Below are 576716 nucleotides of genomic sequence, written 5' to 3'. Positions count from 1 at the left end.
TTGAATTAATTACATATCTTCTAATATCATATTTACATTGAAAAAATAATACATGTAAGTTAATAAATATCTGAAGCGTTGGGCTGATTACTTTATATTTAGGGGAATAGACCAATGTTATAGGTATTGATATCTCAGCATAAATGAAAAATAATACATGTAAGTTAGTAAATATCTGAAGCGTTAGGCTGATTACTTTATATTTAGGGGAATAGACCAATGTTATAGGTATTGATATCTCAGCATAAATGAAAAATAATACATGTAAGTTAATAAATATCTGAAGCGTTAGGCTGATTACTTTATATTTAGGGGAATAGACCAATGTTATAGGTATTGATATCTCAGCATAAATGAAAAATAATACATGTAAGTTAATAAATATCTGAAGCGTTAGGCTGATTACTTTATATTTAGGGGAATAGACCAATGTTATAGGTATTGATATCTCAGCATAAATGAAAAATAATACATGTAAGTTAATAAATATCTGAAGCGTTAGGCTGATTACTTTATATTTAGGGGAATAGACCAATGTAATAGGTATTGATATCTCAGCATAAATGAAAAAAATATATATTTTTTTAAAGTTTTATTTGGTAAATACCGCTAAATACCCATAAATCTTAAGAAAAAACTTTAGGAAACATGCATTCTTCCTGTGATGATATTTGGTTTTTAAACATTGATATTGATTGAAAAATTTGTTGTTTAAAAAAATGTTTAAATTTTGTGCCAAAGAGTATCAGAAAACTTTCGCTGTAAAGTACTTGTCGCTGGTCAAATAAAAATAAAGTGGAAAAGCTAAAATTATTGGTTTTAATCTAATAATATATTGTTTTAAAATCATTATAAATATTTTATTTCAACTTAATTATAATGTCTACCGGTTTCGAAGCTAACCGCTTCTTTACTGATTTTAGCGGTTAGCTTCGAAACCGGTAGACATTAATATTTAGTTAAAATAAAATATTTATGATTTTAAAACAAAGTTATATTTTATTTAGCAAATATAATATATTATCATTTCAAAATACACACAACACTGTATGGCAGATTCACAAGTTCTTATTTATTTAAATGTTTAAATGCAAGAAGTGCTTTTGTATTTAATCTCCATCTGTAATTAAATCCTGAAATTTAAATAAGAAGTACACGGAGTCTACCTTACCTAGAAATCCCGTTCTCTAGAATATGCTTTGAAGCTTTAAATTGCGTCACTTTACTCGTCGACTACTTCAGAATACTCAGTCCTTAGTGCTCGGCACAATCCTCACTAGTGTCAACAGACTGTACTGAAAGTTTAAAATGACATTGCACGTCCTTGGGCTGCCAGAGGGAACGATCTTTTCATGAGGGGCAGGACGCCATACTCAAAGGAAAACTTCTCTCGGTCATACCTGCGTCGCCGGGTGGAGAAAATCTCTACGTTATTTAAATATTCGTATCTCAGAAACCACCCTATCCTCGAATTCAATAGAGTTTTTGTGTCGACATTTTTAATTAACATAAAAAAGACTCACACTTCTTCGTATAATAATGAAAAACGCACATATTTGATAGCATTTTATGAACAAGATTTTTAAAAGAGGAATGAATTCTAATCATAATAATTTTAAAGCACATTTTGGTAAAAAGTTGTAATTTAGAGGATTTTATACTGTATTTAATAACTGGTGTAAAAGAAGGAAATTAAAATAAATTAGAAATTATACAAAATAAAGCGATAAGAATAGTTCTAAGGAAAACATATAAAATAATAACTGGTTATCTATAAAAAAAATAGACTAAAATTGAATATGCTGATCTTTATACATAATTTTTTTAACGATATAAAGGAATGAATTCTAACTATAATAATTTTAAAGCGACATTTTGGTAAGAAGTTTTAATTAAGAGGGTTTTATATTGTATTTAATAATTGGTCACATCAAAGGCTTAAAAATGTTTGCAGGCGTTTTCCAGTATGTTAAAATGATCTTTCAAACATCCAAAATAAATGGGTCTCTGCCAAACAAAAAGCTTTCTCAATCCACATAAATGGCTGTTGTAAGCTTTTATGTAGGTACTGTCATGATACAATACATCGATACACGTGTCACAATAGATTTTGAGAAACAATGGTATTTACGAAGTAAAACTTAAATTAAGAATTATATAAAGTGACTGATGCTCGTTAATTGAATTCGATCATTTAAATTTCATCTATGATATTTTGAGTGTATCTAAATACTTGTTAACAAATCTGGACTATCTCCAATTATAGGAGTTATTTATTTTAGTAGACTGGCGATCGAGTTTAATAATGACTTCGTTTAGAAGTCGTAATTCGATTTTATATTCGATCATTTAGATCTAATCACGCCAATCAATAAACACAAATTTGGTTGAGTAATTCTAGCTATTCGACAAGTCCAGGCGAATTAAAATGTCAAAAATATATATTTGAATTTAATTTCGCCAATCAGTGCATAATTTTAGTTGACTATAACGTATTTCTAGTGTCAACATAATATAAATGACAATTCGATATCAATAACATTTCGATTGGGTAACCTAAAAAGTAACGGTTACCCATTTGTCTCATCTCTAGTATGCGGTACAAATCTATGGTAACTTAATATAAAAATGGATATAATAGGAAGATAGAGAAAGAAGGATCCGTTTAATCTACAGACTCCCAACTTTTTTGGTCTAGCCCCCCTACCAAAAAAAAGAAAGTAACAAAATATATTCCCCATTTCCCATGCTTCCATTATGTCTCTTAAAACCTCTATTCTCCCGTGGATGACTTCTTGATGAACACTCACTAAGGGAGCGGTACCACCCCCTATAGCTGATTCTCTTTTTAACGTAAATTTTATGTTAAAGGGTTAAAATTTTAACAGATTTAGTGTATTAGGGCGTATCATTGCTATGAAAATTCAAAATGTTATTTTTATGTCAATAAAGTTACGTATCTAGGTCAAAAAATAATATTTTACGAGCTAGCTTTTCGATACAGGATGATGTATATTAACACGTTGTTTAGTGTCTCGCGTATGATTTTGTACTAGCTGCAAAAATGCAAATGGGGAAAGCTATCTTCAATATTATATCGAAGAAGAAAATATTGCATTTGATGCTTTTCTAGACCCAAATGCGTATCGCACAGCCAATCAAAGGGCAATATGAGTAACAGTTTTCACTTTAAAAAAATAATACACCATTAAAAATGTTATTTTTTACAATTCAACTCAGATATGTTTCGTTTGTTCATCTTGATTAATGTATGCACTGTATAAATTATTCAGAATTTTTGTTTCTGAAATATTTACTTCTCATAATCTACGCATACATTTTATCGAAAACGATAACATTACTGTCAATCGTTTTTTTTTAATAATTTTGTGCGACTCAAATATTGACAAACTTGTTGCCAAAAAAAAATCACTAACTTAAAAAAGACTGGTAGATGTATTTTATAAAGAATTTTATTTAATTTGTTTTTTTTTTATTTATACAGAATTGCGACTACAATTTCTTAAAAGTAGTAAAAAACTGGATTCTTGTATTTCAATACACTTTGCCAATGCTCAGAAACAGCTATCAGTACATAATATGTGCATAAAGAATTTCGTCACATTGTTTTAATGTCAATTTGATCATTCAAGGCAAGTTATGAGAAGCGCAGTGGACTTAAATTAATCGTGTCTTAAATTATATATATATATATATATATATATATATATATATATATGTATATATATATATATATATATATATATATATATATATATATATATATATATATAAATTTATATATATATATATATATATATATATATATATATATATATATATATATATATATATATATATATATATATATATATATATATATATATATATATATATATATATATATATATTTATATATATATTTATACGTATCGTCTGTAGAGTGAAAATAAAATGAAAGTAGTAAAGCAAGACATATTGAAAAAAAAAATTCTAAAAAAAGGAATCAATTTGCGGCAGAGCATACTCGGCCCTAAGAGAGTTCTCGATGCTAATAACGGAAATCATATTTGCACTATAACATTTTGTTATTAAAATGTTAGCACTTTTTATCTAGGGGTAAGCGTTTAGAGGAAAATTTAATATTCCGTTTGTGAGTAGATGCACCTCGAAAGTTAATAGAGGAAGCAATTTTCACATAAAAGTAGTTCATTCTATAGTATAGCGATATGCACAGAAAACGAATAAGGTACATACCGGAAACGTATGTATTATGAAGAGCTTTAGAGAGGAACGTAATGACAAACCATGTTCAGAAAGATACATAAAACTAACTACGGTATACTTCGCGATGCACTAGTATTATGAATTGTAATAGTATCAAATAACAGTGAATTTATGAGCTCTGCATACCGTATATCATTTGTCTAAATTGAAGCATTCTTTGTGAAAGGAATTCTTCTTTCACATGGTTGAATTATTTAGGTATAATTTACATTTTAAGCTCTTACTTTGTGATTCTCCATTTTATAATTAAAATGTTACTTTGTTTAAAAATCAATTTTAATATTTTATTATAACTTAATTATAATGTCTACCGGTTTCGAAGCTAACCGCTTCTTTATCAAGACTGATAAATACAAATTATTAAGTATGCCTTCAAAAAGAATACTACACTTACATGCCAAGTTTTATATTTGATTTAAAAAAAGAGTTACGTCTTAGATAATTATGACAATTTATTAATAGATTTTCTTATTTCTCGTTTTTTTTATTTAATTTTATCTTAATTACTAGGTTACTAAATAAAACCTTTTAAACTTAAAACAGAAGCGGGTGTCGTGTTGAAAGAGAGACTCTTTAATAAAAATTGAATATGTCGTGACAAATTACACCCCTGTCAAATTATTACGAAAATACAACCCTTAGCACAGCATCTATAATTAGATTGTAAATCCCCGTATCTTGTATTAGTCACGTTTTTTATCACACTGAGTTTTTTTTAGCAATTTAGAAGTTTAAAAAACACGTGAATTTTTTTTTAGTAATTTCGTGTTTGCAACTTATCTTAAGATTCATTAATTTGTGTTTATTAAATTAAGTCATTAAGTGAAATCAAATTTGATTTTCGTAGATAAGTTCTTGTTTATCGCAAACAACATTTTCATTTAAACATTTTTAATTAAAATTACTCTCAGATTTTATGTAATTTCAATATTGAATATTGAAATCATCGGAATCAATATTTCAGAAACATCTGCTTTTCGGCATATTTTAATAACTAATAAGGTTTACAGTGTACACACGCTAAGCATTTAAAGCTGAAAATACCAGTAATAGCCTATTTTAACCGAATGGTAACTGGAAAGCGATAACGCGTGTTCCAGAATTTGTATTCCTATTTATTACTACTAAAAAACATTGACTTGCTGTCGTAAAACAAAGGTTATGACTTGACAACTACATGGTTCACCAAATCAAAAGAAACAAAGAGTAAACATAAAGTACCGTACTATTGCTACGAATGACGACTTCCTTCGATTCGATAACGATATTGAATCAAATCAATTCTTTTACATATGTTATTCAGCATAAGTCCACATCAATAACATTTGTGTATTACATATTTAATCATATAAATTATATGCAACAGGAAAAGTTGATCCAGTCAGAGTTGACTCTGCTCTTGGTATATAATATGTAATAAATGGCTCTATAATATGTAATAAACCCTTATCTGCACCCCAATGGTGCATATGGTACTGCGTCATATAAACGCAGTGTTATCTGGATCGTTTACACATGAAGGAAAGGTGATCAGCCCTTCGCTTCAGGTACCAGTCCAGGGTAATATTGAAGAAATATTAGAGTGAAAAAATCACTTATTTGACCCCCCCCCCTGGGAATTGAACTCGGGACCTCTAGAACGGTAGCCGAGCGTGCTGACCATAACACTACGGAGGCTGACAAAATGGCTGAAAAAGGCTCTACGCATTGTCGATTATTACTGGTAATTTCAGTAATCATTGATTAATGGTGAAAAGTGGTGAATTTTGACAAACATTTACCTAATGGCCAGAGAAGACTACACTTAGGGAAAGTATACTCTTACTATCCTGTGTAAGTAAAAGTTTACTTTTTGCCTAACTTAACCACGCGCAGTTTTATTTGGAAACCAACGTTGTCTTTTAAATCAACTTTTCCTAATCCTACAGCAAATATAGTTAATTCTTCCTAGTTGTGTACATGAAAAAATAGTGAAACACATTGGTTTTTTAGGTAGTATTTTACGAAAACGGTGGTATATAAATTATCCAAATTTATTATTATTATCATTACTATAAACCAAGCTAGGACACAAAATGCCGAACCCACTTTTAGGGGAACGGAAGGTCTGCTGACGACAGTCAACAGTCCAGATTCTCCTGAGGAGTTTTTCATTGTTTTCTCCCAGCAATAAGAAATTGCTGAGTAGTTCCTGATTGGCCCACACCAGATAATTCCTCCTGTTCCCAACACAGATTAAAATAAAACATTTTTTAAGGTAGAAGAAACAAAAATCCTCTTAATGATCTTTGAACCTTGTACATAATAAGCAAGATAAATAATAAACGCAATTCTCATCGAAAAAAATAAGTTATTTCTTTCTACAGCAAAATTTACCTTTTTTTCATTAACTTTTACTGGTATTTTCAGTACGAGTTTACTCTTCCTAGGCAAAGCTCCTCTCTTTAAAAATCTACTTTTCGTTTGCATCCACCACCCTCATGCTCATGTATGCAGGATAAAAGTTACATAACATCTATATTGTAAATCATCATACATTTCGCTCACTCCTTTCAACAACTTCATAAATCAAAAATTCTCAATTTTCAGTTTTGCATGTTTTCGGAATGCCTAGAAAATGTTCTATATCCCAGCAAAAGCGGCATATTTTTAGTATAATAGTTACCCGCTACAGGCACAAAGTGTTGTTTTTGCATTTTGAAGAAAAGGTAATTGTTTAATTATTTTTTTAAATATACTAAATATTTTTCAAATAGAGAAAAAATATTCAGGTTTTACCTAAAAAGATCTGTTGCACAGTAAAAAGTTCAATAAGTGGCTTGATATTTTTGTGGCACATTTTATAAACTTTATAAAATTAAACAACTTTGTTTTAACCACTTTTTTTTTATTTGTACACTTTAACCTACCACGTGCGTGCGCGGCTTCATATTATTTTTGGGTGATTACATTAATTGTTATTTGGGGTTGCAACGCAATGCATAGTAAAAATAACATTTGGGATTTTTTACGGAGTGTGTGGAAGTTTTTGATATGGGAATGTAATTAATTATGAGCATTTTAATGTTTTAAATGTTTTAGAATTTTATAAACCCTGATGATGACAAGGTTCTTGTCGAAATCGGTGGGTTAAAGTGTATTTATAATAAAAAAAGTGGTTAAAACAAAGTTGTTTAATTTCATAAAGGCTTGATATTTATTTTTAATACATCTTATTAAAAGTTTTTTGATATATGACGTTGTTGAAAGGAGTGAGTGATTTGTAAAAACTTCCTTTGCCTTTTCTAAACAATACTGAAAATGAAACTTTCTGAAATCCTTTGTTGGAATAGCAGAATATGATGCGCTTTATAACGACTTCTCCGGATGGTTCCGTTACAAGTGTACTCTTTCTGTGCAATCCGAGTAGTTATTATCCAACTTCAACTGCCTTTAACCCCTTCCGGTCCATAATTTTTTTTTAAATAATTCCACCAGGTCCACAATAGTTTGTACAGCATTACAGAGTTAATCAATACATCCAAGTTTTTTTAAATAAAATTACACTTGTGTTAAAAATTTATTTTAATTTTGAATGTATACAATCTTGTCTCTTATTATTACATTTTACACTAAATACGAGTGAGAAAAAAATATGTTTGCTTGTATTTTAACACTAAACTGATGAAGAAAAGAATGTCGAATGACATTCGACATTGGACTCACCGGAATAAAGACAAAGTCGAATAACATTCGACATAGGACCGGAAAGGGTTAATACAAATTTAGAACTTCAAATGCTGAGAAAACTTAAAACTTTTAAACAGATGTTTAAAAATGTATGATAGCGAAATAATTTGCTGAACGAAGAAATATCTCGACTTTCTGTGAAATGGTGGAATTTATTAACTAACTAACCATCACGCCGCTTCTAGCAGGGGTAGGCAGAAAGAATAGAAGGCTACATTAATTTGTCTTTGCAAACAATCTTCGCCTTTTCCAGATTCACGCATATCCTCACACGTACCCGCCTATTATTCCTGATCTAGGCCAGACCACTTTAAAGTATTTTAAAAACTTGATCATGCCATGTCTCCCCCGGTTTTCTTCTGCTCTTATTTCCAACTGCATTCGCCTCATAAATTTGTTTTACTGTTTTTTTTATCACTCATTTGATTAACATCTCAAACCATCTCAACACATCTTTCTTTTTTGAGTAAGTTTTCATTTCACAGAAACCTTCTTAAAACCTTCACGAAATTTGAATAGTGTGGTAGTAAATCAAGTGTTAGTCCGCCTCCGTTGTGTAATGGTCAGCGTGTTAAGCTACCGTGCTGGAGGTCCCAGGTTTGATTCCCAGAAGGGGTGATAATAAATATTAGTGATTTTACACTTTAATATTTATTTAATATTACTCTAGACTGATCCCTGAAACGCAGGAGGGATCACCTTGCCTTCTTATAATTAGCAATCAAGATAACATTGCGTCAAAACGATGCAGTGCCCTATGCACCATTGGGTGTGGATAAGGGTTGGAGAGAGAAATCATTTGTAGAATGGTGAATGTTACGTATATAAAGACGCTACCACGGTGTACTGATTACTACGTATAGCTACCAAAGGTTTCATATAGTTAGCGATCAACTTGGCATTGTATCAATTTGATGCAGTACCGTATGCACCATTGGGTGTGGATGATGTTAAGAATTATAATGTTAAAAAAAACTAAAAAAAATACCGTAGAAAGTATATAAAAGCATTAAAAAACCCCAAGCACTTAGATTATGAACAAAAATTATTTTTATAAGCCTTGCGTTTATGGACGACAACGGACATTAAATTCCAAGCTTTTTATCGGCATTAAGGTACTTCGTACTTAAAGTTTTATTCTCCCTAAAGACCAAAGAGCCGTAAATCCCTTGCCACCGAAACCGTCCGCTGCAGGAAACGGAACTACAGCTGAAAGCGCTGGAAACGGGAACTTGAACCCTAATGGGGGTGCTTTCATTCCATTACATGAATTTCTCGGTTGTTAGCGAGCATACCCCATATCATTAATTCCTTTAAATATGTATCACGCTCAGAGAATTGGACTATACCCTGTGAGGGATAATTTCCTTTTATTCTGAAACTAAGGAAATGATGCAAAGCTTACAGATCAATTGCTGTGGCACATTTGGGCAGACGCTGATCGTCGGAACTGGTGTCATACGTTCGAATCCGGGTCAGCCCAAAAATCATTTAGTGTAAATTTTTTGGATCTTCGTAATAAACTCTCGTTTCTCCTACCCCCATCCTTATATTCATCTTCTTACCCTTATCCGCACCCCATGGTGCATAGGGCACTGCATCATACAAACGCAGTGTTATCTTGATCGTTAACACATGAAGGAAAGGTGATCAGCCCTTCGCTTCAGAAAGCAATCCCGGGTAGTATTAAATAAACGTAACAGTAAAAAAACTCTTATATTATTTGACCCCCCTTGGGAATCTAACCCGGGACCTCCAGGAAGGCAGGTGAGCTTTCTGACCATTACGTTATGGAGGCGGACACATCATTTTTTATCACACATTCATCTTAGTGTAATTAAAAAGAAACAACGTTTACAGGGCTTAAGACATGCCATTGGCTGGTTAAGTGAAAAATACATTAGTGAATTAATTTGAGTAGTGTGGTTACCAATGATGAATACAATAGTGCATGTTACACTTATGTAAAAAATCACTTAATATAACATTTTATATATCTATATATATTTATATATATATATATATATATATATATATATATATATATATATATATATATATATATATATATATATATATATATATATATATATATATATATATTATATATATATATATATATATATATATATATATATATTACATATATATATATATAAAAAAAAATTAACTCTTTATTCCAGCTTGAGTAAGTGGTGGGTGAAATACTTAGTCAGCCATATATGTTTTACAACATTTTATTTATACAATGAAATTAAATATTATATATATATATATATATATATATATATATATATATATATATATATATATATATATATATATATATATATATATATATATATATATATATATATATATATATATATATATATATATATATATATATATATATATAATATATATATATATATATATATATATATATATATATATATATATATATATATATATATATATATATATATATATATATATATATATATATATATATATATATATATATATATATATATATATATATATATATATATATATATATATATATATATATATATATAATATTATGACAGGTCATAGCTCTGTAAATGTCCAGACTTCCATTTCCTTCTTCATCTATGTTGAGATGTTAAAAATGTAAAATAATTTCTACGTGGAGAAACCCTGATTTATGAACAAGTATTTGGACACACTTAAAATGTTGTGAGTAACAACGTTGTACGCACTAAGAATTTAACGTTTGAAATTTATCAGGAAAAGTTTGCAAGAGATTATGGAGGATCGAACGAAAAAACATGGGAAAAGCTTGTACTAATATATTTTCTACTCAAACAATTCTAAATCTACAAAAGCAACTTTTGTTCATAGTTTTATGCCTGCCAAATACCATTACGCTCTAAAAGTTTTAGTTTAGAGGTTACTACGTGTTAAGCATTAGGGACAAGAGTTTCAGAACTTAAAATTTGTGTTTTTTTAATAGACGCATTTGAAACGGTATAAATTTTTAAGGTAGTTTTGCACAGTAAAGAGTGTTTTCAGACCAGTCTGATGATTTCAGTTAGGACGAAACCCGGTCGTTGATCAAATAAAATTTATTTGGAAAAAACTTTATGGTTGTTATTTTATTCTGTACTTGATGTGATAAAATGGGTATATTTTAATAATAAAATATCCCAGTTCAGATGTTTACGTAAAACGATATTGACAAAAGTACGAAAAAGGTCTGCCAGACCTTCTAACAAACGAGCATTAATTGAAAACACTATTATTTCGCCATAAATAAAGAAATAAAACGGAAAATGATAGCTGTCATATTAATTCACCAGTCTGTCTTTATTCTAGCGAGAATTCCTTTTGTTGGACCTCTGAGAAAATAGGTTGCATTATTATTATTAATTTTCTTTTACGTAATATTTTTCTTAGTGGCTTTTTCTGAAGGCTTTCTTACATTTTTTCCAGGAAAAACTGTTGTGCCTTTTCTCGACGTTTTCTATCGTAGAAATGTGGAAATCAATTTCTGGAATTATGTAACGAAATACAGTTTTTATAAAATCGTATATTAATATGATTTAAGCGTGTAGCACACTTTGGGCTGATTGAACCTTAATTTATTCCTTCTGCATGCTTTGATTCTCATTTATTTCAAAGCAAATTATTATCTTTGGATACATTTTCAATTTTATATTCGATGGTTAATAAAATTTGTAGGCTTGTAAAATTTATAGTTTATTCGGAAGTTACTTTGTAGTAATATCTATCCATTCTTAATTTTTGTTTTACTTGGCAATTACTAACATTTCTTAAAATCATGACACGTGTTTCGATGCATTCCGCATCATTTTCAGTATTTTACGGTGTTTAAAAACGATAGATGTTTCTTACTTGTGTTGAGATATCAATTATTAGCATTTATTTTATCATGATTTATTATTAGGATTTATTTTATCATAAGTTCCTTAGAAAAACATGACACCGTACTTTACTGTTTGTAAACATGTTTTTTATGAAAAAGCTAAAAGTATTTTTTAAGGAAAAAAATATATATTTTTGAAGCAAAGGCTAACTAATATTCTTGTCCTAAGAAAACTAATATAAAGTATTTGAGTGTACATTATAATTCAATATTTTGAAACAAGCGATTATATTTTAATAAACCGTTTTTTCTCTTTAATTTTTCGACGTAAAATCTCGGTACAGGTAAAATGAAATATTTAGTTCTACTTTAAAATTCTACATATATCCATATATATTTATCATATGACACTCAATTTAATAAGATTAGCCCTAAGCTATTCGCTTTTATCGTCTTTTATATGGCACGATCAAGTATACCAAATACTTGAAAGTGGTCAGGTTAGGAGTCGAAACAATTGGCGGGTATGTATGAGGAGATGCATGAACGTGGAAGAGGCGAAGAATGTTTGCAAGAACAGAGTGGTGTGGCGTTGTATTCTCTCTGCCTACCCCTGCGGGGAAGCGGCGTGATGGTTAGTTAGTTAGTTTTTATATGATTAATTAATTCAACTCATGAAAATGTTTTACATTTTTATAAAAGAAAAAATGTAATACCTGCATATTAAAAGAGTGGTTTTCATGTTCAAAAGAAATGAAATTATTGATTTATCTATCAACTAAATTTGTATGGAAAATATATACGTTAGCGAGCTTATTGCTTTAAGGCGATAGTTTTTGTACCTTACACAGCTGTCCAAAATTAGTGAGTAGATATTGCTTGTGAAAAAGAAGAAATAAAACATTATAAAACGTTTCAGTATTAATGATCAAATTATTACTATATTACACCAAATCAATTAGACGAAAAAATGTTTGCGTTTACGTGATTACTCTCTTAATGTATATTATTCGTCAAAACGATCAAATATGGTATTGTAATTAATATTTGAATATATGTATAGTTTTAGTAAAAACCCTGACATGAATTGAGTTCCAGGACCTCTTTTGTTTAAAAAAAGCCCTGTGCACACCAAGCAAGAAAAGATGCCAATTATATTTTGTTTTGGTCGATTATTTTAAAAACAAATAAACCTAGACCTAATGGATCATCAAAAAGTAAAATACATTACATCAATTAAAAATGTTTCAGCATAAATAAAAACATTGCTAAATAACAAAGGTCGAGCTACACCAATAAATTGTTAATGTTTTTTCAACCATAGCGCGTATCGGGTAATTTATTAGTGAACAAAGCCCGGAGGCGAACAAATTATAAACTTCAAATAGCGCCGGGGATGTCCTATAAAACTTTTATTTCGTTGCGAAAGTACTCGCGATCAATTTATCCATTTTGTTCCGGCTTTTGATTTTATTGTTCGTCCAATACTTTCAGCTTACTTCGTGACGATGCAATAGTACTGGGACTTATTATTATTTGTTAAGATAAATAACAGAGGAAGTTCATCAGTTTCAATTTTTAGTCGTATTATTAAATTTCGTACCGTGTGATGCCAATACTTGAAATTCTTCTTCTTTTTTTTAAAAGGAATAACCAGCAAAGCGTCTATTTTAGATGCTTGTCTACAGGTAGGACAGTAAGGATAGGGAAGGTAAATGTGAAAAATACATCACAAACACCCAGACTAATTGAAAATATTTTTTTCTTGAATTCATTTCGCGATTGGCGGGCATCGAACCCGCGACGCCAGTTTCGCAGTCGAGCATCTACCCAACTACACCACGGCGCCTGTCACTACTTCTAACCCTTGTCCGCACCCAATGATGCATAGGGCACTGTATCGCATAGAAACAGTGTTATCTTGATCGTTAAATACACGAAGGAAAGGTGATCAGCCTCCCGCTTACTAGTCCAGGGTCATTTAAATGAATATTAGACTGAAATATCATTAATATTTATTTTGGCTCCCTTGGGAATCGAACCCGGGACCTCCAGCGTGGTAGCCTAGCGCGCTACCACTACGCTAAGGAGGCGGACAAAATTCTAGTCTTAATGAAATTCTAGTCTGTATAATATTTTAATATAGGGTGTTTTTTGATGATTAGTTTTTAAACTGGCAACATTATTTTTACAGCCTGTCAATTTGATAGTTGACAGTTGATTTGTAGTCAGAACGTTTTTTTAGTTTTTAAACTGGCAACATTATTTTTACAGCCTGTCAATTTGATAGTTGACAGTTGATTTGTAGTCAGTACGTTTTGCCATTTCACCATGAATAGACTGACGTCAGAATAGCGCTTGCAAATTGAGCAAATTTATTTTGAAAACACTATTCAGCTTGATCCCGTTTTTCGAAGCAAAACTTTGTCCACCGATGAGGCACATTTTTAAGTTTTGTCATTAAGCAGAATTGCCGAATTTGGAGTGGAGAAAACTCAGAAGCCTTTGTCGAGACGTCCTTACATCCATCAAAAGTCATTGTTTGATGTGATTTATGGACGAGGCATGGCCTAGGTGACGTTGTCCATAACAGAAGGACCTACAACCTGAGACTGAGGAGAGCTGACCCCGGCAGTCTACAAAGACGATAAGTTGGGATGTAACCAGGAAAAAAAATAAGGATCTAATAGGAGGTTTTATGTATGCCGTGGTGTAATGGTTAGCGTGTTCAGCTACTGTGCTGGAGGTCCGAATTTGATTCCCAAGGGTGGGGTGAAAATAAATATTTGTAGTTTTCATAAAATCTTTTTAGTAGGGTTTTCAAGTATATAATTATTTTAAACAATGAAACCCACAATTGGCATTCCGATAGAGTATATATTTTTAAATCTTATAAAATTGGATCAGGCGGATTTTGAAAGTAGGTGACTGATACATCCAAATACAAAATTTTAGTTGTTTATATTAATTCCGAGTACTCAAATATCGTGGTAGAAAGTTCTAAAAGAGTGGGAAATCGAGCCTCGAATCTCAAGTCGATTAAATTGTAAACATATTATCCACAACATTTTGAGTGTGTCCAAATACTTGTTCACAAAATTTGGATTATCTCCAATTACAGGAGTTATTTTCATATTATTATTTTTTTTTTTTTTTTTTTTTTATTTTTTTTTTATTTTTTTTTTTGACATCTCATCAAAGATTTTTCTTTGATGAGATGTCAAAAAATAACATATTATCCATTGGTTATAAACAAAATTATATTTTGTTTATCTTTTAGTTGAGAGTTAGGAGATATTCAAATGAGTTATAACGGAACTGATAATATCGTAGTATACATCAATAACTTCCTCCAATATTACCCTCAAACAACTCTTTCTCTCTTAATGAATCCAAATTACTGAAATTTGTTTACGAGTTAACTAACTAACTAACCATCACGCCGCTTCCCCGAAGGGGTAGGCAGAGAGAATAGAACGCCACACCACTCTGTCTTTGCAAACGTTCTTCGCCTGTTCCACGTTCATGCATCTCCTCATACATACCCGCTAATTGTTACGACTCCTAACCTGACCACTTTCAAGTATTTGGCATACCTGATCGTGCCATGTTTTTCTCGGTCTTCCTTTGCTCCTTTTCCCAATTACATTTGCCTCATAAATTTGTTTTACCGCTCTTTCCTCACTCGTTCGTTCTACATGTCCAAACCATCTCAACACATCTTTCTTAATTTTATCGATAATGCTTTTCTCAGCTTTGCACTCCTTCCTTATTTTACTATTTCACTCTTATTAAACCATATCCGCTCCCTAGGTGGAGCATATGGAGTCCACAAACTGTCTCCAGGCTTTTCTGTCGGCTGCCAGCTCCCTTGCATCCTCCCAAGTCAGATCCGCGTCCCGAAGTTCTGAGGAGAACTGCCGACGAATTGTCAGCAGTGGTCGTCCTGGGCGGCGCGAACCTGATACTTTACAAGTAAAAGAGGCAAGCTTGATTAAGGCTCTCAGGAGGCATGCGGAGTACATGGCCAAGCCAACTGAATCGCCATTTCTTGACGACAGTTGTGACCAAGATTTGCTGCGTCCTACGCCTTATCTCTTCATTCCTCACAAAGTCAAACCACCGCACGCCTAAAATTCTCCGCAGACACCTATTCTCAGAGCTCAGTACACGGCTGCTCTGGGCCCTTGTAAGGTGCCATGTTTCACTCTTAATGAATCCAGATTACTGAAATTCGTTTACATGTACGGGGTTCTAAAACCCGAATTCTCAGGCCTTGACTTCTATCCTCTGATTCATTCCTACTTTTTCTCCTCTATTTCCTTTTCAATTTCTCAGTCATGTCTTTTACTATGATTTATCATCAAATACATATATTACTTCATAAATACATATAATACATTTGATTTATCATCAAATACGTCTTAATTTTATTGTAATAAAAAATATGTCAAAAATTAAACAGTGTGTTGTACCATATGAACAAATTATGTCATCTTTATAAGTGGTGCAAAGGGTTAAAGGTATATGTATATCCTTATGAATACCGCCATTTTCTGTAATTTACACCCCTAAACTCTCGACCCTTTCGATGAACTAGTTACTCTGGACACGAATGGTTCCACAAAACATAGATTGAAGATACATTTATTTTGCGCCCCATATGTGTGTACATCTGTCCAAACTTAAAACACAGTAAGGGACATTTTTTTGTATTACGTTTTTTTGCATTTTTGGACTAAGTAGAATCTAATTAGTCCAAAAATGCAACAAAAAAACGTACTACTTAAAAAATGTCCCTTACTGTGTTTTGAGTTTGGACAGCCGTGTACCTGTTTAGCTTATCAATCAATGAAAGACCCTCACCGGAGTCATATATCGCTCACTCCTTTCAAGAACGTCATAAATCAAAAATTGTAAATTTTTAGTTGTGCATGTTTTCGGAATGCTCAGAAAATGTACTATATCCCAGCAAAAGATGCATATTTTTAACATAATATTTACCCGCTACAGGCCAGAAAGTGTTGTTTTTGCATTTTGAAGAAAATGTATTGTTTAATTATTTTTTTAAAGATACTAAATATTTTTCAAATGGAGAAAAAAACTTCAGGTTTTACCTAAAAAGATCTGTTGCACAGTAAAAAGTTCAGTAAGTGGCTTGATATTTATTTTTAATACATTGTATTATATTTTTAAACTTTCAAAACGTTCTCCTGAAAAATCAAGTATTTTGATTTATGACGTTCTTGAAAGGAGTGAGCGATATGTATTATGACAGCGCCATCTGGGTACTCTAGATCAAGTAGTTAATGATGAGATGGCTATTTCTCGGTCTGGTGGTAATGACTTTCGTAATATAGAGTTGGGTTGTGGTCCAGTGGCTAGTAACGCGGACTCTTGAGTCAGAGTTTCTGAGTTTGAACTCACTCTACTACAAATTTGATACCTGTTTTTAAAAATGAGCCGCTTAGGCTCATAGAAATAGTATGATATTGAAGTACTTTTGTCATAACTGTCGTCAAGAAAAGGCGATTCAGTTGGCTTGGCCATGTAGGTACTCCGCATGCCTCCTGAGAGTTTTAATCAAGCTTGCCTCTTTTACAAGGCATCAGGTTCGCGCCGCCCAGGACGACCACTGCTGATAATTGTCGGCAGTTCTCGTCAGAACTTCGGGCCGCGGATCTGACTTGGGAGGATGCAAGGGAGCTGGCAGCCGACAGAAAAGCCTGGAGACAGTTTGTGGACTCCATATGCTCCACCTAGGGAGTGGATATGGTTTAATAAATAAGTAAAAACACAAATATTTCTCATTAAACAAATAAACTAAATAAAAATCGTATACAGGAGGCGGGTATTGGCCTAATCTCTTTGGTTTCATAAAAAAAAAAAAACTTTCGTTGCATTATTTACTTGATCTATTAATTCGGGTAATGATTGTGGGTATAACGTAATACATTTTGTATATTAAAGGCATTGTTAACTTTGTGGTATGGTAATGGAAGATAAGGAGAGAGCGTAATATACCTACAATATATGGATAAGTATTTTTTTAAATTATAAGCTAAAATAATTAAATGAAAAGGATATTTTCTAGTGTTTCTCATATATGTGATTATAATCGAGGATTCGGACCTTACATACAAATATGCTCAGTTTCAGTGAGTTTCTGCTCAGTAAAAAAGCTTCTTTCATCTCGCCAATAGATGTATCTAATGAAAATTCTAGGGATTCTTGCACAATGTTTCGAAATTGGATCATATACGTTTACATAATTTTTTATAGTGTGGTTGGCAATCGTGGGTAGAATTGGTGAATGTAACACTGTGTACTTAACACTTATCACTTTGATCATTCTTATTCCTTCCATATTCTTCTTCATCTTTGTTGAGATGACGAAAAATAATGTTAAAAATAACTCCTATAATTAGAGATAATCCAGATTTGTGAACAAGTATTTGGTCACACTCAAAATGTTGTTTATAATGATAAGATATATGTGGTACTATATTTATTCTGACGTAGTGATCCTCCCTGAAAACCGTCAGAACCTTACTTGATTGAGGTTAAATGGTGTCATGCTGGTTTGGTAACATGTGTATATAGCCAATTTGTAATGGATAGCTTTGGTAGACTTTAATTTAGCAAGGATTATGTTCCTATCATAAATATATTCATGTCCTACTCGAACTTCTAACCCTACGTCAATCATTTTTGGTTAAGGTTTGTACTTTAAAGGGGCAATGATGTCGTCATTATTTCGCAAACGCCACTTGCTAAATGGTACGGGAAACGAAACATCCTGTTTTTGACTAGTGTTATCTAAAATGTCACTAATTTAGAGATACAAAGTAATTAAATATCAAATTTTAGTCCCTATACAAAATGGTAAATATTCAATTATAGAGCTTGTTTTTTAACTCGGCTATGATACTTTACAATACAGACATAAATCGTCGAAAATGAGAGTAAGTTTGAACCCAATAACTCTGGACTCAAGAGTCTGCGACACTAATCACGGGACCACGACCGGACACTTAGTTCTACTTAACATTTTGAGTGTGTCCAAATACTTGTTCACAAAATCTGGATTATCTCCAATTACAGGAGCTATTTTCATATTATTTTTTTACATCTCATCAAAGATGAAGAAGAATATGGAATTTTCTGGCGTTTCTCATGTGTGTGATAATAATCCAGGATTCGGACCTCACATACTAATATAAGAGTTTCTGCTTAATAAAAAGCTTCTTTACATCTCACCAATAGATGTCTCTAGTGAAGTTCTAGTGATTCAAGAACAAGGTTTCTAAATTGGTTCATATATATAGAACTTCCAAAAATTCGAGTAGTGTGGTTGTCAATAATGGGTACAATTGGTGAATGTTACACGTGTGTAAAGTGATCACTTAAACCAGCCTATGACGGTCGTCAGCCCCGTAAATGCCCAGACTTCCATATTCTTCTTCATCTTTGATGAGATGTCAAAAAATAATAGTTCTACTTTAGTTTTATTAAATCCTGGGAACTAAATGGCACATACGACGCAGAGAACCCGATCATTTTTTTTCTGTAATTTTATTTTATTATTTATTATTTCCAGCGACTGGATTTAATCGTTACCAACGTCATCTACGTAACGACAAAACCCGGTCGCTTTATCAAACAAAATAAAAGTGAAAAAATACTATAAAACTACTTACTTATTATTTTATTTTTCTGTTGACTTGAAATGACAAATATACACTCTGTGTAATACAAATAAAAAATCTGCCATCAATATTTTTACTGACAATACTCTAAGTCCGCCTCCGTAGTGTAATGGTAAGCATGCTCGGCTACCGTTCTGGAGGTCCCGGGTTCGATTCCTAGGGGGGTTTAATAAATATAAGTGATTTTTTCACTCTAATATTTATTCAATATTACACTGGACTAGTACCTGAAGTGGAGGGCCTTCCTTCATGTGTAAACGATCGAGATAAAACTGCGTTTATATGAAGCAGTGCCCTATGCACCATTGGGGTGCGGTAAGGGTTTTATTATTATTATACTCTAAGACATAAAATATAATATGAATAATAAATTATTTATTGATTCGGCATTAACTTAGTAGAATGACAAATTGATTTTTTTAAATTAAAGTGGTATATTCAAGTGTTTAATTTATTTTTAAAAAAAATAATGAATAATAAATATAATATAAATGTGAAAAATATGATCTCGTGCAAAAATTTTAAATATAATAAAATTAAAAAATATGTAAACTCATGTTTTTATATAAGAAATAAATAAAAATGTAATAAAACATTGCATAAAATAGTAATAATATCGATTTCGGACAAAAAGATAGTATTACAGTAGTGTCATACCGATTTACTGAAAGCAAATATTTTATTCAACTAATAAATAAATAAATTGGTTAAAACTCGACACTAATACTTTATGTATTTACATCGAAATCACGTTTTCATTTATAAACCCGGATTACAACCCCTAATACGGCACAAAGCTTTCACAAAACTAGCTGCAGACATAGTTTTTGTTCACAAGGCCGTATATCCTATAGCACTGTTGGAAACAACATTTCTAAGTACAATGAAATACTTACATACATACCTTCATCATAGATGGTGCTATTTTAATTACTGATGTAAAATCTAGGCCTCCGAACATTCCCCTAGAATGGTTTTAGATTTGAAATTAGTTTATAAAATGAAACTCAATTCTGTTTTTGTGTATTTTATTAATTTATTATTCAATATTTATTAACGTGAAAATATATGTGGCGAATGTGAGAGGCAAAACAGAACGAGGACGAACGAAAAAGACTTGGCACGATCAGATCAATCCGAACCTAAAATCCGGCGGTGTCAAAAGTCTGCGTAATCGGAGGGCATGTAAGACTAGATGTATGGATGTGAAGGAGGCGAGGAGTGTATGTCAGGACAGAAGAGTGTGGCGTTCCATCCTCTCTGCCTTCCCCTGCGGAGAAACGGCGTGATGGTAGTAGTATGTAGTATTCGTATTTATTAACGTACAATATTTTGTTCCCGTTACAGGCAGGATGAGGCGAGCCTCCCTCACCCCGATGTCCAGTATCGGCCAGGAGCCGCTCATCGTCGTGGAGGAGTCCGGATGCCTCGACGAGGACGAGCCGCGCTCCGAGCACTCCTCGCCGAGGCGCAGCCTGGACATCGACTCCCCGCAGAACCCCTACCTGCTGAGCCCGTGGCGGGAGTCGCGCGAGGTGCGCAAGCACTCGCTGCCCACGCCGGCGTGCACGTCGGGCATCACGGCCTCGCAGGTGCGCCGCCTGTCCGAGCGCGGCGGCGAGGGCAGCGGCCCGTCCCCGCGGGAGGCCGCCTTCCTGGCCACGCTGTCCGCCGCGCCCGCGCCGCAGCCCGGCGGGCGGCGCCACTCCGTGGTCACCATCTCGCGCGTGCCGCCCGCGCTGTTCGGCCGCGGGCGGCGCGAGTCCGTGGCCGCCGTGCCCGGCCGCGCCCGCGCCGGCCCGCCCGCCACGGACCGCCGCGGCTCCTCGCACAACCTGCAGCTGGACATCATGGACGACATCGTCACGGCGCGCAAAGTCCGCATGAAGCTGTGGAACACCTCGGACGAGCGCGTGTGCGAGGTGCAGCCGCTGGACGAGGCGGACGGCCGCGCGCCGCAGCGCTACACGCACGGCCGCCGCTACTCGGACTTCGTGGGCTGCGCCCCGCCCGTGCTGCCCACCATCCCCAGCCGCCGCCGGGCCTCCGAGCAGCCCCCCGGGCCTCCCCCGATCCCCCCCAGAGCGCACGAACGCGTCGGTGGCATAGTGTGCTCGAACACCGACCTCATCTCGATCCTTACCTCGCTGACCTCGTCCGCCACGGAGATAAACCGCTGCGAGGACAAACCTCCGCCGGCGAAAACCGATCCCCTCAAAAGGGGCAGTACTCTAGAAAGCCGAAGGAACAAGCTCAAAAACAGTCGCTCGAATAGTTTCGACGCGTCGGTCCTGCAAGGAGTGAACCGCAACCGAGGAAATAATGAGCGCGCCGCCGTAAGTCCCTCGAGTTGGTTCACGAAACGCCATCAGACCCTCGCCAGCAAGAAAAGCGACGCCAGCCAAGCGGACGCCCGACTGACGGCGTCCTTCTTCAGGGACGGTCAGCGGTCGGCGTCGGCCAGGAAGGCGGAGAAGCTGTCCCCCGTGCCGAAGGTCGTGTGGGACAAGCCGACCGGGTCCATAGTAGACGCGCAGGTGCTGGGCAGCGCTATCGAGGTGTTCCTGCGGCAGTCCGGGGGGCCCGAGGCTCCACCGACCACGCAGCAGCCGCCCGCGCCCTCCGGCGGGCCGGCCCCCTCGCAGGGAGCCATCCCGAAGGTGAAGATGGAGCGCCCCCCGCAGGGCAGCAGCTGGTACTCCGGCAAGTCGGAGGAGGAAGATTCCACCGAAACTTGCGATACTTCGCTTTGTTCTACTCTCAAAGATCTCTTTGTCAAATAAGTTATCGTATTGCCTTAAGTTCGTAACTTTTTATAGACTTTTATTATATATATATATATATATATATATATATATATATATATATATATATATATATATATATATATATATATATATATATATATAATATATATATACGAATTTCATTCCTCTTAATTATAATAATTCTATCCTCATTCCTTTTTGTAAAAATAGTGTCGCGGGTAAAGTGGGTAAAGATTATATATATTGATAGTAATTTGAGACTGGAATAGTACTAAACACTATGAATACGAACAGATATTAATAAAATAGCCAAATGGCGTGTGTGAGGATCGTTATTGGAAAGTTGACTGGAATTATCTCACTAATTGACGTTGGTTAAAACAAATTATGTTCCAATTATCCATGTATTAGTTTTATTACTTGTACCCATTTATTATTCCGTAAAATTACAAGTTACTCCCTTGTACTTACAGTAAGATTTAATTATTATTTTGTACATTAATTGTAAATAACTTTAGATATCTCGTATATTTGTTATGTGAAAATATATTGAAACTTATTTTAAAAGTTTTGAAATTAATGAATTTTATATTATGCTCAACATGCAAAATGTATGTTCAACCATTATTTTGCATGCTTTTTTTGTAAATTATTGAATTTTAAAATATAAAATTGAAAATCAAAAATATTAAGATTTTCTTGACATATCGCTCACTCCTTTCAAGAACGTCATAAATCAAAAAACTTGATTTTTCAGGAGAACGTTTTTAAAGTTTAAAAATATAATACAATGTATTAAAAATTAATATCAAGCCACTCATTGAACTTTTTACTATGCAACAGATATTTTTAGGTAAAAACCTGAAGATTTTTTACCCATTTGAAAAATATTTAGTATATTTAAAAAAAAATATTAAAAAATACATTTTCTCCAAAATGCAAAAACAACACTTTCTGCCCTGTGACGGGTAAATATTAAGTTAAAAATATGCCGCTTCTGCTGGGATATAGTAAATTTTCTCGGCATTACGAAAACATGCACAACTGAAAATTTACGAATTTTGATTTATGACGTTCTTGAAAGGAGTGAGCGATATTACATATGTTGCATGGTTATTAAAAGGCGCTAATTCTAAAAGCTCGTTCTGTAAAATATTATATTTACTTATTTTAAAAATGTCAATAACTTTGTGTAGATTTTATTGTATTGTATTGTATAAATTGGTGTTTAAATGTTAAACTATCATAACACATATGTAGGTATATAACACCAGTTCCCTAAAAATTAATTGGACAAATTCTTTGTGTGTTAGCGATTATAAAACTATTAACTTTATGATATTATATAGTAGTACCTTTCCAGGTGTTAGTAAATAAAGAGGAAAATTACTTTGACTTGACTTTTAACAGCGTCTTTCAACGGTTGGAAAATATTTCATAATTACAGAACTGAAAAGATTCGAAAAATACGTTGACCATATCCGGCTAGAAGGACCATTAACGTATAGAATTTTATCTGTTACTCTCAACACTTTTATTCGTCATAATTTATAACTAAAAATAACAATGTATATTGTATATCCATTTACTTAGTTCTTGATGCACCGATAATTGAGTGAAATAACGATTTCTGGATTCTTCTGAAGTTCTGTAGAATGATCAAGAATTAAACTAACTTCATAACTCTACAGATAAATTAGACGTTCTTTGTCTTCCATTCTCTTGGCTAAGATTACAATTGTAATGGCCATACCTTATTCAGTTAGAATTAATTTGTGTAAATAACGTATACATGTGTCACCTTCTTTCAAAATCCGCTAGATCCATATTAGTCGATTTTACAAAAAAAAATCAAAATTCAAAATTGCAAAATTCTCCGGGTAACATTTATGTTAGATTTGTCTATCTTTAAATGAAATATTATAAAACAAGGAATTTGCCCATTTTTTCGGAAAGTTTTTCAGTATTTAAAAAAAAACACAAGACACAAACCTATAATGACGTCACCTTACTTTTTGACCTATCTCCGCTCTCTGTTTGGCCGATATGGGTCAGAAGGCAAGTTTCATGAATATATCGGAATTTGAAATACAACGCTATTTTTAAGTATTTTAAGGATACTTGTATATATTTCCAACAATAAAAATTGGCATCCCGATAAAATATTTATTTTAAAATCTTATAAAATTGGATCTGGCGAATTTTGAAAATAGGCGACACACATTACAAATACATATTATAATTTAATGCGTACACACTTTAATATTATGCCAAATTTAAATAAACGAAAAAGATATGTAATAAAGATATTGCAATAGTAATACTTTTTTTCATCAATATGTAGGTACTACATATGATGAAAAATCAATTAATTTTGTTTTTGATTTGAGTAAAATATGAAAAGAAAACACTCGAATGATATATTATATTTAAAACCAAATGTAATAAAGATTCAAAAAATAGGAACATTATCATAATAATAAAAAAATTCACAAGAAGATACAACGTATATAATAAGCATACAAACTTTGAATTTATTTCTAAGTATTCAGTAATTAATACAATCATTTTTTCCGTTGGCCATTGCAATCTATTTAATAAATCCGCAATGCAAAAACGACCGATTCTAAAACGATGTAAAACGTAAAACCAGACATAGGAGGTCAAAATGTTGTTATTTTTATTATAATATACCTACATTACGTCTATAATCCCTTAATATTGCCAGTCCCTTGGTGTCTTCAATAATTCATACAGTAAATAAAATTACAAAAATCCAAATAGATTTTCTTTTATTATTTGGAGATTTTCTTCTTATTTTAAATTACAGAAGCAAATGTTGCGATCAGGTTTTCCATTGCCTTATTTATAAATCTGGAAGAAAAATCTATTTCGTGTATTTTATTATGTGGTTTCTGATTGATAATTAATTTCTTTTTATCATGTTATCCATTTAATTATAACAAGAGGTAAAAAGATAATTACACAAATTATTGACAGTAATGAATAAAAGGTACGATTTTCCTTATAATCCCTACATATTTAAGGGTCGGATATATAATTTTTAATTTCAGTATTCAACAATAAACAAAGTAACTTTTTTAATGATTCGGACCTCACATACAAATTAAAGAGTTTCTGCTTAATAATAAGCTTCTCATCCCATCATAGATGTCTCTAGTGAAATCTAGTAATGTCGCTGAGTTTGACATTACTAGTTTGATCCGATGTCCGCCTCCGTAGTGTAATGGTCAGTACACTCGGCTACCATACTGGAGGTCCCGGGTTCGATTCCCAGCGGGGGGGTCAAATAAATATTAGTGATTTTTTCACTTTAATATTTATTCAATATAACCCTGGACTGGTACCTGAAGCGGAGGGCTGATCACCTTTTCTTCGTGTGTTAATGATCAAGATTGCATTGCGTTTATATGATGCAGTTCCCTATGCACCATAGGGTGCGGATAAGGGTTTTAATGAAAAAAAAAGTTTGATCAATATATCTAGAAGTTTCAAGAATCTTACCAGTGTGGTTGTCAATCATGGGTGAAATTGGTGAATGTTAGACGTGTGTAAAGTGATCACTTAAACCAGCCTAAGACTGTCGTAAGTCCTGTAAATGCCCAGACTTCCATATTCTTCTTCATCTATGTTGAGATGTCAAAAAATAAACGATGTGGTTACATTTCTTTTTTTCTTAATAAATAATTTATAAGTCTTACGAACAAAATTCTTTGAATCTACTACAGCTATGATAAATGGGTTTAACTCACTTGATAACTTGAGTAACATTCGAATACCAGAACGTATTCTCATCATACATAATGCATAGTTAGTACGATGTTACGTAAATGTTATCTGGAGAAGTTGAGATGACTTGCTCGTAAGCGACATTTCGAAGTAATGGACCTCTATTTCACTAACAATAATTGTTTTATGTAAAATTCGATGTAACATTAAGTATATTTATCATACTTATTTTATGTGTACAAAAAAGAAACTACATATCGCTCACTCCTTTCAAGAACGTCTTAAATCAAAGAACTTGATTTTGCAGGAGAACATTTTTAAAGTTTAAAAATATAATACAATGTATTAAAAATAAATATCAAGCCACTTATTGAACTTTTTAGTGTGCAACAGATCTTTTTATGTAAAACCTGAAGGTTTTTTGTCCATTTAAAAAATGTTTAGTATATTTAAAAAAATAATTAAATAATACCTTTTCTTCAAAATGCAAAAACAACACTTTCTGCCCTGTAGCTGGTAAATGTTAAGTTAAAAATATGCCTCTTTTGCTGGGATATAGTACATTTTTTGGGCATTCCGAAAACATGCACAACTGAAAATTGACGATTTTTGATTTATGACGTTCTTGTAAGGAGTGAGCGATATGTATATAGCAGGACTATAATTTGTATATGTGTACCCAGGGCTATTTTTCATGTAACGCGGTGTTCCGGAACCTTTTTTCAAGGACATTTTTTTTTGTTAATTTTCTAAATCGAAACAATGTTTATGCTTACGTAATAACAATCTATATTTATATTATTCGTCTAAATTATAAAATATGGTTGCAATGGATATTTAAATGATATTTAAATTTATTTTTTTAGTAAAAAGCTTGATATGAATTGAATTCCGGGACATATTGTGTTAAAAAAAAAGCCCCGTTGTACCTATACCAAAAATGTATTTAAAAAAATACTCATAGATATGTTTCTAATAAAAAGGAGACACCTAAATTAACACGCAATAGGGATTATCAACTTTCCTTTAAAAATAATATTCTACCTGCTTTCATTGTAGAGAAAAATGGGTAAATTTGTGTGTTTAGCGAATTTCGTTTAAAGTTTTTATATACGGCGATTATGGACTGAGGGTGTAAGATAAAGGTTTTATCGAGGCAGGTATTTTGTGTTTTTAGCCAGACCATTAGAACCATATAAATTACGTATTAGCATGTAGAGTATATTATATTAGTGTAATGTAACGACAATCCCATGTAAATAATCGTTCGACTATTTATTTATACCTGATAGATAAGAACCCCACATATTTTATAGTTATTTTGTAAATATATATTTAAAAAAATAAAAACGGAAGACGATTATAATTTATTTATTTATTATTGTATTTTTTAGTACTTACTTGTGTAATTAATATAATTTACGTGTTAATAAATTACTTTTATAGTAATGTGAAAAAAGTTATATGGTATACATACCTATTTATCCAATAAACTCATAATACAGTATATGTAGTTAGCATGGCTCATATATGCGAATAATATTTTAGGTACAAAATAGACTTTAAAACCCTTCAATCTTAATAAAAACTATACAAAATGTATGATTTCTTTTAATATTTTCAATGAATTAATAGCATTTTTTTATTTAATATTTGGTATACATGAAAAGGTATTTTGTTTAAAGCAGTAGTTCTTAAAGTGTGCTCCGTGGAGTCCTGGAGCGCCACAAAGCCTCTGTGAGGGCTCCGCGACAACATGTAACATAACTTCTAACCACCCATAATATGGAAACAATTTTATTAATTTACAATGGAATCTGTACAGTGATATTTTGTGTATTGTACATATTATTGAGCGTTGTTTTGTATACTGTTTTAGAAGTCAGTAATGTATAATTAGGATTGCCAGATTTCCCGGTTTTCAGACAAAATCGCGGTGTCCCGGCTGGTTTACTCACGTCCTGGTAAAAATTTAATTTTATCATACATGACAAAAAAGTCTAATAATAATTAACTGTAAAAGATTATTTAGGATACTAACTTTATCACATATTTCACTGTGCTGTAGGCTGTGGGCATTCTGGTGTCCTAGTCAAGCATTTCAGGAATCTGGCAAGCCTATGTATAATTCACCTATTTTTATATGATTTTCATGAAATGATTATAATCAAATGGTGAACATAAAACCAGGCTAGCTTTTTTTAGGGCTCCATCAAATATTTACTTCTTCAAAATGGTTCCATTGGCAAAAAACTTGAAAACCGCTGGTTTGAAGTAATACATCCTGTCTTTATGAAATGGACTTCGTTGAAAAGAACCTTGTGGTCGATTACAATGGATAGTTAACGCGTTAACTGTACAGTGTAAATAACTAGTAAATTATATTGAATTACAAAATCACTTATTTTTATTTTAGAACTGTAACAACAAAAGTACATAATTTTATAACGACAAATTAATTCTACACATACGTATGTATATCTGTAACCCAATATACCACGTCTATATTTTTTTCATGTTAATAATATAATATATATTACTATCCATCATTAGAATCCTAACTGTTCATCAAACCGCATCCCTTAGTTTTTCATGTGTGTAAGTGTATATATTGAATTACGCTCTTGGATTTATTTTTCATAAAAAATAGCTTAGGTAAAAAAAATGTTTATAATAAAGATGCCAATTCCATGAATTAAATTGTAAATAGTTCATTTAAAAAAATATTATTACATATTATACAATATATTGACTAGTCATGGCTGTCCTCCAATTGGTGTGTAGTGACCCTAAAAAATGTTGTTCTCTTGGAAAATTAAAATAAAACCTAATAATGTGGGAGTCTATACGCTTAAAACGTTTAAATTAAGAGAACGTAAAATGGATAATTTGTATTTATTTAATAATAAATAAAAAATATTATATTATTGGTGTTACGTACTATTATTATATAGACATTAGAAGATGCAGGTCACTTTGATGTTTTAAAACGTTAAAAAGTAAAGTTGAAACATATTTGAAATAAAATATTAATTGGTGTTTAATTGTTGTTTTATTTTGTACCCATTACCACTTCTTCTCACCCTTACCCACACCCAATGTTGCATAGGGCACGGTATCGTATTGATGCAGTGTTATCTTGATCGTTACTTAATATCGAATAAATATTGTATTGTAAAATCACTAATATTTATTTTCACCCCCACTGGGAATTAAACTCGGGACCTCCAGCAAGGTAGCTAAACACTCTAACCATTACACCACGGAGGCAGACCAACATTTACTTAATTCTAACGTAGAAATAGGTACCGTGTTATCGGAGCGAACGTTATAGGTGCTAAATGTTTTTAAATTGTATTTCAACAAAATAATGAGTCATTTTAGTCATAAAGCTGGTGAAAATATAAAAAATACAATTTCAAACTTAACCCCCCTTTAACGTTCCCTCCAAAAATGATGTACCAAACTAAACGTTGTGGGGGGGTTTACTGTATTTCACTAACGAAGGCAACTAAGTCGAAATGAACACTTCCGTACAATATTATTTTTAATTTATTGCCGGCGAAGGTAAGAGGGCGAACAAAAAATGGACCAAAGGCAAAATAAGAGAATGGGTAAATGGTTAAGAGTAAAAAAAAACAAATTAAAACATTTCTGCTCGTTTTTTTGTACGGAGGACCACAAAATAATTGTACAAAATCAAACCATACTGATACAATACAAAATAAATACAAAATCTCAAGAAACAAGAAAATGATGGTAACTGGGGTTGTTCATGTAGCTATCTATGGCTAACCGTTTATAAAAATTATAATTAACAACTTATCAATTGATTTAGATCTTTTTGATAAATATTTGTAATAGTAGAACATAAAACGTTGAACCCCCTACAATGAAAAATCTGGTGATTCATGTCAAATATATGTATGGGTATAAATTGTAGAATCCGAATTATCTGTCTTCACATAAACTGGGTTGCGTGTTTACCCCAGTAGCAAAAATATAAACACTAACTTTATGTATTTTTATCGGCTACTTTTACAGAGGTTAAACATCCTTAAAATTTCGTTTTATTTTTTTTTATCCCACGAACAGTCGGTAGCACTGCAAAAAAATATCAACGAAAGGTACCAAATTTGTAACGTTACCAGCAGGGACATCTGTGAATAACTTATCTTGGACGCAAACCATTTCCATCCAAATAAACCAGTTTGTCGCTTCCCTCCGCAAGAGATGGCGTTAGCTTCAGGAACAGGTTCAATCTATCGGAATTTTCCACACTCCACACCTAACACACACATCCACAATGGCCATTTAGCTAAAGTGCACAGGAAAAACGTACTTATCGCGAGCGTCATAACGTCCATATTAGATTACTACCAACACAGACATAAATAAATCGTTGAACGGCTACCATTTAATTAGGAATCTAATGCATGCAAATCAAATCCTAGTACAAACTACACTCCGTATGCACGCGTCATCATACATATTCACACGCGCTATAAACATCCATCGCCATACAAACTCGCAAAGCGAGTTTTTTTATCGCACACTCACGTCCACTGCAAATAAGGACTACACCAACACAATATAAATAAAAACGCCCAAGTTGACTTTGTTTCTTTATTTTATAAGGAAGAGAACATTCAAAATTGCAAACTCGTTTATTACTATATTATTGAACATTCTTAAAAATGGGGTACCTCGCTACATGAGAATGGAATGACGTAAGGCAAAAATAATATAAATGCGTTAAAACATTCTTCATACGCGATGTTATAAAAACAAAGGAAGGTATTCGTGGTGTTATGTATACTTATATTTTTGGTAGATTAAAATTAGTTAAGTTGACCGGAGTCGGCGACGACGATTTTCTTGGTCGTCCTGCCGGGCTGCGTGCCGTAGGACTCGATCTTCTTCACGACGTCCATTCCTTCCACCACTTCCCCGAACACGACGTGCTTCTTGTCCAGCCAGGTCGTCTTGGCGGTCGTGATGAAGAACTGCGATCCGTTGGTGTTGGCGCCGGCGTTGGCCATGGACATGATCCCGGGCCCGGTGTGCTTCAGCTTGAAGTTCTCGTCCTCGAACTTCTCGCCGTAGATGGACTTGCCGCCGGTGCCGTTGTGGTTGGTGAAGTCACCTCCCTGGCACATGAAGTTGGGGATGACGCGGTGGAAGGTCGAGCCCTTGTAGCCGAAGCCCTTCTCCCCCGTGCACAGGGCGCGGAAGTTTTCCGCTGTCTTGGGCACCACGTCCGCGCGCAACTGGTAACAAAAGGAACAAAAATTATAAAAATCGTCATACACAACACCACAAAACATTTACATATCGATTCAAACGTCTCCGTAAACAATATATTTTTTTAAACTGCAGTATGTAGCATAAGCCGGTTGGTCATCCAATCGGTATGAATAGCAGTTTTACAACGAAAATATTCTGGCGCTCGCCGCACGTGGATGATATTTTAAAATCGCCGTATCATTACGTGACTTTCATTTAAAAAACGTACAAAATAAGAAAAAGATGTAGATTACGGTTACAAATTCTCTCGAGATTAATTAGCATAGTAAGGATGGGATACATCGACCAGCGTGCGAATTGAATGGGCGAATCGGTTTTTGACAGAGTACACTGAAAATAATATATCTATCGAATTACCTCCATTACGATCCTTCCGACAGGCTGGCCGTCAGCTGTCATGTCGAAAAACACTCGGGGCAAAGCCATCTTAGTAGCAAATTCGCGAAATGTATTGACACTGAAAGTATACCGGTTGCCGGTAACAATGGCGGCCGCACTCTGGGAAGATATGGAACGCGCTTGTCGGGCGAGAACTGCTAAGGCCATGGCACAGGAAATGGAAAACTGGAACTACGGAAATCAAATAAGAGATGACGCTTTACAAATAAAGTTTACAAACAACGGCGGCTAATTCAAAAACACAATTAAAAAATGCTCACAAAAATAATGATTTTATACATGCTGACATAAGAAACGTATTTTTTAAATTCTTATATAATACGTATCTGGGGTATTATCAATATCACTGATTGATATTTGCTATAAAGGTATAAATAATACCGATTTCAATAGCAAGTATAATGGACTGTGAAAGTAAGTACTACATAAATATAACAGGAAGACATAATTTGATTTTTTAAAATAAAATGTGTATTACTTTTAAATATACTCGCTATATTATATAATATAATATAAAACGTGTCGTCCTATAATCGTAGCATAAAGCTTTTTTTATGTATGTAATTTATATTCATTCAAATAATTTATATACAGATTCCCCCCCCCCCCCCCCAATAAATAAATCAATAAGTTGGTCGTTTAAAAAAAAAAGAAATGTTTACAATACTTACTGCTTCTCGAATAAATGTTATGTCCTTTTGTAATATTATTTTTCACCAAAATATTACACGTATATTTTGAGATTCAGGAAGAAAATAATTTTTAGCATAGAGGTACTACTAAATATTATTTATTTAATTATTGTTGACCTGTTGCGCGTTTTCACGTAATCGAGAAATAAACATATGACTACTGTGTTACCATTTCTGATATTCAAATTCTAAGTTATATAATATTAAAGTTATTTATTATGTATGTATAATGTATTCATACCATTATTTGACTATCACAACATAATTTCGTAGTCATCCAGTTTCTTGGCGACCTTTACAATTTTTAAAACGATATTTTTTGTTTTATCCGTTGTCACAATTTGTAGACATTGTAACTTTTAGTTTTACTTTAATTTATAAATTTATCATATAAAGATATTTAAATAATCGTGATTAAAAATAAATAAGAGTATTCGAGGATAAAAAAAACACTAAAATTTGCTTTAGAGGACAAATTGAAATCTATTTTTTTTGTTATTATTAAATCATTATTAAATTTAACCAATATCTTCGTTTAATTATTCAACACATGGTAACCAATTTCTTCGAATGATTGTCGAATGAATTTGTTTTTCTTTTTTTTTTAATTTATTTTAATTTAATTTATTCTAAGTATATCTACGTAAGAGTAATATTGAAAGAAATTGATACATAAAACAGAAGAAAAAATATCGGTAGTCACAAACAAACAAATATTTGTAGAGAAAAAAATGTTCAAACCCAATTTATCATTTTTGATAATTACACCGAGCGCGTTTGTTACAAATTGATACAAAAAATAACAGAATTTTTATAGACAGGTACCAACATAAAATGAAGTACTTACTTAGCCAAATATGTGTCCTTGATCCGGAAACCGCCATTTTATTTCGTAATCGCTTGTTTTTCGGTACTAGACATTTGCCGGTTTTTGTTTTGTGGCTTTTATATCAATTAGGATTAAATCATTGTAATATTGAAATAACCTCCAGATAATTTTATCAAACTTAACGATGAGTAACATGCAGCAGTATGGTACTCCAAAAAATCCACCGTGGGCCAGGAATTCGGCAGCTCAGGCGATACCCGGTATGCAACAACAGCAACAAATATTGGGTCAAAACACAATCAGCGGCCTGTCGCAACCCGGAATGATGCAGTACCAACAATCTCAATCTGTTTACCAGCCCAACCTTTTGTCACAACAAAATATGGCATTGGGAATGCAGATGCAGTCAAACACCGTGGGAATGTCTTCTCTCAACCAAGGGCAAATGTTTTCGCAGCAAGTAGTCAGTTACCCTACTCCCAGGGCTTTGAATCCCAATGCTTTCAGCAACCACGCGGCCGTGAATCAGAGCCAAGGGTCAAATAATAATTCTCCTAAGCAAAGAGTATTTACGGGCACTGTAACAAAAGCGCACAATGATTTCGGTTTTGTGGATGAAGATGTATTTTTTCAAACCAGTGCGTGCGTTAAAGGGTCTCATCCGACTGTCGGCGACAGAGTTCTCGTTGAAGCGTCGTTCAACAGTAACATGCCATTTAAATGGAACGCTACCCGCATACAAGTCTTGTCCACCAAGGGTGCTCCTGCTTCGAGAGATACAGGGAAGAAGACCTTCGGCATGACCAACAGTGGTTACAACGCTGTTCCTCCACCCAGTGACGCTCACAATGGAAGTTTCTCCAACATACCCCGAGGGAACAGGGACAGGAAACAGTCTCCGCGGGTAGATCGAGGAAGACCGAGAACCAATACTTCTAGAAAGGTAACCTGCTTCCATTATAATCTTGTTTCTATCTTCTTGCGACTGTATTTTGATAGTCGGGTTTTAGGTATCAATATTTAACAATCTCACCCACGGGTTATTTTCCGAGAAACAGAAAAAAAACACCTTTTTTTCTACAGAATTATGAAAACAATGTTTGTTGTATTCATACTTGATGTGGGGGAGTCTGGATGGTTCCATTCTCTTCACATGCGTGTACCGTCTCCTTTGTTTCCTTCCCCATCTAACGATGTCTTCAATCTCGTATGTTTCCCTTATCCTGTTGTTCCTTATTCTGTCTTGTAGACTTTTGCCAGATATGCTTCTTAGAGTCTTCATTTCTGACACTAAACGCGTTTTTTTTTACTGGTATTCGCTCTGCTTTCAATTCCATTTGTCATGATAGGTCGCACGCAAGTTTTCTATATTTTATAATAGAATGTGTATAATAATTGAATTTCAGGTTGACGATGATGTTGACCGCAACAGGAAACGCAATGATCGAGATAAAGATAAATCTGTTGCGGAGAAAACTCCGGCGAGTGAGGAGAAAGAGAAGACCCGCAGTCCTTCCAAGCAAAGGAAAAGGACAAGACCAGTCGCCAGATATTTGGTTCAAGTTCCTAAAATAGCGCTCGATATGTGAGTCTTTCCAAAATATATATTTTCTTATTGCATTCCGCATTTCAGTAAAAAAATGTTGTTGGGCGATTTTTTCATTAACCCCGACTATTTAGTATACTAATTAAGGTTGCATACTAACCACAAGTAACCACAAATCGAACTCCGATCTGTAAAATGTTTTTTGGCGACTAGCGCTCCACTAAAAGTAAGCAAATAGAATGCTTATAAGTGTCTCCGGCTCTTTGAGTAGTGTGATTGAGTAGTGTGACAATCATGGGTTGAATTGGTGAATGTTACATGTGTGTAAAGTGATCACTTAAACCAGCTTATGCCCAGTGAATGCCCAGACCTCCATGTTATTCTTCATCTATCTATATTGAGATGTCAAATTTAAAAAAAAAAAAAACTCTTAATTGGAGATAATCCTGATTTGTAAGCAAGTATTTGGACACACTCAAAATGTTGTATGTAAGATTCTTTCTGAATATATCTGCGTATAGTATACATACATATCGCTCACTCTTTTCAAGTATGTCATAAATAAAAAATTGTCGATTTTCAGTTGTGCATGTTTTTGGAATGCCCAGAAAATGTACTATATCCCAGCAAAAGCGTCATATTTTTAACTTAATATTTACCCGCTACAGGGCAGAAAGTGTTGTTTTTGCATTTTGAAGAAAAGGAATTGTTTAATTATTTTTTTAAATATTCTTAATATTTTTCAAGTGGAGAAAAAACGTTCAGGTTTTAACTAAAAAGATCAGTTGCACAGTAAAAAGTTCAATAAGTGGCTTGATATTTATTTTTAATACATTGTATTATATTTTTCAACTTAAAAACATTCTCATGAATAATCAAGTTTTTTTTATTTATGACGTTCTTGAAAGGAGTGAGCGATATATGTAATTCAGTGTAGCTTTAATCACTCCTTTTTTTTTACATACTGTATATTAATTATTTTTTATCAAATTTTTTTATTATATATGCAGCGACAATTTGTCTTAATTAATACATGTATCATTTCAGACCTGAAGCGGATGTGTTGGAAATAAGGCGACGCTACGTAAACCTGTACATCCCGTCAGACTTCTTCAACACCCAATTCCGGTGGATCGACGCCTTCCCCCCCAACTCCCCCTTCTCCCTGAACAAGCCCTGCTACTTTCACGTCATGCCCAAGGAGGTTGACAACCCCATAGTCAACGACACGGTGTTGGAGCCGACTGATGTGGACTACTTATTTAGTGCCAAAGTAAGTTATAGAGAAAATAATTATATCCTCCTGGAACTATTGTCATAAAAAAAATATCTCGCTCGTGTTGTCGGGATGATCTGTGCGCTAGTTAGTACCAGGAGCGTTACATATTTTGCAAAAATTATTAATTTGTTTGTAAATCGTCTGCAGCGGGTAAATATAACGTTAAAAATATGCCTCTTTTTCTGGGATATAGTACATTTTCTGGGCATCCCGAAAACATGCACAACTGAAAATTGACAATTTTTGATTTATGACGTTCTTGAAAGGAGTTAGCGATATGTGTCCCGCTAACAACTAACAAAATGATTAAAAACTTTATATATTTATATGTCTCCCGCTTCCTACGCAAAAGTAGGAAAAAATCGTTTTTATACGTGTCCCGATAACAATGTGTTAAATGTATTTAATTTTGTTGTAGGTTATGTTATTGAGTATGCCCACTCTGGAAGAAGTGTATCGCAAATGCTGCGCCCTCACTACCGAGGAGAAGACCAAAGACCAATACGAGAGGGAATTCATTCACCCGACTAGACTGATCAACTTCCTAGTCGGGCTGAGAGGGAAGAACGAGACAATGGCCATAGGCGGGCCGTGGAGTCCTTCTATGGACGGAGCCAACCCCGAGTCGGATCCCACAGTCCTTATCAAAACTGCCATCAGGACTTGTAAAGCGCATACCGGAATAGACTTGTCTAACTGCACCCAATGGTAAGGACCTTTCTCCTTTTACACTGTGTCTTATTACTATTCGTTCTTTTAATTAGATTCCAGTCACCAGTTTTACTTAGTAAATACCCTTTATTTCTTAAAATCTATTGTGACATGTGTTTCGATGCATTCCGCATCATTTTCAATGTTTCATGTGGAATACATCAAAACATGTGTAGAAACACAGTAGATTTTAATAAATAGTGGTGTTTACTTGGTAAAACTTATATTAAAAATGGATAGATTTTACCACAAAGTGACTGCCGAATCGATTAATGACATTTTAAATTTATTAGATAGTCGTGAAATTCTGAATGTCGCGACGGAATTCCGAAATTTTAGTTGGAAAATAATTATAATGGAGGCTGAATTTTATTTTAATTAATGTTGTTATTTAATTAAAGGATCTTTATGCAGATTAGCCGAAATATAACTTTGGATGTGCGCTGAAGTATGTTTATTTGTGATAAGGGGATACTACATCAATAGTTTAATAGTGTTTTCTTCGATCATTGATTGTCATAATCTGTCATAATTTTTTTTTGTAGATACGCTTCTGTTTTTCTAAAAGCGGATACTCGTGTAGCAAACTGTGACTTAAATGTTGCGGATACTGTAACCAAATTGAATAGTGTGCGAGCTGGTTTGAGGGCGCGTTTAAAACTGGTGGCTGCGATCCGGCAGCGAACACAAAGGGGCTCCCCTTAGAGCACGCCCCGGAAGCTTGTTACAGCATCTGTTTATTACAGTCGGCTAAATGTGTACCGGCACGAGTTACGGGAACGTTGGCCGTAAGGGCTGTTTCACGAGCGGTATTGCGGCTATGTCCGACGTGGTGCGGTGTCGTAGAGTAGCGATGTAGGGATAGTGAGTGGTGTTGGCGCGGCCCGGCAGTAATGATTGTTGCTTCCCCATCACGCAGGTACCGCTTTGTGGAGCTCTACTACCGGCGCGGGGAGAGCGTGCGGCGCGGGCGCGTGGTGCCGGCGCGCGTAGAGACCGTGGTGGTATATGTTCCCGATGTGTGGAGCTGCCTGCCAACCCGCCTGGAGTGGGACGCGCTGCGCCCGCTCTACACCGCCGCCAAGCCGCCGCCGGACCAGGCACTGACCTTCACTGTTTGTATTCACCTCCCAGGACCAGTTTACGAGGACCGGCCCACCCACATACTCGCATCAAGCAGGCAGAAACTACTCAACCCGCTTCGCCCCCCCAATCATACCTTATTTTTATATTCTTTACTGTTGTGAATGAACTCGCGCTTGTTGGCTTAACCCACAGTTTATGCAGAATTTGATGATTTTACCGTCTCTCTCTCTTCGGGCCCTATTCTCAACGCTTTTTGTGTTTTCAGGCGGAAAAAACTGTCGTACCGGAAGTTGGCAAGAAAGAGCCCACACCGTACTCTGAACTCGACCCTAAAGTCATGTCCGTGCAAGATCTCAAAAGGGAACTATGGGCTAGGAATATAAGCAACAAAGGTATGTATTTTTGATGAAAATTTTACTCATTTTCCATCATACCACTGGCTTTGAGCTTTTTGCATTTTTTGTTTTCTTTAAAATCTTTGAAAATGTCGAATTACAATTCAGAACAACAATTACTTTAATTTTGTTCACAACATTTAATTTTCCCCTAATTCTAAAAACATACAAACTTTCGGTTCCTCTAGCGGTTTTATTTTTATTTTTAAAAGCCCTGATTTGAAAAATAATTATAAAAAGAAGCAAAAATTAACAATTGATATTTTTACCTATCGTAAATCATTATAATCAATTACATTGTTATTACATGTTACTTAATTATTTTTTTTGTATGTCACATTATTAATATTATTGTCAACAGTTAACATGAATTTATTTCAACACATCCCTACATTTCAATTTGTGTGATTTTATTGGGTTTATCACTTTGACCATGAAAGTAAGCAGATGTCCATGAATTGTCACTGAATTAGCACACAGCACTAAAAAAATTCTACACCATCAGCTTGGAAGGTCATGGTTACAGTTTTCTGGGAATCTCAGGGAATTTTGCTGAAAAAAAAGGGGTAGTAACCAGCCTACTTTTGGGTTGTTATTAAAAAAGTGGGTAAAAAATCATTGGGTTTTTTTCATAAGATTTCTCATATAAAAATACTTAACAATTCACCAGACAAAATTTTCAAACAATTATCCCATCTACGACCATTTTTATGGCCTTTGGTTCTCAACATAAGATGTTATCAGATAAATTTGTTTGTAATAATATTGTATTGAATATTTTCACTAATGCATTTTATATTGAATGTAATATATCAATCAACATGATCTTGACATATTCTGCAAATAAGGTAGTCGGCGATTATTTGTGTGGAAAAACTAAATGCGCCGTAAGACGTATTGATGTTCGAAGAACAATATGACATATCACCAACGTTTCTGTGGTAAAAAAAATTTGTACCTGAATACACGGGATATGGGTTGTTGTGTTCAGGCGATAATATAGCATACGTATCATATATGTTCGTATGACTAGAGTGGTTACTATCACTAGAGGATACCACCAGATACCACAGCTGAGGGAGGGAATTGGCTTAAGGGATTTTCACATAGCCACCGAATAGTCCAGACCTGGCACTGAGTGATTTTTTCTGTTTCCCTAATATGTAATAAAAAAACACTAACAATTTAACAGCAATGGCTGTATTCATGTATTCATTTCTCATATTATTTTTTGACATCTCATCAAAGATGAAGAAGAATATGGAAGTCTGGGCATTTACAGGGCTGACGACCGTCATTGGCTGGTTTAAGTGGCCATCTTGCACACGTGTAACATTCACCAATTCTACCCATTATTGACAACCACACTACTCAAATTCTTGGAAGTTCTATATATATGAACCAATTTAGAAACCTTGTACTTGAATCACTAGAACTTCACTAGAGACATCTATTGGTGAGATGTAAAAATAATTTAAAATTAACTCCTGTAATTGGAGATAATCCAGATTTTGTGAACAAGTATTTGGACACACTCAAAATGTTGTAAATAATTTACATCTCTTTAATATTCACTCAAATGATTACATCAGGTCTCAAGTCTCAACTGATAGCTCGGATGACGAAGGTCCTGGCGAGGGAAGAGGCCAAAGATATGTCCGGGGTGGAACTGGAAGTGGAAGAAGACGGGGATACTGAACTCGGCGAGGTCATCACTATAGAAGATGAGCCCATTGTAGCGGAAGAACTCAAGGTAACATTGTTTTAGGGCGTTTGTGCACTACACGGAATTTTACCCTCTGGCACATCAGTTAGCGTTTTAAAACGATGATTGGCTTGTGCTTTGGTTCATCTTTCTTCGGATCGGTGCGTGAAAGGTCGACAGGTGCTAGTTGGGTAGACGCTCGGCTGCGAAACTGGCGTCGCGGGTTAGATTCCCGCCAATTGCAAAATTAATTCAAGAAAGATTTATTTTCAATTGGTCTTTGTGTTTGTGATGTATTTTTCACATTTACCTTCCCTTTCCTTATTATCCTATCTGCAAACAAGCATCTAAAATAGACGCATTGCGGGTTATTCCTTTAAAAAAAAAACACGTTGCTGGTAAATTTGATCAAGCTTAACTGTAGTAGTCGCATTCATTTTCAAAACCGGACTGCCGGACGGTAAAATTCAGTGTAGCGCACAAACGCCCTTACTATCATAAATATATTGTATTCAGTAATAAGTTTGTTTTTTTGATTTCCCGCATTTCACATGACTTATTTATTTTTAATTTTTATTATTCTTCTTCCAACCCTTATCCGCACCGAATTGTGCATAGGGCACTGCATCATATTGACGCATTATCTTGGTCGTTACTTATATGAAGGTGATCACTCCTGTATTGGTCCGCAACGGGAGCGCTATGGGACCAATTCCAGAACGCTGAGGTCCTATTGTCAGGAATGGAAGGGGGACTCGCGTCAATAATACGCACTGGATGCAACGAATAACTTTATTATTCAAAGTTGATATTGCGTAAGCTTGCAACTTTTGACTACCGTAACGAGTGGCGTGAATCGCTTTTAGATAACTGTCTTTAACTGTCCCTGGTGTTACAGTGGGTGGCAGGTTTATATATCTATCCATAGATTGATAAGGATACTAATTAAACATGGTCACAAGATGACTTGCACGTAGCTACAAGTGGAATTCGACCTGTTATAGAATCAATATTATGTCGGTTATCAGTCTATGGGATATTTATGTACTAAATTCTAAGGCGAATAGCAGGTCCATTACACTCCTCTGCTTCAGTGGCCAGTCCAGGATAATATTAAATAAATATTAGACTGTAAAATCACTTATATTCATTTTCATCCCCCCTGGGAATCAAACTCGGGACCAGCACGGTTGCTAAACACACTAACCATTACAACTCGGAGACAGACAATATTACTCAACATAAATTAGTCTTGATTTTACATCATTCTAGATAATGTGTATCCGCTTACAACAGAGAAGGAGAACTTTCTAAATAGCTTAACACAGACAGGAATCCATCTCCCCCCACTGAACCTAATTCTAGAATTGCAGTCATATTTCTAAAATGATAAAGCTAAATGCATTTAAACTATGAAATTTTGTACTAATTGTTATTATTTTGTTTGTAAATAAACATAATACTTGACACTGGCAGAAACATCCTTTCACTGGGTGACTGCAAAATAAATAAAAATATAAAAATAAAAAAAATAAAACGTTTAGTTGTAACTTAACAGTTTTTCGATGTTTCTCACTCCTATATTAAGATTGCAATGCTTTGGTTTACGCAGGATGAAGATAAGCAGAAGTTGCTGGAGAAGGAAAAGCAAATAAAGAAGGCTGTGGCTTCCATCCCGGAGTCCCCCCACCTCTTGGTGCACCCCTCCCGCACCGCCAAGTCGGGCAAGTTCGACTGCACCGTCATGACCCTCTCCCTTCTCCTGGACTACAGGCAGGAGGATTCTAAAGAGCATTCCTTCGAGGTTAGTCACATCTCCAGCAATGTGCGAAGAACACACTCCATTTTAAGATTATGTTATTTCTGTTTATATCGATGTTAACACATTGTTGTTGGGCAGTTTATTCATCAACCCTGACTCTAATTATGCTCAGACAGTCTGCTGCCCGACCCACAGTATATTAAACACAATAAAAAACTAACTAACCATCACGCCGCTTTACCGCAGGGGTAGGCAGAGAGAATAGAACGCCACACCACTCCTTGTCCTTGCAAACATTCTTCGCCTCTTCCACGTTCATGCATCTCCTCATACATACCCGCCGATTGTTTCGACTCCTAACCTGACCACTTTCAAGTATTTGGCATACTTGATCGTGCCAAGTTTTTCTCGGTCTTACTCTGCTCCTTTTTCCAATTACAGTCGCCTCATAAATTTGTTTTACCGTTCTTTCCTCACTCATTCTTTCTACATGTCCAAACCATCTCAACACACCTTTCTAAATTTTATCGATAATGCTTGTCTCAGCTTTGCATTCCTTCCTTTTTTCACCATTCGAAAACAAACCCAATTCCGATCTGTATAATGTTTTTTGGCAACTCACATTCTACCAAAAGTAAGCAAATAGAACGCTTATAAGCGTCTCCTGCTCTCTACCAACAGTACGTAAAATACACTTTAAGCGTTTCCCGCAAACAAAAATACCAAAATCAAGACTTATTGTCCCTTTTTTTTTTTACCAAACTCGGATAGTTTAAGGTAATTGTTATGATTTATGGCGTTTCATATATAGGGTAAAAACTGGACACAAATAACCTTAATTTAGTTTTTGTTTATACCGCCATAATTATCAAATACATAAAATTTAAATAACAAAAAAAAGTGAGAATATTTTTGTACTCATTATAAAAAGTTGGAAAAATTTATAATTTAGATATTAACACGTTGTCGTCGGGACACGGCATTTGCCGTTTTTGCGGACTGTCGGTCAACTGCGGGACACGGCAAATGCCGTTTTTGTCGACTGTCGGTTATCGGCGGGAAACGGCAATATACGGGTTTGTTATCAGCGTGAAATAAAACGTCTTGAAAGGTAATCTGCTACCTGGGTGCTAGGCGACAGTCTGTTGAAGTTGTTTGAGATGCCTTGTCCGGATTGGCTAGTGTGTCGCTTGTAAAGGCATCGCCAGAATTCTAATGTTTTTATGCAATCTCAATCTCCAGTTTAGTTTGAGTTATTTCACGTATTGGACTAATTTTCATACCGCTCGCACTGTTTTGTTTACTCTTTGGTATTTTATTATTTAAATATATTAGCATTGTATAGGGAATGATACCTCGGAGGGGAAGACTATTTTTTAGAGTTTACAATGCTTCTAAAATTGTGAAATACGGAATACTTAATTAAAAATTATGATTATAATTTGTTTTTGATGATCAAATGTCATTTATGATTTCTTTGAAAATTTCAATCGAAAATATTATTTGGTTTAGAAATTGTGTCAATTTTAAGAAAGCGATATATTTTTGCGCTAATCGCGAAAAACGCCCGATATAAGCTAGAGTCTATTGTTCGAAGTGCCCGACTACAATGTGTTAATACTTTTATGTAATTTATATAACACTACTTTCATAAAATGCATGTACGACTCTATGTAATAATTGTAATAAAGACTTGTGTTTTGTAAGGTTTCATTGTTTGCGGAACTTTTCAACGAAATGTTGATGCGAGATTTCGGATTCAACATCTACAAGGCCCTCTATGTGCTGCCCGATAAACCTAAGGAGGAAAAGAAAGATAAAGACGAGAAGAAGGAGAAAGATGGAGATACAAAGAAGAGAGGGGAAAGCAAGGAAACGGATAAGAAGCCCGAAGATGATAAAAAGGTCGACAAGAAGAGAGATGACAAGAGGGTAAAACTTCAATTATATTTCATCAATTCATGAAATATGGGGTCGTTTAACCTTTCCGGGAGTATGAACGTAAATGAACGTTGGTGTGAATTTTCCTCAAAGGAGTATCGACGTTAACCCTTACTCTGGTCCAATGTCGAATCTCATTTGACATCGATTTTTTCCTCTTAGGTCCCATGTGTGATGTTATTTGACATTTTTTTTCATCATTAGTATTATTTATTTAAATTCCAAGCTTACATTTTTTGTCACTCGTATCTATTATAACAGTATGTGGAGCAGAGGACAAAAGATTTTTTTCCAATATAAATGTAAGTATCTACCTAGATTTTTTTTTTTAATTTTGGGGTACTGGAAAGGGGTAAAGAATGCTGACATCCGTCTGTTAGTTGGTATGATGTAACTTGTATAGCAATTATGGCTGTGGATATAATTATGTCGTAATTAAAAAATATTTCAACAATGAATTTTTTTTTTACATAATATCTATCTTCATAATACATAGATTGCGTGAAAAAAAATTCTATGTTAAAAGAACTCACACCCAAGAAAAAGTCGAACATCAATTATAATGCTCCCGGAAAGGTTAAGAAAATAGGTGACCAATCATGTTGGATTACTGGAAAATAATAGATTACTAGAATTTGAACTACCAAATCAAGTTTATGACAATCAAAGTGTTGTGTATACATATATTTAGTGTTGTGGACTTCTCGGATATCTATAAATGTCGGATCATAGATATTAGGGACTGCTTGAATTTTATTGCTTTTTTTTTAATTTACTTTTTTCTTTTTTTTTCTTTTTTAACCCTTATCCGCCCCCAATGGTGCATAGGGCACTATATCGTAGTAATGCAGTGTTAACTTGATCGTTAATTGCACAAAGGCAAGGTGATCAGCCCTCCGCTTCAGGTACCAGTCCAGGGTTGTATTGAATAAATATTAGAGTAAAAAGGTCACTTATATTTATTTGATCCCCCCTGGGAATCGAACCTGGGACCTCCAGTACGGCAGCCGAGCTTGCTGACGATTACACTACGGAGGCAGACAATTTACTTTTTACTCATAACTATAGTGTTGGAATCATAGAGACTACTTCATCTTTGAAATTGATTGAATCAACAGGAAGGGACGCCGGTGGGTGAAGATGAGAACAGCATGGACAAGAAGTCCATTGCCAGTGACAGAAAGGAGAGGAAGGAAAAACTGAAGCTGGTCACCAAAGATGCCCCGCTGCTGCTGTCCTTCGTGTACTTTGACACCACCCACTGCGGCTACATCTTCGAGAAGGACATAGAGGAGCTGCTCTACACCCTCGGCCTGAACCTTTCCAGAGCCCAAGTACGGAGACTCGTCGCCAAAGTGGTCACCCGGGACTCTTTCTATTACAGGTAAAGTGGTCATCATCAAATAAAGCAACCATCCTTATAAACAATGGAATTTATAATACATATTTTCAGATCATTTAAGTTGTTTATTTGAAGAAGATCAAGTAAATCTTAATAATTTTACAAGAATGTGTTTATGGGGAAAAATTCTGAAAAAAATTAATATTAAAAATACATTTTTATATTTTCTTAATGCATTGTTGTTGGGCGAAAACAACATAAATGCAAATTTATATTTTTTTCATCAATATTCCGATCTGTACAATGTTTTTTGGCGTCTCGCGCTCTACCAAAAGTATGACGCTTATAAGTGTTTTCCACTCTACCAATATGTAGGATGTAAAAGGCGCTTTTAAAGCATTTCCCGGAAATAATGTGTTAGCTAGTTCAATGTGTATATTGGAAATGAGTGCTCTTTCACTATTTTATCCTCGGTTTATTTTCCAGAAATCTCACTGACAAGCCTAAAGATGAAGAAGCGATGGAAGTGGAGAAAGTACCTGAAGTACCGATAGAAATGCAAGATACAGACTTGTCGGAATTAGCCGCCGGAAATAAAAGACTTTTACCCGTGTTCAAGGATGAAGTGGCACAAAGTTATACATCCGAACCACCCAAGAAAAAGGCCAAAATCGAAGAAAATGATAGTAAGTTCAGAGCAGATGATTAAAAATTTGTGTGAAAACTGGAGTGATGTAAGGATGGGGGAAATTTACATAGGTTTATATGATTCATAAATTTCGATTCAACTATTTTAGCTTATTCAAACCTTGTTAATCAAATCGCCTATTCATGTAGACCGCAAAGAAAGTGTTAACGTTGTATATCGCATTTCCCAGATCCTATGGTGTGTTATAAGGGCAGCCTCCTGGACGTTGAGAAACTACTGAACCAGTTGAAGAGGAGTGAACAGGCTCGTCTCGATACGGAGACACGACTCGTAGAACTCAAGGCTGAGAATTCTAAACTGATAGAGAAACAAAACAAATCGGCTCAGGTTACCAGCATACTCAACTCTGACTTGAGCGAGAGCAAGTCTAAATTATTAGAGGCACAATCGCAACTGACTAAAAGTTCGGTAAGTTTAAATTTATGTGTCTCATTGATAAGTTATTCTAAAAGGAGAAAGTGTCTTTTCTACCAACCCCGAGAATTTTTACTTCCTTTGACTAGTTCCCAGTTTAGCCCGAGCGTTACTCTGGCAAGGAGTTTGCATTGTAATGATGAGTCCTAGTGCTGCTCGGGAAAATCGCATTCTTACTTCTGGTATTGATTTGCTTGAGCCAAATATATTTATATATTTGTTTTTATGGACTAACCCGAGCGGTGTCCAGGCAGTCTTATTTTGATTTGTTGCTGACGATTTCTTGCACCGGAAAATATTCTCGCCAAAATTTGACAGTTAAGTGGTTAATCACCGTTATACATTGAAACAAAATACAGAACTGACCTGGAAATATGACTATTACAGAAAAGTGATCAACTGATTGACTTTTATAACATAAACAATAAAGTTCAATCATAAAAATACAGACATTTTTGCTGTGTAAATATAATTCACGTGGATGCATTTTTCACAAAAACACTTTTGTCCTTGCCGCTCATTATGTACTGGGGTAGCTGATTATGCAAGTAATCTACAAGAAAATCAGGAAGACTCGTAACATCCGCAATGTTGCCAACTAACACCTTAGGGTGAAGACTGACGGGAGCATTTCGTCGGAACGTAACATGTTACGATGCGAGCATTCAGGCAGTTAGTACAGCGAACCGAGTGCTCCATCCATAGTTTCGGATGCTCGCTGATGCTCGCCGCGAGAGATATTACGATGTTACGATGTTATGTTACGACAAAATGCTCCGGTCAGTCTCCACCTTAATAAACACTTTCCATTTTCCCATTACATATTGCCTAAAGTGGGAATGTCTGACTTGGTTTTACTGCGGATCATATAGAACAGTCAATCACATGAAAGAACAGTCAATGACAGGTGCCTGAGTTCACTTTTATCATTTTTTGCTCATTCGCAATTGTTATCCTTTTTTGCAGATGTGCACAAAAATATTTTTCAATGCACTTAAGGATATTGAAATAAAAGTACAATCAGTGATTCACACCAATTTGTATGAGGATTCTGAACTCAAGATGAAGACGGAGTCTGCAAAGTAAGCTTTTTTCAAATTAATAACCTCAATTATCATTTTCTCTCTCGTTATTTACATATTTTCTTTATAATTTTTAAGAACCGAGGAATTGAAAAGAAATGAACACACAGATTCGGATAAAATGGACATAGCTGCCACCAATGCAAAAGTGGAACCGGAGAAACCTTCAGATTAAACAATTAGAATGATATCTAATTTTAAGGCTTTATTGTGTTATTAAGTAATATTGTATTGAATGCATTAGTACGTAATTATGCTGGATATTCTGTGACAACAATGCGTCATGTCTGATGAACTATTCCTATTTAAAAGATACATGAAAATGAAATTCCATACGAAGTGTATCGGGCCTGTCTACTTAAAGAAATTCCATTAATTCAAAGTAATTCGAGGCATTATGAAATATAAATCATTTTATAAATAAATAAAAATGTCTTATTATTTCTTATAAAATAGTGAAACCTCATTCATTATTAATCTGGTCTCAAATGTCCCAGGAAGCTTTTCGAATAAGAACTACAATAAGTCCATTCCCAGTCTCAAAAGATGGTACATCCTGTATGAATAATAAAAAATACAAAAGATCTTTATTGTATTAATAATTCATTATAGTACATATGTATATAGAACCGAAAGGCGAGGGAAGTAGCACTCAATTTAAAAAATAATTTATCCAATATCATTTATTGTCTTTTTTTTTTTAAACTCCCTGAACTTATCAATCAAAACCTTAGGGACCACTAATACACACCATATTGTGCGTAGTGCTCTAACAGGCAATTTAGATTTTTTATTATTGAAAAAATAAGGGACATATTTAATTTCAAGAAACACTTATACTGTATTACATAACATCACCAAGTCCGATATGTTATAAGTTGTTTTACCTGAAAAAATGTAAATCAGAGAACCTGTTTCTGTAGAATTTATTTGTATTGTACACACTAGTTTTAACATGATTGCTACCAACTTTTCATACATATGAGTAATTATGCAATATTTTGCCAATTCATTAAAATGGTTTACTTATTTCATAAAGCAAATTTAGCAAAATCCTTTTATATTTAAAGTATGTCCAATCCAATATTCCTCCCGAGTGAAAATACCCTATTAGACAATATTTTCTTGAATTTGAGAGTCCGCATAGAGCTTTTACACAACCTTTCATCATTGGAGAAAACATCTACACACATTGTTCCAGCTTCTTGTTCTTTACGAGGTTGGCTTGAGTCGAATACCTGATTGCGCGGCCACATTGTGATAACAATTACATATACAAAACATGACTAATTTTACAACACATATATTAATAATTAAATTTGACAAACAAAGAGGTTTCACGGTGATGTGCCATTATCTGTCATTACATATACATATACGCTTTACCGTTTTGATTAGTGTTGTGCTTGTGATTTCGCACATGAAAGAGTGAGCATTTGAAGGATATGGGAACTACACATGTACACATTGTCAAAAAGTGGTACTCCTTGTCCTATGATGAAACACTTGATAGTTTTGTGTTGTATTTTCTGCTCATTGACAACACTAATTACGGTGTTAAGTACCTACGTATAGTGTAAGCTATTAACACATTTTTGTCAGGTGGTTTTACATCAACCCTGACCCTAATTATACTCAGTCTAGTATACTACCCTCGACTCGCCCGACCCTCTGTATACTAATCATAAGTAATCACAAACCCAATTCCGATCTGTACAATGTTTTTTTGGTGTCTCTCACGCTCTACCAAAGGTAAGCAAATAGAACGCCCATAAGGGTCTCCAACTCTCTACCAACTGTTGGTCGAATCGTCTTTAATGTACTGACGTAAAAGACGCTTTTAAGCGTTTCCCACAAACGTTGTGTTAACTTGAACATTGAACAGTAATATGTATTGTCTGAATCACCCACCAAAAAGAAGCAGATGACAGCATAATCTATAACAAGGCTATGTAGCTTCAGATTATCGAAAAATCACAAATAAAAGACCAATAAATATTTAAGAAAATCAAAAAATCTTTTTATTATAATTAATCAGTGCAGGTTATTCAATTTAAGATGTTACTTTATAAATTAAACCAAGATGGAGTCGACCCATGCGTCGTAAGCGGAATATCTGGTGAACACATCGGGAGCTCCCCTGGCACACGGCAGTCCCCAGGATACTATACCGACAAGTCCACCGTCATTAAAGAGAGCGCTTCCAGAATCACCCTGAAATGAGAATCAGTTATGGAATATGACTAATCATTAAAAAGTACATTCTCAGATAAGTGCTTTAAAAATCCCGGTCTATATGTTGCGATTGTATACATATAATAACCATATGAGATAATATGTAATTACATTTTATGGATGGTAAAAATTGCTATTCCACACATGTTCTCAATTTTAAATTGATCTTTTCATTGAAAACAAATTTGATTAATAAGAAAAATTCAAATAAACCTTGATTGTGTAACAATGACAAGACGTATGTTGGTGGTTTTGTTTTGTAAGATAATTAATTACAAAAATTGCACTTTATGTCGTGATAATCTTAAATAATTCAATATCCTTTTAAATACTATATTTTTAAAGATTATTATGGCATGAAGTGCAATTACTTTTGCATTTCCATACACCTTACTACTTTTTTGTAAGCGAAAGAAAGTGCTAAGAGAAAATGTTATAACTGATAACAATTTCGATAACATTAGTGGTCTTATTACCACATGCTTTATAGCTGTAGAAAGTAAGAGATAGCATTTCTTCCTTGTTACCTAAAACGTTATATTGTAAAGATTAATGAAAACACTAGAGATTGTAGTGACATTCACACATAATAGATTATTGTAGAAAGACGGAGGAAGATATTTATCAAATAATGTATTTTACTTGGAAACAATTTTCAAATAATGGTGTGGCGCAATAATTGCCTATTTAAACTATAGGGTCCGCCATCTAAAGTTTTTTTTTTCAACTAGTGCTTATTTCGTGAATGGTAACACTTAGCTCATGTCTGATTTGACAGATAATTAGTTTTATCCTTCCGCTGAGCGAATATGGTTGTGTATACGCTTGAACAACGCTGGGAAATATTGCGACATTACTTTGAAAATCATGGTAATGTTGCAGAATGTGTGCGAAAATTGCGTACGGTTTTTGGAAGAAGAGAAGCACCGTCAGCTCCGTATGTTCGTTATCTTGTGAAAAAAGTGAAAGAAACTGGCATCCTCATCGATAAACCAAAGCGTGAAAAGCCAAAAACAGTGCGTACACCCGAGAATATCGATGTTGTGGCAGAAAGTGTGCGTGAAGCGCCATCAACATCAATTCACCGTCGTTCTCAACAATTGAACATTTCGGAGACATCATTGAGACGAATTTTGCATAAAGACCTTGGTATGACGCCATACAAAGTCCAATTGGTTCAGGAGTTGAAGCCAACTGACCATCCAATGCGTTTTCGCTTCGCTGAGTGGGCCTGCGATCGACTTACAGAAGATGCCGATTTTGCCAAAAAAATCATCTTTTCGGATGAAGCTCATTTTGATCTTGGCGGGTATGTAAACAAGCAAAATTGTCGTATTTGGGGCACAGAAAACCCGCACGCATACATTGAAAAGCCGGTACACCCAAAACGAGTCACTGTTTGGTGCGGATTTTGGTCCAGAGGCATAATTGGGCCATTTTTCTTTGAAAATGAGCAAGGAGTGGCCGTTACAGTCAATGGCGATCGTTATCGGGCCATGTTGAACGGATTTTTGTTCACAAAAATTGAAGAGGAGGATATTGGCAACATTTGGTTTCAACAGGACGACGCTACGTGCCACACAGCCGAAGCTACACTCGATGTTTTGCGCCCTGTTTTTGAAGATCGCATTATCAGCCGCAGAGCTGATGTCGTTTGGCCACCTCGGAGCTGCGATTTGACACCGTTGGACTATTATTTGTGGGGTGCCCTCAAAGATAAATGTTACGCCGACAAGCCAGAGACAATTGACGCTTTAAAGGACAATATTCGTGAAGCCATTGGTGAAATACAGCTGCACACAATCGATAATGTGCTTAAAAATTGGACCGATCGTGTAGGCTACTGCATGGCCAGCCGAGGCAGCCATTTGAATGAAATTATTTTCCATTATTAACCGGAAGGATTGTACTTATAAATAAAAAAAGAAATTTGAGAAAATATTCAGTAGTTTTTTTTTTATAGCATTTTCAAAAAAAAAAGTTATTTGGCGGACCCTTTATTACATATCGCTCACTCCTATCAAGAACTTCATAAATATTAAATCTTGATTTCAGTAGATTTTTCGTTTTTAAAGTTCAAAAATATAATACAATGTATTAAAAATAAATTACTAGCCACTCAATGAACTTTTTACTATGCAACAGATCTTTTTAGGTAAAACCTGAAGGTTTTTTTCTCCATTTGAAAATATTAAGTATATTTAAAAAAAATAATTAAACAATAAATTTTCTTTAAAATGCAAAAACAACACTTTCTGCTATGTAAATATTAAGTTAAAAATATGCCGCTTTTGCTGGGATATAGTACATTTTCTGGGCATGCCGAAAACATGCACAATTGAATATTGTGGATTTTTTATATATGACGTTCTTGAAAGGAGTGAGCGATATGTGAAATATGTAATACCTCCTCTAAAACTACCGCTAAAGAAATATTCACTTCAGTTCATGTAAAAAATTCAGCTCTTTTTTAATCGTGTGAAGTTTAGATTATGATTGCTAAATCTGAAGAGAAAATGGTAACAGTATGCTCACGCTGCAGACGGCCTCTCCCACTTCTTTGAGAGTACACAGTTCTCCAGCGGAGATCTCGGGGTAGTAAGGAATGGTGAGAGCCGCTTCATCCCTTCTCTCCACACATTCCTCGTGGCTCAGGGTGTTGGTAACCAGGAACTTCAGTAGGTTAGTATAGGAGCCGTTAGGGTACTGCAATATGTTAATATCTCATGTCATTTATTCAATTGGCTTTGACTTGAGAATTCCCTCAATTACGAAAACGCAGTAAGAGCGTAAATAACTATAATACAGTTGTTTCGACTTGAGATCTATCATTTTCATATGAACAAAGTTGGCATCTAAGACATCTCAAAGAAGTCTGAACATCACCTGACCTTTTGGCTAGTTAAAGTGATCACTGGTGTAACATTCACCATTCTGCCCATGATTAAACATCCATTTGATTTTTTAAAAAATTATATTTAAGCATAAATACCTACATATTTAGGAGACTCCCATATCTGAAAGTCCGTTATATAAAAATAAGGTTTAAAATAAATCAAAAACTTTTTTTGATAATATGAGCATTGTATTTAGATATAAATAAATAACCCAAAATACAAACAAAATTCTATTTATTATCTTCAGACACTCGCCATGAAGTGTCTTTGCTGTTTGATATTAACGCGCTTTCGGTAATCCTGTTTTGAAAAATTATTCAAGTTTTGTTTGCACTTTTGATGTTATGAGACATTATTTGTGATTATCATTGCCACTAAAAATAGTTTACATGCAGCCAGGCTGGAATTTAAGCATGTATAATATTAACAGGACATTTTTAAATTTTTTGCATTTGTCAGGATTTTTTGTTCATTATATGCAAAGTTTATTATATAGAGGTCCATTATATCGAGGTGTTACTGTAGGTAGTAAATAATGAATAATAGCAAGTCATGCTCGTAGAAGCTTGTGAAATCTACTGTGAAGTGTATGAGTCCTTTGAGTAAATATACTTACTGCTTTTATATTTTTTTACAAAAATTATAGTAATATTAGTATATAATCACTCACCGAGATTTTTATGTCTATCGGTTTCGAGGCGTACCCGTTTTTTCGTTAATACAATCACTAACACAGCTTGCAAACAATACTGCTCGTCACTACCAAAGCACTTTTCACAAACTTAAAACTACACAAAATGTTTACCGCATGCGATTTTGGTCGACCCAAAGACCAACTTGCACTATTTTTGTGTAGTTTTAAGTGTGTGAATAGTGCTATAGTAGTGACGGGTTATTGTTTGTGGTACGTCTCGAAACCGGTAGACATAAAAATCTCGGTGACTTATTATATACTAATACAGTGAAACCTCTATCTATTGTTACTCGAATAATCGTTTTCCCGGATGTGTCCTTTATTTCTTCTATCTTGACTTAATTTCATACTAAATTTAACCTCATCGATCGTTTCTCTTTCACCATTTATCGTTCGAATTAAGCTGCATATTTCATATATTTTGTCTGTTTTTTTTAATCCTTATTTCCAATTTTCTTACATTCAACGGCAACGTATGGGATGGAAACTATCGAAAGCTTGTGTAATCGATACCAGAAGCCGAAAATATACTATTGACTTACGAAAATAAAACAGTTAAAAAAACAAAAATATTTTTTAAAATTCTATTCAGGTTTGTATTTATTTTTAAATAAATACATTTGCATCTGAAACATGTATTCTTCCTAGAATTTTAGCCTACGAATGGTTTTGCAGATTGGGAGGACGGTATCTTTACTCGGTCGTATCTATTTGCGTATTGACTTCTTAATCCCGCATTCATAGTTTATTTTAATAGGTCCCTTTAAAAACGATAGATAGAGGTTTCACTGTATTACTAACATTTATGTAAAAAAATATAAAAGTTGACTTATGAAAAGTTATTATGACTAACCACAACGTAAATGCCTTAAATATTAATAATATTGAGAATAATATACTTACTGATTCGTATCCCCATCCAATAGCAGTCACTTCGGTACCTCCGTCAATGTATTCGGCGTTCAGAAAAATAATGGCAGTGCTTCCTCCCAGACTCAGAGCAGTTGTCAGCTCTAATACACCAATGTCATTCTTGATAGCGTCAGAATCCCATGCGGGATGGGTGAAGTTCCTGACTACGGTGCTTCTCAAGCCTCCGTCGTTGTAGTTCTGTGTTCCAGACAGGACCTGAAGTAAGCTGGAAGGATTTAAACAATTCAATGATTTACAACATTTTGAGTGTGTCCAAATTGTTCACAAAATCTGGATTATCACCAATTACAGGAATTATTTTCATATTATTTTTGACATCTCATTAAAGATGAAGAAGAATATGGAGGTCCGGGCATTTACGGGGCTGACGACCGTCAGAGGCTGGTTTAAGTGATCGATTTACGTGTAACATTATAATCCAGGATTCGGACCTCACATACTAATATAAGAGTTTCTGCTTAGTAAAAAGCTTCTTTACATCTCACCAATAGATGTCTCTAGTGAAGTTCTAGTGATTCAAGAACAAGGTTTCTAAATTGGTTCATATACATATATTGAACTTCCAAGAATTTGAGTACCTAGTGTGGTTGTCAATAATGGGTAGAATTGGTGAATGTTACATGTGTGTAAAGTGTTCACTTAAACCAGCCTATGACGGTCGTCAGCCCCGTAAATGCCCAGACTTCCATATTCTTCTTCATCTTTGATGAGATGTCAAAAAATAATATTTAGAAAATATATTATGTTGTACTTAAAAATGTAAATATATTAAATAAATAAAAAAAATATTATCTTTTATTATTCACCCAGACCAGTTTTTTATTATTTTTATTTTTATTTGTATACATTTATTTAAATCACAATTTATTCATATTTAGAACTTTTTTTTCATGCATATTGTAACTATCTGTTACATTTTTATTTATGTAGATGAAAAAGGTGTGTGTTAAAATGCAATGTTGTGTCAAAATTGCAAAGCAATCGGTGAATAATGTTTGGATGTACCGCGCATGTCGCTCACTCCTTTCAAGAACGTCATAAATCAAAAATCGTCATTTTTCAGTTGTACATGTTTTCGGAATGCCCAGAAAATGTACTATAACCCAGCAAAAGTGGCATATTTTTAACTTAATATTTACCCACTACAGGGCAGAAGGTGTTGTTTTTGCATTTTGAAGAAAATATATTGTTTAATTATTTTTTTAAATATACTAAATATTTTTCAAATGGAGGAAAAAATTAAGGTTTTACCTAAAAAGATCTGTTAAATAGTGAAAAGTTCAATAAGTGGCTGGATATTTATTTTGAATACATTGTAAAAAAAATTTAAACTTTTAAAACGTTTTCCTGAAAAATCAAGTTTTTTTTATTTATGACGTTCTTGAAAGGAGTGAGCGATGTGCGCGTGTGTGTGCGTGTGTGCGTGCGTGTGTGCGTGTTTGTACCTGGAAAGGGATCCTTCTCCATCGCTTCCAGCATTGTATACAGCATCCACGCAGTGGGCGGCAGTCAGCACGAACTTGTTGGTGATGAGTGAGCCCCCGCAGAAGTGGCTCTTGATGACGACGCCAGTCCGCAGAGACACCGCGAAGGGGGCGAACCCCGAGGGGGCCACTCCGCCCCCGACGATACGCCCCTTGTAGAACTCGTTAGCTAATCAATTATAAAGAAAATCAACAATTAAAACTTTTGCACATTTAACGCTTAACCTCGGCTCGTAACGCATGTCTGTATTGAAAATTATAGTGCATGTTGGTCTTCGGGTGCATGTGTTAGACATTTTGTGTAGTTTTGAGTGTGTAAAGGTGCTATGGTGGTGAAGGGTAGTAGTGTATGCATGCTGTGTTAGTGATTGTCCTGAAGAAGAGACGGGTACGTCTCAAAACCGGTAGACATAAAAATCTCGGTGAGTGGTTATGTACTAATATTATTAACACTTTTGTTAAAAAATAAATAAGTTAAAATGACTAACCCCAAAGTAAATGCTATAAATATTAATAGTATTGAGAATATTATAATTAAAAACTATTAAGAATAAAATTATTAATTTTATAAAATCAAACAACTTTGTTTTAACCACTTTTGATTGGTGCACTTTATCCAACCGGTGTCAACAAGAACCTTGTCATCATCAGGGTTTATGTACTAAATTCTAAAACATTGAAATACTCATAATATTGTGTTGTTTTATTTTATAAAGTTTATAAAAGGTGCCACAAAGTATTTGTGAAAAACATTCAAGAAAAGTTATTAATTTATCAAATATTTAGTTAATTAAGATCTGGACCACCGTTCTGTACATGACGAATTTCACCATTAAATTGGTATTTGTACTTTCTATCACTCATCAGTTATCAGAAATCATTATAAAAATTACAAAATATGATGAAATGATATATTTATTTAATAATGTTTATCTGATTAAACAAAGTACATGTTGATCTTTATCTTTATTGGCCAAAAATTATGAACAGACACTTGACCTTCGAGTTTTCTGTGACGTTATTTCTCTTCGTTGCATAATGTAGTCGTACAACAGTATCCCAAGCTGTTTTTGGATCTTATCATATATTATTTGCAAGTTTTTTTTAAGGAGAAAATATTATATTTACTTCATATGTACTCGTATTAAAAATTGTTGTTAAAATTCAACTTTCTTGCGAAAAGTTAAAAAAAATAAGAGATTAGGTCGTTTCTCACCCCCTGTATCTTATCCTCTTGTATTCAAATTAACATATTTTTAGTAAATTACCGTTGTTCCTAACATCACCCATTGTGTCTATGTTTTCATCTATTTTTATACAAATGACAGGCTTTTATCTATGTATGTTTACACAAATTTCTAATAGATTTATATTATCCACTGACACTTCGTGATGGAATTGCATTTTAAATTTATTATTAGATTAAAACCAATATTTTTAGCTTTTCCACTTTTTTAAAAAAGTGGAAAAGCTAAAAATATTGGTTTTAATCTAATAATAAATCAAATTTCTAATGACAATGAGTAGATTTTTGTATAAACTTTACAATTTCTGCACATTCTCAATACTTTCATTATTTTATCAAACATTAGGTTTACAGTTTCTTTATTTTTATTTAATTTATTTCATTCACTTTGTGGTAATAATTTTTTTATTCATTCCATACACAAATTTAAAAGAAAATACTTTTTTATTTTAATATAATAATAACTCAAATGGTAAAAAACAAGTGTTTTCTTTTTAATTTAAATTAAATGACCTTATTTCAGTAATATTTTAAACACCCAATACTCGTTTTGTGACCGCCAAATTTCAAATTGTTTTAGATATAAGTTTCGTACTGACATTTCTCGGTGGAACTGCATTTTATATAATAAAATAAAACTATAATACAAAGTTTTTTCACAAATATTTTATTTGACCAGTGACCGAGTGTCGTCCTTACTGACATCGTCAGACCAGTCTGATGGTGTTGGTAACGACGAAACCTGGCCACTGGTCAAATAAATAAATATGTAGAAAAAACTATGCAAGTGGTTGTTATTTTATCATTTCAAATTATATTATTAGTCGAATATTCCACAAAACATGACAACAGAAAAGGATTTGCGTATCGCATAACATTGGTATGATAGGAGTCTCATTTTGTTCACTTATCAGTCATTTTGATTGAAATATTTCTGCCCATCATAATATAATAATTTTATATATTAAGCTCTACACGTAATATAACAAGCTTGGTTTCCAAGTGTACTTTGAGCACCACTGGCATGATACATTCAATATCAAATTAAATTATTATTTTAATTATCATTTTATGACCCCTATCCACACACAAGTGCATAGGACACTATTTCAAATCGACGTATTGTTAACACGATCGTGATTATGTAAAGGTAGGTTGATCAGTTTTATATTCAGGATTCATAGATATAGGACTGGAATATGTTTGATGGGATGCAGTTGGAATAGTGTACTTCAATTCAGCTTTCTAAGACAACAGCTGGAGGTGCGTTGTAGGAGCCTGGGTGAGGACCAATCCGACATCGGATCCATGTTAATTCATAAGGAACTCTTACGAGAGGTGATATTATACATGATAAAACTAGTGAAGGACATTAGTACAATAAACCAAGTTAGGACATGAAATGTCGTACGCTCTTCTAGTGGAACGGAAGGCCTGTTGACGACAGTCCAGCTTCTCCTGAGGAGTTTTACATGGTTTCCTCCTAGCGATCAGCAAATGCTGAGAAGTTCTTGATTGGCCCACACTAGATTATCCCTCCTTTTCCCAACTTGCATTAAGCTTGTTGCTTCTCAACAAGCTTATGACCTGGCATTTGGCTGGTTTAAGCGATCACTTGAATAATCCAGTGTTTGATATAGTAAATAAAATAATACAGTTTATGTACACAGCAATTCTCCAACTATTTAAGGTGAAAAATACTTAAATTTTAAAGAAAGTTCATCATCGAGATAACAAAATGACTTTACAATACCAAAATGCAATACCAAATAATTCCAACAGAACTTTAAATATAAAAACCGTACTTTAATAACCTTCCTACAGATTTAAAATAAAATTAATACATTTAAATGTTAAAAAATAAATTATATACATGTTGATCGAAGAAAAAAAACACACATAAAAATAATTATATCAAAATTAAATCCTATTACCAACAAACATAAACAATAAATCATAAGTGTAAGTCCCTCTCCAAGCACAAGAGTTTAGTCTCTTTATTAGAGAGAACTGCGTTATTAATTTTAAGATTTAAGTAAAAATGTCTAGGCCATGAATTAAAATGATAAAATTATAAAAAGTGTCGGGTTGTGGTCCTGTGGTTAATGGCGCGCACTGTCGAGTCGAGAGTTTCTTGGTTCGAACCAATTTGATACCTATTTCTAATAATGAGCCGCTTAGGGTCACAGAAATAGTAAGATATTTAAGTATTTTTTGTAAATAACAAAAACACAAATATTTTACTTTTATTAAAAAAAATTGTAACCGCATTAAATTAAAAAAAAAAAACTAAATATTTTCATCAACTTACCATCACTGAAGGCGACAAGTGCCAAGATCACCAATGCGGAAAATGAAACCATTTTACAGAAATACACAGATACTGTACTGACAGGTTGGTCGTAATATGTCTCATTTTATACTCTTATTTGATGATTAATATCTTAACTAAAAACAGATGTATGAAATGATAAGAAGATAAATATAAATATTATAATCAATAACCTTTAAAATAATGCAATTAAATTAATCAAAGGTAATAATTATAACCTCGCTTTGATTGATAGTCATTTTTGATTTTGCTATCAATATGTGTGAAATTAAAAAAAAATAATACTTATATGTGTAGTTCGAATATGGAGACTGACAATATTTTGAGTGTGTCCAAGTACTTGTTAAAAATCAGAATTATCTCCACATAGGGGTTATTTATTACATTTTTGATATTTCAACTTAGATGAATCATTGGAATGATGAAATAAGGAAAGAATGCTGAGATAAGCATTATCGATAAAATTAAGAAAGGTGTGTTGAGATGGTTTGGACATGTGAAACGTATGAGTGAGGAAAGAACGGTTAAACAAATTTATGGAGTGAATGTAGTTGGAAAAAGAAGCAGAGGAAGACCGAGGAAAACTTGGCACAATCAAGTATGTCAAATACTTGAAAGCGGCCAGGTCAGGAGTAGTAATAATCGTCGGGTATGTATGAAGAGATGTATGAATGTGGCAGAGGCGAAGAATGTTTGCAAAGACAGAGTAGTGTGGTGTTCGATTCTCTCGGCCTACCCCTGCGGGGAAGCGGCGTGATGGTTAGTTTGTTAGTTAGTTAGTCAGTTAGACGAAGAAGACTATGAATATGTTGAGATGTCAAAAATGTAATAAATAACAATCAAAAATGTAATAAATAAAAATAAGTGGAGATAATCCTGATTTGTGAACAACTGTTTGGACACACTCAAAAATCTTGTAAATAAAATTATCTTGTAAAATTATAAGCTACATAAAAAAATGAATATCATGTATTAAATTTTTTTTATTTTTCAAATACGTGAATATTGGTTCGAATCTTGCATACAAATTAAAAGAGTCTCTGCTTAATAAAAGCTTTTCTCGATCCACCATAGATGGCTGTTGTGAACTTATTTTTACTGTGTCAATAAATATCTATATATTCATATATCCATATCAATATATATAGGAGTTACAAAAATTTGAGAGGGGTGGTTGTCCGATTCCGTAGTGTGATGGTTAGCGCGTTAAGCTACCGTGTGCTACAGGTTTGATTCCCAGGGAGGTTGAATATAAATATTATCGGTTTTACGCTCCAATATTTATTTAAATTACCCTGTACTGGTCCCTGGTAAGCGCAGGAGTGGTCATATTGCCTTCATGTAGTTAACAATCATGATAATAATGCGTAAATACGATGTAGTGCTATATGCACCATTGGAAACGGGTTAGAAGAGTTAGAAGAAGATGAAGAAATGGTTGTCAATCATGGGTAGAATTGGTTAATTTTGCACGTGTGTAAAGTGATCACCTAACCAGCCTATGACAGGCCCGTAAATAAGCATCGTAAGTCCTGTAAAAACAGAAGCTTCCATATTCTTCCTAATTTTAATTGAGATATCAAATAAAACGCAAATGTTTTTCTATTATTAAAAAAAGTAATAAAATTATAATAATAATGATTGTTCAAGGAATTAATTTATTAATTATATAATGTACGTTATTAAAACTTAATTCAGAGTATTTTTAATTTTTTAATTAAATTTTTTATAAATAATACTTTTTTGTAAATAATTAATAATAAAGGATACTTCTTACTTCTTATACATACATGTATTATTTTTTATGTATCCTGTAAGATTCATACTCGATTCTCATTTGCATAAAAGTATTTTGCTAACTGCAGCATGATGTCCATAGATGGCACTAAACATTAAATAAAAACATTAACAGATACATTCAAAATAAGTATTTGATAAATATAAGAGTAATTTTTACATTTTAGTATAAAAGAACGTTTCATTTGTATAAACAACGAAAAACACAGCGTATATATTCAGTACTTTTTTAAAATACTGTTAATTTAACTCGCGTTTTGAAGAAAAGGCTGTATGCTGTACTGAGATGGTAATGAATAATCAAATGAAATTTAAAGCTATGAGTAAAAAGGAAACAGTTATTAATGTGTTAGGTATAGATTTATATAGATTTGATTGATTCTTTTTTCTATATGTGTAAAATTTATATGTGAGAAATAAGAAAAACATACGTTTGTCGTAACTTGGTTCATACACATTTCAAACAAACCGAGTGACAGGTGGTCGGTGTTTGGAAGTTTGAAGTTTAGTCAGTTTAGTTTTGCGTGTGTTTACGTCAGGTTGTGCGTGTAGTTTAGTTTAAAAATATTAAAAATTGTGGTGAGTGGTGATAAAAGTAAACAAATGGTTATAAAACAAGGAAAATGTGAATCAAATTGTGCAAACATCTCATCAGGTATAAGAATTTCTTTGTGACAAAGGTAAGATATAAATATAGTTAGTGTAAATAAAAGTATCATCTTCAAAAATGTGTGCGATTGGTTATATTCACACATTTTGTTATGCTTTGATCATTACTTGAACACACGAAATAAAGCATAAACTGCGTGAATAAAAAATAAAATTACATTAAAATTTTTTGAAAACCCTAGGATTTTATTTTGATTGCTATTAGTTTCGAAAGCCGTATATATTGTTTTTGTTTTCGTTTTTGTTTTCCTCAAGCTACTGAAGCACAAATTTAAGATGCCGAAGTTGCGTTGTATGAGTACGGGTATGTAAGCCTGAGTGATCTAGTCATTGCTGCTATTCTCCTTCTCTATCTACTATTGCTCCTTCATTTCCTTTCCCTTATAGTAGTGATTTCTTTCACCTTGAACTCCTTCATTGGCGTCATCTGTATTCTATTAGGTATATACACACATACACATATATATACATATATATATATATATATATATATATATATATATATATATATATATATATATATATATATATATATATATATATATATATATATATATATATATACATATATATATATATACATATATATATATATATATATATATATATATATATATATATATATATATATATATATATTTATATATATATGTATATATATATATATATATATATATATATATATATATATATATATATATATATATATATATATATATATATATATATATATATATATATATATATATATATATATATATATATATATATATATATATATATATATATATATATATATATATATATATATATATATATATATAAACACTCCTATATCTATAATGTGTAGTCCAGGTTTGATCGGCTTGCCTTCATGTAATTAGCAATCAAGTCAACACCGCATCTACCCAATGCATCACCTTGAATGTTTTACTTTTATATTTATATTACATATATACCTACGCCTCTAATACCTTTAAAATAATATTGATTTGACAGGCAAGAACTAGCTTACAAAATAAATGTCATACATACAAAATAAAACGCATTGATTTTGACTTGCAACAATACTGTCCTATATTATGTCTGTTTTTTCGTTTTTCCGAATCATTTGGCATATTTATTAAAAAGTAAATACTACCAATACTACTGCCATTACGCCGTTACACTGAAGGGGTAGGCAGAGAGGATGGAACGCCACACTCTTCCCTAACATATAGCTCACTCCTTTCAACAACGTCATATATCAATAAACTTTATTTTTCAGGAGAGTTTTTTTTAAGTTTAAAAATATATTAAAATGTTTTAAAAATAAACATCGAGCCACTTTTTGAATTTTTTACTGTGCAACAGATCGTTTTAGGTAAAACCTGAATGTTTTTTCTCCATTTGAAAAATATCCAGTATGTTTAAAAAATAATTAAACAATACCTTTTCTTAAAAATGCAAAAAGAACACTTTCTGCCCTGTAGCGGACAAATATTAAGTTAAAAATACACCACCTTTGCTGGGATATAGAACATTTTCTGGGCATTCCGAAAACATGCACAACTGAAAATTGACGATTTTTTAACATGACGTTGTTGAAAGGAGTGAGTGATATCGTACATATGTACACTCCTAGCTTCCTTCACATCCATACATCTAATCATACGTGCGTAAACTTTTGATCTTATAGTGTCGAGTCTTTTTCGGTTGTCCTCGTTCTGTTCACATGTGCCAAATTCACTTTTTTAGTCATTCTCTCGTTATCCATTCGCTCCACATGTCCATACCACCTTAGAGAATTTTTCTTAATCTTTTCAATTATTTCTAGTGCTTTTTTTTTAGATAAAAATAGCATTTATTATTTACCTTGCTTATTATGTACAAGGCTTGTAGCTCATTTAGTGGATTTTTGGTTCTTCTAACTAATTCAATATGTTTTAATTTGAATCTGTGTTGGGAACAGGAGAGATAATCTAGTGTGGGTCAATCAGAAACTTCTCAGCATTTGCTTATTGCTGGGAGGAAACCACGTTGAACTCCTCAAGAGAAGGCGAACTGTTGACTGTCATCAGCAGACCTTTTGTTCCAGTATTTTTTTTAAATTGCCTTACGTCCAAGTGACTCTGAAATCTAGCCATGGCTTATGCAACACCGCTTATCATGACCCTACTCAGGATTCAACTTTTTAAGTTTCATAGCCTATGACAAACACTCGCTTCCGTTCCACTAGAAGAGTGTTCGGCATTTTGTGTCCTAGCTTGATTATCCCTCCTTCAATTCACAATAAATAAGTAACTCGGGTCACAGGTCATGAGGTCATCGCGTTTACCAAAACATTGCTTCCCCTAAGTTGAAGGAATTATGAAGTACTTATAGTGAAGTCTTAGTGCGCTACTGAAACCTTCTAAGGTGCTTATTTTGTGAGTACGAAATTATTTTTATTGACCTTATTAGAATCTTAATGTTGAATGACCCTGAATTAACAAGTTCCACATCCCTAAATTAGAGTATATCTATGGCTGGAAACACTGTAGTGCTTTATTCTGGAAAATACTTTTTTTAAAGAGTTTTCATAGAAACTTCAGGTAATGTACCTGCTCTAATATCTTTAAAGCAACGTCTGAGACATTACTATCTATCATTAGATTCCTAACTGTCCATCAAATCCCCTTCCGTAGTTTTTTCCTCTACCTCCTTCCCTAAACTCCCTTTTTCCTTTGCCTTCCTCGTTATCATCATTTTGTAATTTATGATTTTTTTAATGTTCAAGCACTATCTACCCTCTGATTGCTAACAGCTAAATATGGTATCAAACGTTATGACCAATGTCACTAGTCTGTTTTTGGTTGGTTGGAAGATATTACTTTTTAGCAATAAGCCCGCTAATGTACTTATTTATTTTCTGTATATGAGTATATATAGTTTAAATAAATACATATAAATTATGTAACTTAGTTTTAGCTCATAACAAAAAAATATGTAAATATTTTAGACTGAACTCCACATTTACATGGTAGATACATATGTTCCAGGCGATACCGTTAAAAATATACTAAAATAAAAATATAATATGGTGTATGGGTTGGGGTTCCTTTAAAAAAAATCGATTCAGGATTTTTTTAACTATCACGCTGCTTCCCCGCAGGGTTAGGCAGAGTGCATAGAACGCCACACCAGTCTGTCTTTGCAAATAATCATCGCCTCCCACAGTCATGCATCTCCTCATACATTCCCGCAATTATTATTCCGACTCCAGACCACTTACACTTTTTTAAATACTTTTGACCATGCCAAGTTTTCCTCGGTCTTCCTCTGCTTCTATTACCGACCATATTCGCCTTCTTAATTTGTTTTTACTGTTCTTTCTTCACTCATTCGATTCACATGGCCAAACCAACTCAACACACCTTTAAAAAAACTTTTGAATATAAAAAAATTCAAAACCTCTTTGTGCCAGTCCCTTTTGTACTATGTAAGGGATATAGAAAATTACAAATTACAAATAACTATTTCACATTGTAAAATGACTGTCTGATTTTTTCTCTTTGTATTTAATAATAATAATAATAAAACCCTTATCCGCACCCCAATGGTGCATAGGGCACTGCGTCATATAAACGCAGTGTTATCTTGATCGTTTACACATGAAGGAAAGGTGATCAGCCCTCCGCTTCAGGTACCAGTCCAGGGTAATATTGAATAAATATGACAGTGAAAAAATCACTTATATTTATTTTACCCCCCTTGGGAATCGAACCCGGGACGTCCAGAACGGTAGCCGAGCGTGCTGACCATTACACTACGGAGGCGGACAAATAGCAAATTTGTATTTAGCCTTGTTATTTCAAAAATGTGTAAAAAAGTTCTTCCGTCTCTCTACGTTATACCTTTCTTCTCTCCCACGTAACGAAAAGTGCCTAATAAACGTGACGCGTCCTTGAAATTTCACTCTCGATTATCGACTCCCCGTCTGAGAAACTTCACTTAAAAACTCTTTCTCGATTTCTTAAAATAATTGTGGTTTTTAATATCAAATATTTCTAAAAATATACGGATTAATAATTAAGACGTGGGCATAGGCTTGTCACGGTGATGGCTTCATCAGAAGTGATTTTTAAATTCTAATATATTCTAGAATGAATTACATACTTGTGTAATTGCCAGCAAACACAAGTAAAAACATTAATTTGTAGCTTGTATTGTAAATTGTAAATGAACGCGGACTTTCGCCTTTTTTCCGACAAATTTGCTGTGGCAACAATATGCGTTTTGTTTTCTTTCTAGATACAACTTATCCAGATATGTGAACAAGTATTTGGACACACTTAAAATGTTGTAAATAAATTAACTGCTCAAATAATAATATTAAAAATGATATTTTCTGGCGTTTCTCATGTATGTGATTTTAATCCAGCATTCGGACCTCACATACAAAAAAAGAGTTTCTGCTCAATAAAAAGCTTCTTTTCATCTCACCAATAGATGTCTCTAGTGAAATTATAGTGATTCAAGAACAATGCTTCGATATTGGTTGATATATAAAGAACTTCCATGAATTTTAGTAGTGTGGTTGTCAATCATGTGTAGAATCGGTGAATGTTACACGTGTGTAAAGTGATTACTAAAACCAGCCAATTAGGGTCGTAAGCCCTGTAAGCCCAGACTTCCATATTCTTCTTCATCTTTGTTGAGATGTCAAAAAATAATATTGTTTCTAGATTGTTCCAAGAATTAACAATAAATATGGGAGTCGAACACTGCAATATATCGTTCGGAACATTTTTAATTTGTTGCCGACGGATGTTAGAGGTCAACTTAAAATATGGAACAAAGGAAAATAAAGGAATGGGTAAATGATTAATAGTTAAATTTATGAAAATTTTAAAATAGTTTATATTCTTAAATTTTTCTTTCTTTTGTTGTGTGTAGGTATTAAAATTGTAAGTTAAAATGGTTAAAAACAATTAAAAATTTACGTAAAAAGAACTCTACCAACAAGACACACAAGGTGGCTTGTGTGTCTTGTCGGCTATGCATTTTTTTTAAAAATATGTTTAAAATTGTTCTTTAAATAAATGTGCACAATTTATGTACATACAATTTTTAAAAAATTATATTCATCATAAATTTCTAGTTCGAATAAGAACACGTTGACTTATTGTGGCTTGGTGGGTCACTGTATTTTAAAAAAATGTTATTTTTTTAATTAAAAAAGATAACAGAGATGCATTGGAGGAGTTATTAATCTCAAACGCTGTGCGGCGCTCAGTAATGTGTGACTCATAAATTTGATATAAGTATTTGTTGCATCCGTGTAAATCTTTTTCTTTTTCTTCTTCATTTTTCTATGGACCCTGAAGATTTCTACTCCTAACCTGACCGCTTTCAAGTATTTGGCATACCTGATCGTGCTTGAATAACTGTAGTTTTAAAGATTATACATAGCTTTGTAAAAACACGGTTTGTTTGGTTATGAGTATATTGCATCTCTGGAGAGAGAAGGCAGTTTGTAGTGTAATGATAATGCGGTATGCTGCTATATAAACTCCCATGTTCACAGATCGTGAAGCCATGGCAAGTACTACAATCTGCCAGACGATCTGAAAGTTTGCCAAATGTCTAGAGTCAACCAACCAACTTGCTTGCGATTGTACAAATGGGTACTTATCGGGAACAATAGAGAATCGTTTTCTCAACTTCAAATCAATTTTGTTGAATAAATAAGAAGCTGAAATTTCATTCGTACATAAACCTAAATATTGTATATATTTAAACAAAAAGAAACTGGTCAAGAGACTTTAAACATATCAATACCCATACCAATTCTACCCACTATTGACAACCACACTACTCAAATTTTTGGAAGTTCTATATACTTATATATGAACCAATTTTGAAAAATTGTTGTTGAATCACTAGAACTTCACTAGATACATCTATTGGTGAGATGAAAAGAAGCTTTTTACTGAGCAGAAACTCTTTTATTCGTATGTGAGGTCCGAATCCTGGATTATAATCACACACATGAGAAACGCCAGAAAATATAATTTTATTTTTTATTATTTAAGCTTATAATTTGACCAGATAATTTGATCCAATCCACACAAATTTACAGTTGTTTTTGAAAAGTGGACATATCGAATGATTGAATTTCCATGTGCTTTCAGGGCCGGAGTAACTTCTTATGGGGCAATGTGTGTCCCGTAACCCCATGGCGCCGTACGCCGCCGTCCGCCCTTACGACTCAGCCAGCCTGTCGGGATTCTCACTTCCTGTTTCTGGATACGAGGACTACTGCTATGGGGTAAGTCCTTAAACACTCACATAGACTACCCCTCAAATAATTTATACATATTACTTATGTATTCCATTTCAGATTAATGATTATCAAGGAAACTAATAAAATGAGAATTTTTAATATCCTGTAAATAACAATTCATTATTATTTATTATTATAATAATATAATTATATGGACTCCAATCAAATCTCTGATAGTCAAAAAGTCATTTGAAGAATTTAGTACCTACCGTTTTTCAGAAAAGAAGCAGCGCTTTTTATATGAGAATTATACACACAACTAAAAGTCGTGAACTTGACAGGAGAATGTAATTGGGGGAAGTTTAATTAATGAACAAAAAAAATTAAATTGGATCAAATGGTTTAGTCTCATTTTGTTACCTAAATGCAAAATTACCCTTATTTATTATATTATATTTATAGAGAATTTTATTTTATTTTTAAATATTTATTACTTATATAATTTCATTTAATTTATTATATTTATAGCGAATTTTTGTAAAATGACGTTAAGTGTTAGGAAATGTGGACCGAATGAATCTTATTTGGATGTAGAAGTATTATTTGAATCTTAAGTGTATAAAAATAAATGTTTGCACGTAAAAAAATATCTTTATGTCGGTAAAAACTGTGAAAATTTGTATTTCAGAAAGATGGGTTTATTTCGCATCAAGGTAGCGACTTGTATGAGAAATAATGTCCATATTTTGTAAACAACTTTAAAGATGTACAGAAATGAAAAACGAAAAACAACAATAGTTGGAAAAAACAGCTTTAGAAACTTCGAGCAAAAACCCCTTGAAAAACGACACGTACATAAGTATTTAGCCTCAAACTTAATCTTGATTCTTCCGAATTCGCTTAAGGCTGTGATGTGTTTGCTGGAAGCAAATTTTATTTTATTTTCGTTATGTTGCAGTCATATGTTATAATATTGCTGACAATAGTTCACATGAGTTTAAAACTAGAGAAGAAGATTTCAGATCGGACGATAATTAGAATAAAATGTAAAAAAGGCAGTGGTGAATTAATAAAAATAGTAAAGCAATGCTCCAATATTTCTTCGACATTTCTAGCGATTCAAATGAAAGTAGCATTACATTGTAATACAACGCAAGTACTAATGCAAGGGTGGACAACCTGCGGCCCGCGGAGTAAATGACACATTTTTTCCTTTAGGTATATACAAAAACAATTAAAGTAACATTCCATCGTTCGTAGTTCTCTATCATATCCCATATATTGGATTATTTCACTATCCTGACAATTTCAAGGCCCATCAAGTAGTAAAGACGTTTGACTAAAAAAGCGAAGAGTAACAGAGTAACTATTTTTTCGTGGAATTTAAAACAAAGCCAACATGCCTGATACGCAAATGATTCTGTTTCTATCTTGAAAAAGTATAACATTAAACGGCATTACGAGGTTTAAATAAGCAAAAAGTTCCTTATAAATTACGAGGTGTAAATAAGCAAAAAGTTCCTTATAAAATAACTTTTGTTTTACAGCCCAGTGGGAAATCTCATTTCTAAAATCTGGCCCGGCTACTGAAAATGTTGGCCACCCATGTATTATACTAATGTGTTCAGTTCAGTACTATGTACGATAGATTTTCTAGTCACGGAATATCACTTCTCTCGCGTATGACTTCGCTATTAATAAGTCATTAAATATTCTATCACGTTTCCTTTCGAATATGATTCGTTTTTTTATTGTCACTTCGATCCGTTTTGAGGCGCACTCGACTTTTTCAATATACGTAACTGCTCAAGGTTTTGAGGTGACAGTGTTAAGTTTTGCTTATTTGTGAGTTATGGTTTAAGTATGACTCGTATGAACACCATATGAATGTTCAATGATCATTGAATACCATGAAGTTTTCGTAGCAATTCGTATTATTTTAAGAACTTGGTTATTTTTTCAAAATTAATTTTTATTTAATTTATTAGATACTTAGCCTTGAAAATTCTCCTTGCCAATAGGCAATACATAATAATGTACAAGGATTTATAGCATATTTAGTTTAAATGTCTTAAATTTAACAATTTGGTTGTGATTTGAGATTTTATCCCGGTGTATTTCAAATAGAAGGAAAATTAGGTAAAAATACTTTCAATTAATACTAATTGTACCCGGTCACGCGCTGCTGTGGCTCAATCTTATTAAAAGAATAAGAAAGAAAAGCGATAGCACACATTTCTATAGCGATAGCACATATTAGATACTTAGCCTTGAAAATTCTCCTTGCCTATTATGTACAAGGATTTATAGCATATTTAGTTTAAATGTCTTAAATTTAACAATTTGGTTGTGATTTGAGATTTTATCCCGGTGTATTTCAAATAGAAGGAAAATTAGGTAAAAATACTTTCAATTAATACTAATTGTACCCGGTCACGCGCTGCTGTGGCTCAATCTTATTAAAAGAATAAGAAAGAAAAGCGATAGCACACATTTCTAATATGTTCAATTTAAAGATGCGTGTGTGTATACAATATTTTAGTAGCTGTCATGAAAATTGTTCAATACATACATTATTTTCGAAATTTCAAGTCACCAATGTAGAAACCATTAAATAAGCAATTTTTCAAGTATAAAAATAATTTTAGAATTACAAAATACAATACCAAGAAGAAGGAATCAAATTGTTTTAATAACTTTCCCTGTGGATATAAAAAAATTGAAAAAAAAACTACAAAAAAAGCCAACAAAAAAAAAATACTTGTGGAATTAAAACAAAAAATACATAATGAAACGATACAAAAAATAAGACTATTATATCCTTAATAACAATCAATAATCGTTGAGTAACAATGTCCCTCTCCAAGGACAAGAGCTTAGTCTCTATATTGGAGTGACACAGCGTAATTAGTATAAGATATTTTATAAGTAATGTCTAGTTGAAAAATCAAATTCGAATGTTTTTTATAACAATATTAAATATTTTTTATTGTATCATGATTTCACCTTATTTTTCGGGTAACGTAACTATTGATATGGTATTTTTCTCGACTATGCATATAATTTGTTGAGCAATCTATTGTGGAGTGTTGTTTAAGAAATTGGTTAGAGCAAAATTGTAAAGAGATAATTGCCAGTCTTGTATGGAGCATAAAAAGTGCACTATAAATTATCACTGCCTCGTGTAAACGGTTCTGAGAATATACGTACGAGTACATATACAAGCACCTTCTACGTGACTGAGTTTCTATTTTTTATACAGCACGATTACACAGTTCACAGTGAACACTTTTAATATACCTTAGGAAATACATGCCATATATTATAATACAGTGGAACCTCTCATAGCGAGCATAATTCGTTCCAGAATCTTACTCGTTAATCCAAACACTCTTTAAGCGAAACATTTCTTGTTTTGACTGGCTTGGAAGTCCCGGCTCACAAGTAAATGTCGTGGAAAAGGGACTTCGCTTTCTCTGTAACTCGTTTTACGAAATGTCACTCGTTAAGGGCGCAACTTTTTAACATAAATTTTTGCTCGCTATGCGAATTATTTGTTATGGGTGGTGCTCGTTATTAGAACTTCTACTGTATATTTCTCAGTATTTTTAATGTTAAATTTACTAAGAATTATGAAAAATTACACATGTTTCAATTGATAACAGGTGTTGACAAAAACTTGATTTCTATTGATACTATCCAATAAAAAAAGTTATTTCAAATTATTTATTACACAATCTCTTTACAATTTACATACATCTCTTTGTAATTTACATACAAGCAAAACACTTTGGCGCCCTTGAGGTTGTATTTTACGAAAATTGCGCTATGTACATTGAACAAAATAATTATTATTTTTCTTTTTCCAATGGGTTATATTGCTACGAAATCAAGGACCACGTCCACGTACACAGTGTAGCTATTACTTATTTTGGCCACCATGCTTTATATTCCGGATTCGATTCCCAGGGCGGTCTGTAAATTTTGACTCTAATATTTATTTAATATCACCTTGAACTGGTACCCAAAGCGAAGGATTGATCGTCTTGCGATAAGAAAACTTATATACACTGGAAGTTTTATATCATCAATATATGTGTGTCTGTAGAGAAAAAAACATGTCTCCGAAAACATAATTAATGCTCATGCGTAAAAACACCACAATGATACAATGCAGTGCTCTATTCACCATTGGGATAAAATTTATAGAAGAATTATTCTGTCGCGAAGTGTTAGGCCTGCAATGGGTCGTAGAGTCTTCTAACCTAACACTTCGCGACAGTATAAGAAACTCTGAAATAAGAAGAACCTGCGATGTCGAAGATGTTGTGCGACGGGGAAGAGTAAGAAGACGTTTCTGGAGAGATCATGTTGGAAGAGCAAGTTCGGATCGAGTGGTGAGGATAGCAGCAGACGAATGCATAAGAGGTAACATACTCCCAGGAAGACCACATAAACGATGAAAAGATAGCTGGTCTTCCACCTCCCAGGAGCGGACTCCGAGAACAACAGTACACAGTCCTAGCTAAAGAAGACTAAGAATATTATATATATAAAAAATATATATATATATATATATATATATATATATATATATATATATATATATATATATATATATATATATATATATATATATATATATATATATATATATATATATATATATATATATATATATATATATATTTATATATATATATATATATATACAATATTTATATATATGTATATATATATATATATATATATATATATATATATATATATATATATATATATATATATATATATATAACGTGGTAATATTTTCCTTTTGAAAATTAAGTGTAAATAATATGTAAAGTGGGTGTATAATAATAAAATAAACAATGTGTTGCTTTGTAATTAAAGTTTATTCTTAATTTATCTTTATAATAATTTTTATATCTATCTATCTATCTATCTATCTGATTCTGACAGTTAATAATATTATCGGAAGTCTTTTGTTTTCTTCTGAGTGACGCATGCGACATCTGTTGGTAGAACTGTTTTATGTAGGTACTTTTTGTAAGTACTTAATAAAATGTATAGGTAGGTACCTAGTTATTTTATTACATCTCCCTCCTTGGGGATGAAAATTCATAGTAAAATTTTCACTCGTCCTCCGGATCATCTTCTTGTAGTGAATGGACTGGTATAAGTTTAGTGATATGATAATTTTTTTTTTTCTTTCTTTTTTCCTTCTTTTTTTCTTTCTTTTTTTTCTTTCTTGTTTTTTTTTCTTTCTTTCTTTTTTTTTCTTTTTTCCGTTCTTTTTTTTCTTTCTTTTTTTTGTATTTTTTTTCTTCTTCTTGACCCTTTTAAAGTAGACACAGTTTTTTTTCAATCCATTTGTTTTTTTCTTTTGAATTACTTCATTTTTATTCTGATCTCTTAAAGTATCTTCTAATTTAACCAAATTTATAACTTTTAATTGTTCATCTGCATTTTCATTCGATTTTAATACTGGAATCCTGCTTAGACAATCTACTTCTAAATTCTTCTTTCCTGGAGTATATTTTATTTTATCTTTCGTAGAAGTTTTTTCTACTTTATTTTTATTTTTATTTTTCAAGCACTGTTTCTGTGTTATTTGTATGTCTTCATTTTTATTCTGATCTTTTAAAATATCTTCTAATTTAACCAAATTTACAACTTTTAATTGTTCATTTGCATTTTCCTTCGATTCTAATACTGGATTCCTGCTCACACAATCTGCTTCGAAATTCTTCTTTTCTGGAGTATATTTTATTTTATATTTTGTAGAAATTTTTTCCACATTATTTTTATTTTCATTCTTCAAGCACTCTTTCTGTGTAATTTTTAAATCTTCATTTTTATTATTAATCTTATCATCCTCCTTTGTTTTAAACCAGCACGTTGCTTCAGAGTGATATCGAGTTCCCTTATTTAAATTTTCACAAATCTTACATGGACTTTTATCTTTAATTTTATCACTAGTTCTTAGATTTCCACGTCTTCTTTGATTATCTTCTAATCGTTTTCTTTGATCATCTTCTAATTTTTCTCTCTCACTCCGAACATATTGTAGTAATTGTTTTAATACATCTAATGTTTCATAATCCATTTCCATTTAACTTTTATTGTCGTTTTATAACGTGGTAATATTTTCCTTTTGAAAATTAAGTGTAAATAATATGTAAAGTGGGTGTATAATAATAAAATAAACAATGTGTTGCTTTGTAATTAAAGTTTATTCTTAATTTATCTTTATAATAATTTTTATATCTATCTATCTATCTATCTATCTGATTCTGACAGTTAATAATATTATCGGAAGTCTTTTGTTTTCTTCTGAGTGACGCATGCGACATCTGTTGGTAGAACTGTTTTATGTAGGTACTTTTTGTAAGTACTTAATAAAATGTATAGGTAGGTACCTAGTTATTTTATTACATATATATATATATATATATATATATATATATATATATATATATATATATATATATATATATATATATACATTTTTCAGGAGAACGTTTTTAAAGTTTAAAAATATAACACAATCTATAAAAAATAAATATCAAGCCTTTTGAACTTTTTACGGTGCAACAGATCTTTTTAGGTAAAACCTGGAGGTTTTTTCTCCATTTGAAAAATATTTAGTTACTACTACTACTACTACTACCATCACGCCGTTTCCCCGCAGGGGTAGGCAGAGAGGATGGAACGCCACACTCTTCTGTCCTGACATACACTCCTAGCCTCCTTCACATCCATACATCTAGTCATACATGCCCTCCGATTACGCAGACTTTTGACACCGCCAGATTTTAGGTTCTGATTGATCTGATCGTGCGAAGTCTTTTTCGGTCGTCCACGTTCTGTTTTCCCTCTCACATTCGCCACATATATTTTCTTAGTCATTCTCTCGCTATCCATTCGCTCCACATGTCCATACCACCGCAAAGAGCTCTTTCTAAATATTTAGTTTATTTAAAAAAATATAAAAAATATAAATAGTGCCCTGTAGCGGGTAAATATTATGTTAAAAATATGCCTCCTTCGCTGGGATATAGTACATTTTCTGGGCATTCCGAAAACATGCACAACTGAAAATTGACGATTTTTGATTTACGACGTTCTTGAAAGGAGTGAGCGATATATATAATATATGAGTCCATTTTCGATCGCTTATATTATTTATAGCTTCGTTACTCAATTAATTGAATAAACGCAATAACATACATCTATATAAAATCGAAAAAAGATTAATTGTTATAATTTCTCAAATCGGATCACGAAATTGAATATTGTCGATTGACTGCAATGATTCTGTTCTAGAAACCATTCTGTACGTTTGTCGTAAGACATAATAGATCTTTTGTGAGCGAAATAAAAGAAACTCCGTTTTGAAAATGAACAATACGAGCTAGCAGAAATGCCAAGCCAAGAGCAGGAGATAGATGGATCATAAAGAATAAAATATATACAGGACAAGAAGATAATTAAACTGGTTAATAGAATGGACGATCTTGGTACCATGGATCAGACAGGTAAATACCACAGAACGTGACTCGGTCTAATGCAACCATACTCAATCTGTGGCCCGCGGGCCGCCTGCGGACCTGTAAGCTTTTATGTGCGACCCTATAACACCTAATAACACTGTATATAACCTAATAACATATGTAATTAGGAACATGATTTTAACCTTTCCTAACTAACTAACTAACCATCACGCCGCTTCCCCGCAGGGGTAGGCAGAGAGAATAGAACGCCACACCACTCTGTATTTGCAAACATTCTTCGCTTCTTCCACGTTCATGCATCTCCTCATACATACCCGCCGATTGTTACGACTCTTAACCTGACCACTTTCAAGTATTTGGCATACCTTATCGTGCCATGTTTTTCTCGGTCTTCATCTACTCTTTTTTCCACCTTTTCCTTTTTCAACCTTTCCGGGGGTACAATAATTGATGTTCGACTTTTTATGGGGAGTGGGTTCTTTTTACATGATTTTTATTTTATTTTATGAAGATAGAAATTACGTAAAAAAAATATAAGTCACCACCTCTAGATTTTATTTTATGACAAAATAGCATACAAATATCCACAGATGTTATTGCTATACAAGCAGTAGCGTCCGCATAAAATTAATTAGGGTAGGCAGTAGAGGTAGGTAGTAAGGTTAGCATTGAATCAAATAAATGCAGTGTTAACACATGAAGGAAAGGTGATCAGCCCTTCGCTTCAGGTACTAGTCCAGGGTAGTATTGAATAAATATTAGGGTGAAAAAATCATATTATTTGAACCCCTACCGTGAATCGAACCCGAGACCTCCAGTACGGTAGCCGAGCGTGCTGACCATTACACTACGGAGGAAGCTAAAATAAACGTGAAAAAAAACATGCATATTTTTTTTAGAGAATAAACATGAAACGATTTTTCATGTTTTTGTAACTTTACAAATATATGTATGTGGCCCAAAGAAAAAAAAGCTTGAGAATCTCTGGTCTAATGAATGAAGCCACAAGTTATAATGTGGATGACTGGATCACGGATCATGTGACGGTAGATTTATGTGTTAAACTAAAGAATATCCGATTCAGAGACAGCGGAATGTCTCCGGTGTAGTTTGAAACACTCGGCCTGTGGTCACTCTTTCCCAATATTGTTTACAATCTCAATTTCACTACCCATAAATTTATAACCCGCATTTACTCTAGTTGGAATGCGTTTCATTTTTAGACCGACATTTTTTGCACATTATTTATTGCCAAAATTGTAGAACTTTTGGTGGTATACTTGTTAGATAAAATCTTGCGGCACACTGAAAAGCACTATCGTATAAACCAGTGGTTCTTAACTGGTGCTCTGCGAGCTTGTTGCAAATGATCCGCGAAATTATGATAGCCAATATTTAATGTGGGATCATTTACTGTGCGATTTTAGTTGTAAATATAATGACTAGATGGCAGCACCCTTGCTTTGTGAAGTTCTGTGCGCTCTCTTCACAACAGCGGTCAAGATATCCTTGATTCTATATCATCATACTTAGAACAATTGAAAATATGATGGGAATTATGTAAAGCAATTTGTACAGATGGTATACAATGGTAGATTCATTGAAATGCACACCAAGTCCTACCAAAATTCATTTTTAAATCGAGCCTGCGATATGTGCAGTGAAATGCTTAATGAAATAGACATCAATAATGTTTCTTTTAATACGTTTAAAAGAAATATTGTTGATGTCTATTTGACCAGTTGATACAGAAAATTTCTAAATAGTTATACTTTTATGAGAGTTTATTTTATTATTTTTTTATTTTTAGATTACTTAGGTGGAAACCTATAGTTGGAATTGTTATTTTTTTATATTTTATAATATTATGTCATTTTTGTGAAATATTTTGTTGGTTCTCCAATAAAAAAAAGAAGGATTTTTGAACTTTGGCTTATCAATTTAGATTAAGAAATGAGAGTAGCTATATCAAACAATAGACCTAATATCACTAAAATTCGTAAAAGCCGACAAGCTCAGGTGTCACAATAAATAATTTTCGCCACAATTTCATAGGAGTATTTATGAATATTTCTAATTAATGTAATTTTTAGCTTGTCTGTAATAAAAAAAAAACAGTTTAATTTTTGATAAAAGTTATCTTTGTTTGTTTTTTGGATCTGTAGTTTTAGTGTACCTACCGTGATTTTCCTTATGATAAAAAGTGCTCCCTGACTTCAAAAAGGTTCAGAACCACTGATATAAACGGTCATGGTTTGCATAAATTACAAGTCAAAATTTTTACAACCCATAATTGCGACACTTGTTTTTTGCAACTGATTTTTTTCAAGAGCATATTAACCCTTGCTTTGCTTAGGGCAAGGATAGAATAAAGCGATCTGATATTATTTGAAATACATTTAAATTGTATAAGGTTTTAGAAATTTTTTATAAAGTTTATTTGGAATTATGTAAATAAGATACTTTGCATAGCATAATAGTGACTTGTCCTCTGTAAATGTATATTTATTCCTAATACATATATCGTAGTCATACAGGAGAAAGTGACCAAGTGCATTTTTTTATATCTTACTATCTTAATGTTGTCCTGAAAAAATCCCAAAGCGATTTTAAACTTGAAAGTATAATATATTGACTTGTTAAAACTCACTAACTGCATTGCTGTTTATTTTCATACCAAGCAAAAATGACTTAAATGGCCCTCTTGAACATTTTACGTTTAGTTAGTTGGTAACTTTCTCCTGTACGACTACGATATGTTTATATAATGGCGTATTTTGTCCGTCTCGTAGTAGTCTGTACATTTAGCTATTGAGCTGGATGTCCTGTGTTTGATACCCAAGGGGGTTTTAATGTATATAATTGAAATAATTCTAAATATTTGTGATTTTTCACTCTAATATTTATTTTCTAATACCCTAGACTTGTACTTGAAGTGCAGGGCTGATCACCTCTCCTTCGAGTATTTTTAACTATTAAGATGACCAGCCCGATGATGTCGGTAACGACGAAACAAGTAAATAAAATATTAGTGGAAAAAGTTACGTTGTTTTCTTATATAATAACTATAGTTTACTTACAAACTAATAACTATAGTTTACTTTCTTACAAACAGATAATTCACATATCCCCAGCTTTCATCTATCTTGATGAATTTTTCTCCGATAGTTGAATTTCAACTGACTACGCTTTATATAATAATTAAACGCTAGAGGTACCTCCATTGGTACAAACTATTAAGTTTAGAACATAGTAAAGTAATATATTATTAGATTAAAACCAATATTTTTAGCTTTTCCACTTTTTTTATTTGACCAGCGACCGGGTTTCGTCGTTACCGACATCATCAGACTGGTATGGATGTCGGTAACGACGAAACCCGGTCGCCGGTCAAATAAAAAAAGTGGAAAAGCTAAAAATATTGGTTTTAATCTAATAACATATTAAAAATGCAATTCCATCACGAAGTGTCAGTGGATAATATAAATCTATTAAATAGTAAAGTAGTATTAATTTAAATCGATCCTACAGGAAACATTGGCAACAAAGGGGTTGAATACTGGTTTATTTACAGTTATGGCATTTGAGACATAACACTTCGTAACACCTAAGACTACTAATAATTATTAACCAATAATAGATATTTTGAGTGTGTCCAAATCATTGTTAGCAAATCCTGTATTAAGCTCATGTGTATAAAGTGAAAGAATGTTACATGTGTATAAAGTGATCACTTAAACCAGGCTATGGCAAGTGTAAGCCCTGTAAATACCCTGACTTCCATTTTAATCGTCAAACATATATTAAAATTATACCATAGACATGTCTCATGAAAAAGTAAACGAGTAATGATCCACAACTAGTGGTTTGAGTTGTACCATAAATTTTACTTTTTTGTTCCATTACTTTCAAGTAAGGTGTAAGAGGATTACCGGTCGACTCTAGTGCCGGTTTAATAGCGACCTCTGACCTATACTGTAATGTTGGCTGCAAAAACCGTAATCGAGTAGATTATACTTTATACCAGTAATCTTCAAACTTTTTTGACCACGAACCGTTAAGACGAAAATAATTATAAATTGTTCCCCATAATTTTATATTTGTATATAATCTCTCAGAATGTGTTGCAAAACGATTTATAATAGATGTTCGAATGGTCACACAACGAAAGAATGTGAGGATTAGAATTATTGATAAAATTAAGAAAAGTGTGTGGAGAGGGTTTGGACATGTGGAACACATGAGTGAAGAAAAAAACTGTAAAAATGGTTATGGGACGAATTTAGTTGGAAGTAAAAGCAAAGGAGGACACAGGAAAATTTGGCATAATCAAGTGTTTCAAATACTTGAATGTAGTCAAGTCAGGAGTCGGAAAAATCGGCGGATATGTATGATGAGATGATATGCATGAATATGAAAGAGACTAGGATTGTTTGCAAAGACAGATTGGTTAGGCGTTCCATTCTTTCTGCCTACCTCTGCGGGGGAGCGGCATGATGGTTAGTTAGTTAGTAAAATAATTATGGAATCGTCAAATATGATCGGAAATGATCGTGATCATACTTCTTAAGTAAGTGCTATTTTTGAACTTTGTATTTCTGTTATAATTTTGCGCACACGAGAAGGTATAAAGCATTTTGAAGTGAAATGTGGGGTACCGCTTAGAATTTTAACGCATACCGTACTTTGGAGACCACTGCTTTTTACCATAGCGTCTATGGTATCCTATTTTACTTGAGTGAGCTCTTGGTAACACAATATAGCCGACCTTTGGGGTTACAATTTAGTAACGCACGAGTTGATTAAACAATTTAATAATACAACTGTACTGGAAATTCTACGATTTATTAATTAATAAAAACTTGAACTGATACGTTAATTTAGATAATCGCCATGGCGTAATGGGGTAGACGGTTAAAATAAAATAGGCGTCAGGGGTTCAATTCTAATGAATCGCAAAATTAATTCAAGAAATACTGGGTACTTGTGATGAATGTTATTTTTATATACATCTTCTTAATCCTTACTATCCTACCTGTAGAGAAGCTACTAAAATAAAGGATTTTCTGGGACTTCCGAATTGTTTATAGAAAAATTTAGAACATTTTAGAAAATTATAGTTTAATGTTTTAATTTCGGTTGTTGGTACAATTCTTATATGTCTAGAATATTAATGCTTATCAATTATTAACGAAAACTGGATTTCTTCGGTATAGATATCTCTGCTGGAAGTTCTTTACTGATTAAAAAAATAGTCAAATAACAAGAAACACTAGGAAATTATATTTTGTTAATATATAATAAAATTTAATGTTAACGTCTTCCACATGTTTATAAAAGCAATATATTTTTACTTTGTATGTATATCCATGTTTCATATTATTTTCTAACTATTTTCAATCAATTATCGAATTGGCTTCGAGCGTATATAGATTTTTTTTAGATAGGACTTGCATTTATTTACAAGGTATATAGATCATAAATTTTAAAGTTATTTTTATTAAGTGGATTTTTGTTTCTTCTAACATAAATAAAATGTTTAATTTTAATCTGTGTGGGCCAATCAGGAACTTCTCAGCATTTGCTCATTGCTGAAAGGAAACCACGTAAAACTCCTCAGGAGAAGCCTGACTGTTGACTGTCGTCAACGGACCTTCCGTTCCACTAGCGTTTATACATATATATATATATATATATATATATATATATATATATATATATATATATATATATATATATATATACAAATATATACATACCGTTCTGGAGGTCCCGGGTTCGATTCCCAGGGAAGATCAAATAAATACTGTATAAGTGATTTTTTCACTGTAATATTTATTCCATATAACCCTGGACTGGTACCTGAAGCGGATGGCTGATCACCTTTCCTTCAAGTGTTAACGATCAAGTTAACGCTGCGTTTATATGATGCAGTGCCCTATGCACCATCGGGTGCGGATAAGGGTTAGGTTAGGTTAGGTTATATATATGTATAAATATATATATATATATATATATATATATATATATATATATATATATATATATATATATATATATATATATATATATATATATATATATATATATATATATATATATATATATATATATATATATATATATATATATATATATTAGTAAATACTTAAATTGCAATCCTTATCAATTTTATATTAAATTGTATTGTGTTCCCATCCTGGTTTTGATTTTAATCAGGATAGTTTGGACTTAAACCACGTACTTTTACACATCGTTATTCTTATTCGTGATCGTAAAAAAATGATTGCATTGTCAGTACGGTAGGTAAATAGTAAATAGTATCATTATTATTCGCAATACACATTTTACAGTCATGCTTTCTTTTTGCATATCTTAAGTCAATTGTAGTCTATGATCATTGTGGATTGTTCACGTACTCGGTGTTTACCAACAACGTAAATCATTCGAGATGTTTATGATTGTTTTCTCCATATTGCGGTGTCACATCGCTCACTCCTTTCAAAAATGTCATACATAAAAAAACTTGATTTTTCAGTTTCGTTTTTAAAGTTTAAAGATATAATAATATGTATTAAAAATAAGTATTTAGCCACTTATTGAACTTTCTACTATGCAACCGATCTTTTTAGGTAAAACCTGAAGGTTTTTTCTCCATTTGAAAAATATTTAGTATATTTAAAAAAAATAATTAAACAATACCCTTTCTTTCAATTTGCAAAATCAACACTTTCTGCCCTGTAGCGGGTTAGTATTCAGTTAAAAATACATATGCCGCTTTTGCCGGGATATAGTACATTTTGTGAGGATTCCGAAAACACGCACAACTGAAATTGACGAATTTTGATAAATGACGTTGTTGAAAGGAGTAAGCGATGTGACACCGCAATATATCTATATCATCGGTGATCAGACGGAAGTTTTTTGTGTTAATATTATATCTCGATATGGTGTGTACTCATTTCTTATAGATACTCATCTGTTTGATCGGGTTGCATTTCATTGCACACCTTATTTAGTTGGTGTTCAGTTGGCGCCTAGGGACTTTCTTAAGTGATAGCACTTTCCTAAATAACCTCATTACTGTCACTACTATTATTATAACATAACCACCAATACATTCACATTAAGGGGATATTCGCCAAGACGGAACTCATTCGCCGGCCGACCGCCGAAGAGGTGACGCATCTTTCCATGCCCGATTTTTTTCAAAGAATGTGTATAGGATATTTATCTTTTAGAATATATGTATATAAAAAATATTTTTTACCCCTTAGCTTTCAATAACTCATTTTTTTCTAAACCTTATAATTATTTCGATTTTTTCATAAACGGTATGAATAAATAAAACAAAAAAATAATAAATAAAATAATAAAACAAAAAAAAATCAATAACGTCAAATGTTAATTGGGTTTGAAGATAAGTTGTGATTTATCGTATATTGCGCCTTGAGGCCCAATATTCGATAAGTCGCAACTTAATTTTCTCTAAACTCAGGTAACTTTTGAGGTTATTGAATTTTTTGCTTAAAAAACCGTTTTTGTATTTAAAAAAATAAGTTTTTCTTCAAAATAAATATATGGTTTTGAAAAGTAAAGACGTATAGAGGGTAAGGAAATAAAAAAATACATGGATATATACACATATATACATATATATATATATATATATATATATATATATATATATATATATATATATATATATATATATATATATATATATATATATATATATATATATATATATATATATATATATATATATATATATATATATATATATATATATATATATATATATAATAAATAAATATTTTTTAATACATATTCTAAATAAAAGTGAAATTTTCATGAACATTCTAAAAAAAATCGTGCACGCAAACCACATCCGACGCCAGCGCAGCCGTTCGCTTTCTGATTTGAACAAAGCCTTAAGAGTAACAAATCGTTAGAAATATAATACCTGAAGTATTGTTAAGCTATCGACACTATGTAGTTAACTCGTTAACTGTTCCAGCCCCGAGACAAGTAATATTGCATAGATAGATACCTACGAATACAATTTATCATTGAAACCCTCGTTTAACATAACGAATGCTGACTGGGTTTCCTACCTGGTTTTGACACATGGGTGTTGGCACTAGTTTACTCAAGAATATGTTAATTTTAACTGGGAGGGATACAGGGGGTGAGGTTATGATTCGTAAGTTTTTGTAAGGATTTTTCGTCACTTGGTCAAATTTGATGTATATATTTCATGCACACATATATTTTATGTATATGTGTGTGTTTTTTTTTATTGTTTCGGCATTCACTTTTTAGTAAGACATGAATGACTAGGCGATAAATAAAACAGTTGTTTTTTGCTAAAATTTTATTTCATATACAAATTAATATATATATATATACATTTATATATATATATATATATATATATATATAAATATATATATATATATATATATATATATATATATATATATATATATATATATATATATATATATATATATATATATATTTATATATAAATATATATATATATATATATATATATATATATATATATATATATATATATATATATATATATATATATATATATATATATATATATATATATATATATATATATATATACATATATGTACAAATACATATTTTTTGCAATGTTATTTGATATATCAATTGACAAATATCTTAGTGCATATCAGACCTCGACCTTTGGTGCATATTGGTCTTTGGGTCGACCAAAAACGCATGTGATTAATATTGTATGTAGTTATAATTGTGTGAATAGTGCTATGGTAGCGACGTTTAAAAAAATAACTTAAATCGAAGATATATAAACATAAACATAGCCGGGTACAACTAGTTAAGGATAAATAGAATCGGTTGAATTAAAAATGCAAGATGTAGTTGACGCGGGGTCATTACGCGGTACCTGTTCTCATCTCGTCGGGTTAATCTGGGCAGTTCATCTGACGCGGACGGTTACAGCATCCTGCTTCGTATAGTTCCACCTTTTTCTTGTGAATAACGGGCTCGGTGAAAGGAACACTAGATGCTCATTGCCTCGCGCAGGGTTGGGAAAAAAATTGGTCTAATCATTTTACATTCTTGAATAAAACTACTTTTGTTTAGCTTTTTACAAGTCCCTTAAAACCAATTTCATAATACTCACAACATTTTGAGTGTATCCTTTAAAAAAAAGCGATTTGTGAACAAAGATTTGGACAGACTCAATAAGATAACTGTTAAAATCATAATCTTGGTATAAAAATAAATCATGTTTTCAGGGATTCTGCATACATTTGCATCCATTCAAAGGATTTTGCATACATTTGAAATAAGGGTCTCTGCTAAGTAAAAAGGTTACCCAACTCACCTTCAGTAGCTCAGATTTGTGAGCAAAAATTTGTACATCTTTGAGCATCTTGGTTGAGAAGTGATCATTTCCAACCCTGGCACGACCCACATTCCTCCTGGGGTACGTAAACTCCGAACCACCTCTCGCCATTCTTCGGATGCTGATCGTGCCATTCTTAACCCGATCGTGACTCACCCACACCTCTCTACACCTACTCTACATGTACCATACACACATACACACTGCTCGCCGCTCGCCGTAACTATGCCCTTTGCTCGTTCCTTCTGCATGTAGTTTGTTGAGGAATTCCATAATGGTTTTCCATGCCGATTGGTTTCACCTGTTAACTATAGTGACAAGAATCAGTCGATGTAATTGAAATACTGGCGGAAAATGCGTTGATGTACAGTCCGTTCATATTTACTTTACCTCTGATCTATTTATATTCATATTTATTTTATTTTATTTTATTTATGTTCATATTTATTTTACTTTATACATATTTATACTATACATATTTATTTTATTTACGTTCATATTTATTTTACCTCTGATTTATATTTAGTTAGCCAACATAACTAGAGGTAAAATAACTGAAGATTCACTGTTTGCATTGCAGTACAGTCACAAAGATGAAGAAAGTCTATGACGCCTATGATGCCTATGACGGTCGTCAGCCCTGTAAATGCCCAGACTTCCATATTCTTCATATTTGATGAGATGTCAAAAAATAATACTTTAGTTTTTCATTTTGACATTTGACAATTACTTACATATTCGTTTTTTTATTAATATTTTTGATTTTCACAACATTTTGAGTGTGTCCAAATGCTTCAAAAAGCTGGACTTCTCCACTTGGAAGATATTTAAAAAAAATCGACATCTCAACAAATTTAAAGATGAATATGGAAGTCTGGGTATTTACAGCGCTTATTATCTGTTATGATCTGGTTAATTGATAATTTTATATCCGTGTAACATTCAACATTCTACCCATGATTAATAACACTACTTAAAAATTTGGTATTAATACATATATGTGTCATACATTTCAAGTCGTTTTTTGTAAAATTTAATTTACTTGTTAAATATATAAACATATATAATATATACAAGTATACATTCATTAGCAAAATTAATATATTATTTTTTGCAGACACTCATCAAGCCACCTTATGTGTCTTGTCGGTGCAGTTCTTTTTACAAACTTTTAAGTTATTATTTTGTTTAAATATATTTTAACATCATACGCACCCAGAAAAAGATAAAGACGAAAAGTAAATACTGTTTTTCAATTTGCTTCATATTTGAGTTCCCGAAAGCATCTATGGTTGATTTGATAAAGCTTTCATGTAGCAGAAATCTTTGTTCATAAAGTATGCAAGATCTCAACCGAATTATTTTAACTTTTTTTGTACTTTGAATTTTATTTTCAATCAATATTATGTAATAAAACAATCATATACTTTTTTCCCACTTTTTTTATATTTTGACCGGTGTGTGATAGATGGTTTCATCGTTACCAATATCATCTGACTGGTGATGCGGGTAAAGGCGAAATCCGGTCACCAGTCAAATAAAATAAAAGTGGAAAAAACTTGATAGTCGATTACATGGATATGATCGTTACCTACTTGTCTCCAGAATAATAGGAAAGAGTCCTGACTCTCCAATACAAGGGAATAGTCCGGGTTACAAAGTGATAATCATCTCATTGCCGTGGCAAAGAACTGTTCAAGATACTCCTATATAGCGGCCAACATTCTGTAATTGAAGAAAAATATGAAAACGAAAAAGTTCGGAGCTATGAGAATCGAATTGACGCATAAGATTCGATATTATTGAGTAACATAGTAATTTCACCTTACCGTGTCCCATTCTTTTCAGTCAATATTTCGCACCCTACAAATATTGAATAGAATTTACGTATTTCCTAATAGTGTTAATGCGTCTACCTTTGAAATAGCAATTTCACACCGAATCTCATTTTTCTTACTTCATATTGTCAGTTCTATGGAAATGAAAAAATGCTATTTATTAACGAGATTGGTTCCGTGTGCCTATTTCTACTGCATCCAATGTCTAACTGTTTCTTTGACTCTGAGAATGTACTGCTCAATCACTCGGTAACTTCTGACCTTAACAGAATTGAATACTTCGTCTTGGATACAAATTGATACTTAACCTGGTTCTGTCTTGAAGATAATACTAAATCTTTCTAAGTATAATAGTAAGTTGAGTTTCACCATTCGTGTATTCCAAACGATCATAGAAGGCGAGCGTCTGGATAAGTGAAACTTAATTTCTTTGTTCCAGCGTTCTCATTTTGGCGTAAAAAATGATCGTCTTCTTCTTTAGCCTTCTCTCTTCCACTGCTGTATATAGGCCTCTTCCGTATCCTTCCATTTTTCTCGGTCTGTTGGTGTTTGCAGTCAATTTTCACCCCTCAAAGTGACCATCATTTTTGAAGTCGTCAGACGCCTCTTATCCCAAGGTCTCCATTAAAAAAAATGGGGTGCTCCTTGTGAGGTCCTGTCTTGCAACATGTCCCGCCCATTGCCACTTGAGTCTTGCTACGCGATGCATGAAATCATAAAAAAATGATATGTTATTTAATTTCCGATAAGTCCGTCGATGTGAATTGTCCGAGATAAACAAACAATGGGTAATACTGGAGAAATGGCTCTATCAAAGAAGTCTTTTGTTTTTGAGCTGTCTGTTATTAAAAACCTTCCCATCGCCTTTCGAATATGTTCCCCTGGTCTTTATCAAACATCTTCAAGTGGAGTAATCGCCGCCGTTATAATCTTCTAGATCTGTGCACGTCGTGGAGATACTATTGTAACCCTAGAATTTTCTTCGCTTCCAATCTGTATGATCTTTATTATTCTCGTGATTTCGACCTCACAAACCGTGTCGGTGTCGTTATTACTTTCATGCCCGATCCTCGACGTCAACTTTACTTTTAAAAGTAAACATCATTAGCGAAACAAGCAGTACGTACAGTGGTATTTCAAAACGTGGTGCTTCTGTTGAAAGTTAAATTTAAAGCCAACCATGGAAACGCTAATGACACTGTAACAAAAATATAGAATTGGGCATGTAATAAACTTCTATATTCGTCATTAATTGATTCACAAGAGACGGGCGAAAACTGAATAAGGCGAACAAAATATAACGACTTTTTATTTTGAAATAACTAACTTATTATTGAAAAATAATAACTTACTGTTGATAATTTAGATCGCCAACTTTGCTAACGATTTAAAAGCTGAATGAAAAAAAATAAATGATTATTTAAAAAAATAAGAAGTAAAGTGATCATACATCAAAAAATATAAAATAATACGCTAGTGATCTGTGTATTTTTGCACCTTTTATCGTTTATTTACTAGAACTCGATTTAGTAATGAATGGGATGAGTTTTCATAATATTTTATTTATTTTAACTTTTTGTCAGAGTATGTAAATTGGCGGGCTTACTGCTAAGAAGCAATATCTTCCGACCAATCAAAAACAGATAAGTTATATACTAGTCAAAGTTTGAACTTTATACAGCCGTTTGAAATCAGTGGGTAGATAGTACTTGTACATAAGTTAAAATATTTATTTATTTGTTTATTCACCGCTGTGGCCAATAATTTAAAATTTACTTTTACTGTATTTCTTCATAAATTTTATAATGTTATGTATTTGTATTTAAGATATAGTTTAAGAAAATATGGAAAAATGTATGAATACGAATAAGAACATATGAAGTTGATGTAGTATACAGATGCAAACATTATAAAATTTATTTAAAAAATTCAAGATAGTAAAATACAAAGTACAACTGTAATTTAGTAAAATTCAATTTAAATAATCGAAAAATATGAACGATGCAAAGTTAGTATGTACAGTAATTAGTTTTGCAATCTAATATTTTAATGAGACAAAAAAAACAAATGAAATAAATGTAAAATATGTTAACATTGCATACTTATATTGTAATGTATGTAAATTAGTAATTTTTTTATTTGCTTTAAAAAACATTTTTTTTTGCTTTTTTAATAGTCTATGGTCATCTAATCTAATCTTATCGAGATATTTCGAGTACAGAAAGGTTTCACACTTTGCTGTTTAGTGCTAGTCATGGTGAGATATTACTAAGAAACACTTTGAATAGATTCATAATTAACTTATGCTGTAAAAAGTAATGACCTCCATCTTTTAAATTCCCGAAGGTACTTTCTTACATCCAATTTAACTTCTACAATGCATTATAATTCGTTCGTTACCTTCTTTGTACGAAATACCTAGACATCATCTTCCTACGAGTTTTATTTTATCTTCTTTTACAGATTTCCTCTTACGGAGCATTATTATCTTTTAACTTTGTTTAAAAAGAAAAAAAATAGATAAGACGATTTATCTCAAAAGATAACAAATGAATACTCCCCGAAAGTGGAAAAAATGTTAAGATAAATAATTCCTTCGGGCAACATATTTTATTAATATACTTAAACAAAGATTATTTTATGTACGAAGCAACAAGTTATTTGTTTAATAAAACATTTTTTTGTAAAACAGTTATTTTCCTTTCCTTTTTTTTCTTCATTGGGTCTCTAATTTTAACTCTAATTCTATTTTTTATGAAAAAAACAGTAGTTTTAGTTTAGTTTGGTTTTTTAGTCACAATTTCATTATTTTTTTGTTTTCTTCATATATGTTAATATCTCAACATAGATGAAGAAGAATATGGAATTTGAGTATTGTATTATACTTATAAATCATGGGTAGAATGGTGAATGTTGCACTATGAAAAACGATCACTTAACCAGCCTTTGACGAAACGTAAGCCCTGTAAATACCCAGACTTCCATATTCTTCTTCATCTATATTGAGAGGTCAAAAAAAAATTAAAAATAGCATTTTTTATGATGCGGAATGCATCGTAACACGTGTCATAATTGATTTTAAGAAAAAGTGGTATTTACTAAGTAAAACTTAAATTAAAATCGATAGATTTGACCTCAGTGTGCCTGACGAATCAACTAATGAAATTAAAAATAACGTATTTATACACGACATTTTTAGATTTAAATTATTATTATGGTGCTGTATCTATTTAATTATGCGATTTAGAATCTAATTATGCGATTTAGAATATGCGGACGATGCAGTTCTAATAGATACATCGATCGGAGCCCTGCAAGATATAATTGACTCCCTCCAAATAAACTCCGCTCGGTTAGGCCTAAGAGTGAATGCCAAAAAGACCAATCTCATGTGCAACTCAGCCTGTCTGGACCGAGATCAACATCTTACCTGTGAGGGACGAGCGCTCGTTCGAGTCGACACCTTCAGATACCTTGGAACACTCATGGTGGAGGATGGTAGTGTCCAGAAGGAACTGAATGTACGGCTCGGAACGGCAGGAGCTATATTCAATAAAATGCGCAATGTCTGGGACTCACTGCTTTACTCGACAAAAACCAAGTGTCGTCTCTTTAACGCCTGTATCCTAACAGTGTTGCTGTACGGATGTGAGTCGTGGCACCTCACCAAAGCTCAAAGCAAGAAACTAGCAAGTTTTGAAAATAGATGCCTGAGGCGAATACTGGGTATAAAGTGGTATGACTTCGTTAGGAATGACGATGTGAGGAGAAGAACTCAACAGCCCCTCATACTGGAAGTCCTAAAGAGGAGAAGGTGGACATGGTTGGGACATGTCCTTAGAATGCCACCTGAGGGCATCAACCCCTCATGTCTTTTCTTCCAACCCCGAGGATTCCGGCGCCCCGGAAGGCCGCTGACGACCATTCACCGACTATACTCAGCGGAACTTCGAGACGCCGGACTGACCTGGGAGGAAGCCAAGGAGATGGCGCGTGACAGAGTGACTTGGAGACGACTCGTGTTGGCCATATGCTCCACCTAGGGAGCGAACAAGAAAAGAAATATCTATTTATTGCCTATGAGATCATCTATATACAAATTAAAATGTTAATGTTAGTTTTTTAAAGGTCTAGTTTTGAGATGTCAATATGTAGTATTTTTTTAATCTAGTTTTCTAATGTACCTACCATGATTGCTTGTGCCTTATTTTGTCTTGTTTATAAAGGTTATAAAATCTAACCTAGCTATGCTACGTTAGGTACTATAAGATGAAATTTTACCGGAAATAAAGAAGCGAATATTCTTCTGAGCATAAAAGTACCGCTGATCACGATTATAACCTTCGAATGGCATTCTCTTGGTGTTGCAGAAATTGTGTAGACGATTCAATGATCATCGTAAGGGTACCTACTGCTATTGGAATTCGCCGCACACATTTCTATTGCAATAGCCACTCGAACAATATATAAAAATAATTTTATTAAAATTAAACACTTGAATAATCTATTATTTCGAGAAATAAAAATACTTTGTGTTTACAGGGTTACATTTATTACTACATTTATTACTAGTAATAAATGTAACCCTGAAGAGGGCAACAGGTTGTTGCCGAAACTAGTTGGTTAATAAAAATGTGAGTGGATCAGAACACAAAGTATTTTTATTTCTCGAAATAATATATCAATATGATCCACAAAGTTAATGCTTTCAATATTCAAAACACTTGAATAATCCACTTTATCGAGTTTTATTTTTATTTACGGCTAGTTTCGAAAACGACAATTGTTTTCATCTTCTGGTACAAATTAAAACTAATTAATTAATTATTAGTTTTAATTTGTACCAGAAGATGAAAACAATTGTCGTTTTCGAAACTAGTCGTAAATAAAAATAAAACTCGATAAAGTGGATTATTCAAGTGTTTAATTTCAATAAAATAATCATGTTATTCCACGAAGTTAATGCCGAATCAACAAATAATATAAATAATAATATATTCAACCCTTATCCGCACCCTATGGTGCATAGGGCGCTGCATCATATAACGCAGTGTTATCTTGATCATTAACACATGAAGGAAAGGTGATCAGCCCTCCGCTTCAGGTACCAGTCCAGGGTTATATTGAATAAATATTACAGTGAAAAAAATCACTAATATTTATGTGACCCCCCCCCCTGGGAATTGAACCCGGGACCTCCAGTATAGTAGGCGAGCGTGCTGACCATTACACTACGGAGGCGGACAATAATATATAGGATATAAATAATAATATTATGAATTATGAAGAGAGCGAAGGATATTATGGCTATCTGTCTAATACGTATGTATTGATTAGGCGTTTAATTTGTAGAACTCCGTTTTAATTTAGGTATTAATTTTTAAATCAAACACAGATTTTTTGAGTCTACTAAGTTGGAGTCTACTATGTGTTAAAAAACACATAAAAATCAATATTGTGACAATTGTTTCACCTTGTTATGGCAATTTCGAACGAATGTTTGAAAATGCCATAACTAGACAAAACAGCTATCACAATATAAATTTTTTGTGTTTTTAAACATCATAATACAACTTAGTGGACTCAAAAAATCTGTGTTTCATTTAACAATTAAAACAGAAATATCTTATACGTTATATTCGTACCCACTTTAATAATCTATCTTTTTTATGTACTCATAATAAATAAATTGTGTACATTGTATTATCTCATTCAATTAATCACGAATATATACGTCATATTTCACAACTTAATAATAAAGCGTAGTATTTTTATGTAAAAATAATGACACAAGGGGACATGTTTCGATGCATTTCAAACAGAGTATGGTATTTACCAAGTAAAACTTAAATTAAAAATTGATAGATTTTACCACAAAGTAACAAGTACACAGGAATTAATTAATGAAATTACAGATTTAAAGATTTTGAGATAAAAAGAACACATATCAAATATATTTCTACTTTCTTTATATGGGTATGATTACACACAACTGAAGAAAGGTTTTTTCTTTAAAAAATCGTACGGCCCTCAAATCAGGTATGAAAAATATGCTGCTGTGTGAAATGCAATGTTAAATACCACTTTTTCTTAAAATCTATTGTGTGTTGTATATATTTACCGAGTAAAACTTAAATTAAAAATGGATATCTGTGATCCGTGCGATAATTTTTTTTGGGTTAAAATGTGTCTAATTAAAAATAAAATTACCTGTTTTAAGTCAAGTAAAAAACAATGGGTAAAATGGATGGAATATTAAGAAATATTACCTCGAGAGTAAAATTATTCAAATGAGCATATAATCTAAGAGATCAGTAGCATGTTTTGAACCGCAAGTCCTCCCTTCAACTCGCCACTTACCTACTAAGCTATGGTTACTGACTCGACGTCCGGTAATTTTATACGCCAACTCGTAAATACTGTATTTATATTGCATAAAAAGGAAAATAAAAGATATTATGTCATGTCAACGACCCCGAATCACAGCGGCAAGAATATGGGCACAGGAATTGTTCGATGTAATGCTGAGATTACAGTGTGGCTGAAGGCAAAGCGTACATTTTGCAATAGGCCTTAGAAAATTATTTGATTGTAGATTGTAAGTAGCTAAAAAATCCGTTAGAATTTGCGATTAGCAAATAATATAAGTTTATCGATTTATGAAGGTATGTTGAAAAACTCACTTAAAACGGTTATTGGGAGCTACAGTAATCCCTCGCATAACGTATTTAATTCGTTCCAGGAGTAAGTTCGTTATGTGAAACGTGTTTTCCCGTAACAAAACATGTTCAAAACAAAAATAATTCTTTGTGTAGCATAAAATATGGTACTGTAACTTAAAAAAGATCTTCTTTCTTCTTCTTCAGCTTTCTTTTCTCCACTGGTAGATATAGGCATCTTCTATATAAAAGAAGATATAAATAAGAAAAAAAGAGGGAGAAACAAACAAACTTCGAAAGTTATTATTTAGTAAGACTCGAATTTGGAAGAGTCTACCGAGGTTTGCACAGTTAAATATTTTTTTATTCTATCTTTTTATTCTTAATTGCTGGCTTCTTGAAAAACCTTTCCACGGCTGTCTATATCTTCTTCTTCTTCAACACCTGTTGGAAATAACGGGAGAGGGTGTTGTTGTACAGATCATTGATCCTGTTGGCCTCAGATAAGTTTGGAAAGGGAGTGTTGGTAAACTCATGAACCTCACCTCATTCGACGAGAATGTCCTTGATGCCAGTAGTTGAGATTGGTTGATTTGATTGCTACTTTTCGTTTTCACGCGAAGCTTGGCTTTGAACTTCATCATATTGCTGGACTAAAAGTACTCAGAGTCCGTTGTATAGCAAGGTTTCTGATGAGTCGCGTAATGAACAAAAAGTTCGTTGTGCGAGACGTTCTTTACGCGAGGCATTACTCTCTTCTGCAGGGGGTATTATGAACGCTTATGTAGATAAATAAGTAAGTGTCGATAAAATTAACTCCGGGACTTCTATTTCTAACGGCTTTGGCATTTTAAACTCTTTTTTATCTACATACATACTAGGAAGTTATTGTTACGATAAAAAAATAATATGGGTATTCGTTTATTTCCGAATAGAACAATGTGATGTTACATTTACCGACATTTTGCCATCATTTTCAAAGTAGATACATTGTAAAAATTCCAAACAATTATATAACACAGAAGTATCTGCCTTTACCGGGAAACTCTTTTAAATCCTTATTTCCACCTAATGGTGCATAGGGCACTGCAAAAGATGGTTGTATAATTACCTTGATTGTTAATTAGATGAAGTCATGATGATTATTTCTGCGTTTCAGGTTTCTAGTACAGTGTACATTGAATAAATATTATTTAAAAAATACACTTATATTTTTTAATCTTTTTAGGATGCCCAAATTTTACACATAAATACTGGATTTCATCAGTAAGGAATTATATTCATAAAGTATCAATGTATCAACAGATGGCCCTAGGAACTCGTATATGGATAGTTCCTCGTATCAGATCTGGATCATTGAACTTCTTATTTTAACCCCTACGCATACCCAATGGTCCATAAGGCAGTGCATCGTATATAAACAGTGTTATCTTGATCGTCAAATACATTACTGAAAGCTATCAGAGTTGCGCTTTTGGCACCAGTCCATGGTCATATTAAATAAGTATTAGAGTAAGAGAACTTTTATATTTTAACCCTCTAGGAATCGAACGCGGTAGCCAAACGTGCTAACCACTGCTCTACGGAGGCGGATCATCGTATAGAGTAGCTAAATATACTTATCTATATGCAACGAAGGAAAGTAGTTGTAAGATTTAGAAATTAAAACACGCTGTCAGCAATATAGTTTTCTAATTAATGTATGAAGAAAACTCTCAAGTATTTAATGGTAAATAATCTATGGGATTACAAAGGGCATGGGATAATATTAATACAATGGTGATAGGCCTATAACAATACCCTTTTCTTAAATGCGTATACCTTATTTTCCCACGATCAACCACTTTACGTTAGTATTTATAATATATACAGGGTGGCACAAAATTAATCACTGTATCGGAAGACGTTATAATTTTTGCAAAAGGCGTACATCAATAATATTTGACATTTGTGAACTAGACAGCTGATGTATACAAACAAATTTAAGATGGCGCAAAATCATAATCTAATTTTGTTTTTGAATAATTTGTTTACAAAATAATAAAATAAAAAGATTTTGAGTGATAGAAATCTTTATTTGGCCTTTAACATTTTTTATTATTTTTTTTAATTCAAGGCCGCGCAAAATAAATAAATAATTTTGGTTTTGAGTAACTTTTTATTAATACTTACTTTATTTCTTAATAATAAAATCGTAGAGTAATGGTCAGCACGCTCGGCTACCGTTCTGGAGGTCCCGGGTTCGATTCCCAAGGGGGGTAAAATTAATATAAGCGATTTTTTCACTGTAATATTTATTCAATATTACTATGGACTGGTACCTGAAGGTGATCACTTTTCCTTCATGTGTAAACGATCAAGATAACACTGCGTTTATATGACACAGTACCCTATGCACCAAAAAAGAGTGATGGAAATCTTAAATCTTTAACCTTTATATTTTTTTGCTAAGTGGAAAGGATGATATCCGTCATTTTTTGGCACAGCTGTTGACAACTGTTTTTGACACAACAAACGGGCACAAATCGCTCACTCCTTTCTAGAACGTCATAAATCAAAAATCGTCAATTTTCAATTGTGCATGTTTTCAGAATGCCCAGAAAATGTACTATATCCCAACAAAAAAGGCATATTTTTAACTTAATATTTACCCGCTACAGGTAAAAAAGTGTTGTTTTTGCAATTTTAAAGAAATGTATTGTTTATTTATTGTTTTAAACGTACTAAATATTTTTCAAATGGAGAAAAAACCTTCAAGTTTTACCTAAGAAGATCTGTTGCACAGTAAAAAGTTCAATAAGTGGCTTGATATATATTTTTAATACATTGTATTATATTTTTAAACTTTAAAAACGTTCTCCTGAAAAATCAAGTTTTTTGGTTTATGACGTTCTTGAAAGGAGTGAGCGATATCTGAGCTACTGAAGCTGAGTAGAGTAACGTTTTTACTTAGCAGAGACCCTTATTTCAAATGTATGCAAAATACTTCCCAAAATATTTAACATACTAAGAGACGCCTGAAAACATGAATTAATTTTTAATATATTTTTAAACTTTAAAAACGCTCTCCTGAAAAATCAAGTTTTTTTTATTTATGACGTTCTTGAAAGGAGTGAGCGAAATTTAAATACACATTTGTGCCCGTATTATCAATTTGTTTGTATATTCTGCAGCTATCTTGTTCACAAATATCAAATATGAAATATAAAAAAATATGACGTACAACGCCATTTGCAAAAATTATAACATCTTTCTATAGAGCGATTAATTTTGCGCCATCCTGTATTTATAATACGAGTATAAATATAATCTTCAGAATTAATTGAACAATTATTTAATCAATCTTAACACTGAGAACAGTCTCTAGTCGCTATCGTAATGGATCGTCCGTGTTCAACAATTCAGATATGCGGAAGCTCTCACGAATGTATAAAACTGAAAAATTCTCACAAAAAAGCTAATAATTGCATAATTTTATTTTCTTTACCTTTCATATTGTAAAACACTTGTACAGGGTTTATGAATGCGATAATTACCTTTGTAAAATTCCCAATTATTTTTTGGTATAATATTTATGTATTTACGAAAAAAGAACAGCTCATAGAAGGACTATTATTATATCGTCGAATGAATATTTATGAATTTTTATATTAATTATTCATAATATTTTTGTCCGCCTCCGTAGTGTAATGGTCAGCACGCTCGGCTACCGTTGTGGAGGTCCCGGGTTCGATTCCCAGAGGGGGGTCTGATAAATATAAGTGATTTTTTCACTTTAATATTTATTTAATATTACCCTGGACTAATACCTGAAGTGGAGGGCTGATCCACCTTTCCTTCGTGTGTTGACGATCAAGATAACACTGCGTTTATATGATGCAGTGCCCTATGCACCATTGCGGTGCGGATAAGGGTTCGAATCATCATATCAGTCACTGGATTCCTTACCCTATGAATGAAATACCAATATTATATCGTTTTTATACGAAAGAAGCTGGAAGTCTGAACATCCTAGGGTTTACGACCTGGCATTTAGCTGCCTTAAGTGATCACATTATACACTTGCGTAACGGTCACCATTCTGTCCATTATTGAACATCCATATTGGATTCATTTTTGAAAGATGTTATATGCAGTGTTGTTGGATTCCTTTCGTATGTTAGTTGTTATTTGATGTATTACTTAACACAAATTTCACAGCTTTTTTTAACTGAAAGCGCCACCGTTAGCTGAAATTATAATATATCACATAATGAAATTATAATATATCACAATTATAATATATAACATGGGAAAGGAATCCAACAACATTGAAAAAATGCATCGTTAAAAAGTATTGCAGTAATGGGAAGAATGGTGAACGCTACATAAGCTTATGAAGAAATCACTTAAGGCAGCCGAATGCTAGGTCATAAGATCTGGGATAATCAGACTTCTATATTTTTTCGTATAAAAGCAATAGATGTTTCATATCAAGGTGAGACACAAATAACACTGGCCAACAATTTATAACTTTTATTTTGTATCTGGCATGAAAATACCTGATCTTAATGCACTTCGCATAGCTGAATTAAAAAACGAAAGCAAAAAAAGTAGCACGTCAGATTTTTTAGTTATGGATATTTTAAATTCTGATATTGAATAAAGTTTATCTTATTAATTATGTATAAATATATATATACATATATAATGCTATCGTATCCAATATTAATAAGTTTATTTATTTTTACTGATAGTCCATAATTATCAATACTTTTTTTGAATCCCTTAGGCTAAAACATGTCTAGATACCAACCACTATTACGGTTTCAACGTATGGGGTCCATACAAACAATATATGACATCAAAACTTGACGTGATACAAGCGTGTCACCATATAGACTTTGAATAAGAACGATTAACTTACACCAAATCAATCATCAAAATTTCAGTTACAAAATAATTGTTGGCCAATGTAATTAAAGTTTTAATTTCATTGCATCTTAGATTGTTTACAACATTTTTAGTGTGTCCAAATACTTGTTCACAAAATCTGGATTATCTCCAATTACAGGAGTTATTTTCATATTATTTTTTGACATTTCATCAAAGATGAAGAAGAATATGGAAGTCTGGGCATTTACGGGGCTGACGACCGTCATCGGCTGGTTTAAGTGATCAAGAAGCTTTTTATTAAGCAGAAACTCTTATATTAGTATGTGAGGTCCAAATCCTGGATTATAATCACACACATGAGAAACGCCAGAAAATACCATTTTCATTTTTATTATTTAAGCTTATAATTTGACCAGATAATTTATATTCTTTACATCTCACCAATAGATGTCTCTAGTGAAGTTCTAGTGATTCAAGAACAAGGTTTCTAAATTGGTTCATATATAAAGAACTTCCAAGAATTTGAGTAGTGTGGTTGTCAATAATGGGTAGAATTGGTGAATGTTACACGTGTGTAAAGTGATCACTTAAACCAGCCGATGACGGTCGTCAGCCCCGTAAATGCCCAGACTTCCATATTCTTCTTCATCTTTGATGAGATGTCAAAAAATAATATCTTAGATTGTAACGAAAAAAGTATTTTTACAGGATTTATGAATGCATTGTGTGATCCCTGATTACTATTGAATAATATGCACAATTTACGGAAGTCAGCGATAATATCCCGTTTTCGTCTAGTTCCTTTTCTTATGTAAATCCCATTTAAGATCGGTTTCACATTAATTATATATAATCTATTATAAAGTTTACTCACGTAAGTTCCTTTGTTCATTGTTTCTATTGTCTTACTGACGATTGTCAAATAACTTTTAAAACTTTTTTCTTTCTAACAAATAGCGGAAGCGATTCGGCACACCCATGAGTTGAAGATTGTGCCGAAATCTGATTACGAAATATATGTATTTCATAGGCGTAATAAGACATTACAGTTTATTTTCGTAAATCCGTTATTTGCAATAGCCTAGAACAGGCATGGCGCACCCATGGCACGCGTGCTATAGGTGGCACGCGAGACGATTTTGCATGGCACGCAAATGAAGAGAAAAAAATAAAAATAAGAAAATATTTAGAAATGGTGTTTAAAAAATCAAAACGTATTTAAATAGCCATGTGTATTTTTTTAATTCTTCGATAGTTTCGCAAACGACGGAAATACAGGATATGACGACATTCATGCATAACTAGATCGCATTGTTTAATACTTCCCGCATGGTGCTAGTCCCGTGAGGTGATTTTTTTTGTAATAAATAATATATTTTTATTATTTGTTTTTTATTTATTTTTTGTGTTTTGCTATTAATAAGTACTTAATTATTTTTATCGATGTGTATAATGCTTTGTTTATATTAAAAATCTGAAGTTCAAAAAATTGAGGAATTTTTGTTTCCAAGGCATGTGGCACGTGACATATTATTATTTTGAAAATAACTTTTTTTAGCTCTCAGGACATGAAAGGTTCGCCATCCCTGGCCTAGAATAATGTTTGAAAGTGTTAATTAATTAATAAAATCTGTATTTGATAAGCATTTAAATAATATAAAGTAACACATGTTTTTGCGCAGTAAATAATTTTATTTTATATCGTAATTAACACGTTTTTCGTACCATGTATGTTTGATTGCAAATCAGTTCGTTATGCTCGTTATGTATTTATTCAATTGGGAAATAATTTCGATACTGTAAGATAAATTCATAATATCGGTATTGTAATCTAATTTTAAATTAATGAAAGTAGAAAAAATCCATATATACATATATATATATATATATATATATATATATATATATATATATATATATATATATATATATATATATATATATATATATATATATATATATATATATATATATATATATATATATATATATATATATATATATATATATATATATATATATATATAAATATATAAATGTATTATTTGTCTTTGGTCTCTATCCGTATTCAAATGGTGTGTAGGGCACTGCATTGGATCGACGTGATATTTAGTTTATCATTAATTATAGTAGGAAAAGAGTTCAGCCTGAAGGGCGAAACTGGAACCGCATATCATTATAAATTTATATCATGTAATACTGAACTCGTCTAGAAGTATCTATGCACTGGAGTGAAGTCAGTAATACAATGTATTTTTACATACGGTAAATGCCGTAACAAATTTATGAATACAGTTATTTTTCCAGCATTCAGCAAGAGTGGTTATATTAATTTTTCCGAGATCTCATCTCCTTGTCGGCTGTCTTGTTCCATACTTTCATATGCAAATTAGTATCATTCTAAAGTTTCTCTGTATTGTTGCGCAGTGATTCTCTTCCCGTGTCCACTTAGCATGCAATACACCAGCATTTTGTTGACAGAATTACGCCGTGAGAAAATCATTCAACCTGTCGCTTTCCACTGCTGAAATCACAAGTCCTCTAGATTGATTTCGATTGACATTAATAAGTTTAGGTGTCAAAACTTATCACTTTTTAATCGGCCAATCAGTTTTGTATAACTGGAAAAGCAATGGAGGAACACATGATTGATATCAGCCATGTTTGATACGAGTGTCAGCATGTTTGATCAAGCAAGGTTTCATATGAAGTCAACATATAGCTCACTCCTTTCAAGAACGTCATAAATCAAAAAACCTGAGTTTTCAGGAGAACGTTTTTAACTCACTAACTAACCATCACGCCGCTTCCCCGCAGGGGTAGGCAGAGAGAATCGAACGCCACATCACTCTGTCTTTGCAAACATTATTTGCCTCTTCTACATTCATGCATCAGTTTAAAAATATAACACAATGTATTAAAAATAAATATCAAGCCACTTATTTTACTTTTTACTGTGCAACAGATCTTTTTAGGTAAAACCTGAAGGTTTTTTCTCCATTTGTATACAACTTTACATTTACCCGCTAATTAAGTGTTGTTTTTGTATTTTGAAAAAAAGGTATTGTTTAATTATTTTTTTAAATATACAAGAAATTTTTCAAATGCAGAAAAAACCTTCAGGTTTTACCTTAAAAGATCTGTTGCACAGTAAAAAGTTCAATAAGTGTCTTGATATTTATTTTTAATACATTGTGTTATATTTTTAAACTTTAAAAACGTTCTCCTGAAAAATCAAGTTTTTTTATTTATGACGTTCTTGAAAGGAGTGAGAGAAAACAAAATGAAGACGGCCAAAAAAGACTTGGCAAATCCGGGGGTGTCAAAAGTCTACGTATTCGGAGGGCATGTATGACTAGATGTATGGACGTGAATGAAGCTAGGAGTGTGATCAGTCTCTCTCGTAAGCATCCCACTCTATGTCTCATTAACCCATCCCAGTATAGTATGTGTATATATGGAATACATACTTCTTTGAGATATAATATATTTTTATAGATACCGGCTTGTTGTCTTTATTATCATTGAGCAACTCTTCGCTTAATCCATCAATCATTGCTTCAAACAGCTACTGTGTGTATTTAGTGAAATATTTAGTTATTTGCGTAAAATTTGCCACACCTCTGTCGCAAAGCAAACGAAAACAGACACTCACGACATGTTGAGCAAGTATTGAATTTGAAGGTCGGTGTGTTGACAATGGTAATCAAATTTGCCTGTGACTTTACCGGTGACTATGCAAACAACTTCACAAACAAGTGCTTTTATAGATTTTTGTCGCAATGGGAATTTTGCGCCATTCTACCTTCAGAGTTTTATTTTTTTGTCATATATTTCGTAAAAGTTAAAATTTAGTTAAGTTGGTAACACGCTATTATTTCTTATTGCTTATTGTCTTTTAGCGCAATTTAAACAATAATAAATATGATGTTTTTTTCAATAAAATTACATTTCATGTTTAATTATTAATTACTAAAGAAGCTTAAATTAAAATTTAATATAAAATTAAATTAATTAATTTTATTCTTTTAAATTTATAAATAGTTCATTACGCGATGTATTTACCTTTGTAGATTTTATATTTATTTTTTTCTTAACTTTGTATTTTTTTACGGACAGAAATGGCAGATATAGGAAAAAAATCAATTGGAATACTGTGTTTCTTTTTTGTAAATTTATCGAAAGAAAAACTGAAGCTTTGTTATAATTATTTGTATTCAAGCTTTCATAAAATAGTGTGTAGTTCGCCGATAAAAAATCGTATTCGCCGTAACCTTCATTACGCAAGTAATAAATATTTTATAATCAAATTGGAAGCACTAACTTTGTGATTTTCCATTTTATAATTAAAATGTAAGTTTGTTTTAAAATCACTATAAATATTTTATAACAACTTAATTATAATGTCTACCGGTTTCTAAGCTAATCGCTTCTTTATCAAGAAGCGGTAGACATTATAATTAAGTTATAATAAAATATTTATAGTGATTTTAAAACAAAGTTACATAGTTAAATACTTTATCTTTTTTTAAGCCCATGAATGTAGGCATACATTTTGTATTTAAACTTTATTACATGTTATATAATACATACAAACATTATATAATGAAATCTTCTGGCATTTTTGTTATTTTTAATATAACACATACATATAACACACACTGTATGGGTACGTTATTTTCTTTCTTAGTGAAAGCGTTTTATAGAGTTAAAAAATCTCAACTTTCGATTAAACATGTACTCGATGATAATTTAAAATTTAATGCTACGACAGCTGAAAACACAGGATGCTGTGCTTTCGCTTTTAGTCAAGAAAGTCAACAAGTTGTCGCAAAACACATGTCCATAATTGCAGCAAGAAAAAATATCGCTGTAGGTCATTTTAAAGAACCGTTCACCAATGATGGAAAAGGGTACAATTTGGATGTACAAAATTAAAACCAAGAAAAATAGTTTCAAAAATGAATGCGGAAAAATTATCATTATATTAATTCACAGGTCGATATTTTTATATGCATCTAACATAGTAACTAGTATATAAATAGTTCGCCTTCATAGAGTATTGGTTAGAGCGTTAGGCTATCATGCTTAAGGTTTCATGTTCGATTTCCAGTAGTTTGAAAACAAATGTAAGTGATTTTTTATAATAATATCTATTCTATGTTTATTACCCTCGACTGGTACCTGAGTTGATCACCTTTCCTTCGTGTATGTGACGATCAAGGTAACTCTGCCCTGTTAAAACCCAGACATACAAATCCATCCTCATCTATACTGAGAAAAATATAATATTTTATAATAATATAATTTCAAAATGTAAAATTTTATATTATTTTTTGACATCTCATCGAAGATGAAGAAGAATATGGAAGTGTGGGCATTTACTGGTCTGACGACTGTCACGTTTAAGTGATCACTTTACACACGTGTAACATTCACCCATTCTAACCATTATTTACAACCACACTAATCCAATTCTTTCAAAATTCTCTCAAATTCAAATGTTCTATATATATAAACCAATTTTGAAACATTATTATTGAATCACTAGAACTTCACTAGAGACATCTCGGCTGTCCAAATTTAAAACACAGTAAGGGACATTTTTTGTAGTAGGTTTTTTTTGCATTTATGGACTAAGTAGACTCTACTTAGTCCAAAAATGCAAAAAAAAACCTACTACAAAAAAATGTCCCTTACTGTGTTTTAAATTTGGACAGCCGATCTATTGGTGAGATGAAAATCATACTCCCATATTATTCTTCATCTTTGATGAGATGTCAAAAAATAATATGAAAATAACTCCTGTAATTAGAGATAACCCAGATTTTCAGTATTTGGACACACTCAAAATGTTGTAAAATTTTAGCCTCGTTAACTTTTCACAGTAATTCCGATGCGGGAAGAGTTGTATTGATTATGGAAAGAAGGTAAGTTTAGCAGTATACATTGTTGAATCTTACATTTTTCTCCACAATTCACATTTTTACATAATGCGATTATTAAATATTATGATAATCCTCGTACAATGAGTGTGATAGAACAATAATTATACGTTTGCATTTTAATAGTCGTTGTGTACCCAACATTGTTGGTGACAATGGGTGCTGAGGAATTTCAATCGGAAGACGTTATTACGTTTTTAAACCGGACGTTTGTCACTAAAATATTGACTTGGATCTTTCATTTGATATAAGAGCGTTGACTAGATTATTTCATTTTATCATTAATTGATTCGTAGGTCACGTTGTGGTAAAATCATCCATTTTTAATTAATGTTTTACTAAGTAAATACCACTATTTCTTAAAATCTACTGTGACACGTGTTTCGATGCATTCCGCATCATTTACGGTGTTTGAAAATGACGCGGAATGCATCGAAACACGTGTCACAGTAGATTTTAAGAAATAGTGGTATTTACTAAGTATTTCATTTTAATTAAAGGATGACTAGAATATTTCACTTTTATTGATTTCCTCGATTGTTATGGCTATTTGTGCTATATATATTTTCCTACATCCTTTTCGTCCTACATTTCCTTACGCACACATAACCGTCCATTTTAAAATTTAAATTGTATTTGGTTAATACTACTATTTCTTCAAATCTATTTTGTCATATATTGCGATGCATTCCACATCGTTTTCACCGTATGTGAAGCTCAGTCTAAATTTTAGAGTTGTGTCCTTAGGACGTTGAAGGATGAAGAGGGTGTAAAATATGTGTAATGTGCAGTTTTTCAATTTTGTATTCCTATTAAAAATAAAATTTCGACACCATTTAGCGTAATGGAATTGAACCCCTGACCTTCAGATGACGAATAATAGTCCACTCAACCATGAATCTGTCACTTCTATATTTCATTTTAAACAATTATAGTGACAGCTGTCTTCGTGACATTCATTGGTTCATCGAAAAAATATAATAGACACTAAATGTTTTGGTTGTATATTATATAATTTAAGTTTTAGAGAATCTTAGTTAAACTTATAATAATAATGAAACTTTGCTTTAAAATCACTATAAATAGGTGGGGATAAGGGTTTGAAGAAGAAGTCATATCAATTTTTTGAGAAAGATTTTTTTAAAAATATTTTTTCACAATCGACATTAATCTTAAGATTTTTTTCTGTAAGAATATTAAATTACAATTTTGTGCGGAACATAAAAAAATAAACTCATAAAAGTTATTTAATACATACCATTATTATTATATTATACAGAAAGAGTCTAATTATTAATATGGCATCTTATTTCTCCGCTTACTGTGAATGATAATAAGTAATCAGTTCAGCGGTGTTTCTCAAAAGACTTTCATTTTTATTACACTATATGTATTAATATATTATCATACAGTATTCTCACAATTGTACTTGCAATTAAAAAACAAAAACATTTGTAAGCGAAACAATATTGAAGATAAAAAAGTTCTAAATTACGTAACTTTTACCGAACTAACAACAATGGGTAGATTTTTTTTCTTTCTTTTACATATTTAGTTTAAACATTTACGATAGCTACATATTAATGAACAATAACTATTCGTACTCTAAGTAGTTAACTTAAGGTAAGATAAGTAGACCACAGCACTAAATAAAATAGTCAAAATCATATTTAAAGTTATAAAATATTTTAATTAAATAAGTTTAATTAATATAATTTATATTTGAAGCACTAACTTAGTGATTTTCCATTTTATAATTAAAATGTAACTTTGTTTTAAAATCACTACAAATATTTTATTATAACTTAATTATAATGTCTACCGGTTTCGAAGCTAACCGCTTGTTTATCAAGACTGATTAACAATTAATAGTATTAAGAATCTTAATTAATAGCATTAAGAATCTTAATCCCACCCCAATGGTGCATAAGGCACTGCATCATATAATATGCAGTGTTATCTTTATTGTTAACACATGAAGGAAAGGTGATCAGCCCTCCGCTTCAGGTACCAGTCCAGGGTAATATTGAATGAATATTGGAGTGAAAAAATCTCTTATAACCTTGACTTGAAAATATTGTCTTTAATTGGATGAAGGTAGGATGCAGATGGTGAGGATTGGCGTTAACTTTTTTTTGTATGGACTTTTTATTACAAAATTAAGTTTTAACAGGATTTGTGAATACACTCCTAAATGTACCAAAATGCAATTGAATAATAAAAATCAAATTAAAAACATACAAAATAGACTTTTGTACTTGCAGGTATTCGTATTAACGTATAAGGAAAGGAAATACAAAAAAAAAGAAAAAAAAAATGTTTCAAAATAACTTGTTTTGGTGTTGAATTTGTCTTAAATATATTTGAAACATATCTATCCGCGTTATTTAAAGGACTATATATGCATTTAAAAAAAATCAACACCAATTCCTTAAAAAAAGTAAAGCTGTTGTAATGTATTGCTAAAATAGACTGAGTTATTGCATTTTTTCGCCCACTTCTTCGATAGTTACATAAATGATGACTAATCATCATTAAAACTAAAATAAGCAAAAAAACTTCAACACGGATATCATGTATTTATCAACCGTAAGAACTTGACTCCAAAATCCCTTTATAATTCGAATCTGTATAACATACTCGGAAAATTACTTTTTGAAGTCAGTTACCCTCTCTGCACTTTGCAAAGCAGTGTAGACCTTGCCGGATTATCTTTATGTGCAATAGTGGGAACCGGTGCCAAGTTGGTGTACATTAAAGTTTGCCGTCGAAATTTATCGATGAAATCCAAGTGCAGCCTTCCCTCTGACGACGCTTTGAACGTGGCGCCAAGGGGCGCGGGGCGCCGACGCAGGCGCCGGGCGTCGGATCGATTCCTGCCTGCAACCCCTACGCAATCCGAACAGCCTTAGTCACTCCGAGCCAGCCATAACAAATGCGTCGCGAATACCGAAAACCATATCCGACAACGCGAATCCGCAATCAATCGCCTCTAAATACGGCTTTTCACGGACCACTCGGAAACTAATTCCCAAACCTAGCTACTCCGTCGAGTAACTGCACTTCTGCGAACGTAATTCGCGACAATCGCCAGTAACCTCATTGTATTCGGCAGACTTGTATCATAACCGCGTTTAAAACCACAATTTGAGACCAGATCTGTGTTTGTTTTTCTATTCAGTACGTCGCTTCTGTTGTAACTATTTTGGTGTTGTGACGGTCATGGAGTAGAGTGGCGGGAGGTCTCACGAACCTGCAGGACCCAGCTGCCGTACCCCGGGCGAGTAGGCCCACACTATCGAGGAATGGATGAGTGCAGTAATCTAGTTTATGACGAAATTGGCGGCAACTGTGATATGGTGAGTCCCTCTCGAAATTCCACAAGACGTAAACTTATATTATTATGTAGTACTCACCGCATACAACTCGTAATAAATGACCACTTGCTTATTTGTAGAGTCACCGAATCACTTTATGACTGCCTTTCTTTTCTGATATTATCGATGACCCCGTTTTGTAATAGCTTGACTAGCAATTTCATCGATTAAAAAAATATGCTCGATTTTACCAGCAATTCAGTACGCAGTATGATGTTTTCAATTTACTAACGTTGACAGCTATGATCGATTGATAATCGCATCTTCAATGTGTATCTGTATACTTTTTAGGTTTAAAGCGTTTAAGGATAAAGCGAATCTTTACCGTAACCTTATATGAACATGTAGCAAAGATCTCAACCTCCCACGTATATTACGTCGTAACAAAATAAAAAAGAAAGTTATTTTCTATTGTTGTCTAGACTCGTAATAAAATTGATGCACAACAATATGAAATCGGTTGAAATCAAAAGCAAAACATTGATTTCTAGAAAAGTAAAATGTCGCATGTAAACAGCTTGACATTTGGTGTTTTTTTTTCATTGATTACACAAGACTCGTTGAAAATCTCAAGGGTGAGCTTTCGCATTGAAAATAACACGTTTGCACATATATACGAACCTATATTATTGTGTTTATATACAAGCATATGCCGCATTCAAGTAATTGATCTAAAATTCGACGCCATTACGTCTTAATTATTATTCTAGCGAACGTTTGTTTTACACACACGGAATAAATTTACAATAAATTCAGCACACTTCATGCGAGACTCCCTCGTGTTATATGAATAGTAAAACAGTGTCGTTATTTATGTTTAATTTGTCAAACTTTCTTAGAAAATGCGATGTATGCAAATCAAGATAATGAGAAACATATAATTTGTTAGAGTTATTTTTCTTTTCTTTATTTGGGATTCTTATTAATTCAACTGCAATTTTGCAGTCATTAGCCTCGCTTTATTCCTGAAGCTCTCAACCTTGTATATAAATGAGGTTTAGCGAGATAAAAATCATTTACAATCATTAAAAAGATTCTTACGTCTTCAACAATAAACACAATTAATAACAAAAATCGCCTACAAATTTTTTACTTTCAATAAATCTTGATTTATATTAAAACTCGATGAATTTATGCATTCTATAAATATCATCGCGTATATCATAATATTTAACATTGTTATTTACACATTTGACGTTTAATTTGTCATCCAATGTTAAAATCAAACAGTGATTTTTTGAGTCTACTATATTGTATTTTATTATAAAAAACAAATATAAAATAAATTTAGTGACAATTGTTTCGCCTTGTTATTGCATTTTTAAACGAACATCATTCGTTTCTTTGTCAAAAAACAATTTAAATGTGTTTTTCAACAATAAAATACAACTTAGTAGAGTAAAAAAATCAATATTTGATTCTAAAATTTAGTAAATAAATATAACATCATTATTTACTTATAGCTATAAATAATAACGATGACGTTTACATGTATATATTTGAAACTGTACTCCCATTATTTTTAATATAAAAAACTGTTTGTTCAGAAATTAGGAATACACTTAAATGGAGAAAAAAATCTATCTTGTCTTAGAAGAAATTCATGACCAAATTTAAAAGCTTGGGGCCAAATTTTTTAACCATTCAATACTTACCCCTCACGCTTTAAAATAAGGTCAATATAGTAATAAATATTATATTATTTTTAATAAAGCGCCATTTTCATAGAATATAAATATAAATAATTCAAGGATGTATATAAATAATTTCTTCTTAATTCAAAGACAATTATGCTTATCCGAAAATATATGTATATGTTTCCACTTTTAATTATTTCAAATTATTAGATATTTTTTACGTTGCTTAATAACTTAAAAAGTATTTTTTTAATCATATAACTCTTTTGGATCTTACGAGATTTTTTTTCCTATTATGAAATTTTAGTTTCAAAAGAAATTAAATGAAAAATACGTACCTACTCGTATTTAAGCGAAATTGCAGATACATTTAACGTAGAAAAGTTTATAAAAATCGCGATCATTTTAAAACGATATGTCGATACTCTACAGTCAAACTAAATTAAAGCAATTAATAAACGGTAGGTTAATTTAAGCGATTTGTGCACACCTGTAAAAACCTTCTAAACAGCTAGACAATTAATGAAAAGTAATTATCGAGTTTTAACTGATACATCGAAGTCATTATGTTGTGAAAAGGGGTATGGTTAATTCTAGTTAATCGTTAACTATAACGATCTTTAAACAGGGAACCAATGGTGCATAAAGAAGCCACAACGAATGTGTTTATACCATAATTAATTGACACCACTTAGTTGCCAAGTAAATAGGGTAAACTGTATAGTAATCAACCATTTAAAGTAATTTGTTTTCTTTAATTCGTAACTATTTTGTTCAAAATCATTTTACCAAAATTTTTGGGATATAATTTTTTTAAATAAATATATTGGATTTTCACAACATTTTGAGTGTGTCCAAATACTTATTCACAAATCTGGGTTCTCTCCATTTGGAGTTATTTTACTTCTTGACATCTCAACATCGATGGGGAAGAAAATGAAAGTCTGGGCATTTACCAGGTTTATGACCTGTAATACGCTGGTGAAGTCATCACTTTACACACGTGAAACACCATTCTACATATGATTGACAACCACATTACTAATATAAATTTGCTACATAAAAATATATATATCTAGGCGTACCAATTTTTTTATTGCTTTTGGGATATCCATTTAGAAGGATTTAAGCTGCATACGCTATTTCATTTATGAAGAACACTTATATTTATTTTAAATCTGATTTAAATAAAAAGTAAAAAAAGCTAAACAGAAAAATTAAAGAATTTCTCAGATGAATTTCTGATTGAATAAAATATTTTTTTTTAGTTTTTTTAACGAATAACCTTCAGTTTTGTGCACCACCTATTACTAGCTGTGGCTAGTTACTCTCCCATTTACCCTACATAAAAAAAAAACAAAAAGTGTGATTTGATGAAAAAGGCATTCAGGTAAGACGGCACGTAGGATATCGTTATTGACTTTTTATTTCTCTTACCCTAGCACCTAGTGGGGCAAAGTTCTCTTCATTGGTTACTTACCATACATGCAGTGTTATCTAGATCGCCAATCAATTACATCAAAATGCAAAAATATCGATAAATAAATACGGAAAAGTGAAAAAAAACTTACATTTTTGACATCTTAGCATAGATTCAATTCAATTCAATTTATTTACAATTAAAATACACATTACAAACTTAAAATACAAAGCGTGTACATTAAAATCGAAAATATGCAAGAATACTATTGCTAAAGGTGTAGAAGAATCCCGCTTCGGAAAACTCCTTCAGACACATGGAACAGATCAATATCCAATGAGATATTGTTCAACATAGCGTTAGCTCTTCCTACAGGTATAACCATCGGCAGGTTGGTCCTGTGTATAGGAATGTGAAACAATCTATGTCGACGCTGTCTTAGGTAACTATCGGGAACATACAGACCAATGCTCCGGATAATTTCAGGATTATCGATCATACCGCGCAACAATCGATAAAAATGCGTAATCAAATACACATTCCTTTTAGTCTCTAAACTATTGTAGCCAAGCATACCCTGGAGAAATTCGGTCGGGTAGAGTCGAGGATAATAGCCGTACTCTCTCATGTAGAGATACCTCTGAAACTTAGATGAAGAAGAATGTGGAAGTCTTGGCATTTACAGGGCTTACGACCGTCATAGTCTTGGTTAAGTAATTACTTTACACGCGTGTAACATTCCCCATTCTACCCATGATTGACAACCACACTACTACAATTTTAGGAACTCATATATATGGTATTTCATAAATCTCATGACGCTTCGCGTTTGAGTTCACGGGAGCTATCCATGGTTGATTTGAGAAAGCTTTTATTTAGCAGAGACCCTTTAGATGTATGTGAGATATTTTACAAACTGAGATTTTAACAAGGTTTTGGACACACGCAAAAAGTTGTGAATGCTTATGTTTAATAGTTTTTAAATGCCATAAAATCAAATAAAAATCTAATTAATTGATTCGGAAATCAATTTGTGGTAGTATCTATCCAGTTTTAATTTAAATTTCATTTGTTTAATTCTTACTATTTACGGTATGGTTATACTATTTTTACGGTATACTTTAAGAAATAGTGGATTTTATCAAGTTAAACTATAATTTAAAATCAAAGTAAAATATAAACCAATACTAAATTGTCGTTTACAATTAAATAATTCGCTGAGAGTAAATAATATGGTATTTATTTTCTCTCGATGATGTATGATAGATGTGCGAATAGTGAAATAAGGAAGGAATGCAAAGCTGAGATAAGCATTATCGATAAAATTAAAAAAGGTGTGTTGAGATGGTTTGGACATGTAGAACGAATGAGTGAGGAAAGAACGGTAAAACAAATTTATGAGGCGAATGTAAGTGGGAAAAGAAGCAGAGGAAGACCGAGAAAAACATGGCACGATCAGGTATGCCAAATACTTGAAAGTGGTCAGGTTATGAGTCTTAACAATCGGCGGGTATGTATGAGGAGATGCAAGAACGTGGAAGAGGCGAAGAATGTTTGCAAGGACAGAGTGGTGTGGCTCTCTATTCTCTCTGCCTACCCCTGCGGGGAAGCGGCGTAATGGTTAGTTAGTTATTTTCTCTCTGCATATGTTCCTTGACCCACAACTGTAGAGCATAAGTTATGTGTACAATCTATGTAAATACAATATTATCATAGTATATTATTTCAAGCATTGTTTGAAGTATGATAAGATCAGAAAAAATTAATGGTGTGTAGGTTATTTAATCTTGAAATCTAAAACGAATGAAAATGTAAGTAAAAAAAAATGACACCTTAACAAAGATGAAGAAGAATATGGAAGACTATGTATTCACAGGGTTTATGATCTGTCATTGGCTGGTTTTATACACGTGCGATATTCATATACTTATGTAGGAGTTCCAGAAATTTGAGTAGTGTGATTGTCAATCATGGGTAGAATAACCTAAAAAGACCAGATCAATAAGAACCTAAAATCTGGTGGCCCCAAAAGTCTAAGTAATCGGAGGGCATATATGACTAGATGTATGGATGTGAAAGAAGCTAGGAGAGTAGGTATGTCAGGACAGAAGATATATGATTAATCTGTTTGTATTCTGCAGCTGTCTACTTCACAAATCGCTCACTCCTTTCAAGAACGTCATAAATCAAAATACTTGATTTTTCAGTAGAACGTTTTTAAAGTTTAAAAATATAATACAATTTAATAAAAATAAATATCTAGCCACTTATTGCACTTTTACTGTGCAACAGATCTTTTTAGGTTAAACCTGAAGGTTTTTTCTCCATTTGAAAATTAACTACTTTATTTTTAAAAAAAAAATTAAACAATACCTTTTCTTCAAAATGCAAAAACAACACTTTCTACCCTGTAGCGGGTAAATATTAAGTTTAAAATATGCCTCTTTTGCTGGGATATAGTACATTTTCTAGGCGTTCCGAAAACATGCACAACTGAAAATTGACGATTTTTGATTTATGACGTTCTTGAAAGGAGTGAGCGAAATGTCAAATACGATTGACGTACGACGCCATTTGCGAAAATTATAACATCTTCGGATAGGGTGTTTAATTTTGCGCCACTGTGTGTTTATAATAATGTATAAACTTAAGAATTAATTGAACAATTATTTAATAAATCTTAACACTGAGAACAGTCTCTAGTCGCCATCGAAATGGATCATCGGCGTTCAACAGTTCAGATATGCGGAAGCTCTCACGAATATATAAAACTGAAAAAATTCTCCCAAAAAAACTTCTAATTGCATAATTTTATTTTCTTAACTCTTCATATTGTTATAAACTTGTATTTTTACAGGATTTACGAATTATATACAACGAATTATATACGAAATATATACAACGAGAATTATCGTTGTATATATTCCCAATTATTTTTTGGTATTTATGTACGAGTCCGCCTCCGTAGTGTAATGGTCAGCACGCTCGGCTACCGTTCTGGAGGTCCCGGGTTCGATTCCCAAGGGGGGTAAAATAAATATAAGTGATTTTTTCACTGTCATATTTATTCAATATTACCCTGTACTGGTACCTGAAGCGGAGGGCTGATCACCTTTCCTTCATGTGTAAACGATCAAGATAACACTGCGTTTATATGAAGCAGTGCCCTATGCACCATTGGGGTGCGGATAAGGGTTTTATTATTATTTATTATTTATTATGTACGAGTATGTACGTAGAAAGAACAGCTCATAGAAGGACTATTATTATATCGTCGATTGAATATGTATGATTTTTTATTTTATTTGTTATCAGATACTGGATTACTAACCCCATGAATGAAAAACCAATATTATGGATATCGTTTTTATACGAAAGAAATTATATCAATATTATGTCATTTTTACTCGCACTTGAGCCGTTGAAACAACAATTCCACCCACCGAATTAAGATCAACGTGCCCTTCTACCCTTACTTCCCACCCTTTACTTCAGGGTTACCACTCACTTGTTGACCTATAGTACATATTTCCACGGATAACCATTTTTAAGTCTCGGTTGAATTTCGTAAGCCTTACATAACTCGACATTTAACATTGTAAAATATTATTTTTTGACATCTCATCAAAGGCGAAGAAGAATATTGAAGTCTGGGCATTTACGGGGCTGACGACCGCCATAGGCTGGTTTAAGTGATCACTTTACACACGTGTAACATTCACCAATTCTACCCATTATTGACAACCACACTACTCAAATTCTTGAAAGCTCTATATATATGAACCAATTTTGAAACATTGTTCTTGAATTACTAGAAATTCACTAGAGACATCTATTGGTGAGATGAAAATAAGCTTTTTATTGAGCAGAAACTCTTTTATTAGTAGGTGAGGTCCGAATACTGAAATATATTCACACACATGAGAAACGCCAGAAAATATCATTTTCTTATTTATTATTTAAGCTTATAATTAATAATAATAAAACCCTTATCCGCACCCCAATGGTGCATAGGGCGTTGCGTCATATAAACGCAGTGTTATCTTGATCGTTTACACATGAAGGAAAGGTGATCAGCCCTCCACTTCAGGTACCAGTCCAGGGTAATATTGAATAAATATGACAGAGAAAAAATCACTTATATTTATTTTACCCCCCTTAGGAATCGAACCCGGAACCTCCAGAACGGTAGCCGAGCGTGCTGACCATTACACTACGGAGGTGGACAATTTGGTGGACATTACACTACGGAAGCTTATAATTTGACCAGATAATTTATTTACAACATTTTGAGAGTATCCAAATACTTGTTCACAAAACCTGGATTATATCCAAGTATTTGGACACACTCAAATGTTGCAAATTGTAAAATATCATGCTTTCGTGTTTATTTTCGTGATATTTGCGGCATTTAAAATTGTATTATGTTACATTACTTTTGACATCTCAACAAATATGAAGAAGAATATGGAAGTCTGTACATTTACAGGGCTTACGACCCTCATAGGCTGGTTAAAGTGATCACTTTGTGTAACATTCACCAATTCTACCCATGATTGACAATCACACTACTCAAATTTTTGAAACTTCAAGATCTTCATGGCTGGAATGGTGAATGTTGCACGTGTGTAAAGTGATCACTTATCCAGCTTTTGATAGGTCATAAGCCCTGTAAATACCCAGATTTCCATATTCTTCTTCATCTATGTTGACATGTCAAAATGTGATACTGTAAAAATAACTTTTAGGTGGAGAAACCCAGATTTGTATATAAGTGTTTGGTCACACTCAAAATATTATGAAAAATTCGATTACTTGATAATAAATTAATCAAAGGAATTGTTGTTACTACCGCGTCACTTCTTTACAGTTTAAAAATTCATCGTATACCTTATAATTGAAAAATTGGTATTCTATGATAATCTAATACCCATTTTGGTAAGCGTACCTTAGAAGATGTGGAATCAATCATCATTACCTGTTCTCGGAACCCAGTATCATTACCATTGGGTATACTCGTATTTTTGACTCTTCAAAAGATGATTTTGAGATTAATTTGACTACTTTCCCGGGATTCCTAGCATGTAGTGAAGGCTGTACCGCAGCAGCTGGTTCATGAAGTTGACCGTCATTACAAAACTACATTACAAAAATGTTGGAGAGAGATTGCTTTGTATTTTCGGTCAACTAGTCAATGTTACCAGTTTATAATGTGATCACATATGGTCAAATATGGTCTTAGGTCTTTCCCCTCTCCTTATTTATAGAACAATTTTATATTTATATTTTAGTTGTTATACAGACCTGAATGATGGAAGTTTAACTTCTGAAACATGTAGTCTATAATAAAACTCAAGTGGTAAAAAACGAAGTGTTTTCTTTAATCATTGTCAAATATGGGCATTTTAAATGCCTAGACATCCGTATTTTAAACTCAAAACCTCATTTAGTCTCCGTCTTTCGGTCTATAATCAGCTAGTTAAAAGACTATAATTTATATTTGAAGCACTCACTTTGTGATTTTCCATTTTATAATTAAAATGTAACTTTGTTTTTAAATCACTATAAATATTTTATTATAACTTAATTATAATGTATACCGGTTTCGAAGCTTACCGCTTCTTCATCAAGACTGATTAATACTGATTATTATTAATCAGTCTTGATAAAGAAGAGGTTAGCTTCGAAACCGGTAGACATTATAATTAAGTTGCAATAAAATATTTATAGTGATTTTAAAACTAAGTAACATTTTAATTATAAGTTAAAAGACTATATATTTTAATTTTTTATTCCAAGAATGTAAGAATAACCTAAGAATGTAAAAATATAAATAAAAAAGTGAAGTATACAGGTCTCAAATTATATATGACATACATTATATACATACAATGTTAAATCATAGCACTAAATGATTTTTAATATGTAGTCATATACATATAAATGATAGTCAAGAAGCAGCTGTCAGCTGTTAGAAATGTCATGTGTTGCTGTTTTTGCGGTCAAAAAATTGTTTAAAAAAAACATTAATTTATTTACCTGCAAAATTTCTAAATACAACGTGTCTTTAAAATAGAGGGGGGGGTCAAGGGGGTCAAGGGGGTCTTAATTAATGATCCCGTCCACTGGGTATACATTTTGTACTGTATCCACCCTGCTGTGGTTCTAATGATCACGTTTATGAGTTCATGTAATCACTTTATGCACTACGTAACATTTTGATTCTACCCGTGAATCTTCTAAATCTATCTTTATAAAATAAAAATAAAATTGTTTTAACCACTTTTTATTGGTCCATTTTATCCAACCGGTTTTGACAAAAACCTTGTCATCATCAGGGTTTATGTACTAAATTCTAAAACAATGAAATACCCTTCCCTTACCAAAAACTTCCACGCACTCCGTACACAATATGAAAATATGATTTAAAAGATATGATTTGAAAAACTCCTAAATGTTGTTTTTATTGTGCATTGCGTAGCGAATACGTCAACTCTGAAAATAAAAATCAATAAAAAGTGGTTAAAACAAAGTTGTTTATTTTATAAAGTGTATAAAATGTGCCACAAAGTATCTGCGAAAAACATTCAAGAAACTTGTATCTATCACTTGATTCTTCAAGTTCTTTACAATATTTTATATTACAGGAATTGTTTCGTATACACATTCAACTAAACCGCCTGTAAATTAGCAGACATTACCACAACTGTATTGATATTTAATAACTCCACCTCGCGAGTTAAATTTAGTTACTTGTGTGATAGGATTTGGTTATGTTAAAAGATATCAGTTCATCTACTGTACCTGGAATGTTAACTCATCTGTCATTCATTTATAACAATTATTTTTTTATACTTTTAAGCCTACATTAATTATGTTTAATACTGTGATTGCGTCACGTCTCCTTACCAGACCTGTGTCGATTCAGGACACGGAGCACATAATATTATTATAATGACGATTGTAACTCGTGCTTTAATATTATGCACATATAAACAAGTTTAAGCTCAGCAAGGACAAATTAAGAATTCGGTATTGTATGTAATTTGTAATATTTATATGGTTTCGTACTTGAGCACAGAAGTAGAAATGAATAATATAACAGTCATCACATTCCTCAATGGCCAGCTGTTCGCTGAAAACTAATTATCAAATGTACCTGTACTTCGACTAGTACAGGTACATTTGATAAAAGACTATTTTTTTTAATTACACTTCAATTTGACCCAACTTTAATATTACTAATTAAAATAACCTCAAAAAACTCGTATATATTATACATTTTTGACATCTCAATATAGATGAAGAAGAATATGGAAGTCTGGGCATTTACAGGACTTACGACTATCATATGTTTGGTTAAGTGATCACTTTTCACACGACTAACATTCACCAATTCTACCCATGATTGACAACCACACTACTCAATTTTCGGAACTGCTAGATATATTATTCGTACTCGTGACACTGTTCGTGTGAGTCCACTATGCCATCTTTGTTGGAATAAGGAAGGCTTTAAGCTTTCGTATATATTTTGTATTGTTACAAATCTAATACGAGCATAGGTGATTTGATGATATATTATATTATATATTATATTTGATTATATATTTTGTATTGTTACAAATCTAATACGACCATAGGTGATTTGATGAGTCTCATTTTTCTCTACTCAATTGATAGTACCTATTGGTTGATTCTGCTTCATTTCGTTTTCCATATAGCACTATTGCTGTTCACCCTATTTTACTTACATCATCATCTGTATAGGTATGTACTAACAAATATGTTCCATAAATCTAAGAATCTGTGGAGCAGGTTTTATCACCTCACCTTCGATACTCTCCCCTATGCATCATTTAGGGGTTAATTATTATTTTTAAATAAATTAATTGGGATATTTAATAATGGGCGGAATAGTGAACGTTCCAGAAGTATATAAAGTAATCAGTTAAGCCAGCCAAATACCAAGCGAGTGTTTTTCCCTAGAATTTTCACTCATGAATTACATGAAATTATAGTAACTTTAAACATAAAGAGTAAATCCACTCACAAGTAGGCATAGGCTATGAAACTTATAAAGTTGAAGCCTGAGTAGGGACGTGATAAACGGTGTTGCATAAGCCGTAGCTAGATTTCAGAGTCACTTGGACGTTAGGTAATTCAAAAAATACAGCCAAATACCTGGTCGTAAAACCTGGGATGCTCAGACTTCCATCTTCTTTCGAAAAAAAAACGATTACTATATTTTCTTAAAAAGTTAGACTTAGAACCTGTTTGCAAAAAATGACGTTTATTGTTGTTTTCTACTTTACTTCTTTATATTAAAACTTACTAATATTTTAAACTGATAATCTGAAAAGTGTTATAAACTCATATTTATGGTGAGATTGAGAGGAAAAAATGATGGTACAAACATTTATTCATTAATTATTTTTAATGCGCACTTAAGTACCTAAATATAATCATGTTCCCATCTACATTTTCTCACAGTAAACACTTCATTACTTATTAACTTTTCTATATTCCACTCACGCATAACTGATCATTTGATGGGAAACTCATTATTCACGAACATTACGCTTTTCATATGTTTTTGAATGGCATTCTTGAATTGTCACATATGTTCACGACCTACGATGACTTACGAGTATGTATTAAACGTCTTCTAGTGTCATTCATAACACAAAAACATTTATGTACAGGCGACATAAATTAGATATTTACTGTGGGGAAAAATCATAGTTAATGATATTTAAAATAATAATTAAAGAAAACACTTCGTTTTTTACCACTTGAGTTTAATTATAGACTACATGTTTCAGAAGCTAAACTTCCATCATTCAGGTCTGTATAATAACTAAAATATAAAATATAAAATTGTTCTATAAATAAGGATAGGGGGAAAGTAAGGGGAAGGGGTTAGTCAAGGAACGGAGTTTGAAAACAAAGGAAAAATTGAAAGCAATGGCGAAGAATTTTGAAACAATATATTATTTAATAAATTATTATTAGAATTCAGGTTTTTTTGTATTTCTAAATTTTCAAGATAATTCATAATTTGGCCTTTATATGGAACAAGGTGTAATAATTTTAATTTATGGGAGTGAAATGAGTGATTAGTATCTATTATATGATTTGCAAATTCCGAAAAATAATTACTAACAAGACCGCTTTGATGTTCTTTAATTCTAATCTTTAAATTTCTCGCAGTTTGGCCAATATATTTTCTATCACAATCTCCACACGAAATTTCATAAACACCACTTTTTTGTAATAAATCAATTTTAGATTTTGAGTTATCGAGGATTTTATGTAAATTATTATTTGTATAATATGCAGGTTGGATATGGGAGGGTAAGATTTTCGAAATATTTTTAGTTATTGAACCCGTATATAAAATTTTTCGCCAAGATTTATTTTTTATTGAATCATTATTAGGTGCTGAATATATGTATTTTTTGGTAAAATTATTTTTAATTTTATTTTTTAACATTTTATCTATTAGCGCGCTATTATACCCGTTGTTTTTTGCTATTAGTTTAATTGTGTTTAATTCACGATTATAATTTGAGTTACTGAGGGGGATATTAATTAGTCTATTTAATAATGAATGGAAACTGGCCATTTTATGTGAAATGGGATGAATGGAATCAGCTGGAATGACTGTGTCAGTGTGTGTTGGTTTACGATATATATTAAAATCTAATTTATTATTTATAACTTTAATCGATAAATCAAGAAAATTTAGGGTATTATCGTCATTTTTTTCCATGGTAAATTTAATATTATTATGTAAAGTGTTGATGTGGGTAAGGAATGAATCTAATTGTCTATCAGTCCCAATAAAAATACAAAAAATGTCATCAACGTACCTAAACCATCTAAAAATACATGTTTTTACAATAGGATGATTAGAATTTAATAATTCTGTCTCAAAATCATTAAGGAACATATCAGCTAATACTGGCGAAAGAGGAGAACCCATTGGGAGTCCGTCTCGTTGTTCATAAATTAAGCTATTAAATTCAAAATAATTTTGAGATGTACAAATATCATAAATTCTAGTCATTTCTTTTACATACAAATCATCTAAATCTGAATCACATAATAGTTTCATAAAAACACTTTTGGCATCATCTATTGGGACGTTTGTGAATAAATTTACAATATCAAATGAAATAATTTTAGCATTAGAAGGAATATTTAAATATTTAGTTTTCTCAATAAATTCCAAAGTATTCTTTATGCTATATGTTGGTGAAAAAATTTTATGACATATAATTAAATGATTTAGTAATTTACAAAGTTTATAATTTGGCGCACTCACGTATGATACAACTGGTCTAATTGGAACATTTATTTTGTGTAATTTAGGTAACCCGTATAATCTTGGAATTTGGGGATTTTTATTAATAATAAAATCTTTAATATTATCAACAATGATAGTAGGGCAACGTTTAAGTACTTCTTTTAATTTCGTTTGATATTTAATCGTTGGGTCTTTTTTCAAAATTTCAAATTTTTCACTAACCAAAAACTCTTTACATTTGTTTATGTAATCAGTTTGATTTAAAATGACAATGCTATTTCCTTTATCTGATCTAGTAAAAATAAGTTCTTTATCATTTAAAGTCCGTTTTATATTGTTAACCAAAACACTTTCATTGTTCACATTCTTCTTTACTTTCGGTATGTTCTTAAATAAATCAGCACATCGATGTTTTAGAGATGGAGATTCTTTCCAAAGAGCAGCCTCTGTATCCACTGCTAATTGAATTAAGGGTTTTTCACTTGCATTTTGAATATTGTATTTCAAACCTTTTCTCAAAAGGTTCATTTCGTTATCAGGAAAATTATGTTGCGAAAGATTTACTACACGATCACTAAATTTATGGTTCGATGAATTTACACAGTCAAATTTAGTTTGGGTGGATTGATTTTCAATAAGTAATTTCAGTTTTTTATCTAATTTAATCTTCTTTTGAAATGCTGCAATACTTGCGAAATATCGTACCTTATCATCAAAGATATCCCATTCAATAGGGTGTAATATATGGGTTAATTCACAATGCAGATATTTTAAAAGAATTTTTATATTATTTCGTACAATAAAACAGGATTTCAGTTCTTCTTTTAGCCATGTTTTTTGGGCACTTTTTATTGCTTTTTTAGCAGATACACTATTATTTTTGATATTTACACACACATAATTTGGTATAACATTATTTTTAAGACACTTTTGGTTGAAATATATATTTAAAGAAACAATTCTATATTTAACACTAAGCTTTTTATATTTATTTGCCTTATATGCCGTACTGGCCACTGATATTTTATTTATTGTTTCGGCATTAACTTTGTGGTAAGACATGTTACAATAATTAAAGAAAAAATTTTTTCACCAACATATAGCATAAAGAATACTTTGGAATTTATTGAGAAAACTAAATATTTAAATATTCCTTCTAATGCTAAAATTATTTCATTTGATATTGTAAATTTATTCACAAACGTCCCAATAGATGATGCCAAAAGTGTTTTTATGAAACTATTATGTGATTCAGATTTAGATGATTTGTATGTAAAAGAAATGACTAGAATTTATGATATTTGTACATCTCAAAATTATTTTGAATTTAATAGCTTAATTTATGAACAACGAGACGGACTCCCAATGGGTTCTCCTCTTTCGCCAGTATTAGCTGATATGTTCCTTAATGATTTTGAGACAGAATTATTAAATTCTAATCATCCTATTGTAAAAACATGTATTTTTAGATGGTTTAGGTACGTTGATGACATTTTTTGTATTTTTATTGGGACTGATAGACAATTAGATTCATTCCTTACCCACATCAACACTTTACATAATAATATTAAATTTACCATGAAAAAAATGACGATAATACCCTAAATTTTCTTGATTTATCGATTAAAGTTATAAATAATAAATTAGATTTTAATATATATCGTAAACCAACACACACTGACACAGTCATTCCAGCTGATTCCATTCATCCCATTTCACATAAAATGGCCAGTTTCCATTCATTATTAAATAGACTAATTAATATCCCCCTCAGTAACTCAAATTATAATCGTGAATTAAACACAATTAAACTAATAGCAAAAAACAACGGGTATAATAGCGCGCTAATAGATAAAATGTTAAAAAATAAAATTAAAAATAATTTTACCAAAAAATACATATATTCAGCACCTAATAATGATTCAATAAAAAATAAATCTTGGCGAAAAATTTTATATACGGGTTCAATAACTAAAAATATTTCGAAAATCTTACCCTCCCATATCCAACCTGCATATTATACAAATAATAATTTACATAAAATCCTCGATAACTCAAAATCTAAAATTGATTTATTACAAAAAAGTGGTGTTTATGAAATTTCGTGTGGAGATTGTGATAGAAAATATATTGGCCAAACTGCGAGAAATTTAAAGATTAGAATTAAAGAACATCAAAGCGGTCTTGTTAGTAATTATTTTTCGGAATTTGCAAATCATATAATAGATACTAATCACTCATTTCACTCCCATAAATTAAAATTATTACACCTTGTTCCATATAAAGGCCAAATTATGAATTATCTTGAAAATTTAGAAATACAAAAAAACCTGAATTCTAATAATAATTTATTAAATAATATATTGTTTCAAAATTCTTCGCCATTGCTTTCAATTTTTCCTTTGTTTTCAAACTCCGTTCCTTGACTAACCCCTTCCCCTTACTTTCCCCCTATCCTTATTTATAGAACAATTTTATATTTTATATTTTAGTTATTATACAGACCTGAATGATGGAAGTTTAGCTTCTGAAACATGTAGTCTATAATTAAACTCAAGTGGTAAAAAACGAAGTGTTTTCTTTAATTATTGTAACATGTCTTACCACAAAGTTAATGCCGAAACAATAAATAAAATATATTTAAAATATGTTTAAAAGTCAAGTTAAAAGTTATTCATAAATGTATTTACATTTCTAAATAAATTTTATGTGGTGCAACCTGCTCCCATTATCAAAAAAGTCATTAAAAATAGAAACTAAATAAAAAAGGATCTTTACAACATTTTGAGTGTCTCCAAATACTTGTTCACAAATCTGTATTACCTCCAATTATTGGAGTTATTTTTCATATTTTTTTGCAGCTAATTATAGATGAAGAAGAATATGGAAGTCTGGGCATTTACGCGGCTTATGACAGTTCGTCGAAAAATCGGGCGTGAACAAACATGTCGCTCACTCCTTTCAACAATGTCATATATCAAAAAATTTGATTTTTCAGGAGAACGTTTTTAATTTTAAAAAATATAATACAATATTTTAAAAATAAATATCAATCCACGTATCGAACTTTTTACTGTGCAACAGATCTTTTAAGGTAAAACCTGAAGGTTTTTTCTCAATTTGAAAAATATTTAGTAAATTAAAAAAAAAAATTAACCAATACCTTTTCTTCAAAATGCAAAAACAATACTTTCTGCCCTGTAGCGGGTAAATATTAAGTTTAAAATATGCCTCTTTTGCTGGGATATAGTACATTTTCTGGGCATTCCGAAAACACGCACAACTGAAAATTGACGATTTTTGATTTATGACGTTCTTGAAAGGAGTGAGCGATGTGATCTCTGTGTTTTGAATGAATTCTGTGTTTGCGAATGTCGCCTTAATACACAGTTATGCTATATAAAGCCAGCTATGTGTACTCGAATATGTTTATATGCCTAGTATAAAAAAAACACTATTTTATTTCCTGTTCTTACGTAGGTATGTCGAGAGTAATTTATTATCTCTAATATTTTTTATCAAGGTGCGCAATATATATTTTTAATATTTCATAATATATTTTGTCTCTTATCCCCGCATGTGAGTGAGCTAGATAGATAGTAATATGGTATCAGACGTACGTTTCTTTATAAAGAAAGAGATTACCTAGTGTCGGACAGAGACGTGTCGTACAATAATGAGATAGAGAATGCAAGATAAGAATGTAGTAATTGTATGAGAAAGGTATGATTATTGGCTAAAAAAATATACAATAGAATGTATACATTGGTTTTTCTTCAAAGTTCTTTCACAAAGCAAGTGTGTGTATGAGTCATGTGCTATTATGTTGAAAATTTTTATATTTTTTAGTATTATTTTGTAGTAATAGATGTCAGTATATATTAAGTTGCGTTTAAAAAAATATATATTTTGTCATCTTATTGTGCGCGATATATTGTACGCAGTGAACGTGTTTAAGATTAAATTTAATAAGGAATTAGAAATACATACATATAAAAAATAAGCCACAACATTTTTATTGTGTCCAAATACTTGTTCACAAATCTGAGTTTCTCCACTTAAGGGTGTTTGCTAGGCGATAAATTTTAAATTTATTTAAATTTTTTATTTTTTATTTTTTATTTAATATTTATATTTATATTTATTTTAATTTTTTAGGCCCAATATACGATAAATAGCAACTTAATTTTCTCTAAATCCAGGTAACATTTGATGTAATTATTTTTAAAATTAGTTTTTCTTAGAAATCAATATATGTATTATCGCTTTGAAAAGAAATAAGCTATTGAAAGGTAAGGAGTTGAAAAATACATGAAAATATTTTTGCAATACATCGTAGTCGTACAGGAAAAAAACCAACTAACAAAATGTAAAATGTTCAGGAGGGCCATTTAAGCCACTTTTGCTTGGTAAGAAAATAAACATCAATGCAGTTAGTCATGTTTAACAAGTCAATATACTGTACTTCCAAGTTTAAAATCCTTTGGGATTTTTTTCAGGGCAATTTTAAGCAAGAAAGATATCAAATAGTCAATGATCACGTTTTTGTAAAAAATGCACTTGGTCACTTTTTCCTGTATGACTACGATATGTATATTGAAAAAAACGACAAATTCTAATATACGAACTTATTCTTTTTTTAAAATGCGCGCAGTCCTCACGTGTGGCTCCTTGCGCAGCCGATTGTTTACTGAATTGGATGTAGGTACTCGCAAAAAAAAACAAAAAAATCCCCCCTAATGGTCTAGATTCTAGATTGACTTTTTGAAATCAATTTTCGATTACTTCTGAAGTTAGCTAGCAAGCTCTATTCAACAGGAAGAATGTAACAACCAACGGAGAAATTAATGTTGATGTTTTTTCCTATCGCGTGTTCGCGGGTAGTTTGTAACTTATGGACCTCGGGTTTTTGCGTGGCATTGAACTTCCAACAGCTCTCGGGTAAATCATGTTACACTCCGATGATCGATATGTCTTTTCAAGCACAAAATAATAAAATTGTGGAATCCGTAAATTGTGTTTCTTTTCATTAAAATATTAATTTTAAGGAACTGATAAATTAAATGATTAGCAAACGTACGTCTATAGTCAAATGTCGCTTCTCGTATACTGTTGTCCATTTTCATTATTCAACTATTGCTTTGAGATTTTGACAAAATGTTGGAATCGAAAACGCGCGTGTTTAAAAGGTAATTGAAAGGTAATTTCACCTGTGACAACATGATAAAAGCGTGTTTTTTTCATATACTTTTTTACCAAAATGGCAGTGCCATCTGTTGAACGTAACTGCAACACACCCAAAATGCATTCAGTGATAATTTTATCAAGTGAAAACAAGATAATGAAAAATTATATATGCAATTATAAATATTCTAAATGAACTTATTGCGAAACAAATTACACGAACCATTTCAGTCACATCTAAGGTACAAGCAAAGCGGTTGGTTGTAAATATTTCAACATTATTCGAAATACATATTTTCTGTGAAAATTTAATAATCTTAATCAAAGGTACGAAAAAAAAAAAATAAAATAAATAAATATATATATATATATATATATATATATATATATATATATATATATATATATATATATATATATATATATATATATATATATATATATATATATATATATATATATATATATATATATATATATATATATATATATATATATATATATACATATATATATATATATATGTATATATATATATATATATATATATATATATATATATATATATATATATATATATATATGTATATATAAATTTATATATATATATATATATATATATATATATATATATATATATATATATATATATATATATATATATATATATATATATATATATATATTCAATACATCAGATTGTAGGAAAATATTAATTAACAATTAACATAATGTATCTAAGTGGTGACATATTTCTAAGAGGCGAATCCATGAAATTAGAAATAGAAGAGAACGAATTAGATGCCTAAAGAATCCATGAATGTAGAAATGCATTTTCAAGTACAAGACCTTTGCGCTGCTGAATTTAGTCTCAGATCCCATCTCTAATAAATATATCTACCAGTCGTCAGTCCATCGTAAATCGTAACGATACTGGCAACGATCGACAAATTAGTTTTATCTGCCCGCGTAATACCAATGCGTTACAATGAACTTGCATTTCGATACGGTCAAATTACAATCTAGTTATAGGTTACAACTGATTTGAGATGGCTTCTAGACATGGGCGGTCGAATTGAAAAACCGAATTAAATAACGACTTTTTAAAGAGATGTCGTTACATTGGAACGCCGGAAATCCGAAAGATTTATTTTTTTAAAAGAGATATATTAGTGTTACAAATACATATTATTTACACACATATTTCAATTTCATACTATTTCTGTAAGCCTAAGCGGCTCATTATTATAAATAGGTATCAAATTGTAGTACAGTGGGTTCAAACCAAGAAACTCTGACTTTCTAAGGGTTAGAAAAAAAGGAAATAGAAATGATAATCCAGTGTCTGATAGAATAAATAATAATGAAATTAAGTTTTTATTTTGTTCGTATGAAGTACTTAGTAAAAATGATAACTTTGATCTTTTAACCTTATTTTTCAAATATTATTTATTTATTTTGCTCAAAATATAGTATGTTAGGTAATAAATATAACAGGAAATTCAATAAAACTTCTAATTTATAGTACATATCCGTCTCTAATCTTTATTTTATTACCATGCATTTCTCTGTGATACAATCTATGCGAGAAATGCATAAAACCGGCTAGAATTTAAGCTTGAACCTTAAAAACATATTTAACAAACGCTTGGTCGAATGCACGCCAAGAATGTATACTTTATTTTATGTGTGGAAATGTTGCATACAATGAAATGGAGAATGTTAGGGTTAGACCAGTGTGTCCCAAACATTACCGAAACAAAAATACATAATATGAAATATCACTCACTCCTTTTACAACGTCATATATAAAAATAAATCGCCAATTTTCAGTTGTGAATGTTTTTGGAATGCCCAGAAAATGCACTTTATCCCAGCAAAAGCGGCATATTTTAACTTAATATTTAACCGCTACAGGGCAGAAAGTGTTGTTTTTGCATTTTGAAGAAAGGGTATTAATTATTAGAGAAAAACATTCAGGTTTTACTTAAAAGATCTGTTGCACAGTAAAAAGTTCAATAAGTGGCTTGATATTTATTTTCAATACATTTTATTATATTTTTAAACTTTAAAAACGATCTCGAGTATATCTAATCTGAAATATATTTATATTTAGGTATTAAGTTTTAATTTTCAGTGTATTCATTAAAATTACTCCTATATTATTATTCTGTATATTTCTACTAGCCAAATATGAGAAATCGTTTCACACTTATTTTGATTTGGAAAATTGATTTTACTAGAATAGATATCAAACACAAATGCTACGCAATTATAAATTTAATTCAGTTGACATAATATCCTTTTTGAATTTAACTTTTACTTGTTAACAACCACTATTTCTGTAAATCAATTGTGTCACGTGTTTGATGCATTCTCCATCATTTTAAAACCAAGTAAAATTAAAATAAAAAATGGATGGATTTTAAAAAGTGACTGCCGAATCAATTAATGAAGATATAAAATCATTTAAAAGTTTGGTAATTATAGGTTCGTTGTTAAAAACAGATGACTAACTGTTTGCCAGGAAAATCCGCATAGGTATTTTTATTTTGTGTTTAGAAATATGCTTGAAAATAATACCTACAAAAACAATTTCTATTTTAGAATGATACAAATGGCGGCAAAAGTCAAATGAACTTCTACATAGTTCGTATAAATGTTTTTTGTTACCTTTCACCAATTTCATTATTATGAGTAATCATTAATTTAATTTGAACTAGTGTGAGGAATCATGTTTTTGTTATTCTCATTCATGAGGTGAGTTTGAATGGAAAAAACTGAAAAATGAGCGCATTTTTTTGAGCAATAAGAAAAGAAATAGAATTTTTAATAACATGGCTGGCTGAAATACTTAGAATCGCACAATGGGGAAATTTCGTTAAAGCTCGGTAAAAGTTCGTTGCAGGCAAACCGACATTCCACACTGGGTTTATTTTTACCTCTTCCAATGGCCATGGGGCATTCACAAAAAATGCGTTAATGTTATTTTTTATAGCTATTAGTATTTTTAATGATAACATTATTATTCTTTGTAGTTCATACTTTTTTCTCCATTTTTTTCCTTTTACGAACTAAATTTACATATAAGTATATAACTTACCTTTGAATGATTTAAAAAATATATTCATAGGTGTTTCAACTTGAGATTAAACATTTAGCGTTTTTTTTCGAGTATTGACATTTGGGACATGGGACCTGGCATTTGGCTGTTGATCACTGTATATACTTGTGTAACGTTCACCATTCAGCCCATTAGTGAACATCCATATTGCATTAATTTTTTAATCATGTATGATTGCAATGCTGGTGGATTCCTTTTTAGTTGATAGATTTAGAAGTATGTTTACTACTTTATATATTTTTTTAAATTAATCACTTAAATATACCACTTTAATGAGTTTTATTTATATAAACTAGTTTCGAAAACTCACAGATGTTTTCATCATCTGGTAAAAATGAAAACTAACAAACAAAAATAATAATAATAATAATAAAACCCTTCTCCGCACCCCAATGGTGCATAGGGCACTGCGTCATATAAACGCAGTGTTATCTTGATCGTTTACACATGAAGGAAAGGTGATCAGCCCTCCGCTTCAGATACCAGTCCAGGGTAATATTTAATAAATATTACAGTGAAAAAATCACTAATATTTATTTGACCCACCTGGGAATCGAACCCAGGACCTCCAGAACGGTAGCCGAGCGTGCTGACCATTACACTACGGAGGCGGACGAAATAAAATAAAAAAATATTAGTTTTAATTCTTGCCAGAAGATGAAAACATCTGTAAGTTTTCGAAGCTAGTCGTATTTATAAATAAAACTCATTAAAGTGGTATATTCAAGTGTTTAATTAAAAAAAAAATCAACATGCCATTCCACAAAGTTAATGCCGAATCAATTAATAATACTACTTTATACATCACTTAAACCAACCAAACGTCTGAGATGCTCAGATTTCCATCTTCTTTCAGAAAATACGATAGATGTTTCATCTTATGTTGAGAAGCCTATCTATAATATTGATATATCATCCCTAGGGTAAATAATCCATTGTCTGAATAAATAATAATAAATTGTCGGCTTTTTCGTAAATGTTTTGGAAAACAATATGTTGTTTTTTTTATAAATTATCTTGCTAAATCCTCACACGATTTAAATTTCGACTAACTGACTAACCATCACCCCGCTTCCCTGCAGGGATAGGCACAGACCACCACTGTTTCTTTGCCAACATTCATCACCTTCATATGTTACATACCCGCCGATAATTCCGACTCCTGACCTGACCACATCATACCAAGTTTTCCTCAGTCTTCCTTTGTTCCTATTTGTAACTACATTCGCCTCATATATTTGTATTACCGTCCTTTCCTCACTCATTCGTTCCACATGTCCAAACCATTTCAATACACCCCTCTTAATTTTATCAAAATAGAATTTCAAAAATATACAATTATTTTAAGTATAATATTTTATAGCATAATATTAATCAATATTCGTAAAAAATATTAATGTTATGTAAATAAATGATCATATAAGTGATTTTTTCACTGTGATATTTATTTAATATTACCATGGACTGGTACCTGAAGCGGAGGGCTGATCACCCTTCCTTCATGTGTAAACGATCAAGATAACACTGCATTTATATGACACAGTGCCCTATGCACCATTGGGGTGCGGATAAGGGTTTTATTATTATTATTATTTAATAAATGATCTTAAAAATTATATTATATAAATATCTCATAAATTAAAAATAGTCTCATAAATTAGGAAAATAAACTATTACATATTTCTAATATCAACCTGTTACTGAAACTTTAAATTTATTTCAGTTGTCCAACAAGCTCTCATATTAACTGAAAAAGTTTTCATAATCCAATTTAGTTAGGTACCTTAAATTCATGAAAATGTGCTCGTAACTTTGAATTAATTTCCCGTGAAAGTTGCGAATTATCCCGTAATTGTCGTACTTAACAAGCAACTTGTACGATATAATTCTCTAGAGATTGACTCATTTACCTATTAAAAATTCATTACCTATTGTATTTTTACTGAAAGAAGGCTGACGAAATTTTTTAACCCCGAATCGTTGAGTAGTCGATTGTACTCGATCTCTCTCTTGATAAATCTCGTAAAAAGAACTATGTATCTATTTGTGCCCATAATGAAATTATTTAAATTATATATAAATATGCCTTTACTCTCCTGAATTTTCATACAAATGAGGAAATACATTCTAATTACAATTTTTTGCCACCAAATTTATCACGTTTTTTTTGTAAAAATAAGGTACCAGACTTCCATATTCTTCTTCATCTGTGTTGAGATGTCAAAAATGTATAAAATGGCTTTGATTTGAGATGTTAATAAAAATAAACAAAAAAACGTCCATTATTTTTTAAATATCGGAAGGGTTGTTGTAGCACTTATTATGACATTTATTTCGTTGTTCAGCGTGCTAAATTACTTTCTGAATAACGAACACGCCCAGCCCAGAATAAAACACCACACCAATAGGTCTATTCAAACAATATTCGCCTCTTTTACATTCAAGGATCTCCACATACACACGCGTAGATTATTCCGACTCCGACCTGATTTTTTTTCAAGTATTGAAATACATGATAATCTTAAGTTTTCCCCTGCCTTCCTTTGCTCCTATTTCCAACTACATCTGCCTAGTAAATTTATTTTACCACCTTATTTCAGCCTTGCATTCATTCCTTATATTCCACCATTCGAACATGTATCATACATCGTTTTCCGCACATTCGTCTGAGAGATCGCATATAGATTATACTTCACCGCATTTAAGTATTTTAAATACTTGATCATCCCAAATTTAGCGTACATTCAATTTAGCGTGTACTTTTATGTGCGCATTTTTGGGTACACATTTCGTAACTGTGTGTTTTTTTTATGACCATCGATTTTTGAGCTATTTTCTGATTTTTAATTTTCATATTTTTCCAGGGCCAATCAGATTCGAAGGGAGCTCGCAGCAAGCGTCCTGGAGCGTCGGGCGGCCGCGGGGCCTCCATGTCCTTCGGCTTCCGGGGTCGCAAGGGGGCGCCCAAGGGGGGCGCCAGGGCAGGGGGCGTGTCGCCCGAGGGGGGCAAGGCCCCGGCCGCCGTGGACAAGAACGGTAATGGAGGTAAAATCCAGCGATATTAGTCTGCCAGGACCAGCACAACATTGGACATTACTTAATATCAATCTCTTAACGGTCTTTGGTAATACAGTGCCAGCTCGCTAATCCGAACGTGAATCATGCAGTGGGCCGTTCGGATTAGGAAATCGTTCGGATTACAGATAATAAATGAAAATTTCGGTGATTTTTTGGCGAGTGTTTTTGCCTAGAAGTTTCACTCACGAATTACATGAAATTATAGTAACTTTAAACATAAAGAGTAAATCCACTCACGAGTAGGCATAGGCTATGAAACTTAAAAATTTCAAACCTGAGTAGGGTCATGATAAGCAGTGTTGCATAAGCCGTAGATAGATTTCAGAGTCGCTTAGACGTTAGGAATTTTTTTTTTTTTAAATATCAAAACTTATACCAATTTTATTTCATTGCACACGACTCGTTTTGAAAACAACTGTATTTATCGAAAGTAGGGTGTGTAATGATATAAAACTTAAATAGTGGTATTATATAAGTGTTTAATATACAAAAAATAATATGTCATTCCACAAAGTTAATGTCGAATCAATGAATAAAATTTCGCTTTATGAAATTTATCTTTTTTTTACATTTTTATTTAAGTATTTTAAAAATGATTTTAAAAGGTTATATTTTTATTGTTATTTGAAAAAGTAATATCTTGAAAAAATCTGATATTTTATTTCGAACCAACAAACCTTGAACACCAGTTGGTGTTCAAGAACTAAATAACGCATTAATCTCAAAACTATCAATTCCTCAGTGTTCTGAACGAGTTCTTTAGCCCAGTTGATTTAGCCCAGGCTATGTTGAAAGCTTTCACGGCTATCACTGTCGTTATCAATCATATCGCTCACTCCTTTCAAGAACGTCACAAATCAAAAATCGACAATCTTCAGTTGTGCATGTTTTGGGAATGCCCAGAAAATGTACTATATCCCAGCAAAGCGGCATATTTTTAACTTAATATTTACCCGCTACAGGGTAGAAAGTGTTGTTTTTGCATTTTGAAGAAAAGGTATTGTTTAATTATTTTTTTAAATATACTAAATATTTTTCAAATGGAGAAAAAATCTTCAGGTTTTACCTAAAAAGATCTGTTGCACATTAATTAGTTCAGTAAGTGGCTTGATATTTATTTTAATACATTGTATTATATTTTTAAACTTTAAAAACGTTCTCCTGAAAATTCTTTTTTTTTTATGAGGTTCTTGAAAGGAGTGAGCGATATGTGAAATATGGTGTTTGGTGTGAAATCTGTCGATTAGCTTAAATATTCGGAGATAAAACATTAATGAACAATATGAATAATGAGAAAAATATTACTGCTACCGATTTTATGGCCTAAATAATTTTGCGCATACATTTAAATACAGCATATTTAGCTTGTATTTAAATCCAACATAGATTATCGTAAATAGAGATACAGTTGTTAATACATTTTCCACATTTCGAGGTAAATAATAAGTATGTAATCTTTGTTACAATAGGAATACATGCAAAATTCAAAGATTTTTAGCAAAACAGATTATTATTTAGTTCTTCGTTTCCAAGGGTTTGCCGACTTAATGTCGTGATATGGACGTATGTGGTTTTCAGGATCAACAGAGGAATTATTTACGAGTCCAGTGATGTCAGGAAGATCCACTCCTCTGGCACGACCGAGGAAGGAGGCATCGGGCCAGCCGCTTCGTACTAACAGGTCTATACCATGTACATTTTTATATTTACCACCTGAATCTGACAACGTGTAGCTGTGGCTCAGTCTGGTTAGATGTAATAGTCAGAAAAGAGTTGTCACACATCGCTGATTAATTGCCAAAGGGCCACAACGCATAAATATAAACTCTTTATTCCAAAAATGGTATCTAAATCGTCAACATTTTCATATTCTAAAAAGACACCCATGATTCTAGCGTAAGAAATGTCCGTTTCATTTAAAATCATGGGTGTCTTTTTCAAATATGAAAATGGGTTAATTTTTTTTTGCGTTGTGGCCCTTTGGCATTTAACTATCGACATTTCTAATATGTTTGATTTCACAATGCTTATGGATATACAATATTTCAGCAGCTGTCATGAAACACACTGTCTTCATAAGTAATGTTTAATATTCCATGTTTTGCTGCTAGGTACAACAGATGGCCCTGCCACGGTGCAGTAAAGAATATGTATTTAAAAAAACTTGCTCCTTTCTGTCTGTTCTGGCGGGCGCCACCTATTTTTAATCGACTTATTTTTAAGTATTGTCAGCAAAGAACCACCCATACATACAATATCGCAAACATACGAACGTATTTAATAAACCCAGGCACTTAAAAAAATTAAACTAAGAAATAAACAAAATTAATTCACATGTTTAATTAATGTTTATGAAAAAATTCTGTCTCTGTGGAATAGTGGCGAGCACATACGAATCGGGGTTGGGAATCTCTGTCTTAAACATTGTGTCAAAAAATCAAAGCAATCGGTGAATAGGTTTAGAAGATTTTAGTTTTTGAATTAACAAACATTTACATTTTTATTTATATAGATTCAAAGAAGATGTGTTTGCAAATATACGCATTTTGCATTTTAGATCATTTTTTTAAACACGGTCAAAACATTAATTTATCAATATCAAGTGTAGATTATTTAACACGCAATGGATAACCTAATGTATAATAAATATCGTTTGTGGTTATATTTCAACATTTTATCACATTTCAATAAAATCTTCTGCCGATAAAAATATGCAAATAATGTATTCAAACATTGATTATCTCTTTCATAAGCAGGTTCGGGTTTCGCCAGACAGCCATTCCTAAAACAGCAAAAGTAGCCGATGTCAACATCTCTGCAGAACAAGCCTTGAGTGCCAACAGCAGGGAACAAGAATCCAAAAACAACAATTTTATAAGTGGTATGGATTGAACCATTTTTTGCTTTATAGATATTATTAATATATTCTAAATTATTTGGTATTTTCAACTCAAATTTTATATTTTTAAGTGTGCTCGCAGAGCCCTAAGGCTCTGGGAGCACACTTTGCGAAATTCTGATTATAAGCTTCTGATTTTATGAAATGTCCGATTCTATTTATACATTATTTTTTTATTGATCAGATCCATGACATTTAATATTCTCAATATTTTTTTATTATTTAAAGCGTTTACTTTGTGGTTAGTCATTTTTACTTTTACATATTTTTACTTAGTAATATTAGTATATAACCACTCACCAATATTGTTTTGTCTACCGGTTTCGAGACGTACCCGTCTCTTCGTCAGGACAATCACTAAAACAGCATGCAAACAATACTACCCGTCACCACCATAGTACTATTCACACACTTAAAACTACACAAAATGTTTATCATATGCGATTTTGGTCTACCCAAAGACCTGGAAGAAAACATGATATTCCTTTCCCACAATAAGTCAACGTGTTCTTATTCGAGTTAGAAATTTATGATGAATATTTTTTTCAAATTAAAAAAAGAAATTATTTACATGAATTGCATAAATTTATTTAAAGAACAATTATAAACATATTTAAAATATTTTTTGCAGAGAGCAAAAATACAGAAAGAACTCCACCGACAAGACACACAAGGTGTGTCTTGTCGGTGGAGTTCTTTTTACATACATTTTATTGATTTTATCCATTTTAACCTAATATACACACAAAAAAGACAGAAAAAAATAAAAATATAAACTTTTTTACAATTATCATAGAACCAACTCTTGATCATTTACCCATTCCTTTATTTTGACCTCTAACCTCAATAAATTTCTGAATCCATTGCATTTTTTTAGATAAACCAGCAGTTAAACCAGCGTTTGGGTTGATCCCGACCCAAATCAGTCCCAACGGCTTATCCACTATAACATCTCCACCGAAGCCCACCCAAACCAAGCAGACGATAATCTTGACGTATTCAGCAAAGCAGTATCCTGCCACTCATAACGCACACAACCTCAGGAGCAAGAGTCCGGCCATCCCAAACAGGGTGACCGCGCAGCACAATGCTGGCGGCCCGAGGAGCGTGTCGGCCAGCAGGGCGTACACGACCAGCTCGGGGTATGACGCAGGAGGGTATCGAACTGGCAACCTCAACAAGTACACTCTTCAAACCAACCAGCTACCCAAGCCGCAGTACCCGTCTGTCAAACTTCTGGACAGCAAAAGTGCTAAACAGGTATGTCCAAAATGATCATTAAGGTGGAGACTGGAGCATTTCGTCGTAACGTAACACGTTACGACGAAATGCTCCGGTCAGTTTCCACCTTTATTTAATATATGTATTTGCTATATTAAAAGCATTGTTAATTTTGTGGTATGGTAATATTAAACTCTCCTTTTCATTCATTGTTCACGTTTTTGAATGGGTACCCGCAAACATACAATTCAGTAAGCAACCGGATTTTTTATGTATTTGGATTTTTTTAACAAAAAAGTTTAATTTAAAAAATTTCAAACCATATTTTTATTTCGAAGGAAAACTTAGTTTTTTTATTACGACAATTGTGTTTTAAGCAAAAAAATCAATTACTTAAAATGTTACCTGGGTTTAAAGAAAATTAATTTGCGGGCTATCAAATATACCTTAAGTGGTATTACAGTGTGAACGATGGATAAGGAGGTATTTTTATACAATTATTTAATTTTGTGATTTTTCATTTTACGTTGTTTTAAATTTATTCTAATTCTGGTATCTGGATAAAAATAATCCTTTTATTTTTTTTAATAATTTTCTTTAGTTTTTATCATACTTATAGTAAATTAATCTTTTCCACTCTTAAGGTCACATATAATAAAAATAAACGAAAATATGATAACAAATACAGTTTTTATTTTATTTTTTACATAATAAATATAAAAAATAAAAATAGAAACTGTACATTTTATTTTAATTAGCTGAAAACGATACACCTATGATATAAGTTTAAAAAGTTTACATCTATCACTCGTTCAATCTTAAAATGTGTTGCTGGGCGATACTAGCACCACCTTTGATTGCATATCTTGAAAAAAAAATAAAAAAAAAAATAGTTAAAAGGTCAGGGCCAGATCATTAGGATCCAACACAGAGAGTATGAAAGTACTTCAACCCTTTACCCCGTAGGTATATTTCTATGTACAGCATAGGATACATGACGTTTGTGGTACTATGTATAATATTATCGATGGTTTCAGTCTTAGATATTTCCTACTCTTGGATCTTTTCCTACAAAAAAGAATATCGATTATATTTTCTTATACCCAGAGGTATTTTTAGCCTCAGCTGATGTCAGTAAACGAGTTCTTAGTATTTTTTCAACTTCCTGCTGTCAAGTTATGATGCTCATTAGTCTTTATAATTTTAGTCTGCACAAATATAGGATGGACCAAATTGTGCAACATTTAATTGCGTAACATGTCCCATTTAACATACTCTGGAAGAATAACATAGCGTAGTCGTTCAGTGACTGGCCCTCTGACAGTCACTGGCCGCTTAATTAATCGCGTAATTTTTAGGAATTCCCTTTTTAGGGTAGACTTTTTTAAGCACAATGATATTTATGTTGATATGTAACCACTTACCGAGATTTTAGTTTACCGGTTCGAGACGTACCCGTTTCTTGTCAGGACCAATACCAGTATGGAAGTCACACTACAGTATTCACATAATTTCACCTACACACAATTTTCATTACATGCATATATATCTGGCCGAAGACCAACATGTTTTGGTGTTTCCCAAAAAGGAATCAAGGATCTGTTAGGTAGAAAAGTGAAATGCGAAAGTAAGAGGAGGAATGTCTGTTTTATTTTATTATTTATTAATTCGAAAATAGAGGATATTATAACTAAAAAAAATGTTTATATATTTTAAATATCTATCTATCTTTAAATACCATATTGTGAATTTTATGTTTTTTTTCTCTTCAATATTTATTTAAAATCATCGATTTTATAGTGCTATTTTTTTTTAATGACGAATTGTAGCGTTAAAATTTAATGTTGTCCAATGTGGATTGTGTACGGGTATTAAAATTTTTATAAAATTATTAATGATTTTTTTAATTTTCCCTTGTTTTCTGTTTTTAATTTTAAATATTGTATTATCAATTTACCCTCCCGGTAAGTCGAATTTTTACCAATAATTTCTCAATTTATTGGCTTAAGTTTTAAGCATTCGTGAAAGATTAAAGCACAACGTGTATTATGTCATTAACCCACAATGGTGGTGTAATTTTGACACAAGGAAGTGTGTCTATTTTTATTTGGTCGGTCACTTTAACTTGATGCATCTCTTCACTCTACCGTGTCCTCTAAAAGCTCATCACACACGCTATACTTTTAAATATTTATTTTTATTCTAAACTGTTCAAAGTAAATTATCAACAAAATGTTATTACAAGACTCATAGACATTCAATCCATTTGGAATATTTAAGTCCTTTGTGGACAAAATTTTAATGGCTGTAAAACTATTTTCGTGAGTACTTTTCTCCTGATTTATGGACAGTAAAAACATGCAATTCTCAACTTTGACCTTTCAGTTAAGCGTTGGTTTGGGGGAACAAACTTTGACATTAACGAACCTTTAAAGTTTAGCTGCATAAGCAATTCTACTGCGACTACACGACACATAAATTTTGGAATAAATATGTTTTTTTAAACTTCGTACCAATCGATGCATTAATTTGTTTCCATTGACTATGTAGACCGAGTTTTACATTTATGACGTTATTAAAAATGTATCAAGTTGTAATATAAGAGTAATATTAAACAAAATATGAATGAAATCATCCAATTAATTACATGTTTCAATATATTTGGTATAATTTAATTAGAATGTAATTTATGATAAAGATAACACATGTGTGATGAGCAAACTCCCTTGTTAATTTTGTTTAAAAAATCTCTGATAATAAAGTATGGAAATTAAACAATATTTGCAGTCTTTCTCAGTTTCTGCTTTTTATCGTAAAAAAAATCAGCAAACATAATACAAAGTGATAGTAGACTTTTTTTGTACGATATTTTCGGTACGAGATTAAAATTTTAACAGGATCACTGAATACCGCATGTAGCTAGCATACAGATGATTTATTTTACAGAATACAAACATAATAATTATATTATTATTTAAAAATCGTCAAAAAAAATTTTTGACAACTATTTACTTTATTTTTTGACATCTCATCAAAGATGAAGAAGAATATGGAAGTCTGGGCATTTACGGGGCTGACGACCGTCATAGGCTGGTTTAAGTGATCACTTTACACACGTGTAACATTCACCGATTCTACCCATTATTGACAACCACACAAATAACTCCTGTAATTGGAGATAATCCAGATTTTGTGAACAAGCATTCGGACACACTCAAAATGTTGTAACTATTTACTTTATTATTATTATTTTAAAATCGTTAAAAAATAAAACAAAATATTTCCCGCCATCTGACTACCATTACATGATAAATAATTTTTTATATTTTTTTATTTTCATTTCAATACTTTGAAAATCTCTAATTTTCTTTATCTTGTAATACTGGCTCGTAGTATTTTGAGAGCATTCTGAGAGTTAGTTGAGCTGAGAGCAGATCTGTCCAGTTGCATAAAGACTTTGCATTCAGAAAGTTTCGCTCCATTGTTCCATGTTGCCATGTAAACACTCCAACACCTGTTATATCCAAAAATATTAATTTTCTGAAGTTTTGTGTTATGTGTAAAAATTCGAGTGCGACAAAATAAAAATGGTAAAGTAACCAACCGCAGTTTAGTAATTGTTTTAATTTAAAGCAAGTATAGCATTTCAGGAAAATTATTTTGCCATTCTGTGAAGCGTTCTCCTGACGGTCAGATGATGATATGTGGGTCTATAAGGCCGATATCTAGAGCTCTAAAGTTACGATTTATCGTTCGTTTAGGGACCGCTATTATTTTATTTTATTTTAATTACAAATAAGTATGTACTTATTTCCTTTTTAGTTATTTCCTTGCTTTTTATAACTAGTAACCTAAATATTTTCATGAATTATAAATATAGTGTTATCTTTGATGTCTCAACAGAAGAAAATATGACTCAAAACATAAGTTTAATGTTACATACATTCCATGAAAGTCTTTGCTAAATAAAAAAAATACTCTTTTCAGCCATAGATGATATCGAGAACTCTCATGTGAAAAAAGGTGTCAATTAAATTATAAATACAACTTCCGAAATTTCAGTAGTTTAGTATGAAGTGGTCACTTAAACCAGCTAATGACAGGTTGAAAGCCCTTCAAATATTTTCATCTTCATCTCTATTGAGGTATCAATAAGAATTTTGATAACGGCCCCATTGTGTACAAAAATTTCAACATACTTTTTGGGCTGAAATTTTTTTGGGCTGTGGGTTGGCCACCCTTGGTCTAGTACTTATTGCTAATGATTTTACAAATATTTGGCCAGTACTAAGAGAATATTTCTTTACAAACATTTCCTTAAATTTCAAATAACTATAGTTTATTACACAAAGTTCAATCTAATTTGACCACATTTTTTCAGGTGGCAAATAACACCAGAAAAGGATATGGATCATCTGATGGATCTTCCAAAGAAGGTATGTTATACTCAAGTAATAAAATCAAATATTCAACCTATAGTGGTGCTTTTGCTTGACAAGCATAAAATATATTATTCCTACTATATTATATGATAATACACAACACAGAGATTGTAAGAACATTCAAATCCTTCATCCTGTGGGTGCTTTTTTAGACATCAAATGACATTTAAATAATATTTATTTTGTAGATTGGATTACTAACACATTTAGGATGGGTAAAGTATCTCTACCCGTTCAGTCGATTGATGCTTAAGGACGGGAAGGTTATTTTTACCTTCTGCGCCTGCCTCATTTCAAAGTCAGAAAATAAGGAATCATAAAATGTTTTTAAATTAAAATTATGTACCAATCTCTTTGTCAAGATCTTAGCCATATGTACACAATTATCAAATCCCATCGCCAGCGGTCCGCAGGGGTAAAATACACCCATTCAAAATGTGTTAATATATTCACTGTTATGACGAGATAAGGCGTAGGACGCAGCAAATCTTGGTCACAATTGTTGTCAAGAAAAGGCGATTCAGTTAGTTTGGCCATGTACTCCGTATGCCTCCCGAGAGCCTAAATCAAGCTTGCCTCTTTTACAAGGCATCAGGTTCGCGCCGCCCAAGACGACCACTGCTGACAATTCAACGGCAGTTCTCGTCAGAACTTCGGGACACGGATCTGACTTGGGAAGATGCAAGGGAGCTGGCAGCCGACAGAAAAGCCTGGAGACAGTTTGTGGACTCCATATGTGGTCCACCTAGGAAGCGGATATGGTTTAATATAAATTTAATAAAAAAAAATGTATTTAGGTTCGATGACTGAGGACTCTGGAGTAGGTGTGGACGTGGACCCTCAGCCGCCTGAAGGAGGATGGTCTCCGAGATCCTCACGCCGGGAACATCGCCGCCCTCGAACTCTAGAAATGGTGATGCGAGGAGAGCACTCTTTCCACCTCAGAGAGCTGCAGGTCTCAGACCTGGACATCATGGGTAACATTTTTTATCTTGTTAGTAGAATAGAATAAAAACAAAGAAAACATCATGTCATCTGATATTACTGAAACCGATAAAACTACAAATTTGAAAATAAAACTAAGTGAATTATAATATCAACCTCTGTCTATTGATTAATCATATTTAAAATAAACTGAATCTCAACTACAATTTTGCTAATTTCGCTAATACGTAATTATTCTATATTTTCCATATATGTTCGCCTCCGTAGTGTAATAGTCAGCACGCTCAGCTACTATACTGGAGATCCCGGGTTCGATTCGTAGGAGGGGTCGAATAAATATAAATGATTTTTTCACTTTAATATTTGTTCAATATTACCCTGGACTGGCACCTGAAGCGGAAGGCTGATCACCTTTCCTTTATGTTTTAACGATCAAGATAACACTGCGTTTATATGATGCAGTGCCCTATGCACCATTGGGTGCCGATGAGGATTTGAAAGAGATTTCTTTCGTATAAATTTCATTTCACCATCGTACAAATACTTAATGATTTTTTTGCTATGCTTATCAGTTTTTATTTGCCCCGCTTCATTAAATATCTTTTAAATTCTCCATTCGCATCAGTGAATGATTTTGTAGATGAAGCGATCGTCACCGACGTGGATGTGATTCCTCTCCCAAAACTTCCGAGCACGTTTGGGAAGGACAACAGACCTGATCTGTCCTCCGAATACCCTCCAACCAACCGGTTCTCGAGACTTCTCAGCAGCATCGAGAGCTCTTCCAGCGACCACCAACAGAACAGATCAGGGTTCTCCACTCTCGAGAGATACAGAGGCAATAGAGACCGCGACAGGCATTTGGAAAACAGAGATGATAATTTGGCTGATAAAGAAGAAGAAAAAATGTGTAGAGATAGATTGCAGAGAGAAAAGGTGGAAAAACAGGTAATTATGATTTTTTACGCTATTTCAGGGCATTATTGAAACATTGTTTCCTCATGTGACTCATACACAAGATTTAATGATAGATATGCAGTCCCACATGGCCTAGGAATTGCTGCTATTCTCTTTTCCTTAAACTCCCAACTTTTCCTCCTCAGTTTCATTTAAACGGATTTTGATGGTTTTCTATCAATAAAGTCCTTCATCCTTCACCTATATCAACTGTAACCAATAAAACATATTCCACACATATTAAACAATCCAGTTATCACCACTTCGGCATTCATTCAAGTTGTCACAATACAGAGTCTTGTGCATCATTGGGTACAGATAGCAGTCGGAAGTTTCAATAATGTTCTGACATGGCGAAATATTCATAAAATTTCTCGAAAATCTGTGGATACTTAATTGAGTGTCAAACTTAAACTAGTCTTGATTATAATCGGTCTAGGGTACAAAATTTGGTTACATTAAGCTGTGTATGCACTGTGTTCTTCAAACAAGAAGCATTCTGCAATCGTTGCTAATCAATACGTTCACGCAGTCGGAGCTTACATGACAAGCTTTGATAGCAATCCATTTAGATCTATTAAATTCAGGTGTAGTTATTTTAAATCAATAAAGAAGTTTCAAATACACGGAGCACTACTTCGCAATATCAAATTTGGCAGTTTTCCAACCCAGTCTCATATTTGAAATGAACTATGATAATAAAAATTGATCATATAAAATAATATTACCATAATTCTCGTTATGATAATAAAGAAGTTTAACCTCAAAACAAGTACTTACTTATTTCTCACAGCCACATGATTTTGACTCTTTTTGGCAAATATTGCATAAAGATTTTCTGCATTATTAAATATGGCACTGAGGAATTTTTTCAAATAATATTAATAGCATGAATGTCTGCCCTTATCCATTTCAATTATAAATATATGTATGTACATATATTTCCACATAACCATTAAATAATAGACCAACACAACTTTATAAGCAATATTTTGCCATACAAAATAGTTACAATTTACTGCAAGAAAAAACTCAATTAACATTTGTGAAATTTATTACCTACTTACTTTCACTTCACAGAATTTTGCTTGTGTAAAGTAAACTCATTATTTAATGGTGAATGTTTTTATTTTATGCTTTGTTAATTTTTTGTGACATCATAGTCCACCAGACCACTTCACACGACAGTCCTATTGTTATTTTGTATAAGGTGCAAGTGTTTCTTTTTTATCTTAATAAATGTCGGTGTTTATTTTAGTTGTAAAAAATTTGTATGTTATTTTTAGGATTGCATGAAGGCATCTTCAAATATTGCGCATTCCCCACTGACTAGGAATTCTAGCAAAGAATCGAGTCCTTCTACAAAGAGTGAAGTTAGTCATCATAGTACTGCCAGTAATGATCCATTGGAAGCTTGGATGCACCATACAGCTGGAGAATCCATGGCTTTAAGGTATGATAATGTCTTTATTTTTTTCTTTAAACTGGATTACATTTCAATATTTTTCTTCTAACACTTATCCGTAGCTAATAGCGCTTAAGAAACTGTGTAATAGGTGATATGCTTTGCTTTATGGCAAAATATACTTACCACCCTAGACGAATCTTGCCTTCAGATGCTAGTCCAGGATGATATTAAATAAACATTTAAGTTAAAAATCATATATGTATATTTATTTTAACTCTCCTGGGAATCGAACACGCTATGGTAGTCCAGCATGAACAAAGACACTATGGTGGTTTAATAACCCTTGTTTCCTTTATTTGCAATACTTAATAATTGTATTTTGTGTATTGTTTGATTTTGTTGATTTTACTACAGTTAAAAATGTGCATATATATTTCCTTAAAATTATAGTTTAAAATTTGTACAATTCTGATCAAATTAAAACTTGTACTTGTTTTTCTATTAATACAATACTATTAATACAATTACAATACCAATACATTGGTTATGGTGAAGTTTATCAAAGAAATGTAATTTGACAAGGGTAATATAGATTGCATTGAAAGAATGATGTCAAAAAATAATGATTTATGATTAAAAGAGAAGGAAAAAACCCATCAATATTCTGATGCAGTTTTTTAGATGCGAATGCAAGACAAATATGTATAACTTTAATAAACAATTATTTTTCAATATTTGTAAATCAGACAGTCCTACAGTCCATTATTTAAAATTTATTTTTGTTTTTTTGCACCTACCACTACAGCAAGTTACATTAAACAGAGATTGTTTTTATACAGGTCAAATGATGAAGATATATCTGTTGGACTAAGTTTATCATCAAGCTGTGACGAGGATAGGGCGTTCAACAGGTCATCAGGATTACCGAGTTTCACTCAGACCAGGGTGGAAGTCGTTCACAATGAACCGAGAGACTATGCCAAACTAACTGCTCACCCGATGATGTTGAAGTCACTCACTCTTAGTCAAAATGCTAACATCCCGAGCATGATGATGTCAAGTAAGTACTATCATAACTATTCAAATACAAAAAGTTATCTACAAACGAACAAGTTCCGAGAGCTCATTTGCAAGTCAAAATTATTCAATAATCAGTGGCAATATTTGTGTACATATAAGTGCACAAATAGTACTTCGATACTCACGAGTAAATTTCAGAGCCAACAACATTTTTTGCCATTATCTAGATTTTGGAAGTATTTGATTAATCGTATAATTGTATAAGTTACTTGATTATTTAACTAACCATTTGATTTTAACCTTATTTTAAAGTATTTACACTTAATGAATATAATTTAGCAACTTTAGTTTAATGTGTTAACTATTTTCCTTTCATTCAATGATTTATCAATAAAAAAAGAACCTTTACTAAAGAAGATTGACTACATTCGTTTGAAAATGCCATAACTAGGCGAAACAACTGTCACAATATAAATTTGTATGTGTTTTTCAATGAAATACAACTTAGTAGACTCAAAAAATCTGTGCTTGATTTAAAAAATAATACATATATTATATTAAAGGTCGTTACAGTTTTATTACGTAGTTATACATACATGAACTGAAAACATAAAAATCTAAAAATTAATACATATATTATATTAAAGGTCGTTACAGTTTTATCACATAGTTATACATACATGAACTGAAAACATAAATATGTATAAAATTAGCATTATATAATTTTAATTAATGTTTTTTTGCCTTATTTTAAAGCTTCCATGTCATCATCGGCATTCAGTGGTGGAAGTGACTCCCAACAGTTCACACTTTTGACGGAAGACCCTAAAGCAGCACTGGCCGCCCTTGCGTCTTCAAACCAGAGTCTGATTGATGATGAGACTTCCCCTGCGGACAGCCTCATCTCGTCCAGCAGTGAATCCAACAATGAAATGCCCATGCTAGAAAAGGACACCACCATGTCCTCATCAGCGTACCACACGGCTGATAACAAGAATGAGGAGATCAGAGAGGAAGACGTTGAGAAGGAAGTTTGCGAGGAAAATAACATGAAGGAAAATGGCACAAATGAAAAGTAAGTCATATAATTCAAATGTATGTACAACATTTCACTATGGCCAATATCTGTACCCGACGAATTCTCCAGTTCTTTGGACACGTTGCGCGTGGCAACGATGATAGCCTGGAACGACTAGTTGTGATCGGTAGTCTGGAGGGAAAGAGAGGGAGAGGAAGATCCCCTATGGACTGATCAAATTAAGGCAGCAGCAGGCACCTCAGTGGTTGGAGCGCTACGTGCAGCACAGTCAAGGGATAACTGGAGAAGAGTCATTGCTTCTGCAAGGGTCACAACCCTCAGCAATGAGGAATAAGACAGAAGAAGTACAACATTTTGAGTGTGTCCAAATACTTGTTCACAAAATCTGGATTATCTCCAATTACACGAGTTATTTTCATATTATTTTTTGACATCTCATCAAAGATGAAGAAGAATATGGAAGTTTGGGCATTTACGGGGCTGACGACTGTCATATGAGATGTCAAAGAATAATATGAATTTGGAAAATAATATTTGAACTATTCTGTGCAAAGAGGACTTTGAAAAAAAAGGTGTTAATTTCGCAGGTTTATTTTTTTGTTTAATTATGTATTTTTATTTCAATTTAATTTTTCAGAGCATCCCCTCAAAACAAAAGCCCCCATTCGCCAGATACGCCATCAAACTCACTATCCTTATCTGAAGGTAGGGACTTTCTTATTGATGATGAGATTGCCGATCAACCAGCACTTATATTTGAAGGTTCGTTATTCTAACAAAAGATACACTATTTTGAATCATAACACGCAGATATACATTTCTGCACAATTCCGAAATCACCATTGCACAATTTAAATATACGATTTTTCATATATTGCTCTGTGTTCATTTTCAATTACAAAACAACCCTGAAAATAATCCTTCAATCATTATAATTTATCAGTATACATGGTTGTACTTTATAAAAGATGGACTTTCTTATCTGTATTCAAGCCACGAAGGAATAATCGCTGAGACAATCTTTCTCATAGCACAATATTTCAAATGTCAATCAAAATATGATCTTATTATAAATAAAATTAGAATCTGGATATGGAAAATCCATAAATATTTAGAATTTTGCTATGTTGTCTTGTGTTAAAGACCATAAAAGCCCAACGTAATATATTTTAGTTACATTTCACCTAATTGGGCATGATACCATGGTAGACCCCATGGTTGACGACTCCCGGGAAGACCACCAAAGAGATGGGTCGATAGCTGGGAATCGACATCGCAGGAGGCTAATCCCTCTTAAAAAACAGGACACAAGGTCTACAACAAGATGAAGGAGGAAGGAGGAGAAGGGCATGATACATTGGCGTTTAGTCTTATTAAACACAATGTCAAGACCGACAAGAGTTTTACGGTTTTATGGCTTTAAAAAAATATTAATACATAACTCTTTCATACTGAGATTTACTGTACTGTATTTATTTTTTTTATTAGAGATAGATTATTAGATTAGTTGTTTCAGATTTGTTTTGTAACTTGAATATCTGAATGTTATTTGAACTCATTGGATATTTGCAGCGAGCAGTACGGCTGAACAAATGACATCTTCGCTTCAGTTGATACACTTAAATGCCACTGACAATACGACAACACTGCAGGAGCATACTCAATCACCTTTGGTGATTAAGAAAAATAAAGGTGAGGTGGAGCTGTTGCTTTCATCTTGTTCAATTAAATAGCTATTAACCCCCAATTTCTTGTGAATTCAATTAATCATACTGTAAAACAAATTTGTCTCGTCATTTTTTACATTATGTAAGGACAAGAAAATAAGAAAATGTGTCAAGTGATTATAGTCAATGACAATAGACGTCATATGATGGCATTATATAAGTACATAATTTCTATGGCCTCAAATTGCTAGTGATGACAAAAGGGATCTTAATATCATGACATATGTTATACAGATAAAACATACCCCCCAGCTTAGTTGGGTAGATGTTCGACTATGTCACTGGAATCGTGGATTCGATTCCTGCTAAATGCAAAATAAATTGAAGAAAGATTTGTTTTTAATTAGTCTAGGTATTTGCAATGTAATTTTCTATCTTTCGTCCCCACCTTCTGCATATCCTACCTGCAGTCACACCTCCAATAAAGAGATTTATCCATCAGAAAAAATAGATAAACCCGAAAAACCTCAAATCTTAAATGAAATGCCTCATATGCGTATTACTGAATGCTTTAGATTTCTTCCAGTGTTGTCATTTTTGGAAGTTAAGTTAAAAATGTTTCATTGCACCATTATACATATATATTTGCACAGAGATCATTTTTTTAAAATTACTGTAATATCTATCCGTTTGGCAAGTTTGAGGGATGTCGAATCATTGAAATCAAGAACTTGACAACACTAATTATACAATTGCACTGCACAAACTTTTATATTGCAATGGCGTTTTGGAGGTCCGCAATCGCTAGATTGCCATGAAACGCTGAGCATCAGATGATGTGTCCTACTATAAAGAGGCTTTCTTTAAATATTTTTGTTATTTAGATATTAATGCAGTTCTTGGCTTACCCGATTAACACTCCCCATTTCCCAAACAGGTTTGCAGAACTCTCAGAAGGTGTATTCTTCCCCCCTTTTCACCCGCCGCCCGCTTCCCCGCTCCCCCTCCCTGGACACCCTGTCCCCGTGTGACAGCATCGCATCAGATGACCTGATCTGTGACATGGACATGCACCAGTCGCTCACCAGCCTCAACAGCCAAGATGAATATATCGACAGGTAAATTAATTTCAGAAATTTCTTGTAAAACATCCAGAAACAATGTTACAATGGTCTATTTATAAAGAGGAGTCCAGGAATGATATTAAGGAAGGATGTTTGTGAAACATCTCTTACGTTAGTCAAATCTTTGGTTGTAGAAAATTTCTGTGACATAGTGAATACCAGGCAAACTTAGCATGACATTTCAACATCCGCTACCTTCAGTAAAGTATGAAGTATCGTACATATGTCTTATTCTCATTGTGCGCACTGCATATTATTATTTTTTCTGTTTATACCTTACTAGTTACTATATTGTAACATTGACCATATTTAGGCAAAAAGTGTAGCGATATCTCACCAATTTACAATATCTTTTAATTTTTTTAAATTTTATTAACCTCTCAGAGAGAGTGTATTGTGAACCTTTTTATCCAATCGAAACTAATCACAAAATAGGAAAGTATAATAGTAAGGAAGAGATGATGCATCCTCTTTTATAAATTGAGCGTCAAAGAACTCACAGTGACATCTGTGTATTTCTGTACATAGTTTATTGTAAATAAATGTTCAATGGTCATTTGTTAAACCGACTTCACAAATACAATGTTCATAAAACACCTATTTCATTTCTTTTGGCAAAATAAATAGTTAAAGTTTACTTCAATTCGCTATCACTTTTATCATGTTTGATAGTGTGAATCAAAATATAAATTATTAATCAATATTTTTCTGTGCCCTATTCAATTATTCTGACTCATGTATGTAATCTATGATATTTCAAGTAACAAAAATCATGTTACTAAAATTAATTAAGATATAGTTTATTTTACAAGATTTAGACATAAATTTTATAACTCGATTTCGACCCACATCCAAAAAACTTTTGATCTCACTTTTGTGAAATTTACAATGACAAGGACATACTGATAATTCACTACGATGCACGATGCTGCATGTATCTTTATAGACTAAATATTTTCAGACTGGACAGCTCCATCCGTAGCGGGCTCAACTCCCTGGAGGATGCCCAACTGCGTGAGGAGCTGATGAAGTACTCCATCAGCCACAAGCGCCAGCTCACCAACGCTCTGAACGCCGAACTGTCACAATCCGCCACTCCAACCAAGCAGACTCAATCTAACTCTACCAGCAACAGCAGCATCACTAACGTCGGGTAAGTGATTACAAGATTTAATTTTGGTTTAGGAATTTTACAAAATATTGTATTTACATAAACAAGTCATTCACATAAATGAGTTACACAAAATACGTGCTTGTAAAAAATTCCATTCTAAATTTGGGAAAATATTTACCCGAAAGAGGAACGGGAGGGAGGAAAAGGGGAAAAAGAAAACATCAAAGCAAAGTCAAAAACAAATTGAATAAATTAGGGACACACCACAATATAAATGTCGAGTTACAATGTAGGCAATCTCAGCGCTGACAATGATGAGTAGAACATATCAAAATCTCCACATTAATCATCATCCATTTTAGATGAACGATAAATAAAGGAACTTTGCTCCGAGCTTGTTCCTTAAAATGTTATTTTTATAGAAATTTGATTCACGTACTAGTTGTAAAATTAAAACATTTTTATTCTATTTCAAATCATTATTTGTAGATGATTTCGTGTATTTGGGTAGTATGTTTTCTAGGGATGGAAAGATTGATAAAGACATAGAAAGGAGAGTGAATGCTGGGAACAAAGTGAATGGTGCACTGAAATCAGTTATAGCAAATAAAAACCTATCAGCGGAAGCTAAACTGGCAGTGCACAACGGAGTCCTGATTCCAACTCTAATGTATGGAAGTGAAACATGGAGTTGGCAAAAGAAGGATGAAAGTAGACTGAATGCAGTCGAAATGCGATCTCTCAGAAGAATGTGCGACAAAACGATGTATGATAGATGTGCGAATAGTGAAATAAGGAAGGAATGCAAAGCTGAGATAAGCATTATTGATAAAATTAAGAAAGGTGTGTTGAGATGGTTTGGACATGTGGAACGAATGAGTGACGAAAGAACGGTAAAACAAATTTATGAGGCGAATGTTAGTGGGAAAAGAAGTAGAGGAAGACCGAGAAAAACATGGCACAATCAGGTATGTCAAATACTTGAAAGTGGTCAGGTTAGGAGTCGTAACAATCGGCGGGTATGTATGAGGAGATGCATGAACATGGAAGAGGCGAAGAATGTTTGCAAGGACAGAGTGGTGTGGCGCTCTATTCTCTCTGCCTACCCCTGCGGGGAAGCGGCGTGATGGTTAGTTAGTTAGTTAGTTAAATCATTATTTACCTACATATTATTTAGAGCTTCTCGAGGGTTTTTCTTATTACCAATAAATTAGTATAAAAAAAATAACCATGGATCAACCAACTAGTTAATTCATAAAAACATATATAAATTACAATTAAGTTGACAGTATATTTATTTATCCTGAGGTAACCAGAGATGATAGAATGCCCCACAATTCCATGAACTGCTACCTATATTAACCCTTTGTCTACCAAGCGGGTCCGACGGACTCGTTCCAAAATTAATGTTGGATTCATTGAAAATCTTAAAAGATAACAATACGTAATATATAGAATATAAATATATATATAATATATAATGTATAGAGTTACAAGTAAAGAAAAACCATATTTTATATGAGGGTCCATTGGATCCAGGAAGGTAGTTATCGATAGTTTTTGTTAGAGGTAGACCGAGGGTTAATTTGAACAGCTCAGAACTTCTAATTAATTCTGTTATGTGTAGTATGCATAGAAGGCACATCGTTGCCTTTGTAATATAATGCACAGAGATTAGAACTGCCTATTTCTTGAATTAATGTTGTTTAGTTGAAATAGTTTCTTGAGTCATGCAACGTGTGCCAATTTATTTGGCGCATTGCAGAAATCCGCGGGAGCGGTGTAAATATATTTTAGCATAGTCTTCAATGTTTCTACATTTTACAAATTTAATTATGATTAAAGCAATGGATTAAAATGCTGAAGATTTTACGTATTTTATATGTATATATACTATATATGTCGTATCTGCTGTTCTACCGATTGAGCTAAGCATTCTGTTACCTCAGTCATTATAACAATCATTTCGAGAGTCCTATTGTATTTTTGACCAAACTTTACCAACTATCTTTGTTTAATTGGAATACATGAATCCTTCGCCGTGTTCATAGATGGCGGGCGAACTTTTTGCCTGTACGACCTTAGGTTAAGTTCGATATTTTTTTAGTATCTAAAAATATAAAAAATAAACCATTTTCCCTTGCAATCAATCTGGGTAACTTTAATTTACTGGAAAACATTGAAAATCAAAATATTTCATTTGGTAATTTGTATATTGTAAATGAAGAAGAAAAAAAAAAACATTAAAAATAATTGTATTTCCCAACAATTATAATAAAAATGTATCCAAATGTCTAATGGAAATATTATGTTTTTAAAGAGTGAACCGGGTTATACCGTAAATGTAATGGATTGGCGCAGTGTTATCTTGATCATTATTATAAATTTACACGAAAACTAATTTTAAAAGGTAATACGTATTTTTTTTGTATACATATTCCATGACAATGTATATTTCGGAAAAATTTTTAGGTCATCATTTTTTTCAAAATATTAGGAACAAAATATTTAATTTATCTATGAAAATATTTATTAAATAATTGTTACGCAACTAATAAAAAATAAGTATTGAATATATTCCAATAGTAGGTATGTACGAACACATTTCAAATATCGAAAAATTACAAATATTTTTCCGTCAAACAAAATGGCGACCAATTTATTAAAAAAAAATTATAACCGAAAAATTTATTTAAAAATAAGTCCAATCAAATTTGGAACACTATTGTCAGTCAAAATTAAAGTAAATTGTCCATGAAAGCAGCTGGTCTGTTGAAAATACTATCGATCCTTCCGAAATTCATATTTTATATTGATCACCATAAAATTTTATTCCGACAGTATCGTCAATAAAGATTCGTCATTCTCTCAATATTATTACCTCATATTAAAATATATATCCGAAAACTTACCGTACCCAGTAATTACTGGATATTCAATAGTTATTTCTTGTTATAAAATTAAAACGCCAATATATTATATATGTTGTAATTATTTAAAATTTAAAATTGACTTTGATTCACAAACCTGCTCACGGCAGACATTTTTCTCGTAATATTTTGTTTTGCCTCCATTTGTTAAAATATTTCAAATTCAGAATATTTTTGTTTTTGCATCAGCAGTGTTTTTTTTTTAGTTAAATAGGTACCTAATCCTTTATGAGCAATTCCCTTACTGAATTTTGAATTTTTCGTGGAATATCTTTAATTTTTAATAGGTAGGTACTTGTTTTTTAGCGCGTTCATATTTGATTTTGGAGAAAAACAAAACATAAGCATTTAAAGCAAGTTCCTTTTTTGTTACAATACGTATATAATTACTTTTTAAATCCGCACAATTATTTTTTAATGCTAATCAACTCATAAATTAAAGATTTTTTTTGTCAATATCGATAGGGATAAAAATATTACACACCTTTAATAAAGAGTTAAATAATTATCATATGGAAATATTCAACATTCAGAGGGGTTCCATAAATTCCTTTATTAAATATCCCTTTAGTAAAAATAATATTCCTTCAATTATCAACCAAATCATTTTTTTTATAAAGAGAAATAGTTGTGTTTTTATTATTTACACAAATATTTCAATTTCATACTATTTATGTGAGCCTAAGCGGGTCATTATTGAAATAGGTATCAAATTGTGGTATAGTTGGTTCGAACCGAGAAACTCTGACTTCAGAGTCCGCGACACTAACCACGGGACCACAACTCGACACATTAATACGCGGTTGTGGGGTATAGTTTTTTTTGCATGCTGATGATGAATTGTCCTGATGAGGAGACGAGTACGTGTTGAAATGGTAGACAAATATCTCGGTGAATTAGTTGTAGGTTATATGATATATTTTTTTATACTAACATAAAAAAAAACATTTTGATTAATATATTTCATAAAAAAAAACTTAGCTGACACGATTCTTGTATGCTTCCAATAGGAATTAAGACCTTAATATTATTATACCATTTGTTTGTTATATCGTTAGCCATATTTGGAGAATTTATGGCAAAGCGTGCATATTTTTTATTGCTGTGTTTAACTTTAAATTTCAGTTCAGCACTGCTGATTTATAATGTCGCGTTCAGAACTGTGACGTGAACATTGTACTGCTACATTGATGTAATTACTGAACTTCTATCCGAATTCGCATAACTTTATTCGATGTTTGAATAATAATGGAGTTCGTGAATAATTTTGCAGGAAAAGGTTGTTGCCGCGAAAAAGCGGGACAATGCACCGCCTGGCACTGGCACAGTAATGAGACTATTATTATCATAATAATAAAATAAAAATACCGATATTACTCGACTTACGACAGTTTGAATTACAACTTTCACAGCTGCGATAAATTTAATAGTAAATTAGTAAAAATATTTTGTATTTCATCTTCTTACTGCGCGTGACTGATTCCTTGTTGATTTCTTTGTTGGATTATGGTCCCTCCCCATCCAGTACAAATAATTAATAATCAACAAATTTTCGGTATCTCAACATAGATGAAGAAGAATATAGTAGTCTGGGTATTTACAGGGTTTACGATCTATCATAGGCTGGTTTAATAGCTTTATACATGTGTAATATTCACATTCTAACCACACCAACCACACTACTCATTTTTTGGAACTCATATACATATGTATGATATGATTTATACGTCGCTTCATGTGAGAGTTCGCGGCTGTATCTATGGTTGATTTGAGCGAACTTTATTTATCAAAGACCCTTTCAAACGAATGCAACATCCTTACCAAGTTATTTTACATACTGGTAGACTCCTTAAAACATAACTGTCTATTTTCGACGTTTCTAATTTGACCAGTTGTTTCTTTCGGACATACCCAAAATGTTGCGAATCAACAAAAACTTGCGTTTTTGACAATATATCTGTTGTTGTTATTTAAAAATCGAGAAAAACAATTATTTGACTTATAATTCCAACAAATGATAGATTCGTAAGTTCAATCAAAATTTTTTTTTTAAATCTTGCTCGCCTTTCAGCCATTATACATATCTACATTTCATTGAAAAGTTTTTTTGCTACGAAACAGTTCAGTAACAGGAATAGTTCAATCAATTGAATCGTTATTTTTTTAAAAATGAAACTCGATTTAAGATTTACTGAACTTATGGTCAATGTTTCTTAACGTAATTCGGTTATAAGTGGAAAATTATTTATACGTAACGGACCATCCATACGTACGCAAACATTTTGCAGATATATCAAAAATGTCTATTTCATAACTTTGAAAGTGTTTGCTACTGTTATCAAAGAATATTAGATTCATACTATAAAAATAACGGAGCGGTTAGCCGCAAAATTAAATTAGTTCTGCTGGAAAATCAACAAAAAACGATTTGTCAGATCCCGTGTATGGTTGTTTATTACCCACGGCTAGTTGCTAGTCGTTGGTCGTTCACTTGCCAACTCGACTAAGCATGTACTTAAACAGGCAGCACTATGCAGTTCGTGGAGGCGCGATGGCCGGCCAACCACGCGTCGGGAACGGAGTCGCGCCGCGCGCTGCGCCGCGATCAGCTGGAGATTGTTTTATGTTTTCGTCATTTCCGAACGGACGCTTCACGGGTGATTACTCCCGCCTTTGAATTCAAACGGTTCGTTCCAATATTTTCTTGCCGCGTAAACGAAACCCGACGTTCTTCTGTTTTGATTTCGCACTCGAAGCGATCATTGTTTCCCGCGTTGTCAAGTGAACTTATTTGCGATTATTATTGATTACAGTGGTTTATAGTTGTGAGATTCTTAAAAAAACCAACTGTTTTCATTGTGCGTTCCTAAATACTTCGTGATTTACTATCCTGCGAAATAAATGTACGTATTTTATTCGCCGGTTTATCAGAGTGGCTATTGTTTCTGTTCTCTCATGCTTAACGTGAAAGAGTGATTAACCCTCCTCTCGTTACATCAGTTCAACTAACAGCTCGCCGAGGGAAATGTCGAATATTTCCAACTACCGCCGGTTGTAGAAAAAAAACGTTATTGTAGTTTCGTTTCCCATTTTTCAACAATAGATCACACTAACAATAATGACAAAATCACGAAATAACTGTGCTCCAGATTTGAAAATTTAAAAAGGTGTTCTTTTTTCTGAACGATGTCAAAAGTACAATGACATAAGTAAGTACTTATTTTAAAACATGTAATAGTGTCGTGAATGAATTTCTATAAGTCGGTACTTTGAAAAAAGTGTTTTAGTGTTGTGAATTTGATATTTTAAAAATTCGCGCATCGTGAGTGTGTTTAGTGTCCAGTTCGCAGCAGTTGTGGCGGAATAAGTGACCGTGTGGTGTATTTTTAAGTCGCCTCGAATATTAATTATATCGAGGCGTAGGAGTCTTATTTTTGCTTCATGATGAAGCATTCCGAACTGGAGAGAGATGCCCTCCCGACACCTGGGCTAGTCGCTCAGGTGGTCAGTTTGATGAACAACAACAGTGTCGGGTAACAATTTCTCTTACCTACTACATATCTTATATATTGCTTTAATTAACATTGTTTTTGTTTTTTAAATATTTATTTTGTACTGCAACGAGAATTTTGAAGGCCTTTTAAATATATATTTTTGCCAAATTGTGTTTGTTTTGCCATGTAAAGCTTATTTATTCAACACTGTGCTTCATATACATTTGAAAATACCCTCAGAAGGTATATTACCGAGACAATATTGCACTGAAATAAAATAATATCTACATAACAAAATTTGTCCGCCTCCGTCGTGTAATGATCAGCACGCTCAGCTACCGCACTGGAGGTCCCGGGTTCGATTCCCAGGGGGGGTCAAATAAATATAAGTGACTTTTTCACTCTTATATTTGATCAATATTACTTTGGACCGGTACTGGAAGCGGAGGACTGATCACCTTTCCTTCATGTGTTAACGATCAAGATAACACTGCGTTTATATGATGCAGTGCCCTATGCACCATTGGGGTGCGGATAAGGGTTTGAATGAAATGAAATTAATAAAATTTAACGTACCTAAACTTAATTCTATCCTAGTTTATTATTATTAAAACTATTAAAACATAGGTATTACATTACATATTTACGTTATAAAAAAAGTTTTTTCAGTATATAAAAATAAATGTTCCATATTTTGAGTGTATTAAACTTTATACACAAATGCTAAATTCAAGTGAGATTTTATTTAATGCTTGATGTAATTGGTAATATAATTGATATGAGAAAATTGAAGTCTAGAAATATACTGCTTACGACCTGTCAATGACTGTTTTTGTAAAGTGATCACTTAGACCAGCTTATGATAGATCGTAAGCCCTGTAAATTTTCAGACTTCCATACTCCCATTTCTTTGTCTTTTTCGTCTCTGTTAAGATATCAATATGTAAAAAAAATATAATAAACTATTGATGTTTTTGTTCGTAAAATTATAAAAGGTCTTTAGAAACTTTTCTTTAAAAAAAATGCATTAATGTCCTTGTCTAGAATCTATTATTTTTAAAATATGTAATTATAATTTTTAAAACGTGTTGATGTAAACAAGATGATGGAAACTTTATGACACATTCATGATTTCACGAATCTTTTTAAGCGTGATTTCATAAAGACATTTGTTTAAATTAATAAATTACTTGGTTACTTGGTTTAAATTACTTGGTTTAAATTACTTGGTTTAAATTAATAAATTACTATTTGTTTAAATTAATAAATTACTTTAATTATTATTAAAATACAATTAATTTATATGACACTCAAGAAAAACGTGATTTTTTTAATATATTTTATGCCATTAACTTCAACCACGCATGTTTTTATTTTTGTAAAGCGAGCAGAAATTTACTGGCGTTAAATGTAAAAGTAAGGCAATTCTAGATCTCACTAATGTAATTATAAAATAAGTAAAAATAATGCTATCTAATTGTTTATATTTACTTGTGTGGGTAGGTACCTACATTTCGAATTACGGTCATATTTTAATTGTGAATTTCTCTAAAAATTAACCAAAATTTTATCATTTTTTCCAATTGATTTCTGACACTTAAACAGTCACGGCTGACTGCAAATTTGTTTCGAATACTTGAGAAATAGTCATTGTCCATTATTTTGTTAATTTTAATTTAAGTGTGAACTCGCTACGGAATTAAATAAAAAGCATTGCAATAAATATCTGTTGAAATTGACACAAATACTTGGTGTTACTATTTTGTCTAAAAATCGTTACATATGTCTGTTTCAATGTTCTTATGTTTTTTAGCTTTTGATCCATAATGATCACATAAAAAAACTACGATAAATTTACTTTTAAAATTTTACATAGATCTTTCTTTTGCAAATTCAAAAATCTTCTTAACCATCTTATAACTTTGAACCGATGTTACTATTAGATCTACTGCAAGGCTTAATATATATATATATATATATATATATATATATATATATATATATATATATATATATATATATATATATATATATATATATATATATATATATATATATATATATATAAATATACTTGTGAAATTTAAATTTTGTATCGAGATTTCATGATGGAACTTCATTTTATTTTATTAAACAAAAACTAACATCAGTTACCAACATCATAAGACTGGTAGGAGATAATTCCATATTATGTTCAAAACCAGGTTTCTTGACATATTCTATATTATATACAATAGAATGTGTGTAGAACCCTACTGGGTTTTTAACCCCTTCCTGCCTTGTTGTGTATATAACATAGAATTTGGTCTAGCCTCCCATTAGTCTAAAGTACATACATCTGAGGTTTTTGAATTATATTTTGTATGAATCGACTTTAAGATTACCTTAACTTTGACGAAGACTTTACATACTCAGATGTATTGATATTTACATAATAAAATGTTCGTACATAATATTACGCACGTACGGCAGATTTTAAATTTTCATTTCTTTTTCCTCGCTATTCTCCAAGTATATCGCAGATATAACGAGCAATAGGATTACTCTGCGTGTAGAGTAATTTTCCGTCTAGCCGAGTTGACGCACATAGATCTAAATACAAGTACGTTGCACCCTCGTTTTATTTTTGTGTTGCTTAGCAACCATCACACTAACAAAGGCTAACGATTCAGTGGAAAATCCATTTTCCCGCATAGGGTATGTGTATTATCCTTAGAATCTTAAAGACTCTACACAGCACTGGTTTAGATAATTACAGTATTACTCCATACATTTTCAATTCAGTTTTACGGCGATTAGCTCAGTTTTCGTAATTTACTAGTGCAACATAAATATAAATTGAGCTTTGAATTTAAGTTTTACTTAGTAAATATCACTATTTCGTAAAATCTATTGTGACACGATGCATTCTGCATCATTTGTTGAGTAAAACTTTTTTTTTAAATGGATCGATTTTACCACAAAGTGACTGCCGAATCAATTAATGAAAATAAATTGAGTCTCAACTGAATATAAAACATCTATTGTTCTTCTTTATATGAAACAAAATGGAAGTCTGAGCATCCCAGGACTTACAACCTAGTATTCGGCTGGCTCAAGCGATCACTTTGTACATTTGTATGACGTTCACCATCTCGACCGTTATTGAACACATTGCATTAATTCTTGAAACTTGTATATAGCCAGCCAAATGCCAGGTCGTAAGCTCTGGGAGGTCCAAACATCCATCTTCTTTCGTATAAAGAGGAATGATAGATGTTTCATATCAAGTTGAGATACTTTTCACATTTTCATCGGTAGAGTGAATAATCCAGTGTCTGAAAATAAATAATATAATTTATTAAAATATAGTTTATTAGATTTATGTGGTAGGACGCGACGCTTTGCTCCTTGTTATCTTTTCTATAAATCGGACATAATCTATACTCATAAGTATTTGTTTACACTACTCTTCAAAATCTATAAACGACTGTTTCTATTTAATATAAAAGAGTCAATCGATATTTAATCAGTTTTCTAGGCACGATATTATGAATCACATCAATATTCTGAAATAAAAATGAACAACACTTTTTTCTTCTATACTACTAACTATATACCGTAGAACGGGGCTACTTGAACTTTGATGTGTTACTTGAGCCCAGTACAAAAAAATATTTAGATCTATATTTGGTCTACAATAATGAACGTATCGACATGATTCATTGTTACCCTGACAGGTGACACTTATTGTCACGATACGTTCATTGTACACCAAATACAGATTTAAACCTTTTTTTGTACAGGGCTCAAGTAACACATCAATGTTCAAGTAGCCCCGTTCTACTGTAACTAAATACAGAGGTATTTCTAAAATTTTACAATACCGACAGAATTTTACATTTAAGTAGAATATTTATTAATGTGATACAAAGGTAATTCCGCTTTCATCGAGTTTCAGAGATTTTTTAGAAAAATCTTTCAATATTTTTTTGGAAAATATATCTTTCCGCAAAACATGTTGCATATTTATGAATACTGCTACCGAGATGAATCACTTTATTTTATTTTTACCACGATGCGATTAATTTTCCCGCTTTACTGCGTTAGTGATCTCGTTTGAGTTGGTTCAGTGGTTAAGTGCAACGGAATGGAAAGCGAAGGCTCGAGTTTCGATTCTTGATTTAGATTTTTTTTAAATGAACAATTTTGAATAGTTCGAATACAAACTTTTAAGTTTTGGTTCTTGGTGAAAAATAGTCGCAAACCATTTTTCTACAAATTTATTTATTCGTTTATTTATTAGGTTCGATTTATAAGCATTTTACATATTAATTTGGGTTATTAAAGATTTTTTTAAATGAAATAAAAGGAAAACAAACGAGCACACAATTTAAGGCCCTACATAAGTTAAATAGCAATAAATTTTTTTCTTAATCCAGGTAACATTTTACATAATTGATTTTTTCATAAAACATTATTTTTTCATTGAAAAAATATTTTTTTCTTAGAAATAATTGTATGGTTTTGAAAATTAAAGTCTTTAGAGTCTTTGAAAGGTAGGGAATTTAAAAAATGTAAAATGTTAAAAAAAAAAACAAAAAATATCCAATTAACATTATTTTAAAAAAATGGGCTTGAACTCCAGTGGTCTCCGATGGAATGAATTCTGTGTTTGCGAATATCCCTTTAAGGTTTATCACATAGAATTAAAAAAAGTAAACAAGCAGGCACGCCGTTTAGTATAACATAAAAATAATGATAACAAACAAAATTCTTTAAATATACTTACGTTCAGGAATCGCCAATGCCAAATCAACATTATTTTCATTTAAAATTACTACAAATATGTGGATAATCACAATATGTGCTTGCTAAACATGCCATAATAGCATAGTTAATTCGTATTATGATTTTAGTATAAATAGGAAGTTTGTTGTGCGTAATAAATTTTAAACATATTTTGCTTGATTTTTTATTACGTGTAAATGTAAATATCTCTACAGTGTACCTATATACATATGTATAAACATGTACATAGTTGGTTAAATACCAATACTCATTTATTTTTCGCACGCGATCACCCTCCAAAATCTGCTGTATTTTTATTTATTTATATATTTTTATTTATTTATGCATGCTTTAAATATCTAAAATATATTTTCTAAATCAAAAAATTCCAATTTTTTTTTAAAGCTTGAACGTTGTATTAAGTATTTATGATACATTCGCAACAACTGCCTTTGATCATATCGATACTGGAGTATACATATACATATGTATAAGTTTTTTTAAACATCAATAATGTATTCCACTTTAAATATGAAATGAATGAAACTCTTTGTATAAAACCACTTGTTGAGTTTATCAATGTTAACACGACTAGTTTTGAGAACTGCTCGTACATATGTTTTCACCAAAGGGTGAAAATACAAATCCAGTTGATGAAAACATCTGTAGTTCTCGAAACTAGTCGTGCTTACATTAATATACAAATAATGGTATCGTACACCCATTTTATTTTATTATTAAAATCATCATAATGGCCCACAAAGCTAATGCCAAAGATCAAGTAATGCATTCCACTGGTGTATAAAATTAAATAACTAACAAAGGTATTTGATATTTTTTGTGTTTCAAAGATCATTCTCTCAAAATGTAATATTTAATATGTCGAAATACGTCTGATAGACAAAATGCTAAGTCACTATTGAACAATACCTTTTAACATTTAACTAAAGAAATATAATGCTGGCATAACACTTAATATAACCGTATACTTAAGTGTTCTTTTTTATAGCACGTGTTCAATACAGTCTGTTCTATATCACGCTCTGTTGCACTCACTCTGATAAGAACCACTTTAAGGTCGTAAGGGTTCATGCACGCAACGCACCTCCTTCACTAAATTACTTAAAAGAAACAAACTACCTATCTGGCTAAATTAGAGATGTGAGAAATGGGTAACTGTTACTTTTCGGTTACGCTATTGAAATAGTATTCGTTACTTTTTCTCGGTTTGTGTTTCTTTCCAGTTTATTGATGCCGAATTGTCAAATATAAAATATTAAGAGCTGGAATTAACTCCTTTCAAGAACGTTATATATCAAAAATCGTCCATTTTCAGCTGTGCATGTTTTCGGAATGCCCTATATCCTATATAAATGTACTATATCCCAGCAAAAGAGGCATTTTTTTAAACTTAATATTTACCCGCTACAGGGCAGAAAATGTTTTTGCATTTTGAAGAAAAGGTATTGTTTAATTTTTTTAAAATATAATTAATGTTTTTCAAATGGAGAAAAAACCTTCAGGTTTTACCTAAAAAGATCTGTTGCACAGTAAAAAGTTAAATAAGTGGCTTGATATTTATTTTTAATACATTGTGTTATATCTTTAAACTTTAAAAACGCTCTCCTGAAAAATCAAGTTTTTTTTATTGATGACGTTCTTGAAAGGAGTGAGCGATGTGTGCACTAAATGGTGTGACAAGCTTTAAATAAATGAAAATATTTTTATTTTTATTACATTACTTTTTTTTTCTCGTTTACATGGCATAACATCGATATATGTATGTAGGATGTAACATTTTTTTGTGTTTATACATTGAACGATTACTTTAAAACTCGATGACAAACGGCTTTATTGCCAATTTAGTGGGACTTTTTTTAAAATCTATTTTTATTATGTTTATTTTTATAATAATAAAAAACAAAAAAAAATAGAAAAACTGATTGATGTAACAACTTATTTTATTATATTTTGTTATATAATTACTTTGCCTATTAATATGGAGTGATATTAATAAACTCACGTGTCGATATTTAAAATCGAGCTATATATATATATATATATATATATATATATATATATATATATATATGTGTATATATATATATACATATATATATATATATATATATATATATATATATATATATATATATATATATATATATATATATATATATATATATATATATATATATATATATATATATTTATATATATATACAATATATATACAAATGCTGGAATTTTTATTCGATATAAATAAATAAATAGATTCATCCAACGTTGATCTTATACCTAGATACGCAACGCAGGCCAGTAAATGAAAGATCTTTTGCAATAACGCCAATTGTTTAAATTACTAACTATCGAATGTATAAAAGAATTTTTCTTTGTAATTTAGTGGATCCTCATCCTTTATCTTACTTTCATCCATATAAAATCTTCATCTCGTCTCGTAAATTACCGCCCGCACTGCATGAAATTGATGCAGTGTTAAGTTAATCGTTAATTATATGGAGGTGTGGTGATCGGTCCAGCGTTATAAATACCAGTTCAGGGTAGTATTGGAAATAAAGTTGCTATTTAACGAATACTAGGCCTTAATAAGATATATAGCATTATTTCAATAGACCTTTCAAATGTGTAATCATAATATGATTCATATGCCTTTATGGTATATACATACGTGGATTTATCAGTGCAAAACGTTTGGCGGTGCACGATGTACATAAAACTACTGATTGAATAGGTAGTGTATAAATACTGAATACTTGAAAACTCATGTCAAGGTCCCCTACCATTAAAATATCATAATCGGTAAAATATAATTACTTACCATAATGACAGCAATGATGGTCAAATAGGTCGATAATCTTTTTCTGACTTAATTTTTTTTATCTTCCTATCCACACCCGTCTCCGTAGTGTAATGGTTAGCGTGTTTGGCTTCTGTTGCGAATTTTATTTAAACCCAGGTGACATTTGACGTACTTGAAGATTTTGCTTAAAATTCCGCTTTTGTATTTAAAAAAATACATTTTTCTTCGAAATGAAAATATAGTTTTGAAAAGAAAAGAGTTATTGAAAGGTAAGTAGCTTCAAAAAATTTTTTTTCTATTTATTTTCTAAAAAAATAATTAGAAATAATAATAAAAAAAATAACGCAAAGGCACGAGCGACCTCTTGCGTAGTCTTCCGCACTCTGAAATTTAATTCTGTGATTTTTAAGTGTTTTTAAAAGAGAAATATTTGTGTTTTTATTATTTACACAAATATTTTAATTTCATACTATTTCTGTGAGCCTAAGCGGCTCATTATTAGAAATATGTATCAAATTGTTGTAGAGTGGGTTCGAACCGAAAAACTCTGACTTAAGAGTCCGCGACACTAACCACGGGACCACAACCCGACACAATATATACCTACCTACCAACGAGTTTCTTGTAGTAAAACAATGTATTATTTAATATACATAGGGCACAGCAATGGATTGTTGCGCAGTTACTTGATCTTCAATTGCATGATGACGAGGTCCTGCAGTATGGTCCTTCCATAATGGCGAACGTTACACAAGAGCAAAAAGTGATGCCAAATGCCAGGTCGTAAGTCCTGGAATGCTCAGATTTCCATATTTTTTCATATAAAAAGTACGTGATAAGATGTTTCTTACCAAATTGAGACACCTATAGTATTTGACACATCGCTCACTCCTTTCAACAACGTCATATATAAAAAACTTTATTTTTAGAGGATCGTTTTTAAAGTTTAAAAATATAATAAAACGTTTTAAAAATAACGTTTTTTACTATGCAACAGATCTTTTGAGGTAAAACCTGAATGTTTTTTTTCCAATTGAAAAATATTTAGTATATTTAATGAAATAATTAAACAATACCTTTTCTTCAAAATGCAAAAACAACACTTTCTGCCCTGTAGCGGGTAAATATTAAGTTAAAAATATGCCGCTTTTGCTGGGATATAGTACATTTTCTGGGCATTCCAAAAACATGCGTAACTGAAAAATGACGATTTTTGATCTATGACGTTGTTGAAATGAGTGAGCGACATGCAATATGTTATTCATGCGACGCAAGGAATATTGTGTTTATTCTGTAACGCTAGTGTTATTATCCATATCGTGTAACTTTGTTATACACTGTAGGTGGTACTATCATCTTCAAAAAGTATAGACCACTTAGAATACTATCTCGTAACTTAATAAGAACAGCAAGTCTGGGACTTTGTTCCATGGGTAAACAGTACACCCATGACCATATTGAAGCCCAGAATTGGATTGACCCTGACACCCAATATGGTAGATACGCCTTTAGCGTTAGCTAACTTGATATAGCGAACGTATATACGTTGTACGTTATATCATATCAATGTAATATGTCACACATCTCCTACCTTCGTATGCATGTAAAATACAATAAATTCCAAGCGGATAACTCAATTGCTTTATTATAAGTGAAACAATATAATATTATTTTTTGACATCTCAACATAGATAAAGAAGAATATGGAAGTCTGGGCAAATGGAAAACGGGGCTTACGACCGTCAGGTTGGTTTAAGCTGGACCACATTACACACATGTAACATTTACCAATTCTACCCATGATTGACAACCACACTACTCAAATTCTTGGAAGTTCTATATATATGATCCAATTTCGAAACATTGTACTTGAATCACTAGAATTTCACTAGAGTCATCTATTGGTGAGATGAAAAAAGCTTTTTATTGAGCAGAAACTCTTTCATTTGTATGTGAGGTCCGAATCCTGGATTATAATCACATACATGAGAAAAGCCAGTTTCTTCATCTATGTTGAGATGTCAAAAAATAATATGAAAAATAACTCAACAATTTAATTGTTATTAGATTGGATGGAATTGGATAGAATTCTTGTATTGTTAATTTTTAACCTCTTCATTTCCACATACTATCTAATCATTATAATTAATGACTTATATCAAAATCGGCTGAATTAATTATATTATTTATTCTTTAATTTGATATTCCTGGGAATACTTTTTTTCTCCGAGTGAGAGCCTATTGAAATATCATCCTTTGAAACATATCATGCATACATACATCGTGCAGTCTTTATAAGCCATTCTTTGTACACATATAATAAAATTCACTTTCTATATGAGATAATAATCAGATGGTACATATATTTATAGCAATGAGCTCTCATAAAATGATTATTATAAAGATATCAGGTATTTTTTGTCATTTTTTCTCTTTGAAATGCACCTAAAATGTACAATAAAATATAATAAATCCCTTACCGCACCCCAATGGTGCACAGGGCACTGCTTCATATAAACGCAGTGTTATCTCGATCGTTTACACATAAAGGAAAGGTGATCAGCCCTCCACTTCAGGTACCAGTCCAGTGTAATATTGAATAAATATTAGAGTGAAAAAATCACTTATATTTACTAAACCCTCCTTGGGAATCGAACCCGGGACCTCCAGAACGGTAGCCGAGCATGCTGACCATTACACTACGGAGGCGGACAGACGAAAATGTACAATAAAACCAATATATATATGTATATATATATATATATATATATATATATATATATATATATATATATATATATATATATATTTATATTTATATATATATATATATATATATATATATATATATATATATATATATATATATATATATATATAAATATATATATATATGGAGTTCTTACTGGTTGCATATGTATTTCAATATACGTCACTACTATTTTCCAATGTCATACACCTGTTGAAATAATTTTAAATTGTAATATTGTGTGCTTACATTTTCTATGTTGGCATATGAGATCGTCAAGTGAGTTCAAATAGTTTTAATTTAATATTAAGGCGACATAATCAATAGCTTGCAACTTAATTTTCTTCAAAGACAGGTAACATTTGACGTAATTGCATTTTTATCTTAAAACACCGTTTTTTATTGAAAAAATAAGTTTTTCTTCGAAATAAATATGTATGTGGATTTCAAAAGAAAAGCGTTATTGAAAGGTAAAGAGTTAAAAGAATGACCACTTTTGAGTTTATTAATGTTATCACGACTAGTTTCGAAAACTGCAGATGTTCTCATCAACAGTTGAAAATACAAACCGTTCTTATTCACATATTGATGAAAATATCTCTAGTTCTCAAAACTAATCGTATTGACATTAATAAACTCAAAAGTGGAATTATTGAACTATTTTATATTTATATTTTAATACGTTACCATACACTTAAGCTTAGTGATCACTCTAACCCTTATCCACACCCAATGGTGCATAGGGCTCTGCATCATATTGACGCAGTGTTATCTTGATCGTTACTTGCATGAAGGCAAGGTCCAGGGTAATATTAAATAAAAATCAAAAATAACTATTTTAACACTCCCCTTTCTGGGAATCGAACCTGGGACCTCTAGCATGGTAGCTAAACGCGCTAACCATTGCATCACGGAGGCAGACCATAATGATCATTACGTCTGACAAATTAACACATTTAATTGTTTAGACATTCGTTTGATAATGCCCTAACAAGGCGAAACAATTGTCACAATATAATTTTTTATGTGTTTTTGTTAATAAAATACAACTTAGTAGACTCAAAAAATCTGTGTTTGATTTAAAATTAATACATAAATTAAAATGGAGTTCTACAAATTAAAAGCCAAATCAATAAATACATTTAATTATGATATTGACACACACATTGATCAAATTAATAACGCATGTGCATCTCTGCATGTGATTATTGTCCCCATACATACATAATAGGATATGACATGTATTTATCGCACTGTAATGTAATTATCGTGGGCTTCTATCACAGCGTGTATTACTAACCTCAATCATTCAGACTACGTTTTTTTTATTACGTTTGCGGTTAGGGATTAGAATCATAGCAACGCAAACGTTTCAAATTACACCTGACTTGTTCGTGTTTAGTTATGTACTGCTTATCCCGTATGAAACAACGGTAGCTATGCGAATTTAATGCAATATTTTAATGAAATTTCCAGAAAATATTTTTTTAATGTTGTACCCACCTTGATATGTTTTACTCCAATCTTTCAATCTTTACAGCTAAATTTTTCAAAATCTTGTGAACCTAAAAGGGTAATTCTATTCCCTGTCCTTTCCTTTTCTTCTTTTACTATCACTGTCATCTCCTTTTCTCTTTATCCCATCCTTGTCTCATGTCTCGTCTTATACATAGACTTTTCTTATGCATAGTTGTGAAGAACTGTAATTGGTACTCATGATTTTTTTTGTATTCTGTTTTATCATATATTGTAACTGTTGCTTTTCCTTCCAATAAAATAAAAAATAAAAATAATAAATACCCAAACGCTGGTTTTTCTTTATATTTTTTTTACATAGATTCAGCAATAAATCAATTACCCATGAGACAATATGCAGTGTCCATATGCTCCACATGGATGAAGAGAACATTTGCATATGATTTTTTTTTGCAATGCATCATATAACGAATGACTCCAAGCCAATGTTTCTGAAATTCTCGATATTCTTTCTGCCATGCATGGTGGCAAAATGAACTGCATTACTAACTAACTAAATAACCATCACGCCCCTTCCCGCAAGGGTAGGCAGGGAGAATATAACGCCACACCAATCTATCTTTGCAAAAATCTTCGCCTTTTTCATATTTATGCATCTCCTCATACATACACGACAATTATTACCTGTTATAAGCTGGTTTAAGTGATCACTTTATACATGTGTAACAATCAAAATTCAAATAAACAGCCGAAGATGATGTTGAATATATCAAAGCACGTGTAAAAATAGATTTTAATAAATTGTGATTTTTATTTATTTATATTTAGTAAAATTTATGTAGAAAATTAATTGATATCACAAAGTGAAAATCAGATTTATCCTCTAAAACGTTTACCTTACTTTTTCGATTAAAACAATAATAATTCTGAAATAACAGTGCATAAACGCTGTACAAAAAACGTCTTCAGTGTTTAAAACCAAATTTATCTCTTTTCTGACTACAAGGTGCTATTTCAGTAAGAAAAAACTTGCGTAATCGAAAACATGATTGTACGGTAAAACGATTGTTGTTTTGTAGTTGTGCTATGTGTCCTATTTCTTAGATTTTAAGAGTTGAAAAATCGCAACACTTGCATGTTTTGGCGAAAACTATGGTTTATTTGATGTATTAATTGTAAAATCAAACAGTGATTTTTTTGAGTCACTAAGTTGTATATTATTATTTTAAAAAAACACATAATAACTACTTTGTGACAATTGTTTCGCCTAGCTATGGCATTATTAAACAAATGTTTGTTTGAAAATTCACGTGAAAATATACCACAACTAGGCGAAACACTTGTCACAAAATGATTTTTTGTTTTGTTTTTTTTTTAACAATAAAATACAACTTAGTAGACTCAAAAAAATAGTATTCGATTTAACATTAAATACATAAATTAAAATGGAGTTCCACAAATTAATCGTTAAATCATAAATAAATAACTATGAAAAAAAAACACTCTCCTTACCATCCATTGTTTACTTTGTGTAGTACCACTTTTTTAAACACTTATTTGTGACTTAAATAAAATTATTACATTAAAATTAAAATGAAATTATTACGATTTGATATTTGTTTAAAATTTAATTTTTATACAAATGTTAAATCATATATATTTTTTTAAATTTTAATATAATAATTTTATTAATCACAAATAAGTGTTAAAAAAAGTGGTATTACACAAAGTAAACAATGTATCGTAAAGAGAGTGTTTTATTACCATACTACGAAGTTATCAATGCTTTTAATAAACAATATATAAATAACTATGGTTTATATTATAAACCAACTGTACCCGGCTACGATTTGCTGTGGCTCAGTCTAGTAAATGGATTAAAAAAATGAAAGCACACATTCCTAGTATAGGTCATTTCATAATGCTTAGGAAGCAATTACTATTTTAAAAATCTATGAATCAACAATACGATTGAAAACATTGAAAATGCCAAGTGACAACCCGTCAAGAAGCATTCTTTCCGCCAATGTTTTTTTAAACAATGTTTTTTGCCGTTACGTTATAAGCATCATCATGCTGCCATTGCTGTATTTGAAGTTTTTATTTATTACAAAAAGAATGATTTTGCACAAACCTAATTTCGATTTTTTCGGCTATTCCTATGGGTTTTTCTTTTTTTTCAAACCACCCCAGGTATCAGGGCAAACGAATAAAAAAAATCAAATTGGTCAAGCCGTTTCCAATTTTTCGCGATTTTAACGCACGGCAATCGATTTATATTTACAATACATGGATTAACGTATATTTTTTGTGTGATTAGTAACAGATTACGTTCGTGAAATTTATAATCGAAGATATGTATCTAGATCATTAAATTCTCCGTAATTTCATCAAATTCCAATATCGGCTCGACGAATCGGAAATTAGATGTATAAATACATGTGACCCGTTTGGCAAAGATTCGCTATTGACTTCTTCGAGAATCGCAGATCCAAATGCATAATTCGATGTAATGTCACTATTTTATATTATGTTTATATCTTGCAAAGTAGCGCGTATCTTTGAATATTTGCTTTAGTCCTATATTACGTCACATTTGCAAAATTTACGACGGACATCCAATCTGTTGGGTCATCGACAAGACACTTACGGTAGGTGGGTATGAACAACTTCATAGTTTTTTCCACATATCGCTCACTCCTTTCAACAACGTCGTATGTCAAAATTCATCAATTTTTAGTTGTGCATGTTTTCGGAATGCCCATAAAATGTACTATATCCCAGCAAAAGTGGCATATTTTTAACTTAATATTTACCCGCTACAGGGCAGAATGTGTTGTTTTTGCATTTTGAAAAAAAAGGTATTGTTTAGTTATTTTTTTCAATATACTATATATTTTTCAAATGGAGAAAAAACCTACCGGTTTTACCTAAAAAGATCTGTTGCACAGTAAAAAGAGCAAAAAGTGCCTTGATATTTATTTTTAATACATTTTATATTATTTTTAAACTTTAAAAACGATCTCCTGAAAAATCATGTCTTTTGATATACTTATGACGTTGTTGAAAGGAGTGAGCGATATATGTAAATATTTTTGACCAGTGACTGGGTTTTGTCGTTATCGACATTATCAGACTGGGCTATCACCAGTCTGGTGATGTCGGTAACAACGAAACCCGGTCACTGGTCAAATAAAATGCATGTAACCAAAAAAAACTATAAACATAGTTGTTATTTTATTGTATAAAGTGCAACTCTACCAAGAAATGTTAGTACAACTGAAGTTCACAAATAAATGTCAATACAGATGAATGTGGCGTTCCATCCTATCTTCCCAATGTCTTCTAGTGGAGTTTTAGAGGAGTATTTTTAGCTTTCTCCCAGCAATGAGCAAATGCCGAGAATTTCCTGATTCGCCTTAACTAATAATTCTTCCTGCTCCCAACACTTATTAAAAACATTTTTTTTAGCTAAAAGAAACAAAAATCCATTTAATGATCATTGACATAACCTTTTTATATAATAAGCAAGGTAAATAATAAATGCAACTCCGATGTAGAAAAAATCCTCTGTCTACCCCTGCAGAGAAACGGCGTGATGGTAATAGTAGATTATAATTTATTACACCTTTTACAACACAATTTATAAACAATATACTAGTTATGCAAGACTGGAAACAATCTGCGCTAGATTGATTGTCCATTCTTTGTATCACTTACAGCCACAATAGCCGCTCATTCGTCACCAGCTCGGCGCCGACTGTGTACCGAAGATACCGCTACTCAATTATTTCTCTTATAAAAAAAGTGAATTGATCATTCGACTGACCGCCGCTCGTTCGGTTATTTGGACATGGCCAACGGTAATGACAGAGCACAAAAAGCGTTGCAGACACTCGCTGCAAATCGTGGGATAGCAGCGGTTGAATGTAGTTGTTAAAGACGAAGATGACATTACTTATAATTATCGGTGCTTGAAATTAGAGTAGATGAACCATTCTTCGGCGAGTGAACGACTTCGCTTTTTTAGCTAACTTACTAAGCATAAGCTGTTTAAGGCGGGATAATCAGTAGCCCGCAACTTAATTTTCTTTAAACCCAGGTAATATTTAATGTTGCATTGCATTTTTTTGCTTATAACAGTTTTTTAATTGAAAAAAAAAAGTTTTTCTTTTAAATAAATATATGGTTTTGAAAACCAAGAGTTATTGAAAGGTTAAAAAAATTGTATTTGCCAAATTCCAATATACCACATATTCATAAAATATAATTCGATTTTTTTATTCGATCATCTAATCGAAAGCTTATAAACCAAACAATGCACAACATCGGTTTTGTATTGCATATTTACAGTTAATACTGATATATTTTACAATTTTACTTCAAATACTTGAATTGAAAAGAAATATAAACCAAGAAAATATAACGAATACCATTTTTATCGGGTAGCCGAAAAAGTAACAGTTACTCATTAGTCACACCTCGCGATGAAATCATAAGATCCACAGCAGGGTGAATACAGTCCCTAATTTACTCCCGTTGGACGAGATTACTAAAGCCTCAAAGCCCCAATTTTCGAATAAAATAACCGAATTAAGAAACGGCTTACTTTAAAAAAAAAGTCGTTAATTCATTCGATCAGCCATATCCAATCTCATATTTTGTTGGTGGATGAAAATTTAAATCACGCAAGAGATAGTGTTAATGAATTTATGTAACCGTTTTTTACTTGGAAATTTAACAATTTCCAAGTAAAAAATAAATAATGTATCCTGAGTCGCTGGTAGACAGCGCCTTCAACGCCACCTTGCTCGTAGAAAATTTAAATATGCGAAAATCGTTTAGTTTAAAATGACGTTTATTACCCCCAATTAATTCCTTAAGTCTTTAACCGGTCATAATTTTAGCTATTAACCGTTATGTATTTTTATTCGGATTTCCGTAGTTATGCTCACGAAACATAATCCATCTTCGCCATTGTTTCATACAATAATATTTGAATAAGGTTTATGACGGGTTAATGTACTAATGGCTCGTTTAGTGTTATTAATTACTTTATCCGAACCTATTCATTTGACGTAACTAAAGACTAGGCCGTTAGTCTTTACAAATCGCCGCTTTCTTATAATGGTTAATTATACCTTGGCTTCCTTTATTAGTTGCAGGTATGAGTTTTTTTTCTTTTTAATATTTATTAGTTGCCTGAGAAAATTCTCCTTTCCTATTATGTACAAGGATTTAAAGCATATTCAGTTTATATATCGCTCACTCCTTTCAACAACGTCATATATCAAAAAACTATATTTTTTAGGAGAAAAGGAGAAGAGTTTAGTAAATAATAAATGAATAAGGTTGATCCCCAAAAACAATAGACAGAATAGATTCAATTTATTACAATGTTTATTTATTTGTCTTATTTGTTTTGTCATATTTTCTAAATAAGACACCAATAAATCTTATAGATTTTTATGCAGGTATGAGTATATATATATATATATATATATATATATATATATATATATATATATATATATATATATATATATATATATATATATAACAAGAAATAATGGTATTTAAAAAGTAAAATTAAAATAATAAAATAAAAAGAAGATAAATATAGACGTACCGACAATGGCTGAGTATTCTAGCATTAGACTAGCATAGGTAGTCTCACTTAAATTCTAGTAAGTCGAATTTGTATAACATCTGTTCCCACAAAACAATTTTTATCAAAATGAAGTTTTTTCAAATCAAAAAAATTCTTGCAAAAATTTATTTTATAAAAAATAAACTATAGTATGGGGTCGGAAGGCCGGTCTGAGTGACTCATGATGCTTTCATCTGTGTACACAATCATCTGATCTCACGGTCGCGGGGGTGTACTTGTAAATGGTATTATGGTGGCTACAGATTACTTTAGGGATGCGATAATCCACCCTTATCACCTCCGTGGTCAGGGAATGACGCGCGGAGATAATTTAATGTTTTTACCCCCTGATGTCGTAAAGTGGAGATTTTTATTCATGGCACGGATACTCCAATATCATTTATCTTCTTTTTTCTTCTTCTTCATATTTCTATAGATTCCTCTATTCCTCTTAGGATATCGACTGTCAGCTAACTCTCTAGCTTTTCAGGGGTCTGCCTGGGGGTCTACGTCCTTTGGGGTTTCCTTGAAGAGTGATACATGGAAGTCTATCTTCTGAAATTCTTTTTACGTGGTCATTCTAGTATCGCCTACGTTATTATCCTCACCTCACGATATCTTCTGTCTTACATGTGCTCCGGATATCAAATTTCCGGTTATAGATCGGAGAGTTTTTATCTCAGAGGTTCGATGTCGAGATTTTGTTCTAGAAGTATCTGCCCTAGCCTTTATTCTATAGGTGTCTGTAAATATCATTTATCTTTTTTTAAATTTTATTATTTTAATGTAAACGTTTAATTATGCTCTCTAAGTAATATATACGAGTATAAATTAACTAGCTGTGTATGTTTTTCTTCAAGTTTCATGTCATATTAATGTTTAACAAATTTGATAGCTGGATGTATTTTGAACCACTCTAGCATAATTTTATATCACGGATTCGAAACCTGTTATATTTCCTTCTTTTAATCACCATTTTTTTGTTTATAACGGTTAAACTGACTGTCTCTTTTAATTAAGGAATAAAAAATATACCTACTGGTTTTTTTTTATTTTTATTGTTTAAATAATAAATTCAACTCAATTTTATATTACTTTTGTTAATGTGCTATCTGTATCCGTCCAAGCTTTGCTGTGGCTTAGTTCAGTCCGGTTGAATGGAAAAGAAAGATGAGATATACAATTTTAATATGTTAATTTTTACAATGTTTGTTGGTATACAATATTTTACCAGCCGCCAAGAAACACGCTGTCCGTCATTAGCATTGTTTAGTATTGCGTGTATTGCTGTTGCGTTCAACAGATGGCTATCATACTTTTAGGAGATTTAAGATTTTGGACGAACGAACATTAAAATTTTTATTTACAATGATTTCAACCTTCTAAAATACATTTTTTTTATTAAATCAAGTAAGTTTTTTTTAAATCTGTATGTGAAACACATGTATTCATAAAAATGTCATTTTTTATGTTCCAACCTTTTTAAAATTTAATCAGACATCTTGACGTCTATAATATTATTGTTTGAACTCCTAACGAATGAAACAATATTTTCTATTAATTTCAAAGAATTATACATCGCCCACTCCTTTCAAGAACGTCATAAATCAAAAAAGTTGATTTTTCAGGAGAACGTTTTTAAAGCTTAAAAATATAATACAATGTATTAAAAATAAGTTCCAAGCGACTTATTGAACTTTTTACTGTGCAACAGATCTTTTAAGGTAAAACCTGAAGGTTTTTTCTGCATTTGAAAAATATATAGAATGTTAAAAAAAATTATTAAACAGTACCTTTTATTCGAAATGCAAAAACAACACTTTCTGCCCTGTAGCGGGTAAATATTAAGTTAAAAATATGCCGCTTTTGCTGGGATATGGTACATTTTCTGGGCATTCCGAAAACATGCATAACTGAAAATTGACGATTTTTGATTTATGACGTTCTTGAAAGGAGTGAGCGACATGTGAGTTTACTATTTATATTTCTTATAAGAGACAAGTTTACTTTTTATACATCCGCAGATGACTTTAAATTCCTGATGAAATATTTTTATTGTGATTCCAAATGAAAACAATTTAACCATTCATATTGACGATGAAAGCCAATTTTAATATTTATTTTCATAATTAATGATAAATTAACTATGTATTGCTTAAAAATGAATTACTTTTTATGATACTTCGTTTTTATTGAGACATATATAATACATCTTGATGATAATTCTTCTGAAGTTAAATCCAGTATTTGAGTTTTATACTTGCGCGTAAATTATCCTTGGGACATTTTTATCATTCAAATTTCTAATAGAGTTGGCAAAAGAAGGATGAAAGTAGACTGAATGCAGTCGAAATGCGATCTCTCAGAAGAATGTGCGACAAAACGATGTATGATAGATGTGCGAATAGTGAAATAAGGAAGGAATGCAAAGCTGAGATAAGCATTATCGATAAAATTGAGAAAGGTGTGTTGAGATGGTTTGGACATGTGGAACGAATGAGTGAGGAAAGAACGGTAAAACGAATTTATGGGGCGAATGTTAGTGGGAAAAGAAGCAGAGGAAGACCGAGAAAAACATGGCACGATCAGGTATGCCAAATACTTGAAGGTGGTCAGGTTAGGAGTCGTAACAATCGGCGGGTATGTATGAGGAGATGCATGAACGTGGAAGAGGCGAAGAATGTTTTCAAGGACAGAGTGTTGTGGCGCTCTATTCTCTCTGCCTACCCCTGCGGGGAAGCGGCGCGGTGGTTAGTTAGTTAGTTAGTAAGTTAAATTTCTAATAAAATACAATGAATTTTTATGAAATAATATCGTTAGAAAGTTCCTAAAAGTGTATTAAAATAATGGTTGAATTAATCATTTTAAATTCTTTGAAATCCTTGCGTATTTATTCACATAATTGAAATAGGAAACTACGAAAGTGCTACATTACTATAAATTATATTTCACAAAATTACTATTGGTGATACATCAACAACTGTGATTGCCATAACTAAACCATTTACAATCTAAAATCTGAACCAAAACCACAAATTAAGGCTATCAAATATAAGTGTTGCCACATCGAAATTACCCACTAATAGCACTCAACCCATTTTCAAATGTGAATGCAAAAATACTTGTGTATGTATGTACATTCAATGTGGAAGTCCTCTCACCAAAAAGTTACTTTTCTAATAATGCACAAAAAATATTTTAATAAGTTTAAAAATGTAATACAGTGTATTAAAAATAAATATCAAGCCACTTATTGAACTTTTTACTGTCCAACAGATCTTTTTAGGTAAAACCTGGAGGTGTTTTCTCCATTTCAAAAATATTTAGTATATTTAAAAAAATACTTAAACAATACCTTTTCTTCAAAATGCAAAAACAACACTTTCTGCCCTGTAGCGGGTAAATATTAAGTTAAAAATATGCCTCTTTTGCTGGCATATAGTACATTTTCTGGGCATTCCGAAATCATGCACAACTGAAAATTGTCAATTTTTGATTTATGATGTTCTTGAAAAGAGTGAGCGAAATGTGCTAGTATGCACCTAAGTAATACAAGAATCTCGATCAGTGGAGCGTCATTGTATTGCACTTTATACATTGATCCTACTTTCATCCCCTCCTTTCAAGTTCACCCCCGCTCTTCCCCTCCCTTCCCGGACCCACCCTTCCAAACTCCGAATGAAATATCCACTCCAGTTGTTTGGCGCCGCGACGCTCCCCGACCGAACGCTAAAATGGCGTCCATGTTGGCGTCGCGAAACACTTCTATCCGAATCTACGTGAATTTCACCGAAAAAACTTGTTTGTTTATTTGTGATTATTTTGGAAACAGTTAACTATGAAACCGTGTGTGATATATTATATTTATATGTAGTGAACACGTTTTAGTGAATTTATAGATTAATGTTATCAAAATGTCACTTTTTAACAGCTGATTTATGTTAAAATAAACTTAATTTATTTTAATTATATTTTTGTTTACTGGCTTGAACTTTTAAATCTTCTTTAAACATCCCAGTCTTACAAATTTTGTTTTTTACAACGACAGTGAAAATTCCGAAAATATATCTGTTGCACTCTTTTTAATATACCCAATTTTATATATTTATTTATTTTGCTAAAGATATAAGTATTATCATTACCCTGTTTTAATTTTTCTTTACCATTCGTTTTATTTGCACCTTGTAGAAAAATAATAATATTTTTTATTATTGGAAAGACATTTCCTATAATTATTTAGAGAAAATACTATTAATAATAATTTCATCGCAGTTCTCAAGAAAACAGCTAATAGAAACAATACTTTTAATGTTATTTTCTTATGAAATTAGTTTCATTCGTCAATTGTGTACATAATGAAATGCAAAAAGGATATGAATAACCGATTTATATCTCTTTATTCGTTATACGGTTGTCCTAAATTAACTTATTGAATAATATTTAACAATATATTTAATTTTTGTTAATTTTTTTTGAAAACCAAGCTGAATTAATGTAAAATTTGACTACATTCAACAATCATCATTTGTTTTGTCTTATCAATGAAGTTATTTCTTATCGAACATAATTTTTTTATCAGTTCTCCGTAACAAATAAAAATCGATTATCCTAGTAAATATGTACAAACATGCTAAAAAAAATCTTACCAGTTGTAATTTTGTGAAAAGTGGATAAGTTTTATGAGCCGTATATTCATTTAATTTTTTTTTAAATAGTAGTGTCGGAATTTGGAATTAGACCGCGCTTGTCAGCGTACAATAGAAAGGTGTATCTATATTTTGCAATCATATATTTTTTCTTTTTTCTTACTGCGATCGGTTTGTTGTGGTTTTAACGCTTTCTTAGTCGCTTCAATTACCGATGAAGCTCAACCGTGAACTGTTAAACGGGGTCACTTTGCTGATCAGGGAAACTTTGACGGTCAATATTTCAATCGACTATTCGTACATCATTGGTGCACAAGGCACCGCATCGTATTGATGCGATGGTGATTTGACGCCAAAGCTAGGTGATCAGTCCTGCACTGCTAAATTTTTGATATAGCAGTAGCCTATATGTATTTGATGAGATGTAGGTACAAATGAAAAACCTGGTAGGTGTCTCAACTTCGGACAAACTATGTATCGTTTTTTTTAAAACAAAAATAAGATGAGAGGGATGCTCAGACTTCTTTCGTTTAAAAAAATGATAGATGCTTCGTCTCAAGCTAAGACACCTATAATATACGTTGATGTATCATCCGTAGGGTGAATAATCTAGCGTCTGATGGAATAAAGAAGTGTAAAAAAAGAAAATAGATGGTGACGTAGGATTGCACCTTCTTCTTTCTGTCTCATGTCAGGTATCCCCGACGTCGACCATCACTTGAGAGTAACTGTCCTTGTCTTGGGCAGCTCTAAACAGCGCATTACTCTCGACAATAAGTATCTGAAAAATAATCTAGTATTCTAAAATATTTCGTTTTCACGGATATTCCCAATGAGGATATATTATTGTGAATTTAAACTGCAACGGTGTATGAAAAAAATAAGTAAACCGTATTAAGATTTCATTTGTTTATTACAAATATTTTTAATACGAATGCGTTATTCATTCCCATTTTTCGCCTTGCATCCGGTTTATCAATTTAGCCAGTCTTGATTTTTTTACAAATACTGGAATTAATTTCTGTTTCCCTGCCGTGTTTCTCTAGTTTTTTTTCGACGTAAAGTGACCCCGATTTACGGTGGCTATTGAAAAATCAAATTATTATGTTAGTAAATCATTTCAGTTACTAAACAGATCCGAACATAGCGCTCATCGTGTCGTGTCTTTGAGCAATCCATCTTCCGAAAATTGAATAGTCAAACCATTAATATGGTTTAAATCCAAAACAAGTGTATCATTGTGAGTTTATCTTCCTTTTGTGTGTCTTATCTTATCAGAGCGCATCCGTCAAACTGTGTCGCGATGGTTGGTAGAGAGGATATACCGCCACTTATCTCTGACGTGACGTGTTAGTGATCAAATAATATTTTTGCAATTATTTATCCAGTTGACGTTGGCAAAATTAACAGTTATGTGATTTGACGATGTTTTAAAATTAAACGAATGATTTTGCCGTGCGAGAGTGAAAATCATGAAGTGTGTGTTGTCGCATGGAGTTTTCAAACATACGGTGTCGATATCACAAACACCCATGTATACATATTTATAGAATCCAATATAATCGCAATATAGTGCAGTTTCCACGTAGCGATGCTGATAAACAATACGAAAAAATTTAAAACACTGCAATTGAAGTTTATAAATAAAAAATAAAAAATCAACATACAATGGATGGATAATCGCTTAAAATAAGTATATTACTTGTGGAGTCGTTTTCTATGGACTCGGACGTGTGTGGCGGTGTTAGAAGTGTGCAGAGTGTGCCTTATAGTAGATTAGTTAGGGTTAGAATGGACGTGAAAGTGAAGATGAGTGGTCCGCTGGGAGCCAGGAGACAAAAGACGGATTTGCACATCCAAGAACCTTGTCTTACGAGGTCCACGGCTCCAGCATCACCGAGGAGTCAAAGAACGCAAAATATCATCCGGTAAGGCCCAGATCTTTTTCTTTATTTAGGACTATGTCCTGTCATTCTCCGGTTCGCTCCTGGGAGGTGGAAGACCAGCTATCTCTCCATCGTTTAGGTAGTCTTCCTAAGGGTCTGCTACCTCTTATGCTGCTGCCACTTCTCACCACTTGATCCGAACTTGCTCTTCCCACACAATTTATCCAGAAACGTCTTCTTTCTCTTCCCCATCGCACAACATCTTCAACATCGCAGATTTTTCTTATTTCAGAGAAGTGTTAGGCCTGCAATGGGTCGTAGCGTCTTCAGATCTCAATCGTTCAAATCAGAATGTGCACAGAAGCGCCGCGCTCAGGGCTAGACGTGTCCTTACGCTCGATTTTTTTTTTAAAGAATTTATATTTTTTTGAATTTATATTTAGAAAAACTTATTATTTTAATGCAACAACGATGTTTGAAGAAAAAAATATTTACGTAAAATTTTACTTGGATTTAGAAAAAATAAAGTTGATTTTACGAATACTTGGCCGTAACGCTTCTTGTACACATCATGTTTGATATAATTCATCTTTGCCCGCCTCCGTAGCGTCCACCTCTGTGGTGTAATGGTTAGCGTGTTTAGCTACCGTGCTGGAGGTCCCGGGGTCGATTCCCAGGTGGGGTGAAAATAAATATTAGTGATTTTACACTTTAATATTTATTTAATATTACCCTGGACTGGCCCCTGAAGCGCAGGAGTGATCAATCGCCAATATAAATCAAGATAACACTGCGTCAATACGATGCAGTGCCCTTTGCATCATGGGGTGCGGGTGGGTTAGAAGTAGTGTGGCGGTTAATGCTTTGGCTACCGTACATAAGAACCCCGGATTCTTATGTACGGTCCTCATGATTGACAACCACACTACCCAAATTTTGGAGATCATACATATGATCAATCTCATGACGTTCCACGATTCACAACAGCCATCTATGATTGTAACCGTAAATACCCACTTCCATATTCTTCTTCATCTCTGAGGATGGGCCATTGCTGTACGAGAGAGCACCTTGCGAGGATTGGTGTCTTTGACTCCCCCATTTGCGAGTGTCGTTGCGAAGAGGAAGACCTTAACCATATATTCTTTGTTTGCCCAATAAATTACCAAATGCCAAATTTCTTTAAATCTCTGGCCCCGCTTATTCCCCTCCCTACAGATATCCATCTCATCCTGGCGAGCAGGAACCCAAATTTGTACAGACTGTTAGTTGTTTTTCTGAAATTAAATAAAAAAAAAATTAGTTTATCTTTATAATTTTTAGTCTATCATATTTTATAATTAAGAATTCAATTTACTTGACATTGGCAAATGCATTGTATTACATGTGCAACGCCATTCCATATTTAAAAAAAAATCTTCTTCATCTACTCGTATGTTGAGATGTCAAAAATATACAGCGGATAAAAACATGCCAAACTCCTAGATATATTGAGCAATGTCATGTTTTTACCTGGCAAAATATATTTCTCTTTATTTCTCCATCGTTAATATTTTATTTTTTCTCTTCATAAAAATAAATGTAGCATTTTTTAATGACTGGGCACACTTGCAAAAGGCTGTTATTACTAAATGGGCCTGTAACACTTTCCATTCTCATCCATGCGAGTGATAAACCATCTCAAAACTTATGTATCGCCTCACTTTTACATGCAGTCTATCGAGTATCAATTATTTCAGCGTTCAATTCAGTCAACCGAATCTTTTTCATTTGATAGCTATTAAATTTCTCAGCTTATTTTAATCTATAAATTTTACGGATGAAAAGAAGTAAAAAGTGTTTACTGTCGATTATGTGCTAGGAGGCTAGATTAGATTTCGTTTGTCATTTTAAATGAAATATTTTTCATTCGTAATTTTAAATGCTCAATTTTATTTATCAAATTTAGTTTTTTTTTAAAACTATTCTTCTGTGTAATGGTCAGCACTCTTGTTGCAAAAATATTGTATACTTAAATAAAAAATATTGAAAAGTGTGTCTTTTCTTTTTTCACTTAAACAGACTGAGCCACACTTGCGTTGGCAGGTACAGATAGTATATAATAAAAAAAGCAGAGTTTGGAATCAAGCACGCGATTTACTAAAATTTCTTCTTATCAAAAATTTACGTTGTAATTTTGTTGATTATGTTAAAATTATGTATGTTTTTTCTTCATTATCCTAGCAAATTTATGCAGAGTGAATTATTCGAATTGCAACACACCCAGTTTTCAATACAACCTTCGCATTTGGCTATGGGTGCGACATGAAATTCATATTACCTGCGTAATATCAACCCCACTCTTTTTAACGGTGATATTTTTATTAGTTCGCCTGTCCACCATAAAACGTTCAACAATGTATCGCACAAAACTGAAAAAATATTATTTTTTCATTAATGGATTCGGCAGTAACTTTGTGGCGAAATCTATCCGTTTTTAATTTTAATTAAAGTTTTCTTGGTAAATACCATTATTTATTAAAATCTATTGTGATATACATTTTTCGATGCATCATTTTCAAACACCGATATGGTGCATCAAACCACATGTCACAATGGATTTGAAGAAATAGTGGTATTTACCAAGTAAAACAAAAAAAAAGTGAATAAATTTCAAATCAGAATCATAAAGTTTTCCCCAAACAAAATGTCATAAATAAAGAGTTCATGAAAAAATAAATATATAGGTACATGAAAATAAAACGTAAAGCCTGTTACAGATAATACTAATGTACATTATTATATTTTCCTCTATAGCAAGTTTTCCCCTAAATTCTACTCGACGTCTGAAAGCTTGTTTACATAATATCCGAGTATATCCATTAGGAAATCCCGCGACGCGAATTTTGCCTACGTTTAAGGGTGAGAGAATGATAATATTATAATTAACTTTATTCATAAAGGGGTCACAGAACCGAGCTGATTCACAACGATAAGTGCTAAAAATAATCATTGTGATTTGAAGGTTTTTCTATGTGTACCAGTATTTCAAAAATTTAAATTTAAACAAATATTAGCATAACTTATGCAGCCTTAATACGTTTAGGTGAATATAATAATAAATTAATGTTTTATTTGTAGCAGCCTGGGGATCGATTTTTTATCGACCCTCGACGTTCGCACAATTCGCTATTTTGCATTTTTTTCGATAATGTAAAACTGTTTGCAAATATTCCGAATAGGGAATTTTTACATGAGATACATTCCGTTATTCGGCATTCAAATTAATGTCTTTTCCGACGTCGAGATTACGCAAAATCGGTTTCTCACACCAGGAAACTATTGATCACCCAATTTCATGATTCTCCAATAATTATAGATTTTATATGACGTACGGACAGTACTTTTATAGAAGTACGGGCTATTGCACTTAATCATAAAAATAAAAAAGAGAGTCGATGAGGTGTGGGCAGAAGGCAGATCTCCTGGCTCCGGAATATACGAGATTGGACGGGGATCAGGACCGTCGAGGCGCTGTTTAGAGCTGCCCAAGCAAGGACAATTATTCATAAATGATAGTTGACGTCAGGGGGACCTGACATGGCATAAACAGAATAAATAACGGTTTTTTTCTTTTTATTTTCACAGAGCCGCCCTACCGGTGCGCACGCGGCTGCTGACGCGCTCGCGGGCCCCCACGCCCGAGGTGCGCCCGGGGGCGGCGGCCCCCGCGCCCGGCGCCCCCAGCGCCTCCGAGGAGCGCCTGGCGCAGGGCTGCATGCAGCAGGACATAGTGGCCATCAAGGCGATGCTGCACAAACTGAAAAGGGTTCTCCAGGAGGTAAGGTTTATGACGTAACAACAAACATAACATGCGTCACGTTAGGTTAGCAACAAAAAACATAACATGGGACACGTTAGGTTAGGTTAGCAACAAAAACATAACATGGGTCACGTTAGGTTAGGTTCACAGTAGGTTTTTAACCTTTCCTGGAGTATGGACGTAAATGAACGTCGCGAATTTTTATTAAAGGAGTATCGACGTTAATGAATGTCGATGTACGTCTGTCAGTTGGTATCATGTAACTTGTATAGCATTGACATCTGTGGATTTGTATGTAATTTTGTCATGAAGTAAAACCTGGAGATGGTGAGTTTTCTTTTTTTTACATAATTTCTGTCTTCATAATACATAGATTTTATTTTTTTTAAATACATATTTGATGTTAAAAAAAACCCACTCCCCAGAGAAAGTCGGACATCAATTATTGTACTCCCGGAAAGGTTAATTTATATTGATATAATATTTATAAAAATAAAAATAAATTGTTCAAAAAAATATATTTTGTGTCATTGTAACGGCGGATTTCACTTTTTAATTTTAATAGGATGTCCAATTCTCTAGTATGAAACGTATTATCAACAATTTTCTTTGATTTAATTTTGCATGTGTGTCCATTTCATAATTAAAATTATATTTTACCATTTCAACATTTTATTCGTTCTATCTTTTTAACAAATATCATTTCGTGTTATCATGTTTGCATCTGTTTTTTTTCTTCTTTTCTTAAACAAACCATTCGTCTAAAATAATTTGTGTTATATTAACCAAGCAACCACAAAACTTTTATTCTTGGTCATGAATTCATTATTCTGTTGTTTAACTTATGTTTTCTTTAATTTTCACACATTGCCATTAAATATTCTTTGCTTTTTGTGTTTATTTATTTTGTTTTTATTTCATGATTTTGCTTTGTTTGCTGTTAACCACTACAGCCAGATGAGGGACATAATATGACGAGGGTAAGAATTCATTTCATTATCATTTATTTATTTGTGTTAAGTTATTTTTATGCACGTCATTTTAAACTATTTTTTATTTTATTTTTATTAACCTCATATTATTTCATATTGGTAATAGGATATTAAGCACTTCTTACACTATACTTTGTTAAAAAGGTACCTACCTATACAATGATGGGTGGTATTGTAAGTTTTTGTTGGTGAACCTTCACTTATTTAAGAATGATATCAAATATTATTTTACCTTTATTAAAATGGCGCTCGGTTCATCTGTCGCTGAATATTAATGAACCTATGGTCTTATATATATGCATTTATTTTTATTACATCATACATATAAACAACAAATTAAAAATTACAATATGACTCATGTGATCTATTTCAGATAACTCTTTTATTTTATTTTATTTATTTTATTTGTTCAGGAATTGTACAGCTTTACATTTAAAAAAGTATATAATAAAAAATAGTTATATTAAAAATAATAATCATTACATTACATTAACAAAAATAGTTACTTTAATAAAAATAAAGCCAATCAAACAATTCCACATGTATGTTATAACAACTATTAAAAAATGATTAAAGAAAACACTTGTTTTTTACCACTTGAGTTTTATTAAAGACTACATGTTTCAGAAGTTAAACTTCCATCATTCAGGTCTGCATAATAACTATACAGACTATATGATGTTTTATATGTGTTACTATATGTTATTATACAGACCTGAATGATGGAAGTTTAACTTCTGAAACATGTAGTCTTTAATAAAACTCAAGTGGTAAAAAACAAGTGTTTTCTTTAATCATTGTAACATGTCTTACCACAAAGTTAATGCCGAAACAATAAATAAAACTTTTAAAAACATTAAGAGATAAAAAAATTAAAAAAGAATGGGAGTGTGTGTGTGAGGAAGAGAGTAAAAGAGTAAGGGTATGGAAAAAAAAAATTGCAGGAAGGAAAAGGAAAGGAGAGGAATTAATGAGAGTTATATTTAGTTTTTTATTTATCGTCCACCATTAGGTAAAAAAAAGAGACGATAAAAAATGAGAAAATTAAAACGAACATCCCTCGAAACAATTTTAACATTTAATAAGTAAAAATAATTAAAGGCATTTTTTTATACTTAATAAATCATCAAATTATGATTGAATAGTAAATGTTAAGACAGTCTTTTTTTATTTATTTTTTTCAATGATCTTTTTTAAGTTAATTAACTGAAAAACTGTTCAGAAATCAATTCAAACGGTTATTTTTCAATTAAGAGTCGTATGAGAGATATATACTAGCGAAATGATTTGACAGTATTTTATTCCAATGAGCTTTTTTAATTGATTTACTGAAAAACTGTTCACAAATCACTTCAAGCAGTTATTTTAAAATTGAGACTATTATCATTATTTTCAATTTTCTTTACTAAGCCTCCACTTGTTTACGAGTGATTTTAAATTTAAATTTAAATTTTCATATTATTTCGAGAAATAAAAATACTTTGTGTTCTGATCCACTCACATTTTTACTAACTACTTAGTTTTGTAATTAATAATTTAAAGGTTTTAGAAATAAAAAAAGCGGTTAAACAAAAATTAAATATAATTAACAATCAAATAAACGTAAGTCAAAGTCCCATTTTTAATATTTTTCCCATAAAATCAAACCAACCTAAACAGAGTTATCCCCTTCCTTGCTCTTACCCCTCCTTAAAACACCATTACCCCCACCCCTACCCTTTTGAAACCCAACAACTTGTACACTGTTTCTTTTATATATATATATATATATATATATATATATATATATATATATATATATATATATATATATATATATATATATATATATATATATATATATATATATATATATATATATATATATATATATATATATATATATATATATATATATATATATATATATATATATATATATATATATATATATATATATATATATATATATATATATATTTAGTAATAAATTAAACCCTGAAGAGGGCAACAGGTTGTTGCTGAAACTAGTTGGTTAATAAAAATGTGAGTGGATCAGAACACAAAGTATTTTTATTTCTCGAAATAATATATTAATATGATCCACAAAGTTAATGCTCTCAGTATTCAAAACATTAAATTTTCAATTGAGACTATATATGTAAGATATATTTGAGCCAAATGATTTTACAATCTTCTTTAATTAATTGACAGAAAAACTGTTCACAAATCGCTTCAAACATCCAAACAAAACTAAGACTTAAAAATATGTTATATAAATAATATACGAGTATAATACCTATTTCCGCTGATTTCCTATTACAAACACCACCGCGTACCACTGCCAAGTTGTAATATTGATAGTCATGATTCCTTCATTACTTCCAGACCGAAACTCCTTTATTGATTATCACGATTCCTCCATTACCTCCAGACCAAAACTTCTTTATTGATAGTCATAATTCTTCCGTTACTTCCAGACCTAAACTCCTTAATTGATTATCACGATTCCTCCATTACTTCCAGACCAAAACTCCTTTATTGATAGTCATAATTCCTCCGTTACTTCCAGACCAAAAGTCCTTTATTGATAGTCATAATTCCTCCATTACTTCCAGACCTAGACTCCTTTATTTATAGTCATGAATCCTCCATTACTTCCAGAGTGAAACTCCTTTATTGATAGTCATGATTCCTCCATTACTTCCAGACCGAAACTCTAAACCCGTTGGACATTCAGCGCTCGAGTCCATCAGCGCTGAAGAACGGGAAGTCCCTCCTGCTGCTGGGCGAGGAAGGGGGCGAGGCGTCCCCCCCACCACCGCCTCCGGAACCGCATGAAGAAGTCGCCGACCTCAGGAGACAGCTCATATTCTTACAGGTATGAAAAAATCTCACTATTCATTCATACTAGGGTTTATTTATTATATTCTATTTATTTAGCAGTCACCCAGTGAGAGGATGTTTCTGCTAGTGTCAACTCTTATTTTTATTTACAAAAAAAATGATAAAAAATACTAATAACAATTAATAAAAAAAATTCATAGTTTAACATTGACTGCCAGTGTAAGCCACCAATTCCTAACACAAGGTATTTCAATTGCGTCTCATCAGCCACCGGAGGGTGATAATTTGTACCTCATATTGATTTTATATGACAATATAAGGTACAAAGTGTCAGTCTCCGGTGACCGGTGGCTGACACTGACAGTCAATGTGTTATAAATGCGTTTAGCTTTATCATTTTAGAAATTATGACCGCAATTCTAGAATTAGGCTCAGAAGGAAGGGTGGATACTTGGGTGAACGTTGAAAGCGATTGTTATACCCAAAGTAGTAGTTATGAAGATGAAATGTTTACTAATTAGATTATGCACATCATAGTGAAAACTCTGAGAATGAGCCAATTTCAAATGACTGAGACATTCTTGTGAATGAAAATTTCTGTTTTTAACTCAAATTGCATTTATTTTTAAATATATATACATTTACGTATGTTTATAACATAATCCTGTTTTATTTGAGTAATTTGATATGTTTTCCACCTGTTTCGGCCAAAATTTGTGTATTTTACAGAATAATTATGTATTAAAAATAGTATTAATAAATGTACGCGAGAAGAACAAAGAGACGCTGTTCAGTAAGTTTTAAATGTTACAAATACTGTCCCCACCCCATGCAACGCCTTTAAAATAGTATTTAAGGGGTGGCGGACAAATATTTGTGTGCTCAGATTAAATAAGATTCGAAACGTGTATACGCCGCGCTCGATCTGTTTTCGATATATTGGTGTCGCTTTGTTCTTCTCGCCCCTTGAGTTTTGTAATTTTCGATGTATTGGTGTAATTTTGTCATTTTTACACTTATAACTTTGTAATTTTTAATAAATAAATGATTGTCTTCATTTGCGCGTTTTCGTCTTCCCAATGAAAAGTGTTCCGGTACCGTTAGCAGTAACACCACCAATAACATAACGAAATTCTAAAATCGGTCAATGTTTGAGAAAATTATTGTAGATTTTGTACACACTTGATAAAAAGGATTTGTTTTTAAAAAGTATTCAGCAATTTGAGCATACACATAAGAAATGAAATCTCAGGACTAAAACGGTTGATATTTCTGTTTGAATAATCTTTTTTCAGACTCAACTGGAAGAAAGAGAAAGAATGGTAAAGCTTCTTCAACTTCAGATGAGCAAGATATCCCAAGACAACTCGCCCAATGGAGACCGGTGTAACGGAGCTATCAGCAGCGATGACATGTGCAATGTCGCCACTCAGACAGAAAGGGTCAGTACCTACTTCTTGTTGAATTTGTTTAATTCATTGATGATCTTATTTAGAAAAAGATTTAGAGCACTACTAAACAGACACTGGTTCAAATCCTTAAGCGGGCAATTTGTTATACCCTGTGATAATCAATTGAATGAGTGAAGAACGAACAGTAAATATGGAGGCTGACCGGAGCATTTCGTCGTAACGTAACACGTTACGATGCGAGTATTCAGGCAGTCAGTACAGCGAGCCGAGCGCTCTATCCATAGTTTCGGATGCTCGGTGATGCTCACCGCGAGCAATGTTACAATGTTATGTTACGACGAAATGCTCCGGTCAGTCTCCACCTTGAAACAAATTGATGAGCCTAATGTGGTTGGTTAGAAGTTCTACTTCCTCTAGGAAGGCCGAGGAAAACTTGGCATGATCAAGTATTTCAAATACTTAGGCTTGATCAGGTCAGGAGTCGGAATAATCTGCGGGTATGTATGAGGAGATGCATGAATGTGGAACAGGCAAAGATTGTTTGCAGAGACAGGTAGGGGTGGCATTCTATTCTCTCTGCCTACACCTGCGTTCGAGCAAGCGACGTGATGGTTAGTTAGTTAGTTAATTAGGTAAACAGTGAAAAAATGTTTTAAAACTACAACAACCTTCGGATATTTAAAAGAATATGGGTGGTTTTTTTTTTCATTAACATCACAAAGTTTATTTTTACATAAAGTTTTCAACATGATAAATTTGGCGGTAAAAAAACTGTAATGAGAACTCTGCCTACCCCTGCGGCTCTCCGCATTCTCAGTTTTCATTATTAATAGGGATTTTTCTTTGAATTTTTTAATGTAAATTTACATGTATTTATTTTTACAGTTGCGGCCTCTCTCGCAGGGACAAAATCTTCTCCACAACCTCACTACAGACACTCATACGGGTGGACTTGTCAGGTGTGTGCACTGCCCTTATTCTAACGCGAGTTGATCCTTTTTTTACTTAAACTCTTTCATCTCTACGGCCATGCCCATAGAACATCTCTGGTCGCAGTGGTAGCTGATATGGTCACAAAGGTCGTTTTCATACCTCTGTGACTAAGTCAGCCATCACCGTGAGCCGAAATGTTGAATAGGTGTCTGCTTAGTTAAACCATTCTCATTCATTTTAGGTTATTGGGACGAGCATATAATTTCATCCACTCAATCTGCAATCATTTTACACAAATTCCGCTACCGCACTATACCTTTTCTTACGTTCCCAATGCTGTCAGTAACCGGAGTCATGCGTTCACCTTTAATTATCAAATTCCTTTCTTTGGTAACAGAATTAACTTAAGACTTACGGGACCTAGAAATGATACCATTCGACAAATCATTCAAAAAGGATCCGTAATAATTAATAGATTCACCAATTTCGTGTCATCGGCTTATCATTCATTTTCATTTTTGAATCTGATTCCCTTTAACATTGAAAACATTGTTCCTAGAATGTTATTTTAATATTTGAATTATCAGTGCCTTCTAGATACTATGACGTGCTTCAAATAGGTTTAGTAATACTGTGACCAAGTAATTTGTTATTATGGCAATCTTTTTCATTTTAAATGTATAATCTTTGAAAAATAGCGAGAATTTATTAAATTGATATAGTTTTTTTTTTAAACTCCTTCAATTTTGCTCTAAAAAAATATGTATTTTGCCTCAACACTATGCTAACAGAGCCCTAATATGTATTGTTACACGTAGTATTTAAATAAATAAAAATAAAACCCTTTTCCGCACCTCAATGGTGCATAGGGCACTGCGTCATATAAACGCAGTGTTATCTTGATCGTTTACACATGAAGGAAAGGTGATCAGCCCTCCGCTTCAGGTACCAGTCCAGGGTAATATTCAATAAATATGACAGTGAAAAAATCACTAATATTTATTTTACCCCCCTTGGGAATCGAACCCGGGACCTCCAGAACGGTAGCCGAGCGAGCTGACCATTACACTACGGAGGCGGACACGTAGTATTTACATACATGTTATTTTATCATGTCAGTAAGTAATTTATTTTTTACAAGAATAAAACATATTTCAATAATATGTAATATTGTCCTGCAATAGATGTCCTGGTCGTAAGTCGTAGGAATGCTCAAACTTCCATATTAACATTGTATAAAAAATATTATTTGCCTCGGTTGAGACACTCAATATGTCTCAGGGGTCAACTCCAATATTTGAGTACCATTAAATTAATAAAAACATATAGTTAAATTGATTTTTTAGTAGTGTCAAAGGTGTTCAATAATTTAAAATTAAATAAACAAAAATTGACTAGTATCATGGTAGTCCAGAAAAAAAGATAATAAATTACTTACTAAATTTAACTTTACTGAACTAAAAAGAGGCTGACATCAATAACAAATTACATCTGATACAATGTTGCTAAATTTAGATGATGGATCGTATTTTATACATAAGGCACTGTAGCATTCTCTTTCGTTTTTAAACTTCCCAAAGCTTTCTCTTTCATAATCGTCACCATCTTAACATGCAAGTCACTCAAATTTAATCGCACATGTGAATAAAGTGGCACATTTGTTTAATAAACCCCTGTAAATTTGCGCACGCTGCATTGACGCCCTAAACAATGATTGGGAAACAATTTAACACATTGCGGATGGTTGTCTATGGCAGTTTCCATCTCGGTGAGGACTCGGCTCGAGGAGTTCCTCCGCAAAGTTCCATGAACCAGGTACAGTGGTTGGATTGCTTGTTGGCCGTGTGCCTTCTGTGCTCTGTGAATCTGCTCTGTTTACTGCATCTCTTTTACCACTCCGTTAACATGTTCAAAGACAAAGGGTCTTGCCAGAGAGGATGCGACGACTCTTATTGATTTATTCGTTTGGTTGATATTATTCATTTTATATCTAAATACCGGTTTTGGAATACCTGTCGCAACATCGGCTGGTCCATAGCTTTGGTTTCAAACTCAAACAGTTACATGAGTAGGATTGAACTGAAACTTACATTAAATGTTAAAATCAAACACTGATTTTTTGAGTCTACTAAGTTGTATTTTATTGTTAAAAACACATAAAAAATTAAAAAATTGTGATGAACAAATGTCATTCGCTTGAAAATGCCATAACTATACTAATTATCACAAAATTGATTTTTTATGTGTTTTTTAACAATAAAATACAACTTAGTAGCTCATTGTAGTTGTAGATTCAGAAGAATCAGTGTTTGATTTTAACATTTAATATATATATTAAAATGTATTTCTACAAATTGAACGCCAAATCTATAAATTGATTCGAAACGTTTGTATATACAGGAAATAATCGTCATTTCAAAATTGATGGGGCGAAACAGATAATTTTAACTTAATACTAATTCATTTTCATGAATAATCATTTAAAATATAAGCTAATATGCAATTGTTTCAAAGTATTACATATTTTTGTAACAAAAGCAGTAAATGAATTCAGAAATTTTAACTAAATCTTTAAATTGTTTTTTTAAATAGTTTATTTACGATTTTTGCTCTTTTCAAATTATCGAAAGTTTTGTATACTCATAAGAGGGACCGGTATTTCAAAATATTATTTGAATTTTGAAGAAATCGAGACTATAGTTTGATTTAACAAGCTTTTGTTGTATCATAAAAATACAAATATTTTTTCTAATAATAAAGCTGGTATATACAAAATTACAGTGGTGTTAACTAGTATAAATTGAACAACTTGAGTTATTCTATAAATTAGGCTATAATTTAGGTACCTACTTGATAATGCAACACTCAATTTTTGTGGGTTAATTTCAGAATTTGTGTATTCGTTTTATTTGAATTAAAAATGACCTCCCCTTAAATTTATTGCATATACAAATGACAGATATTGGAAATATACATATCTCACAATATCGCCAAAAAAAATATTAAGTGTAGGTACTAAAAGAACTCCTGTTTCATGATTTATATACCTAAATTACAGTTATAATTAATAAAATAATATTATGAAATGTTATATGAATTACTCAATTACATATTAACACTTTGGTTTTATCGTGTGTAAATTACCAAAAATGACTTAAATATTGTAATACGTAATTACATTTATTAACTTCTGTGCCTTCATTTGTCTATTTTTACTTAATAACTTTACTCAATTCATAAATTTTGTGTGAAATGTTTGTGATTTTTGCTTTTCAAAAGCTTTGCTTTAACGCTTACCTAAATAACTATTACTGTACATAATTAATGAGATGTATTATTATAATTATATACAATACATTAAGTTTGACAGCCGGATCAAAGTGTAACAGTTATATGTAGTTTTACATCATTGTTAATTAATCAGATGTACTTGAAAGAATAGTTTAAATTTTATTTACAAAATAAGACCATTGTAAATGGTGCCTTCAGTATGCGTGTGATAATCTATGAGATATGATAATTAACTGAAAGAACGTTTTTAAATTATAGATATTTGTTTGTAAGTATTGAAACTTTCAACATTTTATTCACCTTCACCTTTTTTGAAAAATAAATATATTATAATAAAGTATAAAGTATCATTGGTAGAATGACAAATTTTAATACATATTTTTTAAATCAGCACCATTTCAGGATTAGACATTTATGGAACGAGAAAAACTTCCTTTAAAACCATCTGTTTTATTCATAGAATACATCATCTGGTGTCACAGAAATGTATTCACGGGGTTAAGGGTCTATCATGTTCATCATCAGATGTGGTGCAAGTAAAAAATAATTGATATCCCAGTCAAACATTTACTAAAAGATGATTTTTTTTAAATGGAATGAACGGAAGAAACGGGTTTTACATGAAAAGTGTAGTTTTCCAATAAAATTTGTTGTGTTAAGGTAGGGTTTACATTGGCTGCATCAATTTTTCTCTATCAATGATATTTTGACCAAGAAAACACATAAATGATATACAGTATAAATAAACAATATTTGCAATGGTTATCAATGCACATTGTTACAATAAAGAAATAGAAAGATGATAGTTTTAGTAAATACAGAGCTAACAAAAATCATTGAATGATTTAAAAATAGATACTTATCAAGTTTACATATTATATTATATAAAAGTAATATAAAATTTTTCAATGCTAAGCATATATTATTATGAGATTATATGGATCCACCTTAATTTTAAGCAGTTATTAGACCGATTATTTGGTTATGGAAATGTTTTGTATGTTGCACGCTGCTTTCTTCAGGCTGTAAGGGTAAGTTAATTAAACTTCACAAACCCTTTTATACCCAAAGTCGACAATAACTCAGTAAGAATTTGATTAACCTGTCCAGGAGTGAGTTTTTTTATATATTTTTTTTACTTTTTATAATTTTATATCGAAGTCGGTGCTATAAGCAACATATTTTCTTGAATATAAAAAAACCATGTACACCCAGTATATCGCTCACTCCTTTCAAGAACGTCATAAACCAGCAATCGTTAATTTTCAGTTGTGCATATATTCGGAATGCCCAGAAAATGTACTTAATCCCAGCAAAAGAGGCATATTTTTAACATAATATTTACCCGCTACAGGGCAGAAAATGTTGTTTTTGCATTTTGAAGAAAACATATTGTTTAATTATTTTTTTAAATATATTAAATATTTTTCAAATGGAGAAAAAAACTTCAGGTTTTACCTTAAAAGATCTGTTGCACAGTAAAAAGTTCAATAAATGACTTGATATTTATTTTTAATACATTGTATTATATTTTTAAACTTTAAGAATGTTCTCCTGAAAAATCAAGTTTTTTGATTTATGACGTTCTTGAAATGAGTGAGCGATATATGATTTATCGAAACATCGATAATTTTGACATAAATCATGTTTTAAACATGTTTAGATATAAATCACGTCATAAATCATATTTTGTATTGGTCGTATATATACGACCATACTCCTCAACAGGTTAATATATAAAAATATATTTGATGAAAGTACTGTTGACATTATTTTACTGTAAACTGTACACTGAAATTTGAATTGTTAGCAATTGTTTGATGTTCTGTTTCAAAAATAAACTTTTTTGTTGCTTAGTAAAGAGAACTCCTGTATTTTTAAGATGGGTTAGTGTCAGAAAAGTAAAAAAAGAAATCTCTAAAAGCTAACATCAATTTACTATCCCATTTTTATAGATAAGTATCTATAAAATAACATCATTTGTTGCAGTAATATATGATCAGAATAATTATTTTTTAAAAAATCTTTAATTATTTAGAAATGTGTGCTTTATATTTCAATTCCGCCTATAAAGTGTAGTGGTTAACGCATTGGCTGCTGCACTGTGAAGGTCTCAGGTTCGGTTCCTTGAAGCACAGGATCATTTTGTCTTAATGTAATTACCAATCTAGATAACACTGGGTCAATGTGATGCAGTGCCCTATGCACCACGTGTTATGGATAAAGGTTAGAAGAAAAGTATTCTAATAAATAATATGATACTATAATACAATAAGTATATCTTTTCATTTACGTCTATTGATGGGTAATATTTTTTTTTTCTGAAACTGCTTGGTTAGTAACAAAAATAATAAATAAAACGTATGATTTGCAGCAAAAAGGTTTTAAGAACATTACGGTTGTTGCAGAAAAATGTAATAAATAAAACATTTTAATTAATCTGGTTAAATTATTAACCATCACACTGTATCTACAATACTGCATGCTACAGCGCACTCCCTTCCTTTGACTGCGCCTGTAGGAGATGCCATGCTTAATTTTGACTTTAGAAAATATTAGTTTTTTTATCAACAAAATAATTTATGCACAATTTTTGTATTATTTACTCTATTAGTAGAAAAATTTAGTGTTTACACACTGAATTTTTCACCCTGAAGATGATACAGTATGTATTATAATATATTATATATTGAGATAAAGCATCTACCTTTTTTGTACAAAAGAAGATGAAGTCTTAGCATTCCAGGGCTTATGACCAGATATTTGGCTAGCTTAAGTGATTACTTTATATTTGCGATTGCATTTGTACTGTTATGAACTAAATCGTACATAATTAAAAGAGTGATTTGAATTGTAATAAAATATCTAACTTAGTTTGTAGCTTTACACTGCATCTTACTTTGTTCAATATGTTACTTTGTGAAAAAACTAAAATGGATGTATTTTACAGTTGGAATGAGCAAAGAAAATCCGGAAGGCTCTTCTCACCGAATGATCTTCAGTACCAGAAAAATCCCTTCCACACAGCTGACTGTGACAAGACTTCTAATGAAACCAATATACAAGTGAAAACTAACTGTCGAATAGGCTCCCGATACCTCCAAGCAATAAACTCCAGCAAACAAAACGGCAAAACAGATACAGAAAGATCTCAACGAAGCAGATCTTTGTATTCGTCGAGATCTAAATCCATCGAAAACTTTCAGAATCACCAACTCTGTGAAAATGACATAAAAATAGGAAATAATCCCAGCGGCTTCAAGCTAGTTTATAACAAAATAGAATTACCTCAAAACTTATTATTTGTTAAAAATGGTCACAGGTCCCGCACAGCAAAAAATCACACAGCGCAATCTAAACTAACAAACGACGGATATCTTAAGAATACTAATGAATGTAACTATTTTAAAACTAACGGCAGCTTGCACAATGGTTGTAACGGAAATTTGACAGACACAGATGAAAATTCAGATAGTGGTTACAAATCCCTTCCTCCCGTGATTGGGCTGTCTAGTAGTACTGTTAGGGCGAGCGCTATCCCCAGAAGATCCACCCACAATGAAATGAGATTTTCATCTTCCAAACAAGCACAAACTAATAAATGTTGAGAAACCCGGAGAATAGGTAAATTATCCTTGTTACAAATTGCTTCTGGCATTTACTATTGGTATTTTATTCATTATTTGTATAGCTTTTTGTCAATAATTCTCAAATTAAATGTTACATTATCATTCATCATCGTGTAAAAAAAATTAGATTCATAAATCAATAGGGCGTTATCACTTACTTTATTTGCAAAATTAAAACAAAAAATTACATGCTATCACTACCACTCCTTATACTAGTTCTAAACAAATAAATAAATCCAATTTGAATGACTATGTACAGAATGAATTGTAAAAATATCTTTGAGTATACCTCTATACTGTATAACAGTACACGGACTCTAAGGAGACCACCTGTTTAAACCACCCTTATCATGTGGAAAACCAATATAACAAAATGAAATTTAAATTATAAAATATGTTTAGGACCTCTAAAATTTTTTGCAAATAATAAAGATTCCTTTAAATGTTGTAAACGATAGAATCAATATTCTTTAAGCGGTGATAATGCCCTTTTTAATTCTACTTTCTGCACAGATTTTAACACATTGATCTCTAAAGAGATCCAATCCTGTAGTATCATAGAGTCAAACTTTTACTTGTAAATGCATTTAATTCTCATTTCAGTATTCTTGGATTCATACAAAACATTATATGATAAGTCAGTGTTAGTTTGCAGTATTATTTTAATTGTAAATATAATTTTAGCGAGAATCATTAATTTTCCAAATGATCGCTTTTAATGCAGACATTTGAATATCCTCGTAGTAATTTATAAATTTGCCAAAATCATAATGTTAAGTATTTAAAAGATGTGATATCATTTTTCTTTTTAGATTCCTTGTTTTGTATAGATTTCCATTAAGTTTATAACATTCATTTTAAGTACAATAATTATTGGTGAAATGCTCCCATCTGCTTCGATAATTTAATTTATTCATACCCTTTTTTACCTTATGTGAAGGAAACTGGATGTCGAAGACATATTTACTTCATAAGAATATTATTAATATCTATGTATACAATAAACACACATTTGTTTTTAACTTTCCTTGTAGTTTATACATACTTTGTAATAGCGCAAACAACTGAAAGAATTAATTTTTCAAAATCCAAAAGGTTTTGAACCAAATTTTATTTATTTTCAGATATGTAGTTTTATATTTTAAGAGAAAAAGTGTGGAAGCACAATATGTATCTCTGTGATTACTAACAATATTATACATATATATTGCCTTAAAAGTAGTAAATGTTTCCTGTAATCCATCTTGGTTGAGTAGATTTATAAAGGACTTTGTATGTATATATCATATATATTTATGTAAATCTGTATCACTTACCAAATATACAAAAGCAGATGTATTTATATGTACCTATATATTGTGCAATTTTTCATAGGCGTTTTGTTGTTTAAATTCTACATTTTATTTATTGACAACTTCTAAAAACATGATTTATTTAGGCACACGGTACATATTTTATTTATATTATTTTAACAATGTTCCTTCTGTATGAATAAGTTTAGATTTTCTCGTATGGAGCTATTATATATTTTTAAGAAGTAGTAAAATCAAACATGAACTTATCACAAGTTGTTGTTTTTAATAAATTATCTTTATTTAATCTAACATTGTTTTATTTCTCATCCGTACATACAAAATTGTCCACACAAAGTACAATGCTAAGTCTTTATTTTCCAAGAAATGGAATGTATAATATATTCCAAAATATAAGTGCTTTGGGAATCTTGCTCATTGATTAGAATCTAATCAATGAGTAATAATCAATAATCAATATAATCAATTTAAATATCTAATCATTACATATTTAAATCTATATTATTACAGATGCAATAGAAAGGATTTGCATTTGTGATGTTGATATTTAACTGTCAATCTATTTTTCTGGTAATCTTCATATCTTGTCTATGACAGCAAATTCACTGTCATTTGTTATGTTGGCAATACTTTTCTTCAAATCCTGTTTTTGATACATTCTTTTTTTAGAAATCATCTAATGGCAAATGAGTCGATTGTGAAAAGTAATTTTACACAATTTTCCAGGGTTGTAGAATGTAAAATTACATGTAATTAACTAGAATGAAATTACAAAATGAAATTAAAAATTACATGTAATTAACATACAAAACATTGATGCATCGAGTTAACATTTGGCGATCACGCTACGATTAAAACAATTAATTATAGAAATTGACACTCTTCTATTAACCCTAAGCTTCTTAAGATATCACTTCTTCATCTATTCTGAAAAAAAATTATACACATACAAATATAAAGCTAAAACAATGCCATAAGAATGCTCCCAATTTGTCACACTTAATAAAAGAGTTCTGAATTATAAAATATATATTTTTATAAATTTCACAAAAATAGGATACATACATGGAATTAGAAAATCAATAAGATATATAATATAGTGAAGCTTAAACAAATTAATTGATAGATAATATCTAGATACAGTGAATGACTATACATACACCCTAGATTCATAATGATTTTTTTTCTCCTACATATTAATTCAATAAAATTTAACCATTTTTTTACATCACAAGCATACCACAAAAACCGACCGAGTCAAACTAATCGTCTAATTTTAAAATATCCTGATTCAAATGTTTGACAGTTGAACATATTTTTAAAACTTGTCTCTCAAAAAATACTTTAAAAAAAAAAACAGGATCTATAAAATATTGAAAAATGACAACTATTTTTTTAAATTTCTTTGACTTGGTCATTTTTCACATATCAGATTGGGAATCTACAAAAATATTCTGCTTTTTGTAGATACATACTAGATATAATATGTAGAATAAATATAAAAATAATAATTTAACAGTTTTTGAAAATTCACGCATAAAATACACGCATATAAAATACTGTCATACATAGAAATCAGAAAACTTATGAAAATATTAATACTTTATTAAAAAATCGAATGCTACTATAGTTTTAATCAAAAGAGGCTTGTTTATTCTATGCATCCTCAAAATTAAACACGGGAGCCATATTTGAAACATGGAACGTGTCAAGCATTAATTTAATCAATTCTGAATAGAATTTACATTGATCATTCAATCAGGTTGAGCAAGTAAATTATAATTTTTAAAAGTTGTTTAAAATTAATCACTAAGAAATTATTGTAGAAAGTAGAGATACACGAACGTGAAAAAATTAACAAGTGCAAAGAAAAATATTAATCTTAAAACATTGCTATTACTAGTAATTTTCACATTTTTTATATGGTATTATATAAATCAAAAACAGACTAAACATTTTTGAAGACCTGCTACAAAACACTTTTATTACAAATAATAAGAAATTAATATTAAAAGAAAATTATTGTATGAAGATATAGATTAATTAATAGACATGTTAGACAGATATTAATCAATTTAACAATTAATCTAACATGTATATTAAGTCATGTTAGATTAATTAACAGACAACAAATGCAATACAATAAAAATATGAATAGTATTCTAGATTAATTTAATATGGCTATTTCTCGTACTAGCTTGTGTAAGTTGTACTGCTAGGGTTAATTATTTGAAATATTAAATTAGCTAGTCATTTTAATTTAACTTTATTTACATAAGTAAGAGAAATTATAGATAATTATAAAAACAAAACAATCTATAAATCAATAATAATAATTATACAAAATATGAAAAAGGTGACCAAGCTACCAATCTTTTAACATTGAAAATGACAGCTAAGTAATTTATTAACCTATGAGTTATATATTTAACTATGTAGTAAGAGCACTCTCACATCAGCAACTAAAAACACTTCCTTATGGAAAACTACCCACTGGTAGTTTTTTTAGTCAATGCAACTAGAAGATGGCCAATGAAAATGACATAAATAATAATCCAAAAACCAAAAATTATAATGTTTCCTTTGAAAGAAGTCGCCATTTAATTTGGTTTTTGCGTTCGATCGGCCATCCTGCCGCACATTTAATAGTTCTTAGTCCAAAGTCAGTCAAAGCTTACAGTCACACATATTACCTTTGGGAGAATTAAGAACAATCAACTTCAATGAACTCTTCACACATATTAACCTTATGGAGAATTAAGAACTCTCAACTTCAATTAAACTTGTGTCCGACTCATCATGACGTATGGGATCGAAAGTAGAGCGGACACCGTTGGCACAAAAAATGCTCAGAAATGAACACTCTAAGAAGCATATCAGGCAAGAGTCTTCGAGATAGAATAAGAAACGCCAGGATTAGGGAAATATGCGAGATCGAAGATGTCATTAGGTGGGGAAGGCAACGAAGGAGACAATGGTATGCGCATGTGAAGAGAATGGAACCATCCAGACTCCCCCACATCGCACTGTACGGCCAATTCCATGGTAGACGACTCCCGGGCAAACCATCAAAGAGATGGATCGATAGCTGGGAATCGACATCGCCGGAGGCTAATCCCTCCTAAAAACAGGCCACAAGGCCTACACCAAGAAGTGAAGAATAAGAAGAACTTCAATTAACTGGTTCTTGGTCACCGACATTAAAAAAATTATGTATTTATAATTTGCTATACATGTTGAGCAACTGAGAAACTGACGTGCGCATCTAGTGTCATGTTAAAGTACCAAATACATGGAAAACGTCCATGGTTCGGGGATTGATTTAATAAAAATAAGATAATAAGAAAAAAATGTTAATCTTTGTACTTTATAGAATAAAAAATAAATTATTGTAATTTTTTGACACCAATAAAGGCCGGTATCAGCCAAATAATTTAAATATTACAATCTACATTTAAAAAAATAAGGACAATTTCAAAATATCTACCATCATGAAATCTAATTGGAAATCCATGTATCATATGAACAGGTAAATTAAAGCGTTTGCAAAATATACGCCCCTTGCATAAGAAAATATCCCTTTTATTTTAATGTACATATTAGGCTATTCAGCAATGTAAAGTATACTTTATTTATTGTTTCGGCATTAACTTTGTGGTAAGACATGTTACAATAATTAAAGAAAACACTTCGTTTTTTACCACTTGAGTTTAATTATAGACTACATGTTTCAGAAGCTAAACTTCCATCATTCAGGTCTGTATAATAACTATTATACAGACCTGAATGATGGAAGTTTAGCTTCTGAAACATGTAGTCTATAATTAAACTCAAGTGGTAAAAAACGAAGTGTTTTCTTTAATTATTGTAAAGTATACTTGCAAAATTTTACTTAAACTCTGTGAAACACTACTTAACACACTTCGGACGGGAAAGGTATTCCTACCTGTTTGGTCGATTGATGCTTACGGACAAGAAGGGTATTTCAACCTTCTGCGCCGGCCTCATATCAAAGTCAGAAAAGAAGGATTTATTTAATGTTTTTATATTAATATTATATACCAATTCGCTTTTTAAGGTCTAAACTCAGAGGTGTGCATTTTATATAGGCAGAAGAGTAGTGCCTACCCTGGATTACTCGCGTTCCATATAGAAATACAACCAGTGCCTACATTAAAAACTCTGTGCACGCCACTGCCTAAACTACAGGTACACAATTATCAAATCCCGTCGCTAGCGGTCCGCAGGCGTAAAAACCACCCGTACGAAATGTGTTAATAAGTGCCAACTCAGTTTCCAACTACTTCTAGTTACAAAGATCTTAATTTGCAAACAGAATGTTGAAATTGGAACCCAATTTGGGTTTAGGGAGACACATACTTTGCTGATAGAGATCACGATAGAGATCATGATAGAGGATTATAATAGGAGATCTACAGCAGATAATAGCAGCAAGATTCTTAATTCTATATCATTATAAAATCCAAAAATGAAACAAATTTCATTAAGCATGTATTTAGTGAGACAAAAATATTTTACGAAAGAGACACTCTTTTCTTTGTAACATGAGCTGAAATAATATTTAGTTTCATGTGGTTTACTTGTATTATTATTAAAGATTAAGAATCTTCATTGTTTTGTGAAGAATCTGCGTCATGGAGGGTTATATTTAGGGTATTTCCAAGGTTTTTGAAATTGATGTAATTTTCATTGTGTTATCAATATAAAAAATTGTTCAGTGTTACAAACAATTCGTCTTTGAGACGGTTTTATAGAACAATTTCAAGTCCTTGGAATAAAAGTGACATGCATATTTATTATTGTTCCAGCATTAATCAATTTCTTTGTAGATTTATTCTCTATTATTAAAAAAAATATATATTTAACGTCTCCCAAATCATATATGTCATTATTTATCGATTTGGCATGATGTTAGTGGAATAATATATCTGAGCAACAAGGAAAATAAAGAATTATCTAATCATTTAAAAATCTTTAATTTAATTGGAAGTAATGTAAATCCCATATATGAAAAAATAAAATAATATCAACTCAATTATTTAAAGTGAAGAAAAATATATACATTCATAAACAGAATTGTTTTAAACTTACAAACTATTTCGGATCAACATAACAAAAAATAATGTACTGTCACAGTAGATATCACTATCCTTTATTTTTAATTAAACAATAATCCTTAAATAAATATGCCTATAATTTCTTAAAAGACTTACTTTAAAGGGCATTTCTAGTTGTCAGTGTTTGCTTATTTTAATAGAAGGGAAGTTGATTCATCAAAACAAGGACAAAACAAACTGTAAAATATATTGTGATATAAATTTTTGCAAAACTGCATTTTTGCAGATTTTTTTTTAACAATGCAATATAATAGAGCCAAAAATATAATACATGCTTTTCTTTTTTAAATTAGCTATCTCATTACATATTATGTATAGGGTAATATAGATTTTTAACTACATTATGAAGCTGGTTTAGCCTTTGCATATGTAATAAAAATAAATGAATGGGAGGCGCTTTATTTCCAAAATGAGCGTATTTAAAACACAATTTGAAATAAAATGGATAATGAGTAATGATTTCTGTGACAAAAATAGTTTGTTTTTGAAATTTTTATATTCAGATATCTAACCAACAATGGTTAGTAGGCTAAATACTAATAACTTATGGTTTCAACAGGTTTTTCATCATTGGAAAAGAGTTAGGTTACGTGGAATATATCCACTTTGGCAGCGATAGTATCCAATAGTGTTTCCCAGTTTATTACATAAGGAGTCTTTAACCTTTCCTTCCCGGTGATATGTATTTACTACAATTTGACTCTAATAACGAGAATATTCATATAAAATATAATAGATACAAGCTCAGAATTTTTGTATTACTTTGTAATACAATTATGTATTGCATTAAAAAATTCATTTGCAGCAACGGAAATAAGTGATTTGTGAAAAAATCAGGGATAGAATCACCGATACACAAACGTTTCTCATTGTGCGTGCATGCGGTGGTTTGCATACTGTTTCCGCCAATCTCCTTTTAGTAGCACAAGTCATCCTTGAGGGTGGTTGTACCGCTACGCCACTACTTGCGATGTATTTTTTTTACTCGTTTTTAAATACTTACCAGAGCTAACATTACAAAATTGTTACATTTAAACTTCAGCAATGGTCGATAAAAGCAACATTTAGGAATATTCACATATTCACATCTTCATACGGTGTACAAAATACATATCACCATTGCATGTGGCAGTATTTAGCACTGTAAGGGAAAGGTTAAGATAAGGAATATTTTAAGACATTACACAAAAATGAGTTTGCTGTATTGTTTTAATGGATATATGTGAGTATGAGTTAATGACTGTGTCCATTGGGTATCTTCTCCACCACCCAGACTTCATTAGTTTCCGAAGAACCCGAGGAGGCCAACTCCTCGCCATTAGTGATGGTCAATTTCTCCACTGGTATTTGTTCTTCTTCATCTGGAAAAACAATAAAAATAGACATTTCAAAATGAGTCAATCACTGACAATATTGGAATTGGACCACAAATAGATTTGAACACAAACGAGTGGCATTGATAGAAAACAGAGAAGTGTTCAAAGGTCAGATTTCCTAAAGGTGGAGACTGACCGGAGCATTTCGTCGTAACATAACATCGTAACATCACTCGCGGCAAGCATCACCGAGCTTCAGAAACTATGGATGGAGCGCTCGGCTTGGTGTACTGACTGCCTGAATGCTCGCATCGTGACGTGTTACATTATGGCGAAATGCTCCGGTCAGTCTCCACCTTAACACTTTTCTGCAAATTTAAAATCTAAACACAAACAATATGTAAATAGTCTATGGTAAGATCCATAGAAAGTGTCACAACTGTGGCAAAAGCAATTATACAATCCTTTTCATAGATTTTTTTTATTTATTTGAAGTTAGATAAGAGAATCCGACAGTTAGACGTTTCTATGCTTATAATCACAATGCTCTTAAATTTTAAACGTAAAAATTATTTACTTTTAAATCCAAGAAGAGTAGGTAAGTATATCAAAATTCCAAAAAAACATTGAATATAAAAAATAGCATTCTAAGAATAGTAATTAGGTTAAGGAATATAACAGCAATGATTAGGGTACTCGGGTTTGCATATCCGTACTCATATACAAGCTTGTGTAAGATGAGCTACCGCAGGGGTGTACAAGCCCCTTAAGGAAGTCCAGGTGTCAATTTTCAGAGATTAAAAGATCACAAATTACTTGAAATTTCTAACAATCGACATTAAGCACTCATGCCAGTTGGGATATTTTTAAAACCGCCCTTAACAGTGAACCAGATCATCGCATTGGACTGATGAAGATAGAGAAGAGACAACACAAAGGGAGCATAATTAACGGTCGCTTCAGGTGCCAGTCCACGGCAACACATCAATGTGACTAAAACATTAATAAAATGTATCATTATGCCGCATGGTAATACCTATAACTGGAGAGTAGCGAGAATCTTTTTTTCTCTTGATTCTCGGTGACTAGCAGGATCCGTCCAAACTCCTTACATGATCAGACAACCAGAACAGAAAACAGCACCAGTGTATTTTTGAAGCGTTACATGCCGTAGTGTGACTAGTATGCAATTCACTGAATGCATAATAAAATGTTCACTTTTCAATTTCAAGGTATGTTTACTAGCTAATCTGTCAAAGACCCGAATCATTATTATTCTATTTAGCTGGGGTTTACACTTGCCATTCTTGCGGATTACGATTATCTTCAGAAAGATATCATTCAATTTTATGTTCAAAAAATATTTTCCATGACAAAAATATAGATTGAAGATATATATTATGTATGTATTTTACACCATACATACATTATATGGCATGAGATATAATCGAGTATAGTAAAAGCTTATTCATCGTTACCGTAATTTTAATTTTGTCATGATTTTCATAAAATATTTTAAAATTATGGTCCCATTGACAATTTTACATTCAAATTCAATTTTAAAGTCCAAAATAAAAACTAAAATTTCAAAAGACCGAAAAAAAACAGCAAAGAATTTCATTAATTGATTTAGCAGTAACTTTGTGGTAAAATCTATCCATTTTTTAACGATTTTAACATAATATACACACAAAAAAGAGAGAAAAATTAAGAATATAAACATTTTACAATTTTCATAAAATTAAATCTTGATCATTTACCCATCCCTTTATTCTGCCTTTGTTCCATATTTTATTTTGACCTCTAACATCCGTCGGCAATAAATTAAAAATGTTCGGAATGATATATTGCAGTGTTCGACTCCCATATTTATTGTTAATTCTTGGGACTAACAAACCTCCATTGTGTGTAAATCGTGTATCATGGTTGTGTACTAAAGGATTTAGATATTTTGGTCTAGTTTGTTGTTCAACGATGATACTCATCCACAATATTCCACGTACCGGCAGTAATTTTGAATGTTTATATATCAAGATTGGATTGTCCCTTTGATTATATATATGACTGGGCACAATTTTTTCGATTATGAAATATTGCAGATTTTGTACCGTTTTTAAATTTGTTTTTGTCAAATGTCCCCAAGACTTTATTCCATATCTTAATATGGATTCTACTAAAGAACAGGATTCTACTTAAAATCTATTGTGACTGACTCTGCGGAGAAGCGGCGTGATGGTTAGTTGGTCAGTTAGTTAGTTAGTTCTAGAGTGTTGGCTCACCTGAGCTGACGTCCGACATGGTCTCGGGGCTGAAGTGGCACGCCTTGGAGAGGTAGGACTTGAGGCGGCCCACGGAGGCGAGGATGAGGCCCAGGAAGGGCGGGGAGGGGGACAGCGGGCGGGACAGGTACTCGGGGTGGAACTGCACCGAGTAGTAGTAGGGGTGCTCCTCTATGCACGCTATCTCCATGCGCTTGTTGCTCGAATCGCGCCCTGAAATGAGACAGTGATTAGTTCATACTCTGGTGAATAGGACATGGCTTACCGGTTTATGGGTAAATAATGGTAAATTACGGGTAAAATTTCTAATTACCAGTAATTTCGGTAAATGATTTTGACTTTTTTATATGTACTGTATTATTATTATTAAAAGTACACAAAAAAATTGACAATTGCTTCGCCTTATGGTATTTTCAAACTACTGCAGTAGTTTAATAATAAAATACAATTTAATACACTCTAAAAATCAGTGTTTGATTTTAATATTTTTAATACAAATTAAAATGGATTTCTACAAATTTAAACTAAAATTAATTAATTAACAAATCAACAAATTAATGTATAATTATTTAACATGTTCACAGTTATAGCCAACACGATATTCATGTATCGAACGTGAGATTTTGAGAAAAATTGACAGCCGCTTTGATATCATAAAACATACCAAAAATAAATATCGCACTTAATTTATGCAGATTATAGGCTATATTCTGTGATTCTATTTAAAGTTTGATCTTGCAATAAAAAGTCACTTATTTTCATTAGTGAATTACCAGTGCGCAGGTCCCATGCATAAGAAGTTTAGAACCAAATGTATCTTTACAATACAGTTATTAATAATGATTTCTGACCAATAAAACATATGTATTACTAAAATTTTGTTTTATTCTCTCAAGACTCAAAATGCCATTTTGCATGGCCTTTCGTAAGAAATTGGGTTTTCAAATCAAACACAAAAACCTAATTTTATACATAATTGCATTCATTGTCCGCCTCCGTAGTGTAATGGTCAGCACGCTCGGCTACCGTACTGGAGGTCCCGGGTTCGATTCCCAGGGGGGGTCAAATAAATATAAGTGATTTTTTCACTTTTATATTTATTCAATATTACCTTGGACTGGTACCGGAGGCGGAGGGCTGATCACCTTTTCCTTCGTGTGTTAACGATCAAGATAACACTGGGTTTATATGATGCAGTGATACGGATAAGGGTTTGAATGAATGTTGAATTGTTGCATTAATAAATAAGTCAGTACCCTACACATTACTGGTAATTGACTAAAAAACAAACGAGACATTGACTTACCAACAAATTTGAGTCCAGCACTTTCTAGTCTTTCCGTGTATGCCGGATTTACTTCATATCTGTGCCTGTGTCTTTCTTCAATAGACTCTTTGTTGCCGTACAGCTGGGCTGAAAATAGCAATCAAAATAAGGAATGAAATTGACACATTAAATTAATTCTTAACACTATACCGCCTGGTATCACCACGTTGATGTCTCGCAAAAACTATCGGGCAAATGCTGTGTCATACACCATACTAGTGTATTGCGCAAAACTATTGAGATGCCGGTAATCCTATCCAATACCGTATGACAATATTCTTGATTTTTGTAAAAATAGGACAGAATTGAGAACTTATGAGACACCACAATGAGATTAGTAAAACTTGACAATTTATGATCCGCCTGAAAATCACTAAAGAATCCTAATAAGAAGTGCGGACGACATAATGCTAAAACTTCATGAATTTTATTAATATTAGCATAGATGAAGATGTTCATCGATAAAATTGTCTCTTTTTTGGAAACGCTCAGCGCAACTACGGAATTCCGGATAGTGGACAAGCGCTCTTAGACTCAAGATTAGACTCAAGATTTGATAGACTTAAAGTACATAGTGATCACTTACAGATGACGCTGGGTTTCAAGTAGGTTGTTCTCTTGCCGAGCCGCATGGTCCCGCCCATCTGGCCGGGATGGTGCTCCGGCATGTCGATGACGAGCGGGTGGGGCGTGTCGGGGTCCGCCTCGGTGGTGTTGGCGCCCTCCAAGTGCAGGACGTTGCGCGCAAACTCGATCACGGCCGCCTGCAGCCCGAGGCAGATGCCCAGCATCGGCTTCTGCGTCTCCCGGCACCACTGGCACGCGGCGATCTTGCCCTCCAGCCCGCGGTGGCCGAACCCGCCGGGGACCACGACGCCGCTGGAATAAACATTCAATCAGGGGAGTTCTGGGCACTCCAAGGTTAGTAGGTAATACGTCAAACAGCTGCTCGTGCCATGATGAAACATCTCAAGATGTAACTCACCCGTTTATGCTTTGCCTCTTTTTCGGCTACAAAATCATTCGAAACCCCTGAAATATTGTTTACATCTAGATTGGTTCAACGTATTCATGGGAAATATGTAGGTACTATTGACATTACAACAACAACCAAGGGCGAAATATTAATACGCACTTACTGTATATAAATAGATAAACACACTCCATAGTGTAATGTCCACCTCTGTAGCGTAATGGTCAGCACGCTTGACTACCGTTCTGGAGGTCCCAGGTTCGATTCCCAGTGGAAGGCAAATAAATATATAAATATATGGTGATGTTTTCACTCTTATATTTATTCAATATTACCCTGGACTGGTACCTGAAGCGGAGGGCTGATAACCTTTCCTTCATGTGTTAACGATTGAGATGACACTGTGTTTATATGATGCAGTGCCCTATGCACCATTGGGGTGCGGATAAGGGTTTGATTGTTTGTACAAAATGCATATCACCTTTGCATTTGCAAGTTTAACAATAAGAAAAGGCATCTATTGGTGAGATGTAAAGAAGCTACTTACTAGGCAGAAACTCTTATATTACATAGTATGTGAGGTCCGAATCCTGGATTATAATCACACACACGAGAAACGCCAGAAAATACCATTTTCATTTTTATCATTTAAGAGTTTCTGCTTAGTAATGAGCTTCTTTACATCACACCAATAGATGTCTCTAGTGAAGTTCTAGTGATTCAAGAACAAGGTTTCTAAATTATTTCATATAATAAGAAAAGGAATGGAAAGGTTAACACACTATCCGCGGGCGGATTTGCGCTCATAATAGACATAAACATCTCTGAAAAGAAGTGATAACATATAACCATACTGTATATATCGATATGAAATCAAAGGATGCCACAAAAGTCATGCATAAAAATAACTTACACGCAATTTACGATGAGTCGAGTGACAAGATAAAATAACCCTTCTCGCCGAACACTAACAGTCGAGTGAAAGGGTAAAATTACCCTTCCCGCAGATAGTGTGTAAGATAGTGTGTGAATAAGAATATTTTATTAAAATTAAACACTTGAATATACCACTTTAATGAGTTTTATTTTTATTTACGACTAGTTTCGAAAACGACAGTTGTTTTCATCTTCTGGTACAAAATAACGAACAAAAATATATTTAGGTGTATATATAGGCTAATAAATTAGGGAGGGGGGTTAAGGAACATGATTTTTTGTAAAAGGAAACATTGATAATAATGGTGACGTATTTTGAAACAGTATGTTATTAATTATTGTTTTATCTGAATTTAAATTTTTATGTATTTCTAAATTTTCCAAATTATTCATGACTTGACCTTTATTTGTAACAGAGTGTAATAATTTAAGTGTATGAGAGTCAAATGAGTGGTTAGTTTCCATGATATGATTTACAAATTCCGAAAAATAATTACTTGTTAGTCCACAGCGATGTTCTCTTATTCTAATTCTTAGACTTCTCGCAGTTTGGCCGGTATATTTTTTATCGCAGTCGCCGCAAGAAATTTCATAAATACCGCTTCTATCTAATATGTTTACTGTTGATTTTGAGTTTTCAAGAATTTAACCCAAGTTGTTGTAAAATAAAACTCATCAAAGTGGTATATTCAAGTGTTTAATTTTAATAAAATAATCATGTCATTCCACAAAGTTAATGCCGAATCAATAAATAATATGTGAATAAGAACGTTGTGTACTCACTCGCTCTTGCAGAGGTTCTGCCAGGCCTCGTGGTACAGCACGGGGTCTTCAGCCTTCATCTCCTTCTCGAGGTTGGCGGCCTCGATGTACTTGATGTTGACCTTGTACCCGGAGGCCACGGCGGCGTGCTGCAGCGCCTTGGCGATGCTGGTGTACGAGTCCTCGAACTTGGTGTACTTGCCCACCAGCGAGATGTTCACCTCCTTGCGCAGCTGGTCCACTCGCTTGGCCAGGTCCTTCCACTTGGCCATAAACCTACGAGAGAACATTGCATTGTAATACCCTCATTAATTCCTCTCCTTTCCTTCTCCTTCCTGCAAAATCTATTTTTTTATACCATGCCCTTTTTTTTAATCTCTGAATGTTTTTTTATAATCTCTGAATGTTATTATAACATAAAAGTAGAATTGTTTGATTGGCTTTTTTTTTAACATAACCATTTTTGTTAATGTAATGCAATGTTTATTATTGTTAATGTAACTACTGTTTATTATATCATTTTTTTTATATGTAAAGCTGTACAATTCCCGAACAAATAAACAAAAAAGGAATTATCCAATCACCAGGTATCAAATCAATTTAATGTTTTATGACATTTTCGGCATGTGAGATTAATTCCGCCTCCATAGTGTAATGGTCAGCACGCTCGGCTACCGTTCTGAAGGTCCCGGGTTCGATTCCCAGGAGGGGGTCAAATAAACACAAGTAATTTTTTCACTTTAATATTTATTCAATATCGCCCTGGACTGGTACCTGAAGCGGAGGGCTGATCACCTTTCCTTTGTGTGTTAATGATCAAGATAACACTGCCTTTATATAATGCAGTGCCCTATGCACCATTGGGGTGTGGATAAGGGTTTGATTGATTGATAGTACAAAATACATATCACCATTGCATTTGCGAGTTTAACACTAAGAAAAGGGATGGAAAGGTTAAGAATAAGAAAGTCGTGTCTTGTCAATATAACACTGCCTTTATATATTGCAGTGCCCTATGCACCATTGGGGTGCGGATAAGGGTTTGATTGATGATTTTTATGACATTTTTTGTTAGTTGCAAGAGTTTTTTTAATAATTTAATTAATTTTCTACACATCTACTTTACAATCTTAACACACTAAGGACGGGTGTTTTTTACGCCTGCGGACCGCTGGCGACAGGATTTGATAATTGCACAAATATAGTTTAAACTTTTAAGAGATTGATACATAATATTTTTGAATGAGCCCAACGCAGAAGGTAAAAATATACCCTTCCCATCCTTCAGCATCAATCGACCGAACGGGTAGAAATACCTTTCCCGTCCTTAAGTTTGTTGAAATTAATTACGCTGCTCTCTCCAATAAAGAGACTAAGTTCTTGTGCTTGGAGAGGGATGTACACTTATTATTTTTGTTTATGTGGGTGATATAATTTATTTATATTATCATAAGTATTTTTTTTTCGAGAAACATGTATATAATTCATATCATTTATTTTTTAGCATTTTAATGTGTTAATTTTTTTTTATCTGTAGGAAGGATTTGGTTCCCAAATATTTAAACTTCTGTTGGAATTATTGGTACATCTTTTGTTGTTTTTATTTTAAACATTTATTTTTTGAAAACCATTGAGAACAGATATGTTAGTAAGTTAGAAATGATTTAGAATAAATTGTGTTTAAACTTTAAAGAAAAAAAATGCACTTAATACATTGTTGTCGGGCGTTTTTTCGTGAACCCCTAATTAGTATACTAATCACAAGTAACCGCAAACAACTTACTTCATATTATCGAGAAAAAGACACAAACTAAGAAATGTGCATTATGCAAATCGCAACTTACTTTCCAGGCTTGGGTATCGGGACATTTAGGTGCAGTCTATCGATGAGGAATTGCACCACTCCTTGCGACTCCATGAGGATAGGCACATGATACAGGGATGACAGATCGTGGATACAGATGACCTAGGAAAAAATGTATCATAAATATAAGGTGGGGCGTGGTGACTATCTTATTTAAAAAAATCATAACACAAAAAGTATTGTCAGTATGGATTTAATTATTTTATCTGTATACGTTTTATTTAATTTGGTTTTAAAAACGATATCTCAAAGCCACCGTTCTTGTCGATGCACTGAGTTTCTCCAGCGTATCTGTGCCTATCTCGGCATTAGCAGCATGAATATTGTCCTTCAGCTAACCAAGGAGCTCTGGACGATTTGCATAAACCAATGTTTTAAGGTAGCCCTACAGGAAATTGTCACAGGGAACTAAATCTGGGGATCGCGCTGGCTACTGAAGATCGCCCCTAAGAGAGATGAGAGATGAACCAATTAAGGTGTTCCAACAAGATATTAATGGAAGTTTCTGTCGTGAGTCGTGGCACAATCCTGTTGGAACTACACATCACCCACATTTATTTCTTCGAGTTTTGGTAGAAAAAACTCAAATAAACAGATGTGATGATGACATTTTCAGGCGTCTTGATGGTTCCGAGAGGTCCATTATGTTTCTTCTTCACACTACCAGTATCCCTAAACCCACACCCACATCGTAATGTATGATGCCTGATGTAAAAATCAATTAACGATTAGGCACAGGACCTCCAGGTCCGATATTGAATTTTTCCAAACGCACGCTGAGTAGCGAATACGGAACGGCCCAAGGAAAAGTAGGCGTCCATGGCAAATTGCGCTCCTTGTTCGTCCATGATATGATTGACACTTAACCTCATAAAAAAAACGTTAGATCCTGTGCTTTGAAAGCGTTATAGAAACGCATTCTAAGAGTAACTATCATTTTGTAGCGAGAGTCTTAAAAAAGGAAGTGACTGTGCCCCACCCTGTATTTACTTAGTAAAACAAAGAAGACTCTGAAACCGGAGAAAAAACTCTGAAAACTCTAACAAACCTGTTCCGGCGCGACATGGCAAAAGTTGGATATCTTCTCTTTGACAGAGAGGCCGACGGGCAGCTCAGAGCGGCAGACTATCAGGTCTGGAGTCAGGCCGAGGCCTCGCAGCTCCCGGACAGAGGATTGGGTGGGCTTGGTCTTCGCCTCTCCTGTCGCTCGTGGCTGCAATCAAATAACAAGTCATTTTATTTATTGATTTGGCGTTTAATTTGTAGAACTCCAATTAAAATAAATTTTAAATATTAAAATCAAACACTGCCTTAAGCTATAAAAACATTGATTGTCTCACATATCAAAGGCAGAAAAGAAGGAATTATCAATTTTTTTATGTGAATATTATATACCAATCTCTTTGTTAAGGTAATAACTAAATGTACATAATTATCAAATCCTCCACAGGCGTAAAAAGTCATCATACTAGAAACGGAAGGTTACAAAACATGACTAAATGCAGGTTACAAATAAATATAGTTGAATTTCCATAAAACGAAGTTGTATTTTGCAAAGTTCTCATAATGCCAATTTTTAAAAAAAATTAAATAGAATAAGATATTCTTTGTACATTTTGTCATAATATTACGGAACTTTAAATAAATTATTTCAAAGATCCGTCTTTCCTTATACAGACTTACAGTTTCACCATCAAGTCAAATACAATAGGAATATCCAATTAACAATTTTTGGACAAGCACTTTTTATTACAATAACAAGAACATTATTTTTTAAGAAATTGTAATTCATTGTACTATTTTTTAATATTTCAAAGTTTAGTTATTACAATTTTTTAATTATTTAAGAAATTCCAAATATGTAATGGCTTACAGTTCACACACACATGTTGACTGTTAGTTGCCAATTCACTTTAAGAATTTTTACAAAAACCAAAAAATATTGAAGGGGTCTACGAAGCATTTCGAAAATTTTATAAATAAAAGTTAAATGTTCTATAAAGTGAATCTTCCATATACATGAGGATTTTTTTGCAGTGATTTAGCGACATCGTAATATGGAAGTTCAAATGTGCTGCAAACTGAATACTGTATTCCTCATACGCTTTTGACCCTTTCCACTCTCAGGGTCATGTGTAATATGTCAAAATCTTATATTTCATCAAAATATAAATTTTCAAATGTCGTCATGAAACGGAATTGTTTGCATTAATTGATTTGTCACTTGTGGTAAAATCTATCCATTTTTCCTTCAACTTCCCAAGGACACAACTTTAAAATTAGTATTAGCTTCAGATACGGTGTTTGAAAATTATGCGGAATGCATCAAAACACGCGTCATAATAGATTTTATGAAAGTGGTATTACTTCTTCAAACCCTTATCCACACACAATGGTGCACAGGGCACTGCATCATATATAAACGCAGTGTTATCTTGAAGCAAAGGTGATCAGCCCTCCGCTTCAGGTACAAGTCTAGGGTAATATTGAATAAATATTAAGAGTGAAAAATCGCATATATTTATTTGACCCCCCCCATGGGAATCAATCCAAGGACCTCCAGTACGGTAGCCAAGCGTGCTAACCATTACACTACAGAGGCGGGCGGTATTTACCAATAGAAACTCAAAATTAAATTTAAAATGGAATTATTCGCATTGGGCCAGCCTACTTGCAAGGAGAGCTCGGGCCCGCAGAGTGGAAAGGGTTAAACGGGGACTCGGCCATCTCATTCCACAAACCTGATTCCCGGAGCCAGAACTGAGTTGTAAGGGTCTTACCGATGGCACCAGGGACACGTGCGCGCAGCAGAAGTTCTCCCGGGACACGCGGAACTGGAACTGTCGGAACGCTTCCACAAAGGGCATGCCCTCTATGTCACCGATGGTGCCGCCCAGTTCCACGATGCACACTTGGGGGGCCTCGTCACCGCAAACCGGCACTTGAGCCACGCGGCTCACCCACTCCTGGATGGCATCCGTAATATGAGGGACCACTGCCAGATATAAAATACACCAAGTTTAGCATCATTGATAAAATAAACTCTTACCGGTCCGATTTCGAATCTCATTCGATATAGATTTTTTCCTCGTAGGTCTTACATTTTGTTATCATTAGTATTATTAAGTTAACCTTTCTAGGAGTACAATAATTGATGTCCGATTTTCTTTGTAGATTGAGTTTTTTTTTAAATTAAATATGAATTTTTTTTTAATAAAATCTTTGTATTATAAAGATAGAAATTATGTACAAATAATTTAAATAAAAAATAAAGCTCACCATCTCTAGGTGTTATTTTATGACAAAGTTAAATACAAATATCCACAGATGTCATTACAATACAAATAACATCATTTTAACTGACAGATAGACTTCGATGTTCATTAACGTCGATACTCCTTAGAGGAAAATTCGCACCGACGTTCATTTATGTCCATACTCCCGAAAAGGTTAAAATGCCAGCTCACATTTTTTTTCACTCGTATCTATTACAATAAATAGTATGTGGAGCAGAGGACACATGATTTTTGCCCATTTGAATGAGTAACTGTTTACCTGGAAGGGATACAAAAGGGTTGTTTTAGGAGCTGGCTCAGCTCACGCGGCCGTGCACGGTAGCCGAACTTCAATTCGCATACAACAGTTAGTAACTGTCAGTTACATTTGCTCGGTGCACGCGTGAACAAATATTAACAATACGGAAATTATCACCCAATTTAAGAATATTCAACCAACTAGAACATCGGAAGAAATTCAAAAGCCGTCTTTCGTCCAAGAATTGTTGGTGATTTTTGGGCTACTACTAATAAAAAATTAAAAAATATAGATAATAAGGGCATTACTATGTACATTTCAAAAATAAATCTCGTTTTTACTACAAATCGAGTTTTTATTTTTTTAAATGTAAAAATTAGTTTCTCTTGAAATACTGTAGATTTATTGTGGATCTTGTGGAAAGTTTTTTTTTTTGGGGACCGGAAAGGGTTAAGAAAGGCGTGTTGAGATGGTTTGGACATGTCGCTCACTCCTTTCAACAACGTCATAAATCAATAATCGTCAATTTTCAGTTGTGCATGTTTTCGGAATGCCAAGAAAATGTACTTGGCATTCCGATCTCCCAACAAAAGAGGCATATTTTTAACTTAATATTTACCCGCTACATGGCAGAAAATGTTGTTTTTGCATTTTGAAGAAAAGGTATTGTTTAATTATTTTTTTAAATAAATTAAATATTTTTCAAATGGAGAAAAAACCTTCAGGTTTTACCTAAAAAGATCTGTTGCACAGTAAAAAGTTCAATAAGGTGGCTTGATTTTTATATTTAATGCATTGTGTTATATTTTTAAACTTTAAAAACGTCCTCCTGAGAAATCAAGTTTTTTGATTCATGACATTCTTAAAAAGAGTGAGCGATGTGGTACGAGTGAGGAAAGAATAGTAAAACAAATTTATGAGGCGAATGTAGTAATGCAGGAATTTAAGTAGTGATACCAGGAACTAAGAATAAAGAAGAGTAGAAAAATAAATTATCATACCTTGAACAGTCTTCCCTAAGTAATTCCCTTTGCGCTCCCTGTTGATAACTTGTTGGTATATTTTTCCTGTTGTGATGTTGTTGTCATGATGAAGTGTTACGTCTAAAAATCTCTCATAATTTCCTAAATCCAAGTCTACTTCACCTCCGTCATCTAGTACGTAAACTTCACCTAGAAAAATTCAATTAACATTCATTCAGATGTACATGGGAAATAAGCACTAACATTACAACTAGAACCAATTAATCAAAATTTATGTAAATCCAGACTCGCGCAAAGACACTCATTTTTCATAGCTCCAAAACTGTTCAACTTATTCCACAAAGACTATTTGTTGGATGTTAATTACCTAAGTTTGTGTAGATTTAAAATTTTGCTTAAATTATTTATTGAAGAGACAGATTTAAGCTCCGTTTTCTTGTAGTACAGGCTTGCTAACTTTTTACTTTTTCATCTTTTTTATGTTTTTAAGTTTTTAATTTTATTTAAACAAAAAAAAAATAAAAATTTTTGTTTTCTGATAGTCAAGTATTTTTTGTATTTTATATTAACACTTTTATTCTAGTTCTACTTATAATACCTATACCCTTTACTATGACCTAAATTATATTGTATACCCACACACAGGCCATGCCTTCGAGGGATCTTTTTTTGTATTTATATTTATATTTTATTCATATTTTTTTGTATTTTAATTTATGTCATGTAATGCAAAAGAATTTAAAATAAAGAAAAAGTAACAAAAAATGCAAACTTTTTAAAAAATAAATAAAACTTAATTTCTTATTATCATTTTTTTTCAAATAAACATGTTTGCTTTGTGAGAAATGTTCAGGAAATTGGTTCTGCATATCTAATTTGTACACAATTCACGCCGCACAAAGACGTGGAAGCATATGGATGTAATTTTTTTTGTCTAAAATATAAATCATATCATTTTAAAAGGTAGGTATCAAATTGTGGTAGAGTGGGTTCGAACCGAGAAACTCTGATTCGAGAGTCCGCGACACTAACCACGGGACCACAACTCGACACTCTGATAAAGTTAACATAGGAAATGTGACTACGCGTAGGTACACCATATTATAATGTGTATGTAAACCTAGAAATATAATTTGTCTTTTACTTTTTAATGATTCACTGGTTTAACTTCATATTACGTTTATTTACTGTTTATTATATTGTTTATTATAAATACCCTAACTACGTTTAATAATATGAATTAACTATCCTACTACATAAGTTATACTGTATATTAAAACTTTGTAATATATTTTGTATAAATTGGGTACGGCTGTTAGTAAAAAATACAACAGTAAATGTTTTATTGACTAACAACCAGTTTTAATGCCTAGCAAATCAAGATACTGGCATAATTTTCTAAATAAAAATTAAAAACATATTTTCGCCAGTTATTTTTGCTATTGTATTATAATAACAATGGTAAAATATCGAGTAAAGTAAAATGATCGCAGTTTTGAAATCACGTGCTCAACAATTATTGTCAAGGGTATCACACTAATCAAAACATTGTATGACAAAGAGAGAATCAATAAACTGTCGAGAATTACAAGGTAAATTTTGAAATAAAATCTAATTAATATCCTCCAAGTAACTATATTTTTAAATATCAGTTGGAATTGCTTACATTGAATTACATTAAAATATTTGACATTGACAACCTGGTAAAAATAACCTATATGAATGTGGGATAAAAACACATGGCCGTCAGAATAACAAGTTGATTTAGTGCCAAATGAAAAGAAACACTTCCGTACAATATGATGCACTTAAAATTGCTTGCAGAGATTACAAAAGTATATAAACTAGGCAAAATAATTAGCAACTTACCATGTTCGTAAGGTGAAAATGTGCCAGCATCGATGTTAATATAAGGGTCAATCTTAATAGACGTCACACTAATCCCGCAGTTCTTTAATATTGTCCCGAAGGAACTAGCGATTACGCCTTTCCCGATTCCACTTATAACCCCTCCAGTAACTAATATGTATTTCATGTTGGAAATTTTACTGACAAGTGCGCACATCACACACTTCGGAAAAACACCGTATTGCGTTTTGCAATTTTCTGTTTTTACAAGGAAGTCTGTTTTAAAACCAATGCGGCGGCGTCAGACTAACCAACTCTTCGCACTTATGGAAAAATGTATCTTGCGTCTCTTTTACATAATCTACAGTTTCATTGGAGGATTTGAATTTTGATAATTTACCACCAAAAAAACATGGTACCAATGAAACAAACAAAATACTTTTTTTTAACGGTACCTACCGCCAAATGCGGTAAATATAAATTGTTTTCTTCTAGTCTTTTAGTATAACCCGTGGGAATTAAATGGTTTCGTCATAAGTATTACAATTTATTTTGAACTACAGAAAAGCTATATACATCTACCCTAAACATAAAAAAACTTGAGTTACTCATCAAAGTATAAAATGGCTTGCATTCGTTATTATTCAATAAAATGAAATTTAAAATTTAAATAAAATGAAATAAAAAAATCACAATTTCATAAACATTTTTTGTAAACTCTTAATTAAAGGAATATGTAAATGCATATTTTGCTTAAATTTTAAATTTAAATTTAAATTACTTTTTACTTCATTTAGTGTTACAATATTTCTCCCTTTTTCATATAAAAATCAATTAACAAAAGAAAAGTGCTTGTTATATTTTTTTATATAAGCCTCCACAAATAATTTGTCATTTAGCTACATAGTTCTAATTTTACTGATTAATAATTTCGTAATTTATTTTTCCTTCAGCGGGAATATATCAAATATGATTTTGCAGTTATGTACTCATACATACACGCATCTCAGGTTTTTTGTGTTTCTATCCAAACTTTTTAAGTAAACCGACTGAGCAGGTAAGCGGTACACTTCAACGAATTTATATGGAGAATTCCTAAAGGGTATTTATTAGGTTCGCATTTTTCATACAAAACTGATTTTGACCATGTGAACATTTATGAAAATATGATATTCTTTTAATTCTACTAACGATCGTTGTCATGATGTATTATTATTGGCTAATAAATTAATTGAAAAAAATCACAAGACCATCGGTAACATTTTTATTGAAATCTGTAGAGAAGTAAGGGAATTGTGAAAGTTAAAATTTTAAATATTTTAATAAAACGAAAAACAGACACCACTATAATCATCGTAAAATTTTACGTCATCGGGTATGTTATGGGACGTATCCTTTTATGTATCTGCTTTATAGACCTGTAAGAGTGGTGGGGTGATTCATTTCTGTGACGTCATTAGTTACCAACTTACAAAATAACGTTTTTACGAAGGCGAATATTGCAAAAGATAATACCCTGTCAAAGGGTAAGTACCTACCTACGTAAGTAGACGTTTGTGTATTGTCTATGATTGTGATGCTTAAATTCTTTTAAAAATGGAAATATTGTCTATGGTAATGGAAAGTAAACTGACGTGTGTTAGTCGTTTTGTGTATAACCAATAAAGTTATATTTAATTCTAAAATGCCTAAATACTATTGCGATTACTGTGATACATATTTAACTCACGACTCCCCTAGTGTCCGCAAAACACATTGCACCGGTCGCAAACACAAAGATAACGTCAAATTTTACTACCAAAAATGGATGGAAGAACAAGCTCAACACCTGATCGACGCCACAACTGCCGCATTCAAAGCTGGTAAAATCGCGCAGAATCCATTTGCCAGCGCTAAAGGGGCTGCCATCCCACCGCCTGCTAACCTGGGCCCTCCGCAGCGTCCTCCCGGCGTCCCGCAGGGCGCCCCGCCGGGCATGTTGCCCGGGATGCCCCCAATGATGATGGGTCCGCACGGCCCTATGCCGCCCATGATGGGTATGCGGCCACCACCTATGATGGGTCCCATGGGCCCCATGATGGGACCAATGGGGCCGATGGGTCCCATGCGACCTCCGATGATGAACGGACCGATCAAAAATTCCTAGTAAATCTATTCAAAATGATATTTTATTGGACTCAGTTGATTTTTCAGTAAATAATGTGAAGTGTTCTTAGGCTAAGATGTAATACTGAAGTGATTAAAAACATTTTTATGACATATTGATGTTTCAATTATTTCAATCTGATATTCCTACATATGGAGCCTGTGCAGTTTTCTTTTTCAGTTAGGCAAACCTCAATTGGCTTTATATGCAGTGTAAGTACTTATTGTATGTACCCAGTGTAACAACATTATCACTTTACACAACAACAACAAAAATACTAATACAATAAAGGACACTTATCTATATAAGCGATTGTTGTTTGTTGAAATTTTCACATCTTCTAAAATTATTCACCAATGCCTTTAAAAAATCTGACACAACGTTGCATTTGAATAAGCGAGTTTACATCTTTATAAATAAAAATGTATAAGTATGTTGTTTGTTCAAAATCTTAATATTTTACACTACTACATCCGGATACATGCGTGTTTTTAAATATCGATTTACATAAAAAAAAAATGTTTATTCAAAATCCGGGTGTTTGTGTCTCGTGACAGGTAAAATATGCCATCTGTTGAACGTAAAAGCAACATGCACCGGTTAAGCACTTCGTGACTGCTGCTGTCACTTATTGTCAATATTTTTTATTGCATTGTTGTTTTATAGATTTTAAATGCTTTCTCTTCACATTTTGTACATTCTATTTTCTTTCTTTTGATTTGACACGTGTTTCCGCAACATTTTCAAACACCGTATGTGGAATGCATCGAAACACGTGTCACAGTAGATTTTAAGAAATAGTGGTATTTACCAAGTAAAATTTTTATTAAAAATTATAATTTTTCTTTAGCAGAATAGTGTGTTTATCAAAGTTACTTTAAAAATGTATCTAGGAAGAGATAAAATACTTCAAACTAAATATTTTGGATTTGTTAAGTTACCCAGATTGATTGTAGTTACATTTTTTTATTATCTATAGATAATATTGTCGATATGTAAATGTGTTCCTGGACAACAATTTGTAAATGTGACGCTCCAAATTATTTATTTTAATTTAATACGTTATTGATAGCTCTGCATCATAAGTGAATGGATCAGGATTCTACTATTACTGACTCTTATCTCTACCCAATGGTGTGTAGGGCAATGCATAAAAAGTTTAATGAAATTTAATGTTGATCATTTATTATATGAAGGCAATTTGATTAGTCCTGCGCTACATATACCAGTCCAGGGTTATATATTAACACATTGTTGTCGGGCGCTTTTTCAATAACCCCGACTCTAATTATACTCAGACAGTCTGCCGCCCGACCCTCAGTATACTAATCCCAAGTAACTGCAAACTCAATTCTGATCTGTACAATGTTTTCTGGCTCCTCTCGCGCTTACTCAAAGTAAGCAAATAGAATGCTTATAAGCGTCTCCTGCTCTATACCAACAGCTTGTAAAAGACCTTTCCTGCAAACAATGTGTTAACATGTTGGATACTGCATTACATCTAATATTGCTTAGGAGCGGAAAACAGTGAGTTTTTGCAGGAGTGAATTTTTTTATTTGCATCTCCCTGGGAATCGAATCCAGGACATTCAGCTTAGTAGTTTAACACGCTTACCACTGGATTACGGAGGCAGATAAAGGAGGATTTTGATTCTGTGCTCAGAATCCCCGCTCTAGCAAGGGATTGTTAGATATTTCAGTATGGCGGCAACCCCTTAATAATTGGATAGGCAAAAGACGAATTTAACTATATGAAACCTATAATTACAGATGTTTTATTGTTTACATGGAGTTTTGCATCACCAGTTTATAATTGTAAAGTAGGATTGTCTTTATATTTGATTCAACATAATTGCCTTGGTCTTTTCCAAGATGTCAGATCACCATTTTGTCTCCACGTAGCTGCATTGTTGCTTACCTTTTTAACCAGCATAGAAATAAATTTGATATCAATATATCATTTTAGGGAAAATAAAAAAAACATGTTATATATTAATTCCTTCATTTTAATAAATAAAAGCTGCATTGTAAAAATAGAAAAAAAACCCTAAATTATTCAATAAATAATTATAGAAATAATGAATACTTGACAAATCAGTCTGGGGTATCCAAATCGATCTTTCACTAACTCGTAATACATTATTGGTCCCAGAGAAAATTAAAGTAATTAAAAACTGGAAAATCAACTACACCATTCGTGTTTAATTAAGATAGAAACGAAACAGTTATGAATGCAGATGGACTAGAACTTCTAGACTCTTACTTTGTAAATTCATTAAAAATCTACACAATTAAATTAACGATTATCTGTACAAACATTTATGTATTTTATTTCTAAGCCGACGAAACTAAAAGTCTTAATAATTATCGAACATATGCAAAGTCGATGCACTAAGTCAACCACATAAATTTTTATCGCAAGTCTTTATTGATTTTCGGAATCGGAAAGCATTATTTACAGTATTAGCGAGCTTCCTTATATTTCATCATAATGCCGTTTCTAGTGTAGGCGGAGATGGGCATTTATCATTGCTATTATTTGGAGGGATATTGACAGTGAAGTTTGTCACGCTGGGACGTTTGAAAACACTCGATGTAGGAGAAGTTTTGTAACTCGAGTTTGCTGGGTTTTGTGCCAGAAATTGGGCTTTCTGCGCTTGTAGCATATCGGCCCGGGATACTTTAGTTTGAAGATTCAGTTTATTTTGTGGCTGTCCAAAAGTGCTCAAAGCTTGCTGTTCTGACTTGGTAAAATTATTTTCTTGCGTCGTGAGGAAAATGTTATCCTTCATCGGTGAAATTCTACTTACATTTCCGAAATAAGATTCCGCATCGGCCATTTCAGTCTGAGGATGGTTTTCCTTGATGGAAGGTATAAGGCTCCGTCTAGCACCTGACGTTACTTTGGGTTCAGCCTTCATAAAAACGGGTTTTTGTTCCGATATTCTATTGGAGAAGTCAGTTTCTATTTGTCTTTGATCTTTGTCTATCGAGCCGTTTGGACTTTCGTCTTCATTAAAGGCTTCCGGTATAGGCGAGGACAATACATCAGAACGAGGACTGGAGAAACGCCACTGGGTTTTTGGGGACAGCAATATTTTTGGAGTTGCCTTGTGTTCTTTAATTAGTATGTTAGTTCTCGACGGTGAACACGGTGCCGGATTAACATTAGTTCTCATAATCCGTCTATGGGTATATGTTTTAGGAGAACCACTAAGATCTAGAATATTTACATTGGAGAAGTTTGGATTTTGTTGTTGAGGGTTCACATTAGCTGAATCTTTTGAAATTTTGAGTCTTTCCACAGCAGATACCTTTGCCGGCTGTTTGTGAGCATATTGTGTATTAATTTTAACACCATGCTGTAAAAGCAATTTCTTAAAATCTAGTCTGGACGTTTGCGGGGGAGGTCCCATTCGATCTGCGCAAGTCCAATTCTGCCTCATACTGTCCGGTCTCGGCGAACTAGATTCTTGTATTCTGTTCATATCTGTAGGAATGAAATTGTTTTCTAGTACATTTGGCGACCAGCTGTGTCTCATTCGAGCATCATTTAAATAACCCGTCTCTGGCATCTTAATGGGAGTAATGCGTCCCGGAATGGAGCTTTCGGAACTTCCCGGAGATAAACTTGCTACCGATAGCGCTGGGGATCCCGCCCTATCTAGAGGTGGACTCTTTATATTCATCTTCTTTTTACTTTTGTGAATCACCGCATACAGTTCTTCATTAGACATGGTCGATTTAACGGGAGATGTTATTTGGCTCGTAGTTACTGATAGTTCTTCTTTGGCGCTGGTATTACGAGTAGGAGTAGAAGATTTGAACCTTCCATTGCTTCTGGGATCTATGGGAGACATTTTCAAAGAATCACTATCACGCGCGACCGTACTAACCCTGCCTATTGAAAGATTTTGGGGATTTTCAATCGGAAGGAATGAATTTTTGGTCCCTTGCCTAGTATTCATATTTTGCGAGTAAGCGTCCTGAGGTATAATGCCGTGGCTTCTCAATAAGTCCTCTGGACTCTGCAGTTGCATCATTGGAGCATTTATACGATGGTAATAAGGTTGCTGTAAGAGAGGCATTTGGGCAACGGGAGGCGCCATCTTGGTTTGTGGATTTACTTGTGGTATATTTAAGACAGGTTGACGGATTTTATTGGGATATGAATAAAGATCTCGAGTTATATCCGGTGTGATTGAACGTTGGTATGTCTTCGGATCGGACGCTAACAACCCATCAGCTTTTTTCGGTTGCAATGTCCAATAAACGTTACCTTGCGGATAAGAAGGTAAATTACTCGACTGCAGGTCATCTTGGCTGTAAACTTTTTCAGTCGGACGGATTGCTTCTTGTTCACCTTTTAAAATATACTGATTTTGCGCAGGTAAATATACAGGATGTCCTGAAGAATTTTGATGCACACGGTCAGCCGATGAATGTCGATAGTCTGAAAAATAATTTATCATATAAATAATTGTGGGTAAAATTGAAATTGTATCAAAAGTTATGAAATATGGGTATTATGATTGAACTGCATAATAGTTATTTTTTAGAGGAAAATCAAATTACCATTCATTTCATTTTATATTTATAATCATGCACGCAAGCCGATAAAATGAATGGAAGTATGCGTACCTATGCATATAAATAAATGACTATGAATCATTACAAATTAACAGCCAACAACGGCTCTTCTAGAAATCAATTTTTTATTTAGCTACCTACTTGAAATGATGCTGTTTTTTCTACAAACTTTGTGATTGATAAAAAAATAAAAATTCCCTTGACTAGGAAGATACTTAAAACTAAACATTTTTACAGAGTTCAACAAAATTAACTTTTACTTTGTAAATACTATAATTTCTCAACAATTCGGGGGTTGATAGTAATGTTGAATGCATTGAAACACATGTCAGAGTCATATTTACCAAGTAAAAGTTTAATAAAAAATGTGTACATATTATCATGAAGTGGCTATTGAATCAATTAATGATTTTTTTAAAGAAAAGGGATTGGCGCCAAAACACTGAGATTTATATAAAATGGTAATGATTACTATAATGTATCTAATATCTATTTTGATATTTAAAAAAAGGTGCAAATGAATGGAAGATGACTAAATGCACATATAATAATAAGACTGTAGCTTGACCACTAAGAAAAATATTGAAACATGGTTAACTGATAATATGATTTGCAAATTCTTATAACAAACATAAATAAATACTTAGAAAAAAACATACTACCTTTTTGCGCAGTGAGTTAAAGTGAGATGTGCAGCTGCGACACAAACATTGCAAGGAGCGTGCTGTAAGACACCAAGTCTTGGGGGTAATATTAACAATCAGGAATCCGGGAAAGAATTAAGGAATAGAGTTGCCAACCGTATGTTAATAAAATATTAATAACCTTTTGCCATGGAAAATAAAGAAATATATCTAACCCAGGAATATGGAACTTACAGCCAAAAACGGCCTCTTTGCCACTCTGATATGGCCTTTTGTCTTGTGTCAATTTAAAAATTGAATATATTTATGTATAAAAATTCAACTTCCATATGTTCGCGTCTGCAAACTCGAAAAGCAGCAAATGGATTGACTTGAATTTTTTACAAACATGGCCTTATATTAGATAAATGAATGCGGCCTTCAGAAATGAAAAAGTTCCCCAACCTTTATCTAACTTAACACATTTCAGACAGGTAATTTTAAGGCTGAGGACGACTGGATTTGGTAATTATGTACATATAGTTCAAACGGAAGTTAGAATGGTATATAATATCCACATAAAAACATCGGATAATTCCTTTTCGTCTGCCTTTGAAATGAGGCCGGCGCAGAAGGTAAAAATACCCTTCCTGTCCTTAAGCATCAATCGACCGAACGGGTAGGAATACCTTTCCCGTCCGAAGTGTGTTAACCTAATTTTAAGGACTCCTTACAATTACAGATTGTAGTAAATTTAACAAATGATATTAGATAAATATCTTATATGAGAAAAACATAAGTCATTTACATATGTACTAGAAATTTGTTTTCTGATTTTTGAAAATGCATTTTTGAGTGTGAATGAAAATTGCAAATAAAAGAGATAATTTCAATTGTAATAAAATAATTACTTTTGAAGATTGCAAGTGAAAGCTGGCAGCTCTATACAAGCGAAGGTGTAAAGGAGTGAGTGCACTGTGCGTTCGGGTGCATTAGAAGCATTGCCAATATGCTACTCAAGGGTGCATGACATCAAATAAAATACCAACACATAGACAAAATATGATCTATTTAGCACACAAATACATAGCAATTTTTATTAAATCTAGCATTAACACACGCACACACAAACGTGAAATAATAAAACCATGCACTTACATATCATATAAATTAGCTGTTGATACTGACTGATTACTGAACAAAAAAATCATGCTTGAAAATATGTATAATAATTGAATCTTAATATTTCTTACGAGGGGAAATGGTATTTACAAAAATCAATCCAGTGAATTAAGTGCGTCGTAAGAGACAGTAAGTTCTTTTTAAAAATATGTTATCTTTATAAATCAATAAAAAGTTGATAAGCAAAAATCTCTATAAATATTTAGTCAGATATAGACAAAAATATGTTCTTAATAATTTAATAGACTTTCTGTAAATATTCAAATCAATTTATATTTACAATATTAATTATTCTAAAGGAAGATACAAAATCACTTTATGCATTGATTGTTAGGAGTAAACATAGCCATCCAATCTTATAATTTGTGAGCTACTTTTTTTGGAGTAGAATGTATCAATGTCAAATATGAAGCTTTAAAAACATTTAATTTAAGATCAAAAATTCTAAGCCGCTTGTATATCAAATTGACAAAGCAAGTACAAGTATGGGTATGCAATCCCGAGTGCTCTAGCTATTGCTAATATTCTCCGTTTCCTTATTTTTCAAAAAATTACTAGCTATTTCTCCTACAATTCTATCGCACATAACAGTAATGTAATTCATTTATATATGTACTATCAAATAATTTCCACTTCTATATTCACGAATCTGGTTACCTTGACTTCATATATGTATATACATTTCGCTCACTCCTTTCAAGAACGTCATAAATCAAAAAACTTGATTTTCTAGGAGAACGTTTTTAAAGTTTAAAAATATAACAAAATGTATTAAAAATAAATATCAAGCCACTTATTGAACTTTTTACTGTGCAACGGATCTTTTGAAGTAAAACCTGAAGGTTTTTTTTCTATTTGAAAAATATTTAGTTTATTAAAGAAAATAATTAAACAATAGCTTTTCTTCAAAATGCAAACACAACATTTTCTGCCCTATAGCGGGTAAATATTAAGTTAAAAATATGTCGCTTTTGCTAGGATGTAGTACATTTTCTGGGCATTCCGAAAACATGCATAACTGAAAATTGACAATTTTTGATTTATGACGTTCTTGAAAGGAGTGCGCAATATATGTAATTAACAATCAAGTTAACACTGCGTTGAAGCGTTGCAGTACTCTATCCAAATAGGGGTTAAAAAAGAAATATTTATTTTGATCCCACTGGGATTTGAACCCAGTAACTCACGAATGGAAACTAAATGCACCAAATACTATCACACATTATAGACATAGACTGCCATTGAACCTAATATTGTATATAATACTTATTCTAACTCCTATCTGCATCCAAAGGTACATAGGGTATCTCATTGGATTGAATTTATCATCAATCTCATGAAAGCAAGAACCAGTCCTGCGCTTCAGGAACCATTTGATCAAAATATAAAATACATGTTATTTTTTGACATCTCATCAAAGATGAAGAAGAATATGGAAGTCTGGGCATTTACGGGGCTTACGACCGTCATAGGCTGGTTTAAGCGATCACTTTACACACGTGTAACATTCACCAATTCTACCCATTATTGACAACCACACTACTCAAATTCTTGGAAGTTCTATATATATGAACCAATTTAGAAACCTTGTTCATGAATCACTAGAACTTCACTAGAGACATCTATTGGTGAGATGTAAAGAAGCTTTTTATTAAGCAGAAACTCTTATATTAGTATGTGAGATCCGAATCCTGGATTATAATCACACACATGAGAAACGCCAGTAAATACCATTTTCATTTTTATTATTAAGCTTATAATTTGACCAGATAATTTATTTACAACATTTTGAGTGTGTCCAAATACTTGTTCACAAAATCTGGATTATCTCCAATTACAGGAGTTATTTTCATATTATTTTTTGACATCTCATCAAAGATGAAGAAGAATATGGAAGTCTAGGCATTTACGGGGCTTACGACCGTCATAGGCTGGTTTAAGTGATCACTTTACACACGTGTAACAACGTGTTACACGTTGTTACACGTGTGTAAAGTGATCACTTAAACCAGCCTATGACGGTCGTAAGCCCCGTAAATGCCCAGACTTCCATATTCTTCTTCATCTTTGATGAGATGTCAAAAAATAATATGAAAATAACTCCTGTAATTGGAGATAATCCAGATTTTGTGAACAAGTATTTGGACACACTCAAAATGTTGTAAATAAAATACATGTGTTTATAATTTTTTTAATTTATTTATTTGATTATTCTTACGAATCGAACTCGGGGTTTGTGTATAGAAGTAAAAATGGTATATCACTACACATGAGGCGAATAATTTCCTTTTTAACATTAAGGTTTAACACCCAAATGAAGTAGTCATCTAAAAAATTATTGGATTGTAGATACTATGTTCAATTCTAACACCGCAATTACATTTAATATTAACATCAATGTTATTTAAAGGATTACTATACATAATTATATTAATTAATATATTAATCACACACACACACATAAACATTTAAATAGAGTACACATTTGAATATATGTTCAAGTCCAAATGAACAAGTCACAAGCCCATGGGTTACAAATTGCGTTAAAAAATCCCAGGTACATATGTATTGTTAAAATTTGTGAGAAATGAATGGAGAGCATTATTGAGACCTGGTAGTGTGATAATGAGCCCAGAAACCACAGTGACAGTAACCAAAACCAGTGTGGAATATAATTATGTACAAAAGTTACCAGTTACCAGATTTCTGTGTCCATGTGACTAGTAACGGAAAGCACTCGGGCTCGGTGTTTGGAACCGTCATTAGGCATTGTGACTTTGTTTGGAGAAGTGACATAAGGTAAAGGGTTAGGATTGGGTCTAAGTTCTACATCGGAGTCGGAATCTAACATTTCGTCGGCGCTGATCTCCTCAGGTACATTTTGTACTTTGATCAATGTTCTCGGACGGCTATACAAAGGGCTGCTCAAAGGGCTCAATGACAGCTTTGTTAACTTCTGGTCAAATTCATCTCTAAGTACATCTAAATTATCACATTTATCTACCTCATCTCTAAACCTAAATTTGATATTGTTAAGTTCGCTGTGATAGAGCATTTTATCACAAAGCTTGGGAGAAACCGTAGCGGGGTAATTTATTTTGTTGTGTAACAAATCAGCCGCTATTTCGGATTCTATGAACTCTATCGATTTAGTATTATTTTTAGAAAGCCCGAAACTTTCCGTTTTCAATAATCTTTTAATTGGCATCATGGGAGAGTTTGCCATTTTATAACTATCGCTGCGTTTTACTTTTCTCCCATTGGAACTGTCTTTACTGTCATTTAATAAGTTGATAACTACTTTTGAAAATCCCGACATCCTGTTGGAAGGTACATTTTCATTAGCCAATTTATTTGGAAGATTTTTAGAGCTAAATATTTTGAGTATTTCGTCACTCTTGGAATTTCTCTTTCTTTTAGTCTTGTCAGGAAGGGCGGGAAGAAAGGTACTTGCGGGTCGAGGGGAAGTTATTTTATAATTATTAGACACACAATTATGGCGAGAGTCGGGATGAACATTTATACACAAACACCCAGGTACTTTTGTAAAACTCGATTGTCCATTTTGAACCTTACCTGGGTCGTTATCTTTTGTAGGCGAGAGACTGATTCCTTCTGCATCTTGGATATTAACGTAAGCACCTTTGGCCGCCGCTCGAGGAGACATTGGCCGTACGTTGGGAATGGAAGTTACTATGTTGGAAGGCGGAATCCTCACTATTTCGGAAGATGGAACTGAAGAACTGGATGCCGCGTTCGGTGCGCGAATCACGAGTTTTCCTAATTGCGGAGATAGAGGGCGAGAAGTGTTCATCGGTGGTAGACTTCTATGTCTGTCGTGGTGGTCACTTTGTACGTGAACTCCTTGGAACCTATCATTCACTGTGTTTTTCAGTACATCAACAGTGGCCGCGCTGCCAGATGATGATGATGCAATATTCTGGAGGTCTGATTTCCCTGGTCCATCCGTCACATCTTTCACAAAGGGACCCGGTTCAAAGGTGGTGTGTGCTCCTTTTCTTCTTCGCAAGCTATCGGAAGAATAAATTACTTTTCCTTCAGCATCTAGCATCACTCTCGCGCCATATCGTTTCAGAGCATCGGTAGCATTATCTAAATTCCGTTGGACATTTTCATTATAGACATCGGAATTTTCAGCGGATATGTTTGATGGCAGTTCATTAAGAGATACATATTCGGTTTCTTGTAGTTTTCCCGAGAGCACGGTATGAAGATTTCTTTTTACAACGTCATTAGAATAATAAACACCGCTAGTAGTGTTGATATTTACTTTTTGGTTATTATTTCTCACATCTGCAATAGTAACATATTCTCCATTATCAGTGTAAAGAGATTCACATACATGTAAATCTTTGCTGTTCTGAGCTTTCTTTAGAGACAGTTTTTGTGGGAATACATCTTTCAGCTTGCACATTAGATTATTGAGTGGCATAAAACTAGACTTTCGGTTTTCAGTACTCTTTTGAGAGTCCGGACGCTTTGTAACTGGTTGTTTCTTCGCTTTGTACTTTTTGGATAAAATGTTATTGAGGATAGACTGCTTCACTTCAGTCGGAGGTATATCTTCTTCCGCTGCTTGAACAGTTTTAGATTCAATTTTGTTTAATTTTGAATCCGGCACATTATCATTAAATACTAACGTGTCCAAATCAGTTTCTTGCGGAGGAAGTTCTAATTTTGGCCGACTTGAAATACGTTGCTTTATATCTGAGTCATCTAAGTCTTTATCCGTTAATACGACATCTTTTGGTTTGAAAGTGGATAGTTGTAATATTTTGTCCGGTTTCTCTAAAACCTCGGGCGAATTCTGCTTTGAATTCTGCGTACTTTCATCATCCGAGTTGTGTGGGGTGATCACGCACATAGATGGAATCCTGGAACTATTTATAGTAGTTTTTACTCTGATTCGTTCTATCCTGTCCACACCTTCTAAATCAGAGGATTCGGAGTAGTCGAGCTCCGAGCCGGCGCAAGATAACTTCCCTCCGTGAGCGCTGGACATAGAATCGTCTACCGGGGAACTAGAAGTGTTGTGTCCCGAGTCTGGTGATTCAGCTCCCGTGTTGGGTACATGCGCTAATTGTGTTTGATGTATCATAGCGACCACTGTTTCTTGAGTGAGATTATTCACGGTATTTTTGTTATCTCCAGAATCGGATGTAAGTTGAATACTGGTTTTTGGTAATGTATTTCTTTTGATAGTATTTGTCTTCTCTGAATTCTTCTCCATATTTCCTGTGGAACTCGTCGAACTACTCCAGCTTTTGTTCAGTTTAGATAGAGAGCTCTTCCTTTCCGGAACGGTCGGACCGAGGACTAAGGATCGATCGCTGCCTGCAGCCAGAAGAGTCGTGCAAACTGTTCCCGCAGAGCTGGTAGTTGTGCTGGTGGAACCTTTTCCAAATAATTCATACTCATTTTCGGCGGTAGTTTGATTGCTCGATGAATTAGTAAATGTGTTGGTCGTATGTAGTGGCGTAATAGGAAGACTGATGTCTTCTTCTTTCAAAGTTTTCAGTCCCGAATCCATATGGAAGGATGTATAATACCCTTCTGTATCACAAGAATACTCGGAGCTAGTCTCCATGTCGTCGTGTAGATCGTGAATAATGTCGGGAGTGAGAGTGCCTTCACTCGTGACGCTGCCCGATCCTGAGGTATTGAGGAACCTTCTTCGACTGACAATAGAGCTAGGTGGACCATGAAGAATGTTCAGGGAGTTACTGGAGGTGGCAGCCGATGTTGAACTCCTCGGGGCCGCTGTAGTGGAAGTAATTTCAGAACCGATGCTCGTCCTGCCGGACTCTGAACTGGCCGACCAGTTCCCGCTTGAAGAGTGAGGTTCCTCTTTCTGAGGTCCCCCAGCTCCGGTGATAGCTCGCCTTCGTCTTCCCGTGGAAGTGTTTTCGCGCAACTTAACAGCCAGTGACAGCGCTCCAGTCGCGGGTGCGGATATTGGTAAGCTAATGCTTTTCTCGGATGAGGAATAGGAATTATTTCTTTCATGAGAAATCTTTCTATCCTGCTGCTTGCCGGAATTTTTTCTCCTGCGCATGGTGACAGTTTCATAGATATTAACATCGTCAATGTCTTGAACTGTCGGGGATTTACTGGTTTTGGGTTTGTCACTTCTGCTGGAGTCTCTCGTGGTGTCTCCGGGCGAGCGGCCAATAAGGCGGAGTCTGCTCCTTCCCCACTGCTTGAGGCTGTCGAAGTGGGACTTTTTGGTGTTGATATCGTAGGGGCTCCTCTTGAGGAGATCACTGGAGTGTGACCTCATCACAACCCCCTCGGGGCTTCCCGCTTCCTCCGCGGGAATAGCGACGTCTCTGGAGAGGGTAAACACACCGAGCCAATTAGTAAGGAACTCTAATCACTATTATTTTTACTTTTCTTTTTAACGATACTCTACAAAATTATTTCATTGATCAGAATAATCAAGATAACATTAAAATTCATTGTTTATTGAAATATTTGATGAAAGCATTAGTAACGAAAACAGCAATGTTAAAAAATTAACCTTTTTACTACGTAATATGAAGATCTGATACCTGAAATCAAACAATATGATGACCAGTCTATGAGTGAATCCCATAGAAATTATGATAATTCTTTTATACATTGCGAAGGCTTCTATGGATTTCATTGTGGACAGTTAAATATTGCTTTTATTAGGTATATATTAAATCTCATACTTAATAATAAAAAAAAGGTGTTTGAACATCTCTGTGTCCATTACAAATGCACCCAATATTTTTTTTTGTAGAGTAACGAAGGCAAAGAGTGAGCCGTATTATATGAGTACAACAAAACTGTACATTTCATCGTATATTGTCATGTACAAAGCGTGAATGCTCGAAACATTTAAATAATTTAGTAAAAGAATTTCAATTTGCTCAAAAAACGTGCGGAAAAAGTTATATCTTGTTAAAACATGAATAAAATGTATTATATAAAGCAAACATACCACACATTTAGTGCAAAGCCATTAAATATTGTGGTCGGTTCGCACTGATGCAACTTGTGACTTACAATTTTGATTGTGTGCAATGATTACTAATAAAGTGTGAATAGTATTTGAGATTGGCGAATTTACATACGCATTGGAAATAAAAGGGCAATGCAATATTATGTACGCATCTCTGGTGTCTTTTTGCCATAATGTCAAATGTTTTAAATTATTTATTGTAACTGCAGACAATTGGTAGAATTCCTTATTGAATTGTTGGGTAATACATATATCCAAAATTAAACACGGTTTATTTGGTTGAACTCTACATTTATTTATGTATATTTTAATACGTGACGTGTTTCGTCTTCTTAGAACATTATCAAACACACCTGTTTGATAATGTCCTAAGAAGACGAAACGCGTCACGTATTAAAATATACATAAATAAATGTAGAATTCTACCAAATAAACCGTGTTTAATTTTGGATATATTACCCAACAATTCAAATGTTTGAAATTTGATAAAATCATACAAGTTCTCATACTAATGAGAACTTGCCCAACTATTATTTTTCTTCTTCTTGCTCTCATCCGTACCCAATGGTGCATAGGGTCCTGCATCAAAATCGATGCAATGTTATGTTGATTGTTTATTATATAAAGGTAAGGTGATAAGTCTTACATTTCAGGTACCAGTCCAGGGTAATATTAAATGAATGTTTAATCGAATTATTTTGACCCCTCCTGGGAATCCAACCCGGGACTTTGAGCATCAAAGCCAAATGCGGTAACCATTACACTATGAGGGCAGACATAATATTATTTATTATTTTTATTTAAACTCAAATTATTGTTTAAAATACCACTGTTTTTGCGATGTAAACATAAATGAAGGAGGAGAATGCAAAACTGTTCATTATACAAACAACACCCTATATATTTTTTTATGAATCTCTGTTGAATTTAGTACATAGTACATATCTTTCTTTATTCAAAATACAAATAACTTACTTGGTCAAAGTTTACGTCAATTTCTGACAAATTGTGTTTGGTTTAGACTTTTATTGTTTTATCATTGCGAACTTTGAAAAAGACACCAGTTTGTTTCAAACTTTTTAAACAAATAAAGACAAGCGCTTATAGTTTTAGTATATCAGTTGCACAGAATCAAAATGTCAGCAAGCAGTGACTGGTTACTAATAAGCGTCTATAAAGCTTACCCTGCGATTGCATCTCTAATTTCTTTCTGATCAGTGCCGGTGATAGTGTTTCGTCTTTTACCCCGTGGCTTTCTCGACCTAGTTCGTCGTTTGACGGTTTGCGAGTCGCCATTGGCCATTCTGTCGCAACTAGTGTCCATGTGGAGGAGCGAGCGTCGAGAGTGACACATCCTGTCGAATCCTCGCCCCGATGTGTCAATTTTTATCAATTGTGGAGGGAATCTGAAAATGAGAAAACATTTGAAATTAATATCTTAAAACATTGCTTGCGGAAAACGCTTAAAAGCATATTTTACATACTGTTAGTAGACAGCGGGAGACATTTACATGCGTTCTATTTGCTTACTTTTGGTTGAGCGTGAGATGCTAAAAATCATTATACAGATCGGAATTGTGTTTGCGGTTACTTGTGATTAGTATGAAACCCTAATTAGTATACTAATTAGGGTCGGGGTTGATGAAAAAACCCCCTGACAACAATGTGTTAATAGCATAAGTCTCTTACCAAATACAAACACAAGAGCAGATCGCTTTTTTTAGAAATACAGTTTGTTGCAACTGTCCAACTTGATGAACTAAGTCTAACTCACATCTTATCTATCGTGGGTATATTGGCAAAAAACGTTAACTCTAAAATCCTTTTAAATAATACTTGCTATTTAAAGCTTTTAGCCTGAATAAAATACCCGCTAATAAACTTAAAGTCAAATTTACTTTTAACCCTTACTGGTCTAATGTCAAATCTCATTCGACATAGATTTTTTCCTCTTAGGTCCCATGTCGGATGTTATTCGACATTTTTTTCATCATTAGTATTATTTATTTAAATTCCAAGCTTACATTTTTGTCACTCGTATCAATTACAACAGAATGTGAAGCAGAGAACAAAAGTTTTTTTCCAATTGGAACGTAACTGTCTACCTAGATTTTTTTTTTAATTTTGGGGTACCGGAAAGGGTTAAAACCACATAAATATGACATTTCAAACTACTTTGTGTATTTTGCCAGTTTATACAACTTTGAAAACTTTATAATACTGCATCATTAAGTCAAAATTGCATATTTTCGAGTTAACGTTTTTTGCCAGTACACCCACAATAAAAACTGGTTGGCAGTGATGTTTCCAAAGTGATTTGTATTTTTTTAACGGTAATTTTTTTTAAATTAACATTGTGAAAAAGTCCAAGGTGTGTGTTGGGAGTACTTACTTAGCAGCAATAACAGAGAATTGTTCTTCGGGGCTTGGTAGCTTGTGGTCGAGGGGTTCTTCATCGTCAGAACTCATGCCACCAGCGGAGTCCAGGTCTGCCAAGGTCCGGTTGGTGGTCACTCTGGACGAGGCGTCCGGAGCCACCGTGAGGTCACCCAGGGCTTCTGAAGAAGTCCATTTGCGGAGCTCTTCTATGGCAGCAGGCTGGAAAATTATTTAAAAAAAAACATATTATACAGCTCTAGACATACTGTCACTACGCAAAGGAAATTTAACCTTATCTACAATAAGCGATGGGTAACTACACCGCGTTAATTAGGAAACATGAATAAATAAACCAATTTTCGAAGCTGACCGATTTTTATTTTGAAGTGAAAATTCTAAGGCGGCGATTCGATAATCGATAACTGGACAATTGAGAGCCAAATTTCAAGGATGCGCGACGTTTGAAAATATCGAATCACGGACATATATATTTATAATATTTTAGTTATCACAAAGCTTTAATATCAGTATTACCAATTGAAGCATCAATCAATGTCAGTGTAAATATTAATTAAAAATCAATAAAAATATTTTCTTTGTAAACTTAAATAACACTGGACACTGACAAAAACATCATTAAAAAAGATAAGTACTTTTTTTTAACACTTCGGTGGTACTTTTAACTTGGCTATTTTTAAAATCTCAAATTAGGGCTTCATGTAGGAAAGGGTTAAACATCGATCAATAAGAAATCTCTGCTATTTTGCATTTAAGACTGTTTCATCTACCAGTTTTGTCTGCGTCATTCAGAAGTAACTAAAACCTTCCGAGGGACCGTTACTCTCGGAATCAAATATCAGATACTTAAGTAAGCTATTTTAAAGGCCTCATATAAGGGATTAATGAAGGAGAGGGTTAAACATTGACTATTGCGAAACCGTCTGCTATTTGCATATAAGACCGTTTCATCTACCAGTTTTGTCTGCGTCATTCAGAAGTAACTAAAACCTTTCGAGGGACCGTTACTCTCGGAATGAAATATCAGATGCTGCCATATTTGGCGACAAACCGACCAGTTGGTATGCGACTACGTATTTGGTCGTAAAAAACAAAGCTGACAACAGAAAGAGGTCTTTGGTCAAAGGCACTTCCAAGTAAGGAAACTTGTACAGAAAACGGAATAAAATGGCGCAGCAGCGGAAAGGAGGAAGCTAACTGATGTATCGCTCAATTTATAATGAGAACCTGCTTGCTTCGTGAGAAATGCTCAGGAAATTGGTTCTTCATATCTAATTTGTACACAATTCACGCCGCGCAAAGACGTGGAAGCATATAGATATAAAAAATTGTGTAATATATAATTCATATCATTTTAAAAGGCCGTAAAAGTAAAAATAATTCATAAGAAGCAATTGAAATAATAGATACACTATCGGAAGTGGAAAAAATCTCGAATGTAGCAAAGATAGAGTATAATACAAACTAAACATTTCAAAAATTTAAAATGAACAATTCAGATTTGATTGGATCAAGAACCAAATACTCAAACACGAAGTGGTTTCATTAATTGATTCGGTAGTCACTTTGTAATAATAATAATCCATTTTTAATTTACGGTGTTTGAAAATGATGAGGAATCCATTGAAATATGAATGCAATAGATTTAAAGAAATGGTGAAATTTGAATTAAAAACGTAGTGATCAGATATGAAATAAATATCATAACATCAGGTATGAAGATATTAAAAACAGCACGTAATAAAATCCCACCGTAGCACGTAAAAAATCAGCCAAATGACATGGGTTTACGTGCAAAACGAATGTATTTTTTAAAGGTAGTTAGTTACATAATACATATCCCTTACTCCTTTCAATAACGTCATACTGTATATCAAAAATCGTCAATTTTCAGTTGTGCATGATTTCGGAATCCCCAGAAAATATACTATATCCCAGCAAAAGCGACATATTTTTAAACTTAATATTAAGCCGCTACAGGGCAGAAAGTGTTGTTTTTGCATTTTGAAGAAAAAGTATTGTTTAATTATTTTTTTAAATATAGGTACTAAATAATGAAAAATCAAGTTTATACGAGTATGTGACGTTGTTGAAAGGAGTGAGCGATATATGCATGTATATAGACGCAGTTCCTTTAAATGCTTCCTAAGGTCAGAATATTTACGATGTAAAACCATTGAAAGTGCATCTTTCACGATAAATACTCAATGTAACTTCCGGGTGCATTGTTTACAAAAGCACCTGCAGGGAATTGGTATCAAGATTGAAATTTAATTGACAGTTTACATAATATACTTAAAACGGATTCAGTTAACTTGAAATGTGATTTCTGTCGAAGATTTGTTTGATAACACACCAGTATCAAATAACTAATAAAACAGTTGTCATCCAGAATTTATTAAATCATTGATTGATTCGGCAGTCACTTTGTGATAAAATCCATCCATTTTAATTTAAGTTTTACTTGGTAAATACCACTATTAAAAAAAAATCCATAGTGACACGTATTTCGATGCCTTTCGCATCATTTTCAAACAATATTTATTTACCAAGTAAAAAAAATTAATGATGTATTAAATCAATGTATTATTTTGAGAACTAATTATGAAAAATACATACTTATTTATTGAAAAGCTTTTGTTAAAAAATCGAAAAGTTTTTTAACATGAATTTCGAGAAGACTTACCCAGAAGCAGGCATGAGATTTACCTCTATACCAAAATACCAATAAAAAGTTAAAATACAATAAAAAATAATTTGATATACTAAACTCATAAAAACCGTTTCCGGTCCGGAATCAAAATAATGTTACCTCTATTGTGTTGTTACATAAAAAATTATGACCGAATTATACCATAGCTGTACACAAAAAATATGAATTCCATAAAATGGTTCAAGTTTATGGGTTTAAAGTGTGATGTAACCAAAACTAGGCCGTAAATGCTCTACAAGCCCACGCTGCTTTACGATTCCATGGATGATGAGAATAAAATCAATGTTCAATGAACTGGATCTAGGGAAAATTGGGCTTTCTATGACCCAATAAACTGGTTTGCCGAAGGAATATTTTATAAATTACCACCTATCTCGGTTGAAACGTTACTGTAAAAATTCCCTTAAGCGACTGGACCCAGTTATTGGATATTCAAATTCGAAGGGCCGCGGCTGTGGATATTTGAATTGACAGTACTGTTATATTTTTGAGATTTAATAATACGTATAACGATAATTGATCGAGCACAAAAATTGAATCGTCATCGTGGAGCCATAAACGAGAATTTTGAGATGTTCCTTTGGCAGGTAGGAACCGATCATCCAAACATTTTTTATCTATGGCGTTGTGCGTAGGGAATTCGTTGAATTTGGGCAAATGTAACACCTAACCATTATTTGCTGAAGAAATTATACTTTACTGAATAATTAATACATGAACATATAAATCTTGCCTCCAAATGCACGTGGCAAAGAAAGTAATATGGCTAGTTTTATTTAAGAGCATTAAAACACCTTTCATTCATTCATTCAAACTCTCATCCGCACTCGATGTTGCATAGGGCACTGCATCATATAAACGCAGTGTTATCTTGATCTTTAACACATGAAGAAAACGTCATCAGAACTCCACGTCAGGTACCAGTCCAGGGTAATATTGAATAATATGCATTAGAGTGAAAAATCACTTATATTTTTTTGACCCTACCCTGGGAATCGAACCCGGGACTTCTAGTACGGTAGCCAAGCGTGATGACCATTACACTACGGAGGCGGACTGGCACACCTTAATGGTATTATATTCAGGTAAAAGGTGTCGAGATGACACTATTTTGACACATGTGGCATAACAGCATGTCTCGAGATAAACTAAAAGTTACAAGTTGCCGCATACTTTCGATTTAAGGTGTTGGAAATTATTCATACCAATCTGGTTTCAATGTCCACATCAACCTTCTCCCTCAGCCTTCTCCTGCGAGCGCCAAGGATCGGAGTGCATTGAACGAGTGGCGAATTGCGTCCACCGCGACTTCCCAAACCTCCCTGAGCGTCCAGGCGACCAGCGGTGGCATACAGGTCCTTGAGACATTGTGGTCTGGAATGTGAAACGAAATAAATTGTAAAAGGAAACATTTAAATATTTAAGTACACCACTCATGTAAAAGACATTTATTGGGGCACTAACATAAAACCTTTTGACATTCTACCAATTTATGAGATTACAAATACAATGCTTCAAATAATGTTGAAAACAACTCACAGCAACACCATACCGATTTTTAACAAAGAAATTCATAATCATAATTCACGAGAACATAACAAAATACATGTGGAGCCGATAAACACTACTAAATTTGGAGTAAGGTCCTTAAAATATATTGACAATACCCAAATTAACTAGCTGCCTGGCATTTATAAAATAAAACCCATTCGGGGTCCAAAATAAATGATATGAAAAAGTACTTTATGGAAAGATATATATGTAGTGATTAGTCATATTTTCTTATTTTGTTTTTACTTTGTGTTTTAAAAAAAAAATATTTTCTCATTTGTTTATTTTAAATATGCTTCTTACCTTATGTTTTTCTCATTTATTTATTTTAAATATGCTTCTTATGCCTATTTATTATACCTGTTTATTTATTAAAATATTTTTATATTTTGCCATGTATAAGTATTAGTTTTGATTATTAAAAAAAAATATTTTTTGTTACATTATTATAATATTTGTGTTCCAGTCTTGTTAACCTTAATCCCATGTCCCAAAATGAGAAATATAAATTAATCATCGGAAATATTATACATGTATATATAACTTATGTATGTTATATATTTAAAAAATAAATAAATAGGAATTACAAGGGAAACACCCAAAGCCAACTATTCCAAACTTTTAAGAATCAGATTTAGCTACTTTTCAAAACGGTACATTTAAATCCTGATTTATTAATATTTTACGACAGGAAGGTATGTTGCTTTAAATGCATAATCATTAAGAAATCGATAAAAACCTTGAAGTCGATATTAATTTAATTATTTAAGATCAAAATTCAATAAAATAGGCACTCTCCTTATCATTCATCGTTCACTTTGTGATCATACCATACCACAAAGTTAACAATGCTTTAAATATACAAAATATAGGCATTATTTCACTAATCTAGATTTCAGTTACCCGATTTTAAAATCGTAAAGAAATTATTAGTAAAAATACTACCGGTAATTTTTCTATCTATATTTCCTGCTTATTAAAAAACCTTGTATGAAAAATCAACCGATGGTTTCGAATTATGCTTTTTATCTGTTATGTATGAGTATTTTTTCTTGGTAATGTTAGCAGTAGCAGTAAAATTGTCATGTTCCATTTTATAACTTAACACAATTAGTTATTTTTAAAACAATTACTTTTATAACAAAGTTTTATAACAATGTTAAGGGTAAATCATTTTTTGTTACATCCACAATTTCGGAAAAAATCTCGTTATGTTTTTAAATTGAAAGCCCACGCCAAATTATTTGTCAGAAACTGACATTTGGGAAGGACCGAAATATTATAAGACGAACAAATAACCCAACAAAGTGATTCAAACCTCAGAAAATAACATACAATAAAGTTGAGATAAGTTAGAACAAAAAGGGCTACGAAAGAGTTTACGAGAGGCAAAATTGGAGAAAAGTTTTAACCCAACGCAAATAAACGGAATAAATTTTTACCTAAGTGTAGTTTTGAGCATTACTATCAATTTACATAATCTGAGGAGAAAGAAAGAGGGAAAGCAAACAAATTGGAACTTTAAAGAATAAACCAGCCGAATATCTGTTCCAGTTATCGCCGCAAAAGCACCGCCGAGGTTCGGTGAAATTTTTGGAATAAGTGGAGACCCCTTTGAGCTCTTTAAATCTTCCTTATCTAGGTTTTTGAAGCCGTTTTTAACAATCCCGCGTCTTTTATTTATGCTTTATTTGGATTAGACTTGTTTTCGGCGCGGATTGGATTAGAATTGAGAGATTCAAAGGATAACAGAATGGAGGAATACAAAGAAATAAATAATGACATTTCGAGAAAGATACGAGATAGCAAATTTCCATGAATTGCTCGGTATTTTTTCAGATTTTTGGAAGAATATTATTTTAGCAGATAATATGTTTACACGTATTATGTAGGTACAGAGATTTCACATTTAAAATTAAGGTTTCGAATAAACAATACCATATGACTCAAATATGTGGGTACTATGCTATGCGATTTTCAAATGTAATGGAACCTATCCCTTATTTTTGTATTTAGTTCAAGTCTTTTTTTATGCGAATTCGCTAAAAAAATCTCAAATTTAAACTAGTGCAGATTACAACCGTACAAGTGTGATTGTGACACTGGCACAAAGATAAGCTCAAATCTTACATCGTATTCAAGAGATACTTTATTGGAAAAACAAAAGAAGCACTTGTAATTTGGATTGAAGATGTACCGATCTCAAAAACGATTTCCCATATGTGGATATTTAATTAACGGAAGGAACGCATCTATCGCATAAAAAGAGACCCAAATGTATTTTTTTTTAAAAGTGGAGAAGCATGAGATTCATAAATAAAAATAATTCAAGGAGACTTCATAATTACCTGGTATCTGGAGTGAAGATCCCAGAATTGAGTACAGCCTTGCACTCGAAGTGTTCCTTTCTCAAGGCAAATGCAGACAGATTTCCCTCCGCTGAAAAAGAAAAAGAAAAGTTAAAAAAATATAATTTGAAATATTTTTTTTATACATAAATGTAAAATCGATAAAGACACATAAATTGCGAATGAAGTCAGTGTTATAAACATTAAAAATACATTTGTATCATTAGGAAAATGTCACAAAAATTCGATCTCTCAGGCTAATGTGCGGCAAAAACATGTATGATAAATGCTCGAATGGTGATATAAGAAAATAATTCAAGGCTGGTATGAGCATTATCGATAAAAAATATGAAAGGTGTGCTGAGATGGTTTGGGCGTGTAAACCGGATGAATGAATAAAGAACAATAAAACACAATTTATGAGCCGAATGAAGTTGGTAATAGAACCAGAGGAAGATCAAGGAAAACTTGGCATGATTAAGTATTTCAAATACTTGGTAAATAGTGGTCAGGTCAAGTTGGAATAATCAGCGGGTGCGTATGAGGAGATGCATGAATGTGGAAAAGGCGCAGATTGTTTGCTAAAACAAATTGGTGTGGCGTTCTATTCTTTCTGACTAGCCCTGTGGGGAAGCGGCTTGATAGTAAGTAAATTAGTTATTCAGAAAAAAAACATCATAAAGATGATGCAAAACCCATTAGTGAAGTCAGTCAATACCGATTTTTAGAGATTTTTGATAATGGTATAGTTAAAACAGCAACCGATAAATCAATATATATTTCATATACAAGCAACGGAGTGCAGAGCGTGAGGAATGTGTTAATATTTATGGTGAATATGAAAGGCATTGTGATAAAGTAAACACAACAATCTTTCATGGATCGTCAACAAACAAATGCAAGGATTCCCTTTGGTGTTCGGCCGATATGATCCGATAAATTTTATATTTATAAAAGCGGCCGAGTCAAAGAGAACTCAAGCGGAATTCTCGATAATCCACGCGTGTTATTCAAAACGATTTTTTTGAATTTATTTTTAAAGAATTCTGTATTTAGACCATACATTAACTTAAAGTACATATTTACAACATTTTGAGTGCGTCCAACTTGTATTGGATTTTTTTTTAATTACCTAACGTCCAAGTGACTCTAAAATCTAGCTACGCTTATCATGACCCTACTCAGGCTTCAACTTTTTAAGTTTCATAGCCTATGCCTACTCGTGAGTGGATTTACTGTTTATGTTTAAAGTTACTATAATTCATGTAATTCATAAGTGAAAATTCTAGGCAAAAACACTCGCGACTTGTCTTGGAACATTTATATGTATATATTGATTCAAATTCGAAACGAAGTGGTTAAATTCACTAAAATTTCACCAAAGATATCTATTGTGAGATGAAAGAAGCTTTTTATTGTGCAGAAACTTTTTAATTTGTATGTGAGGTCCGAATCCTGGATTATAATCGCATATATAAGAAACGCTAGAAAATATTTTTTATTTTAGCTAATAATTTGACCAGTAAATTTATTAACAATATTTTGAGTGTGTCCAAATACTTGTTCACAAATCTGGATTATCTCCAATTAGGAGTATTTTTTTAAAATAACTCCTAATTGAAGATAATACAGACTTGCGAAAAAGTATTTGGACACACAAAAATGTTGTAAATAAATTAACTGGTCAAATTATAAACTAAAATAATAAAAAAATTCTAGCGTGTCTCATGTATGTGATTATAATCCAGGATTGGGACCTCACATACAAATGAAAGAGTTTCTGCTCAATAAAAAGTTTCTTTCATCTCACCATAGATGTCTTTAGGGAAATTCTAGTGAATTCAAGCACTTCAATTCGAATTTTAACAATATACATATAGTTCCAAGAAATTAAGTAGTGTCGTTTTCAATCATGGGTAGAATTGGTGAATGTAACACGTGTGTAAAGTGATCACTTAACCATATTCTTATATTCCATATCTTCATATATATCGAGATGTCAAAATGTAGGGATAATTTCTTACTGCGAATGACATTTTGTCTACTTTTCCACAAAAAAAGCATTAATGCATTGGTAAATAATATATAATTTGTATTATGTAATATGTAAATAATTTGTATTACATACTTGAATTCTTTATGAAGTATGTTCTTGGTCCTATATCACTCTTAGGCCGTATGCGATTTTTTTTAGTTACAAAATCGAGTAAGAACATCTTCAAGCATTCACAATTAAGTTAAAATGAAACAATAATGTATTAGACACTGTAAATTATATTTTTTTAATGGGAATTTCAACATAATTAATGAGAAATTTGTAGTGAAATTGATTAAGTACTATTCACTTTAAACTATAACATACACTCAGAATAAACGGTTTATATAGGTACAGAGATCACGATCAACTACTTCATATTTTATTGTTGGTTTTACTGTCTCTAAATATTTACCATTTTATGCATGAAATAATTACTGACGATAAGATATCAACAAGTTCAAGATAATCGTCAAATACGTAGATAACAAAAATATTATTGATAAACTATACTTTTTATCAATTGAAAAGTAAACTGCAAGAAATGATTGTATTAATCTAACGAATACATATGAATTCAACACGTTTTAAACTACATATGTAGGTACCAAAAAAAGAAAAATAAATTAGCATAAATATGTGTTTATTTTCATTTGGCAGTACACAACGGCGTCCTGGTTCCAACACCCTAACGTATGGACGTGAAGCATGGAGTTGGCAAAAGAAGGAAATAAAAGTAGACTGAATTGAAGAAATACCCTATTAGAACAATCTTAATACTTCAGTATTATGGAGAGTGTTCTAGGGGACCCTGTAAATAACTAAATTTACATTAAAAGTAATGGCATCAAAGGAAGGGATTTCTAGGATTTCAATCAAAATTCTATCGTCCTTTTAATAAACAGAGATCAATGAGAGGATATACTATTGAAATGCTTAAGATTTAGGGAAAGCATAGGATAATATTAAAATTTCTGGAACGACTTCAGTTTGTTTTCATTATCAAATAAATGCATACATAAATCACGCCTGAAAACATGGTTTTTAAATTGTTATGCATATGAAATTGAAAATCATGTTTTTAAACGTATTTCAGTATGTAAAATAATCCGGTTATTGTCACAGACACAAATAAAAGGGTTTCTGCAAAATGAAAGCTTTCTTATACCAATCATAGATGATATGGGTCAACATAAAGCGAGATGAGATTTATGATATATTTATGAGTTCTAATATTTTTAAAAGTGTTGTCAATCATGGGATGATATAATGGTGAATATTACACGTGTTTATAGTGATTCTTCTTCTTCCATATTGAGATATGAAAATGTAGATTTTTTGCTGCGAATAATACCATACTTCGTTTCATTTCGATAAAGAAGTATTACAATATAAAAGCATTGGTTCGTTAATATGCTAATGTATTTTGGTCAGAAAAGGCAGTCCACGTGTGGCTTTTTACATGGATGTTTTGTATACACAAAATTCTAAGGTTTGTACCCACATTAATACCGATAAAAGGAAGTGAAGATGAGGGTAAGGTAGGGTGTCCAGAAAGGAAAGGTTTCGGAAATAAAACTATTCGTCTTGTCACGATTTGAAAATGTTAAATGTCATGGAGTCCGAACGGTGATTCATCTAAACTTGGTGATGCAAGTCTACCATGAAAATGAATGTGGGGTATGATTTAACATAAAAATATAAGCATTTCCAGAGAAAAGAAGCAAAAAAAACGTTTAATACGTATTCCTATCTTACATCATTTTGAGTGCGTCCAAATACTTGTCCACAAATCTGAATTATCTCCAATTCTAGGAGTTATTTTTCATATTTATTGTAACTGCAGACAGTTGGTAGAATTCCATATTGAATTGTTGGGTAATATATCCAAAATTAAACAAGGCTTATTGGATTGAATTCTACATTTATTTATGTATTTGTGAAACCGTGACGCGTTTCGTCTTATTAAGACATTATCAAACACTAGTGCCTTAATAAGACGAAACGCGCCACGTATTCACAAATACATAAATAAATGTAGAATTCAATCCAATAAGCCTTGTTTAATTTTGGATATATTTCCCAACAGTTATTTTTTCATGTGATTTTTTTGACATCTCAACAAAGATGAAGAAGAATATTCTACTTCATAATAGAAATTATTTTACATAATAGAAATAAAAATAATAATAAACCCATAATTAACATGTTAATATGACAATTACTAAAGCCTCTCCCCTATTGTCTATATTCCCACGGATAAAAAATGAAATTTAGAAACAGCTCCTACCCTCTCTTGATCCTTCAACATCCCAGGGTCAAAACTCAAAAATTTAAACTTAAAATCACTTTCGGTGTTTGGCGAAATGCATTGAAACACGTGTCACAAAGGATTTTAAGATGTAGTGGTATTTATCAAGTGAAATTTGAAATGATTGTTCATTTTATTTTGTTAACTACACATTTTTGAGTGAGCTTTTTACCAATTAAAATTCTGAGAGGTAATTTTTTTCAACATACACTAAATTAGGTTGTCCGTTTTTCTCGTTTAGTTTAATTTGTGTGAAATTCCGATAAATTTTGTGCCTACATAGTTCAATACACAAAAATGTGTAGCTCATTGTTATTATACTCGTATGTATTGACCTGTGTTTGAAAGGGCTGGGCAACATTTCGGATCATCCTTCACACGCATAAAAATTCAAAATGTACTGCGTAGTGAACGTACATTATATTTTATTTAAAGACTAGTTGTACCCAGCCACGCATTTCTGTGACACAGTCAAGTTAGATGGAAAAGATAGAAAAGCGAAAGCACACCTTTATGATACGTTTGATTTCATAATGCTTGTGTTAAGTCTGCAATGAGCAATATTTAGAAATGCGTGCATTGGTTCGTTCAACCGATGGCACTACCATTTCAGTAAAAAAAATAATATACATTTCACATATCACAAGTCTGTCTTAGGGGATTTTAGATTTTGAACAAACGAATGTATTTATATATTATATTTTTATTTTTATACACGTACATTAAAACAATTTTTATTTAATTTTTCATTAGGTACCATTATCATCATATTATTATTCAAATCTTTATAAGCGCCATAGCGCTGAGAATATGTGCCAAGTATTTTACGAAAATGGCGCTATATATGTAGATTATCCAAATTATTACTATAATCATTATAATACATACAAATATTTTTATAGCATTGAACTTACGTACGAACATTTGATACATAATATTTTTGTAATCACTGAACTTTGTTATTTTGGTACTTTGTGATTTTTTCTGAATCGTGTTGGTTCGTCACCAGATGTGGTCGACCCCTGCGCAAGCAGCGTGTAGTCAGTGAGCCCGTATTGACGGAGCTAATCGAATGGATTCAAAGAATCCTTCAAGTTGAAAGAGACATCCCGTCTTTGTGTTTCCGTCGGGTATCGTGGATCGGCCTTATTACTACCGAACGTGACCAATTACACGAGGATGGATGCTGCGAGCTGCGATATCCTCGGCTGAATGCGGTCATGTTTCATCTCCTAGAGGTCACTGGCTGTATGGAGTATAGAAAATGGATAATGAAACTGCCTCCGCTTGTGGTGAGGAGAATTTTCCACATTTTCTGCAAAGTGATATATCTATAATAAAAACGATATATTATGTAAAGAAAGTGGATAGTAATACTGCCTCCGCGTGAAGAGATATTTCCATATTTTTTTATAAGTTATATACAATACAAACCAACGAGACGAATTAGGAAATTATAATACAGTTATTAAATTGCCAAAAAAATATAGTGGAACCCCGGAAATCTAAACAAGATTTTATTTAATTTAAAAGCAAAGACTGAAAAACACATTCATTATTATTATATGTAACCTATTTTTTTTCAAAATTATTGAAAAGTTAATGAAGTATACAGTACTGTACCTACCTATATTGCTACTCAATTATTGGAAGAAAAATGTTAACCTTTTATACTTCAATAACTGACTTTTTTAATAATTATGTAGATTGCTCAGAGCTTTTATCACTCATCAATTTTAGAGTCCCGGGAACACAGACCAGAAACAAAACTTTATTTAAAATCCCTAAAATTCACACCAAGTCCTACCAAAATTCATTTTTAAATCGAGCCTGCGATATGTGCAGTGAAATGCTTAATGAAATAGACATCAATAGTGTTTCTTTTAATACGTTTCAGAGAAATATTCTCGATGTTTATTTGACTATTTGATATTAAGAATATTTATATTATTTGATAAAAACATTTATTGTAAGTTTATTATAAAGTTATACTTTAATGTACAGTTAGTTATACAGTTTATTTTTAAATTACTTAAGTGAAAACCTGTAACTGGAATTAAATTATTTTTTAAATTTTATTTTATAATGTTATTTTTGTAAATATTCTGTTGGTTTTCAAATAACATAAATAAATAAATGAAAAGGGTAATATAATTGACGACAAAATCTCGAAGCTTTAGATGCAAGTTCAAGAAGTGCCGTGGTGAATTTGTAAGCCCGCTACAAGTCATTACCGGAGGATAGTAATTTATTTTAGTAGTCTGCTGTGAGCAACAAGGCCAGACCGAGTTGACAGTGACATCCATACAACAAGACGAGTGGAGATCACTGGTCGGCTACAGCAGTCAGTAGGCCACAGAAATAGATTCACTACCAAGTGCAGGACTCCAGAATGGGAGGGATTGGATTTGATAGGAGCAGATAAGAAATAAGAGTTAATCTATACTTTTAGAGATGATCTTTGATATCCATTAAGTAAAAGCAAAATTATACGCGACGCAATTCATTTATTGGGAGATTTTTCTGAAAAACTATTTGTTCCTAGAAATATGCGTATAGCGCCCCTGCGATAATATTTTCAAAAAAAGGAGTTTTTTATAATAAATTTTCTAAAATTCTTATTATTATATTAAAACATTATTACTTATAGTTTTAGCATTAACATTATGGAAAAACATGATGATTTAAACATAAAAATAAAACATTCGCATTATACCACTATTTGGGTTTATTTATGTAAACATGACTAGTTTTGAGAAATACAGATATTATCTAGTCAGTTTGTATTTTCACCTGTTAATGAGAACATCTGCAGTTTTCGAAACTAGTCTTGTTTACTATAATAAACTCAAAAAGTGGCCTTACACAAGTGTTTTATTTTTATTTATAAATCATCATATTATTTCACAAAGTTAATACCAAATCAATAAATAATATTTTTTTACCTGCTGACGTTCTCATGAACGTCTAAAGTTCTCGATGTAAACTAGTTCTGTTTACATAAATAAACTTTTAAAAAATGTGGCATTACGAATGTGTTTTATTTTAATATTTTAAGTTCATTTTCAGTTGAAATCCGGTTCTGAGTTGAGTAGAAAAAAAAAACAAAAAAAAGTTGAAAGATGCCGCTTTCAGGCGTTAGAAGTTAATATTGCCACTTCTGTGAAGTACTTACATTTTATTAGTAAACCATTTGCGCCACTTATAGTTAGAGGATACATCATCTTACCGCATTTTACGTCATTCGGACATGGACGCACGGACATCACAGCTTTTGCGTCGAGGAAGTAACAGGGAGCAAGAAACATCGCAAAATATGACAAAAGGCCAAAAAAACACTTGCATTTTGCGGAAATTCATAGCCCAGCTCGTATGTGTTCAATGGCGCAAATCTCAGACATATAAATCTAGACGAGACTTTGGAAGCGGTCCAAGATCGTTAGGCTATGCAAGGGAGGAGAACTCGGTATGCCGCATGCTAAATACTCCGGATAGCTTGCCATATCCACACGTGCGTAATTACTGCGCCTGGAGGCATGAAAGGACTATTGGCTAGACCAGGGTGGATTATAACCATACTAAATGTTAATTCAATTAAATATAGTACGATTCTGAGCTGATAATCAAAGATGACCGACGTCATTAGATATATTTAAATCCACAACATTTTGAGTGTGTCCAAATACTTGTTCACAAAATCTGGATTATCTCCAATTACAGCAGTAATCTTCATATTTTTTTTGACAAAATCTGGTCAAATTATAAGCATAAATATTAAAAATGAAAATGGTATTTCCTGGTGTTTCTCGTGTGTGTGATTGTAATCCAGGATTCGACCTTACATACTAATATAATAGTTTCTGCTCAGTAAAAATCTTCTTTACATCTCACCAATAGATGTCTCTAGTTAAGTTCTAGTGATTCAAGAACAAGGTTTCTAAATTGGTCCATATATATAGAACTTCCAAGAATTTGAGTAGTGTGGTTGTCAATAATGGGTAGAATTGGTGAATGTTACACGTGTGTAAAGTAATCACTTAAACCAGCCTATGACGGAAGTAAACTTAAAGTTATCTACACTACGAAGTTAAAACCTTAATTTTTGTACGAAATCGCAGCCATAGGACACTTATAATATATGATGAAGACTTAAGTACTCTTCTTAAGACATTGTAACTATCATTATCTATTGATTGTTTTGACATTTCTTTAAAAATGTACAACTCTACTGGCCTATTTATTTCGCACTTTAATTTCTATAATATTAAAAAATTTTGCTTATAAAAGTGCTTATATCGTTCAAGGTTTCGAAGTGAAATACTAGATTTTCATAGTTTTGCTAATTGTATTGAGTATTGAAAATATGAACAGCAGAAAGAGACCTGACTTACAAGTTCGAGGCCAGAATCTATACGATCGATTCTACTGATTTGATTATAGTATTAGTACCTACGTTGTAAAACGCCAAAAATAGGTATGAAGATTTGCAACGTTATACTTATGGCGGTGGACTAATAAATTGCAGACGCTTCGTCCATACATTATATCAATCAAGATATAACTCCAGCAGATATAACAAAAGCAGTCCAGTAAACAAGAATGTGCCCGGAGCCAATCATGCTGCAGTAAGTAATACAAAAACAACCATCGGAACAAGAACGATATAAATCTAAATAAACCTTATACGTAATTCAACTGAAAATTAATAAACAAACATAATATAAATAAATGTTTGTATATTAATTTTCAGTTGTCACCATATTATTTATTTATTTGGCATTGACCTTGTGGAATAGCATGACAATTTATAAAATAGTAATAAAAAAACACATATTTAAGATCATTATTTGGGTTTATTAATGTAAACACGAGTAGATTTGGGAACTTCAGACGTTCTCATCAATGTTTGTATTTTCCTCTGTTAGTGCAAACATCTGTAGTGCTCGAAACTAGTCGTGTTGACATTAATAAACGAAAAAAGTTGTCACATACAGATGTTTTATTTTTTTATATTTAGAAAATACACTATGGACAAAAAGTTCATTTTATTTGAATTATATTTGAAAAATCTAGCTGCTTATTATTAATATTTTTTTTCTGACCATCTCAATTTTCTCTGCTTTCGTAGTGTAGTGGTTATCGCTTTTGGATATCGTGCTGGAGGTCCCGGGTTATTTCCAGAAGGGGTAAAAATGAAGATGAGTTTTTAAATATTACTCAGGACTGGTATCTAAAGCGCAAGACTGATCACCTTGAATTCATGTAATAAATCATCAATCAACATTACATCAATTAGATACAGTGCCCTATGCACCATTGGGTGCGGATAATGATCGGTATTAATGGCAATTTAAACACACCATTGTCTTCAATTGGTGTACTGATATATCTCCGAAGGGTCGCACACCGGATATTATTTTCCATTGATCTTATATCAAGAGAATCATGTGTTGGTTTTGCCCTTTCTGCAAACCAACAAGACTTCTTAAAAAATCAGGACTAAACGAGGTACTTCTGTAAGTCAAATATACCCTAAATATACAATATTGCCAGGGCGATATGTAATTTTTATTAAAGATATAAATCAGATATCGTGTAAGCAATAATTTCACCGTATAAGTCATCTAATATGATTATTTTTTCCTATTCATTGAATTATTATCTGTTATAAATTAGTCATTGAGAGATAATATCTTTCTACGGATTTCGCAGAAGCAATAGATAACGCATTTTGATAAAGCGGCGATGTATTTCGTAGGAAACACTAGTTAATTTATATTATTATTAAATATTGATAATGATGAAATTTCAAGGAAAAAATATGTACTTAATTATTTTTATTGTGATAATTTAATCAAATATATCATGGAGATACAGTTACAGCATTTTTATTGGTATAGTGGTAACAGTATTGTTATTAGCACCTTATGTTTTTTTCTAATCTTTGAGTAGCTTACAGTATGAAATCTTTTACATTAAACAATTTAGCAGATACTGGCGGCGTTTTAAAAAATGTAGTACAATTGTCATTTTTAAATATTAAGATAAATCAAGGAAATGAGAACAGTATTCGTAAGAAAATTCTAACCATTGAAAATTTATAATATTTTTAACTTTTATACAGTAACAACTAAGTAGTTTGTTAGTTAGTTATAATATATGTAAATTGGAAAAAATAGAATAAAAACATATTTTATCATAATAATTATCAAAACAATCTGAAATTATCATTCATTAGTGAAATTTGGAATGTATATTACACGATAGTATAATACAATATTGATGCCCCCTGTGAAACGAATATAGAGTGAATAAGACTGGAAAAATGAATATTGAGCCCCGTGGTAATCGAAGCTGGGCACTCCAGATCCATAGCCGAACACTAACAACTACACAATGAAGTCAGATAAAAATCATACGAAAATGAAAATATACTAAGCAGTCAATAATAAAATGCACAAAAATAGCGTGTGTGTGTAAAGCCAACAAAAATCACCACAAGCAGTATTTCATTAAGAAGAAACACACACAAAATATATATATATATATATATATATATATATATATATATATATATATATATATATATATATATATATATATATATATGTATATATATATAAATATAAATATATATATATATATATATATATATATATATATATATATATATTTATATATATATATATATATATATATATATATATAAATATAAATATATATATATATATATATATATATATATATATATATATATATATATATATATATATATATATATATATATAAATAATTGTTGCCAATGACTAGAGAGACATGGGAGGGGTGCCAACGATACGGTGGTTTACCCTACATGTAGTAAGAATTTATGTATATATAATATGTTTGTACATGTACCCAGTCAATTAAGTCTGTATGAGATTCACGGATCAAATATTTCATTAAATATGTATCTAAGTACGATAATATTTAATTATGGCACATCTTCCGGTTCGTATAATTCTTGATATTTAGAGATGAAATATTTCATTATATTTGTTCTTTTAGATGTTTTGTTCAGTGTAGCATGTTCCTTACTACATATCATGTAATATTTTATATTGTACTCGTAGTTCTTGAAGATTGTGTAGTCTGTTTTCGTGCTCGTTATATGGATAAAGTTTAATGGTCTGTGGTCAAGATACGAGTCAAACAGACTATAAAAAACTATCTGAACCGCGTGCTATAAAATTTATAAACATAGTCAAAATAAATATTGAACTTATTGATCGTCTGAAGCGTCTACAGAAACTTAGAATTCGCCTCATTCACAATGAAAAATAATATAGCTATGTATCACCTTATAGTACTGGATTAAAATGACTTCGTTTCAATCTGCGTATATTCATATGAAGCTCTACAACACCAATGTACCTAAATATCTATATTTTTATTTTTTAATTTACATAAATTGTACACATTTATTTGAATAAAAACAATTATAAACATATATTTTTTTTGGAGAGAACCACCAAGCCACCTTGTGTGTATTGTCGGTGGAGTTCTTTTAACATACATTTTTATTGTTTTTATCCAATATTAACCTAATATATGAACACACAAAAAAGAGAGAGCAAAAAAATTGAAAATAAAAACTATTTTACAATTTTCATAGAATTAACTCTTGATCATTCATTTATATTACTGGGTATTTTTTTTATTGTGAAATATTGCAGATTTTTAACCGTTTTCAAATTTGTTTTTGTCGAATGGCCCCAGGACTTAATTCCATACCTTTCTGATCATGGTCTATCGCTTAGTTCTTCTCAAAAGAGAACACTTTCCATTCCTCGTCATAGCATATATTCCTTTCTTCCATACTTCAGAAATTCCTTTTCTGTCCAAGAAGTCAGATTATGCACCATCTCGGATAAGTTTAAAAAAGGGTCTGAAACATTACTATATCCTTGGAACCCTAACCTTAGTGTCCTAATTGGTCGCGCGAATTCCAAATAGGAAACTTATTCGAGATCTGTATGCTTAATCACGGATTCCTACGACTAAAATTCGCGAGAACTTGCAATGGTTACGTAATCGCGTTGTATTAGGACAATACCTTACTATGATGTTCAGTTTATATGATTTTTTTTTAAAATTATAATTTAAATACTTTTATGAGTTTATGATTATAATTTAAATTTTAATGAGTTTTATTTAAATATACGACTAGTTTCGAAATCTAACAGATGTTTTCATCTTCTGGTACAAATTAAAACTAACGAACATAAAACATCTGTAAGTTTTTGAAACTATTTATATATTTAAATAAAACTCATATTATTTTTTGACATCTCATCAGAGATATAGTTTTTGGACACTCATTAATGTGGTATATTCAAATGTTTAATGAAAAAAAAATCAACTTGTCATTCCACAAAGTTAATGCCGAATCAATAAATTCATATTATTTATTGATTTGGCGTTTAATTTGTAGAACTCCATTTTAATTTATGTATTAATTTTAAATCAAACACAGATTTTTTGAGTCTACTAGGTTGTATTTTATTAACAAAAACACACAAAAAATTATATTGTGACAATTGTTTCGCCTTGTTAGGGCATTATCAAACGAAACATTCGTTTGATAATGCCCTAACAAGGCGAAACAATTGTCGCAATATAAATTTTTATGTGTTTTTTTTTTAATAAAATACAACTTAGTAGATTCAAAAAATCTGTGTTTGATTTAAAATTAATACATAAATTCATATTATATCATCTTATAATCAATCGTCCGATTAAATTAATCTCGGCGGATGCTTTCTGCAATTGCATTTAATGATACGAGGAGTTTAATGTGCTGGATTCATCTGTCTCAAGATGAAGCAAGAAATGTGGTCCCTGAAGACAACATCCTGGATAAGAAGAATTTCCTTATAGAGAATCCTGTCGGGGAACAAGCGATCTCAACGGCTAATACGTGCTTCTATTTATCAGCACTTGAAACGCTTAAGTATTGTATCCTCATATATTTGATTAATAGGATATATGTTACGGTTGTCGGCTTGGGAATTAACAAGCAATAACAATGTTTAAATAAAAAATATTATAATTTAAATGTAACTTTGTTTTAAAATCACTATAAATATTTTATTATAACGTAATTATAATGTCTACCGGTTTCGAAGCTAACCGCTTATTTATTAAGACTGATTAATATTAAAACACTATCTACTTAAACAAAATTCAAAATATTCTGACGGTTAGGGAAAGAAGCTTGTTAAAAGTCCGTTATTAAGCTAGCTAAAAGTCCGTTATTAAATATGTTTCCAATCACTATTATCCATGATCCTTTTTGACTGTGACTGCCAATCAACACAAAAAAATAAAGCCACTTGAGATCTACCCAAGCTTCTTTCCCTAACCGGCAAAATATTTAGAATTTTGTTTAAGTAGATAGTGTTTTAGTATTAATCAGTCTTGATAAAGAAGCGGTTAGCTTTGAAACCGGTAGACATTATAATTAAGTTATAATGAAATATTTATAGTGATTTTAAAACAAAGTTACATTTCAATTATAAAATGGAAAATCACAAAGTTAGTGCTTCAAATATGAATTATAAAATAATATTAGGTGCACCTCCGTCAGCTGGTAGTACAAATATTGTAATGCATTTTCACCCCGAGGAGTTTATAAACTTTTAAAGATATTTTTTGATCCACCCATATTATAACCAAAACTTATAGAACTATGAAACTATAAAACCATTCTTTCATTTGATACATTGTATATGTAATATGGAAAATGTAAATATGGATGTAAATGTATACGTAAATACAAAAATATAGATGTGTATGTAATAATAACATACATACTATATTTTGACATCTCAACATAGATGAAGAATAATATAGAAGTCCAGGTATTTACAGAGCTTTTAACCTATCATAGGCTGGTTTAGTTAATCACTTCACACAAAATTCTACCCATGAGTAGGTACACCACACTACTAATTTATTTTTAACTCCTAGTAGAAGTGGCAGTAGTGGAGGAACACAGATTTATGAGTATTTGGACATTTTCAAATGTTGCGAATCTTATTCACTTAATCGTCACTTAGTATTTTATAATATCCGTAATTTCAAAGTTGTTATAATTTATAGAATGTGCAAACATCGACGCACTAAGGCCTGATCTCAATTCAGTCGATTTCAAAGGTTATTTCAATTAAATTAAATTAAATTCATTCAATAATAATTAATACATACTTTACAAACTAAAATTATAAAGTAAGCAAAATACTTGCTAAAGATATTGAAGACTCCCGATTCGGAATACCCCCTCAGACACATGGAAGATCAATATCCAGCGTGATATTGTTCAACATAGCGGTAGCTCTTCCTTCAGGCATCACCATCGGCAGGTTGGTCCTGTATATAGAATTGTGAAACAATCTATGCCGACGCTGTCTTAGGTAACTATCGGGAAAATACAGACCAATGTTCCGGATAATTTCAGGATTATCGATCATACCGCGCGACAATCGATAAAAATGCGTAATCAAATACAGATTCCTTGCAGTCTCGAGAGAGTTGTTCGGTTAGTTGACGAGTCAAGGAGTGTACTTAATTATTAGAGGTTTAATATTATTATTAAGCCCAAGTTGACCGTCATGTCCGGTGTTGGGCAGGCGTCAGATGTCCAGACACACGAGACTGTCTGGGAGAAGCAGGAAATTAATGTAACGATGGGGAATTTAAAAGAATTAATACAAGTATGAGGATGATAAGCCGGAATTATAAACCTTTTAATGCGGTAATAAAAAGAAGCACTTCCCGTTGTTAGATAGCTAGTTTAAAAATATATATTTAAATGAATTGCATGATTCAGTTGCGGGTTCAAAATTGAGCTGTTTAATTTATACATTAAAAGAAAAGGATTTTGAGAGATGAACATGATAAACAAAATACTTTCTTTACAAAAATATTGTAAATTTAAGTATAAAACCAGTCACTGAGATTTTATTCTACCGGCTTCGAGTCATATCCATCTCTTCGTCAGGCCAATTATTACACTATAATGCAAATAATACTACACGTCACGAGCATATCATTATTCACATCACCTTTTACCTTATCGATAAAACTAGCTCCGAGCCTTGCATTCTTTCAGTAGCTAACATCTATCACATATAATAATAAAAAAAAACAACAAAACCCTTATCCGCACCCCAATGATGCATAGGGCACTGCTTCATATAAACGCAGTGTTATCTTGATCGTTTACATATGAAGGAAGGGTGATCAGCCCTCCGCTTCAGGTACCAGTCCAGGGTAATATTAAATAAATATTTGAGTGAAAAAATCACTTATATTTATTTGACCCCCCCCTGGGAATCGAACCCGGGACCTCCAGAACGGTAGCCGAGCGTGCTGACCATTACACTACGGAGGCGGACAATAATGTATGTATCACATATAATGAATGTATATTCTTCTTCTGGCTCTTGCAATGGCGCATATGGCACTACATTGCATCGACATAATGTTATCTTCATCGTTAATTATTATACATGATGGCAAAGCGATAAGGTGATATAAAATAAGTACTGTTGTGAATAAACACTTGTATTCATTTTGACAGATTTGGGTATCAAACCCGGGACCTCCAGCACGGTAGCCAAATGCACTCACCACTACACTATGGAAATGGACATAAGTTTGTTTGTATATTACATAACTTAAGTATGTACTGATCGCAGCTAGTTACAACGATTTTAAATACAGAAGTTTTTCAGAAGAAAAAAACAACATGTACTTTTTTTGATCAACGGATAGTATTTTAGAAAAAAAAAGATCAAGAACATCGTTATAAAGAAGATATAAAATAACCTAATGTTATAAAAAGTGTATTTTTATCGTGATAGGTAGGTATATCTTCCGATTAAAAATCGGACGAGTGAATCTGACAGCGCAACCACCTAAAAGGCTTTGTCCATTGTCCTTCAAGTGTTACAGGATTGACAGGAGACAAATGGGTGGCATCGATAGATATTTTTTATTCGAGATGCTGCGAAGTACATCAGAGAACAGGTATTTTAAAACTATCCGGATAAGGAAAGCAGTTTATGATTGAAGCGATATTATGGGCCCAAAAACACGACTGTATTCAATCATTTTTAGAGCATCATTGTTTCACGCATGGAAAAATTCTAGGCGTCAGTTCTCACGTTTAAATAATGTTCGCAATATTGAATCTCTCATATACGTGGGGTCTTTTTTTGCGCGATTTTCAAGTTATGCGATGTGGATTCATTCATAGATCGCTACTTTATATACTTAAGTATATAGTAAAATATCAATAAAATAAACATCATTAAGATGCAAACGCTGTGGCATAGTTGGATAGACGCTCGACTGCGAAACTGGCCTCGCGGGTTCGATTCAAAATAAATTCAATAAATATTTATTTTTAATTAGTCTGGGTGTGTCATGTTTTTTTTAAATATATGCTCTCCTCATCCTTACTATCCTACCTGCAGACAAGCCTTAAATAAAGCCTTAAATAAGGAATTCCATTTGAAAAAGTTCAATCATTGAATAATATTATCAGAAGAAAAATTATCTACATACTTAAAACGAGGATAGATTTGTGGGTTATTATGTTTGCGAATGTAGCGAGGGAAGCGATTTAGCATGTTTTGGGTAATTGTGCTGAACATTTTCCACACAAAACATTGGTAACGTTTTTTTTATACGCGGTGTTCTGTAGAATAACACACCTACGGCATTAAAAGAAACTGGAAGATATTATATATTGTATTGCAATTCGTATGTCCATGTTGCAAGAACTTGCGACACACAGCGATTGTGTCCATAAATCACGAGAGGGAACCTGAAATTAATTACACCTGCATACAATGACATTTATTGCAGTTAAATTAGGTGGCTAGATCATATTTCAATAACTTTTATTTTTATTTACAGAAGTGCATGCATGCAAAAGTCTGATTGTTTAATCGTGAAAACCAGTTTCAGGTTTTATAAAGCTTTTTTAATTAAACTTTTACTTAGTAAATACCACTATTTCTCTAAATCTACTATGACACATGTTTCGATGCATTCCGCATCATTTTCAAACACCGTATGTACTAAGTAAAACTTTTAAAAAATGGATAGGTTTTATCACAAAGTGACTGCCAAATCGATTGATGAAATTCACAAAGCTTCATTAATATTTATGGTAGATAAAAAAAAAAGATTTAATATTTTGGAGAATTCTGTCTGTGTATTTATTAAATTGTAAACGGTACGGTAAATATCAAATAATACATAATAGATTTTATACTTTTATTTTGTTTGCCCAGTGACCGGATTTAGTCATTACTGACATCATCATACTGCATAAGAAATGAATTTTTAAAGAATGAAAAAAAAATTGAAAAAAAAAAACCTTCTTAAAATCCTTATTATATTTTATAAGAATTATTGTTATAATGCACTATTTAAATTAATCCATTTAAATTGATGTTGTTAGAAAAATTATATTGAATCATGCTTTTCAATCATTGTCTTGTTGTGTACTCGTCTGTAACACAGAACTTTGTCTAGCATCCTACTAGTCTTATGAAGTCGGTAAAGAAAATAATATAAAAGCGAAAAAAATATACAGTCTTTTTAATATATAAAATGCAGTTCCACCACGAATATTAATGAATTTATTAAAAAACTTATTTCGATTATCCAATGAGTTTATCAAAAAAATATAAATCGAATATCCAAGTTCCCACCAACATTTACTAAAAATGAAACTCTCCTAGTTGATTCGTAAAATAAATCAATAATTTATCTTTAGATTAAAAGCTGTAAAGCTTTCCAGATTTAGATTTCGAAGTAGATATAGCTTAATGGGCTTAATTAGTGAGTTGGTAATCCATGAAGTTCGGGGGAATATTATAATATTTTGGCTAAGCGGACTTTACTCTCTCTCGTACAGCTGTGCCAAAGTTTTTGTTTACGATCAAAACTGCGTGAATCACTGGAGCTTTCAAACAAGTGGTGTTAAATAAACTCGATCAATCTTGAAAAGAGGAAGTGGTTTAACTATCTATTATTACGTGAAAAACTGCACGAGAGTCGATTAATGAAAAGGAAGGATTTATTATGATTTCAATTAAATTATTTAAGTTATTCTATTAACCAGTTGCAGAAATACTGTGTATATACGAGAATATCATAAAAGTTCATTATTCGTAAGTTCTTAAAATTTTACATTTTTGATTTAGATCGAATAATTTGAATGCTTTTAATTTTGCAACGCAAAGTCAAATTGTAATATAAAAGTTGTTATTTCACCTAAAAATACATTATATTGTTTGTTATTCGTTACAATATATGTTAGAAATGGTAATACAATAATGGTAAATCACTTATTGAAAACAGATAAAACCTTAAAAAAATGGTTATCACATACTTATTTATTTATTTTGTTAAAAAAAAAAATTGGTATTTGAAAAGAGTAGGAAACAATCAAGTAAACGAATGATTTCATATAATTGGTAAGTTTTCTTACCATCATACCTTACATCAATATTCTTTCCCAACATGAAGGAAGATACAGGTCTGAGCATCCCAGAGCTTACGACCTGGCATTTGGCCGACGTAATTGATCACTTTATTCATTTGTGTAACGTCCACCATTATGTTAATTTTTGTAACTTGTATATATGCAATGCTGGTGGAATCCTTTCACATGATATATGCAGATGCAGAGCCCAATGCACCATGAAATGATAATTTTATCGTTTTTCATATAATAGCAAGGCGATCAGTCCTACAATTCGGGTACCAGTGATTTCAATTTAAACCATTATCCGCACCCCGATGGTGCATAGGGTACTGCATTATACAAACACAGTGTTATCTTGATCGTTTACACACGAAGGAAAGGTGATCAGCCCTCCGCTTCAGGTACCAGTCCAGGGTAATATTGAATAAATATTGGAGTGAAAAAAATAATTTATATTTATTTAACCCTCCCTGGGAATCGAACCCGGGACCTCCAGAACGGTAGCCGAGCGTGCTGACCATTACACTACGGAGGCGGACCAGTAAAGGGTAACATTAAATAAATATTGGAGTGAAAAACACTTAGAATCGAACCCAGGACCTCCAGCGTGCTAGCCAAATGTGCTAACCACTACACTATGGAGACGGGCGTATAGATCACATAAATTATTCTAAGTACTGGTATTTTTGTCTGAAACGAGTAATGTCTTACAATATGCCGCTCAGTGCTTTTGTAAAGTACTGAAAACTGAGCACCAAACACGTACGTACACAAAAGATGACTCTTATTGTTTCTGATATCCTGGTACATGTTGATTACAGTGATCAGGGGAGCAGAGCCCGCTGGCGGTGTTTATCGTCTTACATCTTTATCTCCCGAGTCTCACACAACGCGGTTGCGGCTATCTGAGTCCATTCTCTCACGATCGCGATAAACGGCCGATGAGGTGTGTTAGCAAATCAAGCAGGCACTGAAGATGGTGCGAAGAGATGAATCCAAGTGTGCAATAATGTACATATGTGTACATCAGTATGTGTTGATACACGTTGTAACAAAGGCACTTGAAAACGGGGGTCGTAATCGACAAAAGACTATAAAATGGACGCCAAAATATTAGACGAAGCTTATTTCTTTCGTAGAAATTGCTTCATCTGTACTTTGACCTAAAATAACCTGATAATAATTCCTCAGGTGATAAATCCAGTACATGCTTTCATAAAAAGATTTGGAACAAAAACTTGTTAATATTCTTCTAACCCTTATCCGCACCCAATGGTGCATAAGGCACTGCATCGTTTAGAAACAGTGTTATCTCGATCGTTAAATACACGAAGGAAAGGTGATCAGCCTTCCGCTTCAGGTACCAGTCCTGGGTCATTATAATATGTATTAGACTAAAATATCACAAATATTTATTTTGACCCTCTTGGAAATCGAATGAATGGACTCTTGGATATTGTACAAGATGACATTAAGGAATCATGTGGTATGGATGTTCTAAAACATGACTGAATGATGAATGTTAAACAAGTATGTGAGTGGTCACGTAAACCAGTGTATGACAGGTCCTAAACCGTCTTGAATGCCTGAAGACTCATATTCCTTGAAATCAAATAATGATAACTTTTGAAACAATGCTTTGAGATATAAATTTAGTATTAATTAAGTTAATGAAAGGAATAAAAATAATTACCTTTTCCTTACAACATGATAACTTTTCATTCTAGATTTTTCCTTTTAAATCTTTTAATCATTTTCACAATTTCGCGATGGGTAAGTATTTTTTTTAGAAAAGATATGAAGAAACAAACAAAAAAGACACGAATAGCATGTAAATTAGACTGAGATACCATTTCAGTTAGAAATATGAGGGTAAACAGAAACATCGCAGAGCAACAAATTTGCATACATACATACACATCTGTGAGCGGGTTCGTTTCCAATATCAGCGAAGGATATTACTGTGTTGTTCCTGCAAGCTTATTACATTGTCCCACCACGCAGAAGTAATATCATCATTGCGAATACGTACATAATATTTTTAAGGGCGGGAAAAGGTTGAAAATTTTCCATTTTTCGCGACTATAAATGGCGCCCAACGAGGGGGCGATTTCCCCCTCATATAATTGGTTTCCAGTCGATGGGCGTTCGTGTAAACATCGCCATTAGGATCATTATGGACCATTCTTGGTTCAGACATTATTTTAAATGCACTCCTAGGATCTATCTCTCATCTATTAGCGCGTCACGAACTCCCGTTCATCTTCCAAGGTCTTCTCAAGAGGTAGCCGTCGTGACCGAGACTTCGTGGTTTGGATCCATGGATCGCAAGGGTTGATCATTATTGAGAATTTCACTGGGCGCTATTGCCTCGTGATCTATAATTAATAATTTTAAAGACCAAATTTATAGCACTGAGAATAATAAATATCGTTTACTACCTTATAATACGGGCATCTTAACTTATTGTATAAGTAAATATAAAGTTATACGATGCTGGTATAATATTTTATGATTCCCGTTTGTGGTCGAAAGCGCTCGTTGGAATGTAAGTGTATGCGCTAACCGTTTATCTCGTACTTATTGTTTTATTTTATAATAATTTATGTAATTTTTTTTTTTATGAATAGTATTTTAACCAACAATATTTATTGAAAATACCAATGAAATAATAGAAAATTACTTTAATGGATGATCGATTAATTTTATTTACGTAATATAAAGACAAATAACTCATGACATACGAGTAAGGAAATGATAAGTTTTATGATCCTTTTTTTACAATTACTAACACAAGAATTCGGAAACACTACAGTAATCTCATAAAACTATGCCCAGAAGCATTTTTTTTAATGTTACAGCGTGTAAAATAATACTTTAATAATATGGTTCATAATAAAGATCACAAATCGACACATATACACGTATGTATACATATACACATGTAAACGTTGAGTTTATTTTTGTTCACCTCCGTAGCGTAATGGTCAGCACGCTCGGCTACCGTTCTGGAGGTCCCAAGTTCAATTCCCAGGGGGGTCAAATATTTATTTAAGTGATTTTTTCACCGTAATATTTGTTCAATATTACCCTGGACTGGTACCTGAAGCGGAGGGCTGATCACCTTTCTTTCATGTGTTAACGATCAAGATAACACTGCGTTTATACGACACAGTGCCCTATGCACCATTGGGGTGCGGATAGGGGGTTTATATATATATATATATATATATATATATATATATATAAATATAAACATTTATATATATAAATATAAATATTTATATATATATATATATATATATATATATATATATATATATATATATATATATATATATATATATATATATATATTTATAAATATATACATTTATATATATCGTAGTCGTACAGGAGAAAGTGACCAACTAACAAAACATAAAATGTTCAGGAGGGCCATTCAAATCACTTTTGCTTGGCAACAAAATAAACATCAATGCAGTTAGTCATTTTTAACTAGTCAATATATTATACTTACGAGTTTAAAACCCTTAGGGATGTTTTTCAGGGCAATATTAAGCTAGTAAGATATCAAATAGTCAATGATCACATTTTTGTAAAAAATGCACTTGGTCACTTTCTCCTGTATGACTACGATATATAAATATATATATATATATATATATATATATATATATATATATATATATATATATATATTATATATATATATATATATATATATATATATATATATATATATATATATATATGTATATATATATATATATGTATATATATATATATGTATATATATATATATATATATATATATATATATATATATATATATATATATATATATATATATATTTATATATATATATATATATATATATATATATATATATATATATATATATATATATATATATATATATATATATATATATATATATATATATATATATATATATATATATATATATATATATATAATTATAACGTTGAGCTACAGTGTTATAAAGCACAAAACCATGGTTAATAAAATATTTTAAAGTATCTCTCAATTTTGGGTGCTTTGTCTTTTTTTTTTGTAATATATAGAAGGAACATTTTGTGAGAATGTTGAGTTATGCTTTTAATTAAAGCTAGGTGCGTTGGTAACCTCACACTTATAATTGATAACTTTAAAAAAGCAGGCAAATTATAATCCAACTATACAGTAATATTTAATCTATACTAATTCATTTGGCAGTTATATAGCTATTTAAAAAAAACATATTAGGTTTTTCTTGGACTCAGTTGTTTGGACCTTAGTTGAGGCGTAGGACCATAGATGTGTTAAATTATGTGAGAAAGCAATGAAAATAAATAAGCTAATGAGACTGAAAGGGTGTGAAAAGACTTTCACCAAAGTTTAATGTTTATTTCTTGGTTTAATTAAGAAAACGGTATAATTTAAAAACTTTGGCAGTTAAATCTTCCTGGAAAAACTTTCGTTCAGGAATAACAGCACACGTGGAAAGGATATAAAGATCTTTTGCGGAATAAGCCAGATTTAGTGCGAAACAATGGGAATTTACGTCTTCTTCATAAATTGTTCACAGAACATTCAAGGACATAAGAGTAGGTAATAACCATATGGAAAAGCCCACATAATTTCCACATTAATAATCATAATATAGCGGTTAGTGTTAAACTTTTTTTAAGAGACAGAAAGTTACGCAAGAGAAGAAACGTACAATTGGTTTTCGTAGCTTATGCAAAACTGAAAACTGAAAAAAATATATAGCGCTGTAAAATACAGTCATAAAATATTTTACGACGGCATCATCATAAAATTGAGAGCTGTATTATACCGCATATTGTACATGGGTGCAGTATCAGAGTAGTTTTATTTTTGAACAAGTTTTCGCAACAAAGCTTAAACGTTTCGATCAAACCAGGAAGCGTGCGATGTTTTATCCGTCGTATCGATGAAACTGGGTTTACGTTTATTTAAAAATATAAATATAAAATTAAGTAAATGAGAACTGTAATAAGATTTTTATTTACTGATATCTCAACACAGTGGAAGAAAAATGTGGTCTCGACCACCACATTACTCAAATTTACGGAAGTTGTTTTAATGTTTCTATTGAAAGCATCTATTATGAAAGGATAATTTATTTATTATACAAGTCCTATTTAAAAAAGCAAATATTTTTTAAAATCTTACCAACTTCTGTATTAAACGTCTTTGATTTATTTTATATGTCTGGATACTTACCTGAAACAATGAAACAGAAAAATAAATACAAGAACAATAATAAATTAAAAACATAGTCGTATACTTTATTAATTTATAACTCGAAATATGTACATATAGTTATGTAAATTATTTCGAGAATGTAATTGACTCATTTTTATCTATCAACCAGATTATTAACCTAAACCAATCAATAAAAACATTGGACAAAAGACCCTTCGTTCAAATGATCTGGTCTTATTGAACGGATCCCTTAAGTGAGCTACTGATCCGAATCTTCTTGGCAACCGGATCTTACCGACCTCTAGCGAGAGAGAGATTGATTCTAAGGCCAGTAATTGAAAGGTTTCTGCACGATGATGGCCGAACTAATTATGGTGCAACGTGACCAAGTCTGATGATACAATCCTGAGTGATGGGTGTTGCGTGGATATGGTAATTTCACTAACATGTTGGTCTAGTGGAGACACGCTTGAATCATTAAGCGCTACGAGCTACCATTATTTGCTATCGAATACTGATCTAGTTTGCAAGAAACGTCTTAATTATCATACGTATGGTTATATTATAAATTCACTATTGGACCATTTCCAATACAAACAAATTAAATAAAATTATGATAGCATATCTTGTCAAAATCATGTTCATTGGAAAATCATATCCTGTTTTTTTTTCAAGGTGAAACTTTGTACTTTTTCCTATCATCTAAATTCTTTCAGAATCTTAACAAGTTTTTTTTTTAAACTTCAACTGTTTAAATTGCTGTTATTTATATAATTTTTACTTAAATTTCTAAAATTCTCAATAAATCATGGCCACATAAAAAATGTAATAACTTCTCTTCTGAACTACTATTTTCACTATAAATTCACAATTTCTTTAAGAAGTGAAGTTGGGTAGACTGCGAAACTGACGTCGCGGGTTTGGTTCCACCAGTTGCAAAATAAATTCAAGAAATATTTATTTTCAATTTCTTTGAGAATTTTCCAATTTTGTTAATTTCAATTTGTGTTGCATTTTTCATATCTACCGTCATTATCATTACTAACCTACTTGCAGACAAGACTTTAATATTAAGGCTATGCGGGTTACTCCTTAAAATAACACACATAGGTACACTCACGCCCACAAACACAAATTTACCCACAAACACATATTCAAGGCAAGAAATTCAATGACAAATTATGGTAACACCAGACGCAGCTATAAACTTATAAACTTTACGTACTGATTGCGTCGCAGATATATCCAAATGACATAAAGTCAAAATATTTTACTTAGTAAATATCATTATTCCTTAAAATCTACTGTGACACGTGTTTCGATGCATTCCGCATCGTTTTCAAACACCGTATATCACAATGGATTTTAAGAAATAGTAGTATTTGCTTACCAAATAAAACTTAAATTGAAAATGGATACATATTACCGCAAAGTGACTGTTGAATCAATTAATGAAATCAAAATACTGTAGTTGGTAAACATTAAAAATAATTCAAATAACCAGTTTTAACCGATTCGGAAGCCTTACTAACGTTGTACGTGAACGTTATTTTGAGCTAATCCTTGTGAAAGATGGTGGATATTGTTAAGGGGAGGTGGCAGGAGACAAGGGAAGAAGGAAGATGTACGATATGGCTCAGGTTCACAACACCTTGAAATATTGGCAGGGAGACCAGCTTAAGGCTGCAACCGCAGGGTTTTAAAAATCATTTGTTGAAAGCATAATATTAGGGGTGCGTCTCTACAGGATTAAATAGGTAGAAGGTATAAATTGTACACAGTTTCGATTAATATTGGGGAACGAATTTAAGACTGTCACGGGGTAAAATATATATCAATGTTTACCCACACATAGGCTATGCATTTGTGGGATCCTTTTTTGTATGGATAAAATAAAGTTTTTTAGTACTTTTAATTATAATATTATATATTGTAAGATACAAAAAAAAAATTAACCAAAGAAGAAAAAATATTCTCATTTCAGTATGCACTTGGCTCAGTGGTTAGTCAGTTATAGCACGAAAATACGTTTCAAACTTCTATTTTATTTCGTATAAAATCGGTAGATGTTTCATATCAAGTTGAGATACATATATTATAAAACATTTAACCCGTTCATTTTTTTATGAGATTGAACGCTCCAGTGCGGCAAGATGATACAAATCATTTTGATAGTTGATACTAATTTTAGTTTTTAACGTTTCTGATGCAGCTATAAAAGGTATATTTTCAATATACCTTTTATAGCTACAATACTTCAACCAAAATTTAAATAATCTTCTTATAGATATAAAAAACGATATTAAAATGCTTAAAAATAAATTTAATGAATTATGTACATGTTAATTAAAGAACAAAAACACAATGAAAATGATAATAAATTATATATTTAAAAACCACAAAAAGAGAGATATATGTACTTGTATTTTTATTATTTCCACAAATATTTCAATTTCATACTATTTCTGTGAGCCTAAGCGGCTTATTATTAGAAAAAGGTTATTATTAACTTGTGGTAGAGTGGGTTCGAACCGGAAAACTCTGACTTAAGAGTCCGCGACACTAACCACAGGACCACAACCCGATATCACCCAGAAACATAAACAATAAATAATAAGTGTTAGTCTCTCTTCAAGCACAAGAACTAAGTCTCTTTATTGGAGAGAACTGCGTTGTAATTTTTTAGATTGTAAAGTAGAAATGTCTAGAAAATTAATTAAATTATAAAAATACTCTTGTAACTGTATAAAATATATATTTTTTAATGAAATCTTTCATATAACTGAAAAAGTTTACAAGTTTCCTTGTTTACGTCACTTGCAAACTTTCCGATTGTGATAGTAATCACGTACTTTATTAAGCTGTGCTGGCGCTTTACTTAACGACCGGAAAAAAACTTGAAGTACTTCTGTAGTAAAAGTAAGAACGTTTGGTAACTCCCCGGACTTCCTGACATAAATATTATGGTGCCAATATTCTGGCACAGTTAGACCCCACTTAACGCTGTTTCAGTGCTGCGTGATAGTATCGGGATTCCGCGAATTGTACGCTATATTGATGTACCCCAAAAAGGTGCACGATTTTAAAGCTTTGATAATCACAAGCAATTTTACGTGATAATGATTGTAAACCAATGAGTGTTGCGAAATAAAACATACTAGAAATATACTATAGAAACATACTAAAACATACTAGAAATATGTGAATTCCATTTTCTATCTTTTCCCTTTTGATCAGACTGTGACACAGCTACGCGTGGCCGTATACAGCTTGTTTAAAATTAAATTTCGTAATACTTTAACTAACTTAATTATTTCACACGCAATTATAAATTGTTGTAGAGTTTACGATATCAACTTGTATCAATTAAAGATTTCCCTAAAATAATTAAGGAGAAAAAAAACGAAAAAATGGTTTTACTACCTAAAAAAAGATCCTTCATCTAAAAATCGCGCCAATGTTGTTTATTTTCTTCATCAAAAAAATAATTTGAGCAGAAATAATTCAGGAAGTTCTCTAATTTGTTTTTATTTAATTTTCTACGAGAATCCTCGGATGAAGACTGGAAATAAATCGTGAACAAAAGTGTTTTTCTTTGATACGACCTACGGAATTACAGGGTATAAGAAAAATGAAGAGAATAAACTAGTAAATAGGTATAATCCAATAGAAAATGTAATAAATCTAGAAGATATGAAGTTACGGCACGTTAGATGCATGGAGTTGATTTAAGATAACACTTACAATCATTTAAACGTAAATGCAGCTTAGGAGTTGTTTATGGCTCTCTCATGAGACCTTAGCGTATAGAAAAAGGGTTTATTTCATTCAAGTATCAATATCTCATATTATTTATTACCTGCATTACGTGTTTATTTATTTATAGATGTACCCAGTCAAGCGTAGCTGTGTCTAAGTCTAATTAAATGGAAGAGAAATAATATAGAAAAAAACACATTTATAATATTGTACTTTATTTCAAAATGTTCGTGAGGCATAAAAAATATTGATAATCTATGAAACAAATAAGTAATAGAAAGCATTGAAAGAACTAAGTGAAAGCAGCTATCAAGTAGCACGTTGTCTGCCATGATCAATGTTTAGTACTGCGTGTATTCAATGTTGTGTTCAATGGATGGCGCTGCCATTAAAGTAAAAAAAAACGTTTAAAAAAATCTGTAGAGGAGATTTAAGATTTTGAACAAATTAAAAATTGCATTGTATTTATATAGATTTCAATATTTCACAAAAAATGCGTAGCTGCCTTGATGTAGTATTTTGAGAAAACGGCGCTTTATAAATAATCCAAAATCATTTACATTCTTATTATAGCATTTCAATTTTTCTTCACAAAAAAAAATAATATTAAAAAAAATAAGAATTATAATGTTACCGAAAAATCACTCCAAGGTCTATAAAGTATTCAATGCCTTAATTTATTTCAGTTATAAATTATAAATAGTACCATTGATAATTCACGAAAATTCAATAAATATTATTTATGTACAAACGAATGTTTACATTAACAGATAGCGTGTTATTATGAAAATAAAAGACAATTTATCAGTGACTAAAGCCCTTAAGCTAAACAATTTATAATGCTAAGATCTCCCGTCGTACAATTATTATCAAACGTTCGCTTTTAGGAGTTTGTAAAAGAGAGATTTTTTTTTGAAATATTAAAGGGATGAAAAGTTGAAGGGACGAGAAAGAACGGAAAAAAACATCATAAATTGAAAAAGAAAGTAAAAAGTTTTTTTTTGGTGAATTTTAGGTATAAATGGATGTTTCAAAACGGATAAGTATACCGTTTTATAAATGAAATCAGGTAATTTTGTCGTTTTACAAATGAAATCAATTGATGATAAAAGGACTTTGAAAAATTCCAATTAATTTTTGTAAGGATTTAAATACAATAAATAGGCAAGTTGCTTCAATGTGCAAAGCTGTTCGAATAAAATGTGTATTTCTAAGTTCTTCAATTATATTGGAAAATTCAAGTTGGTAAAGGATACTACTGATTGCGATGGTTTTATTCTGAATTTATATTAATATTACAATCAAAATAACGGGATTGAATCTTATACTATCCGAATAATTACTTTTTCGTTGATATTTGATTGATTAATTAATAAAAAGGACACATTTCTAGACTTAAAGTTTATTTGACATATTTGGCGTTTATTTATTAAATAAATTTGTGAAACGAAAAAGGAGCAGAGAAAAAAAAGAAAAATTTGGCATGATCAGGTATAAAATAATAAATAATAATTAGGTTAATTTGTATAGCGTCATTTTCGTAAAATAGTACCTCAAGGGCGCTTATAAAGACATGGATAATAATAGGATGATGATGATGTCAAATACTTCTCAGATAGTACAGAATATTTTAGAATCCTGGGATTGGATATTGAAAATGGAATTTTCTGGAACAATAACAATCTATTGTAGATCATAGATTTACAACGACGAATAAATAAATTTTAATAAAGAAAAGTTATTTTATTTACAAAAACAAACACCATCCCAAATGACCTGTATTATATTTATTCAGTAAGTCTGTTTGAAAAACAACCGTGAGCAAGGATTGGGTTGAGCAGGGATAACGACTCCTTAATCCTTCGCTAATTAAATGCCGGAATTATTTATGACGTCACCCGTTCCGTGGGAGGAGAGGAACTCTCAGAAACTGGGGTAATTTTCTAATCTAGGGGGAAGACTCGCCCTGCCTGGGAATGTGTGTCGAGCTTCTAGCGGCGAGTGGCGAGAGTCGAGAGGGTGGTTCTCATTATAATTCACAAGTAAGTCGAACGTTTCTTCTGAATGTGACCAGACAAATAAATTAAGAACTTTGTGTTTACGCGTTTCATTTGTATTCATAGTAGAAGGGGAATTTAATAGAGTGAAAACGAATGCAACGAGAATAAAATTATAAATGTTTTGTGACAAAGAAATTTTTGTAGATTATTGATTTGGCATCCACTTTGTGGAGTAATATGATGTAAATAAAAATAAATAAAACGCTTCTATAAGACCACCTTTGAGTTTATTTAATGTTAACACGACTAGTTTCGAGAATTATAGATGTAGTCTCATCAGTTTGTTTTTTCGCCTGTCGATGAGAACATCTGTAGTTCTCGAAAATAGTCGCGATCATTTTCAATAATTTTTTAAAAAGTAGTGTTATACAAGAATGTATATTATTTATTTATTTTAAATTCGTATATCTTGGTTGATACAACTTTGATTTTTTCCATTATATTACATAAAAACTATTTTGTTATAAAATCACTCAATATCTTTTTGTAATTTAATTGTAACTTCAAACGACTTAAAAAAAAAAGCTAGTCTTGAGGATGAAGCTGTTTGCTTCGAAGCCGGTCGGCGTTAGAAGACACAGTGATTTTAAAACAAAGTTAGTTTTTGAAAACATCTTTTAACTGAATAACAATTAATGTCTAATTGTAAGTTATTTGTAACATCAACCGGATACAAAACAAATAGTTGACTTTAGGAAAAAGCTGTTTGCTTCGAAACCGATCGGCGTTATAACTAAGTTATAATAAGATATATAGTGATTTTTAAAACAATGTGATTTTTTGAGTAATAACATATTTTCGTATTGCTTCTTAGCAACACTTACAGTAAGTGCCAAGGTGGCTTATACATATAAAGTACATACAATCAAGTTAATACAGAGGAAAATTCAATTTGATATTTAAATGGCAGGAACATTCTTTCACTGGGTGTCTGTACCAGAAGAAATGATTAAAAAATCATCAATAATCTTTATTAAGTAATCGTTATAACTAAGATTTTCTTTCATCTCTTGATTGCTAAATACAGAATGAGTTTTCCTGATACAAATTTTAAATATAATCATCTTATGACGTTTTCATGCAATAAATTCATGTTGATGCTGAAATGCTGCCACGCGGTACTGAAAACCTGTCAACGCGTTTCATTAGAGAGGATAACTCTTTGCATCCATCCCCCGATAGCTCCAGGGTGTTTTTTGTAGTACAAGTATGTACGTTGCGGAAACGGGAAGGATTTTCATTGAACGAAACCTACATACATGATATTAAATACCCATTTCCTTTATTCGACTTTGATTTTGACCTGACAAGTGAATATGGAGATAAAGCATAAGAGACGTAATCAATGAGCGAATTATTACATTTTCTAGAATAAAATAACAACTATGTATAAAATGCAGTTCCACCAAGAAATGTCAGTACAAAACTTAAATCTATCACATTTTCGGTTAACGATTTGGACAGTATGTATTCGTCGCTTTTTCTCGGATTATAAAATTTTTCCCAGCTAAGATTTTGGTGTTAAATGGTAAAATATACTAAAAGATAAAAATTTGCAAAATACAACAAAATTTGTGCAATGATTGACGTGACGAATTTTAAATGATCGAATCCAAAAACAAATTTATGTAACGATTTTTTGAAAAGCATTTTTTCCAATTTTTATGCAGCTTATAATTTTTATAATAAAAAAAATATATTTTTATTATTCACACAAATATTTCAATTTCATACTATTTCTGTGAGCCTAAGCGGCTCATCATTAGAAATAAGTATCAAATTGTGGTAGATTGAGTTCGAACCGAGAAACTCTGACTTAAGAGTCCGCGACACTAACCGCGGGACCACAACCCGACTGCGACCGATTTGACCTGAGAAGACTTCCATATTCTTCATTATTTATGTTGGGATGTCCAAAATATATTTTTTTCTTATGTAGATGTGTAAAATGTTTATCAGTTGTATGTTTGAGAATGTAAAAAAATTCTAAATAAACATTTTATAAAATTCAATATGAGGATTTTATCAAATTAAATTATATGGAAACGGTTCATGCGATGCAGAAAATAACGAATTTCCCCTCGGCAAAGATGTTAGGATTCTTTCCCTTAGAGCTCGAGGCGCCCTATGCTTGCTACACTTAAAGGGTTATTAGGAAGAAATTTTCTGATTGCCTCAGTAAGAGTGTGGGATTAGATACGCTTGTAAAGTGTGTGATCGAATAAACGATATATTGAAGAAAAAGGGTGTTGAAATATATTCGAAAGCCAAAAGAAAAAAAAAAAAATTGACATCTCAACATACATGAAAAAGAATATGGAAGTCTAGGCATTTACGGGGCTTACGACTATCATAGCTGGTTTAATTGATCACTTTACACAGTGAAACATTCACCAATTCTACCCGACAGCCAAAGCTAAACTGGCAGCACACTATGAGTCCTGGTATCAAACCCATAAAATGTATGGAAGTGAAGCATGGAGATGTCAAAAGAAGGATGAAAATAGACTGAAAGAAGTCGAAATGTGATTTTTCAGACGAATGTGCTGTAAAACTGTGTATGATATATGTTTGAACGGTGAAATAAGGAAAAATGTAAGGCTGAGCATGATAAAATTAAGGTGTGTTGAGACGGTTTTGGTCATGTGGAAAGAATTAGTAATGAAATAACAGTGAAACAAATTTTTGAGGAAAATTTAGTTGTTAATAGGAGCAGAGAAAGACTGAGGAAACTTGGCATGATCAAGTATGATAAATACCTGAAAGCTTTCTGGTCAAGTGTTGGAATATTTGGTGGGTATGTATGAGGTATTATGTGTATTATTCTCTTTGTCTACCTTTGCGAGAGAGCTGCATGATGGTTAGTTAATCTTTTCAAAAACATATCGCCTCTTCTACATTAATGCATCTCCTCATATATCCACGACCTGACCACTCTTAAGTATTTGAAATACTAAACATACTTGATCATGGAATAAAATTCCTGATATTCAATTAAAGAAAGGATATTTAAAATCTGGTACATCTTATAAATACGTTAAAAAAGGAGGATAATTAAAAAGGCAAAATGCCTAGAAGTCAAAAGTCCCAGATGGATTATTTTCCCTTGCAAACCATAAAGTCAATTATTAAAAATAAATCCATTCGGATCAGGAAATTAATTGAAAATACAGCTACAAATATTTGAAATAAATTATTTTTCAATCCACAAGGGTCCGATGTTTTCCACCCCAAAGATTAGTACCTACTTCCTACATTTACTTCCGGTTGATTAGTCCGCCGGATTTCCTACTCTGTCGGGAAAGTAATAGACAGAAAGCGTTCTTCTTCCGAAACCAACGCCCGAAGCTTCCTGATATTGCACACTTAATTGAACTCGAGGGAGCCCAAGTAATCGTTACTTTTTATTATTAAGAAAGAATGTACTAAAGAATACATATATTCGTAAAATTTTATACTCTCCGTTTGTGCTGAGGTTTCGTATATTTTACAAAGAGTCGTACCGTAAAAAAGATCTTTTGTAATTTATGCAGCGATAAACACCCTTAAAACGAATGAGATTTTCTATAGGTTAGCATTATTACCTTAGATTTTTTTATACGTAAACAAAAAAATTAAAACACAGCACGAACTATTTAAATAATAAGTTTTAAGTTGCGTTTTATATAATAAAACAAAAATTATAAAGTAAAACAAAACAACAACTATAAATTTATATAAAATCCTACTTAAAACCCTTACCATATGTTTTAATATTTCATATTTAAGTTATATTCTCAGAAAATGATCATAACGCACAACTGAGTCCTGGTTCCAACTCTAATGTATGGAAGTGAAACATGGAGTTGGCAAAAGAAGGATGAAAGTAGACTGAATGCAGTCGAAATGCGATCTCTCAGAAGAATGTGCGACAAAACGATGTATGATTGTTGTTCGAATAGTGAAATAAGGAAGGAATGCAAAGCTGAGATAAGCATTATCGATAAAATTAAGAAAGGTGTGTTGAGATGGTTTGGACATGTAGAACGAATGAGTGAGGAAAGAACGGTAAAACAAATTTATGAGGCGAATGTTATTGGGAAAAGAAGCAGAGGAAGACCGAGAAAAACATGGCACAATCAGGTATGCCAAATACTTGAAAGTGGTCAGTTTAGGAGTCGTAACAATCGGCGGGTATGTATGAGGAGATGCATGAACGTGGAAGAGGCGAAGAATGTTTGCAAGGACAGAGTGGTGCGGCGCTCCATTCTCTCTTCCTACCCCTGCGGGGAAGCGGCGTGATGGTTAGTTAGTTAGTTAGTTTTTAAAATGATCACTATTTTCTAATATTTTTACCTCAAGTAAAAAAATATATAAAAATATAATTTTATCAAAAAGGAAAAAAATAATATGTTTATATTGCATAATCCTTCAACTACGGAAAAAATATTATCACCGTCATATAAACATAATATTTTGATGAAAAAGTTTGAGCTTTAAATCAAATGATGGTTATAATGAACAACGCCAAAATTGTTCAACTTTTGAGTTACGGTCAGGACACGTATAGGCCTAGTATCATATCGATATCCAGTACTCACAAATGAAATGATTTATAGTTAAAATATTTATGTTTATGTCCTGACTTATAGATAGGTGTTCGGCAACTAAATCCGACATGCGCTGCAATAATTTTATTGGGAATCACAGGATCAGAAAAGGATAAAAAGCGCACAAAACAAACCTAAGAACAATACGAAGGATATTTTATTTATTGTTTCGGCATTAACTTTGTGGCAAGACATGTTACAATGATTAAAGAAAACACTTGTTTTTTACCACTTGAGTTTTATTATAGACTACATGTTTCAGAAGTTAAGCTTCCATCTTTCAGGTCTGCATAATAACTAAAATATAAAATATAAAATTGTTCTATAATTAAGGAGAGGGGAAAGTAAGGGGAAAGGGTTAGTCAAGGGGCGGAGAATTTTTTAAATTTAAAAATTTAGAAATTTTCCTTATTTATAGAACAATTTTATATTTTATATTTTAGTTATTATACAGACCTGAATGATGGAAGTTTAACTTCTGAAACATGTAGTCTATAATAAAACTCAAGTGGTAAAAAACAAGTGTTTTCTTTAATCATACGAAGGATATCATTTAAATATCCTTCGCCTCCTATAAAAATTATTGGATCCGAAAAGACCGAAAAAATAAAATAAAAATAATGGTATTGTTCAAGATGACAGAAAACTATTTATGTCACCGTGTGCGATATGCGACTGCCAGCGGGTTCAGTTATATTAAGATGGATCACAATAAAATTACAAAAATTGTACAGTTTGACTTTTTAAATAAATTGTCTATTATTGGTAGGTAAATCTAGATGAGATGAAACGAGCAAATGATAACCACTTAAAAAAGAAAAATATAAATTAATTGATTGAACACAGTGCAAATTTCAAAAAGAACATAAAAAAGTAGGTGCAAAGCAATGACAAAATAAGTAAGCTGGAAATGTGAGAAGCAGTACAGAAAGAGAAAAAGGAAATATAAGCAATTGAAGAATGTTTTCTAAAATTAAGATAATTCGGAGACATACGAGTATATCTGTATTCGCAAATCTTGCTGATATTTAAATTAGTTAAAAAACTCGGTAAAAAGATAGTATGAACGTTTTCATCTCCTGTTTTCTTCCCTCACCCAGTCAAAATCATAACATGGTATTTTCTTGTAATTTACCCATATTGCACACTCCTTTCAAGAACGTCGTAAATCAAAAATCGTCAATTTTTAGTTGTGCATGTTTTCGGAATGCCCAGAAAATGTACTATATCCCAGCAAAAGAGGCATATTTTAAACTTTATATTTACCCGCTACAGGGCAGAAAATGTTGTTTTTGCATTTTGAAGAAAATGCAAAAACTGGAGGTTTTACCTAAAAAGATCTGTTACACAGTAAAAAGTTCAATTAGTTAGTGGTTTGATATTTATTTTAATACATTGTATTCTATTTTTAAACTTTAAAAACGTTCTCCTGAAAAATCATGTTTTTTTTTTATTTATGACGTTCTTGAAAGGAGTGAGCGACATGTCTTCTTCCTGGCACATCCCAACTTATCGTCTTTATAGATTGCTGGGGTAAGCTCTCCTCATCATGGACAATGTCACTTAGGCCATGTGCTCGAATCATGTTATCTTTGCAGCACCCATGAATTTTTTGATCTTCCTCTTTTCGATAAATTTTGAGGACCTAGACCCATATATAAAAAAAACGAATGGCGAAAAACGATTTTGACATGATGACGGTTGAATTTTCGTTACTAGATGAAATATTAACTGAGTTTGTGAATGCGAATGTAAGGATATTTGTGAATACGAATACAATGAAAAATGAATGTAAATTAAGTATGTTAAATCCATAAATATATTTTTCTAAATCTTCATATTCATAATTCAGAAGTTACGAATTTAAAAGTTCATGTATTTTTTTAACAATTTCTACAGCCTTATTGTTTATTATTATTATTACGAATATTTTTTAATATATAATTTATGGACCACCTAATGTATCATACAGCAGGGAGTATAGTAGGTCAACCCATTGTTTGCGATTTGTTCTGTTGCACAGTATATACACGTATTAGCGATGGGATGAATCGAATGATTATAATCGAATTATTCTATTAGTACATATTATTTGAACAATATTTGATTGAAAAAAAATCGAAATGTTTTTTTCATTAGATGTCTGGTATTGTTAGTCTTTTAGTAACCGAAATGAAGTTGGTATAGGTGAAAATTGGTAGCAACAGTTAAAGTATTTAAAAAAAATTAAATAAGAAAAATCTAGTCGTTTATGCTTTCTGGCAGTAACTTCGTGTTGTTGTGAATAAAATATAATTATTATGACTCGAATAATAATTATAAGATTCCATAAATCATTCGGAAAGATTCCCATCATTAGAATGGATTCCTCCTTCATTCAACCCCCCCTCCCTCTTCCACTCCGACATGCCGACTGGTCGCGAATTTCACAGATCAAAAACAAACAAAACGTAGCACAGAACAGAAGACAAAAGGATTTTTCCCTCCAAAATCATGAACACAAAGCCGTGACGTCATTTATTTCAATAAAAGCACTTAGAGGAGCTTTGTGCAACGACTTTCCGCTGTGATGTTAATGTTTGCCGGCTATCGCTTATTAACAACAAAAATCTTTATGAAAAAGCTAATAAATTGAGCTTAAATGAATATCAAAAGATGTTGATTTAAAAAAATATATAAGTTAAATTTGTTATCCTTATCGTGAAGTGATTCACAATTTACTGTCGGCTTTTTGCACATGTATTAGTAAACAATTTTCTTTTATTGTTAAAAATACATGTGCTTATATTATAATATATGATTTGGAATTGTGATTTTTCGAAGTCACTATTAACTAATTAAAACTTATGAATGGATAGATAATTACTAAGCAAAACTCAAAATAAAAAAATTAAAATATATAATGTTTAATTTATCTACACTTCGCAGACATTTTTTTGATTTGGTAATTTATTTGCTGAAACACCCTGTATACGACGCAGAAAGTCACTAAAATTCATTATTGTTATCATAGCTTTCAACATTTTATTTCAATTTTATTGAACAAAAAAATAAAGAAGGTCGTTCTGTAAAAATGTCCTAAAAAGCATAACTTGAGAATACTATGAGTGTTTTAAATGTATCAATAACAGAGTTGATAGAACGAATGGTTTTATTAATTTTGACATTTTAAATATAAGAGAAATGGCTACATTATCAAAATTCTGGTATATGTAATCTTCTCAAAAGCCAAAATTCTGGTTTATTTTCTTCACCAAGGTAAAATGGAGGTAGAGTTTGGATTGAGGTCAAGTATTTCAATTTTCGAAGCGCCTAAGAGCGTTCGGAATACGGGTTGGTTATTCCATCGTCATATTGAAACAATGGTTCATTGTTTTGTTCCACTCTCTCCAGTGGGTGGTCGGGGGTGTACACAGATGTTGATTGTGGAAGATGAAGGGCGAGAAAGTTCAAATGTCACTCGAGTTTCGAGAGCAATGAAAACAGAAATTAAGCGGAGAGAATCCATCGATTGAATTCTAATAATCTGGTAAGTACTATAAATACTTCGCCTTGTTTACGACACCTATAATATATATATTGATATATGATCTGAAGGGATAATAGCCCAGAGTTACAATATAAATAATGTTTAAAAAAAATAGTATCGTTTCTCTTTATATGCATACAATCAACATACTAAATTTAGCCATATTTCAAAACTTATTGAAAATTGTGGCGACACGTGGAAGGTTCTGAGACCATTGCATATGTACAGATTTCAAGAATTAATGCAATATAGATGGTCAATAATGGGCAGATTGGTGAACGTTACACAAGTGTATAAAACGCTCGCTTAAGCCAGCTAAATGCCAGGTAATATAAAAAGGAACGATAGATGTTTTATATCAGATTGAGACAATAATATTGACATTTCATCCATAGGGTGAATAATCCAGTGTCTGATAAAATAAATAATATTCATCTTCTTTTCTTCTTCTGCTTGGTGTAGGTCTTTTGGCCTGTTTTTCAGAAGTATTAGCGTTCTGCGATCTCGATTCCCAGCTGTCAATCCATCTCTTTGGTGGTCTGCCCGGGAGTCGTCTAGCTTCAGATTGATTTTTTTTAATTACCTAACGTCCAAGTGACCAAGCATTGCAATGTGGGGTATTCTGGATGGTTCCATTCTCCTCGCATACACACAGTATTATCTCCTTCGTTGCCTTCCCCACCTGACGACATCTTCGATCTCGCATATTTCCCTTGGTGTTCCTCATTCTATCTCGTAGACTCTTGCCAGATATGCTTCTCAGAGTCTTTATTTCTGACAATAATATTAGTATTGTTAATTTATTAATATCTAAGATAGTGTTGGATAGACGCTTAAATCCCTCCCAGTCACACTCGGCGATCTTTGATCACAGTTTATAGCGGGCGTTTATTGTCAGTCACATAAAGAACATCTTTATAGCTTTGGATGGGGTCCGAGAAAATGGTATTCAATCTCACCTCCCAGGGACTCTAATGGGGTTCTCGGTCCTCAATCCTTACAAACACCTGAACCAAAGCCCACCCGACACTAACGTACCGAGTCGCCGTAGTGTAACGCAGTGCTCCGGAATCTTTTCTCACATACGACACACCAAAAATTCTTCCTAGAATTCCGCAGCACACCAAAGGTAAAATATGTATGTAAAATATATGGACCGTTGAAAAAAGATTAAATATTCTATCTTTCTTAAACATGCTACCTGATTCTACCTATTTATCATTAGAATCCTAGAATACTTTTTTGTCTAATTGTTAATAATTGTTTTTTAGTTTTTTGATAAAATCTATTACATCAGACAATAATATGTATTAACTTTTAAAAACGTCTGAGACATTACTATCTGTCATTAGAATCCTAACTGTCGATCAAACCTCCTCCCTCTACCTCCTTCCCTAAACTCCCTTCTTCCTTTGCCCTCCTTATTATCGTCTTTGTTAATTTATGTTTCTTTTTAAATGTCAATTTGTAATTTATGTTTTTTTTTAATGTTCAAGTACTATCTGCCCACTGATTGCAAACGGCTATATATGGTATCAAACGTTTTGATCAATATCACTAGTCCGTCTTTGGTCGGTTGGAAGATATTGCTTTTTAGCAATAAGCCCGCCAATGTACTTTTTATTTTCTGTACATGAAGTTTAAATAAAAAAAAAAAAATAAAAAAAAAAAAAATTCTATACCACCTCCACCTTATCCACCTCCGTGGTGCTGGAGGTCCCGGGTTCGATTACCAGAGGAGGTGAAAATAAATATTACTTATTTTGATATTGATTTAATATTACCCTAGACTGGTTGTAAGTAACGATCGTGATAACACTGCATCAGTGTTATCTATGCCCTATGCGTCATTGGATGCGGATAAGGGTTAGAAGCAGAAGATATATTTTATATATTTACATTTTGAAATATATACATTTTAATAATAACAATAATATTAAATGTTAAAATCAAACGCTGATTTTTTAAATTTACTAAACTGTTTTTTTATTGTTAAAAAAAAAAACAAAAAAAAACAAATTTGAGACAATTGTTTCGCCTTGTTATGGCATTTTCAAACGAATATACATTTGTTTGAAAATGCCATAATATGATAATCAGTGTTTGATTTTAACATTTCATATATAAATTAAAATGGAGTTCTACAAATTAAACTTTAGATAAATCATAATGATAAATAATTTGTCATTGTGTATTAAATACAAAATGAAAAATGTCCAATACGTCGAATTAGACCGCGGCACACAGGTTGCGGAGCACTGGTGTAATGAATAAAGTCGATCGTATCATCGGGAATCGTAAGTATGAAAACATGGATTGACCACCCAGGCAGGGGTGTGCGATGGATAATGATACCAAACTAATCGGGATGTTAGGAATGGGTCATTTAGGAAGAGAGATTTATCGAGTTCAGAATAATATTTCGGTCAAAATTATGGGTTTGGATGCGTTAAGGTAATGTGGTGAACGAATTTAGGTCATGCGGTTAAGTGATTTAAGTCTCATTCTTCCTCGGGCCATTATATTCCTTTGGATTTAAACATTTAAAAAAGTACTTGTGCCATAAAGGATCAATTTTTGAATTTATTAATGTAAATACGACTAGTTTTGAGAACCATAGATGTTTTCAGTAGGTGAAAATACAAACGTGTTGATGAGAATATCTATAGTTCTCGAAACCAGTCGTGTTTATATAATTAATAAACCTAAAAAGTGGTCTTGTTATTATTATTATATTATTATATTATATAAGTGTTTTATTTTTATATTTAAATCATCATAGATATTAATGCCACGATATTAATGCCAAATCAAAAAAATAATTACTTTAAGAAAAGGTGGTAAAAATAACCCAGTAAAAATAAAATTAAGTATGGATAGATATTCTCACAAACTGACTGCCGAATTAATTCATTAAATAAATTCCTTTGGTATAGATTTTCACTAACGTAAAATCACTTACTTCACTCATTTATAATTTCCTCTTGTTTTTTCCAATACGGCTAAAAAATAAACACAAATCGATTTATCGATTTATACCAGAGTTAAGGTTAGATTAGCACAGAAATCTAGTTTTTTTTGCCAAGTTTAAAAGAGTAATGTGAAAAATATACTTTGGAGAACTTTTTATTTAAATTTGAAAAAAAAACACTGAGGTAAACCGTCGTTACCTTCATTAAGCAAGAAAACAGGGAACTTTTCTTGTCCATTGTAAAGTTATGCCCAGATTTAAATGGATCAAAGTTAAGTTTAAACGTGATGAAAGGGCAAATTGAATAAATATTTGCTTTAAATCAAAGAGGTGTGACTAATAGTTAAGTGTTACTTTGTGGTTTAACTGATTGGAATGGTATTCATCACTTTTCTCAGTTTATATTTCTTTCCAGTCTAAGTTTTTTATGTCAATTTTTTTACATATATTAGGAGCTACACAGAAATATGCAATACGCAAGCAAATTCATGTATTGACTAGATTTATTACCTTTAAATATAGATTAAAGGACATGGAAGACCGAGAAAAACATAGCACGATCAGGTATGCCAAATACTTAAAGTGGTCAGGAGAGTGGTCATAGGATATGCATGAACTTGGAAGAGGCGAAGAATGCAAAGACAGAGTGGTATGGCGTTCTATTCTATTTGCCTACCTCTGCGGGGAAGCGGCGTGATGGTTAGTTAGTTATTTTTTTTAAAGGACATTCGTTAAATTTACGATAAATTTAATGACATTCAATCTATGGGAAGTACCGAGGTAACAAATGTAAAGAATGTGGTGACATCTATCATGTATCTTTTACTGATATTTTATATTCATATTTTGTATTAAGTTCTCAAAGAACACAAAGCAGTTATTTTTAAATGTTTTAAGAAAACTTTTTTGGTAAAATGTGAGTTTTTCTTATCGCCGTACATTTTACGATAGTCTTGTATAAAAGTACATTACAACAAGTCCCGCGGTATAGGGTTAAATAATTGAAAACAAAAACCGAATTAAGTAATGCATTTTTTGAAAGAAGTAGTTAATTTATTAGATCGCTTATGTTTATATATGATAAACAATTTTGATAAATCGAGGTAAGATCCTATGAAATCTTAAGAGTTGTAGTTTTAGGTTGCATTATTTTTATGACCTGGTATTTCGATAACACCTTGAGTAAGAAAAATGTCGTGGTAGTGTTAAAAGGCGTATACAACTAACGTTAATTTTTATCATTCTATTAAGAGTGTCAAAATTAACGAGAGGTTGACGAATAACAGACGTATCGTAACACAATGTTAAGTGAAGAACAGTTCTATCGTGTTCAAACGGTGAAGTAAGAAAATAATGCAAGGCTGAGATAAGAGACCAGTATTATTGATCAAATTCGAAAAAAAAATCTTACCACAAGAATAACATATATCGTCATTTAAAATTATATCTATTTAGTATTACATTCTTTTGACATCTCAACATCAATGAAACAAATGAAAGTCTGAGTTTTTATAGGGGTTGCGACTTGTCATAGGCTGGTGATGTTCGTGTATATTGAGATGTCAAAAAAAGTCAAATAACTCGTGCAAATAAGTGTAGAAACCCAGATTTGCAACTAATTATTTGGACACAGTAAAATGTAATTTAGGAATAAACTAAAAAAAACTAAACATATCGCCGCTTCACCGCAGGGGTAGGCAGTGATAATAGAACGCAAAACAAACTGTTTTGCAAACAATCTTCGTCTTTTCTATATTTATGCATCTCCTCATACAAACCCGCCGATTACTCCGACTCCTGACCGCTTTCAAGTATTTGACGAACTTGGAATGAAAAATATATACAGGTAGTGAATTTCCAGTTTCATTATTACAGAGTTCAATTTGAAAAATAGTTTCAAGCGTGTAGAAATAATTGAGTGCGCTTACTTTTAAACATTCATCAGAGAAAAACAAAGGGCTTTGCTTTGTGTTTTGTAAGGCACAGATCCGTCCAAGGGCCAACACTTCATCTATCACGATGGTGCTAATGCCCGCAACCACAAATGACTAATTATTTCTCTCCATGTGTTACAGCACCTAGCCCGACTAGCAACAATAACTTGCCTCACTTATTGTGCTAGGCCAAGGATCGGCAACGTGAGGCTCGCGAGCCACATGTGGCACTTTAACAAAAAATGTGCAACTCTCGGACTTTTTCTGTCTTAAATTCTATGCCTCAATGAGTTAAGTCTTTGAGGCACAGAATGTGAGACAGAAAAAAAGCCAAGGGTTGCAGAATTTTTAATTAAATAAAAAGCTTCACAGATAAATAATTTTGCACTGACGAATCGAAGACTTCCTTTGGCTTCGAAGGCTTCTTTTCAAAAACCACACTAGTTTAAAAACCACTTTCATATTCAATATGCCAATAAAAGATTAAAAATTTGTTTTAATTTATTTTTTAAGCAATAACTTTGTGATTTTTCATTTTAAAATAAAAATGTAACTTTGTTTTATGAACATTTGTGTGATTTTAAAACTTAGTTACATTTTAATCATAAAAAATTGTTATAAAAAAAATAATTGGTTCTCTTAAACATTCAATAAATTAAATTAAATTATTGCATAATTTATACTTGAAGCACATTCTGAGATTTTCCATTTTATAATTAAAATGTAACTTTGTTTTAAAATCACCATAAATATTTTTTTATAACTTTTTTTTTTATAATGTCTACCAGTTTCAAAGCTAACCGCTTCTTTATCAAGACCGATTAATCAGTTAAAAATTATTGTAAATTAAAAATTGGCTCCCCAAAATTTTCCCAACAATTTTGCTACTCACGTTAGGCTCTTTTGGTCCAAGAGGTTGCCGACCTCTGTGCTACGCAATTAGTTTTATTCAGGAGAGAAATAACAACTTCCTAACTTACAACTTTTCCATTAACATACAACTAATCATTCCTCAAAAGGGAATAGTTATTTATAGCAATGTATGGGCAACTAATACAATGGAAGGCAATCAAGAGAAAAAAGATTACTTTGTTCCTGAATTGTATTATGATTTTTGTCCGCCTCCGTAGTGTAATGGTCAGCACGCTCGGCTACCGTTCTGGAGGTCCCGGGTTCGATTCCCAAGGGGGATAAAATAAATATAAGTGATTTTTTCACTGTAATATTTATTCAATATTATTACCCTGGACTGGTACCTGAAGCGGAAGGCTGATCACCTTTCCTTCATGTGTAAACGATCAAGATAACACTGCGTTTATATGACGCAGTGCCCTATGCATCATTGGGGTGCGGATAAGGGTTTTATTATTTATTATAGGAATCACGATCATGAAGATTTTTTGATGGAATAGAACTCTTAATTTTACTGACGTGTCAATGTTAAGCACACAATATTTTGAGTTGCCCAAATTTTCATTCAGAAATTCTGGATTTTCCTACACTTTTTCATCATGAAGGTTTCTACTAATAAAAACTTACTAATTTCAACGACAGGTGTTGCTGAAGAAGTAGCAAGCGGAAATTGTTTTCAATTCAGGCATGAATATAACTTCTGAAATTTGAGTAGTATGGTTATCAACCACGGGTTAATGTTACACGTTTATAAAGTGATTACTTAAACCAACCTACACATGAACAATGTATAGGAAAATTATAATTTCAAATTAATTTACGGTTTGAACTACGATTTCTGCATGGTCCAAATCCAGAGTGAAGTCGTTAGAGCATTTGGCTATAATGCTGGAGGTTTCAAGTTCAATTCAAAACGAAAAAAAGGCATAATTGTATTCTTGATTGTATTAATAATTGTATTCTTGAGCAGATACCTTTTCATTGTCCAATTGGAATCAATAGACATAGTCATACCTTTTATAATCCAGCACCATCAAAGAACTATTTAAAAAATTCCTTTATTTTTCAAAGTTGTGGGAAATTTAATGAATGTTGTACCCACCTTGATATGTTCTACTCCAATCTTTCAAAATTTAAAGCTAAATTGTTCGAAATCTTATAAACCTAAAAAAGTAATTCTATTCCCTGTCCTTTCCTTTTCTTCTTTTCCTATCACTGCCATCTCCTTTTTTCTTTATCCCATCCTTGTCTCATGTCTCTTCCTTTATATAGACCTCTCTTATGCATAGTTGTGAAGAACTATAATTGGTTCTCATGATTTTATTTTTTGTATTCTGTATGTATCATATATTGTAACTGTTGTTCTTCCTTCCAATAAAATAAAAGAATAAAAAAATTGAAAATTATTTGCCGAATCTAAATCTTAAATTAGTCATATACATTACAAATTAGGCAAATATTTAAAGAATTCGTTTTTATGACGTAAGTAATTGGAATGCCCTATTAGAATGCACGAATGTCAGAATACAGCTTGAGCGTATTCCGAAGAAATACGAGAAACATGGAAAGGGTAAGCTCTTCGTCAAATTAAATTAGCTGCGAAGAAACTAACACGAGGACTGACACTGAGCACGGCAAATGTTTGGATATCCTAACTTAGATCAACACGGAGGTAAGGAAGGAATTGAAATAAAACATCCTGTGAACTTTTACAGATGGGAGACAGTAAACATCTCTGTAAGCAAACGTATCTACCGAATATCACACAGTGGAAATATCCAGAGATATTTAGTCACTGTGGTTTAGTTTGTACTATAAATCACTCAATCCCACCTTACCGAGGCAAGTATTCAAATTATGCTACACGCGTGGGTAAATGTAAATAGAGCATTGATAACACCAAAAATTAGTGAGATGGTATTTGTATAAAGCAGAAACTCCATATTCAATTAAGAACTTAATATGACTAAAGGAGGTATATTTTGGGCGTGCCTACGAAATATTTTTTTTTAAATTAACGTTTTACTTAGTAAATACCACTATTTCTTAAAATCTATTGTGACACGTGTTTCGATGCATTCCGCATCATTTTCAAACACCGTATAATGTGTGTAAACATCGGTGTTTGAAAATGATGCGGAATGCATCGAAACACGTGTCACAATAGATTTTAAGAAATAGTGGTATTTACTAAGTAAAGCGTTAATTAAAAATAGATGGATTTTACCACAAAGTGAATTCTGCCGAATCAATTAATGAAAAAATTAAAATCATTTACTAATTCATCATATATGTAAAGTTTTAAAACATCATTGGGGAAAAATCAGTCTTATTTTGTATGAATCAAGTTTCTAACCAAAATGTTTATAATTTTAATATTGATTATTATATCAGACACTGGATTATTTTCCCTATAGGTGAGTTGCTAATATTAAATATTATCTCAACTTGATATGAAAAATCTACGGTTCCTCTTAATATGGAAGAAGATGAACGTTACACAAGTGTATAAAGTGATCACTTACAGGTCATAAGCGCTGGGAAGCTAAGACTTCCATCTTTCTTCATATAAACAGGAACAATAGTTTTATATCAAGGTGAGACACCTATTATATCAAAATATTTTTGCCATAATAACTGTGACTGTCCAATTAAAAAGATAAAAAATATATGCTGACATTTCTAATCCATTCGATTTCGTAATGCCTGTGGGTAAAAAGGGTTTCTGATGTAATTCGAATTTCTCATTGCGTCATTTCTTAAATAGGGTAGGCTCAAAGGAATGAACGCCATACAATTGGCGTTGTCACGGTATTTAGTCCGACATTCCTTCGCTTATATAAATCTATCGATACACGTTGGTCGGTGACGTAAATTCTTAGATCCAAATTTAACCGTGAATTGATTTGGTCATACAAAGAAAACTTTTTTTACCGTCCCGGTTAAAGCTTTTTCTCATTCACAGTATTTTGACTATTCTTTCGGATTTCCTTGAAATTATATCCTATATATTTAATGATGTATATTTAAAGTGTTTAATATTGTGTAATACTTCTTTTTTTAGCTTATCAATGTAGACACGACTAGTTTCGAGAACTACAGATGTTCTTATCAACAGGTGAAAATTCAAATTGACAGGTGAAAAAACATACTGATAAGACATCTTAATATTAATAATCTCTTAAAGGTATTCTTACGCAAATGTGCTATTTTAATATATAAATAAATCGTGATGTGATTCCACAAATTTGATATAAAATTAAAAAATAAGGTTACCTTTGCTGTCAGATATTTTAAGAAAATGTAATTATGTTCGTATCTAACCATTTTACTTTTTCGTACCTAACAGTTCTTAGTCTACCGGAAGTAATAGTACACGTCTCTTCATCGGGAAAATTAATACAACAGCATGTAAAAAACAGGCTACAATATTGTACTTTTCTTATTGATCCTTTAGAAAATATCAAATCGTATGCGTCATTGGAGTGTCCGAAAACCATATACACCAAAGGCAGAAGGGTCGTAGTTTATTTATGGTGGAAAGAGAGGGTGGGTTGCCGAATGGGTGGTGAGTCTAGCGTTTTGACCAATGCATCGTACAAGGGGTTATATGGATTCTTAATCCATTTTACAGACACCCTTACTACACGTTGGCTTTCGGACAGTCTAAAACGTGCATGAAATTTAATATCACACGTTGCCTTTTATACTACTAAAGTGAAGTAAAAGCGATATTAAAAAAAGGGTTTTATTTTTGTGTCTTGATACAGATAAGGATAAAAATTAAGAAATCTGACAATGCTTTCGTTCTTTCAAGAAAGATTACTGGCGATAAGTTTTTGTAACAAGTGTTTACAAAAAACTTAATCGTTTTTGGATTTCCAACAAATATATGGTGAGAAATTAAAATATTACTCTCTAAAATCAAGTGCAAGGGATACCGATACTCTGCGACACATTAATACAGAGGGAAATGATATAAGAGGTATAGGTAAATGATATAAATTACAGTTGTTTTAATATATAATCGCAGACTACTTTCATGGATTAAACTCATTTTGTTGTTGCAGAACCGATGGCGTGGAATGCTCTTTCACTAGTAGTTACAAATAGCGAGAATGAGATGATCTTTAAAAAAAACTAAAAACGCATTTGTTTGCAAAGAAATCATTTCTGCTATGACCTTTACCCTAGTTCAATCACAGTGAAGCGTTCGTAAGATAGTGTATTTTACGAAAATGGCATTGTGTTAATTAAACAAATTTATATTATTTTTTGACATCTCATCAAAGATGAAGAAGAATATGGAAGTGATTCAAGAACAAGGTTTCTAAATTGGTTCATATATATATATATATATATATATATATATATATATATATATATATATATATATATATATATATATATATATATATATATATATATATATATATATATATATATATATATATATATATATATATATATATATATATATATATATATATATATATATATATATATATATATATATATATATATATATATATATATATATATATATATATATATATATATATATATATATATATATATATATATATATATATATATATATATATATATATATATATATATATATATATATATATATATTGAACTTCTAAGAATTTGAGTAGTGTGGTTGTCAATAATGGGTAGAATTGGTGAATGTTACACGTGTGTAAAGTGATCACTTAAACCAGCCGATGACGGTCGTCAGCCCCGTAAATGCCCACACTTCCATATTCTTCTTCATCTTTGATGAGATGTCAAAAAATAATATGAAAATAACTCCTGTAATTGGAGATAATCCAGATTTTGTGAACAAGTATTTGGACACACTCAAAATGTTGTAAACAAATATATTATAATTATATTATATGACAATTAGTATTTATATTGTTTAGTTTGTCGGATCAACGCACCGAATGAATACCAGATTTACAGAAGAAAATAAAATATTATCCTGTGTCTTAGTTGGACTATGGATGGTAGACAGAATTTAATAATGAAGAAAATACAGAGGCTCTCTGGTGATAATAGCGGTGTCATTATCATCAACCCAACAGTCATAACTCAACACTCCAGTAGCAATTTCCCAGCATTCATTTGAGGCGTTTATTTTCCTTTTAAATGTGCGCCATTAACGGGTCCGTTGTAGGCGTGCCCCTGTGGATTTAGGGTAAGGAATTATGTTATTAAAATTTAAGGGTGGAATGCAAAATGAAAACCAAGACCTAATTCTACACTTACATTTATAAGTGTCACGAAGGGTTGTACGGATAATGAAGAGTGTAAGATGATTTGACCCAGTTTTTGGATTCTCCCTACATGAATTACATTCACATTCGTTGTTTGTTTTGATCGCGGATCATAAAACGCAAATATGTATGTTGAATCTTATGATTTTGCAAAAACGATAACGTTTTGAAAATAACATTTTCAAAACGTTATCGTTTTTTAATTTTGTTTCAAGATACTTTGTGGGACATTTTTACAGACTAAAAAAATTCAACAGAAACATTTTCACCACTTTTTACCAATTACGAAAGAAAAGGGGTGAAAACAAAGTTAGTGTTTTATTTTGAAAAAGTTTCAAAATGAAGCAAGTTTCAAAAATCCTGGTTACATGAACAATCAAATACATTTTTTCGTAATCTAGTGTATATGAAATTCTCTGCGAATATTGTTATGTATTTAAATAAAGAAAAAAACTCTGATATTTTTATTAGATACGTAAAAACAAAATAAAAAATTAATAAAATAAAAAATCATCTTTTACGTAGTAAACAAATATATTTTATTACCGAAATAGGATTCGTTTTTCAGCTAGTTCAAACACGTTAATTAAGTCTTTGACACTGCCAAATAAATTAAAAAGAAAATACTATACTTGATCACAAATGGTGCTGAGAACTATTATGTGAAAAAATGTGTCAGTTGAAAGATAAAAACAACTTTCGAAATTTGAGTGTGTTTGTCAATCAAGGTTAGAATGGTGAATGTAAAGCGCGTATAAAGTGATCTCTTAAATCAGGCTGTGACAGGTCGCAACCCCTGTAAATACCCAGACTTCCATATTCTTCTTCATCTATGTTGAGATATCATATGCCGTGAGAATTGTAATTCACAAGTATCAGGTGAACATAACTCGACGGAATGTTATTTTATCTTCAACTGGCCCGAGATTTTTTTTAAAGGACATTCGTTAAATTTACGATAAATTTAATGACATTCAATCTATGGGAAGTACCGAGGTAACAAATGTAAAGAATGTGGTGACATCTATCATGTATCTTTTACTGATATTTTATATTCATATTTTGTATTAAGTTCTCAAAGAACACAAAGCAGTTATTTTTAAATGTTTTAAGAAAACTTTTTTGGTAAAATGTGAGTTTTTCTTATCGCCGTACATTTTACGATAGTCTTGTATAAAAGTACATTACAACAAGTCCCGCGGTATAGGGTTAAATAATTGAAAACAAAAACCGAATTAAGTAATGCATTTTTTGAAAGAAGTAGTTAATTTATTAGATCGCTTATGTTTATATATGATAAACAATTTTGATAAATCGAGGTAAGATCCTATGAAATCTTAAGAGTTGTAGTTTTAGGTTGCATTATTTTTATGACCTGGTATTTCGATAACACCTTGAGTAAGAAAAATGTCGTGGTAGTGTTAAAAGGCGTATACAACTAACGTTAATTTTTATCATTCTATTAAGAGTGTCAAAATTAACGAGAGGTTGACGAATAACAGACGTATCGTAACACAATGTTAAGTGAAGAACAGTTCTATCGTGTTCAAACGGTGAAGTAAGAAAATAATGCAAGGCTGAGATAAGAGACCAGTATTATTGATCAAATTCGAAAAAAAAATCTTACCACAAGAATAACATATATCGTCATTTAAAATTATATCTATTTAGTATTACATTCTTTTGACATCTCAACATCAATGAAACAAATGAAAGTCTGAGTTTTTATAGGGGTTGCGACTTGTCATAGGCTGGTGATGTTCGTGTATATTGAGATGTCAAAAAAAGTCAAATAACTCGTGCAAATAAGTGTAGAAACCCAGATTTGCAACTAATTATTTGGACACAGTAAAATGTAATTTAGGAATAAACTAAAAAAAACTAAACATATCGCCGCTTCACCGCAGGGGTAGGCAGTGATAATAGAACGCAAAACAAACTGTTTTGCAAACAATCTTCGTCTTTTCTATATTTATGCATCTCCTCATACAAACCCGCCGATTACTCCGACTCCTGACCGCTTTCAAGTATTTGACGAACTTGGAATGAAAAATATATACAGGTAGTGAATTTCCAGTTTCATTATTACAGAGTTCAATTTGAAAAATAGTTTCAAGCGTGTAGAAATAATTGAGTGCGCTTACTTTTAAACATTCATCAGAGAAAAACAAAGGGCTTTGCTTTGTGTTTTGTAAGGCACAGATCCGTCCAAGGGCCAACACTTCATCTATCACGATGGTGCTAATGCCCGCAACCACAAATGACTAATTATTTCTCTCCATGTGTTACAGCACCTAGCCCGACTAGCAACAATAACTTGCCTCACTTATTGTGCTAGGCCAAGGATCGGCAACGTGAGGCTCGCGAGCCACATGTGGCACTTTAACAAAAAATGTGCAACTCTCGGACTTTTTCTGTCTTAAATTCTATGCCTCAATGAGTTAAGTCTTTGAGGCACAGAATGTGAGACAGAAAAAAAGCCAAGGGTTGCAGAATTTTTAATTAAATAAAAAGCTTCACAGATAAATAATTTTGCACTGACGAATCGAAGACTTCCTTTGGCTTCGAAGGCTTCTTTTCAAAAACCACACTAGTTTAAAAACCACTTTCATATTCAATATGCCAATAAAAGATTAAAAATTTGTTTTAATTTATTTTTTAAGCAATAACTTTGTGATTTTTCATTTTAAAATAAAAATGTAACTTTGTTTTATGAACATTTGTGTGATTTTAAAACTTAGTTACATTTTAATCATAAAAAATTGTTATAAAAAAAATAATTGGTTCTCTTAAACATTCAATAAATTAAATTAAATTATTGCATAATTTATACTTGAAGCACATTCTGAGATTTTCCATTTTATAATTAAAATGTAACTTTGTTTTAAAATCACCATAAATATTTTTTTATAACTTTTTTTTTTATAATGTCTACCAGTTTCAAAGCTAACCGCTTCTTTATCAAGACCGATTAATCAGTTAAAAATTATTGTAAATTAAAAATTGGCTCCCCAAAATTTTCCCAACAATTTTGCTACTCACGTTAGGCTCTTTTGGTCCAAGAGGTTGCCGACCTCTGTGCTACGCAATTAGTTTTATTCAGGAGAGAAATAACAACTTCCTAACTTACAACTTTTCCATTAACATACAACTAATCATTCCTCAAAAGGGAATAGTTATTTATAGCAATGTATGGGCAACTAATACAATGGAAGGCAATCAAGAGAAAAAAGATTACTTTGTTCCTGAATTGTATTATGATTTTTGTCCGCCTCCGTAGTGTAATGGTCAGCACGCTCGGCTACCGTTCTGGAGGTCCCGGGTTCGATTCCCAAGGGGGATAAAATAAATATAAGTGATTTTTTCACTGTAATATTTATTCAATATTATTACCCTGGACTGGTACCTGAAGCGGAAGGCTGATCACCTTTCCTTCATGTGTAAACGATCAAGATAACACTGCGTTTATATGACGCAGTGCCCTATGCATCATTGGGGTGCGGATAAGGGTTTTATTATTTATTATAGGAATCACGATCATGAAGATTTTTTGATGGAATAGAACTCTTAATTTTACTGACGTGTCAATGTTAAGCACACAATATTTTGAGTTGCCCAAATTTTCATTCAGAAATTCTGGATTTTCCTACACTTTTTCATCATGAAGGTTTCTACTAATAAAAACTTACTAATTTCAACGACAGGTGTTGCTGAAGAAGTAGCAAGCGGAAATTGTTTTCAATTCAGGCATGAATATAACTTCTGAAATTTGAGTAGTATGGTTATCAACCACGGGTTAATGTTACACGTTTATAAAGTGATTACTTAAACCAACCTACACATGAACAATGTATAGGAAAATTATAATTTCAAATTAATTTACGGTTTGAACTACGATTTCTGCATGGTCCAAATCCAGAGTGAAGTCGTTAGAGCATTTGGCTATAATGCTGGAGGTTTCAAGTTCAATTCAAAACGAAAAAAAGGCATAATTGTATTCTTGATTGTATTAATAATTGTATTCTTGAGCAGATACCTTTTCATTGTCCAATTGGAATCAATAGACATAGTCATACCTTTTATAATCCAGCACCATCAAAGAACTATTTAAAAAATTCCTTTATTTTTCAAAGTTGTGGGAAATTTAATGAATGTTGTACCCACCTTGATATGTTCTACTCCAATCTTTCAAAATTTAAAGCTAAATTGTTCGAAATCTTATAAACCTAAAAAAGTAATTCTATTCCCTGTCCTTTCCTTTTCTTCTTTTCCTATCACTGCCATCTCCTTTTTTCTTTATCCCATCCTTGTCTCATGTCTCTTCCTTTATATAGACCTCTCTTATGCATAGTTGTGAAGAACTATAATTGGTTCTCATGATTTTATTTTTTGTATTCTGTATGTATCATATATTGTAACTGTTGTTCTTCCTTCCAATAAAATAAAAGAATAAAAAAATTGAAAATTATTTGCCGAATCTAAATCTTAAATTAGTCATATACATTACAAATTAGGCAAATATTTAAAGAATTCGTTTTTATGACGTAAGTAATTGGAATGCCCTATTAGAATGCACGAATGTCAGAATACAGCTTGAGCGTATTCCGAAGAAATACGAGAAACATGGAAAGGGTAAGCTCTTCGTCAAATTAAATTAGCTGCGAAGAAACTAACACGAGGACTGACACTGAGCACGGCAAATGTTTGGATATCCTAACTTAGATCAACACGGAGGTAAGGAAGGAATTGAAATAAAACATCCTGTGAACTTTTACAGATGGGAGACAGTAAACATCTCTGTAAGCAAACGTATCTACCGAATATCACACAGTGGAAATATCCAGAGATATTTAGTCACTGTGGTTTAGTTTGTACTATAAATCACTCAATCCCACCTTACCGAGGCAAGTATTCAAATTATGCTACACGCGTGGGTAAATGTAAATAGAGCATTGATAACACCAAAAATTAGTGAGATGGTATTTGTATAAAGCAGAAACTCCATATTCAATTAAGAACTTAATATGACTAAAGGAGGTATATTTTGGGCGTGCCTACGAAATATTTTTTTTTAAATTAACGTTTTACTTAGTAAATACCACTATTTCTTAAAATCTATTGTGACACGTGTTTCGATGCATTCCGCATCATTTTCAAACACCGTATAATGTGTGTAAACATCGGTGTTTGAAAATGATGCGGAATGCATCGAAACACGTGTCACAATAGATTTTAAGAAATAGTGGTATTTACTAAGTAAAGCGTTAATTAAAAATAGATGGATTTTACCACAAAGTGAATTCTGCCGAATCAATTAATGAAAAAATTAAAATCATTTACTAATTCATCATATATGTAAAGTTTTAAAACATCATTGGGGAAAAATCAGTCTTATTTTGTATGAATCAAGTTTCTAACCAAAATGTTTATAATTTTAATATTGATTATTATATCAGACACTGGATTATTTTCCCTATAGGTGAGTTGCTAATATTAAATATTATCTCAACTTGATATGAAAAATCTACGGTTCCTCTTAATATGGAAGAAGATGAACGTTACACAAGTGTATAAAGTGATCACTTACAGGTCATAAGCGCTGGGAAGCTAAGACTTCCATCTTTCTTCATATAAACAGGAACAATAGTTTTATATCAAGGTGAGACACCTATTATATCAAAATATTTTTGCCATAATAACTGTGACTGTCCAATTAAAAAGATAAAAAATATATGCTGACATTTCTAATCCATTCGATTTCGTAATGCCTGTGGGTAAAAAGGGTTTCTGATGTAATTCGAATTTCTCATTGCGTCATTTCTTAAATAGGGTAGGCTCAAAGGAATGAACGCCATACAATTGGCGTTGTCACGGTATTTAGTCCGACATTCCTTCGCTTATATAAATCTATCGATACACGTTGGTCGGTGACGTAAATTCTTAGATCCAAATTTAACCGTGAATTGATTTGGTCATACAAAGAAAACTTTTTTTACCGTCCCGGTTAAAGCTTTTTCTCATTCACAGTATTTTGACTATTCTTTCGGATTTCCTTGAAATTATATCCTATATATTTAATGATGTATATTTAAAGTGTTTAATATTGTGTAATACTTCTTTTTTTAGCTTATCAATGTAGACACGACTAGTTTCGAGAACTACAGATGTTCTTATCAACAGGTGAAAATTCAAATTGACAGGTGAAAAAACATACTGATAAGACATCTTAATATTAATAATCTCTTAAAGGTATTCTTACGCAAATGTGCTATTTTAATATATAAATAAATCGTGATGTGATTCCACAAATTTGATATAAAATTAAAAAATAAGGTTACCTTTGCTGTCAGATATTTTAAGAAAATGTAATTATGTTCGTATCTAACCATTTTACTTTTTCGTACCTAACAGTTCTTAGTCTACCGGAAGTAATAGTACACGTCTCTTCATCGGGAAAATTAATACAACAGCATGTAAAAAACAGGCTACAATATTGTACTTTTCTTATTGATCCTTTAGAAAATATCAAATCGTATGCGTCATTGGAGTGTCCGAAAACCATATACACCAAAGGCAGAAGGGTCGTAGTTTATTTATGGTGGAAAGAGAGGGTGGGTTGCCGAATGGGTGGTGAGTCTAGCGTTTTGACCAATGCATCGTACAAGGGGTTATATGGATTCTTAATCCATTTTACAGACACCCTTACTACACGTTGGCTTTCGGACAGTCTAAAACGTGCATGAAATTTAATATCACACGTTGCCTTTTATACTACTAAAGTGAAGTAAAAGCGATATTAAAAAAAGGGTTTTATTTTTGTGTCTTGATACAGATAAGGATAAAAATTAAGAAATCTGACAATGCTTTCGTTCTTTCAAGAAAGATTACTGGCGATAAGTTTTTGTAACAAGTGTTTACAAAAAACTTAATCGTTTTTGGATTTCCAACAAATATATGGTGAGAAATTAAAATATTACTCTCTAAAATCAAGTGCAAGGGATACCGATACTCTGCGACACATTAATACAGAGGGAAATGATATAAGAGGTATAGGTAAATGATATAAATTACAGTTGTTTTAATATATAATCGCAGACTACTTTCATGGATTAAACTCATTTTGTTGTTGCAGAACCGATGGCGTGGAATGCTCTTTCACTAGTAGTTACAAATAGCGAGAATGAGATGATCTTTAAAAAAAACTAAAAACGCATTTGTTTGCAAAGAAATCATTTCTGCTATGACCTTTACCCTAGTTCAATCACAGTGAAGCGTTCGTAAGATAGTGTATTTTACGAAAATGGCATTGTGTTAATTAAACAAATTTATATTATTTTTTGACATCTCATCAAAGATGAAGAAGAATATGGAAGTGATTCAAGAACAAGGTTTCTAAATTGGTTCATATATATATATATATATATATATATATATATATATATATATATATATATATATATATATATATATATATATATATATATATATATATATATATATACATATATATATATACATATATATATCTATATATATATATATATATATATATATATATATATATATATATATATATATATATATATATATATATATATATATATATATATATATATATATATATATATATATATATATATATATATATATATATATATATATATATATATATATATATATATATATATATATATATATTGAACTTCTAAGAATTTGAGTAGTGTGGTTGTCAATAATGGGTAGAATTGGTGAATGTTACACGTGTGTAAAGTGATCACTTAAACCAGCCGATGACGGTCGTCAGCCCCGTAAATGCCCACACTTCCATATTCTTCTTCATCTTTGATGAGATGTCAAAAAATAATATGAAAATAACTCCTGTAATTGGAGATAATCCAGATTTTGTGAACAAGTATTTGGACACACTCAAAATGTTGTAAACAAATATATTATAATTATATTATATGACAATTAGTATTTATATTGTTTAGTTTGTCGGATCAACGCACCGAATGAATACCAGATTTACAGAAGAAAATAAAATATTATCCTGTGTCTTAGTTGGACTATGGATGGTAGACAGAATTTAATAATGAAGAAAATACAGAGGCTCTCTGGTGATAATAGCGGTGTCATTATCATCAACCCAACAGTCATAACTCAACACTCCAGTAGCAATTTCCCAGCATTCATTTGAGGCGTTTATTTTCCTTTTAAATGTGCGCCATTAACGGGTCCGTTGTAGGCGTGCCCCTGTGGATTTAGGGTAAGGAATTATGTTATTAAAATTTAAGGGTGGAATGCAAAATGAAAACCAAGACCTAATTCTACACTTACATTTATAAGTGTCACGAAGGGTTGTACGGATAATGAAGAGTGTAAGATGATTTGACCCAGTTTTTGGATTCTCCCTACATGAATTACATTCACATTCGTTGTTTGTTTTGATCGCGGATCATAAAACGCAAATATGTATGTTGAATCTTATGATTTTGCAAAAACGATAACGTTTTGAAAATAACATTTTCAAAACGTTATCGTTTTTTAATTTTGTTTCAAGATACTTTGTGGGACATTTTTACAGACTAAAAAAATTCAACAGAAACATTTTCACCACTTTTTACCAATTACGAAAGAAAAGGGGTGAAAACAAAGTTAGTGTTTTATTTTGAAAAAGTTTCAAAATGAAGCAAGTTTCAAAAATCCTGGTTACATGAACAATCAAATACATTTTTTCGTAATCTAGTGTATATGAAATTCTCTGCGAATATTGTTATGTATTTAAATAAAGAAAAAAACTCTGATATTTTTATTAGATACGTAAAAACAAAATAAAAAATTAATAAAATAAAAAATCATCTTTTACGTAGTAAACAAATATATTTTATTACCGAAATAGGATTCGTTTTTCAGCTAGTTCAAACACGTTAATTAAGTCTTTGACACTGCCAAATAAATTAAAAAGAAAATACTATACTTGATCACAAATGGTGCTGAGAACTATTATGTGAAAAAATGTGTCAGTTGAAAGATAAAAACAACTTTCGAAATTTGAGTGTGTTTGTCAATCAAGGTTAGAATGGTGAATGTAAAGCGCGTATAAAGTGATCTCTTAAATCAGGCTGTGACAGGTCGCAACCCCTGTAAATACCCAGACTTCCATATTCTTCTTCATCTATGTTGAGATATCATATGCCGTGAGAATTGTAATTCACAAGTATCAGGTGAACATAACTCGACGGAATGTTATTTTATCTTCAACTGGCCCGAGATGTATTATCTTGAATGTGATTTGTGCCCCAGTGATGCGGCTGTTTCTTTAAACACGAAAATAAACAAAAACGACACCTGCTTCGGGAGATAACCTCTTGACTTTTGTCGGCAATAAGCCACACCGGCCGCCATCTTTCATTTTCATTATGTCTGCGGTGTTGCCGCGTCACGATAAACACGGATAAAGAAAAGCTTTTTTTTTCACTGGCAAGGATGGATACAAATGAGAGCTATAAACGATGTAGCGGGCGTCGAAAGAGGAGCTTTATCATAATATACTTGAACATAATACTGTGCCGCCTTTTGCGAAAGAAATCAATCGGATTATAAGATGCTACTAAGTATTATCAACTGGAAAAAATGAATTGATCATTTTTATTTCCAATATTATTGTCAGTCTCCAAAGTCAAGCGGTTAGCGCTTTTGGTTATGATGCTGGAGGTTCCGGGTCCGATTCCTAAAGGGTTCAAAGTAAACAAATGTACGATTTTACACTCTTATATTTATTTAACATTACCTTGTACTAATTAATACCTAACGCGCAGAACCTTGCCTTCATATAATAAACGTACAACTTAACATTGCATTAATTTGATGTAGTGACCTATGAACCAACGGATGCGGGTAGAGTCAGAAGAGGAAGAAATAGAATATGTTACATACCTGTATATTTAATTTTGGAAAGTAGGAATCAATTACGTTAAAATAAAATGCGAATAAATTTTTATTACTGTAAATTCGCGCTCCATGTCTTAAATACTTAGAACAGGGTTCGTGAGCTTCTCCTATACAAAAGAGCTCATAGATTGATAGTCTCACCGACTTGTAATGACGTCACATGATTAATTTATTTTATTTAATTCACAGTGAAATCGGGATACAATCTATGGACATTTTCTTTTCTTCGAATTTTCGCTACTTAGTTCATACAAAAAATTGCTTTGCAAGAGTAGTCTCTCAGAAAGCCTATAGCTTCTTTATAAGATCTGAGAATACGGTGAAAGATTTCAAAGTAAATATCACATGATTTAAAAGCCTGAAGAAGCAATTTAAATAACTAGATACTAATCATAAATACAAGTAACCATATCTCCCTTAGTTCTTAACAGATTCGTTTTTCAAAGTACGCTAGACATGAGAATTTCGTGAATTAATGTTATTTTCCACAAACGTAAACAAACACGTGTTAATATTTTACGCATGTATTTGATTTGGCGAAATTCGGCGTGAAAGATAAATAGGGGAAACTCGGGGTAATCTGGCGTGATCTAATAACAAGGGGTCGTAATCTGGAATTGAGATCTTCACCCCCTTCACAATACAAAATACCTCTTAATATTTTACTAACAACTTAAGAAAATAGTAAAAACATTACCTTATACTTACACAGTACTTAATATATATATATATATATATATATATATATATATATATATATATATATATATATATATATATATATATATATATATATATATATATAAATAAATAAATAAATATATATATATATATATATATATATATATATATATATATATATATATATATATATATATATATATATATATATATATATATATATATAATAAATATATATATTATAGGCGTCTCACTTAAGACGAACCATCTATCTTTGTTATACGAAAGAAGATGAAAGTCTGAGCATCCCAAGGCTCACGACCCGTGATTTGGCTGGCTGAAGTGATCACTTTATACAGTTTTGTAACGTTCACCTGAACAACCATTTTGCATTATTTTTTTAAAGATGTACGGGTATATATGTACTGATGTTGGGTTACTTTCATATTTCAGTAGTATTTTTGTTAATTGGAATTTTGGATGAAGTCCATATGCACTGTTGTTGAATTCTTTTCATTTGCTAATTGTACTTTTCGATAGAAGTGGAATTTTGGCTGACGATGGTGCCCTCAGTTGAGAATTTGTGAAGTATACTCGTATGTATAGTTTTCTCCAATCGAACATATACCTCTTATTGTTCATTATTTAAAAAAAACGTTAAACTTTACAAAAATGGGTAGGTACATCAAAATAGAATAATCCAAGAAACCTAAAAGATACAAGCGTTGATATTCAACAGCTGGCTGAAATGGTGAACATATTTTTTTAATTAAACCGGTCCATTTTAACGGGCGGGTTGCAATTAAAACAAGCGCTCCGCTAAAATTACAATTATGGGGATCTTAATGAAAAATTATGCAATTATCTTTATACTCTTTTTGGAATTTAAGAATTCCATCCCTTGAGCAATTTGTAGTTCAGTTTCTCTTAATTACGCTGCGAAATGAGAAATCAAAGAGGTAAAAATATTTTTTATGTATATTAAACAAACAGTAATAAATATTCAACCAGTTTGATTGAATGAAATTCGCTATTGATTGAAAAATGAAAAATTTCTTTGAATCCAAGTGGTCAAATAGAATATAATGAAAATATACATTTCTAAAATGATTAATTTCACACTGCTTTCGGGTATACAATACTTTATCAGATGTCAAGAAATATTCAGCCTACAAGGAGCAAAATTTTGAAAATGCTATAACTAGGCGAAACAATTGTCATAATTTTAATTTTGTGTGTATTTTAACAATAAACTACTTATTGGACTCATCTTGTCCGCCTCCGTAGTGTAATGGTCAGCACGCTCGGCTACCGTTCTGGAGGTCCCGGGTTCGATTCCCAGGGGGGTCAAATAAATAAAAGTGATTTTTTCACCCTAATATTTATTCCATATTAGCCTGGACTGGTACCTGAAGCGGAGGGCTGATCACCTTTCCTTCATGTGTTAACGATCAAGATATCACTGAGTTTGTATGATGCAGTGCCCTATGCACCATTGGAGTGCGGATAAGGGTTTGAATGAATATTAGACTCATAAAATCAGTGTTTGATATAATAATTAACAAAAATGAAAAAACGAATAACAAACATGAATTAATTGTTATATCAATAATAAAAAAAATGAATTAATTATTATTGATATAATAATTAATTCATTTTTGTTATTCGTTTTTATTCGATTGTCATACAAATAAATATACCAAGTAGATTTGGTGCAACGCATTATCAAATAAGTGATTCTCTTGGCGTATTCGCGATATTTCCATACCGATCGGAATTAAGTCAGGTAAACTGGGGTGGCTTTATTGGAAAGGCGTCTTCATTATCGATTCAGAATACGCAGGTAATGAATTTTGCCGTATAATAGACAGGGGAAGGCGGCGTTAATGACAAACGCATCTATCATGATGTCAGATAACCTGCCGTGGGTACATATAGTATAAATATTACCCCATTTTCCCCTAAGTCTTTGGGTACTAACGATATGATGGGAACGTCAAACCGCACCGCCGAAATGGCCTTATGAATGCATAGTTTGCATGTGAGATAATAGCATGTACGTATAAGTACGTCTTAAGCGCGAAGTAATTAAAAACTTTAGTATGTATATTAAACACTTGAGTGTGTATATTTAAACTTTAGTATGTATATTCAAAACTGTAGTATGTATATTCAAAACTTAAGTATGTACATTTATTTAGTTTATATTCAAACCCGTAGATGGAAGCATCTGTAGTTTCTGAAACTAGTCGTTAAAAATATATATAATACTCAAGTGGTAAAAAATAAGTATAATTAAAATGTAACTTTTTAAAAAAATCCTTATAATTGATTTATTAGTGATTTTTAAACGAAGTTACATTTTAATTATAAAATAGACAGTCGCAAAGTTAGTGCTTTAAATATTAATTATAAAAAATAAGTGTTTTCATTCATCATTTCACAATTTATATTTAATTTATTTTCTAACTAAGTAACTAACCATCATGCCGCTTCCCCGCAGGAGTAGGTATAAATAATAGAACGCTACACCAATCTGTCTTTGAAAACAATCTTCGCCTCTTCCACATTCATGCATCTCCTCGTCATACTTATTGAAATACGTAGTTATGTCAATTTTTTCTCGGTATTCGTTTGCTTTGATTTCCACTATTTTTTTCGCCCTATATTTTTTTAATGTTCTTTCTCAGCCTATTCGATTCACATGCTTAAACCGTCTCGAAACACCTTTCTTAATTTTATTGATAACGCTTCTTACGTCAGCCTTGCATTTTTTCCTTATATCACCATTCGAACATCTATCATAAATCGTTTTGCCGCACATTCGTCTGAGAGATCGCATTTCGGCTGCATCCAGTAAAATTTCTTTTTTTTTTGCCCAATTTTGTGCTTCAATTAAATGTTTTTATACATTTAAAAACATAAAATAAAGGTAGTAATGACAAGAAAATAAAACAGAATTTTTAATTACAAAATTATAAGTCTGCCTTCAAATAATAAGCTATTGAATTAATATTGCATTTAGTGCCCTATACACCATTTTGGGAGGATAAGAGTCAGAAGTGATAAAAATAATTCATTAGAATAATTGTAATAGCCATTAGTTTGGCTTAAGGGCAAAGGGTATTTCAGGAATAATTCAATTCCACAAACCCATTTCAGTTTGGAAATCCTTTAAAAGTTATTCAATTATTTGAGAGGTTTAGTATTAATCGGGGGATGAATAAATAGTTAACAGTTTTTAAAAACAAAATAGTTTCAGTTTTAGGTAATTTTTTAGCCGGTCAATCTGAATTCTGATACTTGTAGCATTAATTAGACGAAGCATGAGGTTCTATTTTTACTAACGTGTGATCTTTTCTATTTATATTACATTGAGGAGAACAAAAAATTACTTAATGTAGTTTAAGATTTACGAGAAAAGCATCGAGAGGAAAGTTGGTAATAAGTTCGTTTTTTAACCATCGTAGAACCATTAATCACGCGAAATAGTATGCAATCCATTTCTCTCCCCATTATGCGTCCAAATTCCTACTTTTTGTTGGGGAATTTAGCATCGTTGTTCCCTTTGTACACGGAGCGCAGAAAGTTTAAAGTTAACACCTCCCGCCATCTCGAAACTTGCTATCTCCCGCCCCAGTGGATACAGTCTCTCATCACGCCTTGAACGGTGGAAACTTTCGAACAAATTACACCTCCTTGCTTCTCTGCACTCCTGGTAGTACGCTGGCTTAAAAACGTCAATTTGTTATGATAAACGGAGGGGATGGATGCATTTGGGGTTTTGTGACGAATTCATGGAATTTTCACCGTAAAATTTGACCAAGTTTGTTAAAGTTACTATAATTTACTTGAATAAGGAAGCGCTACTCGTTGTTAAGAAGTTCAGAATATACCCGCAATAAATATTTTTTAAATATTGGAAGGCATGGTATGCTACATTTTGCGAAAAAGCACTGCAGTAAGAAGCTCTCTACCCCAAAGAAAGAAAATAAATGGAAGATAAGCAAATGGTTCGTGATTAGAATTTTCTTTGTCATTTTTGAAATATGTGGGTTGGGTTGTTCAACATCAGAATGTTTCACGAAGAAAAACATCATTTTTTATCATGGGAAAGACTCGACGATATTCAGAAAACTGTAAAAGGAAAATATGCGATTTTTATAGACCAAAAGATAAATCATTTTCGAGAAGACTGCACCAAAGACGCTATAAAACTAGAGTAAAGGAAGAAGAGAAATTATGTTTATGGAAGACGTAAAGTTGAGATTTTGACATAAAACACACCCGCAAGAAAATCGTAAATTTCCATAATGACGCAGGGAGATTTCCATGGAAAGAAATCCTAAAATGGTTAAAAAATGTGGAAAGTTTCCAACATTATCGGCGCACGATTCAGGATCACGACTTTAATAAAAGACCAACGGTTTCCCTCACAGGAAGATGTAATATAAAATAGTTGTCCTTATATAAAACGCGGCTTGCATTCTTATGTTTGTTTTATCCATTTGTGTAGGTACTATCGAGTTAGGGGAAGATAGCAAGGTGCATCCGGGCGAAACCACAAGGGGTTTGTTGTGTATTTGTAGGGAAACAAGCTTAAAGAACATTCAGCGGATAATATCAAGTAACAAAAATATTCTATTACGAAGTATTTTAAGAATATAAACTCCATAAATGCGTCTCTTTTTTACTGAAATATTTATTTATTTACATATTTATTCAGTATCAATATGTAAAAGTATGAAATATATTAATTTATAACTTTTCCCCTTACAGAGACTTATCTCTTATAATGTTTCAAAACAATTATCCTCAAATACAATATGTTTTGTCAAAGATATGGTATGTGAGTTGTAAATCCGTATAACATCGAAAGATTATTAGTAGATACTCGATATATATTTATTGTACCTACATTTATGAATATTACTAGAAATAAGAATAAAATAAAGCTGCCATTGTTGAAAAAAACCGAATGGCAAAATTGTTTAACGTATAAGGGTTTGAAAACGTATGATGAGATACCTGAATGTATGAAGAATCAAAAGAGTATAAAAGAATTTATATAATATATGTAAAAGAATTTAAAATAAAAATTATAACATGCTTTAAATATAACACATAAAATAATAATAAAGAAAATTCTTTTAGCGCCATCTTAATAAAATAGAGCGCTCTACAGCATTTCACTGTGATTTAATTGGAGAAAACATATTTTGTATTTATATAAGATGGTTTGATTTTATTGTATTGGCCGCAGACAAAATGAGATATTTCAAATATAGGAAGACTACATAACAGCCGGTATGTGCACTGGTTCGAGCAATAAGGGAATTACTGCAGTCAAAAACGAATGGTGTTCCGTACGTGAGAAAATTGAGTGAGGATCGATTTCCTGGTGCTGAAATTCCACAAGGGATCAAAGCAATAAGAGAAAAATGTATCTCACGAGAAATACAGAAAATGAGAGAATTCTAATACGATTTTTGCCTTTGTTCAATATTAAATATGAGATTAGGTTATGAGAATCATAAACCTATTCAGAAATATGATATTAAAATTAACAAAAGACCGATTTTTAATATGAGAATTAATTTAAAATATTTGATGAAGTTAATGAATTTCGTACGAAACTCTATATCAATATACTTTTAAATTAGTTTTTTTCGTTAAAAATACCGACATACATTTTTTCCTGACGTATTGAATTAATATATAATTAAAATGTAACTTTGTTTTAAAATCACTTTAAATATTTTATTACAGCTTAATTATAATGACTATCGGTTGAAGCTAACCGCTTCTTTATCAAGACTGATTAATACTAAAACACTATCTACTTAACGAAATTTAAATATTTTGACGGTTAGGCAAAGGAGTATGGATAGATCTCATAGTTATAACATTTTGAATTGTCTTAAGTAGATAGTGTTTTAGTATTAATCAGTCTTGATAAAGAAACGGTTAGCTTCGAAACCGGTAAACATTTTAATTATGTTATAATAAAATATTTCTCGTGATTTCGAAATAAAGACACATTTTAATCATAAAATAGAAAATCACAAAGTTAGTGCTTCAAATATAAATTGTATTGAATTAATTTTGAGACTTGATAAACGTGTCGAAAAATATTTTTTAGATCACAAAAAGAGCATAATTAATTATTTTTCACGAGAGTTTTTATAATTTATAGAACAGAAAATAATTAAAAAATTATATTATTTATTAATTTGGAATTAACTTTGTGGAATAATATTACATTTTTTTTATTTTATCAATGTACACACGACTACTTTTGTGAACTCAGATTTTCTCATCAACAAGTGTAAATAATAATGAAAATCGAAACGAGTCAGTTGTTTCACAGTGATGCCCAAACATACAGCAGCAGATACCTAGAATTGTATTTTGCAATCGAACAGACGGTCAATCAAATCCTAATCTCCCTTCCTTTATAGCTTGTATACACATACACCTTCAAATGTATATATACAGATGTTATATAAATATATCCAGTTGCCTCGCATTAACCAATGCCCAGAAAATACAAACAAGGAGGCGAGGTATAAAAAAAACATTGAATTAAATTACTCCCAAAATACAAATGATAAAACATACGAGCACACACGAACTAAAAAAATAAAACGATGTGTAATAACAGCAATACGACTAAAAATTGGTATCATCAAGTCGATGTAATTTGCATCAAAATAGGCTTATTTGCACCATATGTAACCGTTTGATCAATTTATTTTTATTTACGGCATTTTAAGGCATAAATTATAAACATGTACATATTATCCAGAATATAAATGGTTGCTCTAAGACTAATTGACACGAAAATTACAATAAGTTAGGCGATTTAATCCTAAGAATAAAATGAAAATAATGGAAAATATATTAAAATGGGTAAAATGGTGAATATTGCACTGTGTAAAGTGATCACTTAATCAGCCTATGAGAGGTCATAAGATTTATGAATATCTAGACTTCCATAATTCTTCTTCATCTATGTTAAGATGTCAAAAATGTAAATATATCATATTTGGGAGTGAAGGAAGCATAATATGAATTGTATAAAGAAAGTGTTAGTGAAATATTCACGAAAATTAAAAAAAGGGTTAAAATAATTTTAATGAAAAGTTTTAATTTTTGGTATAAGTGTTCCTTATGATCTTAGAAGTGTCCCCTCAAAAGTCCCCACCCCCCGGGTGTCCGCTTCCCCCACTATCCTAAATAGGTCCCTGTCAAGGTATTTTGTTTATTTACAAAAACGGTTAAAGTTAAAAGACAACGGGCAAAGAGGACCAACATTAAATTACCTTTTTTACAAAATAGTATTATTAATTATTTGTATGAGATAGATAGGTTCTAAAATATAACTACTTAAATAATCTACACGAAAAAATCCATTTTCACTAATTTAGTAAAAAACCATAGAAGATATGATTTTATTTTTTAAATTTCTAATTCGCCTTGAATATATAATATAATGAGATTAAAAGTACAATAAACTTACGAATTTCGAATTTCTCTGATTTTCTTCTAAAATTACTTAATGCACAGCAGATGGTACTTACCTGGAAAAGAAACAAAATAAATAAGTACATAATAATTCAAATAAAACATGTAAGTATTGCAGTACCTAAATAAAATAAAAATGTATTTAATTCTATTTTATTTTCATATGTTTACGCATCTGATACTATAATAATGCGATTAGCACGTAGTTATCTAGATCGTAATGTAATTCAATCCGTTTTTCGCTTCAAATTCGTAACACATATAATTGAAAATTATGTTTTTAGGCTTATTTTTATAATAAACCAAAGTGTCGTAAAAATCATGAATCCCAATAAAACGTGCTAATCACTCCACTATAAAGGCTAAAAAGTGTCCATGTATCATTGAACATATCGTAAAATAGCTTTTTTAGATGTTACGTGAAATGGTAAATCATTTTAATGTTTTGAAATAAGGGTGGAAATAGAAGTGGTATAATAAACTTAGCACCCCAAATAAGCGTACAATTTCAAAGGCAATAAATAAATATACAAATAAATCAGTCACTTTTCTCTTTTATCAAGCCATGATACCATCCCTGAATTAAATATAAAATTGCAACATCATTCAATAATTTGAAGAACGTTATTAGACTTATTTAAATGCAGTGAGTTCGTAGAATGATCATTATCAATTATCATCTTTATATTATTATTACATAAACAACTTTATATAAGAACGAATATGTTGCCATATTAACACGGAAAATTAAACACACTGACTCAATTAGTGACATGCTGTAGTAAATATCGCATCGGAGATAATTCCAATATGCAAAACAGTATTATCGTTCACGAAATATTGTATAACGCTAATAATATTTTTACTTTATACGTTAAAATTACCATATTTTCACATGATTTTAAATTAACAATATTACGGCTGATGAAAAATTGTGCAAACGTGGATTTACTAATTACACACTCGTGTTTTCATTGTTAATCAACAAATATCGATTGGAATAACAGCAGGTACTAAAAAGCACTAGCGAAATTTTAATGCGTGTTGTGAATAAATTTCAGAAAAAATAAAATAAAGAGAGGATTATAAATATTTCCGCATGCATAGAGGGAAATCGGCAATTTCAATATTTCGTATATTGATATGATTTATTTAATATTAAAATAATAATAATAATGAGTGAACGTAGAACAGTTAAACAAATTTATGAGGTGAATTTAGTTGGAAAAAAGACCAAGAAAAACTAGGCATGATCAGATATCTGATACTTGAAAGCGGCCAGTCAGGAGTCGAAATAATCGGCGGAGATGCATGAATGTGGAAGAGGCGAAGAAGTTTGTGAGAAAAAAAAACAGAGTGGTATAGCATTCAATTCTCTCTGCCTACCTCTGAAGGAAAACGGCTTGATGGTAAGTTAGTTAGTTAGTAAAAAAGTTTATAAAATTTAGAATAAGATTTTGGAAAAATTTATATTAAAAGAATTTTTTTTCTCAAAACTCAAAGCTTTTAAAAAATGTTATAAATGCGAGTTGGTGCATTAAATGATAGAAGTAGCGCTTGGCTTTATTCAAACTTTCTGCACAACTACATTTATCTGTAGGATCGTCTCGGAAAAGACGGATATGTAAAAACAGGAGGTACAATATTATAGATGGAAATTTATAACGGAATAAACGATGGACATTGAGAGAAGCCAAAATCCTGTAGTAGAAGAACCGAAGAAGACAAAGAAGAAACATAATATCCAGAAAGTCAACGAAATTGGATCTATGATCGTTAAAACAAATAATATATCCGTGATTGCAAGATAGTCTTGAGGATCAATTGCAATAATGGTTCTGAAATTGGAAACAATAAAAATGAAACAAGCCCATGAAACTTACATTACAGGATATTGACATAACTGTCAACTTTGATGATAATTGACGGAAATTAGAATGTCCTGGTCGTATAAGTAAACGAACTATGCGGGTGTCATTATTGATAGAACATTGACTAAACAAGCTGTAGATTCTACTGAGCGATGCGATAACGAATGACACCCTGTAAAATGAGATGTAGCTAGAAATTTAAAGTTCTACAGGGGGATAAGGTAATAAATGCAGGGAACGAACGAAGTTAAGAATTTTATGATGGATGAAATAATAACTATTGCGATATGAGATTTTCGCTGTTAATACATCTAAAATTTTGTAAAATTAAGCGAAAGCGGAGAAGGCTAAGGTAGAGAAAACTAAATATATTTATATTTTTCTCAATATTATTATTATTTAAAGCATTTACTTTGTGGTTAGTCATTTTTACTTTTTTTTTTAAGTCTGTAAAGTGGTATTACACAAAGTGAACGATGAATGATATGGAGAGTGTTATATCACTCACTCCTTTAAAAAAAATCATAAATAAAAAATCATCAATTTCAGTAGTGCATGTTTTCGGAATGCCCAGAAAATGTACTTTATCCCAGCAAAAGCGGCATATTTTTAACTTAATATTCACCCGCTACAGGGCAGAAAGTATTGTGTTTGCATTTTGAAGAAAAGGTATTGTTTAATTTTTCTTTTAAATATACTAAATATTTTTCAAATGGAGAAAAAACCTTCAGGTTTTACCTAAAAAGATCCGTTGCATAGTAAAAAGTTCAATAAGTGGCTTGATATTTATATTAAATTTATATTATTATATTTTTTAACATTAAAAACGACCTCCTGAAAAATCAAGTATTTTTTATAAATGACGTTGTTGAAAGGAGTGAGCGATATGTTACATATCAAATTGACATACATACGTATATAATAATACTGCACATTCAACCTGTAATAATTGATACAAAAAGTATTTTCATTAAAAAGCGGAGGTGATTTTGAGAACTAATAAAACGTATTTAGTGCTGTGTGTCGTAAGTAACGTCTCAAGCGGTAAGTTGAAAGAAAGGGAGAGACTTGTACAATATGCGTAATGGTAATGAAAGACGCCAACATTACCACAGACTTCCCTCAAGCGAAACGAGTTTATGATGTGATGGTCCAGGGAGCGGTCATACTATCTGATTCACATGATTATTAGGGAACCGTTTTTCAATGCTTACTCTCTAATTTAAAAACAGATACCTTTTTATTTCGTAAAAAAATGTGCTCTGAAAACACAAAAAACTGATGCATACACCTATTACTACTTGGCCTGTTCAATAAATACATTGAATGATGTCATAAAATAAAATGTACACTATTTAGAAGTTACATGTATGGGTTCGCCTCAAAGTATTCGCCTTTCCCACGCACACACAAGGGTGTTTCCTCTTTTGGAAACAGTCTTAGAACGTTTCTTTTTTATTACCTTTACCTCCTTCATACCATTTCCTTTAATCTCAGAAATCTTCTCAAATCTTCTTCCTTTGACAGGCTATGACAGACCGTAAGCCCTGTAAATACTCATACTACCATATTCTTCCTCATCTATGTTGGGATGTCAATAGTTCGTTTTCTATCTATGTATCTCAATTTTTTATAATAATGATAATTATTTATTCTATTTCATCCAGACTCCCCCACATCGCACTGTACGGCCAACCCCATGGTAGACGACTCCCGGGCAGAGCACCAAAGAGATGGGTCGATAGCTGGGAATAGACATCGCAGGAGGCTAATTCCTCTTAGCAACAGGCCACAAGGCCTACCACAAGATGAAGAAGAAGAAGAAGATTTATTTCTATTTGATTAAATGTTGGATGTCCTTAGTCAGCCATAATTGTGTTTAAAAAAAAACAAAGTAATAAAAAAAATATTTTATTAAAAACTCATTAAAATATTAATTTCAGAAATACATACGATGTAGTGCGGTTGTTACCAATGTGGGGAATAAACGAAAAATTGTATTTAAATAGTTTCAATCGAAAAACAAGGCGATAGTTAATTCTTGCGTCAGTAAACAGCGACCAAAGCGGTGGATTTTAACATTCGGACGAAAATAACCCAGGGTTTAAATTCAAGTCAAAAGAAAATAAACTAAATTAAATCATATCATTTAATGGGATGGTTCCCGTGCCAGTTCTTAAAAATGTGCATTGAATCCATGACATACATTAAAATCAGACGTTCAAACAAACAAACCATTTATTAACGTAAACTTCATTAATCAGAAATGAAACATTGGCATAATACTACCAAATGCATACAGTTAAAATAAGGAAACTACTTATTTTAGAGAGCTTTTCTCCTATAGAAAATATTCAATAAATTTCGGGTTCCATATGAGCAATCATAGTTCTCCGCTTAATTCAATCAATTAATTAAGTCATATTTCAACTTTCAACTTTATCGACGCAGTGTTTTCTTGTCGTCAATGTTTTGGAAGATCCTGCGCTTCAGGGACAGGCTTAGTTTTTATCTTTCATTGTTGTAGTAGTCGCCTCCGTAGTGTAATAGTCAGTACGCTCGGCTACCGTTCTGGCGGTCCGAAGTTCGATTCCCAGGGGGGGTCAAATAAATATAAGTGATTTTTTCACTGTAATATTTATTCTATGTTACCCTGGACTGGTGCCTGAAGTGGAGGGCTGATCACCTTTCCTTCATGTGTTAACGATCAATATTTGTATGATGCAGTTTGTATGCAACGTTTGTATGATGCAGTGCCCTATGCACCATTGAGGTGCGGGCAAGGGTTTGAATGAATGTTGTAAGTATAAAAATATAAGAAAATAATGCAAAGCTGAGATAAGCACTATGAATTAAATTGATAGGTGGGTTCAGATGGTTTGGGCATGTGAATCGAATGAATGAGGAAAGAACAGAAATATAAATTTATGAGGCCATGTAGTAATAATAATAATTTGGATAATTTTTAAAGTGTTATTTTCGTAAAATACTACATCAAGGGCGCTTATAATCAAATTAAAAATAGCAGAGGAAGACATAGGAAAACTAAGTATGATCAAGTATTTCAAATACTTGAAAATGGTCAGGTCAGTCGTAGTAATCGGCGGGAATGTTTGAGGAGAATGTGGAATATGCAAAGATTGGCGTTCTATTCTTGCTCCCTTTGCCGGAAGCGGTGCGATGATACCTACATTAGTTTGATAGTTACAAAAAGACACAATTGAAACGCGTTTATCGTACAAGACAATACAGATAAAATACAAATAGTTTAATTTTGCACTGCCAATAATTAGTGCGTCACCATTAATTGATGATGTCACCCTAATCGGTAAGTACTCGTTATGTTCCGTAAGGTAAACACACTTACTTAGCAGAAGCGGAATACTTAAAAGATTCAATAACACTGCTAATGTTTAGTCTGCATTCGAGAATGTATGCAAAACTGCAGTGAAGTCAACAAGTAATCAGTTTCTTCGATGGAATAATTAATATTCAGATAATTTAATATTAAGGCGGTATATTACTTGAAGATTTCAACGTTTGACTTTAAAATATGTATTTATAATCATAAAATAATGAAAACACATTTTAGGTCGTGTTAAATGGTATTAATTATAGAGTTTGATTGCGGTAAATAGTACTCGTATTAATTGGGAAATACGATATGGTACGTTATAATTGAATATTTTAAGTAATGCTTAAATAAACGTTATGTATGTATCCGACGCAAAATGCTATTTTTTAGGCTGAATTAATTAATTATTTTTCAGCAGAATGTTAGATGTTTGATAACAAAGAAAATCAATGCTTAAATGAAATTTATATAAATTGGACATTTCGTACTCTGAATTATTTTATTTATAAACATTATAACACTTATTTTAAATTTATTAGTTCACATCTTCACATTATTTTTTTGATTTTTCATTATTTATCACTCGTTACTTTATTTAACAATATATTTTCTGGTGAAATTAATAAAATAAGCTCCAAAATATAGTGTTTATTGTATCCTCACGCACAGATTTAGCTTTATGTGTGATTTTTTTGTTTACGTGTTGAATATATATAAATCATCATCATCAAAATTAATTGCATGCATTTATGCACTGAAAGAAGTGAAATATAAAACATCAAAACTGAAGAAAATTGTTTCTTAAATGGGAGTAACTGATGTTTGAATGGTGTACTTTGAGATAAAATTTAGCAAAATAATAATGCTACATAAAACAAAGTCTTGAAAGAATAAAAAAAAATTGTGAATAAAAAACTATTTATTGTTTCGGCATTAACTTTGTGGTAAGACATGTTACAATGATTAAAGAAAACACTTCGTTTTTTACCACTTGAGTTATATTATAGACTACATGTTTCAGAAGTTAAACTTCCAACATTCAGGTCTGTATAATAACTAAAATATAAAATATAAAATTGTTCTATAAATAAGGAGAGGGGAAAGTAAGGGGGAAGGGTTAGTCAAGAAACGGAGTTTGAAAACAAAGGAAAAATGGAAAGCAATGGCGAAGAATTTTGAAACAATATATTATTTAATAAATTATTATTAGAATTCAGGTTTTTTTGTATTTTTAAATTTTCAAGATTTTTCAACGAAGTGTTTTCTTTAATCATTAATAAAAAACTAATTGCAACATAAATTTGAGAACTATCAAAACTTCTAGTTTTTAGTACTTTAGGGCTATTGTGAAATATGAACCGCATTTTATTATCCCCAGGAGGAATAAAATATATAAGGATGTTCGTGTTAATATAAATTAACACTCGGTCTCGAAGGATTAAAGATGAAGTCGAAAGCAACAATCTAATTACGATAAAACCGAGTCAAACCCCAAAACATTAATTGCCTCAAGCAAACACATAAACAAATCCAATTTAAAATCCAATATAGCCAAATTTAGCCATAGGCACAATAAATTTTAGGCTTCCGTCGAAGCAAGTAGCTGCAGTACAAGGAATACAAAGTATTTCGTATTCAGTAATGTCGGTAATATGATAAAGTGCGGATAGATGCCTCACGGAAAATATTTCACAATACATAGTAAATATCATTGGCGATTCGTAAGTTTAAAGATGTTTGTCAATGACAGTTTCATTACTCAGTCTTACTTGTCTTGCTTCAAAAATGACAAAAATATGTATAAATTCATAGTTTTCACGAGATCGCTAGTGTTTTTGTATATAATTTTTCACTCAAGAATGACATAAAATCAGAGTAACCTTGAACATATGTATAAAGCGAACTCACTCTCATGTAGGAATAACGTGATAAAAGTTATAAAGTTGCAGCCAAAATAGGGTCATGATTTTGTAACTATAACATCAGATACTTTAAAAAAAAACTACACTATTTATTACAGCTCAAATTGAAGTATATTTTTTGAATAATATTGCTAGCAATATTAATATTATTATCATATCGGATACTGGATTATTTGCCCTATGGATGAGATGTCAATTTTAAAGGTGACTTAGTATGAAACATGTAACATTCTTCCTTTTTATTAAAGAGGATGGAAGTCTGAGCATCCCAGGGCTTACAATCTGGTATTTGGCAGGCTTAAGCGATCTTTATATACTTGTGTAACGTTCGCCATTCTGCTCATAATTGAACATTCATATTGCATTCATTCTTGAAACCTGTAAAAATGCAATGCTATTCTTCTGCATACCGGTTAAGTTTTTGATACATTATATTTTTATTACATATGTGGAGATCCTCACCAAGAAGTTTCATTCCCAATGATAGAGAAAAAATCATTTAAATGCAAATCTGTCCTGTTTACTATATATGTTCTATGGAAATCTTTATTAAAGTTGCGACAAAACGTGACCAATCCTGTGTTAAACCAATATGAAAGCATTAAATCACATCAAAACGTAACAATTTTACAAGTTAGAATTCCTGATTACTAAAAATCATTTATAATGGAAATGTAACGTTTAGGTGAGGACCTCCATATATTATTGCTATTGAAGTTACAGGACTCACAATTTAATATCGCTTAGGCAAATATTTATAAACAGCGAATTTTACTGTATTCAAGTGGGCCATCTATCCACACTTTACCCTATATGAAGTACCATACCCCGCGTCGCATCTCCATGGCGGCTCGTATCAGAGCGTGGCAGACATCAGATTGAATTGATGAGTCAATGTGTATATAATTAAGCGCAAGTAAAACGGTACACCAACGTACATAAATCTAACAAACTGTCTACCATAATATAACACTATCTACAAATAAGGCGAAAAACGAGAAATTAGTACTACACACGCAGTACTAGACCATTTTAATGGAATTCAATTACAGAATAAAATAACAACTAAGTAGTTTTTTTCCATACGAATTTTATTTGACCGGGAACCGGGTTTCGTCGTAGCCGACATCATCTGATTGGTGAGAGGCTAGACAAACTTAAAAACCTTAAGCATAACTTAAATGTAATTATTATTATAATACAATACTTAAACTCATTCAATTTCAATTGATTTTGCCAGTAAAAATAAAAAATCATGGTTTTCAACCCCTGCCATATTGTGTATATAACATTAGTTGAATGGTTTTGCTTTTTATCGAGTTACCGATATTTGCAGACCGAGAGGAAGACTTAAGACAGAACTCTAAAATGGAGGATTTTAGAGTTTTGTTTACAGTAACGTTCCAGTGGAAAATGACGCAAATAAGAAATGTAAGAGGAAGTTAAGTAAACCACGAAAGTAGCTGAACTTCAATAGGAAACGGAAAATCTTAATTTTAAATTTTCAATACAATAAATGTATATAATGAAATTGTTAACTCGTACACGATGAATTGAATATATTTATATTTATTTCAAAATTTGCTTGGTAAGTACCACTATTTCATATTTAGTAATTTTCCAATTTATAATTAAAATGTAACATTGTTATAAAATCACTATAGTGATTTTAAAACAAAGTTACATTTCGATTATTATTATGGTATTAAAGGTGTGTCTTCATCATTTATAACGAGATGAGCTACCATCTCCTCCGTCATCACTTCATAAATACGACGAGTCCGACATAATCTCACGCGGCATATTGACAATGAACCTTAGTCCTGTGAAGTTGCAGGCGATATCGTACGGGTCAATTACCCACTTGCACTCGGTGAATGATTAATGCGTTATTATTTAGATCTCTCCAACTTGTCATCTGAGTATTATTTATTGCGAGTAGCATGATCAAGAGAGTGATTAAAATTTTCATGAAAGATTTACACTGGAAACACCGCAGGTTAAAAGTAACAAAATATTTTGCAGTTATATTAATTTGTATGCAGAGAAAATAATATTTTAAGGACCAGTTAATTAACCTGAACATTTTGATTAGATCAATGGGATTTTTGTGTACGGTTTTTTGGTGAAACATATCGCTCACTCTTTTCAAGAACGTCATATATCAAAAATCGTAAATTTTCAGTTGTGCGTGTTTTCGGAATGTCCAGAAAATGTACTATATCCCAGCAAAAGCGGCATATTTTTAACTTAATATTTACCGGCAACAGGGCAAAAAGTGTTGTTATTGCATTTTGAAGAAAATGTATTGTTTAATTATTTTTTAAACATACTAAATATTTATCAAATAGAGAAAAAACATTCCGGTTTTACATAAAAAGATCTGTTGCACAGTAAAAAGTTCAATAGGTGGCTTGATATTTATTTTTGAAACATTGTATTATATGTTTAAACTTTAAAAACATTTCCTGAAAAATCAAGTTTTTTGATTTATGACGTTGTTGAAAGCAGTGAGCGATATATGATTTGGTATTATCATTCTACTTGGTAAATACCACTATTCCTTAAAATCTACTGTAGGAATGCATCGAAACACATATTAATATATGGCGTCTTATATAATTGTAATAATATCATTATCTGGCGTCACGGGTTCGATTCCCGCCAATCGCAGAATAAATTCAAAAAAGATTTATTTTCAATTTGTCTGGGTGTTTGTGATGTGTTTTTCACATTTACCTTCCTTATCCTTACTATCATACCTACGGACAAGCCTCTGAAAGTATAGACTTTGCGGGTTATAGCTTTAAAAAATATATTACATACTCTGCTTTCGTGTAATTGCGATTGAGTTAGCGCTGCCCCGATTGAATGCGGTGCCCTATGCATCATTTTAAGAAGAAAGATCATTATTCAGTAAAAACTGGGAATAGCAATAAAAAAACTGTAAAATAACTAATTATCTGAACATTTTGTAGAAAATAAAAAAATTGATATAGCGAAGTTCATGTGTTATTTTAACATATTGTAGAAAATTGAAAAAATGTATATAGCAATGCTCATATTTTATATGAAAATTTTGTAGAAAATTAAAAAAAAATGGATATAGCAAAGCTCTTTATGTTTTGGTGTGTTATTTGAAAATTTTGAGGAAAAAAAATGGTATGGCAAAGCTCTTTACATCGGAGAAATGAACCGTTTAGGAGTGATCGAGTCCACAAAATTGAGAAATGGAAAACCAGGAAGAAGCAAAGAATCACAAAGCAAACAAATACAGGTTTATATGATACTATTGGCCTCTTGGTCAATAACCTCAGGCCTAAACAAGCAAACGTAATGCGTTATATTGGACGTAAAAGGAGATACAACTTTCAATGAGGATCTTCTCGGAATGGGATAATAAATGATGCAGTGCTTCCTTGTCTCATGTCTCGAAGTCATTTTCTCGACTCGAATAATGAGCCGTAATGGATTGCACATACAAAGTGCGTCTTGAAAATCCAATTTATTTCCTTCAGTAATGTGGAGAAGAAAATCGATTTCTCAACAATTTGACGGATATGTTTAATTTCTTATGTAATTTCCAGAAAAATTACATTATATCGCTCACTCCTTTCAACAACGTCGTATATCACAAAGCTTGATTTTTCAGGAGATCGTTTTTCAAGTTTGAAAATGTACTAAAATGTATTAAAAATAAATATCAAGCCACTTATTGAACTTTTTACTGTGCAACAGATCTTTTTAGGTAAAACCTGAATATTTTTTCCCCATTTGAAAAATATTTAGTATGTTTAAAAAAAATTAAAACTTAATTTTCTTCAAAATGCAAAAACAACACTTTCTGCCTTGTTAATTTAAGTATAAACACAACTTTCCGAAATTCGAACAATGTGGTTGCCAATCATGGGTAGAATGGTGATTTTCTCTAGTATTTGGCTGGCTTAAGTGATCACTTTATATACTTGTGTAAATGTTTCATACATATCTTTCAATTCTTTTGACACCCCTATTTTCAAGCATCATAAAAACTCAACTAAATAAATAAATCGAATTAAAAAGTTTCATCCGTTTTACAACCGCCAAACTCATGAAATTCTTTTCAGATTGAAGTATATCTTCAAATATCTCTTCGACGCAGACACCCCTCCTTGAAGTGTATTCGTATAACACCCCATGTAACACAACTCCCAAAGCAGCCCTAAAAGTTCTCCTTAGGGATGATACCATAAGAATACAGCCCTTCCGAAATTCAGTTGTGAAGCAATCAAAGGCTAAACCCGTTCCCGCGCGAATCGACTAAAATTTTTCATTCCAAAGTAATGGTAAGATGTGCCTTTTGCACACAATTTGTTGATGAAGGCTGTTCCAATGGAGAGTGGAGAGTTATAATAATACCGGCGCGAGATGACTTATACGTAATAGAGGTTAGAAAACATTTTTTTAATATAGAATGGCGTTGCACATGAAATACATTGCATTTGCCAGTGTCAAGTTAATTGAATATTGTTCTTAATTATAAAATATTGGTTAGAACACTTAGAGGGGTAAAAGTCGAAAATGCCAAAAAGCAAGGAATAAAATATACATTTTATATAGACCAGATATTGACGCATTTTATTTGAAATGTGGAGATGTTTCCATTCAATAAAGCTATGTTCAATCAAAAGTATATTTCTACGAAGGCAGTAATATATTAAGTAGCGTTAGCTCGCCGCATTTTGAATATGGGAAATATCAGAAATCTTTTTATACAAATACTTTTCAATAAAGATTTTACTAAGAACATTATCGGAATATTTGAAAATACTGATTAATTTAAAAGGTTTTCATGTTCTGAATATATAACACTGAATAATATTCATATGCTTTTTTCATCACGAAAAAGGTTTTCTAAAAGAGCATCTTTTAAAAATGATTGAGATTGTTGTTCCTTGTATGAAATTCCAATTCTTTGGTGCATAAGAAACTTGACAAGAAAAGCAGCCTGTTATACTTGTAAAAAGTTTTTTAATCATCCAACCATTGTATTAGATAAATTGTAAAATGTATAAAATAAATTAAAAAATATATAATACAGAATTATATATATTTTAAAAACAGTACCTAATGGAAAGAGTTTCACAACCTTTAATATCCTACGTATAACTAACTAACCATCACGCCGCAGGGGTAGGCAGAGAGAGTAGAACGCCACACCACTTTGTCTTTGCAAACATTCTTCGCCTCTTCCACGTTCATGCATCTCCTCATACATACCCGCCGATTGTTTCGACTCCTAACCTGACCGATTTCAAGTATTTGGCATACCTGATCGTGCCAAGTTTTTTCGGTCTTCCTCTGCTCCTTTTTCTAATTACATTCGCCTCATAAATTTGTTTTACCGTTCTCTCCTTACTTATTCGTTCTACGTGCCCAAACCCTATGCATAATATATTGGATTCTAAATCCATCATAAAAATATTGTTAATATAGATAATGATTGACTTTTCCAAGTAAGCATTTTAGTGTTTTAATGACAAAAACATGAAATTGACCGTTTGGCACATATCTTCAATAAAAAAAATATAAAATTTTTCGTCTGTCAGAAATCGCGAATATTTATCAATTAATGGCATCGATGGGTAACATTCACGGAAACACGAACAATCTTTGGCATTAAAGCGAACATTACCTACGAATCTGTGCGCATCACTCGCAATTTGCGTTCCCAGAGCGTGTCGTGACTACCCACTTTCCTGCGTTCCCCTCAGCTTCTCTCATCTCCTCTCATCTCTGCTCCCCGGGCTGTGAGGCGAGGTCCTCCCGTGGCCTTACGGGCCACCCAGAGCTTGGTCGGTGCATATTGTACTGCACACTACAAACTATACAACACTTCACGCTTCATTCCGGTCTATAACCTATAACGGATCCCTCAATGGTAGCTCTACTTTTAAATCACTTTTAAGTGGAAGAAAACCAAATAAGGTTATTTTATTTCCTACCCACATTTCTACCCACGGCCATCCAATAAAGAAATACTAACTAACTAACTAACCATCACGACACTTCCCCGCAGGGGTAGGCAGAGATAATCGAACGCCACACCACTCTGTCTTTGCAAACATTCTTCGCCTCTTCTACATTCATGCATCTCCTCATACATACCCGACGATTATTACGACTCCTGACCCGGCCGCTTTCAAGTATTTGACATACCTGATTGTGCCAAGTTTTCCTCGGTCGTCCTCTGCTTCTTTTACTTAATTTCTTTATTTAAACCATTGATAAATAATCTCTTTTATACATAGATATTAATATATTATTAGATTAAAACCAATATTTTTAGCTTTTCCACTTTATTTTTATTTGACCAGCGACCGGGTTTCGTCGTTACCGACATCATCAGACTGGTGGGAGGCTATACAAATTGTTATGTTATATATAAAACAAGGCAGGAGTTGATAACCATGATTTGATATAATTTTATTGAGAAATTAATAGATATTACATCTTTGAGATATATATTTTATAAAAATGGCACTTTATAAATTTAACCATTTTTTTATTATTATTATTAGATTAAAATTTTGTACTAAAAGTGATTTTTTCTATACTAATATTCATTCAATATTAGGTACTCTGAACTAGTACCTGAAGAGGAGGGCTGATTATCTTTCGTTAATGTGTTAAAGATCAAGATAACACTTTATTTATATGATGCAGTACCCTATGCACCATTGGGTGCGGATAAGGATTTGAAGAAGAAGTTTTGTACTGGAACTTCATGGTGGAATTGCATTTTATATAATAAAATAACAACTATGTAGTTTTTTTTACATATTTATTATATTTGACCTGTGACCGGGTTTCGTAGTTACCGACACAAGTGGAAAAACCAAACATTTTTATGGTCTTCTTCTTTTTCTTCTGCTTGGTGTAGGCCTTGTGGCCTGTTTTTTAGAGGGATTACTCTCCTGCGATGTCGATCCATCTATTTGGTGGTCTGTCTGGGAGTTGTCTACCTTGGCGTTGGCCTTAAAGTACAATGTGGTGGAGTCTGGATGGTTCTATTCTCCTCACATACGCATATAATTTTTATGGTGACAGTTTTAAACGTATATAACAGAAAATGGCGAACTTCTCATGCAACATTTTCTCTTCCTCCGATTACCGATATTGGGCGTATTTCTTCACTTACGAAAGCTGTCGGTCATCATTATTACTGACGTAAGAGTGCATTGTGCGTACTGACACCCCTCTCACCGCACCATGCACCAATACCTCAAACTTTACGTTTAATATACGAGTACGTAATACACGTACACATTCCATGCCGGTCAAGTTTGCCAAAGGCTCTCGAGTGATACAAAGAACCAAGGTGTATCTGATCAACTGATCATCTTCTGAATCAACGTCATGAACGTTACCGTAGAATGGGGCTACTTGAACTTTGATGTGTTACCTAAGCCCAGTACAAAAAAGAGATAGAAATCTGTATTTGGTCAACAATAATGAACGTATCGTGACAATAAGTATCACCTGTCAGGGAAACAATGAATCATGTCGATACGTTCATTGTTGGTAATTGTGGACCAAATACAGATGTAAATAAAAAAAATGTACTGGGCTCAAGTAACACATTAAAGTTCGAGTAACCCCGTTCTACGGTACTCCAAACAATGGCAAAAATTCAACAATATTATCATTATTTATTATATCGGACGATGGGTCATTCAATATTATAGGTTTCTTAACTTGATATCAAAACATTTATCGTGTTTTTGAGAGGGAAGTCTGAGCAATACAATATGGATGATCAATATGATCGATGTGAACGTTGCACAGGCTTATAAAAGTGAAAGCTAAATGTCAGGCCGCGGGTCCTGGGATGCTCAGACTTCTTTCATATAAAAAAAATATAGATGTTTCAAGTCAAATTTCGGCACCTACATATAATTCGCTCATTCAGTGCAACAATGGCGTAAATTAACTTTTAGAAATATTACAGGAGATGCCATTCAGACGTCGCAGCAACAGAAACGGACATTTTACTCAATTCTTCAATGACACTCGCGTCATCTCGCAGCATTTTACCACGAAATCAATTCTGTAGATGTTTCTCCGCTTTGTAAATAGTCTTTCCCTACATTTTGACATGTTTTGCGTGTTTTAAAAAAGTGTAATCACGTCACTGTTACACCAAATAAGCGAATTGATTACCATTTATTATTTATTATTTTTACTTCTTATTTATATGAACAAACCCTGTAAGTTTATTTTTACTTCTTATTTATATGTACAAACCCTGTAAGCGAACTCCCTCTCTAAACACGAGCAATCTGCTCTCTTAGTGAGGTAGCACGTAAAAAAAATATATATATATGTAACTATGTTGATTATTTTTTATTTTAAATTTATAATAAAAAAAAAAATATATATATATATATATATATATATATATATATATATATATATATATATATATATATATATATATATATATAAAAATATATATATATATATATATATATATATATATATATATATATATACATATATATATATATATATATATATATATTATTTTAGACGCAAGCTTATAGAGGTGATTTATTGTACTCAAAGGATTTTCATTGCAATGTAAGTTGATTTATTAATAATAAAAAAGTGATAAAACTATCGGGAAACAACTAATTAGCTACAAAGTAGGAAGGTAAGAGTTTCGAAACATCGCACGAGTTCCCTTTGAGTCGCAGAAAGAAAAGCAAGCGGAAAAGCATTAATCTTGACGTCACACACAGAAAAACACAAGCTAATGCACAACGGGTGATGAGAAGGTGGGTGCTAGAGCGAGAGGAAAGCTCGAGTGAACTTGTCGTACCAATGCACTTAGCTCCGAGTGCAGAGTGCAACACACGACTTACAAATGTAAGGAAAAGTGGGTAAGCGTTGAACAATAAATTTCCATCCATCTATGCTCACCCGAGAGGGTGAAAGCGCCTTTCTAAGTCGTGGAGTCAAAGAGTTCGACAAAGTGATATAAAGTTACACTACAGAGTACAAGCACGGCAATAAAGACTTACATTGTACCGGAAGAGATCGAGACTAACAAAAGTATTGATTCTAACAAGAAAATACAAGAACATTTTTATGTACTTTTTTTACCTTCGTATATCATATTGAAAAAAGTGAAAGAACCTTTCTATGTCGTAGTATCTAAGTTCTATAAAATTATATAAATTTACACTACACAGTACAAGTGCATATATACAACAATACGGACTTATTTTTTGACATCTTATCAAAGATGAAGAAGAATATGGAAGTCTGGGCATTTACGGGGCTGAAAATAACTCCTGTAATTGGAGATCCAGATTTTGATGAACAAGTATTTGGACACACTCAAAATGTTGTTAATACGGACTTACATTGAATCCGGAAGAGATCGAAACTAACAAATGCATTAATTCATTAAGAAAAGTATGTACGAGCACATTTCTTTAAACAAATCTTTACCTTCATATTTAATATTCATACATGTATTATAATGTGTAATACATGTAGGTACATATCGCATCCCTAAATCAAAAGAGTATCAACTCACAAAAACTGTTTTTTTCAGGAGAGAAGAAAAACGTATAGTGATGTCGCCTTATGTAATAGAAGTTTACTGTTTTCTTTTATGAATGAACAATGCATATTTAAGAATACGTACATTAAAACATTTCATACAAATGGTCTAATTATTAAAAAAATAGGATTTTTTGAGTTACTACTGTTTTAAACAATATTAAAGTATTTAATGTAGGTTAGGAGTCGTAACAATCGGCGGGTATGTATGAGGAGATGCATGAACGTGGAAGAGGCGAATGTTTGCAAGGACAGAGTGGTGTGGAGCTCTATTCTCTCTGCCTACCCCTTCGGGGAAGCGGCGTGATGGTTAGTTAGTTAGTTAGTTTTTTTAAAGTATTTAAATCCAGTAAACCGATTACGAGCTGGTAATATAACTTTGCCTATGGCTATAACATTGATGTAATATAACTTTGTTGTAACAGATTGAAGAATAAGATTGGCAAAATAATTAAATTCGTCTCCGATGAAAAGTGTTTTTAAGATACATTGGATAAATAATTCGTCTTCTTGTATTTCAATCGTTGTGACACAAATAAATCGAGGTTCCACCACAGAGCTGCCGTAATGGAAAATATGTAAAACCAGAGGTGAGTTTGATCAATTGTACCTTTACATATCCTTAAGGTATCCTTATACGAAGTTTTACGAACGAGAAAGGACGTAGAACACTCGAAGGATAATATATTGCTATAGATTTCAGGCGATGGTGAAAATATGCCCGAAACTGATTCAAATAATAGTGTAATATATTTCCCGCGTATCCTGAAGGATGCAACGGAGAATATCAATAGGGGAGTAAAGAAAACAGATTTAGAAAAAGAAGGATGAGGGGAAACATTTTGACAGCGCGTTCAGAAAATATGGTATAACTTTGTAATATTGTGGTATTTATTATTTTATTGTTGGGATAGTACTGTCGCCTTCGAAAGAAAGTTTTGTGAATTAATTATCATGAATAGAAACGACAATATTTATTTCGGCATAATGATAACATAAAAACTTATAAGATAAATACACTAAAACAAAAAACTTTTACATATAGGTAAGTGCCGAATTTTATATCCAAGGTTTTTATTTTATTTTTTATGAAGTGTAGAATTTGAACTTAAATATTAAATTGTTGGGTAATATATCCAAAATAAAACACGTATTAACATATACATAAATGAATGTAGAATTCAATCCAACAAACCGTGTTTTATTTTTGATATATTACCCAACAATTCAATATAGAATTCTACCTGCATTTACAGTAAATATATTAAATATTAAATCCTAAAAAAATATCTAAATAATGTAACCGTTAGTGCTGAGAATCGATAGATCGACTTTAGTATAATTTGCCAAAAGTGCGGCCGTCGATATACCGACGATGACGCCAGTGGATTTTGGTACGTTTATTACAAAATATTATTTAATTTAAATAGTTCGATATGTTCTCCACCAATACCAGGAAGAAATACTAAAACCGGTCAATATTTGATTATATTAATGATGATATTGTTCTCACCTGATATAATGGACCGTTTTTGCAAAAAAGTCTTCAGGAATTTGAGGATACACATAAGAAAAAATCTCAGCACAAAAACGGTCAGCAAAAAACCGATAAAATTGAAATATTTGTCTAAAATATCTGTTTTTAACAATAAATAAATAAATCAAAATTACCATATATTTGTCATTGGTGTTGTACGTCAGTAATGTACCGTCCTTCTTAAATTTTAAAAATAAACTAATCTAACGTTTTGAAAGCTCAAGTTACGTGTTGACAAAAAAATGATCGTTTACACAACATTCTGATACAACACAAAATGGTGAAATAATAACGATCTAATAGCCTCTATTCTGTTGTTCCATTGTTCGCCTTTTAGATTTAAAATATTACGTGATGAAGATTACACTATACTTTCACTCGGTTCTTATATCACAATTTAATACGATTTAACGTTACAATATGTTCTGAATAACAGCTGTCAATATAAATTAATCGCAGAAAAATACTGTCTACAAAAATACAAACATAAATCGTAGAGTTACGTACATTATAATCTCAACGTTTACAAACAGAAAATAACAAATATTATTTGATCTTTAATCGAAAAAATATATAAACAGAAAATAGGAAAAAAACGCCAGATGGAATCCGAATGTAAAATTTCGTATAACATGCCATTTGACTACGCCGCTAGCTTATCGGGAAATCTCGTCGAATAGGTATAAATGACATTGAAAATATTATATTTCAAAGCCCTAAACAAAATATTTTCATCCTGGTTTTCTATTATAATTCAAATTTATAAATTTTCATTGATCCATATCCGCACCCGAATGGTGTGTATAATTCAGCAGTGTACAACATATACGGTACGACTGCGGGTATGCAACCCCGACTGCCAAAGCCATTGCTGCTTCTTTACTGGCGTCATCTGTATTTCATCAAATAAATGCCTTTAAAAAAATCTGACGCGGTCAACTGATTATCTACCTCATTGAAATTAATGATTAAGTTAACACCGCGTCGATCCGATGGAGTGCCTTACGCACCACTTGGGAGTGGATAGGGGGTAGACAATTTAGAAGTGGGTGCCTTTTGATTAAAGAATATAGTGTGGAATGTAAGACAGGTACCTTATTTAAATAAAGAATAAAGAGTGGATTGTTAGACAGGTACTATTAAATTAAAAGACACTGTGTGGAATGTTAGACAAGTACCTTTTAATTAATGAATATAGATTGGAATGTTAGACACATAATTAACTTGACTTATCGAACAATGATGTATAGTGTTTACAACAATGTTTTAGTACCATGCGCTTCCATTGTGCTTAGGTAACGTATTATAACACCACTGCTAAACGTAGCCATTTTAAGTACATACATACAATATGGCGGCAAACGAGAAAAATATTTATGATTATTGGATTTTAATTGACTGCTTCTCGCCGTGTTATTCCCTTCGCGGCATTCATTTTATTATCTTTCAATATAACGATCGTGGTGCACATAAAAAGGGACATTAAGATCACTTTTATGGCGATGTTTTAATTTTTAATCTCGTTCATGTTTCGATAACCTTCTTTGACGATTTTACGATAGTTCTCCGCTGTTTCATTAAACGTTTTAACCGTAAATTAGTCAACTGGATGGAGTTGTTATTTATGAGTAATAACTTAGACATCTCAATATCTACTAAATTTATTTGAAACATTTTAGAAAATATACTGATACGATACAATGATAGACCATCATTTTAAATTATGATTCTCAGAGTACAAGTTCCAGATTATTATATTATAAATGCTGGGAGACATCTGAAAGCATAATTTTTAATTTTCATGCACCTCATAAAAAACTCAAACATACACCATAAATCTCTAAAAAAATTAAATAAATACCTTTTATGCATAATTTAAAAAAAAAAACATGTGTAATAGGCAAAGAAAATTTATTGTTATACATTCTTCACAAATAATTATCAACAGACAAAATAAAACAAATTTTAATTTTAAATTAACACTGCTGTTTTTGGGAGAGCTTTTTCCTTTCTGGAAATTTTATTTTTCTTTTTCTAACCCTTATCCGCACCCCACGGTGCATAGAGCACTGCATCGTATTGACGTAGTGTTCGTTACTTACATGAAGGCAAGATGATTACTCCTGCGCTGCAGGGACCAGTCCAGGGTAATATTAAATAAATATTAGAGTGTAAAATCATTAATATTTATTTTCTCCCCCCTCTGGGAATCGAACCCGGCACCTCCAGAACTGTAGCTAAATACGCTAACCATTCTCGATACGTGTAGTTTTAATTTTAGAAAGATAATATTTTATATTTGGGCAAGTTAATAAGATCATAGACAATAAAGTGTTACAAAACTACACTAATGTAAATACTAAAAATAAAATTTATTTATGCACAATATGAAATTAAACGAAATACTCGTAATAGTGAACATTCACCGTATTTTTTTTTCAAATCAAGTAAGAAATATCAGAAGATAATCTTAAGCAAGCTTTGTACCTACATTAAGACGTTAGTTTCTAATACAAACGACAAGATGAGTTATTACCTAATTATTTCAACGTCACGAATCTTCAGTAAGATATTTCCGCAGAGCCCTACAAACGAATCCAAATCAAGATCAGACCAGATAAACGGCAGAGCTACAAGGCAAGATGTCCCAGGAATGAAGAAGGAGGGCCGGGTACATTGTACCACGTTAAATGAAGGCCTAATCTCCATCGCAAGAAACGCGAGAACAGTTAGAAGCCGCCATCACGAAGCGGTTAGCGTCAAATACAGAAAACTAATTGTGCGATGCAGTAGGTGGTAATTACCGACAACTTGCAGTACGCTTCGATGCTCACCACGTTCGATATTACTGAAGACGGTAACGTAATAAACTTCCGACAGTTTCTGATAAAGCCTGTCTGGACAGACGTTCGGTAAAACACAACTAAAGAACATGCTTTATAACACATAAGTTATAAAAAACATTATACGTATAAAATTACAATTTCAAAATACAGTTTAAGAAAATGCGATTAAATAAACAAAGACTGATCGACAGTACCTTTAAACATACTATGGACGGGAAAGGTATTTCTACTTGTTCGGTCGATTGATGCTTAAGGACGGGAAGGGTATTTTTACCTTCTGCGCCGGCCTCATTTCAAAGTCAGAAAAGAAGGAATTATTTAATGTTTTTATATGACTATTATGTACGAATCTCTTTGTTGAGGTCTTAACTATATGTACATAATTATCGAATCTCGTCGCCAGCAGTCCACAGGTGTAAAAAACACCCATCCGAAATGTCTTAAGTAAAGTATTAGTAATATCTGTTTTAATTATAACGTAGCTACGTATGGCGATGATATTACAGTCCAGGCGAATTGATATTATTTAAGGTTAACCAAAGAATAAAATCAATGGTTTTGAATTTTGGCATCTTAGGACCTTAAAAGTGTCCCCTCGAAAGTCCCCATACTTCAAGCGATGCCTAAAAATGTATCCTTGTCGAAAAAAAAATCGGTAGGCGCTGTAGAGTAGTTGGGTAGACGCTTGACTTCGAAACTGGCTTCGCGGGTTCAGTTAAAATTGATCAGGATATTTGTGGTGTATTTTTAACATACGTCTTCCTTCAGTATTCATGTTTGCTATCCTACCTGCTGAAAAGTCTAAAATATATAGGTCTTTCGGGTTATTTCTTGAAATAAATGAAAACCGTAATGTAAAATATAAATTAAAATTACAGTCTCGGAGATATTTAGTGGAAAGAGAAAACTTCTTAACACGAATAAACGTAATGGCATTTTAAATAACAATTTAAGATTCCGTAAACACGAGTGAAATTAATGTAATGACAAAATATTTCCTCTAACCTCGGGTGATCGTTATCACTGAACGTTGTTACTGAAGCTCCCACTCGAATAAAGCTTATTCGTAAATATTTCAAAAGCTCGCGAGATGGTTAACCGGTAGCCGAGATGGGAGAATTTATAGTATGATAACTGATAACATCAAAACGGCATTATTTCTCTTATATTACGTACATCTTGTATCGGATGCTGCTGTAATTGGATGGGGTGAGGAGGAAGATAAATTGCGCGTAATTGCTAATGAAAACAAATCAACTCGTTAACTAATCATGGCCGATTGCTCAGTGACACATTAACCACTGGAAATAAATGTGTAATCAGAATGAATTATAAATGGAGTATGCGAGTAGCACGTGTCGCACATTAATTCGTACGTTTAGCAGATGTGGATGATTTGAAGAAGCCGTGTAAAATAATTTATATCATCAAAACATTCCGAATGGATTCGGAGTATGGAGAGTGAGTTCTTGCAAACTAAGCTGTATCTAATGAGTGAGTTATTGTAAACTTAACTGTATTTGACGAATGAGTTCTAGGAAATTAAGCTATACAGATATCCGATGAGTGAGTTCATGTAAACTTTACTGTATCTGTCGAACGAGTTCTTGAAAAAATTAAACTATGTATACAAATACCAAAAAAGGTAGTTATTGCAAAGTAAGCTGTAAGCTAATGTGTGAGTTCCTACAAACAAAACTGCATTTAATGAGTGAGTTTTTGTATACTTGACTATCTGACAACTGAGTTTTTGGCAACCAAGCAATGCTGATACCTTACAAGTGTGTTATTACAAATTAAACAATACCTAATGAGTTTGTTCTTGCATGCCAAACTGTATCTGTGGAGTGAGTATTGTTTACGTTTATTTTATTTACTTGCCTTAAATACATAAATACATACGAGCATTTATTCGTCTCTACTCTTGTAAAATACAAAAGGACCTAATAACATAGAATAATAATTTTTAATCATCATTAAAATTATTATATATATATATATATATATATATATATATATATATATATATATATATATATATATATATATATATATATATATATATATATATATATATATATATTTATATATATATATATATATATATATATATATATATATATATATATAATATATATATATATATATATATATATATATATATATATATACATACATATATATGTATATATATATATATAAATATATATATATATATATATATATATATATATATATATATATATATATACATATATATATATATATATATATATATATATATATATATATATATATATATATATATATATACATACATATATATATATATATATATATATATATATATATATATATATATATATATATAGAAGGTCCTGAGGACGAGGAGAGCTGACTCCAACAGACAACAAAGATGATAAGTTGAGATGGAGCTAGGAAGAAGACTCTTGTAAAACATAAAAAGGTTTTTTTAAGAAGTTAACAAGGAAAAAAGTTAATATAAAAGAATAATAAAAATAAATTAAGTCATATTTTCTTATTTTGTTTTTACCTTTTGTTTTTTATATTTTCTCATTTGTTTATTTTAAATATGCTTCTTACCTTATGTTTTTCTCATTTAAATGTGTTTCTTATGCCTATTTATTTTACCTACCTGTTTATTATCTTTATATTTTGCCATGTATTAGTATTAGTTTTGGTAATTTAAAAAAATCTGTTTTGTTACTTTATTATTTGTGTTCCAGTCTTGTTAACCTTAATCCCATCTCCCAAAATGAGAAATAGAAAATACTCACCGGGAATATTATATGTATATATGACTTACATATGTATGTACCTAATATGTTTTGAAATAAATAAATAAATAACTAAGTATGCCTACTAGAGGTACTATCCATTCAGTATTTTAATCGCAGTTCACAAAAAATAATGGTCTGAAAATATCAGTTGAGTATATTGGTAAAACAACCATTTTTGATCGTGATAGCTGTTTCCTCTTGCGAGGACAGAATTATTATGAGAAAATGGAAGGCCGCTCGGTAATGACCGCGTCGGGTACAAATTGCGCGCTTCAGGCCGCTACTCGCGTCTTATCGATGAATGGGCTGCACACAATGCAAATATATGAAGAGGTCGACATGCAGTATACCATAGATGCAGGTATAGTGCGCTCACTATGCAGCGGAGCGTGATGCAGTCTGGCCAGCCGGCGGATGTGGAAATGTGCTGTTGGACCGGTTATGGTGATCTCGTATCGCCGAACCAACGGACACACTCCATACCATCTCTTTAGTTTTCTCCTGGTTCCTCTCGAATTAATATACGAGTATTAACCGTTATAGTGCTGACAGTCGAATTTTCGACTGTGTAATCCTATTTCGGGGGTCGAATTTTAGACTCTGACGTCAGTGTGTTTTTAGTGTTTGATCTTGGAGGTTCTGTCGCAACACACGTGATTATTGCAATCGATTTCATTAATTGTATTGACAGATTAACAAATATTGAAGAAATCGCTTTGTAAGAGAGGATCTTTCAGGAAGCCTAGATGCTTTTGTATCAGATCCGGGAATGCGATGAGACACGTTGAAAAAAAAATTGACAAATAAGTATATATTTTTTATTGTGAAAACTGACCTTGCATTCCTTACAGTGTCAATGTTTTAAGTTGGTAAAATTATCAGTGAGTTAGCTAAGGCAGTTTGTTGTATGCAGTAATAAGGATGGGAAGGGAAATCAGGGAAAATCAGTAAAATGGGAGTGCATGGTATGTGTGGAGAAACATATTTGTGGATGTTTTTCTTTCTTTATATACTTTTTTTAAGTAATCGATTATTATTGATAATATGATGTCCATGGTATAATATCATACGTCCATGTAGGAAAAGCGTATTTAAAATGGCGAAAATTTTCTAATCTCGAAACTTTTGAACGGCTATCTGAAAATAATTACTTTTAATTTGTTCGTCCTAATAAACGTGTTGCTTGTGATTTATGATGCCTGACGCGTTGATGACTGACAAATAATATTAAAGATATAAATACAAAAACCTTGGTTTAATCATGATTTTTATACCTCTGTCGAAAATGTTTTGAAATTGGAGCCAAATAACACATGCTTAACATGTTCAAAATTAATCGTTGTCATTTTTCATAATGTACTGGTGAATTTTTAAAAATAAAATCCTATTTCGTTCATTTCATTTGACTAACTTCCTTCATTCCTTTTCTTCAAAATATTTCAAAGACCTCCCGTCTCTCTTTGTGTCACGCTCCAATTCGCACATCCATACTGCCACAGAACCTAAAGCGCAGTAAGAGCATATACCGGGTATTCGGGAGAGGAACGTAGCGAGCTCTACTTAAAGCTAGCTCGAGTTGAAGAGATGGGTGGAGACTGACCATAAAAGAAATAAATCAATTATCACACAGATTGGAACCCACATCCTCGAATTTATTTGTTTCGCTGAGGTTTGAAGATATCAGAAAGATATGTGAAAAATTCCACCTTTTAGTATACTAGCATGCAGAGAAAGAATGACGATAGAGCGGAGGATAGAAACGAGTGGAAACTGACCATGAAAGAAGCTAACCAATCATCATAAAGATTGTAACCCACGAATAACAGAAGCTCTTACTGTGGTTTAGGAGCTGTTCGTGCGACACATACTCATTTGGTTCATATTAACATCATATTGTTCGGCAATTCTTGAAAATATATAAATGATCTTTCATAATACTTGCAAAATATTTTTAGAAAATTTTGTTAAACGTTTCTTGGATTATCATTTACATATAACATTTTCTTTAAATAAAAATCGTAACCTAATTATTAAATTATGTAATGTTACTTCATCAAAAGTAAGAAAAAAATCTTGTTCTAGTATCTTACATCTGGAAACGTTAAAGCACTCTTCACAGTAATATTATACACTACATACTGTTTTAAGTAACAATTCTTTCTTGAAATGACAGATTTATGAAGGCCTATAAAAGGACATTAAACTGTCTTTCATCCTTTTTAAATGCTTTTAAACAAATAAAAGGATACGTTCAGTAGTTGTACTGTAAAAAATCATATTAAAGCGGTGTGGTTTCAAGTATAAGTCACAAAGTATTTATTCTGTATTTCGAGTATAAGGTTACTGAATACAGGATCGAATTTCACATAACGAATTCATTTAAAAAATGTCAAAATAATAAAAAAAATATATACAAAAATATGTTTACAAATATTCAGATTTGAATATTGTTAATGATGAATTTTGCTTTTTAAAACTGTTTTGTTATATATTCGCATCTTAATAACAAATAAAAAATTCATGTTCATTTTTTTTTAAGTGAAAAAGATTTATTTTTCATATAAAACTGTTGTTGTAATGTTCTTGTGATGTTCCTTTACATTCAGTTACAAAGGAATTTTTACTGAATTGAATTATTGAAATATTAACAAAATGGAAATAAAAATAAAACACTTAAGTATAAAAGACTACTTTTTGAGTTTATCAATGTAAACATGACGAATTTTGAGAGCTACACGTGTTCTCGAAACTAGTCGTGTTTACATAAACGAAATCAAAAAGTGTTCTGATACAAGTGTATCTATATATTTTAATCATTATTTCATACCACAAAATTAATGCCAAATCAATAAATAATACAAAGAAATCATTTTAAATTGGTCTTTATGTTTTTGTTGTTGTGGTTTATACAACTTTTTAGTCATTTAGGTGATTTTATAATGATTAAAGAAAACACTTGTTTTTTACCACTTGAGTTTTATTATAGACTACATGTTTCAGAAGTTAAACTTCCATCATTAAAATTAAAATTATTACACCTTGTTCCATATAAAGGCCAAATTATGAATTATCTTGAAAATTTAGAAATCCAAAAAAACCTAATTTCTAATAATAATTTATTAAATAATATATTGTTTCAAAATTCTTCACCTTTGCTTTCCATTTTTCTTTGTTTTCAAACTCCGCCCCTTGACTAACCCCTTCCCCTTACTTTCCCCTCTCCTTATTTATAGAACAATTTTATATTTTATTTTTTAGTTATTATACAGACCTGAATGATGGAAGTTTAACTTCTGAAACATGTAGTCTATAATAAAACTCAAGTGGTAAAAAACAAGTGTTTTCTTTAATCATTGTAACATGTCTTACCACAAAGTTAATGCCGAAACAATAAATAAAATAGGTGATTTTATACATCCTAGAATTAAATTTCAAAATACGTTTGTACCTATTGGACGAGGAATTAAAGCGAGATTGTTGGACAGTTAAAACAGGGTTTTGGAATTCCACGTTGTTTTAGATGGAATTTAAAGTTGCTACAAAATGTCCAAATGACGTCGAAACGGCTTATCTTTAAGTTGTTATTTACTTTCTACTAGATTATTTCTTAGCCAAACTAAACGGGACTTTCGAAAGATCCATGCATTGCGTACAGCGTGTGAGACAACAAGAAAAAGGGTCTAAGTTATTAGAGTGGTAGGTGGGCGTTGAAAAATTTGGTTCCCACAGTAAAACACGAGTAAATGAATAGAAGAGTGCTATATTTGTCGTTTTGGATATTCCAATATCACATTCAAACAAAAGCATACAAATACTAAACATTACATAGCTGTGGAGATGAACATACTTTCACAGAGTTATGATGTGAAAATGTAAAGAAGAGCATCCTTAGAAAAGTCAGAATGAAGAAACAATTAAAAATATTTAAAAAAAAAAATCTCATGGGATCAATACGAAGCGAATGTGCAAAAATAACATTTTTAGATGCCAACTATCGGACAAATCGATTCGATTTTTTTTCGTGTTATTGACTAATTGCTATCATAATTATTAAATTTGTATTCCTATTACCAATGTGTAAGTTTTACACTGAGCAATCTTGCGTAGATTGTCAACAAATCGAAGAACGATTGATGAGTCGTGATTCCGATGCAAGACCAATAAGATAAAATGTACAGTTAATTTTACAGTGTAATTTTTATTTTGAAATAAGCGAATGAGTGAAGAAAGAACAGTGAAAAAAAAATGATGAGGCAGATGTAGTTGGAAATAGGAGCGGAAGAAGACTGAATTAAACCTTGGCTTGATCAAGCATTTCAAACGCTTAAAAGCAGCTAGGTGTAATAAATAGTATGACGGACACGTCGCGTCCACTTGATGACGTCCCTATTAAACAGGACACTTTAGTCCCCTTTTTGTCAAGAGGCAGGTTGGACTGAAGCGAGTTTTAAATAATAACCCGGTATCGACTATTTATATATTTGTTTATTTAAAAACAACAATACGGCAGTCAATACTCATGTGCTTCCAAACAGCTCTGTTAAGTTATGTTACACCCGACTCTCACGAAATACCAAATTAGACTATGTTAAAAACCCTCTTGCTTTAGGGTAGAGAATCATAAAATGCTGTACCGATTTATGATGGTCATGGGAACGCATACTAAAGCCGGACAACATACTGCAAGCAAATGACGAGTCCCTCGACATTCTAAAAGGGACAATAAAAGTGTGAATGAGAAATGGCAGGGCCATTACATAGGTCAGAAGTGGGAAAATCGATAAAGCTAACTGTAAAGGTAAAGAAAATTTTTAATGTTTTAGAAGTGTACAGAGTAAGTAAAATATAATATAAAAAAATAAATATGATTGGACGCTCATAACAATGGTAATACCGTTTTGGAAGAAACGAACAAGTATAATCCTAAGGTTTGCTAAGGGCAAACGTAAGATAATAAAAGAAGAATATTTAATAAGATTTTTCACTTTAAGTGTTAACAAAGATGTCAAATTCAAATAGAAATACGATACTGCAGTCAAACCTTCCCCTCAAATAGGACCAAAGGCAAATAAACATATTGGTAGATGGAATGTATATATTTGAGAAGAAGGGAGCAAAAAATAAATCCAATAGGAATTTAAAACGTAAATAAAACAAACAAAAAAATGTGAAACGTGATCGGCCATTAAAATAACCCTTCGGCTGAGGCTAAGGTAAAATATAAACACGTACTAAATTATGGACATTGCCTCATGGGTTAAAAATCCCATTCAATGTCTTGTGAGTAGGCGCTTAATCATTCAATGTCAGTTTGAAATTATAATTATTATAACCCTATCAATATTGATGGATTATTTTACTACGTTTCGAAGCCCTTGAGAAAATAAGTATTTAAAAGCACATACGTAAACAATTAAATTATAATAATTATTACTATTTTTTCAGTTCTTCTATACTTCTTTTTCTGTTAATTTTTTCATATTTATTTTGTTTCTTTATTTTAATTTTATTTCATCACACACATAATTACAAATTACAATAATATGCGCTCACTGAGTTTTCCTATTGCCCGTAGCGGACAGCGTGCTTCTAAACGGCTACTGTCACTAAGAATTTGATTGATTCTGATTCTATACAATTTTAATATTTTCATTACTCCGCGCATTGCAAAACTGCACATCGAAAATGTATGCTCTTTATTTTCTTTCTTTCCCATTTAACCAGATTGAAATGGTTGACGTTAGTAGCAACGGTGATCTCTATGGTGAGATTCTAAAACAAATCAGTAAGGCTGCAGCTATATCCGGATGCCTCAGAAATTCCGTGTGGAGGAACAAACACATGAGAATAGAAAGTAAAATGAAGATACACAAAACATGTGTTCGACCAATAGCCACTTATGGAATTGAGGCAAGAGATACGCCTAGAACAAAATCTCGACTTCGAATCACTGAGATGAAAACTCTCCGATTTATAACTGGAACCACGTTGCGAGACCGCGTAAGAAACACTGATATCCAGAGAATATGTAAGACGGAAGATATCGTGAGGTGGGGACGATAACGAAGGCGATACTGGAATGAACATGTGAAAGGAATATCAGAAGACAGACTTCCACGTATCGCCTTTCAAGGAAACCGTGAAGGACGTAGACCCCCAGACAGACCTCTAAAAAGGTGGAGAGATAGCTGGCAGTCAACATCCCAAGAGCGATAGGCGGAGGCACACACAGATTCTGAGGATCTATAAAAATAAGAAGGAGAACAAGAAATACAGTAACGCGTGCTTGGTATAGCTAGTTATTAATATAGTCAGGGTATACTAGAAAGTACAATATTTAATAATAAAAAAATACTGTATCGATGCTGTGCATTTCGTTCTTTATACACGACGTAAGGGTTAGATGGAAGCTTAAGATTCCAGCGCGCACACCTGCGCCAGTGCATAAGCGCGTGCGGGGTGGCTAGGGTTATCGAAATTCAACATCCATCCCGTGATCAAACCCCGTACAGGAATTTTATGGGAAACGTGACGTCATTAACGTAATTTTGTGTCATACAAACCGATAAGGAAGTGTCTGAAAAGGATAATCGCAGATTTGACATATTATACAAAAAAAATAAATACCGATTATTTATTAATTTAAATAAATGCTTTACAGATGAATGAATGCTTTATAAATATACTTGTTTATGCAATACATGAAAAAAAACTATATGGATTTCTAGAAAATTCAATTAATTTTAAATTTGTATTCGGCTGAATTAAGTAATCACAGTATAATACGCCTCATTCTATCCGTCATTCGAATAAATATTATAAGTATATCATAAATAATTTTAGTTTCTCCTTAAACATATTGAAAATGATATAATCGAAACCATATTTAAATTTCAGGAATGTTAGATAAAATTGACATTATTTTAAAAATATTTAAATATTATAATATTAAATTAAATAAACAAAAAAACGAATTAAAAAAATTCATCGGATTAAAAAATGTACTTTATCATTTACCTAAATATCAGACTAATAGATACATCGTTATTTTTTACCTTTAAAACTTATATTTGACTCTCAAATTAAAATTCGTTTAGTATTTACCTAAACAAATTAGGTCGCATTTTCCGAAAATTATCTTAGATTTATCTCCGATTCGAAGCTACGACCCTCATATTATACATACATATATAAACCTGTTAATTCGTGATGCGTTTTGGCAACCCTGCGTGCAATGTACGGCTACTATACAGGGGCTCAAATAAATGCATAACTGCATTTAATAACACTGCAAGTTTGCTACTGTCGTGCTGGTGGGAAGGAGAAAGAGTGGAAAACGTGAGGGGAACGGAGAAACACAGAATGTAAAGGAATGTAGAGGAATATGATACCGTCGTACAAGAATATCATACAAAAAAAATTCTGACAGCTAAAAAATAATATAAATATAAATAATGAAAAAAACTAACTATCTAACCATCACGTCGCTTCCCCGCAGGGGTAGGCAGAGAGAATAAAATGCCTCATCAATTTGTCTTCGTCTCTTCCACATTCACGCATCTCCTCACCAGCTGATTATTCCGTCTCCTCCTGGACCACTTTTAATTTTTTGAAATACTTGATAATGCCAAGTTTTCCTCGGTCTTCCTCTGCTTCTATTACCAACCACATTTTTACCATACCAACCGCCTTATGAATTTGTTTTAATGTTCTTCGCTCATTCAATTCTCATGCCCAAATCATTTCAACACATTTTTCTTAATTTAATTGCTTATCTCAACATTGCAATCTTTCCTTATATCACCATTCAAAAATCTAGCATACATCGTTATGTTTTATATTGTGTAGGTGGACAATATTTATTTATTTATTTATTTGAACTTTTTGTACAATATATGTGTACATTGGCGGGCTTATTGCTATAAAGCAATATCTTCCATTTTTGACATCTCAACATAGATGAAGAAGAATATGGAAGTCTGGACATTTACGGGGGATAATCCATATAATTCTATGATTGGAGATAATCCTGATCTGTGAACAAGTATTTGGACACACTCAAAATGTTGTAAATACACAACTACACTCGTAATCTTGATAGTAAAGGAAAAAAAAAAACAAAGATAAAAGAAGCCTTCATGAAATATTTAACTCGTAAACGTTGTATTATACATTCATTTGAATAAATTAGAAAATTCTTGATATCTCATACTGTTTATTTTAGTAATTTGTCAAGTTTTACTTTCAGTTTTAAGATGCCAGCTGAAAAAAAATAAAGAGCTTTGGAAACAATTATTAGAAAAAATATATATTTTTTTTAATGTCCTGATGGTGGAATAATTATTCCGAAACCGGAGTCATGAATTCATCATCATCATCAAACCCTTATCAAACCCTTACCCAATGGTGCAAAGGGCACTGCATATAAACGCAGTGTTATCTTGATCGTTAACACAAGAAGGAAAGGTGATCAGCCATCCGCTTCAGGTACCAGTCCAGGGTGATATTGAATAAATATTAGAGTGAAAAAATCACTTATATTTTATTTGACCCCCCCCCCCCTGGGAATCGAACCCGGGACCTCCAGAATGATAGTCGAGCGTGCTGACCATTACACTATGGAGGTGGACAAAGTCATGAATTAGTATTGATTAAAGTGGTATTACACAAAGTGAACGATGAATGATAAGGAGAGTGTTATATTACCATACCACAAAGTTAATGCTTTTAAAATACAAAACAATTATTGGAATTATCAGAATATCAGAAGACAGACTTCCACGTTCCAAGGAAACTCTGAAGGACGCAGGCCCCCAGGCAGACCTCCAAAAAGGTGGAGAGATAGCTGGGAGTCAACATCCCAAGAGCGACAGACGGAGGCACAAACAGATCCTCAGGTTCTACAAAAAGAAGAAGAATAATAATTATTGGAATTTCGTCAAAGTACATATTATAGCCGGTTTTACACATTCAGCATGTTACTACATGGTGCTACTCACCTCGGAACACGAAGGAAAGTCGAGGAAGGAAGATGAGAGGATAAGAGAAACGTGTGCGAAGGAACGGTGGCATTTCAACCTTCGTGATGATGCTAATATAAAGTTATGTAAGTGTTTTCATTGAATTATAAAGGGTTGTAAATGTAGTAAGTCAATAGGCAGTAAGTGGTAGAGTAAAGTGGTTACAATGTTTATACTGTGGGCACAAAGTAAGTACTACATTCTGAGGGTATTGAGAATAAACATTGCAATCTTCGAGCAAACAATGTGACTCTTAGTCGATATAAGGCGCATATGGCTACCGTGCATACTCGTACAAACTCGGTACAATTGTTAAATATTATTATTTTATTTAAAAATTAAATTATTTATTTTTATCGTTATTTTAAAATAATTTTTTTTTTTTTAAATCTTGTTAAAAGTGGTCAGGTCAGGGGTCAGAATATCGGCGAGTATGAGTGAAGTCCGCCACCGTGGTGAAATGGTTAGTGTGTTTAGCTACCGTACTGGAGGTCCCGGGATCGATTCCCATGGGAGGGGGGAGTGAAAATAAATTTTAGTGATTTTACAGTATAAAATTAATTTAATATTATCCTGGGTTGGTTCCTGAAGCGCAGGAGTGATCACCTCGCCTTCATGTAAGTAAAAATCAAGATAAAGCTGCGTCAATACGATGCAGTGCCTTATGCACCATTGGGTGCGGATAAGGATTAGAAGAATAGAAGATGAATGATGAAATGCATGTATATAGAAAAGGTGAATAATGTTTGTAACTAGCTAACTAACCATCACGCCGCTTCCCCGCAGGGGTAGACAGAGATAATCGAACGCCACACCACTCTGCTTTGCAAATATTCTTCGCCTCTTCCACATTCATGCATCTCCTCATACATAAATGACGATTATTACGACTCCTAACCCGAACGCTTTCAAGTATTTGACAAACCTGATTGTGCCAGGATATTTTGTGCCATGAATGTTTGTAAAGTTGTTTATTGGCCGTTTTGTTCTCTCTGCCTACCCTGCAGACAAGCGGCATGATGTTTAGTAAATTAGTATTATTTATATTGAATCTCGCAAAATAATTGCATATGTTAAGAAAAAAATATAACAAGATTGATTTAAAAAGTCTTGCAAATTTCGATGAAAATAAATTCAAGGGGTGAAATTTTATTAAATGAAACACACCGTAGATGTAAGTATCAAAGTTTTGTAAATAGGGCATCGCTGTTACAATTTATTCTTAAATCCATGTTTTGAAGCTTTGTGTGAGGTACATATGTATTAAGCTGATCGAGTTCAAAGGTACGAAAAATAAAATCCTGGAAGCTTTCACCCTCCTTACGTCATATCCTGTCAGATCCCGTAGTTTGTCACGTACGGCGAGCTTTAAAAGTTGCGCAGACTGTGTCAATAGCTTTTTCTCGGCGCGATCTTTTGTTATTTTAAAACAACTTCCGTACGAGAACTGGTCCTTTGTTTGACGTGTTTGGCTAAACGACAATGAAATGGCGATGTTTGCTCGGGAGTGATGGAAGCGTGCTATTGAATGCGGGTGTATTAAGTAAACTTTAGTGAGCTAACTCGAGATAAAAATAATGCCAAAAATATGTCGGCTCTTGATTCACGAATTTAATCTGTTTCCAAAGATTGTTTATTATACGTTTTCGTTTGCCATACGCCAAATCAGTTATTAGGCGAATTACATTTTGATTAAAATGACTTGACGTGATTTGGAGATGTGCAACGAATGAGTGAGGAAAGAATGGTAAAACAAATGAATGAGGCGCAATTGGACGAAAAAGGAGCAGAAGAAGATGGAGAAACACTTGGGATGATCGGGTACGTCAAATACTTGAAAGCGGTCAGGCCAGGAGTCGAAATGTTAGGTGAACGTTGTATGTATGAAGAGAGGCATGAATGTGGAATAGGCGAAGAATGTCTGCAAAAACAGAGTGGTGTGGATTTCTTTTATTTCTGCCTATCCCTGTGGGGAAGCGGCGTGATAGTTAGTAAGTAAAAATGACCTTTTTAAAATGGCGATCAATATTTATCGAGTTCTAATAATATTCAAAAACGCATCGTGAGAGGAAGTGCAGTGAAATAAGTGAATCAGTATGCTATTTTTTGACATCTCAATATAGATGAAGAAGAATATAGAAATCTGGGCATTTACGGGTTTTACAACCGTCACAGGCTAGTTTAAGTGATCATATTACACATAAAATATAATGTTAAAAATAACTCCTAATTGGAGATAATCCAGATTTGTGAACAAGTATTTGGACACACTCAAAATGTTGTAGAATTAGTATGCGGTTGGAATTCCTCTATGAAGGCAACCTCACGTTAAACTTATGGGTCCGTTTCCTAACCGATAGGCTTTTATCAGCTACGTCAATAGGTCTTGGTATCGAACTAACGTAATCTCGTATAAAGCTAACCATAACAAAATCAACCCTAGTGTTATTAATAAATGGAAATGGATTGAGAACACTAGAAATTTATAATAACTATCTCATAACTTCATAATAAGTTTATTCTTTGTGATTTGGTGATGGTTACATGTTTCTGGTAAAAAATACAATATTTGTCAACTTGCAGAATAAATTACAGAAAAACATCAAGTCATCTCCATCGCAACTTATTTCATGGCTGTGTCAATAACGAGATTGATGATTATTTTATCTGTTTATTTTCTCTCTTAAACTTAAGAGATAAAATGCCAAAAAATAATGTAATGACAACCCCAAGTAACGAAACTTTTAATATAATAGGCAAAGTTTGGAGGTACTTACGGAAAATAAAAAGCAACCATAAAAACGTTACAAATAATGAATTCCTTTGTACTCGTTAATAAAATTGTACTTGTGGCTAAGAACGCAGCCAATAAATTCATTTATGTATTTTATTTTGAGATCGAGTGTTTCAACTTCCGAAATGGGGATAGGGGCAAAACTTTTAAATTTCGCTAGTTCAAGCAAAAAATAATGTCTTCAATTCATAGTCGATTCAATTTGAATACTGAGACTGGCAGGCGATACGGTATAACTCGGACATCAAAGGAATTGAAATCTTGGAGCACTTTTATAAGGCAGTCACCCAGTGAAAGGATGTTTCTGCCAGTGTCAAGTATTATTTTTATTTACAAAAAAAAATAGAAAATAATAATAACAATAAATATAAAATTTCATAGTTTAAATACGTTTAGCTTTATCATTTTAGAAATTATGACCGCAATTCTAGAATAAGGTTCAGAAAGAAGGGTGGATACTTGGGTGGGGAGTTGGATTTCTGCCCGTGTTAAGCTATTAAGAAAGTTTTTGTTTTGTTTCTGCAGTATTTGTTTGAAATTGTATATTATTTTATTTAATAATATCAAAACAAATACTGCAGTTCTTGTACAAAAATTGTTTTAATTTAATCAGAACACACATTATACTATTGTATTTATACATGTTTGCACTATATTCATATTAATAAATAAGTATGTATTTGGTTTAACGGTCAGGCGCTGTGGCGTAGTTGGGTAGACGCTCGACTGCGAAACTGGCATCGCGGGTCCGATTCCCGACAGTTGCAAAATGAATTCAAGAAAGATTTATTTTTCATTGATCTGGGTGTTTGTGATGTATTTTTCACATTTACCTTCCCTATCCTCACTATCCTACCTGCAGACAAGCATCTTAAATAGAGGCTTTGCGGGTTGTTCCTATAAAAAAATAATACGTTTTACTGATTCTTCCTGTATATTGTGGAACATGGAATTTAGTTATATTAAGTATTAATTAGCATCGCCTAATCATAAGCCATATATTTTTTAAAGATAATTTAATTTAATTTTCAAACAAACATATAACAAATTGCAATAATAATACTGTATTCAAATATGTTTGTGGTATATTAATTTTAGTAAATACATGTTACGTTTAATGCGTTTTACTGATACTTCCTGTATATCGTAGAATATGTAATTAAGTATTGTATAATCATGGTCCAAATTTTAGTAAAATTTATTACATAATTAAAACAAAACGTTTTAAATCACTAAAAATCACTTTACATTTAAAGTGATTTCAAAACGACGTTATGTTTTAATTATAAAATGGAAAATCACAAAGTTATCGCTTCAAATGTAAATTATAAAATTTATTTAGTTGGAATGCAAAGTTGTACCAGTTTTTAAAAAAAATCAGTAATTTTGTTTAATGTTTAAATTTAATTGAACATTTCAATTTAAATTTATTAAAAAAATCGTTTGAAAATACCGTCTTATCTGCATTACATAAAAAGCTGTAGTTAGAATATATTTTATTGTTAATAAACATCTAGTTTCAATTTGTCGAAAAGCAGTGCGCACTTGCCTCACCTCACCATGTAATATTAACTATTATGGATTTCGGAATACAAGATGGAGTCATTAAAGCTACCCAACAGACAAATAAGAGACTTTTTCATGTTTATTTTATTGTCATGTCGACAGAACGACATAATAAAAACGAATAATCCAAAATAAATACAGTACTTGATGTCAGAAACCCATCATAATGCTTAATGTAAAGAAAACAACAGTAAAAACATTACATGATAAGAAAAACCCCATTGAATGTTTAATGAAATCAACTTTCTTTATAGAAACGGAATATAAAAAACTAAATAAATAAAAATGTTAATGTGTTTTTTTTTTTAAATCTGAAATGTCCAAAGTTATTCACGGATTGCTTTGAAATTTGAAGAATGTTTTAATCTTTGACAGGTAAAAAACTTTTTTTAAGCAGTTCCTTTGACCGCAATGGCAGCAACATCTGTTGAATGTAACAGGAACACATGCAGTACTAAACATTACTTATAGCGTATAACGTGATTCTTGACAGTTACAGTCACTTCTGTTGCTGTTTTATAGGTTTTTAAATATTTTCATTCGTTCACAAGCATTGTGAAATTAGAACTGTGTCATTTCTATTTTATTTCTTTCTCATTTAACCAAACATAGTCACAGCAGCGACAGGCCGGAGACGGCTATTTTTAACTAATAATTTACATTCAAAAATACTAAAAGTGGTTTGAATTTTCTTTGAATAACCTTAAACCGTAGGTAAAATGAAACATCATTTAAAACAGTGTGTTTTTTAAAAGCTTGATAGGCTTCTTCGAATATCTCTGTAGCTTCTCTGAATAATTCTGTGTTTTCTCTCAAAATATAGCATCTCAAACATTTAGTAACCTAGAAACCATTCAAAAGGCTGATTTCTAACAAAAGCAGTTGCTAGAGGGTAACTTTGTACGTTTGAAAGAGGGCTAAAAAAATCAGTGAGAAATTTTAAAAGAAAAATGAAAAACAACATCGACTCCATTGAGAAGTGGGCGACTAAAACTACAATAAATTTCAAAGGATAATTGCCCAAAAAAAGTAAGAAATCTCCTCGGTACAAAAAAACTCTGGTACATTAAATATAAAAATGAGAGAGCTTATGTTAGCTTTTCTTTAAACCAAAGGTTCCCAAACGTGCCATATCCTCCACTTGTAGGCGGTGAAAGAATCTTGGTGGGCAATACTGCATTCAGGAGAACATGGTGTACGATGTGAGGAGTGGAATGGGCATCGTTTAAAAAATAATCTAAACATATGTTTTGAGTATTTTATTTTAAATTTAAAGTTTTTTTTTACGGAATATAATGCGTTTAAGGGTATATTAAAATAGTCGCTCAAACTTCTATTCCAGGTATGGGTCATAGATAAGAATCCAACGTCACAAATGCTAACTTTAAAAAATATATAAGGTAAGTGGCTATAATACTGACCTAGTTTTTGTCTTAAGCCGGTCCATATTTATAAAATATTTATTTAATATTAAAACGGCTTGATAATTTTTTTAATTTATTTTTATTTTTTAATGGGATAGTTTTATCCTTACTAAGTTAAAAAAATAATAGTCAAAAGTCAAGTGCATATATTAAAATCCACGCAATAAACAGTTAAAGGCTTTGTATTCAATACTGACCTATTCGAAATGGATTATTTCATAATACTGACTGCTGTTGCCCCTATTACTGACTATGAGTGAAAAAGACAACTCAATTCATATTTTAATATATTTTACCATATGTAAACTGGAGTAAGATATAAGTATTTGTAATGGAAATAAATGTAAAAGTAAGTACTTATGTGACAATTTATTATTTATTAAAAAAAACATATTGGTTAAACAAAATGTATTGTTAATGTATTTTTTTAAGCTCACTATAAATAAGTAATTCTGGAATGGAATAATTTCCTCTAGCATTTAGTCACACCGGTTCTGGAATTGTTTTTATGATTACTTCTTAAGTATACTATATAGTATCCTGTTTTTCTGGCACTTCCAGTTCAGGCATACCACGACCTTGATCAAAGCGGAACCATCCTTTTTGGGATTTATTACAATTCCTAAAAAATTCCCCTTCCTACTTTACAATACAGGACTCATTTTATTTTAGTTTTTACGAGGAAGATTTTTTGAAGACCCTTGGTGATTTTCAGTTTTTTTTCTTCTTTTCTGCCACTTTATCTTCTGGCACACAGAGACTGCTTAACCTTTCCTGTCCAGAGTAAAAAAAAAACAATCCGCGGGTTCCGAAGGGGGTACTGGCAATACCCCAAGTAAAATGCTAGAAATACAGGTTTTTCACAAATTCGGCTAATGTCAAAATGTTTATTATGCTATTGTTATTCTATTTTTTCCATTTAAATTTGAATTTTCTGCAATAAACAATAATTTTCAAAAAAACATAGTTGTGAAGAAGTTCTCTACGGAAATGACATTCAATTCCGCCCAATGTTTAAGCATCACTGGACACTAGGCGCTTCGGCCGGAAACGATGCAAGCGAGAGGGGGTGAGGAGAGAAAGAGAGAGAGAGAAGCATACTACTCGGTACATACTAGCGGGTTTCTAATTTGTCGTATATTATGGTGAAAAAAAAAACAAAGAATGGTAAAAAAATCAGATAGCGAGAAACAATACAAAAATGACATTACGTTGTATGAACAGTTTGGACTTGGGTTTGGGAATATCTGTCCATCTGTAGCCTGATTTGGAAGTGAACGAATTTTCTTCATTTCTACTGTTGTCTACCATATGTACGGGCTTGACGCTGTTAGAGTCAGATTCATCAAGTTCTTGGATTATATAGTTATCTGAGTCGGCGTCGGAAGCATAATCTTTATTTTCTAACCCTAAATGGAATTCATCATCACTTATATACATACATCAGTGTCCGTATAGCTCAGAAGTTGCTCAATCATATCATCTGTCAATTATTTTCCACTCATTGTTAGGGTAAAGTAAATATTAAAATTATGACAATTTAATTAGTGTAAAAAGGTAGATATTTATAAAATAAATATGAAAATGCAATTGCACCAAGAAATTTCAGTAGATAATTTAAATTAATAATAATTCTTATTAGAAACGAATAAAAACACTCTGTATTTGCCAAATAACGTTGCGTATTGAGAACACGATTCACACGCGTGCAAATTTGGGGATCTACCGCCGATGGTTAAACTGTGGAGATAGATATAGCGCTAGTAAAGAAATTGATATCCCCTTCGGAACGGGACAGTTAAACGCTGTTAGAACATTTAAGATCGTGGGATTTGGAGGTTTACAAGGAGTAACCTCATTTGGGTGTGCAACATTAGAGCATGATGGTAGTGTGCCTGATATGTATATACATATATATATATATATATATATATATATATATATATATATATATATATATATATATATATATATATATATATATATATTATATTTATATTCTACTAACCCTTATCCGCACCCGATGGTGCACTGCATCTGCACTGATGTTGTATTGACGCAGTGTTATCTCGATAGTTACTTACATGAAGGCAAGGTGATCACTCATGCGAGTATAGTGGAATCAGTTTATGTTTGATAATAAACAAAGTTTTTTTTGTTGATATTATGTTAAAAAAGAAAAAATAAATTGTATTTTAACATAAGAAAAATCACAAAAAGATGGCTCAGAACGAAACTCCTTTTCTGAAATAGTATGTGTTTATAATACTGATCTAGATTCGTTTCTATTACTGACCGCTGAAACTATTTATTATAACTATAAAACCAAGCAAAAATATATAGGTCAGAATTAGGCCCCCATAATCCAAAAACTGTATGCTATCCAAAGCACGCAAGAAATTTACGTATTTAAGAATTTTCACAAATTTATGTAAACTTTAAAAATGCTCTCGTCTTACTCATTACTGACCTATAGGTCAGTAAAGGAAACTAATGAAATTTCGGGTGAATGTAATACTGACAACTTTTATTTTATAAATGTATTGTATTAATCATATGGTTATTTCACAAATACTTTGTTTTTTGTAAATTCAATACACTAAACTAACTAACACATATAAAATATTAGTAAATATCAATCATATAAAAATAATACACCTTTAAAATAAAACTTGAAAGATTAGGCTTGTCTGTTAAGGATTTTCCGTGTGCGCGCGCTACTTGCCAGATGTCCAAACTATAACTGATATTTCAAATATGAAAAATCAAAATATTGACTGTAAAACATTGTCATCACATAACACAAGCATGGCTGCAGTGTTGGTAATATTAAAAATTAGTAATAATTGAACCAGTGTCTTATTATCTGTTGTTTCTTTGAAATAGGTCAGCAATAGGGGCTAGGTCAGTTTTATAGACACTTACCTTACTTGTTTTTTTTTCAAAAGTGTATTTTTTCATTTATTAAATCAAATAACTGAGCTTCGAAATTGTCTTATTTTCAGTCTTCGTATGTGAAATTAGGTAAACACACATGTAACATACATATAAGAAAAAACCGAGAGTCGAGTGAAGGTGAGTAAATGATGGACCGGAATGTCGAAGGACGTGTCATTTGTTACTGCAAACCAATCCACAAGATTGATACCACAGAAGGAGAAAAAAACGCGTAGATACACTTAATATTTACTAGAAATAAGTAAGTACTAAATACAAATACATTTGTCCAAAGGTATTGACGAAAATGTACGGACAAAAAATATTGACGTTGAAAAATAGGCGCCAGATTAAATAAGTTAGGGAATCTGTGTTTCAAACCGTGAAGCACAACAAAACGACCGAAGGACCGTGCGGCGCAAAACAAAAGACAAATAATACCGAGTTGAGTTAAGCGTGGAGCCTACAATATCTGGCATAATGCGGACATTCAAGATGGTATCTCACGAAATGAAGGTTTCTCGTGGCCATATTTCTCCCATGATCGCGCACTTAACCCTGGAGATGGATGCATCAAGCATCAGGCAAACATTCATGGGGTTTCCACCTGAGACAAATGACGAGACACGGAGATGATTTACAGTTTAAAGAGGGTAATAAGAGGCCCGAGCTTTTTGCGAGATGTGTGGGGTTACATATTTTACAACTTAATAAAAAAATAACAGAATAGTACCCTTTACTTTGGATCATCTGACGTCTTGCATCTTTTTATGATGATTAATTATTTACGCAACATCTTATGTCAGAAAAATCTACTTCCAAAAATATTATTCTTAGATTGTTCCACCCTTATTAACGACTTAACTTACACGTTTCCTCTAAAAGATATCTTATCAATACCATTTAAATTTTAGTTTCGTCAGATAAATAGCTAAAAATAATGTTACAACTTACAGTATTTCTTATAATTTTGCAATATACAATACATATTTTGGAATACAGTAGACATATTTATAAATACCTGATTCGTAGTTTTAATATTATGTAAGTTTTATGTAGCAAAAAAGCTCCGGTGTGGTGAGGATGTAGATATGACGTGTTAAGGTACTTACCTGAAAAAAATGAAAATATAAATTAGTTTTGCAAAATGATAATTTTCATATTCTTCCACAAAATTAATTCCAAATCAAAAAATAATATGGATTTTAAATAAGATTCACAATAAACATATTAATTAGAGTAGTTGATTCGGCAGTCACTTGGTGGTAATATCTATCCATATTATAACATAAATTTTACTTGGTAAATACTACTATTTCTAAATCATTTTCGTAATACGATGTTTGAAAATGATGCGGAATACATCGAAACACGTGTAACAATTGATTTTATGAAAAAGTGGTATTTACCAAGAGAAACTTAAAAATTATTTTTCAAATATATAAACATAAATAATTAATGGAAAACAAATTTAATTAAAAGAATTAGTTCGCATATAATATGAAAGTACTACTACTAATAAAACTATCACGCCATTTCACTGCAGGGGTGGGCAGAGAGGATGTAATGCAACACTCGTTTGTCCTAATAAAGCTTCCTTCACATTCGTACATTTAGTTATTCATGCCATCCGGTAACATAGACTTTTGACACGATCATATTTTAAATCCTGATGGATTAATTTAAGTAGTTAATCTTTACTAACAAACTAATTGAAGTGAATAAGATAAAAATTTATTTTAAAAAAGGTAAAAGCGTAATTTCGATTTAAATGGCAAATTGACATTTATAAACTTTCTGTGGTGTATCTCATAAATATAAAAATATTTATGGGCGTTATGAAATTTTTGAATTTTATTTTTTTACATAAAATTTCAGGGACCATTTATTTATTATCGGAAGATTTACTCAAATTCCCGTTAAGTCAACATTTCCCGCTCGGAAGGAGGAAACCATTAAAAATATGACCTAAAAAAATATGCCCCATAAAAATTAACTTAGGGCACAAGAGGCAGAAAGGGATGAGATCAAGGCAGTTAGTGAGAAAGTGGGGGGAAATTAATAAGAGTTCAAAAAGCTTTAGCCAATTTTGGAAATGTTCAAATATAGGGCTGAATATATTAATATTAAAATTAAACACCATGCCTTCAAAAACTTTTGCCAATTATTTTTTGCATCTTAAATGTAATCTTAAAAAACCATTGCTCAGTATTTAAGAAACTGTTATTTTTAGATTAAAGTTCTGTACTGATATTTCTTGTTGGAACTGCATTTTATATATCAAAACAACAACTTAATAGTTATTTTTTTGATATCTCAACATGGATGAAACAGGAAATGGAAGTCTGAGCATTAACAGGGCTTACGACCGTCCTATGACGTCTATATGAACCAAGCCTATGATTGTAAGTCCTGTAAATGCCAGACTTCCACATTTTTTTTATATAGTCTGCGATGTCGAAAATATAATTTAACAAAATAACTCCTGATTGGAGATTATCCAGATTTGTGAACTAGTATTCGGACACACTCAAAATATTGTAAATTAATAGGTTTTTGACAAATTATTTTATTAGAGCAGTAACCGCGTTTTGTCGTTGCCGACATCTTTAGATTGGTGGGAGGCTAGACAAAATTCAGTATCTGATATAACAAAAAAGAAATAATTGTTGATTTTTTGAAATAAGTAAAACTTTTTTGGTTTTTCAGCAGAAACACTATTGTGGTCCTATTTCTAGTATTTTTATTTTTAATTTTTACTTATTTGTTAAATTTTTACAGGGATCCATGAAGCCACTTATGTGTCTTGTCGGTGGAAATAAATTCATGTCGTTCTGAAATAATGAGTATGTATAATTCAGGAGTCGAAATAATCGGCGGGTATGTATGTTATGAGAAGATGCGTGAATGTGGAAGAGACGAATATAGTTTGGAAAGACAGGGTGGAATGGCGTTCTATTCTTTCCGCCTACAGTTAGTGTGATGATTAGTTATTTAATTATAATATGCTTTATATATATATATATATATATATATATATATATATATATATATATATATATATATATATATATATATATATATATATATATATATATTAATATACTCATTATTTCAGAAAGTATCAGGACTACATAAATGAGAAGATAAAAGTAAAATGAAATTAATCAAATTTTTCCTCTAAATAAAGGATTGCAAATTTTTATTTTTCGTTGGATTAGCAAAAATTTTCCCGATTCTGGAGTCACGTAACGCTGGAGGCAAAGTGGAATAATCTGGGATAAGTAATATTTCTCTCTTAAGTTGTTACGTAAACTTTTGTCATTTAATTAAATTTGTAAGATAAACATTTCTTGGGGGCAAAACCATGAAATATAATTTGACCTTACTCGGCTAATTGGTTCAATAAATTGTAGACATAACAGCACGTGTAAACGACACTGAAACAGAATGAATGTACGATGTATGTATATTGTACAATAGATATTTGCAAACGAAAGATGTATTAAACATGCAAATATCCAAGAGTGTTTTGCCGCAATTTTAATATGCGCATACTGGCTAGCAATACATATCACATATTATATTACTTACTAACTAACTAACTAACTAACCATCACGCCGCTTCCCCGCAGGGGTAGGCAGAGAGAATCGAACGCCACACCACTCTGTCTTTGCAAACATTTTTTGCCTCTTCTACATTCATGCATCTCCTCATACATACCCGACGATTATTACGACTCCTGACCCGGCCGCTTTCAAGTATTACTTATATTACTTATAACCCTTATCCACACCCAATGGTGCATAGGGCAATGCATCGAATTGACGCAGTGTTATCTTGATCATTACTTACATGAAGGCAAGGTGATCACTCTTGCGCATCAGGAACCAGTCCAGGGTAATATTAAATAAATATTACAATGTAAAATCACTAATATTTATTATCACCCCCCCTTGGAATCGAACCCGGGACCTCCAGCACGGTAGCTAAACACGCTGACCATTATAGCACGGAGGCGGACGAATATATTATGTATGCACTGATAATGTTTGCATTTTATGCAACAATGAACAGTTGAATACAAAACAAATTTAATTTTCTAAAACTTTTTTTTACTTTTTATTTAACTAATAAAAAAATGTTAACAGTTATAATGGCGTAAATTTTAAAACGCTGTTGATATGATTATGATGAAAACGGCGCTAGTTGAATGGTCATATTCGTTTTGTAACATTTTGAGTGTGTCCTAATATATGTTCACAAATTTGGGATTTCTCCACATAAGAGTTAATTTTACAAATACGAATGTGTATATGAAATAACCCGAGTAAATACAGGGTACCTGCCAAATAAAAGTTTTCCAAATTAAACCACAGATGGCTCCAGTGAACTCACATGTACAATGTCATGAGATTAATGATATATATAGGAGTTTAAAATTTTTGAGTGGTTGGTTGTCAATTATGGTTAGATTAGTGAATGTTGCAGTGTGTAAAGCAATCACTTTTATGATAGGTCTGATACCAGTCTATATAATAGGTCTAAAGCCCTGTAAATGTCTAGATTCCTATTTTCTTCTTTTAATATATCGAGATGTCAAAAATGTAAAAAAAATATATATAAAACCATTCGTGATAGTTACTTGTCAAACTTGATTTAGATTCATTATTTCAAGAAATAAAAATACTTTGTGTTTTGATCCACTCACATTTTTATTAACCAACTAGTTTCGGCAACAACCTGTAGCCCTCTTCAGGGTTTAATTTATGACTTATAAACCCTGAAGAGGGCAACAGGTTGTTGCCGAAACTAGTTGGTTAATAAAAATGCGAGTGGATCAAAACACAAAGTATTTTTATTTCTCGAAATGATATATCAATATGATCCACAAAGTTAATGCTTTCAATATGCAAAACATGATTAAGATTCGATTATTTTTCGCAATTAATTCACCGTCAGCATTCTTGTCTCTTTCAATTCTTGTTTTGGAACTTTCAATTCTTGTTTTGGAACTTTGGAACTTAAGCCCCCTTTAGCGGTAGTCCGTCCGACTCGGACGGTAAATATTCTCGTTGCGGATTTTAATGGAAGGCATTTAGGGAAAGGCAATGAATGGAAAGAAAACAAAGGGGTGGGTCGTCGTACAGAATGACGAAGACTAATGGAGGAACAACGAGAACACGCTGGATGGGAATTGTTGAAACTGTAGAAATTTTTGCATAATTTTCATCAGATGTTTTAATGCAAACGTTTAGTATTCAGAAGTTGTAACGAATTGAAAAAAAAAAATATTTTAATCTAAGAAAAGGATTCGAGATGACGAATACTTCAAACGCAAAAATATTTTAAAACAATGTACATATAATAATATTTCTCTTTACATTTAGTAATTTTATTCAGGCTGAAATGGAATGGAAAACCGAGGAACGCTTGGCATGATGAAGTGTGTCAAATACTTGAAAGTTGACAGGTCAAGAGTCGGAATAATCGACGGAAGATTATTTGCAAATACTGAGTGGTGTGGCGTACTATTCTCTCTGTCTACCTCCACGAAATCGGCGTGATAGTTAGTTAGTTATTTAATTTTGTTTAAAACGTTTGTATTCCGAGAATTATGCGAACGAAAAATGTAACGTGTATCACTTAAGAATGTATCGAAATCGAAATAATAAAAAAAACATTTGTCAACAAAGTATTTTCGAATGAATTTATGACATTTCAACATAGATGAAAAAGAATATGGAAGACTGGGTATTCACAGAGCTTTTCGTAGACTGGTTAAAGTGATCACTTTGAACACGTGTAACATTCAACATTCTACCATTGATTGACAACCACACTATTCATATTTTGGATGATGTTTATTTCCTTTCAATGACTTCTTTTACATGTGAGTTCTTGGCACCAACTATTGTTGAATTGAAATTTTTATTTTAGCAGAGACCTTCCTGTGACAGGCAGAAACACAACAGCTTTTTGGAAATGGAAGCGCTATTTTTCGACACTTAGCATTTTCAATGTCTTCGATCGGATAGCTGTTCAATATTATTTTTAATATTTTCGTTTTTTCACATGCATTGTGAATTTAACATATTAGAAATGTGTGCTTCATATTTTATTTCATTTTCATTTAAACAGCTAAGACACAACAACATTTAGTACAGCAAGTATATATTATAATTTATAAAAATATTTAAAAACAAATAGTGTGCAAATGTGCGTTAAAAAAATTTTTTTTACATAAATGATATTTTTCTTCTTCATTTTGGGCTAAAGAAAATTCCGTAAAAGGTGACTATAACGTGAATCACGATGAATAAATTAAATAAAACTTCCACTTATTTTGTGATTCCTGCGCCGGGGGTTGAATCCACCCTCTCAATTTAAAGGAATTATTAAAAATTCAACACCCACCCACCTGAGGCTCGAGTTACCATGACCGGAAATAAGGAAATACGTCGGGTGTTGAGAAGGGTAAAAATATGAATTTAGAAGTAACACTAAAACAGATTCAAGAATATTTAAAAAAATCAACTTTAGATATGTTGAATGCAATATATATTTTGAAAAAAGGATATAAGTACTCTACAATCATTAGAGTACAATGCTTTGACGATTCCTTATCGATATTTGGCAGCATTTATGCCTATTCATTTCTATGACAAAAGTAAGATAATCTCTTCTTTCTTCATATTGTACTAAAAATATCAATAACTGAAAAAGAAAAGATAATATTTTCAATTATAAAACAATAATCAATTATTTTAGACTTTCTTGGGATCTTATTTTAAAAATATACAAATATACGAAAAAAATATGTGGGAAGAGAGTGGCGGAATAAATAATTGAGAGTTGTTCGTCATGGGAAGGGTTGGTAGAGAAGTGGGGTCGGTAATGACCGGACATAAATCTCTTACAGTTTTGCAACTGTTGACTGATGTCACCTCTAGGAAAGTGTAATAGAGTCTTTTTAGGAAAGTGTAATAGATTAATGTTTTTTTTATGATAAGCTAAATTTTATTCTGACCTATCATGATCAATAACCTATCAAGTGGTATTTTAACACCATTGGCCTATTTAAAAAAAAATCACGCTTTTTTAATAGCAAATACTACTAAAAAAATCATGTTTTTCAAATGCATATAAGTACTAGTAAAATAATCATGTTTTTTAAATGCACAAACTACTGGTTTTGCGACTTGTTGGTACGTCGAAGATACATATTTCATATAATATTATCGTTATATCAAAACACCATTAAAAGTTCTACAATTTTTTATGTTGTTTTTTTTATAGTTGTTTCGCTTTCCAAGGGCATTATCACACTAACAGTGTTTAACAACATCCTCGGAAGGCGAAACAGATATCACAAAAACGGTAGAATCATGAATTTCGGTTTTTTAATGGTAATGTATATTTTTGTAGAATTTTACAAAGTTAACCCCAGTGATAAAACATTTACAACATTTTGAGTGTGTCCAAATACTTATTCACAAATCTGGAATCTCCAACTACAAAAGTTATTTTTCATATTATTTTTTGACATCTCATCAAAGATGAGGAAGAAAAAGTCGGATCACTTAAACCAGCCTATGACAGTCGTCAGCCCCGAAAATGCCTAGACTTCCATATTCCCTTCATCTTTGATGAGATGTCAAATGATAAAATATTTATTTATTTATTTTTCATTAAAAGAGAAAAAAATGTGTTTCTATTATTAACACAAATATTTCAATTTCATACTATTTCTGTGAGCCAAAGCGGCTCATTTATTGGAAATAGGTATCAAATTGTGGTAGAGTGGGTTCGAACCGAGAAACTCTGACTTGAGAGTCCGCGACACTAACCATAGGACCACAGTCCGACACAATTTGATTACAACTTAATTTTTAAAGCACCATGAAAACGAGCTGAAATGATCGTGAACGAATTCTCTACAATCATTTTAGACAGTGACAACGTATCCCTAAAGCAACACCGAAAGTCCATCTGGCGATAATTTGTTTGCATGTAGGTATATCTATTTCAACATTTCCTTCCGCAACTTCTACATGGATTTCCACTATGTGCGTACAGTTCGTGGAGAGTTCACGAACCTAATTATTTATGGTCTTCGCTTGGGGGCACGAAATATTTGTGGGAAAAATCCGCGTCGATTTCGACCCATTAAATAAATTTCGCCATAAATATGAAAATAATACGCTTGTTTAAGACCATTTTTTGAATTTATGGTATAAATGTAAACCATACTATATCTACATCTATCCAAAGATAAAGAATACTATGGAAGTCTGGGTTACGACAGGGCTTACGACCTGTCATATGCTGGTTTTAAGTGATCACTTTTCCGCGTGTAATATTCACCATTCTTAATCATATGTAGAAACCTATGATTGATAACAGTAATTTGATAGTCAATGTTACACGTGTAAAAGGTCATCACTTAATCCAGCCTTGACAGGCAGTAGGCCCTGTAAATACCCAGACTTCCATAGAAAAATAACTCTTAAGTGGAGAAACCCAGATTTGTAAACAAGGAATTGAACACACTCAAAGTGTTGTAAAACAGACTAGTTTCGAGAACAAAAGATGTTCTCAGCAATAGGTGACAGCACACAAACTAAATAAATAATTTATTTGACCATAAATACATATTAATTTTATAGGAACTATGTTGAATATAGATTTTTATTAAATAAATTTCTTGATACTAATCTATTTATTTAACTATATAGGTATTTGAAAGAAATGTATTTTTTATTATATTTATACGTAGGAAAATTTTCTGCGATTATTTCGTAAAAATAACTAAAAGGTCAAGTACTTAGTTAAGAAATGTCACAGCTGTTAAGATAATAAACCATTCTCGTTATCAGCATTCTCTAACTTAGCAAAAGATCTCGTAAAATTGAACAAAAGTTAAATCCATTCATTCACTTTGCGACTAACGAGAAAAAAAGATTAACTTGTTTTTACAATTTTGCGGTCATTCCAGATGTTGGACACATTAAAATAATTGCCACTTACAATTTTGTTAATCCAGTAAATCCATGACAGCCAAGAGTAATAAATTATTCGGGGAGAAAAATAAAAGTCCTCTGATACATCTTCTGTCATCCACATAAGAGTATGTTTTTATAAACACCCGACAAAGGAAATATAAGATATTCTTCAAGTGACAAGGCAGAGGGCGTTGTGACACAAATGGGTCAGGACATTAATGGATTTATCAAATTGATGAGGGTCCATTTTGTTATGGCTCCAGATTCTTAAAAAAATAAAAATAAAATATCATAATTTTAACAAAAAACAAACAAATAACTTCGTCTAACGTTCTTCACAAAAATATGAAAATATAACTATATAAGTAAAATATACATTCACAACATTTTGAGTGTGTCCAAATACTTTTTCACAAATCAGGATTTTCCAGTTAAGAGTTATTTTTATATCTTGCATCTCAACATAAATGAAGAGGAATATGGAAAAGTATTAATAATATTATACGTTATTTTTGACATATAGATGAAGAATATGGAAGTCTGGACATTTACAGGGCTTACGACCGTCATATTCTGGTTTGAGTGATTACTTTACACACGTGTAACATTCACCATTCACAAAACACAGTATGCAAAAGTTCACTAGAGACATCTATTAAGCTTTTATTAAGCAGAACCTCTTTCATTTGTTTGTGAGGTCCGAATCCTGGACTATATTCACATACTTGAGAAACGCTAGAAAACATCATTTTATTTTTTTTTATTTCAGCTTGTAATTTGGACAGTTATTTTTTTTACAACATTTTGAGTGCTTCCAAATACTTGCTCACAAATCTGGATTACCTCCAATAAGAAGTTATTTTTTACATTATTTTTGACATCTCAACACAGATGAAGAATATGGAGTCTGGGCATTTACGCGTATTTAATATGTATTCGAGTCTGTTCGTGGTAAGATAAACTAGTCTTATATTGAAGAAATAACTAAAGTGAGCAGTCACGAAGTTAAACCCGTCTATCACCATGTTAAATTGTCATTTAATTTAAACCTTCCAAGTGAAGGGTAATAATAGGCTGTTATGTCACTCGAGGTGACATGATGTGATCATATTACTGAGCATATTAATGCTCTGATACTTAAGATAGCTGCAGTACAAAATTGTTCAATGTGCACTTGCTTCAGGAGAATACATATCGCTCACTCCTTTCAAGAACGTCATAAATAAAAAAACTTGAATTTTCAGGAGAACGTTTTTAAAGTTTAAAAATATAACACAATGTATTAAAAATAAATATTAAGCCACTTATTGAACTTTTTAGGTAAAACCTGAATGTTTTTCTCCATTTGAAAAATATTTAGTATTTAAAAAAAAAATAAACAATATGTTTTCGTCAAAATGCAAAAACAAAATTTTCTACCCTGTAGCGGGTAAATGTTAAGTTAAAAATATGCCTGGAAACCAGTTTCGCTAAGTTAACTTAGCGAAACTGGTTTCCATTATATAGATTTCATGCTCTTTTTTTTTTAAATATTAGTTACTAGTTATCTATTACTTTAGTCTTTTAGTCATTGTTTGTGTTCGTCTTAAATTGTATTTTGTTTTTTTATTTTTGGAAACATTGTTATTTATTTTATTTTTTTGTTGTTTTCTTATTGTTTTTATTATATTAAAAGTAAAAGAGGTAATGAGGGGATCCCGAGGGGTGGGGACGAAGTGTCGGCCTCTGTCCGGACATCCTCCTCCCCCCTCATTAATTGAATAGAGCATTATTTATTTCTTCAGAAATATTTTGAAGATTTTCCTCTATGTGCAGCTGACAGAGAGTCCCTCAGGACTCTATAACTGCTGCGGGTGGATGGTGGGCTCAGATTCAAAAAAAAAAAGATTTTATGCTCATGGGTAGGTACAAAGTGACTAAAATTTACTACAAAAAAACGACAGGGAGTAAAGCCAAAATCTCTTTTTTATGATCTTTTTGTAACAAGGTCAAATTCTAACAGGATTTGTGAATACAGCCCTATAGACGTTATGATCTGGGTAGCTACATAAAGAGATTCTACAAAATATGTGAATGTATCACCCATTTAAATAAATATTAAGGTTTGGTATGGAAAATGTTTTGCAAATTAAAACAGAAAACAAACCCTGTTCTACACGCGAGACAAATTTCAATGGGTATAAATTTATTCTAATTTACAAATGAAAGAAACAATAGCGCCAAAAATACCATTAGCCATAAATGATATTCGTGTTGCCAAAAATAACAAAATATTGAATACTAAACATGACAGCCGGACAGCGACTGACGGGCTGACTCATCAAAGTATTACACAGAATATTTTGTCAGCGAAATTAGCCTTTGTACAGATTTATACGAGTTTCACACGTGTTATGTGTGTGAAGTTTAATGTGCTCCCATTTTTTACTGATTTGAAATTTCTGTAATACGTACGTGACATGTGTCATTTTAAAACACAATCTTTCAACGTGGATGAAACATTTTTAAATTTCGGTTCTGAGACCAGTTTCCGTTTTATATTGTTACCTAAATGTAACAGGGTTTAATAATATGATACATATGTATATCGGTGTGAGAAGAAGTAAAAACCACAGACGTACTAGTGAATATATCAAATCTATTAACATGTAAAAAACGTACATTGTAAGGTAACATGAAAACAGTGTTGAATAAATTTACCAAAACCAATTTTTATTATCGCCGCCTCCGTAGTGTAGTGGTTAGCGCGCTAGGCTACCATGCTATAGTGATTTTTCAGTCTTATATTTATGTAATATCTTGTACCTTGTATTGGTACCTGAAGCGCAAGGCTGACCACCTTTCCTTCATGTACGTGTTTAAATATCAATATAATACTGCTTTTATACGATGCAGTGCCCTATGCACCATTGGGAGCGGATAAGTGTAAGAAAAAGAATTAATATTATTGTTGAGACTTTCATTGTGCTTTGAATAGTAACGGAAGATTTTGAAAATTTGACAATAAAGAAAAAAAACTTAAGTGTGGTAAATTGGAACAGGAATGTAGGAAAATAGGACAGAGTGGAAGGGAATGTGATGTGAGTAAATTCTCACAGGAGTAACAAAGCAAACTATTCACTGGTCGCATTCGTTTGAATTCCAATGGCCATGAAAGGCCTACTATTAAGGTTCATCTTTCACATTTTTTCAAGATCTAATAAATCCTGCCACTTTTCAGCGGATCACGTACGCGTTTCGCCTGCAAAATATTGTATTAATATAAGACTAGAATAACTGAATAAAGAGGTTTTCTGTTCGGTATAGCAAGTTTTACTTCTGTCACTAACAAACATAGAGCTAGTGATCTTGCTTGGTCTTGAAAATAGTACCCCTAATGCTGTTAAGAAACATATCTATTCAAATACAAAATACAGCCGCTATCAAAATTTATGTCACTTTATTATATTAGAATTTATGTAAACTGTAAAAAAAATACATTTTACCTTAATTATTCTTGACAATAGTTTGGTAATTTATTTTCTTTTATTTATTCAAGCTTTTTATACGTGACCAAATTAAAAAAAAATACGAATAACATTACTACCTTCATATATCAACCATTGAAAAGCTTTAGAAAAGTAAAGCTCTTTATCTGTTATCATCTGCTGCTATAGATTAAAAATCAATCGTTAAACGAGATTCAAAAATACAGGCATAAGTATGTATATTGCCAACGTAATAATGTGAAACATACTTGTTTGTTTTTGTTGTTCATAATATCAGGACTGAAAAATACTAACTAAAAAAAGTTTCTAACTAACCATCACGCCTCTTTTCCGCGAGGGTAGGCAGAGAGAATAGAATGCCACACCAATCTGTCTTTTCTAACAATCTTCGCTTCTTCTACATTCATGCATCTCCTCCTGACACTTTTGACCTGACCTTCATATATTTCAAATGCTTGCCAAGTTCTCCTCAGTCTTTATCTGCTTCTATTACCAACCATATTTGCCTCATCAATTTGTTGTACTATTATTTCTTAACTAATTCGATTCACATGCCCAAACCATCTCAGCACACCTTTCTTAATTTTATCGACGTTTTAATTTTTACAATTCCAGGAGTACATACATTATAAGAGTAATAAATAATTAGGATTATAATAGGATTATAAAATAAACGATAGAAAATCTATTAACAGGTATAAAAATATATTGGCAAACGTAATTCAAGGTTCAGTTACTCCTACAAAATCATAAGGTAATAACTACCAGTAGTAGCCGTCAAAATTGTCTGTAAAAACAATGGAAGGCTAAGACTATTATGATACTTTTAATTTTTGGTATAATTAATATTTTACGCAAAAATGGCGGGGTCACATGGCAAAATTATAAACATCAAAACAATTCTAGCCCTGTGTTTTCGATATAAAAAGACACTGTTACGATTCTCAAAGGACAAAACGGACACTTAAGATATAGAAAAGGACGTCTCAAGATATGAAAACGCCATCAAATCTAGAATATTTCATATAGTAAAAAAGTACTTTATTGCCTACATAAAAATGTTTACTGCGCTGTAATGTACGCATATAATATTGGTTACTATACTCCATAAAATTCGTATACAAAGATGTACATTATTTTCAGAAAAATGTAATTCAATATGTCTTGAAAAATGAAGTCATGAAGTTTTATATTAAGCAATTGTATCAAGCACTTACAAACATTACTTTCAAGGAATTCATTAGCTAAATATTTGTTTAATATTTCTAAGATCTGGCACCTTAAATGCAGTGCTGATCGAATTGCCTACATGACGTTAAATACTAAGTTAAAACTGCATATATTTGATACAGTGCCTTGTGCACCTTTGCGTGCGAATAACGGTAGATAAATATTTATGTTGTGTACTGACATTTCTTGGTGGAACTTCATTGTATTATCAAAAATAACAACTATATAATTTTTTTCACATATCGCTCACTCCTTTCAAGAACGACATAAATCAAAAAACTTGATTTTTCAGGAGAACGTTTTTAAAGTTTAAAAATATAACACAATGTATTAAAAATAAATATGAAGCCACTTACTGAACTATTTACTGTGCAACAGATCTTTTTAGGTAAAACCTGAAGGTTTTTTCTCCATTTGAAAAATATTTAGTATATTTAAAAAAATAATTAAACAATACCTTTTCTTCAAAATGCAAAAACAATACTTTCTGCCCTGTAGCGGGTAAATATTAAGTAAAAAATATGCCTCTTTTGCTGGGATATAGTGCATTTTCTGGGCATTCCGAAACCATGCTCAACTGAAAATTGTCGATTTTTGATTTATGACGTTCTTGAAAGGAGTGAGCGATATATTTCAGGGCACACAGAACTTCACCATACTAATGTGCGGAAGAAGGGGTTTTCAACCATTTACCCATATAGTATTTTAATTTATATAAAAAATCCATCCTTAATTAAAATTATTCTAAATCATACTTAAAACCTTTACCGTAATTTATATGTACCTTATTATATTTCAATTAATTTTGTCAGAAAAAAATTACACAAAATCATGGTTCTCAACTCCAGCCATGTTGAGTATATAACAAAATTTTGTGTAGCCTCCCACCAGTCTGATGAAGTCGGTAACTATAAAACCCGGTCACTGGACAGATAAAATATATGCGGAAAAAACTATTTAGTTCTTTATTTTATTTGTAATAAAATATATGATGTATGTAATAACTTAAAACAAATGAAAAACAATAATATTTTATGTGAAATATAAAATGGAAAATCACATTTTATGCTACAAGTACAAAGATATAGATTGTGTTAAAAATTAACACTAAGTGTGGATTTTTAACACGCTTTTTTCGGTTAAACGATATTATAAGATTAGGGGTGTAGAAAATGTACGGCGGGATTGCATGTGAAACGTTATATCAACAGGAATGAGAAATGTTATAAAGCAGACTGCTATCCGTAACGTGCTGACGCTACTGTCACTAAGTGACACCTGACATTCAAATAGAAATATAAATTGAATTGCGAATTGCGCCTGCTAGTTTGGTTCGTTGTTAAAATATGAATAATATAGTCGCCTATAATGGAGATTATTCGAACCATTTATTTTATTTTATTTTAATTTATGTTTTTCTTGAAATATGAACAAATAATCATTGCGTGTATGGTTGTCAATTATTTTACTTTTTTAAGGCTGTGCTCGTTAATGACGTACAAAACTTTTTTTTTCGTGTATCGTCGCAGAATCTGGCAAATTATTTTATGAAATAATTAACAAAATATCGTACATACATAGTTTTTACATGTTTTTACAAAATGTGTACCACACTATTGAAAAAAAAATGGAAACCGAATTATTAATGTTATGAGTTTGTCCAAATCATTCTTCAAGAATACAAATATCATTTGTATTTGTATACTTACAAATTATTTTCAACATATTTTAAAGATGACTCATAGCGACGATGCTATTTATAGAAAAATAAAAAAAAACCTCATTGATTGATTCGGCAGTCAATTTGTAGTAATATCTATCCATTTTTAATTTAAGATGTACTTTAAATTTAGACTATGCTTCACATAAGGTGTTTGAAAGTGATGCGGATTGCATCGAAACACGTGTCACAATAGATTTTAAGAAATAGCAGTAATTACCAAGTAAAACATAAATAAAAAATTAATCAATAATGACTATAATTAAAATGTAACTTTATTTTAAAATCAGTTTAAATATTTTATTATAACTTATTTATAATGTCTACCGGTTTCGAAGATAACCGCTTCTTTATCACGACGGATTAATACAATTTTTTTTTTTTAGTATAAATCAGTCTTGGTAAAGAAGCGGTTGGCTTCGAAACCAGTAGACATTATAATTAAGTTAAAGTAAAATATTTATAGTGATTTTCAAACAAAGTTACATTTTAATTATAAAATGGAAAATCATAAAATTAGAGCTTTAAATATAAATCATATGAATAATGACTAATTTGTAAAGTAAAATCTACATCAATAATAAGAGGACCAAAGTGCAACGGATATATTTCTGGAATTGTTTTAACATTAACCAAGTTCGTTAAACCTATTGAAGCTATAAGCTAAGTCAAAAGTAGGAATCAGTTATTGATTTATGTTGAAGTCGAGATGAATATGAATGAGTTTCTTGTAAGATGAATTAAGATTCCTTCAATTTAGTAAAAGTTAAGTTAGTTAAAGATGTAAGAAAGGTTTAAAATACGCACATTATTTACATTTCACAATAAACTGCGAGATCGCGTGTCAAAACAAACTTAAGTCAATATTTCAACATAAGGCGAACTGTATGCAGTTAAAGCGCTCGTGAGTATATTAATTAGGAATGCTTCGAGAAATTGTTGCATTCAGCTTTGCACAATTCTATCTAAACATGAAGTACCTAATCGTAGAATAAAAATAATAATGAAATCAAAGTAAAATAAAAACAAAGTGACATTTTTGATGGCGAATTACACGTCTCTCATAAACATATATTCTTCCTACCCTAATGTAAGAAAGTGAAGCATGGAGTTGGCAATAGAAGGATGAAAGTAGAATGAATGCAGTCGAAATGCGATCTCTCAGACGAATGTGCGACAAAACGATATATATATATATATATATATATATATATATATATATATATATATATATATATATATATATATATATATACACATATATATATATATATATATATATATATATATATATATATATATATATATATATATATATATATATATATATATATATATATATATATATATATATATATATATATATATATATATATATATATATATATATATATATATATATATATATATATATATATATATATATATACATATATATATACATATATATATATATATATATATATATATATATATATATATATATATATATATATATATATATATATATATATATATATATATATATATATATATATATATATATATATATATATATATATATATATATATATATATATATATATATATATATATATATATATATATAGTTATATATATATATGATAGATGTTCGAATGGTGAAATAAGGAAGGAATGCAAAGCTGAGATAAGCACTATAGGTAAAATTAGGAAATGCGTGTTGAGATGGTTTGAACACGTGGAACGAATGAGTGAGGAAAGAACGGTAAAACAAATTTGCAAGGCGAATTTAGTTGGAAAAATTGTTACTATATGATTATTTATTGATCCCACGTGGACAGGGGAAACAAAATATCATATTTGGATGAAACCAGTAATAATTGAAAGCCGGATGTTGAATATTAGGAAACCCTTCCCCCCCTCTGATGGTGCTTCTTGGCACTCACGAAACGGAAGCTGCCGTCATACTAAAGTGTCCCTGTAGAGAAATGTACCTACGTAATAGAGTTCACGTGCAATGAGACAGAATACACGTGTAATGAGTTCCATTGTGTTATGTGACTAACAAGTATCTAGCCGTCACGTCATTATAGGCGGATTTACATTGGGTCAGTTACTTAATGTAAATCTAGCCTTATGTTATATGTAGGGGTATGTAGAGAGAATAGAATACCAAATTAGAATAACAAACCACTGTTCAATAAAACCGCCCTTAAATCCTCGGATCAGTTTTAATGTTTAAGTTAGTATCGCCCTAATTATTTGAATATAAGAGGAGAGGAATCCACATGCGGTGACATAAATACTATTATAGATATTTAGAGAACTGTTAGTCCGATAGGAGAATGCTTTCTTATAATGTAACCCATAGATATGAAAGTAAATCTATAGTTGAATCAAATTTGTGTTAAAAAATGATAGAAGATACTTTATTAAAATTAAACACTTGAATATACCACTTTAATGAGTTTTATTTTTTTTACGACTAGTTTCGAAAAAACAGATGTTTTCATCTTCTGGTACAAATTAAAACTAAATAAAATAAAATCATTAAAGTGGTATATTCAAGTGCTTATTAATAGATTTATATTATCTACTGACACTTCGTGATGGAATTGCATTTTTAATATATTATTAGATTAAAACCAATATTTTTAGCTTTTCCACTTTATTTTTATTTGACCAGCGACCGGGTTTCGTCGTTACCGACATCATCAGACTGGTCATCAGACTGGTCATCAGACCAGTCTGATGATGTCGGTAACGACGAAACCCGGTCGCTGGTCAAATAAAAATAAAGTGGAAAAGCTAAAAATATTGGTTTTAATCTAATAATATATTCAAGTGCTTAATTTTAATAAAATAATCATGTCATTCCACAAATTTAATGCCGAATCAATAAATAATATAGAAGATACTATTGTAAAAGTACGAGTACAATTAAAACAACAGTTGAATTAAATTGTTTGTAACGGATGTATTGCGATATCGTCATGAATTTTATAGTACATAATTACTGTATTTATTAATTTATTATTTCATAGATAAATACATTTTTTTGCTACATGTATTACGGCTATTTAGGCATGGCCTGTGTTGAGCCGAAATACTTACATGTTAATATAATTTTTTATTTTTATTATTTGTTTTTTTTCTTTAATTATTAGATTTTATACCTTACATACAATACATACAATAAGAATTTACAGTATAAAGGTTTTACAATAAAATAATTACACCTGGGCTTTAATTAAATCACTTTCTACCTTGTCCCTTCCAACGAGAAGCAACCATCGACGGACAATGTTCTTAAAGATATGATCAGTATTGTATACAAAATACAAAATAACTATTTGAAAAAATATATTCTACATACATTATGTATATAAACAAAAACGTGAATGTTAGTTTGTCAAAATATAAAAAAATTACAAATGTTATTCACCGATTGCGTTGAAGTACATACACGCATGCGATAGGTAAAAACGTGTTTATTTGAAAAACAGCAACATACGCAATATAAAACATTGCTTATGAAAGTTTTTTTTAACAGCTGGGAAAATATTGTATACTCACAAGCTTGGTGATATTTAACATAATAAGAAATGTGTGCTGTCTCTGTTTTTTTTTCATTTAACCAGACTGAACCACAGAAACGCGTGGGTGGGTATAGCAAGTGAGTAAAATAAAGTACAGAAATTTGCAGTTATATGTATAAAAGGCTACAAAAGTGCAAAAAATATTTATCACTTAAATTGGAAACTGAAACTCGGGATGCTAAGGGTGGCATCTGTGGACAAAATACAAACAAAAACGTTATTTAACAAGCCTCCCACTTTAATTAAAATCCTCCTTTGGCGTTTCCGGACTTCGCTTCCATAAAGTGAGTAATAGTTTCCAAGGTTTTTTTAATACATTTTTTTATTTACTGTTTAAACCTACTACCCACATAACGTTTCTTTCGGAAACTTACTTACGTTTCTTTCGGAAACTTATTTACAAAATACTTCAATTTCATACTATTTACGTGAGCCTAAGCGGCTCATTATTAGACATAGGTATGGTAGAGTGGGTTCGCACCGAGAAACTCTGACTCAAGAGTCGGCGACACTAACCACGGGACCACAACCTGATACAATTGACAATCACACTATAAAAATTTGAGAAGTTAAACTATTGATCATTTTACCATGGAAATGTTCGGTTTCAAACTACCATCATTTTATCATGGAAATGTTTGACTTTGAACTATCGATCATTTTACTATGGAAAATATTCGATTTAAACCATCGATCGTTTTACCATGGAAATGTACGATTTTGAATTATCGATCACTTTATAAAGGAATTTGAACTATCAAACATTTTACTATGGAAATGTTCCATTTTGTTTGTCCAATTTACGAGGCGAACGTAAGTGGAAAAAAGAGCAGAGGAAGACTGAGGAAAACCTGGCACAATCAGGTATGTCAAATACTTGAAAGCGGCCGGGTCAGGAGTCGTAATAATCGTCGGGTATGTATGAGGAGATGCATGAATGTAGAAGAGGCGAAGAATGTTTCCAAAGACAGAGTGGTGTGGAGTTCGATTCTCTCTGCCTACCCCTGCGGAGAAGCGGCGTGATAGTTAGTTAGTTTTATGTTCGATTTTGAATTATCGATCATTTTATAAAGGAATTTAAACTATCAAACATTTTACTATGGAAATGTTCCATTTTGTTTGTATATGTACTTTTTAAAACTAACGAATAGTTTTGAGAATACCAACCATGATACCAAAATGATGGGTGAAGTACCCAAAACAGGGTAGTGGGCAAGAGCCCACGAAACTGATCGACTTGTGATTGTCGACATCAACCGAGTCACATCAGTGGTACGTGGCTGGCGTTTGATTAATTACTCACGCACGGAATAACAAGAGTCGAGAGGGTGAAGGACTGTGTCAAGTTCCCGACTCACCCTTCACTGTAATACGAATCAGCTGCTGCGTTGGCTGGAATATGCAAAGTGCTCAGCCGTGAAAAGGTAATCATCGACTTACACGGGCAACTAAATGAGAGATTTAGTTTACTGTAAGATTTTGTACTAGTTACGTTAGGAGGATTTTCTATGATAGCCTGCGGGTAGTTTGTATCAGTTCTAATATACATACAATAAGTCAATAATAACAACTTGTGGTAATATCCTTGCATTTTAAACTCAAGAATTTGAGTTTTACTTTAATTAAAAATGCAATAAAAATTAAATTTTAACCCTATTTAAGAACTTCCAAGAATTTGAGTAGTGTGGTTGTCAATCATGGGTAGAATTTGAATGATTTTCCACAATATCACGACTTGCGTGGATGAAAATCTGCACATCAAGCATATATTTATCCTTCTACAATATTTGTAATAATAACTAACTAATCATCACGTCGCATCCCCGCAGGGGTAGGCAGAGAGAATAGAACCCCACATCTCTCTGTATTTACAAACATTCTTCTCCTCTTCCACAGTCGGGCATCTCTTTATACATACCCGCTGATTATATCGACTCCTTACCTGACCGCTTTCAAGTATTTGACATTCCTGATCATGTCAAGTTATTCTCGCTCTTCCTCTGTTCCTTTTTCCAACTACATATGTACAAATATTACACATGTGTAAATAATAGTTTATATTAGTTGTAATTTAAGCTAACTTAAGAAATATACACATATTTTTTTTTTAATATATAAATTTGCTTTACCGTTCTTTCCTCTCTTATTCGTTCCACATATTCATACCTTCCCAACACACCTTTCTTAATTTTTATCAATAATGCTAATCTCAGCTTTGCATTATTTTCTTCATTCGAACATCTATCATACATCATTTTGCTGCACATCCGCCTGGGGGATCGCATTTTGACTGCATTTGTCTACTTTTCTATAATAATAGTTATTGCTATATGATATTAAATTATTTTCCTGTTTCTTTTTCGTTTAGACCTATTGTGTCTATTACGGGTCTTATAACTGTTTTGATATAATCTCTAACAAAATACAGGTACCATTTATCATGATATTTTCGATCACCTAAAAACGTTGACCTCTTTTCTTTGCTTCTGGTTTTGCTTTGCATTTTTGTACTCCGAGTACCGTGAGTAATGTAATTAATCGATGCTAGATATTTTATTTCGAATATTTTCCTGTCTAATTTTATTACAGGAAAAGATTAAAAGATATTATGGTACACACGATTTCTTTTGTATTATATGTATACTCGTAAAAAAAACTACCTCTTTTTTACAAAATAATCCCTTTGAATATCGGATTTTTTTCTTTCTTACTGATCTCAGTCTTCTTTGTAATCTCAGCATAGATGTAGAAGAATATAGAATTCCTGGCATTTACAGGGCTTACTACCGTCATAGGCTGGTTTAAGTGATCACTTTACACACGTGTTACATTTCACAAATTCTACCCATGATTGACAACCACACTACTCAAATTCTTGGAAGTTTTGACCCCTCCAAATGTGTCGAGCATTTTGGATCCCATGGATTGTAAGCAAACGCGTTTGCATAAAACACCGAAGGGGCGGAAAGTTACAATACACTCCACAAATATTGTGGTTTTAACCATCTATATAGCTCAGGACGACGAGGTACTCGTGTGTACATATAGACAACAAACTAATAAGCTTAAGGTTGCTGGAAGCACTCGATCTTTAGACATATAGATAAGACTATGAAAAATAAGAGAAGGAAAATATAGCAGATCCACTCTCTTTCTCCCTCGGCTAGTCACACTTGAGGCGGCTTAAGCCGACTTTTGAGTATTTTAATTTATTTAGAGCTCTACTTAAATTTGTTATATGTACCTATGTATTATTGTACTGCCTTTTTTCATTAATATTAACAGGTATTGTGCGGTTGATTGCGATGATTTTAATGTAGAGAACAAAACAAACAGGTAGTTATTTTTTAGTATAGTTTATTTTTTAATCAATTGATTCGGCAGTAACTTTGTAGTAAAATCTATCCATTTTTATTTTCAGTTTTAGTCAAGTAAATACCACTATTTCTTAAAAACTGTTTTTCGTGTTTCGATCCATTGCGCATCATTTTCAAATGTGAAGCTAATTCTAAACGCAAAATTGACGCGTAAAAATAAAAATATTTTAAATAAAACCTTTCTCTATTCATCCGATTCGTGTAATAAAAATGTAAAAATCGGAAAAACAAGTGGAAAAGAATCGGAAATATAAATCGTCGTTCTAATACAATGCCATCGCAAGTTTTCGCGAATTTTATTCGTCCGAATCCGCAATTGAACATACAGATCCTAAGTGTCAATTAGTAAGTACGGACAATAATTGACGTAATTTGTCGCGCGAAGGCCAATTAGGATACTTCGATTGTATGTTTTTTCGTATGTGATTTGTATGTTTAATCGCGGAGTAAAATTGAACGAAGTAAACGAGTAAAATTCGTGAGAACTTGCGATCGTCGCGTAATCGCGTTGTATTAAAACGACACCTAACACCAACGGCATCAAAATTGCAATAAAGGCAAGACCGCTTGAACTAAGACTGTCAAATTATTAAGATAACGCGATATTTGATCAGGAAGGACAAACGAAGTCGCACGTCGTTGTTCGGCCCAAAAGGTTTTCTGAACGGTACCAAATTCTCAACTTGCACTGTGTGCTTAGCGGTTTCCTTTGAGCCGCATTTGGTCGGTGATTGAGTTTAATGGACTTTATTAACCCTCTGAGAACCCTGGCATTACACCAATAAACCAAACAACTACTTGTCGCCATAATCGTATGAAGTTTGGTTAAATATTAAAGCAAAGGATCAAATGAGGCAATTCAAAAGCAATTAATACCAATTGACTAATTCAATATTGTGATTGACAGCTGACAGAATAATCTGTTTAATACAAAGTGAATTGAATGAGGCTCTTATGTACGGAAAATAATTGACGCCATCAAAAGCATAACATAATACGTAGGCAATACCGTCACATCTCCGTTGCATCTATCCAAAAATATAAATAGATGCATTTTATTATTATTGTTTTTTTTGACATTTCATCAAAGATGAAGAAGAATATGGAAGTCTTGGCATTTACATTCATCAATTCTATCCATTATTGACAGCCAAAGTACTCAAATTCTTTTAAGTTCTAAATATATGAACCAATTTTGAACTATTGTTCTTGAATCACTAGAACTTCACTATAGACATCTGTTGGTGAGATGTCAAAAAATAATATGAGAATAACTCCTGTAATTGGAGATAATCCAGATTTTGTGAAGAAGTATTTGGACACACTCAAAATGTTGTAAATAAATAGAAGCATTCATTTATTACTTGCTTTAGAAGAAAATAGTATTACATCAACGCAGCATTTTTCAATAGTGAATTATGCGAAGATAAGGTGATTAGTAGTATGATTCAGTTCTCAGCCTCTGAGATGATATATGTGGATAAAAAACCTTTTATTTAACTAGCGCTACCATTTGTCCCAATACATCAGGACATCAAAGTTATCAATCCGATGAGCTAGAAAATAGTACGATATAAAAAAAGTGTTGGTAATGTTACTGAGAATTTTGAAAACCGAGTACCTAGTTGAATTTTTTTGCTCATTACAGGCTTCTTTAGTTTCATAATGATAAGCATATTAAAAATATAATTAATAATCGTTCTTACCATTTTTTTTAAAGTATCGGTTATTGATAATACTAATAATAATCCCTTACCGCACCCCAATGGTAGTGCCATAGGGCACTGCCCTCCACTTCAGGTACCAGTCCAGTGTAATATTGAATAAATATTAGAGTGAAAAAATCACTTATATTTATTAAACCCCCCTGGGAATCGAACCCGGGACCTCCAGAACGGTAGGCGAGCATGCTGACCATTACACTACGGAGGCGGACAGAAATAATACTATGTTATCATTAAATTACAGTCAATAAAATTATTACATTTTGACATCTCAATAATAATGAAGAATAACATGGGGTCTGGGTATTTAAAGGGCTTACGACCTATCATAAGCTGGTTATATGATCATTTTATACAAGTGCATCATTCATCATTCTACCCATGTCTGACAACCACACTACTCAACTTTTTGTATACCAATCAAATTGTTGTGTGAATTATGTAAAAATAACTCCTAAGTAGTGTAAACCCAGAAATGTGAACAAGTATTTGGACATACTCAAAATGTTATGAATAAAATGATATTACAGATAATTTGGTCCATTTGGAATAAAATATCAGAAGATTCGCTAATGAATAGATAATTTGAATTTTTAATACGTTACATTACTTGATGTTGTTACCTTTTGAAGTTAACAAGAGTAAAACAAGGTTCCAAGGCGTTAACTTCTTATGATCAAAGGTTAATGGTGAAGAAGGCGAGAAGAATAATTGTTAATTAAAATAATCATCGGCTGCAGGAAGCGTTTACACTGGATGAGCAGGTGCCTGCTATCCAAGGGATTAATTAATTCTGATTGCGAGAAAGTAAAAGGAAGAATTGCGAGAATTCATTACAGAGCAGAGGTAAGAAAAAGCGAGGGGCAGAATGGCAATGAAATATAAAGAACACAATTTTAAACGAAACAACAAGGATGAATTTTGTATTCCAAATAATAAACATAAATTGGATGTATTCAAAAAGTAACAAAATATTGTGTAAAGATGGATCAGAAAAAGTATATTGATTTTCATCGACATGCCACGAAGAAGAAGAAAAAAACTATTGTAATTGGAAACTGGCGATCAAGAAAATGAGATTTAAAATATTGAATTATATGTAGTAATTATAATAGAACAAACATCTTTGTAAGATACAAAATGCACTACAACTAATATTATACATATTGGCAAAGCAGTTGAAAATCTACGTAAGTGATAAGATTAATAAGATGTAAGTACCTATACATATAATAAATATCTATGGATTGAACAAGTTTATAAATGAATTTATCGCAAAACACTCCGTGAACAAGTTTTTAACCCATAGAATTTAAATTGTTAAAAATCTTTTTTGCAATATTAAATCTAATTTTTATTTAAAAAAATATAGTTTAATTCATGAAAGGGTTCGGAAAAGGTTGAATTATGTAAAAAACGGTGAATTAGGTCTAATAAAGGTCAAAACCTAAGTAAATACCACAATAGCTATTGAAACAACATTGAGTGTTAAAATTATTTCAACGCAAGTTGAAATACTTGCATAAATAGTTGAAATATGGAATTGCAGATTATTATGAAATATTCAAGTAAAACAAAGCGGTTGGAAAATTTAAAAAATCAGAATTAGAAATAACAGGAGACATAACTACAGCATTGTATATTGTATTGCATTTTATTGTTTTATTTTGTACAATAATAAATGAGTTGTCAATAATCGCAGTTGTGTGACAGTTGTGTGATGTCACCGTGATGATGTCAAGAATAAAAATAAATATCTTAGTAAAATAAATCAGTTAAAAACGTTAAAGATCAGAAAAATAAAAGACAAGAGATATTTAATTATATCATTATTTGTTGTATTGCATTTTCTTGCATTATTTTGTGTAAAAATGAATCAGACGTCAATATTTGGAGTTGTTTGGCATCGTGATTGATTTTATGAATATTTGTACTACGATGGAAGTCCTCGAGTGAACAGGGCGATGTTCACTCGAGGACTTCCATCAATCAAATAGTCACGAACTAATGGCGTGGAATGTAACAAACAAGTATAGCTTGCACAGTTACTTTATGACAAAATTTAGTGCACATTTGCATATTGGGTTCATTCTACAATTATTCAGACCGCTGATAATGTAATTACTGTAGACTACTGAAAGTGGAAGAGATATGTTTCACTTATAGAACATTAATTTTATTTATTTGTTCAAATCGTGGGTTGGCCGTGAACTATGTTATGTCCATGTCAATAAAAAGAAACCCGGAAGTGTTAATAATTCATTGAAAACTGACCGCAGTGCAATCTAGCTATAATAGAATTAACCAAATAAGGCAGAATTTGAATATAGTTGAAAAAAATAATGTATTTAAAAAATATATAATGGTTGTTTTTGCCTAGAATTTTTAAGCATGAATTAAATGAAAATAAAGTAACTTTGAACATAAAGTAAATCCACTCAAGAGTAAGTAAAGGTTATAAAACTTATAAATTATGGCAAGCGGTGTTGCATAAGCCGCAACTTAATTTTCGTTAAACTCAGCTAATATTAATTTCACGCAATTGATTAAAACTCCATTTTTATATTGAAAAAAGAATCCTTTCTTCGAAATAAACATGGTATTGAAAAGAAAAGAGTTATAGAAATGAAATATTTTTTTAAAATGCATATTCTTTAAAAAAATCAAATTCCAATGTATACGAGAATTCTAAACAAAAAAATGTACGCTGAATACACGTGTGGCTTCTCGTGCAGCCGGACGCGTACTGAATTGTATATTTGAGAGTAGACCCTCAATGGCAATATGCAACAACTTTGTCAAGGGAACATGACGAACAAACAAAAGCTCACATTAGCTTCACAGATTACCTAATTCTATGTTTACTTTCGGTTCGAAGCACCCTCGCTGTATACGTTTCCTAACCTGTCTATTGTGCAAGAGCTGAACGCATGACAGATTCACAAGTTCAACCAATTCAAGGTACTATTGTTTGAATTAAATTTTAGGAGCAGCCTCGAACAGAGTGGGCAACAAAGCAAAGCGAAACAGGTAATTGGATTCCATTTACAAAAGGAATACCTTAATTAAATGTAATTTAAATACAAACTAAAGTATTTTTTTAGATTGGAGTTGTGTTTTTCATTAACCTTTTTTTAAAAATTTTTATACATTTATTTAAATCACAATTTTTATATATTTAGAACATTTTTTGCAGAGACCCACCAAGCCACCTTGTGTGTCTTGGCGGTGGAATTCTTTTTTAATACATTTTTTTATTGTTTTTAACGATTTTAACCTAATATACGAGTACACACAAAAAATAGAGAAAAATTAAGAATATAAACATTTTACAATTTTCATAAAATTAACTCTTGATCATTTACCCATTCCTTTATTTTGCCTTTGTTCCATATTTTATTTTGACCTCTTACATCCGTCGGCTACAAATTAAAAATGTTCGGAACGATATATTGCAGTGTTCAACTCCCATATTTCTTGTTAATTCTTGGGACTATAAAATCTTCGTTGTGTGTAAATAGTGTATCATGGTTGTGTACTAAAAGATCATACAGCGGATTTTTGTTTCTTCTAGCTAAAAAATGTTTTATTTTAATCTGTGTTGGGAGCAGGAGGGATAATCTAGTGTGGGCCAACCAGGAACATCTCAGCATTTACTTATTGCTGAGAGGAAACTAGGTAAAACTCCTCAGGAGTAGCCGACTGTTGACTGTCAACACCTTCTGTTCCACTAGAAGAGGGTTCGGCATTATGTGTCGTAGCTTGGTTCATGGTACCAATATCCTTCATGGTCCCAATATCCTTCACTATTTTTATAATGTATGATACCACATCTCTTGAGAGTTCCTTAAGAACCAGCACGGATCCGATGTCAAATAGGTCCTCACCCAGGCTCCTGCAGCGACAAATTTAAGTCTGAGATAAGTTGTCAGTAGCGTTTTGTAAGATTAAAATAGAAAAATAGCAAATAAACTAGTGTTTTATTACGAAGAAAATAAGTGGAAACGATTTGGTTCTTTATAAACGATCATCTAAAACTTTGTAAAAAAAACATATGTGCAGAAAAAGGAGAAAACAAACCGATACATATTACGGCTGAAATCTCGAACTTCAATTTAGAAAGCGATCGGCCGGGCGAGGGCCTAGACGTCATTCCACGCTCAATATTTTTTTAAAGAATATATATAGGAATTTTTTGTATACATATTTGTATAATATTTAAAAGAAAAATTAACTCCTTACCTTTCAATACCTCTTTTCTTTTCGAAACTATATATTTGTTTCGGAGAAAAACTTATTTTAAACTTATGAATGATAAGGAGAGTGTTGAAAACTTATTTTTTCAATACAAAAACGGTGTTTTAAGCCTTGAAACGGAAATAATCGGTGGAACGGATTGAATGAAAAATTCAATGGAATTTACTGAAGAAGTGAGAATAGAACCAATACTAATCAGCTATACTGGAGGAAATCACAATGAATCAGTTTGACACGCCAATTAGCCATATCTGGTATTTATATAACTAGCCTTAACTAACTAACCATCAAGCCGCTTCCCGCCGGGGTAAGCAGAGAGAATAAAACGCCACACCACTCTGTCTTTACAAATATCCTTCGCCTCCATCCATATTCATGCATATCTTCTCATACATACCTGTGTATAATGATATACATATCCATGCATGTACATGCCCATAATATGTGTATAATGATTTACATGGGTCATCCATAGGGTGAATAATCCAGTGTCTGAACAATAACTTTCAAAAATGTCGAAAAAATATTTTGCCTCAGAAAACCGAAAAACTCAAATAAGATGAGGTTTTCATCTTATTGGATGGATTTTCACCCTTCTGGAATGCTTTATCCTAAGTTGGTTGTTGATTTGATTTGAATAAATCTATTTGTTCCATTCCCCTTATAAAATATAATAACGTAACAATATCTGAAAATACGATGTCATATTTCAACATTTACCAGTGACCCAGTTTCGTTACTACCGACATCTTCTGACAGTCTACATTATTATTTCTTCATCAATTAATTCGGCAGTCACTTTGTGGTAAAATCTATCCATTTTTAATTAATGTTTTACTCAAAAAGTACGTGTCACGGTAGATAGAGAAGAAATAGTGGTATTTACTAAGTAAAACATTAATTAAAAATTATTATTTCTCTTCGCACAAAACAATATATTCAAACTACACAAGCTTGTACGAGTATGGTTATGCGATCTTGAGTGTCCTAGCCATTATTTCTTTTCTCCTTATTCTTGCATATATGTACATATACTCGTATAGCAATAATATCCTCATCCTGAGCATATAGGTAATACGTACATACCTATGCCTTTTACAATTTATCCCATAAAATAAGCTTAAGTCCTTTTTTACAGTATCATAAAACTAACTATTTTCCGTATACTACAGCTTGCCTTCTACGTACCTAACGAACAATTATGTTTTGTACAAAGGAAAAAAAACACATGCTGAGTACCTACCAACATTGCATTTGAAACGTCTCAATATATGGTAAATTGAATTGGATATGCACAATTTTTGCTTGAATTTCCATTCCAATCAAAAAAATATTTATTAGGCTGTTGGAGAGAATTAAATCCTGGACATTAAGATATTACATATCTATAATTTGATGTTATTATAACTTCTCAACTGAAGATAACCATCTGCCAAAATTCCAAATCTATCAAAATTACAATTAACATTCGAATGGAATCCTACAACAGTGTGTATATATACATCTTTTTAAAAAATTAAAGCAATGTGTACGTTCAATAATGTGCAGAACGATAAACGTTTCATTAGTGTTTAAAGAATTACTCAAGCCGACCAATTGTAAGTAAAAAAATATTAAAATTTAATATATATACAGCCAAGTTTGCAAGCAATACTTCGACGAAATAAACAATTATTTATATCGTTTCAAATACAATATTTTCATGCGGTTCAATATCGTTATTTATTATAATCGTGATATAAAATCGGAGTTTTATTTGATTCCGGAGCGATAATTCAGTGGAGATTAATGTCTCTGCTTCGAGACATTACAGAGTTACTGCAAGTATCGGACAGAAGTTTTATTGCTTTTTAATCCTGCGAGACAGCTATTACAAAAGAAGAATTAAGGATTTTTTCTCGGTTCTTTTATCCACTTCCCAATGAAGTACCAGCGTTAAAACAGGATATCGGCCTGATTTAGGAAAGCGTATCTTTTCAGTGATGTTAAAAGGATTTTATCTGAAGATAAATTAATTACATGGTATTGGATTTCGTTCTTTGATTAACTAAAAAGAAGAAGGGGAGACTGGAGACCTGATTCTTATGAAGAAATCTTATCGGATGAGTTTGATAAAGAATCTTTTTAATGAAATTAAATTTTGTGATATATTTAAGTACGATGTTGCTTCGTTAGTTTGACAGTAAAATAACAAAACTTGACCATATTATGTTTTGACATCTCAGCATGGCTGAAGAAGAATATGGAAGTCTGGGCATTTAAGAGGTTTACGACCGTCATAGGCTGGTTTAAGTGATCACTTTATACACGTGTAACATTCACCAAATCTACCCATGATTGACAACAACACAACTGAATTAAATTCTTGGTAGTTCTATATATATACGATCAAATTTTGAAACATTGTACAAGAATCACTAGAATTTTCAGTGGTGACATCTATTGGTGAGACGAAAAAACTCTTTTATTGAACAGAAACTCTTTAATTTGTATGTGAGGTCCGAATTGTGGATAATAATCACATACATGAGAAACGCCACAAAGTATCTTTTTCATTTTATTATTTTAGCTTATTATTTGATCAGACAATTTATTAACAACATTTCGAGTGTGTCCAAATACTTGTTCACAAATCTGGATTATCTTATCTATGTTACGATGTCAAAATATAATAAGATAAATAACTCCTATGATTGGAGATAATCCAGATTTGTGAACCAGTATTTGGGCACACTCAAAATGTTGTTTACAAAACTTTACAATTAGATCGTGGTTTTAATTTCACGATAAATTGGTTGGCAATTCATCTTCATCCACCCCTGAGTTCAGCCCACGTGTTTATTGCCACAATACGTTGCAAATTTCTTTCAGACCACCCGGCACCCCTTAAAACCAATTGTATTGTAATCGTTTGATATTTTTTATACATAAAACCATTAGTTAAAACTGAGGACAATACGCCATAATCCATCAAATCATCTTAAATAATAACAAAATGGATAAAAACAACCATGCACAGAGAGCTGTTTAATTATCTTAAATGCAAAAGAAAAGTAGTAAGTATAAGGTATAAGGTACAATGTTTAATATTTACACCGTAAAGAATACCGTAAAGACTTTTAACTATTTAAAGTGAAAAGTATAAGGTATAAAGTTTAAAGTGTAATGAAAGAAACTATTGAATACTTATAAGGTGCGCAGTTCAAAATACAGAATAAGGTTAAAAGTAACATATATGAAGCATATATTGTTAAGAACATTTTGAGTGTGTCTAAATACTTGTTCACAAAATCTGGATTATCTCCAATTACAGAAGTTATTTTCATATGATTTATGACATCTCATCAAAGATGAAGAAGAATATAAAAGTCTGGGCATTTACTTCCATATTCCTCTTCATCTTTGATGAGATGTCAAAAATAATACATATATTATAACACCAATTTCACTCATTACATTGCTTTAATCTGGATAAAATTTTGTGATGTTAAATGTTTATTTTTTTTACGTAAAGTGAGATACAATTTTCACAATCGGGATAAAATCTACCCTCTATTCTGATTTTTTTTTGTTAATCATTCAATAGATAATACTACAAAATATGTGCCAGATGATTTTTTTAATCCCGCAATGTAAAGAATATCACAAATATAACACAGGGGAAATAGTGGCAAATGGTTATGGGCTATATCCCACTTCTTGTAGGGCCAAATGGCACCAACAGACGTTCCTAAACTTCTCGATATCTAGAAATAGTTTTAATTTTTTTGGCAGTTATCTCTGATTTTACTGACTGGTAATAAGCTGAATTAATTTCTTCAATGTTTTTTGCAGATACTTTGTGGCACAGTTTATGAAATTTTTAAAACTAAGAAACTTTGTTTTAATCAGTTTTTTATTATTTGTACACTTCAACCTACCGGTTTCAACAAGAAACATTAAGGATTTAGTTTTTGGTAAGGGAATGTAAATAATTATGAGTATTTGAATATGTTTTAGAATTTTATAAACCCTTGTGATGACAAGGTTCTTGTTGAAACCGGTAGGTTAAAGTGTACTTATAATAAAAAAGTGGTTAAAACAAAGTTGGTTAATTTAATAAAGTGAATTAATTTAGTAAGACAGACAATTGACTAATTCGAAATATAATATTTGCAACACATAAGGTAGATGTTAAGAGAGGAAATGTGTCCATTATGGAAATGCTAACTCAGCTGAATCATATATACTGCCGAGAAATCACATTTGAAAGAATATGTAAATTATAAAATAAAATTAATAGTATGATTGTCGATCATGGGTAGAATGGATAATTTTATTTATTGTTTCGGCATTAACTTTGTGGTTAGACATGTTTCAATGATTAAAGAAAACACTTGAGTTTTATTATAGACTACATGTTTCAGAAGTTAAACTTCCATCATTCAGGTCTGTATAATAACTATAGGTACTGTCTGTTATTATACAGACCTGAATGATGGAAGTTTAACTTCTGAAACATGTAGTCTATAATAAAACTCAAGTGGTAAAAAACAAGTGTTTTCTTTAATCATTGTAGAATGGATAATATTACAGTGCATGAAGTGATCACATAAACCAGCCCATGATAAGTCGTAAGTCCTGTAAATACCCAGACAGATGCTGAATGCATCGAAAAACGTTTTGAAACAACTTAATTACAAACACACATTGAGAACCACTCTCATTATCATAGATATAAAATCTATTCATTGGCTCGATGCAACTGTTACTCATTCGACCTTCGTTGTATGCAATTTAAGGGATGTTTTCATCACGCATATGGTTTGTATTAGATTTAGGGTTGGGGAGGAACTATGAACTATAAAATAGGCCACAATATAATGTTCATTCATGCGTTCTTATTTGATTAGTTCTTTGTAATAAAATGTTTATTTTTTAGATGAAAATCGTATACACAATTATTTAAAATACATTTTTAACGTATTTTAAATAAATGTTTATATGACGCTTTGAAACAAGGTAAAAAAATATTAGGGAACACTCTTTTATGCTTAGTATATATCATATATTATATCAAGTTAAGACACCTTTAAAATTGACATCTCGTTCGTAGGGTGAATAATCCAGTGCCCGATATAATAAATAATATAATTATTGTTAAAACTAGCTTAAATTAAATACTTGAATTTTCGTTTAAGGTAAAAAATAACCGTGTTTTAAAATTATCGTAAAAATTACAAAATCACATGAAAAAACTGTCTATGGTTTTATTAAGTTTATTTAAAAATTTGTGTAGTATAATATTCAGCACGTTCGGCTACCGTACTGGAGATCCCGGATTCGATTCCCAGGGGAGGGAGGGTCAAATAAATATAAGTGATTTTTTCAGTCTAATATGTATTTAGTATTGCTCTGGACTGGTACCTGAAGCGGAGGGCTGATCACCTTTCCTTCGTGTGTTAACGATCAAGATAACACTGTGTTTATATGATGCAGTGCCCTATTCACCATCGGGTGTCGATAAGGGTTTGAAGATAAAGAATAATTTTAAATTGAAATATTTTCATATGGCATTTTTTTCATGGGATTTTTTACTAATTTAATTTAATTTAATTTTTAACGCTATTGTTGTGGCGACTAAAGACTTCTTAATTTGGATACAACGAGTTTCGATTACCGATCCCCCTCGAAACACTTGCATGAAGTTGGCGGGTTTTGAATTATTTAGTTTGGATTTAAAGTTTGACAATAGATCCCATGAACGCTTTACACTCGAGAGGGTTTTCATATCAAAATACAAATCGCTCATCACGGAAAGGGCGATGTCACCAATAATGAACATTAAAAAAACTTGAATAATCATAAACATATTTTAAATTTAAGTTTTACTTAGTAAATACCACTAATGTTTAAAATTTATTGTGACACGTGTTTCGATGCATTCCGCATCATTTTCAAACACCGTATAAGAAGCTAATTCCATGTTATTTTTTTTCTTGCGGAATTCATTGAAACACGTGTCACAACAGATTTTTTTTAAAGTGGTAATTACTAAGTAGATTTTATCATAAAGTGATTGCCGAATAAATTAATGAAATCAATCTCTGTAGGTAGAGTGACGACTATTGCATTCGGGCATCAAATGATATGGAAATAAATCCATTAACAGCTAGTTAAATAAGTGTTTAGTTAACATACTAAATATTTTACTGAGTGCGGAAATGTAGATGAGTATAATTAACGTAAATATTTTTTTAAATTTATTTATTTATGAATAACGAGGTAGGATTTTATAATTAAAAATTAAATACAGGGTCTGAAGATAGTGTGAACGTAAGTCGACAAAACTGATATGAAGTACCTACCTACCAACGATGCATATACAAATTTTGATTAAATAAATAAAAAAAGTGACGAATGATTCTACTAAACACAATTATTAAATACGCCATATGACATTTTCACACTACACCGTTAACTAATTAATTGATTCATCCCTATCCACTTCCATTGTGGAGCATATGGAGTCAACAAATTGCCTCCAGCGTCTCTTGTCGGCTGCCAGCTCCCTTGCATCCTCCCAAGTCAGGTTCGCGCCCTGAAGGTTAGACAAGAACTGCAGACGAATTGCCAGCAGTGGACATCCTGGGCGGCAGGAACCTGATGTAAAAGAGAGAAGCTTGATGACGGCTCTCGGGAGGCATGTGAAGTACATGGCTTAGCCAACTGAATCGATTTTTCTTGGTGACAGTTGTGACCGTGGGTAGCTGCATTCTATGACTTATTTCCTCATTCCCATCATAGTCAGAAGCCGTTAATCAAAATAGATTTTATTTTTACTCAACTTTATGTTATCGGTAATAACTTTTAAAAAATTGATAAAACCAAAAAGTGGGTAAGAGACATAGTGCCGCATCAAATAATTTATTAGATTTATGTTTTGTACTAACATTACTTAGTAGAACTACATTTTATGTAATGCAATTACAAGTTTATAGTTATTCTACTTTATTTTAAACACCATATACTTATTTGTCTTTTATATTAGATAAAATGTAGTTCCCCCAAGAAATGGCGGAACAAAACTTAAATCAAATGAATTATTTGATGTAGCACTTTGTTTTTTTTTCTACTTTTTGGTTTTATCCATTTTTGTAGGTTATTACCAGATTGAAGGTAACTATTTTTTGTAGGTTTACCTCTTCCTTATTGTGTATTAAAAATAGAATTTTGTCTAGCCTCCCACCAGTCTGATAGTGTCGGTAACGACGAAACCCGTTAACTGGTCAGATAAAATAAAAATAAGAATAAACTGTTAAGTTGTTGTTTTATTATATCAAATAATTCAAATAAAACAAATTGTGAGAAATAAGATAAAAACAAATATTTTATTAGCTACTTCACACTTAAAATGCATTATTCATTAAACGGATGCTACCATAATTCATGAAATTATATTTTGTTAATACTGGTTACTTTTATACTTGTAACTTTTTGTTCATATCCAGGATCGTCACCCCAAGCGACAGATGCTGCAGGGAACACTATTGAAATCTGTCACGAAATCTGCAATATATTGCCACAGTAAAAAAATATATTCGAAACGGATGGCCACTAAAAAATGGCGCGTGCGAGTACTTATGCAACGGAGACACATCAGCTGTATCCTGTCCTAATTTTATCTTTATTAAGTGGGACAAATTCATTCGACATATTTATTTATGCCAGATACTCTAGAACATTTTAATATATATTTTTTATTGAGTATAACACCCCGAATCGGTCATATCTTTTAAGTAACATAGTTACCTATGAAGACAATATTAACATCTCAAAAAAGATGAAGATGCATATTGATGTCTGGGTAAGTACAGGGCTTTCGACCTGTCATAGGCTGGTTTGAGCGATCACTTTATACACGTAAACCATTAACTATTTTACGTGAAAAATCACATTACACGTTACATATTACTGTGTGATGATTACACCGAATCACGATCACGATTCTGTATTTCTTCGTCTGAACATCTAACATACACCAATTTTTAACACATTCGTCGGAAATATTGAAAATTAAATAACGAATAGGTATAGTGCCCACCAGATAGCCTTTTCAAAACTAACAGAAATTATTAAAAAAAAGTTATATTATATTATTTGTAGATAAGTATAATATATGTATTAAAAATAAATAAATGTATGTATTTATATCTGAATATATACTTATATCATCGACGTTTATATAGTTAACGGATCTCACAGACTAAAATTAAGTCATCTATTACATTATCATCATTTTATTATTATTGTTATTATCTATGTCTTTATAAGCGCCCTTGAGGTAGTATTTTACGAAAATGGCGCTATAAAAATGATCCAAATTATTATTATTATTACACTGTCGCTTTATTATCCTGGCGCCTATATTCAAATCTAAACTTCAAGTAATAATATTAAAAATAAATTGTAATATATTTATATTTTTTCACCATGGTCACCCTATGACAGTTGGACAGGTTATATGCCGATGACTATACTTGAATCGAATGAAAAATATGCCAAAATCTCAAGAGTTTCTTGGAAAGAATCATTCAGTAGAATAATTACGATAGATACGAAAGTTCATTGATTTTTAAATTGGCTCCCAGGAAATATGTTACTATTGGGTCAAGAACCTTTTTTAAAACCCCCCAAGGAATTTATTGGAATGTTTGATTTATATAAGTCGGGAAGTCCACGCCCCTTTGCACCATGCTCCCAAGTCACCACTCTTGCGGCTGTGTGGGTATCTATTATGTAATTTCACGGTTCAATAACCACGGATCTTGGTCTATTTTTTCATATTCGTTTGAGGTTTTCCTCTACATTGCATCTTCCCTCCGGGTTTTATGATCCATGTAAGTTCCATCGTAATAATCTCCCGCTAAAGTACGACAATGATTACCGTGGAGGACGTCCAAATGCCAGGCATGTTGAGAACTTGAAAGGTATTTTTAAGGTTTTTCTCAAAACAATGACAACAATTTTAGCATTTAACAAAACATATAATAAAATAACTACTAAATAGTTTTTATTCACATAAATTTTATTTGACCAGCAACTGGGTTCCGAAGAAGTCAGTTACCTTGTTAGAATCCAAATTTGATTTAAAAAAGACCTGCTCTTTAAAACCTCAAGTTAAAATTTCAAGTGCTCTTTAAAACCCAAAATGAAGATATGAGAGGGCTAGACTTATAGAAAAGAGTGTACATAATTGATAATAGTCATAAAATATTTAACGCGAACTTGGTATTTAAATTTAGATTTGGAATAAATATACAAAGAATTTCACTGATGATCGACATGGTCATAAAAAGCTTTAAATAACCACGGAAAGTTTATTAAACGATAATATAAACACACTATAGCCATATGGCCTGATTAGAACTCTTAACAAAAAACAGAAATGTTTATTTCCACAAGGAAGGGGCGTCAATCATTAAGGGCGACACGTTTATATTTAGACATTTTGTCGGACTTTATTTAAGTGACATTTTTTTATACGCAGAACTCGGTAATAAAATACGTACTCGGATCTAAAAATAATAAATGATTTGAGGAAGTAAGGATATCACGAGGGGAAATAAAAAGAAAGAGTCAAGAAAATTCATGACAGTTATTATGTAAATAAAGAGGGATGCTAAAAATATTTAAAAAATAATAAAAGAAATTTGATCATAAAGAAGCTTGAAAAAATTTAAAAGATTTAATTCGGATGTGATCAACGTCAAATCAGAATCGGAAATTTGTGTTAAAAAAACTAATATAAATAAAATTAAAAAGATATAAAAAAACTGTTGCTTGTGTGCTGTGGTGCTCGACTGCAAAACTGGCGTCGATTCCCGCCTATTGAAATATGATGAATTAAAGAAAGATTTATTTTCAATTAGCCTGGGCGTGATGATTCTTATGATTTACCTACCCTATGCTTACTATTATACTGCAGACAAGCCTATAAAAGCAGTAGTTTTGGGGGTTATTCCTTTTTTAAATGTGTAAAAGTGCATTGAAATGTCCGGAAAAAAGATAAAAATTAACGAAGATGTATCGAAGAGTCTTCTAAGTTACACCGGAGAGCAGCTTGTTGAGCTCCTCGTGCATGTACGATGCATTTATCACATTATTCATGCAATTGTTCACCTGTATTCTTATTGCTGGAGTATAAAATTATAATTTATAACAATATAAATAATAATAAACCCATAATTAACAAAATTACAATGACTATAGCCTCCCCTATTGAACATGTTCCCACTGATAAGAAATAAAAAATAAAAATAAGAAGCATCTCCTACCCCTCCTTCAACATTCAACGTCCCAAGGACACAACTCTAAAATTTAGACTTGGCTTCACATACGGTGTTTGAGAATGATGAGAAATGCATCGAAATACGTGTCACAGTAGATTTTAAGAAATAGTGGTATTTACTAAGCAAAACTTCAATTAAAAATTAAGTTAGACAATTACATGTTTTTGTATCCAAGATTGTATTGACAGCTTTCTCAGTCTGTTTTTTGTACACTGAAACATATTATTATAACGTTCTCGTATTAGCTTCTGAATCTTTTAAGTTTCTCTCCACAGAGTCTGTGTACCTCTGGATATCTTTATTCATCTCCGGATCGTCCGGCGCTCGAACACAGCTTGTCTTCTACCCACTCGCGTTTCAAGTTCTGAGAATATACACTATTTGTGTGGCGACGCTTATTCATTCATAAACCTTACTGTCTCCTTTGTTACTCCTTTCTTCTGCTTTATGGCGGGAATAAAATCCGCACAACGGTTTTTAGCGCAGATAACTGCACAAACTTCAATGTTACTTTACTGACCAAATGATGTTATGAAAAATTAATTAGGACTTTGATGAAATTTTAAACGGAAAATTGTACTACCGAATGCTACATAATTAAAACAATTAAGTGCTCTTCTATTAAAAAAAGTTAGTCCAGATAAGAAAATATAAAAGTCTTTTAAGGAATGAAGCCATAAATATCTCAATCTTTATAAATAAAAATGCTAATCTTAAACCTCCTCAAGTTATTCAACGATTGCATAGAAATTTTACCACAATGTTTGATTTGAATACGCACATGTATTTATATACATTTGTGACAGGTAAAAAACATGTTTAAAATAACAAATTTTTTCTGCAATGGCAAAAAAAAAAAAAAAAAAACAACAAAACTACATATTACTCATGGCGGGTAGCGTGCATTATGACTCTGCTATCAGTTAGCATTTTCATTGGTTCAAAAGAATTGCGAAATTAAACATATTCGAAAAGTGTGCTTCCAATTTTCTTTCTTTTTCATTTAATCAGACTGAGCCACAGCAATGCGTGGCCGGGTACCAGGTAATAAAACGAAAAAAAATATTTACATTAAAAAGCTAAAATGAAAATATGTGTAGTCTAGACTCAAAAGCTTCTTATTATTTTTGGACATCAACATAGACGAAGAAGAATATGGAAGTCTGGGCATTTACGGGGCTTACGGCCGTCATAGGCTGGTTTCAGTAATCATACACGTGTAACATTCACCAATTCTACTCATGATTGACAACCACACTACTCAAATTCTTGGTTCAAATTCCAAGTTCTATATATATGATCCAATTTTGAAGCAATGTATGAGAATAACTAGAATTTTAACCCGTGACATCTATTGGTGAGACGAAGAAGCCTTTTTATTGAGCAGAAACTCATATATTTGTAAGTGAACAAGTATTTGGACACACTCAAAATGTTGTTCAAAACATTCTGTTTTTTACAATAAGATAATATTTACTACCATAGCCTTGGTTTCACGGAGCTTAAAATTCCTCGGCTAAATTTCAATCAATCACCGTTCCTCTTCATGCACTGCGCTAGGCTCTCCGCAAGATGGCGGGTGAACACAAAGGCATTATTTAATGGCTTGCTTCAACCAGCGGTCGGCTCGATCATGCAGGTATAATGTTTAATGTTGATACAAGAACGGGTTTAATTAAATTTAAAGTCACGTTTGACTTCCTGGAGCTTTTGCGCAATGTGTCCAGTTGCGCAATACTAATTCTGCCTCTTTCGTTGTATCGGAACTGCCGGAATTAGGTGTGGAGATATTTACAACATTTTGAGTGTGTACAAATACTTATTCACGAAATCTGGGTTACCTCCAATTACAGGAGTTATTTTCAAATTATTTTTTTGTTTTTTGTATGTAAAGTGATCACTTAAATCGGCCTATGACGGTCGTCAGCCTCGCAAATGCCCAGACTTCCATATTCTTCTTCATCTTTGATGAGATATCAAAAAATAATATGGAGGATATGTTTAAGGCTGAGATTTCGAGCGTTCAAATTCAGAAGGCGATCATCGGCCGCGCTATGGATTATTTTTTTTTTGCAAAAAAACTTTTTATTACAAAATAATGCATAATACAGTAAAATTTCGACTCTCCTCTGTTTCTCCGTGCAACTTTTAAAGCGCCTTTAAGGGTGTACAAGTACTTTCAAATATACTATTCAGTACGCGAGAAGCCGCACGTGTGTTCCGCATACAATTTAAAAAAATGTTTTAAATTTTTTTTTTTTTTTAATAGCAAAAAATATTTTTGAAAAAAAAATGACTCCTTCCCCTTCAATAACTCTTTTCAAACGCATATATTTATTTCAAAGAAAAACTTATTTTCTCGATACAAAGTCAGTGTTTTAAGCAAACGAATCAATTACGTCATGAGTTACTTGGGTTTAAAAAAAAATAAGTTGCGGTTTATCGTATAATGATTGGGCCTTAAGTGAATTGATGATTAACAAGGGGAAGTTCGTTAAACAAATATAATTTATAAAGAACTTTAATAACTATGCATTACAGCTTGTTTCAATTATCCATGTAATCGTAAAAAACGAAATTAAGTACAGAAGAGTTATTGATAAATGGATAATGGAAGAAGGTAGATCTGAAAAAGATCGCACCATTCGACCTGTCCTATTTTATACTACTACTACCACTACTACCATCACGCCGTTTCCCCGCAGGGGTAGGCAGAAAGGATGGAACGCCACACTCTTCTGTCCTGACATACACTCCTCGCCTCCTTCACATCCATACATCTAGTCATACATGCCCTTCGATTACGCAGACTTTTGACACCGCCAGATTTTAGGTTTTGATTGATCTGATCGTGCCAAGTCTTTTTCGGTCGTCCTCGTTCTGTTTCCCCTCTCACATTCGCCAAATATATTTTCTTAGTCATTCTCTCGTTATCCATTCGCTCCACATGTCCATACCACCGTAAAGAACTCTTCCTAATCTTTTCAATTATTCCTTGTTCAGCCTTATATTCCTTTCTTATTTCTTCGTTTTTAATTCTGTCATACAATAATTTTCCACACATTCGTCTGAGGAAGCGCATTGCCTATTTGATTGCATGTCATAAACAAAAGTTTCATAAATGAGTATTGTAAAATATGACCTTTAAAGTACGGTAAAACTTAGTGAAAGCACATAATTGTAATTCGAAATATGTTATTATGTGTATGGTGAAAAATAAATAAATATATCAAGCATAAACATCAATCAAAATGCAGAGGCCATTGACTGTTTGGACTAAAAACAGGTTTCATAAATGCGATTTGAAACACTTAATAACCATTTCAGGTAACAGATTTAATTTCAGTTATTAAGTTCCTAAACATACACATTGCAGATCATATTATCCTCTCCTTACACTACATATTCAGCACTTACAAGCACTAATAATCGTTATTATATAGATGAGAATCGATTACGACTCATCGAATGATAATTGTTAATGATCTCCGATCATTGCCAATTTAATCACTTTCACATTCCGTTCGCGATCTGTTCTTGCTCCGTCTGAGTTCTTTAAACGAGTAATTTATCAACAGAGCTCACCTCCATCTCGAGCCAGGGTCTGTAAACTGTTACCAATACCTGTTTCCTGATGGTTTGGATGTAATTCTATATGTAGGAAGCCGCTTTTTACATGCAGCAGATGGCTACAGTATCTGTACTTAAAATCTCCATTAAGAACGATTGTCGGTACAAGAGTACTTATGTTTTTGTGGTTGGAAACTGAAATGAGTTCGCTGGTCCACTAATAAAGTGTTTCATTTTCAGAAGAGCCAAATGAAAATTCGTCGCTGTAAAAACATTGAACAATATTAATATTATTTCTTAAATCGGACACTGGATTATTCACTTCACATTAAAGGTGTTGTTTCAACTTGATATGAAACATGTATCATTCTTACTTTTTTATGAAAGAAGATGGAAGTCTGAGCATCCCAGGGCGAACGACATGCTATTTGGCAGGCTCAACTAATGGTGTAACAATGGTGAACGTTACTTAAATGTATAAAGTGATCGCTTAAGCCAGCCAGACGCTCAGTCGCTTAAGCCCTTGGATGCTCAAACTTCCATCTTCTTGCAAAAAAGGGAAGAATAATACATGTTTCATATCAAGTTAAGATAACATATCATTTCGTTCATGGATTCTGCAGTCCCTTTGTGGTAATATCTAACCATTTTTGATATAAATTTTACTTGGTAAATACGACTACATATATCTTACAATCTATTGTGACATCATTTTCAAACAATGATACGGAATGCATTATATTATAATATTATCCTGTTAAAGACGATTAATACTTTTTTCTTAAAAATTAATTAACCCTTAACAAAGTCTCTATTTTGGATGCTTCTGTACGTAGGATAGCAAGAAAAAGGAAGATACATGTGAAAAATGCAAAACAAACACCTAGAACAAAAGAAAATCGATATTTCTAAAATTCATTTTTGATTCAATAAACTAGTGAGGCAAGGTACGTCAGGCCACGGCACCGTTTTTATATCCCATTTCACAAAAAGCGATTTAAAATTATAAAATCTAGATAGCACTGCATATCAAGTAAGATTTGATGATCTGATAGTTCATAGTCCCTATATATCTAAAAAGCCACGCGCGCATTCGTTCAGCGACATATGCATTAGGGAGTATGGAATGGTGAATGAGGTAGGTAATAATGTGTGTAATTAGAAATTAGTGTTGACCTCATTGAGGGCGTGGAAGGTCACATTAATTATGGGGTAATAACATAGGAGCGGTGGGTATATAACAAATCTAAAGGGGAACCTGCACAGAATAAAATTTAGAATGTAAAATACAAACATTTGGGTAGGAACACAATATTTACATTTTCAAAGCGATGATTAATAATTTGTATGAAGTTAAACATTTTTTTCGACATCTCAACATACATACTACTACTACTGACTCTTATCCGCACCTAATGGTGCATAGGGCACTGCGTCAAATTACGCAATAATAATTCGATCGTTTATTATATGCAGGCAAGATGATCAGTCCTGCGCGTCAGGTACCTGTCCAGGGTAATAAGAAATATATAGTAGTGTTAAAACACCCCTGGGAATCGAACCTGGGCCCCCAATACGATGGCCAAATTTGCTAACCACTACACAACTGAAGTGAACAAAACATAGTAGAATGAGATTATGGAAATCTGAGTATTTACAGGGTTTCCGACCTGTCATAGGGTAGTTAAGTAATAACTTGATTACTCTGTTAAATACAAGACTTCCAAATCCAATCATAGATGTCTGTTATGTGCTCAATCAAGGAACGTCGTAAGATTGATCATATATGTATGACTTATTATATTGAGTAGTCTGGTTGTCATTCATGGGTAGAATGGTGAATGATACACGTGTGAAAAGCGATCACTTGAACAGTCTATGACAAGTCGTAAGCCCTGTAAATACCCAGTCTTCTATATTCTTCTTCATCTATGTTGAAATGTCAAAATTGAAAATATTAATAATAATATTTATCATTGTATTGTATTCGGGTTTTACGAGTAATGATCGTATGGGAACTGGCTTCACTCCTACGTCTTACTAATATATCTTCATTAATGCTGCATGGCCGGTGCATACTTGTTGGCATAAAGAATGACCGTTCAAAATTTTGATTGTAGCGATAAATAAACACACATACGTGACCGGAGCATAGGAAATAGGAAGTCTTCACATAGGATTTTCGGAACGCCCACGCGGACATATTGTTACGAGACGCTGGCCACTTAATTTCCATACACTCGTACAGGAATCCCGTAGCCCATAATGGCTGCATAATAGTGTTACAGGCTATGGAATATTACGAGGTATAGCCAGCACCCATGGGTAAATCAAAATAATAGCTTATTATGTTCTGTCAACGCCAACGCTTCTTTCGCCTCGTACAAACCAACCAATCACTAAATATCGAGAAATATATGAGTCAAGAACCAATTCTTGAGAACTCATGTGATGCATCCGTTTATTAAGGCTGAGATCTCAAACGTTCAGATTCAGTTCAGTTCAGTTCAGACCGGCTGCCCTAGTGGCCAGACGTTTTTCCGGGCACATTTGTTATTTTTTTTTTACAGAATATATGTTTGATTATTTTAATAATTTCTTGTAACCAAACAATAACTCTTTTCTTTTAAAAAAAATGAAGAAAAAGTTTTTTTTCAATACTAAAACGGTGTTTTAAGCAAATATTACCTCAATTAAAAAAAAATGAGTTGCGATTTATCATACATATATTGGGCTTTAATTAATTAAAATTTACAAATCCATCCCGTAAGTGTAGGCAAAGAGAATGGAACGCCACACCACTCTGTCTTTGCAAACAACCATCGCCTCTTCCATATTCATGCATCTCTTCATACAAAGGTGCCACCGATTATATAAACTCCTAAACTGACCACTGAAGTATTTATTTTATACACTTGATCATACCAAGTTTTTCTCGGTCTTTCTCTGCTCCTATTTTTAAATACATTTGCTTAACAAATTTGTTTTACTGTTCCTTCTTCAATCATTCGTTCCACATGTACACACCATCTCTACACACCTTTCTTAATTTCATCAATATGCTTATCTCAGCTTTGCGTTCTTTCCCCATTTCATCATCCGGACATCTATCATACATCGTTTTGCCGCACATTCGTCTAAATATGATTAAAAACAGCTTTTATTATTGATTGCCAACACTTTTTTGTATCTAATATTTTATATGTCAAAGAAATAGTTTTGAAGCGCCGCCGCCTATAGCACTAAATCTTTACTAACTATGAAAACCGGTTTAAGTCTTGAATAGGAAAAAAACTACCACACAAAAGTATCCTACACTACAAAGATTTATAAATACCTACATAAGTATATACCGATTCGTTTTAAGATTTTGATATAAATTCAAACAAAAACCTGAATTTAATCTAATTTAAATAACTGAGAATAATTTAAACTAGATATGGGTACAACATTTTGAGTGTGTCCAAATACTTGTTAGCAAATCTGGATTATCTCCAATTATAGGAGTTATTTTTCATATTATTTTTTGACATCTCATCAAAGATGAAGAAGAATATGGTCTCACATACTAATATAAGAGTTTCTGCTCAATAAAAAGCTTCTTTTCATCTCACCAATAAATGTCTCTAGTGAAGTTCTAGTGATTCAAGAAAAAGGTTTGTAAATTGGTTCATATATATATAAAGAACTTCCAAGAATTTGAGTAGTGTGGTTGTCAATAATGGGTAGAATTGGTGAATGTTACTCGTGTATAAAGTGATCACTTAAACCAGCCTATGACGGTCGTCATCCCCGTAAATGCCAAGACTTCCATATTCTTCTTCATCTTTGATAAGATGTCAAAAAATAGATTTCAGTAGCCGAAAAATAGCGACTTCTTTAAAAGCAGTCATTAAGGTTACTTCATTCGATTTTAGAAATCGATCAGTTTAGTTGCTTATTTCAATGCATTCCTGAATCGCAAGACTGGATCACTTTGCCCTCGTGTAATTAACGATCAAGAGAACACTGCTTTTACACAATGCAGTGGCCTATGCACCATTGGCTAAGGATAAGAAAAACTAGCTGTACCCGGCCACGTACTGCTGTGACTCTGGTTAAACGAAAAATAAACAAAATAGAAAGTACACATTTATAATACGTATAGTCAAACAATCCTTGTGAAGCAATGAAAATATTAAAAAATCTATGAAACAATAATGCATTCGAAAATAATAAAAATCCTAAGCGACAGTAGCTGTCACGAAATAATTTCCGACATGAAACATGTTTGATGTAACGTGTGCTGTTGTTACATTCAACAGATGACGCTGCCATCAGGATAAAAAAAGTTAGTAAACAAAATATACCTCTCACAGGTGAACACATATGTTACAGATAAAACTATAAACTAAAAAACAATTTTTGCATATTTTTTTGCGGTTAAAAAGGGCGACAAGCCATTGTTAAAAATTAATTAAAACCAGATTCACAAAACACGACAGAATGACCCTTCTCAATCTTCGCTCCATCCTTATGATTCATGTTCCTCTCAGAGTTCCATTCACACTAATGAATTATGAGAGTATAATTTTATTATGTAACATGAGAAGACCTTGAACAGCGAAAAATAAAACCATTAATGTTGCATAAAAACTTGATGCATGGACAGGCCGAGTGGTCAGATATATTGACCACATATAATGAAATAAAAACACGTGTGTAAAAAAAGCTGAAAATATGTTTGTGTAAAAAGTCGATGACCACCAAGAATCAGAGACACAAGACACCAAAGTAAATGCCATGAACGATATTTAAGATATGTAATTTAAGATTCCGTGTGTCGGAAGAATATATACAATTAATTTTTCTTACGTACCCTATTAATATAATAGCCGTTGATCAAATAACATTAAGATCTAGATACATATGCCCATTACTTACACATGAACATAAGATTTTTGAGCAATGTTACTTAGTAGCATGTGTGTACGTCCTTTGCTAGAAATGAACATGCTCAAAAATTGAAAATCGTTCATTTTTCGGGCATGCTACTTGCAGCGCGAAAGGATGGTGTTTTAAGCAAGGTGAACATATTTGCTTATGAGCATGCCAATATCAATTAGTAGTTCGCAGTTGTTTCGATGGTGAGATGAGAAAACATTTATATTTGTATCTCCATATCGGAGCAATGAATGCCCCTGGGATTCGCGATCGCCCCTGTATAAAAACAATATGGCAAGAAATTATGCATATCAAGATTCAAATCTTGGTTATCAACCAACATTAACGACCCAACTCAGGCTGTGAAAATTATGAAAAAGTAAATTAAAAACATGAAATTATAAAAACAAAATTTTAAAAATAATAACCTAAATCGTCCTCGTGTTTTTCTTTCTTGATGACGTAAGTTTAAGACGCATTGCATTTCAAGCAAAATAATGATTTTATTCAGCTCTGAAATTTTTCATTTTTTACCACACTGAGCCGACAGACAGCTTGCTAGTAAGTGGCATATGCGTTAGAGTAATTGATTTGAGCATGCTTATTTGTGAGCATGATCAATACTAGCAAATGTATACAGTCTAGAGAACTAATCATTTTATGCATGCCTATAAGTATATGCCTATGCTCATTAGTAGTAAGTGTATCTGTACCTTTAGAAATAAAGCCATCTTAGCAAATAGAAATAATATTAGTAAGGTATAGGAGTTATCTAGGCATTTCGGGGGCATACGGACCTATCATCGGCCGGATAGAGTGATTACACCGTATACTAATTATACACTGTGTAACATGCTGAGACTTTTATATATTTTTTTCATAAATGTTGGAATATCAATAATTTTTTTTTAGCAAATCTAGAATATGTGAATTAAATTTGAAGACGCTCAAAATATTGATATTGAAAGGGAAACAGGTCTAAAAATATGTTTAAAAACGATGTTATCTCGACAGCCTCAAGTAAAAATAAAAGGATGGGTAAAATAAAATAACTTAAAAGGCGGGGGAAATAAACCAGAACCAAACACTTAAAAGATGAAAAAAATAACGAAGGAATGAACGCAAATAGAAAGCACAAGAAAAGAATATGAAAATAATTTAATAACGAAAAAAGGCGAACGCCGAGTTATAACAGGGACTGTCAGTTGTGATGTAGAAGAGAAATAAATAGAAACTGAAAGATATGACAGGCTAAGGAAACATGTGTTAATTAAAGCGTCATCAACTTTGTGAAATTCCATATTTTATTAATGGTGGAAAAACGTTAACGAGATTTAAGGATAAATTCGGAACACCTTCTAATTTCGTGAAAATGAGTTTTTGATCTTCATAACAGATTTACGTCAAACACGCACACATGCACGCATCTAAATAAATAAATACGTAAACGTAATTTTGTTTGAAAACACCTTTTTGACAGCAACGGCAGCGCGATCGGCAATTGTTGAACGTAACATCAGCTCATGAAAAACCAAACATTGCTCATGGCAGACAGCGTCCTTCTTGACAGGAGTTGTCATTTATCATTTTCAATGATGTCGATTGGATTGTAGTTTCTAGATTATTTTCACTTTTATTTGTTTTACAAGCATCGTAAAATTGTACATATTAGTAATGTGTGCTTATATTTTATTTATTTTGTGCTTATCAGTGTAAGCCATAGCAACACATGGTCGGGTGCACATAGGATATATATATATATATATATATATATATATATATATATATATATATATATATATATATATATATATATATATATATAATCGTCTTTGCACAGTCGAGATTGCATTACGACTGCATTAAATCTACGTTCATCCTTCATACGTAAGGGTTGAATTCAGGACTTCATTAAAAATATACGAATTCTCTAATACACACATATATATATATATATATTTATATATATATAAATATATATATATATATATATATATATATATATATATATATATATATATATATATATATATATATATATATACATATAATAATTTTAATAGAGTATATTTGACAAAAAAAAAGAATGCAAATGCATTTACCCATTACTAAAGCAAATAAACCAGAAACGTTTAAATATCCTAAAATAGACGTAATTAAAATGCAAATATCGCCAAAACCAAACAAATTCAAAGTACCATGAAGTAAGACCTATATCTTTGACCTTTAAAATATATTAACAGTTATGCATACTTTTTGGTAGGTATCCAAAAATAAATATCCAACTAAAATGTCATCTCACGCTACACACGCCCAGTTATCAGCTTCTTTATCACAAAGTTATTTAAATGACCTGATATTATCAACAACGAGAACAGACAAGTCATCTAGGACACGTAGAAATCAACGAACCTAATTAGGACGATACTAAATTTATTACAAATCCAAAAATGAACGCCTAAGAGGTGTACTTTACATTGTGTAAATAACCGCTTTCTTTCTTGTTTATCTTAATGGGATCTATACACTGTATATTGTACATCCCCATCGTCCTACACCCAGACCTATCCTTTAAGCTCTAAGTATTCTATTTTGGTTCACTCCGCTACCCACACAAATGAATTCTTCCCATTACGATAAAAAAATATATATGGACAAAAGTTGTGGGAGTGATCTGGTTATCGAATGGACTTTCGAAGTACCTTGAAGACTTGAAGCTATACTTTATAAAATAAAACTAGAACATTGTTTTTAACCAAGTACTTTTCTACAACCAGTTTTGACAAGAACCTTGTCATCGTCAGGGTTACACATGTACTACATGTTGTCTTCTTCTGACCCTTATTTGCACCCAATGGTGCATAGGGCACTGAATCGTATTGATGCAGTGTGTTATCTTAATCGTCACTTACATGAAGGTTAGGTGATCACTCTTGCGTTTCAGGGTCCAGTCCATGTAATATCAAATAAATATTAGAGTGTAAAATCACAAAAAAATATTTTCACCCCCCCTGGTGAAGTTCTTGTTTTATTTTTATTTAGATTATAAAATGTGCCACAAAGCATCAGCGAAAAACATTAAAAAAACTTGAAGATAAACTCATAGATAGTGATATATTTATATCGCGACAGGAAAAGTTATCATAATCTCAAAATCGATATAATTCTTATAAGGTAAAGTCTGATAAAAGCGGTCCACTAAAAACCGTGCTATAACTCGTATAAATAAGAAATAGAGTGATTTAAATATTACATATTCGATTTTAAAAATTATTAAGTCCCTAATTTATTTATATATATATATATATATATATATATATATATATATATATATATATATATATATATATATATATATATATATATATATATATACATATATATATATATATATATATATATATATATATATATATATATATATATATATATTTATATATATATATTAATTTATATATAACTCATGAACGTGAGATGAAGTTAAACGTAGTAAAGGCAATATGGAAGTGTGGGCATGTGAAGTCACACAAAACAATGAAATACCATATTTATTGACCATACAACAGGGAACAGTAAGGTAACAGCATAATACGTTATGAAAGCTCTTAGCGTTGATGGAGTGCCTTTCTGCACCTGCTAGCTGAGCTTCCGTCAAGTCAATGGCCTTAAGGGAGAAAAGTTATAAATTATAAAAGCTAGGATTACATACATCATGCAGTTGAACCACGTCTAGGCATTACTGTTTGCATATTGCACTCAATCAGGATTTAAGACCAACAACCCAAGTTTCATTCTTAATAACTAATTTATTTGGGGTGTGTTAATGTATTGCTTTTATCGATGGTCCATCAACAAGTCCATCCATCAACAAATCTGAAAAGTCGACAAAATATTTGGGTCTAACAATAGATTGTCAACTCAAATGAAACCAGCACATAGAAAAAATTGTGAACAAACTTAGGTATCTGACATATATTTTTAAACGTTTGTCTAGTTATGTCCATCCTAACACCAACAAAATGGTCTATCATGCACTTGTACAGTCTTCTCTTTGTTATGGAATAATTGGATGGGGGGGAGCATTCAATATTCATTTAAAGCCTTTAGAAACAGTCCAAAAACTTATTATTAAAATCATGCTTAAAAAAATTCTACTTTTCCTTCCAACCATTTATTTCAGGAAGCCGAACTTTTGGAGCTACGAGAAATCTATTGCCAACAGTGTCTAAAATATGTTTATTTGCGCCAACATTTATTTCCTAAAAATAATAATAGATCTAGCCAACGAATTAATAATTTATTAGAAATCCCTTTTTGTAAATCCAGACTTGCGCAAAGACACTCATTTTTCATAGCTCCAAAACTGTTCAACTTATTCCACAAAGACTATTTGTTAGGTGTTAATTCCCTAAGTTCGTGTAAATTTAAAAAATTGCTTAGATTATTTATAAAAGAGACAGATTTAAGTTCCTTTTTCATTTAGCACATGATCGCTAGCTTTTTACTTTTTTACTTTGTCATCTTTTTTATATTTAAGTTTAAATTAAAAAAAAAAATTGCTCACTGAGAGTCAAGTATTTTTTTTTTTTGTATTTAAATTAAGTTTTTTGTATTTTGTATTAACTAATTATACTTAGAAACCTATACCCTTATACCCTGTACTATGACTATTTATTTTGTATACCCACACACAGGCCATGCCTTTGTGGGATCTTTTTTTGTAATTATTTTTATTTTTTTTAAATATTTTTTGTTTTTGAATTTATGTAATGCAAAAGAATTTTAAATAAAGAAAAAAAAAAGTTTTTAAAGTTTCATGAATTGATTCTTTTTTATTTTACTCGGTAAAAATCAGTACTTCGTAAAATGTATTGTGACACGTGTTTCGATGCATTCCAGACCATAGATAAAAGAAACCTTTCTCTACTCAGCCCATATATCTAATTATAATAAAGAAATTAAATGGAAATGAATTTTTTCACAAATAAAACATCGCCCAAAATATCAACAACAACGAAAAATCCCTGATAACGTAAAACCAACTTTAGGCGTTAAAAATAATTTTAGTAAAATAATTATAAAACTGCGAGTGTGGAAGTTCTTACATTGGTATGACTTCGAAAAAAATTCACGTCAATTATCAGAGATTAATTATGTTTAAGTAATAAAAATAAAAAGTGTTAGCTAACCATATAATGGATAAAATCACATATCAAACAACAATAACGTAGAATTTTTTAGAATTAATTACACAAAAAGTGATAATGATTAACATTTTGAAACAATTGAGATTCATACAAATAAAAATGATACATAAAACCCATGATTAAAATATAAAAATGACTTAAAGGATCCCGCCTATTGTCCATTGATATAAAAAATAAACAGCTTCTACCGCTTTTTCATCCTTCAACGTCCCAAGGACACAACTCTAAAATTTAGCTTCACATACGTTGTATGAAAATGGTGCGGAATTCTTCGAAACACGAGTCACAAAAGATTTTCAAGAAATTGTGATAAAAACTTAGTAAATAAAAATAAATTTTATAAAATATTTGAGGACGTGCCTTCAATGCGTACATCGCGTTTATATGTATGTATAATGTATGTTTGTATACTGGACACTGTTATAGGCTTGAGGGACTAGGGCTGAGCGGCAAGCTAAGAGAAACTAGTTCTTCGAGTTTGAACCGCCCACCTATTTTAAAACGCATGACTAAAGCAGCATCCAGGGAATTAGTCGATGGTGACTCACTTGAAAAATCTATGAGTTATATAGTTATAAGACTATCATTAAACGTTTGCGGTTATGACACGAATAAGGGCACAGTGTCTTAAATAGCCAATAAATTGCGGTTACAGAAACACAGGTCAATAGTTCATTGGTTTAAACTTTGATACCATTTTTGGTATCTTGTGAAATCGCTTCGATAATCCTCGACAGCTGTTAGTGTTTCCGAGATAGTTCAGGCGAATTCAGAATATTTTACGTCAAATCTAACTAAAAATAAAATGAAATTGACAGTTTTGATTTTTTATATATGTATATTTAGGAAAAAAGTTTCCCCTTAAAAGTCCGCACCCCGCTGGATTTTTTTACACAAAAGAGGTTACAGCTAAAATAAAACTGTCCAAGTCAAAAAAGATAACCATCAAATCATCAGATCTGCTAAAGGGTATTTATTTAATTTTTATAAGGTAAAATGTTTATAAAAATAAGTTGTACATATGTTTTTCTTCAAAAATATCCTTGGTACTTTTTTCTATTACCAAGATATCTAGTAGGTGTAGGGACTCTTATCTAAGACAGGCATTATCTTATATAAACGCTTATCCTAAGTAGGGCCATGATGTTGCATAAGCCGTAGCTGGATTCAGAATTACTTGGACATTAGGTAATTTTCAAAAATACAATTATTTAGGCGGATATGTCGTTTCCACAAGTTTCTATTTGAAAAATATAGGGAGTCATTCATTGATCGTTAATATTAATTTTTGGTCAACAGTCATCCATCTCTCAATCATCTCACGACCTTATCATTAGAGAATAGATCAAAAACTTTTTTGGCCGTCAATCATTACCATCAAGTTCACAATCCCAATAGAGCTCATTAATTTACGTCAAAATAATTCTGTGATAATAGGTAATTATTCCTGTCATATTAAAAACTTGAAATATAATTAAAATGATTAATGTTGTGATTCTGATCTCGCGGTACTCTTAAACTTATACTTTTCTATTTATAAATTTATTATCTATGTACATATTTTATGATAGAAACCTTAATTTATTTAACAGTATTTTTAAATCACGAGTCACCTCTATAATACAGCATTCTGCCCGTATTTAGGGTTGGAGTTTCACATATTTTTTTAAAAATTAAAACTGAATTTTCAATATAATTTATTAGGTAGAGTAATTAATAGACTTAATATTAATCCTTTGTAATATTAAAGTATGAATAAAAGATTCAATAAAAAAAAACATTATTTTAGTGGAACGAAAGGCCTGTTGTCGACAGTCAATAGTCCATAGAATAGTTTTGTTACAATCCATAATTTTGTTTAATTTTCGCCATTTTATTTGGTTTTTTTAAAGCCTTTTAAAAAAATCTCCTAATTCTTTACAATTATCTACAAATAAGGTTGAGTTCTTATTTTAAAATAGTATTTAACAAAACCTTAGCTAGTCATAATTTTCAACAAAAATTGCGATATTCTTCTTCTTCAAACCTTTATCCGCACCCCAATGGTGCATAGGGCACTGCATCATATAAACGCAGTGTTATCATGATTGTTAACACGTGAAGCGGTGATCAACCCTCCGCTTCAGGTACCAGTCCAGGGTAATATTGAACAAATATTAAAGTGAAAAAATCACTTTTATTTATTTGACCCCCCCTGGCAATCGAACCCGGGACCTCCAGAATGGATTTGCGATATTATTGTAAACGATTCATATTACAGAATGCAACCATCATTCTAAGTTTTACCGATCATTTCACGAGAATGCCTTCTAAACGTGTGGGTATTAATATAAGTTCATAGGAAATACTATAAAGCTCCGAAAGATATTGTGAAGGAGGGTGCAGGCCACTTAATATTCCCTCTCGATATAAACAAAACAAGTGACGTACGAAACAAAAGCGCGGGTGTTGCAAACGACCGGAAACCTTTTAACCCTACCTCTGAATGGCAACCCAGGCTGTGGATATGGAATAGTTTAGCTCTGGGGTCACATCGATAAATGTGTTATGAAAGTAAAAAGGATTTGTTGAAGAGAAAAACTATGCTTTTAGTAAACCGGAGTTATAATAACATATCCGTAAATTATTATTACATAAATACATAAATGCGATATAAAGCGAAGTACCAATTTTTTCGATAAAATAATGTGTTTAAAAAAAAAGATTTAACACACAAATCTCTATTGAAGGGGCCTTGTATTTAGGTATGAGAATAAGTATGTATAAGGAATATATGAAAATACACCATGAACACAATTATCACAATTATTAATTAATTTTATATTTTAGTTATTATACATACCTGAATGATGGAATTTTAACGTCTGAAACATGTAGTCTATAATAAAACTCAAGTGGTAAAAAACAAGTGTTTTCTTTAATCATTGTAACACAATTATCAATAATTAATAGTCAATCTCTCTTCATTTCTGTTTTCACGAGATTTTGAAATATAATAGTGTTTAACGTTGTTTTTTTAAACAAAAATAAATTTTTAGTAGATATAATGTGTTATTTTGTTTATATTTTACTCCACCTCCAGTGTAGTGGTTAACGCGTTTGGCTACCATACTGGAGGTCCCGGTTTTGATTACCAGAAGGATTAAAATAAATATTAGTGACTCTAGCATTTATTTAATATAATCCTGGACTGGTACTTGAAGCGCAGGGCTAACATTTTTTTCGTGTATTTAACGATCGAAAACGGAATTTACAAAAAAATAATTACGTTCAATTTTACCTAGGTTTAAAGAAAATTAAGTTGCTATTTACCGAATACTAGGCGAATATTCTTATTACAATTGGCGCAATTTTAAGAGTACATAATATTCATATAAGTCCCAACAAAGAATAAACATGCAGATTATTCGAATACTTAGAAAGAGTTAGTTCAATAATACATTATGCAAATTCGATTAAATTTTATCCTTATATTTCAATAAAAGTGGTAACTCTCTAACGATTATGCAAATTCCTCCAGCAAAAAGGCAACCTAAATCATCATAATCCGTTCAAATTAATGCGATAACAATTCGAACTTACTAGACGGAGATAAAACCTTATTAGCGAAATAAAGTTCACATTCGTTCAAGATGGAGCTTAAGGATCATAAGCTCGGAGACATTGTAATTTGTAAATCGTCTCAGAGTTTGAGCTTTACGAAATCCGCTTACGGGTTTAAGGGTAAACAGATACACATGAAAATATTGATTAAAATACCAGGTAGGTATTTAATATTCCTAGAAAACAAAATGAAAGTGCTAACTTTTAACCTAATCACGCTTATGGAAAACATACAGTTTTATCAAAAGCTTATTTGAGTAAATAAAAATGTGATTTAAATTTATCACACGAGCTGGTTTGATAACGTTCTTGAAGTAAGATAACTGTTTGCCAAATGATAATAATAAATAATAAATAATTATAATTTTGGATAATTTATATGGCGCCATTTTCGTAAAATACTACCTCAAGTGTGATTTAATTGAATGTGATTTAATTGAGGGGAAAAAAGATTGTGGAAATTATTTAGCACACAAATGTGCTTTTAGTTTTTTTTTCGTATATCAAATTGTTGTACAGATTTACTATACCAAAATCTCTTACATACTACTACTACTGACCCTTATCCGCACCCAATGGTGCAAAGAGCACTGCATCAAATATACGCAATGTTTATTCTATCGTTTATTATATGCAGGCAAGATGATCAATCCTGCGCTTCAGGAACCAGACCCGGATAACAAATAAATAGTAGAGAGAAAAAAAAAACATTCATTTTGACCCGCCCTGGGAATCGAAACCAGGGCTCCCAGTACGATGGCTAAATGTGCTAACCACTAAACTACTGAGGTGGACGAATTTCCAGAGATGTACATTAAGTATATAAAAAAACATTTAAAGGTCTGAATATCTTCGTGTCCAGACAAACATAATGCATTAAATTTAGCATGGGAAAATTTCCACTGCTGTACCCTTCGTAAAGTCTAAGGAATTCAGCAAAAAATACAAATAATTACAACCCCGAGTACCTACATAAGTGGTAGCTGTTAACTGGTTTACAGCAGGCAGGTGAGGACTTATTACAATCGGCTGACGAGTAACGGTTCCTTTTTGAAATACAAAAACTGGTTCCGGCGCCTCTATTGTGCGAAGCTTTACAACTAGGGGCTGGTGTCTGATTTCATACGAAGTTTTGATTATTATTTAGGGGTGAGTGTGACCACGAACGCACGGAATACAATAATAAAGGAATAAATTCATAAATTGGTCAGATCGTATCGAAAATTTGAATCGCCCAATTCAATTCGATTTTTTGACTGCGAAAAAGCTTTTATCGCCTTCGCTAAACATATTAGGTGCTAAAAGAGCAGAAAAGCTTTTAAAGACGTTTAGAGCGACTTTTAAACTGTTTACACTCTCGAAGCTTCCAATAAGAAGGAAAACAAAAAGTCATGCATTATTCAAGAAAAAGAGAAGCCTTTTATATCTACATGCATGGTTTGTTTGAGCCAGAAAAATAATTACGAATACACGGTGAGTAAATTGAGAATACTTGCCAAGTATATATATAATATATAATTTGTATATTAAAAGCATTGGAAAACTTTTTGGTATGGTAATATAACACTCTCCTTATCATTCACAGTTCACATTGTGTAATACCACTAAAAAAGTTTTTTTTGTTATTCTTTTAAATGGTATTACACAATGGAAATGAATGATAAGGAGAGTGTTATATATAATACACATAATTTTGAGATATAACTACCATACACCTTTAATGGATCTCTTATCCATAGTAAACATATTAAATTTAAATTTTCATATTTACTTTTACTCTTTGACAGTAATTGCTGTATTTTGAAAGTTTTCATGAGGAGAATAATCAATTATGCTAGATGTAAATACATAATTAAGATTTTCCAAATTAGGCTATTTTTTGGCAGATTTAGCATGATTTTTAAAATTTAAATTAAACACTTATAAAATACTACTATTGAATTTACTAATGTAAACAACTAGTTTCGAGAACATTTGTAGTTCTCGAAATTAGTCATGTATACATTGATAAACTCAAAATATTTTATTATAATAGGTTATTTCAATCATCGTGTGATCCACAAAGTGCCTGCCAAACAAATATATTCTAAAATGCAGTTAATTTTTTTCCAGGATTTTTATGCGCGTTGTCTTCTATTGCACTCAATAATTCACATTGATAGATATCAAAATAATTTATTGACAGTTAGCACAGTATCGTAGAATAAAACCTTTGTATTGTCATTGCATGTCATATTTTAATGGTTGCATGTTGGAAACGTTTTATCATACTGCGTCCATTTGCACTGTTTTTGTCATTAACACAGATTGAAATCAAAATGATGGACATGAACAGTGTTATCCATCAGATGGCGCTGACGGAAATACACTCACAAAAAAACTAGGTAACATTATTATAGCAAAGTTATAATGGGCAGTAAGGCACCTTTATAATTCTGAAATGTGCTTTAAATACCTTAAGAGTAAATAAAATAATTTGGCAAATAGTTAGTTTAACTTTTACAGTTAAAAAAATATATTTTAAAGGTGAAAAATTATCTCCAAACTTACCCAATGATGTGAAGCTTTTGATTTGTAGTTAGTAAAATATCTGGTTACTTACCTGAAAACAAATAAAAAAATGGATTAAAATAATGTTATTTCTTCAGCGTTTTAGATGGTGTTATACATATATCAATAATCAATTGAGAATTTTAGATAATTTTTTTTGACTTTGAGGATGATTTTTTTCTTCCTAAAACGGTATTTACAAGATCTTTAGGCAAAAATAAGACAATTTTTTAAACATATGATGAGTGTCTCAAATTGAAATGAAACATTTATGTTTTTTATACGAAAGAAGATGGAAGTCTGAGGATCCTAAGGCTTACAACCTGGCATTTGGCTGGCTTAATAAATAGCTTTATACGCTTGTGTAACGTTCGCCATTTTGCCCAATATTGAACATCTAAATTCCCATATTTTTTTAAGGATGTATTTATGCAATATTGTTGGATTTCTTTACCATGCTAGGCGATAGTGGCACCATGAGTTGAGAAATTTGCGGAGATTATAAACCTAACTCCAATTTATAATATTTGGTACATATATCGCTCGCTCCTTTCAACAACGTCATATATAAAAAAAACTTGATTTTTCAGGAGATCGTTTTCAAAGTTTAAAAATATAATGAATGTATTAAAAATAAATATCAAGCCACTTATTGAACTTTTTACTGCGCAACAGATCTTTTTAGGTAAAACCTGAATGTTTTTTTTCCATTTGAAAAATATTTAGTATATTTAAAATAATAATTAAACAATACGTTTTCTTAAAAATGCAAAAACTAAACTTTCTGCCCTGTAGCGAGTAAATATTTAGTTAAAAATATGCCGTTTTTGCTGGGATATAGTACATTTTCTGGGCATTCCGAAAACACGCACAACTGAAAATTGACGATTTTTGATATATGACGTTGAAGGAGTGAGTGATATATTATATAATAGACACTTTTGGTTAGCCTTCATATATTACGTTGTTTAGGAGTGTCGATAGGTTTTTTTTTTCAAAGTTAGGGAAAAACCCATCATTGGCTCATTTGAACGATCACATGCTCAAGCATTTAGAAATTTCTAGTGTTGAATGGTGACAAAGGAAATTCTAGTCATTCCTTTAGCGCTAAGCAAGCGTAAAAATAATATATGTCCAACTCTGAGAAACGCTGTCAAAATATTTCTCTGGAATTCCAGAAGCAGTGAACATAGTGTGTTTATTTTTAAAGCCAACTCTGTTTGTGAATGCGGCTCTTGGATTGTTTCAATAAGATATAAAAATGTAAACCAACACGACTCTAAACAAGCTTAAACCATTTGAAATCCAGTTATAGCAAGTAACCATCAGGCCTCTTCTCCTCAGGGTTATGCGGAGAGAATAGAACGCAACACAACTCTGCCTTTTAAAAACACTTTTCGTATTTTTTAATATTATTATTCCGACTCCTGACCTGACCACTATCAAGTATTTAAAATGCTTGATAAGCCCAAATTTTCCTAGGTTTTCCTTTGCTTCTAGTACCAACCACATTTGCGTCATCAATTTGTTTTATTATTATTTCACTGATTAATATACATACTTATATGGTTTTTGAAAATGACACGGAATGCATCGAAAGACACACACATAGACACATATCCATCATTTCTATCAATATTAACGAAAGCTAGGTTTTTATACCTAGAATGATCATACTTCCATCTTCAAAAATAATGGAAAGTTCGTCTCAGCTGAGACCTATAATATATGCATAAGTGTATATATATATATATATATATATATATATATATATATATATATATATAACATATATATATATATATATATATATATATATATATATATATATATATATATATATATATGTATATATATATATATATATACATATATATATATATATATATATATATATATATATATATATATATATATATATATATATATATATATATATATATATTTATTTGTACACATAAACCTTAGAAACACGCGACAGAATAACCAATTGTTATGTACAATAGTGTCCATCATCCAAACAATATTATTGAAAGGGTTGAAGTTATTGAAAGTTGAAAGTGCGTAAATAAAAGCACATTCGACTCGGAACAAGTGTTCAATAGTATTTAAGTGGTGGGTTTTGCGATTTGAAACAAGTATTTTGATATTCCACGTAGGTAACATGGAAGCCAATGGAATGAAGCTCTAACGAAGGGGGTGTCATGTTATAGTTGTTTATATATTTACCAGTTGGTATTATAACAAGTCATTTCAAGATAAACAGCAAAACAAAGTATACATCAAACTATGAGTAAGCGGTTTGTCACTATGACTTGAAGACGGTAGGAAGTCAATACGAATTTTAGAATCAAATTATAAACACAATCTCTTAAAAAAATCAAAAGTGTTTATTTGTATAAACAGTACTTAATAAACAATTGTAAGACCCGCACTTTCCTATGACTCTGAATGCTGGACGATGTATAATATAACACCTTCTCTTGGCAACTAGATACTGCTGAAATGCTTAATCTTAGATTTTAAGTTGGAGTGTTCCTTGGAGACAAAATTAAATAAATACATAGATGAAGAAGAACAAGTCTGGGCATTTATAGGGCTTACGAACATCATAGGCTTGGTTAAGTGATCACTTTACACACGTGTATATTCACCAATTGTACCCATGATTGACAACATTACTACTCAAGTTTTTAGAACTCCTAGATATATTGATATGTTTGGATAAAGGAGATCCAAAAATTTGAGTAGTATTATTGTCATCATTGGTAGAATTGGTGAATGTTACACGTGTGTAAAGTAATCACTAAAATAAGCCTGTGACGGTCGTAAAATCGGTAAATGCGAAGACTTTCATATTATTCGTCTATGTTGAGATGTCAAAAATGTAAAAAATAACTCCTAAGCGGAGATAATCCAGATTCGTGAACAAGTATCTGGACACACTTGAAATGTTGAAGTTTAACCTTTATAATTTATCAACATTTATCGAATTGGCAACGTTTATTCCTATCGCAAGGCTACACAATGCACGTATTCAATTGTAAATTGTAATAATTGTATTGTATGTGGAGTGGTGATATAAATTTAAGCATTAGTAGTATCGCATTATTCTATGGTGGGTGGGTAGTTTATCTCATTCAACCTTCATTTTCAGAGGAAGCCCATAAATAATATTGCATTCATGGGATTATCAATTCATCACGAACTCTAGACGAGGGTCTTCCCTACATCTGTGATATAATATTCTGTATTTAATAATACCAAATATAACTTCATAATGTCATCCATATAGGTGATGATCGGTAGTTTATAAATATTACATGGAAGACACGTATGTTTACTATTTACTAAATGTGTATTGGTTTTGTTGAAATGAGTACGTAGAATATATTTTGGGTACATATTCAGCATATTTCAGTTTCAACCCGGCTTTCCAGTACCTACATGGAATTCAAAGTTATGATTCGTATCGAAATAAACTATTCAATTATTAAGTTAGTTCATTTCATGATTACAATCAACTCTTAATTTTATAGGTAATGCTTGACTCAACCTTACATTCTTTCCTTATTTTACCCTTAGAACGTCCATCACACATAGTAGTTTATAGCTACTAGATAGCAATTCGACATTCATTTCATCCTTCATTTGCAATATATTTTTTTTTATGAAAACTGAGACTCCTAATTAAATTTTGACGAAACAACATCCAAGTACATATTTAAACAATGGCTATACATATAATATTAAAACTCATCCATCCTTTGATTTAAAATGGATAAAATACATCATAAAGATAAATGCATTAAAAATGCAATAAATTGACGATCACCTTTCTCAGGAGATTTAAATTATACCGATGAAATATTATTAAATTTATTCGAAACTCTTCACCAATGGCCTTTATTAAATTGACATCCTAATAGGTCCGCATGACTCCAACTGTCGCCAAACCGGATATCCAGTCCAATAAAATGTCAGATGGCCGGAACAATAGCATTCCTTTGATCTCCCAGTCCGCTACGGCCAATGCCAGACAGACCCACAGACTGATACTCAAAATGCTTAATTCCTCCAATAAAATGATTTTAATGATAAAATGATAAAATGATTTCACAATGTATTCAACCGAAACTAACGGGTTGCTAGATTGGAAGATTGATGGATCGGTAAAACATATGGTTAAAAGGATAAAGGATCTACCAAACAGGAAGAAGGGAAACTGATAAATCTACACTTAAAACAAACCATAAGGTAGTATCCTGTCTTACAACAGCTTTGGTATTTTTGAATCCTTGAATAATTCATATAAAGGCACGAAGTTTATCAACAATATTTATTTAGTAACGATGTCTAATAAATTGATCAGTACCAGTAGTCACCATAAATATGTTAATGATAGAAATGTGATTATAATGACTCCATGGACTTTTTTTGACATTTCAACACAAATGAATAAGAACATGACTGGTCATAGGCAGTTGATTGATCACTTTAGAAACGTGCAACATTCACCATTCTACTTATGATTGACAATCACACTACTCAAAATTATAAAACTCCTAGATATATGGTTAATCTCATAATACAGTACATATGAGTTCACAACAGCCATCTGTGTATGATTTAAAAAGCTTTTATGTAGCAGAGACCCTTTGATTTGGATTTATACAAGATCCGAGCCAGGGGGGTGAAACAAATGTAATAGTTTTTTCACACAAATATTTATTAAATATTATCTTGGACTGATACCTGAGTCTCAGGATTGATCATCTTGCCTTTGTGTAATGAATGATCAACCCAAAATTGCGTCAATTTGATGCAGTGCCCTATGCACCAGTGGATGCGGATAAGGGTCAGAAGAAGAAAGAAGAACTATCAGAGCACCTAACTCGCCTTTATATGATTGACGATTAAGTAAACATTACGTCAATCCAATGCGGTGTTCTATTCACATTTTGGATGCAAATAAGAATTTCAATATAATATTTTTACAGTAATACTTAACAGTTTTTGGGTATACTAATCATTATAATCCAGTGAATACGATTTGGATTAAATTGGTTATTTTATTTATCAGTAAATTTAATCCTCACATTCGATTGAAAACGCCATAACTAGGCGAAACAATTATCACAAAATTAATTTTTATGTGTTTTTTAACAATAAAATACAGGTTAGTAGACTCAAAAAATCTGTGTTTGATTTCACAATTAAAACATGTTTCTTTTAATACTACACGCATATTATCGATGATTTATTTTATATAATATTACGTTATATTGGTGTAAACATGTGTCGGGTGTTTGACTATGAAGGAAGTCTAAAATCGTTTGAAAAGATTTATCTACTGCACATTGCGTTAGGTCAAAAATGTCGACAGCTGATACTATGTCTAAGGTAATGGTATACAAACACCATGCAGCGATATCCCCTCAACGTAACTAAACTGAATTTAAAATTGTGCTGCGTCACGAAACTATCGTATTTAACCAGATGCCATAGAACCCAGTTATCAACAACGATTGATAACATGAATCAATTTACGATGGAATAAATTTACCGCTTGATGATTTAATTAATTTAAACCAAAATTTTGGATACTCTCACAAAACTATTTATTGAAATGGCGTTTACCTTATAAATTTGTAATATATTCTTCTTCTAACTCTTATCCGGACCCAATGGTGCATAGGGCACTGTATCATATAAACGCAGTATTATCTTGTTCGTTAACATATGAAGGAAAGGTGATCAACCCTCCGCGTCAGGTACCAGTCCACGGTAATTTTGAATAAATATTAGAGTGAAAAAATCACTTATATTTATTTGACCCCCCCCCCCTGGAAATCGAACCCGGGACCTCCAGAACGGTAGCTGAGCGTGAACTACGGAGGCGTACAAGGCAAAGATTGTGGCTACTATCGGAAAACAATAGATTGAAATGGCATTTACCTTATTATATTTGTAATATATTATAATTCATGTAAATCAAATAACTGTGTGTGATTTTTGTATAATCTCAAGAAAGATTTGGAAGATAATGGAAGTCTGGGTATTTACAGGGCTTATGACCTGTGATAGGCTGAACTTGGCCTTACAGGATAATGAGGGTCTGCTCCAGATTCCTCATTCGCCTGTATACGTCAAGTGTAATGGCTTATATTAATATTTATTGTATGGGCAACGCCAAGCGTAAGGGTAGTGTGTTATATTGGGGCACATTTACCGGAAAGGTTAATGTGTTAAATTGGTCTCAGCGGATGGTTTGATATGGGACCAAGTACTTGGCGTTATATATTAATGTACCTAGATCTACATAGGTAGATATTTCATTCCCGAAGTTGTTTTAGATTCAAATAGTTTTTTCTTTTCTTCTTCGACATGAAAAATCTCATTTTTAACGAAGCCAATCACAATAATATGAAGTAGAATAAAATGTATTCAGAACATAATGAATTATCAATGGGTCTATTTTATAAGAGTTTATTTTAAAAAATAGTATTCTTTCGAACGCAATGTGACACTCAACACTGCATCGTATGTAAGCAGTGTTATCTTGATCGTAAAATACACTAAGCATCAGGTCTATGCTCCAGCTTGATCAGTACAGGGTAATATTAAATAACTAATATTTACAACATTTTGAGTGTGTCCAAATAATGGTTCATAAAACTGGATAATCTCCAATTAGGAGTTATTTTTTACATTTATTTTGACATTTCAAAATGGATTAAGAAGAATATGGAAGTCTGGGAATTTACGGGGCTTACGACCGTCATAGCCTGGTTTAAGTGATCACCTTACACACGTGTAACATTCATCGATTCTACCCATGATTGACAACCACACTACGCAATTTCTCGAAACTTCTAGATATATTAATTAAACTCGAAACATGGTGTTTGAATTCACAGAATTTCACTAGACACATCTATGGTGGGGTGAGAGGAACTTTTTATTTTTATTCATATATTTTCTGATCTTACTCGAAGTACGAAAAAGGTAAAAGTTTTATTTTAACTTTCCTCCACGCGTTGAAATAAATCCTGTACATAAGGAACATCCCTTCTATTATTAGGGGATCATTTCCAGATGACTTCTATAAATCTCTCTGTAATGGCGATTCAACTGGAGGGTGTAGCGAAACAAAAATACACGTTATTTACAACAAAAAATTAACTTCGAGGATTTAAATCCGAATCGATTTAAGATAAGGTATGAATTTTTATTTATAATAGTAACTAAGCATTACGCTACGTAGCCAAAGAGAAAAAACGACAAATAACCAGTGATGGGTGATCGAATTAAAAAACCGATTTAAATAACGACTTCTTAAAAATCCTCACTTAAATCGGTTTTAAGATTAAATTACTTAAAGCTAATCACACCAATCATTGTACAAATTTGGTGTATTTCTAGCTCCTGATATATAATGCATATATCATAATTTGATAACAAAAACTAACGAAAATTATTTATATCAGGTAACCAAAAATGTAACAGTTAACCATTAGGCATATATATACTCGTAGTTAGTTACGAATATAAATAATAATTTATCCCTTAAATCATATTTTTGAAGATACGATCCCCCAGACGAATGTGTGGCAAAACGATGTTTGAATGATGAAATAAGGAAAGAATGCAAGGCTGAGATAAGCATTATCGATAAAATTAAGAAAGGTGTGTTGAGATGGTTTGGATATGTGGAACGAATGAGTGAGGAAAGAACGGGTAAACAAATTTATGAGGCAAATGTAGTTGGAAAAAGAAGCAGAGGAAGACCGAGGAAAGCTTGGCGCAATCACAATGGTATGTCAAATACTTGAAAGCGGCTGGGTCAGGAGTCGTAATAATCGTCGGGTATGTATGAGGAGATGCATGAATGTAGAAGAGACGAAGAATGTTTGCAAAGACAGAGTGGTGTGGCGTTCGATTCTCTCTACCTACCCCCGCCGGGAAGCGGTGTGATGGTTAGTTAGTTAGTTTTGTATTGATTCTTACATCCACGCTTCACCTTATATACCATATGCACGCTGATTATTCCAACTTGTTTATTTTCAAGTGACATGTCTTCTTCCGTATTCCTCGGTTTCTACTTCTGACCACATTAACCCTGTTAATGTATTTTGCAATCCTTTCATCATTCATTCGCTTCAAATGCCCAATTCATTCAAATACACCATTCATAATTTTACTGACTATTAAATCATACATCGATTACGTAGACGGCTTTCAATCGATCTAAAAATAATTATTTTAGTATATCAAGGTAAGGTGAGAAAATAGATTTATGTAGTTAATAAGGGTGTCAAAACACGGGTTGTTTTCAGCTGCTTTTGTGGATCGTGGCACCAGTACGTTAAAATTTAAGTATTTCATGCCCCCTAAAAGCTGTTCACTGAAGCTGAACGTCATTACACGCATTAAACTAGGCATGATGTGTAAAATTCGTATACTAAAAAAGTAAGTACGACGGAAAATCAATCAATCAGAAATGAAATATAAACTGCAAATATTAATTTGAAAAAAATATTTTTTAAATGTTTACATGGGAAAAGAGAATACTGTAGCTACTAAAAATATATTGACCAAGAGTATAAAAACCATGACTCAAATAATTGAAGAAACGCGTTTAAAGATTTATTACTTTCATTGCTTCATGTATGCAGATAGCGGGTGTTAACCCTTAAGGGTTCGAAGGATAAGATAACAATAGTACCTAACATACGTATATTTTAGTAATGGTGTGATTATGGTTTAAGTAAAAAAGTAATTTGAAAAAATGTCTGCCGTAAAGTGTTCTTACTGATACAATATGTTTTAATTGTAAGAATATAAATCCGCAAAAACATAAAATACGTAAATTGCAAATTGTAATGATTTTTCACCAAAACTGCGCTATATAAATAAGCTGTTTATTACTATTATAATTATTGGTACAAAGTTTTGACAGTTGTTTTTTGAGTTTGGCATAAATATAAATGTGGATTTTTGTGACTGTATTTATGTTAATTGTTATCATAAAATAATGAACGAATATTCATCACTACAAGATTTTCAAAGTTATATTGAAGAAAATAAAAATTGAGTTTTCGGCAATTTATATACATTTTATTCTATAACCGGTAATTTAAAATCGTTTTCCAAATTCTAGTGCTATTTTTTTTCAGTAAAAGACGCATTTAATTGTTACGCGAAGTGATGATACCTTGGATTTGGTGCTCTATCTTGTACATAATTTTAAAACACCTAAGATTTTAGATTATCTAATGTTCGTCATCTGTATCTTTTCAAAAGTATTTCAAGCCTAGATGCAAGAAACTAGAACGCTGGACTGATCACCTCGTCCTCATAATATGATAATTTGGATCCAACATACAGAAATATAAAACTTATGTAATCAGCTAAAATAATAAAAATGCATTGGACAACTGAAAAAGGCGCGCTCACGTGTTCATAATACAAACAATTACAAATCAGATAAGAAATGGGAGGGTCGTTTGGCTAAAGTCAAACACAGAAATTGAGCAAAACTCGACTCGAAATCTACAGTACCAATAGACCCAATACCTGTAAAAGGTATTCCGAACGTTTCAAGTCTCTTCAAAATCTTTAGAAACACACACACAGAAAGCATAAAAGAATTCACTTTGCACGTATACAAATGTGATGCAAAGGGGAAATCCCTTCGGTATAGTGCCATAAAACTTGACGTAAAAAGTGAACGCTGGGTTTAAGTGCTCCAACAAAGGGAATCTAGACCCTATGTTGGAATGGTTCTTCTGGGAATTTAGGGTTGAACTATAATGCAAAACTCTATGCTAGTCAGTTTATCAAGAGTATATATTTCTATATTTTTCAACCGATGTTACATACATTTTAGGATGAAGAGTATTTTGTAATTCGATCTTGGTTAATTTTAGCAGTGGTTGAATAGGAAAAAAATATTCACGCAAAATTTTAGCATTATGAATTTCGTTAAGTATTTAGTTTAAATAAATAAATAAAATAGGTTGACATCTCAACAGAGATGAAGAAAATATTGAGATCTGGGTATTTACAGTGCTTAAGACCTGTCCGAGGCTCACTTAAATCAGCCTAAGTGTAAGGCTTGTAAATATCAAGACATCCATATTCTTTTTTATTTATATTGAGATGTTAATATATATAACTCCTAAATGGACAAACCCAGATTTGTGAACAAAGATTTGGACACTCAAAATATTGGAAATATAATAGGATTTGTATGTGGCTGTAGAAAGGGATAAGGTTAAAATTATTGTAAATCTATGTAATGTACATATGATGTTGTTCAACACATTGTTTTCTGGAAACGCTTATAAGCGTCTTTTACTACTGTTAGTAGTGAGCGGGAGACGATTATAAGCGTTCTATTTGCTCACTTTCGGAACAGTGCGAGATACAATTTTTTGTTGCATAGATGGGAGTTAGGTCTTTCGGTTACTTATGATTAGTTTATTTGTGATTAGTTTACGACCCTAATCAGTACATTAATAAGGGTCGGGGTTGATAAAAAAAACTATCCGCCAAAAATGTGTTAAAATAAATAAAACGATACGTGTAAATCCATTCAAGTTTTACAATTGACCCAATTCAGCTAAATTTGAAGCGAATACGTCCGGAATAACTTGGTATTTTCTGTGTCACGGCTCCTGATATTAGATTTCATGGGTTCAATCCCGGAGATTATAGGATCAAACCCCTCCTAAGGGTAGCAGAATTTGGATTCGCAGAAATACCATGGTCAGAAGCAAGGTAAAGGACATTGGAAGTAAACCCCGTGTCATTACGCCCTCCCCCGAATTGTTCGGACATCCCATAATTTAGGGAATCACCGAAATATATTCCTAAAAGTTAAATTCTTTGTTTCCATTGTTCCATCCCTCTAGACCTAGGGGAAACGTTTGTCCCAGCGAGAAATAGGGTTCGGATAATGAAATTAGGATCGACGAAATGAGACTAATGAGATTTGTAGACGTTTAAGGTAAACGAGTTGATCGCGTTGAGAGACTAAATTGTTTAATGTTTCCATATATCTCAATGGAAGATGATACAGGATATTCAAAAGCGAACTCGCAAACAACAAGGATATGTACAAGACTATTACATTCTCACAATGTTAATAAGATTCATTTTTAAATCGAGCCTGCGATATGTACAATGTAATGCTTAATGAAATAGACATCAATAATGTTACTTTTCTTTTCATCAATGATGAGTCCATTCGCCAGGGATTACGCTTGGATGGCTTGACTCTGGCTAATACCTGTACCCGACGGATTCTCCAGTTCTTTGGACAAGTTGCGCGTGGCAACGAGGATAGCCTGGAACGACTAGTTGTGATCGGTAGCCTGGAGGGAAAGAGAAGGAGAGAAAGATCTCACACGATGGACCGATCAAATTAAGGCAGCAGCAGGCACCTCTGTGGTTGGAGCGCTACGTGCAGCGCAGTCAAGGGATAACTGGAGAAGAGTCATTGCTTCTGCAAGGGTCACAACCCTCAGCAATGAGGAATAAGACGGAGAAGAATGTTTCTTTTAGTACGTTTAAGAGAAATATTGTTGGTGTCTATTTGACTAGTTGATAAAGAAAATTTCTATTTTTTGATAAAAACATGTAATGTAAATTTATTATTTAGTTATACTTTTATGCACATGAAAGTATATTTTTATTTTTATTTTTTGATTACTTAAGTGAAAACCTCTAATTGGAATGTTATTTTTTAAATTATATTATATTATGTTATTTTTGTTAAATATTCTGTTGGTTTTCCAATAAATACATAAATAATTTTAAAAAATTAAAAAAGATCTCAACGTCATAAGACTGATCAATATATGTATGACATCTAAAATATCCAATCATGAGTACAATGGTAAATATTACACGTGTGTAAAGTGATCACTTAATCAGCCTATGATACGTCATAAGCCCTGTAAATACGTAGACTTCCATATTTATCTTCATCTGTTTCGAGATATCAATAAAAAAAATCTGAAATAAATAACTGCCAAGTGCAGCTAAATCCAAAATTCGTGAACAAAAAATTGTTATAATTATTATTATTATTGTTTTACATATTTATGGTGTTGTTTTACAGGTTTAAATTACTGTTTATTGTATATCGCCTTTGAAGTAATTTCTCACGGCACTATATAACTTGTAGAATAAATAAATTTTAAATACATTATTAGTGCATGTTTATTTTATTTTAATGATCAAGATGTGCTCTATCGCTATCTCTAAGACTAAATAGACATACTGAAGTATGAACATGTGGAGCAAATGGATAACGAGATAATGAGTAAGTAAGTATATTTGACAAATGTGAATGAACGGGAGAACAGAACGAGGACGGTCAAAGGTACGACCTGATCAATCGGAACCTAAAATCTGGTGGTGTCAAAAGTCTACGTAATCGGAGGTCATGTATGACTAGTATGGACGTGAAGGAAGAAAGAGGCATATCGCTCACTCCTTTCAACAACGTTATCTTCTGCCCTGACATATGTCAGGGCAGAAGATTTTGGCGTTCCATCTTCTCTGCCCACCCATGCAGAGAAACGATGTGATGGTAGTGGCACTAGTAGTAGTAGGATAACACGTTAGTGAAGTGGCGTTTATTTAAGGCCTAGGGATGTGGTTGACTCATACTTAAAGAAACTTGCGCTGTAGTATGGAAGAAAGGATCTGCAGGAGGGCGATAAAACGGCTGCCAAAAATTGTTTTTGAGGGGTGTAAAATGCAATTCGAAGTAAATCGTTATTAATGCCGTCGGGGGAAAATGCGAAGCGTTACATCTTGCGACTCGTGGTGAGAGGAATTCATCACGTTTAAATGAAAATAGAGAATAATTTGGAGATTAAATGTAGCGTTGTGTATTCAAAACGTCCATATTTACAATATAATACTCGTATACATTATATATATATATATATATATATATATATATATATATATATATATATATATATATATATATATATATATATATATATATATATATATATATATAAATATATATATTTATATATATATATATATATATATATATATATATATATATATATATATATATATATATATATATATATATATATATATATATATAAACGATTCGATCTTCATTTATGAAATCATACAGTGTTAAACAAAAATTTTCATAAACATACATATTACTAGAAATAAGGATAAAATAAGACTGCTATTGTTGAAAAAAACCGAGTCACAAAACTGTTTAATGTATAAGGATTTGAAAATGTATGATGAGATGTCTGAATGTATGAAGAATAAGGAGTCTGAAAAAAATTAAAAACAATTTTTTTGTTTACTGTAAGGAAATGTAAATATATATATATGATGTAAATCAAGTGTAAATAATAGTTTTTATTAGTGTAATATAAACTAATTAAAGAAAAAAACTCATTCGCTGACAAACTCACGGTACACTCAATCTATATATTAGAGGATTTGTATATTTTTAATGAAGTCCTGAATTCAACCCTTACGTATGGAAGTGAAAGATGGAGTTGGCATAAGAAGGACGAAAGTAGATTTAATGCAGTCGAAATGCAATCGCAACTGTGCAAAGACGAATGTGTGGCAAAACGATGTATGATAGATGTTATTCTTGTAAAATTTTAGAGAATGATTCCATCGATTAAATTAGTTGATGAAGAAAATACAAGTTACCATAGGTACAGAATAGAATAGAATAATGCACTTTAACAAATAATGTTATGTCGGTAGTCAAGAAGCCAGCATGGGGTAGCCATCTTTCAGGGAGTCACCCTCTGACCGCAGGAATTAGGGGAGAATCGGAAGTAAAGTGGGGACTGTGGAAGTGGGAAGTACGCATCGGATGGACAGTGTTAATAATGAATAGTGTTCATGCCTTGATAGGTGTATTGTGTCAGAAATAGATATGGTTCTCAGTATTGATTATGGTAACATGAATCTTGCCAGACCGATGGAAATTTCGAACGTAAAGATATAGGAACTCCTACAAGCAATGATCCTTTGCCAACCGCAGAAGAAGGTTCTTCAACATGTCGTGGTTTGCAAAACCACAACTGGCGAGACATAAGGTGTTTAAAAACGAACTTACTAAAAAAAGGTATATTTGTATTTGGTGTCCCTAGAGAGGTAAAGCATCTTTATTTTTTGTTTTATACGAAGGGAATGTGAAAGTCTTGACATTGACATGAATTATTTTTGTTTTATACGAAGCGAACACAGAAATCCAGGCATTTACAGGACTTTGTTTTGTTTTATACTAAGGAAGTATAGAAATTTGGGCATTTATTGGACTTATTTTATATGAATACGAAGGAAATATAGAAAAAGAAAAATTGAACTCACAGTGAAGAAACTAAATATCTAAGATTTAATTAAAAATAATAATTTTCTTTTCCAAACTACGTTACCGTTTTATCTATGTTCCTGCTGCAAAAAGTCTCGCCCCTTGACCCCCTCCCCTGTATTTATTTATATATACCAGAATATTTTTTTGCTCATTATTTTTTGTAATTACCTATCGATTAAAACAACTGTAGTTTTAGAAACTAGTCGTGTAAAATGAAATAAAACTCAATAAGTGGTGTTGTATAATACAAGTGTTTAATTTTACAAAATAATCTTTGAAAGAGATACAATATTTATTGGATTAAGTTTATTTGGCGAGGCGATCTGAAATAAAACACAAAAGGTACATAATTATTGATCGTATAATATTATTATTATAAGTAGATTTATTACATCGTGAGTCATGCCGAGGTTTTCGACCTATTGGTAATTAAGTGTACAATATTAAAGGCATGAGTATTTTCAAACAACCCAGTAAAACATCATAGGCGGCAATTTCTGTTACAATCGGTCATATAAATATAATATAAACACACATTATTTGTACATACACCTCACGTGATTCTGATGGCTACTGACAGTGTTTACACGAACGTGCAATTCGCCAGATACGATAATAAACATTATCAGACGGTATTATCTTTGGACATGTGAACTGAATAACGGATTTTGTAATTGCAGTGTGGACAACGCTGGCCACAATGATTCAAACATGTTTTTTTTTCGGAATATTCTTTTGCTACGATTTCTGCCGAAATTAACGTTGATGTGTTAGTAAATAGAATCCACAGGATATAAAGATTTTTATTACCTGACTTCCCAGGTGCACCGCAAGGGATGTAGAGATAAACTTCCATGTTTGCGTAAGGGGAAGAAATCACCCTATTTTTTAATACCTGAATGGATTAGTTTAGTTCAAAAGAAGAGACTCTATTTCGATTTGCATTTTCGTTACAGAATTACATAATTATTGGAAGTACTATGAAGGCACAACATTAATTGTCGTAATAATGAGCTAATATTGAGATAGGAAATGATTGATCAGAATTACCAGAACTATGACAACAATAAGTAATTGACGGATGTATTCATTGTACCTGAGTGGAACTGCCTGATAAAACTTATTTGTCGGAATGCATTGACAACCGCAAAGTGCTGTATCATGTTCTGAAGATAATTAGGGCAGAAATACAGGAAATGCTGGAATTGACAATTTACTGGTCATAACTTGAGTACCAACAAACATATATGAAATTCAAATGACCATTTTTTGTAAATGGTTACATTTCTGATGAAACTACCAATATTTTGATGACGGAAATACTATAAAGTGTGAAGAAAAAATAAAGTTCATTTTGACTTTGAAACTAGCCAGGATGATTAACAAAACAAACAAAAACTGCCAAACATAATAACAAGAAAAAATGACAAATGAAGTTGTCTAACAATGACTTCGCAAAGGCCGAAAGCTCATGACAAAGAAGCAAAATTCAAGACACTTTAAACTAGCTAAGGCTAAGCTAGCTAACCATCACGCCGCTTCCCCGCAGGGGTAGGCAGAGAGAATAGAGCGCCACACCACTCTGTCCTTGCAAACATTCTTCGCCTCTTCCACGTTCATGCATCTCCTCATACATACCCGCCGATTGTTACGACTCCTAACCTGACCACTTTCAAGTATTTGGCATACCTGATCGTGCCATGTTTTTCTCGGTCTTCCTCTGCTTCTTTTCCCGCTAACATTCGCCTCATAAATTTGTTTTACCGTTCTTTCCTCACTCATTCGTTCTACATGTCCAAACCATCTCAACACACCTTTCTTAATTTTATCGATAATGCTTATCTCAGCTTTGCATTCCTTCCTTATTTCACTATTCGCACATCTATCATACATCGTTTTGTTACACATTCTTCTGAGAGATCGCATTTCGACTGCATTCAGTCTACTTTCATCCTTCTTTTGCCAACTCCATGTTTCACTTCCATACATTAGAGTTGGAACCAGGACTCCGTTGTGCACTGCCAGTTTAGCTTCCGCTGATAGGTTTTTATTTGCTATAACTGATTTCAGTGCACCGTTCACTTTGTTCCCAGCATTCACTCTCCTTTCTATATCTTTATCAATCTTTCCATCCCTAGAAAACATACTACCCAAATACACGAAATCATCTACCTGTTCCAGAATCTCTCCGTTTACTAATATTTCACATTCAGATCTGCATTCTTCTCTTTCAAAAACCATAATCTTGGATTTGCTAACATTCATCAATAAGTCACTTTCCTTGCACACATTATACACTTTTGTCACCAACGCCTGCAGGTCTTCTCTGCTATTGGCAAGAAGAACAGCATCGTCAGCATACAAAAGGCAACAGACAGTCAAATTATTCATTCTGGCTCCAATATTTAAATCTTTCAGTTCTTTCATGCAATTATCCATGTAAAGGTTAAACAGCCACGGTGACATTACACATTCCTGCTTAACACCTTTAGAGATGCTAAGCCAGGATGAAAATGAACCACTTACCCTTATGCATGCAGTGCTATCCTCGTACAAGGATGCTATGCCTTGGATAAGTTTACTGCTTACCCCATACTCAGATAACACCTTCCATAGCTTCGTTCTATCAACTCTGTCATACGCTTTCTGCAAATCCACAAAAGCACAGAAAAGCTTTTGGTTTTTGGCCAAAAACTTTTCAGTAATGTTGCGCAAGGCAAAAATTTGATCCGTACATCCTCTCCCATTCATAAATCCACTCTGGACATCCCACACTTTGTCCTTTGTTATGGTTCTCACTCTTTCAATAAGGATTCGACCATACATCTTGCCAACAGCACTCAATAGACTGATTGCTCTATAGTTCCCACATTCCACCCTAGAACCTTTACCCTTGTAGAGAGGCATTATAACTGCCCTTCTCCAATCCACCGGAGTATAACTCTCCTCCAGACAACGGTTAAAGAGCCTATGCAACCATGTGAGAACTATTTCGCCACCATTCTTGACGTATTCTGCGGCAAAATTGTCGAATCCTAGAGCCTTTCCATTTTTCAAAGACTTAGTGGCATTCTTAATTTCTTCCATACTTATCTCTCTTGAAACATCATTCACACATATTCGGGGAAATGCACTTACGTCGCTAACGTTATTAATCGTATGTGTTTCATACACCTCCTCAAAATACTCTTTCCATCTCTCTTTTATATCTTTTTCATTCGTCACCATTTTTCCGTCTTTCGCTGCAATCGATTTCGTACATCCATTCAAGCTTAGACTTCGGGAGTTTTTGACTTCTTTCCAGAAAATTTTTATATTTTCTTGGAAATTTTTTGTCATTTTTACTCCTTCATCCTTCCTCAACAAACGCTTTCGTTCACTCACCCCTTGCTTAACTTTCATTTTACAATCCTTGTATACTTTTTTAACCGATTCATACTCAGCGGAGCTTTTATTCCTCACTGCCAAACACTTTAACCACGCATTCTTCTTCTCTTTCACTAAATCTTTAACATCATCATCCCACCACGCATCGCCTTTTTTCCTTCCTTGTACCGCTGTACCACACACTACCTTTGCGGATTCACACACACTACCTTTCAGATGTTCCCACATTTCATTTATACTAAGTTCATTTACATCTTCCGCAATCAACCTGTTGCATACGTCTGTTTCAAACTTAACTCTTATGTCATCATTCTGTAGCTTTTCTACTTTGACTCTAGAAGGAGCCGCCACCTTGTTCGTTTTGGCCCTCCACCCTTGGAACAGAATCACTCTTGAAACCACCAAAAAGTGATCTGTTTCCATTTCGGCCCCCCTGAACACTCTTGTGTCTACTGTGGCGGATCTCAATCTAGAGTCAATGACTTTAAACTAAATTTCTGTAAAAAAAGTCCAGCAGAAAAAATATCTATTAAATGATGTAAGACATTGAAACTTGTCCAATTCCTGTTTTTCTGCAACTAAGACATCCTTTTTCTTCCTACTTATCATTTTTCTTTTACTTTTTCCACAATATAGCAGTAATTACACTTTACGATATTAAAAAAATATTTTGAAAATATACACAGTATTTTTTACAGGAAAAAATGTCATAATATTTTGTTATCATTTTCATCTGAGTAATTCTTGCAATATTAAAGTATACCCTGCATATTTTGTATGATAAAAACATGACTAGCATAAATTCATAAAAGGTGTTCAAAATAAGGGGTAAGTAAAATGTTAAATATTAATAATTTGACCAGGCCGCAAGCCTCCAAACAAGGGATGGAAATTTGTTTACACCGAAGGCCCTTTCCGCGTGTACGTGAGGGATGATTGGAATTAGGCCAAGGTATATTTTGCAGCGTTTCAAAATTCGCACATTTCATTATTACTTCAAGGGTTCTTGATGTGCAACGTGAGGGATGATTAATAAAGTTGAATTAAATACTTTCTTGATTTATGGTAAGATAATGTATATTATAATAGAAATCTGTTATTTCTTAGGTAAAAATTTAAAAACAAATAATATGGACGTCATGTATGGTAGAGAATGTAAATTAAAAACAGAATTTCATTTGTGTATTCGTACATTTGATACATTATTTTAATTTTTACCCAAGTTATTTATTTAAAAAAAATGGTCACCTCAACCAGCTAAAAGAAGATGTTAATTAACAGTTTTAGTGAGAAATATTTGCAAAAAAATTATTAATGTTGCAATGTTTCTTTAGTTGATATAATATTTATAAGCGCCCTTGAGGTAGTATTTTACGAAATTGGTGGTATAAAAACTACCCAAATTATTATTTTTATTAATTTTTATCCCTAGATTTTTTATGCGTTTAATTATTTCCTTCATTTTGTTCCGTAAGGGATTGCCATGGATCTTCCTCGAAAGACATTTAGAGGAAGACCAAAAAATTCATGGATGCTGGAGAAAGATAACATTGTTCGAAGGCATGGCCTAGGTGACGTTGTATATAATAGAAGGATATATAATATAACATTAAATGTTAAAATTTATAATATTATTAATAAAGGTACATTTTAAATATAATGATTTTTTTAAGTCCACTAAATTTAAATAAAAAAAAATAAAAAAAATGATAGAAGTCCTACAATACGAGGACGAGGATAGCTAATCCCAGCAGTCTACAAAGGCGATAAGTTGGGATAGAGCCAGAAAGAAGAAGAAAACAAACAAATATATATTGACAAACAAATATATACATGTTTTATATGCATGTATAATTTTAAAAAAACCTTGTAAAGTAAAAAATGCAAAGTAAAAAAGATTATTTATTATTTTATTTTAATTTTCGCTGTATCATAGATCGACAATTAATCAACTAATATTTCGCTAACACTTGTCATATAATATACATGATCTGGAATAGGAGTGGTTCACATTAATAGTCCCAGCGTGCATCTTGTTATATTTGGTATTCTCGGAACGACAACAGCCTCCCCGCGGTCCATTTCAACCCCCCCATGGACAGTTTAAGGGTCCATTTAGCAAATGCTCAGTGCGTAAAGGGATGATGCTTTTAACTAAGAGGAAGCTGTTCAAATAAGGGATGATGCGAGTTTTGTACTGACCAAATGAAGGATACACGCATTACTTATTTACATATTTATTATGTACCATACAAAAGGTATACGTTGTACATGATACATGTGCAAAATTTACAACATGTTTTCATTTGGGAATCATATAAATAAAAAAATGTACATGTTAATTTCTTATTTTAAAGGGATTATTTTTCATGTTTATGAAAAAATCATAAATAGAAAAAATCAAATAAAAGTTGCGATTACTTAAAAGTAATTCATGTCCAACACTTCGCTCACTCCTTACAACAACGACATATATAAAAAATCGTCAATTTGCAGTTGTGCATGTTTTCGGAATGCTCAGAAAATGTACTATATCCCAGCAAAAGGGGCATATTTTAAGCATAATATTTACCCGCTACAGGGCGGAAAGTGTTGTTTTTGCATTTTGAAGAAAAGGTATCGTTTAATTATTATTTTAAATATACTAAATATTTTTTCAAATTGAGAAAAAACATGCAGGTGTTACCTGAAAAAATCTGTTGTACAGTAAAAAAGTTCAATAAGTGAAATAAGAAATATCAAGTTTTTTGATATACGACGTTGTTGAAAGGAGTGAGCGACTTGACAACATACTTTTTATAACTGAAAAAAAAGAAAAATCCTATGAATGGAATTTGTAAATTTAGTTATATTACCCCACTACTTGACTTACTGCACTGGTTACTAAACTATCCAAATTTATTATTATTATTATTCATCCTGCCTAATCTTAGGTACCTATTTTAACAATTAATAACTGACTACAACAAATGACGCAATAAATGTTGGTGCGCACAATAAATGTATATTGCACAAAAAACAAAACAATTATGTCATTAGATCACTAGTAGTTTTGTTGAAACGGAGAAGCGGTGAAAGGGTTTTTTTACATCATGGTCATGTTCCGAATTCGAGGTCTTCGGCACATATTTCTCGGTTGGCTAATTTGCCCAAGTTTGTACGGGCCGCCGTTAAAATAATGACGAAAAATGACGGTCAGTCACGCGAAATGCCGCCGAAATGAAGACACAACTAGCAAACGAATCGAGAAACATGCTCTAAGACAACACCGTGAATTTGAGCATTTTTTTTACACAACATTTTGAATTTGTCCAAATACTTGTTCACAAATCTGGGTTCTTACAAATAGGAGGTCTTATATTTTAAATTATTTAATAAAGTTACATTTTTAATACAATTTCTATACATTTATACATATGGCCAATTTAGTTTCGCTGTGCTTCTCCAAAAAAGAGACTGAGCTCTTGTGCTTGGAGAGGGACTTACACTCAAGGTTTGTTGTTTTATTTGATTAATGGTATACTAGTATTTTTCTTTTCTTTATATATATATATATATATATATATATATATATATATATATATATATATATATATATATATATATATATATATATATATATATATATATATATATATATATATATATATATATATATATATATATATATATATATATATATATTTAAAGATTTACATGTAAAACAAATAGAAATGTATTAAAAAAGAACTCCACCGTCAAGACACACAAGGTGGCTTAGTGGGTCTCTGCAAAAAAAATATGTTTGAAATTGTGATATAAATAAATGCATACAATTTATGTTAATAATAAAAATAAATCCACCATAATATTTTCCCCAATTCATTCACCGTGAAGCGCCCTTGAGGTATTTTTTTACGAAAATGGCGCTATATAAGTTGTCCAATTTTATAATTTTATTAAAATAAAAACCTAGATGAAGAAAAATATGGAAGAGTTTACGACCTGTCATGGGCTAGTTAAATGATCACTTTACACTGTTTAAAGAAAACACTTGTTTTTTACCTTGTTGAGTTTTATTAAAGACTACATGTTTCAGAAGTTAAACTTCCATCATTCTGGTCAGTATAATAACATTAGTTAATTAGTTACTATACAGACCTGAATGATGGAAGTTTAACTTCTGAAACATGTAGTCTTTAATAAAACTCAAGTGGTAAAAAACAAGTAATTAATCATTGTAACATGTCTTACCACAAAGTTAATGCCGAAACAATAAATAAAATATCACTTTACACATTACAACATTCACTATTCTACCCATGATAGACAATAACACTAGCAGTTAAATAATGCCCTTCTTAGGTGAACAAGTTGCATACATTTGGTACAATCATGATACCGTATAAAAAAAATAATAATGAAATTTGGTACTGTAGGTATCTATAATTAAAATAGATGATGAAATTTCACAAAACATATGCTAAACAATTATATAAATAACTAGTCATTTAAAAACGGAATCACTATGTGTTAGGGTGGGATTACTAGAAGTTACGACACTCATAATGAGATCAAAATTGGAAATTACTCGTAGGTAAACCTTGTAAAATTTTGGTTCTAATGTGTTAAAAAAAAACTGCGTGAATTTTATAGTAGAATAAAAGGTATTCCAAATAAACATATTTTTAAATATATAAACAATTTATGCAAAGCTTTACATTATTGATCCGATAGCTAATGATGCGTGAAACAATTTAGTTAATAGGAGGGGCATTAAAACGAACGAAAGTTGGGAAGACAAATAAATGAAATTTTGAACATTGATATGAGAAGAGGGTGTGTTAGAACTGTAAACATGCGATGTGATATTCAAGTCCTATCAACGTAACATGAAATATCGTAAAAATTCAAGATATTGCGGACAAACCCTCAAACATGAAAAACGTAGATCAAGGTAAAACAACAAAAAACATATAAGTATGTGCAATATAAATACAAATAATGAAATACACTAAAGTGGTGGTAAACTTTATCTTAAAAAACGGGTACAAAAATATTTGAAAAAAAATATGTATGTATTCGTATTTTTATAATAAATACAAATATTTCAATTCAATACTGTTATCAGGTAAGTCTAAGCGGTTTGTGCTTGAAATTAGAAATCAAGTTGTGGGGGTTGAACCTTTGACACGATGACAATGATAGTAACCACGGGACCACAACCCGACTCTTGCATATTCTGAGGAATGTATAAACAAAGCTTGTAAGCGGAGGAACTGCAGTTGTGATTTAAGTAAAAATTAAAGTACAACTACGACCACTGATTTAAGTAATTGGACCATTTTTACAACCGTATTAAAATGCATTTAGTATATGGAGTAGGAATTGCTCAAGAATGTGCAAAGAAATATAAAAAATAGGTGATATAAATCGTCATGGTCTAAATCCAGGTGGAATTTTTTTTAAAGACAGCGTTTGGAATATTTCTAAAAGGGGAAGTTAGTGAGAATGCGGAGCTCCCGGATTTTTTCAACCGGAACTTCCTATTCTGGGACACTTGGTGGGGGAGCTGAATAGGGATGATTATGAAAAGAACTTACACGAGACTTATTTTTATTTATTTATTTAGGTAAGTACCTACCTTACTATTTGAGATCTGTAAAATATGTGTAACATTAAAAAAAACATGATTTTCAATAGTTTATCAAAAGAAAGTATTTTTAAAAAAATACTCAACTAAAAGCCATTTAATTGAAATATCGGATTTGTTTAAAGGAAAATGATCAATAACGTTTATGTCTTATGCCTTGCATTCATTTTTCATATCACCATTATACACCGTTTTGACGCACATTCGTCGCATTACGATTATATTCAGTCTACTTTTATCCTTCTTTTGCCAATTCCATGCCTCACTTCCATACATAAGGCTTGGAATTAGGACTCCGTTGTGTACTCCTAGTTTAGCTGTAGGTATTTATTTGCTATAACTGATTCCATTGCACCATTAACTCTGTTACCAGCATTCAGTGACCTTTCTACATCTTTATTATTCTTTCCACCCTTAGAAAACATACCTCCCAGATAGACGAAATCATCTACCTGTTCCAAAATTACACCATTTACTACCATCTTACACCCAGATCAACATTCATTAGCAAATCACTTATGTGTGAGTGATGTTCAATAAGCAAATCAAATTGAAACATCTAATATAGGTACATCATAATTTTTGTATATAAATGGACCCAAAGACTTGAGGAGCTCCATAATATTTTTTTTATTTTTTGCGAATTTGCACTTGTTGTGATAATTATAAATAAAACGGCAAATAAATAAAAACAATTTATTATTAGATTAAAACCAATATTTTTAGCTTTTCCACTTTTTTATTTGACCAGCGACCGGGTTTCGTCGTTACCGACATCATCAGACTGGTCTGATGATGTCGGTAACGACGAAACCCGGTCGCTGGTCAAATAAAAAAGTGGAAAAGCTAAAAATATTGGTTTTAATCTAATAATAAATTAAAAATGCAATTCCATCACGAAGTGTCAGTGGATAATATAAATCTATTAAATAAAAACAATATTAACACAAATTTTAAAAATATGTGTTATATTGACGCATAAAAAAATACAAAAACCCAAGTAATAAATTAAGACATATTGAATTACGGTCGATTCAGTAGTCTGACCATGAAACTAAAGCTGGTCTAAGCAATTTCCGTATATGTATTAGGAATATTATTTACGGACTTGATATTTTTACGTATCAGTGGCGCCAAGATATTGTTTTTGTCCTTTCAGGCCTAAAAACAGTGGATGCAGTTAGGGTAGCTAACCAATGAATTATGTATAAGAAAGCTATAAGACTTAAGTTCATTTCTAGTCTTCTGGATTCTAGGGGAGCAGAATCGGTAAGTATCTCCATAATTCTTACCACTTGTCAACAGACAACACGTGTGTTTAGGGTTCAACACACGTTTCTTTTACTGTCGATTGCAAGCGATAAATCTTTAAATGCCCGTGACGTTATGTGAACTATCATCTAACGTTTTCACAACCCGATACTTTTAACTAACTAACTAACCATCACGCCGCTTCCCCGCAGGGGTAGGCGGAGAGAATCGAACGCCACACCACTCTGTCTTTGCAAACATTCTTTGCCTCTTCTACATTCATGCATCTCCTCATACATACCCGACGATTATTACGACTCCTGACCCGGCCGCTTTCAAGTATTTGACATACTTGATTGTGCCAAGTTTTCCTCGGTCGTCCTCTGCTTCTTTTTCCAACTACATTCGCCTCATAAATTTGTTTAACCGTTCTTTCTTCACTCATACGCTCCACATGTCCAAACCATCTCAACACACCTTTCTTAATTTTATCGACAATGCCTATCTCAAAAGTAAACATAAAATTGTGATATTTCAACAACATTTTTGTCTCGTAATGGTAGCATAATTTATAGTAATTACTGGAACGTGTGCGAATTCATTAGTAAATCATACACATAATATATGACTTTAAAATAAGCAAGGGTAATGGAATGTTCCAAAACCAGTAAAATAATGAAGAGAATGAGAATAAAATGAATAATGGAAAACACGAACATGTTCCGCAAAGTTTTATGCCTTTTTAATTAATAAAACTAATTATCTTTTGTTGCTTGTGGTGGCTCTTTCTTTTAACGAGATTTTATTAACTCTTTGGAGCGCAAAACTTCTTTCAACAATTCTTTTATTCCACGTTATAATACAGCTATCAAAAAAAAACTTGATAAAACAGTAAGAATTAAACATACTCGTGGAGTAAAAGTTAGGCTTTCGAGAAATAGAAGGATGGTTTATGATAAACGCAATCCTAGTGCCTTTAACCCTAGAATACGGGACATTCGTAAAATTTACGACGGACAACATTCTTCCGGATTTTTCGTTCAATTCCGGTTAACACATCACGCTGAGGACTTTAGTACCCTCTTATGTAGAGCTATATGCACTAGATATTGGCCAATACGAGACGTCGTGTCTTTGTCAATTTGATGAGCTATTTTGCATCGGTGTCGTATATTTAACGATAATCCCTTCTTAGTGTAGGTTGAAGTTCTCAAAAAACAAGTTGCAGTTATTTTTCAAAAGTTTGTAGACGTGTCGACCGACGCGATGACCTATATATCATTTTAGTGCGGACAAAGGTGAGAAGAATAAGGATTTTCTTAGACATTTTTCTGACGAAAACATTTCTTCATTCCCTACATAATAATATACATAATAGTAATTGTACATAATGCAAACTATGCCATGTTCTCTCCGATTCCGCGGCTTCGCATATTAGCCAATGCTTTTGAAAGTATAGATTTTTTTTGATATATTGTTATCCTCCTTGAAATCTGTACTTTCTCAGCATTTCTTCTCCATTTTATAATGGATAAATTTAAACGTTGTGTTTCACTCTCAGCTGCTGCTCGCTGATCGTGTTTGAAGGAGACGTGTATTTACCAGTGCTTACTATTTGTTATTTTATTATAATTTTATGTTATAAGATTATTTGTTATAAGACTTTTCGTTTCTCTATTAGTGTATTCATTAGTGTATTTTTATATTAGATACTGTATATATGTATTATCTTAAAGGCTTCAGCCGTTCAAAAAATAAATAAATAAATATAACTTCCTTTTAAGCAACAAGACAAGAAAAATTACATGAAAAAGAACGCGTAAAAAACGTAAAAGTAAATACGTGAAATTCAATTACTAAGCTGCCGACAATAGGAAGAAGGGTTTCTCGAAGAATCACAAGAACCAAAGGGATCTTTTTGTCCCACTGATGAATACCAACGCAAGAACTGAACCGGCGACCGCCTTTCAAGAGAGAAACCTTTCAGGATCAAGGATATGAATAAAGAATGAAGATAAAGTGGGGATATTTATCACTGCACTTAATAATTCAACAACACACCCAACGCCCACGCTAAAACATCACATATTACATACAAGTGATAGCCAGCTTTCGTTCAAATGAATACTGTAGGATGATAATTATGCCAACTCAGAAATTATTATTATGCACACTTAACATATGACATTGTAGTGGTTGCAACATTCATACCTTTTATATTATGTTTATTTTTTGTTAAAAAAAAGTGATATAAGTTATAACTTATTTACAACATTTTGAGTGTGTCCAAATACAGAATCTCCAATTACAGAATTATAATTTATAATTTATATTTAATAAAAGAGTTTCTGCTCAATAAAAAGCTTCTTTTCATCTCACCAATAGATGTCTCTAGTAAAGTTCTAGTGATTCAAGAACAATGTTTTAAAATTGGTTCTCATATATGGCATTTCAAGAATTTGAGTAGTGTGGTTGTCAATAACGGGTAGAATTGGTGAATGTTACACTTGTGTAAAGTGATCACTTAAACCAGCCTATGACGGTCGTCTGCCCCGAAAATGCCCGGACTTCCATATTCTTCTTCATATTAGATGAGATGTCAAAGAATAATAACTTATCTCCTTATCATTCATCGTACACTTTGTGTAATACTGAAAAGTTAACAATGCTGTTAATACAATTTTTTTTCATTTACAGATCCATAAAAAGTTACTCTAGAGCAAGCTGTTCGCTGTGAGCCATGTTCAGTATTCGTGTGTCGCTGTTACGATCAACAGATGCCCCTGCCATTGCGGTTAAAACCCCGGTTTTTCAACAAACAAAAAATGTTTAACCGCGTCTCAGGTATGTGCCAAATTTAAACCAATCCAATCGATGAATTGACATTATTCAATTGAAAAATAATAAATAATGCTTGACACTGGCAGAAACCTCACTAGGTGAGTCTAAAATAAGTAAATAAAATAATAAAACTTTAGGGAATTTTAGATTTTAAACAAACGAAAGAACAGGAGAAAGGGACCAACTAATAAAACGTAAAATGTTCAGGAGGACCATTTAAGTCACTTTTGCTTGGCAAGAAAATAATTACCAATGCAATTATTTTTGACAAGTCAATATATTATACTTTAAAATCCTTTGGGATTTTTTCCAGGGCAATATTAAACTAGTAAGATATCAAACAGTCAACGATCACGTTTTTGTAAAAAATACACTTGGTCACTTTCTCCTGTATGACTACTATATATTTGTTCTGTCCAATACAGCAAGTTTTAACCTGCTTTTTTGTAACGTTTAAAAAAAATTGTACGATGTTATCATCAAGTTACATATCGATAAGTGTAGGTATGCTATATATTGTATCGTGTGGTATGCGAAACCTTAGTAAATAAATAAGTGCGTGGTATCTAGTGCACTTGTGAGCGCCGGTTGATAAGGCATTGGGTTGCACAATCGATAATAACCAGTGAACTGCATCTATAGGCAATATGCGAGCCGCGAGGTATTATGTTCGTATGCATCCATACTCGAGCTGAAATATCACTTACAACGGGTAGGTGTGCGGTTTGAAAGCAATCGAGAAGAGAGCGAACGCGAAGCAACTAATTGTAATAATTAAAATAACGATCGATCACCATTATATTTACTGGACAGTAGAAGAGAATTATAAAACCCTTATCCGCACCCCAATGGTGCAAAGGGCACTGCATCATATAAACGCAGTGTTATCTTGATCGTTTACACATGAAGGAAAGGTGATCAGCCCTCCGCTTCAGGTACCAGTCCAGGGTAATAGTGAATTAATATGACAGTGAAAAAATCACTTATATTTATTTTACCCCCCTTGGGAATCGAACCCATTATATTATTATTAGAAGAGAATTACAGCAGCAATTGGATGTCGACTTATGATTGCAGATCAGATTTCATATGCAAAATTTGAAAATTATAAACTTCTTCTTGTGCTTGGTTTCAAACAATGGAAACAGTTAAGAATCTATCCTGTTATTTAATAGAGGTTTTATTTATTTAATAATAATTTAGGATAATTTAATTTGTCACTTTGCGGTTAAATGTATACATTTTTAATTTGAGTTTTACTGAAATTAAAAATGGTTAAATAAATAAATACCACGGTTTCTTAAAATCCATTGTGAGACGTGTTTAGTGGTATTTACTAGGTAATACTTAAGTTAAAAATGGATAATTTATAAAAATGGATAGATAAATTAATACCACTGTTTCTTAAAATCTATTGTGAGACGTGTTTAGTGGTGTTTACTAGGTAATACTTAAGTTAAAAATGGATAACTTATAAAAATGGATAGATAAATTAATACCACTGTTTCTTAAAATCTATTGTGAGACGTGTTTAGTGGTATTTACTACGTAATACTTAAGTTAAAAATGGATCATTTATAAAGCACCATTTTCGCAAAATACTATTATTGATTAAACGATGGAAATGATTTAGCAAAACAAATGAGTTCTTAGACTATTTATAACTGCTGGTGGAATAACATTATAAGCTTTCGGTCCTGCAACAGCAAAGATTTACTCGTCAAATTTAGTGCGCTGGTTTCAGGGTGTTAAAATCAATATCAAATCAAATACTTTTTGGATATTTTCGACGAGACAAATAATATTGAAAACTTCTACGTGTTGAAAAACGTGATTTAAAAAAATGTAAAATTCAGTTAAATAAAATCTATTGTCCTTTTCAGAAAACAAAAAAAAACCATAACGATTCTGACTTAGGCTAATTTACGTATAAGCATGCACTGTTAGAACGAAAGCACGAATCTATATAAAATATTATACGAGTATGACACCATAAAACTGATACCTAGTACTTCATAATGCCAGAACACATTTAACGCGTGACCAAAAGAAACAATTGTATAGCAGTTGAAAGCTCCGAACGTACTATACAATCGATAAAAGTTTTATAGACGTGTGAATAAATCAAATCTGATTTACATTCGAGTCAGAAGTTATCCTGTAACAGGGGTAGTATCATCGTAAAATTGGAGTTACAGTGCATTGGGAACAACGTGACCCATAAAAGAAACGTGCGTGTAATTCAACGCTTCAGAAAGAATATAATAAATAAAAATAATATAATTAATAAAGGTTTTTTTAATTATATTATTTTTAAAAGCGTATAGAGAATTTTAAAAAATAATTTCATCTTCTCGTTGTTCTCAGTACACGTATATAAACGTTTTTTTATCGTTCTGTTGATATTTTGATTCAAGTAAAACTTACTAAGGAATTAAATATTGTATTGAAGAACTCCAACGAAAAGGAAGTTTAGCGATTATCTCGTAGATTTCGAGTAAAAATTAGTAATTGTAGGTAGGTATATATATACGAACATACACATACACACATCCACACCTACACATGCACACAAACATATTTATTTGGTACGTTTGGCTATATATATAAATATATATATATATATATATATATATATATATATATATATATATATATATATATATATATATATATATATATATATATATATATATATATATATATATATATATATATATATAAATATATATATATATATATATAAATATATATATATATATATATATATATATATATATATATATATATATATATATATATATATATATATATATATATATATATATATATATATATATATATATATATATATATATATATATATATATATATATATATATATATATATATATATATATATATATATATATATATATATATATATATATATATATATATATATATATATATATATATATATATATATATATATATATATATATATATATATATATATATATATATATATATTAGTGATTTTTTAAAACTCCTTTATTTACTTATCATTTCATTAATTGATTCGGCAGTCACTTTGTCGTAAAATCTATCCATTTTTAATTTTAGTTTTACCTAGTAAATACCACTGCTTCTCAAAATCTAACACGTATACACGTGTTTCGATGCATTCCGCATCATTTTCAAACACCATATTTATCACCCTGGGCTGGTTGCTGAAGCGCAGGACTGATCACCTCGCAAGTAATTGACGATGCGTATTATTTTTATTCTCAAGATATTCATAAATATACAAACATATGAATATGACGTTCTAGATAGTTAAATAATACAGATTATTAAGTAGATTATTACCTGGTATAATATTGGTGTCATGTTAAGTATTATCTGGCAGTTACTACATACATATGTTGCTCAATGGTGTAACATTATATAGGTTCTAGGATATGAAACTAATCTAGGTAGTCAGTTGACAACCTATCGGGTATCATTGTTTATACTTAGCACTACATATCCATTGTATGAAGTCGATAAAAACATAACTAGTGCAGAACGAGTATCGGTCCCGTAATTAGTTCATGTTACATTTCTGCAGGAGACCATGAATTAATATAACTACATAAGCATTATGAATGATAGACATAAATTATTGTATGAAAAAGATTTCCTATCTACAATTCAGGTGTAATAAACGTTTTTCACTGTTATACAGATTGTTCAGTTCAAATTGGACGTTTTACAAAACAAATTGGACACCTTACAAATCATATTGGACGTTGTATTGTATCTTATAAAAAAGTTACAATTTATAAAATTATATTCATATCAGTACTACTTAGGTATAACGTCAGTGTAAAACCAGCCAACATATTTTATTCTTATGACTAGCAAGAGTCGTCAAGTTGGAAGGCTGCGCGGCGCGCTGTCATCGTCTGTGCGCGCGATGTTTACTGAAGTTTTTGATTTGTTAAACCTCGAATTAAAAGTGCAAAACCTAGACAAGTATATGGCATTTTTTATTCAAATTTTACTCAGTAAATGCCACTATTTCTTAAAATCTACTGAGACACGTGTTTCGATGCATTCTAAGTGAAATTTTAATTAAAAATTAAAATAGGTTTTACCACAAAGTGACTGCCGAATCCATTAATGAAAGTATATGGCAATTACGGCAAAATCGAACTTGCGTATTGCGTTCGATTTTCATCTTCTACAACTTCTTTTACCAAAAGATTTCATGTTTTTGTTCCTTGCTCGTTTGCATTATATACTAAACTGATATAAGTATAAGTAAGTATGTATTTTTCCGAAATAGTTATAATTTGTGCTGAGAAACTATCACATGAGGTGGTATCATGCATGATAAAAATAGAGGACATTGATACCATAAACCAACCTAGGACAAAAAATGGCGATTCCTCTTTTAGTGGATCGGAAGGTCTTTTGACGTCAGTCAACAGTCCGGCTTCTTCTGGGAAGTTTAACGTGGTTTCCTCCCAGCAATGAACAAATGCTGAGAAGTTCCTGATTGGCCTACACTAGATTATATCTGCTGCTCCCAACACAGATTAAAATAAAACATTTTTTAATTTAGAAGAAACTGAAATCCTCTTCATGATCTATAAACCTAACTAACTAACTAACTAACCATCACGCCGCTTCCCCGCAGGGGTAGGCAGAGAGAATCGAACGCCACACCACTCTGTCTTTGCAAACATTCTTTGCCTGTTCTATTACACTGTAACTTTCTTTATTGGTAAATAATAAATGCAACTCCCAAAAAAAGTAGTGCTGCAAATTAGCACTGCGAAGCGACGAAGCGATTGAAAGCATGATATAAATACGAGTATACGAATACCTCATGTAAAAAACATACAAGAAATTATAATTAAAATATCGTGAGTCTAACAACGTGTTGATGTACGATTGTTCTCATAAATTTTTTCCGTTATATTATCTACTCACAAAAATTAGCCCGAGTTAAAGTTTTGTAAGCGAGGAAGCACCTACTTAAAAGGCATTTATTCCAATTAGAGAGGCATAATAGCCGAAACATAAATTACTGCCGGCTGTAAATCTCCATTTCGACGCCATCACTTTAATCAAAGCGTTTTAATTCAATTATTAATACAATTCAAATATCCGACATAAAAATTGAAGAGGGTATACTTAATACTCCAGAATTGTTCAATATTCATACTAACTGGTGGTTAAAATATATGAACATTTAAGTTTTTTCACCTTTTATTTTATTTCACCAGTAACCGGGTTTCATCATTGCCGACACTGGGATTACTTTATAAAATCTTGCTTAAACCCCTGTAAACTTACACGAAATAATGACTTTAATACACTAATATTTTTTATTTAAATTCATTTTGTCAGAAAAATGATATAAAGTCACGGTTTTCAACCCCTCCATTGTGTATAAAACATTGGATTTTGTCTAGCCATTAATATATCTTAATAATAAAAATAATAAATTTGGATAATTTATATAGCGCCATTTTCGTAAAATGCTACCTCAAGGGCGCTTCACTGTGATTGAATAAGGGAAAGGAGATAATGGAAATGATTTAGCAAACAAATGCGTTTTTTATTTTTTTCTACAGATCATCTCATTTTCACGATTTCTATCTACTGGTGGAAGAGTATTCCACGCCATTGGACCACAACAGCAAAAGGGACGTTAGCCAAATTTAATGCGCTGGTTGAGAGATAGTAAGATCACTTTGCCCATAGCAGTTTTAGCTGATCGAAGCGCGAGACGTCTATCAACCAAATCGTTCGGAATACATGGATCTTTTACATACTCTGGGGCCATCAAATCTCTAACCAGAATGCCAAAAAAATGGTAGATGAAATATTCAATGAATGACAGGATATCGATGAGTAAATCAAAATGCGTTAGGTACTCGTCATTGAGGAAATGAGTTGTTTATTTATTGATTCTCGGTTACAGGACTTAAATGCTGTTGCATGGGAAATTATTAATAGTATTATCCTGCAGACACCAATGTAAGAGCATTACTAAGACTTGTGTACTTGGAAGAGGAAACAGTGAGGTCGAGAACCATTGTTTTAATTTTAATTAACCATCGCGCCATTTCCCGAAGTGGTAGGCATAGAGAAAAGAACTCCACACCATCCTGTCTTTGCAAACAATCTTCACCTATTCCACTTTTATGCATCTCCTCATACATACCTACCCACCGATTATTCTAACCTCTCTAACTCCTATGTAAACTTACACATAGATCTGAAGATGGAAGCTTAGCTTTCGAAACTAGCCGTCATAAAAAAACTCAAGTGGTATAAAAAACAAGTGTTTTCTTAAATAATATCATCATGTCTTACCACAAAGTAAATGCCGAAACAATAAATAAATAAAAAAAACTCCTAGCTTGACCACTTAAAAGTAAAATTAATGAAACCCATTCAAAGAAAAAAATAAAACTCGCCGATTGTTCTGACCACTTTTAAGTATTTGAAATACCTGATCATGCCAAATTTTCCTCGAATTTCCCCTGCTTCTATTTTCAACCACATTCGCGTCATGAATTGTATTTCATTGATTTTTATACTGTCAATATTTTTATTGAAAATTATTTTTATGACCATCTTTTATTTATATAAACATTTAGTTGATAATGCTCTAAAAAGGCGAAACGATAATTTACTTCATCACCGTTATTAAATAACCTATTACAATAAGAGGAAATCAGGGTTCGTATTTAAATTTTACTTATATATTAACCATATTATAAAAAGAGGTATTTACCAAGTAAAATTACAATTAACAAGGGAAATATATTATCAATGTGACTGCCGAATCAATTCATGAAATTATAATAATCGTCCTTGTATGCGCCCTTGAAGTAGAATTTTACGAAAATGGCGCTATATATTGCTCACTCCTTTCAAGAACGTCATAAATCAAAAAACTTGATTTTTCAGGAGAACGTTTTTATAGTTTAAAAATATTATACATGTTTTAAAAATAAATATCAAGCCACTTATTGAACTTTTTACTGTGCAACAGATCTTTTTAAGTAAAACCTGTTGGTTTTTTCTGAAGTGGAAAAATATTAAGTTTATTTAAAAAAATAATTAAACAATACCTTTTCTTCAAAATTCAAAAACAACACTTTCTGCCCTGTAGCGGGTAAATATTAAGTTAAAAATATGCCTCTTTTGCTGGGATATAGTACATTTTCTGGGCAATCAGAAAACATGCACAACTGAAAATTGACGATTTTTGATTTATGACGTTCGTGAAAGGAGTGAGCGATATGTATATATTTATCAAAATCATTAGTATTATAATGCAGGAACAATTTTTAAACGTTCATTTATGAAATCTGACAATGAAATTATTGCAAAATTCTTATTTTTAACAAGGTAAGTCAATGAAGAAATTTAATTAAATTTTCGGTGATCAATGGTTGACCAAACATGGCCTTTTTTAACATGAGTAACACGTTTTAGATTCCGCTAAATATTCAAATCTCGTTTGTCACAGTCGATTCTGTAAATAGTCGAGCTTTGTGGTAGACATTACTCATGTTCGATTCTGCCAAACAAATTATTACTGAAAATCAAATCAGATGTCAGCCATTATTTTGAAAATGTCATAACACGGCGAAACATTTTCACAACTTTTATTTTTATGAGTTTTTAACAAAAAAATACAATTTTGTAGACCCTAAAAAGTGTTTGATTTGAACATTCAATACTACTACCATCACGCCGTTTCCCCGCAGGGGTAGGCAGAAAGGATGGAACGCCACACTCTTCTGTCCTGGCATACACTCCTCGCCTCCTTCACATCCATACATCTAGTCATACATGCCCTCCGATTGCGCAGACTTTTGACACCGCCAGATTTTAAGTTCTGATTGATCTGATCGTGCCAAGTCTTTTTCGGTCGTCCTCGTTCTGTTTTCCCGCTTACATTCGCCACATATATTTTCTTAGTCATTCTCTCGTTATCCATTCGCTCCACATGTCCATACCACCGTAAAGAACTCTTCTTAATCTTTTCAATTATTCCTTGTTCAGCCTTACATTCCTTTCTTATATCTTTATATTTAAATTAAAATGGAGTTCTACAAATTAAACGCCAAACCAGCAAACACCTACATATAATAACGTTGAATTGGGAACTTTTAAAACAAAATCATTCAAATAAAATTTATGAGAAAAAAGTGAGAGCATTTTCAGAAAATAATCATGTCATTAATTGATTTGGCAGTCACTTTGAGGCAATATCAATCCATTTTAAATTTATGTTTGACTTGGAAAATACCACTAATTCTTTAAATCTATTGTGACACGTATTTCATACTTTACATCATTTTCAAAATACGGTATTCGGAAATGATGCGGAATCCATCGAAACACGTATGAAAATAGATTTTAAGAAATATTCGTATTTACCAATTATAACTTAAATTAAAAATAATCGTATTTATAAGTCAAATTAGCAGAATTTGTCTAAATTCAGTTTACCTTAAAATAATAATAATAAAACCCTTATCCGCACCCTAATGGTGCATAGGGCACTGCTTCATATAAAACGCAGTGTTATCTCAATCGTTTACACATAAAGGAAAGGTGATCAGCCCTCCGCTTCAGGTACCAGTCCAGGGTAATATTAAATAAATATTACAGTGTAAAAATCACTTATATTTATTTGACCCCCCCTAGGAATCGAACCCGGGACCTCCAGAACGGTAGCCAAGCGCGCTGACCATTACACTACGGAGGCGAACAAAACAGTTTACCTTAGAACACTTTTTTCTAATTAAAAGAAATGAATAATAAAACACCAACTCTATGTTTTTTTCCACGATTACATTTCTTAAATAGGTAGTAAATGTCAACTTCTGTTGTGTTATATATGTATATCAGTGTAGGCAGAAACACAACAAAATAACATGATAGGTGTGCATATATCATAACTCAGACATGTGGGCGTAATGTATAATGCATCTATAATCTACACACACGTAATATTAAGCATCATTTACATAATTTCCCATAAAATTACCTGCTGGTATATTATAACTAGTATTTACAGTTGTTTTCGTAATGACATGTAAACCGGAGTGAAAGTAAACTGAATGACATCAAAAATAAAATCAGAACAAAAGATCAAAATTATCATTTTGGGTAATGTGTTTGTCAATCATGGGTAGAATGGTGAATGTTTTTCGTTTACAAAGTAATCACTTAACCAGGCTTTGACAGGTCATAAGCCCTGTAAATACCCAGACCATATTCTTCTTCATCTATGTTGAGATGTCAAAATATTAATATCATTGTATAAATTCATTCCACTCGCACTGATATCGATTCATAAATAGGTAAAAAAAAATACATGTTTCGTTGGGTTTTGATTATTTCATATGTATGTAACACTTTTGATTGCTTGGTCATTACACCTGTACAAATAAAAATAAATAAAATGCTTTTGCAATATTTAAAAAATTCTTATTGATAATTGCAGAGTATTTTTTTGTAATGAAAAATTATTGGATTGTTAAAAATGATACACATTTTGCAGTGGCAGAATATTACGAGTACACACACTGGTTACGATGAAGTTTGTTAAAGAAATCAAATTTAACGCTAGCGATATTAGATCGCGTGGAAAGAATGATGACAGAAAAAAGTCGACAATCTCTTTGAATTACAGTCATATTCATCAGCTACACAGCCAACGAAAACAACAAATAAGAAGTTTTTCACGTGTTTTTTGTTTGTTTATGAAGTTTAAGGTAACAGAAATGCACAAAAATGTGCACACCGTTGCAACATAAGATTTCTGAAACGCACAAATAAACGCGCAGTCCTTTCAAGAACGTCATAAATAAAAAAATCGGCAATTTTCAGTTGTGCATGTTTTCGAAATGCCCAGAAAATGTACTATATCCCAGCAAAAGAGGCATATTTTTAACTTAATATTTACCCGCTACAGGGCAGAAAGTGCTGTTTTTGCATTTTGAAGAAAAGGTATCGTTTAATTTTTTTTTAAATACACTAAATATTTTTCAAATGGAGAAAAATCATTCAGGTTTTACCTAAAAAGATCTGTTGCACAGTAAAAAGTTCAATATGTGGCTTGATATTTATTTTTAAAACATTGTATTATATTTTTAAACTTTAAAAACGATATCCTGAAAAATCTAGTTCTTGAAAGGAGTGAGCGATATGTGCAAGCCGTAATCAATGTGTTAATAGTAGCATATAATAATCGGTTATAGCTCTTTTTTTTCTTATTAGCTAGTACGTTGACCGCGGCGCATGATTTATTGAAAGAAGTCAAAAAGTTCACGTCAATGTATCACAAATATATGTGATCTTTTTTAATATTATGTTCCCACACTTTAGTTTTACTTTTTTTGTAGTTTTGTTCAATGGATGAGACGGGTTCAATTCATTTAAAAGCAAACCCACTTTACTCTTGTCTCATTTTTTTGTCTAGCGTTGTGTGAAGATGCTTGAATGTTGCTGAAGAACTGAATTAATAACCTATCCTAAGGAAGGTATGGCGCCTAAAATAAAAAAAGGGAAAAAAAGAAGTATCACATTTATTCGATGACGATTTAAGTGAAAATATTTAACTTGTGTATGTTACAATATGAAAATATTCTTTACATCTCATCATACATAGATGAAGAAGAATATGGAAGTCTGGGCATTTACAGGGTTTACGATCGTCATAAGTTTGATTAAGTGATCACTTTACACACGTGTAACATTCACCAATTCCACCCATGATTGACAACCACACTACTCAAATTTTAATAAATTTTTAGATATTTTGATCTTTGAAATTGAATTGATAAATAAAAAGAGTCTCTATTTCGTACAGCTGTCTCTATTCCAACATAGTTGTCTGTTGTAAACTCACATGCACTGTGTTACGAGTTTAATCAATATATCAAGGAGTTCCAAAAATTTGAGTAGTGTGGTTGTCAATCATGCGTAGAATTGGTGAATGTTACACGTGTGTAAAGTGATCATTTAACCAAACCTATGACGGTCGTAAGCCCAGCAAATCCCCAGATTTCAATAGTCTTCTTCATCTATGCATATTGATATGTCAAAAATATAAAAAAAATAACTCATACGCGGAGATAATCAAGATTTGTGAACAAGTATTTGGACACAATCTAAATGTTCTGAAAATATCATTTTAAGGCGACATATCTCTTTGTAGTGGAAAAATGTATATTATACAAATGATGTAATATACACAAATACAAAGGATTACAATATGAGTTCTATGAAAAGCGCCCTCGAGGCGATGAATTACAAAAATGGCGGTTAACAAATGAGCCAATTATTATTATTATTATAACTAATTTTAAGGGTGTTACGTCACACGTGTTCTAGCAGCAACCCATGGTCCATATGGATGTATTCGCAGAGCCTACATGGCAAAAAGTTCACATGCGGTTCATATTAACCTATTTAGCGAGGCAGGTAGCCTTTTCATATGAAATGTATCCTTTGACAAGTTGACTTTTTGGTGACTAATATTTCGATTTTCGTTTCGATCCAATGAATCGTAACGGTATTAATATGACTCTTAAAAAAACTTTTGTGATCTATATAAGTTTCAAATGAACTAAGCTGATTCAAATGTGATCAGGATGTTTTTTATTTATTTATCGAAATAAGATACTCAATCAAACTATAATATAATCACAATATTTGTACCTATCTGATATACACACCATTTTATGTCAAACTGTGCCACAAGCTTCATTAAGGATATTTACGATCACTTTATATTTATTTATTTAAGTACAACATTTTTAGTGAGTCCAAATACTTGTTCACAAAATCTGGATTATCTCCAATTACAGGAGTTATTTTCTTATAATTTTTTGACATCTCATCAAAGATGAAGAAAAATATGGAAGTCTTCCATAAATGCCCAGACTTACATATTCTTCTTCATCTTTGATGAGACGTCAAAAAATAATATTTATTTAAGTTTTACTTGGTAAATACTAATATTTCTTAAAATCTACTGTGACAACTTATTTTTCTACTAACCCTTATCCGCACCCAGTAGTGCATAAACATCTGCATCGTATTGACACAGTGTTATCTTGATCGCTACTTACATGAAGGCAAGGTGACTTACATGACTCCAGCGATTCAGGGACCAGTCCAGGGTAATGTTAAATAATTATTAGAGTGTAAAATCACTATTTTACACTGTAATAATATAATTATCATTATTTTTTAAAATTTAATCATAATTACTTTTTAATTAAAGTAAAAATTGATAGATATTACCGCAAAAGTGACTGTCAAATCAATTCATGAGATCATTTTATTTAACGATATAATTTTATATATTCATGGTTTCAGTAATAGTTTATTACAGATTTTTAAAGAACGCGGGTTTTGACCTCATATTGGGCAACGTTTTGCAGGGTGAAACACCATAAAGGTACCAGGGAATAAGAAATAGAATCAGGTTTAAGTTAACAAATATCTTGTAATTCGAGCATCATGACTTTAGTCTTTTAAAACGGACTCCCATTGAAATTCCTCAAGAACATGACAAGCACAAAAGTATTTTCTGGGAAGGGTCTCTCTGGACAGCGGTCAGATGGACTCCGGAGGGGGTCTGTGTGACCCCAGGGGACCGAAGGGAAGGGTAGTTACTATGGACCACCTCTTACAGACAGATAAATAAAGAAAAAAAACCGACCCTTTAAGAAATTTTTCAATCTCACGGCTTGTTGATTTTTGACGTAGAACTAAGTCATACATATAACATTTTGAGTGTGTCCAAATACTTGTTCCAAATCTGAATTATCTCCAATTATAGAAGTTATTTTTCATATTATTATTTGACATCTCAACAAAGATGAAAAATAATATGTAAGTCTGGGCATTTACGAGGCTTACGACCGTCATAGGCTGGTTTAAGTGATCACTTTACACACGTGTGACATTCACCAATTCTCTATATGATTGACAACCATACTATTCAAATTCTTGAAGTATCATAATATTGGTTTTATCTCACCAATAGATGTCTCTAGTAAAATTCTAGTGATTCAAGTACCTACAATGTTTCTAAATTGTATCGTATACATAGAACATACAAGAATTTGAGTAGTATGGTTGTCAATCATGGGTAGAATTGGTGAATGTTACCCGTGTGTAAAGTGATCGCTTAAACCAGCTTATGACAGTTATAAGCCCTGTAAATGCCCAGACTTCTATATTATTATACAAGTCTAGATGTAAAAAATAATAAGTCATACATAAACATAGTGAATTTAACATTTAGGTTTCCAACAATTTCTTCGCAGCAGCTCAAAAATAAATGGTTACCAAAAACTTACAATAACGAAAGTACAAATATTAATCATTGTTATTTCTTGAATATAAGTGAGCTACATATAACAACGAGATTTCGTTTAAGTAATCATTTACTAGGGCCAGCCTATTAAAGAATTTCAGCATTGGTTTATCAAAGTCGTCCATCGCATTTGAAACAATCTTCTTAATTTCAACATTTCGAATGCTTCAATATGATTTCACGTAAAAAACGTAAGGGTCAATCTAAAATTATATTTTCATTCCAATTTAGACGTAGAAAATATATGAACTCGTAAAAATATATGTCGCAACAAGTATTCTGTATTTAATGACAGGTGCATCGCACTACAAAGGATTGATTGCAGAGTGTGTGATAGTATTCAGTAAATTAAACAAACAATTTATTATCACATTACATATTAATATTATTTACATTATCGATGTCCTCCATCCAACCAGGTGGGGTGTTGTATGGTGTGTGACATTTCACAGCTGCTGGAGATAGTAACAATACAGATAATTTGGGTATTATCTAAAACGTAACGTTTAGGTTGCTTGCTCCATATTACCACATTACCCGCATCGTCAATATTCATTTCTTCACCCTACTTATAAGATATAGTGTGAATATATTACTTGGTACTAAAACTTAGTGGATATGACAAGTATGGTGCATAATTTATGGCGAATGTATAAAATAGGTACGCACAAAAGAGTTAGCCTAAAAAGTATTGAATGGAATTCATTGGAAAGGGTTGAACAAAGTCGAGTTTTATATTAAGTAAGGTTCCACATAGACGAGGGAGTCGTAAACTTTTTTCTTCCTATTACTACATATTACTTTTCAGAAATTAAATATGTGGTATTATTTTAAAATATACTGATTATTGATTCAAATGCGTTGACTGGTTAAAAGAAATACAGTTTTAATTCAAATGTTTATTGAAATATGTATATTAAAATTTAGCTCAAAAAGTAAAAGATAAATTACATATTATGCTTATATGTAGAAAAAATAAAATAAAAAAACACACAAAAACAGATTGATGTGAAAACAGAAAGCTAGAAATTATAAAGAAACGAAAGACATCTGAATTGCCTTGTTACATTTATGTAATTATTTATAAAATTAATTAACTTTGTTTTCAGCACTATTTAAAAAAAAATGTGGTGAAAACAAAGTCAATTAATTTTATAAAGTTTATAAAATGTGCCATAAAGTAACTGCGGAAAACATTCAAGAAAAAATATGTAATTATTGTTTGAGACCGTAATATTTGTATTTTCATACAATTGTCTAAAAAGAGAAACCAATTCTCGTAATTCAATAAGCAGTTGAACTCAAAATAAAACATAATTCTATCAGAATAGTTCTCAGTTAATTAATTAATTATAAAATCATATGTATTGAAAAAATCTAATTTAATCTTTAGAAATTAGAGTTTGCAAAGTAAGAGTTTTGTAACATATCAAAAACGTCCATCTGGGTATTCGAATGATCTAGTTTACGACCCCTGTTTATCTCGAACCTACTAATGCATCCGAGATCTGAGTAGGTACTTTAGGATTTGGGTTTTACCTTTTTATTTGAAACCAATATGGCCGCGATAATGAAGGGCCGCGATTGTGAATAGACCCCAAAGGGACCGTCTCCTCGCGTCCTAGGCCCAGGTACCTACCTACTTCGTTATTATTATCTGGGACTTCCTACAAGCAATGTTGTCAAACCTGCCTAGGTTTTATTTAGTTATATATTTAAATTTGAAAAGGTAAATTGATGGAATTGCTGCTTATTTTGGCAGAACTCCATAGTATGAAATTTACATATATGTATGTCATTTGTAACGTCAACATCAAACAGTCGGCACTTCATACGAATTTCACAGGTTATTTTTACATATAGTTTTTTTGCTTTGTAAATTAAGTGGGTATTGTTACAAATATTTTATTATACATATAAAGTTACATACATATGTACCTACATGTATGACCATATATGACTCAAGAATTCAGGCATTATAAATATTTATACACTAAAATAACTAAAAATAGTTTTCAGTAATAAATCAAAAGGGTTTTTTCCACATTTATTTTTTTGATCATTGACCGAGTTTTGTCGTTACCGAGATCATCAGACTGGCCACCAGTCTGATGATGTTGGTAACGACGAATCCCAGTTACTGGTTAAATATAATACATGTGGAAAAAAACCATATGTGGTAGTTGTCATTTTATTATATAAAATGGAGTTCCACCAAGAAATATAAGTACAAAACTTAAATCTTTTATAGGTGTTTAATAGGCAGAATAGTGAGTGTATAAGGCGATCATTTGAGCCAGCCGATGACAAGTTGTAGGCCCTGTATATGCCCAGACTTTCATATTATCACAGCAATCAAACAAACACAGTTAGAGGAAAAATCCACAGAAAACATCACTGCATTGATGTGGATGGACAATTCAATCGCAGAATTCTTCAGAGACCTTCATGAAAAGTTTGTATTGTAACTTGTAACATTCTTCTTGAATTATTTTACATACTAGGCGATGCCTAACGGGATTATTTTTTTAAATTAATAATTTATGAATATTTAGTATAAAAGAACTTATCCAGTTATTTTATTCAAAATATTTTGAGTGCACTCAAAATGATCTTCTGGATGATTTTTCACAATTGAAACTAATTCAAAAGGTATTCTTTTTTGACATCTCATCAAAGATGAAGAAGAATATGGAAGTCTGGGCATTTGCGGGGCTGACGACCGTCATAGGCTGGTCTTTGATGAGATGTCAAAAAGTAATATGAAAATAACTCCTGTAATTGGAGATAATCCAGATTTTGTGAACAAGTATTTGGACACACTCAAAATGTTGTAATTCAAAAGGTGTCTACACCTACTCTTTTGATGATCACAATAATCAAACGGGAGTATGATGATAGTCGAATTGTCCAAAGGCATTATGGGTAGGACATAATACAGAGGTGGAGTTCTCTGATAGAGGCAAACGAGTAATTAAAACTCGCTTGAAAATGTATTTATAATAGATCCGGCTGGAACGATGGCAACATCATCTAATCAACACAGAAAAAAACCGATGGGAAATTCACTCAAAGGGAATTAAACATGCGTCAGTCATTTTTCGTTTATAAATGGGTGAAAACCTTTGATAAGAGATATTCAATCGCTTTACGATGGATTGAAGTTATTTTTCATCTCTATAAATACACTAGACGTCTAGATTTAGATTAATAAGTAATCTGTCGGTAAATTTAATTAAGGTATGGTCGTTGGCAAACATTTTGTCCGCCTCCGTAGTGTAATGGTCAGCACGCTCGGCTACCGTTCTGGAGGTCCCGGGTTCGATTCCCAAGGGGGGTAAAATAAATATAAGCAATTTTTTCACTGTAATATTTATTCAATATTACCCTGGACTGGTACCTAAAGCAAAGGGCTGATCACCTTTCCTTCATGTGTAAAAGATCGAGATAACACTGCGTTTATATAACGCAGTGCCCTATGCACCATTGGGGTGCGAATAAGGGTTTAAAGAAAAAAATTATAATCGTCGGGTTTGTATGAGGATATGCATGAATGTGGAAGAGGCGAATAATGTTTATAAAGACAGAGTGGTGTGACTATTCTCTCTACCTACCCCTGCGGGAAAGCGGCGTGGTGGTTAGTTTGTTAGTTAGTTAATTGATTTGGCAATCTTGTACTAAATGCATTTATTTTAAATTTCACTTGCTAAATACCACTTTTTCTTCAAATGTATTGTGACTCTCGATGCATTCCGCATCATTTTCAAGCACCGTATGTGAAACTAAGTCTAAATTTTAGAGTTGTGTCCTTGGGACGTTGAAGGACATTGTCATATTGCTAATTTCTAAAATTTAAACTTACCTTCACAAACAGTGTTTGAAAATGGTGCAGAATGCGTCGAAACACGTGTCAAAATAGATTTGAATATAAAGTAGTATTTATCAAATGAAATTTATTCATAAATATTTAGAAGTAAAGAATTTAGTGCCTTCAAAAATGTCTCAGATGATTTGAGTGTGTCTTAATCTTTGCGCACAATGACTAAATTGACCCTAGGGATTCTAGAGGAATGTAACTAACCACCACACAGGTGGGCAGAGAGAATAGAACGCCAAACCATTCTGTCCTTGCAAACATTTGTTTCGCATTCATGCATCTCCTCATACATACCTACCCACCGATTATTTGTAAGGTCTCTATTTATCTATTAAATACTACACTGTTATATTGGGTATTCTTAATAAATTCTCTATTATAATTTATATTTGGAGCAATAACTTTTTGATTTTCCATTTTATAATTAAAATATAACATTGTTTTAAAATCACTATAAATATTTTATTATAACTTAACCCTTCACTGCATAGTGTATCAAATTTGTTACATACCCAAAAGTTAGCGTTAAAACGTCCTTTGAAAATATAAGCAACCATTCTTTATTGTTACTGATTAGATACATTCATAACTCACGTATATAGTTCATAATTTAGCCAAAAGACGCGCTTTGAACGCAAAAATAATAACTTCACTTGTCTCTCGAAGACGAACTGTCAATGCAGTCATGCAGTCATGCAAAAAAATCATGCAGTGAAGGGTTAATTATAATGTCTACCGGTTTCGAAGCTAACTGCTTTTTTGTCAATAGTATTAATCAGTCTTGAAAAAGAAGCGGTTAGCTTCGAAACCGGTAGACATTATAATTAAGTTATAATAAAATATTTAAAGTGATTATAAAACAAAGTTATATTTTAATTATAAAATGCTCTACAATTAAGAATATTTAATAATTTCTCTGTCTGCAAATCTAAATTACAGAATGTTTCAGTTTTAATCTTAGGTAATAAAGAATCTCGGTTTCATAATAAATTATTTTGGTTCGCTAAATTTACGAACACCACAAGTGTCGGTTAGGAGCGCAGGATACGAAAACCAAACTCGTTTTGGTTATAAAAGTACGCCTTTGTTTGTCTGAAGGTCATTATGTAAATCGGAATGCTGTAATTTCGGTATAGGCTCCTCTAAGACTTGGCCCCATTCGGCCATTGTGAGTTCAACTCGCAGATCCACACTTGCCTCCGGTTCAACTGGTAACCGGAAAACGACAGTATATAATTATGGATCAGCTAATCCGTCAGTTGGAGTGACTAGAAAATGAACAAAAACAATCCATTTTGACTCGGTTTGGCCAATGTTTCTAGGTTTAATCGTGGACAAGCAGTAAAACTATGATTCAATACTCCTATACACCGAATGCAAAACCTAGGCAATGATTTCGCGGACCATATCGATATCAGGAATATATCACTTCCTAACTATAAAGCAATAATAATTACAATATTTCAGGCTACTGCATAATTCCTTGTTTTATACTTGCATCCTTGTTTAGATAAGTACTTTTCGAACCAATAATGTAGGTACTTAAAAACAGAAAACATTATTTTATCGTATTATTTTATCTTCTTCTTCTTCTTATTCAAATCCGCAGCCCAATGGTGCATAGGGCACTGCATTGTATAAACGCAGTGTTATCTTGATCGTTAACACATAAAGCAGTGGTGATCAGCCCACCGCTTCAGGTACCAGTCCAAGGTAATATTGAACAAATATTAGAGTAAAAAATTAACTAAAAATTATTTAACCTCCCTCCCTGGGAATCGAACCCGGGACCTCCAGAACGGTAGCGAAGCGTGCTGACCATTACACTGCGGAGGTGGAAAAATATTTTATACAACGTTATGTACAAAGGAAAAAAAAACTGTACCTTATTTTATCACATTAATCTGATAATATAACTTATTTTATCATATTAATCTGCTGGTTAGAGTTAACTTGATGTTAAACTCATAAACTTACGCCAATCGCTATGGTTGCTCTGTAAGTAATTCGTAATATATATTACCATTTTAAGAATAATAATATGTGTTTACAGTATCTATTTACACAGATTTTTAACGCATTGTCCCTCGTCCCATATCTATTTTGCATATTCACGTATCGCCAGACCGCCCAGGTTAGCATAAAACCCGAAAGATTGTCTGCCACCAGCAGATTTTTTTATCTGCCTTTGAAGATACCTACAGCATTTATTACGGCTGGAATAATTTATTACATCGTGTATCTGGGATACATGGGAGGGATAGGCAATGAATATGATTGTCATAGAGCAAAAATAATAATAAAATAATTCGTACATTTTGAGTGCGTCCAAATACTTCGCTCATTCCTTTCAAGAACGTCATTAATAAGAAACCTGATTTTTCAAGAGAACGTTTTTAAAGTTTAAAAATATAATACAATGTATTAAAAATGAATACCAAGCCACTTATTAAACTTTTTACTGTGCAACAGATCTTTTTAGGTAAAACCTGAATGTTTTTTCTCCATTTGAAAAATATTTAGTTTATTTAAAAAATAATTAAACAATACATTTTCTTCAAAATGCAAAAACAACACTTTCTGCCCTGTAGCAAGTAAATATTAAGTTAAAAATATGCTGTTTTTGCTGGGATATAGTACATTTTTTGGGCATTCCGAAAATATGCACAATTGAAAATTGTCGATTTTTGATTTATGACGTTCTTGAAAGGAGTGAGCGACTTGTTCACAAATCTGGATTATCTCTAATTATAGGAGTATTTTTCATATTATTTTTTGACATCTCATCAAAGATGAAGAAGAATATGGAAGTCTGGCCATTTACGGGGCTGACGACCGTCATAGGCTGGTTTAAGTGATCACTTTACACACATGTGTTACATTCACCAGTTCTACCCATTATTGACAACCACACTAGTCAAATTCTTGGAAGTTCTATCACATCAAAGATGAAGAATAATATGGAAGTCTGGGCATTTACGGGGCTGACGACCGTCATAGGCTAGTTTAAGTGATCACTTTACACACATGTAACATTCACCAATTCTACCCATTATTGACAACCACACTAGTCAAATTCTTGGAAGTTCTATATATTTGAATCGATTCATAAACATTGTTCTTGAATCACCAAAAAAATAAAAATTAAATAAAATGCGTAATCAGTTTTTCTTCTAGTTATAATTTCATGAACATTGCTACAGTGTTTAATAAGTCGTTTAATAAAGTCATGAGAATTATTCACAGTTCAGGGGTTACAAATTAAAATACACATTTACATATAAAATAAATTGCTCTTTCCTTTGACGCTGTCAGAATCAAGACCCTTAACATTATAATACATTTATGGTAGACAAAAGTATTAACCATTTCTAGATACTACCAGATAATGTATGAAACTAACTAATTAACTATCACCCGCTTTCTCGCAGGGGTCGGTAGAGAGAATAGAACGCCACACCAATCTGTCTTTGAAAACAATCTTCGCCTTTTCCACATTGGTGCATCTCCTCATACATACCCGCCGATTATTCCGACTCCTGACCTGACCTTTTTCAAGTATTTGAAATACTTGATAAAATATTTAACTAAGATAAAATATTATTTTTTAGATTCACTGGATCAATTTTTAAAAATGGCCAACCTCAATTATTTAAAGTCTATTTGTATAAATAATGATTCAATTTCAATAACACAACATGGGCTCATTTTTCGTAAGATAACTTTAAGTCTCTTCTTATCTATAAAATTACTGTCAGTAGGTATTCTAAACAAATTGAAAATGATATGTGTATTCGTTTCATCTCCGGAACTATCGTTTCCTGTTTATGTTTTGATTCTGACTAATTAAACAAAATTTGTTGAAACACAGTCATTGCCGATGTGATAAATTTAATTTGAAACATATATTCTAACGCGTCGAAGTTGCTTGAAATAATAATTAGTAGAATTTAGTTTATTCCGATTTAATTACGCAGTAGATGCAATACTTAACTATATTATACTAAGAAAAAAAGTATTATAAAATTAAAAATAGTGTAATTAAAATTTTGTAAATAATATTGGAGAAAAATAAAATAATATAAGAGAATTTAATAACTTTTGATAAAAAAAGTTACTCTAAAATTTTCTACGAATAAATTGTTCTAGAATCTTCAAATAAAACTACTAAAAGTAAGAAAATTAAATAATAATTACATAACAATAAAAAATCAATTCGATGTAATATTTCTCACACTAAGTACGACAATTGTTACAGATAGATTATAATTTGGTTAAGCGAAAGGTATAGTAGCTATTGCAATTAAAACAAAACAAAAGTATGTAGTTCAATAATGGAAAAATGGTGATGGTGTTTGGAAACTGTTTTAAATAAAAAAAAAAATTAAAGAAACCATGGTAAGGTTTTAAATTTGGTTAAGACAATTAATAGTTGTGCTGGTATAATACAAGCTGCTTCATAGATACTTCAAAGATACGAAAGGTGAGGAATTTTGTATTTTTACATAACTAAAGCTGTAAAAAAAAACATGATTTGATTTGAAATTAAAATTTGACATTCACAGAAATGTTTGCATGCTTTCCTGTCAACGATTTCCCAACTTTACTAATGTATGCAGATCTAGTCCATAGTCCGCTGGAACTTTTTAAATTAAATACGAATCATTGTCATAATTGTGAAAAGTTTTATAGATCACAGTTTGTCGGCCGTTGTTTCCGCGATACTCGGACGACTGTGCGACGAATGGCACATGGACACTTCGCAATAAATTGTAATGCTCGCACACCGTGAAGACAACAATATTTCAACATTGTTCGCAGTTTCCTGCTGTCGTGTCGGCCAGGTGATGTATAACGTACTATATTGTATCGGAATTGAGTGCCATACCATGCGGCACTATCGCATCCGGACCAACAACACTAAAGTCGAACACACGCTGTCACTACTCTAAAAAAACACATTCGGATGTTCGTCCACACGCCGTACTATGCTATATGTTATATATATGGGCAACCAGTGGACCGCGGGCTGGATCCGGCCTGCCGAGCTATTTTGTCCAACCGTCAATCATCTCGGCGAAGTATTTACAAATTTACGCGCTGTTGACAGATTTTTTTTTGACAGCACATTCACGTGTCAACAGTTTTTGTAAAGAATGAAACCCACTAAATAAAAAATTAGGATAACAGATGAAAATCTCGAAAATTTTATGCGATTATCCTCGAGCAATACCAACGCTAATATTGATGACCTTTTAATTGAAGTATAAGGCCAATCTTCAAACTAACTTTCGTAATTATTTAATTATTTTTATAAACATTAAAATTATGTCATTCATTGTATTGTTTGTAAAAAAAATTACCTTATATAACACTGTCCTAAATTATGATTCAAATAACTCAATGGAAATATTATGTATTTAACTTTTATATGTGTACATATGTACAGAATGATAATTTGGACCCAGACTTAGGAAAGGTTGCCCATGACTGCTATATGCACTGCGTGAGAAGCAGAGTATGCACACCTCTATTTGTTATCAGACAAAACAAAAGACGAACGAGAGCGGAAACAAAGGAAGCACGAGGAACAGGAATAATACACAAAATCAGGTAAATACACAGTTCCGTTTTTAGGTTATCCTCTCTACGGTCAACATCCACTAAAACAACATTTTAATTTTATCATATTTAGGCGTACCGACTTAGGCAATATTAAATAGTGTTAATGTTGTATAAAAGTCAATACTGAAAATAAAACTTAAGGCCCTATATATTATACGTTAAGTAGCAACGTCTTTAAACTCAAGATTTGACGTAATATTTTTTTTTCTTTGAACACACTTTTTGTATTGAAAAAATGAGTTTTTCTTCGAAATAAATAAAGGGTTTTGAAAAGAAAAGAGTTATTGAAAGGTGAGGAGTAAGGAGTTTAAAAATATATTTAAAAAAAAAAAATTCATCATACATAAGTATATGATTAAAAAAAACAATATATATTCTACAAAAATATATATTCTTATCAAGCTTGAGGTGGCGACAGGCTCTCCGCGCGGCCGGACGCGTAAAGAATTCAATTATTGTGAGTAAGGCCTTAAAGGTATTAAAATTAAGTTGCGAGCTATTTATTATCCCGTCTTAATCAATAAAAATACTACTAAATATATATCTTAAAATGGTGTTCGACATCTTTGATGATTAGTTTATTTAGTTTTTTTACGCTAACGATTCAAAGAACGAGCATTGCGAGAAATTTGGTGTAAAAATAAAATGGCGCTCGTCTCATTATGCAAACGGCCAATTTCGCAGGTCGTCCATCTCTCTCGGGGATTTTATAATCTGCCAAGTCAGTGATTCTAATAACCGGGTAGTTTGTAGATTGTAAATTGAAGATTGGTAACTGGGCTTAGTCGGTTCGTGATTCGTGAGTCTCGTCCGCAAGAGGAATCCGTCCGTCTTCAAAACTGGTTTTAACGTTCGTTCTTCAGTTGTAAAAATATTTTAAAGCCATCCCGGCGTTACCCAAAATATTTAAGAAGATATTACAGCGTTCTATTTTATCGACAATCCATAATTTCGAATAATTCCGAATTAATGCTTTGGAAAAGGTACACAAATTTGTTTAAATTTTTACGTAAACATAATATTTTCTACATATATCATTAGTTAAACGTTTAGGTTACCAAAGTGCCCCCTCTGGCCTCCCAGGGGGCCCTGGATAGAGCTGAGGGGGTATTTCTAGCCCTGCGAGAGTAGGGGGGCCTGGGAAGCAAACAGAGGGTCGTGAGGTGTTAATATTATAGATTCTATAATATTATAGAATATATGTATATTATTATAAATTTATTATAAGTTAAATATTTGTGTTTTTATTATTTTTAAAAAAACTTCAAGTTCATACTATTTCTGTGAGCCTAAGCGGCTCAGAAATAGGTATCAAATTGTGGTAGAGTTGGTTCGAACCGAGAAACTCTGACTCAAGAGTCCGCGAAACTAACCAAGGGTCCACAACCCGACACTGAAGATGAAGATAATGATAAAAAAACGAAATTAACGATGTATTAACCTCTCGAATTTGTTATTTATCAAAAGTTTATGATAAAAATCACTTAAAATTTGTTAAAAATATTAATTTCTCAACAATTTATAAGCGTCCACGTATCTTATTTATGACATTAAAATAATTTCTTAAAAAACATATAAATAATAAATTCACTAAATTTTTCTGTTTTAAACAAATTTTTAAAAAGGTAAATTTTCAGGGGGACCTTGTGTAATTTTGTGTCTGAAAGGGGGCCTGGGTCAAATAGGTTTAGGAACCTATGGTTCAACGCTTTCCCAAGACATTTTCACCGATATTTTTCTGTAGATTTCAAGGTACATGTATCTAAAAATCTAATGGCATATTTTAGACGCTTCACGATATACATAAAATTATTCATCAAATCGATCTTTTTAGACTTTCATTTAATCGAATATTAATATCATTGATATCAAGTCATTCAATCGATAAATAAATTCGTGTAAATGATATCGATAATCGATGTTTTGAGTCGTTCCAGCAAAAGTCAGTTAGAGATATCTTGAATGCGACGATATATGTATTCCTCTAAATCCTGTATAGAATAATTAATTATTTTTTATTAGTTCATTAATGGAGTTATTTATATGAAGCAATAACTTCCAATCGACTTCCTAAGCAGTTTGGTGTGAACGGTCTGGGACAACCTAGGTGGTATGTTATTAAAATTGTTCAAGATAATGATTATTAAAAAATTGTTCAAGATTAATGATGAAGATAATGATTAAAAAATACCATATAACCAAGAACTAATTATCTAACAAGCCCATTCCCACAGGGGTAGGCAGAGAGAATAGAACGCCACACAACCCTTTGCAAACATTCATATTTTTTTCCACATTCATGGATTTCCTAATATGTATCCTCACTTTGGGAAAAATCAAATATGTATGTATTTTTCGTCATGAAAATAAATACGGAGAAAAGGGGTTTAGCGAAAAAGTTGTAGAGAGAGAAGAAAGAACAAAGAAGGGTACGATGAGCGATTAGGAATTAATGAGAATGTAATTATTTGTTTTACGTATAATAATACTAATAATAATGGTGTATAATTTATACAGCGCCATTTCAGCGATTTAATTTGGAAAAGAAGATTGTGAAAATGATTTGACAAACAAATGCATTTAAAATTTATAAAAATAATACTACAACTTTACAGCTTTTTCTATATTTATTTTATCTGACCAGTAACCGCGTTTCGTCGTTACCGGCATCATCAGACTAGTTTTTAAAATAATTATCCGTTTTTGAAGGTAGGCGATTGAAATAAAAAAGGTAAATAAGTAGGTTCTTTCAGATGGGGTCTTTTTTAACGCTTATAATATTGTCAAAATGTATTTTTAACGACTAGTTTAGGGTTGGAGGTAGATAATTGAGTAATTTAAGTAAAAATTCCGGGAAGAATTCCAGGAATTTTAGTAAATACGGTGTTAAGCCACCATTTTTTTCCTTCGATATTTCAGACACTTAACATATATGAACCTACTAGGTATTTTGCATTATCGGTTATAAAATACAAAGTTAAGTACTATTCTTCAAGGGACACCTTCGAGGTAGTTTGCACAAGATTGTTGAAGTACGGATATGCAACCCCGAGTGCCATAACTATTCCATTTTCTACACTCATTTTTCTTTCGTAACATCCTCCGTGTCCTTTTCTATATGGCAAGGCAGTCTTTAAATTTGGCTCATTTACTTACGTCATCTGTATTCTATCAGACACATTCCCACTCCTAATTGACTAAACTAACTAATCATCACGCCGCTTTCCCGCAGGGGTAGGCAGAGAGAATAGGACGCCACACCATTCTGCCTTTGCAAACATTCTTCGCCACTTCGAATAAGCCAAAAAAAAAACAATAAAAAGAAATGTAAGGTTCTAACGATCGAAAACATTACAAAACGTCGAATCTTACTAACGTGATAAAATGGTATATTATTTTAAGAAATAAAAAGACTTTGTTTTTTGATCCACTCACATTTTGAGTGAGTGTGAGTGGATCAAAAAACAAAGTCTTTTTATTTCTCAAAATAATATATAAATATGATCCACAAAGGTAATGTTTTCAATATTCAAAACATGATAAAATGGTGTTATACTTTATTTTATTTATTTAACTAACTAACCATCACGCCGCTTCCCCGCAGGGGTAGGCAGAGAGAATCGAACGCCTCACCACTCTGTCTTTGCAAACATTATACGCCTCTTCTACATTCATGCATCTCCTCATACATCCCCGACGATTATTACGACTCCTGACCCGGCCGCTTTCAAGTATTTGACATACCTGATTGTGCCAGGTTTTCCTCGGTCTTCCTCTGCTTCTTTTTCCAACTACATTCGCCTCATAAATTTGTTTAACCGTTCTTTCCTCACTCATACGTTCCACATGTCCAAACCATCTCAACACTTCATTTTTTACTTATTTTTTTATTTTAATTAATATATTTGAATTTTACTTACGGACTGGTACTTTTTTAGGGTCGTAGAGCTCGACTCTTTCGCTGACTTTGTTGATTTTGACCTGCAGGCACTTGGATCTCTCCGCGACGTCGTTGAGCTGGATCGTCAAGTCGCTGAAGATGTCGTTAGCCAGAACGACCAGGGAAGCAAGTTGCTTGAGAGCGTTGCTAAGGGTGCAGTTGGTCACAGCTAGCAACTCATCATCCTTCACCTTGGCAACTCCGTGCTCGTCGTGCAAACTCGTTCTCGATAAGTACTTCGGCTCGACCACACGCAGAACGAACGGCATTTCGATTCACAAAAAAAAACAGCCGGCAAACATCAAAAAGGCATCATTTGAACGGTATATTACAATTAAAAATTATTTCATTATTCGCACACGATGAAGCAATACTACAGGTATTGCATTTTAATTGTTCTCACCTCAAACTGCTAATAAAACAATCAACACTGTTTCGTATTCAACCACTTTTCATTCAAACTTTATAAAAAGGTTGGCGCAATATTAATTTGTAACAAACACTTTAAAAACAGCATGTTATTTATATACATCGATGAACACATTTTCGCGGTAATGAGGAAATCGGGTAGTTTTAAAACTTATTTATTTTAAATTATATTCGTTTCGTTCGTATGTAGACGCCATCGCAGCACTCGAACACAACCACTCTCGTCCGCTCTCCGCGCGGGAATACGATTTTTGTATTACAGTTTGGAAGTAAACTTTAACGGCCGCCGCGCCGGTAGAAGCGCTGCTGTAGTCATGGCAACTGACATGTGCGAAGGGATTTACGTTTTCCAATTCTTTTCGTGCCATCTAGCGATTGAAAATATAAGTAATTTTTTTAGCAAAGCTTTAAACCAAATTGAAACAGGTCGCATCATTGTTAATTCAATTGATTGTTAATAGAACTAATACATAGATGGTGTTTTCTAAATATATATTTTTTAAAATTATTTATTTATATAAATGATTCAAGCAACCCTGGAATGCTCAGAAAAAAACAAAATGTTTTTACTGGACTCTATACTAAAATTGGAGGTGATCGTTTTTTCCAAGCTCATTAGGCCAAAATTTAAAAGGCAAGAAATTTATAAATATATAAAATTAACTTCCAATATTATCTTTAAAATAACAATATAGTCACATACCTACCCATTCTATCTTGGTACGGTTTAAATAAAAAAATGTAAAACTTTTAATAATCCAAAAAATAACCTTCTAGGTAATATAAATGACCATCACACTGCACGGGTAGACAGAGAGAATAGAATGCCGCACCACTCTGTCTTAGGAAACAATCTCCGCATATTCCACATTCATGCATCTCCTCATACTCCTCATATTCCGACTCCAGACCTGACCATGCCCAAGTATTTGAAAAACGTGATCATGACAAGTTTTAGCATTCTTCCTCTGCTTCTATTTCCAACAATATTTGCCCCATAAATTTGTTTAATTTATCTTTCTCCACTAATTTTTTCTTCAATCATCTCAACACACCTTTTTATCAATTTTACTTATGTCAGTCTTGCATTCTTTCCTTATACGACTATTTGAACATCTATCATAAATTGTTTAGGCACACATTAGTCTCAGGGACCATATTTTGACTGCATTCATTCTACTCTCATCCTTCTTTTGCCAGTTCCATTTTTCACTTCCATGTATTAGGATTGAAACCAGGACTTTATTGTGCACTGCCAGTTAAATTTAGTTTTTGAAATAAATAAACTACAGATATTACTCTCACTATTTCCATGTGAAATGATTACACTATTAGACTAAATACCAGCATATGATTGCAGTACCTATACATAATTGTTAATTACTTATTTCATATCATTTGTTTATCCTTTGCAGCATAGGTTTATTTATATGTTGTAATTTTTTCTACTCTAACCCCTTATGGGCAGGACATATTGCGCAACAAGACCCCACAAGATGGACCCCAAGAATTTTACGATGGAGACCCTAAGGAGGACAAAAGAGGTATCGGAAGAAGAGTCCGATGACATAGTCGCTTCGGGGGGTAGAAACTAGCTGCAAGCAGCAATCGACCGGAGCAAACGGAAAGAAGAGGAATAGGCCTATATCCAGCAGTGGAGTACAGAGGACCATTTCAGCCACCACGTAGAAATTTGATGTGATTCTCTTTACATCCTGGTAGTTATGGCGGTGAATAGTCTAATACAGGCCTGGCCAACCCAAATAGCATCCCGGGCCGCATCGATGACTTAAAAGTTTTCCCAAGGGCCGCATAGAGTCATTAAATTTTTTTTATAACAACATATTTTTTACGTGTCTGTGATAAAAAATATATTGGCCAAACTGCGAGAAGTCTAAGAATTAGAATTAGAGAACATCGTCGTGGACTAACAAGTAATTTTTTTCGGAATTTGCAAATCATATCATGGAAACTAACCACTCATTTGACTCTCATACACTTAAATTATTACACTCTGTTACAAATAAAGGTCAAGTCATGAATAATTTAGAAAATTTAGAAATACATAAAAATTTAAATTCAGATAAAACAATAATTAATAATTTACTGTTTCAAAATACGTCACCATTATTATCAATGTTTCCTTTTACAAAAAATATTGTTCCTTAACTACCCTACCTATATTTATTTACCTATATATACACCTAAATATATTTTTATTCGTTAGTTTTAATTTGTACCAGAAGATGAAAACAATTGTCGTTTTCGAAACTAGTCGTAAATAAAAATAAAACTCAATTAAGTGGATTTTTCAAGTGTTTAATTTTTATTAAAATAACGTATTTCATACTTATTGATTTTTTGTAAGTACAAATAAGTAAGTAAAAATAATTTTAATGCGGAGGTTATCAGAAAGTAAAATCATGGTAATTGTGAAGAAAATATTACTACGACCAGAAGTGAGTAGAAAACATACAATGAATCAACAAAAAATGTATTGGTATAGTAATAAATGTTTTGAAAATTTTTAACAATCAATATTATTAATTAGGACACATAAATCAAACAATATTAACATTTTTATTTTAATAAAAAGCAATTTACAAATGACCACTTAGTTTGAGATTTGAGTTTCTCTTCGCTTACTTAATTTTTCCAAATCTAATTCAATAGTTGAAGTTGCACACTTTAACTGATTTTTGAGATTTTCTGAAGAGCGTGTGAACGGATATTGTTCACTGTTTTTATAACAACATGCATGACTTGGCTCATAGAGTTCTTGAGGGCATAATTTTTGTTGATGCATTGAACTGTGTATCACAAACATATCACTGGTTTAAAAATATATTCTTCATACATGGCCACAGGCCGCACGTAAGGGCGTCGAGGCCGCATGCAGCCCACGGGCCGCGGGTTGGCCACCCATGGTCGAATAGATCATTGATATTCTTATTGTCAGGTAATTAAACACTTAAAAGGTGGGATGAAGAACAAAACACAACTTTTCCACAATTTTTTAAATTTATTTCAATATATTCAACAAGCATTTTACATCAGTTTACATATCTGTTTGCCTATATAAAACATACAGTTACACATTTATCCTAGATTACAATAATATGCTTATGTTCAAATACATTTATAAACTTAAATACAAGCGCTGGTCAATGTAAACGGTTAATCTTAATGATATATTGTGTAAAACAAAACATGTGCGTTCTTGAGGTATTTTTACTTATAGCTTTATGTTAAAAAAAGGATAGGATATTATTAATTCCTTCCAAAAAGTTTTATGTCTTTATTTTTATAAGCACAATGATACATATATATTTATCCAATTTAATTTTAGGTTTTAAATAAATCTTCATCGGTCAACGCATGTCTTAGTGAAAGTTTCAAATGAGAAATCACTATTTCCATCTTATTATTATCGTGGAAAATCAGTATTAAAAAAAAATCTACATGCTTATCGTGATAACACAACATTACCAATACATTTCCTGCTAAGTAAAAACACAATATGTAATAACAAAATATATTTTATGCAAGAATTGAAAATTCATATTATTACATATATTGATATTTCGCTCACTCCTTTCAAAAACGTCATAAATCAAAAAACTTGATTTTTCAGGAGAACGTTTTTAAAGTTTAAAAATATAACGCAATGTATTAAAAACAAATATCAAGCCACTGATTGAACTTTTTACTGTGCAACAGATCTTTTTTGGTAAAACCTGAAGGTTTTTTATGCATTTGAAAAATATTAAGTATGTTTAAAAAAATAATAAAACAATACCTTTTCTTCAAAATGCAAAAACAATACTTTCTGCCCTGTAGTGGGTAAATATTAAGTTAAAAATATGCCTCTATGCTGGGATATAGTATATTTTCTGGGCATTCCGAAAACATGTACAACCGAAAATTGAGGTTTTCTGATTTATGACGTTCTTGAAAGGAGTGAGCGATGTCTACAATTCATTGATTTTGAACATGCGTTTCCTGGATACACTATGTCTACAATGCTGTGAAAATCTGACGTTCACCAAAGCAAAATTCTTTCAAATGCAACCTCATTTAGCGGTTCTGAAGTCGATTGATGGCAATAGTTGTTGACTGAAATTTTCATTATAGTTAATGGATGTATTGTAATACGTGTTTTTTCCACAATCCATTTTCATAATTTTTTTAATTAATCAGTAATCACACTGTTTTCAAAACTATATCTAGATTTAAAACATGCATGTTAAAAACCATACATTCAAACAGTTAGTGTAAACTAATATGATAAAGATCTTGTTATTCCTAAAGGGTTGTTTATCATAAGTGTTAAAAAATAGAACTACAAATACACAAGAGAAAATTTATGAAATTTTGCACCGGTTAGTATGAATATCAATTGCTATTGAAAATATCTTTAAACATAACAGAAGGCGACGGGTTTCGATATTGGTTTTTGAGTCATGGTTGAGTGTCGGTAATTTACTAGAAAATGTGAGACTATTTATATAGGGGGTAAAAACCTAAATGTTACAGCAATTCTTATTTCATTATTATGGATATTTTGTGATTAGCATAAGAACTGTGTTTTTACTTAGCAGGCCAGTGTAATATTCTAATACACGCGGTTCTACAGTTATACATGTATGATAAACAATACAAATTATTATTGTACGTAGCAGTTACAGATAAATAGTTACAAATACAATTAAACTTTTCAGTTAAATCTTAAATCTTAACTAACATTGAACATTCATTTGAAAAAACTGTTTTTAGCCTTTTTGCGTTTATTGTATTATGATTTATTGAGATTGCTTTGCGGGATTTTTTAAAGCTATGTTTCGACAAACTTACCTGAAGAAATAGTAGGCCTCTGTCGCCATTTTTTAATAACACAAAATTCATTTCAACCATGCAATATCAGACTGAATGACCAATGTAGACTAGACTTACTGAAATTATCAGACCAGTCTGATAATGTCGATAACGAGGAACACCATAACTGGTTGAGTAAATTAAGGCGGAAAAAGTTATTTTTTTAAATGTTTTATTTCTTAGATAAAATGCTATTGCACAATTAAGAAAGGATGACGATGGTTTGATAGTTTAGACATGTGGAACTAATGGGTATGAAAATAACAGTTTATGAGGCAAATCTAGTTGAGGAAAATAGATCAGAGAAAAACCAAGGAAAACTTGCTACGATCAAGTACTTCCAATAGATGAATGTAAACAAGCCAGGAGTCCGAATAATTGGTGGGTATGTATGAAGAGATGCATGAGTGGAGAAGAGTCAAGAATGTTTGTAAAAACAGAATTGTACGGTATTCTATCATCTCTGCCTTTCCCTGACGGGATGCAGTGTTTTACAGTTTTAACAAGAGATGTCAGTTAGCAACCTTCTGAGACACGTTTTAACAGACACGTTTTTTTCTTTCCAATGCAAAAAAAAACACTTAAGTTTGTCAATGCAGAACTCAAAGTGGGAATGATGCATTCTGAATATAATATTCTTTTTATCACTAACAGAATTTTCCTTAATCCCAGCATTGCAATTACTGTTGGATATGGGGTTGTTTTGGACTAATGCTGTTAATTATGTGTTATCATTGTGAAAACACATGATTTTTCTACGCGTTTGGGAATTAAACTCGGACCTTATGCAGTATTATCCTCATTACAATATTTAAAAATCAAAGTGTTAATATTACACTTTCACATTACATATTTTTTGTAATACACCATAAAAATCAATGTGTAACGTATTATAAAATACATCTTTTATATTTATACGAACACTCACTGGCATTACATAGCGGAATATAACATGTTTTCTTCTGCTAATAAATACACAAATACATACAGGTAATATGTAATCTTATTTTTATCTTATTATGTATAATTTAACCATAATTTTTAATATAATTATTCCTTTTTTCTGGAAATTTTGAACTCCATAACATGAACTTATATTTGAACTCCAACTCTTTAAAATTGTACGGAACTCTCTATGGATTTTGAAAATTATTATATTTGTTCGAATTGAATTGAAATTTTCATTGTTACTGTTAGAATGTCAGATTTCTATGTTTTATTTTTTAACAATAAAAAAACATATCCAGTGTTGATGAAACCGCAGAACATTGGAGTATACATATTGTGTTATAGTATCAATGCATATTGTGTTCTTGTACCAATGAATGAAGTGTTTTTTAAACCCAGTTTCAATCATTAAATGAGTATATATTATAAAATACGGTAGTATTGTTTATTGAAATATGAAATTCACACAAATTTTGTATGTAATAAATGGAGAGTAGCATTTTGAAAATATTTATTCATGGTGATGATTTTTCATAGTTATTATAAACCCAGTTGATACATCAATGTAGCTTTAAACATCAGAACAAGAAGTATGAAAGATGTTCTAAGCATACATTGTACAAATAGATAAATTTATTATATTAAGTAATATACTAAATTAAGAACATTCATTAAAACACATATATTAAATATAATTTTAGTCACTGCACAATGTGTGGACACAACAATTGTAGCACAAATTATAGTGCATATACAGTACTTCTTGTATATGATGTAAATAGTGCACATTTGTATAAATTATTAGCTGTTGTCTACACTACAATTTTAGTGCCAATTATAGTGCATTCACAGTACTTCTTGTATATGATGTAAATAGTGCCCATTTGTATGAGTTACCTGCTGTTGTCTACACTACAATTGTAGTGCAAATTATAGTGCATACACAGTTCTTCTTGTATATGATGTAAATAGTGCACATTTGTATGAATTACTAGCTGTTGTCTACACTACGATTGTAGCGCAAATCATAGTGCATACACAGTACTTCTTGTATACATATTACGTAAATAATGCACATTTGTACGATTCACCAGCTGTCTAGTATGAGTATGTTTTACCTATAATGTAAGAAACATATAAAGGAGAGGTCAAGCACAACATTTATGATCAGCACACATGTTACATTGTATTGTGACAAATATAGCGTAGGTACATTAAACATTAAACATATATATATTTTTTTAATTTGGCACGCAGGACTACACTACAGGCATATAAGCAGACATAACACCGACAACGTTACATGTGTATATTTATATTTGTAACCAATATACTGATAGGTATACCCGTTGAAAGAACTTTTATGTATTTTATTTCTAATATTAAAGATGTATGAAGAAGATGAGTATCAATGACATTCGAATTAAGGAGACTTGTTATATATTATATAAATAATTGGAAAACACCATTTTTTCAAGGTATTTAACTTGATATTTGTCTTCTTACCTCATACGCATCCAATGGTGCACAATGTTACATAAATGCAGTGTTACAATGATCGAAAATCATGTGCAGGCAAAATGATTTTTCCTGTACTTCAGGTCCGGGTCTAGGGTAGTTTTTATGCAGATCTTTTTTATGCGATTTTGAAGTTAAGCGAATTTCAAATGTAATGGAATCTATCCCTTATTTTTGTATATAGTTCAAGTCTTTTTTTATGCAAATTCGCATAAAAAATCTAAAATCTAAAATTTAGACTAATGCAGGATACAACCGTTAAAGTGTGATTGTGTCACTGGCACAATGGAAGCTCAAATCTGACATTGTATTCAAGAGATACTTTATTTGAAAAAAACAGAAAAAGCACTTGTAATTTGGATTGAAGATTTATCTCAAAAACAATTTTCCATATGTAGATATTTAGTTATGGAAATAGCTTTTCTGTTTTTATTTTTATGATTTTGATATAAACTTTTTAATACGATTTTTAGTACATTTCATCATATTGATTTGAAGTTATGTGGTTTTTAAAAATAATGGAACCTATCATCCAGTTTCGTATATAGTTCAAGTCTTTTTTTTAATGCGACTACCCGTAGAACGTATCTATCGCATAAAAAGAGACCCAAGTGTATACAATATGGTATGATGTAAAAAGTATTCGAGTGAAGAGTCACATGTATTTATTTTGACTTCCCCGCGAACCCAAACATGCTTACCGCTGGACCATGGAGGAAGAGGACTTTGTAGATATTTTATATTCTATTTCAGTTTATATAGAAAGATGGCTATATATTTGATATAAGCAAAATAATGGTAAGTTATCAAGAGTTAACATATTGAGAATTGTATAATAGTTTTTCTTTCATCTTATGTGTTTGCTGTAATTAAATTTTTAATAACTAATTATATAGAAATATAATATCAATATAGGAAAACATGTAGAAAAAGAACTCCACCGCGTCAAGCCAATTTATGTACCTTGATGGGTCCTACAAACAATTCTTATGAAATACGAAAATGTTAAAAAATAAATGTTACACATTTAAAAATTATTTGGCTGTTTAAGCATAATAGTTTGATTATGATAACTTCACCTAACATGAAAACATATATTGATTAAATTTATCGATATACGTACTTTATAGTTTTATAAATACCATTTTATGGTGAAATTTTAAATACATTGGTCTGAAGCATGTTTTTCTTTTTAAATTTCGTTACATAAATTATTGGTGTTTCAAACACAGCAATACTTCAGGCCAAAATTTATCTTAAATCTATTTTTTTTAATATACTGTGTTTAATATTCTATGTTATACTTGGAGCTTTTGACATCACTAAATCATGCAGATTATGCGATAAATGTTTATTTCATAGGTAAATATTATTACAAAAGTTACTTTGGTTAATACATCATGACGGCACAACATTTAACTTAGCCAAAGGTTAAAAGCTTACAGTACATTTATGATTACAACACTTATGCAATATGCAAATTATTTTAATACATAGAAACAGAGAGTAGAGTAGTAAGAATACAAGGAAGGACAGTGAGTTTATTGTGTGTAGCTAGTTTAATTTACAATCCTTATTCAAACCGGTGACTGAACTGGAATTTCTACATTACTATGGTTTATTACCGGCAAAAGCAGTTATTTTGAATGTAGCATAGTTTTTTCAACATAATATAACAGCTAAATAGTAAGCATTTTGTGGAAGAGTTGTTTTTTATTTGCAATCAAATACATATTTTAGTATGCTTGAATGTTTAAGGGGCACCACAAAGTAATATTTTTTATAAATATTTATTTGACCATAAACTCCTTACTTACATATATATTATACTCATGCATTTTGATTAATTAAAAGTAAGATTTAAAGGTAGTGTTATATAATAAAGGACTAAAAACAAATGCGACTCATATCAAGTAAATGATTGTCAGTAAAACAAAACATTTGCCAGTTATGACCCTTCTTAAAATGGAATCAGATGTGATTGTGACGTTATAAAAAATACTAAACATTAAACATGGAGTGGCACAATGAGAGTAAAATGGCCTTAATGAAATTTTAAAAATTACATTTTTATTTGTAAATAATTTATATTAATACAAGTAGTATAAAAAATACTTTAAAAATACATAGCATAGAATGGGGAATAAATGAATGAAATTTTATTAACGATGATCTTATTCATACATTTTGATGGGTCCAATTTTATACAAATATCATTCGAATATAAAAAGTTTATGATAAAATAAATATCTATTAAAGTGCTCCGTTGTGGCACCCCTTAAAAGCAAAATGTTTGTTACGATGACTTTTCTATACTCATCACACAAAGCGTTAAAGCATTATTGATCTAAATATTACAATAATATAAATGAAATTGCAAAGTGCAAAAACCATAACTATTATGTTTTTTGTCATATTTCACTCTGAAACGTCATAATATTTATTATTATTATACGAATACGTAAATCAAATATTTAAATATGTATTTATTTTTGGGTGGTATCTACAAAATTTTAATCATTGAAAGAAATAACTCATCCTTGGTTTGAGTAAAACATATTACATTTTAAAATTAAATTGACTTAATAATACATTTAAATATACTCGTACACACATGAAATGCAATTAAAAATAAGCGGAATGAGTTACAGAACAGGATGCCAACCTTCAGAACCAAAATTTGAAATTCCACACACCAGCTCATAATGTTTTATTCTCTTGACCATAGATGGCAGACTATACTGGTGTCTCTTTGCTTTTTAACTTTTTACACAAAACCAGATAAGTTTTCGCGTATTCATATATAAAAGTATTGTAAAATTATCGTAAAACTTTTGTTTTCAAGAAAATATAAATGAGATGATGATTAGAAATTAATAACATTATTTCAATACATTTTTTTTACGATATAAGGAATGAAAAAGTTTTACAAAATAAATTTTAATATTGACAAAGATTGTAAAATTTGGTCTTACTTTTCAGTCAACATTGATACGTAATTTTTATATTTATGTATGTATGCTAAAAAAAACAAAGAAATATTTATAAAGATATGTAAATTTTGACGTTGTGTGTTCTTGATATTTTTGAAGTGAAAATTTGAAATCATAATATTCAAAAGATATGTGCAGAATGCAATCGCAAAATTGTTAAATAAATAAATTAAAATGTGACAAGAAAGGTGCATGAAAATTAAATTCATTAGTTGGTCCAAAAGTGTTTTATAAAAATATTTTTCCTTTAGGCGAATACCATACAATGATACGATTGAATTTTAGACCTTATCGTTTCAAAGAAATATTTTTTACGAAACATTCCATCTCTGTATTAAACTTTACAATTTTTAAATACACCCTGTGTTCTTGGTCTTATCAATCGCTTCCTGTCACGTGTCTAATGGAATAAAATATGTTATTATGTTATATAAATATATTCTGATATTTCCGACAAATAATTTTGTTGTTATAACATGTTATTTGAATAATTAACATGTAATTTTAATAAAATCAACAATCTTTTTGCAAGAGCTTAATAGTAATAAAAAACTGATATTAATTTCGATTAGCAGAGCTTTTCAAAGTTTGAAAAATTTAAAAAGATGAAGATTTCTAAAAAGCTTTTTAAATATTTAAATACTATTAATAATACCCTCATTCACTTAGATATTATGTAAATGGATGTATGAAAATAATAATAGTTATTGGACGCATCTGTGCTTTCCATTGGTTTGTGATATTGACACGATAACAAATAAAAGAGGATATGGGTAAAAGAAGTTAAGTTTTTGTTACTGAAATTAAGCTTGAGTAGTAGTTAGACTGTTTAAGATGTAAAAATAGTAGAAAAAATATTTCTAAATTAAATGGCTTGAAAATGATATTACTTAAGTAAAAAATTACAAGAAAATCGAACGATTTATAACAGAGAAAACATCGCATGTAATAGCGTTGTATAAACTATACTACAAAAAGCACGCTTCAAATTGATTTCCCGTAGTTATTTTCAGGAAACGAGGTCCAAATGATCATCCTTTATTACGTTTTGCCCAGAATACTACTGCTACTACATATGCAATTGCTGCGTTTAGACAAACGCGTTTTAATGGGAAAGTTTTCGCAATTTAGCTCATGTAAGACTGAAAATTGTGGGTTATTAAAAGTGGCAGGTTAAACATGCGTTACTTTTTATTAGTCATCCGCACCTTGACCGCGTTCTTTAATGTGGTTTATCCCAAACTACAACATGGACATACACAATTGTGACACATAAAGCGCGTATGTATAAAGGCAGCCATTATTTTCTCTAAAATTATTGAATAAAAATAACATTTTCTTCTTGTTTACAAAGAAAATTCTGTGGAAAATTACAAGTAATGTAGAGTTCCTACAGATCTGACTTTTATCGGTTATACGTGTCAATGTATAGTACAATGGAGCACAGAAAAGATTGGAGGATGCGCAAAGACTAGGAGTCCACTTCGTGGCAGACTTCCATATAGTCTGGATCGTGAATGATATCCTTGATCATGTCCTTCAGCATTGTGTAGCGAGGAAACATTGGATAAACTTTGGAGTTTACGTAGTCCGACTGAAAGCAGTAACAATGAAAACAATTATTACATACACTGCAATATATCGTTCCGAACATTTTTAATTTGTTGCCGACGGATGCTAGAGGTCAAAATAAAATATGGAACAAAGGCAAAATAAAGGAATGGGAAAATGATCAAGACTTAATTTTATTAAAATTGTAAACTAGTTTAAATTCTTAATTTTTATCTCTTTTTTGTGTGTATATTAGGTAAAAATGGTTAAAAACAATAATAATGTATGCAAAATGAACTCCACCGACAAGACACACAAGGTGGCTTGGTGGGTCTCAGCAATTTTATTTTATTTTTATAAAATATGTTTGAAATTGTTCTTTAAATAAATGTACACAATTTATGTTATTTAATTAAAATTATAAAATAATAAAAATAAAATAAATATCATCATAGTATAATGTATTTCAAAAATATATTAAATGCATCATATTACACAATGTTATCTTGATCGTAACTTACAAGGCAAAGCCTTGGGCAGACATTAGCATAGGATAAACTATTGGTGGTGCATTCTGGGCAGACTGATTTTCAAAGTAAATATCTTCGGTATATATCTTTGCTTATTGTTCATACTATCTGAGTAGAGTAAGTCCTAGGTTATTTTTTAATGGATAGAAAATTACCTTTAGTTCGCGGATGAGATTCCTCAGGCCGGAGTACTTCTTCAGTAAGCGGTACAAATCATTTGTCATCTGTGTATTCTCAGTTTCGATTTGGGCTGTTGTCATATCTGCAACCAAAAAAATAATATTTGTAATATAAACCAACTAAAACTAACTAACCACCACACCGCTTTTCCGCAGAGGTAGGCAGAGAGAACAGAATGCCATACCGCTCTGTCTTGCAAACATTCTTCGCCTCTTTCACATTCATGCATCTCATCGTACTCACCCGCCGATCATTCCGACATGTGAAAGAAGGTTTAAATTGAAGGAAAAATACAACTTCCGAAAATTTAGCAAGGCGCTTGTCAATCGTAGGTGTAATGGTGAATATTACCGTTGTAAAAAGCGGTCACTTTAACCAGCCTATGACAAGTCGTAAGCCCTGTAAATACCCAGACTTCCCTTTTCTTCTTCATCGTTATTGAGATATCAATAATACAATATATGTGAGGCTGTTTAATTTTATTCATCAATTGATTCGGCAGTCACTTTGTGGTAAAATCTATTCATTTTAAATTTAAGTTTTACTTGGTCAGTACCACTATTTCTTAAAATTTACTGTGACACATGTTTGGGCGTTTGTGTACTACACGGAATTACACGGAATTTTACCGTCCGGCACGTCAGTTAGCGTTTTAAAACGAGGATCTGCTTGTGCTTTTGTCCATCTTTCTTAGGATCGGTGATCTTGATCGGTGCATAAACTTGTTGCGCGTAAATTCGATCACGCTAAACTGTAGTAGTCGCTTTTATTTTTCAAAACCGGTCTGCCGGACGGTAAAATTACGGGCAGTGCACAAACGCCCTTTCGATGCATTCCGCTTTACGGTGTTTGAAAATTTATTTATTTATTTCAAAACATATTACATACATAAGTCATATATACATATAATATTCCCGATGAGTAATTTCTATTTCTCATTTTGGGACATGGGATCAAGGTTAACAAGACTGGAACACAAATAATAAAGTAACAAAAAAGATTTTTTTTAAATAACCAAAACTAATACTAAAACATGGCAACATATAAAAACAATAAACAGGTATAATAAATAGGCACAAGAAGCATATTTAAAAGAAATAAATGAGAAAAACATAAGGTAAGAAGCATTTTGAAAATAAACAAATGAGAAAATATAAAAAAAAACAAAAGGTAAAAACAAAATAAGAAAATATGACTAAACACTACATATATATCTTTCCATAAATTATCTTTTCAGATCATTTATTTACGATCCCCGAATGGGATCTATTTAATATATTATGTCAGGCAGCTGGTTAATTTTGTAATAATTGTGTGGACTACGTAAACTCCAAAGTTTATCCAATGTTTCCTCGCTACACAATGCCGAAGGACATGATCAAGGATATCATAGATTTTAAGGAATGGTGGTATATACATATGTTTTTAAATTGGTAACCAGTTGATTTTGTTTGCATACCAGTGAGGCGCTCTATTCGCTCCCTCCTGTCGGCAGCTTCCTCGGCCAGCTTTGTAGAAGTCTTCACTCCTTCTCCGGACTTCTGCGACTTCTCCATGATGGCGCAAGCTCGCAGCACGAAGGCTGGAACTGTCTCCTGCTTCTCCTGCTTTGGGATATCCACCAGCGTCCAGTACTGGGTTTCCAGACGGATTACATCCTGAAAAAAGGCATATTTGTTTCTCTATTAGTATATTTTTATATTAGATACTGTATAAGTATATGTATTATGTTAAAGGCATTAGCCGTTCAATACATAAATAAATATTAAAATACATACAATACCAATTTGCGAGTACCACTTCTCGCGATGTCAATTTTTTTCTCTTAAAATAAATACATTTGTAGAATATTGTATCATATCACCTATGGGATGGCATTTTTTAATTTTTAATTTCATAGATACATAATTTTTTTTACTATATGTATTACGGCTCCTTTAGGCATGGCCTGTGTTGAGCCGAAATACTTACATGTATATACAGTTTTATTTTATTTTTTATTACTATTATTTTTTATTTAGAATTTTTTTACATTACATACAATAGATACAATTACAATTTACAGTATAAAGGATTTACAATAAAATAATTACACCTTGATTAATTGCTGGGCGTGTTTTTAAATTCTGATCTCTATCTTGAGAATAAAATCAGCAAAATAATATATCAATGTTTTATCTCAGCTTAGGCAAATTAAGACTATTACACAAAGTAAACCGCCTCCGTAGTGTAATGGTCAGCAAGCTCGGCTACGGTTCCGTAGGTCCCGGGTTCGATTCCCAGCGGGGTCAAATAAATATAAGTGATTTTTTCACGCTAATATTTATTCAATATTACCCGGACTGGTACCTGAAGCGGAGGGCTGATCACCTTTCCTTCATGCGTTAACGATCGAGATAAAACTGCATTTGTATGATGCAGTGCCTTATGCACCAATGGGGTGCGGATAAGGGTTTGAATGAATGAAACAATGGACGATAAGGAGAGTGTCAAATTAAGAGTATTCGCAATTGGCCAGTTGATGCTGCCCATCAATTCATAGATGCGTTTGTAGTATCTAGAGTCGATTATTGTAACGGTATACTCGTATACACGGGTCTAATAAACAATAAGATGAATCGACTGCAATTAGTGTTGCAATCATTTTTGGAAATCCTAAATTCAGTCACATCACTCCAATACATCACCAACTGCACTGGTTACGCTTTCCCGAAAGGGTTGAGTATAAGCTCTGTCTACTCATATGGAAATCAATTCATAATATGGTTCCAGAGTATGTAAAAGAGTTGTGAATTCCAGACGAAATGGTTGATAGAAGTCTCACGCTTCGACATAATACTCGTAGGGTATAAAGTAACATTTCTGGAATTATATAGGTATAGATTCTAATTTAAAGATATGAAAAAGTAGACATCATCTCTGCTCACTCGAACATATCGTAGTCATACAGGAGAAAGTGATCAAGTGCATTTTTTTTACAAAAACGTGATCATTGACTATTTGATATCTTACTAGCTTAATATTGCCTGAAAAAAATCCCAAAGGACTTGGAAGTATAATTTATTGACTTGTTAAAATGACTGCATTGATGTTTATTTTCTTGCCAAGCAAATGTGACTTAAATGGCCCCCTGAACATTTTACGTTTTGTTAGTTAGTCACTTTCTCCTGCACGAATACGATATGTACATGGGTACCTTTGAAAATAACAATTGTACCTACAAAATTTCTAAGAATATTATAATCCGATTCTATTGGAAAACGTTTAGGCACGGAATTATGTATGTATATGTATGCAGATTTATATGAGTTTGCATTATATTTTAGTAGGTAAAGGTATAGGGATATATATATGTATGTATGTGTGTGGAGTTTCAAAAGTAAACATTCAAATTGAATTGGAATAGGTATAAAGTTATGTACGATGTGTATGTATATGTATGGAGTTATTTAGGTAAGATTCTGGTTGAAGGGTATAAAACATCGACATCATCTCTGCATACTCTAACCTACATAGGTACCATTGAAAACAATAATCGTACCTACAAAATACCGAATAATATTGTAATCCGATTCTAGCTGAATAAGTACTTAAACGGTGTATAAATTTAATGCTGAATATTTGATATCGACCCGAGAATTCGTTATTCATTATTGTTTGTGGTCTCGACTTTTACAGAACGTCTGTAATCTGAAGCTCGAGCCATTTCCACAAAGGAAATTATGTAACCAGTAACCGCTCGTTGGGTGTTATCATTTTATCTTGAGCGTATTCTTACAATTTTACAATATTGGAAATTCAAGAGATTGTAAAAAATAGTTATAATTCTAAGTAAAAGCCACCATTCCCAAAACCACAACGTAATTTGAATACGTACTTTAGAATTTTTTGCTAATGAAATTGGAAGTTTATGTGACGTGGATACGATTTATATTCGAATTCACAAATTCTGTTTATAATTTGTCATTGTATCGAAAAGTTGATTAAAAAAATGTAGACTGATCCCCACCCTTATATTTTACTCCCATTCTTCTTAGTATTCATAATCATATTCCTAACAAATTTCTCTTGAACTGTATTAAAAACCAATAGCGAAAACAGATTTGAACTGGTAATAATATACTATATATTTTTTAAAAAACATTCAATTTAAATCATAAATATATTTTTTAAATTATCGAAATGTGGATGTTAGTATCCATACATATCCATATATAAAGTATATGGGTTCCATGCGAGTGTTTTTGCCTAGAATTTTCACTCATGAATTACATGAAATTATAGTAACTTTAAACGTAAAGAGTAAATCCACTCACGAGTAGGCATAGGCTATGAAACTTAAACAATTGAAGCCTGAGTAGGGTCATGATAAGCGGTGTTGTATAAGCCGTAGCTAGATTTCAGGGTCACTCGAACGTTAGGCAATTAAAAAAAATGGGTTCCAAAATTTTGAATAGTGTGGTTGTCAATCATGGGTAGAATGGTGAATGTTACACGTGTACAATGTCATCACTTAACCAGCTCATGACAAGTCTTAAGCCCTGTAAACACTCAGGTTCTCATAATCATTTTCATTTATGTTGAGATGATAAAATGTAAAAATAACTCAAGTGGAGAAACTGTGAACAAGGATTTGGACACACCTAAATTATTGTGAAATTATGAAGTTTCTCAAACTGTAATTTAGGTTGAGTTTTTAAAAATGTTTAAGCAATCAGTAATTTTATTGTTAACTTAATTGATCCCTTTGTTGAAATTTCTTATAGTTCTCATGAAATACTGTTGTACAAATTATTGCAATGAATTTTTTGTGTAAAAGTGAATCTTGAGACCGGAATACAAAAGAGCAAAACTAATCAGCTCTTAGGGATTTAGCAGTATATTTAATTCACATTAAATTCATTTTTATTTATTTAATATCACCCTGAACTAGTACCTGAAGCGCAGGACTGATCATCTTACCTTCATGCAATTATCGATCAAGATAATACTGCGTCGATAAGTTGCAGTGCCCTATGCACCATTGGGTGGGGATAAGAGTTAGAAGAATTTGAATAAATCATTTGAATCACAATTTATTTTGTTCAAATCGAAGCATAAATCAAAATAAGAGTGATGTGGTTGTCAATTATGGGTAGAATGGTGAATGTTACAATGCGAAAAGTGATCACTGAAACCAGAAAGAATAGAAGCCTTATCACTTTATGTAAATTTTGAAAAGAAATATATTTTTCCTAGGAATATGTAAACATGTAAGTATATGTATTTAAGTAAATAAATATCTAAAGCAGAGAGAATAGATCGCCACATCAATGTCTTTAAAAACAATTTTCGCCTCTTCCACATTCATGCATCTCCTCATACATACCTGCCGATTATTACAACTCCTGACCAGACCACTTTCATTATTTGAACCACTTTATTATGCCACATAAATTTCTTTTACTGTTCTTTCATTACTCATTCGCTCCACATGTCCGAACCATCTCAACACACCTTTTTAAATTTTAACCATAATGCATATCTCACCCTTGAATTGATACCTCATTTCACCGTTCGTACATCGTTTAGCTGAATATTAAGAAAGTATTATTTATTTTTTTACAATAAACAGCAGAATAATAAATTCAGCACATATAAATAATGGAGTTAAGATAATAAATTTCCATTATAGAGCGCCCTTATTCGGCTGCTGTCTGCCTTTATTTTCTGGAATAGCGGAATTTCATTGGCCATAACTCTGTGTTGCCAGTTGCCAAGAATCACGTAAATCCTATTATTTATTTTGCACGTTCCTCTAACAAAGCTTCCTATGTATTAATCTGCGATTTGAATTATACGAATTCACCGAACAATGGTGGTTCATCCTTACAAAACGTTATTTTTTCCAGTTAAAGAAAATGTAAAATATTTTAAGTGTATCCAAAACTTATCAAATTAATCTTGTTTTTCTCCACATTCAACTTTTTTTTGACATCTCAATATATCGCTCATTTGGTGCGTCAATGACGTAATTATACTTTTAAAAAAAAGTTAAATATGTCAAAATATGCGGAAATACTATTTACATTTAGAGAAACATAGACTGAATTGATTTTGTGATGAAATGCTGCGAGATGGCGCGAGTGTCGTTGTAGAATTGAGTGAAATGGCGCCATTTCTGTTGCTACAACGTCTGAATGGCATCTGTAATATTTTTTAAAGTGTAATTTGACCATTGTTGCACCAAATGAGCGATATTTGAAGAAGAATATGGAAGTCTGGATATATACATGCAACATTTACCATTCTACCCATGATTGACAACCACACTACTCAAATTTTTGTAACTCCTAGATATCTGATCAATCTCATGACACAGTACATATGAGTTAACTGCTATCTTTGTTGGATTGAAATTGTTTTTATTTGAATCTGTGTTGGGAACAGGACGGATAACCTAGTGTGGGCCAAACAGGAACTTCTCTGCATTTGCTCATTGCTGGGAGGAAACCGCGTAAAACTCCTCAGAAGGCGGACTGTTGACTGTCATCAGCAGACCTTCCGTTCCACTAGAAGAGGGTTCGGCATTTTGTGTTCTACTTTGGTTTATGTTTGGTTTATGGTTAAAATGAATTATATAATGTAATGATTCTCGTTTTATAATTCCAAAACTCCTGTGGGTGTATCGTTACCTTGATCATCAGCTTGAGCAGGTTGTACCGCTGGAAGACGTTTCTCTGCGTCTTGCTGTCGCCGTAGCGGGCCATCAGGTTCACCAAGGCCTTCTTGGCCGTGTCGTAGGAGTCATCCAGCCTAATCCGGACCGCGCGGAGGCGCTCGTTCGTCTCGATGACCTCCTCCTTAGTCTGCCCGCCTGGTAGAATATTTAATAAAAATGAAACAGGCATTAAAAAAAATTACCCCTGGAATGAAAAATATACGATATTGAAATAATTGCAAAACCGTATATATTTTGTATGTTAAAAGCATTGATAATTTTGTGGTATGGTAATAAAACACCAAAAAACATGTCCGCCTCCGTAGTGTAACGGTCAAAACGCTAGGCTACTATGCTGGAGGTCCCGGGTTCGATTCATAAGACGGTCAAAATAAATATTAGTGATTTTTCAGTATAATATTTATTTAATATGACCCTTTCCTTCGTGTATTTAACGATTAAGATAACACTGCTTCTAAACGATGCAGTGCCCTATGCACAATTGGGTGCGGATAAGGGTTAGAAGAAGAAAAATAATAAAACACCACTTATCATCCATTGTTTACTTTGCGTAATACCACTTTTTTAAACACTTTTTGTGACTACTGGTAATGGAAAATCAGGTCATTTAAATAAAATTATCACGATTTGACATTTGTATAAAAATAAAAATTTTAAAGGAGAGAAAGACGACAAATGAATCACACTGGGAATATTTTCAAAAGTGGACTCGAATTTCAATTTAGTTGTTTTGAATATTGAAAGCATTAACTTCGTGGATCATATTGATATATTATTTTGAGTCATAAATTGAACCCTGAAGAGGGCAACAGGTTGTTGCCGAAACTAGTTGGTTGTTAGTAAAAATGTGAGTGTATCAAAAAACAAAGTCTTTTTATTTCTCAAAATAATATTAATTTTTGTTGGCTATTTATTATGGGTAAGTCTTTATTGATTACTTTACTTATTTCTATTTTTTCTAGATTATCTAAACAAAGACCAAGTCGTATATTTTTGGGTCTGGACATTGATAAAACCAAGAAAGACATAGGTAGTAGGATCAGGAATGGACTCGAATGGAGAAAGATAATGGATCCAGAGAAGGAGAGTTATGATGAGATATTAGGGTTTCAAGAATAAAATACAATGTTTAAGACGTTATTAAAAGTCAGTAGAAAATTAAAATTTTTATCAGATGTTATTCATTTCAAAGTCTAGCTCAGGCATGGGGAACCTGCGGCCTTAAGGCCACATGCAGCCTTTTGGCTATTCTAGTGCGGCCTTTTGACTGATGCCAATTTTTGTAAATATGCATTTTTTCTATATGTTTAAATTGCATTTTTAACAATTTATATTGTGATATAATTAAAATATTTAGTTTATAGGGGGGGTGTCAAAGTTTTCTTTACTGCGGCCTCATGTTGAATCAGATAAGTGAATGTGGCCTTTTGAAATAGAAAGGTTCCCCATGCCTGGTCTAGCTGCTTGGACGTATGGAAGTATAACATGTGATGTAAAGGAAAGGGTAGGTTTCCACCAAAAAAAGTGATAGAACATGATCATATAACTATTTTACGTTCTCAACAATATATTAAAGTGCATTAAAGTTTTGATTTTTTTTTATGAAGTCGTAGGTTTACAAGACAAGAAAATTCAGATTAAATCGATCGCATCGACATTCAAAAAGATTACTCCAGAATACACCCCTTGGAACATCCCTGGTCATACCTTTTTTTCTCCTAAAACTAAGACTTGACAGTAAGCTGGTAAAACTGATAGAGCATTAAAAATTCCTTGGGGAAGGTTTTATTTTTTAGGACAAATCAAAAGTAGGTGACAAAGGTTAAATCCTGGATGATTTTTTTTATAAAAAAAGAAAACATCCTCTTCTTTAAAAATACTGCTTAAGGATGTACGGCTGTCCAAACTTAAACCAAACACAGCAAGGGACATTAAAAAAAACTTTTTTTTGCATTTTTGGACTAAGTTGATTCTACTAAGTCCAAAAATGAAAAAAAATGTTTTTCAAAAAATGTCCCTTACTGTGTTTTAAGTAAGTGTTAAGTACAGCCGTGTACTCTCAAATATACAATTCAGTACGCAACCGGCAGCGCGAGGAGATACGCGTGTGCGAGGATTGTTTTTAATTTTTTTTTAAATAATGCTTGACAATTATAGACAATTTTAGATAATTTCAATGAATTTGTTTATTTTTAGAATAAACATATAAGTATATTTAATAAATGATTTTTTTACTCCTTACCTTTCAATAACACTTTTCTCTTTAAAACAATATGTTCATTTCGACGAAAAACTTATTTTTTCAATACAAAAACGGCGTTTTAAGCAAAAAAATCAATTACGTTAAATTTAATCTGGGTTAAAAGTTGCGATTTATCGTATGTTCGGTCTTAAATACGCACATAACATAATTAATAGAGAATAATATGTTTGATTCGAGGGTACGACACAAATTTAAAATAATTAAATTCTTGATGTACCCGAAATAGATTATTACGCCTTAAATATATATTTTTTTAAATCGTGATTATTCATGAATTGTTCACCATCATATAAGTCCTGTTTGCCTGGTATTTCAAAAAAAAAATTATTCAGCCTCCAGCATGCAATTCGGTATAATCGATTATCAACTTGTTGCATCGACCTTTGGCACAGTGCCAAGGATAATAATAAAAAACATAAATCTTATTTATGTACTACTATTATATGAATAGTGATTATACGACCGTTTACCCGCGCCAAGGCGTTTTCCGTCTCGCTAACCGCCTCTTCAATATGTGCGCCTGATAACACGACATCCATTTTAAGAATTATGGTTCACTCAAATAATGCGGAGACCTGTTGGATTTGGTTGGCAAACAACTATTTCTGGCAAACTGCCAGTCAAAAATGGTATTTAGACGAAGAAAAACGATTTCAACTTCGAGTCTATCATTGAAAATATTCCCATTGTGATGCATTTGACTTCTTTCTCTCTTTCAAAATTTTATTTTTATACTAATCTAATAATTTTAATTGTAATAATTTTATTTTAACGACCGACCTGACGATGGAATGATTTTCCAAAATGATAGATGAAGAAGAATATGGAAGTCTAGGTATTAACAGTGCATACGACCTGTTATTTTCTTTCATCTCACTATAGATCAGTGAATTCAAGCACTATGTTTCGAATTTAAACAATATATATATAAAAATATATATATAAAGAAGTTCCAAGAATTTGAGTAGTGTGGTTGTCAATTATGGGTAGAATTGTTAAATGTTACAAGTGTGTAAAACGATCACTTAAACCAGCCTACGATGGTCGTAAGCCCCGTAAATGCCCAGTTTTCCATATTTGTCTTCATTTATATTGAGTTGTAAAAAATTATATGATTCATATTAATTATCCAAAATGTGTATTTTTTAACATCCTTAATGCTTCAATTGCTTTTAATAATGTCGGAAAAGTGTATCAGAACTAAGGAGAAAAGATAAAATATACTGTTACATGTAATACATATAAATTGTACATTTACACGTATGAACATCTACAGAGTGTTATGATATAGTTCTTATTTAATAACGAACGCCATAAAAGCTTAATAATTTCTAATAAAGATAACGTGGGTTGTAAAAAGATTAATAAAATCACAAGTGGTAGTAAAATGCGATAATATTACGAAACACTAAATTACAGAATAGGGTGGCCTTACCAATTATTGTCAGCGTACTACTCATTGACAGCTTAAGGACTGTCAATGATTAGCACACTAGAATTAAAAGAAGAAATGCCTAGGATATATTTTATTAGGTTGTTGGTAAATATTGAAATGTAATAACCCTGTTATTTAAAAAAAAAATTCTACCAGCAATATTTATGAAAATAACTAAAACAAATGATTTAAAGAGAAATTGTCCAAAGTTCATTAAGTCTTATCAAAGCGAGACTTATATGTATGATAAACAAAGCCTACTTTATTTTTTATAATTAAATAAAATTTTAATTATTTCAAAAATTTAAATATGAAAATACGTATTTTTTTGTTTTTATATAAATTTGTTACTATACCTTTGCAGGGAAATATGCCGGTATATTTTGTATTGTGGTAATTGTTCAATAATAAGACTTAATTTCTAAAATTTATCTACAATACGTTTAAAAGGAAAAAAGGTTTAAAATCATTAAATAAAAATGAATCAGTAGTTAGGTCCTCGATATTATAAAAAAATATTTGATTAAAAAATGTAATTTTTTTTAAATAAATGAGATAAATAAGTTTTATATAAAACCTTTTTATTCCATAGCCTGACTAACTGAAGTACCCCCATAGTAATGTTAATATTTTATAAGAACCACCATGAAAAAAAAAGAAAAATCATTTAAAAATGAAAGATTTTGAATAATTTGCACTTATACATTAAGAAAATATTTTTAGTTGCGCGTCAGTATTTGTCGATTCCTAAGCATTACCGTCACCAATTCCACAAATAAACAAAACCAAATAACCTCCAAAGCTTACTGTCACCTTTCCATTTACAAATACATAGGTTTAAACTCAAATAACGTTGTCATGCCAAAAATTGTTCATGTCACCTTACATAACCGTTATTTCATTTTACGTTTCAGTTTACGTTTTGTCATTTTTCGTAATTATGTATAGCATAACAAAAATTATGTGATTTTTTTGTTTGTTTTTTTAATTTCCATAGCAAAATAATATCCCTTTGTATCGTGTCTGTACATAATTTACATAAAGTGAAATAATTTTGGTTCTGAGATGGGATGTAGAAATAAGATAAAAGTGATCTCTGTAATTTGAAATTTCGATGTGGAAAATTCGTCTATTCTTCATTCCCGTTGTTATAGAAGATTACTTTCAAATCATTAAAGTTTTAATTAATTTTGTTTGAAATCGCCAGCATCTGTCGTCATATTAAAACTGTTTTTGTTTCTCAACTTCTCCATCGTCTGCTAAGAGTTTCATTTAGAAGAATATTAAGCAAAAAGGTACTCATAGACACAAAATAAGCTCAAAGGCGATATTCGATATCCATGAACGTGTTGTGGTCAGAATTGCTGACTTGCTCAAACAAATTGTAGTTTAGTATCCCGTTAAAAAGGTTTATTTTCAAGATTTTTTAAAATTATTACTCTGCTAACCTAAATATATGTTTAAAGCCTTTCGAAGCGAATATGGCGTTTTACGAGTGAAACATATTAGTTTGGAAATGGATATATTAAGTTTGGAAAAACTAGGATAGTTTCCTAGTTTCTTAGTTAGTTCCTAGCAAACGCATGCGAATAATAAAATAAAATAAAACTAATGAACTTTTATGAATTTCAACGGATGTTATAAAAATATAATTTAGGACCTTTTTACGAATAAGTTAAGTAAAATCGTGAAGAATAATATACTTCATAGTGTAACGTATATTACAGTCACCCACAAATGGATGGTATCGGTTACTAAAGAATGTTATTAAATTTTAAATTACGATCAGTTAAGCGATTTAACGTTTTAAAAAAATAAAAAAATCTAAAATAATAAAAAATAAAAGCTCAAGAGAATTGTTTCACCTTGTAAGGGCATTATAAACTACTGACTAAATTAATATAAATTTGACCAGGGAATTGACTAATTTCCAACTTTCATTATTGCTTTGTCTTACAATACGAAGCGCTCTTGAGGTAGTTTTTTGTACCGTGAATAACACTGCACACACTATTAGAAAATATACTAAATTATTATTATTAAAAAAATTGCAATTTTACGGTTGAAAAATACATATATGTACAATTACTTACTTGAGGTTCCTTCATCCTTTACATCTTGAACAATACGCCGGACACTCTGTGTGAATTTACCCACAAGGTTGGTACTGGCTGTAACAAAGTAAAAAAAAAATACATTGAGAAAATTGATATTGCAAGTCGGATATCAGATGGAAGAGGGAAAACCTTCTTTCTTATTTTTATACAATATATCCTTCTACAAATCACTCAAAATATTCTATAAAGGTGGGACTGACTGGAGTCATTTCATTGTAACGTAACGTTACGATACGAGCATTCGTATAGTCAGTACAGTATCAGAAGTCGGATGCTCGCCGCGAATGTTACGTTACGACCAAATGTAGAGGTCAGTCCCCACCTTTATATACAGTAAAACCTTGTTATACGGACCTCTATTTAAAGAACTTCAGATATAACAGACAAAACATCGGGTCAAATTATTGAAATCCGGCGAAAATTTTAAATGATTATTACAATATCAAAAAAATAAAAAAATAGCTTGATTAATAGACCCGAAAAGATCGTATAGAAGATGTTTTATTAATTATGCAAAGGAAAAATGCACTTAAACCCAGTCAGCCCACTAAACAATTAGAGGCAAAAATCACCAATATTTATTTCGATCCTTTTGGGAATCGAACCTAGGACCTCCAATATGGTGGCCTAAGGTGTTAACCTTTATACTTTGAAGGAGGACAACTCCAGTATTCGTATATCCAACATTATTTTAACACATTATTTCCCTGGAAGTGGTCATTTGTATTGTATTCTTGTGATTATGGTGTTCAGATTTAAACCCTGTATACGGATCTCCGCCGTTTATCAACTTTAATTAATATGAACTAAGGTTATTTCAGAAGATATATTACGACCACTTTGAAATAGACCATTACATCTTGTTGAATGAACTTGAACTACACACCGTTCTGTTATTTTCATTTATTGATTTATTGCTTTATATAAATCCAAACGGGAGCGTTTAATTTGCAAATTAATATTTACCTATATCGCTCACTCCTTTCAACAACGTCCTACATCAAAAATTGTTAATTTTCAGTTGTGCATGTTTTCAGAATGCCCAGAAAATGTACTATATCCCAGCAAAAGCGGCATATTTTAACTCAATATTTACCCGCTACAGGGCAAAAAGAGTTGTTTTTGTATTTTGAAGAAAAGGTAATGTTTAATTTTTTCTTTTAAATACTAAATATTTTTCAACTGGAACAAAAATAATCAGGTTCTATCTACAAACATATATGTTGCACAGTAAAAAGTTCGATGAGTGGCTTGATTTTATTTTTAATACATTGTATTTTTAAACTTTAAAAGCGATCTCCTGAAAATAAAGTTTTTTTTATATATGATGCTGTTGAAAGGAGTGAGCGATGTATGTCCACTAATTTAAAACGGTTATATTGGATACACCAGTCTCTTTTTGGTTGGTTGAAAGGAATAAGTCTTACAATTCAAGGAAGTTTAATGAAATACAGCAAAAACATGGGACATTTATAAGGCTTAACAAAAAATACACGAAAAAAGCCTCTTACCAATATATACCCATACATTGAGTGTGTTTCGGAATCCCCCTTATAACCTTTTCAGACCCCCTCAGATGGTCGGGGCTCTCAGATTAAGAATCACTTCTCTAGAGTATGCGGACCCCACATTGACTACATTTACAATACATAACTCAACTTTCAATTAAAATTAGCGAACCTGTCTAGACATGATATAAATTAAGCTTAATTTATTGAAGCGCCAAATAAATTAACAAAGTAGATGTGGCTTGATTAAAATGGACGATTATACATGCGTTAGTCCACCCATGACCTTAAAAAATTGTATGTATGCAATTTTTAATGTATGTAAATTTGGGAATTCTATCGTTTAATTAATACTTAATAAAAAAATGGAGGGAAAATGCAAATGTAAGGTATTGAAAAAAAATATAATTTTTTTGTGAAAATCATGAAAAAGATGAGTTTTTTGTACAAACAAACTAACAAAAAACGTAAAAACTGCACGCAAACGAAGATCGCGAATAATCTCAAAAGAAGCGTTACGGATCGAGTCAAAAGTCAAATGACAGTATACTTTCGACCAAAACTGGTGAAAAAAACGTAAATGTGAGTAATAAATATATGGAAATATATCGGGGTTTAAATAATTACATGACATTGGAGGTGTTTAATCCGGGGATATATATATATATATATATATATATATATATATATATATATATATATATATATATATATATATGTATGTATATATATATATATATATATATATATATATATATATATATATATATATATATATATATATATATATATATATATTTATGTAAATATATATAAATTTATATATATATAAATATAAATATACATATATATATATATATATATATATATATATATATATATATATATATATATATATATATATATATATATATATATATATATATATATATATATATATACATATATATATATATATATATATATATAAATATATATATATATATATATATATATATATATATATATATATATATATATATATATATATATATATATATTATATATATATATATATATATATATATATATATATATATATATATATATATATATATATATATATATATATATATATATATATATATATATATATATATATATATTATTTGTTCTTGATTCTTTTTGAATCTCCAATATCTGAGAAATTCGCTCTGTATTGTAAATTTGCTGTTTATTAAAATGAAATCACATGCGCCAGTATTTATTTCATCTTACATCTACAAAATAAAATAAATATTTAGCTATCGTGATCGTCGAAATTCGTGTTTTGGAATATAAATATTCCTTAACATAAATATTAACAAGTTCTTATGAATTCCATCCAGAGATTTGTCGAAAGATATTGCCTCGCAAGGCTCTATTTGAACGAAGGCTATATACATTGGGACAGATTAAGCCTTATTTACTGTCTCCAAAATATGACAGTGCTTACGAGCACTGACAAAATTGTAAATATTTGAGATATTGAGCGCTTACTCGAGAATCTTAGTAATATTCCCCCATACAAATAATATACTTACGTTATATGAAACGCAATTTTCTGAAAGATAAAAGGCTCAAAATACAATAAAAATACATACCTACATTCAGTATATTTATAGACAACATTGAGTGAAAGGGTAAATTATGTACGTTTTGCTAAGAAAACAATAAATCATTAAATTTTGACATCTCAACAAAGATGAAGAAGAGTATTAGATTGTTTGGGTGTATACAGGGCCTACATCCTACCATAGGTTGGTTTAAATGGGCACTTAATACACGTGTAACATTCACCATTCTGCCTATTTAAATGTATGCACGATCCTTATCGAATAAATTATACATAATTTAAAAGTTTAATGATGCTTATAATTTGACCAGTTACACAGTTGTGAACATGGATTTGGACACAACGAAAATGTTGTGAATAAATTATTCATTTTGATATTTGTCCCGAGAGGTTTTTATTTATGTATGATGTTACAACATTTATGTAAACCTATATTTAACAACAACAAACCATTATTTATTTTAAAGGTATCAGTTTATTCAAAATCTTAAACCGTCTTAAGCAATTAATCGATCCCATTGAAATTTTATCATAACCTTGCATTCGAATACACGCGTATTTTTCTTCAATCAACCTTTATAAATAATTAGGTAATAGACGACTGGTACAAAAAGAGGCATATAAAAAAACAGTTTCATTTACCACAATGGCAGCGCCACCGTTAAACTTAAAAACAACTCACATTATTTGAAAAAAAAATTGGCACACAAGAATTTTTGAAATAAAACGTATCATAATAATAAATGTATATTTATACATGCACACATATATATATATATATATATATATATATATATATATATATATATATATATATATATATATATATATATATATATATATATATATATATATATATATATATATATATATATATATATATATATATATATATATATATATATATATATATATATATATATATATATATATATATATATATATATATATATATATATATATATATATATATATATATATATATATATATATATATATATATATATATATATATATATATATATATATATATATATATATATATATATATATATATATATATATATATATATATATATATATATATATATATATATATATATATATATATATATATATATATATATATATATATATATATATATATATATATATACATATATATATATATTATATATATATATATATATATATATATATATATATATATATATATATATATATATATATATATATATATATATATATATATAAAATGTAATTTTAGTTTTATGTTTCAAAACATAAGCGTGGTGAGAAGTACGATGTTTTAAAATGAGAAAAAAACTTTTCATTGTAATAATGCTAGTTGGTATATTAAATAAATCACCAGTTTAAAAGAATAATAAAGCCTTGATGAGGGCATAAAAAACAAATCTAAAAAGTTCTCCGAACATTGTTGTATTAAAATGAGGATAAAAATTGTATAAAAGTTTATCTTACATTATGTAGAACTTCAAAGACGAAAATTACAAAGTCACAATGAAGGACTCTCCCAGTTGGATCGTTTTACATTATTTCTTCAAAAAAATATCAATATTATTTACAATTTAGTATGTCAAAGTTAACATTTACGAAGTTTAATTAATTATGTTAACTTTCGAGTACTAATATCCTACAAGGAAATGAGATTTAACTTTGAAATGTAATACACGTATACAAAATAATTGCTGCTCTTCTTAAAAGGAATTTAGTAGGAATTAAATGCTTTTGAGAAACAAAGTTATTATTGACATAATTTGTATAATTGAGAAGAATTCTCCCATACTAGTGAAAAGGGAATATCTACACTCTTCCTCTCTTTTAAAATTTTGAGAATATCCAAATATTAGGTTTATCCTTGAGATATTGCTTTTCTTCTAACTTTTTTTAATGAGGCCTAGGGATCTTTCATCCCTTATATCACTGCGACCATATGAGGTCTAGTGTGACCTCCCTCTGTGTCATAGATCACTTTCAAGGCCCACGTGAGTCATGTAAATCACGACCTGTCTTGGTGGTAGGAGCTTTACCTTCTCGGAGTCTAGTAGTGGTCCTCCAAGGATGTGACTTTAGTTGCGAGCGAGTGGGTGACAATTATAGAGAATGTGGATGGGTGTTTCGTTATCCTACATACCGAAGTTTCGTAGAAGTCGGGTCCCGTGGTTAGTGTCGCGGACTTTTGAGTCAGATTTTCTAGGTTCGAACCCACTCTACCACAATCTCATACATATTTTTAATAATGAGCCGCTAAGGCTCACAGAAATTGAATGAAATTGAGGTATTTTTGTAAATAATAAAAACACCAGTATTTCTGTTTGTGGTAAAAAAAATAATTAAAAATCTGCAGACTGGGGAATCATGCAGTCCAATTTCGTGTTTTCTCAGACTACAATGTCCTGTTAAGGTCCTGGTTAGGATCCTTATTTGTGCATTGGGCGTTTCATCGTATCGATGCAATGTTACATTGATCGTGCATTAAATGGAGGCAAGTCCTGAAATTCAGGTACCAGTCCAGGACGACACCAAACATATATTATAGTGTAAAATCACTTACTTTGATCCCCCTCGGATATAAAACCGGGACTTCCAGCATGGAAGTGTAACGCGATAACCACTACTCTACGGATGCGGACTTTGTTACCTGGAATAATTACATATAAAATAGAGACCAAGATTTTTGTTTTTGATAATGGAATATGAAAGTTTGAGCATTTACAGGGCTTGTGACATATCATCTGCAGGTGTTGGTGGTCACCCATGATATGAATTTAATTTGAAAAACTACATTATATTTTAAATATTTAAATGAAAATACTGATTTTAGAACACTACTATATTAAAAAAAAAACACGAAATTCTTGAAAATTGTGTTGCCTTCTTAGAGCATTATCAAACTACTATCCTACATTCCTACATTGTCACGAACTTCACATTTTCATAAATTGTAAATTTAAATCTGTGCGTCTTTTTTTTAAATATACGTGTACCTGTACACGTACCTGTATATATATATATATAATATATATATATATATATATATATATATATATATATATATATATATATATATATATATATATATATGCATATATATATATATATATTTATATATATAATATATATATATATATATATATATATATATATATATATATATATATATATATATATATATATATATATATATATATATATATATATATTCATATATATATATATATATATATATATATATATATATATATATATATATATATAATATATATATATATATATATATATATATATATATATATATATATATATATATATATATATATATATATATATATATATATATATATATATATATATATATATATATATATATATATATATATATATATATATATATATATATATATATATATATATATATATATATATATATATATATATATATATATATATATATATATATAAATATTTATTAATAAACCACACTTAAAGTGATTACTTTAACCAGTCTATGGCAGTTTGGAAGCCCTGTGAATGTCCAGAACTCCATATTATTCTTCAAATATGTTAATATATCAATATAAAAAGAAGGAATGAAATTTAAACCGAGAAAAGTAACGAATATCACAATCTAGTAACTAAAATAGTAACATCTACCCATTAGTCACATTTGTAGATATCAGTATAGGTGAGTACGTTATTTTAGTATAGATGAGTATGTTATTACGTGCACGACCTACGCCGTAGTACGTAACACCACGTATATCCGGTGTACCACGTTACGTCAGTCGGTAACAAAGCGTCCGCAAGGACCTTTGTAACATAACTTCTTTGTCCCTTTGTTTACTCCTTCTAGCTGAAACTTCTACTTGGAAATTTACACACGGCCCTAATAGCTATTGAAACACAAACATAAACCTGTCGTGGACATAAACAAATAAGTTTAATGCTCGCACATATCACATCTCTAGGTATACGCAATTAACTGGAATATAATTTCATTAATGGATTCCTCTTAGAAATTTAATTGCTTGATTACTTTCTAACCGTTATCCGCACCCAATGGTGCATAGGGCACTTCATTGCATTGACGCACTGTTATATAGATTCATACTTACATGAAGGCAAGGTAATCACTCCTACGCTTCAGGGACCAGGGTAGTATTAAATAAATATTATGGTGTAAAAATCACAAATATTTATTTTCACCCCCCCTGTGAATCGAACACGGGACCTCCAGTACGGTAGCCCAGCGTGTTGACTATTAAACTACGGAGACAAACAATTTTTACTTGTAGAATTTCACTAAAATATGAATTTAATAAATTGAGATAATTCTTTTTTTTTTTAAATCCCAGATGTAAGGGTATATAAAGAACAGACAACCAACATTGTATGAAATATTTTCAGCATTATTTCAAAATAGAATGAAAAGGGTATACATAAAAACTTTACATTATACATTCAAATTAGTGAAGTGTATACGTGAGATAGGTATATAATAGGTTAATATTTTTTTTTTAAACATGCTTTTTAACATGATATACAAAAATATGTTGTGCTATAACTTAATGTAAGCAAAAATTTAACAACTCATCTGGTGGCAACAAGTATATCCAGTAAAACCGATATTATTTTTGGTACCATAAATGTTATCTCTGTCAGCAGTGCTCGTCCAAAACATATTCACAAATTTTCATTTCATGATGATGTTAACAAAACAAGGACTTCTCTTTGTTCTTTGTGATTTTCATCCCTTGAATAAACGTGTAAAATAATGTTGTCGTAAAATGTTACACCCTCGGCGTATTATCAAATATAATTTGTAAAAATAGCCTTATATTTTCTATTCAAAAGCTAACATTTTAATGGCTATCAGCAAAATTAGAGAAAATTATTATTTTTACTGCTAAAACCATTCAAAACAGCAAGATTAAAAGTTGGAGATATTTTTGTAGGGTTAGCAAATGGACGACGTTATTTAATAAAATTATATATGACGGATAAAATTATTTGTAAATCCAAATAATATGAATGAGACCTCCCTTTATGATTTTTCCTTGGAAATTGGAGCATTTCAGTTTGTTAGTCGTGCCTTAAAGCGTTGAAACAAATATTGATTTTACCCTCACTTTATACACGTATTTTTTAAATTAAGATACAATAAGCAACATGGAATTGATTTTTTAAAATTCTGAATAAATTTTTTATGATAGGAAACTTATTCTACATATTTTGATTATTATTTCAGTGTAGTTTTTATACGGTTTCCAATATTATGCATCAACTGTGTAAATAAAAAGATCAGTGTATATCATATGATCTATAAAAAGCTTATATTTACATTCTTTAATGGGTAAATAATAAAATTCTCTTTTTAAAAAAGTCATCGATTCATACGAAAATTTATGTTTTAACTACGTAGTGTAGATAACTTTGACATTATGTTTTAAATATTGAAAGCATTAACTTTGTGGATCATATTGATATATTATTTTGAGAAATAAAAAAAGAATTTGTGTTTTGATCCACTCACATTTTTATTAACCAACTAGTTTCGGCAAATTTATGACTTAAGAAAAAATGTGAGTGGATCAAAACACAAAGTCTTTTGTACTTCTCAATATAATATAACGTTGACATAATTTCTATTCCATCGAAAAAATCTTTCCTTTGTGTGTCTTGAATCTTCTAACAATACTGATCAACAACCCGTTTCCAATGCTACACTCATTTGTAATAAATGTTAAGATTTAACAGTTAACTTATTAACAAATATAACAAAGAAAAAATACTTCTTTAGATACATCATTAAGTATACACAATAAACATTGAATTTACAATAAGTTCCTCTCCGAGCACAAGAGCTTAGTCTCTCTTTGAAACAGGTACAGCGTAGCTAGTATAAGATATGTTATAATTACAAATGTCTAAAAATAACATACATAATTTTTTATATGTTTTTGTAAGTATAATCATTTTTTTTTAAAATTCAGCTCATGTGTATATGAAAATAATGATTATTTTTTAAAGAAAACAGACCCAAATTTAAGGTACGAAATTTGTGACGTACATTCAATAGAAATTGAAAATAAATACCTCGTTTTTCAAATGGTTAGTCATCATTAAACGCTTACCAAAAAACGGCAACTCTCACAAAAAGGTTGTGAAAAATAAAGACATTAAAAAGTTTTCTGATACCTTCAAACTCAAAAGATAAAGAGGAAAGAGTGTTGAACAGATAATGGACCGAAAAACACGTAGTCAGTTTCCTGAGATTTTCCTCCCTGACCTTTTTTCATTTCCGCAATCTTCCCAATTTACGCCTAATTCTTGTTTTACGATCTTTTCCTTTTAGGTACAAGATAATTTTGAACATTAAAATGTTAACAGCTGCTTGCTTTATATAATAATATCAACTGAAACATTCGTAGAAACAGTCATAAAAAGTCATGTTTATAGGAAATATTATTATACTATAATTGAAGAAAAACACAAATGTACAAATGTGTGATATAGTGGATAACTATTTATGTATAATATATATATATATATATATATACATATATATATATATATATATATATATATATATATATATATATATATATATATATATATATATATATATATATATATATATATATATATATATATATATATATATATATATATATATATATATATATATATATATATATATATATATATATATATATATATATATATATATATATATATATATATATATATATATATATATATATATATATATATATATATATATATATATATTGTGTGTGTGTGTCTGTGAGAGAGAGAATAATGTAATATGCAATGATAAAAAGGATCTGATTTCCACCATTCTGGGTGGGAATCCTTGTTCACGAATCTGGGTTTCTCTATTTTCAAAATATTTTTTACATTTCTTTTCAGCCCTGTATATCCAGACATCAAAGATGCAGTGCTCTATGCATTATGGGGTGTGGACGAGGGTTTGAATGAATGAATTGTCAATAGTTTTTAATCCGTTTTCTTCTTGTAAAAGGTGTAATATGTATTCTAGTTAAGGTTTTTTATTTATTATTTCGGTATTAACGTTGTGGTAAGACATGTCAAAATTACTAAGGAATCACATGTTTTTATACCACTTGAGTTTATTAATGACTACTATTTTTGGAAGCTAAAAGTTATTATTAAGTTATTATTAAACTATTTTTAAATTAATATTCAGACCTGACGATGGAAGTTAAGCTTCCGAATCTAGTAGTCATTAATAAACTCAAGTGGTATAAAAACAAGTGTTTCCTAAATCATTCTAGTTAAGGTGAATATTATTTTTTGATTTGATATTATTTTAACAGAATAAATATGATGTAAAATTATGATATTGGCGACGTGAATTAATGTTTGTCTGTGTATTTTCACCTGTTGATGAGAACATCTGTATAACATTTCAAAACTGGTAGTGTTAACATTAATAAAGCGGAGTCAAACAAGTGTTTTATTTGTTTATTAAAATTACAGATATTTTTTATTTAAAAAATTAATAGATGATCGTATTATTTCAGTCCAAAGAGCATTTCATAAATATTCGGATGGTCGCAACAATATATCCTTTTAAGCCATGGTATAAATATATGTCATTTGAAATAATGCTGAATCGAATAAAAAAAGGGAAAATGCTCGTATTCGTGCTAAAAGCCAAACACGAATATTTCACCCTCAAGAAAAGCCTTTCTCGGACGTGAAGCCTTCTTCCTAGAAGGACGGGTTTTATTGAAAATATATTATACCACAATCTCCGTGGCTCATGCCAAAACGTGACGATGTCAACAAAACATATTTTTTTCTTCTTTATAGAAAAAATCTTTTTACTATGAAGTATTCAAATTTTTAATTCATGTTTTACTTATTAAATACCACTATTTTTTAAAATCTACTGTGACACGTGTTTTGATGTATTCCGCATCATTTTAAACACTGTATGTGAAGCTGATTCTAAATTTTAGAGTTGAATCCTTTTGACGTTGAAGGTTGAAGAGGAGGTAGTAGCTTCAACGTCCCAAGGACCCAATGATGCGGAATGCATCGAAACACGTTTCACAGTAGATTTCAAGAAATAGTGGTATTTACTAAATAAAACATTAATTTAAAAAAAAATAGATTTTACCACAAAGTGACTGCCGAATCAATTAATGAAAAACTAAATCTAGAGGTTACAAACAAACCATTATTATACAGTCAATATTGAAAAAAAATGTGATTTTTCCGTTTTATACATACTTACATGTACTTACTCTACAACCACTATCTTAAAAACTTATGATTTTATTTTAAACTTACAAAATGTCTCTAGGCAACTTAATCATGTAGACCGATTCCAAAACAAACGGGCTCTACCTCAAAACTTGAGTTAGGAATAAGCTGTTTGCTATTTGAAGTAGTCCTAAGAATGTAGATGTTGGCTTTGAAACCGGTCAGCTTTATAATTAAGTTATCATAAGATATGAGCTGATTATCAAACAAAATTAGTCCGTAAGTCATAAAAGATTATTGTTTTATCACAAATTATATTGCAAATCAATATTTATATTTTTTTTAATGTTTCGTGGTACGTGTTTTATGGCACTTTTTAAAAACTTTATAAAAAATCATCATCTTCCTGTTTCAGCCCTTTTCTGCTACCAATAGTTGAATAAGGCTTTTCATTTTATAAAATCAGTGTTGATCATTGAATACACGAAAGTACAGTGATCAGCCTAACGATTCAGGCAACAGTCCAGGGTAATAATAAAGTCCAGGGTAGTAAAAAATCACTTCTCTTAATTTTAACCCACCCGGAAATCGATTCTGGGTCTTCTAGCAGGTAGCTAAACGCGCTAACCTCTACACTACAAAGGCGGTCAATTAATGAAAGTAACTAATAAAAATTTAATACATTTATATTATCCACTGACACTTCGTGATGGAATTGCATTTTTATTATATTATTAGATTCAAACCAATATTTTTAGCTTTTCCACTTTATTTTTATTTGACCAGCGACCGGGTTTCGTCGTTACCGACATCATCAGACAGTCATCAGACCAGTCTGATGATGTCGGTAACGACGAAACCCGGTCGCTGGTCAAATAAAAATAAAGTGGAAAAGCTAAAAATATTGGTTTTAATCTAATAATATAATAAAAATTTATATTTAAACTCTAAGCTATGAATTTTTTTTGTTAAGTTTCCACCCCTGAATAAGATGACGTATTTATATAAACCGTTTGGAAAAATGTATCAAAATAAAAGTGGTTGAAGATAATGCTTGTGTTCGATTTATTTTCAATTTTTTTTTTATATCAGTAGAATTCATAAACGATCGCAAATTTCTAGAACAGATATTTAGTTTTGAGTTATAATAAGTCTTAATTAATGCAAGAGTTTAAGCAAAACGAAACCTGTTGAAAGTCTGCTAAAAACATTATTTTACAGAGCTACTAAATTTTTATACCACACAACCTTGTCTCAACAGGACGGTTAGTAATTTGGCTGCTTTGCACATAATATATTAAATTTTATTATCCAACAACCGCTAGGGCTTCTTTAATTACCTTTCCTTGTGATTATCCTAACAACATAATACATACTTAAAAAAGTAACATTTTCGTATAAAGTTAAACATAAACATGTAATTACATACAGCACTAAAGTGATGTTGTAACAGAGATGAAATCATAATAAGGTAGAATTGAAATACCAAATACATTTATTAATTATTTTAAGTTTCACTCAGTAAATACCACTATTGAAGAAAGAGTGATATTTAGTAAGTAAAACTCATATTATTTTTTGACATCTCATCAAAGATGAAGAAGAATATGGAAGTCTGGGCATTTACGGGGCTTACGACCGTCATAGGCTGGTTTAAGTGATCACTTTACACACGTGTAACATTCACCAATTCTACCCATTATTGACAACCACACTACTCAAATTCTTGTTACACGTGTGTAAAGTGATCACTTAAACCAGCCTATGACGGTCGTAAGCCCCGTAAATGCCCAGACTTCCATATTCTTCTTCATCTTTGATGAGATGTCAAAAAATAATATGAAAATAACTCCTGTAATTGGAGATAATCCAGATTTTGTGAACAAGTATTTGGACACACTCAAAATGTTGTAAGTAAAACTCAAATTAAAAATGGATAATGTTTACCATAAAGTGACTGCCGGATCAATTAATGAATTTATATTTAATTACTTCCACTTAATTTATTCAATTAAAAAAACTCTACTTATTTTTCACTAAATTCGTAATATCTTTAATTTTTCGATTACTTGGGATCTTTGGAACAATAATGCATTCGAACATGCGCGTGTTTTTATATTTGTTTATACACATGCATTTGAAAATAAAAGGATGTAAATTAAGAAAGGTGTGTGTTGAGATGGTTTGGATATGTGAATCGGATATGTGACAAAAGATCAGTAAAACAAATTTATGAGGCGAATGTGGTTGGCAATAAAAGTAAGGGGATATCGAGGAAAACTAATAATAAGAATCATGTATTTCAAATACTAGAAAGTTGTCAGGTCAGGATAATAATTGGCGGGTATGTATGACGAGAAGCATGAATGTGGAAGAGGTTAATATTATTTGCAATGACATATTGGTGTTGCGTTCCTCGATGTGGAATAAGAATATCGCTCACTCCTTTCAAGAACGTCATAAATCAAAAAACTTTTCAGGAGAACGTTTTTATAGTTTAAAAATATAATACAATGCATTAACAATACGTATCAAGTCACTTATTGAACTTTTTACTTTTCAACAGATCTTTTTAGGTAAAACCAGAACGTTTTTTCTTCATTTGAAAAATATTAAGTGTATTTAAAAAAATTATTAAACAATACCTTTCCTTCAAAATGCAAAAACAACACTTTCTGCCCTGTAGCGGGTAAATATTAAGTTAAAAATATGCTGGGATATAGTACATTTTCTGGGCATTCCGAAAACACGCATAACAGAAAATTGTCGAGTTTTGATTTATGACGTTCTTGAAAGGAGTGAGTGATATGTGAACATTCTCATAAAATAATAATTAATAAAAATATGTGAAAAATTCGATGTGGAAAAACCCTGACATGAAGATCGGTAGCAATATAAAAATATTAAAAACTCTTCTGCGACCTATTATGACATATGAGATCGAAAGCAGAGTGGACACCGTAGTCACAAAAAACGCTAAGAGTGTCCGAAGCGAAGCCTCCAAGAAGCATATCTAGCAAGAGTCTACGTGACAGAATAACGAACACCAGGATAAAGGAAATATGCGAGATCGAAGATGTCGTTAGGTGGGGAAGGCAACGAAGGAGACAATGGTATGCGCATGTGAGGAGAATGGAACCTTCGAGACTCCCCCTCATTGCACTGCGCGGCCAACCCCAAGGTAGACGACTTCCGGGCAGACTACCAACGAGATGGATTGACAGCTGGGAATCGACATTGCAGGAGGTAATCCCTCTTAAAAAACAGGCCACAAGGCCTATATCAAGCAGAAGAAGAAGAAGAGAACAATATTTATTCTAAAAACGCATTTTTGGACTAAAACTGACATCGTCCCATTTTTCTTGTGCCATTCATATTTGTCAAATTTATCTCGAGAGCTCTAGTATAAAGAATACTACGATATAAATGTGAAGCATTCTTCCATGCTATAAAACTCCCTTCACATACATCCACGTAAAGTATTATATATAACAGGACAGATTCTTAACTGTTTCCATTGTTTGAAACCAGTCAGGCGTTGAAATTTGTTGAAATTTAGTGAAATAATATTTCTTGTTATTTCTTGGATTTTGAAAAACGTATATTAGTTCTATGAAATCTTAAGAAAGTTTTACCTAGAAATTTTGTATCATTGTTAAATTGATCATAACATTAAGGGGCGTTGCGACTTCAATTATGTCATTTTATTTTATCTTCGAAAAGTCATCACAATATATTTGTTTCATTATTAATGTGGGTATGTTGTAAGATTTTTTCTGTATAATAAATGGGTAACGATTCTTATTGACCTAATGAAAAATAATTTGAAAAAACGCAACCCTGTTGCGTTCTTTCAAACCCTTACAGAGTATATATATGTTAGATTTATTCTGAATTATATAATAAATAAAAGTATTTAAATATCAATATTTCAATATGGGTTGAAACATCTTTATTTAAAAATAATACGTATTTTATCCCCAAGTGGACCACCCCAAATTTATGAATAAGGATTTGAACACACTCAAAACATTATGAATGAAATAACTAGATAAATATAAATTTGTTGGGTAATATAACCAAAATTAAACACGGTTATTTGATTGAATTCTACTTTATTTACATGTGACGCGTTTCGTCTTATTAAGACATCATCAAACACGAAACGCGTCACATATCATATATGTATGTAAATATCAAATATGTATGTAAATTCAATCCAATAACCGTGTTTCATTTTGGATATATTACCCAACAATTCAATGTGGAATTCTACCAACTGTCTGCAGTTACAATAAATAAATATAAATTTAATAAAAAAAAACATATTTTCAAAGCATCGCCTAGTAAGTAAGTAAAATAATTTGGGAAAAATCTTACCTACTTAAATTTCATGAAGGTCTCTGCAAAAAAACTTAACTTTTATAACTTACAAGAAATTTGAGTAGTTTGTTTGTCAATCATGTGTAGAATGGTGAATGTCATACATATATAAAGTGATCAATTACACCACCCTATGATAGATCGTATGCCCTGTAAATGCTTATACTTAAGTCTTCTTTTCATCTCACCAATAGGTGTCTCTAGTGAAGTTCTAGTGATTCAAGAACAATGTTTAAAAATTGGTTCATATATTTAGAACTTCCAAGAATTTGAGTAATGTGGTTGTCAATAATGAGTAGAATTGGTGAATGTTACACGTGTGTAAAGTGATGACTTAAACCAGCCTGTGACTGTCGTCAGCCCCGTAAATGCCCAGACTTCAATATTCTTTTTCATCTTTGATGAGATGTCAGAAAATAATATGGAAATATCAATATAAAAAAGGTCAAATCATTGATATTATTATTGATATCGTATCATTAAGGTTGACAATACCAGTATATATAAATAAAAAGTTGTAACGGGTAAGGTACGGCTGGGTTTGAGCTAACATTTGGTTAGCTTAGCTCAACTTAAACTTAAGTCAGGTTAGGTCAAATTGTAAAAGCACAAAGAAATACAATATTATTCTTCCTGATAGCTTTCTTATTATTGTTGTAGAAAGGTAGAATAAAGAGAGAGATGATAATTTGTAGTTCCCAGGAGTAAATGAGGGTAGAAGAGTAACATCCAGCAGATATAGTAAATAAGGACTGAGGAGAAATGAATAGCCTTGGAAAACTGGGTGGGGTAAATTAATTACACCCCCTCCCGGTACTACGGATAGTGGTGGGGATAAACATTTCGCAGTTTCACGGCTGTCTGTTGCCCACCGCTGGCATTCAAACTGTGCACTTATTGTGCAAAATGTCCATCTCAATTGGGCATCACAAATATATTATAATGTTTGTACTATATGCGGAACAGCATCGGTGGAATTGCGTCACCTAAATTGAATAATAGCCATGTACGTGCTCTTTGGACAGATTTTCGCTTGCTGCGTCAGCAAATTTAATAATTAAATGCATAATCAATTTATCAGAACTACTAGATTTAGGTCATTATTAGGTTGAGTGGTGCAAAACAGCGTTTATTTGATTAAAATATTAATCTAAAACACTTGTATAAGACCACATTTGAGTTTATTGATGTAAACACAACTAGTTTCGCGAATTATGGATGTTCTCATCAATGGGTGAAAATACAAAATAAAATTTGTATTCACAACACGTTGTGAATGCAAAAAAATCTAACCTTTATCCGCACCCAAAGGTGCATAGGGCACTGCATCGTATTGACTCAGTGGTGTCTTGATCGTTACTTACACAAAGGCAATTTGATCATAGACCAATTCAGGGTTATATTTAATAAAAATAAAGTGTAAAATCACGAAAAGTCAACCCCCCACTAGGAAACGAACCTGAGACCTCCAGAACGGGAGCTAAACACGATAACCATTACACCATGAAAGCGGACATTCAGTTAATAAAATAGTCTGGTAAAATTACAAGTTGAATAAAAATTTAAAATCATGGTTTCAGGCGTCTCTCAGTACGTAAAATAATCGGGTTGAGATCTTGGATACATCCTAATAAAAGAGTCCCTCATCATTTTTACGATATTCGTTAATGATGCGGAATGCATCGAAATACGAGTAACTGTAGATTTTTAGAAACAGTGGTACAAGTATTTACCAAGTAAAAATAAAGTTAAAATTGGTATAGACCAAAACCAATAATAAATAATTTAATAGTAAAACCAGGATTTTGGATATTGCAAAAGGTGCTGAGTTAGGCGGTCGTGAGAAAACATAATTTACACTTTACGAAAAATGGTATTAACATTGATTTCTTAAGTAAAACTTCGTAGTTTGGCTGACAATAATAGATGTTTATAGTTTATGTAATCAATTACAATGAAAGGGGGCTTAAATCTTAATAAAAATTCCAATACTGGTAAAAATTTTGTTATATGAAGAAAAAACAAAAATTTTCTTTTTTGCTCGACGAAGTACACCATAAATACATATTGTTTAAACTTTTCATAGCTATCTTAACGTTGTATGAATGTTATAACGACTTTGAAAAAGAAGAATTTATGTTTTTATTTTATAACTTAAAGTTCATAATATGTAATATATGATCGAATGACAGTCAACAGTCCGCCTTCTCCTGACAAGTTTTACGTGGTTTCCTCCCAGCAATGAACAAATGCTGAAGTCCACACTAGATTCTTACTCCTGTTCCCAACACAGATTCAAATAAAAACATACTGAATTAGTTACAAGAAACAAAAATCCACTTGATGATTTATAAACCTTGTACATAATAAGCAAGAATGTATGATCAAGTATGTGCGTTTTACATTTATGATTGTGATGAGTTTAACAGAGCTAGGTAATCATACATCATATCACACATAGAATACTTAGCAGCACATTTTAAATTATTTTTTGTTAAGTATGTTGATGCATCCTCCGCAAATTTTTGGGATTTTAAAAGTTTGAGAAGTCCCCAATTTGAATCCCAAATCACCCCGTACGTGTGACGTACTATCCAGTTGCATAATGAACGCTGAATAATGTGATATTCATTACGTTATCTCGGCCAGCTGATACCAAATAATTCATCCAGTTAGGGGTGGCACACACGGCTGAGTACCTGTAGCACTGACACGTCCGTACATTCACAATATGCTGACATTCATTTTGTCATCCATTTCCATTCAGCCGTACGTTTCTAAAATGACGACGAAACAAAAGATCGGTAATATTGTGATTAAAATTAAAATGAAGTCGTTTCTAAAAATATCACCAAATAACAATAGCTGCATATGATGCATTGTAAATTAAAACACTTCTTTTTTACCACTTGAGTTAAACTTATTTTAAAATTTGTTCAAATTTCTTTTCAATTTATGTTTATTATTTTATTTGAATTATTGAAAATGCTAAGCAAATAGTTTTAAGCATAAATCATTTAAGAAAAAAACGGTTACCATATATACATATAAATATGTATATATCATCATCATATCAGCCCGTTGAGGTCCACTGCTGGACAAAAGGCCTCCCCCTTCCGCCGCCACTCCTCCCGATCCCGCGCCGTCCCCATCCACTGTCTTCCAGCAAACTTCCTGATGTCGTCCACCCATCTCATCGGTGGACGTCCTTGAGGCCTCTGGTTTCTCGGTCTCCACACCAGAACGCGTTTCGTCCATCTGTCGTCGGTCATTCTGGCTATGTGACCGGCCCATTTCCACTTCAGCCAAGCAATTCGCTCTACCACGTCACAGACCTGTGTCTGGCGTCGGATCCAATCGTTCCTTTTTTTGTCTCTTAATGTTATTCCAAGCATAATTCGCTCCATGCTCCTCTGTGCAACTGCAACTTATATATATATATATATATATATATATATATATATATATATATATATATATATATATATATATATATATATATATATATATATATATATATAAATATATATTTATATATATATATATAAATATATATATATATATATATATATATACATATATATATATATATATATATATATATATATATATATATATATATATATACACATATATATCGAATCCAGATTTCTATATTCCAATCCCAATCACTCTTTGCTGCATCGAATTGATACAATTTTATGTTCATCATTCGAAAATCATTCATCGATCGATCTTGTCTCTTTTCATTTGCATAGTAATTGACTACGTTCCTATCAGGTTGAACATTTTATTGATTCCCCAATTTACAATTCCATCCTTCTTCCACCCGAATCCCAATACGGTAATTAAACTCTCCACATCCTGAAGGTTTATCGAAGTAATTACGGTTCAAGCACCAATGTTAGATTTGAAATTACGAGTTACTCTACACGACCTGCTTTTATCTTCGATTTGATATTACAATAAATTTTAATGATATATTTAGATATTACACCTAGCTATATAACGTATGAATCAAGCAATATTGAGAACAAAAAATTGACGAAAATCACTTATTGATTCGGCTATAACATGATAATTATTGAATAATATCTAATTTATCACAAATTTATTGATGTAAACATGCTTATTTCGAGAACTACGAATGTTCTCAGAACAGGTGAAAATACAGAATCAAAAGTACAGTTTGTATTTTTACCTGTTGATGAGAACATCGTTGTTAGTAAAACTAGTCGTAGTTACATAAATAAACTTAAATAAATTATCGCGTTATTCCACCTAATGAAATCAATACGTAAATTCATGTTTTATATATATATATATATATATATATATATATATATATATATATATATATATACATATGTGTGTGTGTATGTTACGAGAAGCAATTTCCGTTCGGATTAAATTTTCTCTTACACACATTTCTAACAAATACATTAATTTAAAAGGTTGTTGAAAGAAAAGTGGGTAAGTGTATGAACCATATCTGTCGTCGGAATAATAAGCCACGCTTCCTACTTCCTCCTAATACTGCTAAAAGGAATAAAAATATTTCCAAGTGATGGAATATTATTTTCCTCTCAGGTACTCCAGTAATCAGTCGACCGTACGATTCCCCGCCTCGTAGAATCTCGTACGTTTAATAAAATTCCGAACAAATATTAAAAGAGACATTATTATTTTCATTCCTCGAAAGTGATTTTCAACGTGAAATGCTGAATATGAAGGATTATTTCTTATTGACGTATTATTGAAAAAAAATCGTTTTGATGTTTGTGATGTACATTTGTATGTACAAATAAGATAAATATTTTCTAAGGGAAATTTGTTGAATAACGAAAAAATAATAATTTATAGCACGAACGAAAAAAAAATACAGCATTATAAACATTAAATTGGTGAAAACAAGGTAAAAGTATTGGCTAAGAAGTTAAAAGGGGGAGATGGAATAACCAAGAAAGTACGAAATGATGGGCATTTAGGATTTAAAAGATGGATAGTAATGTTTCAGGCGTTTTTCAAAGGTCATCAGACCTGGTGCATTATTCACAAAAAGAGGATATTTATTCCAGAGTAATTACTCTTATTATCATTCGTATTCCCCTCGAACAGAAACGTAATTACTGAATATTGATGTATCGAGGAATGGAAAATGTTTTAGTGGGAAAAAAATGTTTTTAAATGAGAGAGGTACAAAAAGATTTCAACAAGATGCAAAGGTGTTGTGAATAATATCAGTTGGGAGAGATATAAGTGCAATATTTGAAGGAAAATGGTAAATACGAAAAATATTATTGCAATAACGACTTGGGTATTCAGGGTTGCATACTCGTACTTATAAAAGTTGCTGATATGTATATCAGACTTGTAACTAAGGCAGTAAAAATAAGTCCGAGTCCGTATATGAGACTCAGAGAAACAGTGATTTTAAATGGTGTTACTTTTAAATATTCTGTTTTCTGAAGAAAAACTTCAGAATATACCTTTTTTAGTTTTAATTTGGTTAATACCACTATTTTTTTAAAATCTATCGTGACGCTGTTTCAATGCATTCTGCGTAATTTTTAAACCCCGTTTAAAGGTGTTTGTAAGTGAAATTTCAATTAAATTGGATGAATATTGTATCACAGAGTGACTACCGAATGAATTAATGGAAATATACCTACTTACAACATTTTGAGTATGTCCAAATACTTGTTCACAAAATCTGGATTATCTCCAATTACAGGAGTTATTTTCATATTATTTTTTTTGACATCTCATCAAAGATGAAGAAGAATATGGAAGTCTGGGTATTTACGGGGCTTACGACCGTCATAGGCTGGTTTAAGTGATCACTTTACACACGTGTAACATTCACCAATTCTACCCATTATTGACAACCACACTACTCAAATTCTTGGAAGTTCTATATATATGAACCAATTTAGAAACCTTGTTAATGAATCACTAAAACTTCACTAGAGACATCTATTGGTGAAATGTAAAGAAGCTTTTTATTAAGCAGAAACTCTTATATTAGTATGTGAGATCCGAATCCCGGATTATAATCACACACATGAGAAACGCCAGAAAATACCATTTTCATTTTTATTATTAAGCTTATAATTTGACCAGATAATTTATTTACAACATTTTGAGTATGTCCAAATACTTGTTCACAAAATCTGGATTATCTCCAATTACAGGAGTTATTTTCATATTATTTTTTTTGACATCTCATCAAAGATGAAGAAGAATATGGTAGTCTGGGTATTTACGGGGCTTACGACCGTCATAGGCTGGTTTAAGTGATCGTTGTTGATGATTGTGATCATCAACAAACAGAGTAGATGTAGACACCTTTTGAATTACAACATTTTTAGTGTGTCCAAATACTTGTTCACAAATCTGGATTATCTCCAGTCTTCATATTATTTTTTGACATCTCATCAAAGATGAAGAAAAATATGGAAGTCTGGGCATTTACGGGGCTGACGGCCGTAAAACCAGCCTATGACGGTCGTCAACCCTGTAAATGCCCAGACTTCCATATTCTTCTTCATTTTTGATGAAATGTCAAAAAAATATATATATAAACCTAATCAAAAGCTCAATTAAAGTAATCTTAATTTTTTTTTATCGTTTCATTGAATATCATAGTTTCGCACGTGTATATATTAAATATATATATATATATATATATATATATATATATATATATATATATATATATATATATATATATATATATATATATATATATATATATATATATATATTTAGTGAAATAGGAATTGAATGCAAACTTGCTTCAGACTCCAAACAAATCATAAATCTTTACTGCTCTAAAGGGGTCGGCTTTGGGTACGTACGTCGAAATTGATTTATAGAATTTCGTCTGCATAATGGAAGCAGTAAGTGTATAACACTATTCACTATTCATGCTTATGTTGATATGAAACCATATCGACGCTATACAGCATAAATTCTTCAAGTTTTATTCAGAGCATTTAGCATCAGAGATTTATAACATTTCTTGAATGTTTTTTAATGATATTTTCTGGCATATTTTATAAGCTTTTGAAAAATAAAAAAGTTTATGAAAACTTTTATTTTTGTTTCTCTTTTCCATCTTTATCATCTTAATTCATCCGTTTACATCCTTGTAATTACGTATCTCATTTAGTATGTATCCATCCCTAAAGATGATAAGGTACTTGTCGAAACTGGTATATATAATAACTAATAAAGTGAATAACTATTGTTGTCTCCCATAAATTATTACTGCACATGTTAAAACTATAGCTTAAGTACCTAGAATTGTATAACTACATAAGGAACGTCAGTTCATTTAATCTTCACATTCGTTTGAAAATGCCATAACTAGGCGAAACACTTGTCACAATATTAATATTCATGTGGTTTTTTTAATCAAATACAACTTAGTAGACTCAAAAAATCTGTGTTTGATTTAAAAATGAATGCATAAATTAAAATGGAGTTCTACAAATTAAACGCCAAATCAATAAAAAACTTATAATGTGGTTAAAACTAAGTTTGAAATTTGATGTTTAAAGATTAAAAAAGGTTTACGTTACTAGGTGTTCTATTCTCTCTGTCTTCCCAAGTGGGAAATCGGTGTTATGTTGAGTAAATTAGTTGAATTAAAAAAATACGTAATTGCTAATATAAATCATATTAATAAAATTACGTACATAATAAATATATTTCGAAATTGCTTTCATAATGCTAAGGGTAGTAATATTCACAATATAATGTTTGAGTTGTCGAATAAATAACGTTAAATTAGGCAGTTATTTACCTATAAGATTATTTTGCTACCGTTTCGTTGAAGGCAATCAAATCCACCTGTTTCCTAAATGAAATGGAAACGACAACAATTTTATTAATTTGCGAATAATCTGCGTAAGGGAAGACATTTTCAGCTATCTCTTTACATTCTGGACTTTAAAAAAAAAAAAAGATAAAACTTTGTATTTTTTTTTTTTTTTATTCATTTAATATATTTATAATACATTTGAATCATTTATACATATGGAGAACTTTTATATTTCGATTCGCTGTGCCTCTCCATAAAATAGTCTGTGCTCTTGTGCTTGGAAAGGGACTTACACTCGTGGTTTAATGTTATATAATAAAAGATATAATAGTTTTTTTTTTTAAATATTTTTTTAAAAAAATTATATGTATGGAGCTTTAATTTTTTTCTTAAGGATTTTTATATCATCTATTTTTTTTATTTCTATAGGGAGCTTATTGAAATGTTTGATTGCCAAATATTTGAAGTTTTCCTGAAATTGCTTGGTGTTGCATTTTGGAGTAGAAAAATCTTATATATATTATATTATATAAAAATCTTGTATTATATTCTCATTTCAATAACATTTACTTGGTAGAATTCCATCATTGATGGAATGACACAACACAGGCCAACATTTTGGTGCCCGCGATTTTTTTAACTGTTCCTATTTAATTTTTGGCTGCAGAATCCGAAAAAACCTAAAAACCTGTTTATTTTTAGACCTGAAGATAAAAGCATAGCTGCCAAAACAAGTCGCTATAATAAAATATATATATATACATATAACTCAAGTGGCAAAAAACAAGTGTTTTTCATTCAAAATTTTATCATGCCTTACCACAAAAGTGAATGCCGAAACAATAAATAATATAAAAATCTTGAATGAAATTGGACTATTTTCAAATGAACATTTAGGATATTTATATTACAAAATCCTAGGCTGTACGATATGGGGTTGAAAGATTTATTATAATCTGTAGGAGTTTATGGTTCTTTGTTGGCATGATATTCCGATATTAAGGAACTTATCAATTTATAAATATTTTTCTCGTTGTTGTTCAAGTCGTTTATGAAGACTATTCAACAAATACTAAAGGAACTTTACGTGAAGTTGTTCGATATTTATTTATTACATACGTAAGTTATAAATATAAATATAATATTCTTCTCATTTTGGAGATATGGGTTAACAAGACTGAAACATAAATATAATAAATAGTATAAAAAATAGTATAATAAATAGGTATATAAAAAAAACTTGAGGTAAGAAGCATGTTTAAAAAACAAATAAGAATAACATATAACTCATTACTAACACAAATATCTTTCCGTAAAATATTTATTCAGATCATTTATTATACATAGGATCCCATGGATTTGATTCTATTTTATATATGTCAGGCAGCTGGCTAACTTGGGTACAGGAAATATATTGTAAGGACATAACTCAAAACATAGTTGTGTACATTGTTTTTAATTATGTCCTTGTGCATGTGCTTCGCATGTATTTTATTATGTCCTCCTGTATTCTAATGATTGATTTATCTGTTAAAAATGATATTAACAAACTATTTAAACTTTCGACTTTCACATTTCATCCGCCGTACACTATTGAAATTCAATAATTTAAAAAGTGCAGCTACTCTTTTTTTCCACCAATGCAATGGTATGCCAGTTTCTAGTAGATGCTGCGCTTTGTAGAAAAATGCAATTACACTATCGATCATTTATTGGCGAATTAGTGCAGCGGCGATTCAAATTAAACGAGTTTTACAACGGCTATAAAAATATAAATTGCGAATCTCTTTTAATCGGTTATACATTCAAACGGTTTTCAGATGCATCCCTTATTTATGCTGCAATAGATTATATGATTCTGAACGTTTTGCATAAAAATGGTTTCAATTTCTTTTAATTGTTTTATTTATTTGTCAATTTATACCTATATTTGCCAAATTGCATATTTTACATAACTAATTGGACTTTATATTGGAAATTTAAAAAAAAGAACTAAAAAATGTATTGATTGTACTCATGATTTAAAGTACTAAAAAAAATCTTGTCTGAAAACTTCAGCACACATCGCACGCACATACTATGACAGCGCGCCGCGCAGGCTTGCCAACTTAACGTACTTGTTAATATTAAGAATAAAAGATGTGAGCAGGTATTCACTCTGAGGGTATATGTAGTACTAATATAAAAATATGGTTTTAAATTCCATCCTTTTTATAAAATATACTAAGACATCCAAAAATTTATTTTGTAAAATATTTAATTTGATTTGTATAACGTTCAATTTGATTTTTAATATATCCAATTTGGTTTATAAAACATCCAATTTGAAGTGAAAAACCTTATAATAATAAATGGTGTAAATTTCAATTTAGGAAATTCTTTGCTTAACCCTTTTCCATCATCATTTTTCGTACGATTTCTATGCTAAAATTCTTGGATAATCGCCCATCATCTCCTAATTATTCACCAAAACACGCGTTTCCTATCGGCACAAAACTGTGTGAAACTTTACGTCGCCTTCCGGGTAACAGCTATATAAAACAATACAATGGAAAACTTTCCACAAAAGAAATTTTCTTACACCAGCGTCCGTTAAATGTCTTGAAAAATTACTTGCTGAAAGTATTTTCAGGGGATTTAGAAATTTTACTCCGGTTTAATCTCTCGCCCTGGTAACTGAAAACGTACCCGGAGAATATAAAGAGAAACATAATCCGGGAAAAATGCTTTCTTAGAGTGATGAAGAAAATATTTAGGGCTATTTTTAAGATTAAGTCCCTGTTTCTGTGTACTTTTTACGAATACTTTTTTAGATGTGGAGTGTGTCAAAGGAAAATGAAATTGAATTTACATAAAAGATTGCAGTAAGGGAGAAAAACCAAATGAAGTAGAGGATTTGAAGGTTATTTAGGATTTTAAATGAAAAATATATGTAAAATAATAACCTTTAAAGACTAGCAGTCACTTACAACTAGTACAATATTTTGAAAGCCCAGACACCCATATTTTTCATCATCTATGTTAAGAAGTCAAAAAATAATATAATTAAAAGTATGAGTATGCAAATCTGAATCCCCTTTTCGTAACTTACTGCTGTACTTATTTTTTTGTCTTTGATTAATTGTACCAACTGTTTCAAGTCCATTTTACCCATAAAGTAGTAGTTTTTTCATGAATTGATTTTGCAGTCATTTTGTGGTACAATCTATTCATTTTTACTTATATTTTACTTGGTAAATACAACTACTTAATAAAATTTATTGTGACATGTGTTTCGATGCATTCCGTAAGTTTGTTATACGATTCCATAGAGTAAGTGATACGATAAATGAAGTTTGTTTAATCAGCAGGAAGAATATGTTCCACACAAATGTTTATCGGAAAGCTCACTGAAGACTCAACGCTAAGCCTTATCACTTTTGCTGGTCATAAATCACAGGCAACTCTATAGAAAACTTTTCAATGCACTGATTCCCATTCGAAGTGTGTCCGATATTTAAAGTTGACCGGATGTCAGGGCTTTCACTCTGCAGGAAGTATTCCACGGGATACAAACTTTCAGTTGCATCCGGTCTGCGAGCTTTACTATTCGCTTGCTTCATGGAGGTGACGTCATCCCAATCGCATCCTGAAATGTTTGAAATTGTTTTCAGCGATGTTGCGCTGAGTGTGTGTGACGTGTCTGCCTTGAATTGCGAGGAATTTCAGTTTAAACTGTAAAGAGTTTTATCACATTTATTTATTTTTAATAATATCTTATAAGGAAACACGAAAAAACAAGTATAAACAATTAATGTTAAAAAATATTATTTTACTGATTGAAAATTTCTGATAATGCAAAAATATGACCATAATATTCTGGAAATCAGTAATGATAACATAATTAATTAAATAAAATGAGTAAAATTCTAAAAGAAAACACTTGTTTTTTACCACTTGAGTTTATTTTATGACTACTATTTTCGGAAGTTTAGCTTCCATCTTCAGGTCTAAACGTAAACTTAAACAAAACATAACATAACAAATGTACATTGAGACCTGAAGATGGAAGCTTAGCTTCCGAAACAAGTCGTCATAAAATAAACTCAAGTGGTAAAAAAAAAAACAAATGAATTCTTTCATGATTTCATCATGTCTTACCACAAAGTAAATGCCGAAACAATAAATAAAATAACAATAATTTTGAAATCTTAATATAAATGAAGAAGAATATAAAAGTTTGCGTATTTGTAGGGCTCATAACCAATCATAGGCTGGTTAAGTGATCACTTAACAACCGGAGAACATTTTACACAAGACTAACAACCGCACTACTCAAATTTTTGAAACTTCTACATATATCGTAAATCTCATGACGCTTAATTTGTGAGTTTGCTGGAGCCGTCTTTGGTTGGTTTTTAAAAGACCCTTTATTTACCCCAACCGAATTATTTTACACACTGGGAGAAGCCTGAAAACTTGATTTTAAATTTTAATGCACCTTATAATGTGATACTTTTTTCATTCAAACCCTTATCCGCACCCCAATGGTGCATAGGGCACTGCATCATATAAACGCAGTGTTATCTTGATCGTTAACACATGAAGGAAAGGTGATCAGCCCTCCGCTTCCGGTACCAGTCCAGGGTGATATTGAATAAATATAAGAGTGAAAAAATCACTTATATTTATTTGACTCCCCCTGGGAATTGAACCCGGGACCTCCGGTACGGTAGCCGAGCATGCTGACCATTACGCTACGGAGGCGGACACAAACAAATAATGTGATACTTAGACATCCAAATTCTTATTCATCTGTGTTGAGATATTCAAATCTAAAACTAACCCCCAAGTACAGAAACTTAAATTTATGAACAAGGATTTGGACACCTCCGAAAAAATTGTGAAATGATATAATCGTTTAAGGTCATAAAAATGTTACAGAACAAGCATGTTTTAAGACATGTACTAAAACGAATGCGATCTGAGTTCTTTTTTAAAAGGCATTTGCAAAATTTCTTACAGCTAACGTTGAAACTCCTTCCGTAATGAGTATCCGTTTGATCTGCTTATGCCAAAATTTATGCGAACTTTTCTCGAACATAATGATGCGAACTTTTCTCGAAATTATCGAACTAACTTCGTTTTATTTATTCTTTCTTTGAATACCATCGGAATTTTCTAACAAATTTTGAAACTCTAATAAACATATCTTTGAAATTAAAAATTAAAGTATTTATTTTATTATTCGTAAATGTTTGTGAAAATACGAATTATTCAACAAAAGTTATACAGATTTTATCTCAAACTTATGTAATATAATGTAAATATGTAAATTTTAAAAGTGTTAAACTTTTAAGGGTCTTACTAACATGCCTTCAAAAGCATATATTAAGTTTTACTAAACACATAATTAACACACATTAATATATATATATATATATATATATATATATATATATATATATATATATATATATATATATATATATATACATATATATATATATATATATATATATATATATATATATATATATATATATATATATATATATATATATATATATATGCATATACATTTTTTTTTGTTGTCCTTACCTTTCAATAACTCTTTCTTTTTAAAGCCATATATTTATTTCAAAGAAAAACTGTTTATTTTTTAATACATAAACGGTGTTTAAAAAAGAAACAATTACACACGTTTAATGCTACCTAGGTTAAAAGAAAATTTAGTTTCGGACTATTGCTTACTGGGGCTTTATTTATTGGGCTACCTTTTAATTGGGCCTACATTTATTTTAAGAGTAATAAAGAAAAATAAATAAATTCTTGATGTTAGTTTCCTCTTCCTTGCGTGTTGTATGTTTTATAGTTCTCAAGTTACCCTCGCGAGAGTAAACATATTTATTATGTACATAATTGCTCTTGTATTTGTAACAAGTTACAAGGAGGTTTCAACTTAACGTAGGCGATGTATGCAAGACCTAACGAATAACGTTATTTAGGAAAGGGGTATGTACACATACCTACGTGGAAATAATTAACTTACTGCAAATTGGCTTCCCTTTAGGTGGTATCTTCAGCATCTAGGGTGAGTCTTGCGACCCGAATTGTATAGGTTATACCCACACGTATCTTACCTCCATAAATAAAATGGAAATAATTCTAAAAAATACCTAGTTTGTGATCAGATATTTTAAATATATAGGTGGCACAAAATTAATTACCCTATCATATGATGTTATAATTTTTGCAAATGGCTTCGTACGTTAATCATATTTGACATTTGTGTACTAGACAGTAGCAGTATACAAAAAATTGTTACTAAATTAAATAAAAGATTTTGAGTATTGGAAATCTTTATGAGGACTTTAACATTTTTTTCTGTAAAGTGTAAAAGATGATATCCGTCAAGTGGCTGTGTTGATACATATTTTTGCCCTTTTTATGAATCTATTTGTATACTGCAGCAGTCCAGTTTACACCATTTTTGCATTGAAAACATAGGTTTTTCTTCGAAATAATTGTATGGTTTGGAAAAATAGAGTTTTTGAAGGTAAGGAGTTAAAAAATTATAAAAATATTTTCTCCACACATTTTTTAAAAAACAAAAAAATATCCAAAATACATTCATTAAAAAAATCGGGCATGAGCAGGCAATTGACCTCTCCGGTGGTCTCTGGTGAAATGAATGTAACTAAACTAATGCTGGGCCTTAATTCCGAATGATAAAAAAGTTTTTAATTAATATATTACTTAGTAAATACCATATGTGTATACCGTATGTGACCGTATGTGTATACCGAAAATGATGAGAAATGCATCGAAACACATGTCACAGTAGATTTTAAGAAAAAGTGGTATTTGCCAAGTAATACATTAATTAAAAATGGGTAGATTTTACCACAAAGTGACTGCCGAATCAATTAATGAAAAAAAAGTGTTAGGCAAGTCTTGTTCCAAGTCATACAATTTATAGCTTTACAGCTTTTCTGCACAATAGCATCCGGTTGCTCTGCACTCGGATGGCAGTATATAAAGCTCGCAAATTACAAATTACGCCATCGCCGTTCTAGGGAACGTATCCAAAGACTAAAGAATCTGAATTTTAATAGCCAATTTTATGATCCAGCATGGAGGTCGAGCAGCAGCTACTTCAGCACTAAGAGGGGTTCAGTTACGTTCATTTAATTTTATTGTTTTAGCATTTAATTAGCGTAAGACGATATATTTCCATTTTTATGACATTAACTGGTAGAATTTAATAGTTTTAATTTAAAGCTTTCATTATTATTATTTTTAAACATATCCGCTCCCTAGGTGGAGCAGATGGAGTCCACAAACTGTCTCCAGGCTTTTCTGTCTAAAATACGTCAAAACTATCCGTCGCCTCCTTAATTTAATAGTAAGTGCATTTGGCTACCGTGCTGGAGGTTCCGAGTTCGACTCCCAGGGGAGTCAAATTAAATTTAAGGGATTTTTCACTGTACCTATTTATTTATATTACTCTGTTCTGGAACCTGAAACGCAGAGTTGATCCCCTTAACTTGATGTATTTAACGCTCAAGATAACACTGCTTCTAAACGCAGCAGTGCCCTATGCACTATTAAGTGTAGATAAGGGTAAGAAGGAGAGAAAAAAGAAATATTACATGCAAAAGTATTTCTTGAATTCATAATCTGACTTAAATCACGATTATTTGTACGTACCTATACTAAACTGTATTTGGTTTCTAGGAAGATATTGACTTGCAGCAATAAGCTGGCCAATTTATCAATCCATCGTACAAGATGTCTTTTATAAATAAATCGTTCACCCCTTTGCTTTTATATTCCCTCGAATTCAAGAAATAAAAAATGCTTGAATATATTTTTTAACTGACAACGTAATTCACGTTTTCGGAAAAAAAACTTCACATGCGACATCTATGGTAGAAATCGGTGTGCAAAAGCTTCAATTAAAAATTAAAAAAAATTATTACACTTATTTGATAACCAGGGATTTGATTCAATACATAACAAATCAATCATAATAAAATGTTATTTTTATTTTTTATGTTTTATTTTATGTGCAAATATTTAATTATTTTAAAAATTAAAAACTTTTAAAAATACCATTTTGGCTTTTATTTTATTACAGACTAGTCCCGGGTTCGATTCCCTAAGGGGGGTCAAATAAATATGTATAGGTGATTTTTCACTCTAATATTTATTCAATATTTTGGGGGTTTGAAGAAGAAAAAGAAGTCGTTTCGAAAATGTCATTCCACAATGTTAATGACGAATCAATAAATTATATTAATATTTGCATGTTAAACTATTTTTATAGGCCTTAGCGTTACTTCATAAAAAAGGAATCAAATTATGGTAGGGTGAGCTTGCACCTAACAACTCTGACACGGGATTGCTACGCGACTTATTTGATAGATTTTAACGTATTCAAAATATTGTGAAAATAAAAATATTTAGAAAAAAATAAGTGGAAGATTGAAACATAACTTACTTTTAACAAAAAAATCACCAATTTTACCTAAGAACTATTGGATTATAAAATATAAAACACCCTTACCGCACCCCAATGGTGCATAGGGCACTGCTTCATATAAATGCAGTGTTATCTTGATCGTTTCCACATGAAAGAAAGGTGATCAGCCCTCCGCTTCAGGTACCAGTCCAGGGTAATATTGAATAAATATCGTCGTGAAAACTCATTTAAATTTATTTAACCCCCCGGGGCCTCCAGAACGGTAGCCGAGCGTGCTGACCATTACACTACGGAGGCGGAGTATAGAACTATTGGATTAGTTAGATATTATTAAGTTTGTACACCGACGGAATTACAAGCGTGATCGATTATTGCCCGCGAAACTCAACGTCGTAGAAATCACACTCTATTAAGCGGAATGCCTAATACAGTAAAAAATATTTCTAGACCAATGATTCCCAAAATTTCTAACCAGCAACCCTTTAGAGGTGTGGTACATTAAATATCTCAATAAAATAATTTTAAAATATTGATTACTTTATTTATATTTTGAAAACTTAAAGATTCAAAAACCACTACTACTACTACTACTACTACCATCACGCCGTTTCTCCGCAGGGATAGGCAGAAAGGATGGAACGCCACACTCTTCTCGGCTGTCCAAACTTAAAACACAGTAAGGGACATTTTTTTGTAGTTGGTTTTTTTTGCATTTTAGGACTAAGTAGAATCTACTTAGTCCAAAAATGCAAAAAAAACGTACTACAAAAAAAATTCCGTTACTGTGTTTTGAGTTTGGACAGCCGTTCTGTCCTAACATACACTCCTCGCCTCCTTCTCATCCATACATCTAGTCATTTATACCCTCCAATTATCTGATTGATCTAAGATTCAATAAGCAGGGTAAAAATTAAGGTTATTTAAGGATTTGTAAGGATTTTCCATTGTAATAATTATCTAATACTACCATGCACTGATCACCTTGCCTTCATGTTAGTAACGAACAAGATAACGCTGTGTCAAAACGATGCACTGCCCTATTCGTATTGGGTGCAGATAAAAATGATGTTTTGGATTGGTTAAAGGATTTGTTTTTGTGAAATTAATAAATATAATATAATACTTAAATAAAATAAATATTTTATTTATTGTTTCGACATTTACCTTGTGAGTGATAAGACATGTTACAATGATTAAGGAAACAATTGCTTTTATACCACTTGTGTTTATTAATGACTACTTGTTTCGGAAGCTAATCATTAATAAACTCAAGAGGTATAAAGACAAGTGTTTCCTTAATCATTGTTAAAAAAATAAATACATTAATGGTATTACAAAGTTTTGTCAATTTTTATGGTTTAATTACGATATACCAAAAAAATAAATGTTGAATCAATAGTCATAGATATTTTATAATATTTTTTGACATCTCATCAAAGATGAAGAAGAATATGGAAGTCTGGGCATTTACGGGGCTGACGACCGTCATAGGCTAGTTTAAGTTATCACTTTACACACGTGTAACATTCACCAACTCTACCCATTATTGACAACCAACCTACTCAAATATTGTTCTTCATCTTTAATGAGATGTCAAAAAATAATATAAAAATAACTCCTGTAATTGGAGATAATCCAGATTTTATTAACAAGTATTTGGTCCCACTCAAAATGTTGTAAATAGTTTTTTTTTTTACTTTTAGTATTTGGGCTCCTGACCTGACTACTTTCAAGTATTTGAAATACTTGATCATGTGAAGTTTTCCCATTACGTACTCTGCTTCTATTACCAACCCTTTCTTCACCCACTCGATTCACATGTCCAAACCATCTCAATATATCTTTCTCAATTTAATCGATAATGCTTATCTCAACCTTACATTCTTTCCTTATATAATCATTCGAATATCTATCATACATCGTTTTGCAGTACATTCGTCTTGATCTCATTCTGACTGCATTCAGTCTACTTTTATTATCCTTAATTTTCCTACTTCATGCCTCACTCATATACATGAAAATTGGAACCAGGACTCCGATTGTGCACTGCCAGTTGTATAATACGTAATTGTATGTATGTAGTTATGAGAAGACTTCTCTGCCTACCACCTCAAGGAAATGAGGTTATTGTTAGTTCGTTAGTAGTTAACCTTATGAGTAAACCCTTAATCATAAAATCAATAGACATGCGTGTACGCGTTCTACCACCCTGTTAAGATAGATAAATATACGAGTATATTGACATTAACATTTCGTAATTCAATCTCAATCTTGACTGCTTCACACTAATTTTCTACTTGGCTTAATCTTACCGAAATAGTGACAAAATATAGCATTATTTTTCACCCTAACGACCTCTGTATCGTAGATAAGTGGATATAAAAAAGATCAATAAATCGTATGTACTTGTAAAGAGTTGAAATTCCAAATGCCTTTATAAAATGTTCGGAAAAGAAATATATATTTTTTTGCATTTAAATTTCAATGTTTTTAAAAAAAAGTTTCAATTTTGGTTACCGTGTTTAGCTACCGTGCTGGAGGCCACAGGTTCAATTCCCAGGGAAAGGTGAAAATATATATAAGTGATTTGACCCTCATATTCATTTTATTTTATCCTGGACTGGACCCTGAAGCGCCGAAGTGCTCACCTTGCCTACATGTGAGTAACGATCAAGATAAAACTGCGTCAATACGATGCTGTATTCAATACTACATTGGGAGCGGGTAAGTGTAAGGAAGAAGAAGAAGAAATTACATCACTTGTTCCACACTCCGTTTTCAGATACTTGAAAAGTCGGGAAGCTGAAAAAAATCGCTAATTCCTTACAAAATATACTCGCTAATTCCTTACAAAATATACTCTACTTATGATAATGATTTCAATTTCCGGAATATTTTAAGGATAAAATAGTGTTGAACAAAAAATTTCATGAACATATTACTAGAAATAATAATAAAATAAGACTGCCATTGTTGAAAAAAACTGAGTCACAAAATTGTTTAATGTATAAATAAGGGTTTGAAAATGCATAATGAGATGCCTGAATGTATGAAGAATGAAAAGAGTCTGAATTTTTTTTAAATAAATGTTTTGTTAACTGTAAGAAGATGTAAATATATTTTATAAATTATGTATATTAAGTGTAAATAATAGTTTATATTAGTGTAATATAAGCTAATTAAAGAAAAAAAACGGATGATCGTTGATCTGAGTGTAAAAAATACTTCAAATAACTTTTAAAAAACATTCTTGAATATCTTTGGCGTTTATTTTGGAGTAGATTTCAAGGTATTTATTTTTATTTTATTATTAATAATAAATAATGAAAAAGAAATTCACTTTGACGATTATTTCTGAAAAAATTTGTTCAATGTAATAATTTCGAAAAGCAGAAATTGCTTTACGTTGATTAAATTAGCACTTACAATATCTAGAATATCTTAACACACTATTCGCAAATATAACATATATTTTTAAAAACACAATCCTGGTGTTTCAACATACGGCGTATTTGCCGACCCTCTCCGCCTATTCCATTCCACTGCCTCCCTGAAACCATCCCCTTTTTCATCCCTCATCCTTACTTTCATCGAATTTCATGTCTGAAAAAACCAAACGCCTCCGGTTACTGATAATCGTATCGACATTAAAAATATAAAATCCGCTGAAAAGGCAATATTTTTCAGATTTCGCGATTATTAAGATACGCATTTATGGAACATTTTAAAAATAAAACCACAAATGGGACGATATCGTAACGTATTTAGATAAAATATAATGTTTTTAACCTAACTTAATATTATATGTACATAATAAATCCATACATTTACTTGAACATTTATGATGACGAATAAAAATGTATGTAGGTAATGTAGGTATATAAATTAATATTGTAATAAAATATTTTGAAGCAATATTAAACTTTATTTTTATTTTATGCTAACATTTTTTTTACGATGGTTGTAAAATTATAAGCCTTACGTAAAAAAATAGAGGTTGGTATAAGTGCTAAATTTTAATTAAAAGCAATGAAAGATATTTGTAAATAGTTTTTTCCTCTTCTTTTCTACAGTAAAATTAATTGAGCTCATTATTTTATACTGTCCTAACAAGGAGTCTTGATTTTTAACTCATGCCTTTAAAATTAAATGAATATCTGTTTTTATTTAATATAGAAGTATAATTTGAAGACTTATTTAGAATTTTGTGTGCAAGTAAATTTAATATGCCTAATATATATTTGAAATACTAACTTTGTGATTTTCCATTTTATAATTAAAATGTTACATTGTTTTTAAATCACTGTTTTAATTTTCAAGATTTTTATCACAAAGTTACATTTTAATTATAAATTAAATTTAACACTGATTTTAGTCTACTAAAATGATTGTTTTATTTTTAAAACATAAAAAAATCTGTGGAAAGTTTATGTTGTAAAGATAAAATAAACAGTATAGTAGACTCAGACCAGTGTTTGATTGAATTTTTTAAAATGAAAACATAAGTTCTACTAAATAAGTCAATAAATACTTTTTTTAGAAGTTGTGTAAAAGAGCTCTTTGTTTTCTCTGATAAATGATCTGAATTCATTGATATCTATATACATATATATATATATATATATATATATATATATATATATATATATATATATATATATATATATATATATATATATATATATATATATATATATATATATATATATATATATATATATATATATATATATATATTTACATAAATATATATATATATATATATATATATATATATATATATATATATATATATATATATACATATATATATATATATTGTATAAATCCAATGAAGTATTCTTTAAACTGTTTTCACCCTCAAGCAGATGTGCTCCTAGTTAGGAATACGGTTTATTAATTCTTTTTTCGGAAGTAATACGCATACGCAATATGTTGTAAAGATAAAATAAACAGTATAGTAGACTCAGACCAGTGTTTGATTGAATTTTTTAAAATGAAAACATAAGTTCTACTAAATAAGTCAATAAATACTTTTTTTAGAAGTTGTGTAAAAGAGCTCTTTGTTTTCTCTGATAAATGATCTGAATTCATTGATATCTATATACATATATATATATATATATATATATATATATATATATATATATATATATATATATATATATATATATATATATATATATATATATATATATATATATATATATATATTTACATAAATATATAAATATATATATATATATATATATATATATATATATATATATATATATATATATATATATATATATATATACATATATATATATATATTGTATAAATCCAATGAAGTATTCTTTAAACTGTTTTCACCCTCAAGCAGATGTGCTCCTAGTTAGGAATACGGTTTATTAATTCTTTTTTCGGAAGTAATACGCATAATCCTACGTAATCATTTCCCTTTTAACCCGTGCTTACCCTTGATTCCGCTAGACTACTCTCGTTTAATTTCTTCACAAAGAAAAGCTCTGCTTTTTGCATGACAAGTCTTTAAAGATATGTAGAAAAACCCGTTGTGCGTAGAAGATCTTCAATTTCTAGATACCTTTTCAAGTGGTTCAACAATAAAAAAGGGTATCTATTGTCAAAAGAAAATTGCCTGCCAAAACCGAGTGGAATACACAATATATTGAAAAAGTAAATTTTCGCAAATATTTTGACCGTTACGAAAATATTTGAGTGTTGGTTTTAGTTTTTTACTTTGTTTCACATTTCTCAAAGTATTATTTTTATTTATTTTAGATAATCGTTTTAACGGCGAGTAATAAAAAATAAAATATCATTGGAGTCCTCAAAGTATTTTGCCAATATAAGTGGTTAGATATGAGAAGACGTGGGTCCATTAAAAGTCCCTTGTCAAGGTCCAAGAAGGAGTGTGGAATATAATGTTTTTGATAATGTAAGTGATTTTCTGATTTCTTAGAAACTTTCCCATGTTTTTCCTTTATAATTTACTTGATTTATAAGTTAAATGAGGTTTAAACTTTATTATAGTTATTGTTAATATTATGGTTATATATATATATATATATATATATATATATATATATATATATATATATATATATATATATATATATATATATATATATATATATATATATATATATATATATATATATATATATATATATATATATATATATATATATATATATATATATATATATATATATATATATATATATATATATATATATATATATATATATATATATATATATATATATATATATATATATATATATATATATATATATATATATATATATATATATATATATATATATATATATATTAATATATATTACGACACGTTATTTTTTATCAATTGATTCGGCAGTTACTTTATATTAATATTTATCCATCGTTGATTTAAAATTTACTTGATAAAAAACACTTTTTCCTGAAATCTACATACATATTATGACACGTGCTTCGATGCATACAATATCGTTATCAGATAGAAGTGTTTTTTTTTGTTTTTGGCAAAACACCCACAGTTGAAAGATATATGACAAATCAAGAATTATCTTTATCATGTTCGTGGGTAATTTTTTAAAATAAATATCATAAATATCTTATCTAAGAATAAGCATTTATCGTTATTTCAAGAAAAAAACTGACAACAGTTCATATATTCTCGTACATCTTTTAAAAATGAATGCAACATGGGATATTTTATATGGGTGGTGAACGTTTCACAAGTGTAAAAATGATCATTTTAGCCAGTGAAATATCAGGTCGTTAGCCCTGTAATGCTTAGACTTTTTATCCTCTTTTGTGTAAATATTTAGATGTTTCCTTTCAGTTGAGACACAAATAATTTATATTGATATACGTTTGTATAATCTGTTGAGTAAATAGTCCAGTGTCTGATTTGAAAATGTATACATTCATTACTTTTTAGCGTTTATCTAGCGACTTTTTGAGGGGCTGACGAAATGGACAAGATGAAACGGTTATTACCGTCGGTAATATTACCAGGCAAAGAAAAAATGAGCATGATAGTGGAAGATAAGTATATTTCGGATACTTTTTTTAAGGGTAATGACAGAATGGCCGATATGTATATTTTCATTTTACCCTTAACCCTTGTAAGGCATGGTGAATTGCGTCATTATAGAGTTTGCCTTTGGAATATTCCGTAGCTTAGAAAACGCGCTATCTTCCGGAGCTTCCAGTAATGTCTTGAACTTAATACCAGACCACGAAAGCTCGGCGTGGTAGACGTAATAAATTGCTAAGTCTGATATATAAAACGGCGGCGTGAAAGCTTAGAAGAAAATGCAATTTTTAAACCCTGAAAAGCAATTTTATAATGCATCTTTATCGCGTAAAAGCATCAGCACAGAGAATTACTCATGAATTTTATAGGAAAAATGAATATTTCTTTCAATGTGATAGGCTTTGGTGTCAGGATGCAGTCGGATGATGTGATAACTTATGAACAAGAATCTGTTTATAAGAAAATCCTTAACTACCATTAAATACAGATTTTAAAAGGAAAAACTTTTTAAATATTAATAGCATTTATTTAGAACAGTTCTTAGAAAGCTGTTATTTAATATTGTTAACTTGTGCAGATAAAGCTGTTATTTAATATTTTTATGTGCAAGTAATTTTTAAATAACATTTTGACATCTCAACATAGATGAGAATAATATGGAACTCTTGATATTTACCTGTCGAAGGCTGGTTTATGTGATCACTTTAAAACACGTGTAACCACCATTCTACTCACGATTGACAACCGCACTACTCAGACTTATCACTTTTTTCAATATTCTTCTTCATCTATGTTGAGAACTCAATACCTAAAAACAATTTTTAAGTGGAGAAACCCAGATTTGTGAACAAGGATGTGGATACACTCAAAATACATATTTTTGTAAACGGATTTTTTTTCATGTATCATACATTTTACATAACGTTGGTCGTAAACAAATCAGGACTCTATTTGACTTTTAAAACTTAATCTTCATTTTTTCTCGTCTTTTTTTGTGTCGTTAAAATTTATTTCCCCATAATGAGAATTTATGTTGAAGCTGTAGGGAAAATTTAAAAACTCTGTTTACTTTATTTTTTACACTTTTCACTAGAAAATCTCCCTGGTTTTGGATACTTGTTTAACAAATTAATGGAAAAATGTTACTCGACAGTTTAAATCATAATAATATCGTCAACCATATTGTCAGGCGATTGACCGCTGATATTTTTAACATGGTATTTTCATTCATTCATTCAAACCCTCATTCGCACGCGATGGTGCATAGGGAACTACATTATATAAACGCAGTGTTATCTTGATCGTTAACACGCGAAGGAAAGATGATCAGCCCTCCGTTTCAGGTACCTATCCGGAGTAATATTGAATAAATATTAGAGTGAAATAATCACTTGTATTTATTTGACCCTCCCCCCGGGTATCAAACCCAGGACCTCCTGTACGGTAACCGAGCGTGCTGACCATTACACTATGAAGGCGGACATTACATATTACGAGTATGATTCGTTATATTATAAACATATTTTTTAATTGATGGTTATTTCAGAAATTTCTTTACCGTTTTACAAACATTTGATTTTTTAACAGAGGAATGATTGTCTACAATAGTTGGTCGTTTTTAATATGCTGATATTTAAAAAAATGTAATACTACTGACTCTTATCCATACCCAATGATGTATATGGCACTGCAACGAATTCATGTAGTTGCAAGGTAATCAGTTTTTCGCTTCAGGTACCAGTCCAGGGTAATATAAAATAAATATTTCAATGAAGAAAACACATTTATTTTGAAATTCTTGGAATTCGACGCCGATACCTTCAGCATCACGCTTTTGGTTGGATATAAACGAATGAATGAAATAATATTGAGAAAGTAATAATTATTTGTAATTTATGCCATATTTGAGAATAACGTTTTATGTTTTGTAATTTTTTATTATAAGTAATAACATACTACTGAAAATTTATTAAAGAAAATTCAAATATAATTTATTTGAGGAACTCATAAAGTTAATAAAACTTGTTTCTAAAGTACAAAGCTTTGAATATCGGGAAAGAAATATTAAAAAAATAAGTTGGAAATGGAGAAAAATTGTTATGTATAATCGAGAATCAATGGAGAAGAATTGATGTTTCGAACATTTTTAGAAAGATTTTATTAGGAGAACATAAATTATGTGTAGGTGGCATTCTTACATATTTATGAATAATACGATGCTGTAAATATACGTAGGTAACATGTTGTTTTAGAACTATGGTAAACATACAAATGATACACGAATTCATAAGATTTCTAAAATAAACAAAACTTTGAGGATCGTGAAAGAAACTTAAAGAAAATATGTTGGTAATGGAGAAAATTTGTTATGTTTAATCAGGTATCTATGGAGAAGAATTAATGTTTTCGACACTTTTAGAAAGCTTTTACTGGGAAAAACATAAATTATGTATAGGTGGCATCTTTAAATATTCATGAATGTTACGATGCTTTAAGCGGGTAACATGTTGTCTTAGAACTACGGGAAACATACAAATAATACTCGTAACTCGGTATTCCTTGCACTTCGGTTCATTCCACAAAGCCCAGGGCATTTGAGGCTTGAATTGTTGAACAGTTACGGTTTGCAACAGGTCTAAACTCCCCTTTACATTTTCAACCTCTCCTTTCTCTTATTCCCTTTCTGCCTTCTTCTTGTCACCCTCCACCCCATTCACTTTGTTAGTTTCTGTTCCAAGCTTTTATATATGCAAGAATCCACAAGTTTCATCTCTTTACTCAAAAAAATATCTGCCAAAACAAGGACACCTTTTATCCTTTGAAACTTATGTTTTAAATAGAGCTTTTTAACATCAATTCTAGTTCATAATAAAGATTTAACCAACTTTCCATTTTGCTTAAATATTCGTATATCTATTCTTAGTAATGGTAAAGAATCTTTCCTTTAAGTTTTAATTCTTAATTTTTAGTGTTTTATTAACATTTTGAGGTATTTTTCAAAAGCAAACCAAATCTCAGAGGGTTATTTACAAGAAATTTTTTAATTTGTTCAATTTAAGTATAAAAATAAAACACTTGTTTGAGTCAAATTTACAATTTATTAATGTAAACACGACTAGTTTCAAAATCTACATAAGTGGTCTTGTAAACAAATCTATAATTTAACTATTTAACCCATTGTATTTTTCCACAACGATAATACTAAATCAATAAATATAATATCTTTATCTTTAGCAGTCCTGTAAATAAAAATATATTCGGATGTGCTCGTAGCAAAAACTCTCATTTTTTTACAACTACTATGGTCTATTCAGATACGAATTTTTATCCCTTCACTTAAAATTCTAACCCATGCCGACGAGGCCCCAAAGATTTTAAAAATAAGTGAAATTTACCTCTTCTTGATATGATGGTAGTTCAAAATATTATAGTGGTATGTAAATTATTTACAAAGATATACTTCTTTTTCCATTTTGCAACATTTTGATTCTCGATTAAGATACCATCTCATAGCTAGGAAAACACCCGATATTATGCAAAGGCCTTAATTTATAGACCTTTAAGCTTCGTGTCGCTCTGGTAAACATGAGTAAGTCGTAGGATATCCCGATTGATCCAGGACGATGCGACGAGAGAAGACGTCCTATATCCTTCAGTTAGTTTACTTAATCATTAAGGATATTATTTTAGGAACTGGAAGACGTCAAAAGGGTGTAAAGGCTAAATATCAGCATTAAGTTCATATTACCCAATGATGATACAAAATTTTGTATTTTCTAATATTGTAATATTCTTACATTTAAAATTTAAATACGTTTTGAATAATTATGTCATCATTAATTATGTCATCACAATTAAATCATCTAATACCAGTTATAAATCTGTAAATATACATGTCTTAAAGAACTAAGCGTAATCGTATTTAACAAAGTTTAAGAAATACTCATAGTCAAATTTATATGAAATAAAAAATATTTTACAAGTATCAATCAATCTTTGAGAAGAATATGTTTACTTTGAAGTCGGTTGACAATCAAAAGTATCAATGGCAATCATATTTGTGTAATATATAATAATATGAAACATGGACATTTCTGTATAAGATGTAGTATGACTGTGTAGTGTGCGAGGATAAAATAAAAACTGAGTTTTTTTACCACAGTCACCATATTCTGCGTAAAGTATTCATTAGATGGGATAGTGGCTCGAAACAAAGCCATAATCGTAAACCAAACACAAACAGTATACAAATATGTGATGATCAAACTATAATTAACTGCAATTTCATATGGTTTAATGAGATTTAATAGAGGCACTATAGTCAACAGCCTCACATCTAATATAACACTCTCGCGGTGCAATTTCAGTAATTCGAGTCGCGGAATGGGGTGGCTTCAACCCCCATTAACTTTACCCCCGAAACCTTTGTCTGCGTGACGAATAGCATAGCTCTGAAGCCTTCGCTTAAAATTCCAGGCTTGTTTATTAATTCTCCAAAACAAAAGGGTTTCAGGCCATCCTGTCGACTTAGCGCATAATTAACGTTTAATTATTTTCACTTGACTTTTAAATTTCACATTTTATTGGGGCGATTCACAAAATTTTCCGTTAGGTGTTGAAAATAGATCTAAAGTAAAAATCAGAGAAAGCAATTACAATTATTCATATTAATTTTTATTCATATTGATATTTGGTATTTATGTTCTTTTTAATCTGTTACTGTCCGCCTTCGTCGTGTAATAGTTAGCGTGTTTAGTTACCGTGCTGGAGGTCTCAAGTACGATTCCCAGGGGAGGGTGAAAATAAATATTAGTGATTCAACACTCTAATTACTTATTTAATACTACTCTGGACTGGTCCTTGAAGCGCAGGAGTGATTACCTTGCCTTCATGTAATTAGCGATCAAGAGAACACAGCGTCAATAAGATGCAGTGCCCTATGCACCATTGGGTGCGAATAACGGTTTGAAGAAAAGTGAAAAAAAAAATTCTGATATTTAACATTTTTGCTTATAATTATTGCAAATTTTTGCTTGTAATTTGTTTTATAATTATTGCAAAAATTATACTATAAAATAAACGTAAAAAAAATCTCTCTCTTGTAACTGTTTGCGCACGAATGAACAAGATTAAGCCTTTTCTCTGATTTATCCTAACTTTTTGGATGTGGTTGATGTCAGGACACCTATCAAAATGTCAACATCTTGATAGCTGACAAATGATGATTTATGACAGTCACATAGAAATAACATGTGGAGTGTTTTCGACGCGATTCATGTTATGTTAGTGAAGACAGCAATTGTTTCATCTTATATGTAGAAAGGCAAGGTTAAAAAAAATATGTAACATTCTCAATATTCTTAATATTTAAAGCATTTATTAACTTGACGTACTTTGAATGACACCCTAAGTGTATGTCAGACCTCGGCCCTTAGTGCATGTTGGTCCTCGGGTCGGCAAAAATCGCATGTGATCAACATTTTATGTAGTCATATGTGTGTAAATATTGCTATGGTAGTGACATGTAGTCTTGTTTGCATGATGTCGTAGCGATTGTCCTGCCAAATGACTGGTACGTCTCGAAACCGGTAGGCGAAAATCTCGGTGAGTTTTATACTAATATTATTAACATTTCGATAAAAAACATATAAAAATAAACATTAAAAATTATGAGCTAAAAAATATGAATAAGGATATTTTCTCGCGTTTTTCGAGTACGTGAATATAATCCAGGATTCAGACCTCACATACAAATGAAAGAATTTCTGCTTAATAAAAAGCTTCTTTCATCTCATCATAGATGTCTCGAATGAAATTCTAGTTAATTCAAAAAGTTCGTTTTGAAATTAATCAATACAATTAGGAATTTCAAGAATTTGAGTAGTGTGGTTGTCAATCATGGGTAGAATTGGTGAACGTTACACGTGTGTAAAGTGACACTTAAACCAGCCCATGACTGTCGTAAGTCGCGTAATTGCTCAGACTCATATTCTTCTTAAGCTTTGTTGATATGTCAAAAATAATTTAAACATTAAACTTTTTGAGAATTCGAGAATATGACCCCTAAAGTTCTCCGTTTAGTTTTCAATTTACTGCGGCGCATTAACCCCCGTATTTAACCGCGCGGCTTGACTACTTTTATTTTCAGTAATTGGTTTGAGTGTATTTGCTCATATATTTCGTTGAACTCGCCGTAAACAATATTCTCGAAATGTTTTTCTCCTTCTGAATTGCTTAACTTATTATTTTAAACGCAGGCAATAGCTGTATTTTTATTTAAATGGTTAAATTTTATGAAAAAATAAACGTTTTTGTGCAAAAATTAGACCACTGATATTTTTAAAGTATTTTCATTCGCTTTAGTTATTTTTAACGTTAATTTGTTTTATTTTAGATCATAAATGATATTCTTCTGAATTACTAACTAAGTAATTTAATAATCAGTTTTCGTATTTTTTTATTGATATTTAAAAACGTTATGATGTATATTTGACTCATATATAGGATTACAAAAAAATAGTGCATAAATCCAAAACATGGTTTTCGAAGGAACCAGTTGTAGCATTTCCCCACAATATTTGTATCGGCTTCCATATTATAGTGGTAACCCCAGTTTGCCACTGTACTGGAGGTCTCGGATTCGATTCGCAAATTAAAAATGGGTAATTTTCATTACCTTGCCATTCATCACCCTGGACTTGTAAAAGAAGCGCAGGACTAACCACCTTGCCCTCGTGCAATAAACGATCAAGCGAACACTACGTCAATGCGATGAAGTGCTCTTTGAATCATGGGGTGAGGATAAGTGATAGTGAGGATAATCAAAGCACAAAAAAGCAATTTCAAAATACGAATATTCTTTATAAGAACTAGTAATATTCCTCTCAAAACGATGACGTTTAATAATCTCGCTTTTAAGAAAATAATAATGGAAGATAAGACGATTTTTGATAGGAGTCTCGCAGACATTTACTTGCTCCCCCTAGATCTATTTCAAACTATTCATATCTATAAAGTTGCTATAGAAAGAGAACCGAAGTATTCTCGTAACAGTTGGCAGTTGAAATCTGTCAGAAACATGAAAGTTCACTCCGTTTTTTACATCGCCCCAACCGCATTTTAAAAGTTTACTGCGCCTCCAGAAAACTTGATGAGTTCTCTTTTTTAAAATCTTATCTTTAAGATATTTTCATTATCACATTAAAACCGTTATTCGCGTAATCCCGTGACGCGTTTCAACTAAAACCGGGGCATTTTACGACCCATGAAATAAATTTCGTGAACCATTATAAAAACCTTAATTTCCACCTTTATGGAGACTAATATTAATCTCTTGAGTGTGGCTCAATATATTATGAGATGGCCACTCAGGGGCATAATACGCACAACGCAACGGACTCACAAAATTGTGAGCATGAATAATTTTATTTAAAAAAACTCAATAAAATTCAACTTTTAGTTGAACAAAATACAAAAAAAGTTACCGTAAGACGCTCAGCACAACGGACTAACAAAATTGTGAATATGAATAATTTTAGTAAAAAACAAAATAAAACAAATAAAAAATAATTTAAAATGTAACTAAAACATTAAAACACAAAAATGTCAGATTCTTCACATTTGTTGTTAGAAGGTTAAGCATTAATTTCACTAATAAGTATCACTATAAAATAGATCAAATATGGATTTGATTTTTTTATCGATTGATTCGCCAGTCTCATTGTGACAATTTATTGACATGTATATTCTGCATCAATAATTATTACGGTGCTGAATAATGACGTGGAATGTATCGAAACACGCATCACAATAGATTTTTGAGAAAACGCGTATTTATCAAATTTTAATAGTACAAAATGGATTTTAATTGGTGTAAGTTATGACCTGTAAATATTTCGTTTGCACAGGTCAAAAGCTCCATGTCTATTTCAGAGACGCATAACGAATCTGACAAAATCATTCAACTAACTAGATATGTCCAATGATTAAAGAAAATATTTGTTTTTTACCACTTGAGTTTTATTAAAGATTACATGTTTCAGAAGTTAAACTTCCATCATTCAGGTCTGTATTATACAGACCTGAATGATGGAGGTTTAACTTCTGAAACATGTAGTCTTTAATAAAACTCAATTGGTAAAAAACAAGTGTTTTCTTTAATCATTGTAACATGTCTTACCACAAAGTTAATGCCGAAACAATAAATAAAATAGAAATCTCCATATATGATACAATTTAAACATATAAATGTAACGAAACAAGCATAACATTTAGATTTCAAATTAAAATTCACGCTCAATGAATTGTAATTCTGGACATTGATGTGAAGATGTTAATAGTTTCAAGATAAAAAGATCGTAATAAAAATACCCCAAGGTTCATTGCTTGCCTTGTTTGATCAATTATTGAACCTATTATTTAAGTTTAACGATACCTAAAAATAATAAAGTATATTGTTTCATTAATCAAATCACCTATCACTTTGTGGTAATATGTACCTATTCATTTTTTATTTCAATTTCACGTGGTAAATACCATCATTTCTTAAAATCTATTGTGACGTGTTTCGATGCATTTCGCATGATGCGGTATTTAAAAATGATGCGGAATGCATCGAAAGACATGTTAAAATAGATAATAAGAAATACTGGTATTTTCCATGCGAAATTTAAGTTTAAAAATCAGTTTATTGTATAAATGTTTTTTTTAAGCAAAATAATGTAAAGTACCAGTTATTTATTATTTTTCTACTTTGAAAGAAAACTCTATCGCACAAAAAGTTTTCTTGGTTACCATTTGTTTCAATTATTCTTATGCTTCTTGCAACTTTATTTGATTTTCTTGTTAAATTATTCACCATATGCTTATTACTTGAATATGTTTCAGTATTATTTAACATCATGCAGAAACTTACTCTTCTGTGGGAAACTTTAATAAAGTTTTTCATTAACTCATACAAATAATGGTGATTGGTTTTACACGTGTTTTATTTATATTTGCCAGTACCTATTCAACTACACTGTAGTTAGTAACTTTTTGGTTTAATTGTTTTTTAAGTAACTCTTTTCAGACTGAGAATACAGGTTTATTATACATAAGTAATGTATTTTGATATTACTCGCATCTATTACTTAACCTATCATTTTAAGATATTTATTGCTCGAAGATGATAAATATCTATCAAAAAATACAACTCATTATTATAAGTCAATACTCTTGAACTTCAGATATAAAATTTATTACCTTTAACTGAAATTAGTACATAATGATATCGCAATAAATCAAAAATATGAACGATGTTTTTTTTAAAAATCTGATTGTAATTGACGACTTCGATTACTTATAGTATTTTTCAAAGGTATAAACATACATGTTTGATACATTTAATAGTATGGAATCTCTTGGAGTTGAAAACAAGTAAAAAAATAACTGAATATACTGTCCATAAGTAGCGGTGTCACTGTAATCTTTTTGGAGTGTTAAATTTTATTTCGAAAACCATCAAAAAGCAAGTTGTTTTTATGACTATAATATTTTTTATTTTGCAGACGAAGAAAGGCGTTAAATATTTTTACATCAAAATGTTTATGGATCAAAATCGCGACATATTTACAGAAAATCGAACACGTTTTATATATTACACACACATTTATATGATAATTATTTGGGCTTATATTGTGAAGAAAATATCATGTCTGTATGTTTAATAACATACAAATATGAATATTTATCACTAGCTTTACAAGTATCTTTGATCTGATTTGTTTAAAATAAAAGACATTTATTCGGCAGTGACATTGTAATAATTTCAACCCATTTTTAATTTAAATTTCACTTGGACACTACCACTAGAGCTTAAAATCTATTGTGTCATGAGTTTCTATGCATTCCGTATCAGTTTAAAAAAAAAGTGTGCGGAATGCATCAAAACACGTGTAACAATGGACGGTAAGAAGTAGTATTTACCAAGTGAAATTTAAATTTAAACTGTTTTTTTTTATGTGTACCCTGTAAATGAAATTACGAATAATTTTTTCTTCCTCGATAAATATTTACAGAATCGTAAGGTAAAATATAAATTGTATTTATGTGTATTTATATCAAACCAAAGTGGGTAGTTTAAGCCTTCATGGTCTATCATGATCCATCACCCTCACTGGCTGTCACGATCGATCGTGTAAGCAGTGTCCTATACGGTACACAAGACAATGTGACAAGCCTTTGTTGAGAACAATTAATGGACATAAAGTGGTACAATGTATACATTATCTACGCGATGTTATGCTAACCTGGTAGTTCGGAAATTCAGATTACTGTAATTAGATTATTCAGTGATTAAGAATACGGATAATCGATTTGTTCTCGTTTTACTTATATCGATATACGGTTGCAAAACAATATTTCATTATTAAGATTACGATTTTGGCCATAAATGTATATTATATACATATATATATATATATATATATATATATATATATATATATATATATATATATATATATATATATATATATATATATATATATATATATATATATATATATATATATATATGTATATATATATATTCAAAAAATCCTGGAGCCTTGTTATCTGTAATTTAAACAAAGACAGACAGAAATAAATAAATTGAATAATAGGTTATGCCCAAATTTAGCATCTGAATATACAAGAATGTAGAATACACAGAATATAGTGCACTTAGGACTTATTGAGCTGACTGTGAGTTATAGTATGTTTGTCGACTCTAAACAATGGACCTAGGGGGGCATCACTACTGTTGGAAAGTGTCAACAATGAGATCGAATTATCTCCCAGCCTCTTGTTTCTGGAGTGGGATGGCCATACGTTTATGTTGTAAGTAAATCACATATAGACCTCCATTGTGTCCAGCGATTGGCGGATTTACCTACTATTTATATTAGGCCCGGCGAGGTTAGCATTAATTTTTAGTATTTTTATTTGGTTGTATTTTATTTGACCTGATAAAATTACTGTGAATTGTGTTATAATCAGCTCGTTTGGCTACCATGCAAGAGGTGCTGGGTTCGATCGGGGGTAAAATAAATATTTGTCATTTGTTACTCTTAATACTCGAATTTATTTCATATAACTTAAGCCTGGTACCTGAAACACAGGGTTGGTCATCTCTCCTGCATTTATTTAACAATCAAGATGACATTGCTTATAAACGGTGCTATGGCCTATGCTCCACTGGGTGCGGATAAAGACTGAAGGAAGAGGCTTTCATTAGGCTTCAACATGTTTATTTGGCTTGTTAATGGTCAATTTAAAAATGCCCATTTATTTATTGAAACTCTTTATTTTATCAGTTGCTTTATGTGAGAACAAAAAAAATCACTTCTCTAAATGTCACCCTATGCTAGTTACCAGAGGAATAAGTGGACTTCACTAGTTGATCGGAATGTTGGTGAGAAATAATGCCATATATATGTAAAGGTTTCCAAGGCACGTAACTTAAGCATTCACAAACAAGGAACTTGAGAAGTTGATTTTTTGTTCTCACATGAAAACAACCGACAAAATAATGAGTTTTTACTGAATGAATGGGCATTTTAACACTGGCAATTGCCCATAAATTGGTTAAATAAACATTTTGAAAAAAAAAGTCACAAATCGCTCACTCCTTTCAACAACGTCATACATCAAAAAACTTGATTTTTCAGCAGATCGTTTTTAAAGTTTAAGAATATAATAAAATGCATTAAAAATAAATACCAAGCCACTTATTGAACTTTTTACTGGGCAACAGATTTTTTTAGGTTAAACCTGAAGGTTTTTTCTCCATTTCAAAAGTATTTAGTATATTTAAAAAAAAATAAATAAACAATACCATTTCTTAAAAATGCAAAAACAACACTTTCTGCCCTGTAGCGGGTGAATATTAAGTTAAATATATGCCGCTTTTGCTGGATATTTTGTATATTTTTGGGCATTCCGAAAATATGCACAACTGGAAATTGATGAATTTCGATATATGACGTTGTCAAAAGGAGTGAGCGATATATAAGACCATTTTCAGGTTTACCAAAGTAAACACTACATTTTATGTGAATACATATCGAAAAAAACAGTTTTGTATTTTCACCTATCTGTATTTCTCGAAACTAGTTGTATTTGCATTAAAAACTGTAATAGCGGTCTTATACGAGCGTTTCATTTTCGCATAAAAATTAAAATGTTATTCCACAATGCCAAATCAATAAAAAGTATGATCATAGATATGTCAAGCAAAAAATCAACTGATTATTGAAAAGTAATAAAATATTTTTATTTATTAAAAAAAATAACATGACCAATGTATGCAGATGTCATGTTCTTGTCAATAATATTAAAAATGTATTCCGTCATTTTTAAGACGCGCAAATAAATCACTGAACTATTATGTTGTGATGGACTCGAATATTTTATAATGTAATGGGCTCGAATATTTAAATATCAATTAAAATATTTACCGACAGTTGCACGAACGAAATAATTTTATGTAGGTAGTGTCGTGATGTATTGAAAGGACAAAGAATCACGATTTTACAGATTAATTAAAATAAAAACGACGGAGAAATATGATTGAGCATTCCTGGCAGAGCCATTTTAATTATTAGGGTCAAGGATTGTTTATGACCTCTTTAATATCATGTGAAAGGATCCTTGTTTGGTTTAATTGCGTACTGAATTATTCCCTACACTGGATTTTTTAAAACATCTTTGTACATATATCCGATCAGTACATGCGGTTAATTTTTGATTTGTTTTGGAGAAAAGGATTGAAAAGTATTAAATCCTTATTTGGTACAATACATACATTAAAGCTATTTTTTTCGATAGGCTGAATGCAGTCGAAATGCGATCTCTCAGAAGAATGTGCGACAAAACGATGTATGATAGATATACGAATAGTGAAATAAGGAAGGAATGCAAAGCTGAGATAAGCATTATCGATAAAATTAAGAAAGGTGTGTTGAGATGGTTTGGACATGTAGAACGAATGAGTGAGGAAAGAACGGTAAAACAAATTTATGAGGCGAATGTTAGCGGGAAAAGAAGCAGAGGAAGACCGAGAAAAACATGGCACGATCAGGTATGCCAAATACTTGAAAGTGGTCAGGTTAGGAGTCGTAACAATCGGCGGGTATGTATGAGGAGATGCATGAACGTGGAAGAGGTGAAGAATGTTTGCAAGGACAGAGTGGTATGGCGCTCTATTCTCTCTGCCTACCCCTGCGGAAAGCGGCGTGATGGTTAGTTAGTTAGTTAGTTAGTCATACATTAAAGCTATTTTTTTCGATAGGCTAATTTTAGTACTACAATATTGTTGATTTTATTGCATTTATTTATTTAAACTTCATAAACAGAAAATAAATAAGTACATTGGCGGGCTCATTGCTAAAAAACAATATCTTCCAACTTATTTAAATTTAAAAGGAGAGACTGAGTTTAAAATTAATATAATTTTTAAATTTGTGGTAAATCGTTTAAGTATTATATCTCCATATTGGTTACTGCGTTTAGTAACCATGCTGGAGATCCCGGAGGAACTATTTAAGTAGTGAATATTGTAAGAAACTGCGAAAAAAATATTGTATCCCGATTAAACTGCGTATAAACATTTAATTACTTAAAATGTTATAAATATTATTTTTATATCGGTTACTAGATTCTACACTATTCAACCTATGGATGATATGTCAATTTAAAGGTGTCTCAACTTGATATGAAACACGTATATCTTTTAATGAAAGGGCTTACAACCTGGCATTTGGCTAGCTTCTATTACCAACCATATTTGCACAATGAATTTGAATACTATTATTTTTTCACTCATTCGATTTACATGCCCAAAATATCTCAACACACCTTACTCCATTCATATTATTTTAAAAATTGCGTCATATAAGGTTGAGCCAATGTCGACACGGGAGTTGGCATAATAAAATCGATGTCAAGCCATACTCGACATAAAAGTGGCAAGGGTTAAGGGCTCAAAAAAATGCATGTAGTTCGCGAGCCACGGTTTGCAGACCACTGCCCTAGGCTAAAAGATATTTCACACAATTAAACCTTTTCATAAAAACGTGTATTCTAGTCAGATTGTTTTAGTAGTTAAAACGAAATACCAGGAAGAGGAAATAATATTTTATTGCGTATGACGAAATAATGGAGGACAATATTTGTTGGAAAATATGAGCGAAAAATTAAATTCCTAACTTGTGTGTGAAAATTGTGAAGTTCGTACGGCAGGCTTCAGTGTTCATTTACATGTTTTAATAATATAATGAGATAAATTCAAAAGCAAAACTTTCCTTTTGTTTTTCAAGTCAGTTTAATTATGTAATATTTCAAAATAATATTTAGATGCGTAGCAATACCGAGGTGTTTCAATATTTACGCAAGAAAGTAACTTAAAATTCATTCAAAGTATTTCTGAGCAACTAAAATCAAAACTCACGTTTTAATTCACTAAAATTATAAAAACCTTTTATGATATAGTTATGAGAGAACGATGCATAATTGATGTTCGAATGGTAAAATAAGGAAATAATGCAAATCTGAGATAAGTATTATTAAAATTAAGAAAGATGTATTAGAATGACTTGGGCACGGAGAACAAATGGGTGAGGGAAGAACGGTTAAATGAATTTATGAGTCGAATATAGTTGGAGATGAAGACAGAAAAACTTGGCATGATCAAATACTTGTAGTATTGGTAAGGTTTGGAGTCTAAGAGAGGAATGCAATGAAGAGAAAAAGATGAATAGTGTAATAGTCAACATAATTTTTTCACCGTAATATTTAGTATTTATTCAATATACCCTGGACTGATTCCTGAAGCAGAGGGTTGATCACCTGTTCTTCGTGTGTTAACGATCAAGATAACATTGTATGTATATGATGCAGTGCCCTATGCACCATCGGTTGCGAATTAGGGTTAATTTATATATATGTATATATACATATATATATATATATATATATTTATTTATATTTTTATATATATATATATATATATATATATATATATATATATTATATATATATATATATATATATATATATATATATATATATACAGTATCTACTCAATGAATTAGGGCCACGCAGAATTTCACGCAATTTCTCAATTCAAACAGGAATAACTCAGAGAAAACCTTAAATAAAACAACATTGAATTTTATTTACACATGAACACTTTATTACGCTTAAATTATGCATATATTTTCATATGAATATAGTTAGTATTTAGTATTTCCACCTTTGGCAGAAATAACTGCCTCAATTCTTTTTGGCATACTTAAAATGCACTGTTTTATTATGTTTTTTATTTCTTCGTCTTCTGACCAATTTTTTTGAATATTTTTTTTTTGACAGTCTACTGTCGGATTTGGAAATGAGTAAACCTTATTTTTTAACATGCTCCATACGTTTTCTATAGGATTAAGGTCCGGAGAATTTCCAGGCCAGGGGAGCAAAGGCAGATTTTTGTTAGACAAAATTTTTATTATTGATTTAGCCCGGTGGCAAGGTGCCCCATCCTGCATGAAGGTGTATGGACCTTCTGTTGGGTCGAGTGTATGGTAGAAGGGCAATAAAATTCGTTCGAGGACCTGCTTATAGGAATTTTGGTTCATTGTTCCTTCCACGAAAAACAACGGCCCAAGTAAATTGTTAATAATACATGACCATATCATTGTTGCAGGGGGGTGTTTGATAACTTTTACCACACAGGCCTCATTGTAACGTTCCATTGGTGCTCTCCTGACGAATCGACGGCTCTCTGTCACGGCTTCTAACCGGCACTCATCACTAAAGATGACCTGAAAAATAATGAAAATTTAAGTTTAATTCAAATATATAAGTTTATTTACTAAAATGATATGTTGAAAATTCAATTTAAATAAATACCTTTTTCCAATCATCTACCGAGTAATTTCGATGTAGCCTGGCCCATTTTAATCGATCCGCTTTCATTCGTGGTGTCAATTTTGGTACTTTTACAGGGCGCCTGCATTTCAGATTTACTTCGTAAAGACGTCGCCTCAGTGTTGATACCGATATATTTATACCCTCTTCTTCCAATTTTATTTTTAATGTTTTAACTGATGCACTACGGTTTTTTAACGCACTTTGAACGATTTTTCGATCAGTCCTCGGTGTTGATTTTCTAATCCTACGACAGTTCTTTCGCCGATTGCTGGAGGCGGGTGACTGATTTTTTATTGATTTTGAAATTCTGTCCACTGTTTGATGAGAAACGTTTTCTTTTTTTGAAATTTCTCTATTAGATAGTATTCCTAATTTCAGTAGCACTATAACACTAGACTTTTTTTCCTCAGAAATGTCTTTACTTTTTCCCATTTTGTCTTTTTCAAAAAAAACACTTGTGTTTACAAAAAAAAATTATACTTTATGAACTAAAATTAAAAATTAAGTTTTTTTCACAAGACACGATAACTATATAACCTCTCTGAACAAAACAATAACCAGAACTCAAGAAACTTCACTAATAAATAAGATAGGACTAATTTTTGAACTTTCAACTATCTGTCTACCTGTGCTAATTAGGGACCTTTCTCAGAAAAAGGGTTTTAAATTTTGTAAAGGCTTAAATAATCCAGGTATATTTTACATATTATTGAAGGTAATATACATGATATTAGATGTCGATAGAAAACTTAAAGTATTTATGTAAAATAAATATAATAATCCAAAAGATTTCAGAGTATTCAAAAAAATAATGGGTGGCCCTAATTCATTGAGTAGATACTGTAAATATATATATTTATATATATATTATATATATATATATATATATATATATATATATATATATATATATATATATATATATATATATATATATATATATTTGTAGCATTCGGCTGCAGAGCGACATAAAATAACAATTGTTGATTAACATTCCTTTTGTGAAATGTATTATACCAAAAACTCACTGGAGTGAGATAATAGCAGAGAAAATAACGATATATTCAATATAATGTATCCAATCAATTCCATTGTATTCGGAGAGTATAGCGCATGACTCTGATGCACTCGATTTGTGCAATAGTGCATTCATGCACTCTGCACACTTGCGTTATGGCCCACAACAAAAAAGCCAATTTAAAAATAAAAACAGAAATTTATTTATAATTTCATTTATATTCGAAGCGCCAACTTTGTGATTTTCTATTTTATAATTGAAATGTAACTTTGTATTAAAATCACTGTAAATTTATGGTGATTTTAAAACCAAGTTACATTATACATAGTATTAATAATTAAATTTTTTACCTTTTTAACCTGATTTAAGTTCTTAAAAAAGTAAGACTTTTTACCGTAACACTCATTCAATATATAATACATACGTACATTTTAAGTAAATTATGAATTTAAAGGAATTTAATGTTCCTTCTAATCTAAGACCTAAGTAACGAACAATTTGATTTTACTAAATATTTTAAAATGAAATATTTTATGACTTGATGGAATAAAATTACACTTTTATTACAATTTAAAATTGATTAATTAAACCTTCCATTGTATGTATTCTAAAATAAAACTGAACGTACTTTTTCAATATGGGAACAAAAAACGATTCGAATACATTCAAGGGTTTCCAATGATAATTCAAGTTCATATATTCCTGTACAATATTCAAAGAATTTTCCATGAAGTATTTCTTAAAGGTCGACAAAAGAAAGAGTTTCAATTATTCCTGTATGTTAAAATACAGGTAAGTACTTATTTGTATTTTTTAGTTTAAATGTATGATTGCTGGTTATTTTTATTTGAACGCTTTCATTATGACGTTCTCAGGGGAATACGAAAATTGCAGTCAAAAACGTATTATGGAGATACCTGCATACTCGTATGTTATACCGAAGCTGATCAAATATGTGAATTTGATATGTTGAATTGGTGCATTCACTATAAGGGTAATTGCAAATAAACCTACTACGGAAATCACATTCAACGAGACTTAATTACACTTTTCCGAAGGTACTTGAATGATATCATATGAAATAATGCGGTTATTTTGGCGATTCAGTACTAAACATACTTCATGAGTAGAAATGCTTTATCGCTACTCAATGCAACTAATTGATAAATGTAACGGTGTAATTAAAACTAGTAATTTTGTACTGTATTTCAAAAGCATTATTAAATTTGTGGTATGGTAATATAACCCTCTCCTTATCATTCATGGTTCACTTTGTATAAAACTATAGTTTTGGAATGATAATTCCCTTGCCAGATTAATAATAGACTACAGTTGACATAATTAAGTTTATGGTTGACCTGACGATGGAACATTTTTTCTGAAACCGGTAGTCGTGAAATGGATTTTTGAGTCGTATTACACAAAGTAAAAATAAATGATAAGGAGAGTGTTATTTTGTAATTTAAAGTATTCATTTGTATTTTAAAATATTGATTATACCAAATCGAGTAAATTTAGTTTTTTTGCGACGAGAAATTATTTCACATGAACATTTTTAATAATCTCCACTTTGGAACCCTCCGTATAATAAATATAACAAGTACCATGGCGTAGTTGGGTAGGCGCTCGACTGGCGTCGCGGGTTCGATTCCCGCCAATTGCAAAATGAATTCAAGAAAGATTTGTTTTCTATTGGTCTGGGTGTTTGTGATGTATTTTTCACATTTACCTTCCTTATCCTTACTATCCTACCTGCAGACAAGCATTTAAAAATAGACGCTTTGAGGATTATTTTTTTTTTTTTAAATTATTGTTATAAAAAAAATGTTAATGGTTTTTTTTTGCATATTAACATTTATTTTTGAATTTATTCAAACTACGAGACAACCTTAGACTAAAACAAAGTTACAATCTTAAAATTATTATATTTTATATTTAAAGCGCTAACTTTATGATTTTCTATTTTATAATTAAAATGTAACTTTGTTTTGAAATCGCTATAAATAATTTATTATAACTTATTTATAATGTCTACCGGTTCCGAAGCTTACCGCTTCTTTACCAGTCTTGATAAAGAAGCTGTTAGCTTCGAAACCGAAAAATATTTATAGTGATTTTAAAACAAAGTAACATTTTAATTTTAAAAATATTAGTTAAAAATTAATCCATAATTAGACATTATATTATTTTCATTACGCCCTTTTTTTCTTCTTCTTTTTTGTTTCAATAAAATGAAGTGATTTTTTAAAAATATTTTTGTATATTATTCTCACATACACCTTTGAGACATGGCACCTTACAAGGGCCCAGAGCAACCATTTCATAGCCATTATAAAAGATGCCTACGTCGAATTTAGGTGTGATGGTTTGACTTCGTGAGGAATGAGGAAATACGGCGTAAGACGCAGAGCCCATGGTCACAACTGTCGCCAAGAAAGGTGATTTAGTAGACTAGGCCACGTGCTTCGCATGCCTCCCGAGAGCCTTAATCTACATAGCTTGCCTCTTTTACAAGGCATCAGGTTCCCGCCGCTCAGGACATCTACTGCTGACAATTGACAATGTGGACTTGACTTCGTAGGATGCAAGAGAGATAGCAGTCGACAGAAGAGCCTGGAAGCAGTTTGTGGACTCTATATGTTTCATATAGGGAGCAGATATAGATGAATGATTATATTTATCTCAACATAGATGAAGAAGAATATGGAAGTCTGGGCATTTACAGCACTTATGACCGTCATAGGCTGATTTAAGTGATTACTTTGCACACGTGTAACATTCACCATTTCTACCAATTATTGTAATATGACTATTTACTATATCTATGTTGAGATGTCAAAAAATGATATAAAAATAACTCCCAATTGGAGATAATCCAGATTTGTATTTGGCATTTGTTACAAGTATTTGGACATACTCAAAATGTTGTAGATGAATGATAATGAATTATTTACAACATTTTGATAATGAATTATTTACAACATTTTGAGTGTGTCCAAATACTTGTTCACAAAATCTGGATCACGATTTTTCATCTCACCAATAGATGTCTCTAGTGAAGTCCTTAGTGATTCAAGAATAATGTTTCAAAATTAGTTCATATATATAGAACTTCCAAGAATTTGTGTAGTGTGGTTGTCAATAATATGTAGTATTAGTGAATGTTGCACGTGTGTTAACCAGCCTATGACGGTCGTCAGCTACGTAAATGCCCAGAGTTCTATATTCTTCTTCATCTTTGATGAGATGTCTAAAAATAATAATGAATTATTATTTCCTCATAAAAATCAATATGATATTATGATTCTAAGATGTTTTTTTTTAACATCGTAAGCATTTTTTACTGACATTTAGATTGTATCTATGGTATCACTTATCTCATAATATCATGGCTGATGATAGATATTAACATAAAAATCAACGTATAAAAATACATATGTAATGAGGTATGAGATACTCCTGTGCTACTTGTTAAACAAGTGTAATAATAACATGGTGTGAACATGTGAGCACTTTGAGACAGGTCCAATTAACTTTTCTGGCTGTTAACCTGCAATTTGGTGGACACGTAATTTGCAAATTTTACTGCTATGCAGAAAAAAATAATTGACTCCAACCACATACCCGTATACTCACGGTTAACTACATTCGATGTTAATTTTGCATTCCACTACATTTTTTTTGTTGTTCCATTTGTGTTGCAAGTGAGAAGTCACTGGTCTCTGGCAAGTTTTTTTTTTGTTTTTGAATACTCAGTTTATTTTTTAAGCATTAATTAATCAACAAACTTAAATGAAAACAAAATCAAAACTTTTTGAGTATGGGAACAAATTGCATCCAAAATCTACATCGTTCACCCTTCTTCTTCTTCTTCTTCATGAACCCTGTGACCTTCACTGCTGGATATAGGCCTATTTCCCTTCTTTCAATATCCTCCGGTTGGTTGCTGCTTGCAGACAGTTTTTACGTCCCACAGCGACTTTATCATCGGACCATCTTTTTTGTATTCCATATATGAGAGTAAGAATATCATGGTTGAAACTTTTAGAGATTCAAATCTAAATAAATTCATCTACCCCTATATAACAATATTTAACGATATATTACAAATGAACAATAATAAATGATGATTAGTTAACACTATAACATTATTTTTGAAAAAGCATGCGGTATACTTGAAAAAGATCGTGTTATTCAGTCATGCTAATAGTAAAACTTCTTCTCCGTCTTATTCCTCATTGCTGAGGGTTGTGACCCTTGCAGAAGCAATTACTCTTCACCAGTTATCCCTTGACTGCACTGCACGTAGCGCTCCAACCACCGAGATGCCTGCTGCTGCCTTAATTTGATCGGTCCATCGAGTGAGGATCTTCCTTTCCTTCCTTCCTTCTCGACAACTAGTCGTTCCAGACTATCCTCGTTGCCACGCGCAACGACTCCAAAGAACTGGAGAATCCGTCGGGTACAGACATTGGCCAGAGTCAAGCCATCCAAGCGTAGTTCCTGGCGAATGGACTCATTGGTGCGTCTATCTGTCCATGGAATTCGGAGCATGCGCCTCCAACACCACATTTCGAAGGCATCAATTTTTCTCCTTTCTGCTGATTTTATGGCCCATGTTTCAGCAGCATAGAGAAAAATGGAGTGGACCAAGCTCCTGACATCTTGGTGAAGCTTCATAAAACATGAGATACGTAATATTTTTAAAATAATCATTTAGACAAACCAACTTTACATGACGTGTCCAACTATGGTAAATGTATCAAGCGCAGACGCCAGAAGATTGACAACTTTGATAAGCTCGTCTTGTCCGTGAGATCAGATTGGGGTAGTATCTGTAGGGAGAAATTGATAACAGACTTAATGATTTCTGACTCCGTTCAATTGTAGATTACAGCGAGAAGTTTTGTCGATTCGATTTATATATAATAAACATTTCATCAACTGATTTACGTGATAATTTTGAACCCATGGTTTTATAACCTTATTTATCGAATTTCCAATTATTATTTGACAGGAAGGTTTTACATTTCATATTTCAAATTTCAAATTACCGTCAAACTGTCAAGTTTCGTAAAACGTTATTACAGCCGAAACCAACACACACACCACAAATGGGAGATATAAAAACACAAATACAAGATTTAAACTTGTGGGTTAAAATCAAATATTTTGAACGATTGAAATACGCTAAAAATATCGTTTAAAATATGAATATATCGTACGTATATATTAGTAAAGTGATCTAGAAAATACCTTTCAATAATACATGCTACATTATTTATAAATAAAATGTTAAAAAATGTTGGTTAAAAATCAAAAAGTAACTCACAAACCCCCTTAAAATTTTGACAACGTTTCATTCAAATACAAGCGTAATAAATGTGTTTTTTTTTCCTGTAAAAGTTACACGGTTGAACGTCACGGCATCATTAAAAAATTGCTCATAAAGGACAGCGTGCTTCTTAACAACTGCTGTCGCTTTGCGTTTTCAATGTTTTTAATTGGATTGGTGTTTCATAGATTTTTGATGTTGTCATTGCCGCTCAATCATTGTGATATTTAATGTGTAAGAAATGTGTGCTCTCTATTTTATTTCTTTCATTTTAACAGACTGAGCCATAGCAACGCATGGCCAGATATAATAACATTATTATATTTACAACATTTTGAGTGTGTCCAAATACTTGTTCACAAAATCTGGATTATCTCCAATTACAGGAGTTATTTTCATATTATTTTTTGACATCTCATCAAAGATGAAGAAAAATATGGAAGTCTGGGCATTTACGGGGCTTACGACCGTCATAGGCTGGTTTAAGTGATCACTTTACACACGTGTAACATTCACCAATTCTACCCATTAATGACAACCACACTACTCAAATTCTTGGAAGTTCTATATATATGAACCAATTTAGAAACCTTGTTCATGAATCACTAGAACTTCACTAAAGACATCTATTGGTGAGATGTAAAGAAGCTTTTTATTAAGCAGAAACTCTTATATTAGTATGTGAGATCCGAATCCTGGATTATAATCACACACATGAGAAACGCCAGAAAATACCATTTTCATTTTTATTATTAAGCTTATAATTTGACCAGATAATTTATTTACAACATTTTGAGTGTGTCCAAATACTTGTTCGCAAAATCTGGATTATCTCCAATTACAGGAGTTATTTTCATATTATTTTTTGACATCTCATCAAAGATGAAGAAAAATATGGAAGTCTGGGCATTTACGGGGCTTACGACCGTCATAGGCTGGTTTAAGTGATCACTTTACACACGTGTAACATTCACCAATTCTACCCATTAATGACAACCACACTACTCAAATTCTTGGAAGTTCTATATATATGAACCAATTTAGAAACCTTGTTCATGAATCACTAGAACTTCACTAGAGACATCTATTGGTGAGATGTCAAAAAATAATATGAAAATAACTCCTGTAATTGGAGATAATCCAGATTTTGTGAACAAGTATTTGGACACACTCAAAATGTTGTAAATAAATTATCTGGTCAAATTATAAGCTTAATAATAAAAATGAAAATGGTATTTTCTGGCGTTTCTCATGTGTGTGATTATAATCCAGGATTCGGATCTCACATACAAATATAAGAGTTTCTGCTTAATAAAAAGCTTCTTTACATCTCACCAATAGATGTCTCTAGTGAAGTTCTAGTGATTCATGAACAAGGTTTCTAAATTGGTTCATATATATAGAACTTCCAAGAATTTGAGTAGTGTGGTTGTCATTAATGGGTAGAATTGGTGAATGTTACACGTGTGTAAAGTGATCACTTAAACCAGCCTATGACGGTCGTAAGCCCCGTAAATGCCCAGACTTCCATATTTTTCTTCATCTTTGATGAGATGTCAAAAAATAATATGAAAATAACTCCTGTAATTGGAGATAATCCAGATTTTGTGAACAAGTATTTGGACACACTCAAAATGTTGTAAATAAATTATCTGGTCAAATTATAAGCTTAATAATAAAAATGAAAATGGTATTTTCTGGCGTTTCTCATGTGTGTGATTATAATCCAGGATTCGGATCTCACATACTAATATAAGAGTTTCTGCTTAATAAAAAGCTTCTTTACATCTCACCAATAGATGTCTCTAGTGAAGTTCTAGTGATTCATGAACAAGGTTTCTAAATTGGTTCATATATATAGAACTTCCAAGAATTTGAGTAGTGTGGTTGTCATTAATGGGTAGAATTGGTGAATGTTACACGTGTGTAAAGTGATCACTTAAACCAGCCTATGACGGTCGTAAGCCCCGTAAATGCCCAGACTTCCATATTTTTCTTCATCTTTGATGAGATGTCAAAAAATAATATGAAAATAACTCCTGTAATTGGAGATAATCCAGATTTTGTGAATAAGTATTTGGACACACTCAAAATGTTGTAAATAAATTATCTGGTCAAATTATAAGCTTAATAATAAAAATGAAAATGGTATTTTCTGGCGTTTCTCATGTGTGTGATTATAATCTAGGATTCGGATCTCACATACTAATATAAGAGTTTCTGCATAATAAAAAGCTTCTTTACATCTCACCAATAGATGTCTCTAGTGAAGTTCTAGTGATTCATGAACAAGGTTTCTAAATTGGTTCATATATATAGAACTTCCAAGAATTTGAGTAGTGTGGTTGTCATTAATGGGTAGAATTGGTGAATGTTACACGTGTGTAAAGTGATCACTTAAACCAGCCTATGACGGTCGTAAGCCCCGTAAATGCCCAGACTTCCATATTTTTCTTCATCTTTGATGAGATGTCAAAAAATAATATTATTATATTTATTTATTGATTTGGCGTTTAATTTGTAGAACTCCATTTTTATTTATTTATTAGTTGTTAAATCAAACACAGATTCGTTTGAAAATGCCATAACTAATAATACTAATTTGTATGTGTTTTTTAACAGTAAAATACAACTTAGTATACTAAAAAAAATCAACTAATAATTAATGCATTAATATAACATTTCATCAAGAATTTTATATATTATACCTATAATCCTATCTAACTTATCTTAAAATATAATTGACTTTATTATAATGAAGTACCAAAACATAAATTATAAACTTTATCTTATTAAAATACGTAAACGTAAAAACTGGCATAAAAAAGTTCCCACGGTGTCATGACTTGAAATAAAATATTCAGCCACACGTAAAACTATACTAATATTCATCATACATAATTGTTTGAAATGATTTTACATTACGTTGAGGATATCCTTTTCAGTAATTTTACATGTATGTTTGTCCTTGCTGTGTTAACAGGATCAAATTTTATCCCTTTATACACACACACACACACACACACACACACACACACACACACACACACACACACACACACACACACACACACACACACACACACACACATACACAACACACACATCATTCACATGGATGTATCGCGTAACTATCTAAATATGAAAATAAAATAACTAAAAAGTAAAGCGCTCTAGAGGTAATTTTTACGAAAACGGCGCCATATAAATTGACTTTTAATATTTTTACTTTTCATTTAATAGTTATATTATGAATCAACAATGTAACACATAATAAAGTATCAATAACATAATATTATATATTCGATAAATCATAATTTTACTGAATATTTTTTTCAACAGTTACGCAGATTATTTTTTGACATCTCATCAAAGATGAAGAAGAATATGGAGGTCTGGGCATTTACAGGGTTGACGACCGTCATAGGCTGGTTTAAGTGATCACTTTACACACGTGTAACATTCACCAATTCTACCCATTATTGACAACCACACTACTCAAATTCTTGGAAGTTCTTTATATATGAACCAATTTAGAAGCCTTGTTCTTGAATCACTAGAACTTCACTAGAGACATCTATTGGTGAGATGTAGAGAAGCTTTTTACTAAGCAGAAACTCTTATATTAGTATTGAGGTCCGAATCCTGGATTATAATCACACGCATGAGAAACGCCAGAAAATACCATTTTTATTTTTATTATTAAGCTTATAATTTGACCAGATAATTTATTTACAACATTTTGAGTGTGTCCATATACTTATTCACATGAGACTTGATGAGATGTCAAAAAATAATATGTAAATAATTCCTGTAATTGGAGATAATCCAGATTTTGTGAACAAGTATTTGGGCACACTCAAAATGTTGTAGTTACGCAGATTTTAATTGTCAAAATACTTATCGAGAGGTGTTCACGAATGCACAAATACAATAGATTTTTTATGAATGTATTCGAAGGTAATCATTAGGTGATGAATAATGAATGAAGAATCAAACACGAAGTTTTATTATGATGAATTGCCGTACGAGAACAAAACAGAGAATTTGATTAAAAACACTTGCTATTAATTAATCTTAAGTGTGATGAATTAAAGGTCTTTGTTTTCCGAGTCCATTAAACTTGAAAAAGTTGTACGTATCGCTAGGCAAACACAATAGCCGGAAGGAAGCGTTTTGCTAAGAAGTCCTCAGACGGAATTGCGAGGGATAATGGATTAAGTTAAAAAGAGTATCTATTTATTTTTTTGCATTCCAGCCAAAAGGAAATTGGCATATTTTATTCCTGCGATTACATTCAATTAAAAAAAAACAGTTAAAAATATTTTTAGTGTGTCCAAATACTTTTTAACAAATCTGGTTTTCTCCATATCGGGATTATTATACATTTTTGACAAGTATTTAAACACATTCAAAATGTTGTGAAAAAAATAATAAAAAATGAAAATAAACAGGTTTTTACGCGTTTCTCAGGTTCGGATCTCTAATAAATAAAAGAGTCTCTACTAAATAAAAGCTTTCTGAATCCAATCAAAGATGGCTGTTTTGAACTCTATCGCGGAACGTCATGGGATGGATCATATATGTATGACGTCCAAAATTTTAATAGTGTGATTGTCAATCATGGGTGGTTGTCAATCATGGATGAATGTTACACGTGGGTAAAGTGATTTTTTAACTAGCCTATAACAGGTCAAAAACCTTGTAAATGACTAGACATCCATATTCCTATTCATCTTAGAAGAGATGCCAAAAAAAATGTAAAAGGAGCTTATACCTAAGCTCTTCGCTTAGGAGTTACACCTAAGCGAAGAGAAACCAGAATTGTGAACAAGTATTTAGACACACACTGAAAATGTACTTATGCATGATATATTTAATGTTTAATGTTATGCATGACGAAAAAGATGAACAAAGGCCGATTTGGTTAGTGATTTTGGGAGGACCGACACACACACACACACACACACACACATATTTACAAATATAAATGCATAAACGTTTGTATTGTGTAATATACAACAATGATGCGTGGTGTGTCAAAATCATCGAGCAATGTTATGTGATGCGGAACTAAATGTACTCGTAGCGACATGAAGATCACAGCATTATTCCCATTCGGCATGTACCATCCTACATCCTACTTTCTAGAGACATCTATCTTTAACTTATATACATAGAACATATCGTAGTCTTAAAAAATAAATCCGAGTAACTACGTTTATTTTCGGAAACTCTTAGTTAAATCACAGCTTTTTGAGTGTGTCCAAATACTTGTTCACAAATAGTAGTTATTTACCCATGTATTTATGTACATATGTATGTGTTATGTACATATGTATTTATGCATTCGATGGAGTGACTTGAATTTTTTGACCGAATGTCTCTCTCTCTCTCTCTATTTGTCTCTCTTTCACCCTCTCTCCTCTATCACTTGAGTCTTTTCAGACTCTCGGATCCCATTCCTCTCACAAAGCCCAAAGTGCAAACAGAGAACAGTATTTCAATTGTTCAAAATATGTTCTCCAAAAAAAACAAGTTTGAAATTACTCGACCCAAAAAAAAACACGTTAAATGTAGAAATTGTAAAGTTTTCTAAAAAATATCTAGACGCGACAGAATTTTTATTATTGAGCATGACTCAGCAAAAAAGGTCATGTCAGATATGAGTCACATATGAATGCGTCAGAGAGTTGTGCGTTCTAGTATCGCTAACTATATTTGTATGTTGAAGTACACAAATTGCCTACAGTTGTTTCTACTACCGAAGTCCGGGCAAAGCCAATGAATTGTAAATGCCCTCTGTTAATAGGGCGAAACTTTGAAACCTGGAACTGAATAAATTATGCAGTTGCGTCATGTTAAATGCTAGTTATTTACATTGAAATATTCAACTTTGTTTTCATTCTGGCAGGAAACGTATAAGTTGAATCGTTTACAAGAGCAATTCTGTAATATTTTCCCCATAAAAATAAATAATTCAAATCCATGAGGTTTTTATTTTTTGACATCTCATCAAAGATGGAGAAGAATATGGAAGTCTAGGCATTTACAGGGCTTATGACTTGTCATACGGCTGGTTTAAGTGATCGCTTTACACACATCTAATATTAATCATATAATTCATACGTCGCTTCATGTGCGAGTTCGCGGCTAGTATTTATGAGTGATTTGAGCAAGTTTTTTTTTGTTTTATGAAGCAGAGACCCTTTTAAATATATGTAAGTAATGTAATCGTTTATTACAATGAATGATTAAGTTTACACCCCAACACCCGACCCCGTGAAAACCTTTAAAGAGAATTTGTATTTCTTGTCATGAAATTATATTGTTGTAATTTGAGTATATTGTATAAATTTAATTTAATTTAAAAAAACCCAACATTAATATTTTACGGTAATTATGAATCTATTTTTTTTTTACTGTAAATCAACTTTTAATCGTCTAATCAACATTTTCAAAATATGAATGTACTAATATGTTTATTAAATTTTCAAAACGATTACTGCAATGCCATTTATACTAACTTTGAGTGCTTATTCTGATATTGCGAAAAATTCAATTGCTTAAAACAACATTTGATTGGTACATTGAATGTCGAATTTGAGGGTTTTGTATGCATTTTTAATTTCAATTGGCGCAATTTGACATAATCGTCAATAATCATTTTGTTAGTATATTGCGTATGATACGACGTTAAAAATTTATCGAAAACTTAAATGATATAAAATGAAATGTTCAAATTATTTTACGTTATCGTTTATATTATATACAGAATATGAAGTTAGTTCAATGAAACCTCATGGTTTGGGATGAATATTTGAATATATGTATGTAGATTTAAAAGGGTCTGTGAAACGTACTGAAGGGGATGAGAGACATTGATTGGGGTTCAGGAGACACAATGACCGACAGACACAGGGTGACAGTGACACAAGTATACTACATAGATTGAAGGGAATATTTCAGCTTCGAAAATCTGAAAATATGATTCATTTTGACACATGAAGGTCAGTTTGAATATTGCCAATTCTAAAAAAAGATCACAAGTGAGACTAAAAGAATCAAATATACGAACCTCAAAGAAAATAATTTTAATTTGAAAATCAACAAAATAAGTGATTTCCCAGTACATTATTTAACAGGAGTATCTCGTAGTATTTTTATTTATCATTTCTACACCTTAGTCTCTGTAGCGTAGTGGTTAGCACGTTTTGTTTTCATGTATGAGATTCCGTGTGCGTATACTAAAGATAGCAAAGCTTTTTTATTGTATTCTGTAATGTTTGAATCATGCTGACAGGATTCAGATAAAATTGCATCTCAATTTCAAAATAGTTTATAAGTGATGCATAAGAATGATAAGTACCCCTAAACACACGCGCTCACACACACACACACACACACACACACACACACACACACACACACACACACACACACACACACACACACACACATACATACACACACACACACACACATTTATTAACATTAGTGAAATATGAAATACGAAATGAAATGTGTTCATACTGGTTACCTATACTTTTAGCACTGCATATATGAAAGAGTATTTTATCAGTAGAAAACATTAAAAGATTTCGCATTAATTTACATGAATTGAATACTCAAACGTTTATATTGTATTAATATACGTACACATAAACTAAATAATAATTATACATATCAAGAAGCGCTTGGGTTTTCCCGTTTGTTTTATCGGATAGTTTATAAAAATATACGTGTGTACAAATACGAAAATATATCAATAGGTCAGAGGTCTGTAACCAGTGCGTTTCATTATATTGTTGCAAAACAGGATTACCATGTTTCTTCAAAAATAAACCGGAAAACCTATCAAATTAAATTCATATCGAACGGAGTGAATTTGTAAATTATGTTTTTCTAAACTTATCTATCAAATAAGTACACTGATAAATTGTTTAACTCGTTTTGGTCGTTAAAGTAAATAGAAATAAGGGTTCTGGGACCTCCCAAAGCCAAAGTCACAAGGTCAATGAATAGATAATGGAAAAACGTGAAAAAAAGTGCAAAGTAAAAACTGATTTGGTCCCTTCACGTGTTTCCAGGGTTATTTTTAACAAAAAATGTCGCGGAATTCACTTATAAACTCCTGGAAAAGATTCCGGAATTCACTACAAGAAATATTCAAATATAATTTAAATATTCAATACAATACCATATTTGATCATTTTGACGAATTATATAAATATTGATTGTAATTACGTTAGCACAAACATTGTTTCGTCCAATTGATTTTGAAAATTAAAAAAAAAATATCCGTGAAAAAAGTGCCGGAACTCCGTTCCACCGCATTATACGAAAAAAATAACCCTACTTGTATCTTTGTATAATTTTTTCATAGTGCTTTCCCTTTAGGATAAAAAATATAGCACAGTCGTGAAAAAAAAATATTTTCTTTATGATTTAGCCTGTATTCTGTATTCAACTTGAAGGTAAATCTCAAAACAAAAGATAGATGTGATGTGGCGGTGCCATATATTGGAAAGAGAAAGATATGTGCTGAAATTGGAGTGCAGAAGAGTGAGCATCCAGCTAAGTAAAATGGACGTAGGACTAAAGCATAAGAGCATACAAAGTAGCATAGTATCTTGTGAAAGTGTCAAGAAGAACGAGAACAGTTAATGAAATAGAAGATGGGGTTGCTGAGAGAACAGAGAGAGTAATCGAGATGGAAGGTCAGGTTTGGTGCCGGCAATTCTACAGTATCGTCAGATCAGCTTTATCATAATACACAATCTAACGAACGGACTCATTATTATATTTATTGATTATAATTGTATTATTAAGAGTTAGAAACTCTTGTTTATTTTTAATATTATTATTTTATTTAAAAAAAAATACTTAGTTTTTACTTTTCGCCTGTAGATAAACACACCTGTTTTTATCTACAGTTTTTGAAACTAGTCGTGCGTAATGAAATACTAAGTGGTATTATACAGGTGTTTAGTTTTTAAAAAATCAATGTGTCATTCCACAAAGTTAATGCCGAATCAATAAATAATACACTTGTATTTAATTATTATGAAAAAATAAAAGAGAAATTCAAAAGAAAACAGGGAAAAGATAGCCCCAGCTATCGAGGTGGAGAATTTCTGAGCTGAAGTATCGTAATTCTAAGCCGAAGAAAAAGAAGACAACATATGCTTTCCGGATTATATATCATACTTACCAATATGAGGAAAATACTATTTTAAAAATGATTACATGCACACTGATTGCAGAATAAAATACAAGACAAAACATAATAATATAGCAAGAACCCATAAAATCAATTGTCCCGATATTATATCTTATTTCAGGACTATGGTTGAAATGGGACAATCTCAAAAAATTACCTAGAACACTGTATACTTCGCGCTTATTTTAATCGAGATTTTTTCTCATAAGTGACAAAGATACATTCTTAAAATGTCATTCATAATAAATTCATTGCAACACTGTGAATAGATTTGGCACTTTCCAATATTTAACATTTAACTTTTTACGTAATTCATACATTATATCAACAAGAGTTTCAAATATCACAAATTTAAAATTATATAATGGAAGTTTATATGTACTTTACGCAAATAGTTTTTTTACTCGTTCTCAAAATTTTAGCATTGTACCAAATTTTTTGATGTTTGAAAATAATAAAATTTTATGAAATTGTAAATGAAAATACTTGTTTTTTACCACTTGAGTTAAAATTTATTTGAACGACTTATTTTGGAAACTACAGATGCTACTATCTTCGGGTCTGAATATAAACTAATGTTTAAATGTTAATATTCAGACCCGAAGACGGAAGCATTTGTAGCTTCCGATATTAGACGTAAAAATAAATATTAAATATAAGTCGGAAAAAACAAGTGTTTTCATTAATAATTTCATCATGTCTTACCACAAAGTTAATGCCAAAACAATAATTAAAATAAAATTTGATTGAAGCTTCAAAATACGTGCCACCTTACATAATAGTAAATACAGGCAACTCAATAACTAGACATGTAATATAATTCAGCTATTCATAGAGGTGTTTTTTTAAATCAATTTAATGCCATAAAACTGTATGTTAGTGAAACGGTACTAAACGGTAGTAAAAATCAATTCTCAGTCAGCTCAAGTTGCAGAAAGTATAATTGCTTGATGGAAGATTTGTGTAATAGAAGTTATAAAACAGTTAAAAATAATAACAAAAAATAATAAATTAAGATAATTTGTAAACATAGCGCCATTTTCGTAAAATACTACCTCAAAGGCCATTACAGGATATCTTGTTATAAAACTATTTTTAATACATTTTGTATGGTTGGTCACATATTATTGACGCAAATGGAATTCCCATCTTATTTGAGTAGACATTCAATAAATAAATATCCACGTTGATAGCTATCGGATCATCAAGAAGAGTAACAAATATATTCTGAGCTTAACGAATTTCGATTCAAGGTTCTAAGATCGAATTCGTAGTCTGAAACACGTCGTTTCCAAAGCACAAACTCTTGGTTGAATTGCTTTTTTATAAAAGGGGACTTGTTTATATTTTTGTAAAACAACCGTTTGAACCAAAACTTGTTCTTTGTGGGTTTTGTAAAACGACATAATTTTTTAACACAAATAATGAACAAAAAAACTAATGAAATGATATTAACCGTTTTGAAGATCAAGGAATTAATTGTTATATATCATAGGTGTCTTAATTGATACGATGAGTGTGATACATACTGATTATACTACTATATGATCTATATTGATATATTGTCTGATAATGATGAACAAATAATAATAATAAAAATGTTACGAATTAATTGTTTTTGTTGTTTTTACTACGTGTATCATTTGCAAAGAAATGTAGATGTAATATAAACGTATCATTAGACTGGTTATGGTAGCTCTGGTTCCCAAACTTTTCTGGCCTAGTGTCCCCTGCCAACATTTTCAGTTATTGAGGAGAAGTAAATTGCCTGGATAATAAGGAAAAGGTAGAGGAACATAAACATATTTCCCACTTTCCAGCTGTCCTTTCTATCTCCTAAGGCCTCAAGTATGTACTTATAAGATTCATATTAACGGTCAATCGCGAGAAGACTTAAGATTGAAAACATGCTCCCAGTAAGAAAAAGTTTGGGGACTCCTCCTCTAGATGATCTCTCCATCCCTCGCGGGAGGCAGCACCGTCTATTTTGAGAATCTGTGCTCCAGAAGCCTAAAAATCAATCTAAAGTTTTGAGAAAACAAAAGTTTTTTTTGTGAGAAAAGATATTAGGTTACAAGATATTAGAAATCTCGTTTCGTCGGAGGCTGTATGAAGTCGTAGGGTATATAATTATTCTGAGGTGTGTATATTGTTGTTTGGTTTGAGTTCTTTGTAAATACAAGGCTTAGCCCCAAGTATGGGATGTATTGGATATCTGGGAACGAAATGAAACCAGGAATTCCAGAAAGTTCTTGAGAAGTTATTTTTAGATAAATCAATTCGTATTTTTTTCGATACTTTAAGTGAACCGTAGAACTTCTAAAACAAATTATAGTATCCGAAGTGACTTCATAAGAGTAGTATAAATTCATGAAATATAAATACAGATTTGGATCAACGTAATTTTGCAAAGAGAATTCTAAATATTGGTTAAAGAGACTTAAGATTTTTTACAGTTCGCATTTTTGTTGTTGTCAATTATTCTGTTATTAGCTCCAACATTTAAAGCCCTAAGGGCCAATTAATTATTAGCTGGTGACAGCAAACAATAAAGACGATTGAAAGAGTTGCAAAAAAAAGTATACTGTGAATTATAAACGATGTTAAAATAAATTCCTAGGTGGATAAACATTTTTTATCTAATTTTATCATACCACTGTTTTTTAAGCCAATAGTGACATGTGCTTTGAAATCAATATCATTATTAAACACCATATATGATTCTTAGCCTAAATTTGAAGGTTGTTACCCTGGGAACATAAAGGGTGAGATTAGAGTAGAAGCAGTTTCTTATTTTTTATCAGTGAGAACATAGACAACTGGGAGGTAGGTTTTAGTCATTATCACATTAATAATTTTAGATTTTCAATATTTATACTTTAATGCATTTTAAACGTTATTTATTTTATTCAAATGACGCTTAAAATGACATCAGCTACCAAGAACTTTGGAGAGATAAAAAATAGCTTCGCGAGAGTTACGACCAAGAAATAGAAGGGTCCATTGCCTATAAAATCTCTCAAAGTTTTTAACAATTTTTTTTATTTTTTTTTAAAATTCTTTTTTATTTTTAAGATTTTTCTTAAATCACACGTAAATTTTCAAGTAATTTGATCACCCTCCATAAAAATTAGCGTTAGCAGAGAGTTGGTATTTCAATACAAAAATTATGTAGATTTTAAACCCAGTCTCTAACGCGAGATCTCCTACGAACAGTTCTGCCAACGTGAAGCATTTACCTACTGCCACTTCATAACTTAATGCAATCAAATATGAAGAAAACACGAATTTCGTAAATAATGATTAAATATAAACACATAATTTAAAAGTCACGGAGTTAGTAGATTAATACACTATTATACAATGTGGTAATAAATACTCGTATTAAAAATTAGGCAAGAACTTAAGCTTTATTACAAATATTGTATTGAGTACTTACAAACATCATTTGCTCAAACAACTGCAATTTACTGCTTGGTTTACATACCTGAAAAAAAAACAAGTCTTATTTTTACAAGTCAACAATTTATCATGATTACTAAAATAACTTAAGGACGTAAAAAATCGATAAAAAATAAATGAAGAATATTTATTTACAGCATTTTGAGAGTGTCCAAATACTTGTTCACAAATCTGGGTTTCTCCAGTTAGGAGTTATTTTTAAATTTTTACATGTCAATATGCATGAAGAAGAATATGGAAGTCTGGGTATTTACAGGGTTTTTCTTTTGTCTTTTAAAATAAATTCCTTGCTCGTTTATTTAGAAGATTTTTTTTTAATTCAAAGGGCAATATTTTTGTTTTTACACAAAAATACATCAATTTCATACTATTTCTTTAGGCCTAAGCGGTTTGTTATTAGAAAAAGGTATCAAATTATGGTAGAGTGGGTTTGAACCAAGAAACAAAAAACATGACTTGGAGTCTGCGAAACTAACCACGGGACCACAACCCAATATAAGATGTGTAGTATGTAGATATGTTCATATTATTATTTCATGTAATATACATAAATCGGTTATTTAATCAATGTATTAAACATATGTATATGGACGGATTATTAAGATCCGGTCCTTCATGAACGACTCACATCTACTAAATTCACCAAAGTGCTCACGGTATTCATGGACGAATAAATCAAGTTTTAATCCAAAAGTTTTATTGCGAAACGAATACTCTTTTCCTGAGAAATTAAGGTTTGAATATTGTGTATCATTGACTCATAAATGCAGCGCTTTATCGTGATAGGTGTTCACAGGAAAAATATCTTAGCAGCATGGTGATCGGGTTAGCACGCGAGATTTACCTGAATGCAATGTTAACAGCTTCCTGCGAGGAAAGTGAATCTTTAATATTATTTAGGAGCGATGAACTTCAAAACGTTCCGAAAAAGAATAAAACCTCAGCCTCATTATTTCTGACTCAGAATAAGAGATTTGGTTTAAAATTCATACGTTAGGCATCCTATTTTCTTCCTTCTTTAAGTGGTTTGCAATATTCAAAACGATGCCTCATGTTGCAGAATTCCAATAAAATTACAGGGTAAAATCTTTCATTTTACATGCATAAATTATAAATTAAACTCACGTTTTCAAAACATCTGTTACAGTACAAGGTTTAAGTTTTGATTTTTAATGGATGATACATATTGTAATATTTAGAGCATAGAATGGTTAAACCCATTTTTTACGTATGTTACCTACATATGATTAATTCTCATTTTTATATACATACACACACATAATCGTATCGTACTGCATTAAATATAAACTGTACATTCGGAAATTTGTCTTGTAGTGGCCAAAGCTATAAAAAATATATATATTTCTTTCTAATAAATACAAACCAACACGATACTTAAATATTTCCTTAAAACAAAATAAATACAAAATTGATATGTACTTCCTACTTAAATTATACAGATACATTTCTACCTTATAAAAACTGAAAATAATAATACACATACTATATTTTCAATATAAAAATAAAACAATTGTATGAGACCATTATTGAGTGTTTTAATGTAAAAATGGCCAATTACAAAAATAATATTTGCATAAATAAACTCAAAAGTGGTCTTATTTGAGTGTTTTATTTTTATTTTGCAATCATCATGTTATTCCACAAAGTTAATACTAAATCAGTTAATGTTACGTACTATTAATATAATGTAGTTATCGACTTTTAATAATTTAAATCGGTGTCGGGTTGTGGTCCCGTGGTGTCCCGGGCTCTTAAGTCAGAGTTTCTCGGTTCGAACCTACTCTACCACAATTTGATACCTATTTCTTATAATGAGCCGCTTAGGTCACGGAAATAGTTTGAAAATGAAATTCTTGTGTAGATAAAAAAAAAAACAAATATTTCTCTTTTTAAATAAAAAAAATAATAATTAAATATACTTATTTTGTAAATCATAATTTTTTTTAAATAAAAAGTGAACGAAGAAAAAAGATCTTATTTATGTATCCTTAGTTAAGAATTATAAATACATAAATATTGAGTGTAAGTCCCTCTCCCCAAGTACAATAACTTTTTTCAAGAGGTACAACGTTATTAGAATATGATTTTTATAAAAAGAAGTATTTAGTAAATTAATGTAATATTTTCTGGAAAAACATTAAACAAACAAAATTTAAAAAATGTAAATAGAAAAAATAGGTTGTTTATTCGGCTATTTCTATCAAAAATCTTAACAAGGTACATCTGAAATGTGATATTACCTAAATATAACAGCCGGTGAAAATATTTTATATCTGTTATGCCAGCAAAAACAATAAATTATTTCGAATTTTACTCTATGTAGCCGCTGAAACAAGAGAACAAAAAATCTAGAACGCAGAATATACATATTTCCACCACCATCAATCTACGTCGTTCACCATTTTTCGCAATCTGTTGAGAGCTCCATATTTTCTCATTTATAAATAAAAATATGTATTACATATTTACAGTAGGTACTAGAGGTACATTTTCTTCTAAAAGCTCTCAGTTTAAAGATTATGCTGACTTCAATTTCTAGGCCAATACGATTATGCTTAGCTCAAAATGTTAACTTAATTTTGAGACATGGACGATTGAATATTCTATTAAAATTGACATTTGTATTAAAGTAGTGGTTCTGTGAGACGGCAGTACGTTCCATTGAAAACTTAATTGGTGTCCTATATTACTGCTCAAATTATATGTGCGTATTTGTCTTCTTCTTCTGATCCTTATCCGCTCCCAACGTAAACAAGGTATGTATATTTATGTATATATACAAACAGTGATGGGATTCAAAGTTTTCAAGAACCGGTTCGCCCTCGAACCTCTACCCCTCTCCCTATTAAAATAGGTTTTTACATTTATTCATTTATTTATTTTTTATTCTGCACATAAACAGAACATTCACAGAATACTCCAAATGCTGAAGCGTAAATCTTTCACGATATTTTTTTACTAAGTGAAATAACTTTTTTTGTTATTATTATTTACTATCTTATTTTTCATATATGATCTCAATCAGAATATTGTGTGAAAACAAAGGGTTAAGGACCGGTTCGGCGAACTCCAAAAAATTTAGGAACCGGTTCTAGCGAACCGGTTAAAACCGGCTAAATCCCACCATTGTATACAAACATGTATATGTATGAACGTTTGCAAGTTTATGATTAAAAATATTTTATTAACTATGTAGTGTTTTGAATTTTACTTTTTTTTATGTTTTCTATTAACATATTTTGGACCCCTAGAAATCGAACTCGGAACCCCCAGCACAATTACCAGACTCGCTAGTCACTTCACAATAAAGGCTACAAACGTAAATAAAGATAAAATAAGCAATTCTCCATAAAGGAAACAAAGTATCGTGCTCCAGTATTTTTTATCGTATTTATATTCAATGCTGCAGGGCAACTCAAAATCGCTTCATGACGACGAAGCTGTATGGAGAAAAATCCTATAACATGAAAATAAATAAATATAACATTTATGGTTAGTAAGTTTGCAATCTTTTGTGTAGGTACCTACTATTATGCTATTGTGTAATATTGTATTAAGGCACGTCTATCGAGTCGTGACGAAAATAAGATGCGCAGATAATTTACATAACTTTTTTCGGGTGATTATAACATATATAAATAATATTCGTGATATTATTTTTTGTCATTTCATCAAAGATGGAGAAGAATATGGAAGTCTGGGTATTTGACCGTCATAGACTGGTTTAAGTAATCACTTTACACACGTGTAACATTCACCGATTCTACCCATGATTGACAACCGCACTACTCATATTCTTAGATGTTCTGTAAATATGAACCAATTTTGGAACATTGTTCTTGAATCACTAGAACATCACTAGAGACATCTATTGGTGAGATGAAAAGAAGATTTTTATTGAGCAGAAACTCTTTTCCTGGTATGTGAGGTCCGAATCCTGGATTATAATCACACACATGAGAAACGCCAGAAAATATCATTTTCGTTTTTATAATTTAAGCTTATAATTTGACCACATTTATTTACAACAGTTAAAGTGTGTCCAAATACTTGTTCACAAATCTGAATCAGCTCCAATTATAGCTATCCAATAGAGTTATTTTTCATATTATTTTTTGACATCTCATCAAAGATAATCAATCCAAATAAATCAGAAAAAATTGACTGTTATTTATTTATTTGACATAAAAAAATATAACTTTTTTTTAATCACTATGAATATTTTATTATAAATTAATTATAATGTCTACCGGTTTCGAAGCTAACCACTTTTTTTAAGTTAAAATAAAATATTTAAAGTAACGTTAAAACAAAATTATGCTTTAATTATAAAATGGAAAATCACAACGTCGTTGCTTCAAATATAAATCTTTAAAAAATTAACCTAGTAAAAAATATAAACCGAGAAAATTAACGAATCAGGTTTCCAAAAAAGTAATAGTTACCCATTAGTCACAATTTTAGTTTTTATACCTTTTACGGTTAATGTTTATTACAATATTTTTTATTACAATTAAATGTGTTTACCACAGAAATGCACACATGTGAGAAGATGGCATGGGAAATATGGTCTGCGGCATTTAATTATTTAAAACTTTTGATAATGTGTCAGATTTCCTGTGATCGAATCGGTGAAACAGAATTCCACTATCATTCATATCCAGTGAACAGTCATCTGTCACGTGGGCTAAAAATGTAGTTCACCATACATAAAAAAACATGAGTTTTATTATTATTATCATTATTAATAGTACGCATCATGCAATACATTAATATTTGTAACCACATTTGTGGTCAAACTATTTTTATTATTTATTTTACATAATATTAAAATAACCTCAAATGTTTCTATGAAAATGCATTTATAAATTTTACTTATAAGTCATCAATTTATTAAGCCTTTTGTTTATTTTATTAAAATATTTGATTGAATTTTTTTAATTTTTTTTTATTAATTGATTAGGCATCCACGTTATGGTAATATCTACCTATTTTTAATTTCACTTTTACTTTGTATATGCCATTATTGTAAAAAATAAAATGGTTCAAGTTTTTTGCGTACAGCAGTACGCCTGTGGGTGTGGGTATAACAGAAAAGCGCAAGAGATATAAAAATATGTTACAATAATGGATACAGGGCCCTCCTGAAGTTACCCCGACATAGTAGCGCGAGTGGTATATTTGCTCTAGCACACATCCCACTCTGGGATGGCCTAATAAGACATGGCAGGCTTCCGAGAGAGGCTGATGAGAGCTCCATCCTCATCATATCACTGCTTGTGAAACACAGATGGGTGCTGGATACCTAATATGATAGCACTGGACGCGGTGTTCTCATCGCAAGAGATCACCTCTCCAGATTTTTAAAGGTTTTTTTTTAATACTATGTAGTAAACAAAATATGGCCAAGTATTTAACCTACCGCTAAGTCACGCTGAAAGCATAATAATTATTTTTGTTTTGTTTGTTTAAACCCTTATCCGCACCAAATGGTGCATAGGGCACTGCTTCATATAAACGCAGTGTTATCTTAATCGTATACACATGAAGGAAAGGTGATCAGCCCTCCGCTTCAGGTACCAGTCCAGGGTAATATTAAATAAATATTACAGTGAAAAAATCACTTATATTTATTTTATCCCCCCTGGGAATCGAACCCAGGACCTCCAGAACGGTAGCCGAGCGTGCTGACCATTACACTACGGAGGCGGACAATTATTTTTACTTTTGAAAAATATACGAGTAAACATATTTTTTTATGTTTGTTTTTAATGATTTTAAGATTTTTTTGTTTTGCAAAGTTAGTAATATTTACAAATGAAAATTTAAATTCAACAATATAATTATTTTTAAACGCCTACAAATCATATGTAAAGGCTGCAATATTGTGGATACCTAAATTAAGTTAATAAAAATCATTAGATCTCCAGATCTTACAATATAACTACCCTAATTTTTAAGAGAGAATATGTAAAATTTAAAATTTACATATTTGATTTGTATGAAATTACGTCTCAAATTCAACAAAATGTACTTCATTTAAGTAGGTACTTATATAAGGTTACTTTGTATTTGAAATTCGGGTGAGTGGCCTCATAATAGTCGCGAACTGAAATTTACATAATAATATTGAAGATGATTTTCTTTATGTAAAAGTCATTGAAATAAAACAAAAAACAAATGGTTTGTAGTTTTTTAGTTAGCATTAAAAGATGGCTTGGCTTTGTATATAAATTGTATGAAATTTTTATTGAATGTGTCATAGACTTGGTGAATCAGGAAATCGATAACAAAAGAGACATTTCTAATGAGTCAGGATAACGGTTACTCATAAAGATCTTTAACAAGAAAAACTAACTATCCATAACGCAGGGGTAGGCAGAGAGAATAGCCTCTTCTTCGCCTCTTCCACATTCGTGCATCTCCTCATACATACCCGACGATTATTAGGACTCCTCACCCGGCCGCTTTTAAGTATTTGACAAACTTGATTGTGCCATGTTTTCCTCGGTCTTCCTCTGCTTCTTTTTCCAACCAAATTCGCCCCATAAATTTGTTAAACCGTTCTTTCCTCACTCATACTTTCCACATGTCTAAACAATCTCAACACACTTTTCTTAATTTTGTCGATAATGCTTATCTCAGCCTTGCATTCTTTCCTTATTTCATCATTCGAACTTCTATCAAACATCGTTTTGCCACACATTCGTGTGAGGGATAGCATTTCGACAATATTCAATCCTACACAAATATGTAGAAAAATCCATAAAAGATAAAATATAAAATGAAAACATTACGAAGAAATGCAAATTTGAGTTAGGGATGGTTCAAAATATAATGAAACGTTTTTTTAAAGTGGTCTTGATAACGAGAAAATTTTTGTTTAAGAGAGAGTATATTTGGTAAACGTGAATTGGAGAATAGAGCGACTTGGCATGACCAAATCAATCAGAAATTCTTTCATCATGCTTTTACTTGTGGCTTGTGGTATGGTTTGAGAATACGAAAATTCCAATTTTCCCCATACGATTACATCAAATGTGATGAAAGTTAATAATTAAAAATAAGTAAAGAAGAGCAGGAAAATATTTTTGATTTATTACTAAATAGTTCTCAGAATAAGACGTCATTTAATCAGGAAACATTGGAAACTTCCATGAAAATAACCATGTGAATTTTCTTTAAACATTTGCCGACAACCTCATGGCACAAAAGGTAACTACATATTCTGATTTTTTTTAAATACAAGAAACCTTGATAAGGAAAGATTGATAAAGACTTAGAAAGGAGAGTGAATGCTGGGAACAAAGTTAATGGTGCACTGAAATCAGTTATAGCAAATAATAACCTATCAGCGGAAGCTAAACTGGCAGTGCACAACGGAGTCCTGGTTCCAACTCTAATGTATGGAAGTGAAACATGGAGTTGGCAAAAGAAGGATGAAAGTAGACTGAATGCAGTCGAAATGCGATCTCTCAGAAGAATGTGCGACAAAACGATGTATGATAGATGTGCGAGTAGTGAAATAAGGAAGGAATGCAAAGCTGAGATAAGCATTATCGATAAAATTAAGAAAGTCTGAAATGTCTGCAAGGACAGAGAGGTGTGGCGCTCTATTCTCTCTGCCTACCCCTGCGGGAAGCGGCGTGATGGTTAGTTAGTTAGTTAGTTACATTGGAAACTTCCATGAAAATAACCACGTGAATTTTCTTTAAACATTTGCCGACAACCTCATGGCAAAAAAGGAAACTACTTATTCTGATTTTTTTTTAAATACTAGAAACCTTTTTACTTTTAGTTTATCATTAAAAGTAATCCTTGTATTTTCCACCCCCCTGTACAGAAATTATATCGCTCACTCCTTTCAACAACGTCATAATATATCAAAAAGCGTCAATTTTCAGTTGTGCAAGTTTTCGGAATGCCCAATAAATGTACTATATCCCAGCAAAAGCGGCATATTTTTAATTTAATATTTACCCGCTACGGTAAAAAGTGTTGTTTTTGCATTTTGAAGAAAAGGTATATTTTTTTAAGCATACTTACTAAATATTTCAGAAAAAACATTCAGGTTTTACCTAAAAAGATCTATTGCACAGTAAAAAGTTCAATAAGTGGCTTGATATTTATTTTTAATACATTTTATTATGTTTTTAAACTTTAAAAACGATCTCCTGAAAAATCAAGTTTTTTTTATATATGACGTTGTTGAAAGGAGAGAGCGATATACCTTCATCTAAATTCATGCATACTATACCTACATAGGTAGTGCACTTTTGAAAACATCAGCAGATAACGAAACAAACTTCTTATTTGAATCTGATAAAGTATTATGTTGCTTACATTATTTGTGTATGATAACATTCTACAACAGAAAACTAACGTCACTATCTGACTACTAAATCACCTGGTGCCATAGATAGAAATATTCTAGTAATATTACGTTTTAAAATACACGGTACTATTACATAACAAATTATGTACGTTTCTTCAAACAACTGGTAGTCATAAATTCTGTGAAAAAAGATGTAGAAATAGTAATATTTGCAATCAAATTTTTACTTATTGACAATTTTCCACGCCTTCTAAATACTTCGAATATGATCAATCTGGCTTACACCTGAGTCACAATGGACAGTACCAAAATATTTTCTTTAGAAATTACCTCTCATACAACTTACACAAGGTAGTACTACGTCGTACGAGTCCTCTTCTTCTTCTAACCCTTTAATCGTACCCAATGGTGTATAGAGCACTGCATCGTTTTTTAAATGAAGGCAAGGTGATCCCTCCTGCGCATCCGGGACCAGACGAGGGTAATATTAAATACATATTATAGTGTAAATCACTAGTATTTATTTTCACCCCCTCCTGGGAATTGAACCCATGACCTCCAGCACGGTAGCTAAACACACTAACCATAACCTACCGCAACACCTCGTATGAGTACGGGTACGCAACCCCAAGTGCACTAGACATTGTTGGTATTTTCATATTCTAGTACTTCCTCTTCAGTAGCAGTAATATCCTTCATCATGATTTTTTTTTACTTACATCATATATGGTACATATCATTCAATATATTTCACACCTTTATCTAAAAATCAGTAGCGCAGGATGGATAGTGATCTCAAAAGGTATAAAAATCATTTTTACACTTGGGTCTCTTTTTATACGATAGATACGTTCCCCGGGGAGTCGCACAAAAAGACTTGAAGTACATACAAAACTGGGGGATAGGTTCCATTATTTTTAAAAACCGCATAACTTCAAATCAAAATGATAGAATATACCAAAAATCGCAAAGAAAAAGTTTTTAAAAAATCATAAAAATTAAAACGGAAGAGCATTTTCTTAATTAAATATCCACATATAGGAAATCGTTTGTAAAAAGGAAGTGCTTTTTCTGTTTTTTTCTTCTTCCAAATAAAGCATCTCTTTTATCTGTAATACGATGTGCCAGTGACACAATCGCACTTTAACGGTTGTAACTTGCACTAGTCTAAATTTTAGATTTTTAAAATGCGAATTCGCATAAAAAAGGACTTGAACTACATACAAAAGTAAGGGATAGGTTTTCATTACATTTAAAATCGCATCACTTCAAAATCCCATAAAAAGTGTACATAATCCGCACAGAAAATTACCTGTTTTACCGCCTAAGCAAAGATGGATTTTTCCGAATAATACAATACGATTCATGTTCCCAAACGTAATATAAAAACATTTTAATGTCCCAACTAAATTAGCAAATTGTCAAGTAATATTTAAATAAGTGTTATTTATATGTAAACAGTGACAACGTATGTATGTACATATGTATTATTATTGAGTGTCATTATTGAAATTAAAATAAACGTATACATTATTGTGATATCACACTAAAATAACCTATTTGTTATTTATTCTTTGATCGTTAAAACAAAAACAAAAATAAAGCTATCATTTTATGAACGTTACTAAATATTTTTTACAAATATGTTTTAAGATACGACAAAAGACGTTGATAAGTTATTATGAAGCTTCAAAAACGGTCCGTGCAATAGGCCGTCATAGACAATTCGCATACAAAGAAACCTGTTTTAAATAAAAACTTTTTTACGATCAATGTTGGTCTTTATTTTTTATATAAAGGGTTGAATTCATGTCCTTCCGCAACAGCGCAAAAGTACATATTTCCTTGTTAAAAAGTCCTTGAGCAAAAGTATATATTTTTGAAAGCGGTTTTTGATTACATACATTTCAACTTCCCATGTTATAAACTGCGCTACATATTTCGCAAATGCGGGGTACGACATATTAAGAGAAATGGAACTAGGTCGTAAATTGAGGTGTATATGTTATAATTATTATTGTATACAAATTAAAATTTAAATGTTTACGATTAGACCAGAAGATGGAAGCTTAGCATCCGAAACTAGTCGTCGTAAATAATCTCAAGTGGTAAAAGAACAAGTGTTTTTCTTAATAATTGGAAATTAACATATTATTATAAAGTATAATTTATCCGCCTCCGTAGTGTAGTGGTTAGCGCGTGGGTACTATGCTATATATCATTGGTTTGATTCCCATGAATTAAAATAAATACCACATTGTGAATGAACCACATTTGCTTCATATTAGCCTGGACTGGTAACAAAAACGCTGGTCTAATCATCCTGTATTGCCTTGGATCTGCGAGAAATTTACAACCAAGATAACACTGCATCGACGAGATATTCAATATTGAGCGATAAAAACAGTTAGAGGAAGATAATTTTTATAAACAAATGTAACAAATTTATTATTTTATTCAAAAAAGTTTATAATTTCAATTTTTTTTCTCCTTTTTTTTTTAGAAATTAAAAGATTTACAGTAATTATATATATTTATGTTTTTGTTATTTATTATTTTATTTTTATTATTTTCAATATATCGTTTGTAAAATATTTTTATAT

The 576716-nt window shown here is 31.7% G+C and overlaps 9 protein-coding genes across 31 annotated transcripts in view; 4 read left to right on the top strand and 5 right to left on the bottom strand.

Annotated features, from left to right (window-relative positions):
• Positions 1–20930: 20930 nt before the first annotated feature.
• Positions 20931–22361, top strand: LOC148306578 (uncharacterized). Of its 2 annotated transcripts, XM_088264761.1 has the most exons (2): positions 20931–21772; positions 21818–22361. In XM_088264761.1, the coding sequence occupies exons 1-2, from the start codon at positions 20931–20933 to the stop codon at positions 22359–22361; spliced, it is 1386 nt and encodes a 461-aa protein (XP_088120887.1). The 2 variants fall into 2 exon arrangements, with proteins under 2 accessions (XP_088120887.1, XP_088120886.1); XM_088264760.1 differs by having other exon boundaries at positions 20931–22361.
• An 8347-nt stretch (positions 22362–30708) lies between these two features.
• On the bottom strand, positions 30709–31954 carry LOC148306577 (peptidyl-prolyl cis-trans isomerase). The gene is made up of 2 exons (XM_088264724.1): positions 31761–31954; positions 30709–31366 (listed from the first exon to the last, which is right to left on the bottom strand). The coding sequence occupies exons 1-2, from the start codon at positions 31947–31949 to the stop codon at positions 30938–30940; spliced, it is 618 nt and encodes a 205-aa protein (XP_088120850.1). The 5' UTR covers positions 31950–31954; the 3' UTR covers positions 30709–30937.
• Positions 31955–33357: 1403 nt separating this feature from the next.
• On the top strand, positions 33358–47726 carry LOC148306576 (cell division cycle and apoptosis regulator protein 1-like). The gene is made up of 14 exons (XM_088264759.1): positions 33358–34266; positions 34730–34908; positions 35917–36142; positions 36567–36856; positions 37779–37959; positions 38211–38337; positions 39933–40093; positions 41658–41849; positions 43515–43739; positions 44867–45132; positions 45577–45776; positions 45969–46207; positions 47180–47295; positions 47374–47726. The coding sequence occupies exons 1-14, from the start codon at positions 33508–33510 to the stop codon at positions 47468–47470; spliced, it is 3258 nt and encodes a 1085-aa protein (XP_088120885.1). The 5' UTR covers positions 33358–33507; the 3' UTR covers positions 47471–47726.
• A 1617-nt stretch (positions 47727–49343) lies between these two features.
• On the bottom strand, positions 49344–56828 carry LOC148306575 (chymotrypsin-1-like). Its single transcript, XM_088264725.1, has 5 exons — positions 56807–56828; positions 55500–55707; positions 54025–54259; positions 52066–52236; positions 49344–49509 (listed from the first exon to the last, which is right to left on the bottom strand). The coding sequence occupies exons 1-5, from the start codon at positions 56826–56828 to the stop codon at positions 49369–49371; spliced, it is 777 nt and encodes a 258-aa protein (XP_088120851.1). The 3' UTR covers positions 49344–49368.
• Positions 56829–61424: 4596 nt separating this feature from the next.
• LOC148306574 (uncharacterized) lies at positions 61425–198951 on the top strand. 22 transcript variants are annotated; one of them, XM_088264734.1, is made up of 22 exons: positions 61425–61593; positions 67738–67874; positions 131994–132174; positions 133786–133888; positions 134964–135088; positions 135984–136366; positions 140709–140763; positions 141567–141746; positions 142340–142662; positions 143958–144124; positions 144919–145139; positions 145856–146174; positions 146776–146900; positions 147711–147830; positions 148743–148923; positions 149891–150082; positions 184093–184285; positions 185221–185247; positions 187949–188119; positions 189381–189527; positions 190383–190456; positions 196672–198951. In XM_088264734.1, the coding sequence occupies exons 2-22, from the start codon at positions 67755–67757 to the stop codon at positions 197327–197329; spliced, it is 4065 nt and encodes a 1354-aa protein (XP_088120860.1). In that variant the 5' UTR covers positions 61425–61593; positions 67738–67754; the 3' UTR covers positions 197330–198951. The 22 variants fall into 22 exon arrangements, with proteins under 22 accessions (XP_088120860.1, XP_088120870.1, XP_088120862.1 ...); XM_088264744.1 differs by having other exon boundaries at positions 131994–132165; positions 142355–142662; positions 196672–198945; XM_088264736.1 differs by having other exon boundaries at positions 131994–132165; positions 196672–198945.
• Positions 198952–204076: 5125 nt separating this feature from the next.
• Ctps (CTP synthase) lies at positions 204077–219868 on the bottom strand. The gene is made up of 10 exons (XM_088264756.1): positions 219645–219868; positions 217794–217964; positions 216039–216253; positions 214307–214471; positions 213239–213360; positions 211416–211670; positions 209310–209602; positions 208703–208810; positions 207397–207609; positions 204077–205162 (listed from the first exon to the last, which is right to left on the bottom strand). Exons 1-10 carry the CDS (start codon positions 219838–219840, stop codon positions 205035–205037), a joined length of 1866 nt encoding a protein of 621 aa, XP_088120882.1. The 5' UTR covers positions 219841–219868; the 3' UTR covers positions 204077–205034.
• Positions 219869–221228: 1360 nt separating this feature from the next.
• snRNP-U1-C (small ribonucleoprotein particle U1 subunit C) lies at positions 221229–221882 on the top strand. Its single transcript, XM_088264758.1, has one exon. It carries the CDS (start codon positions 221308–221310, stop codon positions 221767–221769), a length of 462 nt encoding a protein of 153 aa, XP_088120884.1. The 5' UTR covers positions 221229–221307; the 3' UTR covers positions 221770–221882.
• Positions 221883–223759: 1877 nt separating this feature from the next.
• On the bottom strand, positions 223760–466781 carry gukh (NHS actin remodeling regulator GUK-holder). Its single transcript, XM_088264757.1, has 7 exons — positions 466087–466781; positions 244183–244273; positions 241489–241657; positions 237566–237771; positions 236358–236579; positions 231741–234514; positions 223760–226222 (listed from the first exon to the last, which is right to left on the bottom strand). The coding sequence occupies exons 1-7, from the start codon at positions 466373–466375 to the stop codon at positions 224256–224258; spliced, it is 5718 nt and encodes a 1905-aa protein (XP_088120883.1). The 5' UTR covers positions 466376–466781; the 3' UTR covers positions 223760–224255.
• Positions 466782–478043: 11262 nt separating this feature from the next.
• LOC148306569 (uncharacterized) overlaps positions 478044–576716 on the bottom strand; it is a 198861-nt gene continuing 100188 nt past the window's right edge. Inside the window, exons 2-6 of the mRNA XM_088264731.1 lie at positions 491643–491720; positions 485805–485986; positions 480590–480788; positions 479106–479212; positions 478044–478463 (exon numbers count right to left, since the gene is read on the bottom strand). Of these exons, the coding sequence (XP_088120857.1) occupies positions 478341–478463; positions 479106–479212; positions 480590–480788; positions 485805–485986; positions 491643–491720 (689 nt within the window). The 3' untranslated portion in view covers positions 478044–478340. The remainder of the gene's footprint in view (positions 478464–479105; positions 479213–480589; positions 480789–485804; positions 485987–491642; positions 491721–576716) is intronic.

Source organism: Brachycentrus maculatus, unplaced genomic scaffold (genome assembly GCF_059751285.1).
Source record: "Brachycentrus maculatus isolate JH-2025_06_01 unplaced genomic scaffold, ASM5975128v1 h1tg000237l, whole genome shotgun sequence".
In the NCBI taxonomy this organism is placed as follows: domain Eukaryota; kingdom Metazoa; phylum Arthropoda; class Insecta; order Trichoptera; family Brachycentridae; genus Brachycentrus; species Brachycentrus maculatus.
The sequence above is the reverse complement of the archived record's forward strand: the minus strand, read 5'-3'. Positions and strand labels throughout refer to the sequence as shown.

Excerpts from the sequence above, each read along its gene's own strand:
- LOC148306578 (XM_088264760.1), top strand. The coding sequence starts at position 20,931 with ATGAGGCGAGCCTCCCTCACCCCGATGTCCAGTATCGGCCAGGAGCCG.
- LOC148306577 (XM_088264724.1), bottom strand. The coding sequence starts at position 31,949 with ATGGCCTTAGCAGTTCTCGCCCGACAAGCGCGTTCCATATCTTCCCAG. Across the intron at positions 31,367-31,760 it reads TCGGAAGGATCGTAATGGAG|TTGCGCGCGGACGTGGTGCC; the intron begins GTAATTCGATAG and ends TTTTGTTACCAG.
- LOC148306576 (XM_088264759.1), top strand. The coding sequence starts at position 33,508 with ATGAGTAACATGCAGCAGTATGGTACTCCAAAAAATCCACCGTGGGCC. Across the intron at positions 45,133-45,576 it reads CGGGACTCTTTCTATTACAG|AAATCTCACTGACAAGCCTA; the intron begins GTAAAGTGGTCA and ends TTTATTTTCCAG. Across the intron at positions 46,208-47,179 it reads CGCAACTGACTAAAAGTTCG|ATGTGCACAAAAATATTTTT; the intron begins GTAAGTTTAAAT and ends CCTTTTTTGCAG.
- LOC148306575 (XM_088264725.1), bottom strand. The coding sequence starts at position 56,828 with ATGGGTGATGTTAGGAACAACG. Across the intron at positions 52,237-54,024 it reads TTGGATGGGGATACGAATCA|TACCCTAACGGCTCCTATAC; the intron begins GTAAGTATATTA and ends AACATATTGCAG. Across the intron at positions 49,510-52,065 it reads TGGGAGAGGCCGTCTGCAGC|GGTGATTCTGGAAGCGCTCT; the intron begins GTGAGCATACTG and ends TTCTCATTTCAG.
- LOC148306574 (XM_088264733.1), top strand. The coding sequence starts at position 67,755 with ATGGGGCAATGTGTGTCCCGTAACCCCATGGCGCCGTACGCCGCCGTC. Across the intron at positions 141,747-142,339 it reads CTCAGACCTGGACATCATGG|TGAATGATTTTGTAGATGAA; the intron begins GTAACATTTTTT and ends CATTCGCATCAG. Across the intron at positions 188,120-189,380 it reads GACAGCTCATATTCTTACAG|ACTCAACTGGAAGAAAGAGA; the intron begins GTATGAAAAAAT and ends ATCTTTTTTCAG.
- Ctps (XM_088264756.1), bottom strand. The coding sequence starts at position 219,840 with ATGTGCGCACTTGTCAGTAAAATTTCCAACATGAAATACATATTAGTT. Across the intron at positions 211,671-213,238 it reads CCGATACCCAAGCCTGGAAA|GTTTATGGCCAAGTGGAAGG; the intron begins GTAAGTTGCGAT and ends GTTCTCTCGTAG. Across the intron at positions 207,610-208,702 it reads TGCTGGACTCAAATTTGTTG|GGCGCGATTCGAGCAACAAG; the intron begins GTAAGTCAATGT and ends GTCTCATTTCAG.
- snRNP-U1-C (XM_088264758.1), top strand. The coding sequence starts at position 221,308 with ATGCCTAAATACTATTGCGATTACTGTGATACATATTTAACTCACGAC.
- gukh (XM_088264757.1), bottom strand. The coding sequence starts at position 466,375 with ATGCCGTTCGTTCTGCGTGTGGTCGAGCCGAAGTACTTATCGAGAACG. Across the intron at positions 237,772-241,488 it reads TGGACATTGAAACCAGATTG|CCTGCTGCCATAGAAGAGCT; the intron begins GTATGAATAATT and ends ATAATTTTCCAG. Across the intron at positions 226,223-231,740 it reads TACAAAAGATAACGACCCAG|ACTATCGACATTCATCGGCT; the intron begins GTAAGGTTCAAA and ends ATTATTTTTCAG.